Here is a 515,909-nt window from a genome sequence, read left to right as displayed (position 1 = left end):
CAGTTGGTAGGCCATTTGCTTTATCATACATAAGACCCAGATTCAATCCTTAGGGCTGGAGGGGTGGGGGTGGTATGATTGAAAAACAAAACAAAACACAGAGCAGAGTAGGTAACATAATGGTTATAATGGTTATGCAAAGAGACTTTCATGCCTGAGGCTCCAAAGTCCCTGGTTCAATTCCCCCACATCACCATAAGCAGAAATTGAGCAGTGCTCTGATAAAAATAAATAATAAAAGATATTAACTCCATCATAGACACAAGACTGTACAAGATACTTGACACAAGATCACTGAAAATATAGAAACTGAGATTAGATTAGTATTCCCATAGGGGCTTCTGGCTAGAGCAGGCTATGGTTTCCTTTCAACCTCTGGAGCTTTGGGGTATGCAAAGACTTCTCTTCATGGTGTTAGTGCAGTGCTCCTGGAAAATTAAAGGGACCTCTCAGGAACTGGAAAATATCTGTTTACATGCTAATAAATGGTCAGAGAGACTGTTTTCTTGAGACTTTAGAATGAAAATTTTGTTGAACAAGTTCTATGACCAGCGTCTGTGTCAATCCCAGAATATGCAGTATCTCACTTCTTCTTCTAGAGTTTGCCAGTATCTCACTGATTGTCACACACACCCTGTAATGTAGCTGTCAGCAAGTAAGTCCAGAGTTCCAGGGAGGTTAACTGATGTGACAAGAATTACATCATTTCTAAGGACCCAGGGTACAGTTCTAACTCAAAACCTGATAACTCTATACCTTTTACTTTCATAGCGTGTCAGAAGACAATGCCCCCACTTCATAAATAAGAAGACTGAGGCAAAATAGACCCGTGCAAGGTCATGAAACTGGCATAAACAAGAGTGGAATATTCCCTGATTTTATTGCCACTACTTTCCTGACCTCTTGTTAACCTCATGCCCATCCCTCTTTCCTGACTTCTGGGTTGAGAGGGAGGGAAGCACAGGGAAGAAACCCTCACCTCTGCTCAGGAAGCAAGACCACTGCCAAGCAGGGCCAGCTCCTCCAGGCTATTTTACAGTATAAATACCAGCCTGGTTGTGGTTGACTAGTTTTTATGATCACAGATGACGTAGTTTCTTCACTCACTTACAAGCTATTCAACTCCACAGTTGAGCCTTTCCAAGGCTGAATAAATGGCTTGTGTTTCAAGGTTATGTCTATTAGCATCAGTAGCCTTTCCTTATCAATGAGGGAGTGAGTGGGAAATATCAAAATGATCTGGGACCTTTGGGGGATATACCAATCCCTATTCTCACTTAATGGAGATTCCACTGAGTAAGCCTTGTGAAAGAACCAACAATCTGTAATTTTCAAGTTTCCCAGAGTGACTTTTATGCATGCCATGATTAAGAATCATAGAACTCAATGAGTCCCCAGAAACTTAAACTAAAACACAGCAAGCTTATGAGTTTATATGGCAGTCTCATGGTCAAAAATTACAATTGTAGACATGTAGCTGAAAATGTACTCTTTCACTGGAGTTCAAGAGAATAGAGTGTAAGAAATATGGACAGGGAAGCTGGTCTTAGCTTTATATAAATGGTTGATTTTTTTTTTTACATTTTTATTGTGGGATAGTAGAATTCTTATACTAGAGTGGTATAATTTGAGAGTAAATTAAGTTGAGGTTCTATTCGTGAAATAACTACAGAAAGAACTAGTAAGGGATGGAGTGTTTCTGAAAACTGATTGGTCTTTGGAGTTAGAAAAACTAAGGATTAAGTTCCAGTTTCCCCTCATGGAAAATGTATAGACATGGAACTTGATTTTCTCATTAGAAAGATAGGACTTACTAGATTCACCTGCCTTACTGAGGCACTGTAGGGGGAAGAAGATCATAAATAAATAAGAAAGGTCCTAGCATATTCTGACATGCAATAGTTTCTCAATGAAGACTTGGATTCTGCCTTTTCTATAATTCTCACTTTTCTACCCGCTGAGCATCACTATGTTTCCAGGAATATTTTAAATTCAGAACTTCTCATCCCACCACATGGTTTATTATATAAGGCACTAATTTAAAAAATTAACAAGCACAACAACAAAAAAGAATTAAGCATGATTATTGGGCAACAGAAGTTTCTGTGATTGGCTGAGTGGAGACATGAATTGCAGATAAGATCTACACATGCTAATACTATGCTTCTTTTCTACACTCTCTTACAAAATCATTTCTCAACTTTCTTTATTTGGGGAGTAATGGTTTGCAGTAAAAAGTAAATATAGTTATTGGTACATGTGTAAAATTCTGTTTTCTGAAAACACTACCCACTCACACACACCACCCCCTATCTAGGTCTTTCACCACCATCATGCACCAGGACCTGAAAGCACACCTCCTCCCCCCTTTACTTTGGTGCAATACACCAAACACAGTCCAAATTCTGCTTTGTGTTTCCCCTTCTATTCTTATTTCTCATCTTCTGTCCATAAGTGAGATAATCCCATATTTATCCTTCTCTTTCTGGTTTATCTCACTTAATATGTTTCCTTCATGGAAAATTCATCATTTTTAATAGCTTAGTGGTATTCCATTGTGTGTATATATACCACAACTTTCTCAACTACGCATCTGTTGTTGGACACCAAGGTTGCTTCCATATTTTGACTATTGCCAATTGTGCTGCTAAGAACATAGGTATACACAGATCTTTTTGGATGGATATATTTGATTCCTTATATCTCCGGGAGATAAATTATAGGCGATTATAGTAGATATATTTCTAGCCTTGTGAGAGATCCCTAGACTGTTCAGTGACTTTTTTTTGTCACTTTTTTTTTAAGTCTCCAAGTGAAACTCTCAGGTGTAGATGAATCAAGGTTAGAGCTTGCTTACATCTGTAATTAGGCTAATGAAGTTTGGGCTTATTTAATCTATTTTAGTATCACTGAGATTTAACAGTTAAAAAACATGCTGTAGTCCTTGGCTTGGGGAACAGACAGCACGATAGTGTCAAGCAGTAGTAAGACAGACAAGGTAGCACTGAATTTCATAGTGTCTGTCACTTCACAGTGCGATTTCAAACTTCAACATTGCCATGTTGTGCCATGATTCAAATCCAGCCACTTCATTCTCATTGCATGAAACCAAATGATACCAACTTAATTGAAACCCCCTTGCCCAGTCTTCCTTTTTCAACCTCATAACTTTGTCCATCCTACTTCCATGTACATGCATACTCTTGTCATCCTTTTTTCTTTCCTTAACTTGAGCAGTTGCACTGGCTTTTTTATTTAGTTAGTTAGTTAGTTAGTTAGTTAGGCACCAGCTTTTGGACAGAGAGGATGTACAACCACACTGTTCCATACTGTCATGATGAAATTTAAGTTTTCTCATTAATAGTTTAATAATCATGACATGACAAAACATTATGAACTCTAAGCCAGCTAAAGTTCACTCCTCATATACTGAATCTTGAGCAGAGTGATGTTAGAAAAATTAGATAGGATTTGAGGTCTTCTTCCTACTAGTTCTTTCATTTTTTAAAATTCATTCATAAGTTGAAACCAGTGGATCAAACTTCCTCCAAATGTTACAACATTTCCATTTTGCCAAATTCTGTCACTATCACTTGAAATCTATGAACCCCGACAGAGTTATCCCACGGTATATGTTACAAGAATCTTATTTCTCCCATATACCTTCGTTAACTTCTCAGATACAGAATTTGTTTACTCACTAAACTATATTCCAATGGAAGTCCTACAAAATGACTGGTTCTGTAGTGGAGTTTAGTAACTGAATAAATTATCTCTTCTCTGAGATCCCAAATACTAAAGATAGTGCTATCTAAGTTTCCACCCTCTTCATTCCCCCACTACATGAGAGAAAACTCTGGAACTTGTAATGATCTCCCCCCAAAAACTCTAACTGTAGTGTTCCATCACTTCTGGACTGATAGTGTACAGAATGGTACTTGATCTGGACCTGATGCTAAATAAATGTGTCTTGATCAGAACTGACTAATTTCTGAGGACTCCCAACAAAACAGTCTCAGCCTTAAATCCAAAGCTGTTTTGGGGATGTTTCCAGACAGTGTTGTATTTGGGAAAGTAAAGAGGAAAAAGTGACTGGGGAAAAATTTCAATGGATGTGTGCTTTGATTCAGTGAAACATGTGTTTGTTTCTGGCATATGTATATATAAAATTCTCATCCTAATAGTACTTATGATACACAGGGATTTGGTAGTTGAATGGAAAGACTTTTTTTTTCCTAGAGGGTAATATCTTCATGAAAGAAATTCCCATCCCCTACCCTTGATTTCCATACCCTCTTCTCTTTCATAAAAAGTCTTAATAGATCCTCAGTGAAATTTTAAGAGATGTACACAGAAAGAAAAAAGAGAGAGAAGTTATTTTTACATTGGACAGAGAACAGAAGAATGTTTTCTTTCTCACTCTAACCCTTTAATGACAAGCCACTCCTAGGTGGGAGAAATGGACTGTGTGAGAAAAGAAACTAGATCAGGAGAGGGGAAGGGTAGAAGAAAATGAAAATATGGTAGTCCAGGTCTTTAGATGTTTTCTTCTTGTAGATATAAATTATAGATGATAACTTGGCCCACACATCTGGGAAATAATCATTAGCATAGCTTACATCTAGAGAGTTCTTTACAGGCTATAAGATCCTTTCATAGAGGTCTAATTGGATCAATATACCAAGTAGGCAGAAGAGATATCACCAACCTCACTTGACCAATGAAGCTTTTGTAGCTGCCACATGCCTTTGCTTACATTATGATAACAATACCAATGGTGATGATAATGATAATGGAAATCAAACATTTAGAAATCCCTTGCTATTATGTATATCTTTTATATTTAGAGTTTTAGTCATTGAATCTACCTGATATTTCTATATAACAAGGGTATCAATGTACATGGAAGTAGGATGGACAAAGTCATGAGGTTGGATACATTTTTTATCTTCACTTTACAAAAACCTAGTTACTCAAATGTCAAGAAATTTGCCCAAAGCACCTAGAAATGAGTGGCAGAGTTAGAATTCAGTCATAGACACTTTCTTTTCAAAATCATTGTTTACAATCATGTCTTTTCTGATTTGTGACTGGTTAGAGTTATGAATAGAAACAGGTCTACTTCCTAATTCAACTTCACTGCTGATACCATCATGTAAAAACAAGAGTGTCATTCTAGTAACAAAAATGCATGCACCCACCCAGAGGTACATTTGGTGAATACAACATACCAATAAGTGGGTTGAGTGATTTTAGCACTCTATTTCATTTTGGTTCAAGAAGTAGGGGCATGGTTTTTCTCCCATCTATTGCTCTTATCATAATTATTGACACATTGTAGGCACTTAATGAATATCTAATCAATGAATGAATTGTCCCTACCCTTGAATAGTCCACAGCCTCGAGGAGAAAAATCTTCTAAAAGGATACATGCTTAAGTTTATTACCTATTAAAATCATATACTATGTCTACTAGAGAGTTTTCACAGCTAAAGTTTGGTCTGGACATAGAGGAAGTGAGCATGATTGTGGGAGATTTTCTAGTACTGCCAGCATTATTGAGCATACCTGAAACTGATATGTATCACTGGTGAAATTCTATCAGTTTAGACTAGACAGATAAGCAGATACATATCTTGAAGAGATGGAAATTACAGGGTAGAGGACAGCAAATATTTTCTGTAGGAATCACATGCTTGGTCTACATTTTTGTGGCCAGCAGCATTTTCATTTAAGGGTCACATTGTGTGTGTGTGTGTGTGTGTGTGTGTGTGTGTGTGTGTGTGTGTGTTTTCCTTTTATTGCTTCCAGGGTTATCTCTGGGGATTGGTGTCTGCACATGAGTCCATGGCTCCAGGCATTTCTTTTTTCCTTTCTTCTTTTCCTTGAAAGAATAGAGAGACATTGAGGGTGAAGTGAGGGAGATAGAGAAGAATAGAGAAAGAAAAACACCTGGAGACCTTCTTCACAACTTGTGAAGCTTCCCCTTTGCAAATGGGCAATGGGGGTCTTGAATCCTGGTCCTTTCTCATTGTAATGTGTGTATTCAACTGTGTACTCCATATCCTGAGCCCTACCTAGTAAATATTTTAGAATGTGTGAATTATGCAAACTGTCACAACTACTCAAAACTACTCCAAAAATGTCAAAAGATTATTTCTAAATGAATAAACATAATTGTGTTCATATATCATTTTATTTATAAAAATAGGCAGTATTGGACCAATGGATTAAAAAAATAATAATAATTGATAGAGACAGCCAGAAATTGAGACGGAGGAGGATGAGAGAGAGAGACCGAGACCTACAACACTGCTTCACTACTTGCAAAGCTTTTCCCCTGCAAGTGTGGACTGGGAACTCAAACTTGGTTCCTTACACATTGTAATATGTGCACTCAACCAGGTGTAGTAGCACGTGGCCTCAACCTATGGACTTTTGTTTGTCAATCTCTATTGTAGGCTATTGGATAATATTGTATCAATAGATGCTGACAAAGTTTCATTACTTCATTCTCTTTTTTTCAACATTTAAATATTTATTTTTATTTTTTCATGTGAGAAACAGAGCTTCACATGAGAAACAAGTTAGCCAGAGCACCACTCTGGTACTTGCAACACCAGGGAATCGCATGTAAACAAATCCCATACTCTTAACAGTTGAGCTGTCTTCCCAGCCACTTTATTCAGTATGTACTGGATATTTATTCTATATGTATAGTGTAAGTTCTTCATTCCTGTTATTAACCGTCTGGAGGGACAGAAATACTCAATTATAGCAATCTGACATGTATGAAGGATGGAAACAGAAGGGCTGATGAGATCATAAAAGCTGTTCTCATCCAAATTTAGAAGTCTGAACAGACACCATGTTATTCCAAAGCATTAATATCTGAACTCTAGCCCAGATGTATAAGAGCAAATGAAATGAAAAAGTATTCCTGAGGCCAGGTGGTGACATTTCCAGTAGAGCACACATTACCAGGCAGAAGAACCCTGGTGATATGCGTGGGGTCTCTGGACCCCATGAACAAGGGGAAAGAAGCTTCACAAGTAGTGGAACAGTGCTACAGGTGATTTTTTCCCTATTTTTTCCTGTCTCTTCCTATCTCTTTCTATCTCTTACCTTCTATCAACAAACAAACAATAACAACAATCAAAAAAAAGTCACACATACACATGACTGCCTGGACCGGTGGAGTGGTTGTGCAGGCAACTAAGCCCTAGTGATAAATCTTTTGATAGAATAAGAAGGAGGAAGTGGAAAAGGATGAGGGGAAGGAGGAGGAGGAGGAGGAGGAAGAGGAGGAGGAGGAAGATGAGGAAGAAGAGGGGGAGGAGGAGGGGGAAGAGAAGAAGTAGAAGAAGAAGAAGAAGGAGAAGAAGAAGAAGAGGAAGAGGAGGAGGAGGAGGAGGAGGAGGAGGAGGAGGAGGAGGAGGAGAAGAAGAAGAAGAAGAAGAAGAAGAAGAAGAAGAAGAAGAAGAAGAAGAAGAAGAAGAAGAAAGAGTAGGAGGAGAAAGAGAAGAAGAAGGAGAAGAAGAAGAAAAAAGGAGAAGGAGGAGAAAGATAAGAAGGAGAAGAAGAAGATGAAGAAAGAAAGAGAGAGAAAGAAAAAAAGTGTTTTCAGTATATAGAGACACAATAGTTATAGAGGATTTGTAAGGCAAGACCACCCCAATATCTACCTGTATGTAGAACAAGAAAAGTGGTAGAAACTGAGACTGAATCAGCCTACAGGTCATCATATGTGGTCCTTTCATTTGGATTACAACAATTTATATTTAACTTTTGAAAAGTGCATTTACTGTGTGAGAGATAGATGGAATAGAAGAAAGCAAATAAATCAGGATATTACTCCACTACAGCACATGTGGTACTTAGTATTGAGCCCAGTTCTTCATGCATGCAAATATATCAACTGAATCATCTCCTGGCCACTGAAATTTATATTAATCGAATGAACATATGTTTCTTCCTAAGTGGTACTTAATTAAGGCTCTGTCTAATTTATGCAGATTTTTCACAAACAGACACACTAGACCTACTCTGAGGGAGGGGTACTGGCTGTGTAAGAAGTAGCTTCTATGTATTTTTGGGGAATGGAAATAGTAAAGAAATACTGTGCCATGACCAAGACAACTTTGGGGGATGTAGGAGTTGAAGATCTAGTTGAATTTGGATAATATTTTGAAGGATGTCCTTAGATGTTGTTAGACTGGGGTTGAGGTGGGGTGGCTAGAGACAGATTACCCAGATTCTAATTCAAATTTTACTCCTTGCTAGTTATATGACATTAGGAAAGTTATTTAAAATTTAAATAAGGGAACCTGGCAGTGGTTCATGCTGTTAGCTACAAGGCTCAAGAACCTTGATTCAAGCCCTCAGTCCTCACCCAGAGGGTGGGAGGAGGCCTCACAAGCCATGAAACTGTGCTGCAGGTGTCTCTGCAGCTTTCTCCTAGTCTCCTCTCGATTTTTATGTCTAGAGTAAATGCTATTAATGTTTATCTGGAACCAGAAAAGACCTAGAATTGCCAAAACAGTCTTGAGAAGAAAAAACAGAACTGGAGGCATCACACTCCCAGATCTCAAATTGTATTATAGGCCCACTGTAATCAAAACTGCTTGGTACTGGAACATGAATAGACACACTGACCAGTGGAATAAAATTGAAAGTCCAGAAGTAAGCCCCCACATCTATGGACATCTAATCTTTGACAAGGTTCCATGACTATTAAATGGGAAAAGGTGAGTCTCTTCAACAAATGGTGTTGGAAGATAAGGGTTGAAATAAGAATGAAATTGAACCACTAGATTTTACCAAACACAAAAGTAAATTCCAGGTGGATCAAGGACTTGGATATTAGACCAGAAACTATCAAATACTTAGAGGAAAATATTGGCAGAACACTTTTCCTAATAAATTTTAAAGACATCTTCAATTAAAAGAATCCAATTACAAAGAAGACTAAGGCAAAAATGAACCAGTGGCACTACATCAAATTGAAAAGATTCTGCACAGCAAAAGAAACTACTAACCAAACCAAGAGACCCTCACAGAATGGGAGAAGATCTTTACATGCCAAACATCAGACAAGAGTTTAATCACCAAAATATATGAAAAGCTTGCCAAACTCAAGAACAAGAAAACAGATGACCCCATCCAAAAATGGGGGCAGGACATGGACAGAATATTCATCACAGAAAATATCTGAAAGCCAAAAATCATATGAAAAAATGCTCCAAATCTTTGATTGTCAGAGAAATGCAAATAAAGACAACAATGAGATACTTTCACTCCTGTGAGAATGTCATACATCAGAAAAAGTAGCAGCAACCAATACTGGAGAGGTTGTGGGGTCAAAGGAGCCCTCCTGCACTGCATGTGGGAATGTAAATTGGTCTAACCTTTGTGGAGAGCAGTCTGGAGAACTCTCAGAAGGCTAGAAATGGATCTACCCTATGACCCTGCAATTCCTCTCCTTGGGATATATCCTAAGGAACCCAACACATCCATCCAAAAAGATCTATGTACACATATGCTCTTGGCAGCACAATATGTAATAGCCAAAACCTGGAAGCAACCCAGGTGTCCAACAACAGATGAATGGCTGAGCAAGTTGTATATATATATAAATACAATGGAATACTACTTAGCTATTAAAAATGGTGATCTCACTGTTTTCAGCCCATCTTGGATGGAGCTTGAAGAAATCATGTTAAGTGAAATAAGTCAGAAATGGAAGGATGAATATGGGATGATCTCACTCTCAGGCAAATGTTGAAAAACAAGATCAGAAGAGAAAACACTCAGCAGAACCTGGACTGGAGTTGGTGTATTGCTCCAAAGAAAAAGACTCTGGTGTGGGGGGCTGTGGGGGAGAGAATACAGGTACTAGAAAAGGATGACAGAGGACATAGTGAGGGTTGTATTGTTATATGGAAAACTAAGAAATGTTATGCATGTACAAACTATTGTATTTACTATTGAATGTAAAACATTAGTCCCCCAATAAAGGAAAAAAAAACTAAAAATCAATAATGATAGCAAAATATAATTAAGATGAAGCCTCAAATTCCTCACTTACAAATATGAGAATGCTGATAATTATCTCTATTTCAATTGGTAATTATTTTTTTTTCTATTTTTTCCTATTTTTTATTTTCCCTTTTGTTTCCCTTGTTATTTTTTATTGTTGTTATTGATGTCATTGTTGTTGGATAGGACAGAGAGAAATGGAGAGAGGAAGGGAAGACAGAGAGGGGGAGAAAAAGACACCTGCAGACCTGCTTCACTGCTTGTGAAGCGACTCCACTGCAGGTGGGGAGCTGGGGGCTCGAACCGGGATCCTTAGGCCGGTTCTTACACTTTGCACCACATACGCTTAACCCGCTGCACTATACCGCCTGACTCCCTTCAACTGGTAATTCTTATATTAAACAATTGATTGCATGCAGAAGAGTTAACTTTTTTCCAGGTCTATAATCAATGTAGGCTGCTATAGTAGTCATGAATAAATTTATATAAGTGAAATCTGAACAATAGGAATGAGATGTAGTTAAAGGAGGGTGCTTCACATTCAGGATAGAGATTTGTATATGGCTGAGATATTAAAAACAACTAGCATTCTGAGGATAATAAGGGGGATTTTGGTTAGTTGGGAGCATGAAATGAATGGTGGCAGGGACTGCAGGAAAAGACAAGTGTAATTGGTCTGGCAGAATCTATAGTGATAACTTTTAGGCAAGTTAAAATTATGGGCATCTTTATCTTTAAATAAGTATGCCTAGTTAAAAATCTCAGGCTCTGAATAAATCGAAATTTACAGGTGAATGGCATTGCAACTCCTGATGCATTTTACCTGTTAACATGAGTTACAAGAGAACTGTGGATGCCTGAAGTAAAAATACTTGTCAGAGAGCTTTGGGGAGATGCTTTCTTAAATAGCCATACAGAGAAAACATTGGAACAAATCAATAGAATGCCATTCCACCAGTGGAAGGGAAATCTCAGGTTTGGATTTTTAGGTCTTCGGTGGGACACTAGTTGTCTGGAAACTAAACTGCTTCTTTGAATTCATAGGAAGAGGTTTTGAAAGTTGTCCTTGGGAATTACATTTCTCTGACTTGTTTTAGGAGAGTGTATACTTATGTGTATATAAGTGTGCAGATGGAAAGATACAGTGTGTGTGTGTGTGTGTGTGTGTGTGTGTGTGTGTGTGTGTGTGTGTGTGTGTGTGTGTGTTTCAGGGCCTGAAGAAAATGAACAGCTGATAATTTCTCTTTCTACATTTGTTCTGTGTTCCCTTGGTGTATTATTAATCCTGAAAAGGAATGTATTCCATATGGTACAAGGACACCATAGAAGATGTTGCACCTTTTCCTTGCAAAACCTAACCAGGTCTATGATAAAATTCATAGTGAGGACCCCACCTCCTAATAGACAAACTTGTGAAAGGACAACATATGATCACTCTTACATTTGAAGAGGACGAAAAAATGAGAGAGGCAATATAGAGTCAGAGTCATGAAAACTGACAGACCTGAGGACTAAAAGGTGGCACACCTGTTAAGCTCATATACTCTGAAGTTTAAGGACCCACACAAGTATCTAGATTCGAGCCTGCATCCCCCACCGGCAGGGGGGATGCTTCACAAGAAGTGAAGCATGTCTGTAGGTGTCTCTCTTCCTCTCTCCTTCTCTATCTCTCCTTTCCCTCTCAATTTCTCTCTGTTCTAGCCAATAAAATAAGGGAAAACATGGCTGCCAGGAGCAGTGGTTATGTAGTGTTACAAGCCCCAGCAATTACCCTGGAGGAAAAACAAATCAAAAAAGTATCAGAGCTGAGAATTTCTCAACCACATGATCTTCTCTTTTCTAAAGTCCAAGTCAAGGGGGCTGGATGGTGGTGCATTACAAGCGCATGTAGTACTAAGCTCAAGGACCTGGATTTGAGGCCCCACTCCCCACCTGCAGAGGGGTCACTTCATGAGTGATAAAACAGGTCTGAAGGTGTCTCTCTCTCTCCCCATGTTTATCTCCCCACCCTCTCTCAATTTTTCTCTGTCCTATCCAATAAAAATTAGAAAGAAAAAAAAAAGGAAAAAATGGCTGCCATGAACAGTGGATTAGTAGTGCCAACACTGAGCCCAAAGACAACTTTGGAAGCATAAATAAGTAAATGAATAAATAAATAGTCAAATGTTTTCTCTTCTTAGAACCCCTTCCCCAAGGCATCACCTCAAGTAATAACTCCACCATTTACAACACTCACATCATATGGAAGGGTTTTGCTAATTCTTGAGTCCATTTTTAGAACAACTGAATCAAAAACTCTGAGGTGACATACAGAAAATTCAACACAATTATGGGGGCACTCTAGAGCTCAACAACTATGGTCTGGAAGAGAAGGTTGGAACACTGTGATGAGATACCATCATTTTTGAGAGGTTCTGCTGCCACTTGCTTCAGTAGAATCTAAGGACACCATGCACTATGGACAATTTCTTTACTCTGTTCAGAAATTAATCCTGGAAACTCTTTGGGTATTTATCTGTAGATTGAAACTCTTAGAAGAACTCATACTGGTATGCAGAGACGGCCTAATGGTTTGCATAGTGGTTATGCAAATAATTCTCCTGTCTGAGGGAGGCTCTGACCTCCCTGGTTCAATCACTAGTGCCACCATAAACCAGAGCTAGCTAGTGCTCTAAAAAGAAAAAGGAGAGACTCTTGTTGTCATCAATGTCTATCTCACACCTATACCCTGCACTCAATTCCCTTTTTCCATAAAAAACTGATTGCTATAGATAGGTTTTTTTTTCTTTTTTTCTTTTTTAGTGATTTGTATAATGGTGTTTGTTTGTTTTCCCCTAAATGTCCTGGAATACTTAGTTGTTTATGGCAAACACATGTTACAAATAAATCTGAATTATCCTGTTTCATGCCTTTCTGAAGACCTCATTATCAAATTAATCACTGATGGCATAATAGTACTTCCTAGGGCTCTTTTGACTCCAACAGCTCTTACTCTTGATTTCCCATCACCTCCAGGTCATTTCTCATCTGGACTATTGCACCAGTATTTCATTTGGTGGAAACTTATCCTGCTACTTCCTTGAAACCCTCACCCCAGAAAAAAGGATTCTACTTCAAAACTGAAAGTAGCTTCCTAAAAAAGGGGGTATATTTCTCACCTCTGGGATAATATCTGAATACTTTAGTATTATAGACAGTCCCATTAAATTCCCTGCTCAAATCCATTAGTTTTTTCATTGCACATTATGTTAGAGTTACTTTCTAAGTCAGGAGCCACATCTGCTTGACTAGAGGTCTGCTGCAAATACTTGAGCACTTTATTGAGTTTTTGCTTCCAGGGTTATTGCTGGGGCTCAAAACCACAGCTTCCCTTGGCCATTTTATTTTTCAATAGGAAAGAGAAAGAAAGACACCTGTACAACTACTTCACCCCTCATGAAGTGTCCTTGTTGCAAGTGTTAAATAGGGGCTTGAACCTGGTACTATGTGCTCTAAACCAGGTGGGATTCCTGCCCCAGGCGATGTATAACCAGTGACTGAGGGGAGTAACTGGATAAATTGGATAAATAATTCTGGCATCTTAGGTAAGGTAACTAGAAGGAGTGAACTGGTGTATTGGGGGGAGGAAATGAAGCCACATTTGCTCACAATAGTAGCATATTTGATAATATGCCTTGATTCGCCTACTTTTCCATCTTTGTTCCACACAGCCCTCCTCTTCTGGTAGTAACTGGGGTTATTATCCAGACAAACTACTTACATTTGAATCTTTTTCTTTAATATTTGTTTATTATTAAATAGAGACATAAATTGAGAGGGAAGAGGAAGATAGGAAAAGAGACAGGGAGACACCTGCAGCTTTGCTTCACCACTCCTGAAGCTTTCCTCCTGCAATTGGGGACCAGGGCCTTGAACCTGGATCCTTGCGCACTGTAATGTGAGTGTCACTGCCTGTTCCCTCTTGCATTTGACTCTTTGCCTCATGGTTTGCTTCTAAAAGAGCCTCAACTAAGGTACATTTTCACAAATTGCCAAGAAATGTGTTTTCCTAAACACTTTTAGCACACTTCTTTACTAATGTGATTCCTGGTTTGTTTTGTTTTTATTTCTAACTCAGACCCCATTGACAAGAATGGCTGCCATTCTCCCCAGACAATGCAGACTGAGTTCACCTTCTTGGTCTGTGGACATAGTGTTAGAAATATGAGATAAGTAGAGTCAGGTGTGTTAATGCCGGTCCCTATTCTGGGCACCATATTCCCGGCTGGGCTAGCTTCACAGGCCGTAGATAGACGACCAGGAACTCATGGCTGAGCTGGGAAGCAGTATCTAATTTATTAATCAGATACGTTGCCTTTTATGCATCTCTTCACTGGAAGTGGCAAGCGAAAGGAAATGACTAGGAGAGGGGGCGGAGCAAAAAAAAAAAGCACAAAAAGAACTCAGAAAGCTTCCATCTAACCAGTGGGGATTAAACCAATACCCTGCAGGCAGGGTGGGACCCAGGTAAAACAGTGATTATGTAAATAGACCATTTCATAAGTAATACAAGCGAACCTAATGTGATGATCAAAACAGAAGGTCTTATAAGCAGAATTTAGAAGCATACCAACATGTTAACAAACAAAAGTTTTATGTAGTGGTGGATAGAGGAATGAGAATCCCTGCCAGGGGAGCTTTAGAAGCCCTGGCCAGGGGGAGCTTAGGAGCCCACTGGCTGGTGGATCTTACATAGGTTTTGGTTCAGGGCTATTTTCAGCAGCATGGGAAGGTTTTGTGCACTTAGATTTATTGATGTGTTCAGGGATATTTCTGATTGCTCTCGGATGCATCCCTGCAGGCAAGAGCAAGATAAGACTTTCCTGTATGAGTGAGGGGTTCTATTTGCTCCCAGCACATCCCTTTTGGTATGTCTTGGTTCTTTCTGTGAGGGTAGGGGTCAGGCTTCAGCATATTTGCTTTAGTTATTTCCCAGAGTCAGCTTCCTCCATTTACAAAATTACATTCCAATGAGCTGCTCTCCTCTTTTTTAGACTGTAAGCTCCCCGAGGGCCATGTCTGTAACTATCTTAGACACCACATTTAGTAACATTTTTTTAACACATTACTTAAAGTAAGGAATGTTAACTCTTCCACATATAATTGAAGAGGTGAATATATTTAAAATATAGTAAGTGCATTTTGAAGTATAAAGTTGTACATACATGGAAGTAACTATTTGTAGTAGAAAACCAAACATTATCCAGAGGGATGGGTGATCATTTCTATAGCCTCTGGGAAGAAATCTGCTTGCCTTGATGAATAGTGAGGGGAAAAAAAAAGAGAAGCAGGTGGTGGTGGTACAGAGGAGATAGCATAATGGTTATGCAAATAACTTTTATGCCAAAGGCTCTGAGGATCCAGGTTCAATCCCTAGCAGAGCTGAGCATTCCTCTGGTTTCTCTCTGTATCTTTCAATATGTATCTCTCTCTCTCATTAATACAAAAAATAAATTAAAAAAAATAAAAGGATAAGTTGTACAGCTGAGCAGGTTGGGGTGTGCATAGTATAGCCTCAGAGAAATATAAAGAATTGTGTTCTTTCTTCGCTCTGGATCTCCTCTCTCTCTCTCTCTTCTGCGTCGCAGCCGACACATATTGCAGTGTACAAGGACCCATGTTCAAGGCCCAGGTCCTCACCTGCAGGGGGAAAGCTTCACAAGTGGTGAAGCAGGGCTGTAGGTGTCTCTCTGTCTCTCTCCCCCACTCCTCTCAATTTCTGGCTGTCTCTATCCAATAAATAAAAATAATAATAAAAAAGTAAAAAGAAATTTAAAAAAGAAACAACTTGTTATCTTCCTATATTGAGTATTTGTAAGCACACTCACTCACAACTTAACAGCTTGAGTCCTTTTCTAACACCCTGTAGCAGGACTCCTATACTCTCTTCACTGTCTCCCTCTTCTCCCCAGAGTCCTTTGTTTTGTTGCAATACACCAAAGCCAGCTCAAATTTTACTCTGCGTTTTCCCTTTCTGTCCTTGTTTCTTTTCATTTCCTTTCCTCTTTCTTTTCTTCTCTTCTTTTTCATCCATTTCCTCTTTTATTTTCTTGTCTTGTCTTCTTTTTCTTCTTCTCCTCCTCCCTCCTCCTCCTTCTTTAATTGCTATGGTTGTTTGGGGGATCAGTGCCTACATAATGAATTCAACATCCCTGAAGGCTCACCCTCCCTTCTTTCCTTCCTTCCTTCCTTCCTTCCTTCCTTCCTTCCTTCTTTCCTCCCTCCCTTCCTTCATTCCTTCTTTCATTCCTTCTTTCCTCCCTCCATTCCTTCCTTCCTTCTTTCCTCCCTCCCTTCCTTCCTTCCTTCCTTCCTTCCCTCCTTCCCTCCTTCCCTCCTCTCTCTTTCCCCCTTTTCTTTTCTTCTCTTTTCTCCCTCCTCCTCCTTCTTCTTTTGGATGTGACAGTGAGAAATTGAGAGGGTAGGAGGTGATAAAGAAAGAGAAAGAGAGATACCTACATACCTGCTTCATCACTCATGAAGGCTCCCTCATGCAGGTGGGGAACAGGGGCTCAATCCCAAGTTCCTGTGCATAGTAATATGTGTGTCCAAATGAGTGCATCACTACCCTTCCCCCTGTCCTTGTTTCTTAAATTCCACATATAAGTGAGATCGTCCCTCTCTTTTTGTCTTATCAAACTTGACAAGATTCTTTCAAATTCTATTCAAGACAAAGGCAAAGGAAATTACATCATCATTTCTAACAGCTGAGTGGTATTCCATTGCATATATCTACCATAACTTTCATAGCAACTCCTCTGTCATTGGGCATCTGGGTTTCTTCCAAATTTGGGCTATTACAGATTGTGCTGCTATGAACATAGGTGTACATAGATCATTTTGGGTGGCCCATTTCTATAGCTCTGATAAATTTCCAGACTATTTTCCATAATGGTTATACCAGTCTCCACTAGCAATAGACACAGAGAATAGTGAAATAGAATTGAAAGCCCAGAAATAAGTACTTACATTTATGGACAACTAATTTTTGACAAAGGGACTCAAAACATTACATGGAGAAAGGAGAATCCTTCAACAAGTATTATTGAGAAAATTGGATGATGATGAATCCTAGACTTTGACGTCTGCAAAAAACACCATATCATATCATACTTTCTGTGGGGAGGACCCAACAGTCAGCTAACCACAGGGTCAGTTAGTTAGTCTGCATTCTTATACTAACCTGTTCCCCAGGACTGTGAATAAGTGGCAAGTCCACAATCTAACAGAAACTCTGTTAATTTTCTTATCTATATAATTTAGTTGGTTAGATTCAATCAGTTGTATTTTTTCTGTCAGCTCTTTGAGACAAATCAGCTCATGACATCTTCATGTTTATCATTATTGTTCTCAATACCCAAATGAGGAATTGTAATGTTCTGAAGTGAAGTGACTCCTTCTCCACCATAATATTGCAAAGCAAATAGTAGGACTAGAACCCTAGGATCTTACTATTCCCTACAAATATTATTTTCTGTGTATTCAACCTCTATATTTTATGGATTTTTTTAATTTTGATTACTTTTTTTTTCCCCACTAGGGTTATCACTGAGACTTAGTCCCTGCAAGATGAATTCACCATTCCTGGTGGCCACTGGCCCCCTTTTCTTTCTTTTTATTTAATGAAGACAGGGAAAAAAATAAGGAAGAGGAAAAGAGAGGGAGAAAGAAAGACACTTGTAACACTGCTCCACTGGTCTTGAAACTTCCCCCTACTGAAGGTGGAAACCAGAGGTTGAAATATTATTTAGTATTTTATTTAATAAATATTTAATATAGTAATGTGTGAGCACCAATGCCCAGGCCTATGGAATAATTTTTAATTTTATGGAGGATAAGAGTGCTAATTATTGCTGCAAACAGAATTCTACTTTCAATTGCTTTAGAGAAAAAAAGTGTTAGTATTACTTTGTGAATTTTTTTCCAATTTACCTCTTAGGAAAGTTATATTTACATATAATATAGACATAAAAAAGTATGTCTACTTATAAGTGCTTGAAGAATTTTTATAAACTGAACAGACTTGTGCAAGCAGTACTAAAATCAATAAACAAGACATTTCTAGCGTCACAGAGGACTCCATCTCCTCATTTTTCTTCTTTTTTCATCATTTTATTGGGGGGGGTCTGTTGTATGCTTTACATTGGTTTGGTCTAGCTCTCCCCCTGCCAGGAAAATTGGTTTAGTCCTGCTAGTTTCACGGGCCCGCTTGTCCCCACCCCAAAGAACCCCGACAGAGTTCGAGACTTCTTGGCGCTGCCATATGAGAAGGATGCAGGAGAGTTCTGTTTGGTATTAGTTTGGGTTAGTTTATGAATCGTTGTTCGTGAATAAAGAAATACAGCTTCCTGGCCCAGCCATGTGTCTCTGGTCGTCTCTGTTACCCTCCCGTGAAGCCAGCCTGGATAAAACAACATATGGCGCCTACAACGTGGGACCAGATCTGCACATCTCTCAGATAAGTGAAGACAATTTGGCTACCTATGCACTATGGCCTTCTCTTCTGTTTGTGAAGAGATCTCCAAAGGCATCTGCCCTTTCTTCAACGAGACTGTTTCGCTGCTTCTGGAACATTTATCTCTGGACCATTCTGTGGTTTCCGCCCAATGCCAGCCTGCAGGAGCTCAACACCAACCCGCAGGAGCCCAACGCCAGCCCACAGGAGCTCAATGCCAGCCTGCAGGAGCCCAACGCCAGCCCGCAGGAGCCAGCTTTCTGCCACATGGAGCGGGACATTGGGCACTGGCTCCCTCCACGCTGCTTGGCCTCTGGAAACAGGGCAGCAGACATGGCAGGGCCGTGGGGCAGGGCCACGGCAGCCTATCCTGGCCACCACCCTGGGGCACCTCGGCCCATGCCTTCTGCACGGCTGGCCTACCCGCCCTCATGCTATAAAGTCTGGACAGATCCTGGACCCCCCCGGAGACCTTGGGCTCCCTGCCAAAACTGGGCCCCCTGGCCGAGATCTCCAGCTTGGGTCTGAAGGCAGATGAGCTAGAATACGTAGAGATTTGTGCAGATATCGCAACCTACAATTCCTAGAAGTGGAGTTGCCCAAGAGGCCACCACTGGACAACACACTCCCAGAACAGCTAAGACAGTATAGATCTAAATTCATGTTTAAAATGGCATGTCTTTGTAACAAAAGTTTCTCTCCTTGTATATTGAAGACCATGTGTATGTGTGTGTTTAAAGTTTGGTAACATTAACTTTAAGGTTAAGAATGTAACTTTAAGGCTAAATTCTTACCAGACAAAGTTAAATGAAAAAGGTTTTCAACGTAATTCCCATAAAGATAAAATTAACTTACATTTAAAGTCTGAGGTAAAAATTAGTTAACAATCAATATATTTTAACTAAGTTGGTCTAAACAAAACCTGTGCACACCTAGGGTGTGTCTCCATCTTAAATGGGTGTAACAAAAGGTTAAATAGACATTGTTGATATGTAAAACTCTCAAATTCCTTCTCAATTAGAAATGTTAGATTGCGCTATGGTTATGCTAATGACAAGTTTTGTTTCATAGTAAGTAAATTGCAGCTGTCAACTTCTCTACAAAAAAGCGGAATTCCGATGGCTGACATCCACCATCAAGACAACAAATGCTGACTGCAGCCAGCTGCCTTTGGGACTCTAGGCCATTCCCCGCCCCCATGCTAAAAAATGCCCGTTGAGGCAAGTACGCCCCCCAGAGGCAGGAAATTTTTTTTTTAAGCTGATAAAGTTTTGCCCACAGAGACAAAAAATGGCCCCCTCAGGCCTTCCCTTGGCAGCACACTGGTTCTTGTTACTCGCTTACATGTTTCTATATAGGTTTCTGTTCACCCCACACCCCTGATACTGTAGTCATTTAGTTAAAAAGAAAAGGGGGAATTGTTGTATGCTTTACATTGGTTTGGTCTAGCTCTCCCCCTGCCAGGAAAATTGGTTTAGTCCTGCTAGTTTCGCAGGCCCGCTTGTCCCCGCCCCAAAGAACCCCGACAGAGTTCGAGACTTCTTGGCACCGCCATGTGAGAAGGATGCAGGAGAGTTCTGTTTGGAATTAGTTTGGGTTAGTTTATGAATCATTGTTCATGAATAAAGAAATACAGCTTCCCAGCCCAGCCGTGTGTCTCTGGTCATCTCTGTTACCCGCCCGTGAAGCCAGCCTGGATAAAACAACAGGGGTCCACCAGTAAGCAACATTTCTCCACATCTTTAATCATTTTAGAAATATCTATTTCAGGTCTTTGTCCATTTAAAAAGTATGTTCTTTGTCTTTCTGTAATAACTTTATATATTCTTGAAAAGTGATTTGGAGTAAATCAAATATTAAATTTCTAATAAAGATAAATTAAAAAAATAAAAATTAAAAAAGTGATTTGGAAATAGTTTTGAAATTTTGATCCTATCTTTTGATGTACACATTAAAAGAAGTTTTCAAAAAATATCATTTAATCTTTTGCTGTTTATTCTTTTGGTGTCATATCTAAAAATTGACTATAAAACCTAACATGAAAATTTAACTATATTTTCTTTTTAGAGTTTTTAGAGTTTTTTGTTGTTGTTGTTGTTAATGACTTATTTCTAGTTACTTTATGTATATGGTCTGAGATGAATATCCAACATGATTTTTTTCATAAGACTATCCAGTTGTTCCACTATCATTATTATGCTTTTTTTTAATTCATAAAGTAGAAATCACATGTAGATATTTTCATAAGTTCACTTCTTTCACTTAATATCATCTTTTTTTTTCCAGTGTTATTGCTTGGGCTCGGTGCCTGCACCATGAATCCACTGCTCCTGGAGACCATTTTTTTTCATTTTTGTTGCCCTTGTTGTTGTTGTTATTGTTGCCATTGTTATTTGTTTGTTTGTTTTTTAATAAGACAGAGAAATGGAGCGAGGAAGGGAAGACAGAAAGGGAGAGAGAAAGATAGACACCTGCAGACTTTCTTCACCACCTGTGAAGCCACCCCCCTGCAGGTAGGGAGCTGGGAGCCTGAACCTAGAGTTTTACTCCAGTCCTTGTGCTTTGCTCCATGTGCACTTAGCCTGCTGTGCTACTGCCTGGCCCCCCACTTAATATCATCTTTGTATTACTCACACCTCCCTTTATTTTTTCTGCAGAGCCCAAGCCTTACACCTATGTTATTGCACCACTCTGTAACACTCAGATCAAAAGACAAAGACAAAAGAGAGAGAGAAAGATTGGGGCCACAGTACCAGAGTTTTACCTTGTACCATACCACTCCTTATATGATGCTGCACTTGTGAGAAGTGCCTTACTTGGTGAGCTATTTCTTTGGCCCCTTCAATTCATATTGTTGCATAAAGTTACAGATTGTTTTTATTGTTTAACATTTCATGATACTAATGTGCAGTACAAATGTGTCCACCGTATTGTTGATTGACATGTGGTTAGCTTCCAACTTAGAGTTGTTTTTAGCATAAATAGTGCAGCTATAAAATATTTTAGAGCCTAGAATTGTTTGCTAAATTTTACTAAAGCTTATATGTGAATCTTAGATATACTCTGAGAAGTTAACTTGCTAGATCTTAGAACATGTTTATATTGAGCATTAATGTTATAACATCTTTTATTAAGAGAAAAGTGACACAAAATTTATGACTTTATGCATAGTATTTTATCTACTTTTTACTGAATATGGGCAGTAAAAAATGAGAAACGTAAACAAGAAAAATTAAGTGGGAAGTCGGGTGGTAGCGCAGCGGGTTAAGCTCACATGGAGCAAAGTGCAAGGACCGGTGTTAAGATTCCAGTTTGAGCCTCTGGCTCCCCACCTGCAGGAGGGTCACTTCACAAGTGGTGAAGCAGGTCTGTAGGTGTCTATCTTTCTCTCTCCCTCTCTATCTTCCCCTCCTCTCTCCATTTCTCTCTGTTCTATCCAACAATGACTATATCAATAACAACAACAATAATAAGTAAAACAATAAAACAACAAGGGAAACAAAAGGGAATAAATAAGTAAATAAATAAATATTTAAAAAAAAGAAAGAAAGAAGTGAACTAGAAAAAAAGCTTTCCTTGGAAAATATGCTTTTATTTTTTTCTTTCTTTTTCTTTTTCTTTTTTTTTTTTTCTTCTTTTCTTTCTTGCCACAAACTGGGGCATTAAAATACATTGTTCCCAGTGGCCTTTGCTGATTTATTTATTTATTTTTACTTTCTATTTTATTTGATAAGACAGAAAGAAACTGAGAAGGGAGGCAAAGGCCAGAGAGCGAGAAAGAGAGACATCTGTATACCTGCTTCACCATTCCTGAAGCGTCTGCCCTGAAGAAGGCTAGTGAGGTTCAAACCCTGGTCCTTGTGCATGGTAACCTGTGAACTTAACCAGGTATGCCATTGCTCACCCACATTAATGTGCTTCTTTATTCCACTACACCTTTCCAAAGATTTCATAAAATATGTTCGCAGTCACTCTGTAATCTGGAATGTTCTAAATACTTCCATCCCTTAATTCAGGTAACTCTATCCCTAATTCCATAATTTTTCAGAGCATTATCACAGAATCACTAACTTTAAAAAATGAAACATCCCCCTGGATCCATACTCCCAGAGAGATAGAGAATGGGAAGGCTATCAGGGGAGGGGGTGGGATGTGGAGATCAGTTTATGGGAATTGTGCAGAATTGTACCCCTTTTATTCTATGGTTTTGTTAATGTCTCCTTTCTTAAATAAATAAATAAATAAAATAAAATAAAACATCCATTGAAATTTCCCTTTTATATAATTTACATTCATATCCTTTGTATTTCCATTTTGTACAGAATTCAATGCTTACTTAATATACTAACACACAAATCTGTATTTTTGTCAGCCAATTTAGTGAGCAGTATACTTAATTTACCCTATGGAATGCCTGTCCAAGCAAGTGAATAACTTTATTATGTTAGAGCACCCTGTTCCTGTTATTTATAAAAGCAAATAGATATATGAAGTCCGGCGGTAGAGCCGCGGGTTAAGTGCAGTTGGGTAAAGTGCGAGGACCGGTGTGAGGATCCTGGTTCGAGCCTCGGCTCCCCACCTGCAGTGGAGTCGCTTCACAGGTAGTGAAGCAGGTCAGCAGGTGTCTATCTTTCTCTACCCCTCTCTATCCCCCTCTCCTCTCTCCATTTCTCTCTGTCCTATCCAACAATGACGACAACAATAATAAAACAACAAAGACAACAAAAGGGAATAAATAAATATTTTTTAAAATTTTTTAAAAAGTAAATAGATATAAGAAAATTAGTAGGAGTCAGGCAGTAGTGCAGCGGGTTAATCACAGGCGGTGAAGCAGGTCAGCAGGTGTCTATCTTTCTGTCGTCCTCTCTGTCTTCCACTCCTCTTTTCATTTCTATCTTATCCAACAATGATGACATCAATAAAAACAATAATTACAACAATAAGAAAAGAAAATTAGTGTGCTATTAATGTTTATTATAACCATTCACTGTCTCTAATAATCATAGCAACATTTAATATAATCTGCCTTGTGCAATTCTAGAAACTTTTGACTATTTTGTTTAATTCTAACAACTTTATGAACTAGATATTTTCATTATTTCCATTTTTTAGATGGGAAAACTAAAAATTTAAAACATAACTTTCCAAAGGTCACATACTACCAAACAGTGGTAAGAAAAGAAGTGGGTTCCGGGGCCTAGGTGGTGGCACACCTGGTTGAGAGCACATTACAGTGCGCAAGGACCCAGGTAACAGCCCCCAGTCCTCACCTGCAGGGGGAAAGCTTTGAGAGCAGTGATGCTGTAGGTGTCTATCTCTCTTCCTTTCTATCACCCCTCCCCTCTCAATTTCTGATTCCAATAAATAAAGATGATTTTGAAAAATTTAAGAAAATAGTGAGTTCCAGTGGGCAGATGGCAAACAGTAAAAGATCAGTCTCAGTTTCAGGTTCATTTGAACTGTATATCTAAATGTTTAATTGCAAAGAAAATATTAATAATAGAGAATATACTGGAATTATTTTGTTGAAGATAGCATTCCGAAAAGCATTCCAGAATAATAGGAAGTGATACTACTTTTGATTTTCAGAAAACCATTCCCTAATAATCTGTAGCAATGCTTTTATATTTGTGCATGTTCAAATTGTAGTTGCTTACAAAATGATTTATGTTGAATGTTGGGCATATGTTGAATCCATCTTCATGATCTTATTTTACCTCTAAAAGTCTCTTCTATGTTAGTGAGTACATATGACGTCCTTTAGAAAATTCCACAAGAAACAAAAACCACACAACTACATAATGAAGCATACAAGCTATTATATATTTTCATAATATAGAACTTTAAAGTATAATAATCAACAGTGGCAAAATATTTCTGTCTTTGACATTATTATTATTATTATTATTATTATTATTATTTATTTATTTTTGTGAGATCCAACCTGTAATTGAGACCAGAGAAAACAGTATGGAAAAAACAATTCCATGAGAACAGGATAAAAAATAACATGAACAGCAAAATATGTCTGAGTATTTAAAACCGTATAGAAAAAAATAAATTAGATGAACAATTGTGTAAATATAAATTAAAAAAGATGACATTCTTAATAAATAAAGTTTACTATTTACATTTTTATATATTGCTGAAAGACTTAACTTAGGTGCATTAAAACACATAAACAGGAGAAAAAAAAACCCAAAATAGGAGCAGCAAATTTATGCATGTGAGGTACAGGAAAAAAGGATTGGAATGGGGTTTTTATTTTTGGTGTTTAGGCTGTTTTCTTTCTGTCTTTTTTTTTTTTTTTTGTAGGCCAGTAGAATGCTCATGAGAACAGATTTTAGGCATGTAAATGGAAAATCATTTTTGGTAGCTTCAGAAGGTGCTGAACAGATTTCAACATTTTAATAATTAGAAATACCCATAATAATTATAACAATAATAAAAAGGTATAATATGATACATAAATATGGAAGAGCAGTTTGTAATATGAATACATTTTCTCTAGACGAGATCACAGTTTTATTTTGTAAATATTACATTTACATTTAAGTATATATATATACACACACATATATGTACAGCTATATATACATGTGCATATATATGTAAATTTATATTTATATATAATATCTTTATATAGATAGATATCTGTGGACAGTTTATAGATTATAGAGACCCAAGACTCAATAATTGTTCGATAACTCTCCTCACTGACTGCTGGTGTAGAGTTTAAGATGCCTCAAGGTCTTTGTACTCAGAATGCCATATCTTCTTTTAATGGAACATTTGATTGTGGAATTTTAATTCTGAGAAGAGATTTTTAGGAACTCCCTTCCTCTGTACAGTTGAAAATGGTCCAGAAGCCTTACAGACAACAGTGAACCGGCTTTTACACCTTAGGAAGTCATTGGCTTTTAATCTAATTCTAGAATTGGTCAAAGCCAAAATGAAGGAGGAAGTGATTCAATTGACCTAAGAATAAAGTACTCCCAAATATAAGCCTCACTCTTAATTAGATTATAATCCAGGGCCTCTAGTTATATTCCTAGAACTGTCAAATTCTCTGTCTTTCTTAAATGCCCAATGAGCCTATGTGTTCTTGAAAATATGACCCCTGGACTTGGTGTTCAGCCATGGCTCTCCTGAATTGCCGCAGTCTATTTTAACATTTCAAGGCCTCACAATCCCCTTGCCTTCCCACTGTGAGGTAGGTAAATAATAGTATCCCCATTCACAGCTGGAGAAACTGAGGCAGAGAGGCAATTTGATGACTTGTTCAAGATCACTGAACAAATGACTGTGTGGGGTCAAGAATTCAAGGTCGTTATTCTATGGACACAAATTCCTCCCTCTGTTACTAAACATTCCTTTAAAAACAATTAGTAGGAATTTGGCAAAACTTGACTAAATGAACAGTAGACTCTTAATCATGTACTATTTTGTATTATGTTTTTTGTTTGTTCCTCATAAAAGCAAAAGAAAGAAAAAGAAGAAAAAAAAAAAAAAAAAAAAAAACCACGGGAATTACCTGTCTGGTCATATAGCAGCTTTTTAAGAAAGTGGACTGTGCAGTGTGATTCTAAGTGCAGGTTTTATAAAGCCCAGTGCTCTAATGGTAAATACAAATATTTTATAATATGAAGAGCACAACACAATATGCCCCCTTAGTATTTGGTAAAACCAATTTCAAGCCCACCCCACTCCCTACTATCACCAACTGCTACCAAACAAATAGACAAAACGCTCCCCCAACAACCACTACATATCAAGGGGGAAGATGCCCTGTTTCTTGGATCTACTACAATGTACAGAAAATAACAGATAGCATTATAAAACCCTACTCTTTGTCTTCGAGGGAAATCTTTACAGTTGTGTCTACCTACTCTTTAGAATAAACAGTTTCCTTTAGGAAGCACAAAAATAGGTTTTTAAAAATTCTTATTTCAGTCATGCATTATAATTTCCTTTTAATTTCCTTGTCCTCTATTATATATCTTTACAACTTTGCCATCATCATGTTCTTATTTCCCCCACTTGAAGTACTTTCATAAAACAGGAAAAAAAAAAAACTTTAAAAACTGCTGACTTGAAATTATGATATCCTTTTTCTTTTCTTTCTTTCCTTTCCTTTTCTTTCTTTCTTAAACACAGGTAAGACCTATAATAGTTTGACAGTTACAACCAAGTTAATTCAGACTTGGAAGGGAGGTAGCTGAAATATGCCTAAAAGAATTATTTTCAACAAATATTATTTAAGCATTGGCCAAGATGGGAATTAAACCAAAAAAATCTGTCTAGGCAGTGACTCAGTATGCTGAAGCCAGCAACAGCAGCTGAGACCCTTTATCTTCAAAGACCTACTCTTTAGAACCACTGAGCTCTCTTATTCATAACACCTCAATTCAGCCACTAAAATGGACTTCCCAAGTACTCTCTTCCCTGAAGAGGTGATTGGCACACAATTGGGGGGGGGGGGTGCTAATGAAAGTCCTCTGGGTGGGCAGGCAGCATTGTAACTTGAAAGGGTCTCCCAAGGCAGAACTTGGAGAACTGTCCACCTCATCTGTACTTTCTTGCTGCCATCAGGCTAATACTTCTTCAGATCCAGAACCCCAGGTATTTTAGGGTCCCTGAGCTCCTGATAAGTAATAAAACTTCACAGCTCCCTCTTTGTGAGTATCCCATTCTCTTAAACAGATGATGATGAGAAGGATGAAACAATAAGCTTATTTCTAGAAATAAAATGAAATAGGGAATCAGTGCAGTGTATGAACAGAACTGACCATCCTTCTCTAAGATTTGAGATGGGCCTATTAATTACATCTTTCCATGGAGGCATGTGGCTGGCCAGTAATCAAGTACCCTCTCTTGCCTAATGTCCTTAGCAGATATGAATTGGTGAGTAAAAGATTTGAATGGTGGTAATGAGGAGATTGGATCTTTGCTCAGAAGAGCTCAACTCAATCTGTGAATCTAAAAATAGAGTTAGTCTCCAGAAAAAATTGCTTAGCTCAGGAGTATGGGAGCAGAAGATGGTGCATTGAATAAATAAATAATATAAAGATAAATTTCAGGGGTGCTAGCAAGGTGCTTCATAGATCTTGCAGCCTCACCTTTAGTAAAACAATTGTTGGGTCTTCTAGACTTTTCATATTATTTGTTGGTGTAATAAAATGGCTGGGAGGGATGACACACTTATCTGTCTTATTTTATATCTTCTAAGCTAATATCACATAGGCAGATAACTTAGCTAGGGCAAGAGGGGGTGCTTAAGAATTAATAGGAGTTCTAACATACTCTAAAGAGGTATAAATAGGATCAATTCTACCACTGCCATCATTATTTTGGTTAAGCTTTGTCCTGTTAATTATAGGGGGGAAAGTACCTCAAATGGAATATAGGTTTGTAAGTAGGAAACATAGAGGATTTGAGTCTAATCTTAATAATGGTAGTATGTCCCTTCTAGAACCCAGTTTAAGTTTCTAATATGGTGAAAGTCAAACAAACCAACTAAGCATTGCAGTTGTATTTGTGGGCACCTGCATGAAAAGCACCTGAATGTGTTTCTTAATATAACAGGTCACAGATGGCCAATAGATATCTTCTTCTCAAATGTTCTTAATCAGCAGGTAATTGCTATGGCGAGTGATAGAATAAGGAGATTTCTGAAGCTATTATGTATCTTTGTAGGAAAATGGGCTCTAACTGATGTACCTTCTGGAGATGCGGGAATGAGGAAGTTCAGTACATATGTCTGGTGCTTTCAATTCCTAAGCTAGATTTTGTTTTGCTGATTTTTTTTCACTCACCTTTAGATGATTTGACATGTACCAATCATTATTGGATACATCTGGTTTATATCCTCTGCCATCTTCTTTTTTTAGTTTCAGGTTTCAGAAAATATATAAAATCTACCTATTTGTTCCACCTCATTCTGTAGTAATCTCTTTCAGTGCTAATTTATAAGATAGGTAACAGGCTTAAAAGAGGCAAAGAAGACATAAGGATGATGGGGGCTTCTATGTATGTTTGACTAATTTCCTATTAACTTTTGGAGAATGAACATAGGAGGGAGAAGAAGTGAGGAAGAGAGAGAGAGAGAGAGAGAGAGAGAGAGAGAGAGGCATTGCCCCACTACAGACATAGAAGGGATTTTACTTGGAAGACTGAAAACATGATGGATATGTTGAGTTGTTGGAGACTGAGGCTGTAAACTCTTTGGCTTCTTCCCTGGTCTTCTAGACCACAGTCTAAAATGGTCATGTCCAAGGTGTTCCAGAATTACTGCTCTTTAGGGAAACAGTGAGGTCCTTAGGACCAAAGCCTACTCCAGCCTGGATGACTAGAAAGTTTGAATAAAGATAATAGCTCAAAAGTACCTACAATTCCAGTGGTCTCTGGATGGCTTCAACATTACAGAAATTTAACACTGTTTCACTCAATTATAAAATCTAACACTGGCTTGGACATTCTGGACTCTCAGATAATTTTCCATCATCTTAAGACCCTCAACTCTTCTCCAGGATGAGAAGTTACCCAAGGGGGACCTAACTTCTCACCGTGTGGGCCAATGAGGGTTTCAAAGGATACGGAGTAAGGAACTATGGAGAAATTGTGGGTCACGTTTAAGGCAGACTATATGGTTGTGTGGGTTCTTTCTAACCTATTTCTACCATCTTGGGGTATTCAATGTATAGGATAGAGCAGCAGGAAAAGTAGCAGCAAATGTGGTCCCAAGGCAAGATTTGAGGAATGGATTAAGTTCTGTAGGGATATTATGGCCTCAATCAGGGGGCTGGTATAATACCTTGACATTATAATCTTAAGCCATTTCCAGATTGACTTTAAACCCCAGAACTGATAAGAATACCCCATGGCAGCAGAATAATCGGGGAGCTTTACATGCCTTGGATTCTTTACCTCTTCCTAGTTCCCTAAAATGTAGCTCATCAGAAATTATTTCATTTCCAATCCCAAAGGAATACACAACTGTGCACGCCTTACATAGTCCACGCTACAGGGTGTGAGCTATCAGCATCTCAACAATTGATCTTAATCATTGTATAATTCTCTTATTCCCAAAGACATAGTTGGCTAAGAACTTGGAAGTGCAAGATTGTGTTTGTTCCAGTCTCTGCTCAGTCTCCAAAACTGCCCTCACATAGATCTGTTTGTACAGATGCATATGCATGCATATATACTAACCACAGATGCACACACTCCTAGGTACAGAACATATTTCTTGCTGTGGTCGTATGGTTAGATTTTAGGAGGCTCTGGGACTGCACAATGTATATGCAATCCATCTATGACTTTAGGATGGAATTCCATTCCATCATTCGACATGGTGAGGCTTGGTTCATGTGGCCCCACCATGAGTCCTTCCTGGGTGAAATTAAAGGCAGATTGGTTGGGTGCTAAGGATCCCTGGTGTGGAGAGGCCATTCCATTGAGCAGCTGACTGAAATCAATACCAAAGGGATGCGGGTCCTGGCACTGGGAATTCTTTGAAAACACCTTGTCCTTCCCTATCCATGGCTGTATCTCCGGAGATCTTTCCGGCTATGTTCTTGAGCCTGGGGGTCCCGACAAGCACAGTCAGTTTGTAGATCACAGGACATAGGGAAGGGGGTGACCTGCAGAAAGAAAGAAAGGTGAATCATGGTTGGGTCTGGAACAGTATATTTCAGAAGGGCAATTCAAGCAGGGGGATTATTGGACTTGGAAGCTGGCATCAGATTCAAATTTAAATCATTATTTTGCTTCTTGCTAAACTTGTGATAGAATTTATCAAGATCATCACGATGATTATTATAGCACCTTCCATATTGAGAAGACATTTGTAATAAATGTATTTATTTAGTGAGAAGACAATCAGACCAGAGCACTACTCCTCTTCAGCATATGTGGTACTAAGGATTTAACCTGAGCCTCACACATGCAAGTCCTGTGTTCTACTTGCTGGTCATTTTCCTGGTCACTAAAACACTTAAAAATATTGTTATCTTTATTTATTTACTGGATAGAAACAGCCAAAAATTGAGAGGAAGAGGGGAGATAGAGAAGGAGAGGGGCAGAGAGACACATACAGCCCTGTTTCACTACTTGTGAAGCTTCCCCCTGCAGGTGGGGACCAGGAGCTTGAACCTGAGTCCTTGAACATTGTAACATGTGCAGTCAACAAGGCGATCCACCATCTGGCCCAAAAACACTTTAGAAAAAAAAAAAACACTTTCCAAGAAGGCCTGCACTTGGGCAAGCTCAGATCATCTGCTAGCAGAAACTGAGATCCTAATGAGGAATATTTCAGATAGAGGTTTTGCTCAAAATGTATCTGAAGGATCTCTGAGTGCATTGTACCATTAGATAGAATGGATAATGTAAAACTTTAATAAGTCAACATGTCTGGATTGGGGGAAAAATTGAAAAAAAAAAATAACAAAAATAAAAAATATGTTGAACATTAAAAAAAATAATGAAGCCAGAGTTTCAGTTTCTAGTCCATCCCTTCACATGCTCTCTGACCTTGAGCTGGCTTTCCTTTCTAGACACTGGTAGAAAATGCTCAACAAAGTAACTGTTTTCCCTGTGAAGCAGATGATCTGACTTTCCAAAGAGCACAGTGTAGTCCCTGCTTGAGCCCCAGCCTAGGCAAAAGCAAGTGGATTTCACCTCATTGCATCATGACATTTGCATATAACTTTCCCTAGAGGGTCCCCCATCTGCGCAGATGGATTTAATGACCTCATTCGCCTCCTGCCTAGGCAGGGTATCCAAGTGCTACAGTCTCAAAGAGCATCTTTGTCTTTCTAGATTTCAGACTCATTCTCTATATCCAAACATTGCTTCTCTCTGCTTTATTATCTCTCTTCTCTCTCTCTCTCATACTCTCTCTCGTCCCCTCACTTTCCTTCTTCCTTTTCTCCTTCCCTAAAAAAACCTCTTTCTTGCTGCAATTCTGCAAAAACTTAAAATGAAAGAATGAATAGTAGATTTAAGTACAAATCCCAGTTCTTTCACCTACTTATGGTGTGAGCTTAAGCAGAGGACCAGATTTTTTAGTCTCTGTTAATTAGTTTAGTGGGAATAGTGAAGGCACATACTTTCTGAGGTTGTGGTGAAAGACAGGTGAAAGAACTCCCCCCACAAAAAAAAACATCCAGAACATGGTGATTGACAAATTTTCAGTGCTGGACTATATATGGGTTGTCAAAAAAGTTGAGACACATTTTTCTATGCAAAAAATATATGTCTCTTCTCTAAGTCAGAGAAATGTAGGTCTTTTACTATTATCATTATTATTCCTGTTTACTAAGGTGTAAATCACACAATGAATTTAGATCTTTTCAATTTAAATTCATGGGAGTTTGGTGCTGTGACTTCTCCATTGCACTGTCATAATGTTTCAATTAAATATATTTTTTGTTCAGGGAAATTTTGTTTTTCAACCTCCATGTCTTTGTGGGGACTGTGTGCTTCCAAATCAAGAATATCCTCCTGGGAAAGAAACCCAATCAGGGACTCTGTAGTGGCATACCCCACTGAGCACACATGTCAGCATGTGCAAGGACCTGGATTTGAGACCCTGGTCCCCACTTGCACTGGGAAAGTTTCATAAGTAGTAAAGTATTCCTCCAGGTGTGTGTGTCTTTCTTCCTCTCTCTATCCCCTCTCTCAATATCTTTCTGTCTCTATTAAAATCAATAAAATAAAATAAAATAAAATAAAATAAAATAAATGGCTACCAGAATCAGTAGATATATCATGTAGGCACTGAGCTCCAGTGATAAACACAGTGGAAATTCAAAGGAACAAACAAAATTAAAGAAAATGAAACACAATGAGGACACATAGTTTGAAAGGTTTCATCTCAAGAGGAAGGTCCATGTCTCTAGTACATGCTAGCAAATTCAGTTGTATTTACTGAGCCCTTTCTTGAGAGGAAGACAAGTGGGTTCAGGTTTGAGTTCCATACATGCATGGCTTAATGTTTGGCATGTCCTTGGAGCATGCACCCTACACCTCACAACTATAAGATGATGGCACCATTAAGAAGACCTCACAGGGATCCAGAAAGGAGTTAGCAAAAGAATATTGTCTTCAAACCAGCCTATGGGGGTCTCAAAGAATGTTCAGCTATCCTCCTCTTCCATCTTTTTGAATGGCTTATTCAGAATATGCCTGGGATCGCTTCTAGCCACCAGTTTCCTTTCTGATCAAACAACTACAACTGGGAAGAGGAAAATGGAAATGTTGCTTAATTCTCTGTGCTGACTTTCCCTGTTATGCCTAAATTGGAACTGGGAGAGACTCGGAAGACTGTTCACACAGGTTCACAATAGTGCACACCAGTTTACTCACATTAATATTTCTTTTTTTTTTTAATTTATATTTATTTTATTTATTTATTTATTTCCTTTTGTTGCCCTTGTTGTTTTATTGTTGTAGTTATTATTGTTGTTGTTGTTGTATAGGACAGAGAGAAATGGAGAGAGGAAGGGGAAGACAGAGAGGAAGAGAGAAAGATAGACACCTGCAGACCTGCTTCACCGCCTGTGAAGCGACTCCCCTGCAGGTGGGGAGCCGGGGTTCGAACCGGGATCCTTATGCCAGTCCTTGTGCTTTGCGCCACCTGCGCTTAGCCCGCTGCACTACAGCCCGACTCCCCACATTAATATTTCTAAAGGGCCTTCCTATGCTGAATAAGTTCCACATGCCAACTCTTTGACTCTGCACAACCTCCTGATGTCATTGTGATTAGTTGTTCATCCTGAAAGTAGTGAGTAGAAGCACCAGGATGTAGAAAACAAGACAGGGGGCTGGATGGTGGTACACCTGGTTGAGCGTGCATTTTACAGTGCACAGGGACCCTGCTTCAACCCCCCAGTCCCAACCTGCAGGGTAAACTTCATGAGCAGTGAAACAGTGCTACAGGTGTCTCTCTGTCTCTCCCTCTTTATCATCCCTTCCCTCTCAATTTCTGGCTATCTCTATCCAATAAATAAATAAAGATAATACCAAAAAATTAACAACAAAAAAGAAAACAAAGTACATTTGCTCTGATCAATTAATAGATGAGGAAAAATCCTGAGACCCACTCCAAACATAGCTTTTCAATAAGAGGGTAGGTATATGGACACCCTGACCAAAATGATTGGTATTTTGTCTTTTTAATAGCCAAACAATAGCCTTTTACCCCTCATGATATGTCCAGCACTGGCACCGAGTTAAATCAAGGTGCATCACACTCTCTCTTCTTAGCAACCTAAGTAAGACGGTTTTTTGGACTCAACTACTGTGTATCTTAGAGAAAACCAAGACGCACAAAGCAGAGTCATCTCTTTTGTCAGGTAGCATGGGATCTACATCCTGTTGCAACCACTCCTTAGTCCTGCCCTCTCTTTCCCCACAGGAGGCAAGTGGAATAGGAGTCAGTGTCCCCTTTTCACAGGGAAGGAAACTGGGACATGGAAAGAAGAGGCACGTCCTGATAAAGTCAGCTTTGAGTCTTACTTTTGAATTTCCAGAGTCTTCAAGCAGCCTCCCACCTTCTCTCACAGATAGCCTCCCAAGGAAATCTACCACCCACAGCACAAACACCATGGTGGCCAGTGTTTATACCTGGGATTCCCAGCACCATGTGGCAAAGCTATGCCATAAATGGCTTGGCCACCCACCCAGAGATTCTGTCAGCAAGCCCAGGTCAATGACTGTGAGCCAGGATTCTCTCCCTTTTTTTGCTCTAGGCTGGAGATGCTGCTGAGATACTGGGGCTTTTCCCTACTGCCCAAGCTGACACCTTCCTCCACATGTGTGAGCAGCTCAGGAACGCAACCCAGACAATTGCACCACAAGGGCCTGGCTACAGGTCTTGTCTGAGTTTGGAAGGTAGGAAGAGCCTGGATTCTGACTCAGACTTAACAGGGAAGAAAGAGACAGACAGTAAGCAGCAGGAGAAACAAGAAGCATCTTGAACTGAAGCTCAGAAAGGCTTGACTGCTCACCTGCTCATTGAGGGACACTGGCCCTCAGGGTCCTCAGAGTGTTGACAGGAAGATGTCAAGAGACCAAATAAACTATTATGTCATGTCAAGTGTGAGTCCTTTTCTGATGAGATCCTTGGAGTTAGGTGGCATGTACATGCCTAGTATAAGGCATGTTGAAATACGGATGAGAATAGGACAAAATGGAAAAAAAGAACATGAGCAAAAGGAAGGAAGGTATCTAGCCTAGATGAGAAGGAAACTTGAAATAATTTGGTTCCTTGACTTAGTGAACTTTATTCAGCAAGTTACTTCTCTATTTGCATGCCAATTTCTCTATGCTAATAACAATAAAAAAAATTAAATCCTCCCATTTCTTTTTACCTCTATTTCTCTTAACAATGAACTATGATGGTCTATAGTTTTCACTGTAGTGTCTGTTCACCTGTTCTGTTAGATTTACTCCAAGATATATTATCTCTTTTTGGTTCAAATGTGAATGAGATTGCTTCCTTGAACACCCTACTCTTTGAGTCATTGCTTGTGTACAAAATGCCCACAATCCTGACACTTAACTGAAAGTTTCTAATTAAGTTTTTATGTTGGAGTCTTTAAGGCTTTTGATGTATCATGTCATCTGCAAATAGAGATAGCTAATTTTTGTTTTCCTTTCCAGTTCAGAGTTAATATCCTTTTGCAACAAAGATCATGCTACCTTTAAGTATTCTGGGTAAAGTTAATAATTCATAAAAAAAAAGAACATTTTGGGACAATTCATGGTGGCCTTTGTACTCAACAGATGATAACTTCTTTTTTTAAATTAATATTTATTTATTTATTTATTCCCTTTTGTTGCCCTTGCTGTTTTATTGTTGTAGTTATTATGGTTGTTACTGATGTCATCGTTGTTGGACAGGACAGAGAGAAATGGTGAGAGGAGGGGAAGACAGAGAGGGCGAAAGACTGACACCTGCAGAACTGCTTCACCACCTGTGAAGTGAGTCCCCTGTAGGTGAGCAGCCGGGGGTCAAACCAGGATCCTTACACCAGTCCTTGTACTTTGCGCCACATATGCTTAACCCGCTGTGCTACTGCCTGACTCCCAGATGATAACTTCTACTGGAAGTAAAGGTGATGAGGCATGATGATGTTTGATAGTGGTTATGGTAAGAAATTTTGGTGATATCTGGCTTCTTCATAGACTCAAGCTAAAATGGGTGGCTAGTTTTTTCACTTACAAAAGCCAAGCCTATGCCTCAATTGGGAAAAAAAATCATAATAAGGAATCATAATAGTAAGGAGTGTTTAGACAAATCTTTGTAGCCCTCAGTAATCCCTCTCAGTAATCTTCAATGTTAAAAACATGGATTCTTTTTTTCAGGAAGCCTTTCAGGGTTCTCTAGGCCAGTTCAGTGTTTAAAATGACTTAATGCTCCCAGATGAAGTTCAAATACCTGGCTTTAGCTTATAAAATCCTGTTCATTCCTCTACGCTCATGCCTTACTCCTTCCCCTCTTGTACTGAAATATTTCCTTCAGGTTGGGTCTCTGTACAGACAAAGTCCTCAGTCCTCTTCCAGAAGTACTCTTCTATCTCACCTCTATCTCAGATGTTTCTCTTCTCCTTTCACCAAGGAACAGCTACTGTACTTTTAGTATTTTGTTTCTGGTGTTCTCTTTCAAAGTTTCAATGACCCTTCTTACTTTCTGCATCTTAATTGGCATATAATATACTTTAAGTGATTAGACAGTAGTCTGCAAGACATAGACAGAACTCAGCATGGCTGGAAGAATGTCCGCCTTACTCATGAACCAGCACCCATTGTATGTATCTCATAGCATCAGAACTTGGGGTATAGCAGTGAGCAAAATGGATGCATGCCTTTGCCCTCATGAATTTTCATTTCAGCAGCAAAAGGGAATAGGCATTGCCAGATAATAAATAATGAACACATTTTATAGTATATGCCAAAGAAATGCATGTTGTGAAAGGAAGAAAAATTTGGGAGCCAAAGCAAATGTGTGTGGAAGTGCCAGTGGTGATGTAAGGTGGGTGGTCAGGGTGGGGCTCATTCATTGAAAACATAATGTTTAGACAAGACTTGGAGGAGGTGAGAGAGTGAGTCATAATAATGAGTGGAGAAGGTTTCAAACCAAAGAAATAGTCAGTGACAAAGATAAAAAAAAAAGTGTCATAAAAAGTGTCATTTAGCCTAAAGAAGAGGTAGCAAGAAACCCAAAGTTTGGAATTACGTTGGAGAGTGATAGTGGATACCATCAGTGGGGTGTGTCTGGGAAGGGTGGATAGAACCCATAGAGTCTTGTAGATCATTGGAAGGACTTTTTTTCTTCTTCTTAGTAAAACTAAGACTCTTAGTAAAACTGAAGGGCATAGAAAGGCACTGCATTAGAGAGTATATAGCATCTTAATTGTTTTTGAAAGAACCATTCTGCTTGTTAATATTCCCAGTCTTGACACACACTATCCAACTCATGCTCCACTTGGTGAAGAAAATTGTGTGGTACATCTAGTGATGGAATATCTTCTCATACCCTAGAGAATCCTTAGACCAGTAGACTACATTTGGGTTTACCAGTTTTTTCTAAGAATTCATATTTTTCATTTAAATTTGACAAATAAGTGTGGAAACCATATTATATAATGTGCTGAGACATATTTCTGGGACTTATCTCTTTTATTTTCTAGACTAGTCTTCAAGTTGAAAATCATGTGCAGTCTTTAGATATTTATCAAATCCAAATATCAGGAGGTAAATTAGGCTTGCCCAACACTATAGAACTAAGTCATAGAACTGAGGCTAGAGTTCAGCCCCCCAGATATCTTCCAGAATCTGTCTCTAAGCAGCTACCTGAATCATAACATAACTAATATTCTAGATCACTACACCTCAGAAGACCTTAGCATACTGAATATGTCGAGCTTTTTCACCTTCTTTCCTTATGATCCCCAAATATGCATTGTTAGAGAGATTCCAACTATTAACATTTTTTTTTTTTTTGTCATGAGGGAAAACTACTGAAAGCAACTGTCCTGGAAATCTTTTCTCCATTCAAGACTCCTCAAAGCTCCAGCAGGAAAATAATAGACAGACATACTAGGAAGCTGAGAGTCTTGCCCCTTCCTGTCTGCCTTGCATTGCAGACAGGTGTCTGGGTGGGAAACTGGTCACCACTGTCAGACAGAGTTTCCTGCACTGTCTTGCTCTTGTCTGCCAACCAGGACCAGGTCACCCACAAGGCAGATGTGGGGAACAGCTGGTGTCTGTATAGACAAACAAGGGGAGGAAGGATGGAGAGAGCAGACAGACATCATTCTGGGCCAAGTGGCTGGGAGGCCCCAGGCCTGGGGACCAGGAAGAAATGTAGGTGGAGGGCTGGCAAGAAGGAAGGTTTGCAGAAGATACTGAGTGCTCAGCCATGGGCTTGGAAGTTCATAGCAGAACTCCAGTCCAGGCAGATCATGAAGTAAGAAGCCCCATAACCAGGAAAAGAATAAGACAACAAGCCTCCTGCAGCTACATGTTTGGGATAGGACTTTGGGGAAAGGAACTCTGCAGCTTGGGTTCACTTGGTTTGCATTTCAACTATTACCACTTACTGGTTGTATGACTTTATAGCCTCAGTTTCATGTCTATAAAATGAAGATGAACAGACAAAACCTACAGCAGGGCTAGTGTGCTGATGAAACAAAATGACACGTGGAAAAGCAATTAACACAGTGCCTGGCAAATAATAAGCTCTTGATAAATTATAGTTGCTATTATTAGATTGGAATTAGAAATCCTAAATCCTATATGCCATCCTGTCACCTCACATAAATGATTTCACCATTCAGAGCTTCAATTTTATACCTATGTGGGTTGTTCTGGAGAAGTCTATTTCAGAAAGTATACACAAAGATTTCTGACCAATGGTCAATCACGTAAGTGCTCAGTTAGTAGAATCTACTACTGTGAATTACATGTAATTTGCATGAAGCAAATATGCACTATCAATATGGTTATGATTGCCTATATGGATTCTTATAGATAATGACCTCCCATCATATAGGACTGAATTCAGGAGTATTGGTGAGGGCTGCATAGAGGTTAGAGAAGAGGAATGAAAGAAAAAATGCCAGTCTCTGGTCCCTCTCTTGACCTGAGAGATTTCCTTCTATGGAAGAAAACTGAAGACAGAAAGTAGGATTTCTGATCCACTTAGGGCTAACTCCTATCTGAGGCATCAGAGATGACTGGCGAGACTAGGAGTCTCAGCTGCTCCCCACCCTGTCTGTGATACTGGGTGGAAAAATCGCTTTGACTTTTACCCAGGGGAAGGGTATGATACCCAGATTCCTTATAGTCTATTCACCCAGACTTTGGGAAGTGGAAGAGTCATGCCCAGGTATGCTGAGAACAAGTCCCATTGCTACTTGAATCCCTGTCCTGAGACTCAGCCTTTTGTAGGACAAAGAACTGGACTTTTGAGATGGGAAGAACTGGGTTTGAATTTGGGCCTTGCAGCCACATGAGCTGAAGCTAGTCCTATATATATACTCTGAGCTTAGACTGGTTTTGGGCGGGGGCAACGGGGATAACAGTGACCTGTGAAGAGTGAATGAGACTGGAGAGTGGGAAACTGAGAGTTTCCACATAGTGTTCACAAAGGAGTGTATATTAATTTGTTTTCTCTACATAGTATTTCTATAAACCAGCCTGATGCTGAGATCAGAGGATAAGCACATTAAAAAAAAGAGTAGGAAGGTTGAAATTGAAATTTATCTTGAAGTTAAACTGGTAAGAAGTCTAACTTTGATTTGAAATGCATTTCTTCACAAATCACAATTTGAGGAATTTCAAATCTGCAAAAATCTACAAACATTTTTCAAGCAATTATTATTACCTATGGAAAAGCCATATGCACCACAAAAGTGGTCTTTGTCTCTCTATTTCACAAATAATTTTAACAGTTCTCTCCAGTCCTCCACCAACCGCCATTCACCTTCACCAAGAAAACTAGTCATCTTTCCGGTCTCAGTATAAATGTTCCTTACCCAGGAACACTTTCTGCAACCTTCATCCTGTTCTCCATAAAATTCCAGTCCCTTTATTTCATTTCTCCTTGTACAAAGATGAGTGTATGTGTAGTTGTCTAATTCACTGCTTAATGCTTACCTGCCCTAATAGGCTTTGGGTCTACAAAGCCAGGCGGTGTGTCTGGCTGGACATTGCTATGTACATACACTCTGGTTCAGTACTAGATCTACAAAGACTCACATATTTGTGAGTTCTTATTCACAAAGATTGAACGTTCTTACATTCAAGGAAACTTGGTCACCTGCATTCTGCATCCTTGCTTAGCAGAATGAGAAATGCTAAAGTGGAATTGGAAGAAGGTAGTTTTTCTTTCTTTTCTTTTTCTTTCTCCTTTTTTTCCTACCAGGGTTACTGCTGGGGGTTCAGTGTCTCTATCATTGCTGCCTACCACTTTTTTCTCTTTTGATAGAGGGTGAAGAAACTAGTGTCTTGGTGCATAATGAAATTACACTTATATGTCAATGACTATAAAGTGTTAACCTCAATAAAAAGACAAACAGAAAGGAAGAGATATATATAGATAGAGGGAGGGAGGAGTGAGGAGGGCAGATACCTGCAGCACTGTTCTACCACTTGTGAAACTTCCCTCTGCTGGTGAGGACTAGGGGCTTGAATCCATGTCTTCTCACATGGTGATGTGTGTGTGTTCTTTTTAAAAAAAAAATTTTTTTAATCCTTATTTGTTGGATAGATATAGTCAGAAATTGAGAGGGGAGGGGGTGATAGAGAGGGAGAGAGACAGAGAGACACCTGCAGCACAGCTTCACCACTTGTGAAGCTTTCCCCCTGCAGGTGGGGATCAGGGGCTCGAACCTGGGTCCTTGTGCACTATAACATGTGCACTCAACCAGGTGTGCCACCACCTGGCCCCTGATGTGTGTGTTCTACCACTACCTGGCTTCAAGAAGGGTATCTTTTAACACACATGGAAAAATGAAGATTGCATTTATAATGCCATTAGAATAGAAAAGAGGAGGTATGAACCATTTCTTATAATTCTAAAAATTGTAAAAACAAAAGACACTCTATAATTATCAAAATCTGGGCCACCAAAGTAGTTCACTTTGACAGTGTGCTTTCTTTGTCTATTGCATGACTTTGTTAGAATCTAACCTCCACTACACTGGAGGAAGCTTTGGTGCTGTAGTTTCTCTCTCTCTCTATCTCTCTATCTCTCTCTCCTTTCTTTCTCTCTCACTAAAAATGTCAGTTCAGAACAGTGATGTACTAGTGATAACAAAAGAAACAAACAAAAAGGTCAAAAGTCATAATTGACCTTGTTGAGAATGACTTTCCTCTCTTACTGGATTTACCTATAGCCCCTAAAAACACAGATTCTCTATGGGATGTCACATGCCAGCCTCCAGTGATAGGCAGTATTTCCTGGATTTATCTTTGCATCTTTCCCCAATGCTTCATATTTTAGCATTGCCTCTTTACTCCTCTGCATAGACTTCTGCAACCCCTTTTATAGAAGCCTGTCTTTCCTTTTTTTTTTTTTTTTTTTTTTTCATCTTGTTCTTCTTCAGAATACAGTTTCACCATTCTTGGCTGACTTTTGTAGACAGAGACTAAAATTCAGAGAGGGGGTAGGGTAGATAGCATAGTGGTTATGCAAAAAGACTCTCATGCCTGAGGCTCCAAGGATCCAGGTTCAATTTCTTCTACTACCATATGCCAGAGCTGAGTACTGAGTAGTGCTTTGGCAAAATAAACAAATAAATGAAATGAAATTCAAAGATAAAGATGGAAAGACACCACAACACTAAACACTAAACCCTGTACAGTGGGGGCCAGGTTTGAATCTGGGTCATGCTCTGCCCTTTCCTTTTTAATATACGTAGTCATCATGTATTTGTCTGTTCCCACATCTAACTAAGCTTTGAGGGTATGGGATCACACTTGCAAAGACAACTCACAGATGTTTCTACAACCAAGTAAGGGTCCAGCACATGCCATATACCTCAACGACTATCTAGAAGAATGAAAAAAAGAAAAGGAAAAGCATCTGAGTCAATAAAACCTGTAAGCAAGGGTTAGCACAAAATGAGGACAATTGGTTGTATAAGATGAGGGATGGGGAGTCGGGCGGTAGCGCAGTAGGTTAAGCACACATGGAGTGAAGCTCAAGGACCGGCGTGAGGATCCAAGTTCAAGTACCTGGCTCCCCACCTGCAGGGAAGTCACTTCATAGGCGATGAAGCAGGTCTGCAGGTGTTTGTCTTTATCTCCCCCTCTCTGTCTTCCCCTCCTCTCTACATTTCTCTCTGTCCTATCCAACAACAACGACATCAGTAACAACAACAATAAAATAACAACAAGGGCAACAAAAGGTAATAAATAAATAAAATTAAAAAAAAAAAGATGAGGGATGACCCTAGCCAAGTCAGTTGGAGAGGTCCATAGGAGAAGGTGGTTGCCAAGTGGAGCAATGGCCTACCTTTTTGGTCTTCACTGTAGAGGTACAGCAATCCCCACCATCATAGTTGCAAAAGGCTCGGTTGTTGATGGCGTCACAGTAATTGTCTCCCATGAAGGGCTATAAAGGGACAAAAAAAGCAGAAAGAAAAGATCTTGTTAGCACACTGAAGTAAGTGGGCCTGGCTCCTCTCAATGCTTAGTTGTCTCTGTCCTCTCACTAATCTGAACAGTCAACTTATCTGATTTTACATTCCAACATTTCATTAAACTTTTTCTCATTTCAACCATTCATAAAGATTCTGATACACTCAAGTTTTCCTCAACCACAGTATGGTTTCACTGAGAGAAAAATCTTGTATGACAGGTTTTTTCAGTCAGTAGTTAAGTCCACTTACAGCTTCCTGAATTAAGGGTCTTAGTTCATTTTAATCAATTTTATTTTATTAACATACTGGGGCTCAGTGCCTAAACAACAAGCCACTCCTCCTGAAACCCAATTATTATTCTTATTTTTGATAGGACAGAGAGAACTGAGAGGAGGGGGATATAAAGAGGGAGAAGCAATTGTAGCACTGCTTCACTATTTCTAAAGCTTCTCCCTGCAAGTGGGGGTTGAGGGTAGGGAAGCTTTAATGTGGTTCCTTAAGCATGGTAACCTGTGTGTTTAACTGGGTACACGAATGCCCAGTAGGGGGTTCTCATTTTATATGAATAAATAATAAGAAATTTAGAGTCCTTATTCTATTATTTCTCCCTGAATTAGGTAATTGAAAACAGACGGGAATATTTTCAGCTTTATCACTAGTTACTCTCCTCAAAGTGCTCTTTCCTGCAGCTGTGCTGTGCATTCATCCAAACATTTTGGAAACCATCTATCCATCCCTTCCTCTATTATTTATTTATTTATTATTTATTTGTCTCTAGGGTTATTGCTGGGGCTTGGTGCCTACACTACAAATTCACTGCTCCTGGTGGCCATCTTTTTTCCATTGTTGTTGTTGTTGCTGTTGTTACTAGATAGGACAGAGAGAAATTGAGACAAGAAGGGAAGACAGAGAGGGGAAGAAAAACATAGACAACTGAAGACCTGCTTCACTGCTTTGTGAAACAACCACCCTGCAGGTATCAAGTTAGGGGCTTGAACTGGAATCCTTGGGTGGGTCCTTGTACATTACACTTAACCCAGGCCTGGTTTCCCCCCATCGCTCTTCTATTCACCACTATGTATTAAATACCTACTATGAGCTGATAATGAAATTATTATTATAGTGAGTCTATATACATAGAGCTCCCATTCCTATAGAACTTACACTCCAATGAGGCAGTGGACTTAAGTCAAATAACTGCATATCTAATTGACCAGTTTCAACTATGGTAAGAACTACAGAAGAAAGTAAGCAGGTGAGGTGGGAGGGGGGATGACCTAATTCAAGAGCTCCAATAAACTATACTGAGGAAATATTTTAAACTCACATCATAAGATGAGTGAAAGTTAATTAGATGGAAGTGTGGAATGGAGAATGTCTGGAAAGAAGGAAGAACATGTAAAAAAAATACTAGTTCTTAGATATCATTTCTATCATATTTCTTTTGCTGATACTTCTAATAATGTGATTAGGCAAATAATTTATCCTTCAAATATCACTCCTCCAAAATATTTCCCCTAACATCCCCCCAATTCTCTTTGTGTCTACTATTTCCTATACTTGCTTTAGTCATAGCTCTTGGTACATCATTTTAGAATTCTTTTTAGGGAGCCAGGAGATGGCTCAACTGGGAAAGAATACACTTTGCTAGGTATGAGGCTTGAACCCTGGCCACCATAGAGTAGTGTCATGCACAGGGAAAGCTTAAAGCGCAGTGAAACAGTACTATGGTACCTCTTTTCCTTCTCCCTGTATTGCTCTCTTTCTGACTTTTAACCTCTATCTGAAAATCAATCAATCAACCAACCAATAATGAGCAATGAATATGTACCATCCATGTTTATATCATAATTTTCTACCAATATGTCTGACAATCTGAATAAAATTTTATCAGATATGCTTCTTAATTGTTTATTTAGCCAAACAACAGCTGACTATATGTCTGACTGCATAAAGGACAATAAGATAACGCCAGCAAATCTAGGAGAGAACAGATGGATTTTTACTTGATGAAGACCACTGCTGAATGCTTAGAAGAGATACAAATGCTGAATTCAAGGGAGAGTTTGCAAACTAGATTGTCCAGAGTGTAGCCCAGATTGAAAAAAGAATCCTGATTCTATTGCTTTCTGGCCCCAGTTGTGTCCAAAGTGATCATACCCTCATTTGTTTACCGAAGCTTTGCTGAATGCTATTACATGTCTCTTCTATGCATACTTTTCCAGCTCAGATAAAAAGAACCATCATCTTTAAGTGGAGGAATGAAAGAGACGGGGGGGGGGGGCACTTGCAAGGGCAAAAATTATAAATATCATTGACAGGTCTCAGAGCCTCACAGGTGAGGGTCTCTCAGGTCTGGTGCTGAGTCAAAAGAAGGATCAAATTCTGCCATCACACCAGTTGCCCAGACTGCCAGCTCAGCAGAATGAAAGCCCAGGTAACCTAAGCTTTCTTTTTCTGAAATGCTGGACAGATCCAGAGAGAAGAAAAGAAGCAACAATCATGGAGTTCTTGGCTAAATCTTGGGATAGTATCAAGTGCCCTGAGAAAATGTCATGGGAGATATCTAACCAATACAAAGACATAAATTAGGGACTCGGGAACAATTTTTTGACACAGGTCAAGTGATGGTTCATGGGTAGGAGTTGACTGAGTGGCTTGGGAATCAGAAGACCTGAATTCATGTTTTGGATCTACGGATACTATGCTGTGCAACCTTACACTCTGTGATCACCTTACTGGTCCTTGCTTTCTGACAGTGATCTAACCTTAAAGTGAGTGAATAAGGCTGTCACACTAAGAGCTTTTCAAGCTTTGAAATTTCATCCAATTTTAGACTTGGTCTCCAGGTCTCAGTTTTCCTATATTTAAACTAACAGGATAGGTTTTGATCATCTCAAAGAACAATTCTGATGAGAGTTTCAAGTGCAAAGTTTCCTATAGTATAGTCTAGTTCTTTTCACATGTATTTTCATCAAGAGACTCTGGGGGAAAGTTGGGGGTGGGGGTACAGATGTGGAAAACTATCCAGATGGAATTTGAGTCTTCCACTACTATCTAAAAACAAAGGGCAGAGAGGTGCACACAAATATGTCTAGTTTCTATGGACAATACTCCTTTGGGGATAGACATGACACCCAAATGCCTTGCTCTTGCTCCTCCCCAATCATGATACTAATTGACAAAGTAGTCTCTGTGATGCCAAATTCTGAGGTTGGTTTAATTGTGAAGTCATAGGATGAAGGGGCAAAAATGATCTTCTTAAAAAAAAAAAAAAAGAAAAAAAAGATCTTCCTTTGTAAGCTCAATAGTTGGGTCTAAGGCATTTGTTTTATTTCTGAGATTGAAGTTGGAGTGGATGACAAAGGTGTTTAGAAAAAGAACAAAAAATGACCTAAGGAAAAAAAATGACCTAAGAGTAATGTCACCAGTTAAGTAAAAAGTTAAAAACAATGGCTGTAAAGGTTATGCATGATTATGTTGGTAAAATTCTAGGCGTACGATAGATGCTGGGTCAAAATGGTCTCCTTCCCATCCTCCTTAACTGATGAAATATGATATTGAACATAGGCTTTGAAGCTAGAAAAATCTTGTCTTAGAACTCTGATTCTATTACCCATTAAATTTATTTTTAACATATTTGTTGTTGCCCCTGTGCCATAGTTTCATGAATTATGAAACAGAATTAGTGATCTCTACTCAACAAATCTGTTAAAAGAATACTTGCACCTATTTATTGCACAGCAAACAGTATCAGTGATTAACAAAAAAAAATGAACAATTATAAGGTAAGACCATTTTGTGGGACTCACCTCACAGCCCTTTACACAGTGGATGAGAGAAGGATGAGGATACCACTTGAGACCAGCCGTACAAACAACGCTCTGTGGAGAGAAAAAACAAGAAAGATCATAAGGGTTAGTAGCTGAGAGACAGCCATCTCTTTGTTGGCACCACATTCAACACTCCACATCTTGGATCTTCCAACTTCTGACCCTACCCTTGCATTTTGCATGGACTATTTGCCTGTGTACTTGTATTAACAAGTCCCAAGAATAGGAAAGCTATCAGGGGAGGGGATTAGGATATGGAGTTCTGGTGGTGGGAATTGTGTGGAGTTGTATCCCTCTTATCCTATAGTTTTGTCAGTTTCCTTTTTATAAATAAAACAAACCAAAAAAAATCAAGAACTTGCTGTTCTCTGTAAGTGCCATGATGTTCAATTTCCATGGTAAAAATAAGGACTCTAGATAAGAAGAAGTGGAGGATAGAGATATGATCAGAAATGTCCTTCAGAAAAGCCTTGGCTGATACCTGATCTGCAGATAAGGTGGAAAGACTGTGACAGGAGAGATAGAGAGAGATAGAGATAAAGATAAGCTGTATGACATTGGAAGATGAGAAAATGGAGTAGGCCATGCTTCCAAAACATGCACTAGGGACTAGTCTTACCAGATCACTTGAGATCACTAATGAATTTGAGTGCCTGACAGGAGATTCTAGGATTCTACAGTTTAAAAATAAGTCTCCCAAATGATTCTGACACAGACTAAAATATGGGAGAAGTGGTCTAGAATATGAACTAATTTTAGTTTACAACACTGGAGACACAAAAAAACCTTCCTTCCTCCACCTGCCATCAGATTATATGAGCCTGTGTACTTGCTGTTCTCCTTCACTGAAATGCCCTTTCTCATCTGTCATCAGATAAATCATTTGCTGTCTTTTAATTTTCCTCAAGACATCATCCTCTGTGGTGCTTTTCCCAGTTTTGAGAAAAAACTTTATATATATATATATATATATATATATATATATATGATTTATTCATAGTTTTCTGTAATAGCAATAGTAATTTTTATAATAAGCACTGTAATATACTGAGAGCACATGTGGTATTAAGTACATTCCACATCATCTTGTTTATTTATTTTTTATCTTCATGCAGCAAGGTGAGGTGGGCATTAATCTCACATCCTAAGAATAAAGTCCCCAAAGCTGCATAGTTGTTAAGTGGAAAATCAGGTAATTCCTATGCAAATTATTTAAGACAACACATAACATATAACCCAACATATGATAAAAAAACAAAGACAAGGAGCCAGGCGGTAGCACAGCAGGTTAAACGCAGGTGGCAAAGCGCAAGGACCAGCGTAAGGATCCCGGTTCCAGCCCCTGGCTCTCCACTTGCAGGGGTGTCGCTTCACAAGCTGTGAAGCAGGTCTGCAGGTATCTATCTTTCTCTCCTCCTCTTTGTCTTCCCCTCCTCTCTCCAATTCTCCCTGTCCTATCCAACAACAATGATATAAATAATAACAATAATAATTACTACAACAACAATAACAAAAAAGGGCAACAAAAGTAAATAAATAAGTAAATATTAAACAAAACAAACAAAACTTGAGAAGTGAAATAGAATCAGGCATACAGTTAACACATTTAGTTCTAAAAGTTCCCTCCTCTATTCCACAATAAGCGTCCCATTTTTCCAGTTACATTACAAAGGTTTCTTGAAAACTATGAAATTGACCTGGATGCATATGTTTAGATTTTCAATGAAAGGCAGCTGTGGAGCCAGCCACAAAAGGTTGCTTTGGCCAGTAGATTAATTGTAATTAAATGAATGGCCATATGGCTTGAAATATGGAAAACTGACAGGACCAGTCCATTCTCTACCTGGGAAGAATTCTGTAAGAGTCAGGAGCTAGGCAGTAGTGCAGCAGGTTAAGCACACATGGTGCAAAATGCAAGGACCAGCATGAAGATCCGGGTTCAAGCCCCCAGCACTCCACCTGCAGGGGGCATCACTTCACAGGTGATGAAGCAGGCCTGCAGGTGTCTTTCTCTCCCCCTGTCTGTCTTCCCCTCCTCTCTCCATTTCTCTCTGTCCTATTCAACAACGACAACAACAATAATAACTACAACAACAATAAAAACAACAAGGGCAACAAAAAGGAAATGAATAAATATAAAAAAGAGAATTCTGTAAGAGTCAAAAGGTACTTAAGATTATTGGTGAGCTTGAGGCAAAGGAAATCATAATGTCTTTGTTCTCTGTTATGTAGTATTTCTAGTTTAGCCTTGGATTTCTCATGCCTAGTATTCTGCTTGAAATATAGAATTTCCAATAAATATATGGTACAAATGAATGCATTTATTTTAAAATAGTGATTTTTCCAATGGACAATGTTTTCTTTTACTTGTCTTCTACTCTTCTACATCATAAAACAAACATTCACAATGCCTAACATGGAGTCAAGTTTGGAGAATTAGTTTAGTATACATTGTATTAAATTAAAGTTCTTAGACAAGTAATTTAATTTGAAGATCTGGCAACCACTCTTTCAATGTGAACTTGGCTATCTAGTTCCCTACTGGATCTGTTGGCACTGTCTACCCTCTCTCTATCTCTGTCTCATCACACACACACACACACACACACACACTAGCTTCTGTCTGTGAAATAGATACTGAAAATGTCAAAAGCTCTTGTGATAATCCACTAAAATATAAGTATAAAGATGGCCAACATAAGATCAAAGCTTTAAAGGTTCTTGAGGGCAAGGTCTCTGCATTGATACATGGAGGATCAGGCATAAAACACAGAAACAAATGCATGTTGACAAAACGAAACACTGTGAGTAGCTGCACTGTTTCTTTCAACTCTGCTACTTTTGTTCCCTCTGCTTCCCAGTCACAAGGCCCCAAAGTGGAGAGAATTACCTGTTTACATTCTCTTGGAAACTTTAACTAGATTTTTATCTTTGTGTCTGTTCCTGGCCAAATTTCAGGGATCTTGAAGGAGCCTTTGGTAGTGGTTTAAGAAATCAAAAATACCAACATTAAGATCCACTGGGGACTTCATGCCCATTCCTTCCCCCTGTTTAAATGAGAGCTAATTCAATCCACCTGGAGGAGTGACTCAGCGTTGTTGTACAAGTTTCTGTCAGCTGAGGTTTACCTGACATGAGTTCAGAAAAGGGAATTTTATACCATCTGCATGACTCTATTTATCTTTCCAAGGATTTAGGATTTTCTACTATTTCTCAGGGCTGCATGCCCCACCTGTCTCACCACAGAGCCTCTCTGTCCATGAGGAGAGCTGGGAAAAGGAATAGATAGCAGAAACTAAAGGCTATTTACAACACAATCTGGGAAATCCTAGGTGGAGTCCTCAAATTGTTAGCTAATTAGTTTTGTTAATCTTTTAGTCTTTAACATGGGCAAAGTCCTCTCAGGCCAGGTTTTCTTTTATTTTTCTATTCTTTTTTTTTTTCCAGACTAGGTTTTGTAAGACAATTTCCAGTGATAGTTTTCCTGGCTCTTATGACCATCAGGAACAGCACCAACAGCACCACCATTACTAACATCATAATTACCATCCTCATCATTAACATCCCCACCCCACTGTCACCATTATATCACCCCTAGCACTACCATTATCACTATCAGTGATTCTGTCATCACCTCTACTACCACTACTATCATCAGCATCACAATGCTACCATTATCATCACTTCAGATCCCCCATTATACAAATATGCTTCATGCTCTGTGGTCAGCTTTCACCTCATTTAATTCTCATAGTAATACAGGTATGATTTTATCCTTATCTACATGAGAGGAAACTGAGGCATAAAGAAGATAAATAACTGTCCTGAGGTCAAACAGACAATGGAAATCAGGAATGAAACATACATCTGCCTGACTTCAAGGCCTACACTTTGAATAATACACTCCACTTCAAATCCCCCTGCTCCTTAAAACTATAAGCAAACATTATTTACCCCTGTGACTGAATAAAAGGCAATGGGTTAAGAAGGTGGATAGACTTTGGGACAAAAGTAGAAACAGCTGATTATCTAAAAGATGAGGCATAGAAAGGGTGAGCAGAAAGTATATAAGAACCTCTCCACCCTAAGACAGAGATCTGGCACCCCTCCTGATGTATTCTAAGATAAGCCCTCTTTTCTCTTTGATTACATCTTTGAGTTATTCAACTTTCTACATGGGGAATACACGATAAAATTTATTTTTCTTTGGTTTTCAGGTAACAGGCTTTTAGCTTTCTTTTGACTATTTTTTTTAAAGTTATAGGCATGATCTACCTTATATACTTTATGTCTGAAGGATACCTGACACTTAGAGTTACATAATCAGTATTTTTAATGAGTGTCAATATTTTTTTAATTTTTATTTATGAAAAGGAAACACCAACAAAAAACACAACATAAGAGGGGTACACCCCACCAATGTGTCCTGGAGTTCTGATTCCCCAGAGCCCCACCCTACTAGAGAAAGAGAGAGACAGGCTGGGAGTATGGATCGACCTGTCAATGCCCATGTTCAGAGGTGAATCGATTACAGAAACCAGACCTTCCACCTTTTGCACCCCATAATGACCCTGGGTCCATACTTCCAGAGGGATAAAGGATAGGAAAGCTATCAGGGGAGGGGATGAGATGTGGAGTTCTGATGGGGAATTGTGTTAATATTTGTAATGAGATGATCAAATTACCAAATGAGTGAATGCATAAGCATGACCACAAGAGACCACCGAAATCTGGACACATCTCTTTATCTGTGATTCCCTTTCCAGGCATATATTATTCATTCTATCCACCAGGACGACTAGACCATACCTCTGACCTTTTGACACTTGCCAGGGCTTTGCAAAATTCTCCCTTTCACCAAGGAATAAGTTCTGCATGTATAGTATGTGTTCATTACTTATAATGTTAGGATTTCTTGCTTTGCAGGATGGAATACTGGAGAATAAAGCTTGGCTTCATTTACTGATTCAACTACATTACTTATGTGAATTAGGAAGGGACAACTTCTCAGAAAACCTCAGTTTCTTTATCTCTAAAATAGCAACTTATTTCTTTGGAATGTAGTAGAAACAAAATAAGATAGCATCTGTGAAATAGATAAACAATGTGTGCCTACCTGTCATAAATACTCAATAAATGGCAGTTTCTCTCTCATTGTTTCATTCCCTCCTACCATGCTTCCCTCTTTTTTCTTTCCTCCTTTCAACCAGAGACTATTATAAGATCCAAGATCCCAACTTCCTCAAGGAATCATGTAAGTTTACTGAGCCTCCCCCACCCCCACACCATCCCTTTTTTGTTCTGCTGGGAAGTTCTCAGTTTATTCCTAAACAAGTGGAAGTACAGAATGTGATTGGAGGTACTCCTTAGAAGCACATGGAAGAGAAACTGCCGCCACTGAATTCTGGATGTACAAGGCTGGAAGAATCTATCTCAAAAGTTGCAAGCCAACAGCTTCCAAGCTACACAACCCACAGAAATGTTTGTCTTGGAATGTAAAGCACATAACAAAAGTCAAAATAATTTGCCAATATTAGCAACAAAATGAGAAATTTCATACTTTTAAAATCCTAGCTTTCTTGTACTCAAGAAAGAAATAGAGAATCTAGCTAGTCTGGATGTACTTTTCCACAGTGCTATCTCCTTTGGAAGAAGCATATGCTTTCCAGAGTTCGCCACATTCTTCACCACTCCTTGCAGTCACTCCAGCACTGAGCCTGACAAGCATCATCTGTAATTGAGTTAGCACGGCCCCCTTGATTAGATTAGAGGAAGATTTCTCTATGTCCCTATCACTTTCAAAAGTGCATGTGTGGTTTACAAAGAGGGACAATTTAAAGGATCAGGATGTTCTTTTTTTATAAAACATATATATGCCTCAAAAGAATTTCATCAGATATTTACTCTATGATTCTAGTTATGCAAAATTCAAAAATAAGCAAAATCAATAGAGGCTACTTTGGTGGCTGAGGGTATTGCCTAGTATAAGGAGGAAAGGATTCCTGGGGAGTTGGGTAGCTTCTATTCTGAACTAGATAGCATGGACAAAAACATTTTTTTTTTAATCAAAGCTTGTACTTAAGATTATCATGAAAGTTATGTCTCAATAAATAAATTAGCTTATATTTGTACCTTCTTACCTACCTGGGGTATATGTATATGCATGTTCTATTTTTCTTCAAACCTTTTTATCTGCCTGAAATAATTACAATAATTACTATTATTAGCACTGCCACCACTGTTGCTACTACTACCACCACTATCACTGCTGCTAGTCCTTATCCTTGACATTTAATATAAAAATGATGTGTTTAGCTTGATTTATCAATTTTCTCCCATCTGCCTGGTTTCCATAGGTGATTGAGTTTCTGACTCCTGGTGATCTAGGTCTTCCTCTCAAGTCATGGTCTTAAAAAGGCAGTAAAGAGGGGTTGGGCAGTAACACAGAAGGTTAAATGCACATGGTGCAAAGTGCAGCAACTGGTATAAGGATCCCAGTTTGAGCCTCTGGCTTCCCACGTGCGGGGAGGGGGGTGTCACTTCACAGTGGTGAAGCAGGTCTGCAGAGCAGTGGATTCTTTGTGTAGGCACTGAGCACCAGCAATAACCCTGGAGGCAAAAAAAAAAAAGGCAGCAAAGATTTCCCAAGGCACACAGCAAAAAGTTGCCTGGATTAAGATTCAAACCTTAGTCATCTATCTCAGTGAACATTAAGTTAGCATCGGCAATGTCATAGTCACTAGGGTACTGGTATACCGTGGCTAACTGGGGAAGACCACAGTCCTGCCTTCACATTGTTCACTGTTATGATGTATTAATCCTGATACATGATCTTTATGTTGATATTCTGCTTATCTAAGCAATCTAAAGAAGTCATTAGTCTCTTCATACTTGCCAATATATGCAAAGGGCATAAAACAGAGCCATAAGTGAACACCAGTGTGGCAGGGACAAGAAGATTATAATCAGCTTACACGGGCTCAAGAGAGGCAAGAGTCTTATCTCTCACCACCTCTGTGTGCAAGTGGCAGCAACATGCACAACTTAACATCTGTCACAATGGAAATATTTACACCATAGAAAATTGGCAAAGGCTATAAATCAGATTTCGGTGTTTTTTTTGTTTGTTTGCTTGCTTTTGGAAAACAGCCATTTGTCAAGTATTTACCAGCACATTCCCACCAAACAGCCGTTAAACATTTTGTCTTTACTACCACTATTAAACATTGAATGGAAATTGCAAGGGTAGCTAGAATCAGCTGTAGTTTATACTGACTTGAGAGACTCTTTAATTCCTCTTAGGCCAGTGACTCTAGTTTTTGAGATGCCTTTTTTTTTAATGACTTACAAAATTATAAGATAATAAGGGTATAAGTCTACACTTTTCCCACCACCAGAGTTTTGAAATAGTTCTCCTAAAGTCATAGATATGGGTTGACTATATCTATATCTATCTGTCTATGACTATGCCATTTTCTCCACTGGAAAAATGGAGAGAAGTGGTCATCTCATATTGGGGTGTGTGTGTGTGTGTGTGTGTGTGTGTGTGTGTACAGTCTGCAAATAAAATATAGAAAGTGCATGATTCAGTGCCCAATTTATGGTAAGCATCTATTAAATGTTACTTTCTCCTCTGACCTTTATAAACAAACAAACAATAACAACAACAACCTTGGAGACAAAGGAATGGGATTTGAGCCTTGCCTGGATGGACTCACTGCCAAATTTACACTGATGCTCAACCCTTCAGATAGGAGAGGAGCTATGCAGGGTCTGCTTTAGCCCAGCCTCACCTAAACCAGCAGCTCCATTTCTGTAGTTCTCGCCACACAAGGGGCAAGGGTGCAGCAGAGGCCAGTTTTTCTGCCTTATTCCTGGAAATCATCAATCTCTGCCCTTCGTCCTCCTCCCCTTTCCTACCACATTTTTTTCCTCCTGGATAATGAGGCCTCCAGAGACTGGTGGAGGTCTGAACCTCGTTAGGGCCCTCTCAGTAGGCCTGCATTAATAAAGGCCTGCAGACTAGGGAACTGGGGTGGGGGCTGGGGCGAACAGGCAGCGGGTGGGCGACTATGAAGAGGGGAGGGGTGCTTGCTGGCTTTCAAATCCCTGGATTTATTTCACAGTGAATTATATCTGAGCTTTTTAGTGCCCTGGGGCTCAGAGGGAAGGGTGGGAATTCACCATGGAGGTTAGGGGGAAGGACAGAGCAGAGGCCTGAGAGGGAGGTAGGCCAGTGGAATTTAGTCTGGCCTTTAGACACAAGAGACCTGGGCTACTTGATGCCTCTGAAAATGAGGGAAACCTTCCCTAATCTCTCTGACTTTGAGTATGTATGAATGACGATATAATAGAGACAGGAACTGTGGGAATTCACAGCTCTGCTTTCCCCTCAAACCTGGTCCAGCTCTTCTTCCTCTCTTTTCCTCAGTTTCTCCATCTGAACAATGAGGACTACATACTTGTTGCATTCCAACTTCCTTGGGAGTCTTGACAGTGGTATTTTTTATGTGTCGCTGGCTGTATACAGAATCAGTGTTCCCAGGGATACTGAGTGAAAATCTGAGAGGGGAAGCTAGGCAGGAGGAAAGACAGGCTAAGTAGATGAAGTAAAGGGAGGAACATGGGGTCAAGGAATCAGGGTTTTCTCCCTGCTGCATGAGAGGCAGAGGACAGAGGTGTAGGGGAGCTGTGAGGGAGTGGGGAAGCTGTGAGGAGTGTGGGTAGGGGTAAGAATAATACGACCTATGAATTGAGAGAAGGAAAACAGAAATCACAGAAACAGAGACAGAATAAAAGACAGGATAGTAGAAGAGAGAAAGGAAGAGAGCAGGGACTAGGTACCTTCTACCTTCTACCAGTTGCTGAGTAAGCCCTTATAACCATGTCCTCAGCTCATCTGAGAAATAGTATACCTAGTATCAGGTTCTTCTGGAGATACAGAGTGTGATCTGCAGTGGGCAGGCATACAGCAGCTCCCTTGGTCTGTGTCCACCACCCGCACTCCTCATCCCAGGCAGAAAGGCTGGTGCAAAAATATCAAGTTAACCCTATGTTTTCTTTCTGGTTGATTCCAGCATGAGGAGTCAGTGCCCAGAGCAAAATCACTACATGTAGTCTAGCATAAAGTTACCCTGGAGGATAGGACTAGGGTCTTGCATCCCCTATGGAGGTATGGATTGACTGGGTAACATTAGGAAAAGTGTCTTCTCCAAAGGGGTTAGAACAATGACAGTAGCCACCATGAGGTAAGGCCAATGTAGGCTTCTGGACAGGACACACCAGCCTGGCACCAGGACCCTCTCCCTTTGGGCTCAGCACTTCATTCCTAGATCTTAAGATGCAAAAGTATGATATGTAGACCAGTAAGCCTTGCCACACACACACACACCACCACCCAGCTAAGGTTTAAATTAGGCTTGTTATAAGTACTGGGTGCATGCACACAGTAGGTGATTCATGAAGAATAGATGTACAATGGCATATCTCACTTATGCTTTCCACCAATGAAGTAAAGCATGGGGGGAAAAAAAAAACGATACAAGAAACTTAGGCTACAGTGTGTGGAAGGCACCTGCCTTCTGAGAGTTTATGCTGGAGAAGAGACATCATAACACCTTTCTGGGCTGAAATCTTCTAGTCAAATAGACACAAGGTATGGCCTGACTGTGCTCTCTCCTGTGGTCTTACTAGTGCCTCCATCCCCTTATCTATAAAGAAAGACACTAACTTCTTAGTCCCAGAGTGTCATTAGGATTAAGTGGGATTACAAATGAATGCTCATTAGTACAGGGCCTGATACCATGAGAAAATTACCTATTTTATCACTGGGGAAATCATTATGAGCAAGTCCCTATTACAGAGGGCAACTGTGATTATGAGATAACACATGTAAGGTAGTCAACAAGGTCATGTCCACTCTTAGCTCCAGGTGGGTTGTCAACAGTCACTCACCTCCACCCTCGTGGGGTTCAGCCAGTGGGGGATGTCACGTACAGTTACATTCACTGGCAGGATGATGGACTCGCTGTTGTGGTCCAGGCACGAGGCGGTGCACTCTGACCCTGAGGAGAAGCAGACTGTGAGATGGTGGCTCAATCCCTAGTCTGTTGTCCATGGGTTGCTCATTCACAATGTGGTTCTTAATACTCCCTGGAACCCACAGTACTGGGATGTCCACCTTCCAAGGTGGTGGGAAAGCATGATCTCCATCAGCTCTGAAAGTTCCTGAGCTGCTTCCCCTGCCCCTTCTCTAGCAGGGAGCCACTGCCATACTCATTGGCTCTAAGCCTAGAGTAGTCATGTTCCTTCTCTGCTTGAAACTTTTCCAAGATTCCTCCACCCAACATGAAGTAAAACCTCCATCCGATGGGTGCTCAGTCTCAATGGTGTGGTCAGTCACACTTCTTATTAGCCACTTTGACACTTTGAGCCAAATGACTTTACTGTACTTGACTTTCCATCAGAGTACTGTATTTCTTCCTTCTGGGTTTCTGATTACTTCAACTCTTCTAATCAGTTCCACTCGGGCATCTATTTTCTCATGGTCTGATCCTTCGGTTTTTCAAGACTCAATTCACCATCACACCCACTCCCCAGTAACATACACTGCTTTCTACTAACAAGTGAGGACACACTGTCTTCAGAATGTCAACTGCACTATCTCTGTCCCTGATAGGTGTCCAGTGACCCACTGTTGGCCTCACCCTCTGTGTCTTCTTTGCACAGTTAGTTTTGTCCTGAGAGGACAAGGGTGATAATAGCTCATCTTCTGGCCTAATAGGGTGCATTACACACAGTGATTGATCAGAGATCACCAGTCCATTCAACTCTAAGACATGAGTGTAATGCAAGATCCTTAGCATCACACACCTTCCTTGCACTGGGCTAGTGTTTATTTGCTTATTACTCATCTAAAAAGAAATAATTCACCTCGCTATTAAATGTCAAATCTTATACAATGTCTAGTTTGCCCTCCAGACCTTCTGGTCCAGTCATATTTAAAGAACAGGGCAAAGGAAGGCTGGGATGATAATATTCAATTTAAAAAAAATGCACATCTGTTAGATGGGCAAAGGTTAGTTTACCCCAAAAGGGGTGAGGTGGGAGAAAAAGAAGAAATCAGACCAACTCAGGAGGCAGTTGTTGATCTGTGTTGCAGCCCTGTCTTAATTTCACTTTCTCTTATTTCTCTATGCTCAGCATTCCTCCCCCACATCTCAGCTCTTGGGCTCAGAAACAGGCTGCTATGCTGTAACATACGAGCCTTCATTGGCATCATTGCAGAGCAGTGATCTCACCAGGCCCCTGCCTCTCTTTCTAGGGAAAACTGAGGAGGGTAGCAGCCTCCTCACAGTAGCAATTTCACACGGGTGGCATCTAATTGCCAGCAGTGCTCCCTTACCCAGGCTGCTGGGACAGGGTCCCAGAGAGAGCAGCTCTGGGTGTTCTGGAATGTGCTCTGCAGTTCCCAGTCCTACCCCATCTGACCTCAGCTCACAAGGCCTTTGATACCTTCTCTAAGTAGCATGGATTCAGCTTGGGAAGTGGACTCAGGAAAATCTGGAGGTGAGGAGGGACCTCAATGTTCCAAACTACCTTTTCTTTCATTGCTTTCCCTTATGTGCATTAACTCCAGCACACCCCACCACCCCGAATGCCATATTCACATAAGTGGCATCTGTGAGGCAGGGACGGCATGGGGGAAAAAGAAGGGGAGGGAATTGACGTTCCAATGTCTGACTTTTTTCCGCAGTCAGGATTATTGGTGGATTCTCATGCCCCACCTCCTGACAGACTTAATTTTTTTAGATAGTGGGTGAGGGACAGAGAGAAAAAGATTCACCACAGTGCTATTTCATAACTTGTGAAGCTTCTCCTGTGCAGGTGTGTGTGTGTGTGTGTGTGTGTGTGTGTGTGTGTGTATTTGTGTTGATGTGTGTGTGTGCCTGTTATGAGTCTTGTGTGTATATATGTATATATGGATAGTGAATTTGTCTAATGTACAAGTGCTACATATAAGGTTACTGTATGTGTATTATTAGGCACTTGCTCTGGTCACCTATGCATGTATAAACATATTTCAGTGTACCATATCTATGGTTGTTATGTGAATAAGTTTGTTTTTATAGGTTTTTAAATAAAAATTATCTCATCAGAATTGTTCCCCCATGCTGCAGAGGTGGCTTAGTCATACAGCATAGAGTGTGGATGCTTGAAGTCCCAAGTTTGATTCCAGGCACTGCATATGCCAGAGTAATGCTCTGGTTCTTTCTATAAATAAATAAATAAATAAATAAATAAAGCTTAGATTTTTTTATCCAAGGGATACTCAATGCCAATCATAAGTAAGAGTGTATATTTCACTAGTTTTCCTTGGTTTAATGAAAGCTTGGGGCCACATCAGAAATGCAGGTATCTAGGACCATCAAGTATGATGAAGAGGAGAAAAAAAAGACATGGCCTTAGAGCTGTCAATGTCAGTCGTCATTTTCCCAGTATTGCCTATATTGTCAGGCACTACTAGCTCTCACCTCTTAACAACATTTCTGGTCAAGGGCCTTTAGACTGATGGCTCTTCAAGATACTAAAGTACCTCATGGATCTTCAGAAAGCACAGTCCTGTACTTATATAACTGTTTGCTTACCCAGTTTGGAATACACTCCAGGATAAAATGCAGGAGCACTAATTCCCACTCTAAGTTTAGGTGAGAGAATTTTGCTTCCTGAGGCTATGTTCCCTCCTCCAAAAGAAGGTCATAAAGGCACTACATGCCTCCACTATCCAACCATGTGCTCACTTCTGGACATTAGGTAATAAGTCTAGCTTTGCCAAGTGAAGAACACTTCAGCTTTGTGTGTCTGGGAGTGAGTGTGTGCATAGATAACCTCCTGCTCCAGACATCCCTGGTGACTGTCCCATAAATCACATTGGTCATGAGAAAGGACATCCAATTCCCTGGGTTTTTTATCATGGTTAATTAGGGAATCAACCCCAGGGGTCAGCATCACTCCACTCAGCTGAGGTCAGTCTCACTGCAAACCCAGTTCCACAGAAAGCCTGGGAGCCTGTGATTGATGTATCTGTCCAGATATTGGCTTAGCCAGGCAAATCCCTGGCATCCAACCCCATGATATCTCCTCCCACAGGGAACTGGACTTTCACAGTGCAAATAGTATTTTGAAAATGCTGTTTGTCTTCATTTTGGAGATAACTAAGATGCCAAAGAAAAAGCTCAGGTTTGTTTGCTACAGAGGTTTCAGGATTTGGGATATGTACTATTATCCCTTCAATTACCTCATCTGTCAAAGGTTACTGAGAGGAAAAGACACATTGCTTCTAATGTGCTTGATGTAGGGCTTAACCCTAGTTGGTACTCATAAATGATTCTTCTAATGCAAAAGTTAAGATGGATAATCACTGGGCCATTATTGCTTCCTCAAACATGATGTGTGATTTAAAAATCCTTATGTCATGTTTTCTTCTGTCTGGAACGTCACTTCTCCACTGATGAACTCCTTTAAAGCCCTTTGTAAGAATCCCTTCCTCTGAGGCCGTCTTTGTCCTTGAAGCATCAGTCTATTTTACTGTAGTCTGTTTTAACTACCTATAGCCATACACCTCTGTTTCTTAATTCTCTTTCTAGAAAGACAATATCTGGTTTTCTTCCTTGTTGTTTTCTGATTGCTTCATTTAGAACCTCATGTGGCAGAGGCTTTCAATTACCTAGAGAGACAAAGGCCCTGAGTTCCTTTTTTGAGGACATGTCATCTATTCTTGACCCCCACCACACCCCAACCCCTATCCCCACACTTATAAGCCCATTATACCAATGTCATAGCCTTCAGGGCACTGTAGCTTCAGGTTGCTGTTGAGCTGGTCTGGGGCTGAGCACTGGCCTTTCATCTCCTGGCAGACATGGAAGGAGCCACTCCAGGTGCCATCTTTCCGGCAGTGAATCACATTGCTCCCACGTCCCTGAACACCACAGAAACCCAGTCAGAATCAATATCAACGTATTATGCATAAACTGAGCATACACTCAGAACGATAGAGGAAATGATTTATCGTATTCCTAGAGTGCTAATAGTGTTTCTAAACAATTTCCTAATGATGACTGAAAGCCAATTACAGTAAAATGGATTTATTATTTTTAAATTAATTTTTAAATATTTATTTATTCTCTTTTTGTTGTCCTTGTTTTATTGTTATAGTTATTATTGTTGTTGTTATTGATGTCATCGTTGTTGGATAGGACAGAAAGAAATGGAGAGAGGAGGGGAAGACAGAGAGGAGGAGAGAAAGAGAGACACTTGCAGACTTGCTTCACTACTTGTGAAGTGACTCCCCTGCAGGTGGGGAGCCAGGGACTGAAACCGGGATCCTTATGCTGGTCCTTGCACTTTGCAACACCTGTGCTTAACCTGCTGCATTACCGCCCGGCTCCCAAAATGGATGTATTATTACGATCTCCATTTTGCAGACAGGGAAACTGAAGACTTAGATTATTAAGAGATGTTTGCAAAACTTCCCAGGGAGTCTAAATCAAAGATTTCCTAAATCTGAATTTAGTCGTCTTTCAGAGACTTCAATTTAAAACAATTGCTTTAAAAAAAATTAAAATAAACTAAGAAGATAAGGCCCCAAATGCACCTAAAGTAGATCTTGGAACTGGCTAAGCAGGTAGATATATAATGAACCTTATTTCCTTTCAGTCAGAGTGAAGACACCCCATGCCAGGGGTTAACCATCAGATAACCAGGCAATTCTGACCCTACTGAAAAGCTTCCCCTTCTAAGTTATGTCCTCTAATTCCATGCCATACCATTCCATTTCAAGGTACTTCATACCACTTACTCAAACATTAATGGCACTAACAATAATTGGAGATACTGCTATCTGCCCCCCCCATTTTTAAAAGAATAATAACAGAGTAGTTTATTTATTTACATTTTAAATTGTTATTAAAGTGACATTTAGGTTATACCATTACATTGATTTTGATGTCCATGTCTGTATGTTTGGTTTCCATCTCACACCATAACACTGATCTCTGTTCCCAGTTTTGCCCACTTTCTATTCTTTTTCTTATTTGGTATCCAGCAGTTTGCTGTCATAGTCAAAAGGGTTTGTTTTGTCTTGTTCTGTTTGTTCCTTTATCTCCCTTTATAAAATAGGAGTTTTCAATCTCCTGTGAAATGGCAAGAAATTACAATTTTCAGATCTGTTGTTTTTTGTTTGTTTGTTTGTTTTGTTTTGTTTTTTTCCGTATCAGCAATTGTAATAAGAAGCTTAGCTTTGTAGAAATGTCAGCACTGCCCCTGAATTCATGGACTTTTCCTTAGTGCTCAGGCTGTGTCCAATTCTGTGAAAATTAAGCATAATGTAAGCCAATAATCTGCTCTATGAGCCCAGGAAAGCACAGTGAGTTAAGGAGTCAGCCACATCAGTGTGACTGTACTTGGTGACAGTCCTGTGAACACATAACATGAGTATCTGATTTTCAGGGGACTCACAGAAAAGGTCTCCTAAGAGACGGTGACATTTGGGAAATAATTTTCATGGATTCTTAGAGTCATCAGTAATATAGAGATGTAAGGATGTTTCTGGAAGAGCAATGGGCATGGGCAAATGAGGGGAGATAAGAGTGAGAAGCACTGAATTCTATGTGGTTCTGGTCTTGTGACTGAAGGTATGATGTGGAAAGAATTAGTTCAGAAGGCCAGTCAGGTATGGCGCCTTCAAGATCAGCTTGTGGAGTTTGGATTCACTCTTTGAAGATAGAGAGCTATATTTCTGCACAGAGATTCCTCTATCAGAGAACACACTGTTTATTTTCTTCTCTTTCAAGCTTATAATAAGAGAAACACTATATGAGGTCAAATGAGCTGACTATGCTCCACCAGTGCAAGAAGCAATGGCCTGACTTTCATGCCCTTCAGCTTCTATTCAACGTATTGCATCTGACTTCCAGAGCCCTGAGAGCCTTAACTCTACTCTGCCTAAAGTTTCAGTTCATTTTTCCCCACCATAATATATCACTAGCCTTGACTTCTTAATTACCTGCATTCTCAAATGTGTTATGTACTTACTGCTATTTTACAAACATGATTCTATATTTCTTTTCTTTTTTTTTTCTTTTTTTTTTTTTTTAAGCAGAGCACTGTTCAACTTTGGCTTATAGTGCTTCAGGGGATTGAACCTGGGACTTTGGAGCCTCAGGTATGAGTCTGTTTGCATAACCATTATGCTATCTACCCTCCACCCGATCCAATACTTCTGATCCTTTAATCTGCCATGTTTCCATCCTTTTAACCACCTGGCAAACATCTTATCTGGGATAAACCTTCCTATCATAGTATCACACACACCTGCAGATTATACTACCCTAGGGTGTCTAATATGTGTTAATTTTGTGATTATCACCTGTTCCTCCCTAAGTAAATACATCATTATGATCCAGGCTGCAGGATGATACTTGACATCAGCAAGATCTTCCACAATATTTATAAAATCCTAGACGGTCTTCTGCTGACCCCATCATCTACCACTTAGTGCATTATCACTAATAGGGACCTAATGTTCAGTCAAGAGCTTTAACAAAGGTAGAACAAATGGGTAGAAAGTTATGGGATGAATTTGTTTATAAACAATAAGATAAATGAGTGGATAAATAAATGAACCATTAAGTAAATGAATGAATGAGGGAGTAAATGGATGAGTGGAACACACTCCGTGAAAGGACTAATGCAGGCTGATGCTCTCCTGTCTCAGAAGACAGTTGCAAGAAGACAGGATTCAGAAAAGAAGGGGTGTGTGTGTGTGTGTGTGTGTGTGTGTGGTGTGTGCGTGTGTATGTGCGTGTGTGTGTGTGTGTGTTCCTGAGACTCTTCTGGCTCAGCACAGAAATGGTTTGGTTGCAGGGGAAGGCTCTGTGGTCATGGAGAGAAGAGGCCAATCCCAACTACACAGCTGTAAGGAGATTTAAGGAGTTCACTTCCAGAGGCTCCCTGTGAGCTCAGAGGGAGTTTAAGCAAGCTTTATGTGGCTTCAAACAACCCAAACTGTCCCTCCCTGAGCCCCAGACCCCAAGCCCCATGATTCTGTTGGGCCCTCGTGGGAGTGAAAAATTGACCCCAATTTCCTGGAGCCTTGTCCTAGGTCTATGATGCATTTGGCCTCCAGCCTCTGAAGGGCTGCAGACCTCAGCACTATGTAGGCCAGAGTTGGCTGGGGAGCTTGGTCTGCAGTAAGAGAATGTATTAGAACTAACTGGAATGTGCACAGGGAATTTCAAACTGGGGAAACTCCAGCAGAAGAGATGAGAGCTTAAAGGATTTCCTCTCTTCTTTCTCTCTCTGAGCCTCTTTCTCTTATCTATTGTGCAAAGACACTGTAGTTTTCCAAAGAAGGCATTATTGTGGTGGCCATTCCAAGCTTCCACAATGGAATTCAGATATACTGGCCCTGCTATATGAACATCCTTAATTCTGGACTGGGGTCAATTCTCAGGCCTGCATGCTTCTTTTACTTTGCACCTCCACATCTTTGCCCTTGCTGTACCCTCTACATGGAAGATACTCTAGAGCCTCTCTGAGTTTTGAGTTTTCAAATCTCTCTTTGAGAGCTTATTTGGAGGTTCTATCAGGGGAGCACAGCTACTCCTATACCCTCCATAGCCCTGGGAATTTCTCTGACACCCCTGCAGGTGGTAACTGAGGGCTTGAACCTGGGTCCTTGCATGGTAACATTTGCATTCAACTGAATGTGCCACCACCAGGATTCCAATACCCATTAACTCTTAATTGTGGGCAAAATCTTAGCCTCCATGGTTTTCCTCCTTTATCTGTGATCATAGTATTTCTTTTCAAAATATTTATTGTGAGTTATTAAAATGAAATAAAATCTGAAAAATGAGTGTAGCACCCAGAAAACATTTTAGAAAGCCGCTTTTTTCTTAAGATTTTATGTCTTTGTTTCCAGAAATAAAACTAGAATTTCTAGAATAGCACAAGGTTCAGTATAGTAGAAATTCTATAAGGGTGACTGGTGACTATTTACATTAAAATTAAGATAAATTAATTAACTACAAGGATTGATGTAAGGATCCCTGTTTGAGCCCCCATGTCTCCAGCTGCAGGGGAGTCACTTCACAGGCATTAAAGCAGGTCTGCAGGTATCTTTCTTTCTCCACCACCCTATCTTCCCCTCCTCTCTCCATTTCTCTCTGTCCTATCCAACAATGGCAACATCAATAACAATAATAACTACAACAACAATAAAAACAACAAAGAAAACAAAAAGGAAATAAATAAATATTTCAAAAAGAAAGAAAAAACATTTTAAAAATTAATTAACTAGCTGTCATCATGACTATCAATGGGGATCAGTGCATGCACAATTAATCCACCATTCCCAGGGGCTTTTTTTTTCTTTTCTTTTTGTTGATAGAGAAAGAGAGAAATTGAGAGGGAAGAAGAAGATAGAAAAGTGGAGAGAAAGATGTTTTTCAGCAGTGCTTCACCATTCATGAAGCTTCCCCCTTGAAGTTGGGGACCTGAAGATTGAACCTAGGTCCTTGAGCATGGAAACATGTGCTCTCTACCAGATGCACCACCATCTGGCCCTTGAATTATTTAGAATTGAATGCAGTGTATTATATAGTTGCTCAGTCCTCTTACCCACCTGTCTAGTGCTTGTGGCCACATGAGGCTGGTTGTTACCATACTGTATAGTACAGATACAGAACACTTTCATAGTAACAAAAAGTTCTACTGGGAAGTCATAATGTGGAGCACCTATTCTACAGGCACATTTGAGCATCAGGTTTTCCTCAGGTTTGTACTGGTTTATCCACTCCACTGTCTGACATCATACATGATCAAATGTCCCCTTCTCTGACTTTTTGGGGAACAGAACAAAGGGATACTTTCAAACAATTACATTTGTCTCTAGGTTCTAGAGAAACCCACAAGGAACATTATGGAGCTTTCCATTAGAAGTGATCTTAAAATTGAGTTAGTTCATTTGTGGTTTCCTCAGAGCCATCATGTATGGTGAAACAGTCTGTGCACTGCACAATTCCAGAGGGTAGTCATTCACATCCTGCTTCTGTTAGCTCATTTAATACTCACATGCAAGGAATAAAATAGGCATCATTGCCCCTTTCCATTTGATACAGTAGGGAACTGAAGTTTCAAAAGTTAAGTAAGGGCTAGCAAGAGAACTCACTTGGACAGTGTGCTTCTTTTGTCATATGCAAGACTCAGTCTCCAGAACTGATCTCACTTCATTGAAGGAAGCTTTGGTGCTGTGTTGTCTTTCCTTCTGTTTCCTTGTCTCTGTCTCTCTACTTGAAAATTTTGGCCTGAAAAAGTCATTTACTGGAATTGTGAAGCCCCAGTGACAATAAGAAAAGGTTAAATAATTACTCAAGTCCTTTAGCTAGTAAGGGGTAGAGCCAAACTCAAATTAGGAGGTTAGAATCCAGAATCATACTGGCTCTCAAAAAATGAATGAAGTGGAGCACTTACTTATTAACTGGCTTCTAGCAGCAGTGGGAGTGAGTATGTAAATCTCCCCTACAATAGCTTCTCCCTACAGGATCTGGAACCAGTTCGGAAAGCAAAGAATTCCTGCTTCATATAAGCTGTCTGATTCAAGATACTGTGGGCCCTATGTTCTTGCTGTGTTTCCAAGCAGCAAGAGGGAATCTGAGGTGAATACTAGATTTGGCTCTTGGGCCACTGGTCTGAGGGTAGAGGAAATTCATTTTCAGTACAAACTAGAAACGTCAATTGTATTAGGAGCCCATTTGGCATGCACCCCCTCATTCTTTGAGCTGACAGGCAATACCCTGCTCCTTTGCGTCTCGCCTCTCCACCAGTTGCCAAACAGACTTGCTTAAGTCGTCTGATAAATTTACATTTTCCTCTCCTTTAAATACAAACTGGCCATGAAAGGTAGTTGGCAAGCCCCAGGCAGACTGGGTTTCAGTTTGATAGCATGTCCATGGCCAGAATATTATTTGGCTCAGCAGTTTGGGTAACTGTTAGCAACAGTTTTATGTAAGGGAATGAGAGTGAAGTTGATCAGCCTGCGTGAGGCCATGGTAATCTCTGGCCTTTGCTTGTTCCAATGCTGGTTTATGCTCCCCTGGAAATCAAGGGTGGAAATTACTTAGGCTTGCAGTGGTCCATGTGTATACACTGTCAAGGTAGTGCCTACTGGATTCAGCCTACCACTACAGAAACCAGAGTTTTAAACCTGATTAAGCCAATACCTGCTGTGCCACCTGGGCTGGTTGAGTGATGTCTCTGAGGGCTGGTTTTCTATCTGGTAAGTGGAGCAATTCAACTAGTATTAACTGAGGCTCTTTCTCATACCCTGTCATTTCTTGAGTACCTGCAGGGCACCTGGCACTGTCTCAAGTACTGAAAATACAAGGAAGATGAAAGATGTGGTCAAGGATTTTGCAGCTTAGTGGAAGAATGAGAAGTAATTTACAATGCAGTTTGGCCAATGCTGTGTGTGTGGTGGGGGTAGAAGCATGTCCTGGGATGAACAACAAGAAAAGGTTCGTGGAGGAGGAGAGTCTGGGCTGACTTGTGAAGAGTCATTAGGAGTGAAGTTACTACATACAGTTAAAGGAATAAGTTAAAATAGAGAATGTGGAGGTTAGAAGGGAAATTAGTCTGGGGTTGGGTGGTGGCTCCCCATGTAAAGGGGACACATTATTATGTGTAAAGATCTGGGTTCAAGCCCCTAATCCCCATCCACAAGGATAGGGAGAGAGAGAGAGCTTCATGAGAGGTGGAGCAAGAAAAAAGAAGTAGGTATCCCTTCTTCTTTCTCCCCCTCTCTATCTCTCAGTCTTTTACCATCTATTGAAAGAAAAAAATATACATGGTCACCAGCAAATAAGACTTCCTACAGGCACCAAGCCCAGAAATACCTTGGTAGCAAAATAAATTAATTAATTAAAGTCAGTCTTATGGGTAAGAAAGGGAAAGGCTCATCTGTCACCCTGAAGAGCTGAGGTCTAATCCTAAACAAGTGAGTCACTGGCTTATGAAGAACCTTAAGTGGGGGCTAGTCCTGAAAAGCTTGATGCTCCAAGAAAAACACGGAAATATAGAGTAGTCTGAAGAGAGGAAAGGAATCATAGAAGGGAGATGGTCAAGAGTCTACAGGGCAGCCTAAGACCACCAACCTAGTCTGGCGGTGTGATATAGGGAGGTTGTCTGAGATTTAGGAGTTCCTTGGAGGAGACTGAATAGGGCTTATAATTGTCTGGGTTTGGGGAGAAACAATGACAGCTATGGATGGTGTTTTGACAGTGCCTCACATTCAGAAGGCAACAGTAAAGACTGATGAGGGCAATCTATGGTGAAACCTGCTTTACACTGGGGCCCAGTTGACTAACTCTGGCTTCACTTGGATGACAAATCTATGATACATGGAGTTTAGGATATCAACCTTGTATGGTTCGTTCTTTCTAGGTGGAGCTCCATGTGGACTTATGGCTTCTTTGGAGCCTTACTAATTCTGATTGCCTCATCTACATCTCTAGGTGTTAAGGATGAAGGGAAAGTTATTTACAGAACTTCCTCATAGAGGATAATCAGGAGGTTTGAACTTTCAATTGCATGTCAATTGAGAGAAAAATTTTAATCTTTCCCTTTCTCTCTTCTCCCTTATTTTCCTAGTGTTCTAAAAGGTGGCCTCCTTACTTTTTTTTTTTTTTTTGCTTGAGGAGCCAATTGATGCCTAAAAATCATGATAGTATTTTGGTTTTAAACATTTAATGATTCAACACAGATGGTGACCATAGGAGAAAATTAGCAAAATGATCCTTGCCACTCCCTTGGTCATCTTTGATCTTGAGTTCATACCTTGGGATTCCATATGAGAGTTTCTTTGTAAGCATTCTGATAACAAATATTTTCAAAGCTAAGAATCTTTGAACACATGAGGTGTAGTATGACAGGAAGAAAAAGGATGCTCAACAAAGAAAATAAATTGGAAGCCAAGTTCCTAACTTCTGTTACAATTCTGGCATCTTCAAAAATCTTCAGAATTAGTTTTTCTTTTTTCCAATGAGTTTATTTTCCATAAACATAGAGGAGAGGGATCTAAATACTGGCCTAAAATTTAAGGAGTTTTACCTGGGTGGCATCACTGTCTTCACACTTGATTCTGCACTCGCTGTTGAATTGGAAGCCATTAGTGCATTGGTATAGTCCATGAAATTTTGGTGGAGGTGGGTCACAAGTCACAGGAACACATGCTCCCTCCTGCCAACTGCCATCTTGGGTACACTGAGTCTTGAAGGCCCGTCTTCAAGGAAAAGATAAAAGAAGAGATATTTCAGTGAATTGTGACTAGATTCACACTTTATTAAAAGACATAGCATTCTCTGGAATCAACAGGCTTCTTACTTCTCTTTTCCACTCTTGACTCCCTACTTGTCCTATTGGGCAGGGAACACATATATGGACTAAGAGAAACTTTCTCAAAGAATTCCTAAATCAGAGGTAAACAAGTTCCAGACTTCCTAAGATACAAACATGATGAGATAAAATTTAAACCCTTCATTTCCTTGTTCCATACCTTCCTTTACAAATGTTTTGATACAATGATTTCATTTATAACAACCATTAATTTATTTACTCAATTTATTACCATGTATCAGGTACTTTGTAATCAGTATAGATCTACAATTCTTCAATTCCCCCCATCCCCTACAATCCTGTGTAGTACCTGTTATATCCCTATACATTGCTGTAAAGCAGACCCAGGGACATGAAGCTACTGCTGGAGGTCATGCAGATAGTTGGCAGTTATTTGTGATGTCTTTCTAGAGTCCCACAAAACAGAATGAGATCAACAGTGAGTCTAGTGGGCACTGCTTCTAGCAAAGAAATAAATACTTTCTAACCAGGCAACCAAACCTGGATCTCCTCCCTAGAAGCCATGAGTATGTGCCTATAGCCCCACTTACTTCTTTGACTTCCGAGAGGAGCTGGGCACATGGTATCCAGGTTTACACTTGTACTTGCAGAAAGAGCCCACCTTATGCTTGTTCTCTCGACACCGGGCAGTTTGAAGGTCTGCATTTGGCACTGGGGGTGGAGCTAGGCACATGAGTTCACACAATGCTTCTGGGAAGGACCACAGCCCATCTTCCATACAGGTCAGGAGACTATTATTGCCTGGGGGACACAAGCAAGCAGGGTTAATAGAGGAGAGGATATGTGGTCCGGGAGACAGCACACTGAGGTTCTCAAGCATGAGGTTGGTTCCAAGTTCAATCTCCAGACACACATGTACCAGAGTTATGTCTGGTTCTTTGTCTCTCTCCTCCAACCTTTATCATTAAAATAAATAAATAAAATTTTGAGACAGAGAGAGAGAGAGAGTAGAGGGTATTTCCAATTACACAGGCTGGTATAAATAAGTCAACTTGAAGAACCAGAGGGTCTTTTTTTCTGGAAATTCCAGATCTTTCCACTTACATCTGTGAAGTCTACTGAGATGGGGAAAAAAGTTTCATAAGGAAGAGCATCTCCAGTGTGTGTGTGTGTGTGTGTGTGTGTGTGTGTGTGTGTGTGTGTGTGTGTGGAAGGTGGTGGAGTATGTAACATGTTCCATGTCCACAGTGAATTAAAACTCAGGGGTTCTGAGTACTGGCTGAAACTCCTATACTACAGAGAAGAAAGAACTGTCTTCCATCTAGCCTTCCTTCTTGCTTTACCAGGTGGGTATTGGAGCCCAGTGACAAAGATACCTGCTATCTACTCCCTGGCAGGGTAAGCTCCTATCAGAACCTACTCCAAACTCTGACATCAGTGTACTATGTGATCTCAAAGTGTCACTCCTCTACCCACTGGGTCCAGAATTCCTATATCTGTCCTTGCCTCCCTCCTGATTGAATGTGACAGCCTCATGGTATCCAAGGACTTGATTTTCTTTTCCGGTCTTCATTCAGTGAAGCTTTGCCAAAGCAGCTGTAAGAGCAGCATGTCCCCCGTCACTGTGCCAGCTCTGACAGATGTGCTGATTGCCATTGGGAAGCTGGCCTGATGGAGAACACTGCAAATAGAAGTCAAACTCAAGGAGCTTGGTTTTTCACTGCCAGGTCATACATTATCAACTCACGGTCAGCTCAAAACCTTCCCAAGACAATTAAAGAAGAACCTAAAACATAGGCTGCTCAACTGAGCTATCCTCCTCCCACTTATTACTGAATGGTGTTGACAACCAGAGCTGGAAGCAGGGCCCAGGCTCCAGGATTGAAAAGTCAGAAGGTCTAATTGGAAGGTTGGAGGGGTGGAGTGAGAGGGACAAAACTGACATTTGCTGATCATTTACTGTATCCTTAAAGTTTTGGGAGAGTCGGGCGGTAGCGCAGTGGGTTAAGCTCACATGGCGCAAAGCACAAGAACAGGCGAAAGGATCCGGTTCGAGCCCCCAGTTCCCCACCTGCAGGGGAGTCGCCTCACAGGTGGTGAAGCAGGTCTGCAGGTGTCTGTCTTTCTCTCCCCCTCTCTGTCTTCCCCTCCTCTCTCCATTTCTCTCTGTCCTATCCAACCAACAACGATGACATCAAGAACAACAATAATAACTACAACAATAAAACAACAAGGGCAACAAAAGGGAAAATAAATAAATATAAAAAAAAAGTTTTGGAAAGGTCATCTCATTTATGCTCACTACAATGCCCTAGTGTGATGACTCCTATTAGGAAACAGAGTTAGAAAAGGAAGAGAGTTGACCAAATTCTCAAGCTGAGGTTTCAAACTGATTTTGTCTGACTACTAAGAAGGTTATTGTTTTGAAGGGGAACTTGGCTCCACAGAACCCTTATGATCTATTCTAAGAGCCCTCAATGGGAGAATCAAACCCTGTTTTTCCTATCTATAAAAAGAAAACTATTGCTCTTGCTTTTCAGGATGAGAAGACAGACTTAAAATAATCTTTATTGAATGTGTTCAGAAAGGTGCTATCAAGTTTCTTTTGCTTATTTACATACTTTCTCTCCTTTCTTTCTCTTTTCTCTAACCTTTTACCTCCATTAGGTGAAAGAACCATCAGAAATGAAAAGAAGGCTTTAAAGCAGTTGACAAGTATCTATTTAGTGTTTATTCTATGCAAGATAACTCTTTTATATGTTGGAACAAAGCAGTGAAGAAAAATAAATAAACCCAAATCATGCCTTCTTATTGTGCCTTGTATTCTAGTGGGATAGGAAGGAACACAATAAACTACACTAAAATTTTAATTACTTCATGTGCTAGAAGGCATTATGTACTCTGGAGAGAAATAAAACAAAAAGAAAAGGGAGAAAATGGAAAAGAACACTGTGCAATTTCATGTAGGTTCCTCTGTTTCTCCTACCTCAATCATTTTCTTTTTTATTTTCCTTTGTCAGTGTGAGTCATCTGGTGAACACAACAAAATTTAGTGTCTGTAAACCACACAGATGATTCCATGCTGATAACTGTGATACTGTGCTACAGATATTTCTAAATCAAGTAAAAGAGTAAAGGGTGTAGAGGATGATTCATTTAGCTTCTATAGAAGCAGGGAGGTTTCCAGAACAGTGGAGACTACAAACTGCTTTTTTTAAAATGCATTTGTGATTGGGGAAGTGTTTAAGAGTGCCTGAATACATCAAAGCTTGTTGTGGAGTGGGATTATAAAATATATGGGGGGCATACACTAAATTACCCCCCCAATATTGAGTGCTGTAACTTTTGAAAAATATGCCAATTCAAGTGATAGTAAACATTCTATTAAAAGTACATATTTTGGGGGTCAGGAAGTAGTGTAGCAGGTTAAGTGCACATGGCACAAAAGCACAAGGACCAGCATAAGGATCCCAGGTTGAGCCTCCAGCTCCCCACCTGCAGGGAGGTTGCTTCCCAAGTGGTGAAGCAGGTCTACAGGTGTCTTTTTCTTCCCCTCTGTCTTACTCTTCTCTCTCCATTTCTCTCTGTCCTATCCAACAATAATGACATCAATAACAACAACAATAATAATCACAATAATAAAACAACAAGGGCAACAAAAGGGAAAAAAATAGCTTCCAGGAGCAGTGGATTTGTGATGCAGGCACTAAGCCCCAGAAATAACTGTGGAGGCAAAAAAGTACATTTTTTATTATTTTATTTAAAAGATTACACAGAGACCTAAACTCTTTAGGAGTGTCTACATGTCACTGATCTATTTCCCTGAACAAGTCACCTAGTTCTTTTATCCTAAAGCAAGACCATCTTTGTATGCTCATCCAATTGTAGTATTTTAGAATAGGAAAGAATATTTGCTACTGTACTGTGCCAAGAAAACAAAAAGACTGCTAACTGAAAACGAAAAAGGAGATACAAGCAGTTAAGAGTCTGCATTAACCAAAGCTAGTACTGATAGAGCTGGGAAGAGATTCAAATTCATTGTTTTGGGTAAGAAATATACTGTCAGTAGCAAGAAGAGAAATATGGGCACGAAAGAAAGATGTCTTGATATAAAGCCCTTGGCTAGGAGGGGCTGAAAATAGGGACAGAAAGAATTACTGGCAGCTCATTTTTGTAAAAGCAGTCAACTAAAATTCCATTCACCACTTGTGTTCAAGAAAGAGAAAGAAGCTGGAGTTGAAGAAAAGAAGGCATCAAGAGAAGCATGGCATCTGTCAATCTGAATTTTGAAGACACATTTCTAGGCTAGTGGAATTCTAAAGCGTTAAAGAGCAAACTGAAGCTGGTCTTGGCAGCACCAGAAAGTATGTCAATTGCTGAGTAAACTGAGCTCTCAGTTTCAGCACAGGTGAATCACATTACATTTTGATTGTCCAATTTTTCTAAATGTCTAAAGGAACTTCTACCAAAAATTATTTGTAATTAAGTCTAGGAAACAGGTTTCTAAGAAACTCAATTTTTCATCAATACCATTTTGTAGGCAAAAAACTAAGGTCCTGGGATAGAAAGAAAATTTTCAAACTAGACTTGGGGCTTACTTCAAGTCTGATTCCTTAGGACTCTCCTAACTCCAGCACAGAACATTTTACTCAGTAAACACCAAAGAGGACTTGCTATCTAGAAAAGACCACTTAGAATCAGGGATTATGACCAGGCTAATATCACAAACTCAAGAATTAGTCATATAATAAACAAAACATTCCCATCCCATTTCCACTGTCCAGAATGAGGTTCTTCAATTTCAAGTACATTTTTTGTTTAATCAAGGGTTCCATTTGCCATTCCAAATATTAAGACACAAAGGAAGTACAATGTCCTGAGATACAGTCACATTCAGGGATAATTAATGGAGAATATTTCCTAGGGTGGAGAAAGGGGCCTGGAATATTGCACACTAGTTATGCAGGAGGAACTGGGAAATGAAAATGACAGAAATATACTATGATATTTCAACAGACTGATGTGATGTCATGCCTAGTAGTCAAGGAGGTGGGCATTGAGATTCTTAAAGTCTCAACACCTGGGGGAATTTCTGATCTCAGAAACTAATATAGACTCTTATGTAAACAACTTATTCTCTTAGACCTCAATTTCTCTATCAAAATATATAATAACTGACACTGATAACTTCTTCTTGATTTCTCCCAGGTCTGATAGCACATGTTTATTAGGAGTTCTGGGGTAAGGCACATTGTTTAAAAAAAGACAAAAGGGCATGTGAGGCAGCAGATAAGAAGCCTGAAGTTGGGAGTTGGGCAGTAAAGCAGCAGGTTAAGCGCACGTGGTGCAAAGCGCAAGGACCAGCATAAGCATCCTGATTTGAGCTCCTGGCTCCCCACCTGCAGGAGAATCTCTTCACAAGTGGTAAAGCAGGTTTGCAGGTGTCTATCTTTCTCTCCCCCTCTCTGTCTTCCCCTCCTCTCTCCATTTCTCTCTGTCCTATCTAACAACAATTACATCAATAACAACAATAATAACTATAACAATAAAACAAGGGCAACAAAAGGAAATAAATAAATAATAAAAAAGAAGCCTGAAGTAATAATAAGTTTGAGTCTTGAAGCTTGACCAACTTCTTAAAATTTTATAAGAAAGAATTATTTAATAGATGAACTGGATGCTTAATTTATATTCTTAGCATAACTCATATGTGAAAGTAGCTTCATAACTACCACTGTGATCTTAGAAAAACCTTTTCTCTACTGCTATCATCAAGTCCACAGGCATATTTTGAATAGTATTCTACCATCAGAACTCAAGTAGTATCTTAGGCCTAATAACATCCTAGGTCATATTGCCTCTAAAAATACACATTATTAGGGTAACAAGGTGAAGAAAGCAGCATCCTTTAGGAGTTATATTAGGATTCTTTTTAAGGGATGACCTTATTTGTAGAAAGATGTCTTGGTGAGATCCTCAGGAAGAAACTGAACTCTCCATAGTCTGGTAATCTGTTTCTAAAGCAGAGGGAAAGGTCTTTCTGAGAGAAAAGAAAGAATTGGGAATATCCACACAAAGAGAGTCTGTAGCATGATTCTGAAGACAGAGGGTAAGGGGTAAGGAAGAAGACTGAGGAAAGACAAGAATTCAAATCACTCCACTATAAAATGGAGCCAGTATCCAGATCTACCCAGATGATTCATGTTCTTATCTTCAACAAAGTCAAAAGAAATCAGAACATGTTCAGTAATACTGGGTATTATATGCAAACTACTGAACCATCTGATTTTTTAAGACCTATTTTATTTTATTTCATAAGAGAAAAAATGTGTGTATGAGAGAGAATCAAGGCTGTCATATGTGGTGTCAGTGGTTGAACTCTGAACCTCATGATTTTTTTTTTTTGCCTCAAGGCTTATTGCTGGGGCTCAGTGCCTGCACTACAAATCCACTGCTCCTGGAAGCCATTTTTCCCATTTTGTTGTCCTTGTTTTCACCCTTGCTGTGGTTGTTATTTTTATTGTTGTTATTGCTGTTGTTGTTGCCAGATAGGACAGAGAGAAATTGAGAGAGTAGGGGAAGACAGAGAGGGCGAGAGATAGAACACCTGCAGACCTGCTTTACCACTTGTGAGGCAACTCCCCTGCAGATAGGGAGGTGGGGGCTCGAACCAGGATCCTTACACCTTTCCTAGTGCTTAGTGACATGTGCACTTAACCCAATGTGCTACCGCCCGGCCCCTGAACCTCATGCTTTTAAGACAAGTGCTTTATATGATACAACCACCTCCCTGGCTAGGACTGATATATTGGGTTGTTGGAAAAATCATGACATATTTTTTGAGGAGGGTATACAGCATAATGGTTATGCAAACAGTCTCTTATGCCTAAAGCCCCCATGGTCCCAGGTTCAAGCCCCTGCCCCACCATAAACCAGAGCTGAATGGTGCTCTGGTAAAAAAAAGAAGAAGGAGGAGGAGGAGGAGGAGGAGGAGGAGGAGGAGGAGGAGAAGAAGGAGGAGAAGGAGGAGAAGGAGGAGAAGGAGAAAAGAAAAAGAAAAAAGGAAAATAATTGTTTTTTATGTTTTACTAGATGTGTCATGACTTTTCTGATAACCTAGTATGTGTGTAATCTGAGGTGAGACAAACAAAACTTAAAAAGAAAAAAAAAGTAGAAAATATACCTTTATAAGCTACTATCACAGATATGTGTAATAGCTGTCAGTTATACCAACCAGGACTGACTGAGTTAAGAATAACTCAACCATGTGAACAACACTGCATTTATAGCCATCTTCACAAACATTTATGACTTTGATTTTGAAGTTTGTCTTTTAACATGAGGATAATTTACCCTTGTGCATTTTTGTAAATTGTTTTACTTACATTTTCTTTTTTTGCTTTGTTTTGTTTTGTTAACTGGAGTCTCACGCATACACAGTTTTATAGCTCCCTGGCCATTTTTCATTAAGATAAAGACGAAGATAGGAACACACCATAGTACTGGAGTGTTCCACAGTGCCATTGTATTCCCACATGGTGCCACGTCTCAAATTTTTGTTGTATTCATGGCAAAGTATGCTTGCTACTTGATGAGTTATCTCTTCAACCTTTCAGTTTTTTCTTGATGAGCTCTCAGAGTTTTTCTAGTCCTGATATTCGAAGACACCCAGGTCAGCCTCTTAATCTTTTAATCATTCAAGAAAAGCAAACTAAGCTTTGATGAAGATCTCACACCACAGTGTGATCCTATAGAATTTTTTTAAATATTTATTTTATTTATTTATTTTCCTTTTTTGTTGCCCCAGTTGTTTTATTGTTGTCATTACTGATGTCATCGTTGTTGGATAGGACAGAGAGAAATGGAGAGAGAAGGGGAATACAGAGAGGGGGAGAGAAAGATAAGACACCTGCATACCTGCTTCACCTGCTTCAGTTGCTTGTGAAGCGACTCCCAGGCAAGTGGGGAGCCGGGGCTTGAACCAGGATCCTTACGCTTGTCCTTGTGCTTTGCCACTAAGCCAAGTGTTTGTAACCTGCTGCGCTACAGCCTGACCCCTGAAAAATTTTTTAAACTCTGTTTTTTCACTTTCTCTGTGAAAGCAGTAATAATTGTATTTATCTCATATCCAGTGAGCTAGCTACATCAGTTCTAAATGTTATTTTGTTATAATATTTTTCTTAAACCTCCCCACCCCCAGTCTTCAATCTCTTCCTTTCTTTCCCTTCTTTTTACAAAATTTCAAAACATTGGGAGAGATTTCATTGTCATACTTATCCACACTCTACCTTTTTCCTTAACTGAACAGCAGGGTGATTTGCATAAAGACAATTAGTGGAAATAAATTGGAAGCACAGGTAAAACCTGGTTTAGCCCTTGATGTCTGAAACTCAGAGTGAGGGCCTGAAAGCGATTTCTGGGCTTCCCATAGAGGAAGCAAGTTGAGGAAAGCCGAAGGGGCCTGGATACCTTTCAGTTGTGCTGGGTGTCGGCACTGGAAGGAACACTTGCTTCCAAAAGTGGTGCCTTGGAGACAGGAGAAAGAGGCAGCATAGACATGATGCTGATCTGGGATGCCACAATCTACTGGTTCACACACCACCTGCTTATTCCACTTGCCCTCCATGCAGGTCACCATGACGCTGGATCCTGTCTGCAATGCAGAGGTAGACACAGTGAGGAATGGCAGATGAAGGCTCAATGTGTAGGAAATACTGTTCTTTCCAAATCTATTATTCATTGTATTATATGGGTACTACTAATGCATAATGTTTAATATTAGTTTACTTTAAACAACTTATTATTAGTGATTTAATAAGGATAAATAAGTTTGTACCATGTCCTATCCCCTCCATTGGAAGCTCCCCTATTCTTTCTCCCTCTGGGAGTATGGACCAAAATTCTTATTTATTTATTTTTTATTTATATTTTATTTATTCCCTTTTGTTGTCCTCTTTTTGGGTAGTTATTATTGTTGTTATTGATGTGGTCACTGTTGGATAAGACAGAGAGAAATGGAGAGAGGAGGGGAAGACAGAGAGGGCGAAAGAAATATAGAAACCTGCAGACCTACTTCACCACCTGTGAAGCGACTTCCCTGCAAGTGGGGTGCCAGGGGCTCAAACCGGGATCCTTATGCGGGTCCTTGTGCTTTGTGTCACCTGCCCTTAACTCACTGCACTACCGCCCAAGTTCCTGGACCAGAATTCTTTATGGGGTACAGAAGGTGGTTTTAACGACCCCCCAGATGGTAAGATTAGGTATTTCAGCACCCATTTTACAAATGCAAGAACTGGGGTTCAAAGACAATATATCATCACCCCCAAGGTACATAGCTAGAAAAGGATAAATAGGAGCTGAACCCAAAGGCTATGCTCTTAGTTGCTATCCGTAGCCTCTCCGGGGTCATTATTTCCATTGGATTGATAATTGTGAGACCCTCCAGTCATGACTTCTTTTATGAATAGCTCTTAGAACTTAAGACCTTGGAGAGGGACTGCTTACTTACCTTCACATTTCTTGGTTCTATAGGAACATATTTTACTGCGTAACATAAAGGACATCATGGGGGAGCTTAGGTGTTTGTACTCTGTGATCTGAGCCATGAAAGAGGAATTTGGACCAGTTTTATCCCAGTACTTATTTTCCTCTGGCACTTAGTATAGCCACTAATCTCTAGTGAACAGATGATTTTGTGACTGAAAAAACAAATGAATGGGCACTGACAGAAGATTCACCTCTACCTAAAGCAATCCATTCCATTATTGTAGAATTATGACTACAAAGCTTTTATTCTCAGATGCTTAGTCCATGGTGTTTCCAAATTTCAGTCTACACAAAATCTCTGACACAAGTCTCAGAAATTCCAGGCTTTCACATTCATTTAATCTACATGTATCTACTGAGCATCTACTGTATGAGAAACACCATTTTTCAGTTCTGGGGACTCCACAAAGAGTAAGTGCAACACTAGTTCAGGTTCTGTGGGCTGTAGAGGGACTCTGAGTCCAACACCTGCACACACCTTGCTCTTGATTAGCTCATCATCCCGCTGAATTTGGAGCACATAGCCTGTCCTGCAGCTGACAGTACACTGGGCACCATGGTAGCGGTCACTGCTGGAACAATTTAGAAATGCATTCTCCACAATCAACTCAGGGCAGTCCGTGGCTTCGCATGCAAAGTGCACACAGCTAGAGAAAGAAGAAAGATGATTATCAGAGAGAACTTTTCTGCAGGGCCAATGTGCTCCTTCTGGAAAACAGGGACTCATGGCATTCTCCTCCAACATTTAAGGAGACAGAGGCTGAGAAGATGAAAAAGGACTACCTATACAAGTTTGTCAAGTTTACTAGTCAGAGTACATGCTATGAAAAATGACCCACCAGGGTATAGAACCTGGTGCTGAAAGTTTTCTGTGTGATAATGCTTTCAACCTGGCAGAATGTTACTTTCCCCATGAAAACTGTATATATAAAGCTATGCACTATTACATAGAAGCTGCATAACTCTGGGCATCTCAAACTTGAGTTACAGTGTATTCACATAATTCAGCCAACAAGAGGTTTCATATGAGACAGTACTGAGGTATTGAATGCAAAGGTCTTTTCCAAACTGTAATTTATGGATTCTTAGCAAATATACAAAGGCGGCGCCTTGGGAGTTGAGCAGTAGCACAGAGGGTTAAACGCACGTGGCGCGAAGCGCAAGGACTGGCATATCCCAGTTCGAGTCCAAGGCTTCCCACCTTCAGGGTAGTCGCTTTACAGGCGGTGAAGCAGGTCTGCAGGTGTCTATCTTTCTTTCCCCCTCTCTGTCTTCCCCTCCTCTTTCCATTTCTCTCTGACCTATCTAACAATGACATCAATAACAATAATAACTACAACAACAATAAAAAAACCAAGGGCAACAAAAGGGAAAATATTTTTTAAAAAATTTAGGAAAAAAGATGGTGCCTTGAAGCTTGCTGCAGCTGCTGTTCCAGCGTTTCTGCCAATTTGATTTCTACCCATTCTGTAAATTTGAGTGACATGTGAATTTCCACATGGAGCTTTCTCTTCTGTCTTCAGATGAACACCCCCTCTCTACAGTTGTTGCCATTCATCCCTATGCCTATTGCATTATGTTTCCACTGAAAGCTCAGGTGTTGTGTGCTCACTACCTTCAGGAATGTGTGCTAACCCTTAAGATCACAGACAAAAATCAATGAATCATTTCTGTGCTTAGGTGAACTTTCTCCATATATTGTACATACACAGAGTAACATTCAGCAACATTAGTGACTTCTCATGGACTCCTTATATACATAAGTTCACCTCATCCTTCTGAGCTAAGTGTTACTCATTTTACAGTTGGAAAAAAAAATTGAGAGTAAGTTATTTATTTAAGTTCCTACCCAGATGTGTAACCCCAAAGCCCTTGTTAACCTTATTCCACACCTGCATTAGAACTTCCATCATTATAAGAAAAAAATCCTTATTTGGGGACTGAGTGGTAGTATACCTGGTTGAATGCACATGTTACAATGCACAAGGTCCTGGGTTCAAGCCTTTGGTCCACACCTGCGGAGGGAAAGCTTTGCAAGTAGTGAAGTGTTGCTACAGGTGTCTCTCTGTCTCTCTCCCTCTCTATCACCCCCTTCCTCTTGATTTCTGTCTCTCTCAAATAAAAAATGAAGATTATAATAACAAAAAAACTTGGGTGGGATGAGGAGTGTTCCCATTTGATGAAGATCAAAGCAAGGGTCTTTGGAATCACTTTTGAGAGACAGGAATTCCAAGCTATGAAGCCAAAAATGGGTGAAAATCATGACCCCCCCCCCATTCTGTGCACATTAATGTTCTTAATAGGGAAAAAAATGAGCTGAAAAACTTGATTACATAGAGTGGAAAGAACACAGTGTTTAGTAATTGGACAAGTCTGGGGTTCAGGTCCATTTTAGTAATTTATCACTTGTTGAACCATGAAAAGTTATGTAATACCCAAGCCTCCTCATCTGTAAAGTGAAGATAGATAGCATAACCGATCTATTCAACATACTTTGTCTAGAGGGCTCTCATCAAATCAGATATTGCCCTATTTATTGGAGTCATATTTCTAGAAGGGACAGGGGGAGAAACATGGTTCCTGTTACCCAGTGTATCTAAGAAGGGAAAACATGTACCAAAGAAAATGAAGAAATCTATTTCAGATAATGATATGTGCATGCATATATGTGCATGTTAGGATACTAAAATGAGGTAAAAATTATAGGGTGACAGTTGGGGAGAAAGGACAACATGTATAGAGCATTCACTGGACATGAGAAGACACTTCGACTAAGGCCTAGATGAAAAAGGACAATGTTAACTGCAAAAGTATTTGGGACACAGGGAAACCTAGGAAGAAGAGAGAGCATGTGCAGAGGCCTTCGTAGAAATTCAGTGTGTTTGAAGAACTGAAACACTAGTGTCTAAGAAACACTTTGGGAAACTATGAAGTATCAAAAGCAGATTGTTTCTCTCCTCTGTCTTCTTTCTGCAATAGAAGGTATATGTTCCCTGCTCATAGGAAATTACCGGAACAGATTCTATCCTCAGAGGAGCAGATTAACACTGCATTAATGAGGCCAATCAGCATTCTTTATTATAGAAATTCTCAGAACCTTAACTATTTTAACTGTATATAATGCATTTTCGTGAGCGGTCAAATACAAATTTTACACTCTGATAACCTTACCTAAGAAACACTTTGGTGTTTATTATTTCTTATCTATTTCTCATTTCTTAGAACTAGCATCTTCTGGAACATGTATTGGGAAAGAGAGAGAGAGAGAGAGAGACCCTTTCTTTCTTAATACATTTGTCAGCACCTGGCTTAGAAGTTAGAAACTAGGAGAAAAGCATGAAAAGTGTTGACTTCTGGATTTTACCTACGTTATCTTATCTGTGGGATGGATCTCTGAGATAGTATTATTATTCCAATTTTCAAGAAAATGAAACTGACACTAGCAATGTTTTCAGTTGCTTATCCAATGGCACTCAAGTTGGACATAATTCCAATGTGGATGTCTGTCTGCCCTTCTCTTTCCTTTGCTTTCATGTTAGTTGGAAAGGGCTGTGTGAACACATTGTCCAGAAATGATAAACACTGCTCCAGCTCCCAAATAGCTCCCTGACACAGCCCTGTCATTTCTGAAATACACAAACAGAAAATCAAAACAAAGAAAACAATGCAAAAGACTTCAGTTTCATGGGAAAAAAAAAAAGAGAAAGATTTAATACCAAGGATGGATGGTCAATAAAAATATTGAGGAAAGGGAGACACTTCTCATAAAATAAGAACATGACTAATGAGAAATAAATATAGATACTTTTTAAACATTGTATTTATTTATTTATAAAGAATTTATTTATTCACTAGAAAGATAGGAGGGAGAGAAAGAACCAGATATCACTCTGGTACATGTTCTGCCGGGGATTGAACTTGGGACCTCATGGTCAAGAATCCAGTGCTTTATCCACTGTGCCACCTCCCGGACCACAACATTGTATTTATTTAGTGTATACAGACATAGGGAAATCATTCTCTCTCTCTCTCTCCTTCTCTATCTCTCTCTTCACATACATATAGTTTATGTACTTAAAAGACTCAAGTTGCACAAAGAAGAAGATCTTTAGTGATCTGTCAAACAACCCCCCAATTCCTGCCTTACATGACCAGTTGAAATGGACCCAAATCCTGCCTAACAGAGACCTTGCATTGAGTCCTGTTTGAGACAGAAGTTATGGGTTGGTGAGGCCTCCCTCCTGGTTCTGTTCCTTTGACTTTGAGTTCAGCTTCTGTGACCTGCTACTTAGCTGCAATTATGATATGGGGAAGTGGAGAGAATAACAGGCATGCTGTTTTAAAATCATTTTGGGTTTCTTAGATGGAGACAGCATGTTCAGCACTAGGAGGAGATGCTTTGGACACAAATGCTACAGAAAAATTGGAAAGTGAGCCTGTGAGAGAGTTAGAATGAGATAATTAATTTCTTCTACTCAGAAATGAGGCACCATAGGAAGAACCCCTAAAAAGTCCCTCTGCTCTCAAATTCTGTTGTAGTGGGATAGGGGTGAGGTTTTGCAGAACTAACATGCAATGTCAGTAAACTGCAGGGCTGAGATGATCTGACAGCAAGAGAAGCTGAATGGGGGAACCTAGTAGAGTGCATACACTTGACCAAATAGCAACTCCATCCCAAGGTGTCTACATAGAGCTGAGGACCTGACCTGTCCAAATATTTACAGGTGCTACATCCCTAGAATAGGTCATAAATATGTTTTTAAAATTTTTATTTACTCTATTTTTTTTTATAAAGATAGAGATAATATGGAGAAAGATACAGGGAAAAGGAGGGAAAAAATATAAGGATACAGAGACCAGAGAACTGTTCAGCTCTGGCATATGGTGCTAGGGATTGAACCTGGGACCTCTGAGCCTCAGACATGAGATTTTTTTCATAACTATTTTGTTGTCTCCCCTGCCTGACATTTACAGGTCTTTAGGAGGATAAATAATCCTGTTTTTTTTTTATTATGAACATATCTGACAGTCAAATCTAGATAGTGATTTAAGGAAGATAACTAAGGAGGATTTAACATTGTTATCTGTAGCTTAATCTGGTTCAAGGAATAGCAATCTTGATAAAGAGGACAGAACTTTAGTTCAGAAGTTCTGAGAACCAAATTCAAATTCTGATCCCTCCTCTGATTTGCTGTGTGACTTTAGGAAACATATCTCTTTGCCTAGACTTAAGACCCCCATCCTTGAATAAGGATGTTGAGCTTGAGAATTTCTGAGAACCTTTTCCAGGTTTCAGGGAATCACAGTGTTGTGAGGATAAAACAAAAGAAAGACATGATTTCAAAATCTCTTGGTTTGAGAAATAAAAAATAATCTCATAATCACAAATACTAAGAAAAGTAAGGAAACCCAAAGACGCTCATTAACTGCTGAGAGGTCCGTTGTAAATGATTTTGGAAAAAAGTCAAGAGGTATCCATCTAGTGAAGACACATCTATGTTGAGGCTCATTCAACATAGAATGAAAACAAAGGAGGTAGGGCAGTGGGGACTGGGGGGCGGGGTTCTCTGGAATTTAAGAAATATAATCCAAGCATCAAAGGACATTCTGTGAGGCACTATTCCAGGAAATAGTTTCCAATTTGCCTTTAAAACCCTGATACATGTCTCTGGGGTTAAAGACTAAGCATTCTCTCATTAGTTTCCTTGTCCAACTCCCAGGTAAATCTCAAAAATTTCCCAACACATGTTCTAAGTGGTGCTATTTTCTCTGTGGGCTGAGGAGGCTGAATGAGCTTGTGTGCAGCAATCTGTAGCCCATGAAATACTTTATTCTGGCCTCCACAATCTTTCTTCTCCTTATTCTTCTCCTTCTTCTTCTTCCTCTTTTTCCTCCTCCTCTTCCTCCTCCTCCTCCTCCTCCTCATCATCATCACCATCATCATTGAAAGTATCCTAACCTGGACTAGAATACAAGATTCTATGTATCCTTGGCTTCAGTCTTAAGGACCTCTTTCCAGACCAAGTCCTCCTTGGATGTAAGGAGGTAACTAATTACATGAAGGATCTACTTTTCCCTAAAACTGACTTTTGAAAAGTTAGATCTCTGATAAAAATTGCCTCTCTTTGAAGAAACTGCATGGTGTCTGTGGTAGGGGAAAAGAAGTAAGGACCACAAAGAAGGAAAGGAGAGAGGCAGGGAGAAAGAAAGAAAACAGGAAGGGGGCTGGGAGGTGGCACACCTGGTTGAGTGCACATGTTATAGTGTGCAAATACCTGGGTTCAAACCTCCAGTCCCCACCTGCATGGGAAAAGCTTTACAAGTGGTAAAGCAGTGCTGCAGGTGTCTCTCTTTCTCACTCCCTCTCTATCTTCTCCTACCCTATCAATTTCTGACTCTCTCTATCCAGGAGATAAAGATAATAAAAATAAAAAAGAAAATGAGAAGAAAAGAAGAAGGGAAGGACTGAGAAAGAAAGAAATGGAATGAAACTGAAATGAAAGAAGAACAGAAGGCTCTCTGCTTAGGACATTATGGAAAACAGTATGGAAAGTCCTTAAATAAAAATGGAAATAACTTATTATCCAGCAATTTCATACATTCAAAAGAAATTTTTTTTAAAAACATCAAAAGGAATTTAAAAAAAAACACTAATTCAAAGGGATGTATGTATCCTAAGTTCACTACTGCATTATTTGCAATAGCCAATGAGTGGAAGAAACCTAAATGCCTATCAACAGATGACTAACTAAAGAAGTCATGACATATATTCTCAATGGAATACTACTCTGAAATAAAAAATTTATATTGTGTCCTTTGGGGCACAATAGATGGAACTGGAGGTGGTTATGTTTAGTGAATTAAATAAAGAAGTGAAATCAACATAAGAAGATTGTGCTCATCTGTGAAATTTCAGAGAAGAGAAATATAGAAACTTGCTATAAAAGGAAGTAGCCAAACTGTCTCTAAAACTTTGCAGAAAACTGTGGTGGTTATCAGGAGTTATCAGATGGGGGGTGGAATCAGAACTTTGGTGGTCCTACAGCTGTACCCCTACAATTGTATACTCCTGTAAACCATCAATTCATTAATAATTAATATTTTAAAAGACATATGAGAAAGTAGGTATGTTAGACACAATAGGTCTTAATCTGTGACTTTTTTTTTTCTTATTGAAGATATTTCTTAACTCTACCAAGAACAGCATCTCTCAGTATTTCTCCACCTTCCTTCCCCCACCTTCAACTTGGTGTGGGGTAGTCATTTGGCAAAAATTCCACAACTGGACCTCTCATGTGAAACTTGACCCTGTGTTCTTGGCTGTCTGAATTTATTCCAAGTCTTGCACAGGGACCTGAGACTCCTGAATCTAGGTCAGAGTACACTGCCTGAATTGATTTTGCTATAGTGATGCTTCTCCCAGGACAGCTCACTAGATACCATGCTGCTCTCAGGAAAAGAGACAAGTGAAGGGGATGACAGGGGCTGAGAGAGGCAGGAGAGGTGGGCAAGGTTGGGGAGAAGATAGAGGACAAGAAGGGGAGGGAAGAAAAAAAAACCAAGAAGATAATAATAAGGGAGTGAGAGTTAGGGGGCAGGGCAGTGTGGGTGGGAAGGGGAGGGGATCAACAGCCTCCTTCACTACCTGAGAAAGTTCGAAAAATAATGTGGTCTGTGTCTACTATAGTCAGCTGAGACTTGTGTTATAAAAAGTGATGTTTTTTTTTTTTTCCTTGGTTTCTGAGAATAAAGAAAGATGGGCTGGTGAAATAACACAGTGGTTACGCAAAAGATTCTCATGCCTGGGGCATGGCAGGCTCAATTCCCAGCACCACCATTAACCAGAGCAGTGCTCTGGTCTGTCTCTTTGAATCTCTCTCTCCCTCTCTCTCTCTCTCTCTCTCTCTCTCTATATATATATATATATATATATATATATATATATATATTTAGAAAAATAAAATCAATATATAAAAATGTGGCCTTTTTCCTTTTTAAAATCTTTTTTTATTATCTTTATTTATTTATTGGATAGAGACAACCAGAAATCAAGAGGGAAGGGTTGGATAGAGAGGAAAAGAGACAGAAAGACACCTGGAACCCTGCTTCACCATTCCTGAAGCTTTCCCCCTGCAGGTGGAGATCAAGGACTCGAACCTGAGTCCTTTCACATTGTAACATGTGCACTCAACCAGGTGTAAGCCACCACCTGGCCCCTTTTTTCTTGTTTTTTTTTTGCTTACAGTTGCTGCTTATTTTTTTCCTTTTCTTCCCTATTTGCTTGTTTCTTCCCTATTTGCTTGTTTGTTTGTTTTAATGCATTTACTCATTTCTGCCTATCTGGAAAAACCCCACCCAAGGGATATCTACTGTTCTTCCCTGGGGCATCAAGAGGCTCCTAAGCCCATCAAGCTTCAGTCCTGAGAATTCAACCTGCCTAAGACCTGTCCAAGTTCAAGGCTAAGTCTGCCCTTAGGACTGTGTCTTCATAATTTTCATTAATTCCACTGGCTTAAATGGGGGTAATTGAGACACCTTCCTTCTCTCCTTCCTCCCTGTACCTGGCTCTGGTGGACAGAGCATAATTTTTAGGAACAGACAAAGATTTTGCCTCCCACCATCTGAACGGTCTTGACTCAGTGTCTCTGTCCTTATTTCACAGTGCAGGTAAGCTAAAGAAATAAGATACTGAAATAACAAATGCTGGTCCATTCCTCTTCTCTCTTGGGAGAAAAGTATCATAGTATCAGAATTGGAAAGAATCACATAGAATACCCCCTGTTCATCATTCTGTAAATAGAAAATGGAAGCCCAAAGAGATGTTCATGGTTATGCAACAATTCCAAGAATTCAGCAAATACTTATCAATTGATTTGTTTTCTGAAGCTAAGCACTTCTGATGGTGTTACTTTAGGCAAAGAACCATTAACTAAATAATTCAAAGAAGTCAGAGCTGGCCTCAGTCAATTCGGGGACGGTCTTGGTGGGTCATTAAGAATGGGAAGACATTTCAGCAAAAAGTCTGATGGATTTACATTTTCCATAGACATTGAGACATTGTCTCCCTAGGTTTTGAGAATTAACTTATTTTTATATTCTGAAGAGTCAAGGATAAAAAGGCCCTCTTTGGGTGAAATATAACAATGAATGATATTTAAGGAGCTCTTTCGCCTCCAAATAATTGCAACAGACTTTGCACAACAGAAGCTAGAGGCAGTGGGCACAAAACAATGGGGGTTTTGCAACCACCTTTTGTGTTCTCTGTGGTAGCAGGGGTGTGGGAAAGGCTGGTGGGTTTTCCTCTTCCTCTCCTTGCTCCCAGGTACACATGACAGGAATAAATAGCCATACAGAGGGTCTCCTGGAGGAGACCACTGAGTTTACAACCTACTCTTTTCCCTTTGGAGTCTCATTAAACAAGTTTGAAAGAAGCTGTGTGACTGCATCAGTGCTTCTCCATCTGTGATGCTGGAATTCTAGAGGATAAGCTGGATGTATGAACATGTTGGATGAACTCTGTAGTCTCTGACACTTTTCCCAATTCTAACTCTAAAAATATTATACATAATTCTGTACAAGAAAGTGCCAATCTTCTATAGAAAGCAGTGATATTCTTTTTTAGTATATTGTCTTTACATGGCATGTTAATAGTTTGTAAAAGCACTTGTACCCACAAGATATATTTAACCCTCATGATCACCCTATGAAATGAGAATTATCATTGGTTTATTCCAAAGTAGAAAAAAGAGGACCAGAGAAATAATACAATAGTTCACAAGAGTTAGATATGACTGGCCCCAGGTTCAATCACTGGCACTGCCACTACCCAGAGTTGAGTGGTGCTCAACCAAAAACAACAACAACTTCAAAATAGAAAGGGAGAGTCAAATAAATGAAGTGACTTGTCCAAAATCACATGTTCAAGAAGGGACAGACTCAAACCCAGGTAAAAATGTCACCATAGTACATATTCTTTCTAGCAAACACTATTTACTCTCAGTTCTAGAGGAGATGTAGTCACCGATGTCAAAAGCACATTAGGATGATGTGATACGGTTCAAAGACAGACTCTTGGATTATTGGGGTACTCTCAGGTCAAAGTCATGACATAGAGATTTCACTCATAACAAAAATATACACAGACCAGTGATTACGCCAACACTAGACACACTTCATACCTCCACATGTAGAACTTAAGGCTCCTGCATTTGTTACTGGTGGTACAGAATATTCCACAGTTTCAAAGCTTATGAGAATTAATGCATACTTTTTTTTTTAATGAGAATCCTGAGACTCAGAGAATGCCAGTGATACACCCAGGGTCACCCTGTATGTCACTGCCAGCTCTGGGATTGCAAGCCAAGTAAGGATGGTTCTAACAGCACAACATATTTCTCTTTCTTCCTATAATCCTAGGAACCAAGAGCTGTGTGAGTCTCCAGGGCCCAAAGACAGAGTCAACCAGAACCCAAAGCCAGAGAAGAGAGATACACACACTTTAAAGCAACACACAAGGCTACCCAATTCTAAAATTGCTCCATCTCCACTTGGGTACAGAACAGCCCAGTGCATGCAGACTCAGAGTCCCTTACCTCCGCTCAGCAGAGCTGTAGGTCTCCCCTCTCTGGCAGCTGCTCAGGGTGACAGGGTCAAAGTTGTCGAAGGAGCGGAGGGCCACCCCCGAGATGGCGACCAGGGGTGAAGTGAAGCTCACACGTACCGCCTGGCTGTGGTAGAAGGGCTGGCTGAGGTCATGGACCACAGGGATAATCAGAGGATTGTTTCTGCAGCTCAAGACATGGAAGCCTGTCAGGGGAGACAGAGGGCCAAGGGGCCAGGCTCATTACTCAAGGCCAGTCACGCCCTCCCCCATGGGCCCCTCATGAAGCCCCCAGACCCTTTCATGTCACTGCACAAAGGCACCATTGGGTGGCCAGTGAGGATTTCAAGTTTGATTGAAAGTTTCTTTGTCTGCTTTTTTCTCTTGGTTCCAAATCTTCCCAATCCCCTTACCCACCACCCCCCTCACTGCTTTCCATTCACCTAGTACCCATAACCCTCCTCCCCACCCCACCCCCAACCCAATGGCCACCCCTGGCCAAGCATCACTGGTTCTCACCTCCCTCCCCCATTGCATTACAGCTTGAAAGTATGAGTTGCTTGTCTGCAGGCTGCCTTCCTGATGAGCAGTCAGAAAGAGGATGGAACTAATTCACAACAGTAGGATTTTCCTTGTGGCCAAATGCCTGCCCTCTTTAGTATTCTGAGTCTGGGCGCTGTGCTTATGGTGCAAAACATGCCCAAATATTGAGAGGCAAGAGCAGCAACCAGCTTTTCAGAAGGCAAAGAAGAGATTATTAAGTTCATGTGAGGCCAAATTTGATTGCCTCATTCAAAAATGTCCAGATCCCTCTAATATAGAAAGCAGAGGCCTGAGCTTCAAGAGGAAAAGGAAATGGCAAGGAGAAAAGTACAGCAAAGGGAAAGGCAGGGTCAGATGGACTTGGGGGCTTGGAAGTTGGCTTTGGTTGAAGTTGGATCTCTGCTGACAACTTGATTTAGTCGCTTCCTAATGCGGTGACTTTCACATGCCCCTCACACTCAGTTTCTGCATCTGAATAGTGGGAGAATCCTAACCATGCCATGGCAGGCCAATTATGGTGGGATAATTGCCCCTAGTGGAAGCTTAAGGCTCCAATCCCAGCATCCTCACTTCTGTGATCCAGCCTTCACGGGTGGTACCAGGATGCTAACACCAAGGGCCAAAGAAATGTACAGGCACAGGTAGCAGGACCTAAGGAGTTTCTGCAGAATCTAACATGTCCCCATTCCACAGAAAGACCTCTCCTCAGAGACTTCTGCAACACCAGGGTGGATATGAAAATATTTACTTCTCACTTAGGGAAAATTTCCAGGAATCCAGATAAGTCCAGAGGGGGTTTCTTTCTCTTCCTTATTAATATGTTCCCCTTTGCCTTGAAAATGAACTAAATAAGTAGACATAAAAAGCAAAGCACCCTCCCTCCAAGCTCCCCCAAGGCTTTGGCTTCACTCCAGAATGATCCCTGCTTGCTTCTTTCACCTCTTTAAAATGAACTCAATGTTATGTAGCTTGCATAACTTGGTAACTTGGACTTCAGTGCTGGCCTAAAATTCCCCACACCCAATAGGGCTGCCCAGGGGCACATCAGAAATGTAAAAGGGTGACAAGACTTCTTTAGAGCTAATATTGTAACAGTTACAGTCACAGTAGTCTCAAGTAATATCTCAGTCAGTTTAATGTGTGACTATAAAGTATATTATTGCTCCGTTGTGCAAAAGAGGAAAGTGGAGCTCTGAGGTGATGTATGGAAAGTTAAAGTGTCCCTGTTAAGCTGAGAGATAGTTCATCTGGTAGGGTGCATACTTTGCTTTGGGCAGTACTCAGGTTTGAGCCCTTGGCATCACATGAGAATGGCACAACTCACAGGGAGCTCCAGTACGATGGTATTTCTCCACCCCTCTTGCTCTTTCTGAATGAATCAGCCTGGGAACAGTGGAATCATATATTTGCACAACCTTGACTCCAAAGAGAAAAAAAAAAAAAACAGCCTTTATTTTCAAAGTGACTGAATGATGTGAGCAGTGCTCTTGTGAGCATGCAGAACAGTCCAGATGGAAGCTCTGGTCCTTGTCCATCCCCTTATCCTAGTCCTATGGGAGCTTCTCAAGAAGTAGCTAGGTCCTGACTCCTTCTTCTTACTCCTGAAACTAATACTTCCATACTCTTACTCCCACAGGGGACTCTGGAGTTTGTGTCTGTCATACTCCTACTGCTTTATGAAATTTAAAGGACCTCTGGTTAACGAATGTGGAGCACCAGGCTATACATGACTACAAAACCCTGGCTACTCTACCCTCTTGCCATGTGGCTCAGAGTTGTTCAATTCCTCCCTTTGAATCTGAGGAGCTAATGCCTATAATGGGAAAATACTCACTGCTTAGACTTTCCCAGATTCCTTTGATAAAAATACATGAGATGTCTAAGGTTAGCGGTCTCTGGCAGAAGTGAAGACTTGACACTGACCCCTTATCGCTAGACCTGCCAGCCTTAAATGACACAGACACATCCTGATTTGAGAACCAGGATGCCAGATACAGAAGAGAGAAATAGGAAAAGGGTGGAAGGACACATTCTCACTTAACTGTCACAAACACTCATGGCAGAAGTGCTCACCTAGATCATGGGTATGATCTCTGGTGTCAAGCAGTTGTACACTGATGGTCTCCTGCTTTTGGTCCCCATAATAAGTTCCATCTGTCACCAGGTGCACAATGACAGCTGCAGCAACCATGGGCTGTGAAAAGTATGCCTGGAATGCACAAGACATCGGAGGTCACTCATGCACTCGATCATAGCATGGGACTTCCAAGACAATGTTCCATTTTCAGAAACTGGGCAGAGACAAGTTCGGCAACAGGTTCTAAAGTCAGAACCCTCATTCCAAGTTGGCTCAGCAACTTCCAAGCTGTGTGATGTTGAGCAGCTTGCTGTGCCACTAGGCCTAAGTTTCATCACTTCTGAATGGTGGATTGAATCAATAGCTACATCACAAGGTAACTGTGAGGTTCCAGTAAAATAGTGACACTGCAGTATCTGAGATAAACTAGGTAATCAGTCACACACTACAACAATAACAACAACTACTACTACTAGTACTAGTACTGGGTTGTCAGAAAAGTCATAACATTTTTTATTTGCATAGAAAAAATACTTCATGACTTTTCCAACAGCCTAAATTATTATTTGTGACTTCTAACAGACAAATTTTGTAGGTGCAGAGGAAACAAAGCAAAATAAAGCACGGACCTCTGGATTTCTGTAGACTGTGTAGTTCAGTGTAGGTCAAATCACAACTCAAACTTCAATAAAATTTGCAATCCTCAGAAAACTGAATCCATAGCTAAGTGAAACACATAACTGGACCCACAGACAATTATATAATATTGAGTGACAAGGGTCTTATCCAACAGTTGATCAAACATGTGTATCACCAGCAGGAAGAGAATAGTCACTTGTGAGTATCAGTAAAGACTTCCAGACTTCAAGAAAGAGGAGACAATTTTTAGAGTCTTAGGACAATGAGTAGGGGACAAAAGGTATTCAAACTTTGCCAAAACAACAGTGGCTGAAGCATTTTAGGAGTAATTAAGGGATTCAATTTCAGGAAGTGCCCCACTGTTAAGTGTTTGGTTCCTTGTCCTTACAATTAACACCCTCAGTGGTTAAACAAAGGATCTTGAGTAAGGGTCATGGGAGTCAATGCTTCCTGGGGGCCACTGCTGGAGTATCAGAGGTTCTCAAAGCTTTGTCTTACCCGGATCCAGAAAGTGGTCTGAGCCAGCTGGGAATATGGGTAGCTGATGGTACAGGGGTACCAGGCATGCTGGGAAATGCCTTCAGTGAGATCTATCACCTTGGTTCGACATGTCTGGAAGCAAAGGAAGAAAAAAAGTATTTTGGAGACTTTAAGAGATTGCATTAAGTTCATTCTAACAATGTTTTACTGTCCATTTATTTTCTTTGTGGTAACACAAGATGAAGTAGGAGTAGGCAGGCAAAAGTGCAATCTAGTTCACTTGCTATAATGGAAAAGGGTATCCACAACAGTTATAGAGAAAAAAAAAACATTAACAGCATATTTTGGTAGACTTATGGTGACAAATCCTGAGGAAGTTGACATTTGAGTTAAGTTGGAAAGAATAGAGGAGAAATAGAACAAGTATTTAGATCTAAGTTAATGACAGATCATAGACTATGTTAGTGTAGAAATTTACTCCTTCCAAAGAAAATGAGCTATGAGCCAGGCAGTGACACAGCACATTGAATGATTATGTTATCATTCAAAAGACAGCAGGTTCAAGCCCCCATCCCCACCTGCAAGGGGGAAGCTTCATGAGTGTTGAAGCAAGTGTTTCAGAAGTCTCTCCTTCCCTCTCCCTCTCTATTTTCCCCTCTCCTGTCAATTTTTCTCTGTTCTATCAAGTAAATTAAACAAACAAACAAAAAAACCCACCAAGAGCAACAGATTCATCATGCAGGCCCAGTGATGATAACTCTGGTGAAAGTAATAATACTATTAATAATATTAATATAATAAAATACACTATCTAGTGATAACCCTTGTGGCCAAAAGACAATAAACTCCAAGCCCAACACCTCTTTCCTTTTACCAGTGGTAGATATGCCAATTGGTGTTAAAAGAAATGTGATGTACTTATGTGTAAGTAGAGTTCTTCAAAAGCTGGAATTTCTTGTATATCTAAATGCCATTTCATTCACTGCCATTTTCTCTCAAATAGTGTTTACTGAGTAACTACTATTTGCCAAGGAGTATGTGGTAAAGTGGTAGATGAGAGAGATGAGAAGTTTAGAGTAGACAATGTATACAAATATTCATCCAATTATATATACATAACTATAAGCTATAGAACAGAGAATTGAAAAAAGGGGAGCAAGGCACTGGTGCACTGGGTTAAACACACATAATATTAAGTGCAAGGACCCATACAGGGATCTGGGTTAAGGCCCCTGACTCCCCTACAAGGGGGAATTTCACAAGCTGCAAAGCAGGTCTGCAGATGTCTATTTTTCTCTCTCCCTCTCTCTTTATCTCCCCCTTCCTCTCACTTTCTCTCTGTACTATCCAATAAAACAGGGAAAATGGATGCCAGGAGCAGTGACTCCAGAGTGGGGCACCAAGACCCAGCCATAACCCTGGTAGCAAAAAGAATTAAATAAATGGCAGAAAATGATAGAAACAGTTGAATTGTTGAGTATAGTCACCCTTTTATAGAATTGCTTCCCAAATTAATGTATTTCCTCTGATATCTAATGTGGTCCCTCCCTCAAAACTTCCTGCTTGATTTGGGGTTATTTCATATTTTTAATTCTTAGTATATTCATCTGACAACAAACCTAGAGATCTCTGAGAACTTTGTAAGCTATTTTTAAGAAGTATGAAACAGGGAGTCAGGCTGTAGCGCAGCGGGTTAAGCGCAGGTGGCGCAAAGCACAAGGACTGGCATAAGGATCCCGGTTTGAACCCCGGCTCCCCACCTGCAGGGGAGTTGCTTCACAGGTGGTGAAGCAGGTCTGCAGGTGTCTATATTTCTCTCCTCCTCTCTGTCTTCCCCTCCTCTCTCCATTTCTCTCTGTCCTATCCAACAACGACAACAACAATAATAACTACAACAATAAAACAACAAGGGCAACAAAAGGGAATAAATAAATAAAATAAATTTTAAAAAAAGAAGTATGAAACAAACCTCAACCATTCTAAGTAAATATACACCTACAAAATGAACCCCAAAAAGGAAGAAAAGAAAGCAAAAGCAAAGAGAGAGAGAGAGAGGAGGAAGGAAAGAAAGGAAGGTAAGAAGGGAAGAGAGAGAGAACATGAAAGGAAGAAGAAAATCATATATAAGGACCATAGTACAATGCATACAAATATTCATTCAGCATAACTATAGTAGCAAGAAGCAGGTAAGGATTTTTATGTTTGTCTGCTAGGGAAGGAATGCATATAATATTGACATGGCATAATTCTATATGCATAAGCTAACAAAAGAACATGACTATTCTCTTAGTAATGATTCTAAAAATATTTAAATATAGGAATCGGCCAGTAGTGCAGTGGGTTAAGCATGGGTGGTGCAAAGCACAAGGATCCCAGTTTGAGCCCTGACTCCCTACCTGCAGGGGAGCCGCTTCACAGGCGGTGAATCAGGTCTGCAGGTGTCTATCTTTCTCTCCCCCTCTGTCTTCCCCTCCTCTCTCCATTTCTCTCTGTCCTATCCAACAAAGAGATCACTAACAACAATAGCTACAACAATAAAAAACAAGGGCAACAAAAGGGAATAAATAAATATTAAATGATGTAAGGATACCAGTTCAAGACCCCATGTCCCCACCTGCAGGGAAGTCACTTTACAGGCGGTGAAGCAGATCTGCAGGTGTCTCTCTTTCTCCCCCTGCCATCTTCCCCTCTTCTCTCCATTTCTCTCTGTCCTATCCAACTACAATGGCAACAATAATAATTACAACAATAAAAAACAAGGGCAACAAAAGGGAATAAATAAATAAATGTTTAAAAATATATATATATATTTGCATAATGGTGTGCAAAGAGACTCTCATGTCTGAGGATCAAAAATCCCATGTTCAGTCCCCAACACCATAAGCCAGAGCTGATAGGTGCTTTGGTAAAAATGAAAATAATGATAAACTATAAATAAATATTTAATACTAGTAGGGGGCTTAGCATAATGGGTATACAAAAAGACTTTCATGTCCGAGACTAAAGTTTCAGGTTCAATAATCCAAACCAACAAAAGTCAGAGCTGAGCAGCACTAATAATAATAATAATAATAATAATAATAATAATAATTTAACACCCTGTTTGTTCAGTTTTGGTCCTAGTGAATCAAAACATAGTACTACTCATGAGTTCATAGACATCTTCATGGAGAAATCACATGAAAAAAATCATACTGAATAAAAAAAGGAAAAGAGACACAAGTGGGCAAGTACATTATGATGCTTAAGTATCACATTGCAAGGCAATATCTTGCCCAAGAACTTACCTAGATGAATACAGAATGGAAATATAATACAACAATGATACCTGAAAAGTACTTATTAAAGCCACATTAAAACACAAAGGTGAATTTATGATATACAATCATTAAAACATACTTTTATTCAAATAAACTTTTAGTTGCATCATTGTCATTTTATTTACAGGAAGGTTGCAAAACGAATACAGGCAGATGCATAATTCCCTTCAATACTAGCACCTTTGTCAATATATTCTTGAAATCTTACATAAATAAAAATAAGTTGCTTAACCAACTCTGTAGAATCTCTCACTTTGACCCAAGAAACTGCAATAATTAGCTGGCTTTGAGTTAAGGAGACCCGGTTCCAGCTTGAGTTTTTTCTAACTTGGTATGTGGTTGTGGACTAGTTGTTTTGCCTCTTTGGAACTCAGTGTATCTGTCACACTGGATGTTGGAATAGGTCAACTATTTTCAGAGTGCTATCTATGGATCCTATGGTTCCTTGCAGGTTCCAGTCTTGGGGGGATGTGGGAAGGTTTATTTGGCTTTTGATACACTCTTTCAAACTGAGCATATCCAGTCATCTTTTTCATGTATCAAGTTGGCTTGTTATGTTTCATTTAAGAGAAGAGCTTCATTACTTTAAAATATAAAAAGGGACTTAAACCTGTTCATCGCTAAACTTCTCACCCCTCCTTGAGGAAACATCAAAGATAGAGTATCTGTTTCCTAAATATCCAGGTAATTTACTTTTTTATTTATTTATTTAGTTAGTTAGTTATTCCTAGATAGAGACAGAGAAATTGAGAGGAGAGGGGTAGATAGAAAGAGAGAGAGACAGATGTTTACAACACTCTTTCACCACTTACAGAGCTTTCCCCCTGCAGGTGGGGACCAGGGGCTTAAACCTGGGTCCTTGCACATTGTAATGTGAGCTTTTAACCAGGTGTGCCACTGCCTGGCCCCCTCCAGGTAACTTCTTAAGGAGACCAAAAATCAATCACATCTTTGCCTGGGGATTAGATGATTTCACTTATTCAAGTCTCTAGAAGCCTAATGCTGAAGAGACAATGGGGAAAACAAAGCCACTTTAATGGGCTGGAAGACATTTTCAAGTTTATTTATTTTTCTCAAAAACGACTTGGACCAAGTTTTGGCAGATCTGCCAGTAGATTGTGTTACATTTTACAACAGTGCGAGACTTTGCATAAACTATCTATGGCATTTGAAATCTAGGCCAGCAATTCGACATGTATCATTTTGGAATTCTTTCCCCTAGTGCTCTTAGCTGCCTGTCCCCCAGCAGAGCGTGGTGGAACATATCTCTGGAGTTTTGGTGGGGAATAGGGGTGTGGGGGGTGTGGGGGGATTATCTCTGCATCTGAAGCATTCACAAAGAAGTTTCCAGCATGAACAAAGCCCTCTTATTGCTCAAATACAATTTCCTCTTATCTCAACAGTTCTATCAGCACTAGACAGAGTTTTAGAGGAACATGCTGCTGTTTTTTATTCTTCTGTTTTCCTATTTAGTTTTGTGTTTGTTTCAGGCTGGCTGAGATCCTGACCAGGGACAGTCGAAGCAGATCAGAGAGGAACACACAAAGCCAACTGAACCTTTGCCCAAAGCCCCAGTTGATCTTTAAACCATCTATGTTTCTGAGGAGGCAAGCAGAGGCTGCTGGAGAAAGGGAAAACAAACACTTGGAATCCTCCTGCTTTTATGGTCACTGCTCAGGTTTGCTCATTGTGTGGCCATTTAAATGGGGGGCGGTAGACTGGAGCCCAAAGCACAGATAGAAGACATTTGTCTTGCTCATCATGACTAGTATATAACTAAGTAGATGAAGTTGTATACTATGTCTACCTAGTTGTATAGACTAAGTATACAACTGGGAACCCCAAGGTGACTGATTTTATAGGAATCTTCTATTTTCCTTCAATCATAATTTTTTTTATATCTTCAAAAAAAGTAAATCCAACTCCATAAAGCATTCTTAAGCTATGCATATTTTACTGAATACTTCTTCCGTGGAACAAGCGAGAAAGTTACATCATACACTTCATGTGGCCTCAAGCTGTTCCACTGTCACCCTGAATTCCTTTTCATGTATCACCTCCTTCTCTCCAGTTATTTGGTGCCAATGGCTCTGGTGGCCTTCCCAGTATCTTCTTATCTCCTCCTCCACCAGCCCAATCTACCCCTCTCACACCTTATGTGGGGACACTCAGTTTTCCGCCTTTGCCTACACTTAACACTTCTTAAGATGCTAAAGCTCTACCGGAGCCTCAGCCCCATAGATAGCAGGAGGTAAACACTTTGGTACACTCTGCCACACCAGCAAGAGTAAGAGTGGATGCCTTCCTTCACATCCTTGTCTTATAGAAAGTGTCAAGGAAGCTCTAGGGATATCAGCAGCCACCAGGCTTCAAGCTCCCTTGCAGAGATAAGATCAGGTCACCTATAGTTGAAACCTACTAAGTGGCAAAAGCACTACAGAAAAGCAAAACCTCTGGTTGCCAGAACTGACACCCTTTCTTCATTGTCCTGCACTCTGTAAATCCTATCACTGTGGGAGAGAACTATCTCTAGTAAGATTTTTCTCTTCCCCTGCAATAATTCTTAGCAGAAGTAGAATATAGCAATCCTGATACACTGCACTTTCTCCTCCAGGAAACCCAGTCCTGAGTCCCTGATGGAATCTGAAGAGATCACTACTTCTCACAGTCATCACAGAAGCTACAGGAACCAAGAGACAACCGGTCATTTTTCCTTTAGTCTTCAGAGTTAGCTCTCATCTTAGTATCACCTCTTAGATGTTCTATTAGTCTCAGTGATGCTGGTGCTTATTTTAACTAATATCCCATAGGAAACAGGAAATCTGTGTCAACTCTGGCTCTGTCATTATTAGCTGGGCATCCCTCCCACACTGAGGTTCCCTCCCCATCTATGAAATGTGGTGGTTAGTGGAGGTGGTATCTCAGCCTGTGTAAGAATCAACTCGCATGCCTCAGGTCTCAGAAGCTGCAGGTTCAATCCCTGGCACTATGTTATGCCAAAGTTGGGCAATGTTGTAGTTTTTTCTTTCTTCTCTCTCAAAAAAAATTTTTAATCAAATAAAAAAAAGTACAATACTTGTCCTGGATGACTGCTAAGTGCTTCCAGATGAAAAGGACATTCATAGTAATAGTATCAATCAATAGTCTCACAGTCATAATATCATTTATTTGTATTATTTTTTCATCATCAGTGGGGCTTTATAGCTTTTGAGATACAGAGAGAGAAAGTGAAAGAGAGCACAGCACCAAAGCTTCCTCCAAAGCTGTGCGGGCCAGGTTCAACTGTGTGTCACACACAATATCATTCATTTAATCCCCACAAATACATTGTATGTCTGAAATAAAAGAGGAGATACCTTATAATCCAGTAATATCACCCCCAGACATATGTCAAAGGACATGAAATCACAAATTTGAAGGCACAGATGCACCCCCATGTCTATAGCTGAATTATTCACAGTTGTCAAGGAATCAAATCAATCTAAATGCCCATCAACATACTACTACTTAATAAAGAAGTTGTGGGACATGTAATCAACAGGATACTAATCTGCTATTTTAAAAGATAATATTGTGTCCTTTAGAACAAAATGGATAAAACTTGAAGTGATTGTGACTAATAAAGTAAGAAAGGACATGAAAGACAACTAATGGATGGCTTTGCTCATATGTGGAATATAGACAACTGAAACATAAATTTATAAAAACAGTAGCCAACCTACAAAAACCCCTCCTTATCCAGCAAGTATGTAGTTCCCATGAAAACTTTATGGTGCTCCTTTCTCAATGGACAAATCCCCCCCCCGCCCGGGGTTATAATTGGTGATACATGCCTGTATACCTGTACCTTTCCCAGTAGTTATTGTTTGTTTTATTTCAATAAAGTATGAATGACGGGGGGGAGGCAGGGGCTTGCACATGATAAGTCCTCACACATGATAACATGTGTGTTCCATCAGGTAAGTCATCAACTGGCCCTTTGTCATGGACAATTGTTTTTCTGATAATCCATGGACTCTCCCCACCCCCACCCACACACACACACTCCATGGAACCACACTGCCCATTCTGTGAAATACTATACATACTTCAAAGTCAGTTTAAAATCTCTGAAAGCCCTTGCTCACCCCCTAGGCAGAATTAACTGATCATTCTTATGGCTTCATGTAGCCCTTTATTTATACCTTTGTTATAGCACTTGTCAAGTTGGGTTACAGTTATTTAAAACCTAGTCCTATCCCTTTAAACTTTGAAAACTTCCAAGGTGAGAAAAGGTGAGAACCATGTATTATTTACCTCCAAATAAATCCTAGCAGACTTCTCAGCACAGAGGACTTATCAATAACAGATGCCCAGTGAATAGTAATACCCACTAATACCTTCAAAAGCAGTAACATGCATCAAGTACCTGCTATAGAGCTATGCTACTTTTTTAAAAAACTTTATTGGGAGGAGGTGTTAATGGATTACAATACTGTGGTTGACACATGGATAAAATATCTCATCTCCACGTAATAGGTATCTGTAAAAAACTCTCACCCCTCATCATGCACCAAGAATCCAAAGCCATCTCTCTTCTCCCCCTACCTCAGAGGTCCATACTTTGGCTCAATGCACTAAATCGGGCCACCGATCGTTTTTTAAGAACTCTACTAATTTAGGCAGTTTTCATGATAGCTCTGTGAAACAGGTATTAGAAGAATCCATTTCATGGATAAGGAAATGGAGATACAATTATTTGCTTAAGATCAATCAGTTAGCAACAGAACCAGGGTTCAGACTCAATTCATACTCTACAGATGTTAACAGGGTCTGCCTACTTATCTCTTAGGACAATTTGGCAGGGTGGGTTTGGGATTTTTTTCCGTTAGCCTTCTCCTTGGATAATTATGAATAGAAACCACTTCAACATACCAAAGCTGGTTTTTACAGATCTCCCCTAGGCTGGGATTATGTGGTGAAAAGACCTCTGGGAAGACCCTTACACTTGGTCCAACTGTTCACACTCTCAAACCCTCAACAACATACTTGTACAAGAATAGAATAAGATTGATCATATGTCTAGCACTTTTAAAACACAGACTCTTTTTAATACATAAGCTGAGTCTTCGATATATTGACTCTCTCAAAAGCCTAGACCAGGGAGAACAGAAGCAACTGGCAGCACCGCTGTATACAAGATGCTGGGTATTATACAGCAAACCCTAACAGAGGGACTTTTCAAAGTTAACCCAATTACCAAATAATGTGCTGATAACAATAACTATCCATTGTCTTCTTGAACCCTAAGACAGCAGGAACCTCACATTTCCACTATAGAGCCTATACTTCCCCCAGTCCTAGAACCTTAGGGTGGGGCCCACTTTCCTGCATGCTTCTCTCAATCCATATCAAATAATATTGCATCTGCCGATTGCAACCTAATCAACGCAGTGAGTGCGACCCCAGCATGCTTCACTTCAGACCGTGTCCAGAGACTTCAGGTGTGGAATGACAACCCTTCAGCTTCATTACTTGGGTGAGACCTTTCCTTTCATAGTATTCTCTAATTCCATTCCAGGTGGTCCACTCCCCAATAAAACCCCCAAACCTAGATATAGAGCAGGTCCCCTGAGATAGAGCATATGTTCACACGTGTCCATAAACCAGGGAAAAATATATACCTGAAAGCAGAAGTACACAAGAGTCTGCAGAGAGTACCCCCCTACCCAACACTTCATCTGCACTATTCTAGCCTTTAGGTCCATGATTGTTCAACAATTTGTTTGGCTTTGTATGTTAACTCTCTTTTCAGCCATCAGGTTCCAAATGCCAGCATGATGCCAACCAGACTTCCCTGGACTGATGACCCCAACAATGTGTCCTGGAGCTCTGCTTCCCCAGAGACCCATCCTCCAGGACCCCAACAATGTGTCCTGGAGCTCTGCTTCCCCAGAGACTCTTCCCCAGAGAGAGGCAGACTAGGAGTATGGATAGACCAGTTAACACCCATGATCATCGGAAAAGCAATTACAGAAGCCAGTCCTTCCACCTTTTGCAACCCACAGTGACCCTGGGTCCATACTCCCAGAGGGATAGAGAATGGGAAAGCTATCAGGAGAGGGGATGGGATATGGAGATCGGGTGGTGAGAACTGTGTGTAGTTGTACCCCTCCTATCCTACAGTTTTGTTAATATCTCCTTTCTTAAATTAAAAAAAATGAATCTAATCTTGAGGAATCACTTTTCTCTGATATATCACCAGTTTCTTTCTCTTCCTTGTTCCTTTCTGCTTCGTATATATATTTGGTTATTTCTGGGACCTAAGTGTTACTGATTAAATTTTCAGATAGAAAGACTGAGAAAAAAGCCAGGTCCAGGAAGAGAAAAAGAGGGAGTGAATGGACCAAAGCACCAAAGCTTCCTTCAATGTAGTAAAAGCCCAGCTTGAATCTGGCAAAGCATCACAGTATCTCAGTGAGCAATTATTCTGGACTCTCTAGCTTTCTAATTCCAGTTTTTCCTAGGGAGTGGTACTGCAGAGAGAGTATTGACTTTGCACTGGAGAGTATAGAAATATCTGAAAGAAAAAAAAAACTACATTGTGTACCAGGTGGTCATTCTGTTATCTCTGAGCAGACACCTGGACCCCATACATTTGATACACTGAAGTTACACACACACACACACACACACACACACACACACACAATTTATTTATGGGATAAAGGCAGAGAAAGTAGACAGAGAGGGAATAGATAGAAATAGAGAAAGAGAGATACCTGCAGCACTACATTACCACTCAAGAAGCTTTCCTCCTGCAGAGGGGGACCAGAGGCTTGAACCTGAGGCCTTGTGCACTATAACATATGCACTCAACCAGGTGCACCATCACCTGGCCCCTGAAGTTAAATTCTTATTTCCCAGTCACCTATTTTGGCTGGGACAACCAGAGAAGTAGCATAAATATTTACCTGAGCTATTCCAACAAGTGTTTTCTGTTCATTCTGTGCCTGCAATTACATGCTGAATAAAAGCAAGCAGAGCTCTTCCCCAGAGATTCCTGGCCATTGACTGAGTGGAAATAATTCAGTGATTTGATTCCAGTCAGCACACCCTGCAGACTGATGTGGAGTGGAATCCAGCAGGCAGAGGTGATTCTGGCTTGATAAGTCCTTAAGCTCCTCTGGGCCAGGCTAGTCACTAGGGGCTTGGGTTGACAGAAGCAGAGTCCTCTGTGCCTCTAGGAGGTGAGGAATCATATCCACCCCATACATTGCCAACTACTGCATCTAGCACCTGCCTCCAAATCTCCTCTTTCACTGAAGACTGCTTTCAATTATGATGTCGTGCTTTCAAAGTTTTTTTTTAATCCAGTTTATCTTTCACCCACATATGAAGTACACAAAGGTAGGGAGACAGAGCGAAAATAGGGGGAGTGGGAGTTCTGGTATTTTCGCACATGGGAGATGCCATGAGGTTTCTATTGAATTTTTCTCTTTTATAGATTTACATGCCCTTTTGTCAGTCACAGGAGGGCAGAAGTGCTTATCACACCCCAGCCTGTCCTAATTTCCTCTTTCAAATGAAAGTGACACTGGAATGGGCCTCATAGAAAAAGAGAGAGGGAAACAAGGGGGGAGTGTTATAAGGGTATGTGTTGAAAATAATATACATAAATGCAAAAACACGCTCATGCACACACATATCTCTCTCCACATGCAGTGTTTCCTAATATCTCTGCATACATTTTAAACTCAGACTTAACTGGTTCAGTGGCAAGTCATTTCCCCAATTTTCAAGAGGTGCAGAAGTAGCTTCATTGACATAAAGATGTCAGGAGGGAAAGCCTTCTAGGAGACAGTGCATCAGGCTCAAGTTGTAAAGGGTCTAAGTAAAGAGACAGGGACCAATTCAGCTATGCAATGAAGTTCATAAAGTGTCTGAGCTTTTCCTTGTAGAATATGCTTCTCCCTTCATAGCTGCTTCCATGGGCAAGGGACTAGGCACCAACTAATTCTTCAGGAGTGTCTACCAGGAGTGTCTACATGTGTATTATCTCATCTGGCCTTTGTCCCCATTTAAAAAATAAAGACTTGAGGTTTGAAAGTCATTGGTTGTTGTTTTAAGGCTTAAGAGCCAGAGACAAGCTACTCTGATTCAAGGCCCATTCTCTTCCCAGGCTATGACTGGGCATCCTGATAAAAGTTGGTCATACCTTCTGTGTATTATACTTGCACTATGGTTTCTTCTTCGTCAATCTGTCTCCATGCATGCTCTAAGGACACTGTCTGTGGCTGGCCCATCTTTTCTGTTCATTCACGTCCAACATGAATTATTAAATGTGGCTTATGTCAAATTGACATAGCTATTCCAAGGCTATATATGTGGGTTGGGAGTAATGTATATGACCTCAGAGCTCAGGTCTTCATAGGCATAGATCTTTGTGGAGAGAAGATAACCGTGTGGAGATCCAGGGCTCATTCCTGGATCTACATGGATTTTTTTTTTTTTTTCTCTAAGGTTGTTGCTTAGAGCTCAGTGCCTGCACCGTAAATCCACTGCTCCTGGAGGGTATTTTTTTTCCCTTTTGTTGCCCTTGTTCTTTTATCATTGTTGTAGTTATTACTGTTGTTGGATAGGACAGAGAGAAATGATAACTGCTATCTACAGCAATTTCTCTCATTAGTATAAAGCACTTCAGAGTCAGTCTGATTCTGTTATTTCACTTAATCCTTACAACCACCCTATGGGAAAGGCATTCATATTACCTTTATTTTCTAGATGAGGAAATGAGACTGAGAACTAAGAGGAAGTACAGTGGCCACTGAGATCACTGAACTAGTTGAGACAAACATGTGGCATTTAATGCTTTCATTTCTGCAGAAGAGTAAGCGTTAATTAAGTCATTCACACTACTCCATTGACCATAGAATTCTGAGTCCCTCTCAACAGAATGCTATGGTGAGCTATTTATAAATAGCTAAGAATGAACTCTATATGAAATTCATAAACTTGGATGTTAATTCACTGAGGACAAAGATGTGGTCTTAATTGTCACATCTTCAGTACTAAGAGCAGAGGAAGACCTATAACAAGTATTAAGCAGATTTTAAGGACACTACCTGTCAGACTTTCAACAAATACTATACACATTTTAATCAATTCACTATGAACATAATCAACCCCAATATTCTAACTCCAGGTCTACCCCCCTCCAACTTGCATTCTCCACTCCTGTGCCCACTCAGACCTCCTTCTTACATCCCTTATTTTAAACTGAATTAAACTTAGTAAATTGAGGAAACTGAGGGTTAACATATACACAATATACACCTCATCTCCCCTCTTCCAACCTCCCTTTTACTTAGTAGCAATGGGAAAAAGAAGGGGGGAAGGATGGGGAGGGCAGGCTTTCTTTCACCAACCATTAGAGACAATTATCACTTTCCCCAGGCCTCCAGAGAAGCTTTCCCTTTGATGCCTGCCTTAAAGATAGAGGGGAAGTAGAGTGGTGGATTGCCTTTCTTTCAGTTTCAGGATTTATTATTTGGCATGGAAAGACAATCAGGCAAAGAAGCATTTCCTGTGTGCAAAGCAGGTTTGCAGAGCACAGACAAGCCTCCTTGCTCTCACACAGAGTTCTAGAAATAGCAGCAGACCTTAGGGCCTCCACTCAGGAGACATTTTCAGATAAGATAACTTGGCATCAGTGCCCCCAGCCCTGGGGCTCAGTTCTGAAGTGATTAACACCTCATTGCCCTCAGGGTCTGTCCCTAACACATTAGCCATTTCACACTCCTTAGGGGTCTAATATCCTCCAGACCTGCACCTCCCCAGAAGTCTGGATCCTGTGTGATTTGGGGTGTAAGCTTTAGCCTTGATCAAGTAATCAAGGAGAGAGAAAAGAAAAAGAAGCAAACAAAAAAATAACAAAACCCCTAAGCTTTCAAAGAAAGAAAGAAAGAGATAGAGAGAAAAAACATTCAAGGTATCATTGTTCTACAGCATACTTTTTTTTTTTTTTACAGAGAACTTAAATTTCCTGGAGAAGAATCACAGAACTGACTGTTGTTTAATTTTATAGAGACTCAGGATTCCTGGGGGATAAAAATTAAGTGTCCTAACCTACTTTTAAGGGAAATAATGTGGTCCAGGAAGTATTACAGTAGATAAAACATTTAATTCTCATATATGAAGTCCCTGGTTCCACTTCTGACATCACATATGCCACAATGATGCTCCAGTTCTCTTTCTCTCTCATAAAAGAATAATTCTTAGAAAAATGGAAAGATTTAAACAAGAGTCGAAGAAAGTATCAATAAGACAAAGCAAGACAACAGTGTTTTCTTTGCTGCCAGTTATTGAATAGCAGCTATGTTCTAGTCCAGATGTTTCCATTTTTGAGAAGCCAAATTCCCACCCTCAACAAATAAAGACTCCAATGCTCAGAGAGAATAGATCCTATGCCAAAGTCAGCCCTATCAAGAACAGGGAAGTGTGAGCCTGATGCCAGCTAATGCTATTGTAAGTTTGTCTCCCTTTTATACAGATGGCAAAACTAAGCCCATACAATGTAAACGGTGATCATAAAAAGGGTGTGACAATTATGGTGATAAAGCTAAGATAAAGCTATGTTTTCCTCCACCAACTCCATGTCATTGCAAAGGCAGCTTTTATATCTCTCCACTGACATGGAGAAATTTAGGTCAAGAGGAGATAAATTTATGACCATTGCACTGGTAGTGATCATTAAAATAACCCCAGTTACCAATTTACAGCAGATGCAAGGTTAGTCACACACTCCACCCCATTGGTTAAGCATTATTTTCCTATTTTGCAGATAGTTAAACAAGGCATAGGGTCCTCCCCCTCACTGGCATCCAGACACCTACTTCACAGAGGAGGTGCTGGGCAGGGGGCTTGGGCTTCTCTAGCTAGTAAATCCTTTAACAAGCGAGAGTGATTAGTGTCGGATGTGGCGGTAGGCTTTTGTGTTTCTGACAACTGGTCTGTTTAAAAGCCCGGCCAGGCTCATTTCACATGGGCCCTCCACAGACCTGCTCCCTGGCTATGTAATTATGCCATTCACTCGTCACCCAGGCCTGCCTCTGAACTCCTGACCCAGCAGTGAAAGACTTGGGATCTCATTACTAATCTCTTAAGCCACCTAGTCCTCCAAAATACATCCATTTAAGTTAGAGGCCACGGTTTTGAGGGTGGGAGCTGGACAGAGGGAAAGTCCAGCACAGGGGCTTCTCATGGCCCTGCCTGTTACCTCTGTGGGGACTGTGGCCCAAGTCTCAGGCAGCTCTGTGACCACTGTTGAGAGCAGGGCAGGCCTTGCTGAAGGTTGGTGGCTCGGCTTAGAGTCACAGATGACTTTGAATGAGATGGGCATCTGGGCCCACCTGCTTGCAATTTCAGAGCTGCGGGTAGGAGGTGAGGCTTGTGTTAGTTTTAATTATTATTATTGTTGCTGAAAAGGGAGGAGAAAATGAGTTGAAACTGCTAACATCTGGAGACTGCTGTCCAGTTTACATAATCTCTTGTAGCAGAGGAAGAACATGGGATCCCTAGCCAGATGATTCCTTGGTTACTTCACAGCACATGTGCCTCGTCCAACTGTAAATTATTGACAGATTAGGAGATTGAGCTGGGGGACCTTGAAACTCTAAATAGGAGTGAGGAAAGGGATTGGAGACTCTCAACGAACTCCATTTCCTTTTCTTTTTTCTTTCTTTCTTTCTTTTTTTTTCTTTTTCTTTCTTTCTTTCTTTTTTTTTTTTTTTTTGCCACCAGGGTTATCCCTGGGGCTCAGTGCTGGCCGGTGCTCCGCTATGTTCCATCGCTGGGGAGCCAGAGACAACCCGAACTGCCCCTGCGGCTACAGACAGACTATGACCCACATAGTCAACGACTGCCACCTCTCCAGATTCAAAGGAGGTCTCGAAACTTTACATCAGGCTCAACCTGACACTGTTGACTGGCTACGGAAGAACGGCAAACGCTAGAAGAAGCGCCTGCACTATGAAAGGGAAAGGGAGATAGAGAGGGGAAAAGAAAGATAGACAGATTCCTGCAGACTTGCTTCATCACTCATGAAGCATTCCATTTGCAGGTGGGGAGCATGGGCTTGAACCCTTGTGCATGGTGATATGTGTACTTAACTGGTACACCACCAACCAGACCCAGAACTATTTTCTTTAAGAAACTCAGATTATTTTTTATTCAGTTCAGATGTTTCCTTTATTTCTTATTCATTCATTCGCTTATTCTCTGAAAAAAAATATATACATGTATATGTATATATATAGCACATAGTATGTAGTGAAGTCTGTATTCCCAATGACCAGTGTTAGGAAAATGAATTCCAGAAAAAGCAAGCAAACAAACAAAAAACACAAAGCTATGAAGATAAAACCTTTCTTATAAATAGTTCCCAGAGCCATAGTGATGGGGTGAAAGGTGACCAATGGTAGCAAATACGCATCAAAATACATGGCAGGCTCTGTTCAAGGTGTGTAATAAAGGGTGAACATGGAAGAGGACTTTCTGAAGCAGTTTATGCTGGAATACCAGGTTTTGAAATGCAAAACCTGAATGTCCAGTGGGCTCTGGAGAGCAAAGGATGAAGACAAAAGGCCAGAAAAGGGGAGAAACTGGGCCAAAGCTGAGTTAAAACAAATCCAGTTTTTCCCTAGATGATGTCAACAGCAGAAACATGAAGGATAAAGTGTGAGATGCAGAGTTTTACTGCAAAGTTATAATCAGATTGTTTTAACACACCACTAACTTTCTGTGTTCCAAATATCTTGTTTTTCAATTTTTTACTAAATAATAATAATAATAATGAAATTTCATGCATTCTAGAAGAGGACTTAAAACAGCAATGACTCTGAATCAAATCAAAAGGGCACTATTATCTTGAACCAGAATGTTCACTCAACTCTAGATGAGAACACAGAGATAACACTAGTAGAGGTAAAAATTCAGAACCATCAGTAGTAAGATTTTTTTTTTAAGTCAGATCTCAAAGACATAGTCTATTTCTAGAGCAGCATATTGAGCATCAAAGAATGTCTAGTTCTAGATTAGAGTAGCAAGATACAGTGATCCAAGAATAAGACTAGACACTACTGGCTGTTTTAAATCCACCACCTCAAAATGCCTGTGGAGAATAAGATATCAATGATTGAAAAAAATAATAATAAATTTAATTAACTTTAATTCAAAATGTCCTTCCTATTGGCTTTAGAGTGGAATTCAAAAACAATAAATTCTGGAGCAAAGCACTATAATGTGGCAATTTAAACCATTCAGTTCAAAGTATTAGCCTAAAACAGGCTTTCTGAGGCAATCTTCAGTTCTCTTCTTGATCTTTTTTTTTTTTTTCTTTGTTTCCCCTGGAGACTGGTAGACATTTATGGGTTAATCAGAGAAATGTTGACCACATCACAAACTGGTGCTTGGTTGCTAAAACCCTTCCTTAGAAATATTTGAGCAGTAGTTAATGACAATCTTGACCACACTTGGTTGTTCAAAAAAGGTCAGGAGTTATTTTTTACTTAAAAACCATCTCTGTATTAAAAGAAAAAGTCTTTCTGAAGTTTGTAAAGCTAGGAGTTTCCAGGTTTTTTTTTTCCCTCCTTCTTCTTATTCTCCAGCTTTATAATTTAAAGTCTATGTCCAAGATAAAGTAGGTGACACATTACCTATATGGAACCCCATGCAATGCTAACATGACTGTGCATGATGCATCATCCTAGATTCTGCTTCTAACTGTAGACCTCAGAGTTCTCTGATCCCCTGTTATAACTTTAGTCACAAAGGCTGGAAACCATGGAGTGACTACTTTTGAAGGACAGAGAGTATTCTTGCCAGGCTTATGATTCTAACAATGATTGCTTTGCAAATCTTCCATCTTATCAAGAGTTCCTGTTGTTAGGATAGAAGTGGCATTTTTCTTTGACCTGGTCTTTGGCTTTCAAATGTAAGGATAGTGATTTTGATATACAGACAGAGGCTTTTGCCCAACAAATGTCCAATGGACACTACTGGCTTATATGTCCACCACCCCATCAGAGCCATTCCAGAGTCATTTTCCCCCAGTGGTGCCCTTGGCCAAGGCAGCACACATCTGCATTAAAGCAGAGTTGCAACAGCTATTCAAAGATGCATGAGCTTGGATCATGCAAAGCAGCATGATCTTGTATCCCCAATGTGAGCTCTACAATATCCATACACCTGCCACTTTCCTGAACCTTCTATTGAATAGAGGAGGAAGTCATACACATTTCCAAGTCAGAAGGATATGAGTTACAATCAGTTTCTGTTCCTTAATGGCAGCATGACCTTGAGTCTTTCATGAAACCTAAATCCCTCTACTGCAAAATGAGTTGATACCCCCACCTACCCCCTCCCCTGGAGAATTGTTGGTAAGGATTCAAAGAGCTTCTGCACATGCAAGTGTTTAGATACAACCCTGCACACTGGTAACTCATAATTAACACTTCTCACCATCTTTTCTTTATTCTTCTCAACATTTTTCTTCTGGTTCTAGATGGAAGTAGTGCTGGGTTCAAATCTAGATACCCTTGCCCCACTCTGTGCTAGCTGTAAAAGCTTGGATTCTTTAACCTTTAAGTGTATCAATTCACTTCTCTGAAAATCAGTGAAAAGCTAGTAGCTGCCTGTAGGACGGTTAACAGGTACAAATGTGGTAAAATAGTGTGAAATGGCTTCTGATAGCCAGGCTATTAACATCACTTCTTTTTTCTTAATCAAATATTGCTGTGTTCTGCCATTTTATTTCATCTTAGTTATGTATGCTCTTCTCTTTTCCCTGTGCTGCTATTTCATTCTTTCTTGTTCTTTTTCTTTTATACCTTCCTTTGCCAGATCTTTCACTGGGAGACTGCTCTGGAAATGAACCACATTCTCAAACAAACAAACAAAAAAAAGCTTTAGGTTTCTATCAGTCTCTATAGTGATCTATTCACAGGGGGACCAGTGAGACCCTAATCTTGCCTAGATTAGTAGGAGGCAAACTATGGGGTTTTAGCCTCCTGGAGTGGTTTCTTTCAGCTCAAAACTGTAGTAGGGTTCAGCAGAAATTTACTCATACTTTTTCAATGGCTACTATGTTTCAGATTGTCTCAGTCCTGAACATGTGAGAATAATAGCAACATCAATTTTTGTTCTGATGCTGCTAACATACTAGAAACTTGGAAGACCAGAAAGGTCTAGAGAAGCAGATAGAATTCCAATATAGCATAGATGGTGAATTTCTGCAGGTAGCAAGTTCAGTGGTAGGCATCAGAAATACCTAAAGTATAATATGAAACTCCAGTCCTTAGTGGTTCACAGGTCATTTGGTGTGAAATACCTGCATATGCAAATGAAAAGGCTGCTTGTGCTCTGAACCAGAATGATCTTATTTCAAAAGAGTGAGATCAGCCAAGGTCACATGTAAGGGATGGCATTTGAGCAAGATCTTGAGGGACAGTTAAGTCTTAGAAAGACATAAGGGATGATTGTACATCTACGTAGAAGAAGTGGAAATTGCAAGACATTTGTAGGAACTCTGCCTGGATCATAACTATTAGGCAGTGGGTTCTAAAGAAAAGCTAGAGGGGCTGATGGTGGTATACCTGGTTAAGTGCACACATTATAGTGTATAAGGACCTGGGTTCAAGCCCCTGGTCCTCACCTATAGGAGAAAGATTAACAAGTAGTAAAGCAGTGCTTCAGGTGTCTCTCTGTCTCTTTTCCTCTCAATTTATCTCTGTCTCTATACATTAATAACTAATAAAATCATATATAAAGGTATTTGTTTCACTTATAAAAAGGAAAGAAAAGCTGGTGTTATCAAGTAAAGGTAGCCTATTAAATAAGATGTGTGCCTTAACATGCCAGAGACCCTGGATTTGATGCCACTTAGGAGATCATGAATAGCATCGAGGGGGAACTCTGGATGGTGGAGCAGTGTTTTGACACCTTGCTCTCTCAAAAATAGAGAATAAAAATTGGGTTAGGGAGGCATCTCAGTGGTACTGCACATGCACAGGGCCCTGAGTTCATTCCCTAGTATATAAAAATTAAAAAAATAATAACAAAGGAAAAAGAATATCTGGTATAGATTATGAAAGGCTCACCTACTGAGGCTTTTGGAGTTTCTAGGTCATTGGGAACAATATAGAAAGCCTCACAAGTGAGAGATCACAGAAGCTAATATTTATTGTAGATTATAATATATATATATATACATATATATATATTTCAAAATGAAAACCTCTTCAGTGAGGACAGATACAGACTTAAAAGACTTTAGGCAATGTGTCACAAAAGATTATAGGTCGTATGGCACTGTAAAGACAGAGACAAATGTTATTTAAATATATATTGGACTAGTTGGTTCGAGGTAGTGGAAATGCATGAGCTAAGGACTAGGTCTTCTCTTGCCTCACCATTTAGAGGAGGAGACACTTTGACAACTTTTATTTCCTGATCTGAGAAATAGGTATACCACTTTTACTATATAAATTGGTTGTAATTATTTAAGGCAATAACTGAAGGAATAATAAAATTGAAGGAATTTTGTTATTAGATGGCAGCCATTATTCCAAGTGCTTGTTTTCTTCTTCTGTTTATTTCTTTTATCATTTTCTTTCGGGTTGGGGGTGTAATGGGTTGGCATGATGATGTTCCAGTTGTTCTTTTTTTTATGTGTTATCTTTTGCAATCTTTATAATCACCACTTGGTATGTCTATCTTATGGATGAAGGGACTGAGGCTTACAAGAGCTGAGGAAATTGTCTTAAACCTCACTAAATGGGATGAAAAAGATGCTAGACCAACTCTTCCTGTCCTATAGGGTAGCCTACAATCATCTATGTGACCCCTTGCATTTCACTTAATTAAAATGACAAGCTCAGTTCTTCAATTTCAAGGACTCAATACAGTAAGTGGCTTCAGGTTGCTGTATGGTACAGTGCCAATAGAGAACAATTCTATGATCACTGCAAGTTCTTTTTTTTCAGACAGGGACAGAGACCGGAAGGAAGAGAGGGAGAGTGAAAGAGACCATTGTACCAAAGCTTCCTTATATGCTATGGGTGCTCTAACCTGAGTCGTTCATATAGCAAAGCAGCACATTATCCAGCTGAGTCAATGTTTACTGGCCATGCAAGTTAGTTCTATTGAATACCTGATCTGGTACCTGGACTCTCAACCTTGACACAGGTCTGCTTTCTCTGGAGTATTGTTTCATGGTGCAATTTAAGTGTTTTTTTTTTTTCTTTAATTTTTACAAGTGATTTAATGCTGGCTTACAAGAATGCAATTCCACAGCACACCCACCACCATAGTTCTGTATAACCGTTGATAGCCCTACAGTTCTCGCATAATCTTAGAGACAGTTTGACTATCCCTCCATGGGGTTCATGTGTTTCAATCATATGTATTACATATATGAGAGAAACCATCCAGTTGTTGTCTTTCACCTCCATACTCTACTGAGTATAATCACTTCTAGTTCTATTCATTTTTTCCCAAAGGAAACAATCTGGTTTCTTTAATTGCATAGTTACTATCCCACTGAATGCCTGTCCCATAACTTCTGAATCCAATCACCTATCAATGAGAATTTAGCTGTTTCCACTCCTTGTCTATTGTGAATAATGCAGTATATATATTAACTCAAATTAGTGTTTTCACATCCTTTGAATATATGCTTAGGAGTTGACCTCATACAATTTGGTGTACATCCTTCCTCACAATGCACTAAACTGGTTCTCTCTTTCTGGACCCCTTGCTACTGGATAGTTTCACTACAGATGTAGGCATCAGCCAGGTGTCACTCACATTCTTGACAGCTGAATCTGGTATGGTGGTGGTGCATCTGGTTGAGAGCACAGATAACCTGAAAGGAGAAGCTTGCTAGGACACTAGACCATTCCTAAACCCACATCTCCTTAGGTCCTTATCTCCCTGGATGACGAGGCTAACAGATTGACATGTCATATTTTATCATAGAGGGGCCCTTTAGGGAAAGGGTCCCAGAGTGGCCAAAGGCCCCAGAGAAGTTTTTGTTGGATCTTCCTGGAACAGAAGCATGGATTCCAGCCAGGATGCTTCTCCTGTGCCTCTCTGAGTCTGTTTCTTTCTGGAAAATGTGCATGTACAAATATGTCCAGTGTCTCCAGGCATTTGAAACTAGCTGAAAAATTACACACATTATAAGAAATTCATAACAGGGGTTAAAGTAGGGGGGGAAAGCCCATCCCCATTTTTAAATCTATGTCTACATAGAGCACATCCAGGCTAGATTAAATAGTATATATAGGGGGGCTGTGGAGCATAAGGCTTGAAAAACAAACACACACATAAATAAAAACAAAATCCTGTGTACCACCAAACCTCAACTCCCCCTCGAAACCCCATCTTCTGGGCCTGGCTTGAGAAAGTTTACTTTCAGACTTAGAGAAATGAGCATGTGGTTTTGGGGACAGAATTCAATACCACCGAAGCAACGGACTCAGCAAGCTTGACTGGCTATTGCTTCTTAAGTGCATTGCAGCCTCAGAGAGTGAACACTGTTTACATTTTTTAAGTGTTTCTTGGGTACAGAACATAAAACTAAATTACACAGCAAAGGCCATGTTGGCTCCAAGCCTGTGCCCTCACTAAAAATAACGACAACAAACAAACAAAAGAAAGCCATGGAAAGATAAGAACTGAAAAGGATATTAACAGTCTCAATGAGTGAATGAGCAGGGTCCTGAACCTAAGGGTGGGGGAGAAGATGTGAAAGATACATACACAGTGGGATAGGAGCAGGCCAGGCTTAGTCAAGAACGAAGACAAGGGATGAAGAATCTTACAAGCAGGCCATGAAGTAGGCTGGCAGAACTCTGTCTGCTCTCTGCAGAGAAACAATAGAAGCAGCCCTAAACCACAAACCCTTGCTTGTTCATAGGCTTCATGTCAACTAGCAAGGAAAAGATGAAGACTCACTCTTTAAAGAAGGCCTCCCATACTCCATGTGACACCTTCCCTGGCTAACTCGTGCATGCTGACTGCATACCTACTAATATTACCTCTCATTGCATTCTTCTTTGATGAATATTTGTGCCCCTCCAGATTCTATTTCTAGGTGATACCAGGCTTACATAGGTATGTGAACAGACTTGAACTGGATAGCTAGTCAGAGACAGGCAGGAACTTTGCATTTGCCAGTTCACTGAACCCTCACAACTACCCCACAGAGTGACAGCAGGTCTGTTGTACAGATGAGGAAAACTGAGGTTCAGAATACTCAAGTCATTTGCCAAGTGTCCTAAATTAACAAAGAACAGCACTTAAAATATCCTCTCAACCCTCAAGCTCATTACTTTTCTATGGAACAATGTGGACACATTGCAATTTTTTTTATCTTATTTTTGCCTGAATATCCAAATAAAAAGAAAGATGATTCCATAACCAGTCTCTCCTCTTATGCATACCCACATTCCCCCATGATCTCCATCTTACCTAAAGTGAGCAGCACTTTTCCACCTTTTATGCAAACATCTGTCTTGTTAGAAACCCTTTTGTATGTGTGTGTTCCTTTTCTTCCTACCATACTGTTAAAGTATGCATCTTAACTACAATGCACTGCTGGAAATGATGGTTTGGACAGAGTAATCCTGATAGTTTTGAATCCATATATTAGAACTACTTCCCAATAGAGGTTCAAGAAGGTACAGAAGATTGTTTAATCAGTGTTTGAATCTCAATTCGATGAAGTAAGGCTAAGAAACTCTCAAAGTTTATCTCTGTTTAGATTCTGTGTCTAAATGAATACTCTTTAAATAATAAGTGTTCAGGGCCAGGTAGTGGCGCACCTGGTTGAGCACACATGAACCCAGGTTCAAAGCCCTGGCCACCACCTGCAGGGGAAAGCTTCATAAGTGGTAAAGCAGTGTTGTAGGTGTCTCTCTTCCTCTCTATTACCCCCTTCCCTCTCAATTTCTGGTTGTATCTGTCCAATAAATGACTAAATATAATTAAAAATATATTCAGTGTTCTTAATTGAACTTCTCCACTATAAAATACCAGGGGTAGAAAAAGAAAATCCCCCACCCCCACCCCTGGCCTTTGGGAAGTTTGCTACAAGAAAGAAGACCAAATTTTGGTTTTCTAATTCTTAACAAATTTGCCTGCCATACTGATACTACTATCCCTATTTTACAAATAACAAGTTAGTAGGGGGAAAAAAGTGTATTAGATAAAAATCACAGGGATAGAAGGTGGTACACCCTAAAGCTGAGCATTAACTCCATTTAATCTCTACTCTCTTTTTTCTTGTTTGAATTTATTTATTTATTTACTTATTTTTGGATAAAGACAGAGAAATTTAGAGGGAAGGGGTAGACACAGAGGGAGAAAAACAGACACCTGCAACTACTTCACCACTTGTGAAGCTCTCCCCCTGCAGGTGGGGTTTGAACCAGAGTCCTTGAACACTGTAATATCCAGTCTCAACCTGGAGTACCACCCTGGCAACAATCTTTTCTTTAAAGAAGAAAACCCTCAACACTTCAAGTTCTCAGGGTTTGTCATTGGGACTTGTATTTCATAAGTCTGAATGCATACTGAGAATGCCTGACTAGAGAGGGAAGGAAAAAAAAAAAAGGTTGGGAAGAAGATCTAATAGGTTTCTCAGAAAAAAACCTGAAAATTTCAGTAGATTTAACTATTCTCATTATAAAAATTGTTGTTACCTTAACCTAATATTGAGTTGTTCTATTCTAAAACAGAAGATGTCTTTTTATTTAATCAATTTTATTTTTGTATTTTTCCGAAATATTTTAGTTTTACATATAAGTCTGCTATATTCTTCGCTAACTGACTTCTTCCTATTCAATTCTGTGTTCTATTATTGGCATACTTTTCTTAATCATTATATCCTCTATATTTGTTACTTTTTATGCATATGAAGGTTACTGATTTTTTTCATTTTTAACTATAAGACAGAGAGACAGAAAGAAAGAGCAAATGAAAGACCACAGCACTGAAGCTTACTTCAGCATAGGCTTGAACTTGAGTCACACACATGACAAAGTAGTATATCATCTAAGTCAGATATTTTAGTGGACTGAAGGTTATTGATTTCTAAATACAATTTTAAATCTTGCTATTTTGTAGAATTCTTTCATTATTTGAGCTAGCTTTATGATTGATTACCCAGGTTTTGCCAGATTTTTTTCTCTCTCTCTTTCCCTATCTTATCATCTTTATTTGTTGGATAGAGACAGCCATAAACTGAGAGGATAGGGGGAGATGGAGAGGGAGACAGACAGATATCTGAAGATCCGCTTCACTAGCAAAGCTTTCCCCCTGCAGGTGGAGACTGGGGAATTGAACCTGGGTCCTTGTGTACTATAATATATGTGCTCAACCAGGTGCACCAGGACCCGATACCTTTCTCTTTCTCCTTTATTCTCTTTATCTTCTCTTCCTCTCTCAATTTCATGTTCTCTATACAAAATAAATAAATAATATTTTCAAAAGCTTCTCCTAGTTCAAGGTGTTGATGGCATGCTCAAGTCAGTTATAACAACCAGTTCAGGGAGTCTTTCTGGTACTGATGCTGTTTTTGAATCCCCGGAGTAATTTTTGGGTGCCCTACACCACCGGAAAGACTGCAGTAGACTGTGAGACATTCTGTTCTGTTTCCTTAGATGACTCCTACATGTGCTCTTGAAAGTTATTCAGAAACCACCAGGAGAAAGTAGATCCCTTGGGTATTCGGGAAAACTGCTTGGAATCTTCTCCAATATTTCAGCATGTTCCCTCTGCCTTTATTCTTTCCAACACCATGACCAGATGCTGTCCTACTTCACCAGCAAGAAAAGTCAAATGCCTTTATAAGGTACATAGAGGGAAGGTACAACCCGAAGAAGTGACCCCAACACAGGATGTTGGATCCAAGATTTCTTCCCACCCTCTGTGAATAATATTATCTAAGTAGCATTGTAGAATTGTTGGTCCTATAAAACTTTTGAGCAAGGAAAAGTTCAATGAATACCAGTAGTATATTGGAAGAAAATAAAAAAGTCAAAGGAGTGCCATTGGTTTGGTGTAGCTAGAAACAGTAGCCAATTGTCTTCTCTCTGAAACTCAATTTTTATGTGTTTTTTTCATTTTTATTACTATTATGATGTTAACTTTATTTATTTGACAGAAAAGAGAAAAATTGAGAAAAGTGGGGGATAGAGAGGAAGAAAATCAGAGAGAGACCTGCAGACATGCTTGACTGCTTGTGAAGCTTCTTCACCCCTGCAGGTGAGAACCAGAGACTTGAGCCCCGGTAGACTAAATTTCTTCATTGTCATAGAGAAGTATCATTATCAGTCACTTGTTAATATGTATGCATGTGTGAGAGAGACTTCGAGACAATGAAAGAGAGATCACAGTTCCACTCTGCCATTTATAATGTTCAATTTGCTTGCTTTTGTCTTTTTTTTTTAATTGGGGAATTAATGTTTTACATTCAACAGTAAGTACAATAGTTTGTACATGCATAACATTCCCCAGATTCCCATATAACAATACAACCCCCACTAGGTCCTCTGAATCTTTCTTGGACCTGTATTCTCCCCACCCACCCACCCCAGAGTCTTTTACTTTGGTGTGATATGCCAATTCCATTTCAGGTTCTATTTCTGTTTTCTTTTCCCTAAGTGGCTGGTAACAGTCTGGCAGTTTATCAGTTGAGACACCACCTCCAGTCTATTCCGCCAACAAGGGGACAGCTGAAGGGAGGAAAGGACTCCCCAGAGACTCACCAAGTGCAACTCTGAGTCTCCTTTGCTACTGCCCCCAGAATCTGGAGCAGCAGTAGGGCGGGACACCGGGGGACAGAGATCTAACCAGGAAACTCAGGAGAAGACCTATACCTCTGTGGCACAGCTGTGGGGCTGTGAAAGTCTCTTTGTATAACCACTGGACTATCTCTGCCACACCCTGCCTTATGTCTTGGTCAGGAGTCAGTGATTAAGCTAAGAAGCCTACTTATAGTTTAGAAGCCCTCAGGCTCCCATAGCCTACAGAGAGAGAGAGAGAGAGAGAGAGAGAGAGAGAGAGAGAGCTTTTAAATCACTGAGCTCCAACTGAGGGATTCAAATACTATTTAAACAACTGTTAACTTCCACCACTGTGAACCCTTTAATTACCTTACTTAGACACAAGTCAATCCAGGAAATAATGATCAGTAATTTGAAAAGTACTAAGAGAGGGAACTCATAACATAATATATAAAATGGGTAAACCAACAAGAAGAAATATTGAAGAAATGAACCAGGACAACAGTCCAGCTAAAAGCCCCCCAAAGGGTGAAGCACAAAATAATGAGTTCAACATCCAAACATTAGCTAAGGAAATAATCACAGGAGTTAGTAAAGTGTTTGAAAGAATTATAATCAGAAATACAGGAACAACAAATGAGACTCTGGAAGAAAACACTATCTCAAGGTTATTAGAGAGCTGAAAGCTGAAATAGCTGAGCTAAGAACATAACTAGCTGAACAAGCTAAAACAGTATCAGAACAGGGTAACAAAATAGATGAACTCCAGAAAACAGTAGAGGGCAGAGAGAATAGAATTAATGAGGCTGAAGACAGAATTAGCAAGATTGACGACAAATTAGAGACAACTAAAAAATAAGTAAGAGATCTCAAAAAGAGACTAAGAGATGCTATACAGAGACCTATGGGATGACTTCAAAAGAAATAATATACGCATTATTGGCTTACCAGAGGAAGAAAGAGAGGGAGAAGAAGGAAGTATTCCAGGCCATAATAGCCGAAAACTTCTCTAGTCTAGACAGCATCAAACACATAAAGATTCAAGAAGCCCAGAGGGTCCCAAACAGAATTAACCCAGGCTTTTGTCTTTTTTACATACAGCACTGAAGATCAAGCCCAGGGCCTCAGTTATACAAGACATACATTCTATTGCTGAGCTACTCCCTGACTCCAAATGACCCCTCCCCCCCCTTTCTCTTTTTCTCCCAATGTGGCTGTTGCTGGAGCTCTGTGCCTATAAAATGGCACCGCTAGTCTTAGTGACTTTTTTTTCCCCTTTTTTTCTTATTCTAATAAAATCAGAGAAAATCAAGGGATCAGGTGAAAAGGAGAAAGCAGGAAAGGAACCTGCAGTACTGTTTCAATATGTGTGAAGCTGCACTACCTGTTGGTGGGTACTTGTGCATGGTAATATGGGAAATCTACTGGGTATACTACTGCCTAATCCCCAGATATCTCAGTTTTATGATATGACTCAGACTTTTGGCATAAGGTACAGCATACAGGCAATGTTTAATAATAAATTTCAGTCCTTTTTCTCTGATCTTAGTCAAAACCTCTGATGTTTTTCTATTTGTTATTTCCACCAGGGTTAGCAATGGGGCTCTGGATTAGTACTAGGAATTCACCACTCCCAGAGGCCTCCCCCATCTCCCATTAGTGTGTTGATATATATTGTTTGTTTTGATAGGACACAGAGAGATTGAAAGGTAGAAAGACACCTACAGACCTGCTTCGCTACTCATAAAGCATCCCCACCCCCTACAGGTGGCAAGTGGAGGCTCGAATCCAGGTCCTTGAGCGTGATGCTGTATGGACTTGCCAGATGTGCCATCACCCAGTCCCCAAAATCTCTGAAATTTTTCAGTAAAGTCCAAATCCTAAGCATATAAAAGATATCTCCCTCCACTTTCACAACACACTGAATTCCCTTTTGTTATGAAATCTCTCTTCTACTGAGAGGAAAAAGAAAGAGGAGACTCTTTCTTCAGCATGTTCTCCAATCCACATTCTTCTCCTACCCTTCTTATGTCTCCAGTTACAGTTTAGGGATAATTTTCACAGGAAATATCCCCTACCAAGTACCCTTGGTTTCTCTGTTCCAATATTTCTTCTACTGAATAATAAGTGCTTATGTAAAGGCTTCTTTTTTATCCCTTATATCCAGAAATCTCAATGGCCATCTGGTTCTTACTCTGGATATAAGGATAAAAGACAGATAAATAGCCTCTACCTTCCTGGACATCAAGAAATGCACACTTATTGCAATTCTTTGTTCCTGATATTTCTAATTTTCTTGTGTAGTACATATGACTTGAGAAATACCTGTAAACTGAGAGATATTTCTTTTCTCACCTATGATTATCCTATCTGTACTTTTCTTCCTTTTTTTCTCCACCACCCAGAAATAACTGGGCCCACACACTAAAATTTAAGACACACTTTTTTTTTCCCACACTCAGGAGTTGGCAGCTTAAATATTTCCTATGGTTTGCCTACATTTCCATATTCACAAGTTAGATGACTCTCTGGAAAGGGGAATATTTAATCTAAAAGATTATGTCACTGTAGAGAGAGATCTACAGAAAGACCCAGGAAAAGGTGAAGTGATATTTAGGGTTCCTTAAATGGATACTACAATGAAAGATACAGAATACACTAGTTTTCATAGCTCATTCTCTTGTGTCCATCACAGAAGCAAGTGTGAGCTGCTTTTTCCCATACCTGGGCTCCTATTGTGAACACAGTGACCTGCATCCTGTCTCTTGCCTTTATAAATGTCAACCTGGGAGCTAGTCACTCAGCAATGTGGGCTTTAGTGCCCTACTCTGTACAATGAGAATATCCACTCCTATTTTTGTAGATGATCAGTAGATCTCAAAGGACTTGATAAATGTTAATCTTATAATTTGTCCAGGATGTTCTGAAAATGGGCAAAGAACTTTCCCATCCCAGAACCCTGGCTTTCATTCCTCTGAGTAGAGTAAGCTGATGGCAATATGGTTTCTTCCTTAGGAAAACTCCTTTTGAATCTCACACTCTAGGGTCTCTAGCTGCTACTTCCAGTTGGGCAGACCCCTCAGACAAAGTAAATGATGAGTATTTTGAGGGTATCAAAAGGACCAACACTGCTTGATAATTTCCCAAAATGGCTGGTACAGTGCTGAGTATTCAGGAAACATTTACTTTTTCAACTGTCTTTGATGTAACCAAATGTTGATTGTTGTAGTCACTTCTGGTGTGAGAGCATGTAGAGGGAGCTCAACATCATCAAGAGAGGAAAATAAGATTCATACTATCCCCCCAAAAATGACCAAAAAAATGACCCTGCAATTAGTGTTTTCTTTACTTTGCCTCCCGTAATTTCTACCTGATAAATGCTATTATTTACCCTTTCTAGAGAAGGTAACTGAAGTTCTAAGAGGACATTTGTTCAAGTATCAAGTAAGAAGACATGGTAAGGGGCCGGCAGCAGAACATCTGATTGAGTGTTTATGTTACAATGCACAAGGGCCCAGTTTCAAGTTCCTGGTACTCACCTGCAGGAAGAAAGCTTGCAAGTGGTGAAACAGGGCTGCAGGTGTCTCTCTGTCTCTCTCCCTCTTTAGCTCCCTCTTCCTCTCAATTTCTGGCTATGTGTATATACTTTTTTATCTTTATTTATTTATTGGATAGAAACAGCACAAAATTGAGAGGAAGGGAAAGGTAGAGAGGGACAGAGACAGAGAGACACCCACAGCACTGCTTCACTACTTGTGAAGCTGCCCCCCTGCAGGTGGGGACTTGGGGCTTGAACATAGGTCCTTGCACACTGTAACATGTATGCTCAACCAGGTGGCCACCACCTGGCTCCATAGCCATCTCTATTAAATAAATAAATATAGCAAATATAAAAAATTAAAAGACATGCTATAAACAAAGCCTCACAAACATAATTTCCATTTCTCCACAATACACCCACATCCTCTATTCATATTCCTGGTGAAGGACTCAAATATATTTCTAACAGTCAAATTAAAAAAGAAAAATAATTAATACATGTATTACTATAACACAAAATAAATTGTGTCTTTTACTTTATTTTTTAAAATATTTATTTTATTTATTCCCTTTTGTTGCCCTTGCTGTTTCATTGTCGTAGTTATTGTTGTTGTTCGTGTTGTCCTCGTTGTTGGATAGGACAGAGAGAAATGAAGAGAGAAGAGGAAGACAGAGAGGGGGAGAGAAAGATAGACACCTGCAGACCTGCTTTACCACCTGTGAAGTGACTCCCCTGCAGGTGGGGAGCCAGGGGCTTGAACTGGGATCCTTACTCCGGCCCTTGCGCTTTGAGCCACCTGCGTTTAACCCATGGTGCTACCACCCGACTCCCTGTCTTTTACTTTAATAGAGACATAAATACTATGGAAATGCCAAAGAATAGTTAATTTCAGCTCAAAGTGAATTGGTGAAGAATTGATATGACCAATGATAGCTTGATGTGACATGTTTCAGGCAGTGATGTATCACAAATATGATACTTCACATATACAAGGGTGGTTTCTATATATAACAGAAATATATATATACATATATTTAAGTACATATTAGTAGACTGTACCATCTTGATATGTGTAAGTGAACTTTGTCATATTTTCTCAATGATAGAATCACCTGATGCATTTCTCAAAATGTGTCCCTGTCATTAAATAATGCATAACTGTGTGAAGAAGAAGATCGGTTTGTTTATAAAGATAAATGCTCACATCTGATTTGTTCTTAATGTAGAACTTTCCTATTCATTCAACCAGTTCAAGACTGAATGCCTAGTGATAGGAAGCTTACTGTACTATAAAGCAATCCATCCCACCCCAGAATGTTCTCATTCTTAGAAAGGTTTTCTTTATTTTGGCACTAAATATAGTGCCTGGAAGTGCTCAGTCTAAGTTTTACCCTCCAAGGATTAACCAAATAAATTGGTTGGTTGACTGAAGGTCTATAATTCCTGGTAGAGCAGTGAACATTCCAGATAGTGTTTCTATTCCTTCCTTAGATCACTGCTAAACGAAGGAGGTGCCTATCTGAACAGAAGGCTCTGGTAGAAATGTTGGGCAGTTCCATCTCAGGTGGTTCACTTTCTTTTTTTTCTTTTCTTTTTTTTTTTAATCAGCTCTGGCTTATGGTGGTGTGGGGGATTGAACCTGGGACTTTGGAGCCTCAGGCATGAGAGTTTGTTTGCATAACCATTATGCTATCTACCCTCCGCATTATTTATTTATTTTTAATAGTAACCTTTAAAATTTTATATTACTTAATTGGTAATCCCTCTTTGATAGAACAGAGAGAAATTGAAGGGGCTGGGCAGTGGCCCACCTGGTTGAGAACACATGTTACAATGTGCCAGGACCCAGGTTCAAGCCCCCAGTCCTCACCTTCAGGGGGACATCTTTGAAAGTAGTAAGGCAGTGTTGTAGGTGTCTTTCTCCCTCCCTCCCTTTTTTTTTTTTTTTTTTTTCACTTTCTAACAAAGTCCCAAAACCTAGATATACACTAGTTTCTGTGAGAGAGAGCATATGTTCACACATATCCATAAACTACTGCAAAATATATACCTGAAAGCAGAAGTACACTAGAGTTTGCAGTGAGTACCCCCCTAACACTTCCTCTCCACTATTCCAAGCTTTGGGTCCATGATTGCTCAACAATTTGTTTGGCTTCGTATGTTAACTCTCTTTTCAGTCACCAGGTTCCAGTTGTCATCAGAATGCCGGCCAGGCTTCCCTAGACTGAAGACCCCACCAATGTGTCCTGGAGCTCCGCTTCCCCAGAGACCCACCCTACTAGGGAAAGAGAGAGGCAGACTGAGAGTATGGACCAACCAGTCAACACCCATGTTCAGCGGAGAAGCAATTACAGAAGCCAGACCTTCTACCTTCTGCAACCCACAATGACCCTGGGTCCATGCTCCCAGAGGGATAGAGAATGGGAAAGCTATCAGGGGAGGGGGTGGGATATGGAGATTGGGTGGTGGGAATTGTGTGGAGTTGTACCCCTCCTACCCTATGGTTTTGTTAATTAATCCTTTCTTAAATCAAAAAGAAAAAGAAAAAAAAAGAAACAATAGCAACAACAGATACTGGAGAGGTTGTGGGGGCAAAGGAATGTAAATTGGTCCAACCCCTGTGGAGAACAGTCCGGAGAATCCTTACAATGCTAGAAATGGATCTTCCTGGGGCCAGGCAGTGGCATACCTGGTTAAGTGCACACATTATAGTGTGCAAGGACACAGGTTCAAGCCCCTGGTCACCACCTGCAGAGGGAAAGCATCAGGAAGGGTGAAGCAGGGCTACAAGTGTCTCTCTCTCCCTCCCTCTCCCCTCTCACTTTCTTTTTGTCTTTATCCAATAATAAATCATTTTTTTTAATGGAAAAAAAAAGAAATGTTGGGCAGTGGAGACAAGATGAAGGAGTATCTACATCTCATTTTGGCAGTCTTTGGTGCAAAGAGCTACATAAATGTGATGCATGGATGCAAAATAAGAACAAAAAGAGATTTTTGCAAGCACATCAACCAAATTATGTCTGAACTCCCCAGGAGAAGGATAACTTGATTCTTCTGTTTCATTTCCATTTTTGTTCCATCTCAGGGACTTCATGAATTTCAACTAGTCTCAGAAAGTACATAGCCAAAATATTCAAAGAATGCCTCTTATTATAAAATGCTAAACCTCACTGTACAACCAAGAAGCTTTGATACTACTAATAATATCTGGACATATCTGTGTTCAGGGCAGAGTAGCTCAGAGCTGACTAAATTTGGTGATCTTGTCTGAGGAGGACGGACTAGAGAGGCTGAGAACTTTTAAAAGTAGAAAGATTATGGAAAATTGAAACTGCTACTTGCAGTAGATTCTAGATTTTCTAGATTCACATCACAAGATGACTGCAACTTCTTTTTTATGTTTTCATTTATTTATTTTTTTAATTGCCAACAATTATCACTGGGGCTTGCTGCCAGTACAATGAATCTACCATTCCCACTGGTCATTTTCTTTTGCTCTCTCTTTTAAAACAGGACAGAGAAATTGACAGGGGAGAGGGAAAAAAGGCCTGCTTTAACACTTGTGAAGCATCTTTCCTGCAGATGGAGGAACAAGGGCTCGAACCTGGGCCCTTGTGCATGGTAACCTGTGCACTTAATAGTTGTACCATTGCCTGGCCTGCTCTGAGTACATTTTCTTAAAGCTATCACTGTGAAAACCTGTTGAGTTCTTAAAGGCACTACTCACACCTGAAATGTTCACACTGACAAGGTCTGAATCTTGGTTGTTCACTTTGTTCTTTGTTTTCTTCTATAGACTTCAAGATGTATAAACACATGCATTCATTCATTCATTTATTTCCTTTTTTTTTTTTTTAGCCTCCAGGATTATCACTGGGAATCACTGCTGGCACTATGAATCCTTGTGGCCATTTATTTTTTCCATTTTTATTGGATAGGACAGAGAGAAATTGAGAGAGGAGGGGGAGATAGAGTAGAGAGAAAGACACCTGCAGACCTGCTTTGTGCTTGTGAAGCATCCCCCCTGCAGGTGGGGAGCTGGGCTGGAACCTGGATACTTGCATGTGTCTTTGTGCGCATAGCACTATGTGCAAAAAACCAAGTATGCCACCACCTGCCAACCCCCTTCCCATCTGTTCATTTTTATACCATCAAGAAAGACCGAGAGTGGGAGAAGACTCATTGTAAAGATGAAATGAAAACAATCATGGGTGTTTTATTATTTCATCCATCCCAATTTAATGGAGGGTTTCCTAGTGGACACCAGGGGGCCATGAGCTAGGGCTACCTGGATAGGAATCCCGAGCAAAGGCATGGGCAGTAAATTCATGAAAATAGAATTCAAGTATCTCATGGGATCTGCACCGAGACACCAATACTCAGATCAACTCATCTGCAATTCTTTCTGCAATTCATAATGATGTTTTCCAGGAATCAAGTCACTTCTAATTTTTCAGTGTGACTGCATATTCCCAAGATCCCATTCTCATCTTTCATGAGATTCTGTAACTATGGACTGTGTGGAATAGGGTAAGCACTCTACTGTTGTCTACAAGAAGTGTATGAATATGTAGTAGGGTCTACAAGAAGTGTATGAATATGTAGTAGGGTGACTACTGAATCTCTACAACCAGTTCACTTTTCCAGTCTTCTTTATTGACTGATACTTACTATCTTGATTCATGTTCCTACATGGCCTGTTCCTATAGAAGATAGAGGTGGGGAGAGAAGAGTATAATTGCATTGGGGAAAGGTAAGAAACACATGGTAATCCAGGAGCCTCCCAATTCCTCTCCCTCTCAAATCATCAGCCTCTTTACTAGAATTCCTGACAGGGTGAAAATTAACTATCAGTCTCCGCTAATCACTGTACAAGGCAATGCAGGCCACAGTTACACTATCTGCTCTCTTTTCTCTATTCTGTTGTCAATAAATAAATAAATAAATAAATAAACCAGATAAAGCTTTATTCAAAATTATTGAGACTGTATGTATGTGTGTGTGTGTGTGCACATGTATGTGTGTATGTGTGTATGTTATGAATATCTGAGAGTCATGACTTCTAGTCATGTGCTTTCAGATCAGAATTGGGGAAAACTTGTTCTATCCTCTTCACACTGCTGGCCTGCACCCAGCCTACACACATACCTTCTCTGACCTCGTATTCTCCAGTGAGCTGATCTCATTATGGCAAATTTAGTTACAGCTGAAGTCTCCTTGTAACAAAGATTATGTCCAAGCCCAGAGTAATGGAACATAGTCGATTTCATTAAAATAAAATTGGTTACAATGAATAATTCAATAGGATGATTTTGTTTCCTCATCTCCTCTTTCTAGATCGAAGAGCTAGTATTTATAATGACTTTTCTAAACTGGATTTTTTGTTTAGGAAGAGCTAATCACCCACAATTCCTGACAGTACCCCTCCTTACAGGATTAGAATAATTGTCCCTATGAAGTCTCTTTTCAAATGCTAAGTCTAGAAAGTATCTCTCCCCTTTCTCACATTAGTAGCAATAACCTTTGGGTGATTCTTTTTTCCAGCACAGCTGCTACCTTAAGTCTTCTTTAAGTGAAATTCAAAATGTGTTAATAATTGCTTTGTTCAAATTATGTTTCCCAAAAAAAAGTGCTTCTAGGAATTGAGTTCTAGTATGGAATTTGAAATTCCTGGTTCTAGTGATCACTAGTCCTATTTTTGAAGCAAGGATTCTATGCCATAGAAGTGATGTTGAGCTTTTTCTCTCAATATTTCTCATTTGCATGAAGCAGTGTATATAGTTGTATGTGCATATATGTAAAAATCAACCAAACATATTTTCAGAGCACTTGCTCTTATATACTCTTAAATAGATTGTGTTTGAAGATGAATGGACATAAATCAATAAAACTAAAAACTGGTTTCATACATTTAATAGCACAGTGGAACATCCCAGCAGAGATACAGTAATTCAAGTTCGGTATCATAGAAGTAATGGGATGAATTCTGTTAAGTACAGAGGGTCTACAGAAGGGTGTACCCGAGAACTTACTCATTTCTTAACCTATCCACTAAGCTTATGCCATACATATAAGAAATACCAAGCTACTACTTATTTCCATTCTCTCCACAAGAGAGTTCAAAATTGGTAAAAATCACTACATAATATAATTCATGTAAACATAAGCAAATATGGGCTGTGTGGTGGCATACCTGGTTAAGCACACATGTTACAGTGCTCAAGGACCTGGGTTAGAGCCCCTGGTCCCCACCTGCAGGGGGAAAACTTTGCAAGGGTAAAGCAGTACTGCAGGTGTCTCTCTTTCTCTCTCTATCTCCCCTACCCTCTCGGTTTCTGACTGTCTCTACCCAATAAATAAAGATAATGAAAAATAAAAATAAATAAACATAAGCAAACACATTCAATTGATTAAATCAATGCAGTCACTTTACATCATGTGGAGCTATTTTGTCTATCAATTGGAAATTTCCACTAGACCCCAGAACAATCACAATTCTCTTTCATCTGGAACTATGTCTACTCCTGGATCCTGATATAGGAGGCAGTATTAGAGAGGATGGGCTAGAACTACTGGTGGTACATCTGCAAAGCCAAGAGGCAGGTTAGCCACAGGGATGGTTGCTGGCCCAAGATGTCAGAAGCACTGAGATGTGTCTCTGGGAAATGGGTGTCTCAAAAGAAGGCAGGTGCTTGCTCAGCAGGATAATTGGAAAGGAGACTCTTGGGATGGCCTGGCCATCTCTAGAATCATACAGGCTGTGTGGCCTCAACCCCCTTACTCCCTCAATGATTCCAACAGTTCCACAGGGAAAAAAAAACCTGGAGCATAAATAGTGCATCAGGGGACTTAGAAACTAGTCATAGTTTTTTTAGAGTTGGGAAGGCCCTTGGAGATCATCATGTTCAACTACTCTATGATTTAAAGGTGGCAAAAAAAGGGGGAGCCCAGAAGTAGGGTGAGAATAGTCTAAGGCCATACAGCAAAGTTGTGGTAGAGTTACTAATAATTCATAAGTGAGTACTTGAAGAGCACACAATTTGGTACTCACCTTTCCCCAATCACCCGCCCCCCCCCCAATGGTGAGATTTTTCCCTAAACTTTTTTTCTTACTCCACTGAATTTCAGTGGTATATCAATCATAAAACTTTTTTTTCCCCAAGTATGAATTGTAATAGATAGGGAAACAAGAGGAAAGTCATGATGACAGCTATGCTGGTATTCACTCTCTTAACTATTCCACATCTAATGAACAAATAGTATACATGAACCATTGAGATTGTATTCTTTAAGGGCCAAGTAGTGATGCACCTGGTTGAGAGCAAGTACTACAAAATGCAAGGACCCAGATTCGAGCCCCAGGTCCCCAGCTACAGAGGGGAAGCTTGACGAGTGGTGAAGCAATGCTGCAGGTACCTCTCTGTCTCTCTGTCTCTCTCTCTCTGTCGCCTCCTTCCCTCTCAATTTCCAGCTGTGTCTATCCAATAAATAAATAAATATTTTTTGAAAGAAATAAATACTAATTTATTTTTTTAAAAGAGAAAGATTGGATTCAGATAAGATAAGACAAACTGACCACAAACTATTTTCGAGGGAGCAGACTTAAGGGTAAAACAGTGATTTCTACTGTCTGCAGGAGATATTACACATAATGAGGGTCTTACCTGGGATGCAGCTGGCTGGCCGATAATGACCCAGCCTGGGCACTGCTGGTCTGGATGAGATACTGAAGCATTGGATGCCCACTGATCCAAGAACCCTTGGGGTGTGTAGACACCACAGTCCTTTATGCTAGTTTTTTGCTCAAAATCCTCACACACCCCATCACCATCATGGAAGTAACACCGGCTAGGTTCATCTACAGGAGAGAGAAAAGGTAGAAACTTATCCTATGATCTTAGTTTTCTCTAAACCCATATGATTAGAACAGCAAAATCATTAACACTGTCAAACCCATAATAAACAGGAACAATTAAATATTATTCACTGTTTAAGAAGGAAATTCTAACATAATAGATAACACACACACACACAAAAAAAAAAAAAAACCTGGAGGTCATTATACAAAATTAAATAAACCAGACACAGAACAAATGTTCTCTGATATCACTTATAGGATATATAGAAAGCAATGGGAGTCATAGAAGGGATGAAGTAAGAGAAGAATGCTGGTTGTCCATAAGTGAGGTAGAGATAAATAGTTGAGATTTGAGAGTGTTCATTTACTAGGTAAATTGTTTCAGTTATTCTAGAAGAATGAGATCTAGTGAGCTGCTGTACCAATTTGGGTTCATAGTTTGTAACACAGTATGGAGAGAACTACTGAAACATTGAATGGGAGGAATGGGGACACCAAACTCTGGTGTGAAACAGTGTGGAATTAAAGGCGTTTGGGTACATTATCTGACACCACAGAACTTCTTCACAGTCACAAACATAGGTGTATATTACTCCAAAGAACACTGTGACTTTACATAGAGTGTGAGTGAGATGCTTTGCAAAAGATGCTAGCTTTTATTAATAACTCTGTAGCTAAATTCTTTTTATATTAGTAGATTATTTTTCCATCTTTGGGTTCAATCATTATTGAAGAGAAATCCATTATCTTAGACTTCAGGGACTCCAGATAACCTTCCTATCTAATGTTTTAGGCATCTAGCAGCTTTTCAGATACTTTAAAAGTTTCAGATAAAGCACAACTAAATTCTCAGTTTCCCATGGAATTCAAATAAAAATAAGACACTTTGTTTTAACAACTTAAAAATGTGGCTAGCTGTTATGATTCTCACTTAACTGTCAGGATAAAGATCACAAAAACACAGAGCTAGTGGAATGCCTCCTAAGCAGGCATATATGTTTCTCAGTATTTCAGCACAGGAAAAAAAAAAAAAAAAACAAGGAGAAATCTTGATGCAGCCAACAGATCACCTTGTTTAACCTTTAAGAACTTGAATGTTAAGTATACTGTGCTATTTTCCCAATTCTTCTAAGTAAAGCTAAATACTCCTTCCTATGTGGGTTCCTTGTTTATAAAGATTGATAATAGTTAAAATCCTGGGTTCCTAAGAACGTATCTATAATAGATCCTAGCTTCTTTACACCCTAGAGTCCCTATTCTCATTGACTCTATTCCTATTACTAAATACTCCCAAATCTCAATAGGTCTCTGCTTATTTAACACTTTGCATGTTTTATACCTGACTGTCTTTCAGTCATCAACTTGCAGATGCTATTACGATTCCATCCCTAGGTAGATGACCTCGCCAACGTGTCCTGAAACCTCACCTCTCTGGAGTACTACACTACTAGAAAAAGATAGAGACAGGCAGGTATATGAATCAGCCAACCAACATCCATACCCAGCAGATAAGCAATTACAGAAGCAAGAACTCCTTTCTTCTGCCTCCCCCACCAAAAAGAATTTTGGTCCATATTCCCAGAGGGATAAATGTTTTGGGAGGATGACTTAGAGAACTCTGAACCTCAGTTCCACCAGAACCTGGAAGTTTTGTGACCAGAACCTTTTTTTTTTCACCATAGCTGAGAGGAAAGAGAATTAGGAGAATATCTGAGGAAACCAGGTGCTGCTTCAGGGAAGAGGAAAAAGGAAGGACACTTAGAAGTTGTAATAGGTTAGATATGGTTTAGAAAGTTACTAAAAGGCCTTAGAAGTGAATAAAAATGGGCATTAGCTTCCACCTGGAGTTATCCATCTTTGTCCAAAAGGCCCACTTGCTTCTCTGATGCATACATTTTCATTTTCCTGTTTAAAAATTTAAAATATGAGGGGGGATTTAAAAACCTATGAGGCATACTTAGAGTTGGGAGGGAAATTTAACAATGAAATAAAAAATCACTAATTTGAACAAGAGAGGAATAGTGTTGGAGAGAATGTAGAGAAAGATATACTGCTGGTGGGAAAGAAAATTGGTACAACCACTATGGAGAACAATATGGAGAATTCTTAATCAAATACAAATGGAAATACTTTATGATCCAGCAATCCCACTCTTGGCATTTATCTAAAAGAAATAATAACACTGATTCGAAAGGATATATGCACTCCCATGCTCATAGATGCATTATTCACAGTAGCCAAAATATGAAAACAACCAAAATGCTTGATTAATGGATAAAATGATATTAATATTATGGGCCATATACTCAATGGAGTATTAGCAATAAAAAAGATATGTCTCTGGAATGAAATGGATGGAATTAGAGATTATGTTTAGTGAAGTAAGTAAGGAGATAAAAGACAACTATAAAATAGTTTCACTCATATGTGGAATATAGAGAATTGAACACAAGAACATGAAAACAGATAAACAATAACAACAAAAAGTCAACTTATATCCAAGACTGGGAAAATTATAATGATTACCTAGTATGGTAGTGGTGGTGTGGGGAGCACAGACCTTTGGTGTCAGGAACAATATGACAGTAATCTCCTATTACTTTATAATCTTATAAATCACTATTGATTCAATATGCTGGGGTGAAAAATAGATTAAATGCTTCAGGTTCTCTAGCTGCCTAAATAATAGGTGTGAGAATACATATTTTCTTCAGACTAGACTAAGTATTTAATGTCTCAGATTTGTAAAATGATCAAATTCTGACACTGGGATTAAATTGTTTAAGTAGCTCTAAGATATATATATATATATATATATATATATATATATATATATATATATATAATACCTAAGTTACCTACAACCTTAGGCCAGATCAAACAATATCTAAGATACCATTATTAGTAGATACCCTTAAATGTCATAAATCATAGTGAGGTCAAGTATATTAGGTAAATCCTAGCCACTGGATTCTCAAAGAAAAACAAGCTCCTAACTAACATGGTTATAATAATAATTAACTATTATTATTTCAAACTCTCTCCAAGATTACAAGGAATCAATCCTTCCTCCTTCTAAGATCCATTATTTCTCCTAGTTTTGGAACCTCTGGGACTCTGCTCATATTTCTTGATATTTCTTCTCTCTGATCCCTTACTCTGTTCTACTGCTTCTTTTGACCTCAACTAAATCAACAATACCAGTGCCACCATGTTGCTATTGACTTGTTACTACAGATTGTCTCCAGAGATGCCAAGCCTGAGATGTCAACCTCTCAACTCCTCTAATCTGGTGAGGTCTTTCCTAACACATGGAACTATCTAGTTATCAGATGGCAGATCTTCTAATACAGTTATAGAGATACAAGATGCAGGCTAGAACCTAGGGTACTAGGTACATGTGTTCATGTATCCACAAGCAAGGGGACATTATATACCTCAAAGTAAAAGTACTTAATAGTCCTTTGTAATTAGATTTAGACCTAATAAACCTGGAATTCTAATAGAATGGCCTAAAAAATCCATCATAAATTCTCTAATGATATATTTATTACATAGGCCTAAACACCTTCCTCTCCTATCCCTTGCTTCACCTCCCTCAATCACTCAACTCAACTATACAAAAGAAAGTAAGAGTCTACAGCCATACCACCCTAAACACACCTGATCTCAGAAGCTAAACAGGGTCACACCAGGTTAGTACTTGGATGAAAGACAAAAAGTATATTCTTCCATCTCTTTTAATCTCTTCTGACAGAGCATCAACATTATTATTACCCCTTGATAAGATTTAGAAGAAGCACTATACTGTTGGCCAAGACTTATAATGGCAAATTATATATATATATAGTAAAGTACAACTATTGTTCCTATGATAAACTTTGTTAGAATTATCGAACAAGTGGGAGTCGGGCAGTAGAGCAGTGGGTTAAGCACAGGTGGCACAAAGCCCAAGGACCGACATAAGGACCCCGGTTCAAGTCCCTGGCTCCCCACCTGCAGGGGGGTCACTTCACAAGTGATGAAGCAGGTCTGCAGGTGTCTATCTTTCTCTGCCCCTCTCTGTCTTCCCCTCCTCTCTACATCTCTCTGTCCTATCCAGCAATAATGACAACAACAACAATAATAACTACAACAATAGAAACAACAAGGGCAACAAAAGGAAATAAATAAATATTTAAAAAATGTCTTAAAAAAAAGAATTATCATACTAGTGGGAGTCGGACGGTAGTGCAGTAGATTAAGCACAGGTGGCACAAAGCCCAAGGACCGACATAAGGACCCCGGTTCAAGTCCCTGGCTCCCCACCTGCAGGGGGGTCACTTCACAAGTGATGAAGCAGGTCTGCAGGTGTCTATCTTTCTCTGCCCCTCTCTGTCTTCCCCTCCTCTCTACATCTCTCTGTCCTATCCAGCAATAATGACAACAACAACAATAATAACTACAACAATAGAAACAACAAGGGCAACAAAAGGAAATAAATAAATATTTAAAAAATGTCTTAAAAAAAAGAATTATCATACTAGTGGGAGTCGGACGGTAGTGCAGTAGATTAAGCACAGGTGGCACAAAGCCCAAGGACCGACATAAGGACCCCGGTTCAAGTCCCTGGCTCCCCACCTGCAGGGGGGTCACTTCACAAGTGATGAAGCAGGTCTGCAGGTGTCTATCTTTCTCTGCCCCTCTCTGTCTTCCCCTCCTCTCTACATCTCTCTGTCCTATCCAGCAATAATGACAACAACAACAATAATAACTACAACAATAGAAACAACAAGGGCAACAAAAGGAAATAAATAAATATTTAAAAAATGTCTTAAAAAAAAGAATTATCATACTAGTGGGAGTCGGACGGTAGTGCAGTAGATTAAGCACAGGTGGCACAAAGCCCAAGGACCGACATAAGGACCCCGGTTCAAGTCCCTGGCTCCCCACCTGCAGGGGGGTCACTTCACAAGTGGTGAAGCAGGTCTGCAGGTGTCTATCTTCCTCTCCCCCGCTCTGTCTTCCCCTCGTCTCTCTGTCCTATCCAACAATGACGGCAGCATCAATAACAACAACAATAATAACTACAGCAATAAAACAACAAGGGCAACAAAAGGGAATAAATAAATATTAAAAATAATAATTATCAAACAAGTAAATGCAGAAAAACTTGAGGCTAAGACCCCACTAAAATCCTAGGTCTATTTCGGTCCTAACTTGAGGCCCAATCTCATAAATACTGGTCTGATAGAACAAATGAAAATCAATGTTTTGACAACTGGAAGAAAGTCTAAGCTTGTCAGATAAAGAAGTGACTACAAAAGCAGGATAAGGGCACTTATCCTTAAGTGGCTCACTTAACAATGGCCCTTTTGGCCACTATCAGGTCACTCGATCATCCAGGACAGATAATCCTTGGATTCCACCATAAATAATCTGGGGCCTAGATCTCTGATAGATTCCTTTCTCTATCATCACTGGTCACACCCATTGGGAATATCATTATAAGCCTTTTTGTGAACTTCTTCAGGACCATACCCTCACTAAGAAATAGCAATGGTAGGGACTTCCCCACCCTTCAAAGGAAGGCTAGATCATACTATTCTGCCACTTAAAGAAGACTGGTTCTAAAATAAGTGCAGCATAGAATGTTCCCAACTGTGACTATGGGACTGTGAGCTCAGTCTAACAGGGACTCAGAGGTTGTACTGGCTCCTGTGCTAAATATAAATAGATATGGACTCTGGGTTAGATCATAGTATAGCTAACTGCATTTATATATTTTCTTCACGTTTGTGAGCAACTCTCTGCTTTAATCCTGTTTCTTAGTTCTACTTCCAACTCTGACGCCAACTTCCCAGACACCTCATGTTATATATTAAGCACAAGTAAAGATTATTAAGACATAGGCTCCTAGGAACATAGATAAAATAAGACTTCCTAGCTCCCTTATACCCTCAAGTCCCTACTATTATCTGTTCTATTCCTATTTTACAGTACCTATTTATTAAACATTTTGTCCTGCTTTCCATGTTATTGTCTTTCAGTCACCAAGTTCCAGATGCTATTATGATTCCATCCTGTCTTCCCTATGCAGATGGCCTCACCAATGCTTCCTGGAACCTCATATTTCCAGAGCCCTACTCCACTAGGGAAAGATAGAAACAGGTTAAGGGTATGGATAAACCCGCCAATGCCCATGTGCAGTGGAGAAGCAATTACAGAAGCCAGAACTATCATTTTCTGCACCTCAAGAATTTTGGTTCATATACCCAGAGGATAAACAATAGGGAAGTTTACAATAGAGGGGATGGGACACAGAAGTCTGGTGGTGGAAACTGTACAGAATTATACAATCTTGTCAATCAATTATTACATCACTAATAAAATATTAAAAGATCACTAATTTGAGTCTTATAATAAAAAAAATCCATAGGACATATACTTAGTGGAGCACTACCCAGCAGTTAAAAAAGCTCTAGTGTGTCTTTTGGGGCTAAATGGATGAGACTAGCAGTGATTACGATTAGTGAAGTTATGTACAGAAGTGAATGACAACTATGGGATTATTTCACTAATGTAGAGTATAAATAATTTAAACTTGTGATATTGAAAACGTGAAATATATAGCCAACTCATATCTATGACCTTGGAGAACTGTGGTAGTTAGTGTTGGAGGGGGGATAGGAGCACAGAAATTTGGTGGTAGGAGTGGTGTGTGAGATTATATCTGATTATAATCTTGTAACTCACTATTAAATCAATAATAAAATATATTTAGGGGGCTGAACTGTGGCACACCCAGTTGAGTGTACACATTATTATGTGCAGGAAGCTAGGTTTGAGTTCTTGTTCCCCACCTGCAGTGGGAAAGCTTTAGAAGCAGTAAAGCAGGTCTACAGGTGTCTTTCTCTCTTCTCTTATTTTTTTTTTAATTTTTAAATTATCTTTATTTACTTTTTGGATAGAGACAGTAAGAAGTAGAGCAGAGAGTGAAGATAGAGAAAGAGAAAGACCTGCAGCACTGCTTCACCACTCACAAAGCTTTCTCCCTGCAGGTGGGGACTGGGGGCTCAAACCTGGGCCATTGTGCATTGTAACATGTGCACTTAACCAGGTGCTCCACCACCAGGCCTCTTCTCTCTCCCTTATTATCTCTTCCTCCCTCAACTTCTCTTTGTCCTATTAAATAGAAGGAAAAAAAAAAGGAAAAATGGCCATGGGATGATAAATTAATAACACAGGCATTGATCCCCAATGATAATCTTGGTGGCAAAAGAGGAAAAAATGTGTGTGTGTGTGTGTGTGTGTGTGTGTGTGTGTGTGTGTTTCATATTAAGTACTGTGCTACTACTGTATCTTTGTATTGAAGCTCCTTTACTGTATCTACATATTGGATCACAAACAACCTGAAATTTAGTCCATATATAGTGTCTTATTGTGACCTCATAATTTCTAAACCAACTAGTACTTTTTGTGAATGACAGTGATACTACCAAAATTGTGTCCTGACTATATGTATAACTCATGGGAAAATTTATTATCTCAGACAAATGAGATTACATGGTCATTCTGAGCCTACTACTTGGATCTAAGGCATCCTTCCTATGTTTATTATAAAATAATAGAATGGAATCCAGAGTGATTAATGAGGACTATAGACTTATCCCTTGCATGTAACTATGCAATGTAGCTATACTATGTAACTTGGCAGGACCAACTTCTCATAACAACCTCTGATTTTCAACTATAGTGCAAAAAAAGAAAAAACCAGCTGTCCCAGTTAAGACAACATGTCAGGGATGTCATAAAAAATGTCACAGGAAATGGAGATAAATATACGTTGTAACATTTGAAAATAACAATCAAGAGGGGAAAAAAACTTTTTTAAAAATATTTTTTTAATTTTTTAAAGTATTTATTTAATTTATTTATTCCCTTTTGTTGCCCTTGTTGTTTTATTGTTGTAGTTATTATTGTTGTTGTTGTTGGATAGGACAGAGAAAAATGGAAAGAGGGAGGGGAAGACAGAGAGGAGGAGAGAAAGATAGACACCTGCAGACCTGCTTCACCGACTGTGAAGCAACTCCCCTGCAGGTGGGGAGCCGGGGTTCGAACCGGGATCCTTATGCTGGTCCTTGTGCTTTGTGCCACCTGCACTTAGCCCGCTGCACTACAGCCCGACTCCCCAAAAAAAACTTTTTTAAAAAGTCAACTTAAAATAATTCTCTTTTAAGGGGTCCTAATTGAATGAATTGAATCAGTTTTTGAAATCAGTACTTGCCTAAAATACTTTTAAGCAGCATTCCCCCAAACAGAAAAAGCCTGGGTCAAGTAGAAATAAGACTTGGATTTCTGTGATGCTGACTATCTGAAAAAGGAATCATTGAATCCAGGGGCAGCAGAATGTTGAGCCACTTCCAAGTCCTAAAATCCCTTGTTTATTTCTGCTAACAGTTTACATAGTAAAATATTATCAAAAGGGCCAGAATAAATCATTTCATTATAATTCAATTATTTATGGATGATTTTGAGCCAGCTAAGGAATCCAGTGACCAGTAAGCAACTTGCCTGGCAGTTCAAGCATAGAATACAGGCTTGGCACATCGCAGTAGCTTCAATCTCTTGGTAAATGTGGCCAGCTAACATATAATGCAATTTAGTCTCAATTCAAGAGTTACCAGCCATCTATCCAGACTTTGGAATCACAATAAAATTAACCACAGAAACTGTAGGCTTTGGCATCAGACAAAGCTAGGTTCAAATCTTAGCTTTGTCATGTACAAGCTGGGTGGGACTTAAATAAAGAATCTATTTTTGGTGAGCAGAGGACTCTGAACTCCAACTCCATCAGGATTCAGAGAGAGAAGATGAAAAGAGGAAGGACATTCCAAAGTAGTAATAGGAGTGGGTATAACTTGAAAGGAAGAAGGCAAGACCACAAAGGTAAAAAAAAACAGCAAATAAAAAAATATATATAGACAGTTATAGAAATGATAGCCAATCCATATCTGAAACCTTGGAAAACTACTGTAGAGCTACTGTAGGGAATGGTGATACAGAACTCCAGTGGTGGGGATGGTGGGAAGCTGTACCCCTGTTCCCTTGTAATTTTGTAAATCAATATTAAATCACTAATTAATTTTTTTTTTTTAAAGTCTAACTTTAGTCCTAGGAGATATAGTGTGGACACTTTACCATGACATGACAAGGGAGCATCATGTAAAGCTTCATAAGCAGTGGAGTAGTGCCATAGTGTCCCTCTCTTGCTACCTCTTTCCTCTGTCTCTCATCCTTTATTTAAGAAGTGAGAAAGAAAAACTGAGAAACTGCTGAGATCACTGGAATCATGCAGGCTTCAGTGAGAAAAAAAAAAAAAAAAAAAACCTTGTAGAAAAGAAAAAGCCAAACTTGTCCTGAACTCTGTTTTTTTCCTCATTCAAGAGTGTTATTGCAGTGACTTCACTAAATTATCTACACAATGCCAGTGCCTATCCCCATTTTATCTAAAGAAAAACTGAGAATGAAAAGGTAAACAATTGTGGTCCAGGAGGTGGCACAATGGATAAAACTTTTAATCATGAGGTCCCAAGTTCGATCCTCAGTAGCACATATACCAGAGTGACGTCTGGTTCTTTCGCTCCTCCTATCATTTCCCATGAATAAATAAAATCTGAAGAAGAAGAAGAAGAAGGAGGAGGAGGAGGAGGAGGAGGAGGAGGAGGAGGAGGAGGAGGAGGAGGAGGAGGAGGAGGAGAAGGAGAAGAAGAAGAAGAAGAAGGTAAACAATCTGCTTCCAGACCACTGGGAGTTGGTAGCAGAGCCAGTAGCAGAAGCCTGGCATTTTTGGCAGGAGAGACCTTCTCTCTACCTGTCATATATATATAAATGACACAGGGAGGCTGGTGGTAGCACAGCAGGTTAAAGTGCACATGGTACAAAGCTCAAGGACTGCCTAACGATCCCAGTTCGAATTCCCGGCTCGCCAACTGCATTGCAGTCACTTCACAGACGGTGAAGCAGGTTTCAGGTGTCTTTCTCTCCCCCTCTGTCTCCTCTCCTCTTTTGATTTCTCTCTGTCCTATCCAACAACATTGACAGCAATAACAACAAAAGTAAACAATAAGGGCAACAAAAGGGGAAAAATAGCCTCCAGAAGCAGTGGATTCATAGAGCAGGCACCAAGCCCCAGCAATAACCCTGGAGGTTAAAAAAAAAAGATAAAAACACATTCTTTTAAAAGACAAGATCATTAGGTTGCCTGACTATTGGTATCCTCCTTGTTCCATTTTCAAGAAGGGGGAGAGGGGATAAGACAAGATCAATTTAAGATCTATTCTCTAAGATGATTTATTTATTTCTTCAACATAAGACACCAAAGTGGTAAGAGTCTAAACTAGAGTTAAATTTTCATGGAAGCTAATATCTCCCTGACTGTATCTCCCTGACTGTATTTAAGAGTTTGATTTATCTGCTTGAAAACAGAATAAACTAAGAATGGAGGAACAATAGAGATAGACATGGGTAAGTCGGGAGGGTTGTAAGAAGTGATATCTAGATAAATGGGCAAAGACATAGCTGAGAGATAGGAGACAGTTAAAGAAGAGAGAAAAACTGAAAAAGAGGCAAAGAGATACAAAGACACAGAAAAAGAGAGTGAGAAAATGGTGCCTGATTTTTCCCCCAAAGTTTCTGAAGACAAAACTACTGTGTCCCATTTTTAAAACAACATTCTTAAGATTTTGGTATTTGGTTTCTTTTGCTACTAGAATCCCGGAGGCCCTTCAGCTAAATCTGCCAGTCTTTATCTGGGGAATACTCTCTTTCTCTACTCCCATGCCCCAAACACTGAAGAGAGCAGGGTGAGGAATGGAATACAAATATGTGGCCAGGAAAAATAAAGACAGCAACAACAAAACAGTGAAACAAAACCAACCTTCCTGTTTTCATTACATCAATTTGCTTAGCATTTCTTGAATGTTTTATATTTGAAACTGAGCAGGTTGTAGTGAAAAGAGTTTGAATTCAATACCAAGGTCAAACAATTACCCTGAAACCAGTCTTATGGAGTAGCTAGATGACAGTGATGGTAACACATCAATGGAAGGGTTAATTTCAACACCTATTAGACTCTCAGCAGATAATTGTTGTTTGAATGACTGAAATCTGGCACTCCTGATGCATATACTCTTGCCCAAATATACTGGGTTGTCAGGAAAATCATGATGCATTTCTGCATAAAAAACATTAAAAAAAATATGTGTCATGACTTTTCTGACAATCCAATAGTTTTGATTCTTTGTCTTCTGAAAAACTCCCTTGAACTGGGTTTTAGGTTTGAAAGGAAAAGAGTTGAAACTCCAATGGTGAATGGCTTACAGTAAGATTGCAACAGGCAGTCTAATATCTCCATTTGACTCCATCATCCATGAACACAAGAAAACTAATTTCTTGTCCACGTGCATGCAGTGACACAGAAATATGCTCTCGCTAACTAGAAATTGATGTGAGTAGGAAGGAGGCATTGCAAAATCCATCTTTATCAGTGGAGTTTTATCCATGTTGCCCAGATGAAACAAAGAATCTGGTAATTAATTTATAATAATTTCATCAGTGAATGGTACTGAGTGGTTTTTTTTTTTTTTTGGAGAGTCTAGGAATTAGGAATGCCATTGTCTCCATCTATAACTCCTATGAGAACTGAAGAAGGTCAGCAAGTCATTTAGTCACTATTTACAGAGTATATCTCCTCCATGTCTGTGTGATACTGGAAATATATAGATTAGTCGTATCTTTCAATTCTCAGAAAAACCGTGGGAAGCTTCCCTAAGAAGATAATTTGAAGAATACTACCTTGTAGTATCTGATCATGTGGAGGGAAAAATATAAGCGTTGAATAAGAGTTCACCAATTATACAGCTATCAAGAACAATGAACCCACTTTCTCTGACCCATCTTGGACAGAGCTAGAAGGAATTATGTTAAGTGAGCTAAGTCAGAAAGATAAAGATAAGTATGGAATGATCCCACTCATCAACAGAAGTTGAGAAAGAAGGTCTGAAAAGGAAACTAAAAGCAGGATCTGACTAAATTGAAAGTAGGGCACAAAAGTAAAAACCCTGTGGTGAGGGGTAGACATGTGGCTTCCTGGGCCAGTGGGGGGTGGGGGTAGGGGTGTGGGATGGGACACAGTCTTTTGGTGGTGGGAATGGTGTTTATGTACTCTCCTAGTAAAGCGTAGTCATATAAATCACTAGTTAATTAATATGAGAGGGAAAAAAATTATTGTATATCTCAAAGTTTTTAAAACAGAGACTGAGTCTTCTTAATATATAGGCTGTGTATTTGATATGCAGACTCTCTCAAAAGCCTGGACCAAGTAGATCAGAGGGAACCAGTGGCACAGCTATTTACAACAAGATACTGGGTACTATACAGCAAAACCTAACAAAAGGACTTTTCATGCCAAGAGCTATTACCTGCTTGATAGAAGATAAGCTTTGAAACAATGAAAGCCCTTGAGATAAGTTTCTATTTCCCTGCAGGTAGGCCATTTACCAGAAAACAAGTGACACACCACATAGTTATAGTTAATAGACATAGTTTTGGCTATGTATGTTGCAAGGGACATTCCACCCTGATAATTGCTCCCCTTCCTCCTCCTTCTGAACTTCCCCTTCCCCAAAGCCTTATAATGCCTGTAAACACAATAAAATTTAGCAGCTTGATCAGAACCTGTCTTGCTGTCATTCTTTGTGTCTCCTGTCCCTTTCATTCCAGGTCCCAGGGTTCCTAGGCCCTGTTCACGCTCCGCTGGCCGGGGCATTTGGCACCCGAACATGGGGCGAAGAAGCCTTCTGGAGACCTTTGGAACACCGCTGCTAGAGAGGATAGGCCTATCCGAATTCACTGAGCCACCGCGGCCTATGAAATAACACACTGGCTCGCATTGATTGCCAGGGAGCTGCCTGGCCGTGAGTCAGATCTGGAGGAGTGTCACAGTGGTGCAAGGTAAGCATTACCATGGGACAGGCATTTAGCAAACAAGATTTTTTTTATTAAAGGAATCAGGGAGTCCCTCAAGACACGAGGAGTAAGGGTTAAGAAAAATGATCTCAAGAAGTTTTTTTTTAATTTTGTGAGTAATGTTTGTCCATGGTTTCCCTTAGAGGGGACTATTGATGAAAAAAAATAGGCTAGAATAGGAAGCTGTTTAAGAGATTTTTATAAGACCTTTGGTCCAGAAAAGATTCCAGTCCAGGCTTTTTCTTATTGGAATTTAGTAAATGATATACTCAAAGTCTATAAACATTGTCCTGATGTACATGAGAGAGGGAGAAAAAGTCTTACAGGGACACTCCTGGCCACCTTCTATTTGTGAGTCTGTCTCTATTCCCATGCCTGATTCAGGAGACCCCACCCCTGAAGCCACCTGCTACGTCTCCTCCTGTTAAGATTTACCCCTCTTTGACAACCTTAAGCCCCCCCCCCGCCAAAGATGGGCCTGATGATAGTCTTTCTCCTGAAGAGGCCTTCTCCCTTGATGAAGAGATAGCCAAATATCATAATCCTGACCAGCCACCCCTACACTCTTCCTTGTCCAGACCGCCTCCTTACGCCACCAGCCCTCCGTTTTGTGCTCCGGTCCTCGACTTGGCCAATATTACTGATTACACAACCAAGGCTAAATCTCAACTAGCACAAAAAACAGCTTCCCTTAGAAAATTAATAGAGGAAAAATGAGTGCATTTACAATTAGTTAAAGAACTATGGGCTCTTGATTTGGCATTATCTTAAAATTAACCAGCCAAAAAGATCCAGCTTTTTCCCTTCTACTCTCAGAAAGCGTTAAACCAATTCTAAGTGAGATCTTATCTGGCTAGCAAGCTATTCTTTAAAGAAAGAATGAAATCAATCAAACAAGATGTTCTCTTTAACTTAAAAGCTATTAATCAGAGAACCAGTACACACTTTTGATATATATTTAATGATTTGTTTCTTTAAAACTGTAAAATGTACCTTAGCCCAGAAAAGGAACTTTCAAAGATTTTTCTCCGTGCTTCTCCGTGCGTGGCAGTAAACTAAGCCCGCCTGTTCCGTCCGCGCAGCCAATCATGGCACAGAGCTCCTGCTCCACAGATTGGCAAAGACTTCAGTCAATCATCCCCTAAGCCACAAATGCCCCTGGGCAGGGGTGGGGGTAGGTGGAGAGGCTGTGAGTTAGAAATCCAAAAGCTGCTTTTCAAAAGGAAAATTTTTCTTTTCACCAAGAATGTCTGTTTTCAGTCTATGTGCTAACCTTGTTTTCATTAATGTGTGTTAAACCCTAAATAACTAAAGTTTGTTTTAAGTTTTAAATAAGATTTGGTTAAGCTAAATGTGGTTTTAAAGATCCCTACTATAGAGTTGGCACACCTTTACCAGAGTAAAATATAGGACAGTTTCGTCCTTCTAATAGCTAATATCAGCATCAATTCATTAGTTAAAAGATTTTCTGAGATTTCTAGGCGTGGTAAAATGCCTCTGCAGTCTCTCTCACTCTTGCAAAAATTCTAAACCTTAACAGCACCCCAATACCAACTGCCACTGTTTGTAACAAATTCCATGTTTGACTGGCTTTCTAATAACCCAGTCTGGGTAGAGCAGTGGCCTTGCCAGGAAAAAAGGGTTAAATGTGCCATTCCTGGCCTGATAAAAATTTTTATTTGGCAGATGTGATTCAACAAAATTATTTAGTGTAAAATGGTCATCTAAAAGAAATGTTAACAGTAAAAATTTATTTTGAACATTTCAGCTATAAGGTTTATCTTAGCTTTTTAAGTTATGTATCCAAATCAAAATGAAAGATCAATTAAGTTGTGTACCCACCCTTGTTCATAGCTGCCCTAAGGGTGTGATAGCTTTGTGATAAGCAAAGATCCTAACAAACAAAGTTTAACATTTTACTTAAAATTGTTTAAGTGATTTAAAAAAAAAAAAGGAAGGTTTCCAACACAGTTCTTATGTGGTAACATAAAGGTTCATTTATGAACCTTTCTTTCATTCATTTGCTAAGACAGCTAATGATTTAAAGTAAAAGTCTTAAGTATTTAATGTGACAATTCTTCATCTCTAAATTGATATACAAATTGCCTATGTATTTAAATGAAAAAGTTCCGGCACATTCTGGAGGGCCCCCAAAATGTCCTGTGAACTGTTTTGTGGATATTAGTCCACAGCAAATTTGGCATTTGTCTGACACTAGAAATGTTTTTGAGAAGCAATGTCACTAATGTGTGTTAACTCTTTAAGTAACTTAAGTTTGTTTAAAGATTAAAGACAAATTTAGTCAAACTGAATTGGGTTTAGAAACCCTGGTTATGGGAATTGCTACAGCAGGTTAAAAAGATAACTTTTAAATTTATGCTCTTTAAAATTCAAACAAAGCCTCTTAAAATTAGGTATCACACACTGAAGATGTGCCTAGATCTTGACTGTGATAAGTAAAAAAAAAAAAAGGTTTTAAAATACTTTCTCAACTAAACAGGCAAAACTGGCTTGGGTTAGTAAAAGATAACACAATGGTTATGTTAAATATTTACATGCCAGAGGCTTTTGCTCTGATAAATGAGGTTTAATTTAAATAAGATATGTAAAAAAATTTTTCCAGATAAAACTTATCAAATAAATATGAGACAGCCTAATATTAAGCTGTATAGATGTTTTAGCTAACCTTTTTACATTTTATTCAAGAAGTATGCCCCTGGTTTTCTCTGAGAAAGAACTTTAGATATTAAAACATAAGAGAGACTAGGTAAAAAGTTAAGAGAGTTTTATGTCAGATATAGACAAAAGTGCTCTGGTTAAAACTTTTATTTTGAAACTTGGTAAGAGTTTTTTTATCTTACTCATGAGCTAGTTACTTTTGCTTTTACAGTGACTCCTTCTGATAAAGTTGTTACTGAGATAACTCCCCTATTTAGAAAGACTACAAAAATTATCAAATAATTGTCTTCTGAAAAGTACAGATTCTACATGTCAAACTTTAATCAGTTCTTTTACAAAGTAAAAAATTATCTGGCTTGTTTTAAGACACTGTCAGAGGTTTATTCTTGATAAATTAAGGTAATACATGGTGTTTCTGGTCTGATAAAAGATTTGTTTTGTCAAATCCTGATTTAACAAAATTAGTATTTTAAACATTTAAGCTATGAGGTTTTATTTTACCCTTTTAAGTTGCCATATTAGAGTTCTAAAGAGCAAAATCTATTAAGAGTTTTATATCTACTTACTCATGATAGCTTTGTGATGAGTAAAGATCATAGTAAACTGGGAGTCGGGCTGTAGCGCAGCGGGTTAAGCGCAGGTGGCGCAAAGCACAAGGACCGGCATAAGGATCCCGGTTCGAACCCCGGCTCCCCACCTGCAGGGGAGTCGCTTCACAGGCGGTGAAGCAGGTCTGCAAGTGTCTATCTTTCTCTCCCCCTCTCTGTCTTCCCCTCCTCTCTCCGTTTCTCTCTGTCCTATCCAACAACGACGACAATAATAACTACAACAATAAAACAACAAAAGGGAATAAATAAAATAAAATATTAAAAAAAAAAGATCATAGTAAACTAAAGTTATAATAGTGTGCTTAAACTGTTTGATCAGTTGAAAATAATGCTAAAAATGGTAAACATTTTATCATATCAACACATTAGGTATTGACTTTCTATAACATATTGGTATATTTTAATAAAGAGCCTTCTAAAATCATATGAAAGTACTCAAGCCAATTCTAACCATTAGATCATCAATTAAGTTGGTACAAGTTCTCTCCTTAAGTAAATAATTATAGGTACATCTGCACATGAAGAACTGACTGCTCATATGGTAAGTTTTAAAACTAAACATTTTTCTTTTTTTATTTATGGGTGTGTGATGACTCCTAAAGTCACTCATATCCTAAAATTTTTCTCATTTTTTTACAAGCCTCTTAAAATTTTAACACTTGACCTGCCATAGTGAGAGCACTTTACTGGCTCCTGCATTGTTTAATTAAGATCCTGCTATTCAGACTTTTAAGATTAATCTCCATTGATAAAAGCCAATGCTCTCTGGCAGATTGATGTAATTCACCTGCTCATGTTTAGTAAACAAAAACATTTCTTTTTCTCAGTTGGTATTTTTTCCAAATTTATGTGGGCTACAGCTCAAACAAGAAAAACTAAAACCCTTAAGCTCAATTAATAAAAAAGAAGGGGAATGCACCCCCCAGTATTCAGTTGGCTAAAGTGTCAATGAAGTAACTATACTAAACCTTTTTAATATTTACAAAAATTCGAATTGTCCATTTATTGTATCTCATTGACAAAACCACCCACTTTTCCAGTCACAGAGGCATATTCCTTTTTTCTCTTTTGGATGTCCATGTTTGTTTTCCTTTTATTATGGTGGATGACATTATTGCTCTTGCAAAATCCACAGTCCCTGTTGGCAAGTCCTTACCATAAAGGACGCCATGGGAGTATATACTCCAGCTAACCACACCAGCCTATCCAAGTCTTCTCTTTCTGCTGACCTAACACTACTGACTTCATCTTTGCATGTTTATTGACTGCTCACTTTTCTCAAAATATTCCTCATGTTCAAGGAACCTCACCTAATGTGTATGCATCTCCTCTGTGTTTTGGTACAACACCATCCTATATTTTCATGTCAATTCTTCTCTACCTGGTCCTTGCCTCCTAGTTTTGCTTGTTCCACAGCTGACCCTTTATGAAGAAGAAAAATTTCATCAGTTGGCGCTGACAACCACCAGCAGACCAGACATGCTGTGCTTCTTCCCCTGGACATAACATCCACTGACTGCTTCCCTTAGACTTGCTGGTGGCATGTTAGGACACTCTATATATTCCTCCCATGAATTTTCTGACAAATTACAACAGGTTATAGACTCCACCACAGATAGTCTTGAGTCATTACAGAACCCCTTATGGGACCCTTGATTAGTCTTTTGTTAATGATTACCTTAGGACCCTTTATTTTCAATAAGATTACTGATTTTATAAAACAGCAAATTGACTCCTTGGCATCAAAACCCTTACAAATACATTATCATAGACTTGATTTGGCTAACAGAGGCCTGGCTGAACCTGAGGGTGACAGACCACCTTTACGGATGGCATAAAACTCAGATTTATGCACTGAGGCATCCAACCTTGGCAGGACAAGGACACCATTAAGGAGTGTGAGGCTAAGCACTGCAGGGGGAGGACCCTAGATAGTCTGCCTCTGAGTCACCTGTGAAGCAAACCTGATTTGCATGGAGGTTGGTGTCAGCAATAAAAATTTTGTGCCTTGAGGTTCTCTTCACCCTGGAAACTGTGGCTCTGCCTCCCCTCCCCAAAAGACACCACGAGCCTTGTAAGATGCAGGAAGATTTGTTCTATATCTACCCCATGGGAGGAATCAGGTCAATACTTCTCCCCTCTGGTTAATGCCCACCGAATCTGCTGTTAAGGTCTCTACCCCTCACCCTCAATTTCCTGCCTCAGTTAAAATTGAAAAGAAGGGAGGAGATGCCAAGCGCCATTCCCTGCTTGATAGAAGATAAGCTTTGAAACAATGAAAGCCCTCGAGATCAGTTTCTATTTCCCTGCAGGTAGGCCATTTACCAGAAAACAAGTGACACACCACATAGTTATAGTTAATAGACATAGTTTCGGCTATGTATGTTGCAAGGGATACTCCACCCTGATAATTGCTCCCCTTCCTCCTCCTTCTGCACTCCTCCTTCCCCAAAGCCTTATAATGCCTGTAAACACAATAAAATTTGGTAGCTTGATCAGAACATGTCTTGCTGTCATTCTTTGTGTCTCCTGTCCCTTTCATTACATGTCCCAGGGTACCTAGCCCCTGTTCTCGCCCCGCTGGCTGGGGCATTTTCAAAGTTAACCCAATTACCAAATAATGTGATAACATTAACTATCCATTGTCTTTTTGAACCTTAAGACAGCACAAACCTCACATCTCCACTATAGAGCCTATATTTCTCCCAGTTCTGGAGCCTTAGGATAGGGCCCACTTTCCCACATGCCTCTCCCAATACATATCAAATAATATTGCAATAGCTGATAGCAACCTAATCAATGCAACGATTGCCACCTCAACATGCTTCACTTCAGACTGTGTCCAGAGACTTCATGTGTGGAATGACAACCCTTCAGCTTCATTACTCAGGTGAGACCTTTCCTTTCATAGTATTCTCTAATTCCATCCCAGGTGAATCACTTTCTAACAAAGTCCCAAAACCTAGATATACACTAGTTTCTGTGAGAGAGAGCATATGTTCACACGTATCCATAAACTACTGCAAAATATATACCTGAAAGCAGAAGTACACTAGAGTTTGCAGTGAGTACCCCCTTAACACTTCCTCTCCACTATTCCAAGCTTTGGGTCCATGATTGCTCAACAATTTGTTTGGCTTCGTATGTTAACTCTCTTTTCAGTCACCAGGTTCCAGATGTCATCAGGATGCCAGCCAGACTTCCCTAGACTGAAGACCCCACCAATGTGTCCTGGAGCTCCGCTTCCCCAGAGACCCACCCTACTAGGGAAAGAGAGAGGCAGACTGGGAGTATGGACTGACCAGTCAATGTCCATGTTCATTGGGAAAGCAATTACAGAAGCCAGACCTTCCACCTTCTGCAACCCACAACCCTGGGTCCATGCTCCCAGAGGGATAGAGAATGGGAAAGCTATCAGGGGAGGGGATGGGATATGGAGGTTGGGTGGTAGGAATTGTGTGGAGTTGTACCCCTTCTACCCTATGGTTTTGTTAATTTATCCTTTCTTAAATAAAAAATAAATTAAAAAAAAAGAGTTCACCAATATTTGTTCAAGGTTGGGTTTAAAGGAGTACATTGATTCTTGACACGGATCAATTTAAAAAGTTGAGCTGGGTCAGAGAGACAGCTCATGAGGTAGGGTAGGTTCTTCATTATGGATACAATACAGATTCAAACCTTGTTTCTGATGAGAGGTGTTATGGCACTGGAAGAAGATCTACTGCTGTTTTCTCCCTCTCTCTTCCTGCCTCACCCCTTCCTTCCTCTCCACATAAATATGAATGAAAATGAAACCTCGAATGGTGAAATCACACATGTACGATGTCCCAGTTCCGCAAAAAATAAATAAATAGGTCAAATAATAATAAAAATAAAACTGATCTATGGTTCTCCAATACCAAGCAATTCATTTTGAATTCCATCCTTTAGAAATGAGACAACATTAAGTATTTTTCTGATCAGGAAAAGATGGTGAGTTTTAAACTGTAAGATGCAGTTAGGTATAAGACCTGATTTTGAGTGTGACATTTACTATTTATATAGGCAAATTAGAATTTCTTAACCCTAGTTTTTCCTCATCTGAATAGTGATTGAAGGTGTGAATGTTCTCATTGTGATGCTTAGATTACTTAATAATAAATGCAATTAGACAACAAACAAAAAATGTCTACTAAGTTGTTTATGTATGTAAGGTACTTTAATGAACTGCAGACAAAGAGTGATAAATAAATCACTGTTGAAATCTGTCTCATGGAAGTTAAAGTCTAGTGAGAAATGTAGGAAAAGTAGTTAGTCTACAATGGTCATGATGATCTTGGCACTGACTGCAGTGACTTTTATTTTAAATATGACAAGTTGAAGTGACTTATGAAAGTCTCTAAAGGAAATGTACAGTAGAGATAAGACTAGAATGTTAGTTCTTGAACTCATAATGTAATACCTTTTTTGTGTCATACCATGCTGCCCATTTATGCACATAAGTCTGATTACATTTTCAGTATATGTTTCTAGCCACTAAGTAGTGTGTTACTCTTAATTACATTTTAATCATACTTTGGGGAATCCCTATTTTGCTTTTTCCAATAGCTACTGACATGTGTGAAATACAATGATAGTGGATCCATTGAGATTACCAAATCTCCAGCCTACTGTAAAAGAGGAAAAAACAAACAAAAAACAACACAAAAACCTGTGTGCAGGTATGAGATGAGAGTTTTAAGTAGTAACGAATGGATTTGAGCTAATACTTAGAGCAAGTAAATAATTTGAATGCATGTATAGGGCTATGGCTGGAGTCAGGCCTTCATTGCTCTGGAGGAAATTTTTGGTGTTGTAATGTCTTTCCATTTGCCTCTCTGTTATTTATTTGTTTGTTTTGTTTTTGTATTTTTTTGTTCTTGTTGTTGGTTTTTGCCTGCAGGGTTATCGCTGGGGCTTGATGCCAGTACTACGAATCCACTGTTCCTGGAGGCTATTTTCCTCATTTTGTTGCCCTTGTTGTTGCCCTCACTGTGGTTGTTATTGTTGTTATAGCCGTTGTTGGATAAGACAGAAAGAAATCGAGAAAGGAGGGGAAGACAGAGAGGAGGAGAGAAAGATAGACACCTGCAGACCTGCTTCACCACTTGTGAAACAACCCCCTTGTAGGTGGGGAGCTGGGGGCTCGAACCGGGATCTTTATGCTGGTCCTTATGCTTTGCAACATGTGCGCTTAGCTGCTTGTGTTACCAACCAGCCCCTGCCTCTCTGTTTTTGTGCCTCTCTTTCTATTTTAAATAGTTGATTCAGAGCAATTCAGAACAATTCAGAAGCCTGGAGAGGAATGAAAGAAAAGAAAAATCTGAACTCATGCCATTCTGACATGAGCTACCTTCCAAAAATAAGGAGATTTACCTATCTTTCTAAAAATTCTTGTTTATGAGGAGGATGGGTCGGTCAGCTTTTGAGAAATTAATATCTGTTTCCATTTCCAGATGAGGTAACACTTATCAATGTTAGGATAAATTATATATTACTCTAATACTTGCTGTGTGTGTGTGTGTGTTTGTGTGTGTGTGTGTGTTTTAAACACCAGAGGAAAACAGTATTTTTTAAGTTCAGATGTTTGTTTAGGGATGGGTCCAACTATAAGAAGTCTCATGCCATATAACAATTCATCCAAACAACAACAACAAAAGCAATAAGAAAATACACAACTTTTGTTTCTAAATAATAACTTGTTGGAACAGGAAAACTCTAGTTCTTAATCCCTTAGATTTTATAAAGGAAAAGTTTTGGAAGAGGGAAGCTATACTGGCATATATTTCCTCTAAAACACGATTATCTGGATTTTACAATGCCAATCATTCAAAGATTTCATGTCAAATCCACATCACTGCCCTTGTTGAATTTTGCTCAAACAAAGGGTTTGTTCTTAACCACCTTAGCCAAGCCAGCCTGCCCAGAATAAAAAAAGTCAGGGTGGTGAAGGGATTCTAAAGAACCATGAATCCTCTAACAAACTTCAGATGTTGATTAAGTCTGCCGAAACTGACAAACTTAAGTTGGCTTCTGACTAATCCCAGGGTTGGTCACTTAACAAAGTGGGCCAGAAAATCCTTCCTGTGTTTTACTGTTATAACCAGGCATCATCTATTAAATCGAACACAATGGGGAAAGAAGAATGAATCTGTTTGTAGTATCAAGTTATCACTCTAACTCCAAACTCCTGAGCTATCATAGTTAGGACTCTGGGAAAGTAGCCTGGACCCTTGTTCACTTGGCTCTTATGTCCTCACCCATACAACATGCTTGTATACTTTGTGTCTTTCCCATGTCAATTTTTTTTCTCATAAGCAACTGTTCAAACTCCCTGACCTAACACAAGAGGCTTTTTCTTTTTTTTTTTTTAATATTTATTTAATTTATTTGTTCCCTTTTGTTGCCCTTGTTGTTTTATTGTTGTAGTTATTATTGTTGTTGTCGTTGTGGGATAGGACAGAGAGAAATGGAGAGAGGAGGGGGAGACAGAGAGGAGGAGAGAAAGATAGACACCTGCAGACCTGCTTCACCGCCTGTGAAGCGACTCCCCTGCAGGTGGGGAGCCGGGGTTCGAACCGGGATCCTTATGCCGGTCCTTATGCTTTGCGCCACCTGCGCTTAGCCCGCTGTACTACAGCCCGACTCCCCAAGGGGCTTTTTCTAATCAAGCTCCAACTTGTCTCTTCTCATTCCCTAACATAACACTATCCTCAAATACATCTGTCCCATCCCAGGACTCACACATCAACATTTTTAGGCTATTTTCTTTGCTTAAAAGATTGGTTTGCTTTTGAGTCTTCCACCAAGGTTTAATTCAAGCATCTTTGGTTCTTTTGCATCCATTACCAGCATTATTATTTTCTCTTTCCAAATAAACAAACAGGATCTTGCTTACATATAAAATTTTAATTAAAAATCAACATATGTTTCAAATATTAAAAAAGTCCCTTCATTTCATATCTTTTCATCACTATGTCTCTTATGTCACATGCTTCATGATTCACAGTAAAATTTATGAAGCATTACCTAAACATATATTACATACTTCCTTACAAATCACTCTAGATTTCAAGTCAGTTAAGCTTCAATATTCACCACTCAAACAAAATCAATCTTACTATTATCATCATTAGAATCAATGGTCCATAAAACTTACCAAAATGCCAAACTGTATTGAAGCATATAAAAGCCCAGCAGCCTGGGATCAAGTGCAGCAGTATAGCACTCAATGTCCAAGCATAAGGCCCTATCTAGATTCAGTCTCGCCTACCACATATGCCGTAATGATGTGCTGGCCTCCTCTCTATCCCCCTCTATCCTTCATAAAATAAATACAGTAAGTCTTAAACAAATAGATGAGCATTTAAAAGTAGTCCACTTCCTTTTTCTTAGAAATACTCTGTTTCTTGGATTCTGTGACACCATGTCATCCTAATCCTTTCTACATTCAACTTTTCCCCAAGATTTATTTGGTGTTTTTCAGTTCCCTAGCTCTGCTAAATGTTGCTGGGTCTAAGGCATAAGTATTAGACTCTCATGTCTTATCTAGTGACACTCTGATTCAGTTCTTTTTTTTTTTTTTTTTTTTTTTTTGCCTCCAGGGTTATCACTGAAACTCAGTGCCAGCACTACAAATCTACTACTCCTGGTGGCTACTTTTTCCCTTTTGTTGCCATTGTTGTTTATCATTGTTCTTATTGCTTTCATTACTGTTGTCATTCTTGTTGGATAGGACAGAGAGAAATCAAGAAATAAGGGGAAAACAGAGAGGTGGACAGAAAGATAGATACCTGCAGACCTGCTTCACCACCCATGAAGCAACTCCTCTGCAGGTGAGAAGCCAGGGGCTCCAACTGGGATCCTTGAACTGTTCCCTGCTCTTCATGCCATGTGTGCTTAAACCCATTGTGCCACTCACTGCCCAGTTCCTCAGTTCCAATTTTTAAATATTTATTTATTTATTCCCTTTTGTTGCCCTTTTTTTTTATTGTTGTTGTAGTCATTATTCTTGTTGCTATTGATGTCCTTGTTGGATAGGACAGAGAGAAACTGAAAGAGGAGGGGAAGACAAAGAGTGGGAGAGAAAGAGAGACACCTGCAGACCTGCTTCACCACCTGTGAAGTGACTCCTCTGCAGGTGCAGAGCTGGGAGCTCAAACTGGAATCCTTACTCTGGTCCTAGCACTTTGCATCATGTGCACTTAACCCATTGAACTATCACCGGGCTCCCAGTTCCAATTTTTAATGGCTTTTTTTTTTTTTTTTGCCACCAGGACTAAGTACCTACGAAACTCCATTCCAGCTGGACATACATATGGTTTTCTTTTTCTTTGATATTGGATGAGAGACAGAGAGGTAGAAAGATACAGAAAGAAGAAGAGGAAACTTTAATACCACCCAACTTCTCTCTTTTTTTTTAATTTCTTTATTGGGGGATTAATGGTGTATAGTGGAGAGTGAAATACAATCATTTATACATGCATAATATTTCCACAACAATATAACCTCCACTAGGTCCTCCTCTGCTATCATGTTCTTGGAGCTGAACCCTGCCTCCCACCCCAGAGTCTTACTTTGATACAATACTCCAACTCCAGTCCAAGTTCTGCTTAGTGTTTTCTTTTTTATCTTGATTTTCAACTTCTGTCTATGAGTGAGATCATCCCATATGCATCCCTCTGCTTCTATCTTATCTCACTTAATATGATTTCTTCAAGCTCCATCCAAAATGGGGTAAAGAAGATGAATTCACCATTTTAAATAGCTGAGTAGTATTCCATATATATAAATATATATATATTCCATATATATATATATATCATATATATGTATATATATGGAGTCCCATATATATATCACAACTTACTCAGCCACTCATCTGTGTTGGACACCTAGGTTGCTTCCAGGTTTTGGCTATTACAAATTATGCTGCTATCAGCATAGGTATACACAAATCTTTTTGCATGGGTATGTTTGGTTCCTTAGGATATATTCCCAGGAGAGGAATTGCAGCATCATAGGTCCACTTCTAGCCTTCTCAGAGTTCTTAAAGTTCCCCACTGAGAATTTAAACTTGTTTCTGTACACATGAAATGTTTGTGCTGCACCAAATGAGCGACCATCCAGCCCCTAAATTAAAACTGTAAGGCATCTATGTTTCAACAACTCAAATGACTCTTTAGATTTGGCCTCTTTCCAGAGTCCCAGCTATCTATAATAATGTCTCTATTTAACTATCTGGTGAAAGTCATAGGAAATCAATACACCTTAAACTAAAACATTAGTTTCTCTCCACATTCCTTTCTTTCCCATCTTGATAAATAATGTCCAACAATGGCTAAGCAAAAACCATCAGAATAATCTCTTCTGTGTTTGTTTAAGTCCTATCTCCAATATTATATAAAGACCATGGACATATCCTGCAGACCCTTGTTTCAGAATAACCCAAAATGATTCACTTTTGCTGTATTACTATCACCCTAATCCATGTCATTCTTAGTACAGCAGTGCTCATATCCCAATTCCTCTGCTTTTTTCTGTGTCTGTGTTCTAGTCCTTCCTCCACCAGAGCACATCTAGAGTATGCTTCTAATAACTTAAGCTATATCAGAACACTCCTTTCTTTCTTCTTTTTGTTCTCTCTTTTATGATCAAAGTTGTAAATAATTTCAGGTAGGTCTCTTTTGAATTCTAATGCTACATTATGATATATAAAAAAGGATACACATTTTTAGGTGGTCTCCAAACAGCTAAGCACAGACAGAAAAAAAAAATGTTGACAGGATGCAACACTTTAAAAAAATATTTATTTATTTATTCCCTTTTGTTGCCCTTGTTGTTTCATTGTTGTAGTTATTATTGTTGTTGTTGGATAGGACAGAGAGAAATGGAGAGAGGAGGGGAAGACAGAGAGGGGGAGAGAAAGATAGACACCTGCAGACCTGCTTCACTGCTTGTGAAGCAACTCCCCTGCAGGTGGGGAGCGGGGGAGGGGGGCTGCTGAACTGGGATCTTAAGCCGGTCCTTGTGCTTTGTGTCATGTGCACTTAACCCGCTGCGCTACCGCCCGACTCCCAAAACACTCTTTAAAAGGATGAGATGGAACAGTAAAATCAGATTTATTTTGATTGCTATAAACTAAACATTAACAGGAAAAAATTAATCTGAAAAATTTTTCTTAGCCATGCTATCTTTACTCTAGTCTTCTCGTGTACCAAATACTCAATTTATTCTCTACAGTGTTTGCTTGCTTATCTATGTGTTTATTAGATCAGTGCATTATCTGCCAAACAGAATTGTAGCTCCATGACGGCAGAAACATAAGCTATCATTCCTATCGTAACATTCTGTTTTCAGGATGTTAACGACAATCAGTGATTATTTGAAGAATGACTGAAGTGTAGCATTGTAAAGATCTTAGAAATTATCTGCTAAATGTTCTTCCTTTCACAAATGTGGCAACTGAGATTCAAAATGCTAGCTAACTTGTCAAGTGCCATAAAGTTAACTGTTAGAGGTCAGGTGCTTTGAGAAGCTAATTAAGACTCAGTATATAAATATTGATAACATGGCTTCCAAATATAAATTGATTTGTAAGAAATGCATGCATGGTGGGGATGCACACCCAATTAAACTCACTTATTACCATGCTCAAGGACCTGGGTTCAAGCCTGTGCTACCCACCTTCAGGGGTGACACTTCATAAGCATAAGTGGTGAAGCACCTGAAAGAATCTCTCTTTCTCCCTGTCTCCCCCTCCTCCCTCAATTGCTCTCTGTCCTAGCAAATAAAATAGAAAAGAAAAATAGGAAGAAACACATGCATGCAAGCATAAAAACAATTTATTCCAATAAGTGTAGTATAATACACTTATAAAGTATAATGTACTTTAATAAAATAAAAGAAAAACAGTATAAGGAGTCCTCAGGCTTCCAGAGAAAAGAGACTTTTGGGCAAGTTGATACTATGTTAACAGTAGCCAAGGAACTGAGGATGAATTAGGGCACCACATAGAAACCAAGCCAGATACCCCAGTCTGGCATAGTTTGTTGTGACTAAAGAGACCACAGTGTACTTGGTTTTTGCTGGGTTTCCCGTGCAAGAAACTAGAGTGTCAAAATGAATCCCTCCCAGCCTATGTCCTGATTGGCTTGGCCATGAAGACCAGTCTCCTGCCACATGGTTCAGATAAGTACAAAAAGATGGGACAGTCAAACCACAGTGCCCTCCAACTCCCAGCTTGTGGGACATGCTGCAGAGTCTTAGAAAGCAGGAGCCGGGAGTCAGGCTGTAGCGCAGCGGGTTAAGCGCAGGTGGCGCAAAGCGCAAGGGCCGGAGTAAGGATCCCTGTTCGAACCCCGGCTCCCCACCTGCAGGGGAGTCGCTTCACAGGCAGTGAAGCAGGTCTGCAGGTGTCTATCTTTCTCTCCCCCTCTCTGTCTTCCCCTCCTCTCTCCGTTTCTCTCTGTCCTATCCAACAACGATGACAACAACAATAATAACTACAACAATAAAACAACAAGGGCAACAAAAGGGAATAAATAAATAAAATAAATACATATATATATATATATATATATAGAAAGCAGAAGCCAAGCCAATTGGAGGACTTCTTTTAAGTAAGTTTTATTTTTTAAATTTATTTATTTTCCCTTTTGTTGCCCTTGTTGATTTTCATTTTTGTTGTAGTTATTATTGTTGTTGTTATTGATGTCGTCATTGTTGAATAGGACAGAGAGAAATGGAGAGAGAATGGGAAGACAGACAGGGGGAGAGAAAGATAGACACCAACTGATCTGCTTCACTTCCTGTGAAGTGACTCCCCTGCAGGTGGGGAGCCGAGGTCTTGAACCAGGATCCTTACGCCAGTCCTTGGGCTTTGTGCCACCTGTACTTAACCCACTGCGCTACTGCCCAATTGTCATAAGTTTTATTTTATATGATGGTAGGATAAACCTTCCAAGACTCTTCTGATCTTGGATGAACATTTTACATTCATTTGAATCTATGTGCCCTTTAATTTGTATTGGTGAACTGTTTTTCTTTTATAAAAAAGCTGTGTTCATATGTCTCTCTCCTCCCACAAGAAAAGGAAAGGACAAAATGGGAGAAGGGGCATTTTGGAAAAAATCATAGAAGCTAATCTGGAACACATGAAAATCTCAATCAAAACAGTTGCTGCATTTGATCAGAAATGATAACAGTAAGCATAACTACTCATGTTAAAAAGTACCCCAAGGAGGTAGTGAAAACTCTGAAACCAGTTGCTAACCAAAAGGAAAAGGTGTTTTCCCAGGCAAGAATATGGGGATGCATCATCACCTAGAGATTCCAGAACACAAATCAGAGAAGTTTTCTCGGTGCTAGAAATGACTACAGTCACTGATGGTCCAGGATATGGTCAGAAATTGGTTCCAAGGTAAATAGCACCACCAAACATTGCTCATTAGGTAAATGTATGCCTACATGAAGAGAAATCTCAGGGGAGCACAGCAGAAAATTCGAACAAATTACCGTTGATCTGAAAATGAACTGGCTATCTCAAAAGATGTTAAGTTATTCATTCAATATCTTTTTTAATTAATGACAATTTTAATTTTGTAATATCTTTTAAATGATTTTAATATTTTATATCATTATTTGTGACAACTGTTTTAATTAACAAAGAAAATTTCAAGTTCATATAAACACTTCAAAGCTTTTAAAAATATTTATTTATTTATTCCCTTTTGTTACCCTTGTTGTTTTTCATTACTGTCTTAGTTATTATTGTTGTTGTTATTGATGTCTTCGTTGTTGGATAGGAGAGAGAGAAATGAAAAGAGGAGGAGAAGACAGAGAGGGGGAGAGAGATAGACACCTGCAGATCTGCTTTACCTCCTGTGAAGTGACTCCCATGAAGGTGGGGAGCTGGGGGCTCCAACCGGGATCCTTAAGCAGGTCCTTGCACTTTGTGCCACCTGTGCTTAACCCTCTGCCCTACCAAAGGAATCCCTCAAAGCTTTTTCAATGGTATATCAACTTGATTAAATTGACAAGCTTCTGCACAACAAAAGAAACAACCACCCAAAGAGACTCCTCACATTCAATATTTCTGAGAGGATTGATGACTACTGACAAGTCATAATCTTGCCCCTGCTTGCTTTGCAACATTCACTACTCTAATGCTTCAGGTGACTGACACCATGGTTGCTTCCTGAACACACCATATTTCTGCCAACCATTGCAGAAACTTCTCTCCAAGTTCCCAGCACTGTTTTCCTGCCTCTAACTAGTCTCCATTAATCTTTTTTATCCACAATTTAACCAGGAACTTCTCTAGAAAAATCTCTTTGGGATGGAGGGTATATAACATAATGGTTATGCAGAGATTTTCCTGTCTGAGGCTCCAAAGTCCCAGGTTCCATTCCCCTGCACCACCATAAACCTGAGCTGAGCAGTTCTCTGGTGTAAAAAGAAATAAAAGAAAGAAAATCTCTGGTGCCTGGGAGGTGGCACAGTGGTTGAGTAGTATAAAACTTGCAACCCTGAAATCTGTCTGATAAACCAATTTCAGAAAGGCTAGCTGTTCCTCTTTCTCTGTTTTCCCAGAGTAACTTGCAATAAGGATATTTCTCAGGTAACTTGCAATAAGTATAATTGCTAAATGAATTACTGGATAAGTTTTTGTGTGTTAAGCACTGTGCTAAATGTTTTACAATATGCAGTACTTAGGCTTGGGAGATAACATAGTGGTTATGTAAAAAAGCCTTTCATGCATGAGACACCAAAGGTCCCAAGTCCCAGGTTCAGTCTCCAGCAATACCATACACCAGAGCTGAGCAGTGCTCTGGTATAAAAACAGCAAACAGTGGTCTGGGAGGTGGCACAGTGGATAAAGCATTGGATTCTCAACCATGAGGTCCTGAGTTCAATCACCGGCAGCACATGTACCAGAGTGATGTCTGACTCTCTCTCCTCCTATATTTCCCATTAATAAATAAATAAAATCTTAAAAAAAAACTGCAAACAAACACAAATATGCAGTGCTATTTAATCTCAGCTGAGTCCTCTGAGTTAGGTGCTGTCTTTATCTCTAATTAACAGACAAGGAAATTGATGTTTAAAGAAGTGAGTCACTATAAGTTAATGTAAAACTAAGCTTTCACATGTTGCAAAATCAATAATCATTCCCATACTTTTTTGATTTCAAAGCTTATGCTTTTCTCTCCATCCACCCATGCTGCACAATCCATGTTTTTTGTGTGCCTGTGGATATGGAGGAGGATATAATTAGCAGGCTGATGTGATACTCAATTGCCCTGTGATTTTTGTGGTGCTGAAGGACTCTGGGTGTCTGATGGAACTGGGGTCACATCTATGTCTGCCTCCAATTAGCTGGGTGTCTATGAACAGAGTCCATTTCCTCTTTGGCTGTGAATTGGCAAGATAATGACTGTATTCCCAGACATTAGGGTGAAATGAGAAGTTGTATAGAAAATATCTAGCAGGGTATCTAACATGAGAAAGACTGTGTGAAAGTCCAAGCAACTCCCACCGTTCAAGAAGCAATCTGTCTCTGCTACCTTATGTCAGTTAAACTGCACAGGCACCGTAACTTATGTTTTGGTTAAGTGTTTTTAATTTTTTAAAGTGGAATCTGAGTTTTTGTTGGCATGTGACTGAGCAAGCAGGGGCCCACAGTCCATTAAGAAATTTATGAGGGGAGATCAGGGCCTTCAGCTCAAGTACTGCCTTCTTGGGCTTTACTTACAAAGCCATCAATTTCCTTAACAAAAAGCACCGGCTTTAATACCCCCCTTAAAGTAGTGTTATTTACACAGCTATCCACTTCCTTTTGAATTCTCTGCCTCGGGGGTGGCCTGCCTACTGTTCTTTCTAGACACTAATTTAACAGACTCTCTCCAGAAAAAGAGGCTAGCTGAGATGGGGACTTGGTCCTAAAGAGCAGCTCAGTTTTGGATTATTAGAAAGCTCTTTTATCTATTTAAGTAACCACTTAAGTCACAGATTACTCTTAAATTCTAGAACATGCAGATCTTGTCAAAGAGTTATGACCATGTTAGAACTGGGACAGAGAATGGGAATCACCATTCAGACCATTTTGTTACAAAAAGGAAAAAACGAGGTTCAAATATCATGATTGGCAAATACTTCTCTGGTGCTTTCTATTTCAGTGTATCAATAGATGTGCATACCTAGCTGTACCAATATATGCATTGTCAGTATATTAATTCTGACATCTGGTAGATGAGGAAAGTAAAGTAGTTCTCACATGTATTTTGGCAATATCTGAGTAATGAAGTTCAAGAACCTCTATATGTGAAATCAACATAGTGAATTGTTGGAACTGAGATATTTTACTCATAGTGATAGTCAAAAGCCTTTAAGTATGTGGTCCAATTGAGGTGTGACTTAATTTAAAGAGCAACAAAGCTCAACTCCTTTTTATTGGTAAAAAATAAAACTGTCTCTTGGTATATAGATATAGATACAGATATAGATAGATATATTCTTCCCATATTTTTTTTTTAATTTACTGAGTCACAAATTATTTGCCTGGTCCTGGCTTGACTCAGATTAATTAAACAAGTTCTTAGCACTTTCGGTGTTCCATGTCAAGTGAGTAATTTATTGACCACAGGACAGTGTCCTATTTTGTGATCAGAGAGGTGACTAAGTAGGAACTTAGAATCCATTCTTACCCAAAGTTGAGAAGTTTTCTGTTAGGAGATAGGGTGAAACTTTGAAACAAAGAGTACAGGTGTTGGATATGGATACATATATATGAGACAGAAAGAGATGGGGGAAATTAAGATTGTATATGTGTTGGGGGAGGATTCTATGAGCAAAGGAATAGAAACTATTAATATAAATATGAATATTATAAAGCACAGAATATATTGAAAATTATTGGAAATGCAAATGAAAGTTTCAGACCATATTTGGTCTTGAAAAACCATAATAAAGAATGTAGGGTGGTCCAAGAGTTGGCACAGTGGATAAGCCATTGGACTCTCAAGCATGAGAGTCTTAAGTTCGATTCCCAGCAGCACATAACAGAGTGATGTCTGGTTCTCTCTTTCTCCTCTTCTTTCTCATTAATAAATAAAATCTTAAAATTAAAAAAATGTAGGTTTATTTCAAGATAATGCTGACAGAGCCACCTGGTGCTTGGAGGTTTGAAAATGGTGGGTGAGAAAATGATGTCTGCATTTTAAAAAGGAGGATAGATTGGGACATCCAGAAAGGAAAACCAGGAATCTGTCCAATAAGGGGGCCTTATCCCTGGGATGATGATGGGAGGGAGAAAGAAGAAAGATGATGGGTGGGGGTGGGGGTTGGGAGGGATACAGTTTGGCAAGACAAAATGAGCAGAGTGGCAATAGCTTAGATATGAGAAATGACAGAGGAAAGAGTTAAGTCTAGTTTAAATAATCCCATGAAAAGGAGAATTTCTAGTTTGCATGGAAAAGTTGGCTAGTAGTACCACCAGTTAACATTAAGAAAAACAGTAGTTGAAGGAGTCCTGGGGAGAGGAAAAATAATATGCCTTGTAGTGGATGTGCTGAGTTTGAGTGCTTTTGGGATTTTTGATTGAAAAATTATGTATACAAGTTCATAGGTAAAGAAAAAGGCTCCAAACAGAAGTTAGAAGTTTTTGAGTCTGCATTTTAAAAAGTTTGCTTTCAGTATCCTGTAAAACACATTGGGACATCCAGGGGGCCTTCTCCCTGGGATGATGAAGGGAGAAAGAAGAGACAATAGGCAGGGGGGAGGGGTGGATACAATTTGGCAAGACAAAATGAGGGTCAGGAAAACTAGAATAAGGCAACACTTCAGAGGAAATCAAACCTCTAGAAATTCTGAGAGAAAACACTGAGATATGCTTGTGCAACCATGCTATGTAGTAGGAATGAGATCTCCATGGCTTCCTTGAAAGATAATTATTATCAATTTCCTACTAGATTTCTAATTCTAGAGATTAATCTGTATTTTCTTCTTGTAAACAAGAACTAGATTGTTATTATTTAACAATTATAATAATTCACATTTATTGGTCACTTTCTAATAAATAGAAACATCTCCATATTTAGTACCTACCTCAAACCTGATACACAAGAGGTAGTCACTACATATGTGAATAACAATTTGATAAATGAACAAGCGTCTTATAGCTAGTCTGTGAAATAAGGAATTATGCCCGTTTCATAGATGAGGAAAAATTACTCTGGGCACCTAACATGGGATAGAGAATTAGCACCCTGTGGGTCACCTCTCACTCCCTCCTTTAGGAGTTCTCTTGGCAAAAGGCAGGAGACAAATGGGAAAGCCAAGGTATTGAAGGCACTTGTGCAGCTCTTTCACTGGCAATAAGGCTGAACTCACTGGAGTGGTTTTGGCCTTCTGAATTGTGAGGCTGGCTGTAGCCAGGATCTTTCATAGTTCAGCCAATGGCAGATGAACACTTTATTCAATCTCATTGATAATTTGGACTATGTTTCTGACTGGTGTTGAAAGCCAAAATCCATCTAATTTCTTTTCAGGTCAGTTTGCCAAGAGTACTTTGCTGATCCTGGAAGAACATCCCTATGGGGTGGTTTAGAGGGGTATAGGAGATTGATCTTAAACTGCTGCTTCTCATCTGGCATGCTTCTGCCCCAAAAAACCATTATTTGCTGTAGGATCAGTCCCACACATCTTGTAGTCAATGAAATCATTCAAAGGAGTCAGTAGAGAAAAACAAACAAAAAAACATTGAATCAATTAAATTATTACAAAGCTATTATTGGGACTTGTCTACTCATTGTGTAAGGAAAGAAACCACATTCTGTACCTTATAATAGCAGACCTGATATTACTGGGCTCAGCTGCCTAGGAAACATTCACAGACACGTTTGCCCCAGAAAAATATTGCCCACCCCTCCTGGAGACTCCTCAGCCATCCTTGAATGTCCCTAATGACTACAATCTTCTCAAGCCCTCTGATAACGGAACCCTGCTGCTTGTCACTCCCCTCAGCATCCTGCCAAAATGAGAGTTCTGTATGTAGTGGGTGCATAATATAGACAAACGAAGGAGTGTGAGATTCTTTACACTTGTTTCCAGCTGCCATCTGCAGGGTCCCACCCATCACTGCCCCCCCACACACATACCCTATCCTTGCCATGTCTGGTGGCAAGAAGTGAGAACAGGATAAGGAGCTTGCAGCATTTTATCTTTCTATCTGTCAAATTAAAATTGAAAACCTAGACCTTTAAAACTATTATAATTTCAAATTTTCTTTATCTTCATTTCACATTGGTACTTAAATCAGCAGCAGCCAAGAGAAGGTCACTTTTAGTTTCCCTGTCTGTTAAGTATTTAATGATCTGTAAACAAACACTCCAGTCAGTGTTTCTTAAAGAGAACCAGGATCCGTTTGTTATTAGAAGACTCCTTGTGTAAAGTGCATTGTTTCCTCTTCTCATTATCTGCTGGTATTCTGTTCAGCTCTTGAGAGTACACATTTTATTAGCTCACCATAATGATTATACAAAGGTAGCATAAATTAGTAGTTCAGCCTGAGGGCTTAAACTCTAGACTTCAAGAATGAGGACTGGAATCCTTTACTAGGAACTGAAGTAAATTAACACTTCTGTACCTTTTCATTACCTAGAAAGGCAGTACAACATTAAAACTACCTCAGAAGGTCAATGCAATTATTCAAAGGACTTGGTAGGAAAATCATATTAAATCATTATACATTATTTCTACTGTTATGACTTTTTTTTGCAGACAATGAAATAGAAGAGGGTAGGAATAGAAGGCAGCACTACTGGTCCTGAAGGTTTGATACATTGGAGGCAGGAGGCAGGAGCCAGTAGCTCATGCCCTATGAACCTCCTCTGGTTTGGAAATTGGTAAGATCTTGGTTCAAGTCCCAGCTCTGTCACTTAAAAATAACCAGCACTATGCCAGTCACTTTACTCGCTGAGCCTCAATTCCTCTTTGTATAGTGGGGGTACCTGCCTCCCTGCAGCCTAATGAAAATCAAGAGAGTTGAATCAAGTTCCATGAGGACTAACCAGCTGGCATGTGATGTGGTTTTCCTTAAATTGTTTATCTTATGGGACTAATCTTTTGATAACTATACTCAGACTTTATGGACCTAGCATACTCCGGATCGTATTGCTTATTTTGCCTTTTACTCATTTCACCCTAATAAAACCTCGTATTGTTTAACCCCACCCCCCCAAAAAAAATAAGTCTGTTTTCTCTTATGGTGTTTTTTCCCAGTTTAACAAATACCTATCGAATGGAGGTTCCTTTCTCAAAAGTCATTCAAACATTTAGTGATTCCACTGTGTCATCTGGAAAGTGCTAATCATAATATTTGGTGGCAGAGGGTGCTGTGGGTTTGAAATGTGACCATATAGCAGATTCTCCATAAAATCAATGCCTTCCTTAAGATAGCCTTGTGGGGGTTGGTGATGGATGGGGCAGAGTTGAGGATGCTGTTAGATTACTAAGAGCATTAGAGAATGAATAAAGTGACTTACTTCCTAAAGGGTAAGAGGAGAACCATATGTAAAGGGGGAAATGTGGGGAGTGCACACAATTTCATCTAAGCTGCCATAGACCCTGAATTAACATGGATGAGGTAGAGGCTAGGAGATAGCATAATGGTTATACAAAAAGTCTTCCATGCCTGAGGCACCAAAAGCCCGAGATTCAATAGCTAGCAACACCATAAGCCAAGACTTCAGTGCTCTGGGAGAAGAGAAATAAATAAATAAAGCAATAGCCTCACCTCTTTCTCTAATTTGTCTTAAATTAGACAAATTAGACCTGACTGTCTTTCCCCAAGCTATAATCTCATCCATCTATGTCATGAGTTGGGTAGCAACTTCTCCCTTACATAATCAGATAGTAAAATATATATTGGCTTTGTGGATCATGCAAGGTTCCTGATGGACCCAGTTTTTGTAGTGGCAGTTATTTAAACCAAGGAGCATAACTGTGTATCAGTGAAATATATCCATCCCAAATGGCAGCAGAAAGATAGGGTGCTAGCTCAGGACTTGCATGCTTGAGGTCCCAGGAGCACTAGGTTCAGTCCCTGGCATGATCCTTGAGTGATACTGAGTGATCCCTGAGTGATACATGATCAGTGATACTGATCCCTAAGTGATCAGTCCCTGAGTGATACTCTGTTCTCTCCTGTCTTTCACATTGAAAGAAATACTTTATTTATTTTTAAATAATTCATCCATTTATTTCTTTATTTTTGCTGCATCCAGAATTCACACATGAACAATTTTTCTGCTCCCAGATCAGCTTTTTTCAGTCAGATGGGGGTGGGGGGAGAAGAGGCACCCTAGCAGGAATTTCTCCTGGCATCATGGCAGTTCCATATGTTTTGAGCTGGGGCTTACACATGGCAAAGAACTCACTCTGCGGTGAGCTACCCTTATACTCAAAATCTATATTGAAAGAAAGAAAGGGAGGGAGGGGAGAAGGAAGGAAGGAAGGAAGGAAGAAATGGAGGAAGGAAGGAAGGAAGGAAGGAAGAAAGGGAGGAAGGAAGGAAGGAAGGAAGGAAGGATGGAAGGAAGGGAGGAAGGAAGGAAGGAAGGAAGGAAGGAAGGAAGGAAGGAAGGAAGAAAGAAATGGAGTTTAAACAGGTAACAGGTCAGATTTGACTCTGGGCCATTTTCTACACCCCCCATCATCTACACTGTCAAGTATTTGCCATGTGTGCTTAACAGCACACTAGGCACAGAGTTAGGATATACACAAAGTTCTTTTCTCTTCTTTTGATGCTTATAGTTACAGTTTCACAGAGGTCCTCAAGGGCCTGAAGAGTCAGAGACTACAAAGCTCAAGCCTCAATTCTCTCCCTCCTTTAGTTATGGTACTGACTCCCCCCAGTAGCTTTTACCTTCCTGGATGATTCACTCCTCCGAACTTCCACATCCTTCCACATCCCCCAATCCATTTCCCTCTTTCAGCCTTCAAGTCTCAGCTTAAATCCCGAGTCTTCAAGGACTTTTCTGATCCCTCAGTGGACAGATCCTTCATTTATACATTTCCAACTATTTCCACAGGGCAGCATTATTACCATTTGAATAATTGAAACTATCCTTGGCCTGCCTTCTTCATTACTGTTTCTCTCATAGTTAGCACAGTACTTGGCACAACACAGGTGACAGTACATGTGTGAATGGAGGCAGCCAGTTTGCACTGTCTTCTGCCTGGTACTGAGCAAATAAATTAGCGCTCACAGCTGATTTATGCTACAGACTATACAGAAGTGGAGTTTACAAACAGTCCTGACTGCACTTCCATCATTTTATTTTAAGCATGTCACTTCTCTGTCCAAAAGGAAAAGGAGGATAGATACACTTAGATCTATATTCCTCTCTTGCTTAGTATTTCAATTTTCCCCAAGGTACTTGCTTCAAGTGCAGATATGAATATTAAATATCTCTTCCAACCCAACGTGGTCCAGATAAAGAGCAGTGAGCCAAGAGTAAAAAGGCCCCACACCCAGCCTCCAGGTCTCTCTTTCCTTGCAAGTCTACCTTGATCAGTGCTGCCGAGGGGCACAGCTTGACTCACTGTGTGGACAGGTTTCTGAAATTTGAAATGCCACAAAGAAACCCCTGTTCTTGGCTACCCAGGTTCACCTGCCTAGAACTGGGGCTTCCTTTCAAAGGCACACATCAAAGTTTGGTCTTAATTTCTCAAATCCAGGCAGGCTCCAAGCCCATCTGAGACTGACCCCTCATCAAGAGTCAGGAAGCTGACCTGGGCCGAGGACTAGAATTCCTCCCTTTTTGCATCAGAGACCCTCCTGTTTCTTTTCATTCCAGCCTGGGCCTCACTGTGGGGTGGGCCTCCTGGGTTTCCTGCGGTCTGAGATGGGATGGCATGCTTGATCGTAACTGGTGCTGACTCAAGGGTGTTTGAATGCATCCATCAGACCTCCCAGTTGAGGACTTCAGATCTTTGGTCCTGCACTACACATCAGCCTTCCGCCCCATCGCCTCTTTTTCCTGCTCTTTTGTCCCCTTCATGACCCTCTTTGACCCTCTGGGTTAAAAAGAATTCCTTTCTCCTCCCCAACCCCTCATTTCTCTTTAAACGCACAATTTAAAAACAATAATGATTAGGGATTTCAGTTCTGGAAGTAAGAGCTGAAAAGGCCCTGGGAGCTCATCTAGCTCACACACACACACACCCCCCTCACCCTTCAATTCAGAGCTGGGGACACTGAGATCAAGGGGGTTTAGTTATTTGTGCATAAGACCCCACAGCATGTTAATAGCAGGATCCAGTTCTGGTTCATTTTTTTTCCAGGATAGATTAGCAACCTTCTCACCACTCACAGTTGAGGTGGGAAAGAAGATGAAGTGGCCTTAGCTGACAGAGTCACTGCCTTGCACAGTGCCAAACACTCAATAAGCATTATTTCACTCTTTCTTGAAAGAGAACTCTATTATAATTATGTCCATTTTCCATAAGTGGAGACTGGAATATAGAGAAATAGAATAGGAAATACGAAGATGACCAGGTATTACTGAGGACTAATAGACCCACTGTCTTCTTTACATTGTCTGGCAACAGAATTAAGTATCAAATCTTACTATGCTGCAAAACAAAACAAACAAGTAAAAAATTACTACCAAGGTAGTTACTGTCAATAGAGGTGAGCTGTTAAAAATCAAAACAGAACCCCTCACACAGAAAAGCCTCAAGCTGGGGAAGTGGGTTTGAAGCATAGAACATTTATTGGGAGATAACAATGGAAAGTAATTATTTTCATAAGTCTTCAAAAAGGCAAAGGAAAGACATAAGCATTCACTTTCATTTTTTATTGTCTGTGGGACCTAAGCAGAAATAGTAGAAAAGAGAATTTCTTAGCTGCTTTCTTTTTGTCAGTTTGGATCATGAGTGTAATCTTTGGAGTCAGGCAAATGGGATTTACAGTCTCCTTCAAAACTCAACTTGCCTGTATGCCTTAGTGCATTCACTTAAGTTTTCAATGTCTTCTTTTCCTCACCAGCAAAATATACTCCTTTGGACTATACAATTCTGAGTATACATAGAGTTGATGGGAGGATTAATAATATAATGTAAAGGAAGGGTTTTTTAGTTTGAAGGGTAGTATATGTGGTGACTATTAAATACTATGATTTCATTGTTACATGTACAGACTTTTCACATGTATTAGGGAATTATGCAGATGCAGTGTTTGCCCTCAGGTTTTGCCACTTCCCACAATATTCTCAGGTGCTTTCCCCAACCAATCCTGTCCCGACACATCACTCCTGGTTGTTGCCCTATAAAGCCCTCCCACTTCTGCTCCTACTCTCTCTCTCTCTTTCCCTCTTGCCTGGTGGTGAGGTAGTGGGGGACGGCCATTTTTGGGTGGCTCCACATGGCCTGAACCACCCATCTGACCCAACAATAAATATTTGTGTTTCCTCTGTGCTTGGATTCTCTCTCCTTCGAGTCCCACCACTGCAAAGCTACACATATGCACTATGAATCCACCTCTATTTGTAGCTATGTGAATTTAACCAAGTTACATAGTCTCTCTATACCTAAGTTTCTTTGCTCTGTGAAACTGGATGATGCAATTCTGGGAGTACTAATATAAATTCTGAAATACTACTACTAACATTAGTACTATATAATGATGTAAATGATTAGATGAAGGAGGGGGAGTGGAGGGGAATGGGAGCAAGAGGAGGAGGAACCAGCTGTGGCCTAGGTACTGCACATTCTTTTGGTGTATCTGAGGTCCTGGGTTTCAGACCAGGCATCACAGGCAAGTACCATAAACAGCACTGGGCCACTCCATGGATGGTGGAGTAATTCTGTGAGGTCTTTGTGTCTGTCTCTCTCAAATAAATAATGGGGGAAAAAAATGTCTTAGTAGACCGCTCAGTGGTGGTATTGTGTATAACTGAGGTGCTGAGTTCATTCCCTGAGAGAACAATAGTAATAATAATAACAACAATAATAAACAGTAGTGGATTTATATGCAATATTTACTTGATGCTACTGTTTTAAAATGGGGTTGTGGTGAACTTAGACTGTAATAGCATAAAATTTACCTCACTGAGGTCCAAGAGTTCAGGTTCAGTACCTGGCATTGCCTTGGGAAGGAATTGAGCAGTGTTCTGGTGTCTTTGTCACTCTCTCTCTCACTGTATAAAAATCTTAAAAAAAAACATAAAAATAAAATGACTTACACATATGACCTCATTTCACTGTCCCAATAATATTAAAAAGTAGAGAAAATGCTAACCCATTTTACTGATATGGAAAATGAAACAGAGATAAAGATGCCTGGTCTAGCCTTTTCATCCAGAATCTACATTCTTGATCATTTGGCTAAGTCATTGTGTCATTACTAAACTTGCCAGCTGTTCTAGTAGGCACTACCATCATGACTGCTGGTAACATTGTTCTTTTCTTCTATCAAAGATCAGCCATTAGATCCAGGGAGGTTTTATTTTAAGGCTTTATTTTGATGAAAGTTATGCTTTCCATATTGAGAGGTCTAAACAAATATATGTATCAAGAAGTTTATTTTTTGGATTTTGTTATTTTTTGCTAAGGCATGAGGTGGATCATCTAGTGTAATTATGCACCACTAGAAAGAAAAGCAATAATAAATATAACTCCCAGCAGGGCCCATTTATCTTCCTATCTGAAAAACAGTCTTCCTTCTTTCACATGTTTTTTTCTTCCATCTATAAGCACTTGTTTGACACCCGTACTGTAATTGCTCTGATTCACCCTTACTTGGTGCTAAGAGAGTAGTAGGTGCTCAATAAAGGCATGTGAAGAATGAGTCTTTACCCTCACAGAGCTCTAGCTCATAATCAACTAAGAGAAGGCAAATCTAAACACATCTAGTAATGAACGCAAATGTGAGGACTGAATGACAGTATCTCCCCTTTAGTTATGGAAAATCGCCTTTTGGTGAGGTCTTCCTGCTGTGTTTGCCACCCTCCTCTGTTGCTGCCCCAGCCCTCTTCAGATAAGAGCACCTCTGTCTTTTGTACTTGCAAATGAATTGTGATTCATTTTCACCTCCAGCCCAGGGGATTAGCTGGGGGACCTTTGATCTTCAGGTATCGATTTGCATCTTAAAGGAAGTATGATCTCATCAGGCCAGCTCAAAATTCCATCCCTGCCTCCCAATCCCTGTCTGTTTACCAGCCCTAGGCTGGCCTGGCCTCCCAAGTGGGACTGAAACAACAAGATCAGGCACACTCAAAGAGAAGGCAAAGGAAAATAAATTTCCCTTCTGACTTGGTAAAGGTAGGAAAAGGACGTTTGCTTTCTAACACAGACAGGTCTGTTATTCCTCGTCCCTCAAGTCAGAGACATGGCTGAAGGCTGACTGTGTTGAGAGGACCCAGCAGCGTCTGAATCCTGGTTACAAGTTGTGCAGCAAAACAAACCTAACAGGCATCTGTTTGAGAATCAGACAAAATCAGAATCAAGTCTGGGTTCTGCCTTCAGTCACTTCTAACCTGCATATCTCTAGACAAAATTTCTCACTTTTTCTAGTTTGGGTTTTTTCCTCACCTCTAAAGAAAAAATGAGACTCAGGGGTCAGGCAGTTGAGTGCATATAGTACCAAGTTCAAGGATACGAGAATGAACTGCAAGTGTCTGTCTTTCTCTCTCCCTCTCTTTCTGTCTCCCCTCTCAATTTCTCTCCTGTCCTATCAAAGAAAATAGAAAAAAAGAAAAAAATGGCCCTGGGAGTGGTGAATTCATAGTGGCAGCACTGAGCCTGAGTAATAATCCTGGAAGGAAAGGAAAGAGAAGGAAAGGAAGAAGGAAGGGAGGGAGGCAGACAGGCAGGCTCAAAAATCTATACTATTAGAAAAGCCAAAATAGCTCACTTGGAGAGTGTGCTGCTTTGTCACATGTGTCACCCTGGTTTGAGGCTGACCACCACCACAATGGGGAATGTTTTGGTGCTGTGGTGTCTTTCCACTACTCTGTTTCTATTTTTATTTTACTTACTTGAAATTTCTTCTTTTAAACATTTTATTTATTTATGGGATAGAGACAGAGAAATTGAGAGGCAAGAAGAAGCTAGAGAGGGAAAGCAAGATGCATACAGCACTGCTTCACAGCTCATGAAGCTTCCCCCTTCAGGTAGGAATTGAAGGTTTGAACTCAGGTTCTTGCCTATTATAACATGTGCACTTAACTAGGTGTGCCACCATCTCTGTCTTTCTATCTGTAAAAGTCAGTGGGAAGTGGGGTAAGGAGGAGGGTGAAGCCCTCATGTTCACAGCAACAACAACAACAACAACAGCACACACAATTAATTAGCAATCATCTTCATAGTAGGCCTGAAGAAGACTGGTAGTACCTATAAGATACAGTAAGGTCAAAACAGGGTGATCACAGTCTTTATTATGAGAATCTAAGTTCTCTAAGCTCTCTGGTGGCCCCTGATTCAGGGATGACAATATTTGGTTGTCATTGGTGAGCCTTTCCCTCTGGTTTGCTGTTATCCTCCTGCCACTAGTGCCCCACCCCCGTACTTACCATGCCTAAAACAGTATCTCATCTGTAGGACACATAAAACATTTTCTAATATAGAGTGTTGCATGATTTGATCATGACTATGCTTGCAATTGACTAAATGTTCTGCAGAGCCTACTTCCCCAACTAGACCCAGAGAAAAGACAAAGACTCACCAATGCAGTTGAAGGAAACTTCCTGTCGACAGAAAAGGGAACAACCATCACCATTGATCTTATTCATGTCATCACATTCTTCACCCTGACTTCTTCAGAGAGGATAGAGAAGGAAACTGGTCAGGACACTTTCAGAACCACAGCTGGACTTGGAAGAGTCCCACCCTGGGCTATGAACTATTCCTCTCTATGCCTGAGTTGTTGTTTCTTCATCTTTAAAATGAGACACATAAAAGGTATAAACTTCTCAGATCCCATTACATTGGCTGCAGCTTGTGTTTCTGATGGCATAGTAGAATTTTGTTTTCAAACTCATTCTCTGAGTTATGCTAGCATATCAGGTGGGATTAAGAAAAAAATGAAAAGTATAGAACTGGACTTTTAGTACCCTATAAAAACACACCTTAAATTTGCATTGTTACATAAAACTAAAAATGAAGCAAATTAAAATGACAATGAATATCCTTACTTAATATTTAAATATTTCAAGTTTGCGCTGTTCAAAGAACTTTTTTTTTTGTAAATTACCAGTTGATACATGCAAAATACCTTCTAAATAATTTTAGAAGTTACTCTGAGTGGTCTGGGAGGTAGCACAGTGGATAAAGCACTGGACTCTCAAGCATGAGGTTTTGAGTTCAATCCCCAGCAGCACACATACCAGTTCTTTCTCTCTCTCTTATCTTTCTCACTAATAAATAAATAAAACCTGAAAAAAAAAGAAGTTACTCTGAATGATACAAAAGAAAAAATATACTATTTTTATAAGTAAATTGATGGGCTTGAAACAAAGTTTGGGGCTTCTAAGATATAAATGCTTTCCGGGGGCAGAGCCAAGATGGAGGCATGATGGTTTCTCCCTGACTTAGCTCTGCAAAGCAGCTAATTGAAACCGGGAAACTTCTGAGTGAGGGCAAGATTTTCAGGAAGTATAAACAACAGGTCAGAAAGGAGCCAAAGAAGAGAGTCACAGATCACATATAGTCTGGAATGGGCTATCAAAGGACAAAGCACATTGAGCAGAGTTTCTGGGAGTTAACATTGGCCCTCTGTACACCCCTCCTTCCAACCCCCTCACTCCAGAGGAGTAAGGGTACCAGCCATAGACAAAGAAGCCTCCTGTGGACACAATCTCATTCTCAAGACTCCAGACTGAGCAAGAGTCATCAGAAGGAGCTGTCCCCACCCCAAGCCCCATTTCTCACCTCAAGGAGACTGGAGCTCTTTCTGATTGGTCAACTTCACTGACCAATCTTTTGCCTCTGCTGGGACATAAGAACATTCTGCCCTTGCTTTTCTTTCTTCAATGCTAGCTCTTAATTCATGTTGGTTTTTGCAATTGATTTTCTTTGGTTAGGAAGACAAGGAGATTTAGGATAGAAAATTAGGAATAGTTCAAACTGCAAACTGATCTTTGTGTTTTTGTCTTTGTCTTGCTTTTTATGTTTGTTTGATTGTGTTTGGCTTTTTGTTGTTGTTGTTGTTAGTACTTTTTTTTTTTTAACTGCTATTAGTTTATTTTCCATTCTCATTCCTCTGACCAAAATTAGCCTTGGCTGTTGGCATATTGCATTTACTTGTTGTGCTCTCTATTGTGGTAGTAACTTTTCTCTCTCTTTCTTTCCCTCACATTTCTCTTTCTTTTCTTTTTTTTTAATTATTATTTATTTATTTGTTAGTGGATAGAGACAGAGAGAAATTGAGAGATAAGGGGGTAGAGAGGAAGAGAGATAGAGATACACTGGCAGACCTGCTTCACCACCTGTGAAGCGACTCCCCTGCAGGTGGGGAGCAGGGGGCTTGAACCAGGATCCTAACCGGTCCTTGTGCTTTGTGCCACGTGCTCTTAACCCGCTGCGCTACCACCCAACTCTCGACATTTCTTTTTCTTTCTTGGTTTCTGATTTGAAAAATCTCAGCCTTTGCTCCTATATTTGCTGTATTCACTTATCTATATCTGCGACTAATTTGTGCAAGAAGACTGGCATGGTAAGATTTTTCTCTCTTTATCTCTATCTCCCTCTCTTCCTTTATGTCCACTCCCCTTCCATAATAACTCAAATTTATATTTGACAGTGGATTTCTGTAATTGTATGTTACTGCTTTGTATTTCTTTCAGCCATTGTTGTTGTTTTGTTTGTGCTTATAGTTTGTTTTGTTTTTGGTGGGCAGACTTTTTGTAGCTAAAAGGTTTTAGTTGAACTGCATTAATCATTGCTTTGCTATATTTGCTGAGGTTTGTGACCTCATTTGTAAGACCTTTGGTTTAGGGGGGCTTTTCCACACTCAACACAACAACTGAATGTAAAAAGCCAAGGCAAAAATTACAAAACACAGCAATAAAAAATTGTCAAATCAGAAACAACTAAGTCAACTATAGCAATGAATCAGGACAGAAGCCAAGAAAAAATTCTGAGTAAGCCAGAAGGAACTATAAATAAGGAAAATATCCAAACAGTAGTTGATTGAACAAAAGGCTATCAGAAATAAGGAAACATCAGATGTAAACTTCAAGGAAATACTAGCTAACACTAGGTAATTAAAGAAGTGAAAACTGAAATTGCTGAGCAAAAAGGACAAGTATCAGAACAAGCTAATTCTGTAACTGAGCAAAGTAAAAAAAAAAAAAAAAAATAGCTGAACTGAAGAAGGAAGCTGAGAGAAGGGAAAGCAGATTAGCAGGAGCAGAAAACAGAATTATCCAGACAGAGAATTAGAGAAAACTAAGAAGAAGGTAAAAGAGCTAAAAAAAAAAGAGATTGAGAGACACTGAAAACAACAAAAGAGACATATGGGATGATCTCAAAAGAAGCAATATTCACATAATTTGTTGGGACTATGTGTAAGCTTGATATAGTTTAGGGAGAACTACCCCCATCCTTGGATGGAGGTCTGAGAAGATACCCTCTTGGTGAGTCTCTCTCAACTGAGGTGAGCAAAAGGGGGAAAATTCAGACTTAATTCTTTCCTTCTTGACTCTCAGGCCCACAGAAACCCCAATACTTCTCCCCATTAACTGCAGGCCACATGGCTGCCTACTTTAAGATTCACTTACTCAAAATCACCTTCGGATCACAGAAGAACACACCTTATCACACATTCCATCATAAACCTCAGACCCCAGACAAGAGAAATTCCAAACTATATGATATCCTTTTGATATCCATCTTCTCTTTATCTCACCCTACTGGTTTAACCCCTATGCTTCTCTCAGATAACTTTGGATAATTAAGTTGCTTGCATCATGGAGAATAACCATCTTGTATCTCATCAATTCCTATCATACCAGCCCCCTACCATAAGGGCAAGCTTATCTTTAAGAAACCTGTAATTTCTGACATATTTCAATAATTCCCTTTGTTTGATTTTCTATTTAACTCATGTCCACCTGCTAATAAATGAGTTATGAGCACGCTGCAGTCTCCCCGGTGTCTTTAGAAAGAACTGGTCCGTTACCTTTCCCCTGGAGATCACCCCACCAGAGACCCCAACAATAATTAACCTAACAGAGGAAAAAAAGAGAGGACGGGGAAGTAAACATCCTAGAGGAAATAATAGAAGAAAACTTCGCAGCCTTAAACAACAGAGAGGACATTAAGATTCAAGAGGTCCAGAGAATCCCAAACAGAACCAACCCAGACCTGAGCACACCAAGACACATCATAGTTAAATTGAAAAGAAGTAAGAATAAAGAAAGGATCCTAAAGGCTCCAGAGAAAAACAAAGTAAGATACAGGGGAAAACCCATAAGACTATCTCCACTCAAACTCTAAAAGCCAGAAGAGAATGGAAAGATATCTATCAAGCTCTCAATGAAAAAGGGTTTCAACCAAAGATATTATAACCTGTTAGATTTTCATTCAGGCTAGATGGAGGGATAAAAACCTTCTCAGACAAGCAACAGTTAAAGGAGGCAACTATCACCAACTCTGCCCTGAAAGAGGTTCTAAAAGATCTCCTATAAATAAGAAATCACCAAAATACTTGCCATATATCAAAGTAAATAAAATATTGTTGAATTTTGGCACAGCAATACCTTAAATCCATAATATCAATAGATGCCAATGGCTTAAATTCATCCAGTAAATGGCACAGAGTAAGCAGATGGATCAGAAAATACAACCCAATGATATACTGCTGACAAGAATACCACCTGACACAACAAGACAAACACAGACTTAAAGCAAAAGGATGAAAAAATGTCATACAGGCTAATAGAACACACAAAAAAATAATAAATAAAAAATAAAGGCAGGAATAGCCTTCTTATCTCTGACACGATAAACTATAATTAAATAAAGTAATAAAAGATAAGCAAGGTAATTACATAATGATAAGAGGATCAATCAACCAAGAAGTATAACAATTATTAAGATCTATGCACCCAATGAGGGTCTAGCTAAATGCATCAAACACAGTGATAGAGCTATAAAAACACATCAGTAGGAATACAGTCATAGGAGGAAACTTCAGCACCCCACTCTCATATTTAGACATATCAACTAAGCATATAATCAACAAAGAAACAAGAGAATTAATCGAAGAGATGGATAGACCATACTACCTGGACATTTTCAGTGTTTTTCACCCCAGGAAACTGGAATACACATTCTTTTCAAATCCACACTGCCCATTCTCAAGGACAGATGATATGATAGGCCACAAAGATAGTATCAATAAACTGAACAGCATTGAAATCATCCCAAACATCTTCTGAGACCACAGTTGAATAACACTAACACTCAAAAACAAACACAAAGTTAGTAAAAGTCACAAAATTTGGAAACTCAACAACATGCTACTTAATAACTGCTGGGTCAAAGAAAAATTCAAGCAAAAAATTCAAATGTTCCTAGAAATTAATGAAATTGAAACACAAGCTATCAAAATATTTGGAACATTTCTAAAGCAGTACTTGGAGGGAACCTCATAACCATACACTAGAAAATAATGAAAAGCTCAAGTAAACGACCTTACTGCCCACCTGAAAGACTTAGAAGAAGAGGAACAGCTTATGGTTTGTGCATTAAAAGGTTTGAGACAGGGGTCGGGCAGTAGCACAGTGGTTAAGTGCATATGCCACAAAGCATAAGGACCTGCTTAAGGAACCTGGTTCAAGCCCCTGGCTCCACAACTGCAGGGGGGTTGTTTCACAGGCAGTGAGGCAGGTCTTCAGGTGTCTCTGTCTTCCCCTCATTTCTCCATTTCTCTCTGTCTTATCCAACAACAGTGATATCAATAACAACAATATTAACCACAACTAAGATAAAACAAGAAGGACGACAAAAGGGAAAAAATAGCCTCCAGGCACAGCGGATTTGTAGTGCAGACACTGAGCTCTAGAAATAACTCTGGAAGCAAAAAAAAAAAAAAGTTTGAGACATTCAATCTATTTTTCCCCTCTCATATTAATTAAATAGTGATTTATATGACTACAAGTTAATAGGAGTGTACATAAACACCATTTCCACAACCAAAAGACTGTGTCCTACCCCATGCTCCACCCCCCTCCCCTTCCCCCCAGTGAAGCTGAACATCCACCCTCATCCTCAACCCAGAGATTTTTATTTTAGTGTCCTACTCCACTCAGTCATAACCTGCTTTTAGTTTCCCTTTCTTTTACTCTTTCTCAACTTCTGTTTATGAGTGGGATCATCCCATATTGTTTTTGTTTTCCTTTTTAAAAAATATTTAATTTATTTATTAATGAGAAAGATAGGAGGAGAGAGGTAAAAAAACAGACATCACTCTGGTACATGTACTGCCAGGGATTGAACTCAGGACCTCACACTTGAGAGTCCAATGCTTTATCTACTGTGCCACCTCCAGGACCACGGTCTTTGTCTTTCTGACTTAGCTCCCTTAACATAATTCCTTCTAGCTGCATCTGAGATGGGTCAGAGAAGGTGGGTTCATTGTTCTTAATAGCTGCATAGTATTCCATTGTGTATATATACCACTGCTTTCTCAGCCACTCATCTGTTGTCAGGCACCTGGTTTGCTTTCAGGTTTTAGTTACTATAAATTTGAAATGTTGACTCTGTTAAAAGCTTAGACCAGGGAGAACAGAAGCAACTGGTGGAATTAATCTACAAGACAGAGCTATAGACTAATGTCAAAGGACATAAATCATGGTGATGTTGTTTGTCTATGATACAGTAAAGCCTAACAGAGGTATTTAAAAGGTTAACTCAATTGCCAAATAATTTGATTATAGCAAAAACTATCTTTTGCCTTCTTAAAACCTAAGACAGCAAGAACCTCCCATTTCCCCTATAGAGCCTATATTTCCCCCAGTCCTGGGACCTCTAGGGTGGAGCTCACTTTCCTGCATGCTACTCTTAATTCATATCAAATGATAATGCATCTGCTGATCCCAACCTAATCAACACAATGAGTACCACCTCAGCATGCTTCACTTCAGACTGTGTCCAGAGACTTCAGGCTTGTAATGCCAACCCTTCCATCTCATTACTCAGGTGAGATCTTTCCTTTCATAGGATTCTTTAATTCCATTTCAGGTGGTCCACTTCCTAACAAAGTTCCAAAACCTAGATATAGACCAGGTCCCATGAGACAGTGCATATGCTCACATGTATCTATAAATTAGGACAAAATATATACTTGAAAGCAAAAGTGCACAATAGTTTACAGTGAGTCAATAAAGGAAGCAAGCAAGTAGAAAGACCTAAAAAGACACCATAAAGTTCATAATGAGATAGTGTCTACTTACTTAGATCTACTTACTCTCCTCACCTACTTCTTATTATAATTCCCTCACTGTCTCCAAAGCTAGCTTTATCAAAGTAAGGACTGCAGTAGCTGAATAGGGCAAGAGACTAGCATAACTTAACAATGACTCTTTAGTCACTATCAGGCCACCCCATCAGCTGGGGCCCTATTCAGGGAGTCTTGAGATTCCCAAACAAACATGATAGTCCTGACCTCGAATACATCCTCTCTCCATTGTTACTGGTCATCTCTATCAGGAACAACACAATAGAACCTTTTTTGGGCCCCCATAGGACCTTGCCCTCAATGTGGATCAACAGTGGTAAAGAACGTTCCATCTTCCAAATGGAGGTTGTATAACATACTCTATGTTGCACCTGAGGAAGATGGGCCCTGAAATTGGGGCAGCTTGGAATGTTCCTATTCATGACTACAGAATGTGAAGTTGGACCTATGGGGATGCAGAGGTCACATAGGCTCCTATGCTGAATATGGGCCCCAGATCAGATCAAATCTATGGGGTTTACAGTCAACAATATTTATACACCTTTCCCATATTTGGGAAAGGTGTATCTCTTCTCTGACGCAGATTTCTGGTGCTTTTTCCAGCCATGACATTCTCTCTCCAAACAATAACTTGAATCCACCTGCATATGAGATACCAGGCTCAGGAAAAAAAAAATAGTATAGTCATGGGATCCTTAGAATATAACTAAAATAGGACTACTAACTATCTATAAGACAGAGAGCCCCCAACTTTATATATGAACTAGTCCAGCCTTTAGGTTCATGATTAGTCAATAATTTGTTTGGCTCTATATATTAAATCTTTTTTCAGCCACCAGGTTCCAGATGCTACTATTGTGCCAACTGGACTTCCCTTGGCAGAGGATCCCACCAATATGTCCTGGAGCCCCGCTTCCCTAGAGCCCACCCAGCTAGGGAAAGAAAGAGACAGACTGGGACTATGGAACAACCTGTCAATGCCATGTTCAGTGGGGAAGCAATTACAGAAGCCAGACCTTCCACCTTCTGCATCCCATAATGGCCTTGGGTCCATACTCCCAGAGGGATAAAGAATAGGAAAGCTATCAGGGGAGGGGATGGGATATGGAGTTCTGGTGGTGGGAATTGTGTGGAGTTGTACCCCTCTTATCCTATGGTTTTTGTCAGTGTTTAATTTTATAAATAAAAATTAAAAATAAAAGAATAAGAAAGCTATCATATGAGGGCATGGGAAACATATCTCTGTTGGTGGGAACTGTACTCCTTTTATACTATGGTCTTGTGAGCATTTCCATTTTATAAATAGCTAAATTAAAAAAAAAAAAACTATTGTATTTCACTGTTGACCATAAACTATTAAACCCACAATAAAGAAAATTTTAAAAAAGAAAAAAAGAAGAAAAGGTGGAACAAAAGAACCTTAAAGCAACCAAAAGGACTGAAATCACTAAAATTAGAGCAGAAATAAACAACACTGAAAATACGAGGACTACAGAAACAATCAATTAAGTCAAATTTTGGTTCTTTGAAAAATTAAACAAAATTGACAAACCCTTAGCCAGACTCACTTAAAAAAAAAGACTCAAATAAATAGAATTGTAAATGATAAAAGAGATATCACAACACACATCACAGAAATCCAAAAAATCATGTGAAGCTTCTATGAGCAACTATATGCCACCAAGCTAGAGAATCTGGAAGAAATGGAAGAATTCCTAGAAACATATACCCTTCCAAAACTGAACCAGGAAGAACTATAAAACCTAAATGGACTAATCACAGACAAAAAAAAATGAAACAGTTATTAAGAATCTTCCCAACAACAAAAGTCCAGGACCTGGTGACTTTACAAATGAATTTTACAAAACCTACAGGAAGTAGTTAATATATTTAAAGCTCTTCCAAAATACTGAAGAAACAGTAATACTCCCTTCCACTTTCTATGAAGCCAACATCACCCAAAAGTAGATAGGGACACAACAACAAAAAAAAAAGAAAACTACAGACCAATATCTCTGATGAACATAGATGATAGAATATTGAACAAGATCCTACCCAATATAATACAATACAATACAGTACAGTACAATACAGTACAATAGAGCAGTATATCAAAAAGATTTTTCATCACAACTAAGTGGGATTCCAGGAATGCAAGGCTGGTTCAATATACATGAGTCAATCATGATGAGAAAGAAGAACAGAAAGGGAAATTCAAAGCAGAATCTGACTGAGTTTGGAGTAAGGCACCAAAGTAAAAATTCTGGGTGGAGGGTGAGAGTACATGTTTTGCTCTTGGGGGGTGGGGGAAATGACACAGACCTTTGGTGGTGGGAATGATGTTAATATATACTCCTAATAACTTACAGTCTCATTAATCTCATATTTAATTACTATGAAAGGGGAAAACTGGAATGAATGTTTCAAACTTTTTGATGCATAGAACACAGCTCTGAATATATGTTCCTTCAATCTAAGCACTGAAAACTTCAAGTTGATAATCAGATTGAATTTTAACTGTGGTCTCAAGTTGTTAATACATTTCTAATAATGACATGTTCTTTGAAATATTAAATTTTCTAAAAGCTTAACCTGGGGAGAACAGAAACCACTGGTGGCATTGCTTTATAAGATACAGGCATATGTGAATAGCATAAAAGGACATAACTTATGGTGAGGTCTTGTATGACACAGCAAATGTTACCAAAGGGATTTTCAAAGTTAATCCAATTGCCAAATAATTTGGTGATAGCAATAGCCATCTATTGACTTCTTAAAGTCATTAGACAACAGGAACTTTCCATTTTCTCTATAAACCCCATATTTCTTCCAGACCTGGAACCTCTGGGGTGGGGCTCACTTTCCTGCATGCTTCTCTCAATTCATACTGCATCTGCTGATCCCACTTTGGCATGTTTCACTTTGGACTATGTCCATAAACATCAGGTGTGGAATGCCAACCCTTCAGCATCATTACTCTGGTGAGAACTTTCCTAGCTCATAGACTCCTTAATTCCATTTTGTGTGGCACACTTCTTAACAAAAAACCCCCTCAAAACCTAGATATAGACCAGGGCCCATGAGATTGGGCATATGTACATGTAACTTATGGATATAAGTTAGGGGAAATATATATACCTTAAAGCAAAAGTGCCCAACAGTTTGCAGTGAGTAGCAAGCATGTAGAAAGACCTAAAAAGACACCTTAAAGTACCTAATGAAACAGTTTCAACTTAAACCTAGATACCTTCCTCACCTACCTCCTATTACATGTCCCTTAATCACTCCAAAGCTAACCTTAACAGACAAAGTAAGGACTACAAAAGCTGAATAAGGGCAAGAGATAGTCATACATTTATGACTCTCTAGTCACTACCATGCCACCTCATCAGCTGGGGCCTCCCTAGTCAAGAAGTCCTGGGACTCTCACACAGACATGATGGGCCTAGACTTCTAACAGATCACTCTCTCTACTGTCACTGGTCATCTCCATCAGGAAGAACATAATGGACCCCTTTGGGGGCCCCTATCTGACCTGGCCATCAATGTGGATCAATAATGACAGGGAATGTTCCATTCCCCAAAGTGAGGTTGGACAACATACTCTACTTACTGCCCGAGGTAGATGGGCCTTGAAATTAGTGCAGCCTGGTATGTTTATGCTCCTAGCTGTGACCACAGAATGTGAGCTCAGACCTACAGAGATGCAGAGGTTACATAGGCTCCTGTGCTGAATATGGGCCCCAGATCACACCAATGGGGTTTACAGTTATCAATATTTATATATTTGGGAGCTACTCTCTTCCCTGATCCAGCTTTCTAGTCCATTTCCCAATTACGACACCATTTCCCCAGACAATAACCTGGGTCCACCTACATATTAGATGTCAGGCAAAAACTAGGAAAGTCATGGGCCCTCTGGAATATATCTAAAAGAGGCCTACTAGTGTTTTTCCTAAACAGAGACTCCTAATCTTCATCTGCAATATTTTTTGCCTTTAGGTTCATGATTAGTCAACAACTTTTTCTGCTTTATATCTTAACTCTTTTTTCAGCCACCAGGTTCTAGATGATACCATGATGCCAACAGGACTTCCCTGGGTAGACAATCCCACCATGTATCATGGAGCCTCACCTCCCCAGATCCCTGCCACACTTAGGGAGAGTCACAGGCTGGGAGTATGGATCGACCTGTCAGTGGCCATGTTAAGTGGGGAAGCAGTTACAGAAGCCAGACCTTCCACGTTCTGCACCCCATAATGACCTGGGTCCATAATCCCAGAGGGATAACAAATAGGAAAGCAATCAAGGGGGGGGGGGGTCGGGATTGGATATGGACTTCTGGTGATGGGAATTGTGTGTAATTGTACTTCTCCTCTCCTATAGCCTTGTCAATTTTTCCATTCTACAAATAAAAATTTAAAAACTATAAATGCTTTCCTAACTACATTTTATCTGGACCCCTTTCTACAGACTTATTACACAAGGATTATTTTTGTTTTTTTTCAAAAGCTTAGACTTACTCTTTCTTTTGACAAAGATTTGTCTTTTCCAATGAATTGGTCAGTTCATGATGTCAAAAACACCCAAATCTGTGGAACTACTCTGCTAGTAAATTAAAATGTCTACTTTTGGTATCCAAGAGTTAGCTTATCTGGTAGGCAACTGCCTTGCTATATGTGACCCAAATTTCACCCCTGACACTATGAACATCTGTAATACATAAATTTAAAAAAAGACAATTCATATCTAAGACCTTTAGAGAACTATGGTGGTTATCCTTGGGATGACGGCGGCAGGAAAAATTTGTGGTGGAAGTGGTATGCAACTATACCTATATTATTTAATACTCTTGCACATCACTATTAAATCACTATTATATAACTATTAAAAAGTCACCTGGTGTGATAAAAATGAGCCTGTATGAAACCTTAGGGATATCCCATAATCTTACCTTTATTTATTTTAGAAGTTATTTCCACCTTATGATAATTCTCTTAGAGTTTATGCTAGGGGGGGAAAATCAGCATTGTTCACCGAATTGAGTCTTGAAAAAGAGAAGTAACAACAGATCAATTTCTGGAAATTTCCATTCTTTTAGAAGCAGAAAGTTTCTAGAATTCTAAACTGCAAACTACTTGTGTAATTTTTGAATGATCACTTAATCAATTAATCTGGTTTTTCAACCTTTGATAATTTCAATCAATTCAAAGTACATAGAAGCCCAGTCCTCAGTCATGGCAGTAAACACATTTCAAATACTCAGTAGTCCAATGTAGCTTACAACTACTATATTGGAAAACACGTAATATGTGTTCATTGATGCAGGAAAATTCTTTGGATAATTCTAAAGAGTACTGGTATTTTAAAAAATATTTATTTATTTATTTATTTATTCCCTTTTGTTACCCTTGTTGTTTTGTTGTTGTAGTTATTGTTGTTGTTAATGTCCTTGTTATTGGATAGGACAGAGAGAAATGGAAAGAGGAGGGGAAGATAAAGAGGGGGAGGGAAGACAGATACCTGCAGACCTGCTTCACTGCTTGTAAAGTGACTCCCCTGCAGGTGGGGAGCCAGGGGCTCAAACCAGGGTCCTTACCTCAGTCCTTACACTTTGCGCCACGTGTGCTTAATCCACTGCACTATCTCCCGACCTCGGTTCTTACACTTTGCACCATGTGTGCTTAACCCACTTAACCTCCCGACTAGGAGTCCTGTATTTTTTAGAGTTGGTGTAAGAATGGAATGTTGGTTAAAATGGTTGGTTTGAAGAGTAATATGCAGTAAGTAGGTCCTCAGGGAATGGCAGTCCCATTCCCACAGTGTCCTGAGAGGTTTCTGCTGAGTATGTGAAGGCAGTCTTTCCCTCTCCAGAGACCAGCTGGGACCTATCACAACATGGAAGAGGTCTCAGAGTTTTCCTTTCCCCAGAGCAATTAACACTGTGAAATGTTTGTTGCTTTTAGAAGGAGTCAGTGTAGCTGGATAGCACCTTGCAATCAATCTTTAAGATAGGACATTACATTAATCTCTAAATAGCAACCCAAAGTTCCTTCCTGTCTACAAATGAGCAAAGAAATCCATATTCCAAGCTGTGTCCAGCCAAATTATCTTAGTGAATCACAGATTGCAAATTGGTAATGGCCTTGTGCTTCTTAGCTAGTTCATGGGTTATCTGGGGAGAGAGTTTTTTTTTTTTTTTTTAAACCTGGGATGGCTTCCCTAACCCACAAAGAATACTTCTAATCTGCCTTCCCTCACCACCCAAACAATATGTTCTATTGGTTTAAGCAAAACATTAGGGTCACCACAAATATCTTCTAGGAATGACAGATCTATCATTAGATAGAGGGGTTCTGAGAAGCCTTCTTTGACCTCCCCAGCCAGAGTGGGTGGCCATCCTCTCTGTATCCACATCTGTCATAGCACTTGTCAAACTGTGACTGCCAGTGATTGTTACTTGAGAGCCCCCTAGACTTTAAGATGCCAAAGGAAGTGACAGATGTCGTCCTAGCACTTCAATATCTGGCACAGGGCCTAGGACGGGGCTGTAGTCATCAAGTAGCCACTCTGTCCTGTGTGGGTTTGTAGGCTATTGGTTGCACAGAGTTGATAGTGAATCCAGATGCATTCTCATCTTGGTTCTGTTCCATATTGGACATCAAGTTTGAGAAAACCACTTTAATCTCTAATCTTTGTGTGCTATTCATCTCATACAATTTGTTAATGGATCCAAGGAGATGAACAAGAAGCACATGTAGACATCTGATCAACATTTATGAATACTATCTTAACATAATATTCATCTTTAAACTGTATATGAAGTATGTAATGTTTGATGTTGTGGATTATTATGTATTATTTTCAACCAAGTGCTCACCCCTTAGACTTGACTGAATGTTGAATCTACTTAGATGTCATTTTAAATTTATATGCATGTATTAGCATGCGTCATCATCATTTCATTGAAAAAAATAAGTAGCTAACATGCATATTTCCTTTCCCTCAAAGGATTTCTTTTAGCTGCATCAGGAAATCTACAAGTCATCTGCACCAATACTTGGTATGTATGGGTAACTTAACAAGTAATGTTTATACAGCAAACAATTTGGGGCAAGAATTATACAAAAATCTACCTTTGTGTGTGTTAGCCATTATGTCACTTTTTGTGAACTCTTTTCTAAAGTAAAGAAAAAGAAAGAGAGGTTGAGAGAGAAGAACCAACATCAACAACGTATCTGCCATGCACAGTGCTCCCATGTGGTACTAGGGTAAGAACACATGTCCTTGTACATGGTAAATTGTGCTCTCTGCTGTGTGAGCTATTTGTTAATTCTATAAAAACTTTATTAAGAGAAGTTGGGAAGTAGTGCAGTGGGTTAAGTGCAGGTGGCACAAAGCACAAGGACCAGCATAAGGAGCCCAGTTCAAGCCCCTGGCTCCCCACCTGCAGGGAAGTCGCTTCAGAAGCAATGAAGCAATTCTGGAGATGTTTATCTTTCTTCCTCTCTGTCTTCCCCTCCTTTCTCCATTTTTCTCTGTCCTATCCAACAACAATGAAATCAATAACAGCAACAATAACTACAACAATAAAACAACAAGGGGAACAAAGGTAATAAATAACAAAAAACTTTATTAAGAATAGTATTTATAATGCTAAGTTCAATGTTTTAGAACACATGATTTGCATGTTTGAGGCCCCTGAGATCTCAGGTTTAATCCTCAGCATTACCAAGGCCACAGATTTTTTCTGTTCTGGCTTCTCTCTCTAAGAAAACAGGCACACACACACATACACACACACACACACGCACACACACACGATAATCAAAAAAATGAATAAATATACATTTTAAAGAATACTATTTAGGGTTGTAAAGATATTCCAGCCGGAGTAAACCAAACTTTTAAGCCTGAGATACCAGAAGCTTCAAATTTGATATCCATTATCACCATAAGCCAGAGTTGATGTGTGCTATGAATATATATATATGTATATATATATATATTAAATATATATATTAGCTATCTACAAAATAGCAATACCCCCAACTCTTCATCTACACTATTCCAGCCTTTAGGTTCATGATTAGTCAACAACTTGTTTATGTTTATGTTAACTCTCTTTTCAGCCACCAGATTCCAGATGCTACCAGGATGCCAACCGGACTTCCCTGGACAGACAAACCCACCAATGTGTCCTGGAGTTCTGATTCCCCAGAACCCCACCCCATTAGGGAAAGAGAGAGGCAAGCTGGGAGTATGGATTGATCTGTCAATGCCCATGTTCAGTGGGGAAGCAATTATAGAAGCCAGACCTTCCACCTTCTGCATCCCACAATGACCTTGGGTCCACACTCCCAGAGGGTTAAAGAATAGGAAAGCTATCAAGGGAGGGGATGGGATACAAAGTTCTGATGGTGGGAATTATGTGGAGTTGTACCCCTCTTACCCTGTGTTTTTGTCAGTGGTTCTTTTTTATAAATAAAATAAAATAAAAATTTTAAAATAAAGGGAGGGAGGGAAGGGAGAAAGAAAGGAAGACATAAAAACTACAGAAGGAAAGAAAGGGAAAAGATGAGAGTGAGATTATTTAAGGACTAGAGAAATATCTCACTGTGTAGGGCACCTGCCTTGAGATACCTATCACTCATGTTTGAGTCGAGGTACTACATGGGTGCACCATGACAGCAGAGGAAGCTCTGCTCCTCTATTTCTTTCATGCTTTGTTTATCTGGATGAAAAAGCAATCTGGGAATGGTGGAATCATGCATATAAGAGGTCCAAGCTTATCATAAAAAAAGTAAAAAAAAATTCTATTTGAATGAAAGTGATGATAATCAACTTCATTTTTTTTTGTTGTTCTAGGGTTGGGACTCAGTACCTACATCATAATGCTACCACTCCTAGTGATCATTTGTCCATTATAGAGGTAGAGAGAAAAATGGGAGGGTGGGATTGTGTGGCGGCTCACCTGGTTGGCAGAACATGTCACAATAAGCAATTTCAGAGATCAAGCCCCTAGTCCCCATCTGTAGGGAGAAAAGCTTCACAAGAAATGAAGCAGTGCTCCAGATGTCTCTTTCTCTTCCTTTCTGCCTGCTCCTTCCCTCTTGTATTATCTCTCTCAATTCAATAAATAGTAAATAAAGTGTTTAAGAAAGAAAAAAGAAAGGAGAGAGGAAGAGAGAAAGTAAGCATCTGCAGTACTGCTCCATGGCTCATAAATTTGCCCTCTGCAAACTTATATAAGGGCGTTGGTAAAACACTGCCAATAGTGTAACTTGTACTGGGGACCAGGGTCCTTGAAAATGGTAGTGTGTTCTTTACTGAGTCCACCAACAACTGGCTCCAAAAATAGCTTTAGATTACTACAAGTCACACTGTTGGCAGTGTTTTACCAATGCCCTTATATCTGGCTCCGAAATACAGTTGTAGATCAGGTTCCACATCTAGTGAGTTCCATTCTTTATTTTTTGTGTTGAATTAGAAAGCCCAAAGCACAATTATGAGTTGCAAACAATGACCACAAGTGTTTCCTGAGTATTGTGAGTATGCAGCTCAATCTTGGACCTACAAAGATGGGGCACTTGCCCCCTGAAGATCTCTTTTTTCAGTTGCCCTGCATCCTATCAGACAACAGCTGCAGCTAAAGATGTTTTTTGTTTGTTTGTTTGTTTGTTTGTTTGCTTTTGTCACTAGGGTTATTGTTGGGGCTCAGTGCCTACACTATGAATCCACAACTCCTGGTTGTCATTTCTTTCTGTTTGTCTGACTTTTTCTCCTTTCTTTCTTTCTCTTTCTTTTTCTTTTCTTTCTAGTTTATTTAATAGGACAGAGGAATTAAGAATAAAGGAGAAGATAGAAAGGAAAAGAAAAAGATAAGACTTCTGGAGAGCTCCTTCACTTCTCATCGTGTTTCCCATGCAGGTGGAGAGTAGAGGCTTGAACCTGGGTCCTTGCACATGGATATATGTGCTCAACTGAGAGTGCTACCACTTGACTCTAGAAGTTGATTGTCTTAATGTGGAGAAAAAGCAGAGAATGATCTTCCTTTCCTCAATTTTATTTCAGTAAGCATTGTGAACTATGTCTTCATTTTTGCCTGCTGTTTTTGGAAGTGCTTGAATACATAAAACAAGTTTATTCTCTGACAAAGAGAAGATTATTTTCTATGCTAGATGAGTCAAATTCTGTACTGTGAGGTGGTTTACACCATAATTCAACACTTACAAATTCTTGTATGATTTCCTCTGTATTAACATTAACAACTGAGCTTTGAAATTATAGGTATAAGACATTTAAGACATGAATACGGATCTCTGAGTTGTACCCCTCTTATTCTATAGTTTTGTCAGTATTTCCTTTTTATAAATGAATAAAAAAATAAGTAGATATGTTATTTTAACAAATGTAAATGGTAACAAGCAAAATATATAAGTGTTTTAACATACACATTAACTGAAAGCTATGACTAAAAAAGTTTATTAGAATCATTGGGAAACTCATGACATAATTAACAATAAACCTACTGTGAGTAAATTTACACTAGCAGTATCTGAGCTCATATATTGCACTACTACTTGAGAAATACATGATTTCAGAAAGGAATCATTGCTTTCCTTCTGAGGCCACAAACTATGTAAACTGATCACTGGTATCTCAGCTTACATACTGAATATCATCCCACAAACTCTTCAGTTCACCAGTCTGACCATCTCTTGGTCTAACTGGAATTTCCTTTGCCCTTTCTTTAGTTGGTGGTACTTACTTTTGGATGACACCATCACCACAGTACCCATTTCCATGGGTGTATATGGCAGCTGGTGATGGCTCACTCTCTTCACTTCCAGAAACGGTGATGATTCGGTACTCATACACACCACCAAGACTTAGATTCCTAGAAAACATATAGAAGACTGTTAGCTATGGAGATACAACGCTGTGGCAGACAAGGTGAGTGTAGGAAATTGACTCTCTTGACTACAATCTGCATGTCTTGCTCCTCTTTTGAAATTACATGTACATTTAGTTAGACAGTTTATTTCTGTCTACCAGAATTAAGGTACCCTATTAAGCATGACTGACCACACCATAATACATGGCAACACTAGTTGACATCAACTGTCAGGTAAGCATATCAGTTACTAGTTATTTTAAGTCTTTAATTTATCCCTCATGAGTTTGGTGGGTTATTATTAGACAGTATATGGCCCATACTGTAGGCATTTGGGGGAAATGTCATTCAGGAAAAATAAATTGGATAATCAAACACATAGAGGAGGCTGGCTGTTGGAGCACCAGGTTGAGCGTACATGTTAAAATGCACAAGAACACAGCTTCAAGCCCCTGGTTCCCACTTGCAGGGGGAAAGTTTTGTATTGAAAGTATTGCAGTTGTCTTTCTTGTCTCTCACCCTATCACCCCCTTCCCTCTTGAGTTCTGGCTGTTTCTGTTCAATAGATAAATATATAAAGATAATATATATTTTTTAAAAAGCAAACACACAGAGATGGAGAATATCATAGCAGATTCTCTAGGCATTATCTGATATTCTTCTCAATTTAAGACCTGGGCACCCCCCAAAAAAAAAATCCCATTGTATGAGTAACCATTTTCCAATGTTATACATCCAGTGAATCTCCTTTGCCAATTGTCTTCTGTGCCCTATGTATTTTAATCTTGACTATAGCACAAAAGTAATAGCATCATCCATTAATTAAATGCCAGGTCTGGGATTAAGTATTTTTCCTGTATTTTATTTGACAATCAAGATGTGTAGTAGCATTTACATATTTATTTTACAGATTAGAGATTTAAGACACAGAAAAACTAAGCAACTTGTTTATAACCATATATTACTAAGGACTATATTGTATTCTCCTTAAACGCCCATTTAAGGTCTGTTTTAATAATCTTATACCTTGAAAAGTAGGAATTGACTTGGAATTCCAATTCCAAGTACTGATTCTTGCCAAACTGCCAACTTTCTCAGATTGTATGTATCCCCTCCTATCAAGACCTCCTAATGACCTCCTAATTTGTTCTAACTTTGTCACTTTTGACCATACTCTGTATCTCCTCCCTTCCCTTAGTTCCTTTCAGCTCCCTACTTGAGCACACCAAATCAACCTGGCTGTTGCCAATTATCTTCCAAGGCAGAGATATTAATTCCAATAACCAAATTAACTTCCCAGTTTATTTTTAAAATTATTTTAGAAGTCAAATGTTAATTTCTATTTTATTTCTCTACATTCCAATTATTTACTTTCTATTAATAAGAATCTATGGTGAGAAAAAATTACCTCAAAATAATACTGAAAAGAATTCCTATCAGATTCCAGTGTTGGGGGAATTTCATAAACAAAAGGATGATGTCAAGAAACCTCAAATTCTCTTGCCCATCTGTTATTTCAGCTGCTGGTAGGACTGGAGCTGTTTGGATAAGGCTAATAAGATAACAGGTACAGGAGTAATGGACAGACAATGTCTCCTGATTCTCAGTGTAACAATGACTTGGAGTTTATGAATACTGAACACAGCTTTCCTGAGAATCTTGAGTAGATTAATGTTGTACCGGTAAGTAATATTGGTGATATAGCAGGAATCTCTGGGGATTCCATTAGTGCTCTACAAAGAAAACAAAGCAGGTGAATGAGTAAGTTGAGATAGTATATATAAGAATGTATAAATAATAGTTTTCATCTGAGTTTATGGCCTGCAAATTTGTTGATATAGTTTTTAGCATCTGAGCTATTATATCAATTTTAGACTAGTGAATGCTTGTTTTTAATAAGGCTTCTTTAAATATATTTTATTTATTTACTTATTTGTTTGTTTTTTATCTTTTTTTTATATTTATTTATTCCCTTTTGTTGCCCTTGTTGTTTTATTGTTATAGTTATTATTGTTGTTATCATTGTTGGATAGGATAGAGAGAAATGGAGAGAGGAGGGGAAGACAGAGAGGAGGAGAGAAAGATAGACACCTGCAGACCTGCTTCACCACTTGTGAAGCGACTCCCCTGCAGGTGGGGAGCCGGGGTTCGAACCGGGATCCTTATGCCGGTCCTTGTGCTTTGCGCCACCTGCGCTTAACCCGCTGCACTACAGCCCGACTCCCTATTTGTTTTTTTTAAAATGAGAGATATAAGAAGGGAGAGAGGAAAGAGTGGGAGTGAGAAAGAGAGACCAGAGCACTGCTCAGCTCTTACTTATGTTGGTGCTGGGGACTGAACATGGAATCTCAGAGCCTTAGATATGAAATTATTGTGTAAAACCATTATGCTGTCTCTCTAAAGATTCTAAAACCAGAACATTTGGGTGGTGGAAGGGTAATCAATATGGCCATGTTATGAAGCAAAGTAAAAAACTATCTTCAGGCTAAATCACAGATCATTATGGTCATTGTTGGAAGCAAATGGATAACCTCTGTAGAAATATATGAGTATACCATGAGCTATAAGTTCAGATCAATAGGGACTTAGAGGTTACACAGGTGTGGTGCTAAATATAAGTATGTATTTACATATGGGCCCTGGAACAGGTGGATGGAGGTAAATAGCTAATTTCAGCCACAGATTTTTTTTTTTTAATAGAAGAATAAGAGCTACTCCCTGTCCTAATCCAACTTTTCTCTACTCTAACACCATTCTCTCAGACAATATTCTCATCCAACCTCAGGCTAGCTACCAAACTCAAGCAAAACTACTATAGTTGTGTGCCCCCAGTAATGTGCCTAAAATGATTCTCCTAGCTTTCATCTACCCTAAAATCCCTAATCTCATCTGCTCTGATCCTACTTTCTGGTTCCTGTTCATTAACCATCTTGTTTAAACTTGGGTCATGCTACCTTCCAGACACCATGGATGCTACCATGACTCCATCCTGACATCTCTGGGCAGAAAACCTCACCAATGTGTCCTGGAACCTTGCATCTCTGGTCCACTAAGGAAAGATATAAACAGGCTGAGGTTAAGGATCAACCTGTCAATGCCCATGCTCAGTGGATGAGCAGCTATAGAAACCCAAATTCCTACCTTCTGCTCCCCATAAACAACCTTGATCCATACTCCCATCAGGGGAGAAGTGATAGGATGAAGATAAGAGGACTCTGCACTACATCAGCACCATCAGCACCCAGAGAGAGAGAAGGAAAAGGAGAGGGACATATGGAGGTAGCTATGATGCTATGAGTCGCTTAGAGGGACATATGGAGGTACTTATGATGTCATGAGTGGCTTAGAGGTGAAGAAAGGATTGAATCAGAACAAGAAGTGGCAACTATATATAAATGTGGACAGATAGTTGTAGAGAAGATGGTTGGCCCATGTTTGTGGTGGATTGCAGTGGGGAGAGTGAAGATTCAGAACTCTAGTGGTGGGAATAGTGTGGATACAAACCTCTGTCAACATGTAATTTTATAATATAAAAATATAAATAAAATAAAATAAATATATGAGCATAAAAAGTACTCCTCTACATTGCATTTTTTAATTTATATGTGACAAATGACTTAAGGCTGATGATATTTAGAGTGACCTACCAATATTTGTATTTTTCTCCTTCCTATTTTTCCCTTCTCTTCCTTCTCAATAAACACAAACTGAAGTTTCTATATTGACTTCATCAGTTAGCTGAGAAGTCATAGATAACTCTGAACCTATTTCAAATTAGCCATAAACCAACTTGGCCTCACAGTACTTTCCTACAGTCTGAGTATGAGAACAAATATAAAGAACTTCTGGGGTGAGGCAGTAGCACACCCACAAAGCACAGACTGGCAGATGATCCTGGTTTGAGCTCCTGGCTCCCCAACTGCAGGGGGTTCCTTTTGCAAGGAGTGAAGCTGGTCTGCAGTTGTCTATCCTTCTCCCCCCCCCACCCCTTTCTTACCCTCCTCTCTCAGTTTCTCTCTGTCCTATCCAAGAACACAACAGCAACAACAACGGGGGGAAAAAGATCTCCACCAAGATCAGTGGATTCGTAGTGCTGAGACCCTGGACGGAAAAAAAAAAAAGTATACTCAGCGTACAATAAATATTTGCCTGTCACTACTAATGCTTAGTTTTTCTAATTCTCAGTCATACCCTCTTAACTATAAGAGTTGGAGTTACAGATCACTTCATGTAAACTTGGTAAGGTAAACCTATGAAGATACTACCATCATCTATCAACTATGCCATAGCTTGATAATATATATATATATAATGTTTCGCTTTGTTTTTTACTTTCTTTTCTTTTTCTTTCTTTTTTTTTTTTTCTCCTGGGTTATTGCTGGGGCTCAGTGCCTGCACTACCAATCCACTGATATTGTTCACCCATTGGATCGACCTTCCCATGGTGCATCTCGTGAGTACCCATTCATTGGGGAAACTGACGATCCTTCCTAGCCGACTGAATCCACATGGATCCCAGTCACTTTCAAAGCCAGCAACAAGCAGCTCCTGCCAGCTTTCAAGCTGTTGGTCCTGCTCTTCGAGTCCTCCAACTTAATGTTGAGGGGCTGTCCTCTGCCAAACGCGTTCTTATTGGTCAATTGGTGATACAGCATCAGGCAGATGTTATCTGCCTACAAGAAACACATACAGCAGTCGATGAAGCTGCTCGATTCATCATCAGTGGATTCAATTTAATATGCTGTAATCTCCATCATAAACATGGCCGAGCCATCTACGCCAAATCGTGTCTTGCGGACGTTTACCATACGGCCTCTTCGACCTTCTACGACTCCATTACTGTTGGAACTATTCAGCTTGTCAACGTATATAAGCCTCCCAGTGCCTCATGGGATAACGAGGTCCTGCCTATCCCGAATCACCCAGCCGTTTATCTTGGAGACTTTAATAGTCATCACCAAGACTGGGGATATTCCTCCACTCATGCTGACGGCTCTATCTTAGCCGACTGGGCTTCAGTGAATGACCTCTCCCTATTATCTCCCTATTATACGATCCCAAACAACCAGGCTCTTTTCACAGTGCTAGACTCGTCACCCGATCTGTGCTGGATTAGCACAGTCAACGGCGAAGCCTTTCCCACTACGAGACAAGTTCTCAAGATCTTCCCACACAGTCATCACCGCCCAACTATCATCCACATTGGTCTCCAGCTCCCACTGATTCTGTGCTCGGAGAAACTAAGATGGAACTTTTGGAAAGCAAACTGGCGTCTGTTCAGTGATCTTACCAACAAATCTATTCCTGCAATTCCAATTAACTCTATCCCCTCTGAAGATTCCTACAGGCGCTTCCGCCAAGCCATCTTCAAGGCAGCTTCCCAAGCCATTCCTTGTGGGAGACGTGCTAACTATACGCCTTGTCTTGATGCCAAATGCAAGCAACTACTAAAACAGTATGATGAGTTGGGCGACCCAGATGTGGCTGACCATCTCATTACCTCCCTGGATGCAGCACACCAAGCCCGCTGGCAACAACTCACGGAAAGTCTGAACTTCACCCACTCAAGTAGGAAGGCCTGGAAGCTTCTTCACAGACTGGGTGCCGGTAGCCAACCCCCTCCCGTCTCCCATCCTCCCGTATCTCCAAACTCAGTGGCCTGTCACCTAACTCAAGTTGGACGTGCTAAGATCGACCCAGTCTGGAAAAGAGACATTTCCCATGAGTGGTCATCCCACTTCCGGTTATCTTGTCCATCTCCAAAACTCTCTCCTTTTACACTGTCTGAACTGGAAGACGCTTTGAAGAGGGTTAAACCGGGAACAGCTGCTGGCTATGATAACATCACCCCAGAACTCATTCTTAACCTGGGCCCCGCAGCAAAGAAGTGGCTCGCTTCATTCCTGTCCCACATCTTGGAATCTGAGTCTATGCCCAAAGTTTGGCGTCGTGCGAAGATTATAGCGGTTTTGAAACCAAAGAAAGACCCAACACTGGCTGCCAGTTATAGACCAATTTCTCTCCTCTCCATGTGTTACAAACTCCTTGAGAGGCTGCTTCTATCACGTATTTCTCATCTTACAGAGAAATTCCTATCACCTGCCCAGGCTGGTTTCCGCCCAGGAAGATTTACCTGCGAACAAGCCCTGGCCCTCTCAACTTATATTGAAAATGGATTCCAGAAGAATTTAAAGACGGGTGCTGTCTTTGTTGATCTCACAGCAGCCTATGACACGGTCTGGCACTGTGGTCTCCTGGTCAAGATCTCAAGATGCCTGCCTCCATGGGTGGCCAACACTATATCGTTTCTTCTCCAAAACAGAAGATTCCGGGTACATCTGGGTGACAAGTCTAGCAGATGGAGACTTGTCTCAAGTGGCCTCCCCCAGGGCTCTCTTCTGGCTCCTACGCTATTTAATATTTACATCAATGACCTCCCAGAAACTTCTTCAAGGAAGTTCATCTACGCCGATGACATCTGCTGTGCAACTCAGGCATCCAAGTTCGACATCCTCGAGGAAACACTCACGAAAGACATGTCTCTGATATCTGATTACTGTAAAAAATGGTGACTAATTCCTAGCACTGCTAAAACGGTATCATCTGTTTTCCATCTATACCATGCCTCGGCCTCACGTGAGCTTAATGTGCAGCTTGGCAATACGAGAATCCGGCATGAAGCCCAGCCAGTCTATCTTGGCGTTACTCTCGATCGCACTCTGTTTTTTCACAAACATCTCATAAAAACTGCAGCAAAGGTGGGCGCGAGGAATAACATCATTGCAAGACTGGCCAGCTCCTCATGGGGCGCGAGCGCTTCCACACTGCGATCATCATCTCTGGCATTATGCTATTCCACTGCAGAATACTGTGCCCCAGTATGGTTCCGTAGCCCCCATGTCCATTTGGTCGATTCCAAATTATATTCCTCCATGAGGATAATTTCTGGAACCATCCATTCCACCCCGGTTCCATGGCTGCCAGTTCTTAGCAACATCGCCCTGCCAGATATTCGTCGGGATGCAGCATCATCTAAGTTCATTTCCCACGTCTATGCTCGACCGGACCTGCCAATATACGCGGATATCTTCGCCCACCCTGTTCAACGCTTGACGTCTCGTCACCCAATCTGGTCCCCTACGCCTACACTGAACTTCTCTGTTCCAGTCTCTTGGAAACAGAGTTGGCAGTCAGCTGAAGTAAAGAACAAACACCTCATCACAGACCCCTGCAAGCGTCAACCCGGCTTTGACCTAGCTCGTTATGATTGGGCCCTCCTCAATCGCTATCGAACAGGCCATGGCCGGTGTGCCGCTATGTTCCATCGCTGGGGAGCCAGAGACGACCCGAACTGCCCCTGCAGCTCCAGACAGACTATGACCCACATAGTCAACGACTGCCACCTCTCCAGATTCAAAGGAGGTCTCGAGGCTTTGCATCAGGCTCAACCTGATGCTGTTGACTGGCTACGGAAGAAGGGCAAACGCTAGAAGAAGAACCCACTATCTTCCTTCTTACTCATCAACATTACAGATGACACTGCTCTTTGAGGCCGGGTGTGGGTGTGTGGTGGCACATCTGGTTGAGTGCACGTTATAATGCACAAGGACCTGGGTTTGAGCACCCATTTCGCAACTGCAGGGAAAAGGCTTGCAAGTGATGTAGCAGTGTTGCAGGTGACTCTCTGTCTCTTTCCCTCTCTAGCACCCTCTTGCCTCTCAATTTCTGACAGTCTCTACCCAATAAAGATAAACTAAAAAAATTTTTAAAAATAGCACTGCTCTTCTATCCAATTCAGAAGTCCATGCTTGCATAAAGCTACCATTTAGATAGAGACACAGGGAGAAAGAGAGAGAGCAAAGGGAAAGACACTACAGCACTGGGGCTATAGCACCTCCCCTGTGGTGGTGGTAAGATTCAAACCTGGTTGTGTTTATTAGAAAGCTTGTGCCTATCTCTTTGGCCCAGAAAACACATTTTATTAGCAGGGAAAAATTAACAGTGCTCCTTCTTGCAAATGTGTGTATACCACGCATATAACATTTTTAGAGACTTGACCAATGACCCATATCTATTAATATTTAGCACAGAAAACTCTGAGTCCCTTTTGGTCTGAACTTGTAGTTCATGTTCATAGCTGGGAACATTTTAGGTGGCACTCATTTCAGGACCAGTTTTTCTTGAATGAGGCAGTCCCTACCACTAAAGAGCTCTTTTCTCAATAACCTATGCAGAATATAATTCTTTCAGAAGGGAGTCAGGCGGTAGGGCTATGGGTTAAGCACACGTGGCACAAAGTGCAAGGACTGGCATAAGGATCCCAGTTCGAGCCCCTGGTTCCCTACCTGCAGGAGCGTTGCTTCACAGGCGGTGAAGCAGGTCTGCAGGTGTCTATCCTTCTCTCCCCCCTCTCTGTCTTCCTCTCCTCTCTCCATTTCTCTCATTCCTATCCAACAACAGTGACATCAACAACAACAACAAGAATAACTACAAGAACAATAAAAAAAAAAAGGGCAACAAAAGGGAAATATATATACATATGAATTCTCTCAGAAGGACAAGTTCATAGCTTCTGAAGGTTTTGCTAGAGGTTAAGACCTATTTCATGGCTGGTCTAAAAGTAGGACATTTATGTCAAGTTGTTCCTTTCAGCTGCTCCTAAAACCATCTGGAAAGTCTTATGCTGTCACTTGAACTCCTTTCCCTTCTGTACCTCCCACATTCAGGCAGACCCTAAGCCCTACCTCAAAGCTTCCACCTCATTTCCTCTGCAGCCAGGCTACAGCCAGTCTCTCAACCTTAATGGCTGGCTTGCCCTCTGGCTGCCAGCATCTACTTCTGTTTTCCAGTAATTTAAACTACATCAGAATATTCATAGCCCCAAAGTCCTCTCCAGCTCAAAATGCTATTTAGTGCAGCGATAGGAGCACTAAATTACCAAATTGAAACCTCCTACTTGTTCTTTGTTTAGAAGTCATATTTTACTACTTCTTCTGAAGCATGATAGTTTCCATGCTTATTATTATTATTCTCGCAACCAAGTTTATTGCTGGGGCTCAGTGCCTGTAGGACGATCCCACTACTCCCTGTATTTTTTTTCCTTTCCATTTCATTGACAGAGGGTGAGAAAGGAAGGAAGAGACAGAGAAATACCTGCAGTACTGTTTCACTGTTCCAGAAGCTTCCCACTAATGGGGATCAAGGATTTGAACCCTGGTCCTTGCTCATGGCAATGTATTGTGCTTTACCAGGTGGACTACCTCCAAGTCTCATTATTAACAATTTGACACACACACACATTCCCCCCCCCCCCCCAAATGCTGAGTTCAGGGTTATAACATGGCATGGGGAACTGATCCTGGCACTTTGGAGCCTCAGGCATGGGAGTCTCTTTGCATAACCATTATGCTACCTCCCCCACATCATTAACATTTTAAAGAGAATTCTAAGTGACTGTGAAGATAGCATAATGATTATGCAAAAAGCCTTTCAGGTCTGAGGCACCAAAGGTCTCAGATTCAATCCCAAGTATATACTCACTTTAATAAGCCAGAGCTCCACAGTGCTCTAAAATAAATAACTAAATAAATTACCAAGTATGGTTTTATTTTTTAAAAGCTAATCTCCATTAGTAATCAACAGTTTTTTTCATTATGCAACTCAGATTAATTTCATGTTTCTAGCTAATGAATGGAAGTTGTAGTACTTGCATGTGATAAGATTAATAAATTTTGAAATGTTTACCCTCTGTATGAGTTTCTTAAAAATATTTATTCCCTTTTGTTGCCCTTGTTTTTTTTTTAATTGTTGTAGTTATTATTGTTGTTATTGTTATTGATGTTGTCCTTGCTGGATAGGACAGAGAGAAATGGAAAGAGGAGGGGAAGACAGGGGAAGGGAAAGATAGACACCTGCAGACCTGTTTCACAGCTTGTAAAGTGACTCCCTTTCAGGTGGGGAGTGGAGGGCTGGAACCAGGATCCTTATGCTGGTCCTTGAGCTTTGCACCACATGCTGCACTTAACCAGCTGTGCTACCTACCACCTGACTCCCTGAGTTTTTAAAAAATATTTATTTATTTATTTCCTTTTGTTGCCCTTGTTTTATTGTTGTAGTTATTATTGTTGTAGTCATTGTTGGATAAGACAGAGAAATGGAGAGAGATGGGGGAAGACAGAGGGGGAGAGAAAGATAGATACCTGCTTCACTGCTAGTGAAGAGACTCCCCTGCACCCCTGCACCCCTGCAGGTGGGGAGCCAAGGCTCCAACAGGGATCCTTAAGCTGGTCCTTGTGCTTTGCACCACCTGCATTTAACCTGCTGCGCTACCTGAGTTATTATTATTATTATTATTATTTTTACATTTACCTAACTACCATTCTTTCAGAATTACCTCCATTGACATATCCTTCTTCAGTTTGTGTTTTTGCCAGTTAGATATAAAGATACTGACATTTCTTGTCTTATGATTTATCAGGTTTTTTCCTCTGAACAATATTGATGTCAAGACACACATCAAAACTAGAGCACAATCTTAAAGATGATGAAATTGTTACCTAAATGAATCAGGCTAAATCTGGTATGATGGAACATCTATCTCTACTGCTGTATCAAAGCAAATCCAGAACTTGTTGGACGATTTCTTATGGTAGAAGTCACAAGCTATTGACAGAAGTGGAAGAAGCCAACTAGGTGCGGACTAAAATGTCTGTTATGTGACCCAGAGCTTTATATAAACAGTATTGCAGTAAAATAGTCAAATATGGTAAAAAAAAAAAAAAATGCAGAGGGAACACTCTACCTGGTCTAGAAAACCTCTCCTACTCCAGCCCCCTAATGATTAATAATTAGCCCACCTTTTCCAAGAAAACTCCACCTATCCCTGACAGAACCTGTTTAACCTGGTTCCTTAAGCTCACTTAGAATTAGCCTCACTCTTCTGAAAGTGTACCTTGGCCTTTACTTCCCCTATAAAACTATACCTTACTGGTATCTATGCCCCTGAATAATTTAGGATTGATGAGCACTTATATAGGGATTTGATGGGCACTTTTCCTCACATTCCTGAGCCTGCTTTCTGTCATACCTCACTTTTTACTAGGGGTCAGCCAGAACCTCCTTCAGGCAATATTATGAATATTTACGTATATACAAGGAAACTAAGCACCCTGTAACTTAGCCTTTGACAAAGGTGATATTTCTTATAGTGTGTTGTTTTGTCATATATGAGGACCCAGGTTTAAGCCCCATCCAACCACAGTGAAGGAAACTTCAGTGCTGTGGTTTCTTTCAGTGCTGTGGTTTCTTTCATTTTCTCTTCCTCTTTGTCTCTAGTTTAAAAAGGGGGAGGAGGTTGGTGGTGGCACCCATAGAGTACACATGACAAAAAAAAAAAAGTTCTATTTCTTTGTTTGGTGTGTAATTAAAATGATTCATCTGAACTCTATAGGCAAAGTATTGTACTCCTTTGAGCCTCTTTATCACCCTTTTAGTTAGGATAAAAGATACTTATTTCATATCAACTGAATGGTGACTGAAATGTCTGTTATGTGACCCAGAGCTTTATGTAATCATTATTGCAGCAAAATTGTCAAATATGGTAAAAGGAAAAAAAAAAAAAAGCTAAGAGGGAAAACTCTGCCAGCGTATTGAAGATAAAATAAGAAATAAGAAGAAAATGTAGGATAAAATGGAGAAAGAATTCACTGTCCTGCAGAACTATCTCATTTTGCTTCTTCCAAGAAACCCACTCTGGTGCTCTTAATTTCTCCTAATTGATCTTATTGTCTCCCTTGTCACAAAATTCACATAGCATGCTTTATTTCTCCAAATCATCTACATTACTAAATGATATCATATTTCTTTGAAATTTCATCTCTGGAAACAATAACAAAAATTGTGGTTTCTAATAGTGGTCTATTTGTTATTTTCCAGGTACTACTATCTCACACTTTCTATGAATTATCTCATTTAATCAAAAAATCCCTTCAATAATTATCATCTCCTTTTTAGATGAAGAAATAAATATTTAGAAAGGTTAAAGCACCTGCCCACACTATCCCACACAGACACTTTTTGAAGGTTGAGCTCCCCATTGAATGTAAACTGAGAAATACAGCAGAACAGAAGCTAAAGGATTTAGTACTGAACCAAGTAGAATTTGCATACAGGATCAGTTAGAAAGTCCTAAAAGTCAGAAGAAACAGATGTCTTCTTAAATATTACTACTACTAAAAAACATCTTCTCCTTCTTATCTTCCATTTTTCCAACTCTGAAATGAGAACCTGGGAACATGATTGTTGGCTCTATAAACCATAGTTCCAATTTAATGAGGAGTACAGTGCATATTTATGTCAGGAGCTTCACTTCAGAGTGAAAGCAGCCTTAACAGTTAAAATTCTGCACTGAGAATGAGTGATGTTCAGGATCTACCACTCAGACTGTCTGAGTGGAGGATACATTGGAGGACCACCTAGGATGGTTCCAGCTCAGTAGGAATCCAAAAATATTTCAGTTCTTCCTTGGGCTAAGAATCAGAAATACATGCCTTCTAGATTCTAGCCAAGAATGAAAGGGAAGAAAAGGTAACAATAACCTTCTAAGTCTGAGATGATGTGCCAAGGGACTGGATACACACCAGTAATTAGAAATAATTTCAATAACACAGAGAAGACTAGAGAGTACTATAGCAAATATTCTTAGACTTAATACCTAGCTCTGAGAAATTCTACCATTTTGCAATATTTTGGTATAGGGTATATTGCCCTATGTATTTGTTTTTTCACATATGCTTTTCTTATACCTGATCCTTTGCTGCCATGAATGTTTTTATGTTTTTGTATCTATGCATTATTTTATATATTTAAAACTCTCTCTGTGTGTATGTGTAGTCATTAAGTGAACATTTTTAGTTGAAGAGACTCACAGAGATAGATGAAGAAAAGAAAAAACAGGGCCCATACTCCCAGAGGGTTAAAGAATAGGAAAACTATCAGGGGAGGGTATAGGATACAGAATTCTGGTGGTGGGAACTGTGTGAAGCTGTACCCCTCTTATCCTATGGTTTTGTCAATATTTCCTTTTTGTGAATAAATAAAAAAAAAAAAGAATAGGAAAGCTATCAGGGGAGGGGAGGGGAAGGGATACGGAGTTCTGGTGGTGGGAATTGTGTGGAATTATACTCCTATTATCCTATGGTTTTGTCAGTGTTTCCATTTTATAAATAATTTTTTAAAAAAAAAGTTAAAAAAAAAAAGAGAAAAAACAGCACAGCACTCCTGTTTCTTCCTCAAGTGCAGTAAAGTCCAGGTTCTATGTGAGCTATGACTCTGGCCATTTTTTTTTCTTTAAAATTATAGATACATGGTAGGGGGTGAGGATGAAACCATATCAAGAAAACATTTAGCACAACCTAAAACATGTAGGAAGCTATGCGAACATGGAGGAGCTATGTCTCATCCAGACTAGAGAGAGTCTGAGAAGACATCCCCAAGGAGTTATACTGTGTTGAATGGGAGAAAGATAAGTAGCTTGGCAGTGGCACAACAGATAGAGCATACAAACCATCATGCTCAAGAACCTGGGTTCAAGCCCTCTCAGTCCCCACCTGCAGTGGCAGTGGATAAGGTTCAGGAGTGGTGAAACAGTGCTACATGTGTCTCACTTCGCACCCCCTCCCCACACACACCCCTTCTGTTTCTCTCTGTGTTTATTAGAAAGAAAGAAAGAAAGAAAGAAAGAAAGAAAGAAAGAAAGAAAGAAAGAAAGAAAGAAAGATGAAGAAAGGAAGAAAGAGAGAAAGAAAGAAATGAAGAAAAAAATGAAGGAAGAAATTTTTTAAAAAATGAAGAAAGGAAGAAAGAAAGAAAAAGAAAAAAAAAAGACTACCAGGAGTAATAAATAAATACATAAACAAATAGTAAATGTCAAGTCCAGAAAAGGAGGAAAGAGCTGACTTATATACAAACTACACAAGCATACTTGTTTTGTGGAAGATCATTTTAGTAACAGTAGAGATAACTGATTATGGGAGGGGCAGGGGTAGAAAAGAGAGTACTTGACCTTAAAGAAAGCAAATATTCCCTGTGGGATAAATTATGAAGTACTAAATTGAATATCTACCAAGCTCTAGTACTCTGGTAGAGGTTTTAATATTCTATCTTCCTTAAAAAGTACTGAAGTTGAGGGGGCCAGGTGTTGGCATACTCAGTTAAAAGCACATAGTACTATGCAAAAGGACCTGAGGTGGACTTGAGCTCCCACTCCCCACCTGAAGCAGGGATATTTCAGGAGTGGTGAAATGAGTCTGCAGGTGTCTGTCTTTCTCTCTCCCTTTCTATCTCCCCCTCCTTTTTCAATTTCCCTCTGTCCTATCAAATAAAATAATATAAAATAAAAAGGGGAAACTGGCTGTCAGGAGCAGCAGATTTGTAGTGCAGGCACTTAGCACCAATGAGCATGGAGAAAAACAAGAGTATTGAAGCTTAGAACACATTATTCCTCAATGAATGACATTAGAACTCTGACTTTTTTTTTTCATATGTTACATGCATTAAGGTTTCATATACTCTTCTCTCCCCACCCCCACTAGATGTCATAATAAACTCTTTTAATTTTCACCTGGTTGTCACTTTGAATTATTTCTGAGAATTCTTAATTTTATTAAAGGCTAAAAGATGTTTTGGGCTCAGTTTGTATTGTTGGAGGATGGTCAATGAGAAATTAGGTAAGAAGCATATGCCCTTAGGAAAAAAGTATCTTAAGTATAGTGAAAAGTTGTTTTTATTTTCAGAGTTGGGGCCTTACACATGCATAATTGGGTCACTTATTTTTTTTAAGATTTTATTTATTTATTAATGAGAAACATAGGTGGAGAGAGAAAGAGCCAGACATCACTCTGATACATGTGCTGCTGGGGACTGAACTCAGGACCTCATGCTTGAGAGTCCAATGCTTTATCCATTGAGCCACCTCCCGGACCACAATTGGGTCACTTCTAGGCCACCTTTCGCTCATTCAAATAGAGTGAGAGAGCATCAGAGAAATATCACAGTACCTGTGCTTCCACCCCAGTGTTATGGTGCTCTTATAAACACCTAGGTTCAAACCCAGACCACATACATGGAAAGGCATACACTGTATGAGGCGAGCTCTGTGTCAGACCTTGAAAAGTAACCTGGCATCACAAAGGATATCCCCAGGAACACAAGTCAGGAAAAGTGGTTTTTGTTGGTGGTTCCATTAGCTTTGGTTTTGATTTTTGGATGAACCAGTTCTCCTTTTTGAGTCTCATTTTCTTGTACAACCGAGAAAAAGACATGCATGGGGTTTATGATAAAAATCTCCCAAAGGTGAAGAAGGTGCCATCATTGATCTTAAATAGTTCTAAGTGTAAAAGAGAGGACAGGTCAAGCATAGCTCAACTGTAATAAAAGGCAGAATTTTAAGATTGCCAAAAGAGAGGGAGACCAAAGAGTTGTAAAAATGACAATGGCTTAGGAAGACTTCCTTTTGAAAGATGGGTTAGGTCACTTTCCTTCTATAGGTGAGCTTAGTCTGTCATAGTTAATTATAAAACTTAAGTACAACTTTGCTGCATTTAAAAACTGGATATCTGTCTTCTTTGGTATACGTTGAGCACTGCAAGGACACCTTAACCTTTCATTACTGTATCTCTGTGGTAGTACAGTGCATGGAATAGAATAAATCTTCATCTTCGAGCCCCGGCTCCCCACCTGCAGGGGAGTTGCTTCACAGGCGGTGAAGCAGGTCTGCAGGTGTGTCTATCTTTCTCTCCTCCTCTCTGTCTTCCCCTCCTCTCTCCATTTCTCTCTGTCCTATCCAACAACGACAACAACAATAATAACTACAACAATAAAAAAAAAACAGCAAGGGCAACAAAAGGGAATAAATAAAATAAAATAAATATTAAAAAAAAAAAAAAAAAGAATAAATCTTCATCAATATCTGTTGAGTCAACACAATGCACCTGGGGAATTGATAAATATAAATGACAACCATTGTGTTTTGAACAGTAAGAGCAACACACAACAGGGCACGGGTACTTCTTTTTTGTTTGTTTGGTTTTTGTTTTAAGTTTATTATTATTTCTTTATTTTTGGATAGAGACAGAAATTGAGAGAGAGCAGGTGGGGAGGGAAGAGAGAGAGAGGGAGAGAGACAGACAGACAGACAGACAGAGACCAACCTGGGTGGGGACCTGGGGCTTAAACCCAGGTACTTGAGCACACTAATGTGTGTGCTCAATCATGTGTGCCAACACAAGTCTCTTGTATTTTTGTTTTGTATTTTATTTCCTCCAGGATTATCACCGGGGCACAATGAATCTACCATCCTGAACATCATTCCTTCCTTCCTTCCTTCCTTCCTTCCTTCCTTCCTTCCTTCCTTCCTTCCTTCCTTCCTGCCCGTCTTCTTTTTTTCTATTTGCTAAGAGAGAGAAACTGAAAGGGAAGGGATAGACAGAGAGGGAGAAAAACAGAGACACCTGCCGCAGCACTGTGTCATCACTTTTGAAGCTTCCCTCTTGCAGGTAGAGTGAGACCTGAGGCTTAAACCTGAGTCCTGATGCATAATAACATGTGGACTCAACAGAGTGTGCCAATACTAGGCCCTCTCTTATTTGTTTGTTTGTTTATTCTTATTTTATTTTATTATTATTATTTTTTTACAATGAACAGTTCATTTAAACTGAACTTCAAGATAGGCCAAAAGAAATGCTTGTGTTTTTACTTTCAATAGAATGGTCAGTTGAAAGCATGTAGTACATAGAAGAAGCCTCTCAGGCAAGGGTACTTAGTCCACTATTAGACCTTTCACTTCAAGGCCCCCACTGCCTAAAGCAGAGTTGTGATGCAAAGATTCTGTGCCAAGAAAACAATCTTTGGAAAACGGACTTTGGTCTTGTACTATCCACTTACTTATTCCTCTTGGTGACCACTGTAAGCTCCAACCTATGGATTGGTTTGGGTGAATAAAGACAGACATGACAAGAATCTATAGTATGTAGGATCCTTTCTAACAGGGCTAGGTTCACCCCTTTGACACAGATAAGACAAAATTCATTTCATTCATACTAACAATGCTGCCCTTACTCTACATAAGACTCAGGAATGAGAAGATGCATACATGCCACTGATTACTTCCAGCAGTCTTTGATATAATTGTCCAAAGATTTACCCTGGTACCAATTTAAAACACAGTAGCAAATTTAATAAAACTAACAATTTTCAGCCAAGGCCTTTGTTATTTTGTTTTAATCATCTTTTACCACCAATTGTAATGATGTTCTACTTTCTTGGTACAAAGAAATAAAATATGAGGGGAAGAATGGAGGGACAATGTGGAAATTAAAAATGATCCAGATCTCTAAATACTGGGCTAAGGTAAAAACAGATTTGAGGTTCAACCAATTATTTGTGTCGGGCTGAGATCTAAAGGGAAGTAAGTTACCAGTTTTGGGGAAACACCACACCTGGAGAGCATTAAAGAAAGGAGAGGGGAGAATATCTACAAGGGATTCTTGTTTTTCCCCAAATACAACCAAAGGTGATGTGTGATAGCTTCCCTAAACATCCCTGCTTGGTGATGGACAGGCCTCCTGATTACAGAGTAGGGGCTTGTGACAAGCCGCCCAGTGGCCAATGTCTCTGGGAGCCAAAACACCAGATACAGTTGGAGGTAAACAAGACAGGAGGCATAGTGTGAAAACTGAGGCCAAGTCGGGGCCAGGGAGTCTAGCAGAAAGACCCAGTGACAGCTGGTGATTGAGCAGCACTAACAGAACACAGTTGTGGATGACCAGAGGCCATTGGGGAAAGCAATCTCCTTTCTCCTCCTTGTGGCCTCTCTGGGTGGCCAGCAACTTTATTACTGGCAGCGGGCAAGCCCAACAGCATTTTCAAATTTGGCACCACATCTAAAACCATTTGGGGCCTGGGCTTCTCTTTCTTCTCTCCCCCCACCACTATCCCCATGAATGCTTTGGGATTCGGTGAAAGCAGTTAGCAAGCTACATTTCCCCTCAAATTTTGAAACCCATGTGCACTCAGGGAAAATATAATCCTTATGTTTCTGATTCATTTACACTTAACTCATCAAAACACTATTTTGTAAGAGCTATTTGATGTCTACAGAGTCTTCAGAACCTTATTGTAAATCTGGCTTCTTAAAGGCAGAAAGTCACGTTTCTGACTAAAGGGTGAATTTGAACTTAGAGGTTGAGTTTGTTTTGAAATGAAGATTGTTAGAGGGTTACATGGACTCTGCATTTGGCCAAATGTGTTCTCTTATTTCCTGTGCCACCCCTCTCACCAGCTCCAGCTGCCATGATATTACTGATCTCAGTTCTCCACAGTTTCACTATGCAACCTCAATGGAGATGTCTCTGACAAGAGAGCTGTACTGAAATTTGAAACATCAAGTTCTGGCCAAATTCTAGTACTTGGTTAGTGGGGGTATGGAATACCTGGATTAGGAATCAGGGCCCCTAAGATAAATTTTCTGACTGCTATCAAATGACTATGAAATTCTGAGGAAATGACCTCTCCTCACTGGGCTTAATTTTCTCATTGCCCATTCCAAGTCTGAAAGATGCTGTGTGTAATCCTTAAGACAGTAGGATGTCTAAACATATTAGAATTCTCTTTGTGTACATTTAGAGACTGAATCTGTATATAAAACATTTAGCTCAAGAATGAAATAGAATATATAGAAATCAGAGAGAGGTGGCTTCAAATATCCCTTACTCCCTTACTTCTCATACCAAAGTTCAGAGAAGGAGAATGAATTGTCCCAAGTTACACAGAAAAGTAACAGTAGAATCCAGTTGTACTGACATTTTTGACTAACATCTTTGGGTGGAAGTTTCCAAACTTTTCAAGTTCATAGGATATTGAAACTGGGACAAATAAAATCTACTTCCCACTCTGACAAGAATATTAAAGTCAGCACTAGAAAGAAATGGGAGGATGGGGGAAGGGTGGCCAGCACTGTTTTACATGAGGCACTGTGAGGTGGTGTCTGGCTTGTATTAAAGCCCATGAGTGAATGATTAATCCTGGGTAGAAAACAAAGGCTATGCCTTGTAATGTTATAGGTATTAGTGGTATGCAAGATTAACCCCACACCGCGCCATGGGACCTTTAAAGAACACTGGACTACACTTCGAGAATCAGTGAATGATGAAAATAGGTGGTCTCCTGGGTCTTATCTGCCCACCTCCAACACAAACACACACACACACACACCCATACATATCTGCATGCACATGTAAACAAACATGTACACAGAGTTATTTCTGCATCTTTGTGTAGGGGAGAAATACTGTGGTTCAAGGTAAACTATAGCTCCAATCCTCTCATCAACTCATAGGCTGGTTCCCAGAAGACATTTTTGTACTCTATTCTATCGCAAACATACCTTTATTTCTGAATTCTCTATTTCAGTGACACTTGCAACACAGATCTTTTGCCTCAACTCATTTGTCTCCTCCCTCTGATCAATTATCAAGTATTTCCTTCCCCTTAGTATTATTTAACCCCACCCAGCTCTCTCAATGTCCACTTTGGCTTCCTTGCCTAACTCCATCATCTCCTACTTCAGTTATGGCAGTATTAGCTGGCATCCTTTAACATTCATTATCTATACCCCACCCATGGATGCAGCCTTAAACAGAAAAAATACCTCTTAAACCAATCTTAATCAAGATCTTCCCTTACCTACCATACTCAACAGATCCCCATTACCTTGGGATAAAGTTTAGACTCTTTATCAAGACTCTGATCTGTTTCCTCTTTCAATTTTTGCTCAAATTCTATCCTTAAATTTTACCCAGTGGTTACCACCACTGCAGAATCTGACTTTCCATAACTAAGTATGCTGGTTCTAATTTGGATGTCTGCTTTTTTAATAGGTTCCCTCACACTAACCCTTAAATTAACTTAAGAGATTCCCAAGCTATTTACATTTCTTATCTAACACCTTTCTCAAAATTTTATAAAATTTTATTGCCACTTATTTAGCTGCTTACTTTCATTAGGCAGAGCTTCTGGAGATTTGATACTTTGCCTTATCACCTGGTTTACATATCTCCATGATCTAAAACAAACTTTTTACAAAGATGGTGTGAAACTAACACCTGTTGAATGAAGACTGGCATCACCGACTTTACTTACTTCACTTTAAGAATACAGAAACTGGGACTGCAGGAAGATGGCGGACTGAGAAGCTGCTAGCGGCTGAACTCTGACCACATCTCCTGGAAACGATAGGATTTTCTGCCTTTAGCAGGCCAGCCAATAAGGGGTCCTAGCGGTGACACCAAGGAGGTGACTATAACTTAATTTGGGTTAAGAATTAGAGTAAAGGTGGCACAGACTAGCGGGCGGCTGCACCAGACTTCCCAGGCGGCGGTGGGCAAGGTGGGTGCACCAGCACTGTCCTCCGCCAGGGAAGGCGGCTCCTCCGCCGGTTGCAGAGTGCTGCTGGGCGGCCGGCAGAGGACTGGGAGGGAGCACTGTAGCTCGGGGGCTTTCTATTGGGAGTCTCCAGGGACCACCGCAACCCTGAGGGCGGATGTGAGGACTTCTTGAGTACAGCTCTCATTGGATCAAAGGACTTGGAGCTAGTTTTCATTTTCGAGAAATCCTTTATAAAAGTCTGGAGGGGGGGTTTCCCGGAAGATGGCGGACTGAAAAGCTGCTAGCCACTGAGCTCCGAACACATCTCCTGGAAATGGTAGGATTTTCTGCCTTTAGCAGGACAGCCAATAAGGGGTCCTAGCGGTAACACCAAGGAGGTGACTATAACTTAAAGTGGGTTAAGAATTACAGTAGGGAAAAAAGGGGGGGGAAACCTTTTTTTTTTCTTCCTATTAATTTTCAAGCATACCTCCTTCCCGCCCCCCGCCCCAGCAGTCCCTGGGGACCAGCTCCTAGCAGGATCTCCCACACCACCAAACAAGGTGCTTTTTTGAATTCACTGATACATATTTGGGAATTTCCTTTCACTGCTCTTTAATTACAAATCTTTTTCTTATCTTCTACCTTTTCTCTCTCTTGTCTCTCTCTCTCTTTTTTTTAATCTTGTCATACATTCTTCCTTCTTCTTTGCCTTTCTGAATTTGTGAATTATTTTGGGGAAGAAATCTGACTCAGAGTGGACTCTCTTTGTGTGTATCTCTGCTCTAGTTCACTTTGCCCTCTTGTTACCCCTAGAATATACAGTGGATAGCAGATTTGCATAACTGTGTATTCTTGCTATACTTTCTTTCTTTTCTATTTCCTCACTGGGATTTGGTTACTATTTTTTCACGGGTTGGAGAAATTGTTTGGCTAACTGATAAGGATTAAACTACTTCAATACTTACTTCAGTTGCTACTGTAATTCCTAAGGTTGGTGAGTGCAATTGTCATAAAGGTATTTAGTACAGTATTACTTGTACTCAAGACACAACAACTGAGGAACAACAGAGCATAAAAAAAGAAATACATAAATCAAAAAAGTGGGTAGATCAAAAACAAATAAAACTGCTACTCCAATGAATGAAGACAAGAGCCCAAAAGAAAATACAAATCAGCCAGAAGTAACCATAGATAAGAAAAGTATGCAAGCAATAATAAATTTATTAATCACAGAAATGAAAACAACATTGGAGGAAAGGAATGGAAGTATTAGGGAAACAACAGTTGAGACCCCCAAGGAAAATACTGATTATCTTGAGGCAATTAGAGAACTGAAAGCTGAAATAGCTGTAATGAAGAAAGAAGCTGAGGCAAGGGAAAGCAGACTAACAGAAGCAGAAAACAGAAATAGACATACAGAGGATGAGTTAGAGAACAAAGAAAGAGGTGAAAGAGCTTAAAAAGAGATTGAGAGACACTGAAAACAACAACAGAGACATATGGGATGATCTCAAAAGAAGTAACATTCATATAATTGGCCTGCCAGAGGAAGAAAGAGAGGAAGGGGAAGCAAACATTCTAGAGGAAATAATACAAGAAAACTTCCTAGACCTGAATAACAGAAAGGATATCAAGATTCAAGAGGCCCAGAGAGTACCAAACAGAATCAACCCAGACCTGAAGACACCAAGACACATCATAGTCACAATGAGAAGAAGTAAGGACAAAGAAAGGATCCTAAAGGCTGCAAGAGAGAAACAACAAGTCACATACAAGGGAAAACCCATAAGATTATCTGCAGACTTCTCCACTCAAACTCTAAAAGCCAGAAGGGAGTGGCAAGATATCTATCGAGCCTTGAATGAAAAAGGGTTTCAACCAAGGATAATATATCCTGCTAGAATTTCATTCAAACTAGATGGAGGGATCAAAACCTTCTTAGATAAACAACAGTTAAAGGAGGCAACCATCACCAAGCCGGCCCTGAAAGAGGTACTAAAAGACCTCTTATAAACAAGAACATCACTATAATACTTCCAATATATCAGAGCAAACAAAATTTTATTTTGAACAATGGCACTACAATACATTAAATCCATAATATCAATAAATGTCAATGGCTTAAACTAACTCATCAAAAGGCACAGGGTGGGGGGATGGATCAGAAAACATAACCCAACCATATGCTGCTTACAAGAATCCCATCTGTCACAACAAGATAAAAACAGACTTAAAGTGAAAGGATGGAAAACTATCATAAAAGCTAACGGACCACAAAAAAGGGCAGGAACAGCCATTCTCATCTCAGACACGATAGATTTTAAATTAAATAAAGTAATAAAAGATAGGCAAGGACATTACATAATGATTAGAGGATCAATCAGCCAAGAAGACTCAACAATTATTAACATCTATGCACCCAACGAGGGACCATCTAAATACATTAAGCATCTACTGAAAGAATTTCAAAAATACATCAATAGTAATACAATAATAGTGGGAGACTTCAATACCCCACTCTCACACTTAGATCAACAAAGCAGAGAGCCAATAAAGATACAAGAGAATTGAATGAAGAGATCGAGAGACTAGACCTCTTGGACATTTTCAGACTCCTCCACCCCAAAAAACTGGAATACACCTTCTTTTCAAATCCACATAACACATACTCAAGGATAGACCACATATTAGGCCACAATGACAGCATCAATAAATTCAAGAGCATTGAAATCATCCCAAGTATCTTCTCAGACCACAGTGGAGTAAAACTAACATTAAACAACAAACAGAAAATTATTAAAAGACACAGAATTTGGAAACTAAACAACATGCTCCTTAAGAACCACTGGGTCAGAGACTCACTCAAGCAGGAAATTCAAATGTTCCTGTAAACTAATGAAAATGAAGACACAACCTATCAAAATATTTGGGACACAGCTAAAGCAGTACTGAGAGGGAAACTTATAGCCATACAATCACATATTAAACACCAATAAGAAGCTCAAATGAACGACCTTACTGCACACCTCAAGGACTTAGAGGAAGAGGAACAAGGGAACCCGAAAGCAACCAGAAGGACAGAAATCACTAAAGTTCTAGAAGAAATAAACAACATCGAAAATAAAAGAACCATACAAAAGATCAATGAAGCCAAATGTTGGTTCTTTGAAAGATTAAACAAAATTGACAAACCCCTAGCCAGACTCACCAAACAAAAAAGAGAGAAGACTCAAATTAATAGAATTGTAAATGATGCAGGAGATATCACAACTGACACCGCAGAAATCCAGAGAATCCTGCGAAACTTCTATAAAGAACTATATGCCATCAAGCCAGAGAATCTGGAAGAAATGGAACAATTCATAGAAACCTATGCACTTCAAAAACTTAACCAAGAAGAACTACAAAATCTAATTGCACCAATCACAGACAAAGAATTTGAAGCCGTTACTAAGAAACTCCCCAACAACAAAAGTCCTGGATCAGATGGCTTCATAAACGAATTCTACAAAACTTTCAGGAAACAGTTAATACCCATACTTCTTAAGTTATTCCATAAGATTGAAGAAACAGGAATACTCCCTTCCACCTTCTATGAAGCCAACATCACCCTGATACCAAAAGCTGATAGGGACAGAACAAAAAAGGAAAACTACAGAACAATATCTCTGATGAACATAGATGCCAAAATATTAAACAAGATCTTGGCCAACCGGATACAGCAACATATCAAAAAGATTGTTCATCATGACCAAGTGGGATTCATCCCAGGAATGCAAGGCTGGTTCAACATCCCTAAGTCAATCAATGTCATTCACCACATCAATAAAAGCAAGCCAAAAACCATATAATTATCTCAATAGATGCAGAGAAAGCCTTTGACAAAATCCAACACCCATTCATGTTCAAAACTCTACAAAAAATGGGAATAGATGGGAAATTACTCAAGATAGTGGAGTCTATATATAGCAAACCTACAGCCAACATCATACTCAATGGACAGAAGCTGAAAGCATTCCCCCTCAGATTGGGGACTAGACAGGGCTGTCCACTGTCAACGTTACTCTTCAACATAGTATTGGAAGTTCTTGCCATAGCAATCAGGCAAGAGAAAGAAATCAAAGGAATACAGATTGGAAGGGAGAAGTCAAGCTCTCACTATTTGCAGATGATATGATAGTATACATAGAAAGACCTAAAGAATCCAGTAGAAAATTACTGGAAGTTATTAGGCAATATAGCAAGGTATCAGGCTACAGAATCAATGTACAAAAATCAGTGGCATTTTTTATGCAAACACTAAATCTGAAGAAGAAGACATCCAGAAATCACTCCCATTTACTGTTTCAGCAAAATCAACCAAATACCTAGGAATAAAGTTGACCAAAGAAGTGAAAGACTTGTATGCTGAACACCTTGAGTCACGACTCAAGGAACTAAAAACTGATACCAAGAAATGGAAAGATATCCCATGCTCATGGATTGGATGAATAAATATCATCAAAATGAATATTATCCCCAGAGCCATATACAAATTTAATGCAATACCCATCACAGTTCCACCAAGCTTCTTTAAGAGAATAGAACAAACACTGCAATCATTTATCTGGAACCTGAAAACCCCTAGAATTGCCAAAACCATCTTGAGGAAAAGAAACAGAAATGGAGTCATCACACTCCCAGACCTTAATCTATATTATAAAGCCATCATCTTCAAAACAGCATGGTACTGGAACAAAATTAGGCACACAGATCAGTGGAACAGAATTGAAAGCCCAGAAATAAATCCCAACACCTATGGGCATCTAATCTTTGATAAGGGGGCTCAAAGGATTAAATGGAAAAAGGAGGCTCTCTTCAATAAATGATGCTGGGAAAACTGGGTTGAAACTTGCAGAAAAATGAAGTAGAACCACTTTATCTCACCAGAAACAAAAATCAACTCCAAATGGATCAAAGACCTAGATGTCAGACCAGAAACAATCAAATACTTAGAGGAAAACATTGGTAAAACACTTTCCCACATACACCTCAAGGACATCTTTGATGAATCAAACCCAATTGCAAGGAAGACTAAAGCAGAAACAGACCAATGGGACTACATCAAATTGAAAAGCTTCTGCACATCCAAAGAAACTATTAAACAAACAGAGAGACCCCTCACAAAATGGGAGAAGATCTTCACATGCCATACATCAGACAAGAAACTAATCACCAAAATATATAAAGAGCTCAGCAAACTTAGCACCAAAAAAGCAAATGACCCCATCCAAAAATGGGCAGAGGATATGAACAAAACATTCACCACAGAGGAGATCCAAAAGGCTAACAAACATATGAAAAACTGCTCTAGGTCACTGATTGTCAGAGAAATGCAAATTAAGACAACACTAAGATATCACCTCACTCCTGTAAGAATGGCATACATCAAAAAGGACAGCAGCAACAAATGCTGGAGAGGGTGTGGGGACAGAGGAACCCTTTTACATTGCTGGTGGCAATGTAAATTGGTACAGTCTCTGTGGATAGCAGTCTGGAAAACTCTCAGAAGGCTAGACATGGACCTTCCATATGATCCAGTAATTCCTCTCCTGGGGTTATACCCCAAGGACTCCATAACACCCAACCAAAAAGAGGTGTGTACTCCTATGTTCATAGCAGCACAATTCATATAACTAAAACCTGGAAGCAGCCCAGATGCCCAAAAACAGATGAGTGGCTGAGAAAGCTGTGGTATATATACACAATGGAATACTATGCAGCTATCAAGAACAATGAACCCACCTCTTCTGACCCATCTTGGATAGAGCTAGAAGGAATTATGTTAAGTGAACTAAGTCAGAAAGATAAAGATGAGTATGGGATGATCCCACTCATCAACAAGAAGTTGAGTAAGAAGATCTGAAAGGGAAACTAAAAGCAGGATCTGATCAAATTGTAAGTAGGGCACCAAAGTAAAAACCCTGTGGTGAGGGGTAGACATTCGGCTTCCTGGGACAGTGGGCGGTAGGAGTGGGTGGGAGTGATGGGTCACAGTCTTTTGGTGGTGGGAATGGTGTTTATGTACACTCCTAGCAAAATGTAGACATATAAATCAGTAGTTAATTAATATGAGAGGGGGAAAATCAGTTGTACCTCTCAAAGTTTCTCAAAACACAAACTGAATCTTTTTAATATATAGGCTGTGTATTTGATATGCGGACTCTCTCAAAAGCCTAGACCAAGTAGATTAGAAGCATCCAATAGCACAGCTATATACAAGATATTGGATACTGTACAGCAAGCAATAACAAAAGGACTTTTCAAATTCAACCCAATTACCAAATAATGTGATGATAACATTAACTATCGATTGTCTTTTTGAACCCTAAGACAGCAGGAACCTCACATCTCCACTATAGAGCCCCTACTTCCCCCAGTCCCGGAACCCTTGGATAGGGCCCACTTTTCCGTATGTGTCTCCCAATCCATACCAAATAATATTGCATCCACCGATCACAACCTAACCAACGCAACGATTGCCACCTCAACATGCTTCACCTCAGACTGTGTCCAGAGACTTCACATGTGGAATGATAACCCTTCAGCTTCATTACTCGGGTGAGACCTTTCCTTTTATAGTACACTCTAATTTCATCTCAGGTGGTTCACCTTCTAACAAAGTCCCATAACCTAGATATATACCAGTTTCTGTGAGAGAGAGCTTATGTTCACACGTATCCATAAACTACTGCAAAAGATATACCTGAAAGCAGAAGTACACTAGAGTTTGCAGTGAGTACCTCCCTAACACTTCCTGTCCGCTATTCCAAGCTTGGGATCCATGATTGCTCAACAAATTGTTTGGCTTCGTATGTTGACTCTCTTTTCAGTCACCAGGTTCCAGATGCCACCAGGATGCTGGCCAGGCTTCCCTGGATTTAAGACCCCACCAATGTGTCCTGGAGCTCTGCTTCACCTTACTAGGGAAAGAGAGAGGCAGACTGGGAGTATGGACCAACCAGTCAAAGCCCATGTTCAGCAGGGAAGCAATAACAGAAGCCAGACCTTCTACCTTCTGCAACCCTCAATGACCCTGGGTCCATGCTCCAAGAGGGATAGAGAATGGGAAAGCTATCATGGGAGGGGGTGGGTTAAGGAGATTGGGTAGTGGGAATTGTGTGGAGTTGTACCCCTCCTACCTTATGGTTTTGTTCATTAATCCTTTCTTAAATAAAAAATTTAAAAAAAACGAATATAGAAACTAAAGTTGAAGAAGAGATGCAATCATATTCTAGGATTTTTTTAATTTTATTTTTTATTTATTTATAAAAAGGAAACATTGACAAAACCATAGGATAAGAGGGGTACTTAGTTCTTTTGATCCTCTGGTAACTAATATACTCAGGCAATTAAAAGATATACCTCAAATATACCATATATCAATATTATTACCATGCATTTCAGGCCACATATTGATCTGCCACAGACTTTATCCATTCATTGAGGCATTTTTTTATCTATATGTATTAATCATCATCCTGATCTTGCACAACATGCTGAGAATACCATTAGTACTATCTCTAGTAGTTCACCATCAACTCAAATGTCACTAAACAGGACAAAATAATTCTGAAATGTCCACAAAAAAAGAGCTTGATAACCAAGAGATAGAGGCAGATAAAGACAAGGTTCATGGGGAATTGCACACACTCTGTAGATGAGAGCTAAAAAAAAAAAAAAAGGAATAAAGAAAAGAACAGAATATCAGGAGTGCAAATGATTTCTGGTGTCATCATCTACTTAAGCTTTCATTTAATTAAAAAAAAACTGTATTTCAATGAGAGAGAGATAAGGGTGGAGGGAGGGAGAGAGAGAGAGAATGAGAGAGAAAGAGGCCAAAGCCCTGCTTAGTTCTGGCTTATGATGGTGCTAGGGAATTAAACCTGGGAGCTTCAAGCATGATGTCTTTTTGCATAACCATCATCCTATCTCCCCAGCCCAGATCTTCATTTTCTAGAAGCAGCACTTGGCTCTACAAATGAGGAATTATGAGCTTGGGAAAAAAAAAAAATTCAGGAGCTGTTTTGGAATCCAGGACTGACTGCAAGACCACAATTTTGATGTGTTTTTTTGTTATTTTTATTTACTTGTTTTTTCTGTAGGATGATCAAGAAATTAAAAACTGCAACTTTTCTCTCTTATAATCTAACCCTGAATCATAGCAACTCCTATGAGTTTAATAACAGACAAGTTTCATGTGTGTCTATACATGTCGGTGTGTTTATCTTTCACACATACTCTCTGGTCTGGTCTTAGCCAAGAACAAGCCTAATGAAAACCAAACAATAGAAAGAATCATGAACATTTAAATTTATAGTTCCTTAAACTGCATCATGTTCTTGTAACTCCATTGTCTCATTTGCATTTGGGGGAACCCCTAGAGAGACTGTATGAACGGGAATCATCATACACTTTTCCTTGGGGAAAAAGTGTATTGGCCTGGACATCAGATCTCCTGACTCTGAATTCAGTCTTTCTAAAGTAATGTCTGAAGTTCCTATTTTAACAGACACAACACAAACCCACAAAGATGTGTCCTAAGATTTCTCATCATCTCTGAGCACAGACTGAATGAATTTTGTTCATTCCTTCTTGCCAATGCCCAGTGTGAGATAAATTCCTCCCTTCTTCTCACATCTGTAATTGCTCTGACGGCTGTTATTTTCCTTCTTGTTCCTACTCTTTTATTTGTTTTCTTAAAGATCAGGAATTGGAGCAGCACAATTATGTTCAGTTCATCCTACCTACCCACAGGGCAAAGAACAAAAAAGTAGTGGGTGACACTAGGATACCCACTGCAGCCTGAATTCACAAACTTGTCACTTTCTAGAGAAAATGTTCTCAGGAACCTTAGATGTAGATCAAGACAACAGTATTCTTTTGTAAAAAAAAAAAAAAAAAAAAAAAAAAAAACCCACAAGCAAGCAAGTAAACAAACAAACAAATAAACAAAAACTACATGAAACATTCCATCAGTCTTTGGAACAAAGTAGACACTGACAGTCCAGGTTCCATGTCTTTCTTCAGTTTCTAAACCAACATTCCCTGGGTCTGGGTCATGGTGCTCCTGGTTGAGCACACATGCTATAATGTACAAAGACCTGGGTTCAAATCCCCAGTCCCCAACTGCAGGGAGGAAGCGTCACAACCGGCAAGGCAGGTTTGCAGGTGTCTCTCTGTCTCTCTCCCTCTTATTTCCCGCCCCACCCCCCTCTCAAATTCTCTCTGTCTCTAACCAGGATAAATATAGACAATAAAATAAACCAGTATTCCTTGGACATCATTAACAGTGTATAGATAAATATTTCCTAAATACATACAGACATCTCTATCCAGGAATTCCTCTTACATACTATAAAACTAGAAACCTATACAAATATTTAGACATGACACAACCACTCTATTTTTCCCCTTGATAACAGAAAAAAAAAATACTTCTAGTAGTGTGGGAGGTGGCACAGTGGACCCTCAAGCATAAGGTCATGAGTTTGATCCTTGGCAGCACATGTACCAAAGTGATGTCTACTTCTTTCTGTCCTCCTTTCTCATTAACAGACATTTTTTTTTTTAATCATACTTCTACTATAGTAAGGCCATGCAGCTGGCCTTTTGAGGTGCAACATCCAACATCGTTTTCCACACAGTAATCATAATATTAATTTTCTTTACAACCTATAAAGTTGCTCCCCCCAACAGGGTTATCTCTGGAGCTCTTTGCTTGCATTATATATCTACTATTCCTGGTGACCATTTCCCTCCACCCCCCAGCCCTTACCCTCCATTTTTTTCTTTATTTGATAGGAGAGAAATTGAGAGAGGAGACAGAGAGGAAGACAGAATGACAACTATACTAAATTGCTTCACTGCTAATTAAATGTCCTCCCTACAGGTATGGCATGGCGGCTAAAACCCAGGTCCTTGCACATGGTAACATATGTTTCACCAGGTGCACTACCACTCAGCCCTCTATGTTGCTTTTCTTTGAAAAAAAAACCAAAAACTTAAATACCTATACTCTGAACACCCCTATACAGGATCATTTCAATTCAAACCATAGTCCTATAAACTGATAAAATTCTTCCCAGTTTTCTTTTTCTTTTTTTCCTTCTATCTTTTATTCAAAGAGAAACTGAGAACAGATGGGAAATAGAGGGAGGGAAAGATAGAGAACTGCAGGCTTGCTTCACTATTCATGAAGCAGACTCCAGGTAGATGGGGAATTGGGGCTTGAACCCAGGTCCTTATGCTTGGTGTTATATGTGCTTAACCTAGTGTGCCACTGCCCATGCCCCACCCTCCAAACATTTTTCTTTTCTTTTCTTCCTTAAAATTATTTGTATTATCTTTATTTATTGGATAGAGATAGAAATCGAGAGGGTAGGGGGAAATAAAAAAGGGAGAGAGAGAGAGAGAGACCTGCAGCACTGCTTTATCTTTTCTTTACCTTTTCAGGTGGGGACCGGGGTCTCAAACCTGAGTACTTGTCCATTGTAACGTGTGTTCAACTAGGTTTGCCACCACCTGGCCTCAAAACATTTTTCTTTATGCATAGTTATCTTAAAAGGAATAAGACTGTAGTAGTCAATAACCCACATGGAACATGTTTTAAAAGGAGTTTCCTAAAGTCTCTTAGTATCAGTGTCTTCAGCTGTAAAATGAAACTAAAAAGACTTAAAAAAATTTTCAAAAGAGTGAAGTGAAATAAAATATTTTGAAATGTTTAATATAGAGTCTGATACACAGTCAGCCAATGGTGATTGTGATCATTACACTTTTGTTGAGTTTTATTTGGATAATAAGAAGGATTTCTAAAATAGGGTGATTTGGGATGAAGTCCCAAATCCATGATTTTGCCAGCTGAGTATATGTAAGCCAATTAGTCATATTCTTTGAACAATTTCTAGGAAATGGGGAAAACTTGTATGTATTAGAAAAAAAAATGGGAAAGACACCTGTCTGTAGGATGTCCGTTTGAGATCATGAACTGCTGGGATTCATGTCAGGCCCACTGTGAAAACTGAATAGAATTTTCCTGTCATTAGACATTATACAGAGGAGAGTCTAACATATTTGGAACACTTAATTTAAGAGATATTTTCCTCTGATGTTTTATTGATTTGTTCAGTTTGGATAGAGATAAAGAGAAATTGAAAAGGAAGGGGAAGAAAGAGGGGTAGAGAGAGATTTAGAGCATTGTTTCCCTGTTCAGGTGGGTACCAGGATTTGAATCTGATTCCTTAAATAAAATAAAACCATGCTAAATAGTGACGATTTTATAAACTATGTACCATTTCTTCCTTCCCTCTTTCCATCCCTCCTTCCTTTTACCCTTGTTTTTTCTTCCATATGCCCTTCTCAGTCACAAGAACAATGGCTGAGGCTCAATGCTTGCACTTTTCCACGGCTTCTAGTGATTACTTCCTCTTTTTTTCCTTTCTTTTTGATAGGTGGGAAGAGGCACTGAGAGACAGAGAAAGAAAGAGATAACAAGAAGGGGAAATACCCATAGCACTGCTCCATAGCCTTTGAAGCTTCCCCCCATAGGTGGGGGTCCTGAGCTTAAACCCAGGAGGTCCAAACTATAAAAAACATTTCTTTCGGGAGTCGGGTGGTAGCACAGCGGGTTAAGCGTATGTGGCTCAAAGTTCAAGGACTGGCGTGAGGATCCTGGTTCGAGCCCCCAGCTCCCCACCTGCAGGGCAGTCACTTCATAGGTGGTGAAGCAGGTCTACAGGTGTCTATCTTTTTCTCCCCGTCTCTGTCTTTCCCTCCTTTCTCCATTTCTCTCTGTCCTATCCAATAATGATGACTTCAACAACAATAACTACTACAACAATAAAACAACAAGGGCAACAAAAAGGAAGTAGATAAATAAATAATTTTTAAAAAGCATTTCTTTCATTATTTACTTACTCATTTGCCCATTTTCTACTCATTTGATCATTTTCCACTTAACTTTCTTATCCTTAGGATGATATGAATGCCTAGGGAATGGGCAGATTATTTATTTATTTATTTAGTCTTTTTAAAAAGTTTTTAAAATTTATTTATTATTATATTTATTTATTGGATAGAGACAGACAGAAATCAAGAGGGGGGTGGTGATAGGGAGGGAGACAGAGAGACACCTGCAGCCCTGCTTCACCACTCATACAGCTTTCCCCCTGCAGGTGGAGACTGGGGGCTCAAACCCGGGTCCTTGAGCATCATAATACATGCACTCAACCAGGTGTGCCACCACCCGGCCCCAATTATTAATTTTTTAATGATTTGCTGAAGGAAAGGTTGGGTAGAGAGCAATTTTCATGATTATAGAATGGAATTAGACTGTTTTTCAGAGAAGCAAGTTAGCGTATTGTTTTTGAAAATACATGTACATATATAGAGAAAGAGGAAGGAAGGAAGAAAGGAAGGAAGGAAGGAAGGAAGGAAGGAAGGAAGGAAGGAAGGAAGGAAGGAAGGAAAGAGATGAGGGAAGGAGGGGAAGAAAGAAGGAGGGAAGGAAGGCAGGCAGGAGGGCAGGGAGGGGAAAAGGCTGGAACACCACTCTGGGGTCTCAGTTTTGCAAAGCATGCTAAGTAGAAACAAGTTACACCATTAGCTCTATTTCTGCTGTGAAAAATCCCAGTCTTCTGTACTATATAGCATTGCTTTTTATAAAACTGCTAGAATCCTAATCACAATTTGCCTAAGACTGAACTGTTGGTCTACCATACCCTTTAATAAGATAATAACTTTATGTTTTTCTTTCATTTCAGAAAGTAACATTTCCTTAATTCTAGGCATTCAAATTGGAAATTTAGAAGTCATTGCACTGTTTCCTCTTAAATTCTTTGTATTTAATAAGATACTACCAAGTTTAGAACTGGGTGGTGACACACACAATATAGTGCACACATTACCATAAACAAGGATCTAGGTTCAAATTCCCAGTCTCTGTCTGCATGAGGGAAATTTAATGAGTAGTGGAGCAGTGCTGCAGAAGTTTATTCTTCTCTCAGTCTCTATATGTCTCTTTGTCTCTTATCTCTATTAAAGAAAAAAGAAAAATAATGACTATACAGGAAATCATGCCAGTACCATGCACCAATGACAAGCCTGATTGTTGGGGCGGGGCAGGGGAGATATCACCAAGTTCTCCTGTTTCTATCTTTAAAACACATCTCTAGTTCACCCGCTTTTAAGCAAACACTTATAATCTCTGGTTTAGACATTAGCAAAAATACTTAAATGGGCTCTTTCTCCTCTTCAACCCTTTGTTGATAGAGCCCTTTGAACAATTTCATAAAAACATAAATCTACTTGGTTTAGTCAGTTCTCTATTTCCCAATGATTAAATCCAAACTCCATAACAAATGCTGGAAACTATTCCATAACCTATCACTTTATTAATTCTTGATTTTTTACACATGCTCCCTTAACTTATGGGAGGACTGTACTTCATTATAATGTCTTATAATAACACTCTTAAGTTTATAATTGTGTCCCTAGTTGGCCTGTCATACAGCCTACTGTTCTTACCCAATTATAAGCATTACAGCATTAGAATGAATACTGGCATGCAGTAGGTACTCAATATTAAATGACTCATAGATAAATAAATGATGAGTATATATATATATATATATATATATATATCAATTTATCAGTGAGATCTCTCATTTAGCTTCTGTAGCCTGGCTTCACATCTAATGCAAAGATGATCTACTCACTTCATAAAGTCTAGTAGTTTCTATCCTTGATGATGATTCATAGAAATTTACAGAAGTGATCTCAATGGTGTTAGCACCAACTGAGTGCTCTTCACACCTTTAAAACTGTGAAGGCACTAAGACAGTCAGCACTTCTCTGGCAGTTGCTGATTGGGAGATCTGTTGATTTCATCAAACCTTTTTGCTTACCCTAATATTCCCAGAACCATATTTCATTCTGAGAGATGTTTGGCCTGAGACTGGTGAAAGGGAGTTGTAGGTAGATAATGCCCAACATCCAAAAATAGAGTAGAATTCTGCTGACTATGTACCTTGCCTGCCTGGGCAAGGGTCAGAGAATTCATTTTGGTGGCTTAGAGAAACTGTATTTATGATACTATTCATCTGTCCTGGTGGAGATAACATTAGAATGCAGGCAGAACCCTTTACAGAAAAAGGTTCACCTTGGAGCACACACTTCAGAAAAAGTTTACTGTAAACTAACTGGTCTAACAATGTCTGTACTTCAGCAAACATTTTATTTTTTATCTAATCAAATGTTTTAAATTAAATAATTTGTTCTCTTTTTAGTGTTTATTCTGCTGCTCCTTGGAAACAAGAGAAGTCAACTTTTAAAATCTTGTGTTTTTTTTTAATCCTTTTTTTTATGTCAAGATTTTACCATATCATGTACCTGTCAATGCAGAAGGAAATATTAATCTTGATTCTAGCATCTATTAACTGTTGGGACTTAAGTTAAGAGTCTCTGCTTCTCTATGTAAAAATAATTCTCTCCGATACCTAGGCCATATTTAGTAGAATTCTAAAAAGTAGTGGGTAGCCTGGCAGTTGGTGCAGTGGATATGGATAAGGAGCTAGGATCTGTCTGCAGTTCTCTCTCTCTCTCTCTCTCTTTCTCTCTGTTTTTCTCTCTCTCTCTTCAGAGCATTGTTCAGCTCTGGTTTATGGTGGTGCAGGGCACTGACCATTCAACCTTGGAAGCCTCAGGTACAAGAAGTATTTACATAGCCATTATCCTATCTACCCCATCTAGGAGCTAGGTTCTCAAAAATGAGGTCACAAGTTGGCATGCCAGTGATGCTCTGGTTTTCTCTTTCCCTCTTCTTTTCTCTTTCTCACTATCTTTTCCTACTCTCTTTCTCTCACTAATAAATCTTAAAAATAAAAGAACTGAGTATATATTAAGCTGTTGTCATAATCATTATTTTAGTACAATGCTAGTACAATTAACAGTATTACTAGCACATATGAAAATGGTTAACAGAGTAACTAAATCAAAGTAGAAACTGGTTAGTTTCTATTCCTCATTATGTCTTCAGGATGTGGCATGATTCTCAGCAGAGAGAGCACACTAACTTAGAATTAGGTGAATATATCAATGAAAACTGATTACTCAGAGTAACATTTTTCACAAATGTTAATTTCTCTCAACTATCTGGTTCACTCCAGACAGTAATAAAACCAATGAATATACAGGTAGATTGCCATTAAGATCCCAATTTAGCAGTTGGACAAATGGTGGTTAAAATGATGACATGACTAATGATGGTAAAAGAGCAGTCAAGTGGAGGTAGCTAGTGCATATTTGAAAAATATGCTCCAGTAAGATGTTCAGTCAGAACAATCATTGAGTATTCATGCTTTCTGTGTCAAGTGTTCAAAGACAAACATTCTAATTATGTCACATAATAGGGATGACGTAGAACAGCAGGTCTTTTGACAGTGAGGAGGTGTGTGAGCTAGATCACCCCCTTGGATTTTCATAGAATTATTTTCATTACAATGGAAAAGGTCCTGAAGCAGCAATTCCATTTCTCTCAGCCCTACTGAGCATCCACTAGGTTTCAACCAAGTACTGTTACAAACTTTCAAGGATTAGTTTTTATTCATCAAATCATAATTACTTCCAAGAAAACTTTCTTACTAATCTCAAACTGGATTAGATATTCTTCCTGTATTTTCTCACAGCAATCCTAGCTCCTTATAACATGGCACTTTTACTTATTTATTTATTTATTTATTTATTTATTTATTTATTTATTCCTTTTTATTGCCCATTGTTTTATTGTCTTAGTTATTGTTGTTGTTATTGATGTTGGATAGGATAGAGAGAAATAGAGAGAGGAGGGGAAGACAGAGAGGGGAGAGAAAGACAGACACCTACAGACCTGCTTCACCATTTGTGAAGCGACCCCCTGCAGATGGGGAGCTGGGGGCTTGAACCAGGATCCTTATGCCAGTCCTTGTGCTTTGCACCACTTGCACTTAACCCGCTGTATCATCGCCCAACTCCCAACATGGCACTTTTTAAGCTGTCGGATAACCATGTGTCTCCTTATCTATTTCTTCCTTTAGACTGTATGTTCATGAGACCAGGAGGAATCAGGCTTATAGTCCTAGTTCCAGCACTGTGCATGACATAGAATGGACCATAAATGATTATTAAATAGATTTGTTAAATAAATACATGTTAAATAAAAGATAAATGCTTTCTAAATAAATAAAACATATGTATTAATGTCCAAGACTACATTGAATTTCCACTCTTTGTTTGATGAGTGAATTAACATGTGAATGCATGCAAAATATGTCTTTGAAATTTTTTTTAACCAGAGTACTACTCAAAGCTGATTTTTGGTGGTGCTGGGGATTGAACCTGGGACCTTGGGGCCTGATGCATGAGAGTCTCTTTGCATAACCATTATGCTATATACCCCCACCCCAATAAACTTTTTTTTTTTTTGCCTCCAGTTGCTAGGGCTCAGTACCAGCACTATGAATCCACTGCTTCTGGTGACTTCATTTATTTATTATTTCTTTTCTTTTTCATTTGATAGGACAGAGAGATATTGAGATGGGGGCGGGGAGAAGAGAGAGAGAGAGAAAGAGTGAGTCCTAAAGATCTGTCTTGCTGGCTCATGAAGCTTCCTGCTGTATTCAAGTTTGGGAGGCAGTGCTTGAACCTGGGTCCCTGCACATATTCTTGTGTCAGTACTATATGTGCTTAACCGATTGTGCCACCATCTGGCCCACAACCTTTCTCTTCAGCTATTGCACTCCTTCCCATTCTTCTTTCAAGGAGCCCTCAAAACATAGTTATACGGTACTTACTATGTGTCTGGAATTATTCTGGGTACTTAAAATGTACCAGTAGACAATCAGATACAAAATTTAGTTCCCTTAATCTTATATCTTAACTGTATCAAGTGTATAATAAAGGTCTGTCTCTCTGTTTACTTTATCAGAGTATATCTATGCTGTGATGATGATGTTTACCTTTCTGTCTCTCTTCCCCTAGTATATAAGCAGCATGAGGGCTGACTCCATACCTGTCCCAACACCACTGTGTCAGAATTTCCTAACATAGCACATGGTAGCTCACAGACAACCAGTAAATATTTACTGAATGATTTGTGATGAATGGATGGAGAGGCGAATAGATGAATATCACAATGATCAATAGCTACTTGACACTTGTATTATGTTTCATATTTCACATGAAAAAAAAGCTTAGTTTCCTCTAATTTTTACTTCACAGAGAAATTTGAAGATTTCATGCAGGCCCATAGAAATGGTTCTCAGTGAAAAAATGCTTGATAGTTAAACTGCAAAGAAAAGTTTCTTCCTTACCCTAGCAAAGCAAAATGTTCTTTCTTCTTATCTGAACCCATAATAAATTAACTGCATAACTTGTGTTGCTGGACCCCTTGCATTAATCATGAGAACTTAAGAGTCCACTGTAGATCTCTTCATTATAATTCTGTCTTCTACTTGCTGTACTTTTTTTTTTTTTTTAATCAGAGCTCTGGTTTATAGTGATGCAGGGGACTGAACCTGGGACTTCAGAGCCTCAGGCATGAAACTCTCTTTTCATAACTATTACACTATCTACCCTGTCCTTCTTTGGACAGCATTGATGGATATTTGAGTTCTCGAAATCTGTCTTTTCCATTATTTCAGCAGGAGGCAGTGTAGTGGAAGACTACACTGACTAGGGGATGACTAGGAAGATGGTATACGGAATTATATCTTGGTTTTTAAACCAGGTTCTAAGACTTCCAGATGTGCTCTGTTGGGTAAGTCATTTCCCTAATCATCATCTTTTCTTCCGTAAAAGTTGTGCCAATTTCTTACATATTTGTAAGGCACTTAAAGTAAATGTTCAGTGAATATTTCCTCCAACTATTCTACTCACATTCTTCACATTTTCTTTTACCTGTTCTGTTGTTATTAATGTTCATACATTACTAGGGCACAGTGAGTTCCTCTCGGGGTACTGTGATCTATATATAGATAATTTCTGCTGGACGCTTTTTATCAGCTGCTAAAGAAAATGTGTCACCTGTTACTTTAGAATGCCTATTCATAGAGAAGAACTTAGCATGGAGTCTCCTCATTTCACATATGATGCAATGTGCCTTAGTGCCAGATGGTGTCTAAGTTAATTGAGTTGGTCCCCCAATATCTTTTCCCCGTATGTGTTGATTCTCATCCAGTGGAGGTGCTTCCAATTAAAGGAGGCATTCCACATTTCTTCCTCACCCTAGCTATAAGTAATCAGAACACTAGAAACTTCCATGGAATAAGCACAGAAACATCCATACCTTGAAAAACTATCTCCAGTATAGATAACAGAAAGAATAAATATTTTTGTTGAGGAAAAAAAAAATGAAGACAAAGGCCAAAGGGCATGATGTTAAGAAATAAAGAGCATTTTTATCTTTTAGTATTTTTCTCCACAAGAATCTTTATATAGAACTTGTATATGAGCCAATTTATTTGATATGGAAAAAATGCAAAAGCAGCAAACACACACACACACACACTTACTTGTGCTACGGTGGCAACACTGAACTTATCAAAAGATAAAGGAGTTGAAATCATAAATTTATTTGGAGTTACATTTTTTTAAGGAATTTCAGAGAATATTTATGTCAGGAATCTAAGTCAAGCTCAGGCCAAGTCTTCATTAAAGAGTTTGGGACTGAAGACAGACAGAATTGGGAAGTCAATGATGGCCTCAGTTTTGCCCTTTGTGATATTACAAAGGGGGAACTAGAGACATATTTGTTGATTGAAACAAACAAACAAAAAACAGAGTGTAAGATATTAGAGATCAGTAATGATGATTTGAAAAGCAAACCAGTACAGGATTTAGCATTTTTCCAAGTGCTTAAGGTCTTCACACTAAAGTGTGAGTGCCTACAGGAAAAGGAACTGGATCTGAGTCAACCCTGGAATCTCTAGCTCCTAGTGCAGAAACTAGTATATTCTTTTCTTTTTTGTTTCTTTTGCCTCCAGGGTTATCTCTGGGGTTCGATGTCTGCACTATGAATCCACTGCTCCCGGAGACCGTTTTTCCCTTTTTTTTTTTTTTTTTGCTCTTGTTGTTGGCTTGTTGTAGTTGTCATAGCTGTTGTTGTTGGATAGTACAGAGAAATCAAGAGTGGAGGGGAAGACAGAGAGGAGGAGGGAAAGATAGACACCTGCAAACCTGCTTCACCACTTGAGAAGTGACCCCCTGTAGGTGGGGAGCTGGGGGCTCAAACTGGGATCTTTAAGCTGGTCCTTGCACTTTGAGCCATGTGTGCTTAACCTGCTGCACTACCACCCAGCTCCCAGAATCTAGTATATTCTTAGGGTATATTTGAATATTAAATAGTTGTGAGTAAAAAAAAAAAAAGCCCTTAGAGAGCCTTGTGTCTTAGTGCTCCTGTAAAGCAGTGGGTGTTACATTGCAACCAACTTCAGGGTCATCTAGAGAGACTGTGTACTTGGAGCTTCCATTCAGTAAACTGGAGAGTAGAACCCAAGAACCTAGCCTTCTCATACTCTCAGGCTGTGTTCATGCTACTAATTTGTGACCATGCTTTGGAACTTTAATGTAGTGATGCTAAATTTGGCTGTACATTAGAGTCAACTGGTGATATTTAGAAAGTTCCATTTGTCAGAACTAATACTCCTTACTAATTAAAATCAATAGCTCGGCTATGGGTCAGGGAAGGGATGAGTTTGAGATGCAGACTGGTGAAAGATGACCCAAGTTGCATATTGTGCAACCGAAAACCTCTAATCTAGTGCACCTTTCTCCTGAGATACTTATGGTCTCTGATGATCAGAAAGTCTAAATAACTATTTTGGGCAAGTCACTGAGACTTAAATGCAGGATGCTTTTACTTTTTCACCTTAGTTTCCACCATCTCATACTTATCAACCCATGTCAACTATCAGAGACTTATAACGAAGGGGGGCGGGGAGGAAGCTTGGGTTCAAACTGAGGTTTTAAGACATATATTACTTCTTGTCTGTATTGTTTTATAAAGACATTTTAAGTGAATGTGTATTTATAGAATGATGGCACTCTAGACAAGTTAGGAGATGGAAGAGACAGCATTATGGGATATTTTCAAGGCAAGATGATCCTTCAGATTTTAAGTACATTCTGAAACAGAAACCAAGTGCTTCTTCTGAGTTCTTAAACAGATGTTCTCCATCTCTCACTACATGAATAGGCATGGGTTTGGTTGTGATGTGCACATTAATTGCTGGTATGTAAAAGGAAATGCTGGTAAAGTGTTTGAAAGTGGTTCTGTCTTTTGAAAAGATTAAATGTTTCCTCCATAATTTGGTTTCTATTAATGATTGACTTTATAAATATTTCCAAGAAGACACAGCAAAGATTATGACTTATATCATTTTAGAGCCAAAGGAAGAACAACAAAAGGCCCATAGAAGCCATTGGCTTCAACATTTTAACCATACAGAAGTGGAAATTGAAACTCAGAAAAACTGAATGATTTTTCTAATAATGGTGAATAGGTTGAATGGGGTTAGGCTCAGAGTGTCTCATTCCAAGGCTATTATTATTTCCAATACTCAGCTTTATTTACTGATATTCCTTGCACACAGAATCATTCAACAAATGTTTGATGATTAACTTCACGAGTTCCTAGCATCCAAATGGAGTAGCAAAGACGATCAAATTTGTTCTATGAAAGCAGGAATTAGACCTTTAACTGAACACAGTTTAAGTTCACGGGATGAGGAATCAGAAAACAATTGCAATGCTGATCTCAACATTTTCTCCTGTGTGATCTTGGATATAAACCTTTTTATCTTTTAGTTGCAGGTTCCTTCTTTGTAAAATGAGAATAATATAGCTGAGGTAGTGGAGGGGATAAAAAGAATAAACAACAAAATTATAGAAAAAACTCTAATGATTAATGTATAAGTTGTCTTTGTAGCTTATCAAATGTAAATCCTAAGTGGTGGTAAAGTGGATTGGAGAAAGGAATACTGGGCATAAGAGGCTGCTCATATAAAGTCAGTGAACGTCCAAAAAGATTAAGGAGCCGGGAATGTAGCTCAGTGGTAATGTGCACCCTTTGCTTTTACAAAGCCCTCCTTGGTTTCTTGACAAATTTCCCATGAAACAAACAAACAAGAACATAAACCCCCAAAGAATAATTGAGAACTAGAGTTGTAAGGACTCTTTATGAACAAATGGATTTTAATTTCTGTCCCAACTCAGAAAATAAAAGACAAAAAATGGAAATAGAAAGGGAGAGGGAAAGGGAAAGAAAGGGGAAAGGAAGAGATGGGGAGGGAAGGAGAAGGAAGGAAAAGGACCATTACTATATATATTCACCTTCCAACACCATACTAATGTAAATATCCAGGAATATGCTAACTTCCCAGTCAACCCGTTATAAAGTCATTCCCATACCCTTCTTAAATAAGAAATCAGAATATACAAAACTTGTAATTTAATATAAAAATCAAATAATTATCAAATGTCCAGCTCTTTCTCTGCCATAAGCAACATACTTTTCTTATTGCTAATGTCATACAACCTTCTCCACTTTGCTTTTGGAAAAACTAGTTTGCAGAGACATCTGGTAGGCTTACATTCACACAGTTAGTGATAGCAAGTGTCAAGCCTCTTAGTTCCTTGTCTGCTGTTCTTCCTATTATATCTGTTTTACTAGGCTGCTAATACCTGTAAGTGAGACTAGTGTGATGAATTTTCTTCCAGAGCAGGCTTCTCTGACCCTCCTTACATCCCTCTATAGCTTACTCTTGGAATCATCTCCTTATTCAGAGAGTGCACTTACCTGTCCACAAATCTTCTATTGAGATGTAGGGTGGAGGCTATGTCCACGTGAAGAGGAGGATCCCGGACCACCTTGTACTGTAGTGGCTTACACTCTAAGCAGAGGAGGCTATCAGCAATGGAAGTCAACATGGCAGCATCAATCTCCAGGTGCTCATCCAAAGTGTAGATCTGGATACCATACACTTCCTCACCCACATCTCGGAGTTTGATGGTCAGTGGGATGTCACAGAAGACATTCTGGGGACCCAAAGAGATATTCTTCCCACTGACAGTCAATAGTTTGACATCATTGACAGCTCCACTAGAGTCCCAGTCAGTAGAAACAAAGGTTACCCAGATGGTCAGAGACTCTGGAACCAATGGGTAACGGAATTCCAGTTCAAGATAGCAGCCTTGTGGCTCAGGGCAGGCTGGAGGGACTGTATGTGGGTTGACTGCTGAATTGGGGCTCCAGGTACGAACACTGGACTTGCAGGGTTGTTCAACATCTGGATGACCTAAGGAAGAAAGGTGAGGGTGTAAGTTTTTGGAAGTCCTTCAGTAAAGACTCTCAAATTTTCAATAGACTATATACCAGGTTGGTCAGTATAGGATTCAGAGAATGAAAAAAGAAGAAATTCTCTGTCTTTTTAAATTGAAAGTCTGCACAGGACCCAGTTAATTCTCTTCCTTGCAACATAGACCTGTGAACAATCACCTGGTAGTTGGTCAAAACTGCACCCATGTACCTTACTACTGAATAAATGCCCCAACTCTTTTTTTCCCCAATTATATGATTTGTTGTCTAGGCTAGAAAGAAATAAAGGTACACATATTTGTCGAATGCCAACTATGTTCCATGAATGCTGAATTCTTAAAGAAACTCACTTTAGAGTGAATTGATCCAAGGCTCAGAAATACTGAGTTGCCAAATCCTCCCAGTTTATTATGTAAAGGTCAAGATTAGAACATAATTTTTTCATACATAGTATACATTCCTCATTCCTCCTATTGGATGCATAGATGCTATAAAAAGCATTAGACTTTCTGTTGTATTGTCTTTGGTACAATCTACTTGGTATAGTAAAATGGCTAGAGTATGGAGAGCTTCTGCTCTCTTGGACTGAGGATTCTAGGAGTAAACTGTTGAGAACCTCAAATGACAAGAGTTGGAAGGAAGCCCTGGAGCCATCTTATCTATTCTCTCCTTCTCTACATAAGGTCATTAACACACCACTAAACATCTCCTGTTCTCTCAAGTCGGACTCAGAACAGGGAGAATTGAGTGAGAAGGGATTCTTCAACTTTTCCCAAGGGAGGTGATGTTTCATCCCCTCTGATCTCAGTCCTTAGCAACTTCTGAATTTTTCTCTGCTGATGTCATCAGCACCAGACCTCAGAGAGTTCCTTCCTTCCTTCCTTCCTTCCTTCCTTCCTTCCTTCCTTCCTTCCTTCCTTCCTTCCTTCCTCCTTCCTTCCTTTCTTCCTTCCTCTCTCTCTCTCTCTCTCTCTTTCCTTTTTCTTTCCATTGCTGACAAAAGTAATCTGGACACAATGTAATGATTGACTCTAATTTGTTTAAGGGAATCCAGTAAGAAATTCATATCAGCTGGTAGGGGTAAGCTAGAGTAACTCAGGTAGTTCTATTAGCCATTCATATTCTCTCTCCCCGCCCCTTTCTCTAACTCTTTCTCATCAGTGGCTGGTTGGGGTGAAAAGATGAATATTTCTAAAGGAAAAAGAACAAAAAGAACTAGATGGTGGCACACCTGGTTAAGTACTCACACTACAATGTGCAATTCAAGCCCCTGATCCCCACCTGCAGGGGAAAAAGCTTCATGAGTGATGAAGCAGGATTGCAGGTGTCTATCTCTCTCCTTCTCAATCTCCCTCTCTCAATTTCTCTCATTCTCTACCAAGTTATAAATAAATAAAAGTATTTAAAAAACACTTTAAAACGTTTTTTTTTCTTCTGAAAGGGTTTATAGTAACGTCAAAGCAAAATAGGAGCTAACACAACGTGAAAACTTGAAAGTCATTTTGGATATAGTAATTATCCCAGCAAAGGTAGAAAATCCCTCCAATCTCCTCTAGAAAGAAGAGATCAGACAAGAGGATAAAAGAAGAAATGAGTGGGTGATAATAAAAGTCCATAATTTTTTTAAAGTATAGCATATCAACATAAGAAAAGGTGGCTACAACTAGTCCTTCTTATTTACAACAACCAAAATATGGAAGCAACTCTTAAATGCTCATTGACAGATGACTGCATAAAGACAGAGTAGAACTTATACTCAGTGAAGTACTACTTGGAAATTAAAGAATAATATTGTGTCCTTTAGCACAAAGTGGGTGGAACTGGAGGTAATTATGCTTATAGAAGTAAGGAAGTGAAAGACAACTACTGGATGGTTTCACTCATTTGTGGAACATAGAGAATTGAAATACATAAACTTGAAGGAAAAAAAAAAAAAGAAAAGTAACCAAAAGTTTTCTGTAGCCCCCTCCATTGGAGGAGTTGGGGGTATAGAACTTTTGTGGATTTAGTGGATCATTTTGGATATAGTAATTATTCCAGCAGTCAGAGCCATGTGAAGATTCTACTCCCTCTGTGATCTTTCTCCTTGACCTGGAAATGCATGGGACAATATTTCTCCTCTCTTTTGATAGTATGATTGTCAGTGGTAGGAAACCATGGGAGAGAAATATATGACAAATCTGTTTGGCTTCCCATTCTTCCTTAGTTTCTTGTTAATCAACACAGGGACCAAATGCTTTCCAAAGGACAGGAAGGTGAACCTGGTCGTTATGTTCATGCAAGTATTAAGAGGGGAAAAAAAAATCTAGCCAAGCTTATGTTTATCTAGTTATCAAAAAAAAAAAAAACAACTCATACATAAAAATGCTTCAAGGATCATTGGGTTCTATTAATCACCAACAGAGCAATCCCTTTAATAATAGTGAATTGGATCATCCTCTATGTGTTCGCCACTGTGCTAAGGACTTTACATTCCTCAGTTTGTTTGGTTTTATTCATGCTAGTGACAAGTTTATGATGCAAATCTTATTAAACTCATTTTATAGAAAAGTAAAGTAAGATTCAAATGGTGGAATAATCCTCTGGTGAAACAGAGAATAGTATTTGATACTGTTCCAGGTAGCATGTCAGAGATGAAATAGGATTAAATTTTCAACTCTATAGTACCCCATCATGTCGCATATTAATGATACCTGCCACAGAAGATTGTTGTAAAACTCAAATAATATATTTAGTCAATGAACACAGAGTACTAATAGTGCTGTGAAAAGTTAAGAAAAACTAACAAGGAAAAGCTTTGGAGGATGCGGTTCTTCTTCTTCTAGTGTTTGCCCTTCTTCTGTAGCCAGTCAACAGCAAAGCTGTCAGGAGCTGCTTGTTGCTGGCTTTGAAAGTGACTGGGATCCATGTGGATTCAGTCGGCTAGGAAGGATCATCAGTTTCCCCAATGAATGGGTACTCATGGGATGCACCACGAGAAGGTCGATCCAATGCAGTATTCGAAGGAAATAGAACAGCCGAATTAGAATGTGAGTTAAGATGGTTAAGGCTTTTAGAGCAATGGGAGAAGAGTAAGTGATGAAGTTGACTAATTAGACTGAGCTTATGAAAGATCTTGTATGTCACTTAATGAAACTGAACATTACACTAAGAGAAGGGGAGCTATTGAAGGATTTTAAGGAAGAAATGCATGTTGTCCTTTAGAAAAACAAGAGGCACAGATACTTGTGTAGATTTATTTCACTTAAGATGAAGAGATTTTCAGAGAGAAAGAGAGAGAGAGAGAGAGAGGAGTGGAGTTATATACCAGAACACTACTTGAGCATATGCAATGCTAAGAATCAAACTAGGAGACTTGAGTAGGCAAATCCTTCACTCTACCACCTCAGCTATTTCTCTAGTCAAGTCACTTAAGTGTCTGTTTGACTGAACATTTATCCACTGATCCACCTATCTATTTATTCATTCACTGAAAGTGTAATTACTGAGTGCCAGGTTTGTGTAACATATTTGACATTCCCTAAAGGAAACACACATGTCTACAGATATAATCTCAGTACATACAAAGTTTCTAAGCTAGTGACAACAGTTAGGACAATGCTGCATTAAGGCAAACAACACAGAACTGTCACTTTGACAAAGAAAATATCAGTGATAATGAGAACAAATCAGAGTTTCTAAAGAGGAGCAATAGACAAGTTTTTCAAACTGGTTAGATTTGATGTGTGGTGGTGGGATAAGGAAGGAAGGGTGGGAGAGAGGGAATGAGTGAAAAAGGAAAGGGGGGAAGGAAATGAGAAAGTGGGAGAAATGAAAGAGAGAAGAAGAAAGTGCAAACATTCTGTTACTTCATTAACATATATCTAAACTAACTAAAGGAAAAGTTATATGTTTATACAAGTCATGCATTAAAATGGGGCCACATATCTATATATGTATACATACTTAACGCTTATTTAAATGTGTATTTATGAATATCTATAATCTGTACAGACACTTATTATAGATCTATGTACATATAATACACTACAGATGTTGACACAAATATAATCCTAATAACTCAGTGCCCACAGCCAGGCACATCTGGTTAAATGCATACACTACAGTGTGCAAGGATCTGAGTTCAAGCCCTTGTTCCTCACCTGACAGGGGAAAGCTTCATGAGTGGTAAAGTGGAGTTGCAGGTGTCTCTGTCACTCTCCCTCTCTATTTCCTCACCCCTCTCAAACTCTCTCAGTTTCTATCCAATAATAAATAAACAAAATAAAAATTAAAAAAGAGTAGAACCTTGGTTGGGTAGATTCTAAGGGGGAGAAAAAAAATCCTCAATGCCAAGTTTTTTTTTTTCTTTCAGATAAATATTTTAGCACACCTGAAATCTTCTAGGCAGAAAAACGGAGGAAAAAAATACATACACAAATAAAAAAATGAAAATAATGCCATGTGTTAGTCACTCATGAAAAATCCAACACTTAATGTGTCTTATACTTGTGTAAAGTGGTTTTAATTAGGATTTGAGTGGGTCAGATCTAAATATCCAATTCCTAGGCTACACATGCAGTATGTAATGAACACTTAAGGAAATAATCAATGAAATAGTTTTTGTTGGAGTGATAAGAATACTGAGTTTCTTTTGATATTAACCATATTCTGTGGCCAAAGGCAATAAGTTCATGAAATGAAGTAAATTAACATTGTGGATACTTAGTAAATTCTTGTTAAACCAAGGATCTTTTCGCTTGTTAATATTCAATTAAAACACAATGTGACAACTCCATCAACTATTAGGGATGCAAATATATTCATTATATGAATAAAATACCAATTTCAGAAAAGTAAAGTGACTCACTCAAAGGCACAGGACATATTGATGGTCAAACTGGAGTCAGGATTCAGCTTTCTTCATCTTCCCTCGCTTCCCACCCCCATCCCCATGCTCTTTCCTCAACCCCTAAGATATGTCTGGCATTGCTCATGGATTGGGGAGTTTTCTGTTAGTTTGGGAAGTCGAAAAACTTAAACACGCAAAGATAAATAGGATGAAAATGAGTTGAGAAATAAATTGCAGAGTTTGGCTCATGGAAAAGTTTATTTCTTCAAGGATATTAAAAAAGGCCTGAGCCAAGAGGATCATAGAGCTTGTAATAGGATGCTCTAAAAAAAGAACAGTATCTTTTCCTGGTCTGTAAATATTAAATTTACATATCCTAAAAGAAAATCCAGGGCTGCTAGGTTTCCTTGGAGGTCTGAGTCAACCCAAAGAATCAAGGGATTCAGTGATTCCATATCTAGTCCATAGATTACTTTTTTAGAGTTTCAGGGACAAAGTAGGAACAGATTGACTGTTGGATTGAATAGAGGTGGGTAGAGATATCTGCAAAATATTTCATTCAGTGATAGAACAAATCAAGATGATTTTAAGCACAGATACTTGAGGGGAGAGTGTTATTAAGAGTGTTATAAGGTTTTACCTTATAGCTATCTCTCAGTTCTCTTTAATGCATTTAATCATTTAAGTCACTGTCATTCTTCTCCTGAGCTCCTGCAAGTCACCTTATTTTAAATGTTGCCTCTAATGCATTCTTTCCCTGTCTACTCACCACAGAGCAGCCCAAGCAATCTTTATTAGAGCATGTATATTTCTTTATAGTCTATGTCCCTGCCAAGGTATATGGTATCTTCTTTCTGACATGACTGTAAATCCAAACCCATCCCCATATGCTTATTACTTATCTCATTTAATACAACTTCTTTTCAATTTACTGATCATGTCTCAAAAATCATTTAAACTCTTGCAGAGTTACTAAGATGTTTTTATTGACATGGGTTATATGCATCAGTTGTTTACCACACCGTGAATTAAAATGAAGAAACTTTCAAACTCAAGAATATCCAGCATGTGTTCCATTAACATTCAGAGCAATACTGCATCATTAATTCATTAACTACTGAAAATTCCCACTGAACTCTCAGGAGACAGTGAAAAAGGTAAATCATGTCAAAGTATAATTACGAAAGTAATTTTGGACTTTGAGGACACCTTCAAAAGTCTCTGGGAACCTCATAAGCATCCGGAGCACACTGAGATAAATGCTGTACTAAAAATATCAAATCTTGATTGCTGCTGTGGTAACATTTCCACATGAGTCTCTTTCTAGGTGAGGCCCCTTCTTGCTGAAACCTGGTGCTTGTTGTTTCTATCAGCATGAACCTCAGCAAGCTCCTTTGCTTATGTGATTCTCTCTCTTTTTGGAGGCTCATCTTTGCCTTGTCCATGTACCAGGGACAGGACCTCCACACAGTGCCTATGGTGGGCATAGATGAGATTGGTGCATTCATCAATTATGTAAAGCGTGGTCAGGTAAGAGAGACACATTTGAAACTTGAAGATGTCATGTTGAGTGAAATAAGACAGATCGAGAAAGAGAAATACCAAATGATCTCATTTATTAGCTAGATTTAATAGAGTAGGCATGGGGAGGGGGAGTACAAAGTAAAACATAGACTAGATCTAGTATATTGCACCAAAGCAAAGGACTCTGGGGAGAAAAGGGAAAGGATAGGAAGAAAACTTTGGGGGCCTATTACATAACGAAATTGTGTGCATATGTCAATGATCCATGATTGCACTGTAAAGCATTAACCTCCTCAATAAAACAATAAATAAACAAAAAGGGAAAATGAGAGAGTCATAACTGTTTCTGTAAAAACCCAACAAAGGGTCAGTTTGGGTGGAAACATCTTGGTTGCAGAGGTAAAAAGGGTGGGAACTAAGTTGGATGGCCCCAGACATCCCTTCCAAGACTGACAGTCAGTGATTCTGTGAGACTGAACTGAGAGCTCCTCCCAGGTTTCCCTCTGCTTCACATTCCAGATGGACTTTTTTAGAGTTCCTGAGTTCTACACTAATTTTTATTTTAAGCTACTTTAGAAGATAACAAAATACAGCATTGTCATTTTTCTGCTTCACTTTCCTTTTTGATCTATCTTACTTTTTTTTTTTTCATTCTATTTCTGGCTTTTCCCCTCTCAACATTCTTTCTAAAATATAGAGCTCTCAGTGGAGTTCTCAGTAATCCTCAATGAGGGTTTAGATTCTGCTCTATCTGAAGGCCTGGGGCATCACCCAGGGACTATTGGCATGAAGAGACCTTTGTCAGAGTCATATAGCTCCTAAGTACAAGAAGTATCAAAGGGCAAGACACAGTGACAGGAAAGACTGAGAGGAAAATATGGGGCAGGTGGTGGTGCACTTCACTTGGTTACGAGCATGTATTACTCTGCACAAGGACCCATGTTCAAGCCCCTGGTCCTCACCTACAAGGCAGATGCTTCATGAGTGGTGAAGCAGGGCTACAGTGGTCTCTTTATATTTCCCTCCCTCTCAATTTCTCTGTTTGCATCAAATAAAAGAAATTTAAAAAAAAGAAAGAAAGAAGGTAATAAAAGAAGAGAAAAATATTTTAAAAGAGAAAAAAATGGAGCTTCCGTGAGTCTGGCTTTAATGAGTGGAGCTGATATATATATATATGAATATCAGAGCACCACACATATCCACATATCACTGACTATTGTTGGTGTTGGGGATCACAAGCTTGCAAGGCTTGTACAATGCCTACCTGCTACTGTACTATTCCCTATCTGTAAGATTCCTAAGTGGTCAGCAAATCATTAGGAAACAAAATATTGGACAAAGGTGCTCTCTTAACTTCTACAGAGGACCAGTAGTGGATGGTACTTTAGGGAGTGAAGACATCACTGGTCTCTTTGGAGATGTGGGAGTACTGACCCTAAGCAGGAAAAGGTGTGGTTAGGGGTAAACCCCATAACACTGGAATTAGGCCACAACACAGGAAAAACTGACACTTCCTTCAGGTACCTTATAGATAAATGGATGCCCAAAAGGAGAGTATAAGGCAAAAACAACCTAAGAAAAATTGTCTTGACATCTGAGACTGTTCTGTGTATTCCCAGAAATAAAGGAGGTCTCGAAACTTTACATCAGGCTCAACCTGACGCAGTTGACTGGCTACGGAAGAAGGGCAAACGCTAGAAGAAGAAGAAGAACTGAGGCATAACTAAAGTCTACTGACACTCTGAAGTCCCCAAAGACATGCATCAATTCAAATATGACATTGTTTATATACACAGTCTGGCAGGGTGTGAAGGCATATATTAACACTCACATATGGAGTCTTCATCATCTGTGTGGCTTTGGGTATTTATTTGATATCTCAGTGATTTTGTTTCTTTTTAAATTTTTATTTATTTATTAATGAGAGGGATAGGAAGAGAGAAAGAACCAGACATCACTCTGGTACATGTGCTGCCAGGGATTGAACTCAAGACCTCATGCTTGAGAGTCCAGCACTTTGTCCACTGTGCTACCTCCTGGACCGCCTTTTGTTTCTTCATATATAAAATGTAATGGTGTACCAAGGACTCTGCAGAAATTCCAAAGAAATGTGTTGAGTGAATGTAAAAATACTGGCTTTGATGTTGCCCCCCAAAATATAAGTATCCAGTTATGCAATGAATACATTCTGAAATATGGACATATTCATGGTAACTGTTATTTGCAATGCTACATTGTGTGCCCGAGAGTTGCTAAGGGTGTACATCTTATTTTCATGTTTTCATAAAAAAAGTGATGAGTAGTAGTGGCAATAGGCATAGTGTGGCATATATGGCACTTATCAAGATGTGAAGCTATATACAGTTTTGTGAACCAATGATAAATTCATTAAAAAGGAAAATTATAGGAAGGAACTACTGTGGAACCTAACCTTGCTGCATAATATACATATGTGTCAAATCATCACATCAATTATATCTGAGTTTATGCCAGTTATATTTCAATAATCGTAGAGAAAAAGATACTTTTGTAATATTGTATTTTTTATCCTATCATTTCCCAGATGTATATAAATTTTATAATATATGTGTAATACTTTACACATATTTTAAAAATACTAGCTTTGGGGGGCAAACTTAAATGCTTTATAATTTTTAATTAGTGATTTAATAGTGATTTATAAGATAAAAGTTTTTAATTCTATCCCACTCCCACATCAAGGCTCTGTGCCCCCACTTCCTTAAACTAATAACCACCATAGTTCTCTCAAAGTCATAGATACTGCTTAATATATATATATTAAGTTCATGTGTTAGAATTCTCTCTGTTTCACATCTGAGTGAAACCACCCCATAGTTGTCCTTTACTTCCTTCCTTACTTCACAAGCCTAATCACCATGCATTCTAATCATTTTGTCCCCAAAGGTACAAGATAGTCTTTAAATTGCTAAGTAGTACTCCATTGAGTATAGGGGCATAGTTAAGTTTAATGGAGATTACATGTGGAAAAGACCTATAACATTAACTTGGGTCCACCAACGTATCAGATGTCAGGCTCAGGAAAAAACTAGTCTATTTATGGGCCTTAATATAACTAGCTATCTACAAAATGGAGGATCCCCCAACTCTTCATCTGCAATATTCTTGCTTTTAGGTTCATGATTAATCAACAATTTGTTTGACTTTATATGTTAACTCTTTTTTTTCAGCCACCAGATTCCAGATGCTACCATGATGCCAACCAGACTTTCCTGGACAGACAACCCCACCAATATGTCCTGGAGCTCTGATTCCCCAGAGCCCTGCCCCACTAGGGAAAGAGAGAGAGAGACAGGCTGCGAGAATGGATCGACCTGCCAACACCCATGTTCAGTGGGGAAGCAATTACAGAAGCCAGACCTTACACCTTCTACACCTCATTATGACTGTGGGTCTGTACTCCCACAGGGATAAAGAATAGGAAAGCTATCAGGGGAGGGGATGGGATACAGAGTTCTGATAGTGGGAATTGTGTGCAGTTGTACCACTTATATCTATGGTTTTTGTCAGTGTTTCCTTTTTATAAAGAAAGATAAAAAAAAATCACTGAATTCCACAAACATTGAGAGAGTTGTTTTTTGCACACAAACCTGGAAATGAGCTCCTACTTCTAAGAATGGTTGTCTTACCTTCTGCTTCTCGAGGACTCCAGTGTCCAGATGGGCCACAGGGCATTGGGGAAGAGGCATTGAAGGCATACTGAACCAGGATTCTGCCCTCCAGGCAAAGGTCACATGCTGATCCCAATTCTCTAGGAGGCCAAGGAAATAAGGGAAATACACTGACTTAGGAACAGTTGAATGAGTCTATGACTCAGTGAGACCAATGGCAATAGTATGGGATACACAACAAATCTACTAAACATCACATTCCTCATCCATATATAAAATATTATGTTTGTCTGTGAAGTACCTTCTGTTGTGTTCTAAAGGTGCATGCAGTGTTTTTGTTTGTTTGTTTGTTTTTTCATTTTATTTTTAAACAGCACAGAATCAGTGGGCTAAAGACTCACTACCCACACTTATCTTAATTTCATCAAGCTTTGTAAGCTCCATTGAGAAGTTGATATGTGATTGTAAGGAATCTTTTGCCTCATTTGACCTCAATTTCTTTCTTTCTTTCTTTTTTTCTTTTTTTTTAACTGTATTAACTGTAGGTGTCCAGCACCTATTTAAGACATGGTGCAGTTCCTCCAGCTGAAAATGAGTGGGATGAACTAGATAGTGCCTAAGGAATATTCTAGGCCTGATATTCTGGGGATGGATGAGTCACCACTTGATTAAAAAGTCAAAAGTAGTTTCCTTACCATGTCATCTAATTCATTTTAGCAGGTTTCTAAGGAGTGAGTCAAACCCTCAAAGAGACCAACCCCTGAAGTGTAATGTTATGGTGGCTTCTCCTACTGTCTAGTGTCTTGTGTATCTGGATTCAATCTCTCTTTGGCCACAACAGCTTCTGTAATCTTATTTGTTCTCTATGCTTTGCATTTATTTAGGAGACAGCTGCAAGGAGGGTAAAGAGGTGAACCCTTTCTTCTTGTACTACTGGGCATCAGAAACTCTGCAAACCTAGTGACTCCTAGCTAAGCATGGAAAGAAATGTTCAAATCCAACCTATTATTTCTTGTAATGCAATGATCATCGATGCCTCTTTCATCATTCCTGGAGAATTTCTATTCTTGTTAATATGAAATGACAGTGGATGAGTTTCTATGTCAAATCTTAGAACTTTCTTTTTCCCAGGAAGGCTTTGTAGTCTCTGAGATCATGAGAGGGAAATGTGCTGGTGCTCATCATTACTCCTCTACAGTGCTAACAGGGAGGTTATTCTTCAATTTAAGTCTGAACAGTTCATGAGCCTTCATTTTTTTGTATCTTCTTATGCAGTGGTTAATACATCCAGACGAATGAATGAATCAATAAATACCAGTAACACAGACATTTTGTTTTATGTCTTAGGACTGAATAGTTCACTATAATCTAGACTCTTTAATTACAAATTTTGGATCTTCAGCTGCATCATTGTTAATACAAAATGATTCTTAGTTAGAAATGGTATAGGCATACCAATATCCAGTGATTGAAGATTAAATAAACTAGGCTTAATCTGTTCAATGGAATAGTGAATAGCTATTATAAAAATTTGCATAAAGAGGGAGTCAGGTGGTAGCGCAGCTGGTTAAGCTCAAGGACCAGCGTAAGGATCCCGGTTTGAGCCCCCGGCTCCCCACCTGTAGGGGGAGTCGCTTCACAGGCAGTGAAGCAGGTGTACAGGTATCTGTCTTTCTCTCCCCCTCTCTGTTTTCCCACCTCTCTTTATTTCTCTCTGTCCTATCAAACAACAATGACATCAAGAACAACAATAATAACCACAACAATAAAACAATAAGGGCAACAGAAGGGAAAATAAATAAATATTAAGAAATTGCATAAAGGTTATGAAATTTCATGGAAATGGATAAGCTATATTATAAATGAAAATTCATATCAAAACCAAATCTGCACCACAATTTTAATGCTATCCAGAGGTCTTCAATGTGACAAAATATTATTGGCAGTAATTTTTGATAGATGAAATAAAGAAAGATGTCTCTATTTTTATTTCTTCTGACTTTCTTTCTTAACTACTTCCTTTGTCTCTTTCTTTCTTTCCAATACAGTACTGCTCAATGCTGGTTTATGGTGGTGTTTAGGATAAAATCTGGGACCTAAGAATCTTAGGCATGAAAGTTTTTTGCATAACCATTATATTGTCTCCCCAGCCCACTTCCTGAATTATTTTCTAAATTCCTTTTATTATCTTTTTTTAAAGCAATTTCTTGTATTTTTACTAGATACAGTCAAAAATTGAAAGGAAGGGGGAGATAGAGAGAGAGAGAGAGAGAGAGAGAGAGAGAGAGAGGGCCTGCAGTCCTGCTTCACCACTCACAAAGCTTTCCCCCTAGAGGTGGGACCATGGACTTGAACTTGGGTTCTTGTGCATAGTAACGTGTACTCAACCAGGTGAACCACTACCCAGCCACCTGAATTTCTTAAATATTTTGACTTCTTGGGATGGATTTACTCCTTAAGACTAGCAGTAGCAACAATTATACAAATTGTAGACAGGTCATTAGATGTGGTGAGAAAGATTTCTTCAGCGACATTCGGAAACAGAGTTCCATTACAATGAGCACAATCCATGCATAGCAGCTCTGAGTGAATCACATGGCTGCCTTTATGATGACAATGAGATTATAAACAATCTGAGAAGGAATCAGGAAATAAAAACATAGACCTTTATGAACTCTGAGCTTTTCTTCTTCTTTTGCTAGATGTTTTTTTTTTTTTCTTTCAGTTCTTGACACATCATAGGTTCCCCCCACACAAAAACTTCAAGTTAATAATAAGTCACTATCTACCTTGGGTAAATATGTCTTGTTTACAGAGTTGCAGAAATTGTATTCTTTAGTTCCATAACTAATCCACATGATAATGCATTGTCTTATCTACTCTTTCACTGGATTATAACTGAATAGCCTTTAATTGTTCACTCTGTGTAAGTACATAGTGATAATCCTGGGTGACTAAACTAGCTGTGGACCCTGCCTTCACAGAATTTGCAGTCCAGCAGAGGGGATGGGCTATAAGCAAATAGGTAAACATATGTAAAATTACAATTTCAAGGCTGGGGAAATTGCTCAGCAGTATAGGACAGGACCTATTTATACAACACAAGGTCTTGTGTTTGATTCTTGGTATTACCATATGCCAGATCAGTGTTCAGAACTCAGTCTGTCTGTCTGTCTGTCTGTCTATCTATCTATCTTACTATTTTCTGTTTTCTAGATGTGAAAATATTTAATAAAAAGAGATTACAGATTGGAATGGGTTCTAAAAATATATATAGATAATGAAAAAGAGAATGGGAGGTCACAGAACTCTGTTAAGTCTGTAGTAATTACAGAAAATTTGGTAAGAGGATATCACTGATACTGACACTCATAAATGACACAAGAAAGGAATGTGCCCTCTTAAGATATGGAAAGGATTTAAGCAGTATTAATGAAAAACAAAAGTGTTTTGTCCACTAAACAAAGCTTGATAGGCAGAAGTAACCTATGAAGGAACATTAAGAGAGACAGGATAGCAATTAAACAGGTAGGCAAGGGGCAAATCAGAAAAGGTTCCTTACACAACATGTAAAATTTAGATAATACTAAACAGGAAGATACTAGGGCATAAGGCAATGGGAGACATGATCTGATTAGCATGTTTCAAACATCAATCTGAGCAAAAAGGGGTGCAAAAATAAAAACAAATCTGACAACATAAAACATGATGTGATGGATACTATGGGTATGGCTGATGATGTTCCCATTTCACAGATTAGGAAACAAGCTCACAAAGACAAAGTAATTACTTCAGGCTCCAAGCTTGGGAAATACTAATTTTATTTGTTGTTGTTGTTGTTTTTCCAAAATCAAGCAGCATCCTAACTATACAGGGAATTTAAGACAAAGGTTTCCCCTACTATCTGAAAGGAGAATATACCTATAAACCTTTCCTAAACTGAAATGACATAAAGACATTACAACAGTTCAATTATACATGTTACCTATACTCTGTTTGTCAGATCTAGTCAAATAACACATAAAATTTAAGATAAAACGAATGCAATAAAGGTTGGAATGATATTTTAAATGCTCAGTTTGTATAAAGCTGTGCCCAGGTAAAGAACTAGGTAGCACTACTCATGCTGACAGAGGTGAGTGCAGACTCTATATCCTAACAGCTCCTTGTATAACATAGTCTGAATGGTATTTTATTTTCTCCTCCTCCTTCTCTCCACAACTCCTATTCCTCCCTTCTTCTCCTCCTCCCTCTCCCCTCCCCCTTCCTTCTTCTCTCTCTCTCTCTCTCTGTCTCTCTTTTTCTCTCCCTCCCTCCCTTCCTCTCTCCTGCTTTCAGTATAAGACTATTCTCTCCTGTCTTTTCTAGTTAGGGAAAAGTATAGTCTATACTAACAGGGTTGTTTGTTTGTTTGCTTGTTTGCATTAGCGCAACAAAACTTTTGAAAAGCTAGAGAGGATACTAGTATGACTCCTATCCTTGGCATTTGGTTTATTTTTAATGGATATGTATATCTTCCGAGATCAGACAAGATCTGGCATATTCAGGGTGGTATGGCTATAGACAGATATGTATATCTGTATAGACATAGATACACAAACAGACACTTGCTGAAATCATAGCAAAACAGAATGCTAATGCTAGAAAAGTTCATCTTTTCTTTTATTGTTAGCTCGGAGATCATAGCACTGCTCCACCATTTTAAGATTCTACTTGTTTTATGTTCAATTAGTACTTTTTATTTTCATGTAGTGTCAGGATTGTACTGAAGGCTACATAGAGACACTCAAGCCTCTAAGCCATCTCTCAAGGCACTGGAAAACACTTTGTTTTTCTCTAAAATGAAAGTTCTATGAGAGTTAAAGGTTAAAGGCCCAGGTCTGTACTGTTGAAATGGCAACTACCAGCCACATGTGGCTACTCATATTTAAATTAATTAAAATAAAATAAAACTTGCACCAAATTCTCCCGTCACACTCATGATATTTCAAATGACCAATTGCCACAGCCAGCTACCATACTGAAAGATAGAGAAATAGAACATACTCATGATTGCAGCCAATTCTAGTTCTATAGCACAGGACTTTTTTTTTTTGCCTCCGGGTTTATCACTGGGGCTTGGTGCTTGCAATATGAATCCACTGCTCTTAGAAGCCATTTTTCCCATTTTTGTTGCCCTTGTTGCTGTTATTGTTATTGTTGCCATTGCTATTGTTGTTTGATAGGTCAGAGAGAAATCGAGAAAGGAGGGGGAGAGAAAGATAGACACCTGCAGACCTGCTTCACCACTTGTGAAGCAATCCTCTTGTTGGTAGGGAGCCGGGAGTTCGAACCTGGATCCTTATGCCAGTCCTTCTGCTTCATGCCATGTGCACTCAACCTGCTGTGCTACCACCCAGCCCCCAGACTTTTCTAAGGAATCTTCTGCACATAAGGAATTAACTTCTTATGGCTATAGAATGGCTTTAATTTTTTTAATCCTCCTGTGAGAACTGAGAAAACTGATACTCAAGTCATTTTCTACTTTCTGTGATTGGGAAGAGAAATCTTGGCTGAGAAAGACTAAATACACTCTCTTTAGTTTACAGATTAGGAAATAGAGTTCAAAGAGCAAGAGGGACTGGAGAAGGCAGAAAGAGTTAAGACCCAGGTGTCTAGGTTCCCACTCCAGCGCTTTCTCCAATACACCACAACCAATTGTTCAAATAACTGAAACCATTCAGTCAACACATGTTTGCAAGACAGATAAAAATAAAGGAGTTAGAAAAGCCAAGGGTGGCCTTGAATTATTTATCCAGTTGCCCATGTGTGAGGACACAGACTGTGGGAGGATTGGGATATGTTTTTTTAAGGAAAATCCTTGTATTCTCTTTGACCACAGATGTGAGGAACAGCAGGAGGACATGAGGATGGCCAGGGGCGAGAGGTTGGCATTGATGGATGCAGTGGAAAACACCAGAGGTTTTGCAAGGAAAGAGAATTTTCAAGTAGCTAAACAGTCTGGAAAACTGTCTATAAGATGGAAGCTAATATTTCTTGAATTCAGTGTGTATGTGTTAGCCATAACATGTGACACCCTGCTCAGTTCCCCCATGAAATCCAGGTGAATGAGTAAAAATCAGTGCCTTTTATGGAAGAAGATTGTCAGAGAGCTAAGAGATGTGAGATAGCTGGTTTGCCTAAAATCTTATAGATCAGAAATGGTGAAACTAAGAAAGGAACATAGACAATGTGACCTCAAGGCTTATGGTCTTCAATCTAAATTAAATTGCATGAGTATAAACTCTGTGTGTATGGGAAAGTGATATACATAGTTCCATTTCTTTACAATTTATTAAACTTATGGACAGATTTCCTTTAGACATAGACTATGGTCTGCATAGCTGTTAACCCTAATTAGGCATGTTTCTAAAATGTCAGTTTTAATTTAACATATGATAACTCCGTTATGAAATTTTAGACTGAACAGAATAGCTATTGTATGAGCTTCAAGCAGCAACTGACTATAGGTTATTAAAAACATATTGATTGAAGCTGAGGGCACCATGTAATAGAGACATATCTCATTACCCAACAATTAACCCTCCAATAGGTTCCCAACAATCAGATGGTATTTATTTAATAGACAATAACTGCTTTATGAAATACAAATTGAATACATACACAAGAAGTTTCATTTACAAAACTTCCATTTTAAGTGGAATTGAGGCCAAGGCTTAACCAAAAGTCTGATACTTCTCATCGCCACAGAAAAAATAAATAAATCTACAGGCTGCTGGAAAGTCTGTTCCAAAGTGTCACATGAGGTTTCCCAAACCCAGTTCTGGGTTCCCAGTGAGGGTGGTGGGGCAGAGAAAAGGGAGTCTGAAAGAGAGCATTTCCTTCCCCTGAGTAATCACATTCATCCAGCTGCCAACTGAAGGTTCTAGACTCAGGGTCTAACTGTATTGCAAAAAGTTAGAGCTCAAATATATGTATGTACACACACACACACATATATATGTGCATACATATTTGTATTTATGGACACATGTTTTTATATAAATATTACATATATACAGTCATGTATATGTAAATATGATACAGAGTAAGCATTTGATAAATGACAGGAACTATAATTATAGGGTGGCATTAATCATTAGCTGCTTAATTATTTTCACTGTAATCAGTGCTATGTCATTGTTTTTGAGTGAAATTCCTACCTCTCCTACCCCCCCATACACACATACACAAAGAGTTATGTATGGGGGGGGGGCTATAAGCCTTCAATTATAGTTAAATTCCAAAGTCAATATTAACATCTTTGTGACTTTTTATGATCCTTTATGATCTGGCTCATATCAAGTTTGGGTTGCTCAGGGGCTCTCAGGGCTGAAAGGTATCACAAGAGACCTAAGATTCAGGCCTCTTATCTCCAGGTTAATGAGGCATCATTGGGCCCAGATTTCAGGGGATGAGAATAAGACTCATGAAAGAATAGGAACTTCTTAATATCTGACAGCTAATAAATGACAGTGAAAGAAAACCGAGGTATTGTGTGCCTGTTCACCATTCCTTGATCTAAAAATTCTACTTTTGGTTTGTCAGGAAAACATTGGACACAGTGAAAAATCAATTTATATATCATAAATATATATATGTACCTATACATCATGAGGGCATATATATGAAAACATACACACACATATATTTGTACATGATATGTACATTGAGGTGTCTGTCCATTAACCAGAAGCAATTTCAGCCCCTGAAACTCATGGAGATGAAACCAGTACTCTATCCCCAAAGTTATTTTTAGCAATAAAAGTTTCTAGGTTTTTAGTAATACTATAAAACCAAGTAGTTATGCATTTAAAGTATGCATGGTTATAAATTGATTTCTATTGACAAGTGCTCATTTATTTGTTGATTCCAAACTTTCAGCCTGTCTATATGGGTAAGTCAACTGCTAAATGATGGGAAGCTCTCACTAGAGCAAGGACAAAGAACACAATAAGTTCTTCCTTTAAGATTGTTAACCTTCTATTTTGGAATTAGCTAGTAGGTCTATTTTAGGTATTAGGTTCAAGATTAATCAACAATTTATTTGGATCTATATGTTATATCTTTTTCAGCCACCAGGTTCCAGATGCTACCATGATGCCAACCAGACTTCCTTGGACAGATGACCCTACCACTGTGTCCTGGAGCTCCACTTCCTCAGAGCTCTGCCCCACTAGGAAAAGAGACAGGCTGGGAGTATGGATTGACATGTCAATGCCTATGTTCAGCAGGGAAGCAATACAGAGGCCAGACCTTCCACCTTCTTCACATGATGACACTACAGGAATTGTGTGAAGTTGTACCCCTCTTATCCTATGATTTAGTCAGTGTTTCCTTTTTATAAATAAAAAAAGAAGGGAAGCTATCAGGGGAGGGGATGGGATATGGAGCTCTGGTGGTGGGAACTGTACCCCTCTTACCCTATGGTCTTGTCAGTGTTTCCATTTTATTATTTATTTATTCCGTTTTCCTGCCCTTATTGTTTTATTGTTATAGTTATTATTTTGTCGTTATTGATGTTGTTGTTGGACAGGACAAAGAGAAATAGTGAAAGGAGGGGAGATAGAGAGGGGGAGAGTAAGACAGACACCTGCACATCTGCTTCACCACCTGTGAAGCAATTCCCCTGCAGGTGGGCTCAAACCGGGATCCTTACAGAGGTCTTTGTGCTTTGCTCCACCTGCGCTTAACCCCCTGCACTACTGCCCAATTCCCAGCATTTCCATTTTATAAGTAAATAAATTAAATAATAATAATAATAAAAAAGATTGTTACCCTTCTAAATTTTTTTGGCAGGAGAAAAAGGAACCACACTCACCTTTCAAAGAAATGGCCATCAATTGGCGGGAACCACTCCAGTGTAACAGAGTCAATCGTGTGTCCCACAATCTGTGGGGCTAGGGCAACAGGTGCCGGCTTCCTGGAAGACTGCCAGCCCTGGTACACCAGATCCAGGTAACAGTGCATTCTGGAAACTTGATTGGGCGTGAAGGAGTCAGTGCAGTCGTCATCTGGAAGTGGGCAAGAGAAAAGATAAGAATGTTGCTGCATAGGTGAGCATGTGAGAGAATTATGACATCTCCTAGAGCCAAAGAGCTAGGATATCAACCCTTGCCAACTCAGAGCTAGTCTCTTCCAGTGCTCAGGAGTTAATGCTCTGTGAACAAATTAGTGTAGTCATCACTTCTGGAGACAGGTGAGAGGGAAGGAGGAAAGGGAGGGTGGATAGAGCTGAAAAAGTGCTTCTGGGAATGGAGAGGGAGTAAGTAGCTCAGAGGTCATAGCTGAGGAGAAAGGAAAAATAACTTGCTTTTCATTTCTTTGTTTTTAATTTTAAAATATTTAATTCCCTTTTGTTGCCCTTGTTGTTTTATTGTTGTCGTTGTTGGATAGGACAGAGAGAAATGGAGAGAGGAGGTGAAGCCAGAGAGGGGGAGAGAAAGACACCTGCAGACCTGCTTCACCACCTGTGAAGCGACTCCCCTGCAGGTGGAGAGCTGGGGGCTTGAACCAGGATCCTTACTACAGTCCTTGAACTCTGTGTTATCTGAGCTTAACCTGCTGGGCTACATATGGCCCTACTCCCAACAACTTGCTTTTCATGCATTCCACATTTGTTGGTAAACAAGTCACACACATTCTCTTACTTCTCTCTCTCACATATATATATCCCAGTTATCTATTCACTCACTTATCTCACATATATATCTCAGTTATCTATTCACTCACTTACTGTTTCATTTGTTCACTTGTTCATTTCTTGTTCACTTTCATGCATCAATATATTTGCTGGATATTGACCTTCAAGCAAACCTCGTGAGCATCAACTATCTGTGTTCTACTCTGTGTCAAGAGTAACAGGATGATGAAACTTCAAAAAGTCCCTGCACCTGAGAAAATACTAGTTTTGTTACAGAGTGAAGATTAGACTGCTGGCAGTAGGTCAAGATTGTCATAGGCTGGTAAAGTTAGTGATGCTGGACACTGATGAACAGAGAAGAAAAGTCACCCAAGGAGATCTCTGAAGGAAGTACTTGAGGTCAACCAGATGGCCTGGCTGAGACTGAGAAAGAAAATTAAGTCACTGAAGAGGAGGAAATCATAAGACCCAAGAATACAGAGTTCTAAGCAGTGAACAGTTTAAGCAGAGCTTGACAAATGTGGCTTCAGTGATCATTTTGGGGATATAAGGACAGGGATACCTACTCTTCATTATTGTCACATGGGCACTCATGGAATGCTTGGTATAAGCAGGGCCCGGTGTACTGTACTTTGGATAGTGAGCTCTCCCATTCTTTTGAAGTAAGCACTGTGATTTTCCCCATTTTACAGAGGATAATTTTCAAGCTAAGACAAGTCAAATATTATATATATATATAATACAACAGATCTGAGTTTTGAACTCAGGCCATTATTGACTCTAAGATCATGCTCCTAACCAATATGATAACTTCCAGAGCATAAAGCGAGGCTTTTATGGATAAGGTAGCTTTTAGGGCACTTATTTAGTAGAAGTTGAGTCTGAGTCTTGTGGTGTCAGAATACAATCTCAGAAATGTCTGCAGAGATAATAACTTTATTTTTTTTTAAATATTTATTTTATTATTCCCTTTTGTTACCCTTTTTTATTATTGTAGTTATTATTGTTGTCATCGTTGTTGGGTAGGACAGAGAGAAATGGAGAGAAGAGGGGAAGACAGAGAAGGGGAGAGAAAGGCACCTGCAGAACTGCTTCACCACTTGTGAAGTGACTCCCCTACAGATGGGGAGCCAGGGGCTAGAATTGGGACCTTTACGCTGGTCCTTGTGCTTTTCGTCACCTGCACTTAACCCACTGTGCTACCACCCAACTCCCAGAGCTAATAATTTTTAATCTTCCTCACTCTTATAGGATGCAGACTAAAGACCATGACTAAAAACTTGCCTCCCAAGGAAGAAACAGGTCTCCCAACTCTCCCCCCAACAGCTTTATTTAGCTGGCCCAGGGGCACTGTTTTGGCTTGGTTTCTAAAAACACTACTTCCCAGAGGTATCTGTCTGGTCAGGGTTTCTAAAGCTGGGCCTTAGGCACGAGGCTAGTAAGATCTTAAAATAAACCCACCACTGGGAATCCTGCAGCATTAACTTATGTCTCCCTTATCAAACAAACAAAATAATTTGGGGCAGATGTTGGGCAGTTGAACATGACCTTCAGAGTACAGTTAAAGAGTACATAGAAGTTGTCTCTGACCCCCTTATTGGTTTTTATCAAATCTACTTTCCAATACCCTGAGAACATTTTTCATACATTTGGAGGAAGCAGAAAAGTCTGATGCCTTCTAGCATGAGCAGCAAAAAGTGACTATGTAAAATTTTTTCCAAGGGGCCAGATGGTTGGCACAACTGGTTAAGTGCACATGCTACAGTGCGCAAAGGCCCAGGTTCGAGCCCCTGGTCCTCACCTACAGGGGTAAAGCTTTGTGAGTAGTGAAGCAGTGTTACAGGTGTCTCTCTGTCTCTCTTCCTCTCCATCTCCCCCTTCCCTCTTGATTTCTATCTTTAACAAATAAATAAAGATAATTTTAAAATAAAATAAATTTCTCTCAAATCCTGATGTCACCATGCAACCTCTTGGATGCCAACCATTCTATGGATCATTATTGCTTGGAGAATAAAATCCACATATTTCAGAGTCCACAGGCAGAGCCACTACTCCAGCCTGGCAGTGTAAAATCCACATATTTCTATCCGTGAAAGGTCAGATCACTGACTATGCTTTTAATGTATTTTTATAGTACTATGAACATTGTTTCATCTTTAAGCCTTAGAAAATAACTAAATAGATTAAATCTAAGAGAGCTGATGATGCTTAAAGAAGCACAGTTATTTAGATAGATGGAGTATGACAATGTAGATTATTGCACTCTGTGCCCCAGTTTCATTATTTGTAAAGTGAAGATGATGATTACAATGGTGCTCATCAAAGGACAAGGCTGATGGTTGGGGGGGGGGGGGTCGGTAGCATAGCATAATTGTTATGCAAAAAGACTCTCATGCCTGAGGCTCCAAAAGTCCCAGATTCAGTCCTACTCCACCCCATCCCCCATGCACCCCCACTACCATAAGCCAGAGCTGAGTAGTGCTCTGGTTAAACAAACAAACAAACAAAGCAAAAGAAAAGGAGTTTGGTACCAAGAGACACAATAACCACATACCAGCTGTTGACTGTGAATAGTGCGTGTGTCTGTGCATTTGTCTGTGTACTTGTTTATGGGAGTATTAGAAAACCAGACTCAAGAGACTGATTGAAAACACTCATTCCCCTTGATCTAATAATATCACAAGTAGAAATTCAGTAGGTGAATACATATGTGTAAATATGCATAAAATACTGGTATAAGTATATTTTAAACAATAGAAATACTGTAAATACCACTACTCTCTATTAAAATGAGAATGACTGAATGACTGTGTGAAAGCACAGGTAGAGATCAGAATACTAATCAGTCATTTCTCAAAGAAAGAAATAATTTAAAAATCCCATCCCCTTTCCATGTACATTGGAGAGATTTAATCAACCCTACCACAAAAAAGTGTAAATTGCTAAGTATTAAATAGTCTGGGGCACAGAAATCATTCATCAAGATGAATGAGGAGAAAAACAACATTTTGTTATTTATCCATTTCATTATGCTTGCTGTTTTACCCTAATTAAGTGCATTTCCTTTTTATAAAAATAGTCTTTTCCATGTTTGTCAATGGAAAGAGAAAAAGAGAGAGGAGAGAGGGAGAGGGAGAGGGAAAAGGAGAAGGAGACGGAGAGAGAAAGAAAGAGAGAGAAAGAGAGAGGTATTAAAATATATAACCTGGTAGGGAAATAGGAACATGTCTGGATTTTAAAGCTTAAGTCTGAAAATGTCTGCCGCAGGGTACATGACTTAGAGGCTTAGCTGTTATCAGAATCTTGGGTGAGGTTCCAATGGTTTCCATTTATCACAAATACTTTGTCTCAATTAGCTAATGTCTAGAGTCAGCCTCTCTTGGCTCCCTGCCACCACATGCTTCCCCTCCTGACATCTGTAGCCACTTGATCCTGGTTTCCAGGACCAGCCAGCCTATTTTATTCTTTTGTCACCATCTTGTCCTTAGGCATCAAGAATTTGGGGGGATTTCTGCACCCTGGAAGCCTACAACAGTCTCATGCTGCTGGTGTAGTTCCCTGAGTTTATGGAGTGAATTTTGTTCTCTCAAGAATTTCATTTAAGTCTATCACTGAGGCCATACACAGGGCATGTAGGTCCAGGGCATGGTCTCAGTGCTTTCACTCCCCAAGGAACCTGGGGGAAAATGCTAACCCCAATAGACTTGTTTTCAACCACTGCTATATGGGGGATAATGATACTATTTGCCTCCCAGAGATGGTGAGAACATTTAATAAGCTGACTCACACTTAGTGTATGGATGATTGAGTTGCTTTTCTTGTAAGACCCCCTGTCTTTTCATTGTTTTTTAAAATAATAGTCACAGTACTAGCACTACATGAATATGAAAGCAACAGAACATCACTGTAGAACATCTGGAATAGTAAAAAAATATTATAGTGAGACACTGCCATAAACTCATTACCTAGAGATAACACAGTATATTTCCACATTTGTATGTCGATGTGGTTGTGAATGTTTACAATTAATTTCCATAATTTTCATCACTTAAAACATGTATACAGCATATGTATGCACATATGTATACAGCATAGTAACAAAGAAGACATATGTTAAGTCTTACAAAATGAGCAAGTTTTTGTGACTTTTCACATTTAGCAGTTGAGAAATAGTCCTACTATCATGTATTGAACTATTATAAGTCAATAATTTGTATAATTACATCTATTGTCCCACAGGTAAACCATGGCACTTCAAATTACAGGCTCTGAACCAATGTGTATCTCTTGAATTAGTCTGCACTGTCAATCATTTTCTTTTAAAAATATTTTATTTATTTTATTATTTCTTAAAAAATATTTATTTATTTATTCCCTTTTGTTGCCCTTGTTGTTTTATTGTTATAGTTATTATTGTTGTTTTTGTTGTTGATGTTGCCGTTGTTGGATATGACAGAGAGAAATGGAGAGAAGAGTGGAAGACAGAGAGGGGGAGAAAAAGACAGACACCAGCAGACCTGCTTCACCGCTTGTGAAGCGACTCCCCTGAAGGTGGGGAGCCGTGGGCTTGAACTGGGATCCTTATGCTGGTCCTTGCGCTTGGCGCCACGTGCGCTTAACCCACTGCACTACCACCCGACTCCCACTTATTTTATTCTTCATCAAAGAAAGGTACAGAGAGATAGCACTGTTCAGCTCTGGCTCATGGTGGTAAGAGTGATTGATTTTGGGTCCTCAGCCTCAGTCATGAGATTCTGCTTGCATAACCATTATGCTATCTCCATTGACCATCCCAGTCATTTTTCTCTATCACTTTTCATGGTCACATAATGTTGTACCATTTGGATGTCTTGTGATTTATTTCAGCAATTAATTCTCATGGGACTTGTAAGCAGTTTATAATTTTTATACAGGTTAAGTTCATTCTTTTATGCCAAGGAGACAGTAAGTTCCTAGTTAATATCTGGGAAGTAAAGATTGCTAAGAACATTGCTATGAAAGTGGGTAGTGATGAACCTGGTAGAATACACATATCCATGTACAAGGATTCAAGGTCAAGCCCTCAGTCCCCACTTGGAGTATGCCGGGGAGCTTCATGAATAGTAAAGCAGTGCTACAGCTATCTCTCACTGACCCCCTCTCCCTCCCTCCCTCCCTCCCTCCCTCCCTCCCTCCCTCCCTCCCTCTCTCTCTTCCTCTTTTTCTTCCTCTTCTCTCAATTTCTCTCTGTCCTATCAAATGAAAGAGCAAAAAGGGGGTAGGCGAACTGATGCTGGGAGAGGTGGATTCTTGGTGCAGACAGTGAGTCTCAAAAATAATTCTTATGATTAAGCCTTTTTCTTTTATTTTTTTAATATATATATTTTTACTATTGGATAAAGACAGAAATTGAGAGGGGCAGGGGAGATAGAGGGGGAAAGAGAAAGAGACACCTGCAGCCTTGCTTTACCATTTGTGAAGCTTTCCCGCTGCAGGTGGGGTCCAGAGGCTTGAACCCAGGTCCTTGCACAGTGTAATATGAGCACTTAAGCAGGTACACCAATACTTGACTCCTGATTAGGCATTTAATGCATCAACTCATTCTCTGAGGAGAATAAATGTATTCCTTAAAGTTATATCTGCTGGGCCAAAGCATATGTGAATATTTAAATATGTAAACAGGACACTAGCTCCATAGGCTGGAAAAGGACTGGTTTGGGTATTCTCAAGGTTTCCCTGAGTAGAAGGTGCTCTTGGAGGCCACCAATGGCCAATTATTTAGAGAAAGTAGAATCTAGGCAGCCGCTCTTCTATATGACCTATCCAGCATTTCAAAGTGGCCACACTCATTAGTACTCACTTAGGTTGCCCAGTCACTTACATAGTATATGCCAGATCTGGGCTATTAGAATCCTCTCAACCTTCTCCAATATTAGAAAGAGTGCTCAATAATTTTTTTTTTACTAATAGTACCAGATCTGTAGTAAGATAGGTTCTCTCTGCTATTGCTTGTGACCCTGTGCAAGTTCCCTGAGCTATTTAAACCATGCTTGCTGCATCTGTACAATGGATGTGATGATACTAACATTAATTCCCAAAGGTTATTGGAGGACTGTCCATTCGAGGTGGCTGACACTGAACCTGGCATGTCATCAGCACTCAATAATTACTGTACATCTGTGTTGACCAATCCAGTAGCTAGAGGTTACGTGTGTTTATTTAAATTTCAATTAATTTGAATTACTTAAGATACAATCCAGTCCCTCAGTCTCACTAGCCCTGAATTGAGAACCACAGGTGCCCAGTGGATGCCATACTACACAGCACACAGAGCAAGTCTATCTTTGCAGACATTGTGCGGCATTGGATTTAGTGCAGCCAGGCCTCAAGAAGCAGCACCCAGGAATGAGCGGGCTTGGAGACAGTTGGCCAGTACAATCTCCTCCCTCTAGCCTTGACTGCAGAGCCCCTGTGTGAGGCTCATTCCAGCCCTGAGAACCTGATCCTGTTCTGCATTTTGAATTTTATCCAGCTGCTTTTGTCACCTCATCTATCAGAGATCCTAAGGAAAACAAACATTTCAAAGCTCTTGGTCGCCTTGAATATGCTTTTGCGGGTGTAAGTTTGTTATCATAGCTCAGTGAATTAGTTCTGCTGTTAATGGGTCACTGAGCTGAGGGGTTCCTTTAAAAAACAACAGTAAATCAATCACTCTTTAGATCTGTACAAAGAGGAACAAAAAAAAAAAAAAAGGATTTGGTTTATGGGGGTCTGGTAGCTAGTGGCAGCTCATAGGCCCCTAAGAGGCAGGCAACCTTCCAAACTCATGTTATTGTTTATTTTCCATGTGTGCTGATCTGGCCAAGAAAAGGTGCTGAAGAAATGGAACGTAAGCAGAGCAGTGCAAGGGGACAGGGCACCGGATGTGAGATGTTGGTGTTGCTGGGAGCTCAGTGGGAATCTGCTTTTGAGGAAATACCCAGCACTTCAGTCTTTTTAAGAGTGCCAAATCTAAAGAGGTTTTATGGTGCTTGGGGTGGATTAATGACCCTTCAAGAGATCCATAGGTTTGGACCTTAAGTTGGCGAGGTCTCCAGAAGTTCTAGTCTAAAAGAAAAGCAGGAAGAACCATTTGGGGATATCTAGTTTGCTGGTTTTCATAATGAAATCTTCCCTTCAAATACATGAAGCAAAACCCCAACATCAATAAAATGAAATAAAATAATAATAATAATAATAATAATTGAAAGGAGGTATCCATAGCTCAAAGAAAGAAATATGGAAGCCTAGATCCCCACTCACATAAAAACTGTTCAGAGATGTCCCACCTAAAGAAGCATCTCTACAAAGCAGAATACAAAGTCTCCAAGACTTTTTGTTTTCCTCTACTCACCCATATTCCAGGTCTACAGTGAAGAGCTATACGGTAGCAGAAGCAACTGTTTGGAGTCAATCATGTGGCTAGGACCAAAGAACTTTAGTGAATTTCAGTCATGTTTTCTGTAAAATGGGAAGAGCTCCTACCTGATTTTTTTTTGTAAGACAAAATGAGATTATGTGCATTAAATTCCTTTATAAATGGCACACACTTACTCAAGTAGAAACATGATTATTGATAGTTCAATGTGTGTGTGTGTGTGTGTGTGTGTGTGTGTGTGTGTGTGCCTGTTAAAGGATAATTTATTCATCTTCTTCCTTCTATGCCTTTTTCCTATCTTCTCCATATTTTCCTTTGTTCAAAAATTGGACCATGTTCTAAGTGACAGAAGTACAGTGATGTATTAACAGCAACCTCTGTCTTGACAGAACTCACTTATTCTAGTATGGGTAAGGGACAATGAATATTGTAATAGGACTTAATACCAAGAGACCATTTGTGAATTTACAGATTGAACCTCATCCTAGGACTCTTGACTAAATAGTGCAGAGATGTGAAAACTGAGGGATGTGACAGCTCAAGGAAGAATAGCTTGTTCTAATTTGCCATAGGTATCATAAGGGCTAGAAGTAGCCATTTTTATATACTAAGAGAAAATTCAGACATATAAAATCTGAAGAATGGGGGGTCTGGTGGTGGTGGATCAGGTTAAGCACATGTAGTACTAAGTGCAAGGACCCATGCAAGGATCTTGGTTAGAGCCCCCAGCTCCCCACCTGCAGTGTGTGTGTGTATGGGGGGGATGTCACTTCATAAGTGGTGAAGCAGGTCTGCAGGTGTCTATCTTTCTCTCTACCTCCCCTCCCCCCATTTTCTATCTGTCTTATCCAATTAAAATTGCAAAAATGGCTGCCAGGAGTAGTGGATTCATAATGCAGGCACTTATCTCCAGTGATAACCTTGGAGGCAATGAAATAGCATAAAATAGGACTTTGATAGGAAATATGCTGTTAGTAAAAAAAAAAAAAGCACTCTGAATTTTATATTTACAAAAGCATTAAGTTTTTTTCCCTGCAAGGTAACTGGTAAAATAAGTTGAATGACCCAGATAGCCACTTTCTTAGAAAAATACAGCTAGAGGTGCATCAAGATAGTTCAACTAGTTAAATACTTGCTCTGTCATGCATGGAACCCGGGTTTGAACCCAGCCTCCACTGCATTGGGGGAAATTGCAGTGCTGTACTGTCTCTCCCCTTCTATCAAAAATATAGTTTTAAAGCGGTGAAACTGGTAATAACAGGTATGAAAATGGAAATAAGAAGAAAAAGAAACAGACAGAAAGGAAAATACAGCTGTAAAACTAGAGGCCTTGGTGATCAGTTTCAAAGATTACTTCTTTTAGAGAAGAGCATGATGTAGAGAAAGGAATATGACAGATTCAAAAGATAGAATGTACAGAAATGGCAAAATTAAACTTTCTCTTCAGCTTTCCTGGATTTTGGTTCTGCTCAGGTTCCTAACATGTGAAAGTTCCTAAAGTTTCTTAGGAATTTTCAAGTGCAACATCTTCCTTTTGTACCCTGGAGGTGCTCAAAGAAGGATCATTCATATTCCTCGGGATGACCAGCTGTTGGAATGAGGATGCCTTAGAGAAGAGAAGCAGTTTGTTCAAGGTCACTCTGAAGCCCAACTGAAGACATATGTGCTACCCCTGTGACCCTGCAGAGGTAGCAAGGTCCTCCTACCTGCATAGCTCATGAAGTTGTTGAAGGGAGTGTTGAAGAAGCTATGGAAGCCACAGGTGTCATTCTCTGGTCCTGGATCACCACAGAACTTGTGTTTTGGGGCTGGGTTGGTGTCACTACAGAGGTCTCCAGTCTCAAAGGAAGGCTCTGTCTCCATGCAGGGGTCACTGCAAGACTGGATTTCTGAGATGCCTCGGAAAATGTGATAGAGGCCCAGGCTGTGCCCAATCTCATGGATCATGGTGTGGGTATGCCCAGGAATACCGTAGAAAGATGGGTTCAAGACAATGCCTCCTATAAGAAGAAAACCAGAGCATTAGCAACTAGAGACTGTGCTTCCTGATGCCAGAACTTCAGAATCAGTTAAGGGTAAATGGGGTCTACAAACAACAAACAAAACAACAAACTCCTCCACCTTATGACTCTACTTTCTTGAGAGCTGTTTTGACATGTAATGTGAATCATTCATTGAGTAGGAATCAATGTAGCAACTACTATTACTGCAAGTAACCACTTGCTACTTTGAGTGTGGCTTACAATATATTAGTGTAGCATCATTTATAAGTTTATTAGAAATGCAAAATCTCCATTCCCACCTTGATCTACTGAATCAGAGCTTATTTTAGCAGGGATCTCTGATGACTTGTCTGTGTGTTCTAGTTTGAGAAACAATGGTTTGCATCACATGAAAAGATGAAGCATTGCTTTGCTTGGGAAGAGAGGTGAAACAGATCTCAGCAGATGCAGTGGAGAACATTGTGTTACATGTCCATTGTAGGCACTGAAGAAATGCATATAGGCCAACAGTGAGATATTTAAAACTCTACTGTAGTCAAGAGAAGGCTAAAATTCATATCTGAGCACCTCACAAAAGGTAAATTTAAGTATAAACAGTGTCTTATAAAAGAGTGGAGAAGAGGCTGGGCCTTGCTTATTTGTGCCAGCAAATCTGGAGCAAGCATAGAGGGAATTTTACATTGGACTGAACAACCAGGAGGGCAAGCATGTGTAGTCGTTGGGCTTACAAAGTAAATAAATCTAAATTTCTCAGAGACTTCTAGCACAAAGATAAAGGTCTACAGGGGTGTGTGCATGAAAGAGAGGAAGAAGAAGAGAGAGATGACAGAGACAGTGAGGAAGAAAAATTGAGACAGGAAATATCTCTCAGTTATATCCTTTCAGTTAAGATATGAAACATAATCTTCCCACTTGAAGCTTTTGTCTAGAAGTGATGGTATAACTATGACAAACACGTTTGTAGGTGAGTGAGCGAGTGTGTCTGTGGGTGTGCACTCGCATGTGTGAGTGTTTCTGATAAATAGGATTTGACTAGGACAACTACAGAGTTGTTTATAATCATCTCTCAGGTTAGGGTAAAGAGGTGTCATCTTCTTTACTGGACAGTTGGGGTAAGTCTGGTTTGAACTACAATTCAGCTTTGCTTCACAATGGCTATGTGGTCTTTGGAAAGTGACTTTGCATCTCTGATTAATTTTTAAATTAAATCCATGGTTAATGAAGCCCATGGTTTCCTGGCTTTTTGGGAGGCTTAAACATTGAGACATTAAGAGGGCATCTCTCCTCCCAGGTATTTCTAGTGATAAAGGTAGAATTTAATGTTCTAGCTAGCACTGTTTGTTTTACCTCACTGCCTTCCAATTCACCCCTTCTTCACAGTGTGACAACACTGAACCTGTGTCCTGTTTCACTGCTTCTCTTAAAAGGTAAAAATAGTTTGAGCCTGACATCATCCTGAAATACTATAACATGCTACAGATTTATGACCTTCTCTATTCCTGGTCCAGAGCCAGTTTCTGAAATTCATGGAATTATCGGGAGTATTTTCCTCTAACTTTAGAAGTATGTTCAGCCTTTCTACAACTCTCGTCAAGGCCCTTTTCATTTCTTCTCTGTTAGGACAAATTTTGGCATCAATACCATTTAGAACAAGTTATTCATTTAAAATCAGCAAAAATTGAGGGCAAGAGAGTTGTCTTGGGCAATTCTGCTAAATTAAGCCACAGCTAAGATCAACCATGCACTTCAGCTCTTCACCTGCACAGTTACTAAACAACATATGAGAGATATGAGAGATAAGCTTATAATCTATTTTCAGCTTTGATTAAACTGCCCACTATCTTCTCCACAAGCTTTATCTGTGTACTTAACTGTATGCCTACCCATCTTTTATCTTGGTTTCTGAACGTGGGCACTACTGAAACCTTGGACTGGATATCTCACTCTTAGGGTCTTTGTGGAGATTTAGTAGCATGATTAACTTCCAGCCACTAGATGCCAGTACCATTTCTCTATTTGCAGCAACTGAAAAGTTTCTCTAACCCCAGACAAATCTGTCCTAGGGAATACACACCCACACATACACCCATACACACTTCATTATTTTAAAAATGACTACTATTGAGGCCAGTCTGGAAGGAACTAAGTGAAGAGCTTGATTCAGCACAGCTTCATTATTTGAAGACATAGTCATTCATCCTCAAGAAGTTATACACTTAAAACAGTTAATAGATTCTAGGTGTATCTCTGGGATGTCAGACAGACCTGAAGAAACACCCAGCATAGTCACTGTTGAGCCTGGCCATTCTCAGAAGATTCTCACTGAGTCATCACTAACCAGTCTCATAAATAATGTGAGCATTCTACCAGTAGGGAACTGTTCACATAAACTGCACACTTAAGTAATGGTGCTCTCAACCAATGAGATATTATGCGGCCATTAACAATCTTAGCTTTAGAAATACAAAAATAAGATGAAGATGTTTTTCTTTTATGATAATAAGTGGCAAATGGATGGGAAGTAATAATGAATACTGATACAATGCCTAAAATTAAGTGAAAAATTAATGCCAAATTGTAACTATACCATGATTTTGAGTATGCACAAGTTTAAAATGTATTTCTACACACAGACATGTATTGGAAAAGCACATAAATAAATAATTTTTTTTTTCCCTTCAGTGTTATTCCTCGGCTCAGTGCCTGCACTTTGAATCCACTGCTCCTGGAGGCCATTTTTTACTGCTTTGTTGCCCTTGTTTATTGTTGCTATTACTATTGCTGTTGTTATTGCTGTCGTTGTTGGATAGAACAAAGAGAAATCAAGAGAGGAGGGGAAGACAGAGAGGGGGAGAAAAAGGTAGACACCTGTAGACCTGCTTCACCACTTGTGAAGCCATCCCCCTGCAGGTGCAGTGTTCATCAGAGCATTGTAGGTGCTTGAAATAAAATAAGAAATGCTTGACACTACTTTGAAGGGACATTTATACCCCTATGATCATAGCTAAATTATTCAAAATAGCCAGAGTAGAAGCAGCCTAGATGTCTATCATTGGATGACTGGCTAAAGAAGTTATGGGATATATATTCCATAGAATACCACTCCGTAGGGAGTCGGGCGGTAGCACAGACTTGGTTCAAGCTTAGCAAGACCTGAGGACAGGCCTTGCTTTGAAAATCATGGGACTCGGGATAGGGCCAATGGGACGCAGTTTTGGGCCTCCTGACACTGGTTGCAGTTCGAGCAGGGGGCTCGAACTGGGATCCTTACATTGGTACTTGTGCTTCATACCATGTGAGCTTAACCTGCTGCGTTATCACCCACCCCGCTAAACAAATAAAAATTAAATAGTTTCATTGTTTTGTTACTTTGTCCTGGTATAGAAATTTTGTCATTTCTGACTTTCTATGATTGGTTTACATACACTGATGGCTTCTTTATGTATATGTATAATTTGAATGTAAGAAGAGTTCTTGGCATTGTTGGTGTGTCGAAGATGGAGGAACAAGGAGTTCTTACAAATTTACTTTCTCTTGACTTGTTAAGTGTCTTTCAAGTCAACCCATGTCTGATGGTGACAGCCCAGTGTGGTTAACAGACTGAGAGATTTTGCATAAACTGAAAAGCAGGATATAGAAGGAGAAAACATTCTATAGACAGATCTGAAGACTTGAATTTCAAATATGGCTCTGACATAAATTCCTATGTGACTGTGCATAAGTTTTGTTCCATTTGTGGATCTCAGCTTCCTCATTCACAAAATATGAATAATAATACTTTATTATTTTTATCAGAACATTGTTAAGTGCTTGAAATAAAAGAAGAAATGCTTGACCCTACTTCGAAGGGACATATAAACCCCTATGATCATAGCTTCATTATTCACAATAGCCAGAGTAGAAGCAGCCTAGATGTCTATCATCGGATGACTGGCTAAAGAAGTTATGGGATATATATTCCATAGAATACCACTCCTTAGGGAGTCAGGTGGTAGCGCAGTGGGTTAAACAAATGTGGCGCAAAGTGTGAGGACCAGCGTAAAGGTCCCGGTTTGAGCCCCCAGCTCCCCACCTGCAGGGGAGTCGCTTCACAAGTGGTGAAGCAAGTCAGCAGATGTCTATCTTTCTCTCCTCCCTCTGTCTTCCCCTCCTCTCTCCATTTCTCTCTGTCCTGTCCAACAGTGATGACAATAATAATAACTATAACAATAAAGCAACAAGGGCAACGAAAGGGAATAAATAAATAAATAAAAATTGAAAAAATAATAATACTCTGTAATAAAAAATAATGATATTGTGTCCTTTGGGACAAAATGGATGACGGGAAATGATTATGCTTAGTGAAATAAGTAAAGAGAAGAAAGACAACAACTACCAGATGGCTTCACTCATATGTGGAATCTAGAGATCTGATTTACATGAACTTGCCAAAAACAGAAAAAAAATCCAAACAAAACAAACACAAACAAACTGCTTGTAAAACTTATAAGAACTATGGTGGTTATTTTTGGGAGGTGGGAGAGTGAGGATACAGAACTTTGGTTGTGGATGTCGTGTGGAATTATACATTATAATCATACAATTGTGTAACAAAAAAATAAAAGAAATACCCCACCTGCAGGGGGAAAGCTTTGCACGTGGTGAAGCAGGGCTGCAGGTGTCTTCTCTGTCTCCCTCTCTATCTCCCCTGCCCTCTCAATTTCTGACTGTCTTCTGTCCAATAAATAAAGATAATAAAATTTTTTTAAAAAAAATAAATGCTTGAGAGTATTGTAAATTAATCTAATAAATGGTTATTGATCATCACTACCATGATTATGATCACCATCACCACCTTGCCTAGCGTCACTACTAAATTTATTCCTGTACTCAGCCAATTCTTTCCTGTAGAAGTTTCTAATACTTACCCAAGTGCATTAGGGCTTCCTTGTCCCAAGGCCAAGTTGCTACTCCTGCCAATTCCTCTTCTGAGGAGTTTGCAAAGAAGATATTGAGGTGTGTTGATCCATCCAGTCTAAGAATGTTCTTCAGTTCATTAACATCCAAGTATGCCCTATAGTAGAAAATAACTTTGGTGGTCATTATCCTAAGAAGATATGTACAATTCAAATGGTAGATATTTTCCAGTTATTTTGCTGCTGTTATGTGTCAAGAGCTTTGCTAAGCACTTAACAAGAATCAACTCATTGACTTTTCCAAATATTATAAGGTACTGAGATGATCTCATTTTACAGATAAGAGAATGAAGTCCTTTTTAGTTTAAGAGACATGCCAAGGTTACTCTGCTTACAAATAGCAGAGTTCAGTTTGGAACACAAAATGATCAAAAGTCAACATCTGTGACCCTAAGAACTCTGTATATTGGCTGACAATAGAGTTATATAATGTAGTGATAGATCAAGAACATAGAGCATGGAAGAGATAACAGGTATTACAGTCTTCACTCTTTCCCTCCTTTATTTGTTCACTGTGGATCTCAGATCACATATACGCCAAACACAGAGCTGCATGAGGATACCTGTTTTGTATCATCCTTATACCAACCTTGCAAGGAGATTATAATTATTAAATTTTCAAGATAAAACAGCATGTGGCATATGGTTAAGTTTTTTCAAAGTTGCAGAACTGGGTATTAAGTCCAGTTCAGCATAACTTGGAAATTTATACTTATTTTCACTGGATCTTCATACTGTGTCCCATGTATGAGTCTGCATTCTGTAACCCTGATTTCTTTGACTGTAAAACAGATTAGAGAGGGAGGTATTGTATTTAAGATAACTGTCAAATATAGCCTGACATATCTGGAAAATAAAGTAGCATCCCAGAATATAATTAATACATAGACCAAACAAATGTTGGAGATCGAAATGGTCTTTGGAAAAGGAGTGGGAGAACCTAAGTGCTCAATAAATAAAGATGATTCCTTTGGTAAATATGAAACTTTGATTAGAACTGAAATACTTGGGCTGGAGAGAGACTTTACTAGGTAAGGTGCTTGCATTGCCATGCAAAGTCCAGGTTTGAGATTTCACACCATATAGGAGGTGCCATGGCAATGGGGGAAGTACTGGGAGCTATTATAGCTCCTCTTTTCTCCTCTCTCTCTTTCTGTCTCTTTCCTTTTTTTATCTGAACAAACTGCATCTATGTGAAGTTCCATTAAAAAGGAGGAGGAGGAGAAGGAGAAGAAAATAGGGATGAGTGGTAGAGTGAACAAGTTAACATAGGAGAAAACTTGGGTTCAGGAACCTAATCCAACTTTGAGGTGGGGGTGGTTATGAGTAGTGAAGCAGTTTTGTAGCTATTTGTCTTTCTCCATCCTTTCTCATCTCTGTCAAAAAGAAGAAGGATGAGGAGGAAGAGGAGGAGAATTGAAAGAAGAAGAAGAAAAAGAGTAATAACAATAACAACAACAACAAGAATAGTGCCAGGGGCAGTGGTGGATTAAGAACCACTGATAACCCTGGTGGAAAAAAAATAAAAATAAAATGAAATGTTAGCATTTTGGCTCACTCAGAAGAACATTATTTGATGGCTCATTCTCCAAATAAATGCTATACCTTGCTCCTTTCTCCTGCTTCCTTTACCTCCCCAGCCCCCATTATGCCTGCCATCCTACATCTTAGGGATCTTTATGAGCAGTTGATAATCATTTCGTGAGTAAGGTTGGAAATGAATCAATGGATAAATTCATAAAAACAAAAATAAATTAGCCAGCAGGCAGCTTGATGTAGCTGGTAATGCTATGAATAATTACATTTAATATCAGTTGGATCCTTCTTCTATGTGGTCTGACTCTACATGGATTATCTCCTTTAATCTTCTTAATAACACTGAGGTAGGTAGTATTATTACCCCCATTTTCCAGAGGAAGAAACAGAGGCTTAAGGAAGCTTTAGACTTTATTAATGTCACCACACTAGTTGATAGTGTTTTACCTTTTTATAATGCTATATCTCTATAGGGGTTTGGCTGAGGGCCTGGCTAGAACAACTCTGGAGACAACTTTTTTTTTTCTCTTGGAGTCATAGAACAGCTTCCATATATAGGGAGAATCAAATTCAGGCTCACCAAAATAACCTGAAAGAAGTCACTTCCCCTTTCAGAATCAACTCTCTGCTCCCTCTCTTGAATTCCCTACCATGGATTAACAACATTCATCCTGATGGTTCACATAAAACATGCAGCATTTACTCATGCTATTTCCACCGCCAGAGATTCTGGTCCTCATTTTTCCTGCCAATGTAAGCACCTAGAGTGTGTTTCAGCCTTACTCCTCTAGAAAGTCTCTCCCTGATTCTTATCTGACTACTGTCCCCTTTACCATCTTTCCACTCAGCTATCTCCATAGCATTCCTTCTCAATCTCTACTAATCACTTCCTTGCCTATGTCTCTTATTTTGTGTGGTTCCTTAGGGACAGGGAATGAGCCTTATTTATCACTATTTATCCAGAACTTGGAACTGGGAAAACACCAAGTAGAGGCTGATATACTCAACTTTACATTGGGGACAAGGAAAGGCAAATTATTTAGGTCCTAGTCTGTGTTTTAGCATTTTCTTGCTGAGAGAATTCAGATTGCCTATCAAAGTTCTGGGATCTACATCATCTGTACTTCACAGAACAACTCTGGGGGCTACAAACTAAATTCTATTGGAAATAGCACCAATCTGAGAAGGGGAGTGATCTGTCTACCTTTGTCACCATCTCAAGTGAGCATGAGATGTCTTGATCTTAACAGATTAAGACAGATCCTAGATATGAATCTAATTTTCTCACAAAATATCTGGGTCAACCACGAGTAAGTTACTTAACTTCCCATAACAAAGATTCCCTTTATACACAAAACAAAGTTAATAATATTAATATTATAGAGTTGTTAAAAGGATTAGAATGCTAATAAAGGAAATGTATAGGACTTGGAAGAATCTGGTATATAGCATATCTCAATTAATATTGGTATCTAACTATTATGTATCCCCATCGTACAGATGAAAGGGCAAATGTCACATAAATAGTGACAAAGTCAAGTGTAAACCTACATGTATCCAAACCTTCCCACAGTCGCACGCTGATTTCATTTTTTTTTTCAACTTTTATTTCCAAACTCACCAAGGGCCATAGTGAAAAGGGAAACAATGTGTGGGAGTGCAGGGAGGTTGTGGGGATGTGGTGGAGCCTGCCAGGGCTTGACCTGAGAGGTGAGTTCATCCTGGTAAGTCTCTCTCTCTCTCTCTCTCTATGGAGGGGTTGAGCAAAAAGAGGGACACATAAACCTCAAAAGGTTGGCAGCAATATAAGTCTTCCCTCCCCTACAAAAACATCCTGCATCTTCCCACCTGAGCCCAGCATTCCTTAAAAGACATTAAGCCTGCTCCACCCTACATTCCCTGATACTATGGCCTGTCCCTTTATTATCTACATATCAATCTTCTGCTTTGTCTTACAAATGACTAAAGGTCTCCTTCCTAATTCCCCACAGGGTATTGCTAATCCTGCCAGTTGCACCCCTAGCAATAGTCTGGGGAGGTCCATACCATTCCTGGCCACCTTAGCCTTTCTCCACCCCTTTCCTAACCATATTGCCAAGCCACTTCCATTTCTGTTTTGTCTTTTCTGGGTCCTGACCTGGGGGAGGGCTGGTGTGCAGACTGGGAGGTGGCCATTGCAGTTTGTGCCATGTAGCTTAACCAGGTGTGCTACCGCCTGACTCTGGGGTGTTCGAATGAATAAAGATTTGTATTGCTTTGCCACCACGAGCTTGGTTCCTGGGTCATCTCTCCCTCTTGTGAGGCTAGCCTGACATGGGAGGAGAATAAAAACAGAGAAGTGACTTTTTTTTCTTTTTCTTTTTTTTTAAGAGCAGCCCTTTCTATGTCATTTTTTTTTTTTTTTCATTTTATAATTGATTCATTCATTTAAGCATCCTCTCATGCAATGGGCACAATTTATTAGAGAAACTGATTACCCCTTTATTCTAGGCTGAAAAAACCTCATGAGAGGAAGGGAAGGTGTGATTGTGGGGCGGGGGGACTTTAATTAGTCGTTTATCCAAGTGTAATTGCTGAAGCCAATCTTTACAGGGGTGGCATTCATCCAGCTGTACAGCAGAGGTGTGCATTGGCTCTTTTTTGCTAGGAGTACTTTTTTTTTTCACACTTTTGAGAAGTTTTAATTTCTCCAAGTAGGAATAATCAAGGCCTCTTGCTATACTAGTCTCTTTACTGGGAGAGCGCTGGGGCTGGGGGTGGGGTTGTGGGTGAGTGGCAGGTGTGTGTGTGTGTGTGTGTGTGTGTGTGTGTGTGTGTGTGTAGAATCCACCCAAAGAGAAACAGCTCTATGACTATCAGTTTTCTTTCTACTGGCTGAAGTATTTCCCACCAATGATGAAGCACGTTGGAGGTCTCAAGCTAGAATTTTGTATTAAAATTTATGACCCCAGACTTTAATCCTTGGTATGACATGTACCAATGTGATACCCTATTTTTTCTCTCCTTCATGTTAGTAAATATTTCTAAAATGACTATATTAATTCCTTTCTAGCAACAGATACTGTAGAAAGCACAGAATTTCAGATTTAGAAAAGTCATAGAATTTAGGGAAGCTGATGATGAGAGAAGGGAAAAGACATAACCAGGCTATTTGTCTTCCAATTTTGAAGTGTGAAAATTTTGGCTCTGTATGTCTATTGTCTATTATTAATTAGTCACATTTGTGTATTAAAAAATATCCCTGTGCTTACTTAAGTAGCAGAATTACTAACACTGGAAGAATGCAGTGAAGACTGGCAAGAATAACACATAACCCTATGGTATATTCCATATTAAAAAAAAAAAGTCATTGCCTGTACAGAAAAAGGATCCCTAGTACATTACTGCTAGGAATGCAAACTGCCTCTGTGGAAAACAATTCAGAATGCCTAAACAAGTAAAAACTAAACAAGTAAAAATTCATATAGATTTAATACAGCAGTACCACTGCTAGCCATATATCTAAAGAACATGGAAGCACTAATTCCAAAGGCCAGTTGCACCCCCATGTTCATAGCTACACTGTTCCCAATAATCAAATCAAACCTGACAAATGATCTGATAAGGAAGTCATGATATATATATTCAATGGAACACTATTATGAAATAAAATAGATGAGATTTTATCATTTGGAACAAAATAAATGGAACTGTGGGTGATTATGCTAAGGGGAATAAGAGGATACCTATAAGATGGTTTTACTCATACATGGAATAAAGATGATTGAGATGAATTAACTTGCAAGAAAAGACTGGAACCAAACTGTTTCTTGAATTTTGTGAGAACTGCAATGGTTATGGAAAAGGGGCATAGAAATTTGGTGGAGAGTGTGATGATTTACACACTATATGTGTGGGTGTCAAAATACACCCCTGGAATCTTGTGATTTTGTAAAACAGTATTAAATCAGTAATGTATACATTATTCTAGAAAAAAAATTCCAAATGTAAAACTCCACTATTATCTTAAAATTTTGTAAATCTGTATTAAATCACTAGTAAAAAAAAAACTAGATAAAGCTCTGTCTCCAACTACTCAGAGTGGGATATGCTTGCTGGTATATTTCTTTACTTTTATAAAACTCACCTCATGGGGACACTAGCAGGAAAAAAAAATGACAGAGCTCAGCATGACATATGCACATACTGTCCTCCATACTTCTCTCCAGTTTTCTCAGCTTAAGGAAACACCTAAGTCAAAGGGCTATCTTCTCTTGATGGCCCCCCTATTCTTAGTTGTTCAATGTCTCTTCCCCCTGCAGGGAGGTTGTGGGGATGTGGTGGAGCTTGGCAGGGTTTGACCTGAGAGATGAGTTCATCCTTGTAAGTCTCTCTCTACTGAGGGGTTGAGCAAAAAGAGGGACACATAAACCTCAAAAGGTTGGTGGCAATGTAAGTCTTCCCTCCCCACAAAAACATCCTGCATCTTCCCACCTAAGCCCGGCATTCCTTAAAAGACATTAAGCCTGCTCCACCCTACATTCCCTGATACTATGGCCCACAGGGTATTGCTAATCCTGCCAGTTGAACCCCTAGCAATAGTTGCTGGGGAGGTCCATACCATTCCTGGCCCCCTTTGCCTTTCTCCACCCCTTTCCTAACCATATATGGTATTGTCAAGCCACTTCTGTTTCTGTTTTGTCTTTTCCTGGTCCTGACCTGGGGGAGGGCTGGCATGCAGACTGGGAGGTGGCTTTTGCAGTTTGTGCCACATGGCTTAACCAGGTTTGCTATCGCCTGACTCTGGGGTGTTCGAATGAATAAAAATTTGTATTGCTTTTCCACCACGAGCTTGGTTCCTGGGTCATCTCTCCCTCTCACGTGGCTAGCCTGACACCTCCTTTCTCCTTCTTTCTTCAGTCTCAACCACTCAAGACCTCAAAGGTTTCTCATCTAAAATCCTTCTGAGGGCTGGGTGGTGTTGCACCCTGCAGGGTGCATACATTATTATGTGCAATGACCTGGGTTCAAGCCTCTGGTTCCCTCTGTAGGAAAGAAGCACCACATGCAGTGAAGCAATACTATAGGTTTCACTCTTTGTCTCTCCATATCTCCCATTTCCCTCTCAATTCCTATTCATCTATCAAAAATAGAAAAATAAAATGGCCTCTAGGAGTGGTGGATTTGTCATGAAGGCACAGAACTACAGCAGTAACTCTTGTGGTAATAATAAAAACCCACTGGCTTTTCTTATGTATGCCTATTCCCTAAACATGTTGATTAGTTTTCCTCTTTCCTGACTCATATCTTTTCTCCTGAATCTTCCTCTTAAAATCTTACCCTTACTTCTAAGTCCAACAGAGACAGAATCCCATGCACCTACACAGTACCAAATTCACCTATGAAAGGAAATGATGACATCCATCTTATAGAGGTGTCAGTAAGGTCAAGGGAAATGCATAAGGGGGTTCTCAAATTCCAGCACAGAAAAAGTACTCTTGATCAGGTAGTTTATTTTAATTGCATTACCGTTTTTACAATGATATTCATTAGCAGCATCAAAATTGCCATAATCACCTCTAGCTGAAAATGAATTACGTTCCCCCATAAAGTCCTCAATTGTAATTTTATTGCTGTTTTGTGTTATCATCACTCTGTGAACACCTGTCTTCTCCATCAGGCTATGACCTCCTACCTTCTAACAAGTGGGGACCAGTTCTATATCACTTCTAAGTCTTCTCTCTTTTGTTCAGTGTTCAGCAGGGAAGCAATTACAGAAGCCAGACCTTCCACCTTCTGCAACCCACAATGACCTTGGATCCATACTCCCAGAGGGATAAATAATAGGAAAGCTATCAGGGGAGGGGACGGGATATAGAGATCTGGTGGTGGGAATTGTGTGGAGTGTACCCCTTCTATCCTACAGTTTTATTAATGTCTCCTTTTTAAAATAAATTTAAAAATGCAAATTAAAAAATATAAATAAATAAATATAATAAACTCAGTTGAAAAATAAAAAGGTGTCTTTGTCCTTCCTGGGCATGGGATACTGTCAGGATCTAAACAGGGACAGCAATGTCCTGTGGGGGCCCTTGAAGTAGTGGGATATTTCTTTTTTAAAAATTTTTTTATTATTTTTATTTATTTATTTGATAGAGACAGACAGAAATGGAAAGGGAAGGGAACGATAGGGTGAGAGAAAGAGAGACACCTGCAGCACTGCTTCACCACTTGTATAGCTTTCCCCCTGCAGGTGGGGTCTGGGGGCTCGAACCTGGGTCCTTGCGCATTGTGACATGTGCGTTCAACCAGGTGTGCCACCACCTGGCCCCCAAATTTTCAAGTGAGACTTTAAAAAAAAAAAAAAAAACCAGAACGGTGCTCAGCTCTGCATTATGGTGGTGTGGGGAATTGAACCTGGGACTTCGGAGTCTCAGGCGTGAGAGTCTGTTTTATAGCCTATTAGCCTATATAATATAATATTATATAGCCTATATAGGCTATATTATTATATTATATTATTAGGCTATCTACCTCCACGTGTTGGGATATTTCTACTAGGCAACCTGGGCCTCCTCCTCCTCCTTTGCCTCTTTCTCTTCACTTCCTTCCTTCCTTTCTTTTACTTTTTCTTCTCCTTTTCCTCCTCCTTCTCCTCCTCCCTCTTCTTCCTTCTGCTATTCATATTGAATTGTCATATGATCATCTGCTTCTCTCCACTTCAGTGAATGTATATCAATCAATAAAAGCAGAAGGATGGGAAAAAAAGAAAGCTACCACTGGTTGGCAGCTATTGGGCACCTTTCCCTTACATTCTGTAACTTCAAGATAAAATGAGCAAGCCCAGGGCTCAGGTAAGTGAAATGACTTGCCCAAGGCACTGCATAAGGGACATACAAGGATCTGACAATAGACTCAATTCCAGACATGGTATATGGTAACTCGTTTCCACTAATTCATCAAGTCACCTCTTCCTATGTTCTGGTGAACATAGTTCCCTTGTAAAAGGGTTTGTCTTGGGGGACAATCAAGCTTAAAAGCAATTGCAGCTCCCCACTCTCTCTCATATAATTTAATTTCTGGCTGGCCCTCTCTTTACCCTACAGCCTGGTAGGTGTTTTCTAAGTCATGGTTCAGAAGAGGTTAAATCCAGAAGAAGCAGCTATATATTTAAAGGAAAGAGTTTTCAAATTAAATAGGTTTCAGATATGTTCTGTTAAACAAGGTTAAATACAGGTTTTTAATTGGGAGAAATGTCAGGTTCTATAATATAGAAAGGATATGGAAGTAGTGCAGATAGTGTATAAAGTGTCTCCAAAATTATCTGTCCAGAATCCGTTCCTCCTCCCCTCTTCTGTCTTTGCCAAAAAACCAAGTAATAGAATAACCAATATAGTTTGGGAAATGAGCAACTAAATTACAAAGTCCCTCCTAATTTAGGTCCTCTCCCTAAGTTAGAGAAGAAGGGTGGGGATGGATAGATAGATAGAGATAGATAGATAGATAGATAGATAGATAGATAGATAGATAGATAGATAGATAGATGATAGATAGACAGACAGACAGATAATAGATAGATTATAGACAGACAGACAAAGAGAGATATACTTCTTTCCTTCCTGCAGAGCTCATGCACCTGGCCCTGACTATGAAGGTTGCAAGTCTCTGGAATGTCTGTTTCAGGGGGCCCAGCCCCAGAGTGCCAAGGCGCCCAGACTTTACCCCTCTGCCAGAATTGCATTTCAAAGCCATGAGCTCAGTTCTGGAGACAGATCAAAGCTCTCTTAACTCAACTGTCATTAGAATATTTTCTTTATGCATTTCACTCTCTAGTGAGTGCCAACAACATATTTCCTAAATGCACTGGCCTGAGATGGTACAAGTCTGTAATAATCTCAATGAGAAGGCTGTCAGGGCCTGTTTTATTGAAGGAAAAGCACAAGAGAACTGCATTCAAAATATAGAACAACAATAACAACAATTCCCTTACATGAAATTGTGGAGAGCTCTATTTTTTTTCCAAATTCCAGAAGTATAATATACTTTACACTCAGATTTTATTGATGTAGGCTAGAGGTAGAGTTCACAGTGAGCCCACATCAAGACTGGTCTTGAGACAGGACAAAGTGCAGAAATGAGAGCTGAGATCTTTGAAAAATGTCATGTCAAAATACTACTTCCTGGGCTTTTAATAGATACAGGGTTTCTGAGGATAGTGCCCTCATGTATCAATGCCCTCAGTTTAGGAGGGCTCATTTTGGTTTAGATCAGGTCACATCCTAGCTAGAGACAAGCTGCATGTCCTTCAAATTAAAAAAAATAATAATAATGCAGCAGAGTGATACAGAAAAACCTTAAGAGAGAAGCAGTCTAGGCTTCAGATCCTTAGTCTTTTACCAAGTGGCCCCATTACTTTGGCTTGGTGAGCATCAGTCTCATCATCTATAGAATGGGGCTTACAACTCAATCCAGATAAAGGAATATAAAACTTTAAGGAGGTAATAGGGGGCAAAGTGCTTTGAAGAGAGTCCAATTCATGAAAAGGTTCCCCAGATAAGTCAATTCTGTTTAGTTTGTTCATGGAGCTAGAGGAAACTACCTTCTGTTCCCAATGACTATTCCTTCCACTGATAAACACTGGTTACCATCATTGGATCAGTGTGTTTCTTTCTCACAGGTAAATGACCCGTTTCTATGACTCAGAAAGCAAGTCCTATAATACTGAGTGTTTCCAAATTCTGATTATAGCCCCAGAGAGGACCTCAAGTCCACAAACTACTACTCCACTTTCAGAACACATTAGACCATTTGAAAGTGATTATCAAATATAAAGATCAAAGCCACTCCATGAAAGTCATTAAAGCAAGATAAACCTCAGAATGTTTATTGCATCCATATCCTTTCTCTAAATAACAAGCCATCTCCAAGCTGTGACCAATCTAAAACCTAGATTTTATACTTTATCCCAGGGGTCCTAATGATCTGGATGTGATTTCCTTGCCTACTTTCATTGTCAGAAATACCTCAAATCTGCTTCTTTTCTCTGTGAGAAGGGGACAGAAAAAAAAGTGCTTGGATGGCTTATTAAATTCTCAGAATCCTGAATAATTAGTTTCAAAATTAACATTTTTTTATCAAAACATGACACACAGTTCAAGAAAAACTGTAACTGCATGAATCAAAGCTCAACTAAAATATTGATCATTCTTTCATACATTTATAATAATCATTCTTTTGTTACTGCTTTTTTTCTCTTTTCTTGTTCCATTCCCTTCATCCTTTTTCCTCCATATCTCTTAGTCTTTTATCCTTAACATTTACTGTGCTATTATCATATACCACATTTAATTTACAAATTGTGCATACAAACACGAAAGTAAAAATATTTTCACTATCAAAAAGCAGTTATACGGAAAAAGTAAGATATTATCAGATGATAACACATGATACTATTAATAAATTCTACCAATATGATATTCAAGTGTCCTTTTTGGGGTATCTCTTTTAAGACTTTCTACTTTAAAAGATTTATTAAGTAGAGAGAACAGATGGGTTAAGGGGAAAGAGACAGACAGAGAGAGAGAGAGAGGAAGAGAATACTAGAGCATCACTTGCATCACTCTGGCAAATATGATGCCAGGGATCCAACTCCAGACCTCATGATCCAAAGTCCAATGTTTTAACCATGACAACACTTCTTGAGAAATTCTTTGAAACCTTTAAAAAAAAGTAAATGACAAGTAAAGAAAAAAAGTAAAGACAAACCTAATTTACAGAGGAAGAAAAGACAGGGCTCAATGAAGATCCACACCAACAACTACAACCCTTCCAGCTCAGTGTTAATGGTAAAATATGGCCCATAATCTGTTGGATGGATATTGCAGACCAGACCCACACCTACAAGTCTCTCTCTCTCTTTATCTCTCTCTCTTTGGTATTATATTTATTTATTTATTTATTGGGTAGAGACAATTAGAATTTGAGAGGGAAGTGAGTGATAGGGAGAGAGGGAGAGAGAAGCCTGAAGCACTGCTTCGCTGCTCACAAAGATTTCCCCTTGCAGGTAGGGACTGGGGGGGCCTGAACCTGGATCTTTGTACATTGTAACGTGTGCACACAACCAGGTGTACCATCACCCAGCCTCCCACCTATTTAGTCTCTAACCTTTTTAAATTAGATGTCTTAAGATTGACTGGGTGGCAGGGTCCTAGACAGGGAATACTTGGATTCCCCCATGGATAATATGGGTCTAGAACTCTAATAGATCCGTTTCTCTACCATGAGTGGTCACATGCACTGGGAATATCATCATAAGCCCCTATGTGGCCTAATTCAGGATCATACCCTCACTATGAACTAGCAATGGTAGGGACGATCCCACTCTCTGAAGGGAAGTTTCTCTGACACTTGCGGAGGACTGGTTCTGAAGTGACTAGAACCTGGAATGTTCCCAGCTGTGCCTATGGACTATGAGCTCAGTCTGACAGGGGCTCAGAGGTTGTACAGGCTTTGGTGCTAAATACAAATAGATATGGGCACCAGGTTAGACCAATGTGGTAAACAGTTAATTGTATTTCTATACTTTCTTCAAGTTTGCAACTCTCTGCCCTAAACCTGCTTCCTAGTTCCACTTTCAACTCTGACACTATCTTTCCAGACATTATTTCTAGTCCACCCCCATGTTAGCTATCAAGCTCAAGCAAAAATGACTAAGATATAGCCTCATAGGAACATACCTAAAATAGACATCCTAGCTTCCTTCCACTTTAAAGTTTCTGTCTTCCTTCCATCTTAAAGTTTCTAGTTTCATAGACTTTATACCTACTTTATGGCTCCTGTTTATTAAACAGCTTGTCCTGCTTTCCATTTTACAGCTTTACACCAAGTTCTAGATACTACTATGATTCTTCATGGCTTCCCTGGGTAGATGACCTTACCAGTGCTTCCTGGAACCTCACATTTCCAGAGCCCTGCCCACTTGGGAAATAGAGGAACAGGCTGGGGGAACCGATCAAACTGCTAATGCCCAGTAGAGAAGCAATAACGTAAGTCAGAACTCCCACCTTCTGCACCCCCAAAACAATTTTGGTCCACACTTCCAGAGGGCTAAGTGATAGGGGAAGTAAACCAGAGAGTTCTGTATACCCATTCCACCAGGCCCTTAAGTGTTTGCCACCAGGAATTTTGTTTTTATATCAGCACTGACAGGGAAGTGAATTTGGAAAACATTAGAGAAAGCCAAGCACTGTCTCTCTAATCTGAGAGAGAAGAGGGAAAAAGGAAAGACATCCATATGTAGTTATAGAAGTAGAGGTGGCTTAGAAAAAAAACAAACAAAGTCATGATGAAAAAATGGGAAAGTCTATATAGATATAGATATGTAGGTATAGGTAATCCTACCCTGACACTCAAAGAAGACTGGTCCTGAAGTGAGTATAGCCTATAATGTTCCCAGCTGTGACCATGACCTGAGAACTCAGACCCGCAGGGATTCAGAGACTACACAGGGTCTTGTGCTAAATATGAGTATATCTGGGCCCTAATTCAGTTTGATGGGGTAAACGATTAGTTTTATTCATAGATTCTCTTCAAGTTAGGCAACTACTCTCTGCCTTAATCCAACTTTCTAACCCTATTCTGAACTCAGGCACCAACTTCTCAGACAATATTTTTGTATACCTTCATGTTAGCTATCAAACCCAAGTAAAAACTAAGAAAGTCGTAGGTCCCTGTTCAAGGTCCCTGCTCTCCACCTGCAGGTCCCTTTATAGGTGGTGAAGAAGATCTGCAGGTGTCTGTTTTTCTCTCCCCCCCCCTTCTCTTGATTTCTCTCTGTCCTATCCAACAACAATAATAAAAGACAACAACAAGGGTAACTACAAGGGGAACAAAATTGGAAAAATGGCCTCCAGGAGCAGTGGATTCATAGTGCAGGCACCAAACCTCAGCAACAACTCTGGAGACAAAAAAAAAAAAAAAAAGTATAGGGAAGCCTCCAAAGGAGCCAATGGGATATGGTGATAGAAATAGTATGGATCATACCCCTCTTATCCCACAATTTTGTCAGTCATTACTAAATCATTCATAATAAAAAAGAAGTTGAAAAATAAGAAACACAAAGCAAACTTGAATTGGATTTGGTTTATTGCACCAAAGTAAAAGACTCTAAGAGTGGAGGCTGGGGGAGGGTTAAGGTCCTGGAACATGATAGCAGAGGAGAGCCTAGAGGGGGCTGAATTGTCATGTGGAAAACTGAGAAATGTTACACATGTACAAACTACTATATATTTTTTGTCTTTTTTATATATAGTGATTTATAGGATTATAAGTTAATAAGAGTGTATATTAACACTGTCCCCACCCCTACCCCCTACTGTGAACCTAAAAATCTGTTCTCTCCAACCCCACCCAGAGTTTTTAACTTTGATGAGATACTCCAAGCTCAGTCAAATTCTTCATTTTTCCCTGTCCTTTTTTATCACTCATAAGTAGAAATTTAGAAAGAACAAACAACTATATTTTACCCTTGACTGTAAACCATTAATCCCTCCAAAAAAGAAAAAAAAATAGTGAAGTCAAGATGAATGGAAATATTTTTAATTTTGGTAAATAAGTAAGGTAAATATCCCCTCCCTTCACCATTTATGATGTTCCCCATTTAACAAAGGATGTCAGAGTAGTATTCCAATGGAAATAATAACATATTCTCAGAATGGAATACTCTATATTAAAAAGAACTATTATTACTAGGAACAGCTCAGCTTTATTAATTAATTAATTTATTAATTATAGAGACAATAAGTGAAAGAAGCCACAGCATCAAAGCTTTCTTCATTGTGGTTGAGGTTGAGTTTGAACTTGGTCAGCCCACATGGCAAAGGAACATACTACCTAAGTGACCTATTTCATCAGCCCTCTCATTCATCTTTTCAAAAATGGCTTTTAGAAACCATCAGGGCAAAAGGCAAAGTATCAGAACACCTGGGTTTAGGCAAGGTCTTCTACACTCATTTGGTTGACATGAATTACCTTTTTTTTTTTTTATAAATTTAGTTTCCCTTTTGTTGTCCTTGTTGTTTTTTATTTGTTATTATTGTTGCAGTTATTATTGTTGTTATTGATGCCGTTGTTATTAGATAGGACAGAGAGAAATGGAGAGAGGAAGGGAAGACAGAGGGGGGAGAGAAAGACAGACACCTGCAGACCTGCTTGACCACCTGTGAAAGGACTCCCCTGCAGGTGGGGAGCCAGGGGCTGGAACCAGGATCCTTAAACCAGTCCTTGGGCTTTGTGTCACCTGTGCTTAACCCGCTGTGCTACCACCCCCGACTCCCGACATGAATCATTCTTAAGGACTCAGTCTAGAAGATATCCTGACACCTCATGAGTCACTCATCTTTTGTCTCAGTACCTTAAATTCCTTTGTAGCAGCTCTTCTCTACCTATCTAGCTACTTAACAACCTACAGAAAATTCTGAGAGAAAAATCACATCCATACTGCAAAATCTTCATTGGTGTACACCTTACAGCTAACACTGTGCACGCGCGCACGTGCGAGCGTGCGTGCACACACACACACGTACATAAGGTTGAATGAATACTCATTGCACTAAGATTTTTCTTGGGGGTCCACAATCTCTGTTGTGAGAGCCCTAGGGACTCAGAGTTTGTTCATTTTCAGGGTAGACTTTAAGCTTCAAGAATCCACTGATGGTAGTAGCTATCATATGATGGAATGTCCAAAAGTTACAGAATAGTAGTATGACAGTTTTACGTCAATCTGTTGTTTTCATGACAAAGTTTTCATCTTGTTCCCAAGACCCACAGCTATCTCTTTCCACCACTTCATTTCTTCATAGAGGATCAAAACCACAACTGATAAATAATGCAACTGACCACAATGAGCAGAACATACACAGCTCAACAAAAACACGACTAAACAAAGTCTATTTCATAAGTTGTAGAAGTCATGATGTTCTAGATATAAGAAGTATTTCAGTAGACTGTGTAGTTTGGCTTTAATTTCCTGCCATGAAAACCATATAACAAAACAATATTATGTTTGGGAAAAACAGAGAAAGAATTTCAACATCATCAACAAATGTGTCAATATCCTTCTGGATTTTTGTCTAGGCCATGAACTCATACAAATTACTTAACCTTAAAAAAAACCACAGATTTATTTACAGTCAGAACTCCATGATAACTACAATAGATGTAGCTCTCCCTGAATGACCATGAACAAGTACAATAACTTTTTCAAATGGGGGTCTCTATCTTTGTTAAAATTGAGATAATAAGCTCTCAAAGGGTCATGTGACAAGCAAAGAGTTCAAATGTGGAGAAATGATGCAGGAAAACATGAGATTGTATGAGAGACAGTAAAAAGTAGAATTAAATTCAAATTGATTTTTGGAAAGAGGATGCCACATCCAAGGCCCTAGGGAAAATAAAACAGCAGACATGTAGACTACCCAAGGTGGGCTTCCCTCATTAGGCTGCTGCTGGGACTTGTGTAATGTGAGCAGGATGTTTTTCAGCTTGCCATAGAGAACAATTATTCATTTGCTCCTTCTCTGAACACATCATACTCAACTCAATAAAAGGGCTGGTAAATCCTTTGAAGGCTGGCACTATCTCTTATTTCCCTGGGTGTCCCTAGTGGTGAGTATATTATTTGTACCTTTCCAAGGTCAAGTCCTCTCTCTGTACTCTAGCCTCAGCTCCACAAGACTGGAATAAGTATCATAACATTTGATTTGAAAATATCTGTGCAGGAATAGATCTTAGAAACTATCTAAATCCCATTTTACAGATGAGGAGTTTGAAGGAAATGATTTATTTCATGCAGAATATGAAGCTATTGGAAAGATCTAGCCACTTCCTCATGCTTTGCCAAGCCACAGGCAAACTGTGTTTTTCTATCATATATCCTCATGAGAAAAAGTTCTACTTTATGTTTTTTCCCTACTCTCTGTAAGTTCCTGAGATAACCCATGCTTTTGTGGTGGTATAGTCACTATTGCATTCTGGAACCATAAAAACAGTTCAGAAGTTAGATATCAAGCTCAAGGCAAAGAGCTGTGGTTGGCTGGCTGAACTCCAAAAAGGCAGGAATCACAATTATCAGAAGTTTGTAATCAAATCACTGAGCCCCTCACACTTCACCCTTTATTGGAAGACCACCAGAACAACCTCAAAAAGTGGAAAAAAGAAAGAAAATCAGAGGGAGGAAAGAAAATGTCCAAAGCAAAGAAAAACAAATGAGAGAGGGTGGGGGGGGCATGATAGTTTGTTTGATCTATGCAGATAAAATTGTGAACAATACATATTGTGATTTACGCACTAGTTTTAGGTTTCCAGAAAGTGAGAGTAAGGTGTGGAGGTTCCCTCTTGGGAGGTAGAACATTGCCCAGCTGTGCATCTGAAGATAGAAACTGAGCTGAGCTGTGATCAATTTAGAGAACTGTGTGTGTTTCACTAATACCAAATGTACTGACGTCTGTGAGTTCTACCCTCACATTCCAATTGCTTTATGGTCTAACTCAGAAGGGCATCTAACCAAGCACTGAGGCTGTCATGAGTGGTCTGTGTCACCAGAGGAAGGACAAGCAATGAAAGGGGAAGAAAGAGTGCTGATGATGTCCGTCACAGAGTGGAAAAAACAACAAACTGCCCAACTGCCTCACTCTGGGGGCTTCAGAAAGGGCACAATATATTCCCAGAGTCCAGGGAGCCAGTGCTGGAAATACTTTAGGAAAGAGATATGATGTGAGGCATTCCTGGGAAAGATTTTCAACTTTTGCCTACAAATGTGGGGAGATGTGATATAATTTATAGCCATAAATTGAGGTAAGAGGTGGAAAACCCAGCTCCTACCCAGCTCAACACACACCTGGACCTGAGTAGACAGAAGTGCTTTCCTGGAGGCTTGTAGTCCCTTCTCTAAGAGTCAGAACTCCCCTGTAGGTGTCATCCTAGGACTCAAACATGTTTGTGCTTTTTTGCTGAAAAGCACAAAACTATTGTGCTGGGTAGCTTAACACTTTGAGAAATGAATGTACCAGCACTGAGTGTGTTCAGGGCTTTTGGAATAAATAGTCTTCATAAAAAAGAACCTACCCAAGCTGAAATAAAAGGGCTTCTGGTAGTTAAGAATGTGATTAGGTTATATCCAACTCTCAAACAGTCCCAAGGTTCTAGTGAGAGACTCACTATTAATAAATATTTAGAAATCAGGGGCATGAATGTAGTGGGAAGCTTTCTCAGTGATGGAAAAATCCCCACTGACAAACAACTCCAGTGTTTTAGTCTTGAGTGTTCACCAAGTGCCAGGTGATTGATATAATATCATCAAATTCTCTAAATCATCTAACACAATAGATATGTTGTTGTTACTTATCTTCTTGATTTTTACTGAGGAGGCAATTAAATCTTTGACATGAAACTTGTTTGAAGTCACAGAAATATTAAGTGGGGAAATGGCTCAGTGGGTACAGCACATTCTTTGCATGTATGAGGGCCTAAGGTCACACATGTTATGGAGCTGTGCTCTGGTCACTCTCTTAAGATTAATAAATACATCTATCACGAGGAGATAGGAAGTTGTATCCATCTGCCAGCAATTGTACTGGAAACCATTAAGTACTCATAAAGTGATAAAAGAAAAAAATACATTTAAACAAACAACATTTCCAATATGCTGCATTTCTGATATACATAGCAGCATGTCTATGTATATATATTATTTTTTAATTTTTTAAAAATTATATTTATTTTTATTGGATAGAGACAGGTAAAAATTGAGAGGGAACAGGGTGATAGAGAGGGAGAGAGATACCTGCACCCCTGCTTCACCACTTGTGAAGCTTTCCCCCTGCAAGTGGGGATGAGGAGATCAAACCTGGGTCCTTTTGCATTGTAACATGTGCGCTCAACCAGGTGTGTCACCATCCGGCAGCCCATGTATATATATTCTTAATTAGTTGCTGGACTGTGTTGATCCTCCACTGTTTTTTTTCTTAAAGGACGGTGTTTTGAGCTCCTTAGTGACTGCAAATTTGGAGGTCAGCTGCAGGTCTTTTTTTGCTCTCTATCCATTATTCCACTACCCACTATTCCAAGGTCTTAAGTGAATAAGAATAACAGAGGTGACCTGTAGTTAAGGTGCATATTTTTTAGATGAGAAGCACAAGAACAATCCAACTGGAAAAAAAAAAAGATACACACACTTAAATTGGACCATGACATGTATTTGTACATGGATGCTTAAGCATGCAGATGGTCAAAAATGTCTACTAACTCAACCAAAAGGCCACATCACCCAACGTGGCCAATTCCAACACTGCCTGCTTTCTGTTCCATGTGGAAATCTGTCCTCTAACAGAGTTAGACACTTGGGTCATTTTCAAAATAAACTAGTGTGCAAGCTCAATGAGTTTGATATGTTATGTAGTCTTTTTTTTTTTTTAATACCGATTCTGTGGCCAGGCCAAAAAAAGTATTTTAAGTATGAAAGTAATCCCAGTAAATGTCCTCAATCTGTGCTGAAGTTTCATCCAGGCTGTTTTTATGAGCCTGTAGGTAGGCTCAATAAAACAATGATGACAGGCAGGAGTTCTTGTGTGCCCAGAAGAAAGGTTTCTTGCCAGCGCCTACTATGCACCACAAACTGTATCAGATGTTTTACACAGATAACTCCATTTAAGTTGGGTGACATGCCAACGGATAGCTCTTCTCATCCAGTTGTTGCAGATGAGAAACAAGTGACTCTTAGTGAGAAATGGGCCAAGGTCAGGCAGTTAAGAAACAGTGGAAGCAAGATTTAAATCCTGTTTAGTATCCAGCACACATCATTTTTTCACTACACCAGGACTGACTCCTATTATTGCTTTAATGAATATTCGTCATGTTAAATAAACTCTGATATTCTGATTATAAAATTCCAAGCAACTTCACTTACATGATTACTGGAAAAGAATGAACAAAGTTTCTGAAAAAATAACAATGCCCACTTTGATCTATCTACTTTTTGGTTATCTCTTTCCAGAACTCCTTCTGGGGTATTATTTTATGTGCCTCTCAAGGTAATGAAGTGTTGCAGAAGGCCAGATATTTTTACTATTACCTTCTGATTAATGTGGAAATAGAGATTCAGAGAGAGAGAGAGAGAAATGAAGGCTGGCTCAAGATTGCGTAGTTAAGAAGCTGTCAAGTAAGAGTTGAATTCATTCATTATTATATGAGATCTGTATTCTGAAGAATAAGTTGTGGTATCTACCTGCATGAAGACCTGAGCTGGTTCACCAATAACACCCTATATAGGCCTCTTTGTTCATACCCATCTCTTTTCTATTATTATAAAAATCACCTATTAATGTTAGGAGCCAGTCTGTATACCTTCTTCACCAAAATATCTTCTCTACTAGAAAACTTTCTTCTCCACAACATAATAATCCTGACTTTCCTTAGAACTCATGTAAGGCTCATCATTTATATGGTTCACTTGGGAATTGATCTTTGGTCCTCTTATAGCCTTTTGAATGACTATAACAAAATCTCATTAAAGCATAGCATACAAACTCTAAAAGAAAGACATCACATTTTTTCACTCATTGACATTTACTACCCTTAGTACTAGATCATCTTAAAAAATATAGATGGTGAATAAGAATACTATAATATTAATCATATTAATTCCAGGTTTCAAAGTACCAGCTTATAAGATACCAAGGCTGTGTGTGTGTTGTTGTTGTTGTTGTCATTGTTGTTGTTGTTGGTGGTGGTGGTGGTTGAAATGCCTTCATACTAGAACCTAAGACCCAAGCCTTCCTCTCAGCTTGGTGTCATGCTCACTGAGTATCCTACTCCTTTTGAGAGTTCATTCTTTATTTACATTTGCAGCAAGAGGGGACTGAACCAATTTAATGTTTTTTTTCATCTCAAGTCCTCAATTTCAAGTTACTTATTTTGAGAGGACTAGAAAAATGAGGAAAAGTCTGTGACATGAAATCACTCCATAAAAGAAGAGACCCTTATGGGAGTCGTGCTGTAGCCCAGTGGGTTAAGCGCTCCTGGCACAAAGCACAAGGACCAGCATAAGGATCCGGTTTGAGCCCCCAGGTCCCCACCTGCAGGGGAGTCGCTTCACAGGCAGTGAAACAGGTCTGCAGGTGTCTATCTTTCTCTCCCCCTCTCTGTCTTCCCCTCCTCTCTCCATTTCTCTCTGTCCTATCCAACAAGAACAACAACAATAATAACTACAACAATAAAGCAACTAGGGCAAAAAAGGAATAATAATAATAATAATAATAAACAGAAAAGAAGAGACCCAAGTGAGTGAAGGCAAACAACTGGATAATTGTATAACTCCCCTGATAAGAGGTAGGAGAGAAGACTGTGAAAACTATACCTACTAATACAGAAGTCAAGGAAACAGTCTCAAGGTTTACTAAAGGCCTTTCCAAAGACTTTATGTTTCAGTTTAGGAACAATGACAAAAACAAAAAGTGATCCCAGGGGAAGATCCTTGTTACATTAAAAACAATAATAATCACCTCCAAATGGATCAAGGACATGGATATTAGACCAGAAACTATCAAATACTTAGAGGAAAACATTGGTGGAATACTTTCCCACCTAAACCTCAAGGACATCTTTGAGAATACAAACCCAATTGCAAGGAAGACTAAAGCAGAAACAAATCAATGGGACTGAAAGGTTTCTGCACAGCCAAAGAAACCATCACACAAACAAAGAGACCCCTCACAGAATGGGAGAAGATCTTCACATGCCATACATCAGACAAGAAACTAATAACCATAACACGCAAAGAGCTCAGCAAATTTAACAACAAAAAAGTAGATGACCCCATCCAAAAATGGGCAGAGGATATGAACAGAGCATTCACTACAGAAGAGATCCAAAAGGCTAACAAACACATGAAAAATTGCTCCAGGTCACTGATTGTCAGAGAAATGCAAATAAAGATAAGATAGAGATACCACCTCACCCCTGTGAGAATGGCATACATCAAAAAAGACAGCAGGAACAAATGCTAGAGAGGCTGTGGGGACAGAGGAACACTTCTACTCTGCTGCTGTGAACGTAAATTGGTCCAGTCTCTGTGGAGAGCAGTCTGGAGAACTCTCACAAGACTAAACATGGACCTTCCATATGAACCAGTAATTCCTCTCCAAGGGATATACTCCAAGGACTCCATAACACCAACTAAAAAGATATATGTACACCTATGTTCATAGGAGCACAATTCATAATAGCTAAAACCTGGAAGCAACCCAGGTGCCCAACAACAGATAAGTGGCTGGGAAAGCTGTGGTATATATACACAATGGAATACTATGCAGCTATTAAGAACAATGAACCCGCTTTCTCTGACCCATCTTGAATGGAGCTAGAAGGAATTATGTTAAGTGAGCTAAGTCAGAAAAATAAAGATGAGTATGGGATGATCCCACTCATCAAGAGAAGTTGAGAAAGAAGAACAGAAAGGGAAACTTAACCAGGTGCACTACTGCCCACCCCCTGTGAACTAGTCTCTATAATAGTCTAGATCCTTGTCACACTCCTTAATCACCAGTCTTAATCACTTCCTCTACTCAGTTTGCCTTGACTTTTAGACCTTTTGTCTCATCATGTCTCTAAAGCTACATATCAGAGATCCTCATATTGGTATATGAGTCTCCCAGTATAGTGAATGTCCCTTCATGGTGAAAAACACAATAGACTCATTGCACTATCTGTGGTGAACAGTAGAGAGGTCATCAAGGATAGACATGCCTAGTTAATGTCTAACAAAGTAGATAGCAACAGTCTTCTCACTTCTTAGTTTTCTAAAATGACCTAGAATAAGATGTCAGCAAGACATTGCATCGTGCAGTGCTTAGTTCCTGGATCATCAAAGCCACTCTCTCCATGAGTGCCATAATTTTAGCTACAGTCTACTATACATGGCTCAGGAAATGTGGAGCTCACTTAAGTCAGAGAACACTCTCTAGAAAGACCATTCTGATCAGGGATGACATCAACTCCCTCTCCGTTCAAAGTTACCTCTTGGCACTCAAAATTGCAATTTCCTGTTCCCAATTATGCCTTAGAAACTATGCCCATAGCCCTATTATTTTTTCTTTCCACATAGGTCAGGTGTTTTGGAGACTTGAAGAACCTATACATACAAGCTCTATGGTTATGACTTTGTAAGAATTTTCTCATCCAAAGTAAACATCTCCAAATAAATATAGTACCCTGGCTCCACCACCCCCCACCCACCCACCAACTGTGCCCTTGTTTGAGAAATTCTTGTTGGATGTACTTATCATTGCCTCTTAATGGAGAAAACTCACTGACACTGTAGCTCTGATAGGTCTGAAGTGGTTCATGGAAACCTAAGGCTGTCATTTGATTCTCTTTCAAATCTACTCACTCAGCTATTCACAACCTCTAGATCCCCCTGGGCATGGGGAATAATAGAGCAAGGACAGAATGTGAGAGACTGGGGTTGACAAAGAAGTCAGGGTAGTGCAGGAAAGCTGAGTCACAACAAATGATCAGAAGTCAGAAAGGGTAAAGTCAGAAAACACTTTCAATACCAGTTACTACAGTAACTTCCATGTAGAGAAAAGGATTTTGAATTAATGATATTTGATTATGTCCCCAGGTTTAAAAATTGAAACCATTTCTAGACCTCCCATTCTTTTGTTAGAACTCCCTATAACACAAGAATTCCAGAGAACATAAACTAAGTGCTTCAAAAACCATCAGGGGGCTGGGCAATGGCACACCGGGTTAAGTGCACACAGTACAAAGCAGAAAGATATCAGTTTGAGCCCCCTGTTCACCATTTGTATGGGGTTGCTTCATAAATGGTGAAGCAGGGCTGCATGTGTCTGTCTTTCTCCCTCCCTCTCTATCTTCTCCTCCTCTCTCAATTTCTTTCTGTCCTATCCAATAAAATAAAATAAAATAAAGGCCAACAGGAGCTGTGGATTCATAGTGTAGGCACTGAGCCCCAGCAATAAACAATAAACCTGGAGGCAAAACAAACAAACAAAGCCATAAGACAAAGAGAGGGGTTAAATATCACAGGTTCTCCTATGGGTTAAAGAAACAGCACTCCTCTAATAAGAGTTTGCTACTCTGCCCAGGTGTATTACTAGTGAGGCAAAGGAATTGGTTAATAAATGGTCAGAATGATGAATTTCAAGTAGTGCAACTCAAAGTGCACAAACTGTTTTTTTGTTAGTATACAGTGCAGTGAGTACAGAAGTAGAGAATGAGCACTTAGAAACTTTTGGAGAGTTTTGATACTGTCTCATCATTCTTGACTTCATGTTTTCATTCCATATCATTTCAATCTTACCATTTATTTCAAAGGTTTTGGTTTTGTAATAAGAAGAAAAAAGTATATAAAAAAAAACCCACAAACCTGACAGGCGCTTCAGCATACATCAAGAAATAATAATTTGGATATAGTTTTCATTGTCTCTGACCATTTAAAGTATGAGAAAGAGGAGACTGGCAGTGGTGCACCCAATTAAGCATACATACTACCAAGTGCAAGGACTGTTTTGAGCCCCCACTCTCCAACTGTAGAAGGTTCACTTCATGAATAGTGAAGCAGGTCTGCAACTGTCTATCTGTCTGTCTGTCTCTCTGTCTCTCTCTATCTCCCCATCTTCTCTCAATCTCTCTGTCCTATCTAATGTAAATTAGAAAAAAAAAGTATGAGAGAAAGCACCTAGGGTAAGAAATTTAATTCAGTTCTTTCTTTAAAATCATTTAGATACTCTTGACCTAATTTTTGTTGTTTTTATAACTGCTGAATTTACCTTCCTTATTTCTTTCCTCTCCCTTTCCTTCCTTCCCTCCCTCCTTCCTTCCTTCCTTCCTTCCTTCTTTTTTTCCCTCCTTCCTTCCTTCCTCCCTCCCTTCCTTCCTTCCTTCCTTCCTTCCTTCCTTCCTTCCTTCTTTTTTTCCTTCCCTCCTTACTTCTTTCTAACTTCCTTTCCTTCATTGTATAATTTATCCCTCCTACCTTATCTCTCTTCCTTCATTTAAAATTACAAAGCCTAGAATTCTCTGAAAATTTCCATCAACTTCTCTTTGTAGTCAGGAGAGCTGATTCAGCCAGAATCCATTAGGAGGTGACACACTGGTTGGGGTGGTCCTCCCAAAGCACATGGATTTCCCAATCGGCAATTACACAGATTCTGGTGTGAGTGGTCATAGCACTGGCACATGGTCACTCACAGATATTTTAGACATGCAGTCTTGTGACTTAGAGGAGACCACTGGAGTCTGCCAGCACTGTCTGCTGATTGTGAGGTTGCTGAGACATGGGGCCCCATGGCCTCTCTACACAGGCATAACTCACACTACAAAGATCAACTAACTTCAATCCTGATCAACATATATTCAACACTTTCCTTCTAAGACTTAGTAAATTCACCCGACCTGTACCTCTGACTTTGAACTTGGCTTTTTATGATTGCTTGTACTCAAAAATATTCTCCTTAGATGGAACACTGAAGTCAACAGACTTGGGCTAGAATTTAAACTCTCTATTAATCAGATGAATGACCCTGAGTTAACCTGCTCATCTCTCTGAATCTTCAATATCTTTCAGCAAAATAAGGATAAGCATGCCTACCCACCTTCTTGGCACTTGGAAGATGCAAGATAAACAAAGGTTGCAAGAATGAATCGACAGACAAATGTACAAATTGGTGAATGGCTTCCAACCAGTCCTGGCACCCAGCTCTCCCCCACAACCACTCTGCCTGGGTTTATAGGTTCTCCCTATGAGTTGAACTCAGTAGAGCACATACTGCACAAACCTCTTAAGATCTATATTTGTTATGCAACAGAATAAATTTCCTGATCCATGACCTTGGCCAAGTTACTCCACTCTCCAAGTTCCTCTACTTCACCATCAGTCAAATGCAAATGCTTGCCCCTGCCTTGTCTTCCTTGACAAATTTTGTCAAAGTCCAAGTGAAAGCCGTGATGAAAGGGCACAGTGATGGCCTGGAAGAAACTGGCCTTACTCTAAGGCTTCTTCACACATGGGCTGCTCATGCCTCTGAACCAAGGTGAGAGTCCAGGGGCCATCTGGTGCCAGCAAGCTGAGCTGATGCACTTTCTGACTTGCTTCCAGGCACGACACTCGCCTGCCTTTGACATAGGTATTCTGTGCATGGGAGGCCTTTGCTCTTTTGAGAGACATAAAGAGAAGAGTCAGCAGAAAAGCTGCAGAGGTTAGCAAATGTGTTAGTGTCATCAGCAAGTCCAGGGTCCTATGAGCTGGACAGAACGAAAAAGTTCAGTATGAATCTGGGAAAAACAGGAAAGTGGACATTGACTGTCTTTCTTACTTGGAACTAATTCCTCCAATGTCCCACATCTAAAATAGATCACCCTTGGGTTCACCTTTGGGTTTTCTTTGGAGTTGCTGCTTGATAGAGTATGACAGAGACTGTGTGAACCAAATGAGAGCTGATCTCTCTTTCTGTCCCTTTCTCAGCAGAATTTGTAAAAAGTTCTATCTGGATGTCCTCCTTTCTCCAAACTTCAAGTATTTTTAAAATGATTTTTTAAAATTTATTTATTTTGGATAGAGACAGTGGGAAATAGAGAGGAAGGAAGAGATAGAGAAGGAAAGAGATAGAGAAGAAAAGAGAGGGGAAGGGAGAGAAAGATGGAGATAGACACCTGAAATACTGTTTCACTGCTTGTGAAGCTTTCTCTCCGTGCAGGTGGTGACCTGAGGCTTGAATCCAGGTCTTTGCACATTTTAGGAAGTCTAAATCAATCCTAGTATCAAAATTATATCTTAGACTTCTCTGAGACAGTCATGTTGAATATCTGAATCTTCCTAACAGTGTTCCCTAAACATAGCACACTACCACTCATTAGACACTTGACCCTTAAACAACACAAGAATTAGAAGTGCCAAATCACCACACTTCAGAAAATCTAGGTGAAAGTACTGAACCCTTCAAAGCTTAAATAGCTTGCTATTAACTAGAAGTCTTACCCATAACATAAAAAGTTAATTAATAAATGTTATATTCACTATGCACTATATTCTTACAATAATGTAATTTAGGAAAAGAAAATATAATCAAGAAATATTAATAGAACATGCTTACAGCACTGTAGCTGTATTTATTGATATCATTCATTTACATCATCTGTTTACAAGAGAATCTGAGCAAAAGTCAACTTGTTCACTGTCTAAGTAGTGGCAAATACACTTACTGAGAGTAAATTACATATTACCTACTATAAATGAGACTGTTTTCTAGGGTCTTTCTCAGTTATCCCTCAGAATAACTCCACAATGCAGGTACTACTTTAATTTCCACCTAACAGATAAGGAAAAAGCTTCTAAGAGTTCATAAAGGGAACAAGTAGTAGAGTTGAAATATGAAGCATATTTTGTGATCTTTAGATGGTCCCAGTTTTACCAACAACAACCAATAGAAATTTCTGAAATAATGGAAGTGTTCCAATTGCTCTGTCCAGTGGTAGTCACTAGTCCTTGTGATTATTAATGTGTAAAATGTGACCAATATAACTCAGGAATGAGACTTTAAATTATATTCAATCTTAAATACTAGTTAGGCACCACCATACTAGACAACACACCTCTAATCCACTCTACAACAGGACATGACAGCTTACTTGTGTCTAGCTTATGTCACCCAATTTAGACAGAATCTTTGAAGACAAGTTTCAGAATTTTACTTAGTAAATAGGTACTCAAGCAATAGTTTCTTAACAAACCAGTCTTGCATATTCTTCCTATTATGAGTTGAATAATAGATTGATCTTAGTCATAAAAAACAAAGCAGTACTGTTGAATGTAAAACATTAATTTCCCAATAAAAAAAATTTAAAAAAAAGCGCAAAATGTATAGACTGAAACATTCCTATTACCCCTAACGGGACCTAAAAGTCTTGCCTAAAAAATTAGAAAGAAAGTTCAGCTCTCAGCCAGGCATTATCTGCCCACTGGGGTCTTACCTGTGTGGAGAGTCAGGATCAAAGCAAGTCTTGGTGACATCAGTGATGTCGGGGTCACAGCACTCTCCACCATCGAAGTTGTACCGCTCATAATTGCAGTCCATGTCACACACTCCATTCTGCTGCTTCTTCATGAAGGCTGGGTGGCGCAGGTGGCGGCAATCCCCTCCATCATGGCCAGTCAGCATGTGATTGCACTCAGGATCACAGTTCTCATCCCCAATCTTGCTAATGTCACAGTTAGCCAGGATAAGGCGGTGGCGCAAGGAGGAGTTGCTCACCTCCAGTACCTCCAGCTCCCAAGATATGTTGTAATGTTTAAAGGCCTCAGCCAGCTGCTGGTGCTGGAAGTCAATCTGCTGGAGGCTCACTGTGGGGTTCTCCCTATTGTCATCGTACAGGTTGACCACTCGGTAGCGCACTACCTTGGGGCGACGAAACCGAGGGAGCTGGTTGTAGCTAGCAATGACCTCTGTGTTGTCACACAAAGTCTGTCCACACAGAGGGGGCTCCAAATTGTTGTCCAACAGGAAGTTGTGGGCACCACTGCTGTATTCCACTTGGGGACTGTTGCCATCCTTCATGGGGGACCAGGTGCTCTTCACATTGTCCCAGTTCTCCTGGAGGAGGAGCTGAGGTAGAGGAGAGTGGAGGCTATGGGTCTCCATGTCCAACAACACTTCCCTCTGAGTCCTGGCCACCTTCCATAAACTGAAGCGCTCAATGTAGCCCCGGAAGTTGTGGTTCAACGCACTGCCCCCCAACATAAGAACTTTACACTTCTGGGTCAGTGGGCTGAAGATGCCACCCACCTGTTCCCCAGAGGTCGCCACCTGGGCACCATTGACATAGAGCTTCATCAGCTTCCCATCATAGGTGGCAGCCAGGTAAACCCACTGGCCTGGGAGGTAGCTACGGTGGGCATTGATGGTGGTCACTTGTCGGGCCCGGTCTGTCTTCAAGGAGAAAAAGTAGCGTGGGTCTCTGTTGCCTTGGTCACTGATGGTGTGAATGCCCACAACCCATCCTCGGTCACGAGAGGTATAAGAACATTTGTCATACAGCCCTATGTACCCCAAAAGAGAAAGATGAATGAATAAAGGATGGAGGAAAAGGGGATTGGTAGGTTATTTCTTTCTAACGACATTTTTATGTGAGGATGTCTCAAACATTAGTTCCCAATGATGCCTCTGAGATCACCCTAAGGGCAAATCAAGAACTTAAAGAACTGGAAGGACAGGTAAGTGAATTGGGGTGGGTGGGTGGGGGGGGGGCTTGCTACAACTTTAGCTCAAACATTTTCATTTTCACTGGTTTTGAACGTGGAATATACCATAGAGGTTCCTTATTGAAGACTAGATTCCTGAGATAAAAGAAATAGTAATAAGTAAAATCTGGGTTTTGTAAAACTACTGGATATAAAAGAGGGCTTCTTATTAAGAGGGAAATTTGAGTGTAGGGCAATGAGGAGGTAAGAGGAGGAATAGAGGAGATGATGCTAAAATAGAAGGGCAAGAGACTGGCATACTTTAACGATGGCTCTTTAGTCACTGTCAGGCCACTCCATCAACTGGGACCCTAGTCTGGGAGTCCTGAGATTCCCAAACAGACATGATGGGCCTAGACCTCTAATAAATCCTTCTCCCCAATATTACGAGTCATCTCTATTAGGAACAAAACAATAGACCCCTTTGTGTGGCCCCATAGGACCTTTCCCTCAACTTGGATCAATAACAGTAGATAATGTTTCATCCTTTGAAGGGAGAATGGACTACATACTCTATGCTCCACCCAAGGAAGATGGGTCCTGAAGTCAGAGCAGCTTGGATGTTCCTACTCATGACCACAGAATGTGAAATCAGATCTTCAGGGATGCAGAGGTCACATAGGCTCTTAAGCTGAATATGGGTCCCAGGTGAGATCAAATCAAGGGGCTTTACAGTCAACAATATTTATATACCTTTCCTATATATGGGAGCTACTCTTTTCCCTGATCCAGCTTTCTGGCCCTTTTTCCAGCCATGATATCATCTTCCCAGACAATAACTTAGATCTACCTGCATATCAGATTTCAGGCTCAGGGAAAAAAATAATAAATAAAAAAAAATAAAAAAATAAAAAAAACTAGTATAGTCACAGGTCCTTTGGAATATAACTAAAATAGGACTACTAGCTATCTACAAAACAGAGACCCCCCCGCCCCAACTCTTCATCTGCACTCTTCCAGCCTTTGGGTTCATGATTAGTCAACAACTTGTTTGGCTTTATATATTAGCTCTCTTTTCAGCCACCAGATTCCAGACCCTACCATGATGCCAACCAGATTTCCCTGGACAAACAAATCCAGCAATGTGTCCTGAAGCTCCAATTCCCCAGAACCCCACCCCACTAGGGAAAGAGAGACAGGCTGGGAGCATGGATCAACCTGTCAATGCCCATGTTCAGTGGGGAAGCAATTACAGAAGCCAGACCTTCCACCTTCTGCATCCCACAATGACCTTTGGTCCATACTCCTAGAGGGTTAAAGAATAGGAAAGCTACCAGGGGAGTGGAGGGGATGGGATAGGGAGTTCTGGTGGTGGGAATTGTGTGGAGTTGTACCCCTCTTATCCTATGGTTTTGTCAATGTTTCCTTTTTACAAATAAAAATTTTAAAAAACCAGAAGATGCTTATTTAAAAAGTATGGTCCTCACTAAAGACACTAAGACTTTGAGTATGCTTCAGTCAGAAACAGTCCTCAAGTGATCAGTGGTGAATAGATTTTGGGAAAATTAAGGGCCATAGGGGACTATAGATCTAGAAAGAGTTCCAGCTATCCTTACATCTACTTCCAAAAAAAGGAAGTAATATCTGAGCTGTAATGTCTGTTTAATATCTGAGCTGTCTCCCCACCACCCAGATCACCATTTCCAACTCCTTCATGAGGTGAGGAAGTTGAGACCCAGAAAATGAGATGCACTTGTAAGGCTATCTAGAATCCCTGACAAATTTCCTGAACTTCAATATTATTTTCTTATCTCCTAAGTTCATGTCATTTATAAAAGAGTAAATGTGTTTCAAAAGTGATAGGTAGATTGGAGGAGGTAGGGGGAGGGGAGAGAGAGAGAGAGAGACAGAGACTAAGATTTGTAGAGATCAAAATTTGAATTTTAAGCAAAAATACACAACAGTCTTCAGTGAGTCAGTATCAAGTTCATAATGAAATAGCATCCTCACCTACTTCCTATTACAGTTCTCTCACTCATTCCAAAGCTAACCTTATCAAAGCAATGACTGCAAAAGCTGAATAAGGACAAGAGATGGCATACTTTAATGATGCCTCTTTAGTCACTATCAGGCCATTCCACCAGCTGGGGCCCTAATCTGAGATTCCCAAACAGACTTGATGGGCCTAGAACTCGAATAAACCTTGTTCTCCATTGTTACCGGTCATTTCTATCAGGAACAACAAAATAGACCCCTCTGTGGGCCCCCATAGGACCTTGCCCTCAACTTAGATCAACAATGGTAGAGAATGTTCCATCCTCTGAAGGGAGGATGGACAACATACTCTATGTTGCACATGAGGAAGATGGGTCCATACTGGGACAGCATGGAATGTTCCTACTCATGACCACAGAATGTGAGCTCAGATCTACAGCAATGCAGAGGTTACACAGGCTCCTAAGCTAATTATTGGCCCCAGATCACATCAAATTGATGGGGTTTACAGTCAACAATATGTATACCCTTTCCCATATTAGGGAGCTACTCTCTTCCTTGATCCAGCTTTCTAGTCCTTTTCCCAGCTATGACATCATCTCCCCAGACAATAACTGGTATCCGCCTGCATATCAGATTTCAGGCTCAGGCAAAACAAACAAACAAACAAAAAACAACAACAAAAACACTAGTATAGCTACAGGGCCTTTGAAATATAACTAAAATATGCCTACTAGCTATCTACAAAATGGAGGAACCCTTAACACTTTATCTGCACTATTCCAGCCTTTAGGTCCATGATTGTCCAACGATTTGTTTGGCTTTGTGTGTTAACTCTCTTTTCAGCCACCAAGTTCGAGATGTTAGCAGTACGCGGTTAGACTTCCCGGGACAGACAACCCCACCAATGTGCCTTGGAGCTCCGCTTCCCCAGAGCCCTTGCCCATTAGGGAAAGAGAAAGACAGGATGGAAGTATGGATCAGCCTGTCAATGTCCATGGTCAGAGGGGAAGCAATTACAGAAGCCAGACCTTCCACCTTCTGCGTCCAATAATGACCTTGGGTCCATAGACCCAGAGGATTAAAGAATAGGAAAGCTATCAGGGGAGGGGTTGGTATATGGAGGTCTGGTGGTGGGAATTGTCCAAAGTTGTACCCCTCTTATCCTATGGTTTTGTCAATGTTTCCTTTTTATGAATAAAAAGAGAGAGAGAGAGAGAAAAAAAAGAAAAAAACCAGGATTTCATGTTTTTAAATCAAATTCTACCACTGCACCACTTTCTAAGCTGAGCTCTCATGCTATTTTTTTTTAATGAGCATCCCCATTTTTAAAATGAAGTTTCTGAGGACTCCTACATAATATTTAATGATAATAAATAAAATTTACTAAGTCCCTGTAGCCGGTTAAGCATTGCACTAAGTAGCCTATGCATATATTAATTAATTTAATTCATCCAATATCCCCCAAATGGTGATACTGAGTATCTTATTTAATAGATGAGAAATAGAAATGAAAAGCTTTGAAGAGATGGGTTAAGGTCAAGTAGCTGGTAAATGGGTCCTAAATCCCTCAAACTTTGGAATCCATAGTCCTTTGCACTAATTCTACAGGCTTCTTCTGCATTAGTACAGACAATAATCTAGGTTGTACCATTGGTCTGGGGGAGAAGGAAGCACAACTTTTAGTTAGCTATTTGGAAAAATTTCATTCCAGATATCTCTAGACTTAATTTGGGAACCCAATATGTGATTGAACTGATTTTCTCTGGCTCTAATTATCTTAATACTCAACAGCCCTATTCCAAAGCCTTTCTGGAATATACCGAGTGTTCTTGGCACAGATAAAGCTGTTGGATGGGGAAGAGGATTTTCTAATTAAGTATGTATTTTCAGTATCAGATAATGCATGGGTCTAGTTGGGAGGAGAAAAAAGAGTGACAGGAGTATGAATAAAAGATGCTCATTTAGAAGGACAGTCACTATTTTCAGCTGGAGAATTGTTGCGGTCACCATAACTTTGTGCATCTGACATCACTGATCATCAAATGAGCATGGAGACCTTCCAATAAAATGAATACTGTTTTCCCTCCATTTTGGGGCACTAGAGTCTTAGGATTTGTATAAATTAGCTGCTGATACTGACATGGACATCAGCTTTGGCTAGGCACACAAGTTCACCTATATCTCTTTCCTCTCACTCCATGTCCAGCAGTCTTTCCGGTATAGAGTCTACTCTCAAAGTCAACCTATTATTTCAGTCCAAGAGAGCTTGATATCATTCAACTGTGTTTTAAGTCTTGACAACACATACAAGAAAGGAGGGAATTGAATAAGACTCCTCTGCTCATGACTGGTCAAGTCTGTTTTTCTATAATTTCAGGTTGCCCAGTGACTAGATCAGAAACCGCATCTTCCCAGAAATTCTCCTTGATAGTTCAAATTCTTATTGCATAAAGAATACCTTTTCTGCCCTCTGAATTCATTTTACTTTTATGAAAGTTGGTATTTACCCTCTGATTTAGGAGTCCTCCCCAATGTGAGGTGATTCATAAGGGTGATAGCTTTGCCTGGTAATTTAACCCAGTACCTTGCACCATGCCATTCCTACCACAGGCATTCAGTATCTAATGGGCATCTAATGGGTGAGAGAGAAAAAATAGAGACTTTGAGGGCCAAAAGAATCAAAAGCACTAACTTGTGTCTTCTTGTGATCATTTGGCTAAATTACAGAGAGAATCTAATGGCAGAGTATGTCCTTGGTAGGATATTAAGAACAAAATCTTTGAATTAAGTTCTGAGTCATCTGCTTTGAATTCTGATGAGACAATTATTATACACCTGACTTAAAATGTAGCCTTTACCTCTTTACCTTTGTTTATCTTTTGTTTTTTCTGCTCTATCTTTTGTGGTACATGCTCAGACCATCACACTCAGACTGAGATTCACCAATATTTTTCTTTACAGAAAGAGAGGACAGAGAGATACCACAATACTGCTTCACCATCCACAGAAGACCAAACACAGCCATCTCTACCTCTACCTCTGTCCCCTACAAAACAAATAAACAAACAACAAAAATCACATACTTCCATGTGATACATGGACTAGAATCTCCTAGACCCACACTTTTGTTTTTTTTAAGATGAGTGGCTTATCAGGTGAATGATCCTCGAGCAAGTCACCTCTGTAACTCTTAATTCCCTCATTTGTATTTCTAAGCACTTAAAAACCATAATAAATATACCACACTTGAAACTCAATGACTATTCATGGGGTATATGCTTAAGAAATTAGAGGGTCTTAGAGTAATATAAAGGATAGAAAGTGAGAACTAACTAAAAACAAAATACAAAAGACCAATAGAGAAAGTCCCCTGAAGACATTCTACTTGATAAAAGCAAGAATAGGTAGGATGAGACTCAGAAAAACATAAGCTGTCCCTAAATTCACTAAGAAACTGCACTTACAAATGCTAAGTGCCCTTGGTTCAGGAAATCAAGACCTCCTCAAAGCTAAAGCTATGACTCCAAGTTTGGAAAGAGATTCTTTATCTGTTGCTGCTCATTATGGAATAGAGTAAGAGCAAAAGTTTCAGAGTTCTCACTCTGGTGACCCCAGTCCCCATTTCACCTCTAAGCTCACCTTCACTTCTGGTTAGTCCACTTATGCCCAACAGAAGAAAAATATTTTTAATGAGAAAATTAATATATGGAATTGGGTATATTGTCTCTCTTTCTCCTGTCTCTCTCTTTCACCTCTGCCCTCTCCCTCCCTTTTCCCTGCAGACTTTTATTTTGCCAGGGGATCGATCCTTCATCCGTAATTTTTTTGTTGTCCTTTTAAAGCTGTTAGCTTGGTTAGCAATATAAGATGTTTACATATTTGTGGGGTGTCCTCAGTTCAGAACCTTCCTGGAGCCTGGAACCTGGGTTCATGCCACCTCTGATTGCAGATGAGCAGAGAAACAAGTCAGATTTTGCCACACAGAAACTAGGACTAAGTAAGGTGGCTTTGCCCCAGGAGGCAGAAAGGAATCCGGGCAAAGAGAGGGTTTTCAGTGGAATCCAGAGGAAACACATTAAGGGAAATGAGAACCTTGAAGCACTAGCTTCAGAAGTTCAGAGGGAAATATTTACCTGGAGTGTTAGTGGCAAAAGGAAAGGAAATTACCATACTTCAGTCAGGATGCAGTGGGGGTTGTGGATGGTGATGACTGGGATTTCCTCTTTCCTTTTCTTTTCCTTTCCTTTCCTTTCCTTTCCTTTCCTTTCCTTTCCTTTCCTTTCCTTTCCTTTCCTTTCCTTTCCTTTCTTTCCTTCCTTCCTTCCTTCCTTCCTTCCTTCCTTCCTTCCTTCCCTCCTTCCTTCCTTCCTTTCTTCCTTTCTTTCTTTCTATAATATTTATTTATTCCTTATTATTGCCCTTGTTGCTTTATTGTTGTAGTTATTATTGTTGTTATTATTGATGTCGTTGTTGGATAAGACAGAGAGAAATCGAGAGAGGAGGGGAAGACAGAGAGGGGGAGAGAAAGATAGATACCTGCAGACCTGCTTCACCGCTTGTGAAGTGACTACTTGCAGGTGGAGAGCTGGAGGCTCGAACTGGAATCCTTACACTGGTCCTTGGGCTTTGCGCCACCTGCGCTTAACCCGCTGCACTACCATCTAACTCCTGATTTCTTTCTTTCTTTCTTTCTTTCTTTCTTTCTTTCTTTCTTTCTTTCTTCCTTCCTTCCTTCCTTCCTTCCTTCCTTCCTTTCCTTCTTTTTTTCTTTCCTTCTTTCTTTCTTTCTTTCTTTCTTCTTTCTTTCTTTCCTTCTTTCTCCTTTCCTTCCTTCCCTCCTTACTTTTCCCCCTTATTTTATCTTATTAGTGATTTACTAATTATTGACAAGATTGTGGTATAAGAGGGGTACAACTCTATACAATTACTAACACCAGAATTCCCTATCTTCACCTCTCAATTAGAAGTTTCCCTATTCCTTATCCTTCTGGGAGTATAGAACAAAGATCTTTATGAGGTGCAGAAGGTGGGTGGTCTGGCTTCTGTAATTGCTTCTCTACTGGACATGGGCATTGACAGGTCAATCCATACCCCCAGCCTGTTTCTATCTTTCCCTAGTGAAGTAGGGCTCTGTGGAGGTGGGATTTGTTCAGGTCTTCTACCCAAGGAAGTCAGGTTGGCATCATGGTAGCATCTGCAAATTGGTGGCTGAAAAGCCTTCGGATATAAAACAGAATAAATTGTTTAATAATCAGAACCTAAAGGTAAAAGTGAGATGAGATTTGGGATCTTCATGTTGGAAAGTGTTAGGAAGTCTATTTTAGGTATATTCCAAGGGGCCCAGGAGTTTACTAATTTCTGACTGAGCCCAACAGGTAACATGCAGATGGTCTAGGTATGTTGTCTGGGAAAATTGGGATTTATTTCTGTATGAAAATAATTTAATTAACAGTAGTCACATTTTAGAGGACTGGAAGGGAGGCTCCTCTGTCTGACCAGCACACAACCAATGATCTCTAGAACTGGAGATCTGGACTCAGCTTTGTAAATGACCTTGCTTGGGGAAAATGACATCATCCTTTATGCTACAGAGCCACTTTCTCTCCTCAGTAAAAGTAGGTGTTTAATTCAGTGATCTGTTAATATTTAAGACCTCTTTTTTTCACTGTTAGAGTAGTCTCTTGGGGAGCCAGGCAGTAGCACAGCTGGTAAAGTGAAGGTGGCATAAAGCTCAAAGACTAGCATAAGGATCTCGGTTTGAGCCTCTGGCTCCCCACCTGCAGAGGAGTCACTTCGCAAGCGGTGAAGCAGGTCTGCAGGTATCTATCTTTCTCTCCTCTTTGTCTTCCCCTCCTCTCTCCATTTCTCTTTGTCCTATCCAACAATAATGATAACTACAATAAACAACAAGGGCAAAACAAAAGGGAATAAATAAATATTAAAAAATAGTCTCTTGAAAGTTAGAAGATGTCTTCATTTAATCATCATTTCCTTCTCATCTTCCTACAGGGTAAAGGAAACATTGAGAATAAATTTAATACCATCTACCTGGCACCAGCATTTAACCTTAGGGAACATATACTGTGTGGCAAAATGGACAATTGTAAGCATCCCTGCAAACAGTCTACATGGATTTAGCATAAGACTACCTCAGTGTTATCAGCATGAAGATCTAGACTGAGAAAGTGCAAGAATTTATTCATAGATCAACAGGGTATGTGATCCACAAGTGTAGGACTTAAGGAAAAGGATAAAATCTAGAACTGGGAAGGGAGCTTCTTCTGTGTCTCATGGTTATCATCTATCACTCAAACCTTGGTCATTTAGCCTTCTCTTTTCACAAAGGTTATTGCGAGGGCTCAATGTCTGCATGACAAATCCATTGAAGGATGAAAAAAACAAAAACAAACTAACAAACAAACCAAAACACCTATGATTTCAACAAACACAAATTCAGTGACAGAGTGACAGATTAAGAGAAAGAAAGACATCTGCAGCCTGCTCCACTGTTTCTGAAGTTTCCCTCACCCTCTGCAGGAAAGGACTGGGCACATGAACTGGGGATGCTCATGCACAATAATTTTCACTCAATATGGGGTTTCACTGTTCTGCCCCATCAGTTGGTTTTTCTAACTAGTTAGCACAGCTTAGTTTCTTGTGAAAGGGCTTCATACACTCTCCACCTCAGAACACTGACACCTATTTAAATCATTGCCTCCTTTTCTTTTACCCTTTAAACTTCACCCCAGAGATGAAGATCATAGTTACATGGAATCTAGGGTGGGATGGCATAGTACCACAGAGCTGTCACAGGGTAGTGTCTTTATAGCAATGCTTAAAGAGTGATTCCATCAGCCAGAGAATTCTCCCATTACATACAGTCTTGGTCAACACTTTAGGAAATGCTTCACAAGCTTTCTGTCTTTGTAGATTTGTGGGACCATTCCATTCCACTCTAGATTCCATAAATCTCTTTCCATACACTCATCACACTGCTCTTTGTCAAAAAGCATGTCATATTTGTACTAATCTAATGTCCTTATCACTCAAGTATGTGTCTGGCTGATTTCTAATTAACCAGGATCTAACATACAGTCTCCAACTCTGTGCATCTACTACTTTTTCTTTGAAACAAACAAACAAACAAACAAATCATTGTGTTATTTAATGTGCTACCTTTTATATGAAAATTATTGAGTGGTTTGCATCCTACATTAATTTTCTCATTGAAACTTTAGACAAAACTAGAAGTATAACTCATACACATTTTTTTTCAGACAAAATTAAGAAACCTATGACTATACAATTTCCAGCCCCATCCTAGTGATGCTATTCCACTAAAAGCCAAAAGCCAGGGGCTGGATGGTGATTCACCTGAAAGAGTACACACATTACCATGTGTGAGAACTTGAGTTTAAGCAATGAAGTATGTTGCAAGTCTCTCTCTCCCTCTCTCCTCTCAATTTTATTTTTCCCTATGAAAAAGAAAAAAAAAAAAGACTAGAAAGGAAAAGGAAAAAGATGGAAAAAAAGGCCATCAGTAGCTGTGAATTCAACTAAGGCACTGAGTCACAGAGATAACCCTAGTAGCAATTAACAATAACAAAAGTCAAATGCCAGGCTAGGGAGATAGCAGAGTGGTTATGCAAAAGACATTCATTTCTGGGACTCTAAGGTCCCAGGTTCAATCCCTAGCACCATCACAGGCCAGAGATGAGCATCATTCTGGTTGGGGGAAAAAAATAAACATAATGTCAAACACTTTATTGTGGGTCACTTAGAGCTATCAACCCTTAGAGAAATATTTCTGTCAGTCCTAAAGCACCAACACAAAGAAGCTGAATGAATTGTGAACGGAGAGGCTAATTTCCATACAATTTGTCTACCTAGGTCTAAAGTTTGACTAAAGATCAATGGTCTTTTGTTAGTGGTACTTAATCTGTTCTACTTGGCTGACTTCACTTCTTTGAAACTCAAGATTTGCTTGGACCTGGTTGTCTCTCTGGAGTTTGTCCTCTGGCAACGCCGTCACCAGGATCTTCCTCTATTAGTTTCTGATCCAGGTTTGTTCCAATGTTCAGGACTGATAGTGCAGTGGTCCCTTTCTTCAATAGTACGGTCTCACTCTGGCTGTATCCCACCTGTCTTTCCAAGTCTTAGGAATTGTATCTCTCCACTCCCACCCTGTATATTAAAGTCCTAGTCCTAACTCTCACTAGCTCAGAATGTGACTATTTTAGAGAGCACAGGACCTTTGCAGAGTAACCAGATTAAAATCAGTAATGAGAGTGGGGCCTAGCTCAGTATGTCTGGAGTCCTTTGAGGAAAAAAGCACATAAGTACATACATAGGATGGACCATGAGAATATAGAGGTAAGAAATGTTCATCTGCAAGCTCAGTGGAGTATGCTCAGGAAAAACCTCAAAGACTGTGAGAAAATGAATTTCTTTTGTTGAAGTCATTCCATGTGGTGCCTTTTTTTTCATGACCTTTAAAATATCAACTTTTAATTTTTTTGTTCTTATTATTGCTTAGGTGAGAGGTCATGAGACGAGAGAGAAAGATAAAGAGAGTATGTGTGTACAATAGCACTGTTTTATGTAGTGCTGGCTATAAAACATGGCAAGTAGGGAATGTATTCCACCACTGAGTCACTTCCCTGGTCCTCAGTCTCTGACACTTTATTACAGTGACCCAAGCAAACTATAACACCATCAGTAAGCCATCATTCTAAGGTTTCACATCAAAATACACCTAAAGAGACTGAGTGATGGTACATCTGATAGAGTGCACACATTAGCATGTATAAGAACCCAGGTTCAAGTCCCTGGTACCCACCTGTACAGGGGAGCTTCACTAGTGGTGCAATAATGCTACAGGTATTTCTCCTCTCTGTATAACCCTTTATAAAAAGGAATAAAATAAATGCTCACCTGAAGTGGTAGAGTCTCTAATCCCCAGTGATAACTCTGGCAGCAACAAGTAAAAAAAAGTAAATAATAATAAAAAACAAACAAACCTAAAATCAATCACACGTTCTACTGTCTTGTATCTAATTCCAAATCTTTCTCTGGTCAATATATTTCCTCATTTTACATAATTTCTGTTGCAATTAGAGCAAGTTATATTAAGAAGGTACAATAACTGATGGTATAGTTACTATACTCAGAATATTATCCTCCAGGAGGAGGGTGTTTTCTCTATTTCAGCTTTAGTGTGCTTTTCTGAAGCACCTGCTTTGTGTGGAGATTTTAGGGGATTTTGCTTGTGCCAAAATCCCCTAAAATCCTCTTACAGTCCTTAGAGCAATTTTACATAATAGGTGCTGCTTACAGATGAGAAAACTGGTACTCAGAGAGGTGAGGTCACTTGCGCAAGAATGCACAGCACTATGGTAGGAGGAACTGGAACCCGAGACTCCTTTCACAGATGGAAGTTACCTCAGCCATGTGTCTATCCTTTCTTCATCTCTCTTCAGCTAGGACATTTTCCTGCGATGGTTAAACTCAACACAAAATCATCTTAGATGACATTTGACTTTCAGATCAGAAGAGGACACTTAGTAAAGGATGATGACTTATAACAAATAGTTATTTTTTTCTCTTATTGGGAATGTCTACATGGGGGAGAGAAAGATCTATCCAGGGTATTTATGTCTGTGACAAAATAATAAGTTCAAATAAATAATGACAATGGCAACAAATATTTGCTGAATATCCTTATATGCAACAGTCTCTCTGCTAAGCACAGAGACCCCACTTAGTGAAGTGAGCTTTACTAATATTCTTTTTATGAGGAAGGTAACTTGTTCTAGAGAGCCTAACTGTTTTGCTCTAAGGACCCCTGCTTGAGGGTAGAACATTCACAAATGGACAGATTCTAAAGCCACAATTCCCCTTCAGATTGCTTCCCTTCAGTGGGCACAGCTAACAGTCAAAGCTAAGTCTCAGTTCTGCCTCTGCTGTGCTGAGGGTCACTGGGAAAGCCATTACTCTCTCTGGGTTCCCTTGATTCCTTGCCTGGAGAGACTGGAGGCTACATAAAATGCCATAAAGTCCCTTTCATGTCAAACTCCCTGTGGCCCTAAGATCCGATGTGGAGGGTGAGGAGGAAGGTAGTTTTAGGACCTCCAATTTAAGGATACCCACTAGCTGTGGGACATCTGCCAGGGGAACACAAGCAGAGGTGAGAGGATGTAGGAATGAAAGAGAGAATTTAGGTCAACAGTCTGGCTTCTTTCAGGAGGCTAAAACAACTAAAAGCTAAAGGTTAGAGCTGATCTTTTTATTTATTTATTTTTTTGTTTAATTTGTTTTGCCATCCATGATTTAATGGCTGGTATCAAAGTCACAGAAGAATGCTTGAAAGAGCAATACTATGGAAAGCTTTTATCTGTCCAGAGGAGAGTGATTAAAAGAGACAGATTTGGGTTAAGTATACCCATGGTCCCTGCAATTGGTTCAGTCTGGGGGGAGGACCACCATTAAGACCCTGGAAGCACTAGATATTTGGAGGAAGGACAAGGGTGGGATATGTCTGAGACAAGGATATGAAACTACTCCTTAACATCTTCATCCTTCTGGTCCACCTTGGCTTAAAATAAATGATACCTGGCTGAAGGCTTATACAAATTAGGTCATACCTGGGGATGCCTCTGTCTCTTTATGCAAGAGAAAAGCAAGTAACATAAAGAAAGACACTTTGCAGGGATTTACAAGGTCAAGATCTATGTGTTGGGTTGGGGAGCTGTGACCATCAACAGTAGCACAACGGACTTTTTGCCAGAGATCCTAGTTTTAATCCCTGGCACCACTATCAGCCAGAAGTGAACAATGCTCTGGTGTGAAAAAAAAAAATCTGTGTGTTGACAATAAAAGTGAAGTAAAGTAGCTGCAGGACCAAATTTCCCTATACAGAACTCAAGGGGTCAGCATAAAGAAGCTCTAAGAATTTATATCTGTTCTCTGTATTCTTTTTTGTCTGCTGAGCCTTGCCAGCCTTCTGACTACATTGGCTCACTTATCATTTCTCTATCTGTGTGACCTTGGATGGGCTCACTGAATCTCAGTTTTCCCATGTGTACTCGAGGGATTAAAAAGCTTTATCCTGTACACTTGACAAACTGCTTTTGAGAAAGGAGACAACTATAAGTAAATATCCTTATAAACTATTTAAGGGTATCCAGATATTAAGTCAGGTTGACAAGAGATTGTTTATGAGTTACTAAACCCCACATGCTTTATATTAATATACAAAATTTTCTGGTGTGTCTGAGATAGCAAATTATTCTTGAAAACTCAAGGTACACCTGTGTTTCTCTCTGGCTCTGAATTCTCTAGCCTGCTTTTCACCCTTTGCTGTGAAGGAATACCAGAGTTTTGTAGATCAACAAACATATTTTCAAATAATGGCTCTACCATTCACTAGCTCTGTGACTATGGATGGTCTGAGTACTTCCCTAAGTATAAATCTCCTCATCTGTAAAATGGGAATCATACTATCTAATTCCTCTAGTTGTAGGAGTAACTAATAAGATAATGCATGTGCCAGGATCTGGCATAAGGTCAATGGCAACATAGCAAATGCTGAGCACATGTTCAGTGGAGCGTGATCTGCTAGAATCCCAGCTCTGTCACTTGTTAGTTATGTAGCTTTAGGCAAAATCCTTTCACTCCACAGTACATTCCTCAACTATAAACTGATAATAACAGTGTTTAGCACACTGTCATTTAGTGAGAGCATAGAGACATTCATCTGGATAGTGTTTGATAAATCCTAGCTGTACATTTAATTGATATTTGTAATAAATGGTTATTCCTTTTCTACAGAACTGGGACCACAGCTCCCCCTCCCAACCCCCATATACACACCTTTGTTGTTAAACCTCATCCTTTGTGACACTGTGTCTAAAACTGAAACACAAAACTGCTGATATTTTTCACATTGTCTATGAAATCAATATATATATTAATTTAAAAAGAAGTAAGAGGTGAATAAGAAGAAAAAGACAAAGAAAGAGAAGGTGAAAAAAGAGGAGGAAGCAGAAGAAAAGGAGAAGAAAGTGGAGGAAGCGGAAAAGGAAGAAGAAGAAGAGAAGGGAGGAGAGTCATGCATTTTCATTTTGTTCATCCTTAAAGGCTGCCTTGCATGGTCTGGAAGGTGGCACAGTGTGGTCCAGGAGGTGGTGCAGTGGAAAAAGTAGCAGACTCTCAAGCAAGAGGTCCTAAGTTCAATCCCCAGCAGCACATGTACCAGAGTGATGTCTGGATCTTTCTCTCTCCTCCTATGTTTCTCATTAATAAATAAATTAATAAAATTGAAGAAAGGCTGATTTGCTAGACCGAGTGGTATTAAAATCAGAACATCCCTGCAGATGAAAGTCTATTGCTATCATTGACAGTGGTTTATTTTGTAAAATCTTAAAAGGCATAACAAGGAGTCAGAAAGCACAACTTCCATCATGTCCTGGCAAAACTTTTCAGTGGGATCTGAGGCAAGTCACACCTGTGATACTCCTCTTTCCTGATCAGTGGAAGAAGAACTTTAAAAAAATATTTCATTCTATTTTATTTATTTAAAGTAGAGACTGAAAGAAATTGAGATGGAGTGGGAACATAGGGAGAGAGAGACACCTGCAGTACTGCTTCACCACTTTTGAAGCTTCCTCCATGAGGGTAGGGACTGGAGGCTTGAATCTGGATCCTTGTGCATTGTAAAATTGTGGTCAACGATGTGCACCCACCACATGGTGCTGAAATAAGAACTTTGACCCTGATTTTCCACTAATATAATGCAGCTTTTGGAGATTAATTTTTTTCCTGCTAATGTTGCATTAAGACTTCCATGGGTACTTGTTTTTCCATAAATCATATATATATAGTGTGTGTGTGTGTGTGTGTGTGTGTGTGTGTGTGTGTGTGTGTAGTGATTGCTTTGTTACAATAATGAATAGAACACAATGGTGGATTAATGATTATATGTTAACTTTAGTAAATGCACCTTCTTTTTATTTTTAAAGAAATTAAGTCACTGTTATTATACCTACATAGTACTATGTGTGCTTAACCAGATGCACCTCTGATCAGCTCCTGGCTGTGGGTTTCACATACTGTGGTGATCTACCCTAACAGATGAGCCAGCCTTGCATCCATATTTAAATCTGAATTCATATCCATAAAATAACAATTGGGATGAGATGTCAGTAACCAATCCAAAGAACTGATGGGGAATGGAAGGTTCCCACATGGGTGAGCCAAATGATGTAAATTTCATAACTAAAGCAGGCTCAGAACAAGTTATATAAAAAATGTGCCCCAGACAGTGTGGGTTGAATTCTGGAAACAAAAGCTCCTCTCTGGGGTGAGCCTGCCATCACCTCATCCTGGCTCACACAGTCAGGGATGAGCATTTCATGGAGAGAGAGATGGCAAAGGGAGATATGGAAAGGGCCCGATAGGCAGATCCTCACTTCACAGGGCTGGTGCCATCCAGACTTACTCTCTTATTATTGCTTCTAAAGGGTGTTTTTTGTTTGTTTGTTTGTTTGTTTGTTTTGTGTGTGTGTGTGTTTGTGTCCTGGGTACTGGGCTAGATTTTTTTGAATGGATTAACTCAAGGAATCTTTACATGATCTAAATAGAGTATTGTCATGGTTATTATTATTGTTATTATTTTTCCATTTCAGGGAAGCTGAGATGCAGAATTCAAATAATTTGTCCCAGTTGGAGTTATTCACAAACAAGTGGCAAAGTTGTTAGTCAACCCCAGGTAATTAAATGTTAAAGTTTGTGCCTTTTTAAATTAACCTGTTCAATCAAGGAAAAACAGATAGGTATGAATGAGGATGGATTTCTATTATAAATAAATAAAATGGGGAAAGCAGGCATTAATAAACCTGTTTGAGTGCACATGTTACTTACCATGGGACTCAAGCCCCTGGTCTTTACCTGTGAGAGGACATTCATAAGCCGTGAAATAGTGCTGCAGATATCTGTCTTTCTCCCTAGTTATCATATCTGTCTTTCTCCCTAGTTATCTTTCTCTCCTTTCTGAATTTATTATTGTCCTATCATCATCATAAAAGAAAAAAAATGGTCTCTAGTAAAGGTGGCTTTGTTGTGTAGACACCCTAGTGATAACCTTGGTGACAAAAAGTTAAATAAACAAGCAGCAGTTTCTGATAGAGATGCAAGGAAACACAGCCCTAGCTCCAGCTAGGAAATACTCAGAGAAATGTTCCTACATGAGTGGCACAAGAACCTAGCCTTACACAAGGAACAAGGTTTGGGTAGGGAGAAGTTAGGCAATGACTTCAAACAGAAGGTAGAATAATAGCAGACTAAAAGGTGGGATATCACAATCAGGTAACTTCGAAGATGGGGAAATGTCTGCTTTTGATGGAATTAGGGTGTAAAGAGTAGGAAAAGGAAAAGAATATTAAGAGCTTTTTGTGACTAGACTGCAAAGAGCTATGAATGAGATGCCAAGAGATCTACAGTTAATCCCACATACAGTAAGGGAACTTTGGTGGTTTTTGAGGTATAGAGTGGGAATTACTAGCTAGGGATTTCCTGGTGTTCTCACTGATAGGGTCACAAGTAGAAGGAGTCTGGAATAACATTTGAGGACTACTTGCCCAGTGCTCAGTGACCATCTGGAACTATTCAGTCTTAAGACACATTAATGAAGATGCCAGAGAATAAGCAAAAATTTGAATATAAGTGGCTATTGGCTATAAGGATATTAACTTTCCACTGCAAACTTTTAAGTTATGAATAAAAAGTCAACTTTAAAGCTTTAGATGGATAATGATACTTAGATGTTCATTAGGACACTAAATTTAAATTTTGTTCTACTAGATGAAGGCTAGTCTAGCTCAGCCAGATCTGGTTCCCAATTGACCTTGATCTAGTATCACCCACACTCTGGGGCTTGTTTCTCCATTTCATCTGGGAGAGGAGGAAGAACTAATCTCTAGGCTCATTTCCAGCTTTGGTTGTCTACCACATAAACTTGTGAGGTACAGGTATTTTTTTCCTTTGATTTTCTTCTGAGAATTCTTAATTTGGGACCTGACACATGGTTGACCCAGTAAGTTATTGTCAAATGCACAGAATGAACTGAGCTTTTAACTCAGACTTCTGTGGAGTCTTTGGGCGATTTTAAATTGAAAGTTAGCAAGTAATGACAATTTTTAAATGCAAAATTATAAAAACAAGCAGATCAGTCACCCAGATAGGCTAATGTTTTTTCTTTGGCTATGAAAAATATTGAGAAACTCAAAGATTCTTGAATAGAAGAAACTGACAGGGAGGAGACCAAGGATATTGCAAGGTCAAAGGGGATACCAAATATGAAAAGCAGAGGTGAGAATATGTCTTCTAGGAACAACAGAAAATTCAGTCCAATCAGAAGATTCTTTGTAAGTTACTAGTTTTTATAATCTATTCTCCACTGTCCACATTTCCACCCCCACCCTTCCACCCTAGAGCAAGGAGACATTTTATTATGTCTCTGCAGATATTTTTTCAGGTGATTTTTGTTGTTGCTATTTTCAGAACATCACCACTCCAGGCCAACTTTGTCAGCTAGAAAGAGAGAAAGAGACAGAAAGAGACAGAGACAGAATTAAAGAAGACACTACAGTACCAGAAACTTCCCCCAGTGCTGGGGGGGGCGGCAAACTCAAACCTAGGTTATAAGTATGACAGAGCAGGCACACTCTCAGTTGAGCTATCTTGCCTGCCTTTTGCTGACATTTATTTTTTTTAGCATTACAACTAGGAAAGAGGACCCACTACAACATAAAGTGGATACAGATAAGCATGCTGCTAAACATCCCACTGTGCACAGAAAATTTCTCATAACAAATAATTATTCAATCCCAAATAAATGAATAATGTTGAGGTTAATACATCTAATAAGAAACTAGGGAAAGTCATGTTAGGGAACAATGTTTGAGAGGGAAGTTGCATGTAAAATTAAAAAATGCAGGACTGATCTTTAGGTAGTTATTTATGGAAGAGTGGTAAGAATGTGGGGACTAGGGTCTAGTTTTACAACTCACTTATTATATGACCTTGGACACATCACTTAACCTTGTGCCACCTCAGGTCTTTCATCTGGAAGCCTAGGTTTATATAATGTCTGTTTCAGCATGTCATTATAGATATTAAAGAGTTGATTTATGCAAAGTACTCAAAACAGTACCTGATACACATTTGATGTGCAATATTATTATTTTCATAAATAAATTCTTTCTTGTTATTATTTTATTTTTTACTATTGTTTAGAGAATAGAGAAAAATTGAGAGAGGGTGGAGAGATAGTGAGGGAGAGAGAGACACCTGTAGCATTGCTTCACCATTCATGAGGTTTCACCCCTGTAAATGGGGGCTTAGGACTTGAACCCAAGTCCTTGTACATGATAATGTGTGTACTCAATAAAGTGTGACACTACCTAGCCCCTGATGTGCAGTATTATAATAAGTATTTTATCAATGGTTATTATTATGTGTAACAGGATGCTATAAGAGATTCAAGTTCAAGAGACAGGCAGAAAAGGATAGTCCTAGACGATAGTCCTAGAAAATGACCTAGACCTGCATGATCATCACATGACTGCTGTTTTCACCCAGTTACTAACCTTTTTACAGTAAGTCTCTGGTTCAGATACCATCACTAGCTGAATGTGTTTGTTTTGCTGCTTGTCAGCAGCTCTGTCAGAGATATTTTCCCCAAATCTCTGTGGAGGCCAGGCCAGACCTACAAGTCAGACCAGATCTACAAGGCTAGGGCTCTCATGATTTTAATGAATAAGTGGAAGAAGACAGAGGGAGTCAGACATGAAGACAAATGGAACGATGAGAAGGCAGGACGCCTTCTGCAATAGCTGCAGCCAGTGAAACAATATGTTTGGAGATTCCAAAGACTGAATTGAGAACACGATTTTGGAGATTTATTTCAGCTATTGACACTATTCTCTTGGACCCCTTATTTGTAAACAGATATTTCTTATGACACTAGGCTTTGTAAGGGCAGAGTTTTTTTTTTTTTTTTTTTTTTGTGTGTGTGTGTGTGTGTGTGTGTGTGTGTGTGTGTATGTGTGTGTGTAGTTACTGAAGAAAAAGGCAGGTTGTATCTGCAAGCTTTAGACCATATGTTTATTGTTGAGAATACAAAGGCCTCACTGTATTAAATTAAAATGCTTGTTTTACAAGGAGAGTGGGAATATATGATAGGTACATGTTGAATATGCTTCAGAAACCAAAACAGTCCCATGCTATGAGGGCTTCCTGCTACATCATGCATCCAGGGGAACACATAGATGATTGAGACTCAGTATCACAATACAAAGGTTTGGAATTGTGGGCAAAGATACAGAAATGAAGTAATTGGTATCTGCATTCTCTACTCTCTTTATGAAGTTTGTCCTTTCCCCAAAAGTTTTACCTCTACTTTACATTCTCTATTGGTTTGTCCCTATCACTTACCTATGGGTCATTAATCTAAAATACTAGTACTGACAAAGGGTCCTCCAACAGTATAGACCACAAGTCAAGAGAACTCCTAGCAATGCTTATAATTATATATATTTACAAATATGGAGAACATTATTATTTGAATGTAGTTTTCAACATTTGGAGTGAGGTTTCCAAGCCCCACTGTAGCAGAATTCAAGGATTCACTGCAACTTTTTAAAGAACTCACAATGGCATACGAACAATATTTAGAGTCTCTTAACTCTTATGTCAGTCCTAGGGTTGAGTTGAGAGAAGTAAAAAATTACATGAATGGAAGAAAGCAGATGCATGAAGACATGGATTGAAAGAAAAGTAGCAAGGTGCAATGGTGGATGAATAGATAGTGGGTGGATGGATGGATGAATGGATGGTAGTATAGTGGGGTGTTTGGACTCAGATTCATGAGTAAAGTCTACAGTGAATAATTATTGTCAGATCCATTTTCAGCCACCCTAGAAGTGGATTTTCCTTTTTACAAAACTTAGAAAAACCGGAGGCCAGGTGGTAGACCATCAGGCTAAGCATATGTAGTATGAAGCACAAGAACCCAAATAAGGATCCTGGTTCTAGCCCCCAGCTCCCCACCTGAAGGGAGGTAGCTTCACAAGTGGTGAAGAAGGTCTGAAGGTGTCTACCCCCCCCCCCTCAATTTCTCTCTGTCTTATCCAAGAAAAAATGGTTCCAGGAGCAGTGGATTTGTAATGCCGGCACTTAGCCCCAATGATAACCCTAGAGGCTAAATAAATAAATAAATAAAACTTAGAGGAAGACCTCAGAGTTTAAATAAACAAAGTTGTATGTTATACATTTTAATATATTTATTTATTATTAAAGAGACAGAGAAATTGAGAGGGAAGAAAGAAATAGAGGAGAGAGACAGAGAGACACCTTTAGGCCTGCTTCATCATTCTTGAAGCTTTGGGGACTAGCAGCTTAAACCTGGGTTCTTGTGCATTATAATGTGAGCACTTAGCCAGGTGTACCACTGCCTGGCCCTTATATGTTATATTTTTAAGAAATAAACTAATTTCTTCTCAGAGGAGAAAAAAAAAAGTACCAAATTCTATTTACTCCAACAAAAGTACAGATGAGGGCAAGTGCAATTCTTCAGTCTGATAACAACTCAACATCAATATTCTTTTTTTTTTAAAGTTTATTTATTTATACTCTTTGTTGCCCTTGTTTTATCGTAGTGGTTATTATTGTTGCCGTCATCGTTGTTGGATAGGACAGAGAGAAATGGAGAGAGGAGGGGAAGACAGAGAGGGGGAGAGAAAGACAGACACCTGCACACCTGCTTCACCGCCTGTGAAGCGACTCCCCTGCAGGTGGGGAGCCGGGGGCTCGAACTGGGATCCTTATGCCGGTCCTTGCGCTTTGCGCCATATGTGCTTAACCTGCTGGGCTACCACCCAACTCTCAACATCAATATTCTTATCTTCAAAGATCTTTAACGGCATTTAGATATTTTAACTGGAGGACAGGCTTCAGGAAATTACCTACATGCCCCCTACTTTTTAGACAGTAAACAACATTTGAGGAAGCAATATAATTTGTAATAACTGATGAAAACTTTGGAAATTCCACCGCGAAATAATGTGAACAACCTCACATTTTCATAGAAAATGTTTAAGCCTTCATAAATCCTTTTACGTTCTCCTGAAATCAATTGCAAGAACCAACTAGTATCAATCAACTACTGATCTTAAATACTGGTGCTAATTCAGTCATTTTAATTGGTAATGGTACCAGTGAGGAAATTAATCGTAATGATAGAAACCAGAACAGTAAGCTATAACTACCATAGCAACATCAACAATGAGTTCATACGATGATAATAGCAAAATTGCGATGCCACTTTTGGCCTCATATGACTCATTCTCTCCATAGCAGTTGGAGAAATGATTGAAAAATATAAATGGCATGCTATAAAAATTCCGTGTTTGAGCATCTTCACTAGGTTTTCACTACATCTAGATTGAAATCCAGATTCCATGACCTTGGCAATCTTCAGTTCTTATATACACTGTCTTCCTGTCTCACACTGGTTTTCAAGAATCTGAAGTTGCCATTAGATAAGACTTGTTTCACCTCAATTGTTACTCAATCTCAGTCTGACCACCTAAACCAAAATCCTTCTACTCTAGTCATTTCCACAAGACCCACTTTTACCACTTAACAATATTATCATAAAAACCCTTACAAAAGTTTCTTTATGAATTGTTTTTCTCTCCTCACATTAACTTGAAGCCCCTGACAGTAGGGATCTGCTCTGTCTTGTTCAGAGCTACATCTCTAAAGTGTGGGTCACATACTATGTATTTATTGACAGTATAGAAACACACAGGGTTTTGGGGAGACCAACTATAGTCACTTCCTCACTATTAGGCTTTAAACGAATAACCTCCCCCAAATGAACTCCAGATTTTCTACCTGCTAAAGGGTAACTTAGGTCTGTCCAAAAGGACTCCAGAATCTTAAATCTGTGGTCAAGTTCAATAGAGCTGAGTTAGAAACCAAGATGATATGTCAACATAGAATGGTCAAGAGAACTGGACTGTAGTCCTTCTCTGTCCTAATTTGGGATGGGTCTGGGCACAACTTTCTTGCTTTTCTGCTGGACAAGAGATTTTCCTGTGAATAGACAGAGGAGACTGAACCAACATATACTATAAATTTACGTCAGATATTTATTCAGATTCCCCCCAAAAGATTTGTCAAAGTCTTACAAAACTTGGGAAAATTCACTGAGCTTGATAGGCACAATACCTGCCATCAGCCTTGCTCTCTCTCATATCCTCAGGGAGATCTCCAAGGCATAGGTGAGGGTTGCAGGAGTACATAGGTGCATCCCACGTGATTACACCCTGTTCTTCAGGAGCTCTCTCCAGGGATGGGGTTGGAGAAGTTGAGAGAAAGCACTGGGGAATGAACTTAAAATCAGCAGCTTACCCAGAAGAAAGTGAGGGGGTTGGTAAAATGATTAGGAAACACACACACGCACACGCACACGCACACACACAAGCATAAATAACTGGTAGCATCAGAGAAACAGAGAGAGACACTGGGCATATCTAATGATATTTAAAATAGGTAATGATATTTAAAATGTTTGTCTTCACTATTTAGCACTTTGTAAAGTTCAAAATATCATTTCTCAAAGAGCCTTCCCTTCAGAGCACCTATTTCTGTCACCCCCATTTTCCCCTTATGTGTAAGCTATCTCGGGTTCATTCATTCATTCATTCATTCATTCATTCATTCATTCATTCAACAACAAATACTAGGCACTGACTGGTGTAGAAATCAAGGCAGAAATACAAATAAAAATTATTTCTGTCATAAGAAGCCTAGAGACAAAAGGAGAGAACTGACAATGACTAAGTCAATCTTTTTGTTATGTTTGTCACAACAGATTAATAAACACACATGAAGCAAGAGATATTAGGGGTTGCTGGACTTGATTTAGATGTGATAGATTGAATTTTCCAGTCATTTCCTAGTGTCATATTCCTAAAAGCTACTCTAGTTAAGTGTCCTTAACTAAGACATGAATCAAAAGTGTTTACTGTCCTTATCTGAATTATGGCTCTGCATTTTCAATGACATGCATAATATGTCCAGAGGCAGGACAAGGAGAATATGTGTATTCCATATACATTAATATGCCATTTACTTCATATATAAGTCCTTAACCCTCCTAGGTGGAAGAAATCACTTGCCTCTCTGAATTCTCTAAGCACTTTCTAGCCTCTAAAACAAACATGGGCATATAACACAATATTTCTGCTTCTGAGCTTCTGCAGGACTCCATTGCTATAGCAGTTACCATGATGTCATGTATCTGTTTATCAGACTGCTTCCGCCACTAGCACTGGGAGTTCCTCAAGGGATGGAACATTCCCTTGTTCTTTTTTTTTTAACCCCTGTCTTCTAGTTCAATGTCTAATACACAAACTCATAAGACTTCTCAGTAACTACCTATTAAAAGGATGAATGGTTGGAAGGATACGTTCATGAATGGATAGAAAAAAGAAAGGAGTAAGGCCAGGTAGTGACACACCTGGTTAAGTACACACACTACAATGCACAAGGACCTGGGTTTAAGCCCCTGGTCCCCCACCTGCAGGAGGAAAGTTTCATTAGTGGTTAAGCATAACTACAGGTGTCTCTCACCCTCTCTACCTCCCCATTCCTTCTCAGTTTCTCTCTGTCTCTATCCAATAAGAACAACAAAAAATAAATAAATAAAAATTAAAATAAAAAAAAAGGAAAAAATAAAGGAAATGAGGGAAGTGGAAAAAAAACCCAGGCAACACATATGACTGCCAGGATACTGAAGGCCTAGTAAGAACCAGATAGGTGAGTAAGGGAGCAAATGATAGAGGCAAGCAAAGCTTAGGATTATGTGTGCAGTGCACACACAAAGCAAATGCTTTGCAAAAAGGCAAGGGACTAATAGAGAAAGACCAAGGCTTGGATTAGAAAGACCAAAATGTGAGTTGAGGAGGCATTGAAATGCACTGCTTCACCTCCTTGAGTTTTGGAACATTAGACCCTTCCTCCCCAGCCCCTGACTTCTCTGCTCAATGGGAAATGGAAGTAAATACTGTTTAATGTTTTTGAATATGACGCATGGCTAGATCTTATGCTTTGGCTATATAATGCAAGGGGCCTAAGCTCCTGAGCTCTTTCTCCCAGAACCACTAGATATTTAGTTAGTTCTCTTATCTAACCATGCATTCACTAAATAAAAGTACATTAAAAGTAGGGGAGATAGTACAATGCTTATGTGGAAAAAAAAAAAAACTACTTTGACACAGGCTCCAGAGACCCAGGTTCAATCTCCCACACCACTATAAACTAGAGTCACGCTCTGATATCTATTTACTACTACAAAGGGTAGTGCTCTTTGTACCTATTCCTCTCTGCATGTATCATTAAAATATAACAAAATATATAAACCATAAAAAAGCATATAGTTCCTTTAAAAGTCAGACACTGTACTACGCAGTGACAAGGTTGAAATGTCCCTAAATATATATAAAGTTAAATGGGGCGGCAAAACAAGAGCACCTACTTAGTGTGCTTGCTTTGCCAAATGGAAGTTTTAAGTTCAGGCACAATCACACTGGAGTAAGCTTTGATGCAAGTGTCTCTCGGTCTTCCTCTTTCTGTTTCCCTCTTTCTATATGAAAGCCATCCCTGAACAGTGAAGCTGAGATAATAACAAAATGGATCATGATAAATAATTCTGAGACTTTTGACACAATCATGCAAATGATGTAGTGGAGAACTATGGCTATAGTGAAAAAAAAATAATTATATTCCAGAGTCTTAAGCTTCTGGAGATTTAACTAATATGAAATATAATCAAATAAAATATAGAAAGTGTACTCATAATAGAAAAGGTACAAAAACCATTTATAGTTGGAGTGGATAGCAAAATGGTTATGCAAAGAGAATCCCATGCCTGAGGCTCCAAAGTCCCAGGTTTAATCCCCCAGAACTACTATAAAATGGCAGAGCTGAGCAGTGCTCTGGTAAAAATTAATTAATTAATTAAAACATTTGATGTATTTGGGTAAGTAATATACACACAAAAATTCCAGTGTTATTAAAGGCACCTTAGCCAGAGCTAATGGAGCCAGATTAACATTTAAAAAAATATGAACTAAAGAGTAATTATGATAGGATAAAATGAAGGGGTGCTAGCTTTAAGGTTCACAGAAGTGGATTTCATAAAATTAGAAAAATAGTCAAAGTGAGAGATACAGAGGTCCTAAGCTAACAGTGAAGTTTGACTATAAAAATATTGAAGAAGGTAGATAAGAATTGATAACTGATTGACTGGTAGGAGCTGGAGTGAGAGATACTGGATGAAGACACAGACATTTTAGAGGAATGTCAATTCAAAGTTGGACATATTTAATTTGAAACTCATGCTGACATTTCCAATGGATGGAGGCTATCCAGCAGAATTTGGAGACAAATAATACTTATCAGAAAGATAGTAACTAACTACATATGGGGAAAGAAAGATTCAGTATCTAGAGACACATAAGGCTAGCCCTGGCACAAGGGTTACAAGACAAGATATCGGCTGATATAACTAACTTAGGCCACTCTCCTCACAGGTTCTCATCTAAGAAATAAAGGTTATCCATGCATCATTCTGACTCTCATATACCTTGGTTCTTTGGACTTACATGAATGTTACTTCATAAAACTGAATACAGAGTATATTTATTTCTTATTTTTTTCTGTTGGTATGCTTTGAATCTCTCACAGGAAGGTCATTTTGTTTCTGATTTGACCTGTTATTGCATCTTTATTCTCTCATTATTCTTTGTATCCAAATGATATCTGAATTTATTGTGGGAAATACCCTCTCCCCCACCCACATACAACAAGGCAAATTGGGTTATATTCTGGTCAGTCATATTTCACATTTATAAAGCATCAGGAATTAAGAAAAAATAGATATGGAACAGATAAAGAAATAATTCCTTGACTACAAAGATGATAATTACAAGTTAGCTATCAGCTTTTTGAAAGCAAAAGGTTAGACCAAGGACTTGCACTTAATTTCATACTCTTCCTTACTCATGCATCTAGATAACAAACTGTGAGTTTGTAACTTCTAGATTTTCTGTCTGTTTTCTTCAAATGACTTGCAACCTGGAGCTTCCTCCCAGGGGTAAAGGCAGGTCATTTCTACTCCTCCAAGTATACTAGGTCTTTGGTTTATGGGAATGTAGTAATAGAAAAGAATGGTTTTCCTTGTTTGAAGAAAAGTCTAACTGACCAAGTAAATGTGGTAGTCTTGAGGTGTATGTATGTTGGGATCAAGATAGGGAATAATAGTAAACAAGAAATATTTCATCACCAACAGTACTGGGAGTTTCTGGAAGCAAAATAGGTCACTCTAGAGTAATAGTATTTTAATTCATGAAATGATCTCGTAAATTAAAAGCAAGAAGTAGCAATGGAAAGTAAAATAACTTATTCTGAGGTCCAGAAAATGTTCTGGAATGGTCTTTATATAGTAAATGCAAGTACTCTAAGCATAAGCCAAGAAAATTGTCACTCAGTGAGATTTCTTGGACATTTATGCCAACTATTATTAGTTGTATTATTAATGGTTTCTAGCTATTGGGAATTACCAATATTCCCCAAATAATGTCTTCAGTCAGTCTTTGACTGAAATGCTAACTCCTGGTATTCTGTTTTAGATACAAACTTTTTTTTGAATATATATATATATATATATATATATATGCCTATGAAAAAGTAACATCCTAAGTTGCCTTAAGTCAATGATATCTTTCAATAAAGGTATGCCATATTCTTTTACATGAATGAATGGTGCAAGGGAAGAGGAAACAGAAAGTGTGTGGGTAGTTGGCACCTAAGGGGGACAGACACAGGCACCACCTAGTGGAGAAAAAGGCACTAAAAACCAAACAAGAAAAAATGGGAAGAAAACTGGAACTATTGCCAACTTTACAATTTGGTTTCAGGATGATCTTGATTATGATTAAATAATCCCAGGAGTCCTCTGATAGAAGTATCTCCAGGGCAAAGATAAATAAGCCCCACCTTACTCTCACTGTTTAAAAGAGAAAAATTGGCCCCAAGAGAGAAAGTGACTTGCCCAAAGTCACACAGATAACTAATGACAGAATTGGACTAGAAATGATATACACTAATTTATGGCCCATATCTCTTCCTTCTCCATACACCTTTTTCTTTTTTATCTTGGCCTCTGGTGTGTTTAGAGACTTCTTTTCCATATCATTTATTGTTGCTACTTCCCCTCACACGATCTTTAAATCTTTTTTCTTCTGTAACCCCCATCCCACACAAGCATTCCCAGAAATCCTTTATCAACTTATTTTATTCTTAAACACTTGCACGAAAACATGTGGTAGACATGATTATTCACCCTCTATTTCCACCCCCATATTATTACCTCCATGAAGGAAAGGATATTTTCCTATGCTATTCATTTCTCTGTTCTCAGATCTTTGAACTCTACTTGGAACATAGTAAGAACTTGGTAAGTTTGTGTGGAATGTCTGAGCAGGGGATAGGAAAAAAATCTTACAGTTTCCTTTCATTTTTTATCTGTATTTCTCTGATTTCTACAGAGAGTACAGGTAGCGCTTGTAATACAAACAATAATATATTTATTCTGTTTATCTTTTATTATTTTATTTTTTGTTTCATGCTAATACAACAGTAATATTTTTTCTTTGAGTAGTGAAGACAGAAAAGGTAACTAATAGTTCACTCTGATGAAGGAAATGAAAAGAAATAGAATTATAGAGAGAATCAGAAATAATCTGTAGCAAAGGCTGGAAAAACATAGTACCAATATGAGTTAACGTTTACTGCTGCTTACCCATGGTCTAGATTCCATTACTAAGCATTTTCCACACGGAGGCTCAGTTAATATTCAAGACAACTCTATGATGCAGGAGTGAATACTATTCACATTCTAGGGATGGGAAAATGAAGCTTGGGGACATTAAGTAGCCTGGTCAAGGTCATGCAACTACCAGGTGGGAGAAACACTTGGGCCTTCTGCCTCCTGATGCCTATGATCAACCAGTACCAAATACTTCCTCAGTAAATACTAGATCCTTTCCCCTGTTTTCTGATGGTGTCAACATTTTCTGAACTGGGCAACTACAGATCATTCATTCTCTTAGAATGTATGAAGAACTCAGAAAGTTCCCAGAGGCAACTGAACTAGGAGAAATGTAAGGAGCCATGAAAAAGAGAGATGGAAGTTGTGGAAATTTGGATAACTGTATATATGTGCATCTGCTTTAGAGTGTCACAGTGACCAGCAGATCCTAGGGGCTTCATGTCCATAGAACCAAAGATGCCAAATATTTCACAACTTATGTGCAACAGTTTCATGAGATAAAGAACCATCTCATTTAAGAACTTCTCATGGCACAACAGGGCTCCACTTCCTTTTCTTAAGTCTCCCTTTCATTTTGTTCTAGCCCCTCAAGTTCTCCCAGGATGATTAGTTATCTGAGTTTTCATACTGACTCAAGAGTGAGCGGAGCCCCTATGGATGAGTTTGAAATCTAGTCTGGCCCTAGCCATCAATTCGTCTCTGTGTGGTAATAGAAGCGATCCTGACTGTCTCCAGGTTGTGGCCTCTATGTTTAGACATCTATCAGATCATAGAACATATAGGAACCTAACACTGAAACTCCTGGGATTCTCAAACTCTAATTTTTTAAAACTTTCTATTGTGGAAATCTTCTATTACACACAGAGGGATAGAAAAAAAAATGTACTGAAGCCCAACATTTCTGTCACCTGACTTCAACAATTACAATAAATAAGTCAATCTTCTTTCATTTACCACTGTGGACCCTAGAACCTTGTTTTTAAAGAAACAAAAACAGACATAATGTCTGTTACTCATGAATATTTCAATATGTGCTCCTCACAGATTAAAATATTTAAAAGTACAAGACAACCATACACATAAAAAAATGAACAATAATTCCTTAATTCCAACCTATGTACATTCAAATTCTGTAACTGAGAAACTTGAAACTTGAGGGGAAAGAGAGAACTCCCTTTTAATGTACTAACAGAGAATTTCTGATTATGGGGCACAAACTGGAAGACCCTATTCTATTACTACACCTATTTTCTCATCTTGAGATCACTGAGGTCTAGACTGATGTGATTAGGTTGTCAAGATCATACAGCTAATATATGGTAGGCGGGTCCACAAGTTCAAGACTTCCCAAGAACAAATAACTCTATGTGTTCACAAATATCAAAAGAGTTGTTAATCCCATCATGGTTTATAATTTGCAGTGTGAACATGACCATAAAGTCACTTTTCCAGAAGTGACCTTGAATTCCACAAATCCCTCGAGTTTTTCATTTTTTTTTTTTTTTAATTTTCCTACTATAGTTAGCATGTGGACTGGGCTCTGATCTAGCAGCTTCTGCTGCTACTAAATCCATCAGATCCTGGACCAGGAAATCAGGATGTTGAATACAACCCTGCCCGTATGTAATTAAAGATTTTCACATTAAAATGTTGTAAAGGAGCTGGATGGTGGCACAACTGGAATATACACATATGTTAAATGTACACTGATCCAAGTTCAAGCCCCTTGTAGAGACCTGGAAGAAAGAAAGTTCACATGAAGTAATGTTGCAGGTCTCTCTCTCTTTCTCCCTATCTTTCCCTTCCCTATTGATTTTTCTCTGTCAAGTAAGTAAATAAAGTATGTATTTTAAAACATTTTTTAAAATTGGACATTTGAGAGCCCTCTCTTCTGTGGTTTCTGTGGTGAATACAGAGGTCCTATGCCACACAGATTATAGGAAGCCACCCAGGACTTGAATTCATAGCTCTTGGATCCCGGTTTTAGAGCTTCAAAAAGCCCAAGGGTCAAGACCCACAAGTCAGTTTTCAATTGAACATTTCCAGGAAGTATATTAGGGCATGATGCAGAGCCCCAAGGGCAACAAGAGAGATAACAGGACTCTAGAATAAAGGAAATAACATCCCATTGAAAGGAATAGTTAATGAATGAAGAAAGGGAGTCTGCTGCTTTCTGGAGTCCCTGGTCAAATGCTGGCATGACACAAGTTGCCTTAGAGGGGTACTTTCTCCTTCCTCATCTGACATACCTATAGCCAGTGAAGGTAGGAGAGTGATATCAAGGTCAGGGTGCTTTGAAATAATAAGACCATACCCCCTTCCTGAAGGATTCCCCAGAATTAACTGGAAAATGCCTCAAAGCTGAGCAACTTATTCCCTATCCAGACAGGCTCTTTTCATAAGAACTCAGAGAAATTAGCTACATAAAATCCAATGTGTTAACCCCCTATAGAAGTCGCCATGTCTTCAAGAGCTACCATTGATACATAAGATTGATACTAGAAAAAAATGTAATGTCAGAGTCTAGGACACCTAGGACTTAGGTCCATTAGGATAACTGAGAATGGAGGAGGAGTTTTACCTTATTCATTGTTGTATTATACCTATAAAGTAAAAACTTCACCTCTGGTGATGGAGCCCAGACCCCCAGTTATACAAGGGATATACTCTACCGCTTAGCCACCTCAACTTAGAATTCGAGACATTTGAATTTCCCTGAAGACTCAATTACTTACCCACCAACATAGCAGAAAGAATGTTATTTCTGTCTGGGTTTCAGTTTCTCTACCTGCAAAACTGGGAGACAATCTGAATCAGTGATTTCACCTACTTCTCCTTTTATGTCACGTAATGTCTTTGAGAAACACCAGTGTTGAGCACAGAGGCAGCATCATGGTTATGCAAAAGACTTTCATTCCTGAGGCACCAAGCTCCAGGGTTCAATTCCCAGCTTCAGCACCATAAACCAGAGCTGACCAGTACTTAATCTCTCCCTCTATGTCTCTTATTAAAATAAACAAAAACAAAAATAAGTAAATAAAATATTAAAACAAAAGAAAACAAACACCAGTGTCCACATCAACTCATAGACTCATGACATTGGAGTCTCTGAGATGTAGCTTGGAATTGAGGGTATTTTAAAAGTAGATTGATTCCCAGTGTTGCCAGGGAGAGGAATTACTGGACCAAATGATCTCCTAAGCCCCTTTGTGGGAAGGCAGTTTATGAATACACTTTAACTCTGAGTTGCTCTGTAACCCTGCTCCTCACTTTCCCTAACAAATCTGCAAACAAGTTGTGAAATCCAGTCCTTGCTCGTTCGAGCATCATTGAGGTATATTTCTTTCCTCTATAGTAAGAGGTAAAGATGACATTGTCTTCAATATCCTATCTGTCTATGTGAATGGTTGCTTGGGAAGATGGAACTTGGAGGGCTTCTGGAAAAAGAGTAATAAGATCATTATAGGCTGGGCAGAGCAAATATCTTCAATATATGTGGCCACAGGTTCAATCTCTGGTACGACATGAGAGCACCAAAAACAGCGACAAGTAGAACTCTAGGGATGGTGAAAGCTCCATCCTCTAACAAATGCATCCTACCCACACACACTCCCATAGAAATATAAAGAAAGGGAGTCCTGGGCCATAGCTCAGCGGATTAAGCTAAACACACTTGGCTCAAAGTCCAAGGACCCCTGTAAGGATCCCAGTTGGAGGCCCAGGCTCCCCCTCCTGCTGGGGAGTCCCTTCACAAGTGGTGAAGCAAGTCTGCAGGTTTCTATCTTTCTCTCCCCCTCTCTGTCTTCCCCTCTTCTCTCCATTTCTCTGTCCTATCCAACAACAACAACATCAGTCGTAACTACAATAATAAAACAACAAGGGCAACAAAAGGGAATAAATAATAAATAAATACTTAAAAAATAGAAATATAAAGGAAAAGATTGGGTCAAAAGGTGGCTTGGTGGCAAAGCGCATATATGATATCCTAGATTCGATCCCAGCACACATAAAAGCAAAAGAGAAGCATGTGTTCTATACCCCACTGTGAGGACTATCTGGCTTTTTTTTTTCCCTCCAGGGTTATTGCTGGGCTCGGTGCCTGCACCATGAATCCACCGCTCCTGGAGGCCATCCCCCCCCTTTTTTTGTGTTGCCCTTGTTGTTGTAGCCTCGTTGTGGTTATTATTATTGCCATTGTTGATGTTGTTCGTTGTTGGATAGGACAGAGAGAAATGGAGAGAGGTGGGGAAGACAGAGAGGGGGAGACAAAGATAGAACCTGCAGACCTGCTTCACCGCCTGTGAAGCGACTCCCCTGCAGGTGGGGAGCCAGGGGCTCGAACCGGAATCCTTATGCTGGCCCCTGCGCTTTGCGCCACATGCGCTTAACCCACTGCGCCACAGCCCGACCCCCATCTGGCTTCTTTTCCTGAGGGTGCATGCTCCCCTTCTTTGCTAATTCAATGGATTTGTACTTCCTCTGGCTCTTACCAAGGGGTCATCTACTAGGTCACAACAGAGTAAGAAACTGAACAATAAGGAAGGGATTTGAGAGGGTCTAGTGGTCCCCAAGATACACTATGAACTCTAAATACATTCACTCTACCAGTAAATCATGAAATTAAGTACTGACAGTTCACAGACTCCAGGTACTGAAGGCCAAGTTAGCAAACAGAAAATGAGAACATGATTATTCACTAGATCTAGCTACCCCTGACTGAGCTCCAGATATGAGGATCTGACACTATGTCAAGTACGTCCTGCATACTTATTCCATTGAACTACCTGGATATCATTATGCCCATCTTGCAGATGAGGAAGCCAGAAAATAGAGAAACCAACCTTCTTGATCAGAAATTCCAAGTCTGCTCTATTTGATAATTTGGCATAAACAGAAAAATGGATTGCTGGGTTAGATCTGCTGAGTGTGTACTTTTTTTTTTTTAACTCTTCAATCTATTGTTGTATAGTCAGCACATAGAGGTTCAGAAAGAAATGAAAATGTCTTCAGAAGGACTAAAGAAGAGAATAAGAACTATCTCTTTGGTTCTCTGAAATACTTGAAAAGGAAACAGACATTGGAGCCTGCAGGACTTTGGATGACATCACTTCGAATTTCTGAACTTGCACGTTTTCATTTGAAAATCCAGGGGATGATACCCACTTCATTTACAGGAGAAACTCAGAATCAGAGACAAGTGACTGGGTACCTTGGGGTACTTTGGAGGTGCCCAGGCAATGAGGAGTTGGTTTCCTTTCTGCCTTTAAACATCTTCCATTGATAAAGCAAAAGCTTCAAGGGATCAGATGGTAGCACACTAAGTTAAGCACATACATTACAGTGCAAAAAGACCTGGGTTAAAGCCCCCCAGTGCCTAGTCCCCACCTGCAAGGGGAAAGTTTTACAAGTGTGAACAAGTAGTGCTGCATGTGTCACTTCCTTTCTATTTCCTCTTTCTGCATCACTTCCTCTCTCTCTCTCTCTCCATATATATATATATATATATATATATATATATATATATATATGCAAATATATCCATCTTCGGAATATCATGTCCATCAATTAGAGGAAGCTTTAGTGAATCATTATATACCAAGTGCAGTTCTAAGCATTTTCTACATATGAGATCACTGGATGAAATGGGCTTTCCTGGTATCCTTACCTTATGCATGAGGAAGCTAAAGTCTAGAGAAGTCAATCAGCTTGCCCTAGATCATAGTCATTTAGGGGCAGGTAACTTGGCTGATGAAACTGGTTTCTAAACACTAATCTTTTAGGACTTCGCTGAGACCATATGGGGAGCAGCTATATCAAGCTACCAGATTATCGAAAGTTAGTCTTTCTTGATACAACAGTAGTGAAATTGGGAAAACACAGATTTGTTGAGGGTTGGGTGGACAGCAGGAAGTAGAGGGGAAACGGAAAAAAAAAACTTTCTGAGCAGCCAGAGAACTCAAGAAGCTAACATTTAGAATGGGGAGAAACAGAGGTGCTGTATGGGTTTCAGGTAAATTCTCTTTCTTCTCTGTGAGCAAAGATTCTGGATCTCTCTGGGGTGAGGGAGGAGGTGGGAGAAGGGCTATATTTGTGAGGTCTACATTTCACTCATCTAGCAGGTCAGGAGAAACTTTAACAAGATGAACTGCTGCTCAGGGCCTCTGCTCCATGGAGCAAATTGAGTCTGTTGTTTTTCTTTTTCTTTTTCTTTTTCTTTTTTTTTTCTCTCTACCAGAATGAGAGGAGTGAGGGAGGGGAGAGTGGCCCAGGAAGAGGGGCAGGAGTCTAGATCCTGGCTGGGTGGGTACAAAAGCAAAGAGATGTGTCAGAAAGCTCCCCTACTCTCCAAATTGAAAGGGAACCCAAATTGCCATGCAGGAAGGCTGAAGGCTGAGCCTGAGTGGTGGGTCTGTGAAGGGTGAGAGGTGATGGCCTTTATTATACATGTTCCTTCCATGGTGTAGGGGTTAAGGCTTGGAAGTGGGGGATGCCAGAGTTTAAATCCTCCTTTCCCACTATTGAGGAAACATGTCATCCAGTGCACAACTGTCCCCTCTCTGTGTATGTTTCCCTATTCAGTCAAAAAGAAAACTGGCCTGAGTAACCTCCAGGGATGCTTTTCACAGATTTTTCAGGTCTAAAGACCACCCACCCATTCCTGGCAGGGCCTGAAGAAGCCTGCACACACTCTATAACTTTGTCTGCAAAATCTTGCCTCTTTTTTTTCTGCTTGTTTGTCTGTTTGGTTTAATAGTATTCTTTCTATGATCCTTTTGAGAAAATAAAAGGCATGTCTGTCTGTCTGTGTTTCAAAAGCAAAGTGCTCCTTCACTCCTCTCTTCTCTGAACCAGTGTCAGAGAAGTTTGAACCAGGGCAGAAATAGCATCCCAGACGGATCTGGGAGCACAGCCTGCCTACCAGGAGCAGCAAGGCCACTTAAGACCCTGTTAGCAGCACCATAAAATTAGACCTTTACTAAACCCAATTGAATTCTGCAGCAAAGAGTGATGTAATAGCAGTACAGTCCCTGCTGAGCAATGCCTGCTCACTCAGATAGGTGACCAGGGATTCCTAGGAAAGTGGCTGTGCCCAGGAAGAAAGACCCAGGACATGTCAAATGACAAACTGGGCACCTGAGGTCACACCAGGAGGGAAGATTTGGTTGGCATCCACATCCTGGGGCTGCCCACCTCTGCTCTGTGCCCGAACTTATACATGGAAGTAGAAACTGGAAAAAAAAAAAAAAAAAGCTTTTGCAAAGAACCTCTGTTTGTTTGCTTTTTAATTCAAGGAGAAGCAGGTTCTTTTTAGTCCAACAGTCTGACCATGTGGAGGATACTCAGAATGAGTCTTTTCTGGCACAGGGCCAGGTGTTTACACACCGCCAAATCTGGCTCAGACTCAACTAGGGGAGGAAAAAAAAAATCCACCAGAATCCTCTGGAGAAAAGCTCCCGACTTTCTGGTGCTACACATAGCCGTGCCTTTCCTTTATTTTTCTATTTATTTTTCTCTTTCTCTTTTTTTTTTCTCATTTGGAAGGCAATGTTATTTCCACACATAAAAAGGGCCAGGCATTTTATACAGGCAATAATAACCCAACATCCCACATCCAATTAAAGTATTCTACTGCACAGTCTTTCTGTGAGAAAGTGAATTAATCAAGATAAAGGTGTGTGGAGAGAGGCTCCTTGTAGAATTACAGACCGTTATAAAGCAGACTGCTGGAATACTAGGTGTTACGTTTATATATTTCTAAAACGCATTTACTACTTTTCTCACTGAGTATACTAAATAATCCTGGGCTTTCCTCTCCAGAGAGGAAACCTTTCCAGTCATAGCTGACAGGTAAAGACGAGGAAATATCTGATCTACTCAGTTTTTTTTTTTTTTTTAACTATCTCCACGCAGCAGGCTCTGAGCTTGTCATATGTTCCGAAAGAGAAGTAAACATTACCGCAGCCTTGAATGAGCACCATTTTACCATCCAATTACGTCATTACTATAAAAAATAACATCTCTTCTCTAGTCAATATCATACCCCTCTCTGGGGAACCAAAACTTGGGGGCTAAAAGTGAATGAGTTCAGCCCCCACCCCCACCCACGCACTTCTTGGGGGAAGGGGAGAGAAAAAATAGCGTGCGATGACGTCATACGTGGAGGGAAAGTCACTTTCTAGCTGTAGGTTTGGTAGTTGAGAGCGGAAAAGAGGGAGCATTGAGGGCATATTCTTGGCGTAGCTGCAGAGCTTGGGCGCCCCCCCCCCCCCGAAATGGAATTAATGAACAGAGACCAGAATGAATGCGTTTGAGAACGTGCACGCCAAAACAGAAAGAAGCAGAACTGCCAGAAGAACTCAGAGCTTTCCCTTCTAAGAAAGTGTGTAAGTGGGTGGAATCCCAAAACGTCTCCACTCCTTTCCGGGCTGTTGCGAAGGGGGAACCCCTCCTTTCACTTTAAGAAGTCCTAGGGCATGGCATGGTTGTTTATGCATAAAGGGAATCTCTCAGTACAAGAGACAACGTTTCCCTCTCTCCTTCAGCGCCACCCCCTACCCCTCATTTTTATTAAAGGCATTGCCAAAGATTCTTTGGGGGGGTTACATTGTGTGTGTGTGGGGGGAGATGCTGGCGCATTTCTAACGTTTGTAACCCTGTCAAAGTGTCTGGTTTCACTATGAGCTTCGCAATGTACCAGAGAGAGGAGGGAGGGAGGGTGAAGAGGGAGAACTCATATTCATTACAGGCTCATAAAAGTCCCAAATGAGAAACGCGCCCCATTTCACATCAGAGAGTTAGGTGTGGACCGGTAGGGAATTAGGAAGTTCTTTAACTAAATACCAACCTCAGTGACAGGGAACGGACTTTAAAAGAGAGGACATGAGAGGGTGTGTGTGTTTGGGGTGCTAGAGGATGTGTGGAAGGAGTGAATCCCAGAGGCAAACATCAAGCGGAAGAAAACTATGGGGGACACTTCCAAGACTTCTAAATCATGGTGATCACAACAACATAGTTTTTAAAAGCTTAAGGTAAAGGTAAAGGGGCCAGGTGAAGGGGGGAGTTCAAAGAAAGCAGGAGTTCCCCGATTTTTTTTTTGCATGCATGCACCCCAATTGGATTATCCTCCCCTCCATCCCAAAGGGTAACAGTGCCTTGGATCATCTCAAACACTGTTTCAGTGCTCCAGTCTCCCTGGGGACCCTCTCTGGCGGACTGTGGTAGAGGGGCACCAGGAGCACTCCCTGCACTCCTACCTGGGGAGCTAAGCGACGCCCCCTTCCCAGCGCGCCCATTCCGCAGACTGAGCAAAGTGAGGCTAGCGGCTCTTGCCAGATGCCTCCGCACAGCCAGCAGGGCGGCTCCCGCAAGGATGCCCTCGCAAGCCCCCTACCCTCCCTCCACCTATGCCCAGGCACCGGTGCCCAACTGGGCGCCCTCGCCTACCTGTGATCACCGCTGGAGACCTCTGGCCCCCCTCCGCTCGCAACCACACTTGCAGCGTGAACGCGTCCCGGGGCAGCTCGAGGTCGGCCCGGAGGCGCAGCTGCTCGCCTCGCCCGCTGAAATAGAGCGCCCGGCTCGCGGGGCTGGGCTTCTCCGCGGCGCCCCTCGCCTCCCGCTGCTGCCGCCGCCGGGGGACGCGCACGGCTTCCCAGGCACCGCCCGGCGGCGGCGGCGGTGAGGCGCGGCGGCCACGGGCCGCCCGGGTGGCGCAGGTGGCCGGACCGGCGGCGGGGCGCAGGGGGCGGCCGGCCCGCGGGTCTCTTCGGGCCCGGCGGGGGCGCTCGGCCAGCCCGCAGCCCAGCGCGGCGCTCAGCAGCCCCAGGCGCAGCACCCAACTCCAGAGCCGCATGTCCGACGGTCCCCCCCGCCCCCCCTTCGCCCCTGCACCGCCGCCCGGAGCTGCCAGCTTTGGGAGCCTCCGCGCCTCGACTTTCTCCGCTTCTTCACCCTTCTTGGGCGAGCCCCCCTTCCACTTGCTTTTTTCTTTTCTTTCTTGCTTTCCTCCTCAAGGTGTGTGCTCCACTCCCCCCACCTTTGAAAAATACAACCCAACTCCTTCCTCTTGGTTGGCAATTAATTTCTCTCCCCGCTCCTTTATCTGCCTTATTTCGCCACCCCCCCCCCAACAGCTGGTTGTCTTCCTCCCTCCTTGTTTTATTTTTATTTTATTTTGTATTATTTCTTGCTCTTAAAAAAAAAAAAGCTCCACTAAGACACTGATCTGCTGAATTCCCTCCCCCCCCCAAGATGCTCTAATTTATTTATTTTTTGCGTCCTTTATAACACAAGCCACAGCCCCCTCCTCCCCCCCCAGTTCCCCCTCCCCTCCCTCCTTCTTCACAAAATGAAAGGAAAGAGGGGGGAAAAATCCCTCAGAAGATGAGTAAACAAGCGTATGCTAATCTGCTCCCGAGCGCTCCACCTTCCCAATTGAATGAGTCCCTGTTAAAACTGCGGGGATCATGACTAATCAATCAGTTTGGATGGGCTGAGCTACACTGCCTTCCTCCACTTTCCCGTGTGCTTCCTTCGCTCAGCTTCTCCACCCCTCCTCTCTTTCTTCCTCCCTTCCTTCCTTCCTTCCTTCCTTCCTTCCTTCCTTCCTTCCTTCCTTCCTTCCTTCCTTCCATCCTTCCTTCCTTCCTTCCTCTTCCTTCCTTCCTTCCTTCCTTCCTTCCTTCCTTCCTTCCTTCCTTCTTTCCTTCTTTCCTTCTTTCTTTCTTCTTTAGAGGACAATCTTAAAGTAACAATTTAATGAAATTTTGTACACACCCCCTTATGGTCCTCCTTGCTTGCTCTCCTCATTCCTTTTCAAAACACATGCTCTGCTCTTGTTTTTGTTTTGTTTCGCTTGCCTTACTCCCTTCTCAGCCCCCTCCGCCCCTATATTATTATTATTATTATTATTATTATTATTATTATTATTATTATTATTTCCTCCTGGCGGGAGAAAATTCTCTTTTCTCAGGAGCCCTTTGCACTTAGCTGGTAAACCTCATCCTTCTATAGCACATAAAGTCTTGAAACTTGATTCTCAGATTTTCTTAATGTTCTCTTTCACCCCTCCTTTCCTTTCTCTCTTACTCCTCCTTCCCTCCCCCTTTTTCTTGAATTCCCCATCCTTTCCTCTCTCCCTCCTTTTCTCTCTTAGAATTTACTTCAAGTTATGCAATGATGAACATCCTTTTTCTCTCCTGAGTCTCTGATGCTGCTGTCTTCTTCTACTTCAAACACTGACTCCAAAGTCCTCCCAGAATTATCAGAAGAAACCAAAGGAAAGGTATTTTATGAGGCGTTTGCCATTCAGAAACTGTAGTCAAGCACAACTAGATTCTGAAAACTCTTGAATACTCAAAAATCCTCTTAGTTATTAGTTTTTATTTTAGTTTTATATAAATCAGTGAATGAAAAACAATAATTTGCCTTTTTCCTCTCTTTTTTCAATCTTGGGAATTTAAGCAAACTGATATTGTTCAAATAACAGGAAGGAATGTGACTATTTGTTGCTTTGTAGGTCTCCTTGAACTGGGAAATATATATATTTTTGTTCTTTTATTCCCCCTCTTTATAGAACTCAAAAGCTCCCCCTTATGGCAAAAACAGTTCTCTTATTATTTTCCCCCTGAAAGTGTTTAATAAGTCAAAATAAATTAGCTGTGATAGATTACAAATTAATTACTGGTTTAAGTAATGATCTGTTATAAATGTACTATGTGAAGCTTGTGTAAAATAGCATACTGAAAGTCTAAGATGAAATCCACATTCATATACTACTTACCTACCCAGATTTAGCTAATCCTCAGAGTTTCTCCAAAACCTCCCTGAGAGCTGGGGTCATTCCTGCATGCCTTAGAGACAGTGAAAAAAAAGTGGGGGAATATTTGTTGGTAAAAGCGTACAGGTTCATAGAGTGAGCGAATGTCTCAGAAAGATGGGTGCCCTCTAGAAAAAGGCTGAATGTGCTATATAGGAATTAAACCATTATTCTGAAAACTAGACATATCAGATTGAGATCTTGATTTAGGAAGAAATCACCATAAAGTCTCACACCAAGGATACTTGAACTTATTTCTTCAGATACAAAATGAAAAGACCCTTTTATCCCAAATGTGTTTCCAAAGACAAATTTGGAAAAGGGGACGGAGGGGGGCAGGTTAGTACCCAATGCCATGGGTAGGTAGATTGTATCTAAGCAAATTTCTCTCACTTCTTCTACTCCAAGTCATCTGATAAGTCCTTAGGTTGAATTTAAGAAATAAATACATTCTTCTGTCAAACTATACAAATTATATCTCACAAAATCCCCCCTTATTTTTCCAATAAAGGTTAGAGCATAACTACCAATTTATTTTATAGGAGTTAAGAATTCCAGAACTACATTTCTTCCAACAACTTCTAAGTTATTGTACATGACAATTTTGAATATTCCTAAACTTGAAAGTTTGTTGCCTCTCCCATGACTGATCAGAACATGTGAGTTTAGTGACAAGCCCCCACTGAGCCCAACATTTTATGCTACCTAAGTGAGTCAGTTTGCTTCACTAGCCCTCTACTTCCTCACCTTTAAAAAAGTAATCTCTCTTTCATAAATTCAGTTTGAAGACAAACTATGCTTTTGAATATAACACTTTGAAAATTGTAAAAATGCTGTATGAATGCTGTTTAAATTTTGTTAATGTCGGGGAACTAGTTGTCCCTTAGGGTTAAAAAATTTTTTTTAAATTATTTTTATTAAAAGGAAACACTGAAAAAACCATAAGATAAGAGGGGTACAACTCCATACAATTCTCACTATCAGAACTCCCTAACCCATCCCCTCCCTTGATAACTTTCCTATTCTTTAATCCTCTGGGAGTATGGACCCAAGGTCATCGTGGAATAAAGAATGTGGAAGGTCTGGCTTCTGTTATTGCTTCCCCTCTGAACATGGACATTGACAGGACGATCCATACTCCCAGCCTGTCTCTCTCTCTCTTTCCCTAGTGGGGCGGGGTTCTGGGGAAGCAGAGCTCCAGGACATATTGGTGGGGTTGTCTGTCCAGGGAAGTCTGGTTGGCATCTTGCTAGCATCTGGAACCTGGTGGCTTAAAATAGAGTTAACATACAAAGCCAAACAAATTGTTGACCAATCATGAACCTAAAGGCTGGAATAGTGCAGATGAAGAGTTGGGGAGTTGGGGGGGGGGGTTCCATTTTGTAGATAGCTGTAGGCATATTTTAGTTATATTCCAAAGGGCCTGTGTCCCTTAGGATTTTTAAGAGTCAACAAATATTTGGGAAACCAAGCTTTATTTTCCTTGTGGTAGGCAGTAAGAGGGGACACCAAAACTGGAGCCTCACAGTTCCTCATGTTTTATGTATGTATGTATTTATTTATTTTGTATCTCTCTCCATAGATGCTTTGGTAACAACTGGCAAAGGCTTTTACTGATCTTCTCATTGAATATGCAGTTGTTATTTTGTCCCATCTGTCCTGAAAACAACTCTTATTTTCATGTATGCATTTTACACTTTTATATTACTATTAGGACAGAGACAGAGAAAAATTTGGTGAATAAGAATCAGACATAGAGAGAGACATCTACTGTGCTGCTTCATCTCTACTGAAGCTTCTCCTTTGCAGCTGGGGACCAGAAGCTCAAACCTGGGTGCTTAAGCATGGTAACTTGTAGTTAATGATTGCACTGCCATCCAGATACTTTTATGTGTGTGTGTGTATGTGTGTATGCATGCATGAATGTATGTATGTTTGTGTTTTTAACTGAATGACTAGACCTTGATGGATTACAACCTTGGTTCACAACCTGTCCGAATTAGTGTTCTATGTGTGACTTCCTCATTTATTAATATGTAGTTAAGTGTTGTATTATATACTGCTATCCCTTTTTACACTACCCCTTGATTTTTTCATGGAGTCTTTCCTCTCCTTTTACATTTAATGAATGCATTCATCCAAGAGCTGATATAGGTTCTATTGATAATTTTCACCTATATGAAGTCTTCAACCTTAGTTGGTATTTGCACAAAATGAAATAACGAGAGTTAAAGATTCCTAACATAACTCCTCAGTTGGAAGTATAATGAAATCACAGTTACTATTGGCCCAATTAGTGTGTCAAAAATCCACATATAACCATCTCATATTTGCTCAGTTCATCTCTCAAAGAATTCCCTTCATTCTGGGGATTTTCCTAAAAATTACACTCTAGAGCCAAAAAGATATTTCTTCTAGGATGTACTCCTTCCATATTCATTGTATTTGGTCCTAACTGAAAACAAAAAATTTTGCTGGAAGGGTCTAGGAGTCTATTGGAAGCTAGGAGAAGGGCTTCCTAAAGACTCAGAATGATTTGAAGAAGTTAATGTAACTCAGATACACCATTAAAATTCATCCTACTTGGGATTCAGGCAGTAGCGCAACAGGTTAAGTGAGCATGGTGTGAAGCACAAGGACAGGCTTAAGGATCCCGGTTTGAGCCCCGGCTCCCCCCCTGCAGGGGAGTTGCTTCACAATCAGTGAAACAGGTCTGCAGGTGTCTCTCTTTCTCTTCCCCTCTCCATATTCCCCTTTTCTATCCACTTCTCTCTGTCCTATCCAACAATGACGACATCAATATCAACAATAAAAAACAAGGGCAACAAAAGGGAATAAATAAATATATAATAATAATAATAATAATAATAATAATAATAATAATAATAATAAAGATTGACCCTAGTCTGGGTTCCTAGGATTTTAGCAGAGCTTCCTTTCCTTTAGTTTCAGACAACAGGTTATGAATTTGTTCTGAGGATAATGTTCTAAATGCCCCTTAGGAGGTGCTCAATGAGTAAACATCTGTTTTTCTTTTCTCTTTTCTTTTCTCTTCTTTTCTTTTCTTTCCTTATAGAAGTCTGAATGTAAGATGACCACCTGAACTTTGCTTTAATGGGAGGTCTGAGCCCCACCTACGTATCCCAAGTCAGATATAATATTCTCATCTTAAAATTCTAAGGAAATCATTGTTTGTCTGGTAGAATCTGGAACTGGATGTGAGGATTTTTCACTGTTCTTGGTGTACTGTTTATTTAACTCCTTCTAGATTAGAACCTTTCAAGGACACATATGTTAAGAGGCCAGTCTTATCACCATACCCCTGCCCCAGCAACCTGAAGTGCTCCCTCCTCTGGGCTGTCAAAGAACTTTTTCTAAATTTCTATGGGCACATTCCCAAAGCCAATAATCACACTTAATCATGTGTCTGTTTAATCTCCCTTTCAATCTGGGATCAAAACTGTATTACACTCATATTGGCATTTCCCCGTTCTGCTTATAATCACTGATTCAGATATGGAGAAAGAAATATGCATATATGTTTCTTTACACTTCTTTGATTTTTTTTTTTTTTTTGGTGATGTAGATCACAGTGCCCCATGTTGTGATGATGCTATTCACAAATAATTGATTTTTCCATTCTTTCAGTCTTACATTTCCCAGATGATTCACCTATGGATGCTAACGCAGATACACTGCAGTTCACTGGCTGCCCTATTGAAGGTCACTAGAAAGAATGTGGACTTCAAAATAAAAGAAATCAGATTTAAATTCTGCAATAACTTTTAAACAATATTTAAATTCTTTTAAAAGTTAAATTTCATCTAACTCCCAGAAGAAACATGCAGAAGAAATCCACCAACTATCTCATATTATAGTAGAAAATAAAAACAAATCACAAAGGCCAAGTAGTGGGTATTCCTCCCAAATCTGAACTTAGTACTCTGTGTTCTAGCTTAAGAGGATAGACAGAATCTCATTTTCATTTTAATATACTTCATGGGGTTTTCAGTAAGACTAAATGAGAAGATGTTGCATATTAAGTTGTAGGTATTTCAGTGAGTATTGGATAAACTTTAACTTATTAAGTTTTTATATTTTCACTACTTTCACTCCAGCAATACTTTTTATATCAATTTTATATATGTGGTAGGTAGGAAATTACAAAAATGGATCTAGTGGAAATAGAAACTCATTCATATTGCAAACCTAATATGTATTAGTTACTATGCTTATTGTTAGCTTTTTTTTTTTCTTTACAAGATTGGGACATAGCTTTGAAGTCCATCTGTTTGAGTGGCTCAACAATTCTTTTGTCTATTCTTCTGTCTTAAATCATACCAAGACAAACAAATTCTCAATCTTGAGTATGTTTTACCATCTCCAAGCTTCTTCTAAAAAAATTGTTAATTTGAAGCTTAATAAGTCTCAATTCTATAAAACCACAAAGGAAAGAAAGAGTACATGATAATATGATTTGCCTGAGATAGAAGCAAGGTGGTGGGAGGCAAGGTATCTTTGGTAGGAGATGGAATTAGTGAACTTGAGATGTTTTCCTCTAAAAGTTTGCGTCCAAGGTGGGTGGCTATAGAATGAATTTAAATTATCTCTTAGTCTTCTTGCTGAAGAAGACTTATGGGTAGGACACTTTAATAGCATCTTCTAGATTCCAATCCTGTTCTTAAAATTCATGCCACTTGGTTCCTATCAAGAGTTCTTCTTTTTGAGTCCAGGTGGTGGCGCACCTGGTCCAGCAAAAGTTATGTGCAAGGACAGGGTTCAGCCTTTGGTCCTCACTTGTAGTGGGGTAACTTCAGGAACAGTGGTGGAGTGCTGTAGGTGTCTCTCTTTCGATTGTCCTCTTAATCTCCCCATCTTGATTTCTCTGTCTCTATAAAAATTAGAAAGGAAAAAATGGCATTGAGAGTGGTAGAATCTTAGTACAAGCACATAACCCCATTTATAAATTAGGGGCACTAAACAAACACTTCCTTTCATTTGTCTCCAGTGCCCAAGGGCAATCTTCTTTCTCTACCCTCCCTCCCTCCCTCCCTCCCTCCCTTCCTTCCTTCCTTCCTTCCTTCCTTCCTTCTTCTCTTCCCTTCCCCTGCTTCTTTTCTTCCCCTTCTTCTTCCTCCCTTTTACATCCCCTTCTTCCTATTTCCTCCTCCTCCTCCTTTTCTTCTCCTTCTCCAGGGATCAAACAACCAAGGTATTTTTCTAAGCTTAGAATTTTACCTAGTGGCAGATTATGTGATTCTTTGTGGACAGAACGTGAGTCTATAAATTTCATTTGTTTTTTACTATAGCAAAATGATATTTAGTAGTAATTATGATTTGTTATATTTAATATAAGAAACACTCTTTTGAATGTTTAAATATACTATTTTGTTTAATCCTTAAAACAACAATCTTCAGATTTTCTTATTCTTACCATTTTGCAGATATTTAAAATGGGCTTCAATAAAGTCTGTTGGATTCCATGACACATTTGACCAGAAGTCTAGCTCTCTAAAAAAGATGAAAGGATTTCAAAGTCTACTTTTTCAGCTGCTTCGTCAACCTTTCTTAAGTCTACCTTTAATTTTTTGTTTTAAAATCCATCAGGAAAATAAAATGATTCCCTTGTGAAAGAAGAAATTTTATGAGAAATCTAATTAGACAATGGTGAGTATATTCTTCATTGGGTGTAATGTTCATAGTTAAACTTTTATTTTTAAACAGAGAATAGAATTTCTGATAATCTCTTCCATTCAATTCCAAGATGTAAATGGACTTTGTGGATTATTTGACAATATAGGCCCCTAGTCACATAATAAACAATGCTTTCAACTGGTTGTGGCTTTACTGTCCAGAGATTGTATCACAATTCACTAAATCTAAAATTAAAAAAGGACACAGAATGGGGGCCAGGTGGTGACGCACCTATTAAGCACACACATTACAGTGTGGAAGGACCTGGGTTCAAGCCCCTAGTTCCCATCTGTAAGGGGAAGGCCTCAAAAGTGGTGGAGCAGGGCTGCAAGTCTCTGTTTCTTTTCCTCTCTCTATCTCCCCCTTCTTATCTCCATTTCCATCTCTATCCTACAATAAAACATATATATATATATATATATATATATATATATATATATATATATATATATATATATTTAAAAAGGACACAGAATTATTCTGGCATATGTAATGCTGGGGATTGAACTCAAGTCCTCATGTACCTAAATCCTTCATTCTACCCACTATACTACCTCCCAAGTCACCAATTTGGCTACTTTTTAAATCAACTGAGATTGAAGACATGAAATTAATTTATTGGTTTTTTGTAAAAGCCTTTCCATGAAAAAAACTCCAGTAATATTTTCTGATGAACTTAGTCAAGACCTATTAAGAATAGTTGATATGTTGAGAGTCCTTTATGTGCCATGTATGGATTAGCATGCGTGTTCACACACACACACACACACACACACACACACACACACACACACACACACACACACACACTCACTCTTAAATTAGGTGAGTTTTGCTCAATTCATTTTAAAAGATGAGAAAATTCAATTTCAGAGAGAGGGAACAGATGTGCCCTAAATCATCTAACTGGAACCTATGTGTTCAAACCAAAACTCTAACCTATGTGTTTTCCTCCAATGTAGTGCAAATGTCACCTTCTCCATAACATTATTCTTTATTTAAGATTAGAATAAATCATTCCCAGAGGATTATTTGACTTTGCGATCTTCCTTGTATTGGATTTATGTCTGTCTCTCTTTTTATGCAAAATTTTAAGGTAAGCCTAAAGGTTAACCCTCTATGGTTTATGCCAAATAGAAACTCAGTGAAACATTTGGTGAACTCCTTGTGCCCTCTGTAACTCCTAGTTATATGTGACTGTGAGAAAAATATCCTGTTTCTTTATTCTTACATAGCTTTAATCTTTTGAATTCTTAAAGTACAGGTGGAGAAATTCCTGTCTCTTACTAAATGCTACCGAGGTACACAAACTATCAAATGCCTTGAGCCACTTATAAAATCATTTTGTGCATTATTTTTAAGACTTTGTTTTTGATTTTGTATGGAGAAATGAATCTGTGTTTTTGCGCTTCAATGATACCACTTAGTGGACTCCTTGAAGCAACATTTTTTTTTTTTTTTGAGAAGGACAGAAAGAGTCAAGGGGGGAAGCAGATATCAGAAGAGTAAATTAAGAGGAAGTTGCAGGAAGAGAGAGAGAGAGAGAGAGAGATCTGCAGCCCTGCTTCACCCACCACTCATGAAGCTTTTTCCCTGCAGGTGGGGACCGGGAATTTGAACCCAGGTCTCTGCATATTGTAACAAATGAGCTAAACTAGGTGCACCACCACCAGGCCCCCAGCTGTCTTAGTATTTGAGAAGATAATGGATCATCATTATTATAACCAAGTTATTTGGGAACTTGATTTACTTTGAAAATCCTATGGTTGGTATTTATTGTACCATACAAGACCTTATTATGATTTGTGTCATTAAACAAATAACTGTATCTTATATACTGACAGAATCAGTTGCTTCTGGTCTCCCTGGCCAAATATTATAGGTGATTCAGTATTTCAAAAAAAGTTATTATGGGAGTCGGGCAGTAGAGCAGTGGGTTAAGTGCATGTGGTGCAAAGCACAAGCAATGGCATGAGGATCCGGTTCAAGGCCCCAGCTCCCCACCTGCAAGGAGGTCTCTTCACAAGCAGTGAAGCAGGTTTGCAGGTATCTATCTTTCTCTCCCCCTCTCTGTCTTCCCCTCCTTTCTCAATTTCTCTCTGTCCTATCCAACAACAACAACATCAATAACAACAACAACAAAAACAATAAAACAAGGGCAACAAAAAGGGATACATAAATATCAAAAAAGTTATTTTTAGAAATGCATAAAGAGAGTCCAATGGTAGAATTCAATCAGCTAACTAATTGAGAGCCTTAAGTGCTTAGATTAAAATAATATATACTCAGATCTGTAATCTATGCTTTTAAAAGTTTGAGACATTTAATTCATTTTAACCCTTTCATACTGATTAAATAGTGTTTTATAAGACTATTAGTTGATAGTATATATTAACACCATTCTTGACACCCAGGGTCTGTTTCCCTACCTTCAACCCTCTACAGTAGAGCTGAAAATCTAATCCTCCCCCCAAGACATAATACACACACACACACGCACACACACACACACACACACACACACACAATCAATCACTTGGAATTTTTTCACTTTGGGGCAATACTCCAAACTCAGTCAGATTCTCCTTTGCAGTTTCCTTTCTGTTCTTCCTTCTCAACTTTTGTTTAAGAATGGGATGATCTCATACTCATCTTTCTGGCTTATCTCATTTAACATAAGTTCTTCTAGCTTCATCCAAGATGGGTCAAAGAAGGTGGATTCATCTTAATAGCTGAGCAGTATTATATATATAATATAACATATTATATATATCATAACTTTATATATACCGCAGCTTTCTCAGTCACTCATCTGTTGTTGGGCACCTGGGTTGCTTCTAGGTTTTTCCTGTTACCAGGTGTGCTGCTATGAACAAAGGTATACACATATCTTTTTGGATGGGTGTGATTGAGTCCTTAGAATATATATGGAATTACTGGGTCATATGGAAGATCCATTTCTACCTATGTGAGAGTTCTCCAGACTCCTCCTCTTCATAGGGATAGGACAAATTTAAATTCCCACCAGCAGTGCAGGAGGGTTCCTTTGTCCTCACAACTTCTCCAGCATTTGTTGTTGCTGTTTTTTCTGATGTATGACATTCTCACATGGGTGATGTATTGTCTTTATTTGCATTTCTCTAACAATAAGTGACTCGGAGCATTTTTTCATATGTCTGTTGGCTTTCTGTATCTATTTTGTAGTGAATTAATATTCACTAATAAAAATACTTGTTTATCAGTGAGAGGGAGGGAGAGAGGAAGGGAGGAAGAAAGAGAGACAGAGATAAACTAGACATCAGAGTATTACTCTAGCACATGAGATGTCAGGAACTAAACTCTGCATTCCTATTTTATGAGTGCAACATTTTATCTACTGAGAGATAAGCAATGTAGTGGGAGGTAAGGTATCCCAGAGAGATAAAGAATAGGAAAGCCTCCAATGGAGGGGATGTGATACAAAACTTTGGTGGTGGGAATTTTGTAGAATTGTACCCCTCTCATCCTACAGTCATGTTGGTCATTATTAAATCACATAAAAAATAACATTTTTAAATTAACTTCTGAGAAAGACTATGTAAGAATATCATGAATATCTAAGTAGATGTCCCACTGGTATCCTTCTGACAATCACTCTAACCATCTGCATCAAAGTCTTAGCACCTGAAAAATGAAAATAATAATCCCTTCCCCATACAGCAGGATTTGTAAATATGGCATAATCCAATATATGCAAAGTACATGCCCAAGATGTACCCTCTATGGAATCAGCTCTTTGGTTTTTCAGTCTTAGGTAAATTCTCTTCAGTCAAGCAGGATGTAAGGATTTTGAGAAGTTTGTATCTCACAAAAGGACTTATGTATGTATATGACAAGCTTAGCTTTAATTCCTGTTTGTTTTTGTTTACAAGATTCATATGCCTGGGAAAATTGCCTTACCTCTCTTTTGGTCTCTGTTTCCTCATCTTAAAATCTTAAAATAACCTACTTCCCAGTATCATTGTAAGGCATGGATAAAATAGAGCACTAAAGTCCTTTTCACAGGTCCTGGTACAGAGTACTTGATTAGAGAAGTGATTGTCTGAGTTAGGTGTCTGTGCCCAGTTAATTGCCAATGCTAGAAATCTATGGAATGATAGACAGAGAAGCACATAACTACTAAAGGAACAATTACAACCACAGATATTTTATTTTTATATTACAGAATTACATGTCCACAGGGGTATGAATCCACGCCATTCCCACCACCAGAGTTCTGAATCTTCACTCTCCCCACTGCAATCCACCACTGTTCCCCCAATGTTGTAAACATGGACCAACCATCTTCTCTACAACTATCTATTCACATGTATCCATAGTTGTCCCTTCTTTTTCTGATTCAATCCTCTCTTCCCCTCTAGGCCACTCATAACATTGTAGTTATTGCCATATGTCCCTCTCCTTTCTCTTCTCTCTCTCTGGGTGTTGATGGTGCTGGAGTGAAGAGTCCTTTTATCTTTATCCTATCACTTCTCCACTGCTGAGAATATGGGTCAAGGTTGTTTATGGGAAGCAGAAGGTAGGAGTTCTAGATTCTGTAGCTGCTTCTCCTCTGAGCATGGGCGTTGACAGGTCAAACCACAACCTTAGCCTGTTTCTGTCTTTCCGTAGTGGACCAGAGCTCTGGAGATGCGAGGCTCCAGGACACACTGATGAGGTTGTCTGCCCAGAGCAGTCGGCATGGAGTCATGGTAGCATATGTAAATTAGTGTCTGGAAGGTGGCATGACCTAAGTTGAGACAAGACATTTAATGAACAGAAACCAAAAAGTAGGGTTAGAGCAGATGAGACTGGGGATTTTAAAGTAAAATAAAGCTATAAGAACCATTTTAGGTATGTTCCTGGGGGCATACAACTATAGTAGTTTTGTTTGAGTTTGGTAGCTAGCCTGACAAGTTGCTGACTTGTTCCTCCCACACCCCCTGAGCCTGACATCTGTTATGCAGGTGGGTCTAAGTCATTGTTTGGGAAGATGATTTAATGGCTGGAAAAAGGACCAGAAAGTTGCATCAGGGAAGAGAGTAACTTCCAAATATGGGAAAGGTTTATATGTTAACTCTCTTTTCAGTCATCAAGTTCCAGATGGTAGTATGATGCCAACCAGACTTCCCTGGACAGACAACCTCACCAATGTGTCCAGGACCCCTGCTTCCCCAGAGCCCTGCCTCACTAAGGAAAGAGAGACATAGGCTGGTGTTGTTTTCTCTGGGCTAGGTTGTTTTCGCCGGGCTGGCTTCACGGGCGGGTAACAGATGACCAGGGACTCATGGTTGAGCTGTAGGCAGTATCTCTTTATTCATGCAGGACGCAGCACAATCTAAGACGAGCTAAGCTAAACTCAAGGTAAAGTAAAACTCACAATGCTGTCTTTATATATACTTGCCAAGTAGGGTGGAAACATAATGTGACATAGAGAGGGTGGAGAGAAAAGTGACTGGTGAAAATCAGAGTGTGACAAGGAGGGGGTGGAGCAGGCAAGAATCCTATCACTGAACCACCAATGCCCTGGAGGGAGGGTGGTACTTGTTAACAGTGGTTATGTAAATAGAATAGTGTTAAGCAGGGGGGATTTAAACCAAATGAAACAGAAGGGGTCTCATGCATACCAACAGGCTGGGATTATGGATCAATCTGTCAACACCCATGTTCATTGGGGAAGCAATCACAGAAGCCAGACCTTCCACCTTCTGCACTCCATAATGCCTGTGGGTCCATACTCTCAGAGGAAAGTTATCAGGGGAGGGGATGGGATACAAAGTTGTGATGGTAGGAATTGTGTGGAGTTGTACCCTTCTTATCCTACGGTTTTGTCAATGTTTCCCTTTTATATAAAAACAAAACAAAACAAAACAGTATAGTCATGGGCCCATTGGAACATAACTAAAATAGGTTTACTAACTACAAAATGGAGACCCCCAACTCTTCATCAGAACTATTCCAGGCTTTAGGTTCTTGATTCATCAAAAATTTGTTTGGCTTTGTATGTTAATTACTTTTCAGCCACCAGGTTCCAGATGCTAACATGATTCCAATGGATGTCCCTGGGCAGACCACCTCACCAATATGTCCTAGAGTCCCACTTCTCCAGAGTCACACCCCACTAGGGAGAAAGATAATCTGGGAATATGGATCAACCTGTCAATGCCTGCGTTCATCGAGAAAGCAATTACAGAAGCCAGACTTTCCACCTTCTGCATCCCACAATGACCTTGGGTCCATACTCCCAAACTACTGCAAAATATATACCTGAAAGCAGAAGTACACTAGAGTTTGCAGTGAGTACCTCCCTAACACTTCCTCTCCACTATTCCAAGCTTGGGATCCATGATTGCTCAACAAATTGTTTGGCTTCATATGTTAACTCTCTTTTCAATCACCAGGTTCCAGATGCCACCAGGATGCTGGCCAGGCTTCCCTGGATTGAAGACCCCACCAATGTGTCCTGGAGCTCAGCTTCCCCAGAGACACACCTTACTAGGGAAAGAGAGAGGCAGACTGGGAGTATGGACCGACCAGTCAACACCCATGTTCAGCGGGGAAGCAATTACAGAAGCCAGACCTTCTACCTTCTGCAACCCTCAATGACCCTGGGTCCATGCTCCCAGTGGGCTAGAGAATGGGAAAGCTATCATGGGAGGGGGTGGGTTATGGAGATTGGGTGGTGGGAATTGTGTGGAGTTGTACCCCTCCTACCTTATGTTTTTGTTCATTAATCCTTTCTTAAATAAAAAATTTTAAAAAAAGAGAACCATACAAAAGATCATACGAAAGATCAATTGATTTTTCTTTGAAAAATTAAATAAAATTGATAAACCCTTAGCCAAACTCACTAAAAAAAAGGGGGGGGGGGAGAAGACTACAATCAAATTGTAAAATGATAGAAGGGATATCACAAAAGACATTATAGAAATAAAAAAAAATCATACAAAACTTCTATGAACAACTATATGCCACCAAGCTAGAGAATCTGGAAGAAATGTGTTGGTCATTATACCAGGCCCCCTGCATTGCTGTGGTATATTTACATAATCATTGTCTTGTCTGAGACCTGCCCTGCCTGCAGGGCATTGGTTTAATCCCCACTGGTAAGATGGAAGCTTGCTATTTTCATGCTCTTGTCTCCTCTCCACCCCCTATCCTACCCATTTCCTTTTCTGACCTGCCATTTCTGCTTCAGAAGGTATAAATGCAGTGCTTTTCTGATCAATAAAGGCAGCATTGCATTGAGTTCCTGCTCAGCCATGAGAGTTCCTGGTTCCTCTGCCACATCACTAGGTTGGCTCTGGTTGAGTTCTCTCCAACCCAGAGAGCAACACCCTCAGGCTAGCCTGGCAGAAATGGAAGAAATCCTGGAAACATATACCCTTCCAAAACTGCAGAACTACAGAACCTAAATGTATCAATCACAGACAAAGAAATTGAAACAGTTATTAAGAATCTTCCTAGGGAGTCGGGCTGTAGCACAGCGGGTTAAGCGCAGGTGGCGCAAAGCACAAGGACCGGCATAAGGATCCCGGTTCGAACCCCGGCTCCCTACCTGCAGGGGAGTCACTTCACAGGCGGTGAAGCAGGTCTGCAGGTGTCTATCTTTCTCTCCTCCTCTCTGTCTTACCCTCCTCTCTCCATTTCTCTCTGTCCTATCCAACAATGACAACAACAATAATAACTACAACAATAAAACAACAAGGGCAACAAAAGGGAATAAATAAATAAAATAAATATAGAAAAAAAAAAAGAAAGTACTTTGATGTTTAAAAAAAGAAAAAAAAACCTTCCTAACAACAAAAGTCCAGGACCATATGGCTTTACAAATGTATTATACAAAACCATCAGGAAACAGTTAATAACTATACTTTTAAAGCTCTTTCAAAAGAGCAAAGAAACAGGAACACTCCCTTCCATCTTCTATGAAGCCAATATCACCCTGATACCAAAAGCAGATAGGGATACAACAAAAAAGGAAATATACAGACCAATATCTCTGATGAATATAGATGCTAAAGTATTAAACAAGATCCTGGCCAACTGGATACAGCAGTATATCACAAAGATTATTCATCATGACCATGTGGGATTTATCCTAGGAATGCAAGGCTAGTTTAATATGTATGTCAATCAGCAACATCCACCACACCAATAAAAGTGAACAGAAAACCACATTCTTATCTTAACAGATGGTGAGAAAACCTTTGACAAAATCCAACACCCATTCATGCTCAAAACACTGCAAAAAATGGTAATAGATGGAAAATTCATCAAGATAGTGGAGTCCATATACAACAAACCTACAGCCAACATCAAACTCAATGGACAGAAGTTGAAAGCATTCCTCCTTAGATCACTAGATAGGGCTGTTCATTGTCTTGCCATAGCAATCAGACAAGAGAAATAAATCAAAGGAATACAGATTGGAAGGGAAGAAGTCAAACTCTCACTCTTTGCAGACGATATGATAGTATACATAAAAAGACCTAAAGAATCCAGCATAAAGCTACTGGAAATCACTAGGCAATATAGCAAAGCTTGAGGCTACAAAATCAATGTACAGAAATCAAAGGAATTTCTTTATGCAAGCACTAAGTCTGAAAAAGAGAACATCCTGAAATCACTGCTGTCCGGCTAACGTGGGGATGCCTCTTCCCAGGTGCATGGTTGGAGGGAACGTGACCAGAGCCAGCCTGGGCTGCTACTCACTCTGTGACACAGGAGATAGATGACTCAGAAACCAAGCTTGTGGCAGGCTAGGAAATGCAATGTCTTCATTGATCAGAGAGTAGTGCTTTTAAAGTTCAGACCTGGAAGTCACAGGTCGGAAATGGAAATGGCTAGGAAAGGGGTGGAGAAAGGCAAAGGGATCTGGGAAGGTAGAAACTTCCCTAGCAACTGTTGCTAGGGTTTTAACTGGTGGGACTAGTGATATCCTGGAGGCAGGAAGGGTCTTGAAAGATAGATCAAAGCAATGGAATGGGTGTGGATCTTTCAGGCAAAACAATTATTATGTAGATAGGCCATGGTATCAGGAATGCAGGATGGAGCAGGGGGAGCTGGCTTAACAATTTCCTGACATCTCCCCCTTGCTTTTTATCTAAAGGTCATAGGATCAGGAATTCAGGGTGCTTTGTGAAGCAGGGAGTCTGATAGGAAGAGGCACACCTTTGGGGTTGCTCCTGTCCTTTGTTGTTCAACCTCTCGGTAGAGAGAGAGACTGACAGGAAAGACGCACTACTCAGGTCAAGCCCAGTCAAGCTCAACCACATCCTCACAATTTCCTGACATCTCCCTATTTCTTTTTATCTAATGGCCATATTTAAATGGGTCAATGTATGTAAAAGACTCCATTTCTGTCAGAGGAATAGCAGTGTAGGGGTGAACAAAAACCTTTTGGGCAGAAACCTGAATGATGTCGTGCAAGCATTTTTGAGACTTCAGGTGTGGAATGATAACCCTTCAGCTTCATTACACAGGTGAGACCTTTCTTTCCATAGTATTTTCTAAATCCATTCCAGGTGGTTCACTTCCTAACAAAGTCCCAAAACTTATATATAGAACAGGCCCCCTGATATAGAGCATATGTTCACACTTATACATAAACTAGGCAAAATATATACCTAAAAGCAGAAGTACACAATAGTCTGCAGTGAGTACACCCCAACACTTCATCTGCACTATTCCAGCCTTCAGGTCCATAATGGTTCAGCAATTTGTTTGGCTTTGTATGCTTATTCTCTTTTCAGCCAACAGGTTCCAGAAGCCAGCATGATGCCAACCAGGCTTCCATGGACAGATGACCCCACCAATGTGTCCTGGAGCTCTGCTTCTCCAGAGCCCCACTCTACTAGGGAAAGAGAGAGGCAGACTGGGAGTATGGATCGACCAGTCAATGCCCTTGTTCAGTGGGGAAGCAATTACAGAAGCCAGACCTTCCACCTTCTGCAACCCACAATGACCCTGGGTCCATACTCCCAGAGAAATAGAGAATGGGAAAGCTATTGGGGAGGGGATGGGATATAGAGATCTGGTGTTGGGAATTGTGTGGAGTTGTACCTCTCCTATTCTACGGTTTTGTTAATGTCTCTTTTTAAAATAAATAAATAAATAAATAAATAAATAAATAAATAAAACTGGAATAAGACAGGGAGCAATATGTAAGAGTAGCAAGGGCCAGCATGAGGCTGAGGGGAGGCCTAGTGGGCGGAAGGGGCTGCCTGATAGGTGGAGGGGGGCGCTGCCCGATAGGTGGAGGAGTGGGGAGCTGATAGGCAGAGGGGCAGGGCGTGAGGGATGGTCTGGCATTGCAGGGTTCTGAGACAGCTTGCTGAGAAGTGCATGGACTGCTGTAGTTGGTCCTTGACAATTCCAGCAGCATAAAGGGAGTGTCCAAGAGCTCCACTAGCAAGAACAATAGACGCGTCAGTCAATGCCAACGACCAGGGGAAGAGACACCATACATCTTATATTGGTGGGGGAAGACAACCACTGGAATTTTGCTTTTCTATAGAGAGTGTGCTGAAACCACAAAAAGGTGACAGGTGAAGCAGAAGTAGGAAGGGCAGACAGTGATGGGTGAGAGAAGGGCAGTAGGAAAGTTTTGTCTTTGGATTCTGTGAATCAGTGTCTTCAGATTGTACCAGGTCACATCATTGGTTTAGGGGGCCACTGTAGTCATGCCATCTTGTGGGCACTGTCAGAGGGTAAGGGTCCATATGGTTTTGGGGATTCCGTATGAGCAGTTGGTTCTTCATGTGAAGGCTTGACATAGCTGTAATTATTTACTTGTGAAGAATAACTTGTATCAAGTTAGAAGTTTACTATGATTGATAACTGGATGATTAGAATTGGATTAAATACCTTTATGAGCAAATTTTGTTAAAGTATATTGATTTTTAACCAGGTTCTACTTTAAACTTTAAATAAACTTAGAGAGTTAACACATGTTAGTGACAATGTGTCTTAGAACATTTACAATGCAGATTGATGCCTGATTTGTTGTGGATTAATTTCCACAAGATCAGTTCACAGGGCATTTTGGGGGGGCCCTCCAAAAATGTCCTGCAACACTTTTTAGTTAAATGTATAGAGAATTTGTATTTTAATTTTGGAGATGAAGAGTTGTCACTTCAAATATTTAGACTTTTACTTTAAATACTCAGTTACTTTAGCAAATTAATTTTACCTTTATAAGAATCATGTTGAAAACTCCTTCATTTAACTTTGCCTGGGAAGAATGTAGCTTCAAAGTTATACTTTTAACCTTAAAGTTAATGTTTACCAAACTTAAAACACACAGATAGACATGTAGTCTATAACACAGAACAAACACATAACAAAACTTTTGTTACGAACATATCATGTCAGACACAAACTTAGATCTGTACTGTCTTAGCTGAACCATTTTTACTCAAACAATTTTCAAGACTAAATGTTTCACATTTATACCAAGACTTAAAAAAAAAAAAATTAGAATTGTTTCTGGACGTCTCCAGAAACCTCTGCTGCATCCAGCGTTTCCATACAAGGTCAATTAAGTTTCAGAGTACCCTGAACAAAATGGGTCTCAGAAAAAATTCAGTCTTTCAAATAACTCTCTTACAAAACACAACTGGAAGCAGAGGGGGCAGACAGCAAGCTTAAGATATCCAGAGAGAATGAGCAGGGAGAGAGAAGCAGCAGGGAGGTTTTGTTTTTTGGGGCTCTGTAAACCAGGTTTTCTAGGTCCCATCATGTTGCAGTATGAGTCCAGGAGGTCGTCTTGCAACTAATCCTCTTGTAGTGTTTCTTGTTCTTCAGGGATAGCTGTGCCATCTTGTGGGCATTGCCAGACATGGCGGGCAGGAAGCCAGAAGGTTTTGAGTATTCCTGGGGTGCCATCGTACATCTGCTGCTTGTGTGACACCAGGGCGGGGGGTACATGATGGTGCGCCAGATGCCAGGCTAGTGTGGGGCTGCTTCTTCCCAGGCGTGTACTCTCTGGGTTGGAGAGAACTCAACCAGAGACAGCCTGGGTTGTTACTCACTCAGTGACGCAGGAGATAGATGACTCAGGAACCAAGCTCGTGGCTGTATAGGCAATGAAATGTCTTTATTGATCAGAAAGCAACGTGTTTAAAGACCAGACCTAGAAGTGATAAGTCGGAACAGAAACGGCTAAAAGGGATGAAGAAAGGCAAAAGGGTGCTGGGAAGGTAGAAACTTCCTTAGCAACTGTTGAAAGGGTTTTAACTGGTGGGATTAATGACACTCTGGAGGCAAGGAGGGTCTTGAAAGATAGATCAAATGAATGAAATGGGTGGGGATCTTTCAGGCAAAACAATGATTATGTAGATAGGCCATAGTAACAAGAATACAGGGTGGAGCAGAGGGGGCTGGATTAACAATTTCCCGACACACTCCCACTCACAGTCACAACAAAATCAATAAAATATCTATGAATAAACCTGAACAAAAAGTGAAAAAATTGTATACTGAAAACTATGAGTTGCTATTAAAAGAAATAAAAATGATACCAAGAAATGGAAAGACATCCCATGCTCATGGATTGGAAGAAATCATATTATTAAAATGAATATTCTCCCTAGGGCCATATAAAATTTAATGTTATACCCATCGTGTAACTTTAAGCTTCTTTGAGAGAATAGAACAAAAATTACAATCATATAAAGAGCTCATCAAACTTAGCACAAAAAAAGCAAATGACCCTATCCAAAAATGGGCAGAGGATATGAACAAAACATTCACTACAGAGGAGATCCAAAAGGCTAACAAACATATGAAAAACTGCTCTAGGTCACTGATTGTCAGAGAAATTTAAATTAAGACAACACTAAGATACCACCTCACTCCTGTAAGAATGGCATACATCAAAAAGGTCAGCAGCAACTGTTGTATTACATTGGGTTCTAGTTCTCCCCTGCCAAGAGAATTAGATCAGGCCTGCTAATTTCGCGGGCCCGCTTGGCCCCACCACAAGAGAAACCCTCCAGAGTTCCAGAGTAAGAGAGAGTGCTTGTGCCGCCGCAAAGAGACAGCAGAGTTCTGTTTGGTGATTAGTTGGTCTTAGTTTATGAATCGTTGTTCCTGAGTAAAGAAATACAGCTTCCCTGCCCAGCCGTTGTCTCCGCGTCTCTGTTACCCGCCCATGAAGCTATCCCGGCCGGCTAGAGCCTACGAATTTTAACAACAAATGGCGCCCACGTGGACCTGACCTGCGCATCTCTCAGATAAGTAAAGACAATTTGGCTACCTACGCACTATGGCCTTCTCTTCTGCTTGTGAAGAGATCTCCAAAGGCCTCTGCTCTTTCTTCACGAGACTGTTTTGCTGTTTCTGGAACATTTATCTCTGGACCACTCTGTGGTTTCCACTCGCTCGGGCAAACTCAGAACAGCCAGCGGGAAGAGCCAGCGGGCGGGAGGCGAGGCACGGAGCTGCCATTTCCACCTGGTTAAACAGCCAGCCAGCCGGCTACGCCCAGACAACCCCGCGCACTGCGCCCGCAGCCCTGCAGCCCGCAGGAGGCCGATGCCACCACACAAGAGACCCAAGAGCCCTGCAGCCCGCAAGAGGCTGACGCCAACATGCTGGAGCCCGATGCCAACATGCTGGAGCCCGATGCCAACACGCAAGAGCCCGAGGCCAGCCCACAGGAGCCGGCTCTCCACTGCGTGGCGCAGGGCACTGGACGCATGATCCCTCCACACTGCTCGGCCACTGCGAACAGGGCAGCAGACATGTCAGGGCTATGGGGCAGGGCCACAGCGGCCTATCATGGCCACCACCCCTGGGCACCTAGGCCCATGCCTTCTACAAAACTGGCCCGCCTGCCCTCTTGCTATGAATTCTGGAACAATCCCGGGCCTCCCGGACCCCCGGGCTCCCTGCCGAAACTTGGCACACGAGATCTCCAGCTGCCGGTCCGGTCTGAAGGCAGACAAGCTGGAGTACGCAGAGATTCGTGCAGAGATCACAACCTGCAATTCCTAGAAGTAAAGCTGCGCGGGAAGCCACCTCGGGATGGTGAACCCCCCCCAACAACTAAGACAGTACAGATTTAAATTCGTGTTTAAAATGACATGTCTTCATAACAAAGGTTTCTCTCCTTGTATATTAATGACCTTGTTTATGTGTATGTTTAAAGTTTGGTAAACAGTAACTTTAAGGCTAAATTCTTACTAGACAAAGTTAAATGGAAAAGGTTTTCAATGTAATTCTCATAAAGATAAAATTAACTTACATTTAAAGTCTAAGGTAAAAATTAGTTAACAAGCAATATATTTTAACTAAGTTGGTCTAAACAAAAGGTTAAATAGACTTGTTGATATGTAAAACTCTCCATTACCTTCTCTATTAGAAATGGTAGATCCGCACAATGGCTCTGCTAATTATTCTCATGCCTGAGGTTTCCTTTCCTGAGTGACTCCATCTTGAATAGGTGTAACAAAAGGTTAAAAAGATGTTGTTGCTATGTAAAAGTCTCAAATTCCTTCTCTATTAAAACATTAGAGTGTGCTGTGGATATGCTAATAACAAGTTTTGTTTCATAGTAAGTAAATTGCAGCCAGATGCCTTTGAGACTCTAGGCCGTTCCCCGGCCCCATGCAAATACCCGTTGAAGAAAGTACACCCCCCAGAGGCAAGAGATGTTTTTTTTAAGCTGATAAAGTTTTGCCCACAGAGGCAAAAAATGGCCGGTCCCCTCAGGACTTCCCTTAGCAACACACTGGTTCTTGTTATTTGCTTGCATGTTTCTCCATGTTTGTGCCAGTTTCTTTTTTAAAAATGCCTGTATGATATATGTTTCTGTTTACCCCACACCCTTGATACTGTAGCCATTTAGTTAAAAGAAAAGGGGGAATTGTTGTATGCTTTACATTGGGTTCTAGTTCTCCCCCGCCAAGAGAATTAGATCAGGCCTGCTAATTTCGCGGGCCCGCTTGGCCCCGCCCCAAGAGAAACCCTCCAGAGTTCCAGAGTAAAAGAGAGTGTTTGTGCCGCCGCAAAGAGACAGCAGAGTTCTGTTTGGTGATTAGTTTGGTTTAGTTTGTGAATCGTTGTTCCTGAGTAAAGAAATACAGCTTCCCTGCCAGCCGTTGTCTCTGCGTCTCTGTTACCCGCCCGTGAAGCTAGCCTGGCCAGCTGGAGCCACACGAATTTTAACAACAAGCAAAAAATGCTGGAGAGGTTGTGGGGACAGAAGAACCCTTTTACATTGCTGGTGGGAATGTAAATTGGTACAGCCTCTGTGGAGAGCAGTCTGGAAAACTCTCACAAGGCTAGACATGGACCCTCCATATGATCCAGTAATTCCACTCCTGGGCTTATACCCCAAGGACTCCATAACACCCAATCAAAAAGAGGTGTGTACTCCTATGTTCATAGCAGCATAATTCATAATAGCTAAAACCTGGAAGCAACCCAAGTGCCCAACAACAGATGAGTAGCCAAGAAAGCTGTGGTATACACAATGGAATACTATGCCGCTATCAAGAACAATGAACCCAACTTCTCTGACCCATCTTGGACAGAGCTAGAAGGAATTATGTTAAGTGACATAAGTCAGAAAGATAAAGATGAGTATGGGATGATCCCACTCATCAACAGAAGTTGAGTAAGAAGATCTGAAAGGGAAACTAAAAGCAGGACCTGACCAAATTGTAAGTAGGGCACCAAAGTAAAAACCCTGTGGTGAGGGGTAGACATGCAGCTTCATGGGCCAGTGGGGGGTGGGAGTGGGTGGGAGGGATGGGTCACAGTCTTTTGGTGGTGGGAATGGTGTTTATGTATACTCCTAGCAAAATGTAGACATATAAATCAGTAGTTAATTAATATGAGGGGGAAAATCAGTTGTACATCTCAAAGTTTCTCAAAACACAAACTGAATCTTTTTAATATATAGGCTGTGTATTTGATATGCGGACTCTTTCAAAAGCCTAGACCAAGTAGATCAGAAGCATCCAATAGCACAGCTATATACAAGATACTGGGTACTGTACAGCAAACCATAACAAAAGGACTTTTCAAAGTTAACCCAATTACCAAATAATGTGATAATAACATTAACTATCGATTGTCTTTTTGAACCCTAAGACAGCAGGAACCTCACATCTCCATTATAGAGCCCCTACTTCCCCCAATCCTGGAACCCACTTTCCCGTATGCCTCTCCCAACCCATATCAAATAATATTGCATCAGCCGATCACAACCTAACCAACGCAACGATTGCCACCTCAACATGCTTCACTTCAGACTGTGTCCAGAGACTTCACGTGTGGAATGACAACCCTTCAGCTTCATTACTCGGGTGAGACCTTTCCTTTCATAGTATACTCTAATTTCATCTCAGGTGGTTAACTTTCTAACAAAGTCCCAAACTAGATATACACCAGTTTCTGTGAGAGAGAGCATATCTTCACACGTATCTATAAACTACCGCAAAATATATACCTGAAAGCAGAAGTACACTAGAGTTTGCAGTGAGTACCTCCCTAACACTTCCTCTCCACTATTCCAAGCTTTGGGTCCATGACTGCTCAACAATTTGTTTGGCTTCGTATGTTAACTCTCTTTTCAGTCACCAGGTTCCAGATGCCACCAGGATGCTGGCCAGGCTTCCCTGAACTGAAGACCCCACCAATGTGTCCTTACTAGGGAAAGAGAGGCAGACTGGGAGTATGGACCCACCAGTCAACGCCCATGTTCAGTGGGGAAGCAATTACAGAAGCCAGACCTTCTACCTTCTGCAACCCACAATCACCCTGGGTCCATGCTCCCAGAGGGATGAAAAATGGGAAAGCTGTCAGGGGAGGGGGTGGGATATGGAGATTGGGAATTGTGTGGAATTGTACCCCTCCTACCCTATGGTTTTGTTAATTAATCCTTTCTTAAATTAAAAAAAATTACAATCATTTATCTGAAATCATAAAACACCTAGAATCACCAAAACAATCTTGAGGAAAAGAAACAAAAATAGAGGCATCACACTCCCAGATCTCAAACTATATTATAAGGCCATCATCATCAAAACAGCATGGTATTAGAATAAAAATAGGTACACAGACTAGTGGAACAGAATTGAAAGCCCAGAACTAAACCCCCATACCCATGGACATCTAATCTTTGATAAAGGGGCCCAAAATATTAAATGGAATAAGAAGGCTCTCTTCAATAAATGGTGCTGGGAAAACTGGGTTGAAAGATGCAGAAGAAAGAAACTGAACAATTTTATCTCACCAGAAACAAAAGTCAACTCCAGATGGATCAAAGACCTGTATTTTATACCAGAAACTATCAAATACTTAGGAAAACATTGGTGGGACACTTTCCCACCTAAACCTCAAGGACATCTTTGATGATACAAATCCAACTGTAAAGAAGACTAAAACAAAAACAAATTAGTGGGACTACATCAAACTGAAGAGTTTCTTCACAGCAAAAGAAACCATCAGTCAAACAAAGAGACCCTTAACAGAATGAGAAAAGATCTTCACATGCCATATATCAGACAAGAGAGCAATAGCCAAAATATACAGAGCCCAGCAAACTTAGCAACAAAAAGTAAATGACCCCATCCAAAAATGGGCAGAGGATATGAACAGAACATTAACTACAGAAGAATTCCAAAAGGCTAATAAACTCATGAAAAATTGCTACAGGTCACTGATTGTCAGAGAAATGCAAATAAAGACAACATTGAAATACCACCTGACCCCTGTGAGAATGGCATATATCAGAAAGGACAGCAGCAACAAATGCTGAAGAGGTTGTGGGGACAAAGGAACCCTTCTGCACTGCTGGTTGGAATGTAAATTGGTCCAATCTCTGTGGAGAGCAGTTTGGAGAACCCTCACAAGGCTATACATGGACCTTCCATATGAGACAGTAATTCCTCTTCTTAGGGATATTCCCCAAGGACTCCATAACACCTAACAAAAAAGATATGTCTACATCTATGTTCATAGCAGCACAATTTGTAATAGCTAAAACCTGGAAGTAATCCAGGTGCCCAACAACAGATGAGTGGCTGAGAAAGTTATGGTATATTAAGAATGGAATATTATGAAGCTATGAAGAACAATGATTCACCTTCTCTGACCCATCTTGGACAGAGCTAGAAGGAATAATGTTAAGTAAGCTATGTCAAAAAGATAAAGATGAGTATGGGATGATCCCACTCATAAACAGAATTTGAGAAAGAAGAACAGAGAGGGAATCTCAAAGCAGGATTTGACTGAATTTGGGGTAGGACACCAAAGTAAAAGTCTCTGGGTTGAGGGGGAGGGTGGATGTTCAGCTTCACTGGGGGTGAGGAGAAGGATGGGATGGAACAGTCTTTTGGTGGTGGGAATGTTGTTTAAGTACACTCCTATTAACTTGTAGTCATATAAATCACTTTAATATGAGAGGGGAAATTTGATTGAATGTCTCAATCTTTTTAATGCACAGACCATAGGCTGAGTGTTTGATATGTTGATGCTCTTAAAAGCTTAGACCAGGGAGAACAGAGGCAACTGACAGTGTTACTCTATAAGATGTATATGTATATGTATATGTATATGTATATGTATATGTATATGTATATGTATATGTATATGTATATGTATATGTGAGATCAAAGGACAAATTATGGTGAAGTTATGTATGATACAACAAATCCTAACAATAGGATTTTCAAAGTCATCCCAAATACCAAATAATTTGATTATAGCAGTAACTATCTATTGTCTTCTTAAACCCTTAAGAGGGCAGGAACCACCTGCTTCCTCTATAAGTCCCACATTTACCCCAGCCCTGGAACATCTAGGGTGGGGCTTACTTTCTTGCATGCTTCTCTCAGTTCATACCAACTGATATTCCATATGATGATTCCAACCTATTCAATGCAAGGTGTACCACCTCAGCATGCTTCACTTCGGAATGTTTCCAGAGACATCAGGTATGGAATGTCAGCCCTTCAGTGTCATTTGGGTGAGACCTTCCCTTTCTCATAGGTATTCTTAATTCCATTCCTAGCAATGCCCCAACCCTATATATAGACCAAGTCCAATGAGATAGGGCAGTGTACACATGTATCCATAAATTGGAGCAAAATATATACCTTAAAGCAAAAGTGCATAACAGTTTGCAGTGAGACAATAAATGAAGCAAGCAAGTAGAAAGACCTAAAAAGACACCTTAAAGTACCTAATGAAATAGTTTTTACTATGACCTAGATACCCTCCTCACCTACTTCCTATTACACTTCCCTCAGTCACTCCAAAGCTATCCTTATCAAAGTAAGGACTACAAAAGCTGAATAAAGGCAAGAGACTTTAATGATGACTGTTTAGTCATTATCAGGCCACCCCATCATCTGGGGCCCTAGTCAGGGAGGGAGTTCTGGGATTTCCATACAAATACAATGAGCCTAGTCCTTGACTAGATCCCTCTATCTATTATCACTGGTCATCTCCTTCAGGATAAACATAATGTACCCCTTTGTAGGCCCCCATCGGACCTTGTCCTCAATATGGATCAACAATGGTAGAGAATGTTCCATCCTCTGAAGGGGGGTTAGATAACATACTCTATCTACCAACTGAGGAATAAAGGTCCTTAAATTGCTGCAACTCAGAACATTCCCACTGATGACCACAGAATGCAAGTTTGGACCTACAGGTATGGTGAGGTTACATAGGCTCCTATGTTGGGAAATTGTGAGGAGCCTCACAAAGCCCCCTGCATTTTTCTGCCTCCAGGAGCCTGGCATTCCTTAAAACATTAAGCCAGCTCCCCCTGCTCCATCCTGCATTCCAGATACTATGGCCTATCTACATAATCATTGTTTTGCCTGAAAGATCCCCACCTATTCCATTCCTTTGATCTATCTTTCAAGACCCTAGCTGCCTCCAGGGTATTATTAATCCTACCAATTAAAACCCTTGCAACAGTTGCTAAGGAAGTTCCTACCTTTCCAGCTCCTTTTCCCTTTCTCTGCCCCTTTCCTAGCCATTTCCATTTCTGACTTGCCACTTCCAGGTCTGCCCTTTAGAAACCATGGCTCTCTGATCAATAAGTTACTGCATTACCATGCTGCCATGAGCTTGATTCATGAGTCATCTCTCCCACGTCGCTGAGTGAGTAGCAGCCCAGGCTGGCTCTGGTTGCAATTTCTCCAACCCAAAGAGTATGTGCCTGGAAGAGGCACCCCCAAGCTAGCCCGGCACTCCTATGCTGAATATGGGCCTCAGATCAAATTGATGGGGGTTTACAGTCAACAATGTTTATACACTTTTTCCATTTTGGGGAGCTACTCTCTTCTCTCTTGAAGCTTTCTAGCCCTGTTTCCAGCCATGCATCATCTCCCTAGACAATAATGTGAATCCACCTGCATTTCAGAAGACAGGCTCACGCAAAATCTAATAAGTTCACAGGCCCTTTGGAATATACCTAAAATAGACCTACTAGCTGTTTCCAAAACAGAGACCCCAGAACTTCATCTGAAATATTCCAGCATTTAGGCTCATAATTAGTCAACAATTTTTATGGCTTTATATGTTAACTTTTTTCAGCCACCAGGTTCTGATGCTACCATGATGCCAACTGGACTTCCCTGGACAGATGACCTCACTAATGTTTCCTGGAGCTCCACTTCCTCAAAGTCCTGCCCCACTAGGGAAAGAGAGAGACATGCTGGGAGTATGGATGGACTTATCAATGCCCATGTTCAGCAAAGACACAATTACAGAAGCCAGACCTTCCATCTTCTGTACCCCATAATGATTCTGTGTCCATACTCCCATGGGGTTAAAGAATAGAAAAGTTCTCAGGGTAGGGGATGGGATACAGAGTTCTGGTGTGGGAATTATACCCCTCTTCTCCTATGGCCTTGTCAGTATTTTCATTTTATAAATAAATAAATTAAAAATACAATAAAATATATAGTCTGGGAAGATTGTGTCAGAGTTGGGAATAGGACTAGAAAGCTGGATCAGGACAGAGAGTATCTCCCAAATATGGGAAAAGTATAGTAATACCATTAACTGTAAACCTCTTTCATCTAACTTATGACCCATGTCGTACTTAGCACAGGAGCCTGAGCTGGCATCCATGGTAATAGCTAGGAACATTCCAAGCTTCACTCATTTTAGGACTAGTCTTTCTTGAGTGGCAGAGTATGTTGACTCTTTGGTGAGTAGGGCAATTTCTACCACTGTTATTCTACATTAAAAACAAGGTCCTATAGAGGCCCACAAGAGGGTTTATGATGTTCCTGATGACCACTGTTAGAGCTCTAGATCCATCATATTTATGTAGGAATCCCAGGATTTCCTGACTAAGGTCCTGTATGATGGGGTGGCCTGGTAGTGACCAAAAGGGCTATTATTAAAGTATGGTGGTTTCTTGTCCTTAACAATCTTTTTTTTTTTATTTATTTTTATTTATTTAATTTATTTATTCCCTTTTGTTGCCCTTGTTGTTTTATTGTTGTGGTTATTATTGTTGTTGTTGTTGTTGGATAGGACAGAGAGAAATGGAGAGAGGAGGGGAAGACAGAGAGGAGGAGAGAAAGATAGACACCTGCAGACCTGCTTCACCACCTGTGAAGCGTCTCCCCTGCAGGTGGGGAGCCGGGGTTTGAACTGGGATCCTTATGCCGGTCCTTGTGCTTTGCGCCACCTGCGCTTAACCTGCTGTGCTACAGCTGGACTCCCCCTTAACAATCTTTTATAGACTTTATCTTACAGGGATAGACTCAGGGTGTTTGGGGGTAGTATAATAGGAAGTAAGAGAGGATGGCATCTAAGTCTAAGTAGAGATATTTGATTAAGTGCCTTATGGTGTACTTTTTAGGTTCTACACACTAGCTGCATTTACTGAGTCCCTGTAGACTATTTTACACTTTTACTTTAAGTTATATATTTTCTTCTAACTTATGTATACATGTGCAAATATGCTCTGCCTCTTGTGTGCTGGTCTATATCTAGGTTCTGTAGCTTTGTTGGGAAGCATGTCACCTGAAATGGAGCTAAGGACACCTATGAGCTAGGAAAGGTCTCACTAGAGCATTGGAGCTGTAGAGTTGACATTCCAGGCCTGGCTTCTCTGAACACAATCTGAAGTGAAACTGGTTACATTTATTTGGTTGTGATCAGCAGACTTAGTATCAAATGAATGAATCAAGTGAAGCATGAAGGAAAAAAAGGAAAGCCCCACTGATTCCAGGACTTGGAGAAATACGGGTTTTATAGTAAATGAGGAAGGTTCCTTATTGTCTTAGAGTTTAAGAAAGTAATAAATTATTATTATGACCAAATTGTTTGGGAACTTGGTTTACTTTGAAAACACCATGGCTAGGACACCATATGAGATCTTACCATGATTTATGTCATTTGGTGCTATTTACAAATAACTATATTTTACATACTGACAAAGCCAGTTGTTTCTAGTCTCCTAGGTCTGAGGTTATAGGTAATTTAATATTTAAAAAAAGTTATTATTAGAAATGCATTAACAATTAATGTCGAGTGTTAAAATTCAATCAGTTAACTAATTTGAAGCCTTAAGTGCTTACACTGAAGGAATATATACTCAGCACTGAAGTCTATGCACACAAAAGGTTGAGACATTCAATCTACTTCCCCTCTTTATATTGATTAAGTAGTGATTTATAAGACTATAAGTTAATAAGAACATATATTAACATTTCTGCGACCAAAGGTTTTTCCCTACTCCCACCCCCTACAGTAGAGCTGAAAAATCTACCCACCCCCCCCATAGATTTTTACTTTGGTGTAACACTCCAAACTCAGTGAAATTTTGTTGTGGTGGCACACCCAGTTAAGCACACATAGTAAGAAGCTCAAGGATCAGGTTTCAAGGCCCTAGCTCTCCACCTCAGGCAGGAAGCATTACAAGTGGTATCTATTTTTCTCTCTATCTGCTCCTCTCTATCTGCTCCTCTCCTCTCTATCTGCTCCTCTCCTCTCTATCTGCTCCTCTCTATCTGCTCCTCTCCTCTCTATCTGCTCCTCTCCTCTCTATCTGCTCCTCTCCTTCTCAATTTCTCTCTGTTCTACACAATAAAATGTAAAAAATGTCCACCAGGAATAGTGGATTCATAGTGTAGGTACCAAGCCTCAGTCATAATCTTGGAGGTAAAAAAAAAAGGTTTTATTTTTATTGAAACTTTTTCTTCTTTTACTCCTTACATTTAAAGAAGTTGTCTATTTCTGTGGATTATTGGTTTATAGCAGATATAATTATTAGTACTTGTGTAAAATGTCTCAGTTTTCTGAAAACACAGTCATACCCAGCCTAGGTCTTCCTCCACCATCATGCACCAGGACCTGAATGCCCTACCTCTCACCCCTACCCCCACCCCCCTGCCTTCCTGCTCTTTTATTTTAGTGCAATACACCAAACCCAGTCAAAGTTATACTTTGTGTTTCCCTTTCTGTTCTTATTTCCCAACTCCTGTCTATGAGTGACATCATCCTTATTTATCCTTCTCTTTCTGGCATATCTCACTTGACATGATTCCTTCATCCAAACTTTATCCAAAATGAGGTGAAGGTGGATTCATTATTCTTATTCTGATTCATTATTCATTATTCTTATTCATTATTCTGAATAGTATTCCATTGTGCATATATACCACAACTTTCTTAGCCATTCATCTGTACCAGCAGTACAGAAGGGTTCCTTTACTCCCACAACCTCTCCAGCATTTGTTACTATCATTTCTGATGTATGACATTCTTACAGGAGTGAAGTAGCATCTCCTTGTTACCTTTATTTGCATTTTTCTAAAAATCAATGACTTAGAGAATTTCTTCCATATGTCTATTGACTCTTTAGGTCTCTTCTTTTCAGAATATTCTGTTAATATCCTTTCCTGTTGGGAAGACTGTTTTTACTTTCAGTAAGCAAAAGGAATTATGGGAGATGAATGTAATTAGCATACAGAGGAGACCAGCCTGACATCAAGAGCATACAACAAATGTAGGTGAATTAACCAGGGACAATGTGGATATGGGAGGTTACTTATGCAAGTGTCTGATAGAAATTCAGCCCTTCTGGCTCTTTTCTTGCCTCCCTTCCATTGCTGCTATTTCTGTCTGATCTACATATAATACTGCTTCCACCAGGACCTGTTGAAGATGAATGCTGGTGAAGTAAGTTTAAGGACTAATGGTTCCTGCCACATTTATAGCTAGGCTTTTTTGTCCTGTTTTCCCATCATGGTTTTTATATACCTAGTAGATCTATTTTGTTTAAGCACCACAGCAAAAGCTAATATTGTTTATTTATTTATTTATTTATTTATTTATAGTCCACACATATTGATAATGTCATTTTTATTGTTGTTGCTGAATTTAGTGAGTTCTCTCTATATTTTGGTTATTAGTCTCTTGTGTGATGTATGCCATATGAAGATCTCCCATTTTGTAAGAAGTCTCTTTGGGTGGTGGTTTCTTTTGCTGTGTAGAAGCTTTTCAATTTGATGTAGTAATACTGGCTTATTTTGTGTTTTTGTCTTCTTTACAGTTGGACTGTGTCATTGAAGATATCATTGAAGATGTCTACAAAACTGTCATGGAATAGAGTTCTGACAATATTTTCCTCTAAGTATTTGATAATTTCTAGCCTAACATCCAAGTCCTTGATCCATTTGGAATTTACTTTAATGTCTAGTGAAATGTAGTGGTTCAGTTTCATTCTTCTGCACATTTAAACCCAATTTTCCCAACACTATTTGTTGAAAGACTCTTCTTATTTCATTTAATATTTTTGGCCTTCTTGACAAAATTAGATTCCCATACATGTGTAGGAAAAGTTCAGTGTCTAGAACTAGAAAGGGTATATTTCAGGGGTAGGGAGGGGCAGGCTGGGTGGTTGGTGGTGGTTCATCCAGTTAAGTTCACATGTGAAAGGACCAAAGTTTGAGCCACCACTCCCTACCTTCAGCGGATCTGCTTCAGGAGCACTGAAGCAGATCTGCAGGTGTCTTTCTCTCCCCCTATCAATCTTTTCTTCCTTCTCAATCTCTCTCTGTTCTGTCAAACAAAATTAAAAAGAGGAGAAAAAAAAAGGAAAAAAAAAAGGCTGCCAGGAGTGGTGGATTTGTAGTGCTGGCACCTAGCCCCAGTGATAATCATAGTGGCAACAACAATGACAACCATGTAAGTTGGGAAACTGTGACTTTGTGCAAATACATATACAATTTTTAGATTTCTAAATGGTCTTTTCTCTGTGTCAAATGTGTCTGCTGAAACTGAAATACACTTTTAGCAAATGCTCTTGATTTGTATCCACTAAGATGGCTAAGAAGTTTTTGATCATAACATAAGAATCATTATTATCAATAATATTATTATAAGTTTTGATGCAGGCCAAAATGATAACTGGTTTACTCAAGTACAGCTTATTGCACTTGATTTGAACTACTATAGTTAATAAAAAATGTTCTATCACCTTCTCGAATGGTTTTCATTGCTTTTTAAAGCATTTCAAATACTTCAGTGAACATCAAGATGATTATCATTTCTTTTCCACAGGACACAGAATTATATATAATTAATCTCACTAGTGTTGGAAAGATGATGATGTAGCCTGAGAGGTGGAATAGACAATAAAGCTGGTCTCATAAAATATGTGGTCCAGAATTTGATCATCAGCATTGTATGTACCAAAGTGATACTTCAGTTCTCTCTCTCTCCCTTTCTCTCTCTTTCTCTCTCAGTAGTATGATTTTTTTTAAAACAAGATTTGATGAACTAGAACTTACAGAATTCTATTATAATAGTGTCATTATTGAGAGAGATGTAGATGAATGAATAAATTCCATAGATGCCAAGAAAGAACTAGAAAAAAGTTTAGATGGTCCAACAATTTCCAATTTTATTTATAGGTGAGAAATTGTAGAAACTGAGAGGGATGCCAACAAACCCTGGACTTTTCTGGGAGTTCTGAGTCTTACAAATGCCCAATCCAGTCTCATAGTTTTGTGGGTAGCACTAGCTTTTTTGGTTGAATATATTACTGACAAACTAGAAAAAACATAGATCAATGAGTAAGTCTAACTGACTGTCAGTCATAATAATGACATTATGAGGAATTTCATAACTCCTACAAATGATGTTCACTGTCCCTTGTGGATGTTTCCAAACTGGGGAATTGCTTATTTCTAGAAAGCAGAAGGGTCACTACACAGTTTAAAGTGTCACTAAGTAATACTTACTAGTAGTCTTTGTTTTGAAGAGAAACTATTTGTGCCATTACATTTTTCTTGATAATTTTATTTTTTTAGTTAACTTATGTTTACATGATTATAAGATTACAGAGTATAGTTACATACTATACCCATCACCAAAGTTCTGTACTTCTATGCCTGGTTGATAACCACCATAGTTCTTACAGATTTATAAAGACAGTTTGAAGTTAGGTTACTTTTGTGTGTGTGTGGTTAAGTTTGTATGTTGCACCTCTTGATATTCCACATGAGTGAAACCATCCTGCACTTGTCTTTCATCTCTTTACTTCACCAAAGAGAATCACTTCCAATTCTATCCTTCTGTGCCAAAGAACACAATATCATCTTTTTAAATTATAAATTAATATGGAGACTTCTCAAACAAATGAAAATGCAAACACTATATAGCCCATCAATTGCACGTCCAATAAACACTGAATCATTGACATGGATAAATATATGCATCTCGGTGTTCATATTGTATTATTTGCAATATTTAAAGAGTAGAAGCAGCCTAAATGCCATCAACTGGTGACTGGGTAAAGAAGCATTGAGAAATATATTCAATGGAATAGTCCACTAAAATTTTAAACACACATTTTTTTTTCTCAATGAATGGTTCCATTCTCAGAAAAGTTAAAAATGAATATTACTTTTTTGTTCTGGATTAATAAACTCCAAAATAGCACCTTTGCTTCCTTTTGAAAAAAGGAACCACCATTAGTATTTTATTTACTTGTGTATTTATTTATTTACTTTGAATAGAGCCAGAGAAATTGTGAGGGAAGAGGTGAGAAGAGAGAAATGACACCTATATTGCTGCTTAACACCTTGTGACACTCCACCCCTCCATCACCACCCCGCACCCCAGTGCATGTGCACCCGCAAGCACACACACACATACACACACACACACACACACACACACACAAAAACAAACACACAAACACACATGTTCCCCTGCAAGCAGGGACTTGGGGGATTGAGCCTGGATTTTTGCACATTGTAACTTGTGAATTTTACCATGTGCACCATTACCTGGCCCCAGAATACTTTTATTTCTTTGGGGGAAAAAAAAACTGGCTCCTTCAATTATTTACTTTTGTAGTGTACAATATTCCTAGTGCAAAAGACCACAGTGCAGCAGCTTATAAAGAGGATGTAAGAATTGGCTTTGCCTACAAGTCCACCATCTGAACCTTCATGAGAAGAGTTGAGGTTTTGTTTTGTTAAAGAACATTAGCTCATTTTTAGTTTTATAATCTGTTTTCCATAGAAACATAAATAAGACTGTCTTATACTTGAAGAACATTTTGCTCATCATGTGGATTTCTGATAGTCATGATTTCTGTGTCCTCTGATGGCACAGGAAAATGAAAAAAATTATCTCCCTTGATTATACTTCAGATCTGCATGATGACACTAATTATATAGTCTACATAGCAGGCTCCTGCCCAGATACTGTGAGTTACTTGAAAGAGGGCAAATCTTTAGTTTACTTGATTTTATCTTTGACTCAATGCTCCTTACCCAGAACTTATTATGGAATAAAAAAGTATAAGAATGAATGTATGTATAAATCTGATATATTTTAGCACCAAGTGGCAGTTCAGTTTTAATTTTTATTTACAAAATGGAAACACTGACAAGACCATAGGATAAGAGGGGTACAATTCCACACAATTCCCACCACCAGAACTCTGTATTCCATCCCCTCCCCTGAGAACTTTTCTATTTTTTAACCCCATGGGAGTATGGACACAGGGTCATTATGGGGTGCAGAATGTGGAAGGTCTGGCTTCTGTAATTGCTTCCCACTGAACATGGGTGTTGACAGATTTATCCATACTCCCAGCCTCTCTCTCTCTTTCTCTAGTGGGGCAGGGCTTTGAGGAAGTGGGGCTCCAGGACACATTGGTGAGGTCATCTGACCAGGGAAGTCCGGTTGGCATCATGGTAGCATCTGGAACCTGGTGGCTGAAAAAAGAGCTAACATATAAAACCAAATCATTGACTAATTATGAACCTAAGGCTAGAATATTGCAAATAAATATTTGAGGGTCCCTGTTTTGGAAATAGCTAGTAGGTCTATTTTAGGTATATTCCAAAGGCCCTGTGACTTTACTAGATTTTGCCTGAGGCTGACATCTGATATACAGGTAGATCCAAGTTCTTGTCTGGGGAGATGATGTTATGGCTGGAAAAAGGGCTAGAAAGCTGAATCAGATAAGAGAATAGCTCTATAATATGGGAAAGAAATCTAAATATTGTTGACTGTAAACCCCATCCATTTGATCTGGGGCTTAGGAGCTTAGGAGCCTATGTAACCTCTGTATCTCTGTAGGTCCCAGCTCACATTCTGTGGTCATGATTGTAAATGTTCCAAGTTGCACCAATTTAAGGACCCATCTTCCTCAGGTGATAGGGAGAGTATGTTATCCAACCTCCCTTCACAGGATGGAACATTCTCTACCATTGTTGATCCAAATTGAGGCAAAAGTACTATGGGGGCCCACAGAGGGCTCCACTGTGTTGTTCCTCATGCAGATGACCAGTGACACTAGAGAAAGGGATCAGTTAAAGGTCTAATCCCATCATGTCTGTGTGGGAATTTCAGAACTCCCTCCCTGACTTGGGCCCCAGATGATGGGGTGGCCTGATAGTAACTAAACAGTCATCATTATAGTATGCCAGTCTCTTACCCTTACTCAGCTTTTGTAGTCCTTACTTTGATATGGATAGCTTTGGAGTGACTGAGGGAAGTATAATAGGAAGTAGGTGAGGAGGGTATCTAGGTCATAGTAAAAACTATTTCATTAGGTACTTTGAGGTGTCTTTTTAGGTCTTTCTGCTTGCTTGCTTCATTTATTGTCTCACTGCAAACTATTATGCACTTTTGCTTTAAGGTATATATTTTGCTCCAATTTATGGATACATGTACACATCTGCCCTAACTCATGGGACCTGGTCTATATCTAGGGTTGGTGCTTTGCTAGGAAGTGAACCACCTGAAAAAGAATTAAGGACACCTATGAGAAAAGAAAGGTCTCACCCAAATAATGACACTGAAGGGCTGACATTCCACACCTGATGTCTCTGGACACATTCTGAAGTGAAGCATGCTAAGATTATGCTCCTTGCATTGATTAGGTTGGGATCAGCAGATGCAGTATCAGTTAGTATGAACTGAGAGAAGCATGCAGGAAAGTGAGCCCCACCCTAGAGGTTACAGGGTTGGGGGAAATTTGGGATTTATAGGAGGTTCCTGCTGTCTTAGGGCTTAAGAAGGCAATAGATCATTATTGCTATAATCAAATTATTTGGCAATTGTGTTGAATTTGAAAATTCCAGTGTTAGGATTTGCTGTATCATATACAAAATTACCATAATTTATGTCCTTTGACATTTTTTAATACATAGATGTGTCTTATAAAGTAATGCTATGGGTTGCTTCTTTTCACCCTTGTCTAAGCTTTTAGGAGAGTCAGCCTTTCAAAGAATGAGTCATTATTACATATGAATTAACAACTTGAGCTCACTGTTAAAATTTAGCCTGATTACAACTTGAAGTCTTAAGTGCTTAGACTGAAAGAACATATACTCATCCTATGGTCTATGCACTGAAAAATTTGAGACATTCAATCAATTTTTTCCCTCTCATATTAATCAAATAGTGATTTATGAGATTGTAGTTAATAGGAGTGTACATAAACACCATTCACACCACTAAAGGACTGTGTCCTGTCTGCCCTCCTCACCCTCCAAGTGTAGGCTAACATCTACTCTCACCCTCCACCCAGAGATTTTACTTTGGTGCCCTTCTCCATAGCAGCATATAATTGGGATGTGTTTTCTGATCAATCCTCCCACTCTGTGCCTTTCAATGGGTGAATTTAAGCCATTGCCATTTACTGATATTGATTTAAGGCATTTAAATTCCATTATTCAACAACTTTTTTATTTGCTCTGATATATGGAAAATTTGGGAAGTTCTTGTTTATAGGATGTCTTTTAGAATCTCTTTCAGGGCAGGCTTTATGATAGTTGCCTCCTTTAACTGTTGCTTGTCTGAGAAGGTTTTTATCCCTCCATCTAGTCTGAATGAAAGTCTAGCAGGATATACTATGCTTGGGTGGAACCCCTTTTCATTGTGAGTTTGATAGATATTTTGTCATTCTTTTCTGGTTTTTAGAGTTTGAGTAGAGAACTCTACTAATAGTCTTATGTGTTTTCCCCTGTATGTGGCTTTTTGTTTTTCTCTTGCAGCCTTTAGGATCCTTTCTTTATCCTTAATTCTTTTCATTGTAACTATGATATGTTTTGGTGTCTTCAGGTCTGGGCTAATTCTGTTTGGGACATCTGGGTATCTTGATTTTTTAAAAAAATATTTATTTATTCTCTTGTTGCCCGTGTTGTTTTATTGTTGTGGTTATTATTGCTGCCGTCGTTGTTGGATAGGACAGAGAGAAATGGAGAGAGGAGGGGAAGACAGAGAGGGGGAGAGAAAGACAGACACCTGCAGACCTGCTTCACCGCCTGTGAAGTGACTCCCCTGCAGGTAGGGAGCTGGGGGCTAGAACCGGGATCATGGATCCTTATGGCGGTCCTTGTGCTTTGCGCCACCTGCGCTTAACCCGTTGCACTACCTCCCGACTCCCGGTATCTTGATTTTTAGTGTAATTTCTGTTGTTTAGGGTTGGGACATTTTCTTCTATTATTTCCTCTAGTATATTTACTTCCCCTTCATGTCTTTCTTCCTCTGGTAGGCCAGTTACACAAATATTATTTATTTTGAGATCATCCCATGTGTCTCTTTTGTTGTTTTCACTGTCTCTCAATCTCTTTTGTTTAGCTCTTTTACTTCCTTCTTAGTGTTCTCTAGGCCATCCTTTGTCTAGCTAATTCTTTTTTTTTTTGCTTCTTTTAATCTGCTTTCCCTTCCCTCAGCTTCCTTCTTCAGTTCAGTTACAGAGTTAGCATGTACTTCTAGCTTGCTCTTCTTTCTTCAGTTCAGTTACAAAATTAGTTTGTCCTTTTAGCTCAGCTATTTCAGCTTTCAGTTCTCTAATTACCTCGAGGTATCTTGTATTTTCCTTGATTGTCTCATCTGTTGATTTCCTATTTCTGATATCCTTTTCCTCAATAGTTGTCCTCATTTATGTAATTAATATGTCAATTATTGTTTGGATATTTTTCTTATCTACAATTGCTTCTGGCTTATTTAGAGTTTCTTCTGGTGTCTTGTCCTGATTCATTGTGGTAACAGTTTTGTTTTCTCTCAGTTTAACTATTTTTTTTATTGATGTGTTTTTTTTATTTTTCTGTCCTGTCATTCTTCAGTTGTTGTGTTGTGTGAATATAGGCTCTAAAAGACACTAGAGTCTTTTCTCAGATGAAGTCATAAACCTAAGAGAATACAATAGCAGCTGAAAAAAAGATTAATACAGTTCAACCAAAATCAGTTAACCAAGCAAAAGCTCCACTCTAAAAATAAACAACAACAAAAAAAACAATACAAAAATAAGGAGTAATGGAGGAGAAGAAGGAGGAGGAGGAGGAGGAGGAGGAGGAGGAGGAAGAGAAGGAGGAGAAGGAGAAAAGGAAAAGCAAGAATAGACAATTATGATAATAAGCTGTCAACTATAAATTCTAGAGATAGTGGGAAGACAGGGAAGAGAGCAGGCACACACACGCACACGCGCGCACACACACATACACATGGAAAGAGAAAGAGAAATAGAGAGAGACAGGAAGAAAAAGTCCACTCTTAGACTTCTTCTACAAGATAATTCACGAATGAGTGCCAGTGAATAAAAAAGAAAAAAAAAAAAAAGGAGGAGGAGAAAAGGAAAGGCAAGAATAAAAATAAGTTGTCAACCATAAATTCTAGAGATAGTGGGAAGACAGAGGGATGGAAAGAGTAGACACACACACACACACACACACACACACACACACACACAGACAGAGACAGAGAAAGAAAGAGTCCACTCTTAGACTTCTTCTACAAGCTAATTCACGAATGAGTGCCAGTAAATAAGAAAGAAAAAAAAAGCAGTGAAAGGAAAGATTTTTCAGATCAGCTTTAAGGAAAGACTAAGAGTAGTGGAGAAGAAAGAGGGAAAGAGGGGGGGGGATCCTCCTAGAATCACCTATCAAAAGCAGCAACAGCTAATTTTGCTCAACCTGGATAGGAGGGAAAAGAGACAAGCACTAATAATAATAATAGTAGAATAAAATTAAATAAAAATCCATAAAAGTCAATCTGCAGATTGACCCAGTACAGTTGGCTCCTCACAGCCTCATCTCCTTCCTATACCAACCTAAAAATAAGCAATTCTAGAGGTAGCTATCATGCAAACTCAACTGTTAGCAGAGAAACACAGGTACTTTACTCCAGGCAAGATCAAGGCCCTTATTGGTCAGGTATTCTGTCACTCAGATAGAACTCCAGCTCCCTTTAGTATCCTTTGCATACATCCATTTGAATGATACCCCTGCTGAACCAGGAACCTTGATAAAGAAATTATCTTCACAGGAGGAGTAACTGGTGTGGTGGGGTCCTGGATTTTCTATCCTAGTTACTTCATGTGTGAGGCAGATCAGTGCTCACTCACCCTCTTGTTCAGATGAAATAATTAAATTCACCTAGAAAAAAAGAAGGTAGCTATGTCTTTAATAGTATTACATACCAGTGTCAAACAGTTCTTTGGTTTATCTCTCATAAACACAAATAAATTTAATTTTAAAAGAGAAATTATAGAATTAGATCACATGACATTGTGGAATTGTGAAGAAATTTAGAAATTAACCCATCCTCCTTACTGGTGGTCATTCAATATCTCTATTTCATTGTAGAGATGTACTATTCTTCACAACCAGATGATTTATACCTTGCAGACTTTGATATTTTCTCTATGTTCTAGAATAAGAATCAAATACATCAGTCTTTATTATAACTATATGCTATAAATAAGAGATAACCAGTTATTATTAGTTTTCTTGCCTATACATACATTAGTTTGTCTGTAAACATTGCTTACTTGAGAAGTCATCTGGTCCCCTTAAATACTTGTTGTGTCCAGAAGCTCATTAATTTATAAGATAATCTGTAATGAATTTAGAAAATATTAATGATGAACATTAGTATGGGTAAAGCAATATCATTTATTTTCTAAAATGTTATTTATTCTAATAGAAAGGAAGGAAGGGAAGAAGGAAGGAAGGAAGGAAGGGAGGAAGGAAGGAAGGAAGGAAAAGGAACTAGAGCACTGTTTAGCTCAAGCTTACGGTGGTACTAGGGGTTGAACCTGGGACTTTGGTGCTTCATGTATGAGAGTTTGCATAACATTAGCTATCTCTCCAGTCCAAAGTAAAATAATACCTAAAAATATTATTAACCTGCATAAAATACTGCTACATTTAGTATCATCATACCTGATAGGTCAAGATGGTTTCACCAGTTAAGTGATAGTATCAGGCTTGAAACCTCTGAGAGTTTCCTTCTCACTGGACCCATGATGTCAATATTTATCAATGCACTTAAGACACTGCACCAAAACTGGGAAATGTTATGCATGTAAAAACTATTGTATTTTACTGTTGACTGCAAACCATTAATTCCCCAATAAAGAAATTTTAAAAAGTTAACATTGTGAAAAAAAGATACTGCACCATAATAATTTTCTAGTCTTGTACGTGCTTTCTCCATTTGACAACAGTCTTTTGAAAATACAAATATGCTTAATTACTGTTCATTCCTTGCTCAGGTTCTGCCTTTTAATAGATAGGTGTTTCTGGAATGCTTATTGGAAAATAAAAGCAGATAAATATCTAATTTTGTGCTTTCTCTGTTGAAAGAGTGAGATGTAAAATAGTCTTTCCTGAAAACGTTGATCATGGCTTCATTCTGAAAATCATAGAGAAGAAATATTTGTCTTTCACCTGAGACTCTTCAGTCATGGCACATTAATTTAGCATTTATTACCCACAGTTTTTACATATGGCTTTGAAGTCTGTCATAAACCTTCCTTTGTCCCTTTGCTTGTTCTGCTCTTTAAAATGTCACTAATTAATAGTGGGTGCAACAAATAGATCCCCCACCACAACCAGCTGTTCCCTGATTAAAAAGTCTTGCCCATGTATACAAGTCCTTGATGATTTCAAGAGACCAGAGAAAAATTGTCACGGCATCAGGGATTCAGTGCCCAACCTTCAGGCAATGCCTAAGTAGTGCCAAACCATGTGGATGAAAAGAAAACCAAGATGAGTCAGTTGGCCAGATGTTTTGTTTTCAGGTCACCAAGGATCTGGATGATTGGAAGCCTGTTTGCCAGAGTTTGTGTAGGCATGTGTAGCCACAGCTTCAAAGTGAGCACAAGCATAATAGAGTAAGGAATGATTCCATAACTCAAACACAGGGCTTAGAGGTGACACAGAGTAGAGGGAGGAAGATTTGGGTAGAAGAAAAGAAAAGAATCATGTCTTTGGGACAATAAGGGATGATCACAGTGATGGATGTACTAAAATGTGCTGTAGAGTTTACATGGGTTTCAGATTTCATTCCTAGAAGAGGAGAATTACATGAAACATTATTAAGTACCAACTCTGTGCTAGAGACTATGAGTTGTGCTGAGAGTAATTTGTTAATGACAGAGTCATCCGATGGGTCCGGTACAGTTTAGTTTTAGTGGAGACCACTAAAACTCCAAAAACTCTCTCCCTTTACACTCCAAAACTCTCTCCCTTTACACTGTCTGAACTGGAAGACGCTTTGAAGAGGGTTAAATCGGGAATGGCTGCTGGCTATGATAACATCACCCCAGAACTCATTCTTAACTTGGGCCCCGTGGCAAAGAAGTGGTTCACTACATTCCTGTCCCACATCTTGGAATCTGAATCTATGCCCAAAATTTGGCGTCGTGCGAAGATAATAGCAGTTTTGAAACCAAAGAAAGACCCAACACTGGCCGCCAGCTATAGACCAATTTCTCTCCTCTCCGTGTGTTACAAACTCCTTGAGAGGCTGCTTCTGTCATGAATTTCTCCTCTTACAGAGAAATTCCTATCACCCGCCCAAGCTGGTTTCCGCCCAGGAAGATCTACTTGCGAACAAGTCCTGGCCCTCTCAACTTACATTGAAAATGGATTCCAGAAGAATTTAAAGACGGGTGCTGTCTTTGTTGATCTCACAGCAGCCTATGACACGGTCTGGCATTGTGGTCTCCTAGTCAAGATCTCAAGATGCCTGCCTCCAGGGGTGGCCAGCACTATATCGTTTCTTCTCTAAAACAGAAGATTCTGGGTGCATCTGGGTGACAAGTCTAGCAGATGGAGACTTGTCTCAAGTGGCCTCCCCCAGGGCTCTGTTCTGGCTCCTACACTATTTAATATTTACATCAATGACCTTCCAGAAACTTCTTCAAGGAAGTTCATCTACGCCGATGACATCTGCTGTGCACCTCAGGCATCCAAGTTCGACATCCTCGAGGAAACACTCAAGAAAGACATGTCTCTGATATCTGATTACTGTAAAAAAAATGGCGACTAATCCCTAGCACTGCAAAAACGGTATCATCTGTTTTTCATCTACACCATGCCTTGGCCTCACATGAGCTTAATGTGCAGCTTGACGATACGAGAATCCGGCATGAAGCCCAGCCAGTTTATCTTGGCGTTACTCTTGATGGCACTCTGTCATTTCACAATCATCTCATAAAAACTGTAGCAAAGGTGGGCGTGAGGAATAACATCATTGCAAGACTGGCCAGCTCTTCATGGGGCCCGAGTGCTTCCACACTACGATCATCATCTCTGGCATTATGCTATTCCACTGCAGAATACTGTGCCCCAGTATGGTTCTGTAGCCCCCATGTCCACTTGGTCGATTCCAAATTATATTCCTCCATGAGGATAATTTCTGGAACCATCCATTCCACCCCAGTTCCATGGCTGCCAGTTCTCAGTAACATCGCCCCGCCAGATAGTCGTCGGGATGCGGCATCATCTAAGTTCATTTCCCATGTCTACGCTTGACCGGACCTGCCAATATATGCGGATATCTTCGCCCACCCTGTTCAATGCTTAACATCTCGTCATCCAATCTGGTCCCCTACGCCTACACTGAACTTCTCTGTTCCAGTCTCTTGGAAACAGAGTTGGCAGTCAGCTGAGGTAAAGAACAAACACCTCATCACAGACCCCTGCAAGCGTCCACCCGGCTTTGACCTAGCACGTTATGATTGGGCCCTCCTCAATCGCTATCGAACAGGCCATGGCCGGTGCGCCGCTATGTTCCATCGCTGGGGAGCCAGAGACGACCCGAACTGCCCCTGTGGCTCCAAACAGACTATGACCCACATAGTCAATGACTGCCACCTCTCCAGATTCAAAGGAGGTCTCAAAACTTTACATCAGGCTCAACCTGCTGCTGTTGACTGGCTACAGAAGAAGGGCAAATGCTAGAAGAAGAAGTGGAGACCAAGGGCATCAGGATGTCTTTTGATATATTTTTATAGGGCAGGACAGGATAGATAATTAAGAGATCTAAAAGATGGTTGTCTACTCTGGATATTCAAATCTGTGTGTGTGTGTATGTACTTATACATGTACCCAAGGTAACCCTTAAAGACCTCCTGGATGAAGTGAAATCTAAGAAGAGGCTTGGATGAGTATGATTTAGCCAAGCTATGTCATGGTAGGTCTGTCTTATTAATAATGAGAACACTATTTTGAAAGTCTGGGGCTGAAAAAAATGAGAAAAATCAGAAAATAAATGAAGGATTGGTAATGAGGGACATTGTAAAATAGCCAGAAGTAGTATGTCAGTACCTAATGGTATAATACCTTGTAATTTTAGCAATGATCAAGCAATGGAGAGGCGTGGATTCAGTGTTAAAACTCCTCCACTGTGTACTGAGGAGACTGGGTTAGGAAAGAAGAAACAGTAGGCAGTGAGAACAGGACACTATTGCAGGAATTAACATGGAAGATGACAGAAGCAAGGACACACCTAGGTGACAAGGATTGCCCTCTTTGTCACCATGGCCCTTTATAGTTTCATTTCAGCCTAGTACTTTCACTGCATCCTAGTCTATTATGTATTTGCACATCTAAGACAACTCCAGAAACATAGGAGATGCACCCAGTGTTGTTGCTGAATAATTGGGTGCACTTATTTTGATACTTCAACTTGAAAATTCTTTTTTTGGTCTTTTTTTTTTCTTTTCTGTTAACAGGGGAAATCTTAGTTTCTCAAAAGGAAGCATTGGCAACTTGTTGAAAGTAGGAATTGTGGTGATGGGTGATGGTACACCCACAGGAGAGCACATGTTATAGTGTTCAAGGACTAAAGTTTAAGTCTCCAGTCCTCCAGTCCACACCTGCGGGGAGGTAGGGGTTGTGTTATGAAGCATTGCTGCAGGTGTCTCTCTCTCTCTTCCTCTCTAGCTACCCCTCCACTCTTGATCTTTCTGTTGCTATACAAAGTAAACAAATGAATAAATTAATAAATAAAAGTATTAAAAATAAAGTACAAATAGTGGTGCCTTCCACTTCTCTTATATTCAACAAATTGATGCCTATTAACTAGATTGGTTTTTAGCTTTTTGATTTATCCCCCATCCCCATTGCAGTTATTGGCACAGGCAACAGATTTAACCATTTTACAGTGGCACTATAAAATTCCAGCACTCGATAGGATTTTAAAGATCTAAATTTCCAACTTACATAATAGTTGAAAAGAATAAATATATTAAGTGCTTCATAGCTACCCGATAACTCCTAAGTGCTTTTAATAATTTTACAATTTAGGCCTCATAGCAACCCTATAGTCTAGTTGTATTAAGATACCCATTTTAAAAGGAGAAAACTGAAACACATAGAAAAATCAATAACTTACTCAAGAATGCATTTAGTAAGCAGTGGCTCCAAAGTCTGTGTTCCTAAAAAACTCTCTCACATAATACCACTGTGAATTCCACATAGAGATTGGGTTATCCCTCCACAATATGGGTTTTTGTCACTCTTCATTTTATTTAAAGGCAGTAAACACTGGGAATAAACTGAGAAGAAATACAACTTCATGAAACACAAACTTGGAACTTCATGTATAACTGAGAATTAATAGGCACAGATTGCTACACTTATTGTGACAGATATGGCTAAGGTAATATGCCACTATACATCTGTTTATCTGTCTTTATTTATTGTCCAGATCTGGATGGGCAGTTTCACTATTCTTTGGCTCCTTTTTCATTCAGATAGAGAGGCAGAGACAGAGAGGAGAGCTTCTTTGGTGACATGACACCTCCCATGTGAAGAGCAAGGCAAATGCTCTATCCAGTTAGAAACCTCTCTCTCTCTCTCCTTCCCTCTCTATAAATATTTTTCCTACCAGGGTTATTACTAGGTTTTTTAGTGTCTAAACAATGAAGTTACCACTTTTGATAGCTATTTCCCTCCTTCCTCCTCTCCTCTCCTCTCCTCTCCTCTCCTCTCCTCTCCTCTCCTCTCCTCTCCTCTCCTCTCCTCTCCTCTCCTCTCTTCTTCTCTCTCTTCTCTTCTCCTCTCTCCTCTCTTCTCCTCTCTCCTCTCTTCTCCTCTCTCCTCTTTTCTCCTCTCCTCTTCTTTCCTTTTTGATAGAGACAAAAAAATTGAGGAGAGGGATTGAAAAGGAGAGAGAGACACCTTCAGCACTACTTCACCACTCATGAATCTTCTCCCCTCTGCAGTTAGGTGTTGGGGGCTTGGACCTAGGTCCCGGTACATGATAATGGGTGCACTTGGTAAAGTGTCTTCCAGCCTGATCTGCCCAGTGAGTATCTCTATTATCCTGCTTATCTCTCTGGTCTGTTTTTAAAATAAGGAAGGCAGTATTAATTGTAGTTTTTTTTTTTAATTCCTGTTTGAGGATAATGTATTGATGAGTTTTGAAGCCATAGGAAAATTTTATACAAAACTCAACTCAGTGTGGTATTGATTTATATAATATAATGCAAATATTTTATTTATTTGTACGATTTAATAAAATACTACCAATGGGACAGTTAAATGGTAATTTTCCTCTTCTCTTTGGATTGTATTATTGAGGTGACACACTCTGGGTAAGTTTGTTCTTTCTTTCTTTCTTTCTTTCTTTCTTTCCTTCCTTTGTTTTTTTTCATTTATTAGTCAGCAATCTCCTATGTAAATCTCTATCACATTTCAAGTTTTTTTGTGACCACTAGGCTGGGCTGGGTTCCCCATTTGTAGGTTCTTGCTAATCTTTTCACTTTGTAATCTCAGCTCTTGTCACCAAAATTATAGCTGCCTGAACACTCTTTCTCTTTAAGGAGAAATGTCCAAGAGGTGGGAGACTGTCCTGAAATGTCTCTCACTGTGACAGTCCTCTATGCCTAGCACAGTTCAGCAACTTACATTTATTCAGTAATGGGGTGTTAAGTTGGTGAAGGTTTGGGAAAAATTTTGACCCTATTCTAAATTCACACCACTTTCTAGTTCTTCTTTTCTTTTCACCTTTCTTTCCAAATGGAGTAAAGAAGCAACCAGAACCAAGTATTTGAAGGTAAACTGGAAAGATATGACTCAGCCTTACACCCGAGTTCTCATTCTGTCTCTTCAAAGTCTGCTTGGTATAACTTCAGGCCAATGATATCTATTTCCTGAATCTTCATAAGATGAGTTTTTTTCCAGAGTTAGAAGTTGAAAACTGGCAGTCCATAGACTGAGATTTAAATTCATCTCTGGACCATAGGACCTCAGAGATCTCCACAATTAAAGTTTTTGGAGGTCAATCACGGCTTATGTTACATAATGTGAAGTAATAAATATGGATGCTTCCTCCATCCCAATAGAGCAAACATTTATATAGCTATAGTCACTTTCTAAAAGTTATCTCATGGCAATATTTCTTTAAAGTCTTTGATGAAAAATCGAAATAACATAATGTAATTAAATCATCATTTTATATACTCAAGTACTAACTATTGGCCTATATTATATAAACCCCTCACTGGGTACTTGGGAACTGAGTAACATGAAAATTTTCCTACAATTAAATTTAAACATGAAGAATGACTGTAGAATTCTTGGGGAACTAAAAGCATATTTAGCTAGGACTGCATCAGGAATGGTTTGAAACCTGAGATATATGATGGGACTGAAAGGAATCAGAGGGAAGTCTCACAAGCAGTGTGAATATCAAATGTAAATGCTAGAATAAGATCTAATAAGTGTAGTCAACACAATATCTAACTCCTAGTAGAAGTAGATATTCAACAAGGTAGTGACCTATATAGAGGCAAATATGTGGTCTCATCTTATTTATTTATTTATTTATTTTTGTGTGTGTCAATGGAATTTTGTGCTTGAGTGGTACTATGATTACAAGGCTGACTTCATTTTCATGCTTTAAAAATGGTAAAGAGTTGGCCAGGTGGTAGCACAGTGGGTTAAGAGTAAATGGTGCGAAGCACAAGGATGGGCTTAGGATCCCAGTTCTTGCTCCTAGCTCCACACCTGAGGGGGTGGTGGTGGTGGTGGTGTGTCGTTTCATAAGCGGTAAAGCAGGTCTGCGGGTGTCTATCTTTCTCTTCCCCCTCTTTGTCTTTCCCATCTCTCTCTATTTATCTCTTTCTTGTCCAACAACAATGACTGCAATAACAACAACAATGATAATAATAATAAACAGCAAGGGCAACAAAAGAGGGAAAAATAGCCTCCAGGAGCAGTGGATTCATAGTGAGCTCCAGCAATAAGCCTGGAAGGAAAGAGAGAGAGAGAGAGAGAGAGAGAGAGAGAGAGAGAGAGAGAGAGAGATTGAGAAAAGAAAAGGAAAAGAAAAGAAAAGAAAAGTGTGATAGAGGCAAAGAAAAAGGGAGAAACACCACAGCACTGCTCCATCACTTGCAGAGCTTTTCCTGGTACAGTGGCATTAAGGCTTCAAACTTCAGGCCTTGTTCATGGTAAGTCATAAATTTTATGTTGTGACCAGGTTAGCTGTCACCCATGCCATTGAACTTTGCATCTCCCCTCTATTTTATTGACTTGAAAACATCTGGTTAGATATGCACAACACAAAGTTTAACCATTTTTGTCTCCTTTTTCTACTAGTGAGTTGATTTGACAAAGTTTTTTTAAAAAAATATAAGATTTCAGGAATAAAATTTCACAATGCTAGTGGTCACACCCTCCCCTAAAATGTGGTTATTATTCCCTATAACAACCATTTTGTACTATTTCTTGACAATATAATTGTATTTCAGAAGAAATCTTACACAACTATCAGCAACTAGATAAAGAAATTATGGTATATATATTTAATGAAACATTATTTGTCCCTTAAAATATGACATTGTGTCAATTAGAGCAAAATAAATAGGATTTGAGATAAAAATGAGTAAAAAAGTGAAAGACAACTATCTGATGGTTTCACTCATATGTGAAAAGCTTGCTAACTAAAGCAAGCTTTCATACTATAGTAATAGCCAAACTGATTTTCAGACTCTGAAAACTATGGTGGTAGCAGAAGGGAATGGTGGGAGGAACGAGGGAACATGTAGAGGATTCTGTTTGGTGTGATAGTACATAAACTTTGATGATGGGTTTGGTGAGTTGTATATATACACACACAGATGTGAAACTATACTTCTAAAATCTTACAATATAACACAACTAATTCTGCTTGCTAAATAAAACTAAATTATCTCACAGTTCTGAAGATCAGATGTCTAGTTTGTCTTAAATGGATCCAATGCAGTGATGATAGACTCTGCTTAAGGCCCCACAGGCTGAAGTCTATGCTTCAACTATACTTTCCGTAGTCTTTTGGACAAGAATCTGCTTCTAAGTTCATTTTCTTTGCTGGGGAAAAATCAGTTCCAAACTGTTTTAAGTCTGAATTCATGTTTCTTTTCTCACTGTCATCCTTGTAGAGTGATAGGAGATGAAATTGATGATGTAGACACATCAAAGATGATTGTGTACTTTTTACATGCTAGAATTTTATTCTAAATTCTACTGGGAGTGATTGGAAAACTTTTTGTGATAGGAACTATTATTATTTTGTGTTAACCTTTCAGCCACCAAGTTGCAGACACTACTGTGATGCTAATCTGACTTTCCTGGGCAGATGAACTCACCAATGTGTTCCAAAGTTTCACCTCCCTCTACCCCACAAGAGCCCTACCCCACTAGGGAACAATAGAAACAGGGTGGGGTATGGATTAACCTGCCAATGTCCATGTCTAGTGGAGAAGCAGTTACAGGAAGTCACACCTTCTACCTTCTTCACCCCATTAAGAATTTTGGTCCATACTCCCAGATGGATAAAGAATAGGAAAGCTTCAAGTAGAAGAGATGAGACATGGGAAGTCGGGCAGTAGTGCAGTGGGTTAAGAGCACAGGGTGCAAAGCACAAGGACCAGTTTAAGGATCCTGGTTCAAGACCCTGGCTCCCCACCTGCAGGGGAGTCGCTTCACAGGTGGTGAAGCAGGTCTGCAGGTGTCTATCTTTCCCCTCTTTGTCTTCCCCTACTCTCCCCATTTCTCTACATCCTATCCAACAATGACAACATCAATAACAACAACAATAAAACAACAAGGGCAACAAAAGGGAATAAATAAATATTTTTAAAAAGATGGGACATGAAACTCTGGTGGTAGGAATTTCGGTTTCCAGTTTTGCAGCATAGTTTGAGAACCTGTGTAATGATTCACTTAGTTTTAAAAGCTAGAGTTCTAAATAACATTTATATCACTCTATATTGCAGAGACAAGAAGACCAAAATCCAGTCAAGTTAATACAATAAATTAGATTAATTATTGCTGCAATTTTTATTTCACTCTCACTCAGAGTAAGATTTTATCAAATATTTCACAAACAAAATACTACTGATGTGAATTCAGAGTCTTTGTATGGGAGAGCTGAATACCGAACAAGTCATAATATACTGGTTTTTATGTTGAAGACTGTAATAGTTTTAAAAAGTATGTATTAAAGTTAAAGAGAGTATATATGAAAACATCAGAGAACTAGGAACAAGTTTCTAAGAGACATGTAAGTATGAGAAGAACTGATTTACTCTGATAACATTAGCATGACCTGGTAAAACCAAGACTGGTGTCTCACCAGGTATCAAAAATGGGTTCCAGGAAGGTAAAAAGAACTTCATATGTCCTTGGCAAAAATGACAAGGTAGGATGAAGGCTGAGACCCATTGTTAAATTATTCCATGGTAATTTAGAATCTGCTTCAGCAGATGTTATATGATGTTAATATATGATAGAGGACAAAGTAGCAGTAATATCTGTTCTTAGAGGTAACAATATATTAATGCATAATGTGACTTTTCTGATCCCACTCAGCACAACCTGTTTTGCTTACTTTTATTTTACATAGGTTGAACCTTACTATGTCTATATAATTTATACAAGTCACATCTGGATGTATTTATGCATGTGAGATATTAGAGTACATCAATTACATTTACATATATTTCTTTTTAATATAGTAAAAAACTTCCTTAATCTATAGGTAGCTTAGCCTTTTCTATGTATGTATAATGATGCAATAGATTTGGCAGAGTAATAAGCATCTATTTCTATGAATTAATTTATGAGAGTTTTTTGTTTATTTTTTTCCTTTTAGTGAAACAGGAAATAATAAGTTAGAATTCTGGTGAATAAAGAGATAATTAAATAGAGAGTTTCTGCACAGCAGAAGAAACCACCACTCAGACAGACTTCTTTTTATGCCATACGTCACATCAGACAGAAGGTTAATAACCAAAATATACAAAGGGCTCACCAAACTTAACCATAAAAAACAACCCCATCCAAAAGTGAAGAGAGGATATGGACAGAATATTCACCAAAGAAGAGATCCAAAGGGCCAATCAACACATGAAGAAAATTCTCCAAGTCATTGATTATCAGAGAAATGCTAGTAATAATAACAGTGAGATACTACTTCACTCCTATGAGAATTCCATACACCAGAAAAGACAGTAACAACAAATGTTGGAGAGCTTGTGGAGGTAAAGTAACCCTCCTGCACTTCTGGTGAGAGTGTAAATTGGTCCAACCCTTGTGGAGAGCAGTCTGTAGAATTCCCAAAAGGATAGACATGGACCTACTCTATGACCTAGCAATTCCTCTCTTGAAGGTGTATCCTAAGAAAACAATCACACCCTTCCAAAAAGATCTGTGTGTATCTATGTGTGTAGCAATACATTTTCTAGTAGCCCAAACTTAAAGCATCCTAGATATCTAACAACAGATGACTGGTTAAGAATGTTATGGTATATATACACAATGGAATACTACTCAATTATTAAGAATGGTGAAGTCACTCTTATCCTCATCTTGGATGAAACTTGAAGGAATAATGTTAAGTGAGATAATCTAGAAAGAAAATGATGAATATGGGGACTTACAAAACAAGAACAGGTATGGGAACCACAAAGTTAATACCTGGACTGGTGGTATATTGTACCAATGCAACGAACTCTTGAGAAGGAAGGCAGAAAGGGGTTTGAAGGGTGGATTTTTCAGTTTCTTGTGTACAATGATGGACCTAATTTGGAACTGAGAATGTTTTGAAGACATTCAAAACATTGGTTATCTGAGAAATTGTACTCATGTACCAGTAATTGTACTATAAATCATTAACCACCCAATAATAAATAAATAAAAATATTAACAGAAAGAGTAGGAGAGGAGCATGGATAGTGTATCACCTACTCCTTGATGGTACCATTAGTCAGCTTTATAAGTGGACATCTGAGGAGGAGAGGCAGGTAAAGAGGAGGAATTCAAGAGAATGGAAAATAGAGAATAACACTTCTTTCCTAGGTAAGTTATGACACTTTGGATAAAAATGTTGGCAATAAGAATTAAAAATATATATATATGTTTCATGAGATAACTATTGAAATACAACTCATAAAAGTTAGTTTTAGGCATATAGTAAGCCACTCCACCAAAGTAATGCTTTTAAGGATTTTAAGCAAACATGTATGTTATTCTCCAAGGTTGGCATTTGACTGGACAGTTCTGCTCAGTTGGACTGATCATCAGAAGACAGTTCCTTTGTTATTCCTGGAGTGCAGGTGGTCCATTGAGTTCTGGCAAATCTACATTAGTCATAGCCCTAACTACTTTTTCTTTGCCTGTTGTCATCCATCCAGACATGTTTTTTCAAGTACTTTCTCTAAGCCTGTTGTTTTTTCAAGTACTTTCTCTAAGCCTGTGATCACACTGGGTTTGTTACTATCTCATATATGATATCTCACATATATGTATGTTATTATCTCAGATGGCCAAGTCCATAGTCGATGAGTTTACTCTCAATGGATGTGGAATCCGGAAAATGTGAAAGCTTTTAGAATCAGTCCATTTTCTGCAGGGTCAGGTGATAGTGGTGCAGACATTGCTTTTCATTTTGACTGGAATACACACTGACTCTGATGCAGAAGAAAATAGCAGGGTCTGGCAATTCAACCAACTCCCTATTCATTGCTTGGATGGTTGTGGAAGCATATGTTGAGTCAGTTACTCCATGAAGAGAGACTCTCTCTGATGATATACTTTGGGAATGTAGTAGGAATACTACATACAATTTTGTTAGTGTATTTTGAGGGACACAAAGATGAATCACCTTCAGTAAGAGCACATCCTTGTCTTCCAGAATTCTGAGTACCATGCTAGTGATGAGCAACTGTAGAGCATCCCAACAAAGAGACCGGAGAAGGATTCAAATTAACTTGCTAGTATGTATCTGGTAATAGCAAAAATAATTAGAAAGAGACCTTAGCTTAAATGTGTTGGGTTTCTACAATCAACCTTAGAATGACAAAACAATTTATTTTTGTGAGAAAAGTGCATCTTAGCTGGTATAAATTAATCATGCTAGATTTATTTACATATTTTGCAAGGATTCATGTATTTCAAAATAAGTTACTTTACTTCCAAGTTGAATTAAATTTCCTTGAGTAATACCCTGAACTTCATATTCACTTATGTTTTTTTCAGTGGTATGAAAGTGTGAAAATATTCTGCACCCACCATTAGGCATATCTGAATCTGTATCAGGCTCTGTTTTTTATCTGTGAAATGGGAATGAGTATGTCTTTGCTACAAATGTGGAGGAAGAATTAATATTAAATCATGCAAAATATCAGACACATCACAGGTGTTCTAATAAATATAGTTGTTTCCATTGTTGAATATGTACTGCATGTAAGCTTGAGGCCAGGCATGGTCCTACATGCCATAGATTCAAACACTGTCAATAATCTCAGCATCTCACATAGAGATTCAGTGAATCAACAAATGAGTAATGAGATGTCTATCTTCTCCTGCATAGCAATGAGTTTCTTGAAGTAACAGTCAGTGTTCCAGTCTTCTTTGTAGATCCAATATTTACAGTATGTAACACAGAACATGATGAGACAACATTTTTTTCAACTAAATTATAACATACCTCAGAAGTTTGATGATTCTTACATTTGACATTGGGTACACACAAAATAACTGTTTAGTATATCTTGGGAGAGAAAATGATTGCATGATAAAGAGAATGAAAAAAGGAAAGGAGCAAAAAGGAAAGGAAGGTAAAAGGAGATGGAGAAAGGAAAGAGAGGGCATAAACAGGACACATAAAAGAAAGGAACATGAAAGCAAAAAAGCAGGAAAGGAAAAAAAAGATGAAGAAGTAAAGTTTCATTTTTTTCCACAAGAATTTTTGAATATTTTCACTCAAGAAAATTGGCTGCTCACCTCAGATGAAGATAACAGCTGCAGAAATAAATGGGCAGACAACAAAGCTTAATTATGGCCCCAGGCAACACAGAGCAGAGGGTTAGGGGAGGTCATCTAATTACCCAATTCCTTACCTTCTTGGAATGAAGTTGCCTCATTCTTTTTCTATTTTTTAGTCCTCTGATTGACAGCCAGTCCCTGTCTGCCCCCAGTATACATCTCAGATACCAAACTCTCCCAAGTTCCTTTCTCTCAACACCAAGCTCAGGGTGATTTATCTTGTTCTCCCGCCATCTTCTTCTGCTATTTTCTAACCTTTCACCACCCAACCATTGTCAGAAAGAGCAGGCATTAATTGATTTGGGAAAGTAGAATTCAGAGTGATGATGGGCTAACTAAATCAAAATATTCCATTCATACTTCTCCAGCTTTCAAGAGGAACAGGGAGTCTTCAAGAAAATAATAAAATAGGACGGAGTGGGGGGGTGGGGAACAGGAAGTCAGAGGAAGAGGAGGAGATTTGAGAAATTGGATTTAGGGTTCATGCATTTGAAATTTGGCCTGCATGTTTCTTGGGGCAATGCCTCTACATGAAATAAACACGGCTGTGAACTTTCAATGGAATGATTGCCATATGTTGTAAGGCTGGAGAATTGCCCACCTCTTCTATTCACCCTTAACTCCCCTCCTACTCCACCTCATTGATTCACTTAAGGGTCTGATTAAGCTTGGTGAAATCCATATCTTTGCCTTCACTTTCCTATATATTACAGATGGACAGAAGAAGGAAAGTGTGCTGCTAACCAATGGAGAAGAGGAAACTTCTCTTCCCTGGGCCCCCAAAGATACAGGGACTCCAAATGCTTACAACACTGGGAAACTCCAATAATGTCTGGAAGCTGCCTTGAGGTTAAGAAGAAAATTCTCTCCTGGATAAAAGAGTGGAAGTTGGAGGGAGGCAGATTCTTTAGTTAATAGGAGGGAAAACAAAATTAGAAACATCCTAAAATAAACTAACCCCCCTCACCCGAGGTGGAAGCTTTCTTTAACTTGTCATGTTTAAACACACATCCAAGTGTTGGTAGGGAAAATTAGAAATTAAATGATGGTTTGACCTAGATCAAACCCAAATTTGTACATTTTATTTCAACCAACATTTTACTCATGTGGCACAAATATAACATTGCATAGTATCTAAAATGGGAAAATCGGTTAAATGTATGTTAGAACAATTGTACAACTGTTGAGGTTGTACAGTTTGTTCTGGGTATATTTGATATTGCATAATTTCTTATTTATGGGACAGGTTGGGTCTTAAAGCAAGGATTTCTTTAAAACCGTGGATTATGCTCCAGGAGCTAACTAGTACTTAGAAAGTTATTACACTCAATGCTTGTGAGGGACACATAACCTTTTGTAAAACTGTATTTGAGAAGATACTTGATCTAAATGAATTAAGGTAGATTCTATCAATAAATTCTATAAGGAATTAGGAGGAGTTTCAAATAGGTGTTTAGTTCAATTAACCCCCAAAGCAGAACCCTAGGCAGGAGCTTGAATATAAATGGTTTAGTTGGAAGTTAATCCAAGGACACATATGTGGAAATTTGAAAATATGTGACATGAGGTGGAAGGAAAATGATGAAACAAATTATTTTAATGGTCAGCTGGAACTTTTGCCATACATGGGAAGTCTGGATGCCAACTGGGACATGTATTCACAAACACTATAGAACCCAACTCATAGTCATTAAGATGGCTTCTGAGGGAGTCGGGTGGTAGTGCAGGGCTTAAGCGCACATGGCACAAAGCGCAAGGAAAGGCTTAAGGGTCTTGGTTCAAGCCTCTGGCTCCCCACGTTCAGGGGAGTAGCTTTACAGGGGATGAAGCAGGTCTGCCTGTGTCTATCTTTCTCTCTCTCTCTCTGTCTTCCCCTCTTCTCTCCATTTCTCTCTGCCCTATCCAACAACAATGACATCAATAACAACAACAATAACTACAACAACAATAAAAAACAAGGGCAACAAAAAGGAAAATAAATAGATTAAGTATAAAAAATGGGCAGAGGGTTTGAACAAAACATTCACCTCAGAGGAAATTCAAAAGGCTAACAAACATATGAAAAACTGCTCTAGGTCACTGATTGTCAGAGAAATGCAAATTAAGACAACATTGAGATACCACCTCACTCCTGTAAGAATGACATACATCAAAAAGGACAGCAGCAACAAATGCTGGAGAGGCTGTGGGGACAGAGGAACCCTTTTGCATTGCTGGTGGAAATGTAAATTGGTCCAGCCTCTGTGGAGAGCAGTCTGGAAAACTCTCAGAAGGCTAGACATGGACCTTCCATATGATCCAGTAATTCCTCTCTAGGGGATATACCCCAAGGACTCCATAACACCCAACCAAAAAGAGGTGTGTACTCCTATATTCATAGCAGCACAATTCGTAATAGCTAAAACTGGGAAGCAACCCAGGTACCTAACAACAGATGAGTGGCTAAGAAAGCTGTGGTATATATACATAATGGAATACTATATAGCTATCAAGAACAATGAACCCACCTTCTCTGACCCATCTTGGACAGAGCTAGAAGGAATTATGTTAAGTGAGCTAAGTCAGAAAAATAAAGATGAGTATGGGATGATCCCACTCAGCAACAGAAGTTGATTAAGAAGATCTGAAAGGGAAACTAAAAGCAGGATCTGACTAAATTGTAAGTAGGGCACCAAAGTAAAAACCCTGTGGTGAGGGGTAGACATTCGGCTTCCTGGGCTTGTGGGGGGTGGGTGGGATGGGACACAGTCTTTTGGTGGTGGGAATGGTGTTTATGTACACTCCTAGTAAAGTGTAGTCATATAAATCACTAGTCAATTAATATGAGAAGGGGAAAATTAATTGTATGTCTCGAAGTTTTTAAAACACAGTCTGAGTCTTTTTAATATATAGGCTGTGTATTTGATATGTGGACTCTCTCAAAAGCCTAGACCAAGTAGATGAGAGGCAACCAGTGGCACAGCTACATACAAGATACTGGGTACTGTACAGCAAACCATAACAAAAGGACTTTTCAAAGTTAACCCAATTACCAAATAATGTGATGATAACATTATCGATTGTCTTTTTGAACCCTAAGACAGCAGGAACCTCACATCTCCACTACAGAGCCTATATTTACCCCGGTCCTGGAACCTTAGGATAGGGCCCACTTTCCCACAAGCCTCTCCCAATCCATATCAAATAATATTGCATCAGCTGATCACAACCTAATCAACGCAACGACTGCCACCTCAACATGCTTCAGCTCAGACTGTGTCCAGAGACTTCAGGTGTGGAATGACAACCCTTCAGCTTCATTACTCGGGTGAGGCCTTTCCTTTCATAGTATTCTCTAATTCCATCCCAAGTGGTTAACTTTCTAACAAAGTCCCAAAACCTGATATAGACCAGGTTCTGTGAGAGAGAGCATATGTTCACATGTATTTATAAACTAGTGCAGACTGGGAGTATGGACTGACCAGTCAAAGTCCATGTTCAGCAGGGAAGCAATTACAGAAGCCAGACCTTCTATCCTCTGCAACCCACAACAACCCTGGGTCCATGCTCCTAGAAGGATAGAGAATGGGAAACCTATCAGGGGAGGGGGTGGGATATGGAGATTGGATGGTGGGAATTGTGTGGAGTTGTACCCCTCCTACCCTATGGTTTTGTTAATTTGTCCTTTCTTAATTAAAAAATAAATTTAAGAAAGATACATTGAACTCAATTCCTGTTTAATAACTTTGTCACTGTTTTTGCTATTGATAAGAAACTTTAAACCAAATGTCGCTCAAAGAAAAAAAACTTTTTAAAAAAAATGATAGCTTTTGCAAATAGTAAAATAAAATTTTAACCCTTGGCAATACTTATGGGGATATGGGGATATAAAAATCACATAGTCTATATGAAAAAATAGCATTGTATTTCTTCAATAATTAAAAGGTAGGGAGTCCATCAGTAGCGCAGTGGGTTAAGCGCAGGTGGCGCAAAGCACAAGAATTGGAGTAAGAACCCTGGTTGGAGCCCCTGGCTCCCCACCTCCAGGGAAGTCGCTTCACAGGCAGTGAAGCAGGTCTGCAGGTGTCTGTCTTTCTCTCCCCCTCTCTGTCTTCCCCATCTCTCTCGATTTCTCTCTGTCCTATCCAACAACAACAGCATTAATCACTACAACAATAAAACAAGGGCAACAGAAAGGAATAAATAAATAAATATTAAAAAAATAACTAAAAGGAAGAAGATTGTATGATGGCACACTTGGTAGAGCATACATGTTACATTGTGCAAGGATACAGTTTACGGCACTGGTCCTAGCCTGTAGTGGGGGAAGCTTCATGAACTGTGAAGCAGTGTTAACATTGTATCTCTTTTACTCTCTCTACCTCTCCCTTTCCTGCCAATTTGTTTCAATTACAATACACACACACACACACACACACACACACACACACACACACACACACAAAGAATAAGGTGAAAAACAAATTCAGTAATTATACTAATTTGTATGAATGCAAAAATAAATGTCAGTAGGAAGAGATGGCACAAACTCATATTTATAACTGTGATTCACAATGAACAATGGGTGCAAACAAACTCAAGTTTGCACTGATGGATGAATGAATAAAGAAAATATGGCATACATGTGTAATGTCATACTAGTCAGCCTCAAAAAGGGAACTTTTTCCATTGGGGGAAGCATTGATAAAGCTAGAGAATACTGTATAACATGAAATAAATGTGACATAGAAAAGAATACCTTTATGATGCCATCTATAAACATAATCTAAAATAACAGAGAGTAGAATGACAGTTACCAGGTGCTGGAGTTTGGGAGAAATGAAGCAGTGATTGTCCAAAGGTAATAAAGTTTATATCAGCTAGATAAATAAATCCTTGGTCTTATTAGCTACTACAGTGACAGTTGCTGTTAAATACTTAAAACTTTCAGGATTATGGTTTTCATGTTAAGTATTCATACTATAATTAATAATCTAGAATTAATAATAATGACAGTGGAAGGGGAAAATATGAGCTGATAGACATATTTATGACTTTAGCCATGCTAATGTTTTCATAGGTATATATTTATCCCAGTGTTTATCAAGTTGGGTCTTTGCATCTCAACCATATCTTTTAATTTTTTAATATTTATTTATTTATTTTCCTTTTTGTTCCCCTTTTTTTTAGTTGTTGTTATTGATGTCACCATTGTTAGATACGACAGAGAGAATTGGAGAGAGGAGGGAAAGACAGAGATGAGGAGAGAAAGACACCTGCAGACCTGCTTCACAACCTGGGAAGCAACTCCATTGCAGATGGGGAGCTAGGAGCTCCAACCAGGATCCTTATCCTGGTCTTTGCACTTTGTGCCAATTGCACTTAACCAGCTGCACTACTGCCTGACTCCCTCAACCATATCTTAATACAGTGATTATGGAAAACTGGCTATGAAGTTTTAGTACAGTTTGTACACCTTTTGGAACCTTGATGCCTGCATTTATGCAATTAGAATGATGTTACCAATAGCAGGTAATTGTTTTGTCTGTCATGAATATAGGATTGGTCCCAATTTGGATAGCCTCATTGCTCATTTTAAGTCTGAGACTGCTAAATAAACAGGCCATCATATCTCATGACCACAGAATGTGAGCTCAGATCTAGAGGGATGCAGTGGTCACACAGGCTCCGAAGTTAATTATGGGCCCCAGATCACATCATATCGATGGGATTTGCAGTCAACAATGTTTATACCCTTTTCCCATATTAGGGAGCTACTTTCTTCCCTGATCCAGCTTTCTGGTCCTTTTCTCAGCCATGACATCATCTCCCCAGACAATAACTTGGATCCACCTGTATATCAGATTTCAGACTCAGGCAAAAACAAACAAACCAAACCAAAACAAAACAAACAAAGAAACACTAGTATAGTTACAGGCCCTTTGATGTAACTAAAATATGCCTTCTAGCTATCTACAAAATGGAGGACTCCCCAACACTTCATCTGCCTTTAGGTCCATGATTGGTCAACAATTTGTTTGGCTTTGTATGTTAATTCTCTTTTCAGCCACCAGGTTCCAGATGCCAGCAGTATGCGACTAGATTTCCCAGGACAGACAACCCTACCAATGCACCTTGGAGCTCTGCTTCCCTAGAACCCCACCCAACTAGGGAAAGAGAGACAGGCTGGGAGTATGGATCGACCTGTCAATGCCCATATTCAGTGGGGAAGCAATTGCAGAAGCCAGACCTTCAACCTTCTGCATCCGGCAATGATCTTGGGTCCATACTCCCAGAAGGTTAAAGAATAGAAAAGCTATCAGGGGAGGGGATGGGATACGGAGGTCTGGTGGTGGGAACTGTGTGAAGTTGTACCCCTCTTATCCTAATGGTTTTGTCAATGTATCCTTTTTATAAATAAAAAATTTAAAAAAAGAAACAGGCCATATATATGGTATCATTTATGATTTTAAAAATTTGTCTTTTATTAGCTTGAAATATAACAGAAAGTGAGTCTGATATGGCATTCTGTATCCTTCTGGGCAAACAATTATACCAGAGTGTCTCAACTCAAAGCTGTACCTTGCACTTTGAAGATACTGTCATATTATTCTTCTCTTAATTACATCTTTCTTTTCAAAAGAGAACATATCACAAGTGGAAATGGAATGAACTCTTCTATTACATTATTTATTATTTTTTTAAAGATTTTATTTACTTATGAGAAAGATGGGAGAGAAAGAACCAGACATCACTCTTGTACATGTGCGCTGGGAATTGAACTCAGGACCTCCTGCTTGAGAGTCCAGTGCCTTAGCCACAACGCCACTTCCCACACCACATCTATTACATTCTTATGTGATACTGTGGTATCTGGAGCAAAGGTCAGTATGACATCATGAGTTGGCACTATCCCAGCATTATGCAAATGTACTTATCTTAATATTTGCAAATCTTTAGGTTTAAAAATGCTATAGTTATTGCAATATGGAGACTTCTTATGGAATAGAAGTTCCTTACTTGCCACAGTCTGACATAAGACTAATAAACAAAAAGGTGAGTGTCCATAGATGTTTGTTCCATGACTTAATCCTATCTAGAAGAAAACAAGAATGATGAGTGTTTAGTGTTTGGTCATAGTTCATTGACACTAATCATAGCTGCTGTGGAATTTTTAAAACATTTTTGGTTTATGACTAGTTGAGGTTTACAAGATTATTATAAAACAATGTTAAATGACTATTAAAAAATAAAACACTAAGCAGAAAAGGGCTTATAAAATTACAGAGTGCAGTTCTACACCACTAAAATTCTGTGCCCCCACCCTTCTGATTATAACCACAATTCTCACAGTTTGTTTAGTTCTGTTTTTTTCGTTCTCTCTCCCTGTTTTTTTTTTTTTTCATGTAGGTTCATGTGTTTCAGTTCTCTATGCTCTAAGTACAAATGAAATCATCTGGTAATTGTCTTTAAACTCCTTACTTCTCTGAGCTTAATCACCTCCAAATCTATCCATTTTGTCTCAAAGCAAACAGTATCTCCTTTTTATTGCAGAATAATATTCCACAGAGTATATATCACATAACTTCTTTATCCAGTCATCTGCCAATTTAAATTTAGGCTGTTTCCACTTCTTGATTTGTGAGTAACACAGCTATGAACATAGGAGTACAAGGATCAAAGTACTATTTTCAAGTTCTTTGGATAAATGCCTGGATCATAAGATATGTCCATATTTATTTCTTTAAGTATTTTTCCACACAGTTCTTGAAAGGAGTAGAGCCGGTTTGCATTTCCACCAGCTGAGTAAGCACTTCTCTAATGATAAGTGCAGTTAAGCATTTCTTTTTTTTAAATATTTATTTTATTTATTTATTCCCTTTTGTTGCCCTTGTTGTTTTATTGCTGTAGTTATTATTGTTGTTGTCGTTGTTGGATAGGACAGAGAGAAATGGAGAGAGGAGGGGAAGACAGAGAGGAGGAGAGAAAGATAGACACCTGCAGACCCGCTTTACCACCTGTGAAGCCACACCCCTGCAGGTGGGGAGCCGGGGTTCGAACCGGGATCCTTATGCCGGTCCTTATGCTTTGTGCCACCTGCGCTTAACCCGCTGCGCTACAGCCCGACTCCATAAGCATTTCTTTAGAAGCCTGTGGGCCATGTGTATCTCTTCTTTAGAAATCTATCTATTCAGTTCTTTGGCCCCCAATAATGTATTTTTTTTCCTTCTGTTTCTTACTTGTGATCACTTTTCTCCCAGTGGGATTTTTGCATTGACCTCTACGGTATGGATTAAAGGTTAAATTGCTACTTCGTTTACTCTGTACAAATTATTGTTTTCCATTTTCAAGAATAAGGTTCTTCCTTTGATGACAATTTCTGTCCTGCTTTATCCTGGTTTTTTTCCATCTAAATAATCTGCCACCTGCATACTCATCTTTACACACTCTGTAGCATTAGACATATTAATTATCCATGAAGACTTATCAAAAGAGAGAGCCTCTAATTGGTAGAGTGTTACATTCTTAGTTAACAAAGCAATAAGTGACTATTAATCTAAAGTAACACTTTTTCTTGTTAAGACTATCTCTATTCCAGCTGGGTAAAGGGAGATGATAAATAATACAGTAATTTATGAGTTTGGGAAACCATGTAGTGGTAGTACACAGATCTTACAAATGCAATGTCTGCTTTGATCATCCACATCAGTAGTAGCTAGAATAAAATAAATTTAAGTTAAATGACAATAAATAAGGAATCAAAGTTTCTTTATTCTTTTAACTTAGGAATGGAAAAGAATAATGCTGTAATATATTTTTCACCAAGCTTTCTTAAATGATAACATCTTACATCACATTAAATATAGCTAGTAAATTGGCATTGGTATAACACTCCTAAACTACTGACCTTATTTATATTTCACCAGTTTATCGTGTATAATTTTTGGTGTATACATTTTTATGAAATTTTAGTATATGTATAGATTTATATATCTGCTGTGATAATGAAGATGAATGTTGAATGAGAGCAAAACTTCTTCATGCTACCTCCTCAGTAGCCACATCTGGCCTTGGCAATCACTGACCTGTTATCCAGGAATACATTTCTGTCACCTCCATTAGGAATGGCAAGACAGTTCACCTGGGAAGGTCCCAGCTTTATCATGTGGCTGAACTACATTCAAAGCTGACCTCATATTCACAGAGGGAAAGCTTTGGTGCTGTGAGTTCTTAATTTATTTCCCTCTACCTCTATCTTTCCCATTATTCTTCTGTTTCTCTGTCTCTTTACTTCTATTGAAAATACAACCAGGAGAGTTAAAGCCCTGAGGACTAAAACAACAGAGAAATACAGACCCAATTGCAAGGAAGACTAAAACAAAAATAAAGCAATGGAACTACATCAAATTGAAAAGCTTCTGCACAGCAAAATAAACCATCACACAAACAAAGAGACTCCTCAAAGAATGGCAAAAGATGTCATACATTAGAAAAAAGGCTAATAACCAAAACATATAAAAAGCTCACCAAACTTAGGAAAAAAAAAAAAAGACCAAATTCCAAAATGGGAAGAGGTTATGAACAGAACATTCCCCAAAGAAGAAATACAAAAAGCCAACAGACATATGGATAGTTGTTTAAGTCACTAATTATTGGAGAAATGCAAATAAAGGCAAAAATTAGATACCACCTCACCCCAGTGAAAATGTCATACATCAGAAATGACATAAATGCTAGAGAGGTTGTAGGGACAAAGGAACCCTCCTGCACTGCTGGTGGGAATATAAATTGGTTAACTCCTGTGGAAAGCAGTCTGGAGAACCCTCACAAGGCTAGAAATGGACCTTCCATATGACCCAGTAATTCCCCTCCTAGGTATATATATCCTATGGACTCAATGACACCCATCCCAAAAGTATGTGTAGACCTATGTTTATAGCAGCACAATTGATAACAGCCAAAACCTGGAAACAACCCATATGTCCAACAACAAATGAGTGGCTGAGAAAGTTGTGGTTATATGTACACAATGGGCTACTACTCAGCTATTAGGAATGATGGATCCACCTTCTTTGACCCATCTTGGATGGAGCTAGAAGGAATTATGTTAAGTGAGATAATCCAGAAAGAGAAAGACAAGTATGAGGTCATTCCACTCATAAACAGAAGCTGAGAAGGAAGAACATAAAGGGAAACCCAAAACAGAATTTGACTGACTTTTTAGTACTGCACCAAAAGAAAAAAACTATGGGGGTGGGTTGGGGAAAAGTAGATTTTCAGTTCCAGTGTAGAGTTGTGGGGGTAGAGACAGAGACCTTTAGTGTCTAGAATGGTATTAATATATTCTCTTTTTAATCTATTGTCTTATAAATCATTATTTAATGAATTTGTGAGGGAAACAATAGATTGAATGTCTCAAGCTTTTTAATGCATAGACTTTAGTTCTATGTAGAATTTTAACATTGGGCATACATTGTTAATGCATTTCTTTTAAAATTTTATTTATTTATTAGATAGAAACAGAGAAATTGAGAGGGGAGAGGGAGATAGAGAGGAAGAGACAGACACACCTGCAGCCCTGCTTCACCAGTAGTGAACCTTTCCCCCTGTAGGTTTGGACCAGGGGCCTCCAGAACCTTGTACACTGTAATATGAGCACTTAACCAGATGTGCCATTGCCTGGCACCTGTTAATGCATTTCTAATAGTAAATAAAAAATATATTAAGTCATTTATAATCTTTGACCAAGGAGACCAGAGCCAACTGGTCTTGTTATCATATAAGATATAGTTATTTGTAAATAGCATTAGATGGCACAAATCATGGTAAGGCCTTGTATATACAATAAATCATAACCATGGTATTTTCAAAGTAAACCAAGTCCCCAAATAGCTTGGCTATAATAATAATAATCTATAATAATTATCTATTGCCTTATTAAGATCAAAGACAGAAAGGAACCTTCTTCATTCTCTATAAAATCTGTACTTCATGAAGTCCTGGAGCCTTTTGGGTTCTGCTTATTTTCCTTCATGCTTCTCTTGATCCATACCATTTGATACTACATTTGCTGATCTCAGCCAAATAAATGCAACCAGTTCCACCTCAATATGTTTCACTTTGGTCTGTGTCCAGAGACTCCAGGCCTGAGATTTCAACCCTCCAGCTCCAGATGCTACCATGATGCCAATCTGACTTCATTGGGTAGACAGCCTCACAAATGTGTCCTGGAACCCCTATCTCCTCAGTGTCCTACCTCACTAGGGAAAAATAGAAGTAAGCTGGGGTATGCATCGACCTGTGCACACCCTTGTCCAGCGGAGAAACAATTACAGAAGTCAGACCTTCCAGGGAGTCAGGCTGTAGTGCAGTGGGTTAAGCGCATGTGGTGCAAAGCACAAGTACTGGCTTGAGGAGCCGGGTTCAAGCCCCTGGCTCTCCACCTGCAGGGGAGTTGCTTCACAGGCGGTGAAGCAGGTCTGTAGGTGCCTGTCTTTCTCTCCCCCTCTCTGTCTTCCCCTGCTCTCTCCATTTCTCTCTGTTCTAACAATGGCGACAATAATAATAGCTACAACAACAACGAAAAACAACAAGAGCAACAAAAGAGAAAATAAATTTTAAAAAATTTAAAAAAATAAAAAAAGAAGTCAGACCTTCCACCTTCTGCTCCCTGGAAGGATAAAGAATAAAGAAACTTCCATTGGAAGGGAGGAGACATGGAATTCTGGTGGTGGAGTTTGTATGGGGATTGTACCCCTTGTCAATCAGAGAAATATAGTTATGCAGTATTGTAATCATTTACGATTAAGAAATGAAATATAAGTCTAATGTTTCTGAGGGTAAAACAAGTTGTTGGTTATGCATATTGTATGTTTGTTTTTTTCCCTCCAGGGTTATAGCTGGGGTTCAGTGCCTGCACCACGAATCTGTTGCTCCTGGTGGCCATTTCCCCCTCCCCGCATTTTTATTAGATAAGACAGAAAGAAACTGAGAGGGGAGAGAAGATTGAGAAGGAGGAAGATAGACCCCTGTAAACCTGCTTTATTGCTTGTGAAGCAATTCCCCCTGCATATGGGGAGCTGGGAGCTGCAACTGGAACCTTGTGAAGGTCCTTGCCTTTTGTACTATGTGCACTTAATGCAGTGTGCCACCGCCCGACACCCAGTTTGTGTTTTTCTTTCTTTTTTTTTTTAATTTTTTTATTTAAGAAAGGATTAATTAACAAAACCATAGGGTAGGAGGGGTACAACTCCACACAGTTCCCACCGCCCAATCTCCATATCCCACCCCCTCCCCTGATAGCTTCCCTATTCTCTATCCCTCTGGGAGCATGAACCCAGGGTCATTGAGGGTTGCAGAAGGTGGAAGGTCTGGCTTCTGTAATTGCTTCCCCGCTGAACATGGGCGTTGACTGGTCGGTCCATACTCCCAGTCTGCCTCTCTCTTTCCCTAGTAGGGTGGGGCTCTGGGGAAGCTGAGCTCCAGGATACATTGGTGGGGTCTTCAATCCAGGGAAGTCTGGCCGGCATCCTGATGGCATCTGGAACCTGGTGACTGAAAAGAGAGTTAACATACAAAGCCAAACAAACTGTTGAGCAATCCTGGACCCAAAGCTTGGAAAAGTGGAGAGGAAGTATTAGGGAGGTACTCACTGCAAACTCTAGTGTACTTCTGCTTTCTTACTTTGGTGCCATACTCCAAACTCAGTCAATTTCTGCTTTGCGTTTCTACTTCTTTTTTTTTTTTACATGCATAACATTCCCCAGATTCCCATTTAACAATACAACCCCCACTATTTAATTCATCATTTTTCATGGACCTGTATTTTCCCCAGCCACCCACCCACCCCAGAGTCTTTTACTTTGGTGTAATACTCCAATTCCATTTCAGGTTCGACTTGTGTTTTCTTTTCTAATCTTGTTTTTCAACTTCGGCCTGAGAGTGAGATCATCCCGTATTCATCCTTCTGTTTCTGACTTATTTCACTCAACATGATTTTTTCAAGGTCCATCCAAGATCGGCTGAAAACGGTGAAGTCACCATTTTTTACAGCTGAGTAGTATTCCATTGTGTATATATACCACAACTTGCTCAGCCACTCATCTGTTGTTGGACACCTGGGTTGCTTCCAGGTTTTGGCTATTACAAATTGTGCTGCCAAGAACATATGTGTACACAGATCTTTTTGGATGGATGTGTTGGGTTCCTTAGGATATAGCCCCAGGAGGGGAATTGCAGGGTCATAGGGTAGGTCCATTTCTAGCCTTCTGAGAGTTCTCCAGACTGTTCTCCACAGAGGTTGGACCAATTGACATTCCCACCAGCAGTGCAGGAGGGTTCCTTTGACCCCACACCCTCTCCAGCATTTGCTGCTGTTACCTTTTCTGATGTATGACATTCTCATAGGAGTGAAGTGATATCTCATTGTTGTCTTGATTTGCATTTCTCTGACAATCAGAGACTTGGAGCATTTTTTCATGTGTTTCTCGGCCTTTTGGATCTCTTCTGTGGTGAATATTCTGTCCAAGTCCTCCCCCCATTTTTGGATGGGGTTATTTGTTGTCTTGTTGTTGAGTCTGGCAAGCTCTTTATATATGTTGGTTATTAAACTCTTATCTGATGTATGGCATGTAAAGATCTTCTCCCATTCTGTGAGGGGTCTCTTGATTTGGGTAGTGGTTTCTTTTGCTGTGAAGAAGCTTTTTAATTTGATGTAGTCCCATAGGTTTATACTTGCCTTAGTCTTCCTTGTAATTGGATTCGTTTCATTGAAAATGTTTTTCTATTGAACAATGAACAATTAACAATGTGCCCTTGTACAGATACATTATACTACATTTATTCCTGAAGTTCTTCTTAAGTTAGTCATTTTGAAGTTGCACAGAAAGTTACTATGAACATCTCATATGTCAATTGATGCTTCTCTAGAGATATCATTTCTGCATCACAGTACTTTTAGTTTTATCAGTGTACTTTTAACTTTATAGAAAGCTGACAAGCTGTTTCCTGGAGTAAATAGAAACTTCACATTCTCTCTAGTAAAATGAGACTTTTTATTGTGTTGCATTCTCACCAGTACTTGGTGTTTCTAGACTTTTTATATTTCAGTTATTGTATTAAGTGCACAGTGACATCTTCTTATAGGATAAGTTTTAATTTGTCATGTAGAACAGCTTTAAGGTATTTATTTGTTCTCCAAGTATCCTGTTCACTGAAATTGGGTGTTTATCAACTTCTGATAGGACTGATTCTTCTCTCTCTCTCTTCCTCTCTCTCTCTCTCTCTCTCTCTCTCATTCTGTCTTCCCCTTTCTCTTTGACATGAAACTTTAGTGTGTAAACTACTATGGACAACTTTTCTCTCATTGATTATGTGGTTATTGCTGAATTTAGAACATTCTCAATGTATTCTGGGTAAAAATTGTCAGTTTGCGATGTGGAACTACTTTCACTTGTTTGTTCATTTTCTTGATAACTCCGTTAGCAGTCATCATTCATTTTTTAAAATTTCCACTAGAAAAGCCTGCAATGCTAATTCACTGCTCCTGGCAGACTTATTATAATTTTTTGAAATTTGGTAGAAAGGAGAAAAATTGAGAAAGAAGGCAGAGGTAGAGAGGCAGAGAGAAAGACATTTGCAAACCTGCTTTCCTGCTTCTGTAAACATCCCCGCTGCTGGTGGTGAGATGGGCCTTGAACCTGAGTCCTTGTGCATGATGATGTGTCCTCTTAACAGGGTGTGCCTGGCCCCATTTTAAATTTTAAATTTTATAGATCAATTTGATTTTTTTTTCTTTTAGGAATTGCTCTTCTGACATGCTAAAACTTCTTATTTTAACTTTATATTAAACTATTTTCTTTTATTAATTCTTTTAAGAGTTTTATAATAGTATGCTTTACACATAACCCTATGATCCATTTTGAGATAAACTTTGTGTAAAATGTGAAGCTTAGTTTAAATTTCATTATCCCATTTTGTGGATTTTTAATTGTTCTGAAACGAATTTCAGAAAATATTATATTTTCTCTGTTCTCTACTGAATGGCTTGATTGCTTTTTGTAAAAAAAAAAAAAGAGGTGAGCATAAATGAGTGGATCTATTTCTAAGTTGTTTATTTTTTTCCATTGATTTGTGTCTATATCTCCATCAATGTTATACCGTGTAGATCAATGCAACTATAAAGTAAGCTATACAACCATGTTTTATAATTTTTCCAGCTTTATTTGCTATATATATATACAAAATCTGAGTCTACGCTATTCCAGCCCCTTTGGATGCCCATATAAACTTTAGGACCAGCTTGTTTATATTATAAACAACATATAAACATATTTATAAAAAAATGCTCCTAGGATTTGAAAGAAATTATATTAAGACTACAGACCAATTTGGGCATAACTGTTTTTTTTTTTACTTTATTGAGTTGTCAAGCCAAAATCATGATAGAACTTTAAAGGAATTTTAATAATTTATTTTCAAAGTGTCTTGCAACTTTTTGCTACTAAAAAGATTGTGTGCATAGTTTGTTGTAATTGTCCTTAAAACATCAAGAACTGTCATCAACAGTATTGTGCTTTAAAGTTGAATTTCTAATTATTTATTGTAAAATTATAAAAATAGGAAAGAGATTTTTTTATTTGTTCACTTTTATCTTGCAACCCTTCTATACTGATATATTAGTTTTAGAAATTATTTCATAGACCTATTGAGATCTTTTCTAACTTTATTTTAAATATTTACTTATTAATTTTTACATTCAGCAGTAAATACAATAGTTTGTATATGCATAACATTTCCCAGTTTTCCATATAATAATACAACCCTGACTAAGTCCTCTGTCATCCTTTTTGGACCTGTATTCTTCCCCCCCACCCCCACCTTAGTCTTTTACTTTGGTGCAATACACCAATTCCAGTTCAGGTTCTACTTGTGTTTTATTTTCTGATCTTGTTTTTCAACTTCTGCCTGAGAGTGAGGTCATCCCATATTCATCCTTTGGTTTCTGACTTATTTCACTTAACATGATTTTTTTTTCAAGGTCCATCTAATATTGGCTGAAAATGGTGAAGTCACTATTTTTTATGGTTGAGTAGTATTCCATTATGTAAATATACCACAACTTGCTCAGCCACTCATCTGTTGTTGAACCCCTGGGTTGCTTCCAGGTTTTGGCTATAACAAATTGTGTTGTTAAGAGCATATGTGTACACAGATCTTTTTGGATGGGTGTGTTGGGTTCCTGAGGATATATCCCAAGGAGAGGAATTGCAGGATCATAGGGTAGGTCCATTTCTAGCCTTCTGAGAGTTCTCCAGACTGTTCTCCACAGAGGTTGGACCAATTTACATTCCCACTAGCAGTGTAGGAGGTTTCCTTTGACCCCACAACCTCTCCAGCATTTGCGGCTGCTACCTTTTCTGATGTATGACATTCTCACAGGAGTGGTATCTCATTGTTGTCTTTATTTGCATTTCTCTGACAATAAAAGACTTGGAGCATTTTTTCCTATGTTTCTTGGCCTTTTGGATCTCTTCTGTGGTGAATATTCTGCCCATGTCCTCTCCCCATTTTTGGATGGGGTTATTTGTTTTCTTGTTGCTGAGTTTGACAAGCTCATTATATGTTTTTGTTATTAGCCTCTTGTCTGATATATGGCATGTAAAGATCTCCCATTCTGTGAGGGGTCTCTTGGTTTGGATAGTGGTTTCTTTTGCTGTGCAGAAGCTATTTAATTTGATATAGTCCATAGCTTTATACTTGCCTTAGTCTTTGTAATTAAGTTCATTTCATTGAACATGTCTTTAAAATTTATTAGGAAAAGAGTTCTGCCAATATTTTCCTCTAAGTATCTGATAGTTTCTGTTCTAACAGCCAAGTCCTGATCCACTTGGAATTTACTTTTGTATTTGGTGAAATGCAGTGGTTCAGTTTCATTCTTCTGCATGTTTCAACCCATTTTTTTCAACACAATTTGTTGAAGAGACTCTGCTTTCCACATTTAATAGTCTGGATACCTTTGTCAAAGATTAGATGTCCATAGGTGTGGGGGCTTACTTCTGGGCTCTCAATTCTATTCCACTGGTCATTATGTCTATTCACATTCCAGTACCAAGCAGTTTTGATGGCCCTATAGTACAATTTGAGATCTGGGAGTGTGATGCCTTCAGTTCTGTTCTTTCTTCTCAAGATTGTTTTGGCAATTCTAGGTCTTTTCTGGTTCCAGATAAACATTTGTAGCATTTGTTCTATTCTCCTAAAAAATGTGTTTGGTACTTGATGGGGATAGCATTCAATTTGTATATGGCTCTGGGTAGTATATTCATTTTGATGATGTTAATTCTACCAACCCATGAACATGGAATATCTTTCCACTTCTTTGTGTCTTTTTCAGTTTCCTTGAGTAGTGACTCATAATTTTTACTATACAAGTCTTTCACCTCTTTGGTTAGGTTTATTCCTAGATATTTTACTGGTTTTGTTCCTATAGTAAAAGTAATTGATTTCTGAATTCTAATTTCTTCTGAGTTAGTGTTTGCATAGAGGAATGCCACTGACTTTTGAATGTTAATTTTGTAGCCCGACACCTTACTGTATTGCCTGATGATTTCCAAAAGCTTCTTGCTGGATTCCTTAGGTTTTTCTATGTATACTATCATGTCATCTGCAAATAGGGAGAGTTTGACTTCTTTTCTTCCAATCTGTATCCCTTTAATTCCTTGCTTCTGCCTGATTGCTATGGCAAGAACTTCCAACACTATGTTGAATAGTAATAGCGATAGTGGGCAGCCCTGCCTAGAACCAGATCTGAGGGGAAATGCTTCCAGCTTTTCTCCATTGATTATGATGTTGGCTGTAGGTTTGCTATATATAGATTCCACTATCTTGAGGAATTTTCCATTTATTCCCATTTTTGTAGTGTTTTGATCATAAAGGGATGTTCTATTTTGCCAAAGGCTTTCTTTGCATCTATTTTTATGACCATGTGATTTTTGGTCTTGCATTTATTGATGTGGTCAATCACATTGATTAATTTATGTATATTAAACCAACCTTGTATCCCTCGGATAAATCCCACTTGGTTATGATGAACATTTTTTTAATACACTGCTGTATGTGGTTGGTTAGAATTTTGTTCAATATTTTAGCATCTATGTTCATCAGAGATATTGGTCTGTAGTTTTTTTTATTTTGTTGTGTCCCTGTCTGCTTTTTGTATCAAAGTGATGTTGGTTTCATAGAAGCTGGAAGGGAGTATTCCAGTGTCTTCAATATTCTGGAAGAGTTTTTAAAAGTAGAGGTATTAGTTCTTCTTTGAAGGTTTTGTAGAATTCTTTTATAAAACCATCTGGTCCAGGACTTTTATTCTTGGGAAGGTTTTTGATAACTGTTTCAATTTTGTTATCTGTAATGGGCCTGCTCATGTTATCTAGTTCCTCTTTACTTAGTTTTGGAAGTTTGTAGGTATCTAGGAAATTGTCCATTTCTACCAGGTCTCTATCTTGGTGTCATATAGTTGTTCATAGAAGCCTCACATGATATGCTGAATTTCTGCGATGTCTTCTGTGATATCTCTTCTTTCATTTATGATCCAATTTATTTGGGTCTTCTCCCTTTTTTTAGTTTTGTGAGTCTATTAGTATATTTTATACACACAAAGTTATTTTTATGTTTTAGGTTAATATATTGAGGACTAAATAGAAACCACTGTCATCACTACAGAATTATTTCCTTATATGTGATCTATTCTCTGTCCTGATCCAGCTGTTTAGCCATATTCCCAACTCTGACACCATTTCCCCAGATGATACTTTCTTCCCACCTGCATATTAGTTATCAGACTCAGAAAAAAATTATTAAAGGCATGGACCACTTGGAATATATCAAAGTAGACTTCCTAGCTTCTTCCAACACTAAGACCTCACATCTCATCTGCTATATTCTTACCTTTAGGCTCCTGATTATTAAGCAATTTGTTCTGTTTTTTATCTTAATGTTTTTTCAGCCACTAAATGCAGATGCTACCATGATGCTAACCTGACTTCCCTGGGCAGACAACCTCAACAATGAGTCCTGGAACCCCACCTCTCCAGAGCCCTATCCCATTAGGGAAAGATAGAAAGAAGTTGAGGGTATGGATCAACCTGTCAACAACCATGTTCAACGGAGAAGCAATTACAGAAGCCAGGCCTTCCACCTTCTGTACCCCCTAAAAATCTTTGGTTCATATCCCTAGAACGATAAAGTATAGGAAAGCATCCAATGGAGGGATGGGATATGGCACTCAGGTAGGGGGAATTGTACTCCTCTTATCCCCATAATCTTATTGATCATTATTAAATCCTGAATAAAAAAAGAAATATTTCCTTATAAATCACTATTAAGAAAAATAAATATTCCTTAAAGCACAAAGGTATAGGCTTCAGAGTTTTAAAGTTAAGGTGGAATAAAAAGGTTTTTAAAGTTAAGGTGGAATAAATAGGGGGTCAGGCAGTAGCATAGCAGGTTAAGTGTTCAGGGCGCAAGAACCCATGTAAGGATCCTGGTTCGAGCTCGCAGATACCCACCTTTAGGGGGGTCCCTTCATTGGTGGTGAAACAGGCCTGCAGGTGTCTGTCTTTCTCTCCCTCCTCTCTCAATTTCTCTCTGTCTTTTCCAGCAACAACAATAAGAGTAACAACAGGACAACAACAAGAGTAATAATAATAATGACAACAACAAGAGTAACAACAGGACAACAAAAACTGGGGGAAAATGGCCTCCAGGATCATTCATAATGCAGGCACTGAGTCCCAGCAATAACCCTGGAGGCAAAAAAAAAAAGTCACTATTTATAGAGAGCTATTAGGATACATCTCACTACTAGAATACATTTAATTTAAAGTTTAACTTAGTTTATCACATTTATATTATAAAAGGACCATTTATAGTATAAAAGGAAAATGGCCTCCAGGATCATTCATAATGCAGGCACTGAGTCCCAGCAATAACCCTGGAGGCAAAAAAAAAGTCACTATTTATAGAGAGCTATTAGGATACATCTCACTACTAGAATACATTTAATTTAAAGTTTAACTTAGTTTATCACATTTATATTATAAAAGGACCAACAAAATCGCAACCCATCAATAAATAAATAAATATAATTTTCAAGGTATTATATTTAGCCTATTATTCTCAAAGTGCTGATTTCTAGATTGTGCCATTGAAAGAAAACAGCTACCACACTGCATATTTATCTATTTATCTATCTACCTGTCTGTCCACCAATCTATTGTTGGTGTTGGAAATTACACTTGAGTCTCCATATATGTAAAATATGCACTTAATCTGTGAATTACATACTAGACATTGAGATTATTTTTAGACAATTTAGTGTATGCATGTATGTCAAAAATATATCTTTCTAGTACTTTTAAGTTTAAAGCTCATAAATAGCACTGAATTTTTGTGTGGGGGTGTGAAACTTCTTGCATGCTTGATTTCAATGTTCTTTGGTTGCTTTTCATTCACTTAAAAGAGAGGATAGACAGGGATGGGGGAAAGAAAGAGTGAAAGATCATAGCACTGGAGCTTTTCCAAGTGTTAATGTTCTCTCATATGGTATTGAAGTTTGAACATAGGCTATAAACATGAAAAGACATATACCCTGCATGGTGAGCCATCTCCATGGTTCCAGTATTGCATTGTTAACTATATAGGCTTTTTTTTTTTGACAGACTATTTACAGGATGTACACTTAAGAGGAATGATGACTGGCCAGATATATAGAAGAAATACAAAAATATTTTCAAATTAACAGACATTTCATCCAGGAGGAAGAAAAAAGGGAACATTTACTGGGTGAAAAACGTTTGTCTCCAATAATCTTATCAAAAAAATCTCTTCTTCTCTTGCAGATAAGTTTCAAAGGAGTACATTAACTTATTCACAGCTGCAAAGTCAGTATATCAGTAAATTTGCTACCCAGTCCCAGGCTCTCCTGATTGAAGACTTACTTTGTTCAGGGCTTTATTGTACCCCTTAAACAATACATATTTCACTTGATTTTGATTCTGAGGAATGTCTTCATAATATTTCAAGTGAATTATGTAATGAATCCATTGTGTGGTGTTATTACTACTGACAAAGCCAAGGAATCACTAACATTTCTAACAGGGTAGTGTAACTGTTCCTGTCATAATTTCCATTCAGGGTCTTTAATTAAATATTCATTCACCATTAAAATACAAATGTAGTCCCACTGCTTCTGTAACAAATATTAATTTCTTATGGCATTTCCAGGCAAGGCATAAGTTATATATTACACAACCCACAGGAAACTGATAATCTTTGACCCCCTTTGTTCATAGATCAGTTCAGCCTTGGTTGCATAAGTCTATGAGGAAATAGGAGGGGAGAGACAATTGATTTGTATACCACATTCTTTTCTAGGTACTAGTTTCTTTCCTAGCTGCTGTGTTGTTTCTGACCAAGGAAAAGTTTCAATCATTGAGTCAGGATGCTTGCAGTGCAAAGTCAAAGATTACCATGATCAGAACCTACAGCCTTTAGGTTCTTGATTAGTCAACAATTTGCTTGGCTTTATGTGTTAACTCTTTTTTCAGACAACAGGTTCCAGATGCTACCATGATGCCAACTGGACTTCCCTGGACAGACAATCCTACCAATGTGTCCTGGAGCCCCAATTCCCCAGAGCCCTTTCCCACTAGGGAAAGAGAGAGACAGGCTGGGAGTACGGATCGACCTGTCAACGCCCATGTTTAGCAGGGAAGCAATTATAGAAGCCAGACCTTCCACCTTCTGCATCCCATAATGACCCTGGGTTCATACTCCCAGAGGGTTAAAGAATAGGAAAGCTATCAGGGGAGGGGATGGGATACGGAGTTCTGGTGGTGGGAATTGTGTGGTGTTATATCCCTCTTATCCTATGGTTTTGTCAGTGTTTCCTTTTTATAAATAAAAATTAAAAAAAGAACCCTCTGTGTAAATTGAACATTTAGAAATCATTGAGTGTCAAACAAATATAAATGGAAATCCAGAAATATCACTTCCAGGCATGTATCCAAAGAACTTAGAAACACCAGTTTGAAAGAATATATACCTTAATGTTTATATTATTCACAACATCTGAGAAATGGATGCAAACTAAATGCCCATTGACGTATAAGTGAGTTAAGACACTATGGGATAGATATTCAATGGAATAGTACACTACAATGACAAGATGATATTGTGTCCTTTGGGACAGAAATGGATGGATCTGGAGATCATTGTGATTAGTAAATGAAATAAGGAAGTGAAAGACAACTACCAGATGGTTTTATGTGAAATGCAGAAAGTTAAAATACAGGAAATTACAAAAAAGGAAAAAAATAAGGGACCCAAACTGTCTCTATGAATTTGTGAGAACTATGATGGTTATCACTGGTGGCAGTAGTGGGTACAGAACTTTGGTAGCATATTTGGTGTAGAGATATATCCCTGTACTGTTATAATCATGTAAAACACTATTAAATAATTAATAAAATATAAAAAATAAATAACCGAGTATTAGATTTAATTATGGATCATTTTATTCTCCTCTACTGTTCCCACTTCACTCTTCCTCATTCTAGATTTGGATTCATTTTTTTCAACTGTTGTAATTTTCTTACTGGAAAGAAAGCACACTCATAGTAGGAGAAACAAAAATTATTAATATTGGGAGACTTCTTTATTTACAGTTTCAGAAAGTTAGTACAGTGCTCAGAGTTATCTAATAGCATTTGTCAAAATGTCAATTTCATGAGTCACTGATAGACCCACTAAATTAACTGTGGTTTAGGGTAGCATGTTTACAGTTTAGGAGGCTTTAATACATTTCAAAGTCCAAGAAATTTCAACTTAAGTATTAGGTTAACTAGGCATGGGCTCTTGATTTGGGCTCAAAATTTGGCTTTATAACTTACAGTGGAATTTTTGGCAGATTGACTTTATAGTTATCAATATAAAATGGAGCATGTTAATAATGTTTGAATCAAAGCATTAAGTGTATCCATGCCTCCAAAAGTTTATTTATTTTCTTTTTTATTTAAGAAAGGATTAATTAACAAAACCATAGGGTAGGATGGGTACAACTCCACACAATTCCCACCACCCAATATCCATATCCCACCCCCTCCCCTGTTAGCTTTCCCATTCTCTATCCCTCTGGGAGCATGGACCCAGGGTAATTGTGGGTTGCAGAAGGTAGAAGCTCTGGCTTCTGTAATTGCTTCCCCGCTGAACATGGGTGTTGACTGGTCAGTCCATACTCCCAGTCTGCCTGTCTCTTTCCCTAGTAGGGTGGGTCTCTGGGGACATGGAGCTCCAGGACACATTGGTGGGGTCTTCAGTCCAGGGAAGCCTGGCTGGCATCCTGATGACATCTGGAACCTGGTGACTGAAAAGAGAGTTAACATACGAAGCCAAACAAATTGTTGAGCAATCATGGACCCAAAGCTTGGAATGGCGGAGAGGAAGTGTTAGGGAGGTACTCACTGCAAAGTCTAGTGTACTTCTGCTTTCAGGTATATATTTTGCAGTAGTTTATAGATACGTGTGAAGATATGCTCTCTCTCACAGAAACTGGTGTATATCTAGGTTTTGGGACTTTGTTAGAAAGTGAACCACCTGAGATGGAATTAGAGTATACTATGAAAGGAAAGGTCTCACCCGAGTAATGAAGCTGAAGGGTTGTCATTCCATACGTGAAGTCTCTGGACACAGTCTGAAGTGAAGCATGTTGAGGTGGCCATCGTTGCATTGGTTAGGTTGTGATCGGCAGATGCAATATTATTTGATATGGATTGGGAGAGGCATACGGGAAAGTGAGCCCTATCCAAGGGTTCCAGGACTGGGGGAAGTAGAGTCTATAGTGGAGATGTGAGGTTCCTGCTGTCTTAGGGTTCAAAAAGACAATCGATAGTTAATGTTATCATCACATTAATTGGTAATTGGGTTAACTTTGAAAAGTCCTTCTGTTAGGGTTTGCTGTACAGTACCCAGTATCTTGTATATAGCTGTGCTATTGGTTGCTTCTGATCTACTTGGTCTAGGCTTTTAAGAGAGTCTTCATATTTCAAAAATACATCAATAGTAATACAATAATAGTGGGAGACTTCAATACCCCACTCTCACACTTAGACAGATCAACAAAACAGAGAACCAACAAAGATACAAGAGAATTGAAGGAAGAGATTGGCAGACTAGACCTCTTGGACATTTTCAGAGTCCTTCACCCCCAAAAATTGGAATACACCTTCTTTTCAAATCCACATAACACATACTCAAGGATAGACCACATGTTAGGCGACAAAGACAGCATCAATAAATTCAAGAGCATTGAAATCATCCCAAATATCTTCTCAGACCACAGTGGAGTAAAACTAAAGTTAACAACAAACAGAAAATTATTAAAAGACACAGAATTTGGAAACTAAACAACATACTCCTTAAGAACCACTGGGTCAGAGATTCACTCAAGCAGGTAATTCAAATGTTCCTGGAAACAAATGAAAATGAAGACACAACCTATCAAAATATTTGGGACACAGCTAAAGCAGTACTGAGAGGGAAACTTATAGCTATACAATCACATATTAAACAGCAAGAAGAAGCTCACATGAATGACCTTACTGCACACCTCAAGGACTTAGAGGAAGAGGAACCCTAAAGCAACCAGAAGGACAGAAATCACTAAAGTTAGAGCAGAAATAATATCAAAAATAAAAGAGCCTCAAAAAGTTTCTTTCTGCTGCTTTGGGTGTCATTGTTGTTAAAGTGGCTTAATATATAAATAATAATATTTAAAATTATATTTTTACAGGTGAATTAAATGCTAATTTAAAAACATTTAACACAGTACAGGATATATTCAATAAGAAGAATCAACTAATAGCACTGGTAGTTTCAAACTCATAGATGAATAAGCTAATCTCAGTTTGTTAGTATAGGGGTATCCCAGTGATCTAATGAATTTATAGAAAATCAAAAGTGAATTTCACAAGTAAAACTGGAGGTGGACAACTCAAGAAAAGTCCTTTTCCATATCTTCTATACATGATTTAGTTTTCAGAATTAATTCAGTTGAGGGAGTGAACTATCAAAATAACCACCATCATGAGTATTCTGAACAACTCTGATAGGGGCTCTGCTTATATAGAAGTTTTTAGTTATTAATTTGAGAATCCATATAATAAAATTTCATGAAATTATGTCTCTAGAGTTGAATGTTAGTAATTTAATTTTAAAATAATCTTGGGGCCCCTTTGTGGTCCCCTATAGGACCTTGCCCCCTGCAAGGATCAACAATGGTAGGGACAGCCACATTCTCCAAAGGGAGGTTGGACCTACATACTCTACTACTTGAGGAAGATGGGCCCTGAAATTAGTGCAGCCTAGAATGTTCCTAGCCATAACCACAGAATGCTACCGCAGACATACAGGGACACAGGAATTACACAGATCCCTGTCCCATATCAAATAGATGAATACTACATTTTCCAATATTTATATATTTTTCCCATATTTGGAAGCTACTCTCTGTCCTGATCCAGATTTCTAGTCCTATTTCCAACTCTGACACCATCTTCCCAGAAAATACCTTTGGTCCACCTGCATGTTAATTGTTGGGCTCAGACAAAAATTAGTAAAGTCATGAAAACCTTGAAATATACCTAAAGTGCACCTACTAGATTTTTCCAAAATGGAAAACCCAAATCTCATATGCTATATTCTGCCTTTAGGTTCCTGAATATTTAACAATTTTTTCTGCTTTATGCTCTATTGTTCCTCAGTTGTTGTGTCTTGAGTACAAGCAACACTGTACTAAATATCTTTATGACAATTACACTCACCAACCTCAGGAACTAAAGTAGCAACTGAAGCAAGTATTGAAGCAGTTTAATCACTACCAGTTAGCCAAACAATGTCTCCAGTCCATGAAAAAATAGTAACCAAATCCCAGTGAAGAAGAAAGAGAAAAAAAAAAGAAGGGATAGCAAGAATAGACAGTTATGCAAGTCTACTATCCACTGTATATTCTAGGGGTAACAAGAGAGGAAAGGGAACTAGAGAAGAGATACACACATAGAGAGTCCACTCTGAGTCAGAATTCTTCCCCAAAATAATTCCCAAATGTGTATCAGTGAATTCAAAAAAGCACACTGTTTGGTGGTGTGGGGGCTGGGGCCTGTGGCTTTGGGAGCTGTAGGATTAAGGAAGAAAGGATGACAAGAATGAGAAAAAGAATAAAAAAAGAAAGAGAGAGAGAAAAAAGAAAAATATAAGAAAAAGAACAGTCATAAAAGAGCGGTGAAAGGAAAGAGTCTTTTTAATTAATTAATTTATTTTTAATTATTTAATTAGCTATGCGGGGTGAGGTGGGGGGGTTGGCTACTTAGAAAGAAAAAAGGCCAGTGGTTTCAGAAGGGTATAGACTTAGAATGAATGATACTCCCTAGTGGGACAGGAATTTGTAAAGACAGTAGCTCAGCAGGGGATTCTGCTAGGAGCTAGTCCCCAGGGACTGGTTAGGAGGAGGGGTTGGGGGGGGAGGCGGTGTGCTTAATAATTAAAAGGAAAAAAAAATTTGTTCCCTTTTTTTCTACTCTAATTATTAACCCAAATTAAGTTATAGTCACCTCCTTGGTATTACCTCTAGGACTCCTTATTGACTGGCCTACTAAAGGCAGAAAATCCTACTGTTTCCAGAAGATGTGATCAGAGCTCAAGCCACTAGCAGCTTCTCAGTCCGCCATCTTCCGGGACTCTTTTTCTGCTTTATATCTTAATGCTTTCTCAGACACCAAGTTACAGATGCTACCTGACACCAACCTGACATTTTCAAATACCAACCTGACTTCCCTGGGCAGATTACCTCACCAAATATGTCCTGAAACCCCACTGCTCCAGAGCCCTGCCCCACTAGGGAAAGAAAGACAGGCTGAGATTATGGATGAAACTGTCAACGCTCATGTTTAGCAGAGAAGCAATTACAGAAGACAAACCTATCACCTACTGCACCTCCTAATGATCTTGGGTCCATGCCCCAGCAGGTCAAAGAATAGGAAGGTTTTCAAAGGAGGGGATGGGATACAGAGCTCCAGTGGTGGGAACTGTGTGGAATTCTACCTTTATTATCCTATGGTCTTGTTAATATTTCCATTTTATAAATAAATTTAAAAAATAATCTTGTCCCGATTCCTCTAAATCTCTTCAAGCAACCCACCTTCCAAACCACTTGCACATAGACATAAATAAGCCAGTATACTAGTATACCATGTATCAAAAGACTAAAAATAATGTCTATCACTAAAAATAATGTCTATCACTAAAAATAATGTCTATCACTAAAGGAGTTGTTCCAGATTCTCTTCTTTGTAGAAGTCTCACATGATTTTCTGGATTTCTGTGGTGTCAGTTGTGATATCTCCTCTATCGTTTATAATTCTATTTATTTGGGTCTTCTCCCACACCCCCCTTTTTATGGGGGGAGTCTGGCTAGGGGTTTGCCAATCTTGTTTACTTTTTCAAAGAACCAACATTTGGCTTCATTGATCTTTTGTGTAGTTCTTTTATTTTCAGTGTTGTTTATTTCTGATCTAATTTTAGTGATTTCCATCCTTCTGGTTGCTTTAGGGTCACTTTGTTCTTCTACCTCTAAGTCTTTAAGGTGTTCAGTAAGGTCCTTTATTTGAGCTTTTGAGCTTTTCTTTTTTCCTTCTCTAATATATGATTATATGGCTATGAATTTCCCTCTCAATACTGCTTTAGTTGTGTCCAAAATATTTTGATAACTGTGTTTCATTTGTTTCTAGGAACATTTGAATTTCTTGCTTGAGTGCCTCTCTGACCCAACTAAAGGAGTTGTTACCAAACCAAAACAAAACTTTCCACTGTGGCCTTCAATGCGGTCATTAAAAAGAATCATATCTGTGTGTTGACATGAAAAGATTCTTCATGGCCATATTCCAATGCTTGTAGCATAGTGTCTGGCTCATTGAGTACAGTTAATCACTAAATATTTTGAAATAAAATGAGCCAAATACATGATGTATTTCTGAGTAAAAATACTGAATTACCAAATCAATAGCATTTTTTTTGTTTGTACAAATATATATCTGTACTCTATGAGCCTTAAATACTCTCCTAGGTATGTGTGTGGATATATACACACATACATGGTAATATATCAGTGAATGATGATCCTTGATACTTGAAGTAGTTAATCTTAGCCCAAATTCAAATTCCAGGCCTTAGTAATTCAAAATCTCTCCCATTATTTCAAAAAGTTTCAAGGATTTTTTGTCATGTTTTTCTCCTAATGCACATATTAAATAGACTCATCTACTTTCATTTCACACCATTTGAACTTGGAAAGCAAAAATCTGTATTTCTAAGAATCAAGCTATTTCCAACTCTTTTCTTATTTTTGCTAACATTACTGAAGATAGACAGAGTTACTATAAAGGCTATGTGTCAGAATAAGAGGGAAAACTAATCAGAAGAAGAATTAACTACTTTCCAACAGATAGAATTCTATTTCCTACTATGTTGACAGAAGAGGACATTAAATTTTCTTGGGTTATAATCTAGCAGAGACATATGGGCAGCAGAAAACTAGTGAAATTACTAGATGTCTTTCTTTCTTTTTCTTTTTTTCTTTTTCCTCCAGGGTTATTGCTGGGCTCGGTGCCTGCACCATGAATCCACCGCTCTTGGAGGCCATTTTTCCCCCTTTTGTTACCCTTGTTGTTGTAGCATCTTTGTGGTTATTATTATTACCATTGTTGATGTTGTTCGTTGTTGGATAGGACAGAGAGAAATGGAGAGAGGAGGGGACGACAGAGAGGGGTAGAGAAAGATAGACACCTACAGACTTGCTTCACAGCCTGTGAAGCGACTCCCCTGCAGGTGGGGAGCCGGGGGGCTCTAACTGGGTTCCTTACCCCGGTCCTTGTGCTTTGCGCCACATGCGCTTAACCCACTGCGCCACCGCCCGACCCCCTACTAGATGTCTTACTACTGAGATAATAACACTAATAGCATTCAAACATCTTAAACTTGTAACACATTTTTATTTCTGTATCCTTATGCTTAAAATAAAATAAGTCTTTTTCTTTTGAAAGATTAAGCTCATGTTACTAGTTAATCTCTATATTACTACTTTGATAGTCTTGAAGACGTGCAGTTAATAGTTTTCTTGGGGCAGTTTTCTTAAAAAAGAAAAAAGGGAGCGAGTGCTCTGATAGCATCGTCGGCAAAGTTGCTACGGTTATTCCGGAGGTTGGTGAGTGCAATTGTCATAAAGGTATTTAGTACAGTGTTACTTGTGCTCAAAACACAACAACTGAGGAACAACAGAACATTAAAAAAAAAAAAAAAGAGAGAAACACATAAATTAAAAAAAAATGGGTAGATTAAAAACAAATAAAACTGCTACCCCAATGAATGAAGACAAGAGCCCAGAAGAAACCACAAATCAGTCAGAAGTAACCATAGATAAGAAAAGTATGCAAGCAATAATAAACTTATTAATCACAGAAATGAAAACAACATTGGAGGAAAGAAATGGCAGTATTAGGGAAACAACAGTTGAGACCCCCAAGGAAAATACTGATTATCTTGAGACAATTAGAGAACTGAAAGCTGAAATAGCTGTAATGAAGAAAGAAGCTGAGGCAAGGGAAAGCAGACTAACAGAAGCAGAAAACAGAATTAGTCAGACAGAGGATGAGTTAGAGAAAACTAAGAAAGAGGTGAAAGAGCTTAAAAAGAGATTGAGAGACACTGAAAACAACAACAGAGACATATGGGATGATCTCAAAAGAAGTAACATTCGTATAATTGGCCTGCCAGAGGAAGAAAGAGAGGAAGGGGAAGCAAACATCCTAGAGGAAATAATACAAGAAAATTTCCCAGACCTGAATAACAGAAAGGATATCAAGGTGCAAGAGGCCCAGAGAGTACCAAACAGAATCAACCCAGACCTGAAAACACCAAGACACATCATAGTCACAGTGAGAAGAAGTAAGGATAAAGAAAGGATCCTAAAGGCTGCAAGAGAGAAACAAAAAGTCACATACAGGGGAAAACCCATAAGACTTTCTGCAGATTTTTCAACTCAAACTCTAAAAGCCAGAAGGGAGTGGCAAGATATCTATCGAGCCCTGAATGAAAAAGGGTTTCAACCAAGGATTATATATCCTGCTAGACTTTCATTCAAGCTAGATGGAGGGATCAAAACCTTCTTAGACAAACAACAGTTAAAGGAGGCAACTATCACCAAGCCGGCCCTGAAAGAGGTATTAAAAGACCTCTTATAAACAAGAACATCACTATAATACTTGTAATATATCAGAGCAAACAAATTGTTTTTTAGAACAATGGCACTACAATACATTAAATCCATAATATCAATAAATGTCAATGGCTTAAACTCACCCATCAAAAGGCACAGGGTGGGGGGATGGATCAGAAAACATAACCCAACCATATGCTGCTTGCAAGAATCCCATCTGTCACAACAAGATAAACACAGACTTAAAGTGAAAGGATGGAAAACTATCATACAGGCTAACGGTCCACAAAAAAGGGCAGGAACAGCCATTCTCATCTCAGACACGATAGATTTTAAATTAAATAAAGTAATAAAAGATAGGCAAGGACATTACATAATGATAAGAGGATCAATCAGCCAAGAAGACTTAACAATTATTAACATCTATGCACCCAACGAGGGACCATCTAAATACATTAAACACCTATTGAAAGAATTTCAAAAATACATCAATAGTAATACAATAATAGTGGGAGACTTCAATACCCCACTCTCACACTTAGACAGATCAACAAAGAAGAGAACCAATAAAGATATAAGAGAATTGAATGAAGAGATTGACAGACTAGACCTCTTGGACATTTTCAGACTCCTCTACCCCAAAAAACTGGAATACACCTTCTTTTCAAATCCACACAACACATACTCAAGGATAGACCACATGTTAGGTCACAAAGACAGCATCAATAAATTCAAGAGCATTGAAATCATCCCAAGTATCTTCTCAGACCACAGTGGAGTAAAACTAACTTTTAACAACAAACAGAAAATTATTAAAAGACATAGAATTTGGAAACTAAACAACATGCTCCTTAAGAACCACTGGGTCAGACACTCACTCAAACAGGAAATTCAAATGTTCCTGGAAACTAATGAAAATGAAGACACAACCTATCAAAATATTTGGGACACAGCTAAAGCAGTACTGAGAGGGAAACTTATAGCTATACAATCACATATTAAACACCAAGAAGAAGCCCAAATGAACGAACTTACTACACACCTCAAGGACTTAGAGGAAGAGGAACAAAGGAACCCTAAAGCAACCAGAAGGACAGAAATCACTAAAGTTAGAGCAGAAATAAACAACATCGAAAATAAAAGAACCATACAAAAGATCAATGAAGCCAAATGTTGGTTCTTTGAAAGATTAAACAAAATTGACAAACCCCTAGCCAGACTCACCAAACAAAAAAGAGAGAAGACTCAAATTAATAGAATTGTCAACGATACAGGAGATATCACAACTGACACCACAGAAATCCAGAGAATTCTGCGAAACTTCTATAAAGAACTATATGCCACCAAGCTAGAGAATCTGGAAGAAATGGAACAATTCCTAGAAACCTATGCACTTCCAAAACTGAACCAAGAAGAACTACAAAATCTAAATGCACCAATCACAGACAAAGAAATTGAAACCGTTATTAAGAATCTCCCCAACAACAAAAGTCCTGGACCAGATGGCTTCTCAAACGAATTCTACAAAACTTTCAGGAAACAGTTAATACCCATACTTCTTAAGCTATTCCATAAGATTGAAGAAACAGGAATACTCCCTTCCACCTTTTATGAAGCCAACATCACCCTGATACCAAAAGCTGATAGGGACAGAACAAAAAAGGAAAACTACAGACCAATATCTCTGATGAACATAGATGCCAAAATATTAAACAAGATCTTGGCCAACCGGATACAGCAACACATCAAAAAGATTGTTCATCATGACCAAGTGGGATTCATCCCAGGAATGCAAGGCTGGTTCAACATCCGTAAATCAATCAATGTCATTCATCACATCAATAAAAGCAAAGCCAAAAACCACATGATTATCTCAATAGATGCAGAGAAAGCCTTTGACAAAATCCAACACCCATTCATGCTCAAAACTCTACAAAAAATGGGAATAGATGGGAAATTCCTCAAGATAGTGGAGTCTATATATAGCAAACCTACAGCCAACATCATACTCAATGGAGAGAAGCTGAAAGCATTCCCCCTCAGATCAGGGACTAGACAGGGCTGCCCACTGTCACCGTTACTCTTCAACATAGTATTGGAAGTTCTTGCCATAGCAATCAGGCAAGAGAAAGAAATCAAAGGGATACAGATTGGAAGGGAAGAAGTCAAGCTCTCACTATTTGCAGATGATATGATAGTATACATAGAAAGACCTAAAGAATCCAGTAGAAAATTACTGGAAGTTGTTAGGCAATATAGCAAGGTATCAGGCTACAAAATCAATGTACAAAAATCAGTGGCATTTCTTTATGCAAACACTAAATCTGAAGAAGAAGACATCCAGAAATCACTCCCATTCACTGTTTCAGCAAAATCAATCAAATACCTAGGAATAAAGTTGACCAAAGAAGTGAAAGACTTGTATGCTGAAAACTATGAGTCGCTACTCAAGGAGATAGAAACTGATACCAAGAAATGGAAAGATATCCCATGCTCATGGATTGGAAGAATAAATATCATCAAAATGAACATTCTCCCCAGAGCCATATACAAATTTAATGCAATACCCATCAAAGTTCCACCAAGCTTCTTTAAGAGAATAGAACAAACACTACAATCATTTATCTGGAACCTGAAAACACCTAGAATTGCCAAAACCATCTTGAGGAAAAGAAACAGAAATGGAGGCATCACACTCCCAGACCTTAAACTATATTATAAAGCCATCATCATCAAAACAGCATGGTACTGGAACAAAAATAGGCACACAGACCAGTGGAACAGAATTGAAAGCCCAGAAGTAAATCCCAACACCTATGGGCATCTAATCTTTGATAAGGGGGCCCAAAGGATTAAATGGAAGAAGGAGGCTCTCTTCAATAAATGGTGCTGGGAAAACTGGGTTGAAACATGCAGAAGAATGAAATTGAACCACTTTATCTCACCAGAAACAAAAATCAACTCCAAATGGATCAAAGACCTAGATGTCAGACCAGAAACAATCAAATACTTAGAGGAAAACATTGGTAAAACACTTTCCCATCTACACCTCAAGGATATCTTTGATGAATCAAACCCAATTGCAAGGAAGACCAAAGTAGAAACAAACCAATGGGACTACATCAAATTGAAAAGCTTCTGCACATCCAAAGAAACAATTAAACAAACAGAGAGACCCCTCACAGAATGGGAGAAGATCTTCACATGCCAGACATCAGACAAGAAACTAATCACCAAAATATATAAAGAGCTCAGCAAACTTAGCCGCAAAAAAGCAAATGACCCCATCCAAAAATGGGCAGAGGAAATGAACAAAACACTCACCACAGAGGAGATCCAAAAGGCTAACAAACATATGAAAAACTGCTCTAGGTCACTGATTGTCAGAGAAATGCAAATTAAGACAACACTAAGATACCACCTCACTCCTGTAAGAATGGCATACATCAAAAAGGACAGCAGCAACAAATGCTGGAGAGGATGTGGGGACAGAGGAACCCTTTTACATTGCTGGTGGGAATGTAAATTGGTACAGCCTCTGTGGAGAGCAGTCTGGAAAACCCTCAGAAGGCTAGACATGGACCTTCCATATGACCCAATAATTCCTCTCCTGGGGTTATACCCCAAGGACTCCATAACACCCAACCAAAAAGAGGTGTGTACTCCTATGTTCATAGCAGCACAATTCATAATAGCTAAAACCTGGAAGCAACCCAGGTGCCCAACAACAGATGAATGGCTGAGAAAGCTGTGGTATATATACACAATGGAATACTATGCAGCTATCAAGAACAATGAACCCACCTTCTCTGACCCATCTTGGACAGAGCTAGAAGGAATTATGTTAAGTGAACTGAGTCAGAAAGTTAAAGATGAGTATGGGATGATCCCACTCATCAACAGAAGCTGACTTAGAAGATCTGAAAGGGAAACTAAAAGCAGGACCTGATCAAATTGTAAGTAGGGCACCAAAGAAAAAACCCAGTGGTGAGGGGTAGACATGTAGCTTTCTGGGCCAGTGGGGGGTGGGAATGGGCGGGAGGGATGGGTCACGGTCCTTTGGTGATGGGAATGGTGTTTATGTACACTCCTAGCAAAATGTAGACATATAAATCAGTAGTTAATTAATATGAGAGGGGGAAATCAATTGTATGTCTCAAAGGTTCTCAGGAGACAAACTGAATCTTTTTAATAGATAGGCAACGTATTTGATATGCGGACTCTCTCAAAAGCCTAGACCAAGTAGATTGGAGGCTTCCAATAGCACAGCTATATACAAGATACTGGGTACTGTACAGCAAACCATAACAAAGGGACTTTTCAAAGTTAACCCAATTAACAAATAATGTGATGATAATATTAACTATTGATTGTCTTTTTGAACCCTAAGACAGCAGGAACCTCACATCTTCACTATAGAGCCCCTACTTCCCCCAGTCCTGGCACCCATGGATAGGGCTCACTTTCCCGTATGCTTCTCCCAATCCATACCAAATAATATTGCATCCGCCGATCACAACCTTACCAAAGCAACGATTGCCATCTCAACATGCTTCACCTCAGAGTGTATCCAGAGACTTCACGTGTGGAATGACAACCCTTCAGCTTCATTACTCGGGTGAGACCTTTCCTTTTATAGTACACTCTAATTTCATCTCAGGTAGTTCACTTTCTAACAAAGTCCCATAACCTAGACATACACCAGTTTCTGTGAGAGAGAGCGTATGCTCACACGTATCCATAAACTACTGCAAAATATATACCTGAAAGCAGGATTACACTAGAGTTTGCAGTGAGTACCTCCCCAACACTTCCTCTCCACTATTCCAATCTTGGGATCCATGTTTGCTCAACAAATTGTTTGGCTTTGTATGTTAACTCTCTTTTCAATCACCAGGTTCCAGATGCCACCAGGATGCTGGCTAGGCTTCCCTGGATTGAAGACCCCACCAATGTGTCCTGGAGCTCAGCTTCCCCAGAGACACACCTTACTAGGGAAAGAGAGAGGCAGACTGGGAGTATGGACCGACCAGTCAACGCCCATGTTCAGCGGGGAAGCAATTACAGAAGCCAGACCCTCTACCTTCTGCAACCCTCAACGACCCTGGGTCCATGCTCCCAGAGGGCTAGAGAATGGGAAGGCTATCATGGGAGAGGGTGGGTTATGGGGATTGGGTGGTGGGAATTGTGTGGAGTTGTACCCCTCCTACCTTATGCTTTTGTTCACTAATCCTTTCTTAAATTAAAAATTTAAATAAAAAAAAAAAAAAAAAAAAAAAAAAAAAAAAAAAAAAAAAAAATAGTTTTCTTGGAGACCCAAGAAGACGACAGTGATGCTATTTCACATTGTATCTGGTTCTGCCTCTAGAAGCTTATGGGGAAGCAGAAATGGAAAAAACAGTTGAAGTAAAAACACTAGTAACAATGATAACAATGACAACCAAGAATTTAATGCTAAGTGTTATAGACTGCAACAGAGAGTTTTACATACAATAATTTATTTAACCCTTTCAATAGTCTATGTCATTAGTTGTCATCTTTTGCACTTTTGTAATCAGTTTACAGATGAAAACCCTGAGATTCAATTATGTTAATTCACATAAGGTAGGGACTGTTACTATGCAGCCTCACTTAAATGGGCCTGCCAAGAATTTCACTTTGTGAAATGATTAAAATTAATCAAATTTTGGAATATAGAGGGTACTTAGAAGCAAAAGTAAGGCCCCACACCTATTTCATCCCCTTTCAGGAAGCTGAATTGTTATTGACATCATGGAATCACAGATATGAATTCACTGTGAAGAATCAGGGCACTCTGTCTAGCACACCTCTGTTGACTCAGTGTATAAGAATAGGTCCAAAAGGAGGAAAGTCCTCAAGATCCTTACTGCTTCACTTAGTCCTATCAACAGCCATGCAAATAGACACATTTACATGTCTTCTCAGACAACTCTCTCCATTAGAGATAGGTCTCCAGTTTATAGGAAGAGCCCTCCTTGTTTCCCAATGAAACTGCTCAAATGGATTTAAGAGACAGGAAGAGTGCTCTTTCAATGGCATCTGATTTGAGAATGGGAACAGATTGCTGGCATGTTCAGAAAAATCCATTAAGTTTCACTGAATTATTCAGTCTCTTCCTTGCTCCATCACAGAGTTATCTGTCTTTTATTATTCCATTCGGTTATTTCTAATTCCTCATTTCTCAAGAAGAAAACTATGCTTTAAAAGATTTACTGCATAACTGAGTATAGAAGGAAATTCCTTGATTAGACCAGAATTTGTCTCTTTTTACTGTTATTCCAGAGGAATTTTGGAGTAGAGAAATGGTCAAAGTAGGGTGGAAGACTGCTGATGTCAGAAAATGTGTTATTTCCAGATCAGTGGACTAAAAATGAAAGGCCATAAATAAATCTTCACACCCAAGGAAAACTATTTTTTGATAAGGGGGCCCAAAAATTAAATGGAGAAGGGAGGTTTTGTTCAACAAATGGTGCTGGGAAAATTGGGTTGAAGCATGAAGAAGAATTAAACTGAATCACTATATCTCACCAGAAATGAAAGTCAACTTGAAATGGATCTAGGGCCATTTGAATGTTAGACCAGAAAACATCAAATAAGTAGAGGAAAATTTAGCAACAACAACAACAAAAATGACCCAATTAAAAATGGGGAGAGGATACAAACAGAATATCCCCCAAAGAAGAAATACAAAAAGCCAACAGACATATGAATAGTTGTTCTAAGTCACTTACTGTTGGAGAACTGCAAATAAAGACAATAATGAGATATCACCTCATGCGTGTGTGAATGTCATACATCAGAAACGACAGCAACTATAAATGCTAAGAGAGGTTGTGGGGACAAAGGAACCCTTCTGCACTGCTGGTGGGAGTATAAATTGGTCCAACTCCTATGGAAAGCAGTCTGGAGAACCAAGAAATGCACCCATATGACCCAGTAATTGCTCTCCTAGGTATATACATCCTATGGGCTCAACGACACCCATCCAAAAAAGTATGTGTAGACCTATGTTTATAGCAGCACAATGGATAAGGCTGAGAAAGTTGTGGTTATAGATACACAATGGGATACTACTCAGCTATTAGGAATAATGAATCCACCTTCTTTGATCCATCTTGGATAGAGCTAGAAGGAATTATGTTAAGTGAGATAAGCCAGAAAGAGGAAGATGAGTATGAGATCATCCCACCCATAAACAGAAGTTGAGAAGGAAAAACAGAATGGGAAACACAAAGCAGAATTTGACTGAGTTTGGAGTATTATACCAAAGGAAAAACTCTGGGGGTAGAAGTGAGAAAGGGTAGATTTTCATCTCCCTGTAGGGGTATAGGCATAGGGACACAGATCTTTAGTAGAAGGAATGGTGTTAATATATTCTCTTATTAACTTATAGTCTTATAAATCAGTGTTTAATCAATATGAGAAGGAAATAATAAATTGAATGTCTCAAGCTTTTTAATGCATAGACTTTAGTTCTAAGTATACACTCCTTCAATCTAAGCACTTAAGGTTTCAAATCAGTAAACTGAATTTTAACATTGGGCATACATTGTTAATGCATTTCTAATTATAACTTTATTTTTGAAAAATTAAATCATCTATAGTCCTAGACCAAGGAGACCAGAAGTAGCCAGTCCTGTCAGTGTACATGATATAGTTATTTGTAAATAGCATTAAATGACACATATGTTAAGGTCTTATATTATATTACAGTAAATCTTTTTTTTTATACTTATTTTATTTATTTATTCCCTTTGTTGCCCTTGTTGTTTTATTGTTGTAGTTATTATTGTTGTTGTCATTGTTGGATAGGACAGAGAGAAATGGAGAGAGGAGGGGAAGACAGAGAGGAGGAGAGAAAGATAGACACCTGCAGACCTGCTTCACCGCCTGTGAAGCGACTCCCCTGCAGGTGGGGAGCCGGGGCTCGAACCGGGATCTTTATGCTGGTCCTTGTGCTTTGCGCCACCTGCGCTTAACCCACTGTGCTACAGCCCAACTCCCTACAGTAAATCTTAACCATGGAATTTTGAAAGCAAATCAATTTCCCAAATAATTTGGTTATAATAATAATTATCTATTGTCTTCTTAAACCTAAGACAGCAAGGAACATCCTTATTTTCACTAAAATCCAAATTTCCCCAGCCCTGGAAAATATGCGGCTTTGTTTGCATTCCTTCATGTTTCTTTTGATCCATACAATTTAATACTGCACTTGCTAATTTCAACCAAATTAATCCAATCAGTACCACCTCTACATGTTCTACTTGGGACTGTCCAGAGACACCAGGAGTGGGATGCCAACCCTCCAGCTTCAATACGTGGGTCAGACCTTTCTTAGCTCACAGAACTCCTTAGTTCCATTTCAGGTGGTGTGCTTCCTAACAAAATTATAGAACTAGATCAGGGCCACATTACACATACATCCATAAATTGGGGGAAATATATGCCTTAGAGTAAAAGTGTGCAACAGTCCACAGTGATTCAATAAGTGCTGCAAGCAAGTAGAAAGACCTAAAAAGACTTAATCATGTATCCGCTACTTAGACCTAGATGCCCTCCTCACCAACTTTCTATTTCACTTCCCTCAATCATTCTAAGTCCACTGTTTCAGATAAAGTAAGGACCACAAAAGCTGGATAAGGATAAGTGACTGGAATGCTTTAATGATAGCCCTTTTTGTTACTACTAGGTCACTCCATCATCTGGGGACATAGTCAGGGAATTCTTGGATTCCTATATAGATATGATGGGCCTAGATCTCCAACATATCTTTCTCCCTACCATCACTGGTCAACTCCATCAGGAATAACATCATAAACCCTCTTGTGGGTCTCTACAGGACATTGTCCTCAATGTAGAAGGAGATTGCCCCACTCTCTAGAGGGAGGTTGGGTCAACATACTCTGCCACTAGAGGAAGACAAATGTTTCTTTCTGTTATATAAATAGAGTGAATAATAGAATAAACATAGTATAGAATGAATAAGAGCAGTGGAATGAAGTGACTCATTGCTACATCGTGCATGTTTATTAATATAAATAATATCAATAATAATACTAATCTGTGAAATGGTCCTTATGTGTCAGTAATTTATTTGTATCATCTCACGCAATCTTCCACACAAAAAAAATCTGAGGTGTGTGTGAAATTTAATACTCATATCTAAAGAATGAAGATACTAAAGGACAAACATCTTATACAGTGTACTCTAGAGACCTATAGGATAGAAGCTTACATGGAAACAGTCCATTTAACTGCAAAGACTTTCCTACACAACACAGTAGTGTTTCTTCTTAGATGGGGAGACTTTACATGCCTTTCACTTTGGAGATATACCTGGACTACAGTTTGGCATGTTTCTTGATTAAGTTGAACTAGTGTTGCTTTACAACAGAATAAAACAACCTAGAGAACTATATGAAATTCCAGAAAATATTTAATTGAGTGAGCATAGGATGTAATCACTGCCAGCCTATGTAAACATAAATCAGTCCTGAACACCATGCTATTGTGTGACCTTGAGTGAAACACCTAAACTTCCCCATGTTGGGATTTTGATGCTTATAAATAGGGATCATTGTACCTGTATCAGATGTCTATCAAGAAGGATTCAGAAACCAAATGAGATGTCAGAACAAGCATTTGGCAATAGAAAGGCATTGCTATTATTATTTTTTCTTTATGACTAAGCAAAAGGGTTTGTGCTATTTGAAAAATGAAACTGATAAATTAACGTAAGCATAAAGCTGGGCAGGTTGTTTGGGCAAAGATATTAATGAGGGGAGTAGGAGGTATGTGGGTGAGCAAGGTGAGTAATATAGGCTCTGTGGGGTATGAGAAATAATACAAGATTTTATGGGAGAATGATTTGACTCAGGATAACAAGTCTGCAGAGTGAACTGGAAGTGAGGCAGGTGAATCACTGAAGTAGGTATTGGGAGAAATCACCAGTGGGGTTGCTTAACTCACTTTTAACTTCTAGCTTCCTCTGCTAGAATCACAAAGCAATTGCTAACCTTACAGAATATCTTGGAACAGAAAAAAATGATTAATATATTCTCATTAGCATTATAACATGTAAAAAAAAGTCCAATGTGGCAATTACGAAGAGAAAACCTTTGAGGACAAATTGGTGTCACTTTATTAAAACTTTATTAAGAGGATAGGAGATAGCTCAACTGAGGGAGCACATGACTTTTCATGTGTGAAGTTTCAGGTCTAAGTCCTGGTACTATATTGTGGTGGAACAATGATGTGGTATTTCTTACGCTTTCTCTTTAACTAAAATAAAAAGAGTAAAATCATTAGCCAGGAAATTGTAGAATAATATTTGCATGCCATCCCAGCACTACACACATGCACACAAATATACACAGCATGTGTGGAATACAGATAATTAAAGCATACAGACTTGCAAAAAATGTAATCACACTGTTTCTCAGACTTTGTGAGAACTCTAGTGGTCAGATGAGGAGGGAGGACATACAATTTTTCTGGTTGGCATGATGCCAAATCATCTCTTTGGAATCTTACAATGTTGTATGTAAACCATTAAAATTACTAATGAAAATGGACTCTGAAATACATCCATGATGGCAGTGGTGATGTAAGGTGAAAAACTTAGCTTACAGGTTGATCAGTGTTGCTGACTTTGGTTCTATAGTTGAGAGTAGGGGGGCAGACTGACAGGACATCCTTGTCTAGAGATGAGACTCTGAAGGCACTTACTAAAGTCATAGCAAGAGAACACCAGGAGAAAAACCCACAGAAGCTAGACAGGATGATTCCTATTTGACCTCTCCAAAAAGATGGAAAGGGGCAAGCTTATCATCAACAGGTTAGAAAATAGGGATTTCGTGGTCCAGGGGGTGGCATAGAGGATAAAGCACTTGACTCTCAAGCGTGAGGTCCTGAGTTCAAACCCTGGCAGCACATGTACCAGAGTGATGTCTGTTCTTTCTCTCTCTCCTCCTATCTTTCTCATCAATAAATAAATAAAATCTTAAAAAAAAAAAAAAGAAAATAGGGATTTCAGGAAGAATGAGTGACACAAATGAATACTGGAGACATGATGACTCTATCCCCAACCCACCCTCACCATCCAAAAAAGATAACCTTAATATGGGAAAAAGGAAAAAATGGTGAAATAATATAGTGTCAAACATAGGTCAGCACAGGATTTCCCTGTCACATCTTCCATGGATAAATAAACTTGAAATGGAAGTCTGGAATGAGTGATTCAGTGACCAATGGCTAGTTAGTTCTGTGTCATGAATGATGCAATCAAATTCATCATCTATCTTTCACTATTATTTTCCTTAAGATTATCTTTTTACTCCATATGTGGAAAAAGATTTTAAAGTTTTTCTCTTACAGAATGATTTTGATAGTTTCTGGTCTAACATCCGGGTCCTTGATCCATCTGAAGTAAACTTTTGTTTCTGGTGAGATAAAATGGTTTAGTTTCATTCTTCTGTAAATTTCAGCTCAATTTTCCCAGCACCATTTATTGAAGAGACCCTCCTTCATCCATTTAATAGTTTGGGCCCCCTTATAAAAATTAGACCAGGGAGACCAGAAGCAACTGCTATGTCACTGTATAAGATACATCTATACTTAAAGAGCATTATATGGCATACATCATGATAAGGTCTTGTTTATATACAGCAAATCCTAACCATAGGATTTTCAAAGTAAACCAAATTCCCTAATAACTTGGTTACAATAATAACTATCTATTGCCTCCTTAAACACCAAGACAGTAGGAACCTGCCCTATTGCTTATAAAACCCATTACTTCTCCCAGTCCTGGAAACTCAGGGGCATGGCTTGTCTTCCTTCTCACTTCACTGATTCATACCATTTGATACTGCATCTGCAGAGCTCAATCAAATCAATGCAACCAGTACCACCTTGACATGTTTTACTTTGGATTGTGTCTGGAGACACCAGGCATAAAATGTCAAAGCTTCAGCTCCAGCACTCTGGTGAAACTGTTCCTACCTCATAGGACCTCTCAGTTCCATATAGGGTGCATCTCCTAATGAAGTCACAGAACCTAGATATAGATTAGGGCCCATGAGACAGAATATAGGTGCACATGTGCCCATAAATTAAAAGAAAATATACACCTTAAAGCAAAAGTGCACAACAGTTTTCAGTGACCCAAAACAGCAAGCAAGATCTTTCTTTCTTTTTTCTTTTTTTTTTTTTTATTAGGAAGAAGATCCTTCCTGGGAGGTTAGAAAATAGTTGGTGGGGCTAGCAGAATGACTCACTTTGATAGTATTCTCTTCTGTCATGTGTGTGACCCAGGTTTAAATTTCACTCCCACCACATTGAAGGGAGCTTTAGTGTTGTGGTCTATTTCACTCTTTCTCTTTCTTTCTTTGTCTCTGTACCAATTGGTGATAAATCTAGCTGGTGATTGGCTGAAAGTGAATGGCATTTAAAATGGTCAAGAAGAACTGAAACTATTAGTAGGTTGTTTGTTGGTATGCTTCTAAGATTACTTCTGTTTCATTAGATTAATCCTCCCTCCTTAACACTGTATTCTGTTTACATAAACCACTGTTAACTAAGCACCTCCTTGCCTCTAGGGCATTGGTTTAATCCCCACTGGTTCACGATATCTTTTTGCTCAGCCCCCTCTCCTTGTCACACCCTGATTTTCACCAATCTCTTTTTGCTCCACCCTCTCTACGTCACATCCTGTTTACATCCTACTTGGCAAATATATATACATGCACAGGATTGTGATTATAGTTTAGCTTAGCTTGGCTTAGATTGTGCTGCGCTCTGCATGAATAAAGAGATACTGCATACAGCTCAGGCATGAGTCTCTGGTCGTTTGTCTCCTGCCCGCGAAACTAGACTGACAGTTGTTCAGACCCTTCCCTGTAAAAATGACTACCTTGATCAACATAGGGTTATGGTTGAAAAAGCAGTGTTGAGGTCATGATATATCACTGCAACTACTTGTGGCTACAACTCTGCGACTCTTCTCCTTATGAAGAATTCTGAAGTTTTTTATTTCTTCCAGGTTTATCCTTGGGTTTCAGTGCCCTGCACTATGAATCCACTGCCCCTGATGGCCATCTCTTTTCTGTTGTTGTTGCTGCTGCTGTTGTTGGGTAGGACAGAGAGAATCTGACAGAGAAGGGGAAGACCAGGTAGATGGAGGGGTGGGGAGAGGACAGATACCTGCAGACCACTTTTGCCGTTTTTGAAGCGACCCCCTTCAAAGGTGGGGAGCCAGGGGCTGGAACTAGATGTTTCATACTATGTGCGCTTAACCCTATACCTACCACATGGGCCCCCAATGGTTTTTGTGCCTAGAGTTCCATTTGAAAGTTTCCATACACGCCCAAAACTCAGGCAGCTATTACTAGTAGTATAAGAACCAAACACAGGTGCAGAAATGCACGCATGCATTTCTTTGGCAAAATTGTTCTGCTGGAAAGGTGCAATTTAATTGGATATTCTTATTTTGAATTTGTTCTCTTTAGTGTTATGCTGATGTTATGAACATCAAATCAGAGAGAGAGAAAGAGAGAGAGAGAGATTGAAGCTTACCCTAGTGGAGTAGAGGCTGGGACCTATGTTCCATGCATGGCAAAGCATGTGTCTTCCCAGATGAGCTGTCACACTAGACCAAAAATGTTGATTTAGAGTAGAATATAAGGTAGGGCTTCTATATCAGTGAACATAGGTCTATTTTACAATCTGGAGGTATTCAAAATAACTCATTAAGCCATACATTTTACCTGTGTGGTTTTCTGTATCTGTGGTCTATTTTACAATTAAAAGAATAAAATACCAATTAAACAATTACCTGAGGTTCAGTTTCTAATTATATATTATATTTATCTATGTTTTTTTTTTTAATTTTTTATTTAAGAAAGGATTAGTGAACAAAAGCATAAGGTAGGAGGGGTACAACTCCACACAATTCCCACCACCCAATCCCCATAACCCACCCCCTCCCGTGGTAGCTTTCCCATTCTCTATCCCTCTGGGAGCATGGACCCAGGGTCGTTGAGGGATGCAGAAGGTAGAAGGTCTGGCTTCTGTAATTGCTTCCCCGCTGAACATGGGCGTTGACTGGTCGGTCCATACCCCCAGTCTGCCTCTCTCTTTCCCTAGTAGGGTGTGTCTCTGGGGAAGCTGAGCTCCAGGACACATTGGTGGGGTCTTCAATCCAGGGAAGCCTAGCCAGCATCCTGGTGGCATCTGGAACCTGGTGATTGAAAAGAGAGTTAACATATGAAGCCAAACAATTTGTTGAGCAATCATGGATCCCAAGCTTGGAATAGTGGAGAGGAAGTGTTAGGGAGGTACTCACTGCAAACTCTAGTGTAATCCTGCTTTCAGGTATATATTTTGCAGTAGTTTATGGATACGTGTGCACATAAGCTCTCTCTCACAGAAACTGGTGTATATCTAGGTTATGGGACTTTGTTAGAAAGTGAACTACCTGAGATGAAATTAGAGTGTACTATTAAAGGAAAGGTCTCACCCGAGTAATGAAGCTGAAGGGTTGTCATTCCACACGTGAAGTCTCTGGATACAGTCTGAGGTGAAGCATGTTGAGATGGCAATCGTTGCTTTGGTTAGGTTGTGATCGGCGGATGCAATATTATTTGGTTGGGATTGGGAGATGCATACGGGAAAGTGGGCCCTATCCAAGGGTGCTAGGACTGGGGGAAGTAGGGGCTCTATAGTGAAGATGTGAGGTTCCTGCTGTCTTAGGGTTCAAAAAGACAATCAATAGTTAATATTATTATCACATTATTTGTTAATTGGGTTAACTTTGAAAAGTCCCTTTGTTATGGTTTGCTGTACAGTACCCAGTATCTTGTATATAGCTGTGCTATTGGAAGCTTCTAATCTACTTGGTCTAGGCTTTTGAGAGAGTCCGCATATCAAATACGTAGCCTATATATTAAAAAGATTCAGTTTGTCTTTTGAGAAACTTTGAGACATACAATTGATTTCCCCCTCTCATATTAATTAACTACTGATTTATATGTCTACATTTTGCTAGGAGTGTACATAAACACCATTCCCACCACCAAAGGACTGTGACCCATCCCTCCCACCCATTCCCACCCCCCACTGGCCCAGGAAGCTACATGTCTACCCCTCACCACTGGGTTTTTACTTTGGTGCCCTACTTACAATTTGATCAGGTCCTGCTTTTAGTTTCCCTTTCAGATCTTCTAAGTCAGCTTCTGTTGATGAGTGGGATCATCCCATACTCATCTTTATCTTTCTGACTTAGTTCACTGAACATAATTCCTTCTAGCTCTGTCCAAGATGGGTTAGAGAAGGTGGGTTCATTGTTCTTGATAGCTGCATAGTATTCCATTGTGTATATATACCACAGCTTTCTCAGCCACTCATCTGTTGTTGGGCACCTGGGTTGCTTCCAGGTTTTAGCTATTATGAATTGTGCTGCTATGAACATAGGAGTACACACCTCTTTTTGGTTGGGTGTTATGGAGTCCTTGGGGTATAACCCCAGGAGAGGAATTATTGGGTCATATGGAAGGTCCATGTCTAGCCTTCTGAGAGTTTTCCAGACTGCTCTCCACAGAGGCTGTACCAATTTACATTCCCACCAACAATGTAAAAGGGTTCCTCTGCCCCCACATCCTCTCCAGCATTTGTTGCTGCTGTCCTTTTTGATGTATGCCATTCTTACAGGAGTGAGGTGGTATCTCAATGTTGTCTTAATTTGCATTTCTCTGACAATCAGTGACCTAGAGCAGTTTTTCATATGTTTGTTAGCCTTTTGGATCTCCTCTGTGGTGAATGTTTTGTTCATTTCCTCTGCCCATTTTTGGATGGGGTCATTTGCTATTTTGCGGCTAAGTTTGCTGAGCTCTTTATATATTTTGGTGATTAGTTTCTTGCCTGATGTCTGGCATGTGAAGATCTTCTCCCATTCTGTGAGGGGTCTCTCTGTTTGTTTAATAGTTTCTTTGGATGTGCAGAAGCTTTTCAATTTGATGTAGTCCCATTGGTTTGTTTCTGCTTTAGTCTTCCTTGCAATTGGGTTTGATTCATCAAAGATGTCCTTGAGGTGTATGTGGGAAAGTGTTTTACCAATGTTTTCCTCTAAGTATTTGATTGTTTCTGGTCTGACATCTAGGTCTTTGATGCATTTGGAGTTGATTTTTGTTTCTGGTGAGATAAAGTGGTTCAATTTCATTCTTCTGCATGTTTCAACCCAGTTTTCCCAGCACCATGTATTGAAGAGAGCCTCCTTTTTCCATTTAATACTTTGGGCCCCCTTATCAAAGATTAGATGCCCATAGGTGTTGGGATTTACTTCTGGGCTTTCAATTCTGTTCCACTGGTCTGTGTGCCTATTTTTGTTCCAGTACCATGCTGTTTTGATGATGATGGCTTTATAATATAGTTTAAGGTCTGGGAGTGTGATGCTTCCATTTCTGTTTCTTTTCCTTAAGATGGTCTTGGCAATTCTAGGTGTTTTCAGGTTCCAGATAAATGACTGTAGTGTTTGTTCTATTCACTTAAAGAAGCTTGGTGGAACTTTGATGGGTATTGCATTAAATTTGTATATGGCTCTGGGGAGAATATTCATTTTGATGATATTTATTCTTCCAATCCATGAGCATGGGATATCTTTCCATTTCTTGGTATCAGTTTCTATCTTCTTGAGTAGCGACTCATAGTTTTCAGCATAGAAGTCTTTCACTTCTTTGGTCAACTTTATTCCTAGGTATTTGATTGATTTTGCTGAAACAGTAAATGGGAGTGATTTCTGGATGTCTTCTTATTCATATTTAGTGTTTGCATAAAGAAATGCCACTGATTTTTGTACATTGATTTTGTAGCCTGATACCTTGCTATATTGCCTAACAACTTCCAGTAATTTTCTACTGGATTCTTTACGTCTTTCTATGTATACTATCATATCATCTGCAAATAGTGAGAGCTTGACTTCTTCCCTTCCGATCTGTATCCCTTTGATTTCTTTCTCTTGCCTGATTGCTATGGCAAGAACTTCCAATACTATGTTGAAGAGTAACGGTGACAGTGGACAGCCCTGTCTAGTCCCCGATCTGAGGGGGAATGCTTTCAGCTTCTCTCCATTGAGTATGATGTTGGCTGTAGGTTTGCTATATATAGACTCCACTATCTTGAGGAATTTCCCATCTATTCCCATTTTTTGTAGAGTTTTGAGCATGAATGGGTGTTGGATTTTGTCAAAGGCTTTCTCTGCATCTATTGAGTTAATCATGTGGTTATTGGCTTTGCTTTTATTGATGTGATGAATGACATTGATTGATTTACGGATGTTGAACCAGCCTTGCATTCCTGGGATGAATCCCACTTGGTCATGATGAACAATCTTTTTGATGTGTTGCTGTATCCGGTTGGCCAAGATCTTGTTTAATATTTTGTCATCTATGTTCATCAGAGATATTGGTCTGTAGTTTTCCTTTTTTGTTCTGTCCCTATCAGCTTTTGGTATCAGGGTGATGTTGGCTTCATAAAAGGTGGAAGGGAGTATTCCTGTTTCTTCAATCTTATGGAATAGCTTAAGAAGTATGGGTATTAACTGTTTCCTGAAAGTTTTGTAGAATTCGTTTGTGAAGCCCTCTGGTCCAGGACTTTTGTTGTTGGGGAGATTCTTAATAACGGTTTCAATTTCTTTGTCTGTGATTGGTGCATTTAGATTTTGTAGTTCTTCTTGGTTCAGTTTTGGAAGTGCATAGGTTTCTAGGAATTGTTCCATTTCTTCCAGATTCTCTAGCTTGGTGGCATATAGTTCTTTATAGAAGTTTCGCAGAATTCTCTGGATTTCTGTGGTGTCAGTTGTGGTATCTCCTGTATCGTTTACAATTCTATTAATTTGAGTCTTCTCTCTTTTTTGTTTGCTGAGTCTGGGTAGGGGTTTGTCAATTTTGTTTAATCTTTCAAAGAACCAACATTTGGCTTCATTGATCTTTTGTATGGTTCTTTTATTTTCGATGTTTATTTCTGCTCTAACTTTAGTGATTTCTGTCCTTCTGGTTGCTTTAGGGTTCCTTTGTTCCTCTTCCTCTAAGTCCTTGAGGTGTGTAGTAAGGTCGTTCATTTGGGCTTCTTCTTGATGTTTAATATGTGATTGTATAGCTATAAGTTTCTCTCTCAGTACTGCTTTCGTTGTGTCCCAAATATTTTGATAGGTTGTGTCTTCATTTTCATTAGTTTCCAGGAACATTTGAATATCCTGTTTGAGTGAGTCTCTGACCCATTGGTTCTTAAGGAGCATGTTGTTTAGTTTCCAAATTCTATGTCTTTTAATAATCTTCCGTTTGTTGTTAAAAGTTAGTTTTACTCCACTGTGGTCTGAGAAGATACTTGGGATGATTTCAATGCTCTTGAATTTATTGATGCTGTCTTTGTGGCCTAACATGTGGTCTATCCTTGAGTATGTGTTATGTGGATTTGAAAAGAAGGTGTATTCCAGTTTTTTGGGGTGGAGGAGTCTGAAAATGTCCAAGAGGTCTAGTCTGTCAATCTCTTCATTCAATTCTCTTGTATCTTTATTGGTTCTCTGCTTTGTTGATCTGTCTAAGTGTGAGAGTGGGGTATTGAAGTCTCCCACTATTATTGTATTACTATTCATGTATTTTTGAAATTCTTTCAGTAGATGCTTAATGTATTTAGATGGTCCCTTGTTGGGTGCATAGATGTTAATAATTGTTAAGTCTTCTTGGCTGATTGATCCTCTAATCATTATGTAATGTCCTTGCCTATCTTTTATTACTTTATTTAATTTAAAATCTATCGTGTCTGAGATGAGAATGGCTGTTCCTGCCCTTTTTTGTGGACCGTTAGCCTGTATGATAGTTTTCCATCCTTTCACTTTAAGTCTGTGTTTATCTTGTTGTGACAGATGGGATTCTTGCAAGCAGCATATGGTTGGGTTATGTTTTCTGATCCATCCCCCCACCCTGTGCCTTTTGATGGGTGAGTTTAAGCCATTGACATTTATTGATATTATGGATTTAATGTATTGTAGTGCCATTGTTCTAAAAAACAATTTGTTTACTCTGATATATTGCAAGTATTATAGTGATTTTCTTGTTTATAAGAGGTCTTTTAGTACCTCTTTCAGGGCCGGCTTGGTGATAGTTGCCTCCTTTAACTGTTGTTTGTCTAAGAAGGTTTTGATCCCTCCATCTAGCTTGAATGAAAGTCTAGCAGGATATATTATCCTTGGTTGAAACCCTTTTTCATTCAGGGCTCGATAGATATCTTGCCACTCCCTTCTGGCTTTTAGAGTTTGAGTGGAGAAATCTGCAGATAGTCTTATGGATTTTCCCCTGTATGTGACTTTTTGTTTCTCTCTTGCAGCCTTTAGGATCCTTTCTTTATCCTTACTTCTTCTCATTGTGACTATGGTGTGTCATGGTGTCTTCAGGTCTGGGTTGATTCTGTTTGGTACTCTCTGGGCCTCTTGAATCTTGATGTCCTTTCTGCTATTCAGGTCTGGGAAGTTTTCTTGTATTATTTCCTCTAGCATGTTTTCTTCACCTCCCTCTCTTTCTTCCTCTGGCAGGCCAATTATACGAATGTTACTTCTTTTGAGATCATCCCATATGTCTCTGTTGTTGTTTTCAGTGTCTCTCAATCTCTTTTTAAGCTCTTTCACCTCTTTCTTAGTTTTCTCTAACTCATCCTCTGTCTGACTAATTCTGTTTTCTGCTTCTGTTATTCTGCTTTCCCTTACCTCAGCTTCTTTCTTCATTACAGCTATTTCAGCTTTCAGTTCTCTAATTTCCTCAAGATAATCAGTATTTTCTTTGGGGGGGTCTCAACTGTTATTTCCCTAATACTGCCATTCCTTTCCTCCAATGTTGTTTTCATTTCTGTGATTAATAAGTTTATTATTGCTTGCATACTTTTCTTATCTATGGTTACTTCTGACTGATTTGTGGTTTCTTCTGGGCTCTTGTCTTCATTCATTGGGGTAGCAGTTTTATTTGTTTTTAATCTACCCATTTTTTTTTATTTGTTTCTCTCTCTTTTTTTTTTAATGCTCTGTTGTTCCTCAGTTGTTGTGTTTTGAGCACAAGTAACACTGTACTAAATACCTTTATGACAATTGCACTCACCAACCTCAGGAATAACAGTAGCAACTGAAGTAAGTATTGAAGTTGTTTAATCGTTACCAGTTAGCCAAACAATTTCTCAAGTCCGTGAAAAAATAGTAACCAAATCCCAGTGAAGAAAGAGAAAAGAAAGAGAGGATAGCAAGAATAGACAGTTATGCAAATCTACTATCCAGTGTATATTCTAGGGGTAACAAGAGTGTAAAGGGAACTAGAGCAGAGATAGACACATAGAGAGTCCACTCTGGGTCAGATTTCTTCCCCAAAGTAATTCACAAATTCAGAAAGGCAAAGAAGAAAGAAGTGTATGACAAGATTAAAAAAAAAAAAGAGATAGAGATAAGAGAGAGAAAAGGGAGAAGATAAGAAGAAGAGTTGTAATTAAAGAGCAGTGCGAGGAACTTCCCAAATGTGTATCAGTGAATTAAAAAAAAAAAAAAAAACAAAAACACCCTGTTTGGTGGTATGGGGTATCCTGCTAGTAGCTGGTCCCAGGCACTGCTTATGGGGGGGGGGGGCGGCGGGAAGGATGTATGCTTGAAAATTAAAAGGAAGAAAAAAGAATTTTTTTCCCCTACTCTAATTCTTAACCCAAATTATGTTATAGACACCTCCTTGTTGTCACTGCTATGGCCCCTTATTGGCTGGCCTGCTAAAGGCAGAAAATCCTACCGTTGCCGACGATGCGATCAGAGCACTCGCTGTTAGCGACTTCTCAGGCCACCATCTTCCTAACTCCTCTATTTATCTATGTTTTAAATTAAATAAGAGATTTTCTCAGTCTAGAGAACATCAGATAAAAACGGAAAGGAAAACATTTTCTCTTATGAAAGTTGGGGTAACAAGTACATAGATACAAAGCACTTATTATCCTGTGACAACTAAATCACATCCCTAAAGAGCATTATTAGTCTTCTTCATTTTATATTTTAAATGGATACGACTTTTAATATACAATTTAATCTTTTCCTTTGTTTTTCTTCACACCTCACATGGACAATTCAGGGCATTTGAAGAATATGACATAGTCAGAATTTTATTAGTTGTATGGAAATGGATGGCACAAACCAACACTTCCTCTACATTCTACTCTGTATTTCCTGAAAGGTGGGAAATGACTTCAAAGATTTAAACAGACTAAGTTTATGGCTCTTGGTAAGTCTGTAAATTCTGAAGGAATATTATTATTATTATTTGCCATCACATTTATTATGGAAACTTGGTGCCTGAGTGATTTTTGTCATCACTCTAGGCAACTATTTTTTTTTTTAATTTTCTTTCTTTTTGATTAAAGGTGAGACAAAATGAGAGACACTAGAAATACTTATCCAGTGCTCATGACTCTCACCACCCCCACGGTTTCTCTGACGTGAGGACCAGGGTTTCAAATCCTGGTAGTTGTACATGGTAACATGTACATTCTACCTGTGTTGTCACCACCTAGTTGTGATGAATTCTTTCCTTACCATCATTAGTAATGGTCTTTCTTATGATATTAATAGTAATTTATGTTCCTGACTGAGAACCATTGAATTCACTGGGGTAATACCCTAACTGCATTTTTCTTTGATATTTATCAACTGTAATATTAATTTATTTATATAATCTAGATTAGATTGAATGAATGATTTTATTGAAATTCACCAGGTTTTCAGTGGGTATATGTCTCAAAATAAATTCCATTGAAATATATAAATATATGTACAAAATATGCAATTAAAACTATATATTTCTAGAAAAATCTTAATATGCATATGAGCTACTCCAGAAGTACTTTTACTTCTCAGAGAAGATCACCTTCACATACAGATGAGCAAAACCATTCTGATAAAAACAAGAAAATAAACAAAAAACTGAGTAGGAAAATACTTCATAAGAAAATTAAGAATATTATAATTCTTATTCTTAGTCTTTGTCTTTGATAGGGCAATTAGCTATCTCTTCTATAGAGGATAAATTTAATTTCTATATAAGATAAAATTAGCTGACTTCTCCAGACATTTGTTGTTGTTGTTCAAATTGAGAGAGATCATGAAGTTGATAGGAATTATGGCTTGTCCAGCAAGTACAAATATGTTATGCAAAAAACTGTTTAGAACCCAAGTTTTTATGAAATAGAGGGGAGATAATGTTATCCCTACTACAATACCCACAGTCAAAGATGCATGTTTCATTTTGGTATCCACAATTTTAGTTTACTCAGTGAAAAAAAAAAAAAAAGGTTAATACAATTGTGTCCTAGAAGGATTAAGGGACTTAGAGACAAAGAGATCTCATATCTCAGATTCCACACTTTATCATTGATTTCATGACTACATAATTTTAGGGACATTACTTTAACTTTCTGCACTGTGTATGACCTGATAGTTAAACAGGAACATGACAGTTTAGTTCATAGGGCTATCATGTGTATTTAATAAAGTAAAAATCTGTAAAGGTGACGGTATAGCACTAGACGAAAATGAAGTGCTTCAAAGGGACTGTTTTGCTGGCTTTACCCTTTAGTAAATCTTATTCCTTTTCTTTTTTTTTCTTGTGTAAAGATGTTAATGAGTGTTGGGTTAAGGTAATCAAGCACCTATAGTAATATCACAGGTAAATGCTATTGAAAAAGCAAACACAAAAAACAATAAAATTGCTTATTTACAGAAAGAAATGAGAATGTGAAAAAAATGGAGAAATTTTCTCAGGGGTTCTTATAGGTGAGAACACCAGAAAGGAGGGAATCAGACAAAGATACAAAAATTAGGTGATATCTGTGATATGTATGGACAAGGGTCTATAGTTGGCAGCTGGGTAAGTTGTAGCTAGTAGTGGTTATAAGGTTGTCTGGTCTAAGGATACTAAAATATTAGAGTTAGGGATGAGTGAAAGCACTGATGTGATCCCAAGAAAGGATGACTAAGCTCTCAGTTGGTAATGACACTTCTGTATCTAAACATAAAACATTAAAAAAAAATAGGTGTTTGATGACTCAAGCCTGGGGATAGATGCCTCAAACACTGATGAGAACAAAAACACCAAGGAAGGAAGAATATTTTGGAGAAGATTAATTATGTTTAAATGATGTTGTTTATTTTTATTGCTACAAAACAGCCTCACGATTCAGCTTTCTTCTGGCAAATAACATCTCTACCAGGAAACACCCATGGGTTGCTGTGTCTCATGCTGAGTTTCATCTGTTGCCATATTACTCAATGGCAAATGGCACCCATGTTTTCCCTTGTGGAAAATATATTCCTGGTATGTAAAAAAATCTTTTAGTTTATTTAAATGGCAATCACAATTATAAATGTTTGAAATCTGATTGATCCATTCAACCATTGCTATAATGTTTTCACTGAAGAGAGAGATCTAATCTTTTGAATTGCTGGAAAGCCACTATAACACTTGAGAAGATCATTTATCATCAGAGAAAGACAGTCTAGGGTGATGAATAGGGAAATGCCAAGCAATCAGCAATTTTGCATCTTTGTATAAACTGGGTGGCAAACCTGGAGAGGCTAGATGGTATTTTGCAAAACAATAGATTACGGGGAGACATTTAAGTTAACTTTCTAACTGTATCACATGTTAGTTCTACAAACATGGGGCCTCCTTTTTTTTTTTTTTAACACAGTACTAGAAATAAAACTGAGGGTCTCAGGTATATGCTGTACCACCAAGCTGTTAACCTTTTTATTCTATTTTTTGTGAAAGAAACAGATTCTTTCTCTCTCTCTCTCTCTCTCTCTCTCTCTCTCTCTCTCTCTCTCTCTCTCTTCCCTTACACACACACACACACACACACACACACACACACACACTAAAGGATGAGATAAAAATACTATTTCACTAGTGAGGCGAGGTTCAGGGGAAGTGGGGCCCCAGGACTCATTGGTAGGGTCATCTGCCCAGGGAAGTCCGGTTGGCATCATGTTAGCAATTGGAACCTGCTGGCATCTGGAACCTGGTGGCTGAGAAAAGAGTCAACATATAAAGCCAAAAAATAATAAAATACTGACTAATTATGAACCTAAAGGCTGGAATAGTTCAGATGAAGAGTTGAGGGGTCTCCATTTTATAGATAGTTAGTAGTGCTATTTTAGTTATATTGCAAAGAGCCCATGACTATACTAGTTTTTTTTTTTTTTCTTCTTTTTTCCTGAGCCTGACATCTGATATGCAGGTAGATCCAAGTTATTGTCTGGGGAGATGATGTCATGGCTGGAAAAAAGACCAGAAAGCTGGAAAGAGAGAGACAATGCCCATGTTCATCTGGGAAGTTGCAAACGCTAGAAGAAGAAGAAGCGGGGAAGTGATTACAGAATCCAGACCTTCCACCTTCTGCATCCCATAATGTCACTGGGTCCATACTCCCAGAGGGATAAAGAATAGGAAGGCTATCGGCTGGGGGTGAGGGTGGGAGTAGGGGAGTGCGATATGGAGTTCTGGTGGTGGGAATTGTGTGGAGTTGTACCCCTCTTATCCTGTGTTTTTTGTCAGTGTTTCCTTTTAATAAATGAAAATTAAAATAAATTAAGAAAATACTATTTCAACATCCATGGAGTCCTACTGTTTTTGCCAATGTTGCTCTTGTAGTACCAGAACCTCATGTAGAAAATGCAGCTGTTCTATTTTGATAGTTTACCTGAAAATTTCTAATATTCTTTGTTATATGCATTATCAGATATAATATAGTCTAAATGAAACATTTGGAAACTAGGCCCACTGTTAATGCTCACTAGAGAGTTTTCCCTTCTTATTTATTTACTTTTGTCACTTTCACTGAAAAAGGAACTCCTTGTCAATTATAGAGAAAATAATTCCCTGCCAATGATTGAGACTTACAAAATTCAAATAAATATATATATTTTACAGATATGAGAAACTTAAAAAAAGTATAAACATATTATATAAAGCAGGACAAAATGTTTAATGAGAATGAACCAAAAAGTAGAATAAAGCAGATTGGGAGAACTGCTATAGCTTCCAATGGAGGGAATGACAATGCAGAACTCTGGTGGTGGGAAAGATGTGGAATTATACCCCTGTTATCTTATAATTTTGTATATCAATATTAACTCACTAACAAAATTAAATTATAAAAAGTATAAAGGTTTGGTATTTGAAAATGTTCTTATTTTGGAATATTATGATATTATATAAATCTGAAGGGAAATTAAAAATTAACTAATTATGAAATAGTCAGTGCATATATCACTTGTACATTGTACAGGAAAGTAACACTTGTAGTAAAATAACCCCCAAATAAACATGAATATACTGCTCTTACACTTCTTCTTCTAGCGTTTGCCCTTCTTCCGTAGCCAGTCAACAGCGTCAGGTTGAGCCTGATGTAAAGTTTCGAGACCTCCTTTGAATCTGGAGAGGTGGCAGTCGTTGACTATGTGGGTCATAGTCTGTCTGTAGCTGCAGGGGCAGTTCGGGTCGTCTCTGGCTCCCCAGCGATGGAACATAGTGGCGCACCGGCCATGGCCTGTTACATTCACTGTGATTGCATTACCTTTCCTTCCCTGAGTGATGCTTCATCTTGAGCTTCATTTACAACTCCAGAATCTTTCCCTGATTTTTTTTCTTCTTCTGGTAACCAGGGAAGAATTAGTGAGAAGTTTATAGTGTTCAGAGCAGAAATAATTCTATATCATAACTATCTTACTCTTTTGAGTGAGAGCAAATGACCTTATTTAGATATAAAGAAGTTGTGAAAACAACTATTTATATTACCAGAAGGAAAATGGAACATTTTGCTAAATACACCATAGTCACCATTACAGCATCTCATTTAATCTTCAAAAAATGGTTACAAGAGAAGTTTTAGTATACTAAGACTTAGAACTGTTGGGTAAACAACCTTGCATCCTCTAAATTTTCCTGAACTATCTATGCTTTTTAAGTTGGAAGCAAAAATTAAAATGTACATTTGTGTGGTGAGATTGTGAAGAAGATAACCCAAGGTGGTGTTATATAGATAATTTTGGATGGTATGCTTTCAAAGTCTAGCTTCCAACACCTGAAATAAATACTGTAATAAACCATCTATTCATCTTTTTCAAGTACAGATATGGTATAATTTGTAACCCCCCAAAAATATGAGCCAAGTGGGGAAAGTAAGACAAATGCTTGTGTAATATTTACCAGAAATGGAATCCTTAGTAGCAGAGAGCATACACACAGAAATTTACATGAGCTAATTTTTAAAATGTGGGATTTTTGGTTCAGAACATGAGAGTTTAAATCTTTCTTTATTTCACTTATTAGGTGTATGAGTTTGGGTGAGTTTTTTTTCTATTTTCTTATTTCCAGTTTCCTCATTTGTAAAAAGGGGAATTTTAACATTTAATTACATCATAGATTCATAAAAAGGGAAATAAGTTTGTATATATAGTTTGGTTTCAGTAGATATTCAAGAAATACTTATTGTTGTTTTTGCTTCATGCAATAATAGTATAGAAATATATGTGTGATTTCACCACTCCTAGGACTACTTTTTCTTAAAGATAGATAGGAGAGATAGAGAAAAAGAAACCATCATACTAGACTTTCCCTTGGTGTCATGGTAACTCCATGTGCTATGTGACTTGAACCTAAATGAAGCATGTGGCAAAAAAAATAAGTTCTACACAGTAAACTACCTCTTCAACCCCAGGAATGATTTTTTTCTACCACCAGTTTTATTTCTGGGGCTTGGTGTTGGTATGAATCCACTTCTTTCAGCGACTATTTTGTCCTTTTTTCTTTTTTAATTCTATTTTTTTTAGTCAGATAGGACAGGGAGAAACTGAGAGGGGAATGGAAGACAGGAAGATAGTTGGGAAGCAGTGCTGCTTCAGTGTCTCTCTCCCTGTCTATCTTCTCCTTCTCTATTGATTTCTGGTTGTCTCTATCCAATACACAAATAAAGACAATAAAAATAATTAACAAAAAAGAAGGGTTCCAATTGGACCCCCAGTTCTAAATCATAATGTCACTCAACATTATGCTTCTATAATATAACTACTTTATTCAATAATTAACTGTGTCTGGATTTCAACACCCATATTTAGGAACTGAGAGACTTTTCTTAAATAATTTGGTTGTTAGAAAGTTTAGAAATTCTGTTGTTAGAAAGTATTTTGTATTACTTTCATCCATTACTCATTCTTCTGTCCTCTGGGGTTCACAGATAACAGGTCTAGTTTTCCTGCTTTGAGGCTACCTACAACCTGAACATTTGCGATAAACTTTAAGTCTTCTCTTGCCTAACAAAATATTCATAATTCTTCAATTTCTCAATTACATATATTAGTAGAATGATCCCCACCCCTGCAGTTTGTCACTTTCCAATTTGTCATTATGTTTCTAAAAAGAGTTTGCCCAGAAACAGAGGTAGTTTCCAGCTAAAAGACAGAACACTACACTGTAGACTTTGTCTAGACTAGGCATTCTCACTCATAAGAGCCTGAGCTTCTAGTAGATTTCCTGGCCACCTTATCTTCTCACTTTCTTTATAGCTTCCTTATGTGCCAAAGTTAGTGAACTTTAAGATGTCAGGGCTAGAAGAAACATCTGTGACGTTTGATACAGAAGCTTAGTTGGGGTCTAATGACTACCCAGTGCATAGAAAAAAAAATAGCAAAAGTGAGAAATATTACACATGTATGAACTACTATATTTTACTGTTGACTATAAACTATTAATGCCCCCAATAAAAGAAAAAAATCCACATATTCTTCTTTCTATTGATCTACTCATGAACCCCCCAAAGAAAAACCCAAACATTTGCTGAGTACCTGCTGTATGAGTGTCCCTGTGCTAAATGCTGGTATATGATAGCATATAAAACAGAAGTTTTTTTCTGCCCTCATGAACATAGTATCCTAGAGCATGTGGCAGGCTTTACACAGTCATCTCAAGTAAAATATATTATCTCGCACTGATAAGTACAGGGGAAAACGTGTGCTACAAAAGGGATTATCAAGTGTTTGATTTAACACAGAGATAAGCACTAGGGGAAAAAATCAAAGATTGTTTTCTTACTACACTATTTGCATTTAACACACAATATGTAATAAAATAAAGGTGCTTAAAATTTATTCAACTCTTCTCCCACTGAGACACAGTATCTGTTTTACCTCCCTGGAATGAAGGCAGGTCTGTGACTGGTTTGTCCAGTAAAGGTAAGAAAATTACTCAGGTTGAAGCCCCATGTTCAATCTCCAGTACCACCATAAACCAGAGATGAGTAGTGCACTGATAACAAAAAGAAAAAAAAAGATACAAAGTAAATATAAACTAAAAAAATGCTTAGAAATGGGCATAGAAACTTAAAGATTCATAATATAAGAAAGTAAAGTCTTGAGATGTTGGAGTGCTTATGTTCATGATGCTCTCACTGAAGGACCCAGATCTGTTTGGCTGGTCCCAGTCAAGTTCACTATACTTCACCCTTTTTATACAGCTCATAACTTCTCTTCTTTGCAGTTCACTTCACCTCAAACTGCCAGTACTGCCCTCCTTTTCAATCTTTCTTGCCCCAAAGTGGCAGGCCACCAGGGTTGAGACAGTGATTGCTACACTAGGAAAGAAAGGGGGAATTCCAAGAACTTTTTGAACAGCCCAATTAATAATGCATGTCCTAAGAAAGCACACCAGCACTTTTCTGGAATATTCTGCACTACGTACAGCTATAAATCTTTAACTTCAAAGTGTTCCCAGTTCTGTTCTTGTACTTAAAAATAATTATTATTATAACATTTTGAACATATTTAGCAGTTATCCAAGTTAAAGATGATCCAAGCAAGTTGGTCTGTCTCTTTCCACCTGCCAGGATCCAGAGACAAACTTCACCAGTGGACTAAACATTTGATCATCTGTCAGTGAAAGTTATTTCTAGAGTTGTTATAATTTAAATCATTTCTACAAAAATTTATGGGCACTTAACTAAGTACTGTCTGTAACCATACTTTATGAGCAACATAAATGACTCTAGGCTTCCCCCCCCTTCCATTGCCCATGTGTCATAAAGCATTATGCATCATAATCAAAGATATCTAGGACATGGTGAATTTTCTTTGTTCAGTATTTCAGAGTTGGATATATAAGAGATGATGGTATGGCATAAAAAGGGATGGCAGGAAGAGGGGACTTTGTCATCTCTTGCAGGAGCAATTTAGTGTTAAACTGCATAAAAGTTCACATAATTGAATTTTTTCAAGATTCTTAATTTTTCATGGAGTTGTCAATATATTTAAATTTTTATTAATGATTTAATATTGATTTACAAAATTATAAATTAACAGAGGTATCATTCCACATTGTACCCACCACCGGAGTTCTGTGTCCCCATTCCCCTCATTGGAAACTGTACTAGTTCTCCTCAGGTCACAAATATGGGTTGACTATTATTTCTATAACAATGTATCTATAATCTATCATGTATATATATGTGTGTGTGTGTGTGTTTCTATGGTCCTGCCTTCTCTTCCTAAGTCACACCTACACCTCTTACTACTTTCCAGAATCCTCCCCCCCCCCACTTCTTTCTAAGGTTCCTGATTAAACTGAGATTCAGAGCTCTCTAGTCATCATCCCTTAACATTTCTCCCCTTCTTGGTGGATGAATAAAAATTCTTTTTGGGGTGCAGAAGGTGGAAGTTATGGATTTTTTAATTACCTCTCCACTAAACATGGACTTTAGCAGTTCTACCCATACCCATGGTATCTAGTCAAAGTATGGACTACAAAAGCTGGATAAGGACAAGAGACCAGAATATTTTAATGATGGTTCTTTCGGTCACTAACAGACCACTCCATCATCCAGGACTGTAGTCAAAGAATCCTGGGATTTCTACATAGACATGTTGGTCCTAGATCTCTAACAGATCCTTCTTTCTACTACTACTAATCATCTCCATCAGAAACAACATAGTAAACCCTCTTGTAGGCCTCTACAGGACCTTGCCCTCAATGTGAGTCAATACTGGTAGGGACTGTTGCATTCCCCAAAGGGTAGTTGGGTCAACATACTCTGACACTCGAGCTAGATGGGTCCTAAAATTAGAGCAGCCTAGAATATTGCTAGCCATGACCACAGAATGCTAGCTCAGACCTGTGGGGATGCAGAGGTTACACAGTCTCCTGGACTGAATATGTGTCCCAGACCAAATCATTTGTGTTTACGGTTAAAAATATTTATTTTTTAAGACTCTTATTTATTTATTTATTTATTCCCTTTTGCTTCCCTTGCTGTTTTATTGTTGTAATTATTATCGTTGTTATTGATGTCAGCATTCTTGGATAGGACAGAGAGAAATGGAAAGAGGAGGGGAAGAGAAAGATAGACATCTGCAGACCTGCTTCACCACCTGTGAAGTGACCCCCTGCAGGTGGGAGCTGGGGGCTTAAACCGGGATCCTTATGCTGGTCCTTGTGATTTGTGCCATGTTCACTTAACCTGCTGCGTTACCACCCAACTCCCAGTTAAAAATATTTATATGCTTTCTCTGTATTTGGGAGCTATTATCTTCCCCAGTGCAGCTTTCTAGTTCTCTTTCCAACTCTGACAACATTTCCCAGACAATACCTTTGGTCCACCTGCGTGTTAGATGTAAGACTCAAGCAAAAATTAGTAAAGTCATGGGCCCATTAGAATATAGCTAAAATAGACCTACTAGCTTTTTCTCCCCAAATTGAAGATAATGTATAACTACAATTAACTGTTCACCACAGCAGTCTGACCAAGGGCCAGGCATTCATATTTAGCATAGCAGTCTATATAACATGAGTCCCTGTCAGCCTTAGTGCACAGTCCATGGTCATAGCTGGGAACATTATTGGTTGTACTCATTTCAGGACCATTATTCCTTTAGTGGCAGAGTAGGATGACCCAGCTTCCCTTCAGAAAGTGGAGTAGTTCTTACCATTGCTACTTTATACTGAAGATAAGGTCCTAGAGAGACCCTCAAAATGATGTATTATGAGTTATCAGTATTTTAAGATTAAAACCTATCAAAAAGATCAAATAAGTTTTTAGATCTGATTCTTGAAGAGATAACATTGAATTATGTCTTTTTCCCACGTGCATAGGTTAAAGTTCTAATACTCTAAGATTACAGAATGTGACTGCATTAAAAGATAGAGCCTTTAAAGAGGTAATTACAGTAAAATGAAGTCACAGAGGCAGGTCCTACAGTACAATTAGAATCCTTAGAAGAATTGGAGATTTGGACATATAAAAACATATACTGATGGGAAACCTCATAATGAGAAGGCCTTTTACAAATCAAGGAAAAAAGACTCACTGGTAACCAGATATTCAGATTTTGATCTTGAACTTTTAGCTTGTGAGATATGAGAAAATGAATGTCTGTTGTTTACATAGATTCCATCTGTTTTATTACTTTATTATTTTTTTATTTGCTATTAATAGTTTGGTACAAGACTGTAAAATTACAAGTTATAGTTCCATACCACATACATGCAAAACCAAAGTTCTGTATCCCCACCTTCCCATCTGAAAAAAATAGCCACCATAGTTCTCACAAGTCTTATGAATAGTTTGCTTGATTCTGTTTTGTTTGAATTATGTATTTATAAGTTCATGTAAATCAAATCTCTATCTGATGGTTGTCTTCATCTCTTTACTTATTTTGCTAAGCATAATCACCTCCAATCCCATCCATTTTTGTCCCAAAGGACATAATATTATTTGTTTAGATTGCAGAGTAGTGTTCCATGTGATATATATATATATATATATATATATATATATATATACCATAACTTCTTTAGCCAGTCATCTGTTGGTGGGTATTTATGGTGCTTTCAGTCTTGAGCTATTGTGAATAATGCAGCTATGAACATAGAAGTGCATATGCCCCTTCTAACTAGTTCTTGTGTGTCCACCGAGTAAATTACTAAAAGTGGTATCTCTGGGTCATAAGGTAATTCCATTTTTATTTGTTCAAGGACTGTCCACACAGTTTTTCAACTGTATGCACCATTTTGCATTCCTACCAGCAGTGAAGCAGAGTTACTTTTTCTCCACAATCTCTCCAATACATGGTTTGTTGATGCAAACCATTCTCTCAGGTGTGAGGTGATATCTCAATGTAGATTTAATTTGCATTTTTCTCATGATAAGCGAAGTGGAACATTTCTTCACTTGTCTTTGGGTGATGTATATCTTTTATGTAGAAAACTGTCTAGTACTTTGGCCCACTTTTTTATTGGGTTATTTTTGCTTCTTTTTTTTAAATTTTTTTATTTAAGAAAGGATTAATGAACAAAAACATAAGGTAGGAGGGGTACAACTCCACACAATTCCCACCACCCAATCCCCATAACCCACCCCCTCCCATGATAGCTTTCCCATTCTCTAGCCCTCTGGGAGCATGGACCCAGGGTCGTTGAGGGTTGCAGAAGGTAGAAGGTCTGGCTTCTGTAATTGCTTCCCCACTGAACATGGGCGTTGACTGGTCGGTCCATACTCCCAGTCTGCTTCTTTTGTAGATCTGTACCAGTTCTGTATAGATGTTTGATAATCAGTCATTTGTCAGATGTGTGAAGTGCAAATATCTTCTCTCATTTACTGGGTTGCCTGGTTATTCTTGTGTAGACTGTTCTTGATGTATAGAAGTTTTTTAGTTTCATGTAATCTCATTTATTTACTCTTGTTTTCATTTCCCATGCCCAGGGAGTTGAATCACCAAATACATCTTTGATGTGAAAGTCCTGCAAAGTCTCACCAACACTTTTCTTCTATAAATTTTAGAGTTTCTGGTCTAATACCTAGTTAGTTAATCCATTTTGATTTTCCCTTAATGTATGGTGTTAGGTGATGGTCTAATTTCACAATCCTACATGTGGCTGTCCCTTTTTCTCAGCATCATCGGTTGAAGAGAACTTCTTTAGCCAACTGAATGGTTTTGGCCCCTTTCTCATATATTAGGTGGTTGTATATGTTTGGACTCACTTCTGAGTTTTTGATTATTCATTGTTTGAAGTGTCCATTTTTATTCCAGTACACAGTGTTTTGATTGCTATTGCTTTGTAGTATAAACTGATGTCCAGGAGTGTGATACCTCTGTGTTTCCCCTTTTTCCTCAGAAGTGTTCTGACAATTTGTAGCCTTTTGTAGTTCCACACAAATTTATAGACAAATTATTCAATTTTCTTGAAAAATGCCATTGGAATTTTATGGGGATTGCACTGAAATTTTAGATTGCTTTTACCAGGATGGCCATTTTAATAATGTTTATTATTTCAGTCCAGGAACAAGTAATGATTTGCCACTTCTTTGTATCCTATTCAATTTCTTTTAGCAATGTTGTATACTTGTAAAAGTCCTTCAAGAGACTGACCCCAAGGAATTTTATCTCAATGGGATGAGTTTTTTATTTCCCTTTCTTCTGACTCCTTGTTTGGGTACAGAAAGGACACAGAGTTATGCATATTAAGTTTTTATGCTGCCACACTACTGAATCTATTAATTATTTTCAATAGTTTTTTTGGTAAAGACTTTGGGGTTCTCTAGGTATATCATGTCATCAGTGATAGAATAGTGATAGTCTGATTTTTCTTTTCTTTCCAAACCTGTATGCCTTTTATTTCTCTTTGTCTGGTTGTGGTTGCAAGGACCTCAATAACTATGGTGAATGATAGTGAGATAGTGGACATAGTTGTCTGGGTCCCAATTTTAGGAGAAAGCTTTTAGAATTTCAACACTGGGAATGATGTTAGCTGTGGCTTTATTGAAATTGTCTTTATTGTGTTGAGGAATGGTCCTTCAACTTGAATTTTTTGTAAGTCCTTTATTATAAATAGGTGTTGGATCTTGTCAAATGCCTTTCTGACATCAATTGATATGACCATTTTTTATTTTTTTTATTTATAAAAAGGAAACTGACTAAACGATAGGATAAGAGGGGTACAACATCACAGAATTCCCACCACCAGAACTCTGTATCCCATCCCCTCCACTAGCTTTCTTTTTCTTTAACCCCCTGGGAGTATGGACCTAAGGATCTCATGGGATGCAGAAGGTTGAAGGTCTGGCTTCTATAATTGTTTCCTAGCTGAACACGGGTGTTGACATGTCAGTCCATACTCCCAGCCTGTATTTCTCTTTCCTTATTGAGGAAGAGCTCTGGGAAAGCAGAGCTCCAGGACACATTGGTGGGTCATCTGTCCAGGGAAGTCTGGTCGATATCATGCTAGCATCTGGAACCTGGTGGCTAAAAAAGAGAGTTAACATATAAAGCCAAACAAATTGTTGACCCATCATGGACCTAAAGGCTGGAATAGAGCAGATGAAGTGTTGCGGGGGGGAGGGGGAGCCCTCCATTTTGTAAATAGCTAGTGGGCATATTTTAATTATCTTTTTTTGTAGTTATTGTTTACCTCTTTATTTATTTAACTAAACATAATCAACTCCAGTTCCATTCATTTTGTTCCCAAAGGAAAGAATAAGGTCTTATTCAACTGCAAAGTAGTTGTTTCCATTGAAATATATCTCATAATTTCTTTATCCAGTTGTCTGTTGATGAATAATTAGATTGTTTCCATGCCTGGTTATTTGTGAATAGCATATAACCCTTTTTATATTTGGCAGAATAACAATAATACTTAAAAAAAAAAACCCACAGGATTATTACTACAGTTCTTTTTTTTTAAGATAGCTTATATATATATATAGTTATCTTAAAGAAGCTTGGTGGAACTTTCATGGGTATCACATTAAATTTGTATATGGCTATGGGGAGAATATTCATTCTGATGATATTTATTCTTCCAATCCATGAGCATGGATGTCTCTCCATTCCTTGGTATCATTTTCTATTTCCTTGAATAGTGACACATAGTTTTCAGTATACAAGTCTTTCACTTCTTTGGTCAGCTTTATTCCTAGGTATTTTATTGATTTTGCTACAACAGTGAATGGGATTGGTTTTTGGATGTCTTCTTCAGATTTGGTGTTTGCATAAAGAAATTCTACGGAATTTTGTACATTAATTTTGTAGCCTGACACCTTGGTATATTGCCTAATAACTTCCAGTAGTTTTCTGCTGGATTTTTTAGTTTTTTCTATGTATATTATCATATAATCTGCAAATAGTGTGAGCTTGACTTCTTCCCTTCCGATCTGTATTCCTTTGATTTCTTTCTCTTGCCTAATTGCTACGGTAAGAGCTTCCAATACTTTTTTGAAGAGTAATAGTGATAATGGACAGCCCTGTCTAGTCCCTGATCTGAGGGGGAATGCTTCCAGCTTCTGTCCATTGAGTATGATGTTGGCTGTAGGTTTGCTATATATGGACTCAACACTCTTGAGGAATTTCCCATCTATTCCCATTTTTTGTAGTATTTTGAGCATGAATGGGTGTTGTATTTTGTCAAAGGCTTTCTCTGCATCTACTGAGATAATCATGTGGTTTTTGATGAATGACACTGATTGACTTACATATGTTGAACTAGCCTTGCATTCCTGGGATAAATCCCACTTGGTCGTGATGAGCAATCTTTTTGATACACTGCTGTATCTGGTTGGCCAGGATCTTGTTTAATATTTTGGCATCTATGCTCATCAGAAATATTGGTCTGTGGTTTTCCTTTTTTTGTTGTGTCCCTATCTGCTTTTGGTATTAGTGTGATGTTGGCTTCATTGAAGGTAGAAGGGAGTGTTCCTGTTTCTTTGATCTTATGGAAAATCTTTAGAAGTATAGGTATTAACAGTTTCCTGAAGGTTTTGCAGAAATTGTTTGTGAAGCTATCTGGTCCAGGACTTTTGTTTTGGGGAAGATTCTTAATAACTATTTTGATTTCTTTGTTTGTGATTGGTGCATTTAGATTTTGTAGTTCTTCTTGGTTCAGTTTTGGAAAGGGCATTTGTTTCTCAGAATTCTTCCATTTCTTCCATATTTTTTAGCGTGTTGTCATATAGTTCTTCATAGAAGTTTCACATGATTTTTCTGGATTTCAGTGCTGTCAGTTGTGATATCTCCTCTATCATTTGCAATTCTATTTATTTGAATCTTCTCCCCCCTGTCCCCCCTATTTTTTTAGTGAGTCTGGCTAGGGGGTTGTTAATCTTATTTAGTTTTTCAAAGAACCAATATTTGGCTCCATTGATCTTTTGTATGGTTCTCTTATTTTTGATTTTATTTCTGCTCTAATTCTAGTGATTTTCGTCCTTCTGGCTGCTTTAGGGTTCCTTTGTTCATCTTCCTCTAAGACCTTAAGGAATGCAGTAAGGTTGTTTATTTGAGTGATTTCTTGTTCTCTAATATTTGATTGTATGGCTGTGAGTTTCCCCATCAGTACTGCTTTAGCTGTATCCCAAATATTCTGATAGCTTGTATCTTCATTTTCATTTTTTTTCCAGGAACTTTTGAATTTCTTGCTTGAGTGTCTCTCTGACCCAGTGGGTCTTAAGCAGCATTTTGTTTAGTTTCCAGATTCTGTATCTTTTAGTAATTTTCTGTTTGTTGTTAAATTTTAGCTTTACTCCACTGTGGTCTGAGAAGACACCTGGGATGATTTCAATGCTCTTGAATTTGTTGATACTGTTTTAGTGGCTTATCCTTTAGTATGTGCTGTGTGAATTTGAAAATAATGTGTAGTTCAGTGTTTTGGTGTGAAGAACTCTGAAAATGTCCAGGAAGTCTAGTTTGTCCATCTCTCATTTAATTCTTGCTTTTTTGTTGATTCTCTGTGCATTGATCTAAGTGTGAGTCGAGTGTTAAAAATTCCCATTATTATTGTATTACTATTGATGTATTTTTGTAATCCTTTCAGTAGGTGTTTGATGTATATATATATATCTGGTCCCTCATTGGGTACATAGATGTTAGTAATTATTAAATCTTCTTGATTTATTGATCCTCTAATCATTATGTAATGGCCTTGCCTATCTTTTTTTACTTCATTTAATTTAAAGTCTATAGTGTCAGAGATGAGAATGGCTGTTCTTGCATTTTTTGTGGTCCATTAGCCTGTAGGATAGTTTTCCATCCTTTCACTTTAAACCTGTGTTTGTCTTGTTGGTTCAGATGGGATTCTTGCAAGCAGCATATGGTTGGGTTGTGTTTCCTGATCCATCCTACCTCACTGTACTTTTTAATGGGTGAGTTTAAGCCATTGACATTTATTTATATTATGGATTTAATGTATTGTACTGTCATTATTCAAGAATTTTTTTTTTGTTTCTGATATATAGACGGTATTATGGTAATGTTCTTGTTTATAAGAGGTCTTTTAATTCTCTTTCAGGGCAGGCTTGGTGATGTTTGCCTTCTTTAACTGTTTTCTGTCTGAGAAGGTTTTCAGGGCAGGCTTGGTGATGTTTGCCTTCTTTAACTGTTTTCTGTCTGAGAAGGTTTTGATCCCTCCATCTAGTTTGAATTAAAGTGTAGCAGGATATATTATCCTTGGTTGAAATCATTTTTCATTCAGGACTCAGTAGATATCTTGCCATTCTCTTCTGGATTTTACAGTTTGAGTGGAGAAGTCTGCTGATGATCTTATGGGTTTTTCCCCTGCATGTGAATTTTTGTTTTTCTCTTGCAGCCTTTAGGATCCTTTCCTTATCCTTACTTCTTTTCATTCTAGCTGTGATTTGTCTTGGTGTCTTCAGGTCTGGGTTGATTCTGTTTGGAACTCTCTGGGCCTCTTGAATCTTAATGTCCTTTCTATTGTTTAGGTCTGGGAAGTTTTCTTCAATAATTTCCTTTAGAATGTTTACTTCCACTTCCTCTCTTTCTTCCTTTGGTAGGCCAATCATAAGTATGTTACTTCTTTTGAGATCAACCCATATGTCTCTGTTGTTTTTTTCAGTGTCTCTAAATCTCTTTTTGAGCTCTTTTACCTCTTTCTTTGTTTTCTCTATCTCACCTTCTGTCTAGCTAATTCTGTTTTCTGCTTCTGTTATCCTGCTTTCCCTTCCCTCAGCTTCTTTCTTCAGTTCAGTTATAGTATTAGATTGCTATGCTAATTGACCTTTTAGTTCAGCTATGTCAACTTTCAGTTTTCTAATTACCTTGAGGTAGCTTGTGTTTTCCTTGATGGTCTCATCTGTTGTTTCCCTAATTCTGATAGCTCTTTACTCCATAGTTGTTTTCATTTCTGCAATTATTAGGTTTACCATTGCTTGCATACTTTCTTATCTATGGTTACTTCTGTTTTGGAGTTTCTTCTGGGTTCCTGTCTTGATTCATTGTGGTATCAATTTTATTTTCTCTTGATTTAACCATTTTTTATTGATTTTTAAAAATTTTTTCTGTTCTGTCATTCTTCATTTGTTGTATTTTGAGTACAGCCACACTATATTAAATACTTTTATGACAGTAGTCACCCAACCTCAGAAATTACAACAATAGTAACTGAAGCAAGGATTGATGCAGTTTAACCAATACCATTTAGCCAAACAACACCTCCAGTCCAAGAAAAAATAATGACCAAATCCAAAGGAAAAGGAAAAAGACAGGAAAAAATGGGGAAGAAAGAATAGACAATTATGCAAATCTAATGTCCACTGTAAATTCTAGGGATAGCAAGCGGAGAAAGGGAAGTAGAGAAGAAAGACACTCACACACAGAGTCAGTCCACTCTGAGTCAGATTTCTTCCCCAAAATAATTCACAAACGAGTATTAATGAATTCAGAAAGCAAAAGAAGGAGGAAGGAACAAAAGAAGACAATTAGAAGGAGAAAAAAAGAGCAGTGAAAGTAAAGAGTTTTTTTTTTTTTAATTAGCTAGGACATGGGAAAAAGGCTAAAAGGTGAGTTGAGGGAAGAGGTAAAAACAAGTTACTCTCACACTCAATAGGACACCCAGTCACCTAGCAATGAGAAAAACAACAACAGTTAATTTTTGTCAACCTGCAGAAGGAGGGGGCAAAAGGGACACCACATATATAATAATAGTAATAATAAAATAGAATAGAGTAAAAAACCATAACAGTCAGTCTGCAGCTTGGACCGCTCTGAATCAGGCAGCCTGAGCAAAGACGGCCAATTAAGAGAAGCATCAAAAACAAAACAAAACAAAACAAAAAACCAACCCTCCAGGTAGTCTTTCCCAGGCAGGGGTGAGGCTCTGATTAGTCAGATATTTTTTCACTCAAATAGAGCTCCAGCCACTTAAAAAAAGGGAGAGAGAGAGAGAGAGAGAGAGAGAGAGGGAGAGAGAAAGGGCTTGGAATGGCACCCCTGGTGAACTGGGAATCTTGGTAAAGAAAATAGCTCAGCAGGGAGCCTACTAGGAGTGGCTGTCCCACACCTGGGGGCTGGTTATGGGGTTAGGGGCAGGGGTGAGCTTCATAAATAATCAAAAGATTTACTTTCTCCTCCCGGCCTCTGTTTTCTAACTTAAGAGTGGTATCACCGTTAGGACCCCTTATTCACCCTATTGCTGAGGGTCCATTAGAATCCCTGGTCACAGGCTGCTGTTTGTTGGAGCGCATGCCAGCTACTGCATACAAGTTGTGCCATCTTGGCAGACCATGTGCTTTTTATATTTGTATTTGCTGATATGATAAATTACATCAGTTGATTTGTGGATATTGAACCACCCCTGTTTTCCCAGGGATGATTCCCACTTGGTCTTGGTAAATTATTCCCTTCATATGTTGTTTAATTCAGTTTGCCAAGATCTCGGTCAGGATCTTTGCATCAGTGTTCAACAGGGATATAGATATATAGTTTTCTTTTCTTGTAGAGTCCTCCTATGCTTTGGGAATCAAAGTGATGTTCACCTTATAGAATGTGTTTGGTAGTGTTTACCTTTCTTTAATTTTCTGGAATAGCTTGAGGAAAATAAATATAAGTTCTGTGAAAGACTTATATAATTCATTAATAAAGCCATCTGGGCTGGGGTTTTTATTCTTGCACAGATTTTTGAATGCCAATTCAATTTCTAAACTAGTGATTGGTTTTTAAAAAATTGTTTGTAAAATAAAAAATAACTACAAGACCATAGAATAGGAGGGGTATAATTCCACACAATTCCAACTACCAGAGTTTTGTATGGCATCCCCTCAATTGGGAGCTTTTCTTTCCTTTAAAAAAAGTTAGTTAGCTAGTTTTTATTTATAAAATGGAAACACTGACAAGACCATAGTATAAGAGGGGAACAAGTGAACACAATTTCTGCCACCAGAACTCCATATCTCATTTTCTCCTCTGATAGCTTTCTTTAACTCTCTGGGAGCATGGACGCAGGATTATTATGGGGTGCAGAAGGTAGAAGGTCTGGCTTCTGTAATTGCTTCCACCCTGAGAATGGGCATTGACAGGTCAATACACAATCCCAGCCTGTCTCTCTCTTTCCCTAGTGGGGCACAGATCTGGGGAGGTGGGGCTCCAGGACATCAGGATCTCCAGGTGGGGTCGTCTGCCCTGAGAAGTCCAGTTGGCATCATGGTATCATCTAGAAACTGGTAGCTGAAAGAGTTAAGATAGAAAGGAGAACAAATTGTTGACTAATCATGAACCTACAGGCAAGAATATTATGGGTAGAGATTTGGGGTCTCCATTCTAGAAAGAGCTAGTAGGCCTATTTTAGGTATATTCCAAGGGGCCTATGACCCAACTAGTTTTTGCCTACACCTAACATCCATAATGCAGGTGACCTAAGCTATTGTCTGGGTGGATGGTGTCACAGTTGGAAAAAGGACCAAAAAGCTGGATCAAGGTAGATGGTAGCTCCCAAATATGGGGAAAGTATATAAATATTGTTAACTGTAAACCCCATTGATCTAATCTGTGAGCACAGTCCTATAGGGATGCAGAGGTAACATAGGCTCCTAAGCTGAATATGGGCCCCAGATCACATCAAATCAATGGGGTTTTCAGTTAATAGTATTTATACACCTTTCCCATATTTGGGAAGTACTATCTTCCCTGATTTAGCTTTCTGGTCCTTTTCCAGCCATGACATCATATCCCCATACAATAACTTGGATCTACATGCATATCAGATTCCAGGCTCAGGGGAAAAAGAAAAACAAAACAAAACAAACAAACACTAGAATAGCCACAGGTCCTTTGGAATATGACTAAAATATGCTTACTAGCTACCTGCAAAACAGAGGATCCCCCCCCACACACACACTGTCAACGCTTCACCTGCACTATTCCAGCTTTTAGGTCCATGATTAGTCAACAATTTGTTTGGCTTTGTATGTTAACTCTCTTTTCAACCACTAGGTTCCAGATGCTAGCATGATGCTGACCAAACTTCCCTGGACAGACGACCCCACCAATATGTCCTGGAGCTCTGCTTCCCCAGAGCCCTTCCCCACTAGGGAAAGAGAGAGACAGGCTGGGAGTATGGATCGACCTATCAATGCCCATGTTTAGCAGGGAAGCAGTTACAGAATCCAGACCTTCAACCTTCTGCATCCCACAATGACTTTGGGTCCATACTCCCAGAGGGTTAAAGAATAGGAAAGCTATCAGGGGAGGGTATAGGATATAGAGTTCCAGTGGTGAGAATTGTGTGGAGTTGTACCCTTCTTATCCTATGGTTTAGTCAATGTTCCTTTTTATAAATAAAAAATTAAAAAAATAAGAAGAGCCATACATGTACATTGATCCCCTGAGCTGGTCCACCAAACTCAAAGAATACACAGCTATGGAGATCTCTGATTGGCCTGTGGGTGGGGAAAGTAGGAGAAGAAAGAAGGCTGGTGCTGGGTGAGTGAAATGAGACAAGGAGAACAGGCTTCCATGTAATGTAAACATGCAAGTTCTCTCTGGACATGCACAAATAAAAGAAGCTGCAGATACTCTTGTAGATTACACAGAGTCTAGAAGCAAATATCAGGGTTGTACCTGTTGGCCTGTTTGCAAGATATTTGTATGTCACTGCATCTCTCTATAGAGGACTATGGTTAAGCTTGTTGATTTCTCACACATCAAAACAAGAAGCTTGCATATGTTTTCAGAGCTCATTATTTTATGCTGGATTCTTGAGACCTGAGTTCTTTATCACCTTTGTGGCATCCTGCTTTGTTTCATCAAGGTTTTTCTCCTTCTTTGTCTTTATATTTACTGACAAACAATTACGATTAACTTGAAATTTCCCAGTGAGCTTTCTGTGTCCCTTCTAGACAGAAGTTCAGGATAGCTCTTCCTCAACTCTTCAGTGTTAGTCCATGATGATCTTCATATAGGGTTTGTTTCTCTGTTAATCTGTATTTTCTAGATGGTAATGCCTTACTGCAGAGGATTTGTTTGAAAAAGCATTGGAAATGTCTAACCTGAACATGTAAGTAGTAACTGCAAATTCTGTGCGGAAGGAAAATTTTATTTCAATGTACTTTAGGCTACAGGAAAGATTTCTGTTGAGTTAAAGTTTACTGCTAATTGGAACTGGTAAGGTAACCCAGAACCTTGTTGAGACAGGGAGTGCTTGGGTTTGTTTGTTTACTGTAATATAAACTATAACCAAAGAACATATTTAGGGAAGCCGGGTGGTGGCGCAGTGGGTAAGCACACGTGGGGCCACGCAAAGCGCAAGGACCCTCATCAAGATCCTGGTTCAAGCTTTTGGCTCCCCACCTGCAGGGGAATCGCTTCACAGGCAGTGAAGCAAGTCTGCAGGTGTCTTTCTCTCCCCCTCTCTATCTTCCCCTCCTCTCTCCATTTCTCTCTGTCCTATTCAAAAATGATGACATCAACAACAACAACAACAACGATAAATAACAAGGGCAACAAAAAGGGAAAAATGTTTTAAAAAAAAGAACAAATTTAGACTTATGTTAACTTTCTAGTATTTTTTTCCTTATTTTTAAATGTAAGGTTCCAAATCTGACTGTATGTAAAAATGCAACACTATAAGACATTAAGAGCAAGATCTGGGATGAGGAAACAGCATGTTACACAAATAACTTTCATGCCAGAGACTGTAACCTTCCAGAACTGCCATAAACCAGAGCTAGCAGTCCTCTGGTTTAAAATAATAATAAAACGGGAATCAGGCAGTAGTGCAGTGGCTTAAGCACACATGGCGCAAAGCACAAGGACCTGCATAAGGATCCCGGTTCGAGCTCCCGTCTCCCTCACCTGCAGGGGAGTTGCTTCAGATGTGGTGAAGCAGGTTTGCAGGTGCCTGTCTTTCTCTCCTCCTCTCTGTCTTCCCCTCCTCTTTCCATTTCTCTCTGTCCTACCAACGATGATGACATCAATAACAACAATAATACAACAACAATTATTAACAACAAGGGCAACAAAAGAGATAATAAAAAATAAATAAAATAAAATTTCTTTGAATATGTTTTTTTACACTTCTCTCTCTTTCTATCTCTACTCTTCCTTAGGGATCCCAATAACTCTGATGTCTATTTTCCTGATGGAGTCCACAATTTCATTGAGAAGTGCTTTCTTTTTCTTAAGCCTTTCTTCTCGAAGATTTTTCAATTCACAAACTGTGATGGTTATGACTTCTGGTGTTGTTATTCTCCCCTCCTACTGATTAAGTCAACTTCTGAGGCCTCTTACTTCAACTGCATACAAAATATACTTTAGGCTCTGCAGTGCTGTTTGGATTCTTTTTTCTTTTTCTGTACTTTGTAATTCTTTGGCTAAATGATCACTGAGTTCCTGAATCTTTAGTTTCTCGAATTGTTTTAGTTTTCTTGAATTTAGTTTCTTTAATTAGTTTTCTGAACTCTATATAGTCATTTTTTCTAGATCTGAGTTTTTCTGGTCATGTGGTATTTATGTTATTACTATCTGTATTTCTCAGTTTCCTCAATTATTGTGGATTTTGTGGTTGTGCCAACAAGAAGTGCTGTGGATAAAGTATTAGTTTTCATTGTTTGTATATATTTGTGGAGGAGGGTATAGTTTTCATTTTTCAAATGTTTTAAAAGGAGTTTTATTTATTTTTCATTTTACTGGTGTTAATAGCTTATAGTACAGTTGTCTACATTTGGCACAATTTGCCAATTCTGCACGATAAATGTCTGAAAATACTCTCACCCCAAACCTAGCACTCAGCCCACCCCCACAAGATAACTCTTTCCCATTCCTTCTCCAGACTTTCTTGCTCTAGTACAGTAGTCCATTCCCAGTCCAAGCATCACCTGTGTTTTCTGTTTCTGACCCAGAAATCATTCCTGACTTATCCCACCAAATATTTCCTCTTCAGGTTCCATCCAAGTTGAGAAAATATTGGGATTTTAGAGGTTTCAGTCATGATAATTGCCGTTGATTTGTCAACATTAGATACATAAATTTGTTCACTTTACCTGGGAGGGTAGATTTTATCTAGAGTGACAAGTCAGGTTCTGTGACCTTGGTGTCAGTATAAGGTTTCCTTGCTGCTTTTCCAGCCTTTGTGGGGCAATTGCAATGGAAACTCAAGAAGTCATAGTTGTGATTTTCTTTCAAGTCTTTTGTTGATGAATCTCAGACCCAGAAGTGGTGTGTTTCAGCCTCAGATCTAATTTGGTTCCAGCTATCCCTGAGCACTGGTTTTTAATCCTGGTAATGGTTCCTTCACTTCCTTTTTGTTCACAAGCCACATGTGTCTGTACTCACTTGTTATTAGGGGATTTTAAAAAATAATTTCATTATTATTATTATTATTATTATTATTATTATTATTTAATTTCTTTAACTAAGACTTAGAAGTGATGTGCCTCAATGGCTAAACTTTTAGTCTGGTACCCCCCACCCCTGAGTATGGCCATTTAGTCCCAGGAATTGCTCCCTTTTCTGTCATGAGCCAGATGGTTTTTTGTTGTTTTTTTTTTTAAAACTTATTTTTTATTTTATTTATTCCTTTTTGTTGCCCTTGTTGTTTTATTGTTGTTGTTATTGACGTCATTGTTGTTGGATAGGACAGAGAGAAATGGAGAGAGGAAGGGAAGACAGAGAAGGGGAGAGAAAGATAGACACCTGCAGACCTGCTTCACCACCTGTGAAGCTACTCCCCTGCAGGTGGGGAGCTGGGGTCTAGAACCGGGATCCTTAAGCCAGTCCTTGCACTCCGCACCACCTGTGCTTAACCCGCTGTGGTTTGTTTTGTTTTTGTGAGTTAATACTGATTTACAAAATTCTATGTTAACAAGGGTATACTTCTACACCATTCCAGCCACCAGAGTTTTGAATCCCCAATCCCTTGATTCCTCCATTGCAAACCACCATAGTTCTCCAAGGTTGCAGACATGGTTTAGCTATCATCTCTACAACTATATGAATAGACTTGTACAAATTATGCCCCCTTTTTCTTCTAGATCCAGTCCTCTCTTTTCCTCCAACTACTCATGATTCTATTACTGCAACCAAATGTTCCTCCCTTTTTCCTCCTTTCTCTGTGGGTCCTGATAGAACTGGAGGTCAAAGCCTTCTTATCCTCTTCCTTATATCACTTCTTCCCCACTGGGAGTATGAATTAAAATTGTTTTTGGGTTTCAGAAGGTAGGTGTTCCGGCTTCTGTAACTGCTCCTCTGCTGAATATGGGTGTTGGAAGGTCAATCCATATCTCCAGCCTATTTATATCTCTCCCTAGTGGGCTGGAGCTCTGGAGAGGCAAGTTCCAGGATACATTGGTGAGATCATCTGTCCAGAAAAGTCAGGATGGAATCATGGTAGCACCTACAACTTGGTGTCTGGAAGGTAGCAGGACATAGAATGAGACCCTGGAAAAACACAAACTGATTAAATGATTTTGAGAGGGCTTTTAAGGAGATGTGGGTTTTCAGTAAATCTTTGCATGTTTAAGTAGTTCTGAATGCATGGAGAGTTGGATAAAAAAGGAACCCTAAAGCAACCGGAAGGACAGAAATCACTAGAATTAGAGCAGAAATAAACAAAATCAAAAATTAGAGAACCATACAAAAGATCAATGAAGCCAAATATTGGTTCTTTGAAAACTAAGTAAGATTAACAACCCCCTAGCCAGACTCACTAAAAAAAAGGGGGACAGGGGGGAGAAGATTCAAATAAATAGAATTGCAAATGATAGAGGAGATATAACTGACAGCACTGAAATCCAGAAAAATCATGTGAAACTTCTATGAATAACTATATGACACCACACTAAAAATATGGAAGAAATGGAAGCATTCCGAGAAACATATGCCCTTTCCAAAACTGAACCAAGAAGAACTACAAAATCTAAATACACCAATCACAAACAAAGAAATCAAAACAGTTATTAAGAATCTTCCCCAAAACAAAAGTCCTGGACCAGATAGCTTCACAAACAATTTCTACAAAACCTTCAGGAAACAGTTAATACCTATATTTCTAAAGCTTTTCTGTAAGATCAAAGAAACAGGAACACTTCCTTCCACCTTCAATGAAGCCAACATCACACTAATACCAAAAGCAGATAGGGACACAACAAAAAAGGAAAACCACAGACCAATATTTCTGATGAGCATAGATGCCAAAATATTAAACAAGATCCTGGCCAACCAGATATAGCAGTATATCAAAAAGATTGTTCATCACTACCGACCAAGTGGGATTTATCCCAGGAATGCAGAGTTGTGCAGTAAGTCCCTTTTCACTACTGGTAGCCCAGATTCCTTCCTCTTTCTTTCTCACCAGTAGTGAAAAGGGACTTACTGCACAACTCTGCATGATAATACATGACAAGCAGGAGAGGTTACCTACTCTTAAGGAGGTTATAGTTTTGCTGGCAAGAGCAAAGAATAGATAATTCTGAATGTATGGAGAGTTGGATAAAAAAGAAAAAAGGAAATGGTATGGCAACTGACTTTGATGCTTTGGCCTCATAAATTAACATCTTTTCAATAAAATATGACAGTCTGGTTTTCAGACTTCTGAATTTCATGGACTAGTACCCTTGGAGAGAATCTAGGGTGGATACCATATGTTTCTAATTTTGCTAAGTCAGGGTATTAAGATACCTGTTATACTCTGTTCTCAGTTTGCTAGTCAATGAAGTATATCTACATGCCATATCAGACTCCAAAGTTTTTGTCTTTTCAGATATTCCACTTTCTGGGAGGGGTGAGGCAAACTATTTTTGAAGACCCTTGAGTCATAGCTTATAAATTGGAGGTCCATAGACTGAATTTGGCCTATGCTTATGTTTTGTTAAAATGATGGATTTTAAAGAATTCAAATAATATGCCAACTTCGAAAAGTCACGAGTCTTATAAAAACTCACATTTCTTATTGTTTTTGAAAAGTGACATATCTGGCAACATTGCTTTCCACCAGTAGAGGAGATTGCTTCTTTTCAAGTATGACTCCTCTATGCCCTTCTTTGCCTGCTATGCTTTATAATGGTATCTGCCTGGTCACCAAGGAAACTGAGCTTGATATGCCCATTTTAAATTATTTACAGTGGGAATTAGGTCCTATCATTCCACTTTAATTATTGAATCTCAGTTCTTTTATCAATTAAGTGAGTATAAAGTGAAGATTATAGGTTAAGTGACAGGATGAAAATTTGGAAGCACTGAGTACCAGGCCAGTGCAAGGCCATAGTCATCTATACTGAATGCTGAGTTACTGTCTCAATCATTACTGATGAAGGTATTCAGGGTATTGGAACAATTAAAACAGATACTATATGCAGGACCTTATGATCTACTTGGTAGAGTTGAGTTAGGCAGGAAGGATAAACAGGAAAAAATGGTAAAAGCCACGGGAATACAGGTAGCTTTGTCTCTGAGAAGGTGATAAAAGCAGAAAAGCTGCAAGCAGCAAGAGTTTAGAGAACCATCATCATCAGCCTCACACATAGCTAGTCTTGTCTTTTACTGACTGATTTTTATTTTACAAAGTTTCTCTGTCACTGTTATCAAACAGTGAAGGAATCACAAACTTCATTTGCTGATGGTACGTTCTACATTACACATGCACTCAAGTGTTTTATTAAATGTACTTCCAAGTGCATTTTTTCATTCTGTTTCTATTATTTATTATTTTTTATTGAGTCAGTTAGTGCTTTACATGCAGTCATTGACATAGGCATATGATTTCATTATATACAAGCTCCCCCAAGTTTTCTTCCTCTGTCCCCTCATCCTCCTTTCCCAGAGTCTTTTGCTTTGGTACAATACTCCAAATGTATGTTTAAGAATTATTTTGTCTATTTAATATGAGAAATATGGGTGGGGGTCCTCATGAGAAAGAAGGAGAGAGAAGGGAGCTAGAATAACACATGGTATACACACTGCATCAGAAATTGAAATTGAACCGGGAATCTCAAGCATACACATCATGTGCTCTACCATTTGAGAAATATCCTGGCTGCCACACGTGTCTTTCTAGAGGCTAATGAAGTAGGGATACAGTGTTGATCATGAAAGCTTGGCTTCCTGCTTTCATAAGATCATATGGGGACACCAATATTAGACCTTTATGTCCTTAAAACTATGTTTTATAATTAGTGTAATAAGTGTTGAAAGGGCAAACTCATAGTGCTATTTGATAATTAACAGAAAGATCTAGCCTACCTTGGGAAGTTCAGAGAAAACTTTTTGAGGAAGAGGCATTTAAAACTAAATGTTATAGTTACCAGAAAGAAGGTTGAGGATATAGAACAAATTCTTTGGATAATTCAATTCAATTCAAATATATATCTTTAATTATCAGGGTTATCACTGGTGGTTGGTACCAGCACTCTGAATCCATGGCTCTTGGCAGCTCTTATTTTTCCTATTATTTATTAATTTATTTTTGCTTATTTCCCTTTTTTCTGTTTTATTTGTTAGGACTGTGAGAAATTGGGGTGGGGGAGATATAGATAAATGAGAGAGAGAGAGAGAGAGAGAGAGAGAGAGAGAGGCCAAGTGGTGGTACACCTGGTAAACTTCACACATCACAGTGTGCAAAGACCTGGGTTCAAGTTCCCAGTCCCCACCTGCAGAGGGAAAGCTTTGCAAGTGGTGAAGTAGTGCTGCCAGTCTTTCTGCTTCTTTCCTTCTCTATCACCTCTTTCCCTGTCGATTTCTGGTTGTCTCTATCCAATAGATAAATAAAGATAATAAATAAAATTTAAAAATAGAGAGAAAAAAGCAGAAGCCTACAGACCTGCTTCACCACTCATGCAATGAGCCTTCTGCATGTGGTGAACAGGGGCTCGAACCTGAGTCCTTGAACATGATAATGTGTGAGCTCAAACAGGTGCCCAACTCTTGACTCACTTCAATTGAACCTTAAAGTTATATAGGAGTTAACCAAACAACAGATGGGTGGAAATATGATTTATATGTATTATTTAGTTTAGGCCCTGAGAGGATTATCTCTAATTATCAAATAAGAAATTTGAGGTTGGGAGTCGGCAGTAGCACAGTGGGTTAAGCACACATGGTGCAAATCACAAGGACTGACATAAGAATCCCAGTTCAAGCCCAGGCTCCCCAAGGGGAGTCACTTCACAGGTTGTGAAGCAGGTCTGCAGGTGTTTTTCTTTCTCTACCCTTCCTCTCTCCATTTCTCTCTGTTCTATCCAACAATTAAGACCACAACAATAATAACTACAACAATAAAACAGCAAGGGTAACAAGAAGGGAATAAATAAATAAATATTTAAAAAAAGAAATTTGAGGTTCAGAGAGACAGTACAATAGTAAATGAGAATTAATACTGGAACACAGGTGAGATCAAAACCCCGAGCCTTTTTAAATTCTGATTATTTCTCCTCATTACTTCAAACTGATGTTGTCTAGGATTTATATTAATTTTTATTTTTATTTATTTAAAAACATTGATTGGAGGATTAATGGTTTACAATTGATTATAAAATTAATAGTTTTACATTTCCCAGCTTTCCACATAACAAGTATTTTTTATTATTAGGAAAAATAATTTTTCTGTGACTGCAGCTTATTTCCCTGTCTCTTTTTACCTTTATTTATTTATTTGTGATTCTGACAGAAACAGAGAGAATTAGGGAGAGAGATGAGAAAGAGGGAGAGAGAAAGAGATACCTGCCACACTAGTCTACCTCTTATGAAGCTTTCCCCTCTGCCGGTGGGTACCAGAGACCTAAGCTGGAGTCCTCAGGCATAGTAACATGTATGCTTTACTAGTTGTACCACACTGCCTGCCCCCTTTCCCTGTCTCTTAATCCACACAATCCCTACTTATAAGTGTTGCCTTAACCGAGTTCGAATTGAAAATTTATTTATTTATTTATTTGCAGCACTGGAACCTTGCACATGCACAATGTCACTACTTTGGGATCACTTTTTCATTCAGGTAGACAGACAGATATAGATATAGATATAGATAAGGTGAGGACAGACCATAACATTAGAGCTTCCTCTGGTGCCATAGTATTTCTCATGTAGTATAGGGACTCAAACCTGGGCATGTGCATTGCAAGTTACATCTAGTAAACTATCTTTTTCAGTACTTTGAATAACATTTTAAATGAATATTTGACTTACATTTCTTCTTTTCTTCTTCCTAGCACCTGTCAAAAAAATGAGGGCCACGTATGCTTTTGCTTGGTTATATTCTACATGACTAGACCCATATCTAGCACTTAATAGGAACTGAATAAATATTTTGGGAGGGAAATCAACATAAATAAAACAGGAAACATTTGCCAGAATCTGTGAGCTAAGATCTGGACTTGAATTTGCCCCAGCACAGACAAGAGGCCACTGTGTATAACTTCCCACAAACAGAAGATCATTTTTTGCTATAATAGCACAAGTCTATCCTGGTGGAGGAAAATAAAGTCACATGTTTGCCCCTGGCATAAAATTGTAGATTTTTGTATCCCATAATTTTGGCTGTCAAACATTTGTGTGCATGTGTATGTATTTCTTTTCTGATGAATTTTTCTCCTTCTGTTTTTTGTGGAAGAGAGCCAATGAGTTGTGGGGGAAGGGAGAATCAAAGAAAGAGACATTCAACTTCCATTAGAAGTAATCAAGGGAATTTCCTTATTAGAGGCAAAAGATGCTAGAAGCACCTAGGATAGTAAAATCATTGAAAACAAGGATAACAGTAGTAGCAGCTATATGATTACTGCTGTCAACAACATTTTAAAGTCACTAGACAGTCAATGAGTACCTGCTGCAGGCCAGGTCACATACTAGGTTATTTTTTTTTTAAGTTTTATCGCTACCAGAGTTATCTCTGGGGCTAGGTTCCCCTACAATGAACCCATTGCTCCCAGTGTCCTCTCCTTGCTTCCTTGACAGATATAGAGAGAAAATGAGAGATAAAGAAAAGCTTGAGAGGGAGAGAGACACACTTAAATCACTTCACCATTCATGAATCTTCTCCCCTGCACATGGGGACCAGGGTCTTGAAAATGGATCCTTGCACATGATAATGAGTTCTACTTGTGCACAACTACCTAGACCCTCTAAGTATTAGTATTTTTTTAAACAAAATTGTTCCATTTAATTCTAGTTATCAACTTTTAAGATCTGCAGACACCTATCATGGTGAGAAGAGAAATTTTATCCATGGGCCAATTATACTATAAACCATTAATGTCCCAATACAAAATAAAGTAAAATATTATCCCCATCTTACGAATAGTGCAACTGAATTGAGAGAGAAAGAATAACTGTAATATTCTTCTATTTAAAAACTGGATCAGATATACTTCAGACTTTGTCCAACATGACAGCTCCCCTTCTATCACCCCCACACCTCGTTTCCTCTCCCCAAAGGAAATACTGATCTTTTCTATAAAGTTTTTTTATTGTTTATGGGTAAGAAGTCTTTAGAAAGAATGATTAGATTTTTTTTAAATCTATTCATTAGTGTGTAGGGGGAAGCCAGAGCATCATTCTGGCTGATGCCTGAGAGTTCAATAATCTATCCACTGTGCCACCTCCTGGGTCACTTGATTTCCCATTTAATTTGATTTTTCAGTGGTGTTCTGATTTTATTCAGTTGAACTATTAAGTATGACCTAACATGTTGATTCTACAGTTAGAATAATATTTAAGCATTAACATCAGGCATCAAGTTGTCAAGTCCAGACCTGTTAGTCAACCATAAAAATCCAGTTTCATTCCTTAAATGACAGGCTTAAGAACAAGCAATAGGGCTAACAGATCTGAAGCAATAGGGCTAACAGATCTGAGTTCAAAACTTGCCTCCGTTATTGGATTGTCTTATATGGGGTTTGGGGGAGAGGTAGTGATATAATTCCTCTGAGTGGCAGTTTCCCCTTTCTACAAAAAGTTATATCAGTTACCTTAAAAAAATACTATGACTAACTGCACACAGGAAATGCCTGTTAGAACTCACCTACTTCTTCTTTTTAAATTTTTTTTTATTTATAAAAAAGGAAACACTGACAAAAAACACAGGATAAGAGGGGTACAACTCCACACAATTCCCACCACCATAATGCAGTATCCTATCCCTTTCCCTAATAGCTTTCCTATTCTTTATCCCTCTAAGAGTATGGACCCAAGGTCATTGTGAGGTGCAGAAGATGGAAGGTCTGGCTTCTGTAATTGCTTCCTCGTTGAACATGGGCATTGACAGGTCAATCCATACGCTCAGCCTGTCTCTCTCTTTCCCTAGTGGGGCAGGTCTGTGGGGAAGTGGGGTTCCAGGGCACATTGTTAGGGTGGTCTGCCCAGGGAAATCTGGTTGGCATCATCATATTTTTTATTTTTTAATTTTAATTATCTTTATTTATTTGATAGGGACAGCCAGAATTGAAGAGGGAAATGGGTGACAGAGGGGGAGAGAGATAGAGAGACACCTGTAACACTGCTTCACCACTCACAAAACTTTCCCCCATAGGTGGGGGTTGGGGGCTCAAACCCAGGTCCTTGCACATTGTAACATGTGTGCTCAACCAGATTCAACATTACATGGCACCTCTACTTTTTTCTTTGAATTCTTTCTCCAATCATATATATTCTATTTCCTGACATCTCCCAAGAACTGCTCTCCAAACCTGCAAAATAATATTGTTACTTTTCTTAATTCTCAGTTAAAGTATGTATTGCATAGTTACTCTACCTGTCTTTTCTCATAAATCATCCACATCTGCCTCCTTTTCTACACAGTGATGCATTTTATTTCTTCCCCTATTGGCGGTTAAGCAGGTTGTAAAACTTTGCCACACTCATAGGAATTGTGGGAGAAGAAAGATTTGGGCTCATGGGAAAAGTGTCCTACCTGAGGTGGGAGGGGCTGTTGGAAAAGTTACCCATGACTCTGATCTTTCTTTGTATTCCAGCATTAGGAAGAATTCCAGCAGGCCAGTTTCTGCATCAGCAAAAAGATATCATCGCACAGACAAAGGCACCTAATCGGTCACCTCCCTTTTGACATACTGCCTTCAAATACTGGGGTTATTTTCCTCCTTACACTCTGTCAAATGTGGTTTTAATCATCTGCAACCACAAACAAACCAAACTTTAGGACTTTTAATTTTTTTTTTCACTTTCCATGCCTGAATAACTTTGTAAGGATCTACAAGAGGTTACTTGGACTCTCTAAGGTAAAAAAAAAATGAGCAGATGGAAAACAGGTGAGTTCTGAACCAAGTGCTGGCCACTCCTCACACATAGGCAAGATGCCCACTGACGCTGAAAGAGACAGGGTCCACGTGGCTGCCCAGTTCCTAACCTGAGACCCAGCCTCGAGCCTGTCAGCCCATGACCGCAGGTACTGCTGCAGTGAGCTTCTGGATATGTAGCTTGGATCACACGTCAAACAAACTCTTCACTGGCTTCACAGTCACTTAATGTAATTCAACATTTACTGCATTATTGTGAAGTTCTCTAAATAAATATGGCATATTCTAGACCCCTTATTGTCTAAATCTCTCCATTTTTGTTCTGTCTATAAGTGTCAAAGCTTTATTCATCCTTCCAAACCTGGCTCAGAATCATCCCTGTCAGATATCTCCCGAATCCTCCAGACTGTGTTAAGTATCTCATAGTTTTACAACTTTTCCTTTTACACCTTAGGATAATATTCAAATTCAACTTTTTTACTTTATTATACATCCTCTTAGATTGTTCACAACATGGAGACAGAAACATTATTTTGTTTAGCTCTAAGTTTTCTTAATTTATATGAGTCCTGGCTCATATGATACTCCATGGATTCTTTATTAAATAATAATAAAAACATACATGCTTGAGGTTGAATAAACTTGGATTTAAACTTAGTTACTGACATGAAGTTTCTTGGGCACTATGGCAAAATTATTTCACTGCCTTAAGTCTCACTTTGTTCATCAAAAGGTATGTGAAAAAATATGCTTTACGTGTAACACAGTATAGGGATGGTAATAAATTTTCACATTGTGTTTGTTTGTTAAAGACTATACAGTATACTGTCTGTAAAGTACTTGAACAGTTCTTGGTTCATGAAGAACACTATTACACTTACTTATTATAAGTTTTAGTGCTCTGCAAATGTTCATAGGTGAGTGGTTGACGTGAACCATGATGGTAAATGGTCCTAACAAAATGGGCTGATCTTAGAATGTTACCTTGAACTCCACTGACCTGGAAATAACTCTGAGGCTTTGACTTGTTCATGAAGACTTTGTTAAAATTATTTTAACCTTTGGTGGTTGCCAGAGCCAGACATACTGGGCAGCCGAGGTTTGCCACAGTGAGCTGTGTCCTCCCACATATTCCCAACTCTGGCAGAGCCATAGAGGGGCCAGGGCTGACAGCCAAAGGAACATACTCCTCACTCAAACCTGCACATTGACGTATGTCCTTAGGAAAATAGAAGAAAGATTCAGCTGTTTGGTTCTTTTAGTGACACTGAGTCTTGCAGTTTAAAAATATCTATAAGAGTGTTTGTATGTGTGTGTGTGTACACACACACACACACACACACACACACACACACGACTTGATTTCAAATTCTCCATCTAAACTCAGGTAAAGCCAATCTGACCTTGTGAGAAGTCAGTCTTCACTTTCACTACCTGCCAAGTAGGTGAGGGTCACGGCCACCAATGATCTCACACTTAAGAAATTTACCAGGTGTTCCATTGCAAGCCGAGCTTACTGAATGCAGTACCCTGAGAGAAACTGGAAGGTTCATAGCCCACAGCGATTCTGTCATACCTTATTGAGCCATGCAGTTATTTAATCTGTTATTAAAGGGACTAATCAATTTTATTTTTTTAGTGGTTTCCTCTACCAGCCCCTTGGTCTGCCTTCCTCCTTCTGTTATCTTACCCAGAATTCTAGCTGATTTCTATTAATTCATTGTGAATCACAAAACCAGCTATAAGTGTTCATTCTTTTGCATAAGGTAATTGAAGTTGATTTTCTGACTCCGGGTTAAGTGTCCTTACTAGTACTGCAGGGGATGTTAATAGGTGTTGTGTAGGAGGAGTCTATGACTATATAGTGAGTTATGAATGAGTAAGAAAGGGTGATGGGTGTGGTTAAAAAAGAGAAAATCAGGAGTCGGGCAGTAGCACAGCTAGTTAAGCACATGTGGCACAAAGCAAAAGGACCGGCTTAAGGATCCCAGTTCCAGTCCCCAGTTCTCCACCTGCAGGGGAGTCGCTTCACAGGCAGTGAAGCAGGTCAGCAGGTATCTATCTTTCTCTTCCCCTCTCTGTCTTCCCCTCCTCTCTCCATTTCTCTCTGTCCTATCTAACAACAGTGACATCAATAACTATAACAACAATAAAAAACAACAAGGTCAAAAGGGAAAATGAATAAATAAATATAAAAAATAACAAAACAAAAAAGGGAAAATAATTTAGAAAATGTCTCACAATAATTCAAAATTCTATCACATAATGGAATTTTTTGTTCTTTTTTTTTAAAATTAATTATCATCAACAAGTCCATTTGATAAGATTGGTGCAATTCCATACAATTCCCACACGCTCCATTAGAAGCTTTCTTATTCTTTATCCCTCTGCCAGTATGGACCCAAGGCCATTATGGGGTGCAGAAGGTGGAAGGTCTGGAATCTGTAATTGCTTCTCTGCTGGATTGGGCATTGGCAGATTTATCCATACCCCCTGCCAGTCTCTATCTTTCCTTAGTGGGGCAGGGCTCTGGAAAGGTGGAGTTCCAGGACACACTGGTGAGGTCATCTGCTTAGGGAGGTCAGGTTGGCATCATGAAAGCATCTGCACTTGATGGCTGAAAAACATTAATATATAAAGCAGAACAAATTGTTTAATAATCAGGAACCTAAAGGTAAGACTATAGCAGATGAGATTTGGGGCATCCATTTTTTAAAAATCTAGGAAGTCTCTTTTAGGTAGGGAATAAATAGTAAAGGGGTCCATGACTTCACTAATTTTTGCTTGAGCCTGACAGCTAATGTGTAGAAAAGTTTTAAGTGACCAGTGAAGTTGAAAGAAATTTGTCCTTCTTCTATATCACATTTCTTCCCACCACTTACTATATCTACTTGTCATTGGTACCTGCTTAAATGTGACTAGAACACACCACACAACTACAAATTCCTGTACTTTTCTCATGTGGTTTCCAATTTTTTGTGATCACTTTTATTAGGAAACTTCTTGAATTGTTTTTACTTTTTCTTTATTATTTGTGAAATTTCTGTTTATATCCTTTTGTTACAAGTATCTCTCCTCTGCCAGTATTCCCCACCAGACTCTGAGATCCTTTAATCTGGTAATAAGGCTTCATTCTTCCAGACGGTTTAATATTTGGGAAGAAGACTACAAATAAAGAGGGATTGTGATAGCTTCTAGTAGTTACTATGTTAATTAAAATCTAATCCTAATTCTTTGTCTTAGCTGGGTGTATTCACACAGAGATGTTCATTCTCCGAAGTGTTATATCTCAAATAATGGGTTAAAAATTGACTGAATTGGGGATAGGAAATAGCTTACCTGATAGAACGTACACTTAACCATGTGAGAAACCCAGTTTTGGATCACTGACACCAAATGGAAATGCCGCAACACCAGGGCAAGCTTCACAGATGATGGGTCATGTGCGTCCTTTGCTCTCAATTTTACTCTCTACCAGTCTGTCTTGTTCTATATATCTGAAGTAGTGGAAACATTGAAAAATATGCAAAGAAGTATGACATTATGTGTATGCGAAGTAGAGGAGTCACACACACACACCCACAGAATACAAAATAATAATTATTTATGACAGAAAGATAATTAAACCTTGGAGCACATAATTTTAATATCTGAGTCTCCAGAGACTCCAAGGTTCAAATTCTGACATCAGAACTGAGTTGTTCCAGAGTTGAACAGTGCCTCTCTCTCTCTCTCTCTCTGTCTCTCTCTCTCAAATAAAAATTTAACCTTTCTCAAATAAAAATTTAACCTTTTGTTTTAATCATCTGGGAAGTAGAAGAAGTCGATAGAAGGACAAAGGGGTGACCAGGAGGTGGTGAACTTGCTTGAGTACACATGCTACCATGTTCAAGGACCCCCAGGTCAAGCCCACCTTTCCCACTTGCATGAAGAAGCTTCATAAGTAGTGAGACAGTACTGCAAATGTTCCTTTTTCTTTGTATAGCAAGTTCTCTCTATCTCCATTTCCCCTCTCTGTTTATATCTATATTCAATAAAATATACAAAAAGACAAAGTAAATACTGCAAGAGACCTTTGATATTGTTATTTTTCTTTTGTTTAATTAGTAATAATGAAAACCGATAATGATTAACAAGATTGTAAGATAAGGGGGTTGTAATTCCATACAGTTCCTACCACTAGAGTTTTGTGTCCCATCCTCTCCAATGAAAACTTTAATATTCTTTTTTTAAAATTGTATTAGTGATTTAATATTGATTTACAAAATTATAAGGGGTACAAGTCCACACTGTTGCCACCACCAGAATTCTGTATTCCCATTCCCTCCATTGCAAATTACAGCAGTTCTCCTAAGGTTGCAGATATGGGTTAACTATTACTTTTACAACTATCTGTCTATATTTGTGTATATTTGCCCATTTTTAGGTCCATTTCTATGGTCCCATCTCTTCCTTTTCAAATAACCCATATACTGATTACTACATTAAAATGTCTCTCATTTTTTCCTCTTTTCTCTCTAGGTCCTGATGGAGTTGGAGTTCAGAGCCCTCTTATAATCTTTTCCATACCATTTCTTCCCTGTTGGGAGTATGGATCAAAATTATTTTTGGGAAACAGTAGGTGAAAGGTCTGGCTTCTTTAATTGCTTCTCTTCTGGACATAGGCATTGGCAGGTTAATCCATACTCTCAGCCAGTTGACATATTTCACTAGTAGGGTAAGACTCTGTAGAGGTAAGTATCCAGGACACATTGGTGAGGTCATCAGCCCAGGAAAGCCAGGTTGGCATCATGGTAACATCTGCATTCAGTGGCTGAAAAGCAGTAAGATAGAAAGTGGGACAAAATGTTTAATTAACAGGAATAAAAAAAGTAGGGACACAGAAGATGAGAATAGGGGTCTTGGGACTGGGCAGTGGCATACCTGATTAAGCACAAGGAGGCACACAAGAATCTGGTTCAAGCTCTCAGCTCCCCACCTGAAGAAAGTAGGCGTGCTTCACAAGTGGTGAAGCAGGTCTGCAGGTGTCTACTCTTCTCTCTCCCTCTTTATCTCCCCCTCCCCTCTCAATTTCTGTCTGCCCTATCCAGTAACCCCAAGTACCAAAAAAAAAAAGTCCCCCCGGGAGCAGTGGATTCACAGTGCATTAGAGCCCCAGTGAGGAGAACAGGGGGCTTTGCATGGTAAGAGGCTAGGAAGTCTATTTTAGGTATGTTCCAACTAGCCCAGGACTTCAGTAATTTTTGCCTGTGCCTGACAGCTTACATAAAAGTAAACTGAAATTATCATTTGGGAAGATGGTGTCAGAGTTGAGAATAGGCCTGGGAGGTTGGATTAGGGCAGAGACTATCCACCAAATATGAGGAGAGTATATAAATACCATTAACTGTTTACCCCATTGATCTGATCTATGATCCATACCTTCATATTTAGCACAGTAGTCTGTGTAGCCCCTAAAGCCCTGTCAGTCTGAGATCACAGCTAGGAACATTCTAGTCTGCACTCATTTCAGGACCAATCTTCCTTGAGTGGAAGAGTAGATAGACCCTCTAGATATATCCTGTAGACAGATAGTCTCCCTTCGGAGAGTGGAGCAGTTCCTACTATTGCTGCTCTACAGTGAGCGCAAAGTCCTGAGAGACTCACAAGAAGGCTTATGATTCTCTTCCTGATGGAAGTGACCACTGATGGTGGAGAGAAGGATCAGTAAAAGTCTAGGCCCATCATATCTATGTGGAAATCTAAGGATTCCCTGACTAAACCCCCATATAATAGGGTGGCCTGGTATTGACCAAAGAGGCCATCATTAAAGTGAGCCAGTCTCTTGGTCATTATCCAGCTTTTTGTAGTCCTTTCTTTATCTGATGAGTTCAGATTTCATCCCAGTTATTAAACCACATTTGCTGTATCCAAACCAGTATTGGGTTTATGGGATTCTGGCCTCAAGTTAGGGAGAGAATAGACCTAGGGTTTAAGTGGGATCTAAGTTAAACTTAAGTTTTGCTGCATTTACTTGTTTGATGATTTACAACAAATAATGTCATAGGGAACAATAATTTTCCTTTAGTTGATATATATATTTGCCAATATATCTCTTGGCCAAGTGTATACAGTATTTCTTCTAAAGATTATAAAGGGGGTGACATTAATACCATTGCTATCAGAAGAGATTAGGGGATATCTCTTACTTTCCTTTGTGTAGTTCAATAGATAAAGTGATTGAGGGAAATGAAATAGAGTGTAGGAGAGGAGGGTGTCTAGGCCTAAGTAGCAAATACTTGATTAAACACTTTATGGTGTATTATTTAGGTCTTTCTCCTTGCTTTATTTGTTTATTGAGTCTAAGTTTAATAACATCAGACTATTTAGCACTTTTACTTTGAGTTATATAGTTTCCCCTATCTTATGGATACATGTGTACATGTACCATGTCCCTTAGGCTGGTATATATCTAGGGTCTGTAACTCTGTTCAGTAGTTTCTCATTTGAAATGGAACTAGGGAGTCCCATGTGCTAAGAAAGGTCAGTGAGACTGGGTCAACCTACTCTGCCACTCAAGGAAAACTAGAAGGTTCTTAGCTGTGACCATGGACTGTGAGCTCTGACTGACTGACAGGCCTCAGGGGCTACATAGACTACTATGCTAAATATGAAGATATGGTCCCTAGGTCAGATTGGTGGTGTAAAAAGTTAATGGTATTTATATACTTTCCTCATAATTGGGAGCTAGTCTGCCCTAGCCCAGCTTTCTAGGCCTATTCTCAACTCTGACACCTTCTTCCTAAATTATACTTTTAGTTTACTTTTATGTAAGCTGTCAGGTTCAGGCAAAAATTATTGAAGTTGTGGGCTCCTTAGAACATACCTACAATAGACTTCCTAGCTTCTTTCTACATGAAGACCCCTAGTTTCATCTGCTCTATTCTTGCCTCTGTGTTCCAGTTTATTAAACAATGTGTCCTGCTTTATATATTACCACCTTTCAGCTATCAAGTTGTAGACACTATCATGACATCATCCTGACTTCCCTGGGCAGACAACCTCACCAATGTGTCCTGGAACCTCACCTCTCCAGAGCCCCATCCCACTAAAAAAACATAGAAACAGAATGCAGGTATGGATAGAAATTTGGTGGAGTTTTATCATGTTCAGAAGAGAATAAATTACAGAAGCTAGATCTTCCACTTTCTGGGCCCCATAAAGAATTTTGGTCGTATTATACTCCAAGAGGGATAAAAATAAGGAAGCTTCTAGTAGAGGGGATGGGATATGAAACTTTGATGGTGGGGGCTGTATGGAATTGTAGCTCTGTTATCTTAAAATCTCACTAATCATTATTACATCAGTGATACGTGTCTGTGGGTGAGAGAGAGAGAGAGGAGAGAGGAGAGAGAGAGAGACAGAAAGTTCTCACTAGATTATTGGAGTTGGAAGGCTTGGCATCTCTGGATATAGTCAGAAATGAAGCATGCATGGTGGCACTGTTTGTGTTGATTGTTGATTTTCTTTAATGAATCTAACTATTTTGGACTTTTTTAGTTCTGCCAAATACCCAAATTTGCTTTGTTTATTTGACTTTTTACAACTGCTACTATTATATTAAGTTAAAAAGTTCTTGAAGCATGTTGAATTCAAGTAACTCATTTTATTGGTAATTAAATTTACATCCCTAAATGTGAAAACAACTTATTTCAAGTGATTTCCTCAATATGACCCTTACTTATTTTATGTGTACTATCTTATCACCAGTTGACTTACATTTTCAAATCAGCCTAGAATACCTATGATTACCTACCAGGAATTTTACCACTAGAAATTTACAATGCTATTTCCCATCTGGGATACTTATTTTATGTTACCTAGAGTTGCTGTAAGAAATTATTCAGTCGGGGGTTGGGTGGTAACGCAGTGGGTTAAGTGCATGTGATGCAAAGTACAAGGACCAGTGTCAAGGATCCCGGTTTGAGCCCTGGCTCCCCACCTTCAGGGGAGTCACTTCACAAGTGGTGAAGTAGGTCTGCAGGTGTCTTTTTCTCCCCTCTCTGTCTTCTCTTTTTTCTACATTTTTCTCTGTCCTATCCAACAACAATGACATCAGTAACAACAACAATAATAACTACACCACCAACAATAAAAAATCAAGGGGAACAAAAGGAAAAATAAATAAATAAATATTTAAAAAAATAAATTATTCAGTCAGAAAAATAGCTATTTTGGATAGTGTGTTGCTTTGAAATGTGCACAATTCAGGTTTGAGCCCAACCCTAACTGCATTGAAGGAAACTTCTGTACTGTGGTCGCTTTTATTCTCTCTGATTTAGTAGCAGTGATGCATTACTGAAGGTGTCCTCTAACTTCCTCTTCATCTCCCTACTACCTCCCAATTTCTTATCTAAAATACATAAATGAATAAATAAAACACACAAAAATTCAAATCCTAAGCATTCACTGGATATATCTTTTGAAGAGTCACGTTATTCAACCCATTAGACTAATCTATTTATAGACCTATATTCTTTAAATAAAAAAAAGAGGGAATTCCACAATAACAGAGTTCCATATCCCTTGAAAAACTTTCCTATTCTTTGTCTCTCTGGGAGCATGGGCCCAGGGCCATTATAGGGTGCAGAAGTTGGAAATTCTGGCTTTATCAATTGCTTCTCTCCTTCTTCTTCTTCTTCTTCTTCTTCTTCTTCTTCTTCTTCTTCTTCTTCTTCTTCTTCTTCTTCTTCTTCTTCTTCTTCTTCTTCTTCTTCTTCTTCTTCTTCTTCTTGTGTTTGCCCTTCTTCCGTAGCCAGTCAACAGCATCAGGTTGAGCCTGATGTAAAGTTTCGAGACCTCCTTTGAATCTGGAGAGGTGGCAGTCGTTGACTATGTGGGTCATAGTCTGTCTGGAGCCGCAGGGGCAGTTCGGGTTGTCTCTGGCTCCCCAGCAATGGAACACAGCGGCGCAGTGGCCATGGCCTGTTCGATAGCGATTGAGGAGGGCCCAATCATAATGTGCTAGGTCAAAGCCAGGTTGACGCTTGCAGGGGTCTGTGATGAGGTGTTTGTTCTTTACCTCAGCTGACTGCCAACTCTGTTTCCAAGAGTCTGGAACAGAGAAGTTCAGTGTAGGCGTAGGGGACCAGATTGGGTGAAGAGACGTCAAGCGTTGGACAGGGTGGGCGAAGATATCCGCGTATATTGGCAGGTCCGGTCGAGCGTAGACGTGGGAAATGAACTTAGATGATGCCGCATCCCGATGAATATCTGGTGGGGCGATGTTGCTAAGAACTGGCAGCCATGGAACCGGGGTGGAACGGATGGTTCCAGAAATTATCCTCATGGAGGAATATAATTTAGAATCGACCAAGTGGACATGGGGGCTATGGAACCATACTGGGCACAGTATTCTGGAGTGGAATAGCATAATGCCAGAGATGATGATTCTGAGCATGGGTGTTAGCAGGTTGATCCATACTCCCAGCCTGTTTCTATTTTTCCCTAGTGGGGCAAGGCTCCAGGGAGGTGTGTTCCAGAGTACATTGGTAAGGTCACTTGCCTGGTGAAGTCAGGTTAGCTTTATCTTCTTATCTATGATTGGCCTTTTTAAGTATCTTTATAAATTAGTTATTTTGGGAATATTACCTCACCATAAATTCATGTTAGTTCCTCTTGTGTGTTCCAACCATGTTTCTTTATGTTATGGTAAATGACATTCTCCATTGCCTTTTACTGACTTGTCTGCTTCCTCTACTGTTTTCACTGCTCTCACTTATAAGTACTCTACATGACTTATTTCCCTTGGACTCTAAACTAGGACACAAAGTAGTAATCATTAAGTTTTTTTTTTTAAGTGGAGTGTCTTTATTTTCAAGATATCTCCCAAGGACATTGGAATATATGACAGATAGATATATGAGAACCATGGTGATAATGCGTATACACAAACTTTCAAACTGACTAAACATTACAATAGATAGTTTATCAATGACAGACTAGAGACCAGACTGGTGTTTCATCTGCTGTTATGAGATTTATTATTCCTCAACTTTAAATTCCCATATTGAAAACTTAACTCCCATTATCCTATAATGTGATTGAATTTGGTGGTAGAATTTTTTATAGAAATAATTAAAATCAGATAGTTAATGTGGACTCTTAATCCAATATGACTGAATTACTGAAAAAAGTGGGATTTTGTACAGCTACAGAGGGAGGACCATGTGAAGATATATGGAAGAGATAAACACACACACACAGAGAGAGAGAGAGAGAGAGAGATCTCAGAAAACCTTGCCCTCAACTTGGATCAACAATGGTAGAGAATGTTCTATCCTCCGAAGGGAGGATGGACAATATACTCTATGCTACACCTGAGGAAGATGGGTCGATATTGGGGCAGCTTGGAATGTTTCTACTCATGACCACAGAATGTGAGCTCAGACCTACAGGGATGCAGAGGTCACATAGGCTACTATGCTGAATGTGGGCCCCAGACCAAATCAAATTGATGGGGTTTACAGTCAAGAATCTTTATACACCTTTCCTATATTTGGGATAAGGGAATTATCCAGCTTTCTGGTCCTTTTCCCAGGCATGACATCATCTCCCCAGACAATAACTTGGATCCACATGCATATCAGATTTCAGACTCAGGGGAAAAAGAAAAAGAAAAAAATCGAGTATAGCCACAGGCCTTTTGGAATATAACTAAAATATGCCTACTAGCTATCTACAAAACAGAGACTCCCCCCCCCCAACTCTTCATCTGAACTATTCCAGTCTTTAGGTCCATGATTGGTCAACAATTTGTTTGGTTTTATATGTTAACTCTCTTTTCAGCCACCAGGTTCCAGATGCCAGCCTGATGCCAACCAGACTTCCCTGGACAGACAACCCCACCAATATGTCCTGGAACTGTACTTCCCCAGAGCCCTTCCCCACTAGGTAAAGAGAGAGACAGGCTGGGAGTATGGATCAACCTGTCAACACCCATGCTCAGCCGGGAAGCAGGGAAGCCAGACCTTCCACCTATTGCATCCCATAATGACCTTGGGTCCATACTCTCAGAGGGCTAAAGAATAGGAAAGCTATCAGAGAAGGGGATGGGATACAGAGTTCCGGTGGTGTGAATTGTGTGGAGTTATACCCCTCTTATCCTATGATTTAGTCAATGTTTCCTTTTTATGCATAAATTTTTTTTTTAAATCCTGTTCTCTATTTCCTGATCTTGAATTTCTGGCCTTCAGATAAAAGAAATAAATGCTTGTATTTTAAATAATTCAGTCTTTGGTATTTTAATATGATAGCTATAGGATATGTTGAAAATAATAAAAATATTTAATTTAAAATTAGGATTTAGTAAAGTACCTTTTCCACAACTTGAATAATCTACTCAACATTTTATTTTATCTGAAAAAAGGATATGACTTCATCCAGTTTTCTAAGTATCTGGAAACTGATATATATTGATCCATGTATCTGATTAATTCCACACTACTCTTCATGATATTTAGACATTGCAGGTAGGTTATTGGATATGGTGTAAAAGACCACCACTCATGTGAATGGTGGAAGGCACGTTATAATTGAGGGAAACAGATTCAACAAAAGAATAAACATGAAACAGCAAGTAATAAAAAGTGTGATGATGAAAGTTGAAAAATAGTGTAATAGGGTTTGACTCCAATGGTAGATTTCTTGAAGTTGGTGTTGAAAAAGTCTTCAAAGAAAACAATAACCACAGTAAAAAAAACGTGTGAAATGTGAGTAAATATTCAAATAATATATCTAACAAGAAGTCAATATGCAAAATATCCAACAAATCAGTAACAAATAAAACAGTAACACCATTTAAAAAATCGACAAATGACTTAAATAAAAATTCTTCCAAAAATCATACAGCCAACAGATAAGACACTTCTGAATATCAAAAATCATAAGGAAAATACAGATATATACCACAATAAATTATTATTTCATACATATTAAAACAACCAAAATATATTACATGTCATAGAAGCTGCACCAATTTCCATTCCTATTAGCTGTTCTTAGAATGAAGACTTCCTGTTAACATACTTACCTGGTGTAAGAATCTTAACCTGTTCAAAAATCACTATAGTGAACATACCCAAAATAGACTTCCTAGATTCTTGCCACCTAAAGTCCCTATTCCACCTGCTCTAGTCCTACTTTTCTGGTTTCTATTTATTAAATATTTTGTCCTGCCTCATAACTTAATGCCTTTCAGACACCAAGTTGCAGACACTACTATGACTCGAATCTGAACTCCATGGGCATATGACCTCACCAATATGTCCCAAAACCTCACATCTACTGAGCCCTACCCTATGGAAAGTCAGACTGAGGGTATGGATCAACTTGCCAATGGCCATGTGCAGTGGGAAGCAATTAAAGAAGCTAGAAATCCTACCTTCTGCAGCCCAAAAACAATTTTGGTTCATATTCTGAAATGGTGATAAATATTAGAGGAAGTTGATTAAAGGGCTCTAAACTTAAATTCCATCAGGACCTAAAGTGAGAAAAGGAAAAAAGAAAGGCATTTGGGAGTAGTAACAGGTGTAAATATAATTTTTTAAAAAACAACATAGTTGTTGGCAAAGTTATATAATTTCTTCTTTTAAATACATTTTTATTATTTGTAATTTTTAAATTATCTTTATTTACTGGATAGATACACTCAGAAATGGAGAGCGAAGGAGGAGATAGGGAGAGCGTCAGAGACACCTGCAGCCCTGCTTCACCACTTGCAAAGCTTTCCCCCTGCATGTGGGGACCTGGAGTTTGAACCTGGGTCCTTGAGCTCTGTAACATGTGCTCTCAACCAAGTGCGCCACCACCAGGCCCCTATTTTTATTTTTTAATTATCTTTATTGGATAGAGATAGAAACCGAGAGAGAAAGGAAAGAATGTGAGGAAGAGAGATAGAGAGACACCTGCAGAGATGCTTCACCACTGGCAAAACTTTCCCCCTGCAGGTGGGGACCAAAGCTCAAATCCGGTCTTTTTGCACTATAACATATGTGCTCAACCAGGTGTACCACCACCCAGCCCCAAGATGTATAATTTCTTATCTTACCAAGATAAGTATCTGCAAAAAACTCTCACCCCCACATTATTTCTTATCTTACCAAGATAAGTATCTGCAAAAAAACTCTCACCCCCACATTAGGTCCATCATATTGTATGTACCAGGACCTGAAATCCCTGCCTATGAGTGAGATCATCCCATATTAACTAATTCTTAAGCAACTACTCTAAGCAAAGTACTGTTATGGCTACTAGTAACTGAATGATAAACATTCAATTATTCTCTTTACAAAACTAACATTCTAGTATGTGAAAGATTTTCTGGATAAAATAAAAAGACTCGAACATTCTTATCCTCTCTTATCTCTAAGAATGTGTCCAGAGATACATTTCATAAAAATAAAAAATATAAGAAAAAAATTCTGAGTTGCTAAATGTAAATTTTGGCATAATGTTTTAGTATTCATTCTTTCAAGAGGAAAAAAAGTGAAGGGTTTCTTCTCTCTCCATAAAGAATAAGGTTAAATGAACCACTTACAAGTTTGCAGAAACCTCGTTTTATTTACCCCACAGTTTCCTATATAACTCATCATCTTAGGACCACTATAAAACATCCTGGCAGCTGAATCATCACAATAATATTTGCAGAATTTTATTCCACATGCTAAATCACTCAATTATGTGTCTCCATGGGGGGTTTAGATTTAACAAGCAAATTGGTAAACTTCACTGCTACTAGTGACATATGAAAACAGAAATATCATTCAAGGCTAAAGTTCTAACAGGTATTTTATTTTACATTATATTATAATATATTTTATTTTTTGCCACCAGGGTTATTGCTGGGGCACAGTGCCATCACTATGAATCCACTGGTCCCTCAGCTATTTTTTTCCTCCTGATTTTTTTTAATTGTCTTCTTGTTTGATAGGACAGAGAGAAATTGAGAGGGGAGGGGAGGGAGGGAAGGAAAGAGAAAGACAGACACCTACAGACCTGCTTCATCTCTCATAAAACATCCTCCCTGCAGGTGGAGAATGGGGTGAGGAGTTGAACCCAGGTCTTTACATTGGAACCTGAGTCCTTGCCCATGGTGATACATATGCTATAGCACACCCCCATAACGTGTATTTTATGAAAAGGTAATCATTACAGGAAACCAGGAATTACAATTATTGTGCACTTGTCATGTGTCAGTTTCAGTGTTGAAAAAATTCACGGACTTAATCTCTTTGCTTTTCAGTCATAGAAACATATAACATGTAACATATAACATGTAACATATCTTCCACTGTTACATGTAGATGAAGAAAAACTAGAGAGGCAAATTAAAGTGGGAGCATTTGAGAATTGATACTCATTATAGGAGGGTTAGATACTCATTATAGGAGAGTTTGAGCACAGATTATCTAGTTCTAAACTGCATTATTTCTTCAAAGCTTAAGAAGGACGTCAAAATAGCAGGTTTTTTTTTTTTTTTAAGAAATGGAGATGTTTAACTCGCTGTGACCTCTCTGACTAAATCTTTCTTTTCCTTTTTTTTTTAAACTTATTTTTTATATAAGAAAGGATAAATTAACAAAACCATAGGGTAGAAGGGGTACAACTCCACACAATTCCCACCACCCAATCTCCATATGCCATCCCCTCCCCTGATAGCTTTCCCATTCTCTATCCCTCTGGGAGCATGGACCCAGGGACATTGTGGGTTGCAGAAGGTGGAAGATCTGGCTTCTGTAATTGCTTCCCAGCTGAACATGTTTTTAAAGCTGAAATTAAATCAAAATTAAGAGGTTTTAATGAGGGAATTAAAGCATTCATTGTAAAATAAAGTAGATAAACTTCAAGTTCAGGCCTAATCTCAAAATTTCCAATTTTAATAGCTGTCAAGAAATCCTAATGGTCCTGCTTACAAATTCTGACATGATGGGGAAACTAATGCTCCCAACTGTCATAATAGGAACAAACTCACCTTCAATGTAGAAAATATTTGACACCAATTTCTCTATCTGTGCCTCTTGACTTTATTTAGAAAGATAATTATTTTTATCAAGCATAATTACTCCCTTTATGCCATTCTCTCCTTTACATTTTGCAACCATTGTAATAATTTCTGGTATTCATTCATGTCTTTTTCTACATTGTGACACTTGAAGCAAAAACACTGTATCTTAACTTCATCCAAATTTGTTCCTATAGTGATTTACATAGAAGAGGGACTCAAAAATCCAACACCCATTCATGCTCAAAATTCTACAAAAAATGGGAATAGATGGGAAATTCCTCAATAGTGGAATCTATATATAGAAAACCTACAGCTAACATCATACTCAATGGACAGAAGCTGAAAGCATTCCCCCTCAATCAGGACTAGACAGGGATGTCCACGGTCACCATTACTCTTCAACATAGTATTGGAAGTTCTTGCCATAGCAATCAGGCAAGAGAAATAAATCAAAGGAATACAGATTGGAAGGGAAGAAGTCAAGATCTCACTATTTGAAGATGATATGATAGTATACATAGAAAAACCTAAAGAATCCAGCAGAACTGCTGGAAGTTATTAGGCAATATAGCAAAGTATCAGGCTACAAAATCAATGTACAAAAATCAGTGGCATTTCTTTATGCAAACCCTAAATCGGAAGAAGAAGACATCCAGAAATCACTCCCATTTACTGTTTCAGCAAAATCAATCAAATACCTAGGAATAAAGTTGACCAAAGAAGTGAAAGACTTCTATGCTGAAAACTATGAGTCGCTACTCAAGGAAATAGAAACTGATACCAAGAAACGGAAAGATATCCCATGCTCATGGATTGGAAGAATAAATATCATCAAAATGAATATTCTCCCCAGAGCCATATACAAATTTAATGCAATACCCATCAAAGTTCCACCAAGCTTCTTTAAGAGAATAGAACAAACACTGCAATCATTTATTTGGAACCTGAAAACACCTAGAATTGCCAAAACCATCTTGAGGAAAAGAAATGGAAATGGAGGCAACACACTCCCAGACCTCAAACTTTAGTATAAAGCCATCATCATCAAAACAGCATGGTACTGGAATAAAAATAGGCACACAGACCAGTGGAACAGAATTGAAAGCCCAGAAATAAATCCCAACACCTATGGACATCTAATCTTTGATAATGGGGCCCAAAAGATAAAATGGAAGAAGGAGGCTCTCTTCAATAAATGGTGCTGGGAAAACTGGATTGTAACATGCAGAAGAATGAAATTGAACCACTTTATCTCACCAGAAACAAAAATCAAATGGATCAAAGACATGGATGTTAGCCCAGAAACTATCAAATACTTAGAGGAAAACATTGGTAAAACACTTTCCCACCTACACCTCAAGGACATCTTTGATGAATCAAACCCAATTGCAAGGAAGACTAAAGCAGAAACAAACCAATGGGACTACATCAAATTGAAAACTTTCTGCACATCCAAAGAAACTATTAAACAAACAAAGAGACCCCTCACAGAATGGGAGAAGATCTTCACATGCCATACATCAGACAAGAAACTAATCACTAAAATATATAAAGAGCTCAGCAAACTTAGCCCCCAAAAGCAAATGACCCCACCCCATAATGGGCAGAGGATATGAACAAAACATTCACCTCATAGGAGATCCAAAAGGCTAACAAACATATGAAAAACTGCTCTAGGTCACTGAAATGTCAGAGAAATGCAAATTAAGACAACATTGAGATACCACTTCATTCCTATAAGAATGGCATACATCAAAAAGGACAGCAGCAACAAATGCTGGAGAGGCTGTGGGGACAAAGGAACCCTTTTGCATTGCTGGTGGAAATGTAAATTGGTGTAATCTCTGTGGAGAGCAGTCTGGAAAACTCTCACAAGGCTAGACATGGACCCTCTATATGATCCAGTAATTCCTCTCCTGGGCTTATACCCCAAGGACTCCATAACACCCAACCAAAAAGAGGTGTGTACTCCTATGTTCATAGCAGCACAATTCGTAATAGCTAAAACCTGGAAGCAACCCAGGTGCTCAAAAACAGATGAGTGGCTGAGAAAGCTGTGGTATATATACACAATGGAATACTATGCAGCTATCAAGAACAATGAACCCACCTTCTCTGACCCATCTTGGACAGAGCTAGAAGGAATTATGTTAAGTCAGAAAGATAAAGATGAGTATGGGATGATCCCACTCATCAACAGAAGTTGAGTAAGAAGATCTGAAAGGGAAACTAAAAGCAGGACCTGACCAAATTGTAAGTAGGGCACCAAAGTAAAAACCCTGTGGTGAGGGGTAGACATGCAGCTTCCTGGGCCAGTGGGGGGTGGGAGTGAGTGGGAGGGATGGGTCACAGTCTTTTGGTGGTGGGAATGGTGTTTATGTACACTCCTAGTAGTCATACAAATCACTAGTTAATTAATATGAGAGGGGAAAAATTAATTGTATGTCTCGAAGTTTTTTAAAACACAGACTGAGTCTTTTTAATATATAAGCTGTGTATTTTATATGCAGACTCTCTCAAAAGCCTAGACCAAGTAGATCAGAAGCAACCAATAGCACAGCTATATACAAGATACTGGGTACTGTACAGCAAACCATAACAAAAGGACATTTCACAGTTAACCCAATTATCAAATAATGTGATGATGAAATTAACTGTCCATTGTCTTTCTGAACCCTAAGATAGCAGGGACCTCACATCTCCACTATAGAGCCTCTACTTCCCCCAGTCCTGGAACCTTTGGATAGGGCCCACTTTCCCGTATGCCTCTCCCAATCCATATCAAATAATATTGCATCTGCCAATCACAACCTAACCAACGCAACGATTGCCACATCAACATTCACCTCAGACTGTGTCCAGAGACTTCACATGTGGAATGACAACCCTTCAGCTTCATTACTCGGGTGAGACCTTTCCTTTCATAGTATTCTCTAATTCCATCCCAGGTGGTTCACTTTCTAACAAAGCCCCAAAACCTAGATATACACTAGTTTCGGTGAGAGAGAGCTTATGTTCACACGTATCCAGAAACTAAAGCAAAATATATACCTGAAAGCAGAAGTACACTAGAGTTTGCAGTGATTACCCGCCTAACACTTCCTCTCCACTATTCCAAGCTTTGGGTCCATGATTGCTCAACAATTTGTTTGGCTTTTTACGTTAACTCTCTTTTCAGTCACCATGTTCCAGATGCCAGCAGGATGCCAGCCAGGCTTCCCTTGACTGAAGACCCCACCAATGTGTCCTGGAGCTCCGCGTCCCCAGAGACCCACCCTACTAGGGAAAGAGAGAGGCAGACTGGGAATGGACCAACCAGTCAATGCCCATGTTCAGCGGGGAAGCAATTACAGAAGCCAGACCTCCCACCTTCTGCAACCCACAATGACACTGGGTCCATGCTCCCAGAGGGATAGAGAATAGGAAACCTATCAGGGGAGGGGTTGAGATATGGAGATTGGGTGGTGGGATTTGTGTGGAGTTGTACCCCTCCTACCCTATGGTTTTGTTAATTTATCCTTTCTTAAATAAAAAAAAGAAGAGGGACTCAATAATCATTTAAAGAATAATCTTACCATAAAAGAATGCTACTAATTTTTGAATAGTGATTTTGTAGCTGGTCACTTTACTATGTTATTGAATAATTTCCGGAAGATCTCTACTAACTTCTCTGGGAATATATCATCTGCAAATACTGATAGTTTAACTTCTCTTTCAATCTGCAACTCTTTAATTCCTTTCTTTTGCCTGATCACTATGGCTAGAAATTCTAAAACTATGTTGAATAGTAGTGGTGATAATGGGAAGCCCTGCCTGGCAAGAAGGAAAACTTTTAGTTTTTCACCCTAGTATGATATTGGCTCTAGGTTTGCTATATATCAATTCAACCAGTTTGAGGAATTCCCCATATTTTAATTGTTTTGATCATAATTTTGTCAAAGTTTTTCACTGCATTTGTTAAAATAATTATATGATTTTTGGTTTTTACTGTTGTTGGTGAGGTGGTTAACATTTATTGATTTACATTATATATATTTTTTAATTTTAAAAATATGTTTATAAAATAAAAAATAGAAAATATTCACAAAACCATAGGGTAAAAACGGTAAAATTCCACATATTTTCCACCACTGGGGTTCCATATACCATCCCTATTATTCGAAGTTTTTCTATTCTTTATCATTCTGGGAATATAGACCCAGGGTCATTATGGGATGCAGAAGGTGGAAGTTCTGGCTTCTGTAATTGTTTCTTCGCAAGACATGGTCATTGGCAGGTCAATCCATACTCCCAGCCTGTTTCTTTTCTTTTCTTTTCTTTTCTTTTCTTTTCTTTTCTTTTCTTTTCTTACTTTAATTTTTTTCCAAAATTTAAAAAATTAATAAATCAATTGCTGGGCAATGTCAATTTTAAGAACACTCTATAGAGTAGTATATTGGTACATCTAATTTTCTGAATAATTCACATGCTCTATGACCCAGTTATTTCCATTCTGGTATATATTCACTATAAAAGATGATTTCAGGGTGGGGGTAGAAAGCATAAAGTTTACGCTAACAGACTTTCATGCCTGAGGCTTGGAAGTCCCAGGTTCAATCCCTTGCACCACCATAAGCCAGAGCTGATCAGTGCTCTGGTAAAAGAAAGAAAAAAAATGCTTACAAAAAATTATTTCAGATGTGCAGTGGGATATACAATAATTTACATAGTAGTATGATTAGTTTATAGAATTAAACATAAAGTAACTCATTTTTCTAAAAGCTTTAGAAATGAAAAGTTGAGGAATACCGAAGGAGATCATCTGGGGTCATCAAGGGAGGACTAGAACAACTTCAGGAACTCACCTAATATCTGGAGTGAGGGATTAAGCTAAGAAGCCTACTTCTTATAGTTTAAAAGCCCTCAGGCTTCCATAGCCTACAGGGAAGAAAAAGAACAAAAGAGGCTTTTAAGCCACTGTGCTTCAACTCAGGGATTAAAATAATATTGAACAACTGTCAACTTCCACAACTGTGAACCCTTTAAGTACCTCACATAGACACAAGTCAATCCAGGCAGGAGTGATCGATCAGTAATTTGAAAAGTAATGAGAGAGGGAACTCCTCATAACATACTATATAGAATGGTTCAAAGAACAGGAAGTAATATTGGAGTAATGAACCAGGACAAGAGTCCAGCTAAAAGCCCCCCAAAGGTTGAAGCACAAAATAATGAAGTCAACATCCAAACACTGGCTAAGGAAATAATCACAGGGGTAAGTAAAAAGTTTGAAAGAATTGTCATCAGAAATGCAGAAACAACAAATGGAAGAAAACACAAATTATCTCAAGGTTATTAGAAAGCTGAAAACTGAAATAGCTGAACTAATAACAAAACTAGCTGAACAAACTAAAACAGTACCAGAACACGGTAACAAAATACATGATCTCCAGAAAACATTAGAGGGGAGAGAGAATAGAATAAATGAGGCTGAAGACAGAATTAACAAGAACAAGGATGAACTAGAGAAAACTAAAAAGAAGTAAGACATCTCAAAAACAGATTAAGAGATACTGAAGGAAACAACAGAGACCTGTGGGATAACTTCAGGAGAAATAATATAAGTATTACTAGCTTACCAGAGGAAAGAAAGCATTCTGCAGGACATAATAGCTGAGAACTTCTCTAGTCTAGACAACACAGAAGACATAAAGGTTCAAGAAACCCAGTGGGTCCCAAACAGAATTAACCCAGACTTAAAGACGCCAAGAAATATCATATTTAGAATGGAAAGGAATAAGAATAAAGAAAGGATCCTGAAGGCTGCAAGAGAAAAACAAAGAGTCACCTACAGAGGAAAACCCATAATATTAGCAGCAGACTTCTCCACACAAACACTACAGGCCAGAAGAGAATGGCAAGATATCTACAGAGTGCTCAATGAGAACAGCTATAAAACAAATGTACTGTATCCTGCTAGACTGTCATTCAGACTAAATGGAGGCATAAAAACCTTCTCAGACAAGCAATAGATGAAAAATTCAGCTACCACTAAGACTGCCCTGAAAGAAGTTCTGAAAGGTATCCTATAAATAGTCAAATCACCATAAATATGCCATATATCAGAACACTCTAAAAATCTACAAGAATGGCATTAAAATGTCGTCAGTCTTTGATATCAGTAATTGTCAATGGCCTGAATTCACCTACTAAAAGGCGCAGAGTAGGAAGATGGATCAGAAAACACATCTTAACAATATGCTGTGTACAGGAAACCCATATAACTAAACAAGACATGCACAGACTCAAAGTGAAAGGATGCAAAACTAATGGCCCACAAAAAGGGGGCAGGAACAGCTATTCTCTTATCTGACACGATAGACTTTAAAATAAATAAAGATAAAAAAGAAGGATGGACATTACTTAATGCTCAGACGATCAGTCAATCAAGAGGACTTAACAATTACTAACATCTATGCACCCAATGAGAAGCCATCTAAATATGTTAAAGAAATACAGCAATACATTAACAGCAATATGGTAAGAGTATGGGACTTGACCACCCCACTCTTTCAATTGGTCAGACCATCCAGGCAGAAAATCAGTAAAGAATGAGGGAGCTTGACTAGTCTGGAGAAGGAGACACAGAACTGCCTTTTCTTCCTGTTCTGCCTCCTTGCCCTCATTAACCTGCAGCTTCCCCACTCTTCCTGCCTGGGAAGAGACTTGCCATCCACTGCTCTTCAGATCCATCCTTCCCTGATGGAGGAAACTGTTCATCAAAATGAGAGACAGGATTCCAGAGCTGAGCCTGCAGGCCAGGATGAAGGATGAAAGCCAAAGCAGCTGTGAATTAGTAACCATCAGTGACTGTGATGGAGACCTCAACAGCCCCTCTGCTGGAAAGACTGTGAACTCAGATGGAGAGGAGGAAAGTGAACCCTGTGGAGAGACCCCAATTTGGGGTGGAGGTGAAGTTGGCCAAGAAGGAGAGCCCCTAGGTGAATCCCATGGAGAGGCTGAAAACTCAGATGGAGATGAGGGACAGTGGACTGGAGAGGCTTGTATCCTCTATGGAGAAGTGGCTGATTGTGGATCTGATGGAGACCATGCAGCCTGCTGTGGGAAGCCCTGTATCACCCATGGTGAAGCGGCTGATGAAGACCCTAAAGCCTGCTTGGGAAGCCCTGTATCACCGATCATGAATAAGTTAATGGCATTGTGGCAACTGTTTATGGACTATGCAACTGGCTGATTTTTGAACTGGCCATGGCGCAGGATGGTGGCCAGAAAGAGGACTGAGATGGAGACTGAGTAGACTCAGATGGGAACTCCTGTGGTCTGGAGCCCTCTTCCCATGACAACTACATGTAAATAAAGCCTTTTTACTGTTAAAAAAAAAAAAAAGAATGAGGGTGCTTAATGAGGAGATAGATAAACTGGAGATAATTGGATATTTTCAGAGTCATTCACTCCAAGAAACTGGAATACACATTCTACTCAAGCCCACACAGGTCATTCTCAAGGATAGATTGTATGTTAGGCCACAAAGACATCATCAGAAAATTCAAGAGCACTGCACTCATTTCAAGCATCTCCTCAGACCACAGTGGAATTAAACTAACACAACAATTAACAAAAGATTAGTAATAGTCCCAAAATGTGGAAGCTCAACAGTACACTCCTTAACAACTACTGGGTCAAAGAGGAAGTAAAGGAAGAAATCAAAATATTTTGAGAGTTCAGTGAAAATGAAGACACAAGCTATCAAAATATTTGGGACACATGTAAAGTAGTACTGAGATGGAAGTTCATAGCCATACAAGCACACATTAGGAATCAAGAAAAAACTCAAATAAACTACCTGATGCACACCTTAAAGATCTAGAAGAAGAAGAATAAAAGAACCCTAAAGCAACCAGAAAGACAGAAATAACTAAAGTTAGGGCAGAAATAAATAGCACTGAAAATAAAAAACATACAAAAGATCAAGGAAAGTGAGCCCCACCCTAGGACTGGGAGAGATATAGGCTCCGTTGAGGAAGTGGGAAACTCCTGCTGTCTTAGAGTTTACGAAGGCAATAGATAGCTCTTGCTATAATCACATTATTTGGAAATTGGGTTTACTTTGAAAATCACTTTGTTAGAATTTGCTGTGCCATACACAATATCACCATAATTTATGTCCATCAGTTGCTTCTGTTCTCCCTGGTCTAAGCTCTTAAGAAAATCAGCATATCAAAGACACAGTCTATGGTCTGTGCATTAAAAAGTCTGAGACATTCAATCACTTTTTTATCCTCGTCTTCGGATTTAGTGTTTGTATAAAGCAATGCCACTGTTTTTTGTAGATTGATTTTGTAGCCTGACACCTTGCTATATTGCCTAATCACTTCTTATAGCTTTCTGCTGGATTCTTTAGTTTTTCTATATATACAATTATATCTGCAAAGAGTGAGAGCTTGCTTTCTTCCCTTCCAACCTGTATTACTTTGATTTCTTTCTCTTGCCTGATTAATAGGCAAGAACTTTCAATACTATGTTGAAGAATAATGGTGATAATGGACAGCCCTGTCTAGTCCCCAATCTAGGGGGAATGCTTTCAGCTTCTGATCATTGAGTATGAGGTTGGCTGTAGTATGATGTTTGCTATATATGGACTATACTATCTTGAAGAATTTTCCATCTATTCCCATTTTTTTCAGTGTTTTGAGCATGAATGGGTGTTGGATTTTGTTAAAGGCTTTCACTGCATCTATTTATGTGTGGACATTGATTTACTTACATATGCTGACCCAGCCTTGCTTTCCTGGGATAAATCCCACTTGGCTGTGATGGACAATCTTTTTGATATACTGTTGTATCCGGTTGGCCCTTATCATGTTTAATATTTTCGCATCTATGTTCATCAGAGATATTGGTCAGCTATTTCAGCTTTCAGTTCTCTAATTACCTTGAGGTAGTTTGTATTTTCCTTGAGGGTCTCATCTGTTGTTTCCCTAATTCTGATAGTCCTTTCCTCCATAGTTGTCTTCAATTCTGTGATTATTAGGTTTATTATTGCTTGCATACTTTCCTTATCTATGGTTACTTCTGACTGATTTGGGGTTTCTTCTGGGCTTCTGTCCAGATTCATTGTGGTAGCAGTTTTATTTGCTCTTGATTTAACTTTTTTTTGACATGGTTTTTATTTTTCTGTTCTGTAATTCTTCAGTTGCTGTGTTTTGAGTACAAGCCATGATAAACTAAATATCTTTATGACAAATGCAATCACCAACCTCAGAAATTACAACAATAGTAACTGAAGCAAGGATTGATGCTATTCTACCAGTACTAGTTAGCCAAACAACACCTCCAGTCCAAGAGAAAATAGCAACCAAAACCAAAATAAAAAGAAAGATAAAGGAAAAAAGGGAAAGCAAGAATAGGCAATTATGCAAATCTACTGTCCACTATAAATTCTAGGGGTAGCAAGAGGCAAAAGGGAAGTAGAGAAGAGAGACATACATGCAGAGTCTACTCTGAGTCAGATTTCTCCCCCCAAATAATTCACAAATAAGTATGAATGAATTCAGAAAGCAAAAGAATGAAGAAGGAAGAAAAGAAGATTAAGAAAAAAAAGCAGTGAAAAGAAAGAGGTTTTTTTTTTTTATTAGCTGGAGGGGGAAGGAGAGTAGAGGGAAGAGGTAGAGAGAAACAAGTTCCTCTCAAAATGGATAGGACACCTAGTCACCTAGCAATGGAAAAATAACAACAGTTAATTTTGGTCAACCTGAAGAAGGAGGAGGGAAAAGGGACACACATGTATAATAATAGTAATAATAAAATAAAATAGAGTAAAAAACCCTAACAGTCATTCTGCAGCTTGGACTGCTCTGGATTGGCTGCAGGCAGCCTGAGAAAAGACAGCCAATTGTAAGAAGTATCCAAAAAAAAAAAAAAAAAAAATCCTCCAGGCAATCTTTCCCAGGCAAGGATGAGGCTCTAATTGGTCAAGTATTTTGTCACTCAAATAGAGCTCCAGCCATTTAAAGAGAGAGAGAGGAGGAAAACAAAAATCAAAAGGCTTGGAATGACATCCCTAGTGAGCCAGGAATCTTGGTTAAAAAAAAATAGCTCGATGGGAAGCCTACTAGGAGTGGCTGTCCAGCCCATGGAGGCTGGTTCTGGGGTGGAGGGGAGGGGTGAGCTCAGAAATAATCAAAAGATTTATTTTCTTTGTTCCCCTGGCCTCTGTTTGCCAGCTCAAGAGTGGGTTATAGCACTTCTCTTTAGTGTCACCCTGACCACTCCTTATTCACCCTCCTACTGATCACCCAGTATCCTACCCAATCCAGAGTATCCCAGGTCATCAGCTGCTGCTTCCAAGTCACCATCTTGGCTCAGCCCTCCAAACTGAAAAGTTTCTACACAACAAAAGCTCCCATCACTCAAACAAAAATGCACTCTATAGAATGGGAGAAGATCTTTATACAACCTGTTTCATATATAATACAAATAATCAAAAATGCAGAAAGAACTCAGTAAACTTAGCAACAAAATAAAACACACAAACAACAAAAATAATATTAGAAAATGAAGAAAGGAAATGGGCAGAAACTTCATAGAGGAAGAGCTCCAGAGGGCCAGCAGAAATAGAATGTACTCAATCACTGATTATCAGAGAAATGCAAATAAAGACAATAATGTTATACATCTGTGAGATTGTTGTACATTAGAAATAAATGAATCAGTATCTAATAAATAATCAGTAGAGTTTTTCTTGAGGATAAAGATGAACTTCTCAATGAAGGGTCTTAAATTGTATAGTGGAAGAGGCAAGTTGTTTAAGCAGTATGCACTGGCTACTATGTGGAATAAAAGGTTTATGACTGCATGAGACCAATTTTCAGGTCATTATAATCAGGGTGAGGGATAGGAAAGACTCATTTTTGACAGAATAAAGTGTAGTTGATTGTTTCAAGAATATGGGAAAGATACTTTTATTAAAATTCTAGAAATAGGTTCAATAATAATGAATAATGAATGGTGTGTGAATAACTACATGTCTTTTGTTTAGGTGGTTTGTTGGTGGTCCTTCCATTTATTGCAGTTAGAATGGAAAGAGTAGTGGACAGCTCTATTTCATAAAAGTTTTTTTTTCCCCTAGAATACAGCTCAGCTCTAACTTATGTTCATGCCATGAACTGAACCTGGGACCTTTAAGCCTCAGTGATGAAAGTCTTTTATTTAAATATTATATTATATCCCTGGTACTGAGATTAGATTCAAAGATACTGAGTTAGAAAACCCATGGAAATTAAAGTTAAAGCTGTTTAGGAATGGGGATATACCAATGTGACTTATAGACTAGATTTTCATGACAGATATTTAGAGTGCCTGGCTTCAATCCCTGATTTAATCTCTGATTAAAAAAAAATGTCATGTAGACAGCTATTGCATTTACGAGAAAGTAAAATGAACTAATAAGCTTAACATCTAATGAATTTAAGTTACAGAAAAAGCAAAATTAACCATATTAAGGATCAGCTTTTTAGCAGAATTTCAATAAGCAAGAAAAGTTATGGAATAGAACTTTTAAATAAAAATAGTCTACCCCCAAAGATAAGTTACAGTTTCTCTACCTTAATTTCTCTTAGCACCCTATCATAAAGTATAGCTTGAAAATCTGTTTGAAATGAGGAACAGCTGTAAAAATGGTGAACCCCCAAACCAAAAATCTCATAAATTCAATATGTCAAGTTTACAAACAATAAAAAAAAAAGTGTTGTGATATTCATCAAATAAGGCAGAAAAGTGAAAAATTTAAAAATATGTCAAAAATGGAGAAAGATTACAATAGGTTTTATGAAACTCCAAATGCTCACAAAATAGCTGAATAATTAAGTTTTATGATATCTGAAGAATTAAAATTCAAAATAATTAAAGAAAAATATTTTTGTTGCATTGTCCTTTTTACTCTTCAAACATTAAAAGGAACCCATAGTTAGAATCTGTAGGCTTCTAAAATTTTGAGTCAAGTATATTACAAAGGCAAGAGATATTTGGAAAGCAATGGGTAAAGGGAGTTGTTCTGAAAGTGGTGTTGAGATGGTCCCTCTAGGAGTGAGATTGGAAGTGGTAGTTTTGTTGGCAACCTAAGTTTTAAGGCTCTTTGTATGTTGGATACTAGGGGAGACCAAGAAATTTCCAAATATGATAGAGTAATTTACAAGAGACTATATACCTTGGCAGACATCAAGTATTCTGTATTCCCCTAAGTATTCTGTATTCCCCTAAGAGTAATTTACAAGAGACTATATACCTTGGCAGACATCAAGTATTCTGTATTCCCCTTAAGGCTAACAGGTTTCTTCAGTCACACACACACACACACACACACACACACACACACACACACACACACACACACACACTTATTTTTGTGGTTCCTTTCTTCTTCTCTGGTGTAAATCCATAAAAAAACACCTGAAGTCTCTGGACACAGTCTGAAGTGAAGCATGCTGAGGTGGCACTCCTTGCGTTGATTAGGATGTGATTGGCAGGTGCAATATTATTTGATATGAATTGAGAGAAGCATGCAGGAAAGTGGGACCCACCCTAAGGTTCCAGGACTGGGAAAGCTACCAGAGGAGGGGATGGGATATAGAGATCTGGTGGTGGGAACTGTGTGGAGTTGTACCCCTCCTATCCTATGATTTTGTTAATGTCTCCTTTTTAAAATAAAAATAAAAAACACTTAAGTATGTCATTCTTTGGAATTTGGATTGCGTGATCAATAGAAACCACTGTTTTAAATTCCCTGGAAACTTGGGTTACGGATACTATATTTAAATAAATTTCAGAGTCATCAGGTGGCTGGGTTTTTCCACCAACATTTTCACCTCATGTCGTGTGATTCACATACACACCCCTTGTTCCACCCAATCTTCTGTAAGCAAATGCATCATAATTCCTACACTCTGACCCACACAGTGTCCACAATGATGTCAGAAGCCCATAATGTTTATTGTTTACGAGAGAGGGGGGGGAGGGGAAGTTTTCCATGTGGGATAAAAAATAAACAGAAAGAGAATAGGGCAAGATATAGTCACTCAATCTCTCAACATGGATGGTTTGGGTTGAAATGTGGTTCTTAAATGTATCAATGGTCAAGTCCAGTTTCACCAGCAATATTTGGAAGCAAAAACTGAAGCAGAGGCCAAGTCACTGGGCTGAAAACACCCAGGATGTGAACATCTCTGAAAAATTCTATTCATATGTCAACTGTTACTGTAAATAAAATCCAATTAAAATTAATTATCAGAGCAAATGATAAGGAGTTGAAGCAAAGTGTTTATTATTTTGCAAAAGGGCATGCAGCTCACAGAGTGACCGTCAGGCTGGAAAGCAACCCTCACAATCCCCCTCCTCTCTTAGACCTGATGCAGAACTGCCCCTCTACCATTGGGCTAGGCTTCAGGGCTCATAGTCTTCTTGTCTTCTAAAGAAAGGAAGAAAATCCCTGGGTTTTTATTGAATGGGAAGTAAGCATTGTAAGCAAATATTATCTTAACCTAAAAGAATATGGAACTAGTGGGCACAGGTGGTGATAGATAATAACAATTTTTATATTAAACAATTGTTCAATTTACCATCCTTTGAAGAGAAGAACTATTTCTTACAACTATTAACCTTCCAATAAAATGATATTTGTTGTATATGCCTAACAGGATACTATTTAGTTGTGAAGAAGATGTAATCTTGTCATTTAGAATAGCTTTTACTTGGGGGGGCATCTAGAAGGTGAAAAAAAAAAAATCAAAGGGAATGAAACAAACACCCATATGATGTCACTCATATGTATAAGATAAAGAAACAAAACCAGTTACGAAACAAAACCCAAATGACCTCTGGTCTCCAATTCAGGAGTTTTTAAGCATTTCTCTGTGGTTCAACTGCTGAGTCATCACCACCTTGGCCTAATTACCTCATCTTTCAGTGATCAAGTCTACAACTCCTGTTAAAAGACTGTATGAAATGTTACTGCCTGCTGTAACATTTTAGCTAAAAGCATTAAGGTAGAGTGTGTTCAAATGCTCTACCTGTTTTCAAATATAAATTTAAAGCATGACTTTCCTTTAGTCCTTTAATATCAGTGTTTTTCATTTCTTAGGGAGCACTGTAACAAATGAACATTTTTTAGTATTTATTTATTCCCTTTTTGTTGCCCTTGTTGTTGTAGTTATTATTGCTATTGATGTCATCATTGTTGACTAGGACAGAGAGAAATGGAGAGAGGAGGGGAAGACAAAGTGGGGAGAGAAAGACAAACAACTGCATACCTGCTTCACTGCTTGTGAAGCCACTCCCCTGAAGGTGGGGAGCCTGGGGCTCAAACCGGGATCTTTAAGCTAGTCCTTGCACTTTTGCTCCACATGCGCTTAACCCTCTGTGCTACTGCCCGATCCCCAACAAATGAACATTTTAAAAATACTTAGCATGGGTTAAAATAAAGCATGAGTCTGAAGCAAGAGACACATTGACAAATAACTTAAGTCTTCTAAAATTTCAACTACAACAAAATAGTTAGGAAAACTCATTTCCTTAAGATTTTACAGAGATAGTGATTTTAATTCAGACTTAAGTGTAGTTTATTGAAGAAAACTGCTCCCATTCTCTTTGCTGTTATAATTATATGGATAAGGTTATTTGCAACTTCTGAGCTAGAATTTTTCTGTTCATAAAATGGCAGTTATATTCATTTTAAAATTAATTATCTTATATGTAGACTTTTTATAATGCTGCTTTATGTTATTTGATTGTCAGTATCACAAAGCTCTATATCTCTTCAATGACATCTTTGTGCAGAGGTGCTGAAATGTCAGTTAATTATATATATAAAAAAACAAACTGGCACTTATATGAGAGAGATTACAGTGGACACACACACACACACACACACACACACACACACACACACAAAATCCAAACAGAACAGAAGCAAGCAAACTGTAAGGTTAGTGAGAACTATAGTGGTTATCTTTGGGAGGTGGGAGGGTGGGGTTTACTTTGGTGGTAGCTGAGGTGTGGGACTACACACTATAATATATTATTAATGGAAAACACAACTTTATGAATAAATAAATAGCTTCCAATCATGGGGAAAAGTGACTTTGGTGAAGCACAGCAGGAAAAAAATTGACTGTAGTGAATTTAGGAGAGATGGGAGGCAATAAGTGGAAATGTGAAGTTTTCCCACACAGAGAAAGAGACAAACATGATATCTTTTGGTGGGAAAAATAGGTTCAGTATTTTTATCTAGCAATAGAAGTGACACATATGAATTCTTAGTAAAAAAAAAAAAATCCTACAGAGAAAAGAAGAGAGAATTGTCCTAAAGGTGTCTAGGTGAGAGAAAGAGAGAGAGAATTTAAGGCCTATTGAAAATATAGAGATTTTGGCTCTGGCTAAAGATACTGACATATATTCTAGAGCAGGTCAGATCATTGGTACAAATGTAGGGAGGCAAGTGAATGTGAGAGTGGAAGCCTATAAAAATGACTTACTCTAGCCAGTGAAGCAGTTCACTTGGTTAGTGTTCTGCTTTGTCATGTGCACCACCTAGGTTTGAGTTCAGCCCCCACTACATTGAAAGGAACTCCAACGTTGGGGCCTCCTGTTGTGGCAAATCTGGTAGAAAGCACACATTACAGTGCACAAAGATCTGGGGTGGAACTCCTCAACCCGACCCTTACCCTAAAGCAGTGCTATGTAGGGGTCTCTCTTGCTCTCTGCCTTTCAATTTCTGTGTCTCTTTTCCAAAGAAATAAATTAAATATTAAAAAAAAGACCTTCAGTGTTGTGGTCTTTTTCATGTTCTCCCTCTCAAATAAATGAATGAATAAATAATAATCTCTTGAAAACTCAGAAATTGAAAGTTAATCTGTCATTTGATCCAATCCCTTTACTATCCACAGAACAAACAAACAAACAAACCTCATCCAAGAAAATATGTATTGGGGGTCGGGCGGTGACGCACTAGGTTAAGCACACATAGTATGAAGGGCAGGGACTCAGGTTCAAGCCCCTGACTCCCCACTTCCATGGGGGTTGCTTCAGAAGCAGTGAAACAGGTCAGCAAGTGTCTCTCTGCTTCTCTCTCCCTCTCCCTCTCTCTCCATTTTCTCTCTCAATTTCTTTTTGTCCTACCCAATAAAAAATTACCACCATGAGCAGTGGATTCATCATGCCAGCAATAAGCCCCAGTAATAATCCTGGAGAAAAAAAAAAAAAGAATTGTGTATACCTATATCCTTTGCAGTGTTATTTAAATAGTTGAACTCATGTGACCAACCTATGTGTCTAAGGACAAGTAAGTGACTAAGGAAATTTTTATTTGTTTGTTTGTTTATTTTTACCAGAGCACTGTTCAGCTTTGGCTTATAGTGGTATGGGGGACTGAATCTGGGACTTTGTAGCATCAGGCATGAGAATCTGTTTGCATAACCATTATATTATCTACCCTCTACCCATAAGGAAGTTTTACAACATATACTATAGAATATTTGTCAGCTTTAATAAAATATGATGTTTTAAAATTTCCAGGGAGTAGCTAGAGGAGTCATGCTAAGTTAAAAAAAAAAAGACAAATACCAAATGATCTTACTCATATGGAAGGTTTAAGATACAAAACGAAGGAACTGTATGATGAAGCATATATAAATCCTTAGCCTATGTCTGCAGATCTGAGGTCAATGGGGGTGAGGAGAAAAGAGAAGTGGTGAGGGGCAGGGAGGAGGCTTGTCTGTGGTGAGGGGAGATGACATGTTGGTATTGGTTTCATGACTTAGTGAAATAGCAGTCAGGCCCAGCCGCCTCAGCCATAGAAAGGAGGGAGGAAGAGTGTATATTTAAGATGAAAAATTAAATTTTCTGTTCTTTTCCTTCTTCTTCTTCTCATTCTTCTTCTTCTTCTTCCCCTTCTTCTTCTTCTTCTTCTTCTTCTTCTTCTTCTTCTTCTTCTTCTTCTTCTTCTTCTTCTTCTTCTTCTTCTTCTTCTTCTTCTTTTTACTTCACTGCTCAACATTGACTAAAATGGCGTTTGGGATTGAGCATAGGAGGTCAGAGCCTAAACCCTGAAAGTCATTTGCATAGCCATTATACTGTCTCCCTAGGCTAGGGGAATTGGTTTATCAACTCAAATTTGTTAATTTAAATGCATCTCATTGATTTTTATAATTACTTATGTAAATTTTTCTGGTTTATATATTTATTTCATTCCAAATGTTTAAATTTTATTTCACTTTTATTTTTATTTTTTATAATTTTTATTTATAAAAAGGAAACTCTGACAAGAACCACTGGATAAGAGGGGTACAACTCCACACAATTCCCACTACCAGAACTCCATTTCCTATCCCCTCATTGATAGCTTTCCTATTCTTTATCCCTCTGGGAGTATGGACCCAGGGTCATTATGGTGAAGGTGGAAGGTCTGGTTTCTGTAATTGCTTCCCTGCTGAACATGGGCATTGACAGGTCGATCCATACTCCCAGCCTGTGTCTCTTTCCCTAGTGGGGCAGGGCTTTGGATGAGTGGGGCTCCAGGATATATTGGTGGGGTCGTCTGCCCAGGGAAGTCTGGTTGGCATCACTGTAGTATCTGGAACCTGGTTGCTGAAAGAAGAGTTAATATATAAAGCCAAATAAATTGTTGACTAATCATGAACCTAAAGGCTGGATTAGTGCAGATGAAGATTTGGGGATCTCTGTTTTGTAGATAGTTAGTAGGCCTATTTTAGGTATATTCCAAAGGGTCCATGATTATATTAGTTTTTTTTTTTTCCTGAGCCTGACATCTGATATGCAGGTAGATCCAAGTTATTGTCTAGGGGGATGATATCATGGCTGGAAAAAGAACCAGAAAACTGGATCAGGGAAGAGAGTAGCTCCCAAATATAGGAAAGGTGTAAAAATATTGTTAACTATAAATCCTATTGATTTGATTTGATTTGGGGCCCATATTCAGTTTAAGAGTCTATGTGACCTCTGCATCCCTGTAGATCTGAGCTCACATTCTCTGGTAATGAGTAGGAACATTCCAAGCTGCCCCAATTTCACAACTAATCTTCCTCAGGTGTAGCATAGACTATGTTGTCCATCCTCCCATTGGTGGATGGAACATTTTCTACTATGGTTGATCCATGTTGTGGGCAAGGTCCTATGGGGGCCAACAGAGGGGTCTATTTTGTTGTTCCTGATAAAGATAACCAGTAACAATGTAGAGGGGGATTTATTTGAGGTCTAGGCCCATCTTGTCTGTTTGGGAGTCTCAGGACTCCCCAACTAAGGCCCAAGCTGATAGGGTGGCCTGATAGTGACTAGAGAGTCATCATTAAAATATGCCATTCTCTTGTCCTTATTCAGCTTTTACAGTCCTTACTTTGATAAGGTTAGCTTTAGAGTGCTGAGGGAAGTGTAATAGGAGGTAGGTGAGGAGGTTATCTACTTCTAAGTAAACACTATTTCATTAGGAACTTTATGGTGTCTTTTTAGATCTTTCTACTTGCTTGATGCATATACTGACTCATTGCAGACTATTGTGCATTTTTGCTTTCAGCTATATATTTTTCCCTAATTTATGGATACATGTGAACATATGCCCTACCTTGTGGGACCTGGTCTATATCTAGGATTTGGGACTTTGTTAGGAAGTGAAACACCTGATATGGAATTAGAGAATCCTATGAAAGGAAAGGTCTCGCCCGAGTAATGAGGCTGAAGGGTTGACATTCCGTGCCTGACATCTCTGGACACAGTCTGAAGTGAAGCATGCTGAGGTGGTACTCCTTGTGTTGATTAGGCTGGGATCAGCAGATGCAATATCATTTGGTATGGATTGAGAGAAGCATGAAGGAAAGTGAGCCCCACCCTAGAGGTTCCAGAACTGGGGGAGATACAGGCTCTATTGAGGAAGTGGGAGGTTCCTGCTGTTTTAGGATTAAAGGAGACAATAGGTAGTTGTTGCTATTATCACAGTATTTGGCAGTTGGGTTAACTTTGAAATATCCTTTTGTTAGGATTTGCTGTATTATACACAACATCACTATAATTTATGTTCTTTGACATTATTTGTATATAGCTGTGTCTTATAGAGTAATGCTACTAGTTGCTTCTATTCTGCCTGGTCTAATCTTTTAAAAGAGTCAACATTTCAAAGACTCGGCCTATTTATTTATTTTTAAGAGTTATATACATTACACATCACCTGCCCTTTGTGGTTAGACATTTTTCTTTCTTTCTTTTTATTTATTTATTTATTTATTATTTACTTAGCCTCTCTTCAGTGACTGAGGTTATCCCTACTGTCATTGCTTTATGGTAGTGCCAAGGTCCTGAGAGGGCCCACAAGATGCTGTTCATTATAGAAGTGACCAGTGGTAGTGGAGAGAGGAACCCTTTAGAGGTCAAGGCTGTGGTTAGACATTTTTCCAGAAAAATTTCCTTCCAACCGGATATTTGATGTTTTTTTGTTGCCACCAGAATTATGTCTGGGGCTCTGTGACAGCATTAGGAATCCACTGCTTCCAGTGGCTACTTTCAGTTTTTTTTCTTTTCTTCCTCTTTTTCTTTCCTTCTTTCTTTCTTTCTTTCTTTCTTTCTTTCTCTCCCTCTTTCTTTATCTCTCTTTCTTACCTTCTTTCTTTCTATTTTCTCTTATATGATAGAAATTTGGGGAGGGTGGGTTGGAGAAGGAAAGAGACAGAGAAATACCTGCAGCACTGCTTCATTGTTCCTGGCCGTCTCTCTCTCTCTCTCTCTCTCTTTGTTAGAGACAGAGAGAAGCAGAGAGGGAGGGGAAAGAGGCACTTACAGTACTGATCCCCACTTGTAAAACTTACACCCCTGTGCATGTGGGGATAACAGGCTTGAATCCAGGTCCCCATGCATAGGTGTGCATTCTAAAGAGTATGCTGCCATTCAGCCTCTGTAGATATTCTTAAAGCATTCAGATTTAAGTAAACACTCTAAGTATGTTCCGACTACATAAATGATCAGGTGGCATTAAATTAGAAAATGTGCCTTGGGCTAAAGTTTCTCCTACCATAAGTTCATACCTAAATTCTGAAACTCATCATAATTTTGGACTCTTGATCTGTTTCATATTAAATTCAAACTTCCACTCTTTTTATTTAGAAGATGTCAAAAATTGCGCTAAATCTTTGAATGCATTTGTTTGGGGCAGGGTGGTGGTGCACCAGGTAGAGTATACATGTACAGTGCATGAAGACTTGGGTTTAAGCCCTTGCTCTACACCTGCAAGAGCAAAACTTCAGAGATGGTGAAGGAGTGATGCAGGTGTCTCTATCTCTCTTTCTCTTCCCTCAATTCCTCTCTGTTCTAAAATAAAAAAGAAGAATGAATTAAAGAGAAAAAAATAAATGCATTTGTTTAATTGAATTCTCTTCTCTAAACAGCTAGAAGAGGGTACTCATCTCATAAGTTAAAAAAAAAAAGAGATACTGAAAGAACTGAAAAGTTTATCAAGTGTTACAGAGTCAATAAAATCTAGTGCTCAATCTCAGGTATTTAAATGCTAATGCCTAACCATGTTATGCTTCACAGCTGAGTAACAGTGTGTTTAGAAACTGAGTAGAACTCAAAGTAGATTTTATGTCTCTTGATTTTTAGAACTCATTGTGTTACTTTATTTTTTTAATTTATTTTTTCTATTTTTCTCGAGGCCATTTTTTCCTTTTTTTTTCACTTTCTATTTTATATTTATTTGGCAGGACAGAGAGCAATTTATAGTGAAGGGGAGACTAAGAGGGAGAGATAAAGATAGACATTGCAGACCTTCTTTACCACTCATGAAGTGTTGCCCCTGCAGGTGGGGAGCAGGGCTTGAATCCAGATCCTTGAGCATGATGATATGTGTGCTTAACAGAGTGTGCCACCGCCTGCCCCCTTCAGAGCTCATCCTGAAAACAGCTAATTTTCCATGCTAAACTTACTGCTTGTTATTGTCTAATACCTAAATGCTCATGGTCTACCACTCACTTCTGACATAACAGTCACTTCCCAACTGTGGGCTATCTTCAGATTTAAAAAGCATTTTATACCAAGAAAGACCAGCATTAAAGAAGGTAGAAACATGTGTTGAAATATAAGCTATCATATTTGAATGAATTGTATCCATAATAGGCACGTTTTACTATATTTTGTATTTTGTGATATTTTGAACAATAACCATTTATATTTAATTATAATGGAAATCTTCCTCCTGCCCTTATCCTTGTCATACACATGCATTTTTAATATCAGTTTTTAGAATAAACATGTTTCAAAGGCAATCCCTATTTTCAAAGACAATGACACCCTTAACAAGTTATTCCAGCTTTTAAATCTTACATAGAATTCCCAACTGTCCAGTGATTTAACTTGTCAGATTTTTGGAGTCAAGGCACTCATACATATTACCCCTTGACCTTCAACTGGCAGTCAGAGTCTTCTCCTTAGCAAAGAATGATACTTCTGCTTGACAGTCCAAACTGTCTGCTCACTGTTGGTACATAGCTGTGGCAGCTGAAAGCATCTGGCATGCAACATATGGAACTTAATTTCCTGATATTTACATAGATTGAAACTGTTTTTGCTCCAGACTTTAGATGAGCTTTGCAGCAAACCTTAAGGCAAAAGCTTTCAGACAATTTCATGCCCGCCTTCTATACTCCCCTGCTGCAATTCATTCAGCGAACAAGATCAGAATCAGAAAGGAAAGTTTGCCAGTGCTTATTAGGCATGTAGGAAGATTAAAAGTCCTTTACTTACTGACATTGCTGTGTTGGTGGTTTATGTTGGGTCTGTTTTCAATTGAGAAACTCAGGACTTAAAAATATATGTGTTTCCTTGGAATTAAAAAAAAGCAATTTAACATTTTATAATAGATTTATATTTGCAGAAAACTGTGAAGAGGGTCAAGTTACCATGTGTACTGCATCTGATTTACCCTATCCACCACATCTTACATTAACATAGTATATTTGTTATAAGTATAGAGCAAATACTGATAAAATAATTATCAATGAAACTTCAAACTTTATTTAGCTTTCCTTAGTTTTTACCTAGTTTACATGTATTTATCCCAGGTTCCTGCTCAGTATACTGCATCAGAATTAGTTGCCCTGTCTCCTAGGGTCATCTCACTTGTGACAGTTTCTCAGACTTTTCTTGAATTCTATGACCTTGACAGTTTTGAGCAACACTGATCACGTTTTTCATAAAATCTATCTCAGTTACACTTAGTTTGCATTTTTCTCTTTTTTCTCATGAGTATACAGTTTACAAAAATTTTGGGGAGAATCACATAGATAAAGTGCATTTTTCTCAGTCTCTTTACATGTACAGTGTACACTAGCAACATAATAAAATATAAATTTTCAGAAAAAAAATTTTCCTTATTTACCCTATCTCCATACTGTACTCATTGAAAAGAAGTCACTAGTACAAGAGACATCTAAGGAGTGGGAGTTATATTCCACCTCTTGAGGGCAGAGCAATCTACATAAATTATTTGAAATTGTTCTGCATTTAAGATTTGTCTCTTTTCCATAATTTATTTATGCAATCACTTATTTACATCAGAATGGACTCAAGGATATTTATTTTATACTTAGGTTTATAGTCCTGCTGTATTTATTTCACTGCTCGAATTCTTAGAGCTTTTGCCATCAGGAGCTTTTTCAGTTGGCTCCTATTCTCTTTGACACACTCTCATCATTGTAGCATATGTTTGTTTGCTTTTTTGTGTGTGTGCATTTCCATAATTTCTGGCACTACAAAATGCTCCAAGTGCCTCCTGTATTTGTCCTGCCTCTCTCCTATAATTGGTCATTTATTTCCTTGAAACATCCATGTGACTTGAAAAGTACTAATGGAAAAAGATTGTGCAATATGGGGCCAGCTAAAGATAATAGTGAGATATATAATAATTATTATGTATATTGAAAATATTATACATTTTTTCAAAACAAAGAAAATATTTAAAACACTACTATGTTTCAAACAATGAGATAAATAAATGTCAAGGATACTGTAGTTTAACAGTTTTCCCTACTGTCAGACAGCTAACAGTGGAAAGAAAGAGACAAAGAAGATCACAGAGCATTGAGTTTGGTGCTGTGGTAGAAGTACATAATCTCAGGGTTATAGGAGAGCAAAGAAAAATCTTTTAATCCAAGATGGAGAGAAACATGAAGAATAAATTTAGGAATTCATAATTATGGTATTTTTTTGTCTTTGATCTATTAAAGTTGGTATTTTATCAAATTATGTCTTTATGGATTCTTTTTTAATTTAGAGTGTTGCTACACTTCAGGATTTGCTCCTGAGTCACTCTGAAGACTAGAGATTCAGGATCTCTCAGATCTTCAGGTGACATCAGCATATGAATGGTTATTAAAGTTAAGGATTTATGCATGTACAAACTATTGTATTTACTGTTGAATGTAAAACATTAATTCCCCAATAAAGAAATAAATTATTTAAAATTTTTTTTAAAAAGTTAAGGATTTAGGGAGTCAGACAGTGGTGCACACAATATATTGCACAGGTTATCATGTATGAAGACCTGGATTAAAACTTTGGTCCCCATCTCCACAAAGAGAGGCTTCATGGGGGGAGAGCAGTGACGAATGCATCTGTCTTTCTTTATCCCTTTCTTTCCATATTTATTTCAGTCCCAGGGATAATCCTTAAGGAAAAAAATAGACTGTAACTGTGTCATTTTTTTTCCTTTTGTAAAACTTCATTTTACTATATGGTTAGATAGATTATATTTAACAAAGATGGATGCAATAATTTGCTCTTGTCCAAAATATCTCCCTTCACACTGTAGCTTTGATATCCCTCTTCTGATTGAGTGGCAGATTTATGTCCTCTCTTCTTAAGTTTGAGAGGAATTGTCACTATGACAAGAGTGACATATGTAATTTCTCAGACTAGTTAATTGAAGGCAAGTATCTCATAGCTCTCCTCTGAGATATTTATTCTTGGCATCCAGCTGCCAAGCTTTGAGGAAGCTCAAACACATGAGAGAACACATGAGGATTTCATGTGTAGACATTGTGCTTAACAGCCCACTTGAGGCCCTGGCTGACAACCAGTATAAAATTTAAGGCATATGAGTGAAAAATATATTCAGACTTTTTCCAGCCACCAGCTATCATGTGATCCCTGGCTTCAAAATCTGCTCAACTGATATCCAAGCATCATAGAATAGAGACAGGTCATTCTCCTTTTGTGCTGCCCAAGTAATTCATAAGGATTATAACATTTGTTTTTTGTTTAAATATTTATTTTGAGAGCAGAGTCTGAATAGACTTGCTATTCTGAATATTATGCAGTAGTAGAGAAATAGAAGTAGCCACTTTTACAACCCTCTGAGCAAATGGCCTCTGGTAGGACAACAGGTTCTCACCTCTAGACAACTCTAGCATAACTTCTTAGAGACACTCCTGTTACCTGATTCTTCCTAAATTGTATACTTATAGTTACTTGTTCTGTGTTTGTTTCCTTTCCTTAGTCACCTAGACAAAGAAAAGCAGGAGACTGTGTTTCCTGATATGTGTCTTTACCTTTAGTGTCTAACATAGTATGGGGGACTTAGTAGACAGTCAAGAAATATTTATTAGATATGTAAATGCAAGGAACCGTGATTGAGTATATATCATGTTTTTTGAGGAGAATTCCTGATGATACAATAAAAGAAATCTTCACCTAATCTTAAATGAAGTAGGGCATGTATGCATTACTTTAGCAATATCAAATTGTGAGGAAATTAATATTTTGATGTTGTCTCTTTACCTAGGAATTTCAGGTTATTTGAATTATCTGTACCTATGGATTCAACAATCTACTTTTACAGGTACTGTGCTTATAAAATATACTACCTGAATACTACTTATTATATTGATGATAGGCATTTACACTTTAAATAAATAAAAATATTAGAATATAAGCTAAGTTAAAATAAGTTTCATTACATAGTTTGTTGTTGCTCTATGTTTGAAATTGCACCCCAGATTTGATTCTTGACTCCATTATGTCCCAGATATGAAAGGTGTTCTCTCTCCCGCTCAAATTATAAGTGAATAAGTAAAATTTAAAAATATACCATCATGTAATTGGTACAAGTTTCTTTTTAGGGTAAAAGCAATTTTATAAACTGGATGTGATAATGATTCATCAACTATGCATATGTAATAAAACACTAAAATTGATGCTTTAGATAGGTACATTTTATAACAATGAACCTGATAAAAGTATTATCAGTAGCTATGTACAATCACAACATAATAATACCTCCTCCCTCCAAATTTAATACCTTCTAAAAATTTATTTATATTTGATTTACAATAATATAACATTTTAGAAAAATAGTTTTTCAGCTCTATATGTGTACAAATTTCACCACATCCACCACCAATCATCTACTGTGCTATCACTAGAGAGTCCTTTACCTATTCCTTCCTTCTTATCTCCTTTTATTTCTAATAGCCACCATAGTTTTCATCAAGCCTGGATGTTTTGTTTATTTTTGTTAGTTTGTTTTAATTATTTATTTCTGGACACTAAGACACTAATTCAAAAGGATATATGTACCTTTCTATTAATAAAAATGTTACTCATATTAGCTAAAACATAAAAAAAGAGTACCTACTAACAGCTGTATACTTATTTATACTTATTTAACATCATCATTTCAAGGTGTAGTCATGTTATCCCAAATGGCACACCTGACTACACCTTGAAATGATGATGTTAAATAAGTAAGGAGCTGAAAGACAACTGTAGATGGTTTTAGTCCTATAAGCTCTATAGGGAAGTAACTTAGTTAATCTTCACTAGAGTCCTACTAAGTAAAATTTTATCATTTTATCTCCAGAAATACAGAACCAAGGTTTAGATAATATATTCAAGTCTATGCAAGAAGGGGTGGGGTTGAGATTTCAATCTTGATAGACTTCTGTAGAATCTCTAAACTTAATTACAGGTAACATCTCTTCTTATCTACTATGAAATATGTACGATATACCTGTGCTTCTCCCTTTCTCTCCTCTTCAAGTCTGCTTTATTTGTACACTCCTGCCAAGTGATTTGTGGTAGAAAATTTAATTATTTAAACGTCTTTTAATTTCATTTTGAAAAATTTTCAGAAATATCCATGTATATTTCCCCATCTAAACAAAAAGTCAGAGTAGCTGGAAGCTAACATCTCTGTTAGATTATCCTTTTAAAATTTATATTCAGGGTTCCTAACAGCATTATAGGATGTATTAAAAGTGCTATAGTTCATGTGGTTTTGAAGGAATGGTGTTTATGATATGTGACACAGAATTTGGAACATGACTCCACCTTGGCTTAACAGTGGAGTGGTTATTTTTTCTCACTGAACTTCAATTTCCTCATCTTCAAAGGGGGGTGGGTGGGGACTGAGCCTATTTGTGTAGTAGTGGCTGCAATTTGTGGAAATTAGATGTAACATTGTCAGAGAATTACCCATGTTCAGCAAGCAGAAATCCTTCACCTTATTCACAATTTCAACCAACAAGCACCCCACCCCTCCACTTTCCTCAGTATAATTAGAAGGGAGAACTGGGAAGCAAAAGATTTTCCTCTCGTAGCCCAGAATGGTTTCTTTTCTTCAATCCTAAGAAAGTCTCTCCTCTCCAAATGGTCAACTTAAACCAGGTTGAAAATCTGGAGCAAAAATATTATGACAGGGGAGAGAGTATATGAAAACACTTGGCTTGGTCTCCTAGTTTCTCTAGAGAAATCAGAGCTGCTAAGATGTTTAAATCCCCAGCCAGAGCCTCTGATTTAATTTAATTTTTATAGTTCCAGGGATTGCCTTGTTGTGGTTTCCCTATATCATATACAGAGCTATCCTGTCCACTCTCCCCAAAACCCACCTTATTCACTCCATAGAGGGAACTAGTCAAACTAGTCAGTGCAAACATGCACTGCCATCACTTTTAGTTGCAAAGACACTTCTTCTTATGCAGCTTTTTTGCAGAGAAACCCAGACACAAGACAGCAAGACAGGACAAGGTTTGAATAGGAGTGGTGTTTTGCAGATCAGGAAAGATCCCACACAATAGTGTACATTCTGACTCTATGATTTTACTGTACAACATCCATCCAGTGTACTGAGTTCCATTTATCCACATGTAACATGGACAAAATAAACTATACTTATATAAGCATTTTTGGTGAACAAGAATGAGAGACATGGAGAGACACCAAAACTTTAAATTGCACTATTCATGGAGTTCAGCTTGTCTTTGTGCTACGTGCTCTTATGTAGTTCCAATGATCAAACGTGGGACCCTGCACATGCAAGTCATGTGTTTAACTGAGATCTACAACCCTAGCTCCTTTACAATATTTCCTTAGATGTCCTGTGAATTCTATACTTAGCTCTGCAATTCTAAAGTGTCAAAAATGAAAGGAATATAAGAAATAATACAACCCTGCCAACTTATATAACAGTTAGGGAATCTGAGTTTCAGAGATGGATGTTGACTTACTGAAGAATCCACAGAAACTATAGGGGTGATTATTGTAGCTATAAAGGTCAAATAATGTTCCAGAGAGGAGAGTTGCCTCATTTGGCTGAAGGAAGTGTAAAAGACAGAAAAGAAGCTACCTACCCAATGCTCCTGGGCCACATGTAAATTTAAGATTTGGCCTGAAGATACTGAAAAGTCATGATTACTGGAACACAAATGACCTCAATGAAGAATTATAATGCAGTATTTTTGTGAAACACTTTTTGGTATGTAACATCTAGCATATATAGTAGGGATTGAAAAGTCCATGTTTGTCCTAGATTTTTAAATGTGGGCATCAGCATGGCCAGAAAAATCTTTCAAATGTCTTTAGAGCTTGCTCAAGTAGAAAATATTATGGAATATATCAGTAATCATTCACTTTTCTAAGAATTTTTGAACATGGGAAAGAAAGTAAATGCAGGAAAAACATTTGGAAATGACTTCCTTTCGGAAATAACATGTCCTTGTTCACACACTGAGCTGGTAATAAGTAACCTTTCCCAATAGTTTGTGTATAGTGCATGACTCTGCATAATGCTGGTTCCAGTGAGTGAAGTAAGTAGATGCTACATAAATAAAAATTAATAGCTAAAGTATATCCATCTGGCATCTACCTCAGTCTCAACTTCAACACTGAATACACATGCATTCCACTGTTTGGGGGCATCAGTGCAAAGATATTTAGT

The 515,909-nt window shown here is 39.1% G+C and overlaps 1 protein-coding gene and 1 long non-coding RNA gene across 2 annotated transcripts; one reads left to right on the top strand and one right to left on the bottom strand.

The window, feature by feature from the left end:
• Positions 1-29,765: 29,765 nt before the first annotated feature.
• On the bottom strand, positions 29,766-334,344 carry PAPPA (pappalysin 1). The gene is made up of 22 exons (XM_007521940.3): positions 333,564-334,344; positions 294,955-296,020; positions 267,346-267,491; positions 262,142-262,435; positions 252,218-252,410; positions 243,376-243,497; positions 232,834-233,332; positions 190,416-190,544; positions 172,907-172,998; positions 129,672-129,865; positions 92,336-92,449; positions 91,195-91,330; positions 88,571-88,784; positions 78,457-78,625; positions 76,902-77,085; positions 69,023-69,233; positions 68,187-68,358; positions 59,850-59,997; positions 55,974-56,083; positions 45,999-46,070; positions 42,060-42,158; positions 29,766-30,174 (listed from the first exon to the last, which is right to left on the bottom strand). The coding sequence occupies exons 1-22, from the start codon at positions 333,970-333,972 to the stop codon at positions 30,067-30,069; spliced, it is 4,881 nt and encodes a 1,626-aa protein (XP_007522002.2). The 5' UTR covers positions 333,973-334,344; the 3' UTR covers positions 29,766-30,066.
• Positions 334,345-335,274: 930 nt separating this feature from the next.
• On the top strand, positions 335,275-337,788 carry LOC132540762 (uncharacterized). The gene is made up of 2 exons (XR_009551906.1): positions 335,275-335,403; positions 337,657-337,788. It is a non-coding gene; the product is annotated as an uncharacterized LOC132540762 (long non-coding RNA).
• Positions 337,789-515,909: the final 178,121 nt, after the last annotated feature.

This window comes from Erinaceus europaeus, chromosome 10 (genome assembly GCF_950295315.1).
Source record: "Erinaceus europaeus chromosome 10, mEriEur2.1, whole genome shotgun sequence".
In the NCBI taxonomy this organism is placed as follows: domain Eukaryota; kingdom Metazoa; phylum Chordata; class Mammalia; order Eulipotyphla; family Erinaceidae; genus Erinaceus; species Erinaceus europaeus.
Note: the sequence above shows the minus strand (reverse complement) of the source record. Positions and strands in the feature narration are given on the sequence as shown.

Coding starts and splice junctions, on each gene's coding strand:
- PAPPA (XM_007521940.3), bottom strand. CDS start 333,972: ATGCGGCTCTGGAGTTGGGTGCTGCGCCTGGGGCTGCTGAGCGCCGCG. Junction 88,785..91,194: donor AGATCATACCCATGATCTAG/GTGAGCACTTCT, acceptor CTCCCCTGACAG/GCTTCCATGTCTTGAGCTGC. Junction 77,086..78,456: donor ATGAGCTAATCAAGAGCAAG/GTGTGTGCAGGT, acceptor TCTGCATTGCAG/ACAGGATCCAGCGTCATGGT.